The sequence below is a fragment of the Lontra canadensis genome, unplaced genomic scaffold, assembly GCF_010015895.1.
Source record: "Lontra canadensis isolate GAN:19392208 unplaced genomic scaffold, GSC_riverotter_1.0 scaffold83, whole genome shotgun sequence".
Lineage (NCBI taxonomy): Eukaryota > Metazoa > Chordata > Mammalia > Carnivora > Mustelidae > Lontra > Lontra canadensis.
The window spans coordinates 3,212,493-3,789,208 of record NW_022631077.1 but is presented as its reverse complement, the minus strand read 5'-3'; the positions used below and the strand labels follow the sequence as shown (position 1 = coordinate 3,789,208).

The window sequence follows — 576,716 nt, the reverse complement described above, 5'->3', positions numbered from 1 at the left end:
AAAACCCAAATTGAATCTTAATTCCCCTTGATCTCAATTGAAGTATAATACCCACAAATGATACATCTTTCCTCTTCGGTCTAGATCAGTAGTGTAATGGAAGTATCAGATTGATCAAAGTGCAAGAGTCATGAGACTATAAAAAATAGACATAAGGCTAACAGAAAAGCAGAAGCTTACTAATGGAAGTAAAAGCATGAGATCCAGAAAAAAAACTAGAGGTCAGAGTAGAGGTGAGATTGTTGGGGGAAGATGGAGTGGAATGGAACCAGGTTGAGGGTTTTGGGTCTGAAATGCTGAATTTTACTGATCTTTTCCAAATACTGGGAATTTTTGGTCAATCAATAATAAAAAAAAATGTTTGATTAATTACACATGCCCTGTATCCCTTCCTCTCTTACCTTTAAGGTACATTTTCAGGTTGTCTGAAGCAAAGCTCCTTCTGATTCACTCATTCACTTATTCAGGGAATAAATATTTATTTTGCTAATCCCTACTATTTTTCAGGAAATCTAATTAATGCTGGGAACATCACGATTAATAAAAAATGGCACCAATAGGAGATAGTCATTTAAAAACATGGAGTAGTAGAACACCTGGGTGGCTCAGACTCTTGGTACAAGTTTAGGTCATGATCTCAAGGTCAGTTTTGGGATCAAGCCCTGCATTGGGCTCTGCGCTCAGTGAAGAGTCTGTCTGAAGATTCCCTTTCTCCCTCTCCCTCTGCCCCTCCCCCTTACTTGCTCTCTCTCTCTCTTTCTCTCTCTCAAATAAATAAATAAAATTAATCTTAAAAATCAACCACCACCACGCACTTGTAGGACCAGAGAAGGGGAGGTCTCTAACTCTGTGAAAGAAGGCCAGGAGAATAAAGATGATATTTGAACTGAGTCCAAAGAAATTCACAAGAAAGACAAAATGAAACAAGTTATTCTAGACATATGATGCAGCAAGATCTGTGATGTGGAGATGAGAAAGATCAGGGTATGTTCAGAGAATGACAAGTGTTTCCTTATGGCATCCAGGATGTAGAAGTGTGAAGGGGGGACAGGGAAATTAGGGAAGATAGACACAAGAAAGATTCTTTCATAAGAGGCCTTGCACGTCATGCTAAGGAGAGGGGCTTCACCCTATGAATTTCTATACCATTGAAGGAGTGTAAGCCAGAAATAAATAAAACAGAATTTGCATTGTAAAAGAATCACATTGGTTGCAAGCTGATAATGAATTAGATAGAAAGGAAGGCTGGAGAAAGACAGGTTAGTTAGAAGTTGTCAGAATAATTCAGGAGAGTAGATAGTGCCCTAAACTATACTGGCAGGAGAGTAAGGAAGAGGAGAAGCTTTTGAGAGAAATGTAGTATGTAGCTTTGACATGGAGCAGGTCACCATCATTACCACTAATTACCCCCCAAAAAAACACTGGAGGAGTCATTAAATGAACTGTCCCCTCCTATGCAGAATATTCTGCAGTAGACAATACAGTGAGCTTTGAAGAGAAAAAGCTAATGAGACTAAGTCAAGCATCAGGTGTAGTCATGTTTTATAAAAGGCATTATAGAACTGTCAGGAGGGCCCAGAAGAACCCTCACTGTCAACCCCTGAGCCCCTGTTTTGAAGATGATGGGTTAACGGCAGAATGAGAGGTGGAGAAGAGGAAGGACCCTCCACGAGCTTGCATTGTGATTATGTTTAAAATGTAGGATTATTATGTGTTGTATATTTTAAGAGGTAATAAAAAAGAAAATTGTTGTAAATTCAAATTACTTCTGAGAACAGTGATGAGTTAAATGAATTCCGAGGAAAACCAGTAAGATATTTTAAAAAGAAGATATATAAATGTACTAAATTTTGAGGGTGTTTAATAATTTCTTGAAGTTAGAGAAATAAATTCCTTTTTTTTTTAAAGATTTTATTTATTTATTTATTTATTTATTTATTTATTTATTTATGAGAGAGAGAGAGAGACTAAAAAGTGAGTCCGGAGAGGGGAAGAGGGAGAGGGAGAGGGTCTCAAACAGCCTCTGCACTGAGCATGGAACCCAAAGTGGAGCTCAATCTCTCAACCCTGAGATAGCTATCACAGTCAAAATCAAAAGTCTTATGCCCAACAGACTGTGCCACCCAGGCACCCCCAGAAATAGATAAATTCTTAATATATTAATTCTAGAAAGCTAGAGTCCCAGGAATTAGTTTTCAAATGATTTTAAAAGATTGATTTCTTTTAAATCGCATTTTAATCACACTTTTCATGTATATTCTTGGTTAACAAACTGGAGATTAGACCACTTTGCTTGTGAGGTATTTTTGCCCATGAATCATTGCCATGATAAATTAGCAGCAACACATGAAATTGTGTGTGGATGGAAGGCTCCTATTCCCTCTTCCAAATGCAGCAAAAAGCCCCATGTTTCCCATTTAATGGAATGCTGCCCCTTCTGAAGTCCTTCGGAGCAAGGAGTCTTTAGCCTCTTTGTTTCCATCACTCCAAGAGGATTCAGGTGGGCAGAAAGGTGTAGATGTTACGTGCGATTGCCTCCTGACATCTTGGGTACATGCCAGAAGTTAAAACACGGGTTGGATTTTTACCACAGGACTCTGTGTGTTCATGCAGATGGAAACATCTGAAAGAAGACAATGATCTCTATTTTCCTTCTTTTGCATCTCATGTCTTCCCCTGACTGGACTGAGCAAAGCTGGTAGATAAGGGTTCCCACTTTCCAAATTCATTATCATTGAATCCTAATCTAGATGCAGACTGTTGCTATCATGAATGACAGAATGGCCCAGACCAGGAGTCTTTTCCAAAAAGATGACAGTGAGTAGTGAGAAAAGGCAAGTGAGAAAAGTTCAGTAGTCCAGGGTAACTCACAGAAAGCTGGTTTGGCCAACTGGGTGGATGATGGCACCTGCCAATTGCTAAGGGTTGGCCAGGGAACAAACATGTCTGGGGAGAAATCTGAGTTTGAGGTGCTTGTAGCACATCAAAAAGAGGATGCCAAGTCACAGTTAAGATTGGAGGTTAAGAAAAAAATGGGGAAGAATATATAAATTGGTGAATTATTAAGTAACGGTTGGAGAAAAGTATGTGGATTAAACCTATTATAATTGCTTTCAAAATGGAAGAGAGAAGAAAAACAGGGATCAGTTTCTTTTCTTCTCCAATCCCCAAAAGTAGAATATCCATTCCAGCTAGATGCCATTGACTGACAACCAAAAATATATTTTTCCTTTTCTAATGGTTTAATATGGAGATTTTGAAACAGTTCTTTGAAACAATCTAGTGCGTGTTACAATATCTGGGTGAGCTGTTCTTAGGGAGGAAATATTTTCTCAAAAATGCTTGGCAAGGCATGCTTACTGTAGAAAAAATGTCTCTGAATATATCACAGACAAATTTTAGACTATCCACTCTAGCAGAAACAAGTAACAACGGCATGCTCTCAGGGGCATAAAGACACTTATAACTGCTTATAACTCCAATTAAATTGCTAATATAAGTACTGTCCTGCTACAATAAAAAAAATAAAGCACAAGCAATCAGATCTCACAAAGATAAGGTACAATTTGAAGTATAAGAAGCCCACCATCCCTGGTTAACAGCAAACCTGTTAACCAGAAATCACAGACTTCTTCCTCCTAGGAATATAAGTACCTCCATGCAAAACAACCAAAGACATGTCTTTTCAAATGCAGTCACTATTTTGCAGGGACTTATTCTTTAAAAGTATTTTCAAACAAACAGAAGTTTAAAATTTTTATAATCTCCTAAAACCAACAGATTTGGAGATGAGAAGCATGAATGAATGCTGTTAGCTATTTCTCTGTGCAATCCTGGAGGATACCTTTCCTGGAAAATGTTGTCAGGTTTTGGAATGGTTCTAAAAACAAACTAAGAAAGGCTAAGATTCTGCTCTTGCAGACTTTCCTACCACCAGGGATCAAGATGCATTTCTGATCCAGTCCTCAGAGGAAGATTACATTGTGATGAAGAACAGGTAGAAATAGTCTGAAGTTTTTCTTTCTCTCTTGCCTGACCAACCACGAGCTTAGGAGGCAAGCTACAGGAGGTGAATCAGTGTTTAGCTTTTGGGAAAAAAATCTGATGTTGAGCGATTCTAATTAAAGTCCAAAAAGGAGCTAATTTCACAGAGTTTAAATCACACTAAAAATATCCTTCAAGACTTTTCTTTCTGGGCAGCTTGGAATGATTACAAAATATTCGGTATGGTACAACACATTTTTGCAAATAACAGTAAACACAGACATATTTTATTAACTAATAACAGACTCTAATATGTTTAAGCAGCCAAATACTGTCTTCCATTTTCTTCACATCAAAAGGAAGAAACAGAGATGTCAAGGATTTGAGCTTTTCATGAACAAAAATTTATGACCATCTTTGCACTGGTTGAAAACAAAGTTCTTGGAAAGTCTCAGAAAGACAAAATGTGAGGCACCGGGATGGCTCAGTCGTTAAGTGTCTGCCTTCGGCTCAGGTCTTGATCCCAGGGTCCTGGGATTGAGCCCTGAATTGGCCTCCCTGCTAGGCAGGAAGTCTGCTTCTCCCTCTCCCACTCCCCCTGCTTGTGTTCCTGCTCTGATTGTCTCTCTGTGTCAAATAAATAAATAAAATCTTTTTAAAAAAAAGAAAAAGAAAGAAAGAAAGAAAGAAAGACAGACAAAATGCAAACAGGGCTAGTCTAAAGAGAGTGATGTCATAAGAGGCTGTGTGTATTCATGTAAGCATATCTGCACATTCTTGCTCTTACTCTGGGGATGCTGTGAGAGAGAGTCAAAGGAAGGTAAAAGATGGAGGGGACATCATGGGCATGGCATGTGGTCATTCTCTCTGACACTCCCTTTTGGAGAAAGCAACATGGGTCCCTGGATCTGAAGACAGAAAACTGTACTTGCATTTACTGGGTAGCTTAAGTGCTCAAAGCCACACTAAGGAATGGTAGCAAGAGCCTGGACTTGCTATGGAAAGGCCTGTCTTCTAGTCCCAAGATCTTGGAGTTCCAGCAGCTCCATCCCTGAATCAAGGAAATGCGCATTATTTATATGATTGATTTTAGGTGATGATTAGGTAAAGTGCCATGAAAAGTTACTGTTCTGTTTTTATGAACAGAAATTATAACTGAGTCTTAAAGTTCAGGGTCACACTCACAAAGATCTTTTACAACACTGAGCTGCACAGAGATGCACCTGCCTGGGCCTTGAAATGAGTGTAAAAAATGTAGGGTGTTACATATGTCTCTAGTTAACTCTTCATGATTAAAAAAGCGGGGGAAGAATAGGGAACACAGCATGAGTCATTTCTGATCCATCATCGTGGTTCAGCCATGAATACCAGTAGTCATCAGATGTCCCAGTATCTGTCACAAAAATGCTCAGTCACTGGACCCTGGGGCATCTCACAGTCTGGTGTGGCTCCTGCTTGGAATACACCAGGCAGCAGTATTTCAGTCAATGTCACACAGTCCCCAGATAAAGTGTTCAAGTGAAGTCACAAGGGAGAAAGTGCCTATTCTAGTCTGGAGCTGTGGATGGACCAGAGTGAACTAGAGGACCTCCTCACCTTTGGGGAAGATATGGTTATAACTTGAACTAGGTACTACACTTTAAGATGTGATACTTCTCAGTTTTGTGTTCAAGAATTTCTAAGAAAACTCAAAGTCACCAACATGAGAACAATTCCATCATTTAGGAAGCTTACAGTGACAAGAATTCTTCCCTAAATTGATTTTAGAATTTAAAAAAAAAAAAAAAAGAACTTGGCACCATAACTGGAAAACAAAAACAAAAACAAAAAATGAAGACAAGGAATGCTTCAGGGCAACACGGCCTAAGGCTCAAGTATTGTTACCAGATTTCAGTCCCCCTCCATGCATCTTTCATTCACGATGGCTTCATTTTCAACAAAGCACAAGTTCACACAGAACCTTCACAGTTTATCCCCTCACTTTCAAATTCAATGGAAAAAAGAGTATCTTTCCAGGACTAGCCAAAATCTCCTTGCTTCTCCTTGAGTCTAACTGAGTCATTTGCTCAACTTTGAACAAATCATGGATTGCCTTTAGGCAACTTGAGGCTAGGGCTCCTGGACCCAGAGTCCTCAGAGAATTTAGGGGAAGGCTCCAATGCATCTAGTGTAGACCAACATAAAGCTTTGCAAATCTGGAAGTATCAGAATCCTAGTCATGTACTTTGGTCTATTCATGAACTTTAGAACTCACATCCTCTGATGTCACTGAGGTATAATTATTTTTAATATTATGATATTGAAATTTCTTTTATAGGTAACATGTGGTTTGGAACTGGAGAAGTCATTATAAAAATCCTTGCAAAAGAGATGTAAACATTTCATTTATTTGCCTAGAAACATACATCTCAAGCTCATTTTTTTGTTTGTCTTAACATCTGATCCTCAAAAATCCTCCCATTAAATCAGCATTAAAAAGTCAACAAAATTATTAAACGTTCATCTGTTTATTGAAACAAATTTCAAAATTTAATCTCCCATTTCATACTAAGTCTCTAGTGGTCTACTTGCTGTAAACATTGATTAAATGCACAGTCTGGAAAGAAGAAATAAATTGGCTGGGGTACAGACAATTGAGAGTCAGAATGTAGGACACATTTCCAAAGCAAGCAATTACTTTATAATGCCGATTTCTTTAAATATTTACATAATTGGTAATTAATGGATTACTTTAGGCATAATCTTATACCATATAATATTCTGGTGGCAGACAACTGTTGCTTTTTAAGATTACAATATTTTAGATGTCTACCCCAAATCATTATTTTTTAACTGAGTTAATATAATATGACCCAATTTAAATAATAATCTAAAAAAAATAGAGGGATGTTTCAGATTCTAGAAAATTCTAGCCTAAGCCCTGTTTTCACTCCCCTAAATCTTCAGTTACCATTCTCCATAAAGGAATCACAAATCTCTATTTCTACTTAACTTCAACTTTATTCTATTTCCAACCGAGTTCTAGGCTCTCCTACCAGGGTAACTTACTTGAACCTCAAACTCAAAATACAGATACAAAGTGTAATTCATCATATTTCATGCAAGGGAGTCTCCTGGTGCTGTGATCTCTTGTGTAAGTACTTCATCTTCCCAAACAAATGGGTTCTTATTTATCTTTGATTTTTCTTTCCCTTCCTGACCATCAGATGGTTGTCAAGTACAAAGAAAATGTTTCTGACATATCTTCCAAATATTTTCTCTAACAGTCCTTCAATAGATAAAATGTGTAATGCAGCACAGTTGCTTTTATTATATGAAGTTTACAAATACTTGACAACAGCAAAAAAGTTGGAGAACATATACTTATCTTGTTATATGGGATATTTCATTCTAAAATAGAGTTTTATAGAAATATAACTCTAAATTAAGTAATATCCTTAATGATCTGAATCTGTTAAATGGGCTGGAAAATGAAAACAACCCAGAACACTCATGTTCTTATTAGAAATATTTATAGAAGTTTATTTTAGAGTCATGCTTGTACCTCCAGGCACAATATATAATAGTAACATCTGTTAAGTTTATGTTGTAGGACCCAACTAACAAGTTCTTATATCTAATATCATTCTAATACCATTCTTATCGCCAAAAGGGACAAAAATTTGTTACTGCCTTCCCTGAAATTCATGTTAAAATTAATCAGGAATTATTTCAAAAAATGTCTTTGAGGCTTGATGATTTGAGAAAATTATGCCAAAAAATCAAGAACTCTTCTATTAATATATTAATAATTTACTGAAGTTCTGAGAACAAGTTTCTTCACCTCTTAAGTAATGGCATGCAATCATAATTCCTTCGTAATTTAACTTGATTAGATCCCAAGGTATAATGGCATGAGAGCAAAATAGTATCTTGAGGGTTTTCGATCTGAAGAAATCCCTAAGGTATATGAAATAAGTGGGAGATGAGGAGATGGCTTTGGCTGGACTGAGCTCCTGGTCGGCTCATGCCAACTCCCCATTTGCTCCAGTTAATAAGAGCTTATCCAGCATCTAACATCTAGCAGGAATTGGGTTAGATATGGAGAACCCAGCTAAGTGAGGAGGCTGAGGCTACCTGCACACAGCTCAACAATGCCCCCTCCTTTTTTTCACTATCATCCCATAACGATACAAAATTTCTTTTTCTTCTTCTACCAGAGGAATAATAGTCTCAAGCATATGTAAGGCAGGAGAGCAAGTGGGACCATGGAGATGAAATTGAAAAATGGATGGAGGAATCGCAAGGGCTTGGAGGTTTTTGGAGAAAATGATATTTGACTATAAAACGTAATTAGATGGAAAGGATCATTTCTTGAATCTGTTTCTTATAAGTGATTTATTTTCTATTTTTATAGAAAATTTAATATTTGTATTTAATATTTGTATTTTTTAATATTTGTATTTTAATATGTGTATTTTTTACATATATATAGATTCCTTACCCACATTTAGTTATAAATCAAAGTCATATCTCATAAGACTGAACATATATTTAGGAATATTTTCAAAATTAGTTTTATATTATCCTTTTGTAAGATTTGCCAATAGCACAGTGAGTCGAAAGATGGTCAACCTGGATCAGGTAACCTGTCTATTTTTCTATTGCTGCTTCAAAATGGGGAATGATAAGCAACTTCGATTCATTGCCATGACACCTTGTATGATACTTAAAGTGAGTACAAGTACTTAACCCCTTAAGGGGTTAAGTCTTCATCTGTCCTCCAACCCCAACTCCCTCCCCACAACTACTTGGCCCATAGATGGCATTCAGGACTGGATGAGGGACAGAAACAGGATCCTATCTAATCAATATTATCACTTCCATACAAATACATTCATAAATTCATTCTACAAGTAGTGTTTTTAACATTATTTTCAAAGCTAGTTATTTAATTTGAATAACTACTGAGAAAGAATGCCAGATTAAGGAATTTGCATTAAAAAATGGAAAACCATCTTAATATTTGGTGTTCTTACAAACTCAAACAACTTTCCATAAAATAAATGTACTCTTGATGAAAGAATTCAAAATGCTTTTTTAAAAAATTTTATCTATTTACTTTCGAGAGACAGAAAGAGAGCACAAGCCAGGAGGCGGGTAGGAGGTGGGCAGAGGGAGAAGTAAACTCCCCACTGAGCAGGGAGTCCAATGCTGGTCTCCATCTCAGGATCCTGGGGTCATAACCAGAGCCAAAGGCAGACGCTTAACCAACTGAGTCACCCAGGCACCCTCAACATGCTTTTTTTATTACCTACTCAGTGAACCATCCTTAGTGTAAAATTAATGATTAGATATATAAATAAATATATTTCTAAATATATATTTATATGTGTTTTATATATATCATTGCATATTTTAAAACTTTACGTAATAACTAAAATTCATTTTTATTAATAATATATGTTATATATTATTAAACTAGATATTAAAATGTATACATTTTAATTATATACTGTGTATTCCAATATAATATAAAACATTCAGAATACATTATTTTATTATAAAGACCTAATAATATATATAATACTACATTTAATAAAAACATAACACTTAAACATATATAATTTCTATTAAGGATATTTAAACATATGCAGAACAAAATTAATAGCAACGGATTAATAAGCACTAAGAGTTTGTACTCCCAAATACACTTTATTGATTTTTTTTTCATGGTCACAGGAAGGAACAACTTATCACATGAAATTTTTCTCATAGACGTAGATATCACTTACCCAGAAGTTTCAAAATTTCAAAACATAGTGATCTTGATTTTGCATTTCTTTCCTTAAGTGAAACACTTACCTAAATACAGAAGGGGAAAGTTTTCCTTGCTTAGCTATTGGAGTTTTCATCCTACAAAGCATACAGTACACCAGTGAGGGAAATATTATGCTCTGTTCATGGAATTTGCCAGTGTAGGATGTGAGGGGAGTAACTTATCTCTCCCCACCAAGGATCAAGACATTTATTCTTGCCAGACTGCTATGGAGAAAAACAAATTCGAGTGGCACTGAGAACAGTACAGAGAGTAAAAATAATCGATATAATTGTTGTTGGGGCATATCTTGAATCTTTTTGTCATGAAATCAAGTGTCTTCCTTTGGTCACCATTTGCATGTATCATTCAAAGTGTATTTTTAAAGGTAACATCTACATTTCATTAGTTCATTGTGTCCTGAAGTAAAACCACTAGCAATAAAGGGAATTTAGTTTTAACTTTTACGACTTTCAATATTTTTTGATTACCGAGGACGCGGTTTTGAAGCTTGCTGTTCTGAATCCTCACATTTTGACAAATGGATGGGGTGCTCAAGAGAAAGAAAGGGACTCACGGATTCTGGAATGTCTCCAGATTGGTAGTAAGGGCCTCCTTAAACACAGCAAAACAGAAAAGGAGAGAAGAACAAAATACACCTCGGAGTAAATACCAGGCTTTAATGTCTACATGAACCCAAAAACATCAGTAAAATTGATGAAGTCAAGCAAAACAGTCAATTGTGAATCTCAATTGTGAATCTCTAAAAAGGTCAAAGGTCTGAGATATTTTGGTTTCATGGTTTGGCATGTTCCTCAGAGAATAGAATGAACAAATAGCCTATATGTTGTTATAAGAACAAAAAAAAACCCCCTAGAAGATTAAATTATTTATTTTTAGTCTGTTTGTGATCATTTTATATAGAGAGCCCTGCTCTGTTTTGAAAAGTGGGAAAAAAATTCAATATCACCAAATAAGACTTACCTCCTGAAAAAGTCATCTCCATAATGGCAAGGATCTTTGCTTATAACAGTGTGATTAACGTCCATCTGGAAACCACTGTTGATGGTTTACCTGGGGACAAAGAACAACAGGATAGTTCACAGGTGAGTGGTGCAAGGGCCTTTAGGCAAATTGCTTGTGCTGTCACATTTCACCTTAGAATTGGGTTTCTTACAGAAACCCATGCAATTATTCTCTTTGCCAATAAAAATATGTTTCTCCCTTCATTTGTAGTAGTTATGCGAGTACTCGTCAGGTTCTAGGTAATTTCTGAGCTCAAAAACCCATTTGCTGAATTGAATATAGTATGAATTTACATGATGTCAAATAACACACTTGACTGAACTGTTATCTGTTCCACCTGTTCAGAGGCACTTAGAAGCAGTCCAAATGTCTCTATTAAGAATACTCTCATACCAGAATGCATCACATTAGAAAGTTTGGAGCAGGTGTTACTGGTTTTATTAATAATTCAACAGATCTGAACACCCATAATACTTCACATGGAAGACAATGGAGCCAAACTAAAACAGCTGGTCCACACCTTCATGGCGATTACTTTGTAGTATTGGACACCAATTGTACAGTGCTGACCAGAAAAGAAAACATACCAAATCAACACAAAATAACAGGAGTCTATAAAAATGTTACCAGAGCCAAAGGGCTGAGGGAAAATCCAAGAGCACGTCAAAGGATGAGTTAACGCTGAGGGTGAAGGAAGTCTGGGGATGAGGGACAGGGTGAGAGGACGCACAACAGTGCTGAGGCACGCACTGTGAGGGCCAAAGGGCCATCGCATGGCTGTGACTTGTGAGGGAAGAGCCTGGGAAGGTAGGAAGAGTTGGATCTGGAGGGATAGAGAACTGTATATTCAGGAATATATGTTTAAGACTAGTTGGAAAGCAGCTTAGTAAGTTAGGAAGCGGGAAACTTCCATGGCCTAACTTTCATTCACAATATAAATAATGGACTGCCTGTTCGAGATTAAAAAAGCTTTGGAGAATCTTTCTACAGTCCAAGTGAAAAATAAAAAGAAACAAACCATTCTTTCCTAAAACCAGTTGAATAACGATGTATACATATCATTCACTCACTGAGCATTATTATGCTCCAGTAACTGTGTGTCAGATGGGGGCGCCTAACTGTTTTAAGACCATGAAGATACAGCAGCTGAGTGGGTGGTGAAAATGCTAGCTTAGGCTACAATCCCAGGGGTAAACAACCACCACAAACACGGTCCCCAGGGGGAAAAAAAAATTAATCAAAAAGACAAATGAGTATGTATTTACAAATTATTAAGTGTTGCAAGGGTCGAATGTGTGTCCTGAAAGAATATAATGGAGGGTCTCTATTCCAAGCCAGGGTAGAGGAGAGACTTCTCAGCAAAGGTGCCATGTTTTCTACGCACAGAGAGAAAAGAAAGAATAAACCACATGTTAAGGACTCTACGGGGAGGGTGTAAAGAAGGCCATCCGATGTTGGAAATGCTGCAGAGATGAAGAGAGCGTTATACTAAAAAGACACTACCCAGTTAGAAAGTAGAAAGTCATTTTCTATGCTATCCAGAAATCATCCTCATCGGTTTTACCTCAAAGGAGTTGAAAACATGTCCACACAAAAACCTGCACAGGGATGTTTACAGAAATTGTATTCATAATTGTCAAGACTTAGAAGCAACCAAGATATCCTTCTGTAGGTGAATGGATAAATATACTGGTACAATCAGACAATGGAATATTATTCATTGCTGAAAAGCAATGAGCTCTCAAGCCATGAAAAGACATGGAAGAAACTTAAAAGCATATTATTAAGTGAAAGAAGCCGGCAAGAAAAATCTACGTGCCGTCTGTTCCAACTGTACGATATTCTGGAAAAGGCAGAAAGACAATACAAGGATCGGTGATTTCCCGGAGTGGTGGGTGGGGGAGGGCAGGGAGATGAATAAGGGGAGCACAGACTATTTTTAGGGCAGTAAAAATACAGGATACTGTCGTGGTGGATACATGTCATTAGACGCTTGTCCATACCCCGCAGACGGTACAACACTGATAGCGTCCCCGAATGTAAAGTATGGAGTTCGGGTGATAAAGTCGTGTCACTGTAGCTTCCCCAGTTGTAACAACTATAGTGCTCTAGGGATACTGGTAATGGAAGAGGGTTTAAATGTGTGAGGGCAGAGGGAACAGGGTATCTGTGTACTTCTCGATTTTGTTGTACACTTAAAATTGCTCTAAGCAATAAAGTCTTTTTTTAAAAGTTGTTTTGGAGCATAAAAGAGAAAAAAAGACACAGGGAGGAAATTAGCATTTCTAGAAGACCTATTGTGCTCCCATGAGCTAGGACTAGAAGCTCGAGGCCAGTGAGGTTAACAGAAGTGAAGCCCAGATCAGGACAGTTACGAAGGCTCTTCTTCAAAAACTTGAGCGATTTCATGAAAGAAAAGGGAGAGATGGCAGAGGCTGAGCCAAGACAATATTGTTGTAGGAGACCAGAGCATATTGGTATGGCAAGGGAGAGGGCAAACAGAAAAAAAAAAAAAAAAAAAAAAGAAAGAAGAGAAGAAAAATGTTTAGTCACTAGGTAAAGTCTCTTAAGCCTTACTTACAGCTAACACTTGGGAGGCCTTTATTATTACTAGTACCATTTTAGCATAAGGAAACGGAGGTGATAAGAATTTAAGTGACTCTGAACATCAGATCAGCACTATCTTTGATCTAGAGCCTTATTTGCTAGATGGTCTGTGCAAACTCTGAATCTTTATCTTGAAACATATTTCTTTGTCATTCATTCAAAAAAACAAACAATAACTAAAAAAATCCTCTCCATTGCTTTAGGTCCCAGGAGAACACAGAGGTGACAAGTTGTCTTATTCATCTAGACCTCTGAGAGCATCTTTGAGCCAAGGATATGTCAGCAGAATGCCTAGGAAATCATGGATACCTGACTGCCCCAGGAATTATGTCTCACAGGTTGCGAGAGAGTATCCCGTGTGTCCCTAATTGCCAAAGAAATCCTGCATACAGCCCACATGGTAGGATGTACAGGAAAGCCCAATTGGTTTAGAAAACAGCCAGCTTGGGGGCACCTGGGTGGCTCAGTCATTAAGCATCTGCCTTTGGCTCAGGTCATGATCCCAGGGTCCTGGGATTCAGTCCCACCTCAGGCTCCCTGCTCAGTGGGGAGCCTGCTTCTCCCTCTCTCTCTGCTCCCCCTGCTTGTGTTCTCTCACTTTCTCTGTCAAACAAATAAATGAAATCTATTAAAAAAAAAAAAAAAAAAAAAAGAACAGAAAACAACCAGCCTGATGAGTGCAACCCATGTCTCTGACTAGATGATGATGTTTTCCCTGGTATATTCTGTCTTAGAAAGCATTTCCTATTCTTATTTGCTGAATGCACAAGTCACAGTTGACACATTTAGTTACTGAAATTGGAGGTCACAATCAATTTCCTGCTCAACACCTTCTTCATACAATATGAAAATTAAATATTTCTTGGAAAGAGAGAAGCATTTAAAAAATAAGGAGTTGTCACAGAAATACTTCCAATGGTCCTGTAAGTGTACAGTTAATTGAGGATATCAGGCAAAATTACAGAAGCAGGAAGGGAAATAATGTAGGGACATTTTTCTCTCTGTACCATGCTTTCTCTGTAGCATCCAAAACTCTCTCTAGAGAAAGGAAGAGAAAAACCTCCCCACCTCTTTCACCCATCTTCCACCTACACCTAGCTCATGCTCACTAGAACAAAGAATAAATCTGCTAAGGTCATTGGTCTTCCCAGCCATTTATACTAAATGATGTTCTGTGCTATTCCAAAAAAGAGCCCAGACTGGTGTCTCTCAAAGACTGTAATGGTCATAGGAGAGAATGCCTCGCATGCTCTCACCCACAGTGAGCCCCAGAAAAATTCCCAGATGCTGCAGTGAATGAATTAGTGAGGAAAGAGACGTTGTTTCTCTCTTGCTCACTCTTAAGGTTTGCAAAGACTCTCCAACTTTTGGGGAGTCAGGCTTATGGTTAGTAGCAGGATTTGAAATGAGAAAAATCCTTTGTTTTGTGCAGTTGTAAAATTGTATTCAGTGGTACCTGCCACTATAGTGGACTATGTTCTTTGTTCATCATTCAATTAATATCTAATCCTCTAAGTACAACACAGTGAAGCAATAGAGGAGGTAATTCAACAAATACAATGGAAAATAACTTGAGAAACAGCAGGTCAAGCGCTCAACATAAAATGCATATCAAATATAAGATTTCACAAAGAGTAAATTAATTTGCATCCTCTGAAAATTCCATTTTGCAATGAAGCATTCATTTTTTTACCTCAGGAGAAAGGTTTCTCAGAAAATGAAATTTTAAAATACTGCTCATTGTATCTCTCTTTTTTCTCTGTCCTTTTCTCCCCTTTTCATTCTCCGCTCCTCAACAAAACAAGAAAAATAATCAGTATAGGCTTCTGGCAACATAGCAAGAGAAATGTGAGATTGGCCCTTAAGGGAATTTTTATTCTCAAGTGGATGTAAATATATTCATCAATTCAAAGAAATGCATAGTGTATTATATACACAATACATTAATAAATAGCCATGCATTAAAAAATAATGAGGTTTTCCACAAAACAACATCCTGTGGTGTGTAGGGTCATAAAAAAGATACTAAAAGAGGGGGAAAAGATTATGTGTAAAATCTGATTAAAATACAGAAACACATCATATATGTAAGATATAATAAATATTTTATTAGTTAACTATAAACAAAAGAACAAATGCAGTAAAATGTAATTAAAAATGTAAAAGTGAAGGATGTGATTTATTCCACTACGATAATATTAATATTACAAATGGCATGTAAATGGGTATCAAGACTACAGTGTAGAAAGAGTGGAAAGCAGCCATTCATTTCATATAATGAGATTTCATCTTTTTTTTTTTTGATTTACATTTGTTTAAATATTTCAAATAGTGAATGAATAATGTTGCTCTTAAACCTTACACAGCTTAGCACATTCTCAAATTTCCATCAGCCCTTGGACGAGATTTGCATGTTGGCAGGCAGTTTCCAGGCAGAACCACTAATTGTGAAAATAGAAGAAAATTGACTGGCAGAAACCAAGGGTATTTTTAGTGCTCTTGGCTGAATGAGTTTGGCTTTGAGTAGTAACCCCTACTAGTGAATGCACTGGAACCAAAAATAGTATGTTACACAAGGTTCCCCAATTTAAAAAGGTGAAAAGACCAAAATGTAACATTCATCAACTACTATTGGCTTGAAAACTCTTAGGGGTTTAAACTGCAAAGATGATTTAAAATGGACTTTCCTGTCACTGCCTCTGAAGCTGAGCAGAAAGCCAGAGGTCTTTATTCACCATTCAAATTACTCACCATGGAAAGACTAGCATGTGAAAGACCCCAAGATCGGAGGGGCCACTTGTATTAGGAACCATCCCTTGCCCTGGTTAAGCCTCAGTGGAAGGGAAAACACATCTTAAAGAATTCTCATGCACATTTCTGGACAACATACAGCATAAAATGACAGTGTGGTTGGTCCTCCATGGGAGAAATAGTTTCATATCCCTCTTGAGGTGTATGTCTTATAAAAGGTAATAAAAACTCTATTATTATCAGATAGGGAGGAAACTGAGCTTCAGAAAAGCCTGACTTGGCCAGCTCACTCACCTGGTATGTGACAACAATGTGGTTTGAATTCCAGCTTTTTGGCCCAAATGCCCGACATCTCCAGTGGCTTCTGAATATGTTTTTTCTTTTGTCTTTAAAGTATCCACTGCTGCATTTTCTTCACCTAATTCCTATGTTTCCCTGTCCCATTATGAACTGGGCCTTCAGGTTTCCATCTCTCAAAGCCCTAAAGGTGTGTATCACTGTCCTTATATCTGGCCTTCCCAAGCATTGTCCATTGGCACAGCCCAGAAATGAGCTCCCTTGATATTGTTTATCTTATCCCCACCTCCATACAGCATCCAAGGCAGCACTGTATCACAGGAGTTCCCATTTCTTCAAATACAAATGTCCCAGGTCATTTCTCCTGTTACAAAAATGATTATGAAATCTCCCTTCTCAGTGAAGCTTTTCTGAATAGATCAAAGAGCAGTTCTTGTTTCTCTGATCTATTAGAATGTAAGTCCATTCCATGTAAGACATTCCAAGTCTATTGGAATGTAAGGAATATTTTAGCTAAATAGATAGGAAGAATGCAACTACAAGGGCTTATGCCTTTATGGATTTGTATTCTTAAACAGAAAGATGTTCAAAAGTGAACAGTTCTTGGTTTTGCTTCTCGGTATAAAGACGTAAGGAACAGTGCCACTTCATCAATCCTTCAAGGTCACATGAAGGCTGCTGCAGCACAGCCATCATCTCTACGCTCAAGGCAAAGAGTGGGAAGAAAGCACAATTTCAGCAGCTATATGAGAAAAACAAAAGCTTTTCCCAGAACTGCAAATCACACTTCCTCTTCCCTTTCATTTGCTAGAACTACATGACGTGCTCAACACACTAACTGGAAGTTGGCTAGAAAGAAGTTGGAAATGGTGACTTGGTTAGCCACCCAACAGCGTCTGCCATAGTCACTGAACCAAAATAATTGTGTTTCTTCACTATGCAAACATTGTACCAGATGTTTGTCCTCTCACTCAGTTAATAAACAAAGCCTAATTGAGAGCTTTTTATGTGCATGGCATTATGTTCATATTATGGAAGATATAGAAATAAACCAAGCGAAGACACTAGCTTCAAAGGACATGGACTAATAAAAAATATAGTATATATAATATGATACATACAATATGACATATATAACATACACAAGGTAAACTGACTACCTTAATATCTAGGTAAGCATGAGAATAAGTGAAGAGTTTTTTTTTTTTTAAGATTTTATTTACTTATTCATGAGAGACAGAGAGAGAGAAGCAGACGGAGAAGCAGGCTCCTCGCTGAGCAGGGAGCCCAACTCAGGACTCCATCCCAGGACCCCGGGTTCATGACCTGAGCTAAGGTACACGTTTAACCATCTGAGCCACCCAGGTGCCCTGAAGGGTGTTTTAAAAACTAGCAAATGGGTAAGGCAGACTGTTACAAATATATAGAGTTCACAGACAGCATAAAATGTGGATAAGGGAAAAGTTATAATAGAACAGAATTAGTCATAGACTATTTTCTCTAAGAAACAATGGCGTAGGGGCTCAGCTGACTTAGCAACTCATCTTGGTTTTGGCTGCAGTCATGATCATGGGGTCATGGGATGGAGCCCTGGGTAGTGCTCTGTGCTGGGTGCAGAGTCTGCTTGAGATTCTTTCCCCTTCCCGAATCCTTTCCCTTCCCTCCCTCATCTCTCTCTTTCTCACTCTCTCAAATAAATAACTAAATAAAATCCTAAAAAAAAAAAAAGATAAAAATGATGGGGAAGTCATGTTTTAAGCATAAAGAAAGAACATGAGTTGAGCCAGAAGAGCGGTTTCCAAAATGTTTTTGGTCAGGTAATCCTATCAAAAAATATCTGAGGATTCCCCCTTAGTATATCTATGGATAAGTTATTTTTAAGCTACACACATATAACTAAGTATGGATATAGAGAAGTTATTTATAAGGTACCATACACCATTGTACTGATATAATATATATAATAACACACACACAATTGAAAATTTAGAAGGACGAGATTCAAAGTGTCTCTCTGCAGGAGTCTTACCAATTACAAAGTATAAAACAGTAAGTCTACAGAGGAGAAACCTGGCAGATGCCATCTTAAATAAATGATTAAAGCTAACTATACCAGGAGTAATTAGTAGAGATGTATCCATATCCTATACCTTCTGATAAGATGTAATGAGAAAGGAACAATGTCACTTGTATGACATTCCTGCTAAAAATATATACCCTGATTTTAGGCACAAGGAAACATCACACACACTCAAACTAAGGAACATTTTACAAAATACCTGACCAGTGCAGTTTTTAAAAATTAAGGGTTTTTTTGTTTTGTTTTGTTTTGTTTTTAAACAAAGAGACCTAATCTTTCCCAGATTGGAGATGAATAAAGAGAAATGGATGTGGGTCCTGGATTGGATCCTGGACCAGAAAAAGAACATTAGTGGGATAATTTGAAACATCTGCATAAGGCTTTTCAATGAGTTAATACCATTTAATCAATATTAATTTCCTGGTTGGGAGAACTGTACTAATGGTTCGTTATTTAACATGTTAACATTTGGGGATGCTGGGAAAGAATGTATAAGATTTCTTAATACCATTTTGCAATATTCCAAAGTAAAAATATACTGAAAAGGATAGGACCTTTAAGATGTAGCTATGGAAGTTCTTGGCAAAGTATTCTTGCCTGAAATCCATGGACTAACTTTTTTACATCCTGATCCTTAGTGTTTGTAGAATTCAGATCTGGATGCCTGATAAAGCCCCAGCAGAAAGCCAGCCAGGATTTGAAGAAGGTAAAGGTGATTATGTTAGAAACTCCTTTAAATTGAGGTAACTTTTCAGAACAGCAATTTTGTGCATGCTTTAAAAAAAATGATAATTCACTATTGGCCTAAGAAATTCCACTTGTAGGTACTTAACTGAAATCCATAATCGGAAATGGAGCTAAGGTATACAAAGACTTCACTGAATTATTCTCTAGAAGATTGAATAATTGGAACCAATTTAGATATCCAAGAGTAGTTAAATTTATAGTAAATCCATATGGTGGAGTGCTTTGTAGCCACTAGAGTCCCATGTTCCAGATTATTTGGTAGTGTACAGCAGAATATTTATAACCTTAAGTGGAACAAACAATATAAAGTTGTAGTTTTATTCCAATTATGAATGCAGCAGGCTTTGTATGTACATAAATGTACCAAATATGACCTTTGTAGGACAAAAAATAAGGTGAGCAGTTTAGAATTTTTAAAAAGTAGAAATGGGTAGTCATTTGTGCTCAGGATTCTGAAGAAATATTCCAAGCATGTGTCATCTAGTCTAAGGGCCATTAGGGGTCTAATTCGCTTACCCCAGGTAAGGTGAAGGTGGGACATATGTTAATGTAATCTCTCTGAATCTTAAAATTAAGCCTTGTTTTAGGTGCCTGCGTGGCTCAGATGGTTAAGCATCTGCCTTCAGCTCAGGTCATGATCCTAGGGTCCTGGGATTGAGCCTCTCATTGGGCTCCCTGCTCAGCAGGGAGTCTGCTCCTTCCTCGCCCCATCCATTCATGTTCTGTCTCTTGCTTTCTCTCTCTCCCAAATAAATAAATGAAATCCTTAAAAAAAAAAAAAAATTAAGCCTCATTTTAAAGAAGGTAGGAAATACAAGATACTAGCTGGTGCAAGCATGGAAGACAAGCACATGAATATTGTGCGGGGTTTGGTAACTTTAGTATCATTCTCACAAATTGTATTTCTGTTATCTTTGTGAGTTCTCCATAGTGATTAAAAACAAAAACCTAAGAACACAAATGGTGTGCCTATCTTCAGTAACAGGAAGGAAACCGTGAGCTGGGGAGACTATATCCTTTCCCACAACCAGGCTGGAGGAGCCCACCAAAAGTCCAAGTGGATGAGAGACTTTGAAAGAGGAGACAAAGGACAAGAGAGTCCCCGCATTGTGCAGAAGGAGATTTGGAGCATAGGAAGCCACCCTAAATGTGAACAAGAATCCTGGGACTGAGCAAAACAACAGAAGCTTAAGGATAATAAGAAATGTGAGGTAGCAAAAAAGAAAAACAATGCTGCATCAGCAAATGCTCTCTTACCACTCCACCCCAGCTAAACTCCAGGCTGTTTATAGTTTCACCATTAATAGACATGTATTATGTGCCTATTGTTAGTTCTTCCATCAGTAAAAAAGCATTTATTGAACACTAGCTGTGGGCTAGAGCCTTAAAGGACTTATTCTCAAATGGATCAAGGTAAACATTCATATGGGTCTCCCCATAAATTTGTTCACTTATACCTCTTGTCTGTCTGTTCTTAGGTCCCAGCATCCTTCATGGAGACACCTGCCCTCTTTGACCAGTCCCTGTCTGTTTCCTGCTCAAGTAGAACACTTTAGGCATCTCTTTACCCATGGTCTTTATTCCTTTATCCATTTCACTATCCCCACAAGCTCTCACTCAACCCCAGTTAGACTTTCCAGATCTGACCACACAAAATGTCATTCTCCAGGAATGGAAGAAGAAAGAGAGAAAAGGGGTGAGGAAGAGCATACTTATATCTCCCTTTCCACAGTAAAGTCCTAAAGCCTAAATCCTAGGGAAGAGAGGAGTGAGAGGATGGTCTTTGATGGCTGTACTTCTGAAACAATGGCAAGTTCATCACTCCACCACTACTTTCCCCCTGTGCCCTGAATTCTTCATCACTTATCTTTACATATATAATACACCAACCTCTCCTAACTTTATATTCTTGTCTTCCGTTTACTAGTGGCTATTTCTACCTGTTAGTCACAAGTGTGCCTCAAATTGTGGGATTTCCCAAACCTGCTCCCCTTTCTTTACCTACCTTGGTTTTTGTCTTCACCACTCAACAGAGCCAGAAAATTATCCTGGACTATTTCCTTTCCCTCAGCTGCCCAACCCAAATGACTATCAGCTGTCAACAATCCTTTAAGTTCTACCCAGATAAGCTCAATCATGTCTGTTCCTTCCTCTCTCCCACCTCATTCTCTTGCTTGGGTCTTCACTGTCTCTCATTCAGAGTACTGCAATCCGATTTGTGCTGATCTCTCTGCTTCTGGCTATCCTGTATCTATTCTATCTCTTCTGGCCCAATCCTTCTCTCTCTTTCTCATTCTCTCTCTTTCTCTCTCTCTCTCTCTCTCTCTCTCTCTCTCTCTCTCACACACACACACATCCTCTCAAATCTGTTCTTTCTGATACAGCAGCTGGAATTATATTCATAAGCTTCAGATATGGTCATTGCACATTCCTGTCTGAATCCTTGCAGTGGCTTCTTACCTGCTTAACCGAAGTACTGACAAGAGAGCCTAGTTCCTGCCCTCCTCTCAAGCCTCTTTGTACTGCTCCCAGAACACAACAACCTATGAACCATCCAGAACAGGGCATACCCTTCCCTTTCCTTAGAAAAGCCAGGCTCGCTTTCCCACACCTGACTCCAACCCAATCCACCTGGAAAACTTCCATTCATCTCTCATGACTTAAAACAGATGTTTCACAAGAAACAGTAAGGGTTGGTGAAGCTGGGTCGAAAAAGAACTCTCGTGCACTGTTGTTGGGAATGGAAACTGGTACAGCCATTGTGGAAAGCAGTATGGAGTTTCCTCAAAAAATTAAAAGTTAAAAATAGAACTACCCTAAGATCCAGTAATTCCACTACTGGGTATTTACCCAAAGAGTATGTAAACGCTATTGAAAAGATATATGTACCCCTATGTTTACTGCAACACTATTTACAATAACAGCTCAAGAGTCCATTGATAGATGAGTGGTTAAAGAAGATGTTGTTTGTATACACATTGGAATATTATTCAGCCATAAAAAAAGAATGACATCTTGCCATTTACAATGACATGGATAGAGTTAAAGAGTATAATGCTAAGTGAAATAAGTCAGTCAGAGAAAGACAAATACTATATGATTTCACTCATATGTACAATTTAAGAAACAAAACAAATGAACAAAGCAAAAAAGAGACAAGCCAAAAAACAGATTCTGAACTATGCTATAAAGAACAAAGTGGTGGGAAGGGGGCTAGGGGGATGGATGAAATAGGTTAAGGGAATTAAGAGTACACTTACCATGATGAGTGGTATATAGAATTGCCAAATCACTATATTGTACACCTGAAACTAATATAACACTGTATGTTAACTATCCTTGAATTTTGACAATAAAAAGATAGCTAGATACATACATACATACATACATACATACATATATACATAGATAGATAGATGATAGATAGATAAAATAGATAGATAAAAATAAAGCCAATTGTTTCACTCTCCTCTTCATGTGGTAACTGTTGTCAACTCCCCTTTCACCTTTTCTATCAGTTATATTGAGGGAGAACTGGCATAGAATAAAGTGCATCTATTTCAAGTGTACAATCTGATACTTGGACACATACGAACATCCTTAAGATGATCATCAAAACTAAGATAGTGATCATATCTTTCATCCCTCCTCCCTCCCCATTATCCCTCCCTCCTAGCCTTCTCCCATCCCTAGGCAACCACTACTCTACTTTCAGTAACTATATATTTGTTTGCATTTATTAGAAGTTTATATAATTGGAAACATACAGTATGTACTCTTTTTGTCTGGCTGCTGTTATTAATCATAACTATTTTGCTGTCAATAGTTTTCCTTTTTCATGGCTGAATACCTCTCCATTGTATGGATAAACCATGATTTGTTTTATCCATTCACCTGCTGAGGGACAAGTGGATTATTTCCAGTACAGTACTCCTAGCATCAAGCTGCTATGAACTTTCTCGTGTAAGTCATTGGGTGGATATGTTGCTTTCATTTCTCTTTGGTAAATATCTAGGTGTAGAATGGCTGAATCATATGGTACGTGCATGCTTAGCTTTTTAAGAAATTGCCAGATTGTTTTCCAAAGAGGCTGCACCATTTTATATTCCCACCAGCAGTATCTGAGAGTTCTAAGTCCTCCACATCCTTTCCAATGGTTTTTTATTGTCTCTGTGACTAGCGTCATCCTGGTAAAAGTCAAGTGAGACCTCATTATGGTCTTAATGACATTTCTCTAATGACTAATGAGCATCATGTGTTTATTTGTTGTCACTATGTCTTTGTTAGTGAAGTGTCAAAATCTTTTGCCCAACTTTTAAAAAAAAGATTTTATTTGTTTGTTTGTTTGTTTATTTTAGAGAGAGGGAAAGAGCAGGGGAAAGGGCAGAGGGAGAAGGAGAGAGAGAATCTTAAGCAGGCTCCATGCCCAGGGCAGAGCCTGAACACAGGGCTTGATCTTATGACCCTGAGATCATGACTCCAGCTGAAACCAAGAGTTGGACATTTAACCAACTAAGCCACCCAGGTACGTCTGCCCAGTTTTTAATTGCTTTTGGTTTTTCTTATTATTAAGTTTTGACAGCTCATTATATATAAAGAGATATAAATTTTTATCAGATATTTTAAAATTCAAATATTTACTCTCTGAAAGCAGCTTATATTTCATTTTTTCACATTCTTTTTTGAAGAACAAGCATTCTAAAATTTGAGGAAATCCAAGGTATCAATCATTTTTGTTTTGTTTTTGTTAGCATCATATCTAAGTAGTCTTTCCCTAACCTGAATTCACAAGATTTTTGCTCTGTTTTCTGTAAATTTTTTAGTTTAGATTTTATATATAAGAGGTGTTTGATGTGCTTTAAATTAGTCTTAAATAAGGTATAAGATATGGCTCAAAGATCAGTTTTTATGTGTGGATCTTCAATTGTTTCAGCACCATTTGTTGAAAAAACGATCCTACCTCCATCGAATTAAATTTGCACAAGTTCTACCAAACACACCTTGTTTCTATAGCTTATAACAAACTATTGCAACATTTTGAACTTAAAATTCCACTCTAATAGAAAGCAGTTATTGAATGTGGAGGACCATGCATGTCTTATTCATTTTGTAAATATCTCAGGGGAAATTCAATCAATCCATCAATCAGGTTGGACCAAGAAGAGAATTGTAGGTTGAGAGTCAATGGAAAGGTTTCAGATATGAAAACTGACCACTTGAGACCAGGAGATGTGTAAATGAGTATTAGTTCTCAACGGTAGTTTCTCCCATGGTAGAAGCTCTAAAGAAGACAGGAGGGAAGAAAGTGGTGACAAAGGAAGAGGAAATCTGAAGAAGTACACACACTCAGCATAAAAGAGGACAGGGGAATCTGCACAAAGAGAGAGAGAAGAAAGAGAAAGAAGGAGGAAGAGAGGGAGGAAAGGAGGGAAGAACCAAGAAAAAGGGAGGAAGAAAAAAGAAAGAGAAGGGAAGGAGAGGGGAGGAACAGGAAAGGAAAGGAAAAGAAAAAATATTCAGACTCTATTAGCCAGGCAGTATGACTGTAAGAACCTGGCAAAGTATCCTAAATCTTTGTCTCTACCCTTATTCTTCTGACCAGTTTCCTATTCCTTTTTAATTTTTTAATTTAAATTCAATTAATTAATGTAATGTATTATTAGTTTCAGAGGTAGAGTTCAGTGATGAATCAGTCTTATGTAATACCCAGTCGTCATTACATCATGTGCCCTCCTTAATGCCCATCACCCAGTTACACCATGCCCCCACCCCCTCCCTTCCAGCGTTTGTTTCCTATGATTAAGGGTCTCTTATGGTTTGTCTCCCTCTCTGATTTTGTCTTGTTTTATTTTTTCCTCTCTTCCCCTATGATTCTGTCTTGTTTCTCAAATTCCACATATCAGTGAGTTCATATGATAACTGGCTTTCTCTAATTGACTTTATTTTGCTTATCATAATACCCTCTAGTTCCATCCATGTCGTTACAAATGGCAAGGTTTCATTTTTGATGGCTGAGGAGTATTCCACTACACACACACACACACACACACACACACACACACCCCACCTTCTTTATCCATTCATCTGTCAATGGACATCTGGACTCTTTACATAGTTTGGCTATTGTGGACATTGCTGCTATAAACATTGAGGTGTGGGTACCCCTGCAGATCACTACATTTGTATCTTTGGGGTATGTCCCTAGTAGGGCAATTTCTGGGTCATAGGGTAGCTCTATTTTCACCTTTTTGAGGAACCTCCATACTATTTTCCAGAAGGGCTGCACAAGCTTGCATTCCCACCAGCAGTGTAAGAGGGTTCCCTTTTCTTATCTTCTGTCTGTTTCTCTGGAATGATTATCAGACAACCCTTACAACAAGGAGTCTATGTGGGAAGCTAGCAAGGAAGAAGACATAGAAGTTTCTGTCCCATTTCCCAGGGAGAAGAGCACACGGGTGTGTGGCCCGACCTGGAGAGAGAAGGGGAGTAGCAGCAGAATCCCTGAGCACTATATCAGGAGAGAAGAGACTCGGACTAGAAAGATCCTTTATTTCTCATAACTACTCTGTGCAACACGGTAGTCCCTGTGGTGGATATAGAAGACACTCACCTCTCACCCTGATATCGGACAGACTTGGATAAACACTACGGATTTGGAGAAGGGAACAATTCATTGAGCCTAAAGAATCTTATGAAACTTCTTAGAAGAAGGGTCATTTGAGCTTGAAACAGGGAAGAATTTCAAGGGGTGCCTATGGAGGAGAGACCTTTCCATACCCGCAAGTGGACCATGAACCTAGGTAATGCCTTCTGTTGTATACATCTCCAGAGATATCAACACCTGTGTCTCTTCATTGGTCATTTTAATATCTCTATTCTGTGATTATGCATTTAAATACATCTTCCCCAGTAGAATAATGCAAGATCAGAGTCTGTGTGGTTACCATTTTGCAGAGCAACTTTTTTTTTTAAGATTTTATTTATTTATTTGACAGACAGAGATCACAAGTAGCAGAAAGGCAGGCAGAGAGAGAGGGAAGCAGGCTCCCTGCCAAACAGAGAGCCCCATGCAATGCGGGGCTCGATCCCAGGACCCTGGGACCATGACCTGAGCCAAAAGCAGAAGCTTAAACCCACCAAGCCACCCAGGCGCCCCAGGGCAACTCTTATAATGGTTATTGGTTTAATCAATGTTGATGATAGGGACAATGAGATAAAGATGATGATTTTGATGGCACTATCAACTTAATTTCACTTGAAGAAGAAAGACTTTGGATTGCTTCTTGCTTTGTTGTTTGCATGTTTTAAGAAAGGCCTGAGTAAGGGTAAAAAGGTATGCTTACAATGACCCATGTGAGATCAACACCTGTCATTCTCAATAAAAGCTCTCTTTTTTGTTGTCATGAAATCTTCTAGAAGAGCTGAGGGTGGAAAATTTATCAGTTGACAATTCAGAGTTGGCCTCCAGGGTTTAGATGCTGCAGGCATGCTAAAATTTCCTAGGAGAGCAGGTAAGAAAGTAGCTTATCATCTTGCCATTAAACTGAACTTTCAAATGAGTCAGTTATATATACACATATATATTTAACTGTATTCATTTTACTGTAAATTGTCAGATTGATCAAAACAGCAACCAACTTAGATAACAAAACTTGAGGAGTCGAAGCCAGAGTTAGAAATCAAACACAAAAACAATGATCATAACTAATTTTTTAATTGAATTGCAAGTAAACTAAGTAAATCAAGAAATGTAATTTAAACGTTCTCATATTTCAATATAGGTCACAAAACTTGAGTGCCTTTCAAATTAAGTCCACAATCACTAAGAAAATAACTCTGTTTGAATCCCCGGTGAAGGCAAACAATCAATTCATTTCACAGAAAATTCTCAATGTTCTGTAGAAGAGAGAAAAGCTAAGATTTCTAAATTATAATTCAGTGGCCTATTTAAAGGTCTGGCAGATGAGTGACACTTTGTAGAAATTTTGAGAGGCTGTGCCTGCAGCAATGAAGAAGAGAACTCACATTTCAGCACAACCATTATTGGCCAAGCATTTTACTTTTTAATATTACCTTACTGAGTCTTCATCAGTACCTTTAAAATAGAGAGACACATTCATTATACCATTATATACTGTAACTCTATTATATTATTACTTTGCTTTTGTTGTTACTACTAATCCAGTGGGGCACACTTCACTTTCAGTTTTTTAGTCAACACATAAGAAGGGAATTGAGCCAAAATTATCCTCATAAAGTCACTTAAACACACTTTCATGTCTAGGAATAAACGCTTAGGAACTCCAACCATTTATTTACTTCTTATCTCTCTGCTTTTGGTTTCTGAACTCCTTCCCCTGCTACAAATCATTCCCTTCCCCTGCCCCTTCCTTATTCCCCTTCCCTCCCCCATTCCTATGCTGTCCTTCCCTCTCATCTCTATTTCCTCCTTCTCTCTCCCTAGCTGCTTTTAGTTAAGTATGCCCTTGAAGCAAGTGCATTGTCATTCACTGAGCTTCTAGTATGTACCATGAACTGTACTAAGTTCTTTGGTTATATATTATTTCTAACACATAAAGAAACTTGAAAAGTATAGAACTTCATCCCTATTTTACGTAAGAGGGAATAAAGCTCACTCACAGAATTTTAAGAAATGTGTCCAAGATCACAAATGTGATGAAGTCCAAATCCATATTTTTTCTGAAGACAAAAGAACATTGTATCTTATATAATAATATTTTAGTCAAACTGGTTGGTTGGTGTGGTGACAAATATTGAGGCAAATACCCTTCGTGGACTTCAGAACCTTAGCTTTGGGCCCAAACTTTGAAAAAGTCAAAGGTCTTCAATCCTCAAATAAACAAACCTGTAATTTGGGTAGACGGCCACTAGGTGGCGGGTCCGCAACTGTTACTTTGTGATTCAAATGGCAATTACTACTCTTTGAGAGTCTCCATCACTTACAATGTATCTCACAAGTCTGTTATGCACCCCAAGCCCTGTCTGAAAATGAAATAACATTAGTAATGATGTCATAAATGCGGTCTGAGGAGTAAATGAAATAATGGGACAGAACAGGCGTTCAGTGTACATTAACCTCCTGGAAAGCTTGATCTTCTCTCTTAATCTAGTAGCTCATGCGGTATTCTAGACTTTTCTGTAACAACAAGGAGTACACTTCAGCCCTCTCTGTTCCTCTGATACACTACATCTTGTTTGCCAGCCCATAAAATCCAGCACCTCCCAGCAGATTCTCACATTTTGCTGCCCACATTCCAATTTTAAAACATATATATACATATATATGTAGATATATCAGTATCATATTTATAAAGATAGCATCTTAGAGAAACTTCTAAAGAAATACCCAAGATTGCCAATACGCATGGGATGATTACTGGGTACCTGGTAACGTGCTAAGCACTTGAGAGGTATAATTTTATTTAATCTTCATAACAAGCTTACGAAGTTGGTCATAAGAATAACACCAGTCCCAATATTATTTCCATTTCTCATATGAGGAAATGGAACTTGGCGGGGGGGATATCTGACTGGTGCAAAGGCATATAGTCAGTAAGAGATCAGCTTAGATGTAAATGAGCTGACCTACTACATAACCCGAGCTCTTAACCACATATCAGTGGTTATTAACCTTGACTTCACACCACACTAACTTGGGGAACATTTCTTGAAAGCGCTGGAACCTTTCCATACCCACGGAATTAGAATCTAAGTATGTTCAGTTGTACAGGCAATTGGGTTATGTCGACAGACTTGAAATCAACCCTGCTCCCCACTCATAACAACTAGCTTGGGGCACAATTCTAAACCTTTCTCACTAGTCCTGAAATTTTCTTTCCCTTAAAATGAATTTGAAATGTTCAGGGAGTTTGTACTCAACCTCGTCAAAGCATCTCTTGCTGCTTATCTGACAAAACCCGCCTCACTCCCTCTCTCACTGTTAGAAGAAGAATAACTGCCAAGGAACAAGATAAAGAAACAGTTTCTCTTCTGTGGTTTCCTGTTTCTAGTTCCACTGCATCTTTTCTGCTACGCTGTCCTTTTGCCACTTGAAAGAAGTAAAAGGGAAAGGAAAAAAAAAAAAGTGATAGAGTCTCATAATCCCATTGAGACCCTAACGTGGCCAGGGGCTGAGTATTCAGAAGACAACGTGATTCTACATTTTCACATGGAAGAAATGGCAAGTGGCCTTCTACCATTCATTTAAATCTCTGGCTGGATGTAGCTTACTTAATTTAATGATAACAATGAATAAAATTAGCCAGTGGGCTCAACCAGCTCGCTCTGTCAACACTCAGTAGACTCTTCCTTTTCTGCTTTATGTAGGAAATCGAACAGTATTTCTGATCCCAGCAAATCTAAAGATTGAGGGCCTAGCCCTGCCTTAGTATACACACTACCACATGTTCTTTGGTCAATGCACTTCTTTTCTCTCTACTTTCAAATTTCTCCTCTGTAAAACGGAATGATCGTACTAGATGACTTCTAATGTCACATTCAATTCTAAAATGCTACGATTTTATCACCCTATAGGACTATTAACAGTGTCCTTAATATAATTATTTTCTCTTCAAATGTTTACACTAGCATAGAAGGGAAAGAGGCTGATTTGTCAGGAGCACTTGAGGGAAGACACCTGGCTTTTCAGATGATCATGAGCTCAATTAGCAAATGCTGAATAGAACAAGGTATTCTTGGCTACATCATAAGAAGCAGGCTTCTCAGATTAAAGGAGGTGAAAGAACCACCATACCTTTTGTTATTCAGCTGACATTTGGATACATAGATTTAGTTCTGACCAGTGTAACCTTAGGAAAGACATTGGCAATGAAGAGCACATCCCAAGAGAGGGGAAAAAAAAAAACAAATGTGCCGATCATTACGTATGAGGAGCAGCCGAAGAAACTCAGAATGTGTGATTTCAAAACCCAGCATGCCACATATATGAATAGCCTCCATGTAGCTACATATATGAATAGTCGCCAGGTAAAATTCAATTTATTCAACGATGGTCCAGAAAGCAGAACCAAATGTAAGAGTTGAAAATTACAGAGAAGCAGTTCTATGTTTGATTAAAAAGAACATTCTAAGAATAAGAGTTACTCAAAAATAAATTGGATTCTCAGAGTCCACAGTCTCTCATGGCTTGTCTCCCCTTGAGGATTTTGGAGGGGAGGGAGGTGGGAGGTTGGGTGAGCCTGGTGGTAAGTATTAAGGAGGGCATGTATTGCATGGAGCACTGGGTGTGGTACATAAACAATGAATCTTGGAACACTGAAAAAAAAAAATAAAATTACAAAAAAAAAAACACTAGCGTATTGTTCAGAGGGGAAAAAAATTAATTAGACTGCTTTGCAAATATATAATTCCATATCATTAACCATATATAAGCAGTGGCTATACGGTCAGCTATCATGGATTTTGTCACATGATTTTCTCAATTTGGACCGAGCTCAGATAAAGGATGTCTATGGTCCCTGACAAATCGAGACTCTGAAGCTGCAAGTACATTACTTCTCAGCCACCGTGCAGCCAAAAGGATATTTAGGTCAATTCTTTTGCTGAATTGAAGAGAGCAGATGACAGGGAGAAAAATATCTTTTCCTTTTGGCTCTAAAGAGTTTATAATTAATATCCACCCTATCTGAAAAGGTAAAGCAGGCCCATTAATTTATATCCAGTTCCAAATCTCTCAAAACCGTACCTATGAACAGAAGATCATGGTGCACTTCTTCCATCCATCACCTGCTTCTTTTCCATGATTACATCTAATGTGGTCTTGATTCAGAGAGTTTGTAAATTTTTCATCAGTATTAAACCTATAGAAAGCCATCTTACATTTTTATAATGAAATTAGGATCCCTTAAAAGCAAGAATTACTGCGTTAAGTAGCTAACCTATAAACCAGATTCTTTGATGTTATATTTCAAGGACGATCCATGAGACTATGGCAAAATAAAGGCCAACTTGAATATTTACATTAAATGAGACAGGAGGTTAGGACAAATGGGCATCTGCTGAAGAGATGGATGATCTCTCATCATTCACGCTGGCATCCAGTCATTGAACGTGTTGGCCTCCAGGTAGCCAAGGACTTCCAGAGTGGATCCAAACCTCTTTCACGTAGTTTGAAAACACTTGCCTGCTCTCAAAATGTTATGGTCAATTCTGCTTCTGCATTAAACCAAGGGTCACCCCGGTAATGTCCCCCTAGGCAGCAAATGAACCCAACCCAACCTTGTTTGTGAATCACGGCTTCTAAATGACAAAGACAAAAACTGACATGCTCTCAGAACATAAATTAAGAATATAGATGCTCTTCTGAACAGTTAATTAGCCTAAGAGAGAAAAATGCTTCTCCCTTGTGGAGTAGAAAGAATCAGAATGATGAATGAAAGCACACATTAGGTTTTCCTGGGTTTGAATGCCTCTTGGCTAGCAGCTGACTAGTAGAGACAAAGAGTGTTGGGAGAGAAGAGGAAAAGTCTGCAGGCACTACTACTCCTGAGGAGAGCGATAGGTGACTGAGGCCGGAAGTCCTGGGCAGGTGGAAACACAAAACAAGGAGACAGTTAAATTCTATTTTTTTAAAAAGGTACTGTCACTGGAGCCTCTGGGTGGCTCAGTCAGTTAGGAGTCTAACTTCAGCTCAGGTCACGATCCCGGGGTCCTAAGATCAAGCCCCTTACCAGGCTCCCTGCTCAGTAGGGAGTCTGCTTTTCCTTATCCCTCTGCACCCACCCCCAGCTCATGCTCTCTCGCTCTCTCTCTGTCTCTCTCTCAAATAAAAAATAAAATCTTAAAAAAAAAAAAAAGTGCTGACACTGATTCCCAGATAAAGGTGCATAAAATACAGTCGTTCTCATTAATTCCAATAATTCTAACACAGGATCGTCCTCATGACTATGTTCCCCCAACACGGTGAATGTGAAATCCCCAGCCTCTCCCTATCCACTTTCTTCAACCATTATTACCTTTCCTCTCCTTTGAAGTCGGATGGCAGCCCAGGAGCTGGAAAATAAGTTACACTGAGGATGTAATGATTCACAGGTGTTGGAAGGTGACCTTTTGGAGCCACTTGCAATGTCCCAGGGTCATGACCAGAGTCCTCGGGCTCTCCTATAGAATGTTGCAGTCAGCCTGAGGGAGGTGGATAGACATTTGTGGGCAAGGGTCTTCCAAAAGTCCTCAAGGCAAAACCTGATGCAGAAATACGCCAAGAAGGTCTCCTTTCAAAAGAACGGCAACTACTGCTTGAGCCCCTGATGGCGTTTTGTGAAGCTTGCTCAGAAACAGGCAAGGCTGTATTAAAAATGTCTCATTGGCTTCTGGCATCATGGGAGCTCTCCTGGAAACTGAGTAAGGAACTCCCCCACTGTATTTGAGCGCATGAGGTTGCCGAGGCCTTTGGCGCCTCACCAATCACGAGTGTCCCTTCAACAGAGCCACAAATTCAACTCTTTATCACTCATTGGGGACCCTCTAGATATCAGACCCTGTGCCAGGAGTGAGCAGGCAGGGCCCCTTCCCTCAAGGATCTGACAGTCTAAACTGTAGCCAAAGACCTTTCCTAAGTCACACTGTGATGGCAAACCTCAAAGTAAAATGCGTGTAGAAATTTGAACTAAACCTTACTGTTTATTTTTTTTCCCCCAAGTCCGTGTATTCCAGAATTTCTGAGGCTTGCTGGTTGCATTATACAATATCATGCGATGTATATACCAATATAGCGTGTGGATGATCATTTCGGAACTGGTGTTTATGCTTAACACCAAGATTCAGCCTTGATCTCTGAGGATCTTCCCACAAATGGAAAAGAAACCCCAAATTCTCTGGGATAAATAAACTTTGTGGTCTCAAGTTGTGGATGATAAATCTGCTCCTGTCTCTTCAAAAGAATCATGGAATCATAAAAAAAGAACCTTAATCAATCAAATCCTTGCCTTTTGAAGTCTTAAAGTCACAGTCTATTATTGATTATCCTTTCCCAATATGTATAAGGTTAATAAAAAATCATAAATACGCCATTTGCAACAACATGGATGGATCTTGAGGGCATTATGCTAAGTGAAATAAGTCTGACAGAGAAAGACAAATACCATATGATCTCACTTATATGTGGAATCTACAAATAAACACACTCATAGATATGGAACAGATTGGTGGTGGCCTGGGTGGGGCGTGGGGCTGGAGGAGGGAGAGTGAAATGGGTGAGGGTGGTCAAAAGCTCCAGGTGAAATAAAGAGGTCATGAGGATATCATGTACAGTATGGTGACTGGAGCTAATAATACTGTACTGTATATTTGAAAGCTGCTAAGAGAGTAGATTTTACAAATTCTCATAACAAGAAATTTGTAACTATGAATGGTGACAGATGCTGGCAAGACTTAATTGTGTTGATCATTTTGCAATATGCACAGATATCATATTATTATGTTGTACACCTGAACCTCATATGATGTTATATGTCAATGATACACAATGATACACAATACACATACAAATATCACAAATAAAAATATAAATAAATATGATTCTTTCTTTCTTCCTTTCTTCTTTCTTTCTTTTTCTTTTTTCTTTCCTTCCTTCCTTCCTTCCTTCTTTCCTTCCTCCCTCCCTCCCTTTCTTTCTTTCTTTCTTTCTTTCTTTTTCTTTCTTTCTTTTTCCTCCTCCTCTTCCTCCACCTCCTTTTATTTCTTCTCCCTCTCGAAACTTCAGGAAAATTTTACAGTGCTTTAGCAAAGGGTCACTGAGCAGGTGTGCAATTGTAGGGCCTCTGGTTGCAAACATAGGTACACCCTAAATTTAACCGTGTGAATTACAAGTTGGGTAGTTAGTCGAAAAGTTTTCATTTTATTGCTTAGCTGTGTTTCTCAGTAAATGTATAACAGTCTTGCGATATTACTTGGTTTCCTAATTATATTTTGATCTGAGTAATAATATCTTAACTGTCACACATATTAAAGTAAGTCATTTGAGTTCACTTTGAACTTAGGAGGGGCTACCCCTGTCTGATACGACTTCTAACAATTACGTTTTCTTTTTAAACTCAATTCAGTTCAATCCAACAGTTTTTGAGTGCACTGAAAGTCTCAGCTTAGGGTTCGATGCTAGAAAGAACCTAGAAAGAAATGTTAGGTAATTCATCATTTGTAGTTACAGAGAAAAAAATAATACGTGGTGGTTTTCTAATGACCTACTTGCCCGTTTACATGTTCTTAGAAATAAGTTGTATTATTTACATAATAAAGAAAGGTTCACAGTTTGATATTTCAAAAGCAGTGGAAGTATTGAAATAGGATTCTTGTTTAACTCTATGTGGTTAATCTGCAGACCAATTTTACCAGACCTTTACTTAAAACCACCCACATTCTGTAATTGAGACATGTCTATGCCTTGGGTGGTCACTTAAATGTTGATTCTTCTTACATTATGCCTCACTATTCCTTTTGATTTTTTCCCCCAGTTTCGGAATTCTCAAGTTCAGCTCCCAAGCGGCACCACATGAAGTTACTTTACTATGATTATAAAAAGAAAGGGTAAAGTGTGCACTATTTTCATTCCCATCACAATCATTGTCACATGAATAGATTCTTGATCTGACATTTTCTATTCTTATTGCAATCTTTGTCACAAGAATAAGTTTTTTTCTTTAAAAAAATGTTTCATCCATGCTGTGAAAGCCAGCAGCCAAGTCTACTGCTTTGACCTTTTTAATGTTCTCCCATTTGATTAGGCAGCCATTCCTTTTCTTTTCTTTAACACCATTGGTAACTTAGGAGAAAGGGGTAGAATAGCTAGTCAATCAAAAGGAGACCATATAAAAGGTTAAAGCAGAATAGTTTACTGCCTTTCACAGATAACACTAGCCATTGAGATTCTCATGTCTTGTTCTTGTGACAAAAAAATGGCAAAGAAATAGAAAATGGCACAACATGAATCCATTCTCATGACAACAGTCGTAACAAGAATGAGAACTAGTGCAAACAACCTATTCCTCTTCTAATCTTAAACTTGGAAACTTGTTGCTCTATATGACTGTAGTTCTCTGTAGTCAACTCAGACAATATCTTTTTAAGTAATGAATTAATTTAAATGAATTCAGCTTTGGGAAAATACCAACCACAGATGAATCATCATCATTTTATTTCCATGCATCTACCTGTAATTGCATACATATCTCTCAATAGAAATGATTTCTACATAATGTTCTAAATTCACCAAACGACACAATGCTTCAGATTTTTTTTCCTTAAAAGTGGATAAAAATAAAACATTTGACAATAAATGACATCATCAAGGTTGAATAATTCTGGAAAGAATTATTGAGCAGTCTGTCTGACTTCCTGGCTTTTTATATAGATTGTCAAATGTAGGAAAGAGTGGGAATTTTTTTGCCTTAATTTAATTGGTGTGGTCAACCAATGCTGGTCATCATCCCAAATTGCCAGCTTGGGCCCTGGGGTGAGCTTTGAGGCCTAAATGGGCCAGACTAACTTTCTGGACCAATCAGATTTGTCAGTAACTCTTAACATTATTTTTAAAATACAGACATCTAAAATCATGTAAATTGTCCAAAGACATTGTGAGAAAAAATAATGATTATCAATTATAGATAAATCAGGGTCACCTGGGTGGCTCAGTTGGTTAAGCATCTGCCTTTGGCTCAGCTCATGATCCCTTGGTCCTGGGATCGAGCCTCATGTCGGACTCTCTGCTCAGTGGGAACCTGCTCTTCCCTCTCCCTGGTGCTCCCCCTGCTTGAACTCTCTCTGTCTCTCTCTCTCTGTCAAATAAATAAATAAAATTTTAAAAAAATAATAGACAAATCATCTAAAGAGATATTAGGAGACATTCTTTAGATGAGACACCCAGACCTTGAATAGTTTTATGTCAAAAGGATTCATGGCATCTATAATTTTTTAAAATCAGAGTTAAACTAAAGTTTTGACCAGACTTACTGAACTTACTGCATATTCGGCCTCATATAGATAATTGCTTTAGTTTCATCCATTTAATATTCATGACACAGAAAGGATAACCAGTAATGAGAGAAATCCTGACCGACCTTCTAGCACACGGCCTTATTAGCAGGACACAAAGACAGTTGCCACTCCCCCAGCATTTACTATGAACAATTACTGGCTGAATCTAGCACACAAAACTCTCTAGGACAAGTTGGACACATTTGCTTTGAAAAGTTCAGGGGATGCCCAAGATTGGACCCTTCCATGTTCTTTTGGATAGAATGCCGTATTTGTGTTTCACAAATGATGGTCAGTCACAGAAAGAGTTGTTAAACGAAGCAGGTGCTAACAAAATGGAAGCTAGAAGTATATAAATATGTCCTTGTGAAATCCTCATTTTAAAGGCAACGCAGGAATTTAACCCTGCTAGTGACATTTAACTCACGCAGTTGCTTCAAAAAATACTCCAAGACGGGAACTTGCAGATAGAGTGAAGAACATTCTCTGGAAGAGTGACAGAATGAAGGTCAAAGCTGTAGCCCTAACCAGACAGAAGAGAAATAAGAAAAATCTTCTGTACGAGATAGAAGCCAGTCAAAGTTTCATAGTTGTTGTACAATCACTTGGGGTGTAGGATTCTTTTCAAAGGCTATAATAAAATTAGTCACTCATCATAGTTGACTGGTGTCAGAGTTAATATCCTTTAGACATTATAAAATCTGTGTCTTGAGATCTGCTTCAGTCCATCATTTTTCTTGTTCCTCTAGAGACACATATTCTCTTTTGAAGTGTTCCACTTTTTTTCTGTGCTATATTTTTAAAATCCTACGTGAATATTTTAGTATCTGTATCACTTCTTATAGATTTTCTACATGAAACAAAAAAAAAGTAAATTGGCTCTTGGTACTTTGTTTCTCTGAATTTGAATTCATATTTTAAAAAAGCAGAAACGGGAATATAGAACTTAATTAAAAAAAAACAGAAATGAATATAGTTTGTACAAACACAAACTCATTTTGGAGGTTTCCTTTAAATTGAAAGGAATCAAACCAAAGCAGAAGGAAAGCAAGTATAAAAATTACATAATCACAGCAAGAGCAAGAGCATTCCAGAATCAAAGGCCCCATGATGGGATGGCTGAGCCTCACAAGATTAGTAACATGATTAAGGGTCAGGGTTCCACTCTACCGAGAGCCCTCCAGCTGGATGGTGCAGGAAAGGTGTCCCGAGTCAATGCAAGTGAGGGCTCTGGGTCATTTCAGGCATGGAGACACAGCCCAAAGTCAAACTCAGGCACAGACGGTACGTGGCACGGCCCCCTCTCCTCTCCATGTCCTTCTGCCATCACCCACTCTAGTTTGTATCCACACCAGGTGTACACGTTCACTTGTACCTCAGTTTCGCTTGTATGTTGGTGACTCTTCTTCTTTCTCTTGGCCTAACTAACTTCTTTGGGGTTTTCAGAACTCAGCTAAATGTCCTTTTACCGGTGAAGCCTTCCAATACTCTCCACAGCTTCAGGCTAGCAACCTTCCCTGGGCCCTCCAAATCACTTCGTGCATCCCCAGCACCCACCCCATTGTACAGTAATCGCTCAACGGCTAGGCTGGCACTCCTGCTGGGTGTGAACCTCCATTAGGACCGGGATTCATCTCTGTATCTCAGGCCCCTGGCTCAGTGTTCACTATAGAGAAGGCACCTGGTAAATATTTGCAGAAGAACAGATGAACTTAAGAGAGAAAGAACTTCTAAATTATACAGCCTACATGGATCAGCAAAGATTAAAAACTTTATGACACAAAATCTCAGCCCTGATGTTAAGAAGGTGGCCTCCCTACACAGATCTGACCACACAGAACACCAAGAAGTGGATACTGGTTGGAGAAGCAAAGAAATTAGGTTTAATACAAGTTCCCTAGTTCTCCCAGAACATATCTCTAACCTTGAGAGCCTATTCTAGAACAGTCACTTGAAGACTACTCTTGTTTCAGCGAGTTCAGAAATTTTTAACAAATCCTTTTGTCATTTCCAAAACTATGTTAATGTAAACACTTCCTAGATATTATCATAAAATGTCTGGTAATAGGAAAGACCCTGCCCCATTATCATAATTGAGATTCCTGAAGGAGGAAACATCAGGAAACATTCCCCTGAAAGGAAGCCATAGGAGTCTACAGGCTGTGACTCAGCATTACTCAGCATTCAAAACCACCCTCACGAGTTTCTAAGTGGTAATGGGTCAGTTTTGATTTCCAATTAGGTGGTGGTTACACAAATGTGTGCATATGATAAAATTACATGGAACTATTCATCCAAAAAATGAACAATTTTTGCACTATTTCAGTAATGCTGTTTGCATTCTTTTTGCATAACTATTTCGCATTTTGCATTAAGTTTAAATGAGGTCATTTTTGAGCTTGTTTCACTAATTTTTGCACGATTTTTTAACTTCTTGTTGCAGAACCAAAAATCTTAAAAATGCCCCTTTGAGGTAGAAACAATAATCCTATTGTGCGCCGATTAGATAACTGAAGAAGTAAGCTAGTTTCCCCAAGGTCACCTAGAAAGCACACAGCAGAACTGGGACTGGAATCTGGGTCTGCTTGCTGTCTCCAAAGACCATCCTTTGAGCATTTCAGCATACAACCTCCTTAAAGCAAATATGGAGTCCTCTAAGTAAACTATCAAATACTATTTTAATACTTTAAAAATTTCGCTTAACCCTTTTCATGTTTTCTTCTGAACAGAACACACCTCTTTACCAATTCCAATATCACATATACACATACACGTGTGTATACGTGCACACAGATACACACATCCACAGACACACGCACACGCGCGCGCACACACACACGCACCCTACTTGTACCTCTCCCCTGCCATCCCTTCCTGCAACCAGTAGCTATGAATGGCTTGAAAGAGAGATCTAGAACAGGAATCAAAGTTAACAGTGATAGGAAATCTTCAGCGGGATTTTGGTTGAACAACCACACTCTCAAATACCTTAGTGGTGGGATTTACATATTTGGAACTGGAATTGGCATATCACTGGTGGGGGAAAAACTGAGACTAGAGAAGGACTTTTTTTTTTTTTTTAGCAGTATGAGTGCGATTCAGAAATGTGTTCTTCCATATGTTCTTTAGGTTAGGCCAATTTTTTCACTTTTAAGTTTAAAAATAATTCTATATTTTTCTCCACCTCGAAATCTTAAGTAATTATTCTTTATAAAGTTATGTAATTTTTAAATTTTCTGTGACAAAGTCAGACATTAAGTTTGCTTTGTGCATGGCCCGTTTAGTTGGACAGAGAACTTGCTGGGCCCAATACTGCCCAGGAGACCAGTCCTGAAACACTTAGCAGTGTTCATGAACAGCCTCAAGTCACTGTCCTATCAGAGAGGTTTTGACAGCACAGACACCACATGGCAGTGACAGGATGCCTGCTTGGCTGTTTTTCTTTCAGTGTTCCCACATGTGGTTACAGAAAACTGCTCTAATGACATTAGTAAGTATTGAAAATGTTCGTATACTTGACACAATACTCTTTTTTTTTTCTTTTCTTTTCTTTTCCTTCCAGGTCTCCAGTGTTGTACTTTGTTCTTTTATGTAATTTGTCTGAAGCTATAGAGACTTTCCTTGCATTCTAGAAATGAGAAACAAGAAAAGTAAATGCTGTCAATCAGGCTCAATGCCATTAGAGTCCGTAATAATAACAGAGAGAGTCTGGTATTAAATGTTGAACTAGTATTCATCAATCTGACAATGAAACCATTATGTTATGCTTACTTATCCCTTGATTTCTACTCCAGCATATCACAATCTGATTAGAAAAGCAGCATCCCAAAAGATTGTCTCTTGATATCCGTTTTGACAAAATGATGCCCTCCCCAAAGTCAGATATTGAAGCCCCACCCTCCCAGTAGGACTGCATTTGGAAATAGGGTGTTAGGCAGGTACTTAAGGTTCAGAGAGGTCATAAAGATGGAGCCCTGACTCAATGTGAATGATGTCCTATAAGACCAGGGTCACTTGTACAAAGAGAAGGCCACGTGAGGACAAAGGAAGAAGGCAGCCATCTGCAAGCCAAAGAGAGAGGCCTTTGGAGAGAGCAAATCCGCTGATCCCTTACTCTGGCCTCCAGCCTCCAGAACTGTGAGAAGAGAAATTTCTCTTGGGTACGGCCCCCCAGACTGTGGTATAGTGTTATTGTGGCCCTAGCAAATGAATGCAGTGTCCATGATTCCACAGGAAACCAGTGTAAGACCCTGGATTCAATGAATTTCAACGCTGATTTGTTGTACACTCAAAAATGTACCTGTCCTTCCGATCAGTAATATTACAAACTATTTATGTAAGGGAGAAGGAGGGTAAAAACACTGTGTAAGATCTCCCTCCTGCCTTCATGGGAGTTTTGAAGTCTGGAAGAAAAGACAAAAGTTAGAATACATGAAACAATTCTTTAAAACTCTGAAGTGGTCATGCAAGGCACGCAAGGCAGCTAAATTGTGTGATATCAATTATAAGTGGCATAGAAGTTCAGAGAAAGAAGAGCTCAGTAAAACATGTTTCTGTAACATGGGACAACACAGGAGTAGGCAGCCTGGTCTGGAGAGGGCCAGAGAGAGGATATTTGAGGCTCTTTGGGCCATGCGGTCTCTATCACCACTGTTCACTGTAGGCATCTCCACATCCTAGGCAGCCATCGACTGGCGGCACACAAACGGATGAGTGTGATACGTTCCAGTGCAATTTTATTCCTTGACACTGAAACTCAATTTCATATAACTTTCATGTGGCATGGAATAGCTTTCTTGTTTTGATATTTTTAATCATTTAAAAATGTAAAAACCATTCTTGGTTTGTGGGCCATACACAGACAGGTGGAAGGGCAGATTCAGTATAACATACTGGGTCTCAAAATTGTTTCAGCCACAGATTACTTTGTTCAGATGAAACCTTGCAATGAAGCCCAGTGGGGACAATAATTAAATCAGCATGAGGAAGAAGAAAGGCGCACCCAGTTTACTTGTTGTCCAATTCCAAGGGATTCCTAGAGTGACCTGTACATTAGTTTAGGGGCCAGAAAACTGGGGTTTTAGTCCAGTTCTCTTACTTAGAACCAAAGAAAACTTGGTCAATTATTTAAATACAATCCACTTCAGTTTTCTCCATTTCAGAAGGAGGGGCCTTGCCCATATAGAGTTTTACAGAAAACTTCTATTCTTTATGGTTATTGGCAATGATTATTAATTCATAAGGTGGATCATATCTGAGCTCTGGTTTGAAGGATGACAGGAATAACTAACCAAAGTGGAGGATATTTCCATGTCTTTGTTCATTTTACTTCCCTTTCCCACATAGAGGCCCTCTACTCTGGGGATGAGTCTGAGAAGGGATAGGCCTTGCAGTGGCAGCTCCAGGATATGTGATTTCTGGGGCCCAGACAGCATGGAGATGGCTGCCAAGATACAGGAACAAGAAAGCATTACTCCAGGAGAAGGCAAGTACATTGCAGCTTGAGGAAGAAATTGAATTTTGGAACTGAGAAAATGAAACAAGCAATATACCACAGTATATATATTAAGCTTCAGTGATAAATAGAGCTGGATGTATCAAGTAGGGCTGGATTACAGAGAGCCAAGAAAATGAGACTGATGAGTTTATACTTGATGCCGCAGGCAGACTGAAGGATTTTTAGTTGCAGTATGGCACGATCCATTAACCGAATAGCAACAGAAGAGGCAATATAACAGAAGCTGAAGAGTTCAGACTCTGGTCTTGACTGCCTGCTTTGAGTCCCAGCTTTTTTATTTGCTGGATTTGAGTTTAGACAAGTCACTTAATATCTCAGTACCCCTATCTCCTCATCTGAAAAATATAAATAGCAATAATACATTCACCTTTGGTTCTTGTAAGAATTAAATGATGTAATACATGTAAAATACATGGGAGATATCCTGGCATACAGTATGTTCTCAATAAACCCTCAACTGTGATTACCATACAGTAAAAACTAGCAAGACTCACACACGTACATGCATACACACATACACCACAAACTGCACACAGGGAGATGGAGGAGAAAAGTTTTTATACTGATTCAGCTTCTAGTATTAACATTTGGCTGATTGTATCGGAAAGAATGGAACTAAAGGAAATTTCAAAAGAAGAGTCTGATGGACTACATGATAGATTAAATAAGATGACCTGAGAAAAGGTGATTCAAAGTGTTGCATCTCAGAGACTAGGAAAATGTGTGAAAGAGAACTATTTGAGAAGGAAGAGCATTATGGCTTCATAGATCATCTTTGAAATGTTGAGAAATTGCTTAAAAGTAGTTCAGAGTCATGAGATTGGAGTTGGGGCCCAAGTTTGGGGGCATTAAAAAATATAGTTCAACTGTAAGATGGTATCTAATCATTAAGTCAAGGGGTGAATCTAGAGGCGAATGGAGGCCTAAAACTTTAGAAAATGGTAGAGTATATCAGTGGAAGCAAGGAAGACAGCCCACCAGAGGAAATCAAAACAGGTGCATCTGGAGAGGTAGTGGATAGCAGGAAAAAATTGTAGCCAGAAGCCAAGCAAGATGTTTAAGGAAGGAGAATTTGATTGTTGAAACAAAGTTAAAAAGAATGAGAACAGAAAAGATGACACTAGATTTTGTGATAAGGAAGTGATGAGATATCTTTAGGCAAGTAGATTACGTAAATTTGTTAGGATATATTACAGAATGTTAACAATAATGTAGGAAAGAAGAGGGGCAAGTGAAGACGGACAAATCAATCCACCTTCTATAAATAAGAAACTGGAAGTAATAAATCACTACCATGCATGTTCTCTATCTGATAGACATAGCCAGGAGAAAAGGTGTTGAAAGCTTCACAGGATCAGCAGAATACAGTGGTTATATTTTTTGACAGAGATTGCATGTTGTCTCCCCATACCATCCTTCCCTTCTTTCGTATCAAAAGTCTGGCTTTCAGTAGAGCACACTGACAGCCAGATGTAAGACTGTATTTCCTAACTCCACTTGCATCAAACTGTAGCCACTGGACTTAGCTCTGGCCAATGAAATCTAATCATAGTTAAGCTGTATTTCCAGGATGCCTTCTTGCTGGGAAAACATAGAGCCCAACTGTCCTCCCCTCATTTTTCTCCCCAAAGACAGATATATTGCCTAGAAATCCAACAGACATCTAGGACTTTCTCAGGTAGGTAGAAAGTATAACCAAACCCAAGTCCAACTCAAGCCCATCTGCCCAGTGGGCAGCAAAGCCTATCACTGAGTGGTACAGCAAGGAAAGGGTTTATTAGAGAGACACCCAAATGAGAAGACAGGAGAGCAAGCCTCAAATCTGCCTTCCTGAAAGGGGGGACACAGAGATATTTAAAGGCAAACAGAAAACAGATTTGGGGGCGCCTGGGTGGCTCAGTGGGTTAAAGCCTCTGCTTTCGGCTCGGGTCGTGATCCCAGGACCCTGGGATCCAGCCCCATATCGGGCTCTCTGCTCAGTGGGGAGCCTGCTACCTCCTCCTCTTTCTCTGCCTGCGTCTCTGCCTACTTGTGATCTCTGTCTGTAAAATAAATAAATAAAATCTTAAAAAAAGAAAAGAAAAGAAAAGAAAAGAAAAGAAAAAAGATCTGGATACAGGGCAGAAGAGCTATGTGACTTTAGAATCAGCTAAAGGAAGTTACTACATAGGGGAGGGTGAAAGCCATTCTGTTGTCTGCACCCGCATGGGTCTTCTGCCTATGTTGTCCTGCCATCCATGACCAGGAGAATGGCATCCTTAGCCTGATCCAAGGCGGAGTTTTAGGCCCCTCTAAATCCAAAGTCCATCCATGGGACACTTGTGCATTCTCAAGTCCTGACTGGTTTTGGCCTGCTTCTTGGTAAAGTCTTGATCTTTGCAATAAACTAAGTCAACATTTTATTATCATGGTGTCAGGCAAGAATATTACAGACACCTGGTGGCAGGCTGCATTCTGAGAACAAGGAGATTTGAGTAAGAGGTTGAAGTTGTGCTTATTAGTCCTGTTAAGCCTTGGTTACAGGTTTCAAAAGGACAGAGTCTAATTCCCTGATGCCTTCAGGAGGACTCCGTAAATGTCGTGGGCATCTGCATTTCACCTTCTTTAATGCAAGAAAGAACTGAGTTTCTACCTTGCTTAAGCAACATTATTTGAGCTTTTTCAATTCTATGCCAAACATAAACCTAACATTTAATCAATGATAATCAGAATGTTCTAGGACGAGACAGAGAAAATGAAAAAAAAAAAATATATATATATATATATATATAGTCAAGTGGCAATCAGAGCCTAACCCAGGACCTGCTCTGTTTATAAAAGTTAGAAACAATATGCACCCTGAAAAACCAGAGGAGACAGAAGAAATCTGTACAGGTAGTGAAATGGCACATTTAAAAAGGACAATTAAGAGAATACAATGAAGGCATATGTGCAAAGTACAGGGAAATGTACTGGGTTGAAGAAACACTCTAGAACTAATAATAATGGGAAATCATGGCCACTTGTAAGTCTGAAAAAAAAAAAAAGAAAAGGTGGAAATAGTTATCGTCACTGGAAACAGCTTTAATGATCATGCACTTGTCAGAAGAAAATTCAGCAACTGTGGCCTTTTGGGGAAAGGGCTAAGGCACAGAACACCCCCAGGATCTCCTTATGCCCCCTGATCTCCTAATGGTGCCTCCCATTGACAAAACCAATCAGAAGCCAAGGGCAGGTAAGCCACTGACACCAGTTCATAATGTTCAGCCTAGCAGGGCACAAAGCAGGGGAAGAAGTAGAACTGGAGGGGGAAATGGAAAATATCAGAGATTATTCAAAATGTGAAAAATGGTGTGAAAAGAGATCATGGTAGAGAAAACTCTATATGATACACAATAAGCAACTACATTATTTGGAACAGGGTCCATGAGGAATGAGATAAAAGCAAGGCCCCAGAATATTTAGCAGAGTCAAGAAGAAAATATTGTCATCCCTCAGGATCCAAACTATAGAGCCATAAAATCAACTGTACTAGATGTTTCTAGATCACTCCCCTTCTACTTCCTGGATCCATAGTGACAAGCTTGAACACTCAAGTTTAGAAAATATTCTTTTTACAGTAATGCCAAGCAGTCTTTCTAAATAATTCACTGTTATTCTACTTTCTAAAGCCATTAGGTGTTCATAATATGCAGGCTTAGTGGTAGCAATTTATTTGACACCAAATTTTTCTGACAGTTTTAAACAAGTATTCAACCAAGACAGGCTACAAAATAAGTGCAGAAGGAAAAAAAAAAAAAAAACCTAGTTGATTCAGATAAATCAACTAAATAAAACATCTTTTGGCAACAATGAGATCCCCCAAACTTTATCCTTTCTCTTTCATTGAATGATATTGACATTATGGAGATTACTGTTTTTAACTTGAGTATGTCTGAATTTAAACCAGCCCTCTTCGCTTTTTCCATTTTGTATCCAAAGAAAATTAAATATAGATATTGATACAGGAATATATTGAGATATATTTTTTTGCTTAGGGAGAGGGAGCACTTTCCCATCACCACCAATGGGAAAGAAAAGAGGCTAAAATTATCAGACTCCATCTTCTATTTGTCTGGATACATATGGCATACCACTTCATTGCTTCCAAATAAATTTATTGACCACCCACTGTGTGCTTGGCATTATTCCATATTAAATTATTATTGCATTTGGCAGAATAGGGGATAATAAATTAATAAATATTTATATTTTTAAGATTATCCAGGAATAGACTGGATAACCCTGAACCTGGGGGGAGACTGTACTAATGAAAGCCAAATATGATAATCACGTGTCTCAGCAGCAAATTAAACCACCATCACCGCACAACAAAATGACACCACGTGTCATGCTTTACTTCCAACATCTCTAAACCCTGGACAGATGTTGCTTGAAGGAGGCCTGCCCCTAGAGTGTGTGGGAGTCTGCAATCTTATTTTTGTGGGGATCCTCCCAGTACGGACAATTTTGATTTTCAAAATTCATTGCAAAATTCATGGACTCACATGAGGCATAGTGATCTATAGACAGATTAAGAATTTCAAGACTCCCTCTGCATGGAAAAATAGCAAAGCCCACCCAGGTCGTCAGGAACCTACTTGAAGGGAAGCAATGACTTTCTTGCCTCACACAGTTCCCTAGTGCCATTTATTTCTTGCTGATTACATACTACTCATGGGCTGTGTCATCCATTGTGCCAGGGAATGCTGGCCTCTAATGACATTCTCAAAGTTAGTTCCTGTGCTTCCTTGATAGTGACCATGACTGCACATCTTATCCAAAGCATCCAGGAAAATGTGAATGAGGACTCATTCTCTGCACTATTAAATCTACATTTCTGTATGTTGTAGCATCAACCTAGAATAACACGTCTTCCAACCAAGTCTTCTTTTGAATGCTTTAGGCCATACCCACTGCATCCTAGAATGGGGATCTCTTTCAAAGTTTCCCAGCAGGTGACTGTGCAGGGACAATGTGGTCAGAGGGAGAAAAACATTCAGTCCCTCCTACACAGCTTAAGCTAGACCTGAGAGGGCAAAACCCACCACTCTCATTGTGGGGAAGAGAGGACAGTGAATTGCAGGGCTCGTTGGAGTTGAGTCAAGAAGGTCCTTGGAGGAGGTAAGCAGCCACCCCTGCTTCTTTCAGGTGCAGCAGCAGACTCACTAATGACCCACTACCCAAGAACAGGACCCTTGAACCCCTCCTGTATTCCATTTACATGAGAATTACTTAATATCTGCTTACCCTGGGGCGCCTGGGTGGCTCAGTGGGTTAACCCTCTGCCTTCGGCTCAGGTCATGATCCCAGGGTCCTGGGATCGAGCCCCGCATCAGGCTCTCTGCTCAGTGGGGAGCCTGCTTCCTCCTCTCTCTCTGCCTGCCTCTCTGCCTACTTGTGATCTCTGTCTGTCAAATAAATAAATAAAATCTTTAAAAAAAAAAAAATATCTGCTTACCCTGCCCCACTGTGGTGCCTCAATCTCCTATGGTCCAGAAGCTGAGTGGGTTACTAGCCCACCCACCTGGAACAGAGCCAGGCCAAAGTATCAGGGACGTCCCAATAGGAGTGAAGGGACATGGGTGGAAGACCTCTTGAAAGGGAAAACACAGTAGGTCGGGGAGGGGGTCTTTCCCAGGCTCAGAGTATCCTGCTGAGACTGTTCTAGTGGGATATCGCTGCCCAGACATGAGATCACGGTAGGGGTGAGGGTGGGAGTTGGTGGGGGGTGGGGGGGGCAAGGCCATAGAAGTTGGAATAAGGTCCACCAATTCTCCGCCTGAGCCAGACCCCACTTGCCAGGGTCTAACTGCAGGTTGGTCTGAAAGAGGCAAAGAACAAGTGTAGAAACAAACTCCTAAGAAACTTTTCCAGAAAGAGGAGGAAAGGGCTTCAAGTGCCTGAATTCCCCTGAAGTTCTACTTACCCATGCATCCTGAGAAACTGAGGCACACTTGGTTGGGTGGCCTGGCAAAATCAAATCACATCTTCAAAAGGAAGCTTCAGCACTGTAACCATAACCATGTCGGAAACATTCAGAAATTCCTTAGTTTTTCCAATGACCCCTTCTAGTGAGCCTTCTCTTGAACAATCTCCTGCTTTGAAGAAACATAAACACCATAACCTAAATGATGCTCTGCATTTGTGAAAAAACAGAGAAAGTACCCAAGATGTAAGAAAGAGCTTGTTACCTCAGCTGTGGAGTCATCCCTGTTGAATGACCTCTCCCTACCCCCTGCTGCCTCCCCATACCCGACCATCCCCCCCACCATGGTATTGTAACATCAAGCTAGACCATCAGATGTCATTGAATAGAAATCCCTGGTTGAAGTTTTAAGCTAATCTTCTGTCTTTAAACCTTCGCAAACCAAAGTTATCTGAGAATCATATCTCAACTATAAGAACCATGTCTCAATTTTTATCAGTAAAAAACTCCAGAGACCTGAGAGGATTATCTGTGTAAATACAAAGGAAGAAAACACCACGGGGGTGACATGTGGAGATGGATTTTTTTTTTTTTTTTGGTTCATTTGTTTTTTTGTACTGCTTATATTCACCAAATAGTTGCTCAGTTCTCCGATGTGTTGTGAAAAATTCAGGTTTGATTAGTCATCGGTGGGGACTGAGGAAATCCCTTTACCAGTCGCACTTCTGTGGAAATCCTACCCCACGGACCTGCCCCAATTGCACCTTTCTTGGGGGAGAGTTGTCACCTAGAAAACGAGCTGTTGCCCCCCACATAAACGATGAACACGCGGCCGTGTCCCCGTCCGAAATGAAGCCTGCGTGACCGAGTGGAAAGGCCCCTCGCAGTGGAGTAAATGGAGCCTCCCCGCCCCGGGACCGCAGACGTCCTTGCACTTTCATCAAGATCTCTTCACATTCCCTGCTTCTCGTAGAAGGTCTTCTGGGAAAATAGTGGAATGCGAGCCCAGAATATTTCATCAGCTGTTTTGTGCCAAACCGAATTTCTTCAGTTTATATTTAGAATACTTAGGTTGGCAAGAAGCACTTGAAAAACAACACTGAAGTACTTCTTGTATAAATTACAGTACATCAGTGTCACACAAATCACCAAAACTAAGAAATTCTAAGAATCTTATTTAAAGTTAGACTTTTAAAAAATCAAAAGATGGAAACACTGTAAAACACAGAAGAATTTTTACGGTTGACTTCTCCCCTCTCTCAGTTGACAAGAGAGGGAAAAAAAGACATGTTTCCGTTTTTCCCACTAATTAGAAAAAAATTAAAATGTGTCCATCTGCTTTCTCTGTACGGATTGACAGCATCTCTTTCAGGATTTCTTTCTAGGCTATGAAAAAAGAAAACAACCCTTTGTTTTCCAAGTAGGAAGGTAGCCTTTTTAAACATGTTTTTTCCACCCACACCACGAAAGGGAATAACATAGACCGTCTTATTTATTAACAAATATTCTTGTATTTCATTTATGCTTTCAACTGCTTCAATGGCAATCTGTGAAAAACTGTAAAATTTGCCACCTCTCACCAGAACAGCTTATGAAATCTGTCAGCAATCTGTGTAATTTACAAGAACCTTAATTATGAATCAATGTTATGTTATGAATAGAGGTGTTCGTCATTAATGCCTTCAACGCTCAGTAAGCGATACACACTGTCACCAAAAATCTCATTCCTATCCCCCAGTCTTTACTTCTGGTTGACCACATTTGTGCATAGGTGCACACAGACTTTTTACATGATCCAATGGTCAGGTTATAGGGAAATGATGCATGATCTAGGGAATTTTTACATTGCAAATAAGCAAGGATATCCTTACTGGAAAAATGAAAATCTCCTGAGACTGTTGGTGACTGACACTATATTTTATCTGCACACTGAAACAACACACTTATCAAATGAAAGAGAAGAAGAAAAATTACAAGAGATTTGATCTCCTTTATAGCTTCTAATAGTAAAATACACTGTATGATTAATGAAGCTGTCAGTTGTAATGGGAAGAATATGTAACAAGTAACTGTGCATTACTCGTTTGTGATTTTATCTTTTATAAATTCAGCCATGTGTAGTGTGATAAGATTAACTCTTTACAATTTTAAGGTAATGCTATAAAGTAAGTTAAAAACTGAGTCTGTTCTATTTTTGCCTCTCTGCCAATTGTTAATGTGACTTTTAAGAACACATTTCCTGCAATCAATAATTACTCAATTAGCAGCTTATTAAGTTTATATGTCAATAAATTTCATTACTAGGTGTTTGAGGAGGGGAAAAATGCTTTGGCACTCAGTGTATGCAATATTTCTATAAGAAAATTTATTTTTAAATGTGTTCTTTGCTGGATTTATTAGCCTATATAATATTCATAGAATTCAAGCCTTGACATGTATAACAACCATTACTCAGAAATGTATGCAAGGCTCTCGTTAGGAAGCATAGGTAGTGAGGATGTCATTTTGATATTAGATGTGAGGAAGGAAGGAAGGAAGCAAGCAAGGAGAGGAAGGAAAAATGAAAAGGAAAAAAAGAAGGAGGGAGGGAAGGAAGGATCAAAGGAAGAAAAGAGTGAGAAAGAGGAAACAAAGAAGAGAAAGAATGAATAAAGGAAAGGAAAGGAGAAGGAGAAGAAAAGCAGTGGAGAGGAGGAGGGGGAGGGAACGTAATTAGGCAAGCTCTAAAGGCGGCAGATGCTCAGAAAAAAAGGAGTGGAGAAAGGAGCTAGGTAGGGGTAGTGTTATCATTGAAAGAGCTTCCTTCATCCGTTCACCTATGGATGGACACTTACACTGCTTCCCTATTTTGGCTACCATGAATAATCCTCTAATGAACACAAGGGTGCATATATCTCTTCAAAATTTTTTTTTTCCAGATAAATACCCCGAAGTGGAATTGCTAGATCAGATAAAAGTTCTATTTTTTTTAATTTTTTGAGGAATCTCCATACTGTTTTCCGCAGCAGCCACACAAACTTGCAATCCCCCTTACAGTGCACAAGTGTTCCCTTTCCTCCATATGCTGGCCAACACATGTTTTGAGACTAGCCAATCTCATGTGCGGTGATATCTCATGGTGGTTTTGACTTGCACTTCTGTGACGATTAGTGATGTTGAGAATCTTCTTATGTGACTGTTGGCCATCTGTATGTCTCCTTTGGAAAAATGTCTATTCAAGACCCCATCCCATTTTATAATTGGGTTGTTTGGTTTTTTGATATTAAGTTGTGTGAGCTCTTTATATACTTTTTTTCCCTTGTACTCTTATTTTTTAATTAACATATAATGTATTATTTGTTTCAGGGGTACAGGTATCTATATACTTTTGATATTAACCCCTTGTCAGGTGTATGATTTGCAAATAACTTCTCCCATTCGGTAGGCTGCCTTTTTTGTTTTGCTGACAGTTTCCTTCACGGTGCAAAAGCATTTCAGTTTGATGTAAACCTACTTATTTGTTTTAGTTTTTGTTGCCATTGCCTAAGGAGACATGTCCAAAAAATCATTGCTAAGACTGATGTCGAGGAGCTTACTGCCTATGTTTTCTTCTAGGAGTTTCATTGTTTCAGGTCTTACATTCAGGTCTTTAACCTACTCTGAGTTTATTTTTGTATATGGTATAAGATATTGGCTCAGATTCTTTCTTTTGTATATAGTTGTCCAATTTTCTCAGCATGATTTATTGAAGAGACTGTGTTTTCCCCATTGTTTGTTCTTGATTCCTATGTCATAGATTAATTGACTGTATATGCATGGGTTTATTCCCAGGACTTTATTCTATCCCATTGATCTGTGTGTCTGTTTTCATGCCAACACCATACTGTTTTTATCACTATAGCTTTTTATTATAGCTTGTGACCATGGATAGATGAAAAAGTACAGAAGAATACAGAAAGAATACAGAAGATGTAACATATATAAAACATAGTGTCTTTCAGCCATTAAAAAAAAGAATGAAATCTTGTTATTCATGACAATGCAGATGGACCTAGAAAGTATTATGCTAAATAAAATAAGTCAAAGAAAAACAAATACCATATGATGTCACTTATTTGTGGAGTCTAGGGGAAAAAAACAAACAAAGCAAAACAGAGATAAACTCATGGATACAGCAAACAAACTATTGGTTACCAGAGGGGGAATGGGTTGAAAGGATGGGTATATTAGGTAAAGGTGAAGAGAATTAGGAGGTACAAACATCCAGCTTTAAATAGGTCATGAGGATGTAATGCACAGCATAGGGAATATAGTCAGCAGTATTGTTATAACTTCTATGATGACAGATGGCATCTAGACTGATCAGGGAATCCTCTGGTAACTCACAAAAAGTACTCAATCCCTATGATATACACCTGAAAATAACAGGATATTGTATTTCCATTATACTTCAATTTTAAAAAAATTTTATACTAAGTTCAATTATGAGCATAACCTTCAAATCACCTTCAGGAAGAGTGATTAAAGTAAAAAGCTCAATGTAAAATAAAATGTTTTGCTAAATGTGAAAGAAAAACAAAGAGCCTCCATATCTACTTCTTTCTCTAAACTTCCCAATAATGGAGCAAAATGGTCTCAATTACATTCTTTGTGGAAAATACAAAATCTATGTGTGAAGATCTCAACATTTAAGTCTTAATGAAGTTCATGATATTAGTGCCCATGTCTATGTGGTTTCACGGTGCCAAAAACCAAATGAACCCACATGGCATATCTATTATTGGTCTACTTAGGCACTTCCCTGCTGCCACCCCTCCCAAACTGGCCTGAATTCCCATTTTTTAGTTACTTTAATAGACTACAGAGATTGGTTGCAGAGAAAGAAAAAGTCAACTCTAAAATGCAACTATGTTAAAACAAGGGAAGGGGGAGAAGAGGTAGGGGGAGTGGGTAGAGAAGAGGAGGGAAAGAAGGAGGCGGCGAAGAATTTATTGAGCTTGCTGTGTTCCAAGTTTTGCATTAATGCCTTTACACGTATTGCCTTATTTAATATTTCTATAAATTTATGTGTCATTTTATTCTCATTTCACTCAGGAGAAACATGGCCTAGAATGGACATGTCACTTGCTCAAGGTCAAAGAACTAATAAGTAACACTGTGAAAGCCTAGACTGCCATGAGCTATACTAGTCTACAGCTGCAGGCAACAAAATGAGATTCAAGGGAGATCTAGTTTCCAGGGGCGAGAAAGCAAGCATGCATAAGGTAGTTGGGAATTCCATTCATAGAGACAGCTAAAGGTCAGGGGCCACAGGGAAGATACAGTGAAAGGCTTGGGCGAGAGGGGAGTATGAGTGGCTCCAAGGTGCTATAAATAGACCTCACTTATTTCACCTTCCCCCCGCCACACACTCATCACATCTTCGCAAAATCCAAGTTTATGTTCTGCCTCATCAGTAAGGGAAATCTGATCCACATTGCTTCTAGAGTACAACAAACTAGACAGTTCAGAAAAGACCTGAATTGTATCCTGATGAGGCTTCCCCATACAGTTGTACAGGTTGTACCCTGCACATATCCAGGCCAGACCATTCTGCCAAACCATACGTGGCAGTATGTAATACTGACACTGTCCAATGGGGGATCTGCCACCTTGGAAAATTTATGTAACTTCTCTGAAAGTCAGTTTCTCAGGGACAAAAAGGCGATGGAAACTTTCACGTCATTGGATTCTTATGAAGATTAATGGATATTACATCTGGTACAGAGTTGGCAATTCAATAAATGTTATCAGTATGACTCTGTTGAGAGAGTATAGTGTCTTAGAGTCAATTCAACTCTTATTTTTTTAAGATCTTCAAAATAGAGAAGTATAAATTAAGTTTAAAAATATGACATTCCTACATGCATTGAATACATTCAAAATATAATTTAATATATAAACAATTGACTGATGATAAGGTATTCCCACAATATTAGGAAAATTATTTCAAATTATAGTTTTGGCCAAATGTTGGGGAAGGCATTTGTTTGTGGGGTCAAGGAACATTTCTGGGATAAAATGGGATTTAACTTTTGGAGGGTTGCCAGCTTAGGGCAAGATGGAGAGAAGAAGGTTGAGTGATGGCAGGAACAAATAATTTGTAAAGGCCAGAATCAGAGAAGAGAACAATGATTCATTCAGCAAACACCCAAAGGAAAGAAGGAGTACCCAACAAAAACAAAATAGGCTTTGGGGAGCCTCCTTGTAGCCCTGGATGAGACATTTTATGCAAATAGAAACATGCATAGATCATCACTTTTGGTTCTGTTCAGAATCCAAAGAAAGCAATAACTCCAAAGTGCAATATTTCATTTAGCAAAAAACTAAAAAGATAATAACTTGATTGTGTATATTTATAAACTATGTATTCATATTTTTATTACTGGTGTTGTAAGTCTGCCTGCCATGATATCTAAAAACTAAAGAATTTTGCCTATTAGAAGAAAGTTCCTTAAGTGAATCCATAGATGATGATGCTGATGATTAATAATAATACTCATAAAACTCCATAAAATATTAACTCATAGCCTCTAGCCTTTAATTTCAACTAATTACTACTGTATCTGTGAGTTTTGTGCCAGAATTTTTTGCATTTAAGCAATCCATAGATTGAGATCGATCAGAGGTTATTATGTGTGATACATAACCTGAAGTTAAAAGTGTGAGACTCAAACTTGTAACTAATTGACTTTACCATCACCTACAAGTTTAAATGGAGACCACAGAAAACACTGCCAGCAACAGTTGGTCAGCAAATTATAGAATTCCTGTGCCAAACGTATATAAACAAGTAGGCACTTTGCATCTGCAGATAATTGGTCTGTAGGAGACTTATGATGGCACCCTCTAGGGTACTTGGGAATACAGGTGAATCTTGGGATTGTGCACGTAGAGACCATTACTTACACGGGGTAGAAATCTTGACTCACAAAATAATCGTATTTAGAATCTTTGTTGTAGCCCTAATGAGTAACATATGGAATATATGTGGTATCTTTTTACCCTCCAATTACCCCAAGCAAAAATGAAACCATAGTTACATAAAGACCATCCTCATATTAAAACCCCATATTTTCAAGTTGTGGTTCAACCTCCTTTTTGGACAATAACAGAATCAATTTCCTTTTGATTGTATGTCCTCTTTGTTCCCTTCCTCCTTCCCTTGCCCCATGGCCAACAATTCTATTTATTGTCTTTACTTATCTCAGTTTTGAACATAAATGAAAGTGCATAAGACAAAACTATATATTGGATGAAATGTCAGTTAAATTTAATATCTCATGATTTCTAGGCAACAACACTTTTTTTTTTTTCCAACAATTTTCTCCTTTAAGTTTTTAACTTAGGATGACAACCCTTCAATATCTACCACTGGCTTTTTTCCTTTTTGAAGATCTTGGGTGTTTCTATTCTTAAAAACTCTATTCAGTTGGGGGTGTCTGAGTGGCTCAGTCAGTCAGGTGTCTGCCATTGTCTACGGGTCATGATCTCGGGGTCTGCTCAGCTGGCAATTTACTTCTGCCTCTTCCTCTGTGCTCTCTTTCTCTCTCAAATAAGTTAACAAAATCTGTAAAAAAAAACAAAAACCAAAAAACAAAAAAACAAAACAAAACAAAACTTTGTTCGGTTTAAGAAATAATAGTACAGTTTTGCAATAAGTTAAGTCAATTCCTAGTTAAGTCAATTGCTAAGAGATAGAGTGTTTGTACATCTGTGGAAACATTATTTCTCAACAATTTTGACTCATCATTTTCTATTAACCATAAACTTGACTTTATGTCTATTAACAATTAGCATCTGTTTTGAACATTATTCATATTCAGATCAAGGCAGAATCATAAAAAATCAGAAACCTAGAAATGTAATTAAATCTATTTTGCCCCCCTCCTTGAGAAGCATTATCTTCCATCAAGGAAATAACACAAACTATAGGTTGGATGTTTCTCTGAATGTATTGAAATTAAAAAAAAAAAAAAAAAGAAGAAGAAGAAGAAGTAGAAGAAGAGGAAGAAGCAGCAGCCATGAAAATTGTGTTGTTTCCTACCACAGAAATCTTCCAGCTTTTTACACCAGACAATGGTTAATGAACTTCTCACATTTAGATTGGATTGATGTGTCCAGATATAGAAATGAATATGCTTTTGTTAATGACACCCAATATGGGTTCCTAAACATTTTCAGAGCCATGAGCAACAAAATGCAAGGCCTGTTATTTGCTATTCTATGTCCACTTATTATATAGTCAATGAGAGAGAAGATGCTCAATTTGGATCTATTCTTCTTTTAAGATGCTATTATTACCAAGGCTCATCAGACTACTTTAATGCAAAATTACTTTTCAATTGGAACCCCAAATCTAATTGTTGCTGAATATTTTTCCCTTCTCTTTATTTTCTAAATTGTGTACAATAATTATATGTCTCTTCTGAAATATGTTTTGAAAGTTTCCTTTTGTATTTTAAAAAAGCCAACAAGGGTGCTATAACTGCATGTAGGTAGGTTTAGGACGAAAATTGGTCTCTCTGACATCTTTTACCAAATGGTATTCCACCAAACTCACCCTTCCCCATGGCAAGCAAATAGCCTGATTCAAAGGATTATAGTTTTAAATATAAACTTTCAGACAATTGAGTTTACAGTTAACTTAAAAATTGCTATCATTTTGATTATTATTTTTTAACCAGTATAAATGCCACTTATACTCAGAGTCGGCCCATAGAATTTCTTCAAAAGAAAGGTTGCTGGACCATCATCGTGCCAGGGTTATCTTAATCATGACAGCACATGAAATGCACTTTGGCAGCTGGCACTGTTCAGAACATGCCAGACATCGACATAGCCCAGTAACTAAAGACAATCTGATAAAAACAGGAGGAAGGATGAAAAAGGACCAGGTAGATAGGGAACTACGATGAGTAGTATCTATCACAAAGGAATACTTCTGTTACCAAGACAGATAAATCAGAAAAACGGTCAAACTCAAACCTCTTAAAGGCAGACATTTCAGTCTAACTTCCCTCCACTTCTTCAGTGTTACAGATTCCCACTGCCCTCTGCCCAATTGGATCTTGGATCTAACAACGTCCTAGTACCCCCCCACCTCCCTTACTCATAGCAGTGAAAATTAAATTTGCAATAGAATATGTATTAACCTAAAGTGATGTTCATATTACTAATTAGAATCCCAAACTTTATGTGCATTATAACATATATCTGTAAAAAATTTCATTAACAAAGATCCAACCAAGAAAAGATGTAAAAATACATTTATACATATACATGTATGTAGAACTATAAAAATACATGTGTTTTCTATTTATTTTTATATATATGAATATTTGTATATTTCTACCAGGTGGTTAAATCTGTGATGGGCTTATGTTGGTTTATATTTTTGTTTTTCTATAGCCAACCCACTAACCATATGCCACCTGTAAAACAAGTGTGTGTTGGAGAGTGCAATTAATGGGCTTTCCATTATTTAGGGACAAAGTTCCAAGCTTTGTAGCTCTCACACAGGTTCTGCAGGATCTGGCCCTGTCCTTCTCAGCACCTTCTTTCCTTGTTGTGTACCTTATGCACTAATCATCCTTTTCCCCAAGTGACAAGTTCTTCTTGCATTAGTGCATTTGCATATCTTTCATTTTGCCTGGCATCCTTTCTCCATGTCTACCTGGCAAATTCATTTTCTCCATTCAAGGTCCAGATTTTTGCCAAGCCTATCTCTCCCTATGTTCCCATGCTGACTTATATAAGCTTCTACTGTCATGTTAATCTCCCATCACACTGCGAGTTGCCAGAATCAGGGACCATGGATTCCTACATGCCTGGAGGCAGGTGGTAGGTGTTGAATAAATGAGTGAGTGAGTGGACGAATAAAGTAGTAAACTTCATAGGGTCATGCTGAAGGTTAGAGGTAATGAAGCTTGTGAAGTGTAGAGCAGAGTATCTGAAACATAGCAAGAGTTCATGAGAGGAATAGCTTCCATTGTCATCATTATTGTATGAAGCACACCTGTCTGCTTTGCTTCGAGGGTCTCCACATTGTTCAACAGCCTCGTTCAAGGCCAACACAGCAGTATGTTCCATAGAATAAGGAATTCTGCCATGGTCCCTGCATGTTGGCTCTTATTTTTTATGGGCACAAGATAACCAGAGTAAAACAGACAGATGACAAAGAAGATCTAAAAAACTGATAGTTTAAAAAAAAAAAATTAAAGACCAAGGGCTTAGGTTTTCATAATTAAACCATCAAGAGGCAGAACAAGAATAATCGCCCTAAAAAAAACAAACAAATAAATAAACAAACAACATTCCATTTACCTCCTCTATATTCTTCCTTTGGGAGCCATATTACCTTTCTGATTAATTTTCCCATTTGATTTTCCTTTGAACAAGACCTTCAATATTCATTGTGCATGGTGTGCATGTGTGTGTGTGTGTACATGTTGTATGCAGTATAGTGTGATCCACCTCAGTACTCACCTAGTCTATCTCAACCTAAGTTTGGGCCTGTCTAGAGACCTCAAAATACCTAAGAAATATCAACAATTGTTATCTACAGGACTGAAAAAAAATTTGTAAGAAAAGTAAAGACTAAACATGTTAGAAGTAAACCCATGTGATGAGCTCTTACCTGGGTGAGTGGAAAGTTGTCTAATGTGAAACCTCAAAAGCTTCTCTCTTTGACTAAGGAAGTCACGGGTGGGATGGCACCATTCACTTAAGAACAGGAGATATGGCACCACTGGTATCATTTTGAAACAAGTGTTAGCTAACTCATGAATATTTTTACAAAATATTTTTCCAGGATCCTTTCTGTCACAAGTCCTACATTTCTTCTTGCTTTAATATTTGCCTTTAGCCTTCCTATTTGCCACTGTTAGTATCCATTTATTTGCGTTCAGTCCTAGCACAATTCAATTCTTTGAGGCCTCTGACTTTTAAGTTTTTAAGGGTAGGGATATTTTTCACATTTTTTTTTCAGGTATAGGGATATTTCCTGCTTGAGAAAAGGCTCAGATTTTGCACATTGATTTTTTTTTAAATTTCTTGCATATGATTTCTCCATTTCCCTCACTTAATTTTTGTGTTATTCATTCCCGTATCTTTCCTAGAACTGTGAGTGTTCTGTAGTACCTCCTGCAAAAGAATCTTCCCTTTGGTACATCATTCCACAACAGAGTCTGAAAAGCAAAAATCTATAGGATACTTTCTATTATTTTTAGCAAATTAGTTTTATAAAAAATGACTTCAATTAATCTGGAAAGATTGTAGTTACATTCTTCACATGCTATATCTCAGACATTATTAGCATTTGTGGGTGTTGATGATTGTTTTGTGTAATTACCTGTGTTGTTTTGTGAAAGTGCCCCACAATATCACTCTAATTATGATTCTGACATGTCCCTTTGGTTGTTGAAATGCTTGTTAAACAATGTCAAGTGGTTGTTTTTAGGTTAAATCTAACATGAATAAAAATACCCAAATCACACATATGTTTAGAGTAAGATTCTAGTTCCATAAATGACTCCCTAGATCCTACTTTAGGGCAAAAAAATAAAAGTCATGTACATATAGAAAGGTGCCATGAAACATAACTTAAATATATAGCTAGGCATAATTTGAGTAGCATTAGATGTCTCTCTTCTTAGAAATATCTGTACCTGGACCTTTACTCTTAGAAATCAAATCATTTATATTTCAGAATACTTTGGGGTCTTTCATATTAAATCCTAAAATTATTGGGAACAATGGTCCCTGGTGGCCTCATCAGCTACACCATATGGAAATTAACAGACAGATGGCAGATCAACAGTCTTTATAAATGGGAAGCACACTGGTACCTGGTTGAGGGGATTACCAAGAGGAAGGTAAGAATACTGAAAAGGAGCTAAGAGGATACCAAGGCCAGCAGAGCCTGCCACTGAAAATGATCCAATCTGAATATGACAACCAAATACCTTTTAATCAAAATGTTGTGCTGTAGGTAGTGAAAATTTGTATTTAGAAATTTGACCTAATCATCAAACACAAATAGGATTTTGTTTTCTGAATGTTTACATTTGCAAAAAAAAAAAAAAAACCAACAACAACAATGCAAATCTATATTTGTGCAAATACAGGATTAAAAATTAATTAGACATGTTGAACTGAATGATTAAGTAAATGGATGGTGGACAGTGGGGGCCTAGTTTCTCACTGTTAAAATGGGAGTTTTCACATAAGCAAGGCTACAATAGTCCCTGTAGCAAAAGATTAAAGTTAAGGACATCAGAATGAATTCCTGTTTAGTTTTATCTAGATAAAGATGGTTACATATACATACAGGGATATTTATAGGTATGTATACAGGTTAGTATAGACACATTTCCTTTCTGTCAGCTGAGAGTATCCAAAAGTAAAGAGTACACCTGCATTTCAGATCTCAGTTTCTGAAACTTTTCTCAAATAAAACCACTGTGTGGGTTGATGGCTGAGTCTAGGACTAGGGCAGGAAATATACAAGAAGAGTCTGGAATTTCTCACAGTGCCAAGAATTAAGGAGGTGCTAAAACACACATACACACAGTGGTACAGGTATGTCAAGGGATGTAGGAGTCAAATGAAAGAGTTGCCCATAATCAGATCTAGAACAATTTGAGCAATGAAACAAAGTACTATCAGATTATAATAAAACCATATAATATGTATTTATTCATCCACATTAAAATAAATAAATATATTAGAAAGAAAGGACAAAACACTTCTAAAAAAGTGCGGACTGCACATAGAAATTTCCTTTAAAAAATACATTATCAAAGGGGGGATAGGGGCCAGGGATAAAGAAACTCTACAGTAGAGAAACTCGACAAACACTACGTGCACAGGCAATCAAGGTCAACATTACCAGGGATCAGTCATTTTAGTACTAGACTTCCTTGATATGGTGTGGTAAAAATGGTACTTTCTCTTTGCAATCTTCCTCCCAAAAATATATCACCCAGTCTAATCATAGAAAAAAACATCAAACAAATCCCTCTTGAGGAATATTTTGCAGAATATGTGACCAATGCTCCTCAAAACTGTAAGAATCATCAAAAACAAGAAAAATCTGAGGAACTGTCACAACCAAGCGGGTCTAAAGAGACAAGATGACTAAATGTAATGTGGTATCTGGATGTGTCCTGAAAGAGAAAGGGGACATTAGGTAAAAACTAAGAAAATCTGAATAAAGGGTGGACTTCATAATGCATCAATATGATGAACTAATGATAACAAATGTACCATGTTGGTATATAAGGTATTAATAAAGGAGGAAACTGGGTACAGGGAAACTGATTTCAAAAAGTTTATTGAAATTTTAATTTGCTCCTTTCTGTTTATCACATGACACTAATTTAATTACAGATACATGAATGTTAAAAGTCATAATGCTATTCTATAATACTTGTTTCATAGATTCATAGGTGGTACAGGATATGCTAAAATTAGAGCTTAGATATTTCTTGAAATAGAAACACAACATATTAACGACTCTCATCTAGAACTCTTAGATCACCATAAAAACATTCTGTGATCTTCTGAGAACCACATGCTGGTTTCTAAAATTTGGTTCAAGGACCTTTATATACTCAGCCCCTAGACACATACCAATGAAGGAAAAGTCCATGACCTTAGGGTCTTCTGTTCCACCTCTACTGAGAGCCACTGGTTTTTATCTCCCAAATCAAGATACCCAAACTTATGGGATGCAGCAAAAGCAGTACTAAGAGGGAATTTCACAGCAATCAATGCCCATATTAAAAAAGAAGAAAAAAATTTTTGTTTCTATGTGTGGTGATGGTTAACTAAACTTATCCTGATAATCATTTCACAATATATACATATATCAAATCATTATGTTGCACATCTAAAACTACTACAATGTTATATGTCAAGTATTTCAGTAAAAAATATAAAAATAATCTTTTAAAAGAGGAGGATTTCAAAAAACCTAAGTTTACACTTCAAGGAGTTGGAAAAAGAAGAATAAACTAAGCCCTAAATTAGCAGAAGGAAGAAAATAACAAAGATTAGAAACAAAATAGAAAATATAAAAACAATAGAAAAAAATCAATAAAACTAAGAGTTGGTTTTTTTGAAAAGATAAACAATATTGACAAGCCTTTAGTGAGACTAGGGGGAAAAAAAAGAGGATACTCAAATAAGTGAAATCAGAGAGAAAAGACATTATAACTGGTACCACAGAAATAAAAAAAAAAAAAAGAAGAGATTATTATAAACAATTATAAGCCACCAGACTGGTTAAATTCCCAGAAGTATACAACCTACCAAGACTACCTCTAACTGGTAAAGAAGATTGAATTGGTAATCAAAAACTTCCCAACAAAGAAAAGCTTAGGACCAGAGAGGTTGGTGGATTCTGTCAAATATTAAAAGCATTAAAACTAATCTTCTCAAACTCTTCCAAAAAGTCAAGAAGAGAATACATTTCCAAACTCATTTAATGAGGTCAGCATTACCCTCATACCAAACCAGAAAAACACCACAAGAAAAGAATATCACAAGCTGATATCCCTGATGAATATAGATGCTAAAGTCTTCAACAAAATACTGCCAAATTAAATCCAATAGCCCATTAAAAGGTTTATGCTTCATAATAAAGTGGAATTTATCCCTGGAATAAAAGATAGTTCAACATATGCAAATCAATTAATATGATGCACCACATTAACAGAATGAAGGATCGAAATCTCATGATTATCTAACTAGGTGTAAAAAAGCACTTGACAAAATTCAACTTTTTTCATGATAAAAACTCTCAATAAAGTAGGAAAAGAAGGAAATTGCCTCACCCTGACAAAGGCCATATATGAAAAGTCTATAGCTAACATCATAGTCTATGGTGAAAAACTGCAAATTTTTCCTCTAAGATCAGTGACAAGACAAGGATGTCCATTTTTGCCACTTTTATTCAAAGTAGTACTGGAAGTTTTAGTGAGAGAAATTTGGTAAGAAAAAGAAACGAAAAGCAAAAAAGAAAAAGTAAAATTATCCCTGTTTGCAGATGACATGAACCTCTTTATAGAAAATCCTAGATTCCATTAAAAAAAAAAAGCCTGTTGGAATTTAATAAGCAAATTCAGAGCAGTTGCAGGATACAAAATCAATATGTGAAAATCAGTTGACTTTCTTTCTTTTTTTTTAAAGATTTTATTTATTTATTTGACAGAGAGAGATCACAAGCAGGCAGAGAGACAGGCAGAGAGAGAGGAGGAAGCAGGCTCCCCACTGAGCAGAGAGCCCTATGTGGGGCTCGATCCCAGGACCCTGAGATTATGACCTGAGCTAAAGGCAGCAGCTTAACCCACTGAGCCACCCAGGCGCCCCATCAGTTGACTTTCTATATACTAACGATGAATTATCTGAAAAGGAAATTAGGAAAATAATATACAATAGCACCAAAAAAAAAAAAAAACACAAAAAAACCTTAAGAATAAACTTAAATAAGAAAGGGAAAGTCTTGTATACTGAAAACTATAAAACATTGATGGAAGAAATTAAAGAAGACACAGAAATGTTAATTATACTTCAATAAAGCTGGGAGAAAAAGACACAAGAAATGAAAAGAAATCCTATGTTCATGGATTGGAAGACTTAATATTGTAAAAGTGCATATTACCCAAAGTAATCTATAGATTCAATACAACCGCTATCAAAATCCCAATGGATTGTGATTATGATTGAACTATAGATTTGTTGTATGTAAATCATGTATATGGATACTTATAGTGATAGCCTGTTCTCCTACATATCAGTAGTTGTTAGTTTTAATAACCAAGATTCAGCTTCTGTGCTACAGTTGTTTAATGTATGTAGGCCCCTCAGATATAGTGAAAAAAAAAATGTACAGCCTTTGTAATCAGTAGATCTGGATAAAAATCTTCAAATCTCTGCCTTGCAATTTAATGGTATGTTACTTAAATCTCCAAACCACATTTCACCTGTAAAAAGTACATGATAATATGCAAGCTTGTCTATTTTTTATGAGAATCAGACTACACACACACATGCATATACACGTGCATAAATAGATAAGATAGATACATAAAGATAGAGAAAGAAAATAGATGATAGATAATAGGTAGATGATAGATACATAGATAAAAATCTAGCTAGGTCTTGGGTAATGCTCAGAAAATAAGTTTTAGTGTTATTATTATTCATGACTTCTGTTAACTACCCACTGACATTCTTTAGCTCTAATTCTTCCCAGGCTCTGTCCAAAAGACAAACCTCAGAGGTGTGCAGAAAGCTGGGTTTTTGGTATTAGGTACTTCCTCCATGTGTCCGACCAGAGAGCAGATTGTAAAATTTGTCAGATAACTCAGTGAGTCAGTTTACTTGATCAAAGGTATTTGCAATTACCTACCAGTATGAGAGCACCTCCATTCTGAGGCAATGCTGAGCACTTGGTTCCTCGGTTGGAAAGTTACACTAACAATAAAATGGTAACTTCCTGGGAGCGATGGCAGTTTTTGATATCAGGAGTACTTTGGGTAACTTTGCAGCCCAAAAGGCTAACAAGTGGTGGGCACCATATTGTAGATCATTGGAATAAAACAAATTCTAGAGCATCTGTGCCTATAACACTTCTCATTGTTCTAGTGGCCACAATTCAAGAAATGGAACTGGAAAATGTGCAAAAAAAAAAAAAAAAAGAATTTAAATGATTGAGCAAAAACAAAGAGTTGAGGCCAGAATTCATTAGTTACTCAGAATAATTTTATTTTTTAAGAATTCATCTCTGAGACTGTCCCAGAGAATAGATTCCAGGGACCATTGCTATCATGAGATGCTATTAGCAGTTCAAATGGTGAGGTAAAAATGCATTTATTAATGACAGATATGTTCTATGTATAAGGTTATTTTCAGATGCATAAAAAGGACTTTATGGATTTCTTTATTGCTATCTTTCTTAATTCCAATTTAACTGTATGGTCACATTGAAACCACTTAATTATTATGTTTCCACTTAACACATCTCTATTCCCAAACTCCACAAGTGGTATTCTAATAGACTCTTACAAACAGAATTTGTAGTGACTTCCATTAATGCCAAATATTTCTTTTCATTGTAACTAAATACTTCTAAATATTAAAAGGAACATTGTGTAAAAAATGCAAAGGCATTTCTTTCTTTGCAGACATAAGCATACATGGTGAGTTCTACAAAACCAGCTTCATCTCTAGAGAGTTACCTTTGCTGCCTCACCTTCATTGTATGTATGAAGTACAAAGCTGTGTACTTTGGGGAAGATTTTTTTCAATATTATTCATTCCTCTACACCCTAGAAGAGGCAAAAAAAAAAAAAAAGGCTGCTTTTAGAGTATAGAACATCGGCTTCATAAATAAGGGAAGTGTATCATTTAAGACTTCTTCTTTTGAAGAGCTTGTGAAACCATTCTTAAAACTCTGTTCTTAAAGGTCAATTCTCTAGGCAGATCTTTTTTTTTAAGATTTTATTTATTTGACTAAGAGAGAGAGAGAGAGAGCACAAGCAGGGGGAGTGGCAAAGGGAGAGAGAGAAACAGGATCCCCACTGAGCATGGAGCCCGATGCAGGGATTTGCCCCAGGACCCTGAGATCATGACCTGAACTATAGGCAGCCTCTTAACTGACTGAGCTACCCAGGTGACCCTCCAAGTAGATTTCTTAAAGATGGGACAGTTGAAGAATCCAGCTCTGCTGATGCCTATCTATTCCATGGTGAGAAGTTGAAGGGTGAAGCATATGGCCTTTCTGAAGGAGCTAAATGCTGAGAAATAGGCTTTTCCTTTTAGGACCTCATTTCTTTAGAATGTATTAGTCCGTCGACATGACTGGATATCAGTAAGATATACAATCCTGCTAGAAATTGCAGACCTCAGAACCTAAAATATGTCTACCAACTGAGCAAAGTACATGGAAAAAGTCTAGTAGACGGGACTTAATATGTATGCATTCTTTAAACATCCCTTGAGTGCCTAGTTTGTCAGAAACCTCACTAGGTGCTAGAAACACACCATAATTTTTAAAAGATTAATCCCCCCCCCCACATTCACTATCATGAAACCATATTAACCTTCTGCTTTGTAATGCTGAATTTTTAAGGATCAGTTTTCCCCGGTTTTCCAGTTGAAGGCCCCACTCTAGTTTCCAAACTCATCTACTGTCATTAGAACTAGGCCCAGAGGTACCTGGGTGGCTCAGTCTGTTAAGATTCTGACTCTTGATTTCGTCTCAGGTCATGATCTCAGAATCATCTTCCTCTCCCTCTGCCCGTCAACCCACTCATGCTCTCTCTCTCTCTCTAATAAATAAAATCTTTCTTTTAATTTTTATTTTATAAAGACAGTGAGAGGCAGAGCATGATCAGGGAGAAGGAGGCAAAGGGAGAGGGAGAAGCAGACTCCCTGCTGAGCAGGGAGCCTGCCCCACAGGACCTGGGGACCATGATCTGAGCCAAAGGCAGATGCTTAACTGACTGAGCCCCCCAGGCACCCCTAAATATACAAAATTTAAAAAAATATATAGATCTTCTCTACAAGGCTCTGCTCCCAGAGAATCATGATGGGAAGGAGATGGATGTGAGTCTAGAGATCACTTGGCCCAATTTCCTCGGCACACAGGGGTACACTGGTTAAGCGTATTGACTTTGCAGTGAAACTCACCCTGGTTTGAACCCTATCTCTGTGCGACCATGAGCCCCTCAGCTCCCAGACACAGGAAACAGAGGTAACCACAGAAGTTACTTCTCAGAGTTACTGGGAGAATAAATAGTACTGTCAGAAAAGTTACAGAGATAGGAAATCGTCTTACCCATCAACGTTTTTTGGCAATATTAACATTCTATTCTTGCACTATCACTATTTTTATATTGCGATCATACTATTACCATTATATCATTATTCTCATTGGGATATAGAATAAAGCAAAGTTCAGGAAAAAAGATTCTGGAGTCCTACTGCCAGCATTAGAACCCCAGCTCTGACACTACCTGTCTAGTTACTTAGCCCCTCTGGGCCTCGGTTTCTTCACTATTCATGCAGAGGTGAAGTTAAGACCACGGTAGAGTTCATCAGATTACAATTGTTAAAAAGAGAAGTAAACGGAAATGAACAAAAACTTGGAAGAGTGCCTGGCATAAAACAAGCATGGTAAATAATAACTTTGATTGGTTGGGGCACCTGGAAGAGTTAGCTGGCTGCTTTATGCTCAGGTCCTGATCCAGGGGTCTTTGGATTAAGCCCCAGGTCAGGCTCCTGCGTCTGCTTCTCCCTCTCCCTCTGTTCCTCTCTCCCCACTGCCCATGCTCTCTCTAACTCTCTCTCAAATGAGTAAAATCTTTAATAATAATAATAATAATAATAATAATAGTAATATGATCGGTTATCAATGCCAGAACTGAAGTTCAAGTGATTGGGAAAGCCCACAGTTGACACTCAAACCTGCATGCACGGTCTTCACTTACTCTGAAGGCTTATAAAGTAGCAGAAATGGGAACTTTGAAATAAATTAAGCAGCCATGTATATTCACATAGCACTTTTCTTTCTGTTCATGTTTTTCTATCAAATTTACATTTGTATTCAGGAGGCTCAAAAAGATGAAATTCAAAATGAGGACAATTTTGAGAGAAAAAAAAAAAAATCAAGGCACTCAGAGACTTAGGATTTATTAAAACCTACCACAGAAGACAAGGGCTCTCTTCCTCCACTTCTACTTCCACCAGTCACCAAGTTGGTAGTTTTCTCAACAAACCCAGATGGCTCCCTGTGGCCTGCAGGATCAAGTCAGAAATCCTTGGTATGACACTCAAGGCCTCTCACAGTTTGGTACCAGCCTGACTATCTAGCCTGTGTTTCCACATCTCTGGGCAGCTGGTGTGTGTGTGTGTGCGCGTGCACGCTCATTATTCACATTTCCCCAAGCCCCTCCTTGCATTTTCCAACACCCTTGCCTCTTCTCTGGGGGCCTCCCCATTCCCTTGGGCCTCCCAGAATCCCAGAGTCCCTTAAAAGTGGTAGAAGTGTTGGCCTGCTGAGAGCTTTTCCTCAAACTCTCATTCAAATTCAAGCGTGTCTTCTTTTGCATTTCCATATGCTTTGCTTACACAAAAACAGTAACACTTGCTTCACGAGCCTCCCCCGCTCTCTCAAACTCCTGGAATCACAGGGACCTGACATTGCGTCCAGGGGACACGGCATCATGGACTCCATCATTTCGTTGATTTTGAACACTCAGTTTTCTACTTTTTTTTTCACTATCTTAAGTGGGGCTGCAATAACAATATAATGAATTATCTAGTTACGACTTTTGCAAATCTCTTGGAGACTTTAAAAAATTAATTTGTGCTAGCTCTTTGTTGTATTTCCACTGAGTCATTATCCCAGGCTGTGTCTTACCTTTCCAGGTGGTCATTTGTTTGATGGATTTGTTCTGCCAAAACATAATGCTTCATATGAAATAACCTCTCTCTCACTGCCTCAGACTATGTCCTTCTCTCTCACACACGCACAGAAAAGTGTTGTTTCAGTTCTTCTCATTTTTTTTTACACTTTATACTCTTTATACTGGTATTGTAAAATGTAATAAAATAATGGCGATATGCTTTGAAATGCCATAAAGAATTATACCAAAGAAAATTAATGTTAATCATTTGAGAGAGCAAACCATTTTAATTCCTTTTAAATTTTTTTTTCAGTTTATTTTATTTTTAGCTGTAGGGAAAAGACCATATGTCTTCCAATGTTTTGTTTTGTTTTGTTTTTCCCTTTCCTCATTGGCTTCTTAAAAGAAATTTTTCTTGAAAAATAGGTCAAGTGAATGGGGGGGCGGGGAGTTCGTCTTTGCTCTTGAGAAAACTGTACCAATATATATTTTTTAAAACTTAAATATCCAAATAATCTTTCTTAACATTTATTCAGCAATATTTTACTGCTCCAATTTCATTGGAGCTTACAAAGTATATAACACAAAATGTGTACACAAAATGGTACACATTTTGTGTTATATACAAAATATATTTTTTTCCGTTTATCATTCATTTATTTATAGTCTCATTGCTTTTAATGAAGCCTTTGAATCTAGGCCACACAATAGTTTGTAGAGAAATTACTTTGTGTTTCTTGAGAAAAATGCTTTGTTAAAACCTATTCAGATGTGTTTTCAGAAAGCTAAATACTAGAAAAGTAAGAATAGGTTTTTTTCTAAAAATGTAATCTGTGCCAGAGGCCAAGCTCCAAAGCATCTAGAAAATTTTAGGCTGTTAGTGAATATTCCTGTGACACTTAGATTAATCAAGTTACCAGAAAGAGGAAGATAACAATGAAACAATACTGGGGGGGCGGTGTAAAGAAATTGAAGCTAGCCTCCAAGAAACAGCTACAAAGGAAAAGACGCATCAAAAATGTCAAGGAGAGAGAGAGAAAGCAGAAAATCAAGAAACTTAAAGCAAAAACGGTCTTTCCATTCATGGTTGTACATAGAAAGTTCTCAGGTTTCTTCTATTCCAGAAGAACTCAAGTAAATTACAAAGAAAAAGTCTTTTAAGGACAACAACAACAAAAAAACCTAGACGTACTAACCGGAAGGTATAAAACTTCATCTAAACAAAAGAAAAAAAAAATGTATGGCAAGCCAAGTTTATTCAATCCTGTGGGAAAACAAATCGAAACTAACCAGTATTTACCAGAATTAACCATTGCTGAATTGGGTCTTCTACTGCACCTAAGTTCCTTTGTTTCTTTATGTCAAGCTCCAGTTTGGGTTTTATCATTTGAAAAATATAATAAAATAACAACTTCAGCCAAGATCATGCTGCTATTTTAACACAACAGTTTTTTACAATCAACAACAATTAAAAATGCATGCTATGGGGTGCTTGGGAGGCTCAGTCCTTAAGCATCTGCCTTCTCCTCAGGTCATGATCCTTGGAGATTAGGATAGAGCCCCACATCAGGTGGGCTCCCCACAGGGCAGGAAACCTGCTTCTCCTACTTTCACTCTCCCTGCTTGTATTCCCTCTCTCCCTGTCTCTCTGTCAAATAAATAAATAAAATATTCAAAAATAAATAAATAAATAAAGCATGCTATCATTTTGACTCAACTAATTGTGCATGCCTAAATAAGTATCAGAACGTAATACTTAACCTGGCAGCACCATCCACAAGATATTAGTTGGCTCCACTGCCAGCTTAGGAGAAAATGCATACCAAATTGTTGGTTAAGCCCATTTGAACCAAGAACGAAATGACAAATATTAAAAATTCCAGAAACTACTTGCTTCTGTGGGCCTTGTTTGTAGTCCATCTGCATATGAAAACAAATAAACAAACAAAAAACAAAAACAAAACCAACTTCTTAAAGACCATTTGTGTATATACACCTGCTGAAAGGTCCATCCTCGTTAGACGAGGATCTAACCAACTCCAAGTTTCCAGCCAGGGAAGGTAAGAGACCAAGTATGTACTACCATCAGATGGTAATTTGGTGAAACCACACAAGTAGAATCTCTAGTGTCCACATTCCCTTAGACATATGTCACATGACACTGACTTGGCATTGCGGATACCCTTATGCTCATTGATTTGATATGAAATGGGCTGATTTTACTGGTCCACATCTCTTCATCCATGCAGAATTCCCATTGAAGTGAAGAACCCTTCTGTTTACCACTGAAGTTTATCATCATTCTGTTTATCATAATGAAGTCAATGGGAGTTCTGTGCACACAAGGAATGAAGCAGCCAACAAAACTGAGCCCTAAATACTAGAGATCTGGAGAGAGGCCAATGATGCACTGGCATGAAAACGGAATTGCCATCTTGCCTTTACAGCTGGTCTCTTGACATGCAACGGGAGAATATCAGAGGATGGACTGCAGAAATGGTACGTCTCTCTGCACGGCACTCAGGCTCTGGACACACAGACCCCCGAAGCTGGAAAGCCTACCACATGCTGCTGGATCCGTGGGGCCACTTTCATCTGCCGTTATGAAATTAACTAATCGAAGGGAAGATTAACATGGAGCAGAGCTATCTTGGAAATTAAAAAAAAAAAAAGTGCATCTCGTAAAGAAATGGTAAGTTCAATAATTCAAAAGGAAGCAGTGGCTGGAGAGATGATCTTCGCCACATTACATCACAGCGTCCCCTCCAACCCACCCACACCCACCACAAACCCTCATTTTCTGAAGGGCAAGATTGTCTCAAGGTCTTATCGGCACTAACTGTATTACCAAAGCACAGAGAATACAATCAGATCTCTCCCCTTCATAATGTAGATGTTGTCTTTTTAAAGCAAGCTTGATTATATTCTGAATAGGTCAGTCTGTGTGCCTGACATTTCTCCTCAGTTTCCTGTGACCTTTTAATAAGAATGACTTGGTTTTGCACTGCAGAAAATGGAACTGTCCCTTTTCAATCAGTGAATATGAGAAGCACAGTTCGAACATATCACATTTTCTGTACGGCATTATTACTCATAAGACAACAAAGTAAATGAAACCCTATCTTTCTTTAAAAACATGTGTCCTATTTGGCTTTAATTTTACCTTCTTCAGCTGCACGTTCACATACATTTGTAAATATTTAAACAAATGTGCAGTCACATTTGCTCAGGGAAAGTAACAAATTAATAAAGTCTCTGTTGAACAAATCTGACTTTTATAATGTATGCTTAAACAGATGTCATCTTTGAATAGTGTTGCAAGGAATTATTAATATGGACCTTCCATGGTTATAGAGAGACAATTATCAACAGTAATCCAATTTCTAAAATTGCAGAAATGTTCCTCTTTATTAGGTTTTCGCGACAAAGGAAATCAACCAGACAGATCATCAGGACCTGGATACACACGAGAATGGACTCCACCTCACCAGTGAAGGCTGAGACCACATTGTGTCAAGGGCAGCTCCTCCAGTAAGTGCAACTCACAGTAGGTATCCATTTTGGGCGACCCTGGGAACACAGGGTTCGATCCTCCACTGAACACACGTGTGGCGAAAGGGAACAGATGCAAGCTTATTTCCACAGTTGGACTGGTTTCCTGGTGTAGAAACTGCATGAGACCACTCAGAGAAAGATAAGCAGAGGGATGGTACCCGGTGATGGAGTAGTGAGCACTGGCCATAACAGGTTACCTGCAAAGCTGAACAGGGGAGGGAACCAGAAATAGGTATTCAGCACTCATGGTGGCAAGATAACATGTGAGGCACTGGGTTCTTCTCTCAAAGATTTTATAAGATGGCCCCTGTCCTTGTGGAGAGAGGAGGAAGAGAAGACAATCAGCAAGACCATAACGACAAGGTCATTGCTAATTGGGGTCCACGATCTGAAGAACATAACTAGAATGGACTAGGGGAGAAAAATGATTTAAATCAGGAGTTGGCAAACTTTTTCTGTAAAGGGCAAGATAGTAAAAATTTTGGGCTTTGCAGACCACTTTTGATCTCTGCCGCCTATTTCTGTATCCTTTTAAGAGAAAATTTTTTACATAGTTCAAAGGTCTTACAAAAGCAGGACAAAGGCCAAAACCTGCCTGTTGACTACAGTTTGCAATCTGCGGTGACTTAAGAGGAAGGCAGGAGCTCGAGAACAATTAAGCATAAAGGCTCAAGGTGGAAAATAAAGTCAGCATAGAAGCGACTTCCAGAGAGAGAGGCTGGGGCCATGCACTGGGCTCGGCGTCTGCGGTGAGACTTAACGCACCCATATTCTATAAGCAGTAGGAAGCCACCAAAGAGTTTTGAGCAAGGGAGATGATATGAGCACATTTACATTTTTTTTAAAAAGATTTTATTTATTTATTTGACAGAGAGAGATCACAAGTAGACAGAGAGGCAGGCAAAGAGAGAGAGAGGGAAGCAGGGTCACCACTGAGCAGAGAACCCGATGCAGGACTTGATCCCAGGACCCTGAGATCATGACCTGAGCCGGAGGCAGCAGTTTAACCCACTGAGCCACCCAGACGCCCTCACATTTACATTTTTAAAAGGCCAGTCTGTATGCCCTGTAGAAAATTTGCATCTGCATTGTGGCAGACTGGCACCAGCAGCCTGAGGAGAAGGAATCAGAAGGAGAAGGGTGTGAGCAGGAAGGATGGGGCAGCAGGGAGTGGAAAGGGTGACAGGGAGAGAACTCTTGTTTCTTTGTCCCTTCACCTGGCTCTTTAGGTACCAGAAAAGCTGCTTGCACAGAGGTGAGGGGCGTTTTCCATCCAGCTACGTCTAAGGCTCAGCGGATTGGGCTACTCCTTCTGGGCATCATTTGTCCTTCTTTTGAACTTCCAGAAGTCCAAGGCTTCACTAAAAAAATACTCACTAATTCAATGTGGTTGTTCAGCCAGCAATATCTTTTCCCTTTTTTTTATTAATTATTTTTATTAACATATAATGTATTATTAACCAGCAATATTTTTTAAAGCATGAATGTATGTGTCTATTAGGATTAAATCTGTATGGATATGTAGTACCAAATGAGTACAAAGGAAAGGTTTAGAAGGTAATTGGTATCTTCCTTTTCCCCACCCCTTCTTCACATCTCCTTTAAAGGCGACCAAACTCGATTAGACTTGTCTGGACATAGAGGAAGCAGAAATCAATTGTTTACTCTCTCCAGGATGTGACTCACTGTTTCCACCATCATGTTCCCTGCCTTGCCTGCAGGACTTCTTAGCATACTGATGCCAAAGACTCCTGTCCTATAAAATTAAGCACCGGACTCACCTTTTCCATGAAGCCTTTCCAGAAGACAAGAACCACTGGCCTGCTGTAATCAATGATTACAGATACGCACACCTGTGCTTTGATTGTCATGGGCTTAGCCGCTCTCCTTTGCTTCAGGTTCTTGGTCTTAGATTTCTAGTCCCCCTTTCAGCCAGGGGCACTATGGTAGTCCTCAGGGATGTTTCCTTTTTCTCTGTGAGGTTGCCCCTGAAAAGGACCAAAAATAGGAGCAGCCTTATAAACAGACACTACTGAGGTGATATCAACTCAAATCTTAGAAAGGGGGAGCTTTCCTCCAACGTGTCCCCTACTCACCTCTCAAGAGCACAGGAAATTCTCACCACTGTGAGTTTAAATCAACAATGTTCAGTGTCTTACATAGGATCCTATTCTTCTTGAAGGCTCTATAAAAAGGAGCTAGACATGGTCAAATGCACCTGGGGCATCCTGCCTAATTTCTTTCTTCTTTGGAAACTAATAAAGCAGATTAGCACATTAAGACTCTTTACTCTACCTCGTTAAACTTCATTTGACCAACTGTTTCCACAATTCTTTGACCACAAGACCCACTGTTGTTCTACACCATACTAGTTCCTCAAAACACTCTGGAAGTACGAAGTTCAGGCATTGCCCTCAGCAGGCCTGGGATGGTGTGGCGTGGGAAAAGAGGAAACAGAATTCATCTGGGTGACATGACCCGGTAGCATTTCATCCAGTACCAAATTAGCTCCTTGAACTAAGAAGGCAGCTCTGAACTGGGCGTGGGAGGAAGAAGACAGCATGATTTACCCTGTGTTTTTTTTTCCCAGGGAGGACCAGCAAGCAGCCTCGAATGGTGACATGTGGCCCTTTGAGGGGACAGGTCACATTGAATCCATAGAACAGCATTGGTTTTTTGAGATTAGGCAAAAAGCTATAATCACTAACTTCTAGATATGGTTGGGAAGAATGACTCAGTTTAAGACAACTAAGTCAGAGGTCTTGATGTCTTTGAGTGGAAAGCACAGGCCCTTTGCCTCAAGCAAGACCTGGTTAAATCCAGGCCTTTACCCTTTCCAGCTCTGTGAGTTGTCCTTTAGACCCTGCTTTTTTGGGATTAATACTACTATCATAAGACTACTGAAAGTATAAAATGAGTCAATTTTTTCAAATTAACAAATATACAGCCTAACAAACAGGATAATCTACATAACATCTGAAAGAACATCTTGATGGACATCCCTAAACTTAGCCAGAGTTTATCACTTTTCATCTCAGATCCAATTTTTCCCTAGTGCAAATTCCAACCAAGTATTAATTTCCGTCATTATGTCTTAATCCAACCATGCCTTTATCCCAAACCTCTTATTTTTTTTTTTTTTTGATGACAGAAAAATATCTAACCATACACATATCTTCAGAAGTAAATGGAAATTTCTGATGGAATTTAAAAAGAAGAACTTCTGGCCCAAAACTGTATGGGCAATGTAATGGCTTAATTTCAAAGTTACTTATGGATTTCTTAAATGTAAATCTTTTTCACTAGGCACATCTCCTTTTTTGTTTTGTTTTGTTTTGTTTTGTTTTATATTTATTTCATCAGTAGGAAAGGGATGATACTTTTTATATATAAAGTCAGACTTAAGATAGAAAGTGACTCAATTGGGCAATGAAGAGATGAAATGCCTGGTGGATAGTCATCAGAAGGCTGCATTTGCCCAAAATACACTGAAAAATCAGCTGTGCTTACAGTCTCTAATTCTGGCGGTGAAATGTTTTTGGCCCAGATAACATAGTATTTGCTACACAAAAGCAAATCAAAACACATCTCCTGTGTAAACGCCACTAAGGCAGGCAAATTATATGGAGGTGTTTGTACATGTGTCTAACCAGAGGCAGCTTTAGTTGAAAAGAATCTCATTATCTCAGGTCTACCATATGTACATGTGCATATAAGTAGAAGGAAGAGAAATTCAAAACATGGCCTTGGCTAGTAGGATTGTGAAGGCCAATCTAATCTCTTTAGTTGAGGTATTACATATTGGCTTTAATATTCTGACACACATATTCCAAACACAGCTCTCCAGTCAAGAGAGGATCAGGCTACTGAGATTTTTATGCTCACAATTTATTAAAAATTAAATAATCTCCAAACAAACACAACAAAAGTTGTAGTATAATTTAAATGTTGCATTTAACAAGTCAATATTTTAACATAAAAATGTAATGAAATATAAATGTGCTTTTCACAAGATAGTCATAAAATGTATTAAAAATATATTATAACTTACAAAGAGTGTGGTCTAGTAAGGGGACAGAAGCATCAAGCTCTATGATTAGCATTCTCTTTCATTTCTGTTAGAATTTCTCTGCAGTAGTGTGTTTAATGTCAAATATCTAAACTTAAGAGCCTGGTGAATAGGAGGGCCAGACAAATGTCCTCTGACTATTACCTGTCAATGATAGGCTAGCCTTTCAACAAAACTCTTCTGTGTATTCATAATGGCCTAAAGAAGAGACATAACTATGTACATCAATTCCATTGTTGGAATTAATATTAGATATTACCTAATTCAATATTGTTTAATGACAGATGGGAAAACTAAGACTCAAAAAGACTAACTGACTTGTACATAAACACAGAGCTTATAAAAGCTGGATAAAACAAAAACCTATGTCCATAGAGTCTATTTCCAAAATATTATTATTATATTTAATTTTAAAACACAAACTGAGAACCCAGATCTATTTCAACATCATGAAAAAATGAGAAAAAAATCAATTTGATAATAAATTACAAGAAGAATTTAATAAACATTAATATTGTATATAGAATTAGCTGTACATCCACATTTAATCACAAAGGAGACCTATTTATATGTTATTCTAATAAAAAAAAAACCTAGGTAAACAAATATAATAAAGTAAGAGAAAAAATATACCAACAATTTCTAGTAAATGTATAGAAGTCATACAAAAAAAGTATTAATACTTAACATTGGGAAAGGGCATGGTCATACATTAAAATAATGGAAGATAAATTTTATTTCTTATTTTATTTTTGTTCTGTTTAGTTTTTGTGAACATGTGTTTTTCCTAATTTTCATAAAATAGCTAAGCTATCTTTATATAAGGAAGTTAATATCCTACAAATGAATAATATGATTCCTTTGAAATAACTATGAAAATTCACCCCTAAATTTACCACATACTAGGTAGTGCAAGAAGAAATTCTCCATAAACATTAAAAACCAGAACTCATATGGCCATATTTTCTGACCCTAATGAAATAAATCTAATCAAAGTTTCTATTTAACAACAAACAAAAACTTGTGTTCCCAACCTAGATGTAGTAACAGGAACTAGATATGTAGTCCCAACTGAAACAACCAAACAAGTGGACAAGATATATGAATGCTTTTTAAAACAAGAGTATCGGGCAACAAAGGAAAACAATCCCTGAGAGATGGGAAATAAACAACATGAGCCACATGATTGTTCATAGCTTACTCCCTTGAAAGAGTTTCCAGACAATAGTACAGGGAAGTATAACCCAGGTGAAATCCAGTCGACTTCCTGAGTTGAGTCAGAGTCGAAGTCCAGAAGGATCAAGTTAGGTTTATCAGGACAAAGTACAGGAGAGGAAAGATGTTGCAGACAGAAAAATCCAGAGATTCCTCTTTTGTAACACTCTTGTACCATATGTGATGTGTTAAATAATATTTGAAAGTAGAGCATGTGAGAACACTTGCATGGCTCAGTGGTTAAGCATCTGCCTTCAACTCAGGTCATGATCCCAGGGTCCTGGGATTGAGTCCTGCATCATGCTCCCTACTCAGAGGGGAGCCTGCTTCTCCTTCTGCCTACCACTCCCCCTGCTTGTGCTCTCTCTCTCTCTCTCTCTGACAAATAAATAAATAAAATCTTAAAAAAAAAGAAAGAAAATAGAACATGTGAGATTAAAGATACATATTATAAACTCTAAAGCAGCTATTAAAATAATGTGAAAATAAGATATGGGTAAGAGCCCAACAAAAGAATGAAACAGAAGTCATAAAAATCATAAAAACACTCAATCTATAAGAAAGTAAAAATAAGGGAAAAGCGAGCAAAGAATAAATGGAACAATAGAAATAAAAGCAGGATATTAGACTTGAAACTAACCATATCAATACTTACATAAAAAATGAACTAAATCAGCTAATTCAAGGGCAATGTCAGATTGTATTGAAAAAGGAAGACTCAATGATATGCCACATAAAAGAGGCACACTCTAAATATAAAGAAACAAATAGGTTGAAAATTAAAGAAATAAAAGGATATAAAAGGAAATCACAACAACATTAATCAAAAGAAATCAGGAGTGGCTGTATTAATGTCAGACAAAAAAGATTATAGAGGAGAGGATATTATCATGGATAAAAGTCATATCATAATAATAAAGGAATCTACTCCCCAAGATTGTATAATAACTCTACACATATACACACTTAATAACAACTTCAAAGCATACCAAGCAAAAATTGATAGGATGGCAGGGAAGAATAGGTATATCCACAATTTTGGAGATTTCTATACCCCTCATTCAATATCTGATGGAGCAAGTAGACAGAAAATCTGTAAGCCTGTACAAGACTTAACACCATCAATAATTTCATCTAATTGATACTTAAAGAATTCTTCACCCAACACCAGCAGAATATGCATTAATTTCAAGTATGTATGTAATATTTATAAGATAAATGATATTCTGGACAATAAATAAGTTCTAATATGTTTAAAATAATAAAGTCAAACAAAGTATATCCCTAACTATAATGGAATGAAATTAGAAATCATTAACAAAAAGATCTCTGAGGGCGCCCAGGGTGGTTCAGTTGTGAAGCATCTGCCTTCACTTAGGTCATGATCCCAGGGTGCTGGGATCAAGTTCTGCACAGGCTCCCTGCTCATTGGGAAGCCTGCTTCTCCCTCTCCCACTCCCCCCACTTGTGTTCCCTCTCACTGTCTCTCTCTTTGTCAAATAAATAAAAGCTTTAAAAAAAATTAAAAAATAAAACAAAAAGATCTCTGAAAAATCTCCAAATATTTGGAAACTAAATAGCATTTCTACATATTACTTGTTTCAAAGAAATCAAAAGGGAAAAGAGAAAGTATTTTGAAGTGAGTAAAAATGAAAGCGCAATGTTTCAAAATATATGGAATATTTCTAAAGCAGTACTGGCAGGAAAATTTATAGTATTCCATACTTGTATTCAGAAGAGGAAAACTCTCAAATCAATGGCTTCCATTTCTGCCTTAAGAAATTTGAAAAAGAAAAGCAAATTAAGGTAAGTAGGAAGAAAGGAAATAGTAAGATTAAAAAAATCAATGCAATAAAAGTCAGAAAAATTCTAGAGTAAGCCAATGGAAACAATAGCTTGTTTTGTGAGATGATTAATCAAAGTGACACTTCATCCAGATGAATCAGAAGGTAAAAAGGAAAGAAGAAAAAAATTGCCACTAGCAGCAATGAAAAAAGTATCATCAGTATAGATTTTATGGATATTAAAAGCATAATAAGGGACTACTGTGAATAACTTTATGCTAACTAATTTAACAACTTAGATGAAATGGACAAATTCTTTGAAAGATACAAACTACCAATGCTTACTCAAGAAGAAATAGATAACCTGAATAGATCTACTTCTACTGAATGAATTTAGTTTGTATTTAAAAACCATCCCACAAAGAAAACTCTGGATCAAAATAGTTTCACTGGTGAATCCTACTAAACCTCTAAGGAAGAAATAATACAATTTTACACAAATTATTCCAGAAAATTAAAGAGGAGGGAATAATTCTTAGTTTATTCTATGATACCAGTTTTACCCAAAACTAGCCAAAAAATGCTTTAAGAATCAAAAAGAAGACTGTAGGCCAATATCCCTCATAAAATGGATGCAAAAATTCTAAACAAAATATTAGTGATATGGTTCTGAAAATATATTGAAAGATAATGTACAATCCCAGCATGAAGGAATTTATCACTATGTCATATTTTTGTGTGACATTAAAAAGTATTATTTTAAAAATTTTAATTGCCCAGTGTTTATTGATTGTGATTGCATTGGATCTAAGAATTTCTCTCCAATGTTTTATAGTTTTTAATGTATAGATCTTGAACATCCTTTGTTAAAACTATGATTTTTTTTGTATTCTGATCTTGTATCTTTGAACTTTGTTAATCTCTTATTAGTTTTTGGTAATGTTTTCTCTATGGAATATTGGATTCCATCTTTTACATATGTACATATATATATCTTCTATGAATAGATACAGTTTTACTTTTCCCTTCCCCATCTGGATGCCTTTGTGGGATTTTTTTGTTTTGTTTTGTTTTTGTTTTTTGTTTTGTTTTGTTTTGTTTTTGCCTCCCTGTATTGGCTAGAGCCTCTCTTAAAATGTTGAATAATCTTGTTTCTAATCTCAGGGAGAAATCAGTCAGTCTTCTGCCATTAAGCACACTTAGGGTTTTCATAGATGCCATTCCTTAGGTGAGATGGCCTTTCTGTTCCTGCATACTGAGACCTTTTATGAAGAATAGTTGTTGGATTTTCTCAAATGCATTTTCAGCATCAACTGATAGTTTCATGCAACCAAACACTACTATTTAAAATAATATCAGAAATATGAAATAACTTAGCGGTAAATCTGACAAAAGATGTGCAAGACCTGTATAGTAAAAACTACAAAATATTGGTGAGAAATTGAAGAGAACCTAAATAAGTGGAGATATTCTGTTGTCAGTGTCAGAAAAACCAATGTTTTTAAGGTGTTATTTATTCCCAAATTGATCTCTAGTTTCAATGCAATCCTAATCAAAATCCCAGCAGGACTTTTTCATAAAAATTGACAAGATGATTCTAAAATTCCCATAGCAGTTGAAAGAACTCAAATAAGCCAGAAGAAAATATCTTCTAATTTACATAAAACAGTTGGAAAAGATGTCACTAATAAAAAATTCCTCTGAACAGAAGTATAAAAGAAGCAAGAGAGCAAATAAGCTGGGAAGGTGTCTGGCGAAAGGGAGTTCTAGGCAAAGGGAACAAAAGGAGCAAATGGCCTGAGACAAGAACATGTTATATGTACAAGGAACAAAAGGGAGGCCATTATGATTGGAGTATAATAAGCAGAGGAAGAATGAATGGAGATAAGTTTGCAGACTTAACTATGTGCCAGATCATGCAAAGCTAAAGATATGAGTGGGGAACATATTGAAAAGTTATGAACAAGGAATGATATGAGAACTTAGATTTTTGCTGGATTAATTAGACTGAAGGAAGCAAGGCTCAAAGACCACCAAGCAAGCTAATGCAATAACCCAGTGACAGTATAGTAGCTCAGACCAGCTCAGGCTGGTAAAGGAGGAAGGCATGAGAATAGTTGAATTCAGAAATATATTATGAAACTAAGGGCAATGAGATTTGTCGATTGATTGTATGAAGGTATGAAAGAAGAAAGAGAGGATTCAAGGCTGACTCCAAGATTTTTCATCTGGATGACGTCGAAGAATAGATTACCATTTACCAAAATGAGAAACCTTATGGAAAGAGTATGATGGCAGGGTAATGAAAAGTTTGGTGTAGCTCAAGTTTACATCTTATAATGTCCAGAGCAGCAGTCCTGGCTAAAGATATGAATTTGATATTTCGAGCTGTGAGGCTAGACAGGGTCACATAAGGAAGTGACAGTGAACCCTGGAGCTGCCCCAAAGTGTAGAGGTAGGAAAGTTAAAGAAATAAATACAGACTGAAGAAACTGTGAAGAAGTGGCTAAAAGGATGGGAGGAGACCAGAGTAGTGTTTGGGGAACAAATGAAAATAGTTTCAAGAAGAAAATAATTAACAAATGTGTCAAAACCTGCCTGACAACTGGTCACTGGATTTAGAACTAAGGAGTACATTTGTGACCTGAGAGCCAATACTTTAGGGTATAGTGTAAACATGATTGGACTGAGCTCAGGAGAAAAGGGGAAAAAAGGATTCACAGATAGAAAAGACAACTCTTTTGAGGACATTTTCTGTAAAGGGAAGCAGAGAAATAGGTTAGTAGCTGGAAGTGGATAGGAGAAAAATAATTGAAAATAAATGAAAGGTTGATTTCAGGTGATAGAATTAAAGGAGGCTTTTTTTTCTTGTTATTTGTTTTTGTCTAGATTTTCCAAATCCCTATAAATGAGTGTATGTTGGTTTAATAACCAGAAAATAACACATTGGAAAATAGTGGTTTCTCTTCCCTCTCTCCATTACATAGAGATAGTCACTGTTAGCAAGACAAAGGACTACTGGGATACAACCATTAAAAAAAAAAAAAAAAAAAATTCCAGGACACAGCAGCAAGAGACAAGATATAGAGTGTCTACAACATGCATCAAAATTCAGGTGCCTTGGGGCACCTGGGTGGCTCAGTGGGTTAAGCCTCTGCCTTCAGCTCAGGTCATAGTCTCAGGGTCCTGGGATCGAGGCCCACATCGGACTCTCTGCTCAGTGGGGAGCCTGCTTTCCCCTCTCTCTCTCTGTCTGTCTCTCTGCCTACTTGTGATCTCTCTCTCTCTCTGTGTCAAATAAATAAATAAAATCTTTAAAAAAAAAATTTTCAGGTGCCTTGGCTTAGCCACAGCGTGCCCTGGGCTATAATCAGAGGTGTGGATGCCACCCAAGAAGCGCTTTCAACACCTGGGAAGGCTTTCTTCTTAGTATCCATATGCTATGATGATTCCAACTGCTTGTAATTATTCTGGAATATAATGGTTTTAATATTAAATTATTTGCTTCTTTTTTTTATGTGTTAAGAAGCTGGGAAATAAAATAATCTCATTTACAATTGCATCAGAAAGAATAATTCCCTAGGAATAACTTTAACCAAGAAGGTGAAAGACATGTACACTCAAAACTGCAAGACATATATGAAAGAAATTTAAGAAGACACAGATAAATGGAAAGATATTCCATGCTCATGGATTGGAAGAATCAATATTGTTAAAATGTCCATACTACTCAAAGCAATCTTCATATTCTGTGCAATCCCTATCAAAATTCTAAGGGAATTTTTCAAAGAAATAGAACAAATAATTCTGAAATTTGTATGAACACAAAAGATCCCAAACAGGAGCACCTGGGTGTCTCAGTGGGTTGAAGCCTCTGCCTTCGGCTCGGGTCGTGATCTCAGGGTGCTGGGATCGAGCCCCGCATCAGGCTCTCTGCTCAGCGGGGAGCCTGCTTCCTCCTCTCTCTCTGCCTGCCTCTCTGCCTACTTGTGATCTCTGTCTGTCAAATAAATAAATAAAATCTTTAAAAAAAAAAAAAATCCCAAACAACCAAAGCAATCTTGAGAAAAGACAAAGCCAGAAGAATCATGCTCCCTGATTTCAAATTATATTACAAAACTACAGTAATTAAAACATTATGACACTGGCATAAAAATAGACATATAGATCAGTAGAACAGAATAGAGATCCCAGAAATAAACCCACACATATATGACCAATTAATTTGTAATAAAAGACCCAAGTTTATACAATGGGGAAAGGACAGTCTCTCCAATAAATGGTGTTAGGAAAATTGGACAACCACATGCAAAAGGATAAAACTCACCCATTATTTTACCCCATACAAAAACTAACTCAAAATGGACTAAAGACTTAAGGAAAGATTGGAGAAAAATAGGCAGTAAGCTTCCTGATAGAGATCTTGGTGATGATATTTTGAATCTGACACCAAAAACAACAGCAACAAAAGCATACATAAATAAACAGGACTATATCATACTAAAAAGCTTCTGCCCAGCGAAAGAAGCCATCCACAAGATCAAAAGGCAGACCACAAAAAGTAGAAAAATATTTTCAAATCATATATCTAATAAGGGGTTAATACCCAAAATAAACGAAAACCTCATACACTCCATGGCTAAAAACAATCTGATTAAAAGTGGGCAGAGGATCTGAATAGACATATTTCCAAAAAAGACACAGATGGCATTCAGGTACATGTTCATCATCACTAATCATTAGGGAAATGCAAATCAAAACTGTAATAAGATATCACCTCATGCCCATTAGGATGGCAATTATCAAAAAAAAACAAGAAATAACAAGTGTTGGCAAGGATGTTGGAAAAAGAGAACCTTTGTACACTGTTGTGGTAAACTGTACAGCTTCTATGAAAAACAGTAGAGAGATTTCTTAAAAAATTAAAAATAGAACATTTATATGATCCTGCATCCCACTCTGGGGTATTTATCTGAAGAAAATGAAAGGCAAAAACCCCACTAACTTGGACAGGTAGATATCTGCATCTCTATGTTCATTGCAGCCTTATTTACAATATCCAAGACACAGAAGCAACCTAAGGGTTTATCAAAGGATGAATGGATAGAAAAACTGTGGTTATATATACAATAAGATATTTTTCAGCTATAAAAAAATAAAACTAATAAGTAAAAAACAATTAGCTAATTATTATGGGTGCCGATTGTAGGAAATAATTTGTTTTTCAAGGATCTAGGAGGACTTCACAGAAGAGGTGATTTTAAAGCTGGGTCTTGAGTGATAACTTGTATTTCATAGATACCAAAAAAAGGGGAGGGCATTCTTGACCAAGGAAATTGTGGGAGCAAAGGCACAGAAAAAGCACAGGTGATTTTTGGGTGTAGGGGCACTCCCGTTTGGTCTGAGCAAAGAAAGAATAAGCAAGAAGGTGGAATGGGAAGAACTTATAGCTGCAGAGGAAAATAAACAGGAACACTGCAACAGGGCTCTGATGGGTCCGGATGGCCATATCAGCAACTTGGGTTATAGTTTAGAAACACACAACCAGGAATGCTTTAAAGCAGGGAGCAATAACATAGAGATCTTGGACCTGTACTCAGGAAGAGAACACTAATGCCAACTATGAACGCTGGTTTAAAGGTGGAGGAGTCTGGAAGCAGAAACACAACTCTTTTGAGTCATTGCCAAAATGTGGGTGAGATGGAGGAACTGAATGCGAACTGTTAAAGACCACGTCGGTCTTCTGGTCTACGCTTGGAAGCCCTTCTTTTTAAATTCTCCCTCCCTGTGTAAAAGATACCATACGGTGACCTCTGAATAATTTGTTCCAGAGCATGCAGAAGCTGGTGGGTGGGGGAGGGTGCCCCGATATCTTTTTAGAGCATCTCGTTCTTTCTGGCGGGGTGCTGGGCGGGACCGGTTTGGAAGTGCCAATACTTGACTCTTAAAAGTCCTTCAACTCGTTTGCTCCTTTGCCAAAACAATTGAGGCTGGTTTGCTCTTGCTCCACTCCATGTTATCAAGGCCACTCAGCTCAGCTCGATTTGGAAGGCTACCACAATATCTGCATGCCATTCAAAGCCAGCCTTACCTCGGGCCGACATTCCCTGCTGGTCTACTTGCCTCTATCCCATCAATGCACCTTCCAGCGTACAGCTGCTCCTCTGAACACACAGGCTGTTGTACATGGGTTGGCCTCAGTACGACCGCGAAAATTCCACTGCACTCCGGGATAATCCTACATCAGACTTGTTATGCCTCTAACCCGTTGGTTGCCTCCCCAGCATTCATTCCTTCTTTTCAACAATTGTTAGTTTCCATTTAAATAAACAGTGTTTCTAAAAATCTGTCTTTACCCCCAGGATTTAGCATATGCATTAAGCTAACCCAACCAGCAAAGCCCACATCTCTGGCTATAGATAGTGGTTCAGAGGTAGACATATAACAAATCAGTTGAATAAAATTACGATTGCAATGGGAATTCTGAGGAATGCCCAGATTTTTTTGTGTCCATGAGGAATTCACTATCCCTTAAAGGGAACTTAGTATGATTTTTAAAATACTTTAGGTTCTAAATTCTGATAAGTAAATTATTATTAATTGAAGATTGTGCGTGTGTGTGTGTGTGTGTGTGTGTAGTCTTTATATCCCTCTCAATTGGCTGCATTTATGTATGATGTATTTGTGGATTAAAAAATTAAATAATGTATTTGTGAGAATTTCAACAGAAGCTATTGTGACATTTTCTGTTATGGATAAATCAACCGTACAAATGAGGGTGTATATTGGTATATGCATATGAATCCATGCATGTAAAATAAATAAGCATGAATTGTACATCTTTGTTTCAGAATGTGATAATCAGAGGCAGAAAAGTACACATGTTGATCTCATTTCATATCCCCTATAATCTGACACACTTGTGTTCTGCTCTGATATGGCAAGATCTAACTTTTGTACACACTTTAAGGCAAAGACAAAAGTGAACAGAGTGAGAATACCAAGGTATGGAGTGAGGTTTGCAAAGACAGGCCCATAGACAGCCTTCACCATGACATACTATGAGCAGATAATCCAATTTGTAGGTAGAGTTATAACTTCCTCCAAAAGGAAACTTGTGATAATTAATTATAGTATTCATATGAAACATCACCAGAATTTAATGAGGAAGGAAAAGAAACAAAGCAATATGCACTGCTATTAAATTGTAGTTCTTATAAGAATAATTGGAAGTGGTAGACTAAAAATGTCTCATTCTTAAGTAAATTGTTGAATTACTCTTAACTTTATTTTTCTGCATTTTTTCATGCTTTTGCTCCCATCCAGCACAGACTATTGAAAGCTATAAACTCTCTTATTGTTTGACCAATAATAAGAAAACCAACAAAGATGATATACATTTCTTCTTTTTCCGTTTTACCTCAAAAATCCACAGCCTGTATATTTTGGGTAAGCTAAAATAGTTGTGCTTACAACAATTGATTGTCACTTTTACTATGTCATTAATATTTAAGAATCTGCGAATTTATATTCACTGTTATACATTAACCAAAATAGCCTATGTATGATCATGCTGTTCCTTCTAGAATTGCTCTGAGTCATGTTCACAACTTCTTCACATCTCAGCTTCCATGGAAGGTGCTGCCTACACTGTGTCATTTGTGAAATGCCAAAAGGATGATCTAATCAATTCACATAAACTGTTATTAATGAAAATATTTTCCCTATAGACTTGCACATTGTCTGAAATTCCTATCATTAATGTCATTTCAAAAGGTCTATTATTTGATTCACATTATCTCAATGGGTTTATCTGTTTAATTAACTCATTATTAATTAGCAGAGTGAAAGACAAATAGGACTTAGAAAAAGGATGAATAAATTTTGGTGGAGATATAAAAAGGAACGCCAAAGATGCACACCAGATCCCTGAGTGCAACTCATAGCCGCTCAACAAAATCCTACCCCATCTAGGGGCTAGTACTCTTGGGCAATGGGACTCAGGGCTGAAAAAAATAACACTAGAATCTGACATCATGACACTGTTGAAAATAAATGAGAGATCGCCAAGGGAAGTTTCAGGGAGAAATTAAGGCAACTTTTTTTTCTTCTAAGCAATTTCATAGAAACCTCTGATCAACTTTCCCTGAACCTCAGCTCTCCTTGATCTATCAGATTGTTAGGGACTACAGTAAAAATTTTCCATCTAAGTCAATTGCCTGATAATGACATTGGTCTTCTTAATAAGTACAAAAAAGTCCTTAGCATTAAAATGTAATTTTCATTAATGTAATACCTGTATTAGTAGAGTAATATGTACTAATGCATCATGTAGGGAGAACAAAATCTCGATCGTACCTCCCTCATGGAGGAAAGATGGTATTCCATTGATTGTGCCTGGAAAGAATCAAGTGCTCCCTGTCCTAAATGGTTTTGAGCTTATATAGTAATTTACAGGAAGCTAATGTTGTGTACTCAGGTTGGGGTTGAGAGCTAATTCTGTAACACTGAAGTGTTTTTTAAGATATCAGTGAGGTTGACTCATTTTAAGATAAACCACAAGTCAAAGCAGCTAGTAGAGCAAATGTTTCTTAAAAGGAAATGTATTCCCAGCATTACATTAAAGCTTCTGCTGATGAGACCAATTTAGGAAATTTTTAAAAGGCAGGTACTACTTTCCAGTTCTTCAGCGCACTTTTTGTAGTTTTAAATCCTGACTAAGTGGTCAGAGAAAAGAATCCATGGGCTGGAGGTCATGGAGTCAGGAGCTGGAGATGGTTTTGCAGACGACTCTCATTCTTCTCACTTTTCCCTTTTCATCATTTTCTTTGTTACAGCTGATCAAAAACTGCCACTGGCTGAGATCACAGAGGGGCAACCTGTCCCTGCACTGACAATCCTGATTTCTAGTCATCTCCCTCCCTTATGTAAAGTCCTAATCATAAACAGAGGTGGTGGGGGTGTGTTGGCAAGGAAGGAGCGAGTAGAGAAAAAAGAGACCACAGTAAACACAGACAACACAAACAGCATAGACATGCCCAACATAAACAAAGAAAAAGGAAATTAAATAGATGTCTTTCTTATTTTTCAATTATGTAACTAAAGGGGTGGGGAGAAATGGGATGTGTCACATAAAATAATTTCAAGTTACGTGTCAGACTCTTCAAGTAAATTACATTTGAAATTTGCTACTTGCCGATGATTCTAGCCTGGAAAATACAAAATGGCTTGTATCTTAGTTTTCTTCTTGTAATGAAATAACTCCTTTGGATAATGAATGTCAGCCAGGTCCTTGTTACCCAAAGGTCTCTGCGCCATCTTTGAAGACCCACTATTTACCTTCTGGAACAGCCCTCCCTTTCATTTGACTCCTGACCCCTCCAGTACTTTGTTTTTGGAACATGCATTTGGCACTTGGAAGTGCCACAGAAGTCACAGACTGCCTTGGAAGTTATTTTCTGCCTGCATCTTTGTCTCCCCAACCACACTGACATCTCTTTAAGGACAGAATATCTAACTTCTGTGTCACCCATAATCATTACCACAGGTCCTTGCATGATCATCACCACCGCAGTAATGAAATAAAAAGCTAAGTGTTCTCATGAATAATATCAGCTCAACCTTGACACAATCCTGCAAACTCATTAAGAAGTTAAGCAACTCACCCAAGATTAAATTTTAGTAAACAGCAATAATCTACTCATTTCTTCAATTGTTACCAACAAAGCAGTGATCTGGAATCTTTACCATATCACAGCACACCCTGGGGAAATTGGGCTGCTGGTGCCTGGGAATAACTGGCCCAAGCTGATGGAAATCCATTTCTCAGTATATCCATATACCCATTTGTGGCACACCACATAGCATGGCGACTGTTTGGGACGTTCTGTTGCAAATGACCTTTGTGTTTTAAGGCAGTGACATACATGAGGAGGTAGATGCTGGACTCAATGAACCTTGAGCTTTTTCATGATGGAGTCAAGATTGAGAAATGGTGAGTAAAATATATACATAAAGACTTCTCTCCCAAGGCCAGGAAGGCAGCAATGGCCAGATGAGAAGAACAGAGGAGGCTTACTTAGTGTAGAAGGCAGGAGGACATTTATAGAGTCTTTTGGAAACACTTAGTACCTACTTGCGCACTTGGCCCTATTAGGTGCAAGGGGGTAGAGTCCCAGCCCCCAACTTGAAGATTAATGGGGAAATCCCACTTATTGACCCATTATTATGAGAGGGAAGCTGTTACAACCATGGAGATATACACAGGGTCTTGTGGAAACACAACTGAGTCGAGCATTAAAGGAGAAACAGAATTTTATTAAGCAGAAATCTGTAGTATAGGAAAGTAGGTTGATCTGCTTGAAAGGCGCAGCAGAAATAAATGCAATGATGAGTCATCATAGTTATGCCTGGGAAATATAAAGAGAAATGCTGGTGGGAAACAAAGTCAGAGGTAAGTGTGGTCCCGAGCATAGAGGGGAGCCGAGTGTTAATCATCTGTGCTTTGCTGTTTACTAAAAACCATCAGAGATGAAGGAAGAAAGGTGACACAAAGTCCTAAGTAGGGCAGGGAATAGGGTTCCAGACTTAGCAAATAAAATTATATGATGTCCAGTTAAATTTGAGTTTCAGATAAACAACAAATCATTTTTTTAATCTCTTGCAAGATCTGAGACATACTTAGGCTAAAAAGTTCTTTGTCCTTTATCTGAAATTTAAACTTCACAGGATGACTTGTCTTTTACCAGCAGTCCTAGTGGGAGGGATGAGATTCAGAGGCCAATAGAAAGCGAGCTTGACCCTGACTATGTTTCTCAGAGTGTCTGTGATTCTCCTGCAGAAGAATCCCTTGATGTGCTCATACATTTTGAATCCTGCTGCAGACCTGCTTAATCATTATCATCATTATCCTCAAAGTAAACAGAGGAAACCTGCATTTCTAAGCACCTCAGATGGTTCTGTGATTTACTAAAGTTTAAGAATGACAATAAGCAACTCTTTCTCAAATGTAGGACAAAAAGAAGCAGGTGGGAGTAATACTGTGAAGATGGTGGAGTGGCTGCACCCACACTGAATGAACCCCTCATCCTGAGTGGTTTAGAAGGTATCTGTCTAGTACTGAGGAACTGGGAGTCATGATTGTAACTTGAAAAGACCACAAAAGAATTGCAGCATTTGCCGTGCCTGGGAGGCTCAGTGGGTTAAGCATCTGTGTTTGGCTTGGATCATGATCCCAGGGTCCTGGGATGGAGCCCTGCATTGGGCTCCCTGATCAGTAGGGAGTCTGTTTCTCCCTCTTCCTCTGGGCCACCCCCCTCACACTGTGTCTCCCTTTCTCTCTTTCTCAAATAAATTAATAAAATCCTTAAAAAAAAAAAAAAAGAATTGTTGCAGACATTGAGGATAAGTATCCCCAAGAAATTACCAATATGATTTTCTGATTCTTACTTCTTACCAGTGAAGCTAAATAGTGTGGGTGTGTAATGGATTTGCTCAACAACATAACTCTATCAGTTCTTGACAGTTCAGGGGTAATAAAAGCAGCGAGAGACATTAGAATCTAGGGATTAATTGAAATTACATTAATGAATTTAACAGCAGGCAAGACTGACAGGAAGTCAAAGAGATAAAGCACTCTAAGTGCAGGCTAGAAAGGGAGGCCATCATAACCAGGAAAGTGACAATGGACATGGAAAATGCAGAGGAACTAAATCAAGATTGGATAACTGAGTGGATAGAAAAGAATGACTTCTTTAGGAGAATGTGAGTTGGAGCAAGTCAAAGAGATAAAGAGATCAATGGCATAGCCAGTGTTGACTAACACCAGGTACATGTAGAACTTCCTGGAAGCAAAATGGGAAAACAAAGTTTTAAAAGGGTCATCAAAATAGATGATGAAGCTCCCTGGACGGTTGCTGGAGGGGGTACAGAAGAGATTGAGATTTATGTTATTTTTTTTAAGTGCTTATTTATGTATGGGAAGTAGATCCTAGATTCTAATGAACAAATGATTTGATTCTCACCTTTTGTGTGAAAGTATTCTCCAAATGTCTCTGAGGGTTATGACAGTTAGCTCAGTCTGTATAGCAACAACCAAAATTTACCCTTCTATTTACAGCTTCCCCATTCTATTATGATGCAAATATGTTTGTTTCCTATTGAGGAAAAACAGCATTTTCTTTCCAATGATAAAGAGTCTTAGTTTATGGCAATCTGTGAAATGCATTAGGTGAAATGAGATTTATTTTTTTTTTTGCTTTTTCTCGCCTTTTATGAAAAAATTCAATAGCTTCACATTATATGTGAACATTTTCTCCGAACTTCCCTATTTAGAAGCTATTATAAAATAGTCAAATGGGGAGTAAATGTTCTCTTTATTTCACAAACCACTTACAGGAAGGCAAAAATGTATAGATAACAGATTTGAGAAAGTGTAAGAAGAAATTCAGGGAATGCCAAGAACAGAAGCAGCATTGGTAATGAATAGTCTCATCAAGATTTATACTACAGCACTTAATTCTACTTGAAATGTGGTTTCTACATTCACCAGTCCTTCGAAGATTATTACCTAGAGGGGTCACCTTAATTCTTGTATTGGTTGTCATTAGCACAGAAAACTATTGGTTGCATTGGGCCCCCTGATGGAAAGACTGATTAAAGAATGCAATTTTTGTGGAGAGCAAGTTTTGGGGAGCTCACTGGAGAGAGAGCTCATGATGAAATCCAGCCTGAGACGGAGTGGACCATTAGGAGAAACGGATATTGTGGAAGGTATGATGCGTATTTTACCAACTCTGGTTCTTGGTTGCTCTGTTCCAAGGCCACCCTGCCTGATGACATTTTATCAAAAGTAAGTTCATGTGTTATGTAACTATGTGCAATTCAAAATATCCACCAATATCCATCCCTTGATTTACACAAGAATTATATATAATTGTAGTCCTAAATGCCCAGCAATATGGATTTATTACACAATAGTACATCCACACAACACAATACAATGGGCTAACAAAAAAATCACATTCCCGAAGAATATTTAATAACATGAAAATATTCACATTATCTTAAGTAAAAAGAAATTGAGAGTTCAGAACAACTGATTTGATTCCCATTAGTCAATAAAATATATATGTATGGCTATAAAAGGCAAAGTGGACTGCACAAAAAGATTTATAAAACATTAGTGGTTCTCTCAGCTTGTGGAAGTAGAGATGGATTTCATTATACTTTTCATATTCCTCATTGTTTTCCAAATGTTCTTGAGGAAATGTTTACTAATGATCCTCAATAATCAATCCAATATGGTAAAATATTTAATCTGAGTTTTAAAAAACATTTGCCAAGCTCAAGTCTGAAGCTCAAATAAGAATCTAGAAGCTGACAGGCAGGAGTATGGCTGTTGAAGCCACAGTACAGATGAGATTGATTGCCTAGGGAACACACATTTCTAAAAATCCACTATTAAATTAAGGCATCCAATTATCCCGGGTAAATCCCCATTAAAAATTGAATAAGGAGAGCAAAGAAATGAATAATACAGTAAATGTACAACAATTAGATATATATCAAACTCTGTACACCCCTAATAGAAATTACATCCCCCTGAAAGACACTAATTTACTACAAAGGGCATCGGGTTTTGGCGTCACACACACCCGGTTCTGAGTCCTAGCTCTACCACGTACTAAAGATGTGACAGGCAAGTCGCTTAGCTTTAAATCTATTTTTCCACTGGACAAAACTATAGATAATAATTCTTACCTCACTGGGTTGTTATGGGGATTAAATGAGATAAATATTGAAAGCATTTTTATATAATAGGTACTTAAAAATCATAAGCTGTCTCCCTCCCCCACTATTCTAATTGTCAAGCATTTACAGATAGTATATAAACATTGGCAGTGTACTATGCCAAAAAGAAAAAAAATACATTTAAAACACATAAATGGTATGGATTATTGTCTCAAGCTACAACACTATAAAATAGAATACTTAACATGTCATAAAATACACAGCTCAAAAAGACACGCTTTCCACAATAGCAATTACTCAAAGAAAAGAGGAAGATCACTTTTATAGAATATTTAGAAATTAATACAGATGAAAATACTGCCAATCTCATCATATGAAATTTAGGCAGAGATATTTTTTAAGATATCGTTCTACATAGTATGATATGAGTCTAGTAATTTTTTAAGAAAGGTCTTCCTAGCTATGTTACCTATAGGTTTTTGTATGTCAGTATGTGTGTATGTAGGTTGACAGAGTCTTGAAGAGAAATTTGGGTTAACCACTAAGGATTATAAAAATTTCAAACAAACTATAGTGGGTAGGCACCATTGTTTCTGAAAATACAGATGTTTATATGAGGATAAAGTGATTTAAACAATAGAAAAATAAGAGTTGGATAACAAACTTAAATGCTAAATTTGTTACTAGCCCAATAATACAAAATCTAAAACTCCCCACAAATTTAAGAATGAAAAGAGACAAAACAAAATTAGAATAAGAATGGAGAAGAAAATAAACTTTCTTAAAGTATTATACTAGTCATACATAACATTAATTACTCAAGCAGATGGTTGAAATTGTATAAAAGATTATAAAATATGAGTTGGCACAGGTTAAATATAGAGGCCAATAAATATAGGAGAAACTGTGAAACATTTATTAAAAACTACTCTCTCCAAAACACACTAATAGTGTTAGATTTACTAATTAAATATTTGAAATATCACAGAATAAATTATTTCCATGTTAGTTTATTTCAGAACATAGAAAAATAGTGGGAAGCCACTTAATTTAGTCAATGAAGAAAATATGATATAAATTTTAAGCTTGATAAAGGTATCAAACTGAGTTAATCTAGGTAATTTTTATTAAAATTGATAAAGATATCACACTGAGAAATACAAGGACAAACATTTAAAGTTTAAAAAGTCAAAGGCAATTTGTTCAAATCTTTGTGGTTACAATAATTAGTTGCTTGGAAATTAGTATTTCTGGAAGTTAGAATTGGTAACTGGTGCACTGGGGAAATTTTTGCAAATTATGAGTCTTTATCTTTCCTTTTTTAAATGGGAGGTTTTAATTTTGTTTCTGTTTTTTCAATTCAAAATGCATTTCATTCTTCAACAATTTTTTAAAAAATCATTTTTGTTTCATGCTGCTTAGAATTATTAAAAGTTAGAAACAAAAAGTCCAATTATAGGAGAATCAATAAGTAAATGATGGTACAATGGAATACAAGATCTATGAGTGGATTTCATATAATCATTAATAATGACCTTGGAGAAATTTACCCATTGCTATGGAAAGATACTCATGAAAACAGACCACATTGTACCTATGACATTCATTACATCTTTGTAAAAAATATTTAATGTTATTGTATGTACGTTGGAAGGAAAAAGATCAGGGAAAATATGCAAGAAAATATTAATAGTGATTGGCCCTTCTCAGTGGGATGTGTGAAGGATATTCCTTTCTCCATTAAGAAAAATGATTAAAGGGTGCCTGGGTGGCTCAGTTGGTTAAGTGACTGCCTTCAGCTCAGGTCATGATCCCAGAGTCCTGTGATCAGCCCCACATTGGGCTCCCAGCTCCATAGGGAGTCTGCTTCTCTCTCTGACCTTCTCCCTTCTCATGCTCTCTCTCAAATAAATAAAAATAAAATAAATAAAATAAATAAATAAATAAATAAATAAAATGAATAAAAATTAAAAAAAGATTAACATCCATGAAAAGAAAATATTTAAAACACTCTATTATTCCAAGCTTTAAGATTTTTAAAGCATTTTTATTCAGTTAATTTTGAATGAATTATGCATCCTCCTCTTTAGAAGTGTTCCCACTAATTTGCCAACAATTTCTTTCCAAAATCATTCTCAATTGAGAACATACTAAATATTTTATTACTTCATGCCAAACCAGTGTCATTAAAAAAATAAATACTTCTGTTATTATTCACTGATTCCTGAATCTCAGGTCAACATGCTCAGCTTGCTTCAGTCATCAGTCTGATTTGCTCACCTGTTATTGGTCAAGATATTTATTTTTAAACAGATTAGAATTTGTTATTAACATAAAAGCAACAATACGGCATTGAAACCTTAGTTTTGATATTTCAAAGGAACAACTTTCTTTCTAGATTTTTCAAAATAATTTTGTAGCATTTTAAGCAGTGATTAGTTCGTTTTCATCCATTTTTATTTGCTTTTCTAATTGCCTCTCAACTTGGTAAACTTTAAAATAATTTAAACAGTATACATGTACATATGTATAATTTCAATGATTAAAATGCTGTGTGTATCTGTGTGTTTGCGTGTATGCATACACATAAATGCTTTGCCTGGCCTAGGATTTTTTTTTTTTTTTTACTGTATAAAACTTTTGGTATAGAGCTTGTTTTCCATACATGTAATGTATAAAGTCATATTAAACTCTGTTTTAAAAAACTATAAATAAGTAAATTTTTAAAATTTTAATGAGAATAGACTTTTTTTCTTAATAAAGAAAATCCATTTAAACCAAAAGCTTAGCATTGAAAACAATAAAGACATTTTCACTACATTCAAAAGCAACAACTAAAAGGGTGCCCACTTTTCACAATCCTATACATCATGAAAAATTAGAATTCTTAGTTTTGGAAAAGAAGAAACAGTATTGGATTCTTTAGCATTTGGCATTAATGTATATCAACAGGAGGTATAAGAAGTCCTTTAAAAGACAAAATACTAAGGACGCCTGGGTGGCTCAGTGGGTTAAGCCTCTGCCTTCGGCTCAGGTCATGATTCCAGGGTCCAGGGATTGAGCCCCACATCAGGCTGTCTGCTCAGCAGAGAACCTGCTTCTCCCTCTCCCTCTTTGAATTCTGCCTGCCTCTCTGCCTACTTCTTCCTACTTGTGATTTCTCTGTCAAATAAATAATTAAATAATTTTAAAAAACACAAAAACAAAATACTAGATTAAAATGTGGATTCCTGGTTAGTTCCTGTGCATTGAGTTATAATACCATTGTAATAGAGCTATGCCCCAGGTAATTATACAAAAGTCAATATATTCTTCAACTTCTACATACTTGGCTGAAATACATATTGGTACCCAAAAGATCTAATTCATGGTAATAAAAAATTATTTTAAAAATATTTTAGGAGTAATTTTTAGACATACAGGTGTCAGAATAAAATAATTTACAATACATTTACCATATGTAATTTCTGCTGACTGGAGAGCTAATAGTATTTGATGACTGTTCATAAAGCAAATTATAAAGTTAATTAAGCTTTACACAAAAGAAGGATTCTTATTAAAGCAAAGGAGAACATTTACAAAGTTCATAAGGAAGAGCACATAGAAAATAATATTTAAGAAATTCTTTTTTTTTTTTTAAGATTTTATTTATTTATTTGACAGATGGAGATCATAAGTAGGCAGAGAGGCAGGCAGAGAGTGAGAGGGAAGCGGGCTCCCCGCCAAGCAGAGAGCCAGATGTGGGGCTCGATCCCAAGGCCCCGGGATCATGACCTGAGCTGAAGGCAGAGGCTTTAACCCACTGAGCCACCCAGTCACCCCAAGAAATTCTTAAAGAAAAAATGTTATAAGAGGAACTTAGCCCATTTCTGAAATATATTTCAATGGTTAAAAGTATGATTTTTTAAAAATAAGAATACACAAAAATTTTTATTTATAGCTAGTTTTATCTGTCATTAACTCTGTGATTGTACCAATTTTTATCCCAAAGATTATAGTTTTAAATTATATCTCTAGTTTTGGTATCTTCCTTATATTTATTAGTAACATTTATCAATTAGTGCTTAATCTACTTATAAATACTTTACTAAAGTGACCACTGTTTATTGTTTGAAAATGAGAAAATTTTGAAGACTCCATCATACTGTTAGGAATGTTTCTTAATGGACAAGAATAATTCTAAATATTTTCCAAATATACAAAACTGATATCTTTCCAAGCTGGGAAGACACATGATATCATAAGGGGTGGGGGGGAGGAAAAGAAGAAGAAGAAAAAAAAAAGGTAAAGACATCGAAGGCATTTGTTTGTAAAACGTTTTTAAAAAGTCACTGGAAACAAAGGACAAATGGATAGTTGGTCCAAAATGTAACTTTCAGAATTATTTATCACTGGTCCTCCTATTTATACTTTCATTTTTCATTCCTCATGCAAAAGAAAGCAAGAGTCGGGAGAGCAAGAGGCAAATGGGAGTCAACAAAGAAATCCTGATGCCATAGTCTCAGGTAAAGAAAGGGAACCAAATGAAAGTAGTTTCATTTCACTTCATTATATGAAAGCCAAAAAACCCAAAGATGTATAAATTATTAAACATTGCATGAAGGAGGAAATAAGATAGTGTAGAAGAAATTAGAGGCAGGAATGGAAATACTTTATCTAGAAAATTTGGCACTCAAGTTCTCTAGGAACTCAATACAAACCTAACCCACTTGGAACTGAAGAGGTGAAATAATCAGGTTAGAACCACAGATAATCGTTTTGCCCTTTGCTACTAGACTCATTAATTAGGCTTATCCTACGTATATTCTCTAAATACCCAAATCATTACTGCAGATATCAAATCATTGGGTAATTCAAAAATGTATAAAGTCATCAAAACATCAAGTTAGGCAGAAATATATAAATCACCTAGTCAAACTTTTAAATATTACAGATTAGGGGGCACCTGGATATCTCAGTCAATTAAGTATCCAACTCTTGGTTTTAGCTCAGGTCACAATCTCAGATCAGGACATTAAGCCCTACATCAGACTCTGTGCTCAGCAGAGCATCTGCTTCCCCTCTCCCTCTATCCCTACCCCTGCTTGCAGTTGCACATATTCTCTCTCTCTCTCAAATAAAAAAAAAAATAAAATCTTTTTAAAAATTCTCTTTAAAATAAGTAAATAAATAAATAATACAGTACAATGTCTATCATTACTAAGACAAAGGCAGTATTTCAATTATATCAAGGTTTTATGCCTTTATTTGCAATCTTGTGAGTGATACTTTGAATTCTTTTTCAAAAAGATCATGAAAATTACCTGGAGGTGATATGTACTTGAATGAGATTCAGGTTATTCTTTTTTTTTTTTTTTTTTTTTATAAACATATATTTATTTTTTCCCTAGGGGTACAGGTCTGTGAATCTCCAGGTTTACACACTTCACAGCACCCACCATAGCACATACCCTCCCCAATGTCTATAACCCCACCCCCCCTCTCCCAACCCCCCTCCCCCCAGCAACCCTCAGTTTGTTTTGTGAGATTAAGAGTCACTTATGGTTTGTCTCCCTCCCAATCCCAACTTGTTTCATTTACTCTTCTCCTACCCCATTAACCCCCCATGTTGCATCTCCTCTCCCTCATATCAGGGAGATCATATGATAATTGTCTTTCTCCGATTGACTTATTTCGCTAAGCATGATACCCTCTAGTTCCATCCACGTTGTCGCAAATGGCAAGATTTCATTTCTTTTGATGGCCGCATAGTATTCCATTGTGTATATATACCACATCTTCTTTATCCATTCGTCTGTTGATGGACATCTAGGTTCTTTCCATAGTTTGGCTATTGTAGACATTGCTGCTATAAACATTCGGGTGCACGTGCCCCTTCGGATCACTACATTTGTATCTTTAGGGTAAATACCCAGCAGTGCAATTGCTGGGTCATAGGGTAGTTCTATTTTCAACATTTTGAGGAACCTCCATGCTGTTTTCCAGAGTGGTTGCACCAGCTTGCATTCCCACCAACAGTGTAGGAGGGTTCCCTTTTCTCCGCATCCTCGCCAGCATCTGTCATTTCCGGACTTGGTAATTTTAGCCATTCTGACTGGTGTGAGGTGGTATCTCATTGTGGTTTTGATTTGTATTTCCCTGATGCCGAGTGATATGGAGCACTTTTTCATGTGTCTGTTGGCCATCTGGATGTCTTCTTTGCAGAAATGTCTATTCATGTCTTCTGCCCATTTCTTGATTGGATTATTTGTTCTTTGGGTGTTGAGTTTGCTAAGTTCTTTATAGATTCTGGACACTAGCCCTTTATCTGATATGTCGTTTGCAAATATCTTCTCCCATTCTGTCAGTTGTCTTTTGGTTTTGTTAACTGTTTCCTTTGCTGTGCAAAAGCTTTTGATCTTGATAAAATCCCAATAGTTCATTTTTGCCCTTGCTTCCCTATCAAAGTACCATCCATTTTTTTCAAAGAAATGGAACAAATAATCCTAAAATTTATATGGAACCAGAAAAGACCGCGAATAGCCAAAGGAATATTGAAAAAGAAAGCCAAAGTTGGTGGCATCACAATTCCGGACTTCAAGCTCTATTACAAAGCTGTCATCATCAAGACAGCATGGTACTGGCACAAAAACAGACACATAGATCAATGGAACAGAATAGAGAGCCCAGAAATAGACCCTCAACTCTAGGGTCAACTAATCTTCGACAAAGCAGGAAAGAATGTCCAATGGAAAAAAGACAGCCTCTTCAATAAATGGTGTTGGGAAAATTGGATAGCCACATGCAGAAAAATGAAATTGGATCATTTCCTTACACCACACACGAAAATAGACTCAAAATGGATGAAGGACCTCAATGTGAGAAAGGAATCCATCAAAATCCTTGAGGAGAACACAGGCAGCAACCTCTTTGACCTCAGCTGCAGCAACATCTTCCTAGAAACATCGCCAAAGGCAAGGTTATTCTTAATAGTACTCCAACAAAGTTTCAAGAAGGCCTGAGGTAGTATGATACATTGGATAAGTTAAAAAAAAAAAAAAAAATCCATCTCTCCAAAGCTGGGTCATCTTTCTCTTTTCCCTCTGCAGTTAATTTAGATTATCCCAAATTTCACTAAAATTATGATTTGGTGCTGCTCTCTTGATCTATATAGAAAAACCACCATTGGATTCTGACTTTTAAAGTTGTATTTCTATTTTTTATTTCACTGATTTCTGCTCTTACCATTATTAGTCCCTTCCTTCTACTTATTTTGGTTTAATATGGTCTTTTTATAGACTCTTTGGATGGATGTCTATACTTATAGATCTCCTTCTTTCCTAATACCAGTCTTTGAAGCTATGAAATTCATGCTAAACATTGCTTTAGCAGCATTCTATAGATTGGAATGTTTGGTAGTTTCTTTTTTACCTAGTCAAAGTATTTTCTGAATTCCCCTGTAATTCCTTCTCTGGCCCATGGGTTTAGAGCCATGTTGTTCAATTTGCAAATAGGTGGGGATTTAGCAGACAGATGTGTTATTGATTTCCGTTTTAATTCCACTGTGGCTACAAAACATATTTTTGTTATTTCAATATTTTTAAATGTATTTAGATTGGGGTGCCTGGGTGGCTCAGTGGGTTAAAGCCTCTGCCTTCAGCTCAGGTCATGAACCCAGGGTTCTGGGATGAAGCCCCGCATCAGGCTCTCTGCTCAGCAGGGAGCCTGCTTCCTCCTCTCTCTCTCTCTCTGCCTGCCTCTCTGCCTGCTTGTGATCTCTGTCTGTCAAATAAATAAATAAAATCTTTAAAAAATGTATTTAGATTAGTTTTATAACTCAGTACATGGTCTATCTATGAATGTTTCATGTATACATTCTCTGTGGTTGTTGGAAGCATTTTATAGATATCCACCAGGTCAAGTTCCTTAAAACTGTTGTTATAGTCTTCTAATCTTTACTGATATTCTGTCTGTTCTATCAATTACTGAGATACTAGTGAAAAAATTGTAATTGTAGATGCAAGAATGTCTCCTCAACAACAGTCAAATATTGCTCAGGCATTTTGGAACTCTGTTATTAGGTATATATGCCTTTAATATTATGTTTTATTGATGAAATGACCCATTTTCCACTTTGAAATGTACTTCTAGTTCTAGTAATATTCTTTGTTCTCAAGTATGTTTGATATTAAGGCTTCTCCAGTTTTCTTATAAAAAGTTTGTCATGATACAGCTTATTCCTTTTTACTTTTAACCTACTGTTTCTTTACATTTAAGATGGATTTATTTTAGACAGCGTATGGTTGGGTCATGATCTTTCCATCCAGCCTGACAATCTCTTTTGTTTAACTAAAATTTAATTTAATTGTCAGTACATATGGATTTAAATCTTTTGCTCATTGTCTCCTGTTTGTCACACTTGTTCCTTGTTCTCTTTTTTATCTTTCTTTATCTTCTTCTGGATTGTCTATTTGTATTTTATTTTATCTTCATTATTGGCTTATTATCTATATCTTGTTTTGCTTATTTCTCAAGTACTGGATCTAGGATTTACAACATATGTCTTCAACATATTTCAGTCTGGCTCAAAAAATATTATATACATCATAATTATAAAAATCTTAAAACAATGTACTTCCATGTATTCCCCCATTTTCTTTGTGCCTTTTGGTCACATATTTTGCTTCTATATGCTTTACAGCTTGCACAATGCACTGTTACTATTTTTGGTTTAAATGGTCATTACATATTTTTTTAAAAACTAAAAACAGAAAAAAGTATTTTATGTTCACCCACATAATTATAATTTCTGATGGTCTTGATTCCTTTGTGTAGATGTTTATATTTATCTGATAACTTCAGCTTGATGATCTTCAATTAACATTTCTCACAGTTCAGGTCTGACAGTGATGAATTTGCTCACTTCTGTTTATCTACAAAAAGTCATTATCTTGCCTTCATATTTGGGAGCAAATGTTGACTACACACAAGATTCTTCATGGGCAAGTTGGTTTTTGTTGGTATAACACTTTGAAGGTGTTGAGTGAATGTCTTCTGGTTTGCATAGTCTCTGACAAGAAATCTGCTGTCATTCTTTATATATAATTTTTTTTTCTTGGGATACCTGGGTGGCTCAGTCAGTCCAGCATCTGCCTTGGGCTCAGGTCATGATCCTAGAGTCCCTGGATCAAGTCTGCACTGGACCCTTGCTCAGCGGGGAGACTGCTTCTCCCTCTGTCTGCCACTCCCCCGCTTATACATGTTTTCTCTCTGACAAATAAATAAATAAAATTAAAAAGTTAAAAAAATTATGATTTTTTTTCTTTCTGGAAACCTTTAAGTCTTTGTCTTTATCATTTGTGTGCAATAATTCATAGTGATGTGCTTGGTGTGAAAATTGGGATGTCATTTACTATTATTTGTTCAAATTTTTTCTTTGAACCCTTTCATCCTTTGGGCTATCATATAGTACCTGTGTTAGACTAGTTGTTGTCCTGTAGTTCACTGAAGATCTGGCCATTTTATTAACTTTTCTTTTTCTTCCACGCTTCCTTTTCATTCTATTACTATGTCTTTAAGTGCATTTATTTCTTTTGGAGTGTCTAATCTGCTTTAAATCTCACCCAGTATATTTTTTTTAAAGATTTTTATTTATTTGACAGACAGATCACAAGCAGTCAGAGAGGCAGGCAGAGAGAGAGAGGAGGAGGCAGGCTCCCTGCTGAGCAGAGAGCCTGACGTGAGGCTCGATCCCAGAACCCCGGGACCATGACCTGAGCCAAAGGCAGAGGCTTTAACCACTGAGCCACCCAGGCGCCCTCACCCAGTATATTTTTCATTCCAGATATAGTTTTTTTTTAATCTCTAGTTCTATATATAGTGTTCCTTTAAATGTCTTTCATTTCTCACCTCACTATGTTTATATTTTCCTTTAAATCCCTGCTCACACAGAGAATATAAAGTCTTTTTTTCCCCAATTCTAACATCAATGTCATTTGAGGGCCTATTTCTCTGCTGATAATTTCTCTCAGTCAGAGATTGTACTTCTTATTTTTTGTCATGTCTGATAACTTCTGATTGGATGCTGAGTATTATTTCATAGTTGAGGTCTGGATTTTGTTATCCTTCTTTGAAAGGGTGTTAGGCTTTGTTCTGGCAGGCTTTCTTGTTTGTAATAAGCTTGTTTCTCATGAAGATGCATTTAAGCTTTATTAGGATGGATCTAGAATAGCCTTTCTCTTAATCATTGTTTAGTACTACTTCTAAGGTGAGAACTTTTGGGGATCTCTACTGAATTCTCTGGATGATCAGAAAGAATGCTTCACTCTAGCTGATCAAACCTTAACTCTCTCTCTCTACTCTGTAAGCTTTGGGAATGATTCAGTATAGAACTCTTTGGTATATCTTCACCTAGCTTCGGGTACTTTCATCCCACATGCACATGTTTTAGAATTAAACAAAGACTCCAGAGTACTCTCATATAGTTTTTCAAAGGTTATTTTTCTTTGTACTGTCCATCCCTTTGGAACTCTGCCCCACAACTTCCAACATCTTCAGCTTTTCTAAACTCTAATCTCTCTCTCTTCTACTTGGGATCCCTCTCCCTACATCATGAACAGATATGTGCTTCTGAGAAAAGTTAGAACAATCCTAAAACCTGTTCCACTTGTTCCTTCCTCTCAAAGATCACAGTGCTGTGTTCTCTTGTCCAAAGTTCAAAACCTTTGTTACATACATTTTTTTTTAAGATTTTTTATTCATTTGACAGAGAGAAATCACAAGTAGTCAGAGAGGCAGGCAGAGAGAGAGGGGGAAGCAGGCTCTCCGCTGAGCAGAGAGCCCGATGCGGGGCTTAATCCCAGGACCCTGAGATCATGACCTGAGCTGAAGGCAGAGGCTTAACCCACTCAGCCACCCAGGTGCCCCTGTTACATACATTTTATCCAGTTTTCTAGTTACTCATAATAGCAGGCAAAATCTGATCCATGTTGTTCTATTCTTAGAATCTGAGAATATTATGGTGAAAAACCTTTGGAGTAGTGTGTAAAAAGGAATGACTCATCAAAAACAACGTAAAAATTTTAAATTTTAGGCAATGGACTTCGTATTCACTAGCTATATCTATATCTATCTATATCTATATATATACATATATATAGAGAAAGAGACATATAAATTGACTTGGGCAGTTGACTTAATATTCACTAGGTATATCTATATCTATATATAGAGAGAGAGAAAGATACATATAAATTAATTAATATTCATTATTACTATTATCATTGCTTTATATATGCATTTTAAAAATTCATAGGAACACATTAAACAATAAATATTTGAAGTATATTTATGTCCACTTTGCAGAAATTAGACTGTAATTTTGCACTTTATATCATAAGAATTTTAGTAATTACATTATAATAGTGGATTTCGCATTTCATTTTCTTTGTACCCTGGTATTTTGTGACTTACACTGAAATATTTCTCCGCCAAAATATAATGCTGGTAACCTATTTCCATTTAAAAACATACATGACAATATATATATATGAATGCATTTAATGGATACTTACTAATAGTTTTTCCCATATATTTTTCTTACTCTGTTGCATGCTAATCTGTGTATTCTAGCAGATGACTAAACAGATCAATGAGTAACAGGATATAAAAGGAAAAATAGAAATATTGTTTCTAAAAATATTAAGGATACAGTATTATTTTAAAATAATATTATGGAAATATCATAGTGACATTTTATGTTAATAAGTTTGCTTTTGGTTCATATAGTAGTATTATATGTTTATATAAAATGATTCCCACAGAATTTGTCACATACACACACACACACACAAATTTGAGTATCACTGATGAATTTGGTATTAATTCTCTACATCAGGAATAGAGCTTCTGATCTAATAGTACTCTAATGAGAATAATGTGATCTTTTATAATAATTTAGTTTATGATAACTTTATAGAAATATATGATGCTGAAAGATAGGAAATGCTATTATATTTTAGTGACTTACCTTTCTTTTCTATTTAATAGAAGGTAATAATTTATTAAATTTAGAAGAAAACAGTTTGACATTTTTAATGTTTTCATTATACAAATTTGACTTTCTATTGAAATATTACAATTTTGAGAATTAAGTCAAAGCCTAATGAAGAGGTAATGAAATATCACGGCTGAAAAAAAATGTATTTTTGCTCTTGCTGAAAGCAAAGGGTGAAGATAAAATATGGATAACAGAAAAGTGAAATTGTCACACTATCTTACCCCTTCCTACCTAAGACTTTAATCTTACAAATGGAAAGGTATCCCTAGGGTAACCTTGCTTGTTTTGTGGAAAAGGTTGACTTTGAAAAGGGAAAAAAAAGATGGGAAGCTTTCTATTTTCAGAATGGTATGGTAGGAAAAACTAGGAGATTCTAAAAGAGACTATGGAGTGGCTTAATAGGAAAGTTACAAAATTATTAATAATTATTTGGGGTATGTTATCTATTTGATACCTGGTTATTTGCTCATTTTTCAGGAGTGCAAATTTCTCACGCCAAGATAAAAGAATACTTCTTGTGAAAAAATAAGATGCCATATTCTGTTTTATACCCCAGAGCTGGACACGTTGTAGGACTTCAAATACTAGTTTAACTCATTTTCCCAGCTTGCTGCTCTTTTTGTTAAGGTTATTTACTCTTGAATTTTGATCTTCTAGAGACACTGCCTTCCTTTCATCTATCACCTATGGGGGAAAAAATGATCAAGAGAACTTGAACAGGTCTTATGATTCAGACCATTAAGGGAAAAGCTTAGTGAAAAGGTTGGAACTTTGTGCTCTAGCAGAAATATGTTTGTTTCTTTTCACCTTTCGTCAGCTGCATATGGGAAAAGTAATGGCAACAAGGAGATTGCTTGCCCTGACAACAGTGAATCAGGACTCACCCAATTGTTGTTGTTCAGAGCAGGAGTTGTACCTTCATAATCTAGCCTTTTGAATGACCCTTAAGAGCAAGGACAGAGCTGACTACATTTTCTGAGAAGATTAAAAATGAAATCTATTATCGGTAAGAGCAGTCAATACCACATAGATCCCCTATTTCATCAAATGGTTAATAGTTGAGATTTATTACAGATAGTATTATAACCACCTGCTTCTCCACCTTCTACCATTTTACTGCTAATAATAATAGCACTGAATTTGGAAGTGGGAATTTTTAGAAGCTACTTTTTTTTGAGAATAAACAGTCTCTATGCAGCAAATTTTTTAAAACTTAACTCTTAAAACTGTTTTCTTCTCAAATCCTGCCTGAATAATCTCAGTCTACCTTGAAAACACCTTTTCCACTATTTCCTCCGTATTATTTGGGACCTGTTATTATCAATATTGACACATTTTAATACAATGCCTCCAATGTATATCAGGACCTTTCATATAAGTATACTGATTATCTATTCATTTTATTCATATAAAAATTATTTATTGAGCCCCTCTTGTGTGCCAGGCACTCTTCAAGGTGCTGGAGACAGCACCAATCAACAATAAACAAGATGTTCCTTCTCATGGAGTTTTATGAGCAACGAAACAAATAAACAAAATAGATCATTTATATTTTAGTAAGTAATATGACAATAATAAAAGATGGTAATATTATAGAGAGTGACTAGGAAGACATTTTAGACTGAGTAGGCAGATAATTAATCTAATAAATATCTGAAGGAGATGCAGAAATTAGACATGAGAAAATTTCAGAAGAAAATGCAAGCATAGATGCTCCATATTGGGAATGGATGTGGCCAAATCCAAGAGCCCCGTCACAGAGAGTGGCAAGCACTAACTAGCTCATGTAAAATTAAAGGCAGTAATAAAGACTTTAGATTTCTTTTCCTAAATTCAGTGCAAACCAGGGGAGTGATACAACCTGATGTACATTTCTTAAAGATCACTTTGGCTTCTTATTAGACCTTAGATTATATAAAAACAAGAACAAAACCCTGGAAATGTAAGGAAGTTTATTGGATGGAACTGGAAGATCTTTGTGAAGCTTTGAAAGTAGTAACAGTAGAGATATAGAAAAGAGACAGATACCTGACACATGTTACAGGTAGAGACAAGGTACTGGATAATGTGCTAGAGGTGAGATGCATGAGTGAAAAAGCAGAAGAGGAGATAACTCCCTAGGGTTTTGCTTGAGCAGATAAGCGGAAAAGTGCACTATCTAATTAGATATAGGAAACCTGAGATGGAAAGATTTGGGTAGGGAATTCAGAGTCAGTATTAGATACATGTATATGGAAATTAAAGACATCCATATAGGTATATATTGAATCCTGAAGATGGAAAATATGTGTTTTCAACTTTTCTTTGTAATAATTATATTAGAAGAAGTACATGGCAAAAGCTAAAGAAAAATCTGGTAATGGTCTTCAAAATTTTGTCATTAACACCTTTGAAATCAAATACCTATTTCCCTAGATGTGTACACTGAAGAGTTAAATATGTATATATATATTTTTTTTTTTTTTCACAAGACAATGGCTGTGTCTTTTTATGTTTAGATTCTAAGTATCTTGCAAATTCTTGGGACATCAATTTCCATTACTGATTCATTGAATAAATGATCTGATTTAGCATTACATTACCTAGACACACCCCACAATCCTCCTTCTTTACCCCTATGGCCTGCTTCTTTAAGCTCTCCTAAACAGGGCATGTTCCTAGATCTTGAAAAGTGATCTCACATTGTGTCACCACCTAACCAGCCTGCCCAACTTAAGTTTGTGAACCCTAACTCCTCTACCTTCAGAGAACATTTAGAGGTGGTCAACACTGTGGACCTGTCGTTAGGAATTGGGCACCCTGATTTGTACATTCATATTCTATTCCAGTAGTTTCTCTGAGCCATCATGTAGCTAGAATTTCAAATGTATTATTACATTCTTGAGGAAGAATTGGGCAGAAGGAAAATGAATGATAATAGATGGGAAGGGGATGAGAAGTTGGAACTGTGTTCTCTTCAAGACTGGTTCTCAAACCACCTCCTTATGGATTCATGTCTAAAGTTATAGAAAAGGCTGTCAGCAGAAACAAACAAATAATATTTGTGGTATTTTGTAAATAAAGGCAAGGCTCTTTGATTATTTCTAAGCAATCTTGCCTTTATTTACAAAACCTTTTTAGAGATAATCAAACTATTAAAACATTGATGGAGGTAATGGAAAGGATCATTAACAGGAAGCAAGAACAATGGAAGAAGGTTGAGGCAATGGTGAAACCTTTTCATCTAGATGATGGAGAGATCTCACTAATGACATCACCACACCAACTGAGGGATGAAAAACAGTAGCTGAGAGAAAAAGTGTGAAAGCATTTATGATACATTGTCTGGAATTTGCCAGAAATAATTAACTATGTGTAAGGCAAGGGAGAGAGAAACTAAAAGGCACAGTGGAAGTAGCCAGAAAATAACTAGAATTATTTGTTATGGTAAGAATCTGTCAAAATGGTAAACTTAAAACTTTGATTTCAAATAAATGATTAAAAGTTATAAACCTGGAGTCATAATATAATCTCATTCTCAATACAAGATAATACTGATTTTTTGATGATACAATGATAATAATAATAATAATTTTGATGATGATAATAAGCAATTGTTTGCACTAGTAATGATGAAGTTACCTGCAGTACAGACTTTGTCATAATATTTATAAAAATATCAATTCCAGAGTAGTCACTGTGAATACTGCTTCAACATAGAACTTGAAACACTAAGAACAACCTGGAGACTCAACTAAATCATTTTCGGTCATACCCTTTACATCCCAAGAGAAAACACAGGGAATGAGTGAAAGAAGTTCAAGGTAATCATTTATCTATAAGAGTTTGAAACGGGAGGAAAAAAGTGGAAATTAACCAACAGGCAAAAGTCTCAACTAGATGAAGAGGAGATGAAAAAGAGATGAGTCTCGGGATCACCCAGGAAGCTTTTTCATTATACCATTCCCCAGTGCCTTCCCAGAAAGATTCTAACACAGACTCTGATAAGCTCCAATCCAAAGGTCCAGTTAAGCAGGTGCAAATTGCTAACCTTAATAAATTCCTCTCCAAATGTTACTATGAGCTTCTGGATAGACTTGAGTCACTTGTGACGTATCAATCTTTCTACCAAAAATATTGAAAAAAAAATAGAGCAAACTAAATTAATATGTTTAAAAATGTCAGAGACCTATCCAGACCAGGAGGATTAGCAAATTCAAGAACCAAAACTGATGACCTGCAGCTCCTTTTTCTCTGAAGACCATTGCTGACTCTGTGTGCAGGAGGAGAGGCTAATAATTTGGGATTTGTCCCAGCAGGAGTCAGACTCTGAGGAAAAGAGAAATATCTGTGCTTTCAGCAGTTTTATGAGGCTAGAGAGACAGGCTGGAGATCTGAGAGCCATCAAAAGCCATTTATGCCCTCAAGGCATTTGTAGAATTATGAAGAAGTACAAGTAGGAAGCAGCTAAGCAAGCCCAGGGGTCAAATTCAAGACCAACCAGGAAGAAAGACTCATTGACTACACTACTCACCCAGTTGAAAGGCTTGAGGAGATGCACCCTACAATCACTGGAAGAACTGGAATTAATCTCAGCATTACCAAAACTTCAATCCTGGCCTGACTCACAGCCCTAACTGGATTAAGAAAATATTCAAGCAAAGAAAAAGATGTGCCATATTATCAAGATCCTTTGTCATTTTATCTTCTGAAAGACAAAGCCAAACAAAACCAACAGGAAAAATAAAAAGACAATAGAAACAGGCTTACAGGTGACCTAGATCTTGAAGTTGGCAGAAAGAATAGTAAAATAACCATGTTTAACTTATTAAGGAATAGAAAATATGAAAAAATTAAAGAGAAGGAGAATTTCAACAGAAAACTGAAATGAAGGAGAAACAAATGGAGATTAAAAAATTTAAATGTACAATATCTGAAATGGATTTAATAGCAGATTGAAAAGATAATGGCAAAAATAAAAATTCTGAATTGTTGAAGGAGGTCTTGAATCAAGATTCAAGAACCTCTGAGTTTTAGTACAAGTACAAAAAATTCTACTTGACATATCATATTATGACTGTTGAGAGATGGGGTTGGGGACAGAGACACAGAGAGAATGACAGATAGATAAAAAGAAAGAGATATCTTAAAAGAAAAAAGGTAAAATACTTCTAAAGAGGAAACAGTAAGACCAGGTGCTGAGTTCTCAATAGAAATATGGAAACAAAAATGTTTTCAGATAAAATATAAGAGAAATTTTTGCTAAGAAGCAAAACTATACAAAAGCAAAGAAAATGATTCATTTTTTAAATGAAAAGAAATTAAATATGTTTAATTAAAATAAAAACCAATGCTGCTTATGACAGACACTTTAAATATAAGAGAAATCTGCTATTTTTATGCTAATATTAAAGAAAGTTTTAACACAAAAAACATTTCTAGACATAAAAAGGAATATTTCCTAATAATAAAAGCATCAATCCTCCTAGGAAGCTTATACAATACAAAATTAAAGAAAATTAATAAAGAAAATATATGCAACAAAATTGATAAATTGAAAAACAGTATACAAATTCACTGTCATAGTGTAAGAGAAAACATTCTCAGTATCTTATAGAGAAAGAAGATAAAGAGATATAAATGTACAGAAAATTTAATTAACAAATTTAATTGAAATATATAAAACATTGTTTTCACCAACCACAAGATATATATTTTTTATCTACATATGTAATATTTTCCAAATTAACCATATGCTGCAACATAGAAGAAGCCTTAAGAACTTGGAAAGATTGATTTCATTCAGAGTATATAAACTGCCATTAGAAGAATTAAACTAGAAATTAATGAGAGAATATAACTAGAAATTCACCAACTGTTTGCAATTAAGCAGCGAATTTCTAAGCACACAAGTCAAAGAAGAATCAGAAGAAAATTAGAAATATTTTTAACTGAATGATAATGAAAATATTGCTTGTAGACACTTGTGGAACTCAGCTAGAATTCTTGAGCTAAAATTTGTAATCTTCAAATAATGGATTTAGAAATTAAAAAAATCTAAAAAAAACTAAGATTCCATGTTAATAAAAGAAAAAAGGCAGAATAAAGTAGAAATAAGAAAGTAATAAAAACAATAGGAAAAATCAATGTAGTGGAAAGACTATACACCAATATAAAAAATGAACAAAACCAAAAGTTGGCCTCTGAAAAGATCAATAAAATTAATGAGTATTATTATATCTTCATTTAAACTCACATATTATCAGGAACCAGGACAACCTGGGTTAACAACTAAACAAAGTAATTAATAAAAATTTGGTATGGTTTGGTAGAATACAATTTAAATGATATTTATGCATGTCATAGCAAAAAATATTATATTAGTTAGATTTACACTCAAAATATGTTTTGGTGTGAGAAATGCTTGTGTCATCCATTAATATAAAACAGTGTAAGTTTCCCTTTATCTTACTTCTTGCTCCTAAGCAACAAAACACTAGTAGGAAAATTATCACTTCATCTAATTGGATCTATTTTTAACTCATACTACTTAAATTCCACTGGCTCCATGTTATTGCTCTGAAATCCTGTCATTCATATGGAATAACTCCCATTGGAGCTTATTCTAAACTATCTCAAAAGTACTGGCTCCCCAGTACCACATCCAGTCATAGTCATTCATAAAATGACCTTCATTTCTAATTTCCTAAGATTTAAATCATTTAGTATGAACAGCTGAAATTTTCTTATTACTTTCTTTACTTTTCAAAAGTTTTGATCAGAGAATACTGTCTTGTCCACTCCTGTCTCTCCAGCATCAAAAACAGTGTCAGAAACAAACACACAAACAAAAAACACTTAAGTATTTACTAAATGAATATATTTTTTAATATAAAGAACTAAATAAAGGTTTGATTTCCATGACTGAGGGCCAGGTTATTCAAGCAATAACTCCCTCTGAGAACTGAAGTGCAGGATAAAATATTAAAAGTATCTTCTCAAAAACATGAAAGAGGTGTCAAAAGAGTAAAGTACTAGCTGGAAAATAGAAAGAGAAAAGGGAGGGAAATGTGACCAAAGTACTGCAGGCCACTTTTGTTCTAAAGAATTTGCTGATCCCTGAAAATTTAGTCTTAAGCTTGGCAACCTCATCAAGTAAGACAGATAAAACATAAAGCTTGGTGGCCACCAAAATAAGGAGTTTAATGGGAGAACCTCTTTACATTATGCAAGATTTTTAAAAAGTGCTAAATGCTTACAAGGAAGATTTTCTTGGTACTAACCAAAGCAGGGTGAAAAAGAGAGACAATAATTTGAGAAGCTGTGGGTGGATTGGCAACCTAGGTTCACATAACCTGAGGGATCCAGGTTCACTCCAGCTATGAACTGGATAGCATTGCCCTAGGACGCTGTCCAGCATAAACAGCAAGCACCACATAAATACCAAAGTTACTTAGGTTCATACCTTTCCCCATCAGCCTTCAGTGGTTTATTTTATACATTTTTATATAGTTAGATTGTTTTCTTTTTGTGACATTCTGTACCTTATCCTGTGGTCCCCCAACTTCCTCAATATTTTTTCAGTTTGCGTGCATTAAAGTTCACTCTTTGTACTGTAAAGTTCTATGGATTTTAACAAATGCATAGTGTCATGTATCCAACATTACAGTATCCTACAAAGGAGTTTTCTCATCCTAAAATATCCCCTATGATTCACTTACTCAACCCACCCATCTCCTCTCAAATCTTGATAACCACTATTCTTTTTATGATTCCCATAGTTTCGTCTTTTTCCAAATGCCCTAAAATTATAATCACAATCTATGAAAGAGAAAACAATAACATTGATCAGAAATGGATTTTTGTAAATACAGAAACTGCAGATGCAAATTTTGCCATCTACTAGAAGTACTTCTGAGCACGTGATGAAATAAATTAAAATATTATTCAATTTTTATTTTATGACTTCAAGTAACTCTGATTTGTACAACTTTAAACTCCTTTGTCTTAAAAGAGCTTCCAGGGACACCTGGGTGGCACAATCTGTTAAGTGTCCTACTCTTGGTTTTGGCTCAAGTCATGATCTCTGGGTCCTGAGATCCAGCCCTATGTCAGGTTCTGCGCTCAGTGCAGTGTCCGCTTAAGATTCTCTTACCATTTCCTTTTGCCCCTCCTGATCATGCTCTCTCTCTACCTCAAATAGGTAAGTCTGAAACCCCCCCCAAAAAAATAATAAAAACAGCTTCCAACAGAGCCTGTAAAGTGGGGCAGTTGAATCTACAATAAAGGCAGCAGAATTCAATGATCAAGGTGGACAGACACCTGGCTGTTCTCAATTTTAGAAGGAGCTTGTCACCCAAGAGCTGTCCACTCCCAAGGAAGAGAAACCATCTCTTTGTGCTCATAGAAGACTCATCGAAAACTCCCCAGTGATGAAATCCTTCTGAAGAGCTTACTCAGGTGCACAGCAAAGACTTGTGGATGCATTGAGGGGAAATCTGAGGTAAATGAGAAGGAAGAGCAAAAGGAGATGATTCATGAGAAAAACAAATTCCTATAGAAGCACATCCCACAAAACCTGACCAGTCATAACTGTCAAGGTCAAAACTGTCAAAACTGTCAAGGTCATCAAAAATAAGGTAAATGGGAAACTCTCACTGCCAGAAAGAGCCTAAAGAAAAAGCATGGTTAAATGGAGATACTGAACCAGAAAATAAATAAATAAATAAATAAGGACAGACTAAAGAAATCTGAAAAAATGGTGAAATTTAGTTAATAATAATGTATCAATATTGGGTCCTCAACAGTAATAAATGTGCAAGATTAATACAAACTATTAATAAAGAGGAAAGATGGGTGAAGTTCTATGGAAACTCTTCACTATCTCTAAAATTTTTCTGTAAATCTAAACTTGCGCAAAAGTTAAAGTCCTTTTTTTTTTTGGGATTATTTGTACCGTATTTATATTAAGTGAGATCGAGAACATGGAAACCCTACCATAAATCTACAGTTAGACTATGGTTAAATTAACTTGTTTAAGAATATTTACGAAATCAGGGGCACCTGGGTGGCTCAGTGGGTTAAGCCTCTGCCTTCAGCTCAGGTCATGATCTCAGGGTCCTGAGATCAAGCCCCACATCGGGCTCTCTGCTCAGCAAGGAGCCTGCCTCCCCCTCTCTCTCTGCCTGCCTCTCTGCCTGCTTATGATCTCTGTCTGTTGAATAAATAAATAAAATCTTTAAAAAATCAGAGAAGAAACAAACACTAGAGGTTATCAGGTAGGGTGATTTGGTTTACTAGCAGTTGTAAAGATGAAAATTTGAGGGGTACTTTTACAAATCATGAGTCACTGGAAAGTAAAATCTAGATTTGAAGACCACGAGAGTTATTTACTATTTAGGATTGTATTTGCACCACAATTCTGTTCCATTTGTAGGAAAATCAGAAGTATTAAAAACAGAGCCCTTTTCCACCCAGCCAATTGCTTTCTAAATTACATGAGTTATTGTGTAAAATGGACTTAATCTTTTATCATCCATTTGAGATATTACCATCCATTTGAGACTGCAGGAGTTATTACATATCTGAAGTGACATTTTTATCTTCAATAAATTCTAATTCAGTTCATATATTAACTGGAGAAACACAATTTTAGTGCGCTTAATCAAAATGCTTTATGGATTCCTCATTCTATACCAGTAATAGTAGGATGCTGTAACAAAAACAATAATTAAAGTATTCATTTGAACAACCATAAGGAGGGTTTTCTCTTCAGTCCCTTTAAAGGAACCTGTCAAGTAGACCAAGCTTGTTTGGCAATTCATACTCCCCTAAGGTGTCATCATAATTCGATGATTCAATTACTTTCTTAATTTCCCATTTCCTCCAGATTTCTCTATAGGTATCATTTGCCAATTTGACTTCAAATAACTCATAAATAACTCAGAGTCTTATAACTCATAAGCACACCTTCATTGTCACTCCTATAGACATATGTTTTAGTAACCCAATCATTTTATTTTAACGTAACTGACAAACCTGTGGTAATCAGAATTATTGTTTCATTTTATACTACAAATTGTTGAAAAGGGTACACCTTTCCATACTTACAAACAGTATTTGTGCAATGGCATATTCTGAACTTCTTGTGAAATAAAATACCATATTTGATTTATTTAGATAAGCCTTTACATGCACTGTTGGTGCCTAAGATCTGTTTTTACCTTAAGGTATATCTTTGGTTTAAATACAGAGTTTTATGCGTTTTTTAGGCTTACATGCCCTTTTTGTAATACTATGCCTTCATTCATTCAAGATTTATAACCTTCCCAATAGCACTGACTGTGAGTTTAATGAAGTTACATTAGTGTGTATATTTTTAAGTCTAATTTTCTATCTCATTTTTCAATATATTCACTTCCATGACCATACAACCACTAAAAGGTTATTTGTTTCTAAACCAACATGTCCTTTAAGTCAAATTTATAAAGATTTCTTTCAAGTCAAACCTTTGTACTTGTATGCTTACACTACTCTTAAAATTCTACACAAACACACACACACAGAAACAACAGTGTTATCTAAATATCCTCAAAAGTTTGTTTTACTATTTGTACATCCTCTTCTTGAAAATAGTTTCTACTCCATGAATGGAAACCACATATTTAACTCTTCTTCGAACTCCAGTAGAGAGAATGACCAGCCACCCTCTTCCTCAACAGTCCAAATCCTTTAAGCAAATTTTGAGCCATTTCTTTTTTTTTTTTTAAGATTTTATTTGTTTATTTATTTTAGAGAGAGAGTAGGGGAGGAGGAGTGGGGAAAGGCAGAGAGAGAGAAAGAGAATCGCAAGCAGACTCCCTGCTAAGCATGAACCCCTATGCCAGGCTCGACCCCATGATGCTGAGACTGTGACCAGGTTTAAACAACTAAGCCATTCAAGCACCCCTTCAGCCATCTCTTCACCAGAAAAAAATAATGACAAAATATTGAACTTGTTAAAAAAAAAAAAAAAAAAAGGTCCTTTTTTTTTCCCTCTTGTTTTTTTCATTTTTTCAATATAAACCAAATAAGGTGAATTTTCATGTTTAGTACACAAACATGGTACCAGATTTTGGTTTTGTTTTTATCACAGAAATGGCATATATCCATTTTCAACTTCAAATCTCTTTTTGACTATTAATTTCATATAGGGATACAAATTAAACTTCAAAAACAACAAGCCCTAAATAATTCAGTCATAGCTCAAGGCAATTCTTTCTAAAGTTTTCACAGAGGATTTCAGGTTATACAGCTGAAATATTTACTGTTAAAACACGTTTTGAATGTCCCTGTCCAGAGCCATAAGCTTGATTTTGACAAATACTAGTTCTTAAGTAAAGTAATTTCAGACTTCATGTCTAGCCACTTTGCTTCAATTTTTTAATACTCTCAGGATGTCTGGGCCCAATAATCTTTTAAACTTTAAATACAGGTTTTAGCTACTCTCCGTTGCATTAATCACTCATTTGAAGTATTTTAACAAGTAAGGAAATAAATCAGCATGAAGTAGGATAAGCTAAAACCTTGCTACAGAGTTAATAGAAACCTGCACACAATTTGGGGAAAATCTGCACAGACCTAAATTTGTTGATTATAGGATAAACCAGAGCATGAAAAAAAAAACACGTTGGTAAGAGAAAGGAAAGAATATGAAAGCAAAATGTATTTTTTTAATTTCTTTTTATAACATTTTATAAAGACAAATTCATCTAAAACGTGATATTTTAATATAGAAGTGACTACACCCCATCTACCTTGTGCAGAAGAGTTATTTATAAAGAGTGTATAGTATATTTACCTACGTGTAGTTAGAATGTAAGCCACCTATTCCTCATGAGTTTGACCACAATCACAGTGATTAGTCTTCTGCTATTGACACTTCACTGTTCCATGACCTTGAGAGGGGACTAAAAAGAAACAAATGGTTAACTTAAACCTTAAAAAGAACAATTTACTCTTAAAGAGTGTAGTTTTCAGGATGAGCATCCTTTCCTTCTTTACATAAATTCCATGCTATCATAAATTTTATTCTCATTATATAAACTAAAGAGGCTGGTGATGAATCTCACATTTTTATATTAATGAGAAATCATAGTAGAATGTTAACCGAATTATCTCTAAACCTGCATCTAATTTAAAGTGATGGTTTATAAGCTAAATAAATTTTTCTGGGTCAATTTACTTCTGTGCTTAGTAAAAATAAAACTCTAGCCAATGATAAAAGTTGAAATTAAAGACTGAGAAAAAGCAAGAAACTCTCTGTATGATTAGTTGCCTACTTGGGGATTTCTGAAAGAACAAATTTATGGAGTTAATGTAATGAGCTAGTCTGAGATCTTTTCCAAGAACATCAGCTTGTCTAATTAGGTTTTTGGACAATTTGCCAACCATAAATAAGTTACAAGAAAAGTTTCTAGTTTCTATGAGTAATATATTTTCCTATCACTCCATTTCATAAAATTTGGCCTTTTTTCAAGTCCCTCATTTATTCTTGAAATATTTGTAATGAACGACTACTCTTTTGATGATGGCCTGATCCTGTTACTTCCAAATAAATTGCCTGTTGAACTGATAACCTTCTGAGGAAGGACCTTTTTAAAAATAATTTTGGGTTTAGCATATATTTTCCTTTCTGGCTTCCTAGCAGCCAGTAAAATCTAATACAGCAGATCATTTTAATGACTCAAACTTTTATAAATGCTTAGAACCTGTGTTTGCCTTAATGGTTAACAATTAATAGAAAATGTGGCAGAAAATTGGTGAATATTATGTAATGTACCTTATTTAATTCAGCTTATAGCATTCTTACAGTTTAATTATGCCCTATATAGTTGTAATATGCTTCCCAAATGGCCCTGAAACAGTAAGCATATGGTGAACTACAAACCTAACTTTGTCACATTATTTTGATATTAAGGATATCAAATATAAGTTACGATCAGAATGACCTATTATGTGCATTAACACTGAGTAACAAAGGTAGAGATTGGGTTTTTCTGACCTACTTTTCTTGTAGAGGGTCATTTTAGCTTGTGTACGTTTGAAAATCAAAAAGCTTTTCAATTTATCTCAATCATAATTGATAGGTGGCATTCCGCTAAATACTACTCAGAAGATCTTTTGGTCCTTTACTCTAAGATAATAAACAAAACATTTCTGAGGTAATTTTTTCCCTTTTTGACCGGGGGCAATGGTATTTCAATATAATTTAGTGTCAGTTTTGATCAGCCTCTTTATTCTAAAAAATGACGTATTCTCTTTCTTTCCTTCTTAATTTGTTCCCAATTTTATTAAGATATAATGGATGTAGTTTTAATATTATATCATTTTAAGGTGAACAATATCATGATTTGATATACCTATATAATGCAAAATGATTACTACAGTAAGTTTAGCTAATATCCACCACCTCACAGTTACAATTTTTTTGTGATGAGAAATTTTAAGATCTACTCTTTCTTAACAAATTTCAAATATATAATACAGTATTATTAACTATAATCACCATGCTGTATGCTACATCCCAGAACTTATTAATTTTACAATTGGTAGTTTGTACCTTTTGACCCTTTTCACCCTCTACCCTTCTCCCTTCTCTCGTCTGGTAAACACCAATCTATTCTCCATTTTTATGAGTTCAGGTTTTTTAGATTCCACATTTAAATAATATCATGCAGTATTTGTCTTTTTTTGTCTGACTTATTTCACTCAGCATCATGCCCTCAAGGTCCACCCACATTGTCACAAACAATAGAATTTCCTTCTTTTTCATGGCTGAATAATATTCCACTGTATATATGTTCCACCTTTTCTTTATCCATCAATCCATTAGGGGTAGCTTATGTTGTCTCCATGTCTTGGCTGCTGGAAAAATAATACAATGAACACCAAAGGACAGATACCTCTTCAAAACAGTGATTTCATCTCCTTCCAATATATATCCAAATGTGGAATTGCTGGATCATAGGGTAGTTCTACTTTTAATTTTTCAAGGAAACTCTATATTGCTTTACATCCTCCCTAACAGTGCACAAGGTTTCCCCTCTCCCAGTAGATCTTTGTGAGGTAATTTTACTTTTAACTTAACGAGGTGCTAAAAATGTGGTGGCATAAAACTTTTTTTAAGTAGTCATTAAGCCACACCACAGAGCTTTTTCACCTACCCTACCACACCAGCACACATGGGTGAAAGAAAGGAGAGAGTAGGCTTCTCAGATCTGTACTAATAAGGGAGGCAAGAAAGTCTTGTCTAAAGGAGGCTCCAGAATGTCTGCCTTAGCTCCAGCTTACTCTAAAGGAAATAGGAAAATTTTAATTCACATTGGAATTGATTGTATTTAGAAATAAACTCAATGTTCTGGCCACAGAGATTTAATGAGTGAGTAGCCATCTAAGGACAGATTACAACAGAGTTACAGCTTGACCACTGGTCGTCGTTATATGAGCAAAGGACACTTCCAGTGTAGGAATACAGGCAATAACCATATCTTGTTTCGTGCTGTTAGGTTTTGAGTAATGTGGAAGACAGTGCTAACAGGCAAAAAGTCATTCTCTCTTTCACCTATTCATCTGTTCTTTAAATTAGGCTTCTTATGATAAAACAGGTGGACAATAGTGATTATTTGTGGGAAAAAAAACAACAAAAGAGGTTGATTTTTTTTGGAACCTAAAACCATTTTCTAAGTACCCCCCGAAGGCCCCTTTCCTGTATGGCTTTATTGTCCTCAGTGTTATTCAGCGGTACAAACCATAGCTGTTCATCAATTTCTGGAGTCACCCATCCCAGTCTCCCCCTCTCTCTCTTTCTATGTTAATAGTTCCCCTGAAATCCTATCACTTTGCTGGAGGATTGATGCAAGTCTCCAGCAATTAACATAATTACAAGCCTGATTATCTTCTAATTGCATTATGAGTATTTGGTTATTCACTACATAAATTAGAGAAAATTAAAGAGGAGCAAGTTCCTGTGGTGTGGGCGTTGAGCTTTCTAAAACAGTTATGAGCATTTAAATGCAAAACGATAACCCAAAGGTGAAGGCCATTTCACATTCCTCTTGGCTAACAATTGATACATTTAATTTTGGAGAAAGGTACTTTTTTTTTCTTGACTCCCTCCCCCCTACCTTTTTTGTTTTTTGTTATTTGTTTGCTTGCTTTTTTGTTTTGATTAATGGCACACAAAACTCTCTCAACGGTTTAAATATTCTCTTCAAAACACCAGAAGGATAAAATAAACAGCAACAATTCCATGTGGTCTGTGTTAGTAGGACATGGAAGGTGTAACAAAAATATCAATTTTTTAAAAATCATCATCATCATCACTATCCTGGGACCATTCTTTGTAATAAAGAAAATAAAGCATTAAACTCTGTGGTCTGTGATCTTTATCAATTGTGCTGCCATATCAGAATTGGAAAATTGAATTTGTCATTAGATAGAGGCCGAAGGATCTATGATTGGGTAAACTATGGCGGAAGAAGTGGAGTCACTCTTCTCTTACTATCCCTCTGCGTCATCCTCCCTCACTTTAATTCTTGCTGCCCGCCTGGTCTTGATCCTCCAGGAAATAACATCCCTTTTAATGTTAACATCCCTTTTATGATCGTACCTGGTAACACATGTGAAGACAAACCAGCCAAAGAGGACACTATTCAAGTAATGGAACCATGAGGCCAATAGACGAACGTGGTTCTAAGCCTTGGCGGACTACAAAAGCAAACAGAAACCTAAGGCAGGATCAGTTCCTCTAAATGCTTCAAAGATGAGAAAAGAAACCTAAAAACAACCAATCACAAGCAGCCAACTAGTCTTTCCCTAATAAGGCTGCTTAAGTTTTAGCCAATCAAATCATTTCCTTCCTTGGCCTCTGCCTTTCCCAACTCCTGTTGGCTCCACAAAAATCTTTCCCAAACTCTGTTGGCTGAAGGTGTCAAACCACTTCCTGCATCAGATTCCGGTCAATGTTTGTTGAAATAAACTCTTCAAAATTTCAATGTACCTCAGTTTATCTTCTAATTCCACAAAGTACGCACTTTTCCTTGGTTCCTCATTGCATGTTTGGGACCAGATGACATTTTCTTTCTTTCTTTAAAAAAAAAAAAAAAAAGACTTTATTTATTTGACACAGAGAGACACAGACAGAGCGAGCACACAAGCAGAGGGAGCCACAGAGGGAGAAGCCGGCCCCAGCTGTGCAAGGAGCCAGATGTGGGGCTTGATCCCAGGGTTCCAGAATCATGACCTGAGCCGAAGGAAAATACTTAAGAGCTACCCAGGTGCCCCAGCTGACATTTTCAAAGAGAAGTTATTAAGTCCGAAGAGAGAACAAAGTGAAAATAATTAGAGGGGGAAAAACATATAAGAATAGCCAAGTTTCTGGGGTGCCTGGGTGGCTCAGTGGGTTGAGCCTCTGTCTTCCGCTCAGGTCATGATCTCCAGGTCCTGGAATCGAGTACCGTGTGGAACTCCCTGCTCTGTGGTGGGCCTGATCCCCCCCCCCCCCCCCCCCCCCGCCTACTTGTGATCTCTCTCTTTCTCTGTCAAATAAATAAATAAAAATATTTTTTTAAAAAATCCAAGTTTCCAAAATATAGGAACCCAAGTCTATAGGAATCTCCAAGCACTATTCCATTCTCCTTGATGAGTGGCTATTTGCAGCCACCTACAAGGCATATGTCACATTATTTCCTCTGCCACAAACACATTATTTTTAATATCTCAGTATTTTAGATGTTAGTAATCATATTCAGGTTTCCCAGCCCAACTTGGACTCTAGAAGGACAAACTGTTTCCATGGCCATTTGGCAGGATTGGATGATTACAACAATGGTCTCCATCAGCACATCCAGGAAAACTTTGCTTGCTAACTTCCCTGCTTCTAATAGGATATGATGTGGTCCTATCGGATCAGGGATAGGTGCACTAAAAAATTTGTAAGTAACTTTTGCTCAAGAATACCTAATTCATTGTAATACCCAGCCTGGAAGGGTAGGAATGTATAAGAAAGGATTTATGCTTAGAGTACGGTCCTCGCTGACAGCTGAAATCTTCCTGCCCATTCACAATTCAGCTTCTTGCCTGAATGTGAAAAACCATATATTGATGATTCTATGTGTGTTTTTGCTAAAACTGTAGCTCAAATGAAACTTTCTCCTGGTTAAATGAGGCATCTTAGCTGCTATATAAATTATTCCTCATATGTAACATAGTAACATCCTTGTACTCTGAACCCCTAAGACACTTTTATCATCTGTTTACTTGACTCTCATTCATTCACTCAATCAAGATCTCTTTAGTGAGCATCTACTGCATGTTTGACCAAACCAGATGTAAGTTTGCCCTCCTGGAGCATACTGTCAAGTAAGAAACGTTTGCAGAGCTATGCAAAGGTAGTGGAAGTATAAAATGTTCTATTGGAGCTCGTAAGAAGGGGTAACATTGGAAGGATTTGAATTTTAGTAAGACAGAGCAAGCCAGGCAAAGTTGGGTGGAGAGTGGGGAAATGTCAATACAGGAAACACAAGTGTGCAAAATAAGAAATACAAGGGAACATTGTATGCAAAGGAAAAATGACAAGTGACTATGGAATGTTTAGCAAACAAAATGACTTGCTATGGTGGCTGGAAAGTTACATGTGATGAAGGGAATGTTTTTTCAACTGATAACGTATTTGGTAAATCAAAGTTGCCGTTGCTCATTTACTGCCCATCCTGGACTACAGTGTCTATGAGCGTATTCACAATATTTTATCCTGCTCATCATTCAGACCTATGCACACAGCATTATCTGGCATACACTAGGTGTACTTAATAAATACCGGTATAGTGCAACCCAACTGAGATGAGATTGGGGACTGACAAGGAAGCAGGGCCTCCTGTGAATTACATGCTATGTGAAGGGGTTTGAACATTATCTTGAGCACAAGGAAAGATTATGTAAAGGATTTCAACATAAGGAGAACATAATCCCACTTGAATTCTGTAAATGCAGTTCATTTATTTATTTAAGAAAAAAAGTGATTGTGAAGGGAGGTGGGGTGGATGGAGTAACCGATGATGGCTATTAAGGAAGGCATGTGTGGTGATGAGCACTGGGTGTTATATGCAACTAATGAGTCATTGAACACTACATCAAAAACTAATGATGTACTATATGTTGGCTAATTGAACATTAAAAAAAAAAGAAAGAAAGAGTGAATGAGTTTCAGGTGATGTGACTGTGTCTGAAAACACAATGGTAAGCAAAACCAGATATAACCTCAGCTTTCCTACAACTTAGCATCTATTTGTTGAGAGTCTGCATGAATTAAGCACTATGAAGAAAGAGACAGTGTCCACTCAGACCATGTTGCAGGGGAACTTGAACTAGATTGCTGGGTCAAGAGAATTTTTCCTGAGGGAATGACATTTGAGGTGTGGTGTGTAATACAGGAAGGAATCCTGGGCAGTGTTCTGTGGGAGGAGACGAGTGTGGAAAGAAGAACATTCCAGACTGAGGAGATACGGCTGGAAGGAATGTGGAACCTGTGAAGAATAGAAAGAAGGCTGGCAGGATGGGAGCACAGGTGGCAAGGGAGAGCAGGTGAGAGTGGAGGAAAAGAGAAAGTTCAGGCTAGCTCATTCATGGCCTTGGCGCCATGGCAAGGACTCTATTCTTTAGCCTTAGAGCAATGGGGAAATGTAGTCAGAATGTTTGAAAATATCATGTACCGCAGTGTGGAAAACAAGATTTGGCTGGAGGAGCAGAAGTGGCCCATGCAGAGGCTAATTAGAGACCATTTTCAGGAAATTTGGGGTTAGATTCAGGATCAGCAAAGTGGCAGTGGTGATGGAGACAGGGATAAATAGATATTTAACAGGTGGCATCTGCAAGACTTGGTAATGGGTTAGACATTGAGAAGATACTGAGAGACAAGAACATAACAAAGATGACTCAGGTTTCTGGCTTAAAGATTGAACAAGAGAAAAAGAGAAGCTCGAGATCTAGAATCTTGTATGTTGATCTTGGGAAGGTTTGGGATATTGAGACATTAAAGCAGAACACGATGAAAATACGTATACTACAAATTTTTAAATTGAGTCAGATGCCTTCTAAATGTCCAGAAATACCAAAATACACACCTTCTAGAATATAATGCAATCATGTGAAGTAAGAATTATAAATAATTACTCACTAGTTTAAATCTAGTTATCTAAGACGAGGCAAAATAAGAGCAACAAAAAATTACTTTTACTCTATGGTTATAGAAACAATCATCCTCTCAATTGAGTCTTTGTTCTACCTTGGGCATTCTGAGTGGACCTAACTGTCCTGACAACTTGTAAGGGACAAGAAGACTCATCTCACAAACAGACTTCTTTAGTTTCTCCCACACCAGTCGCCAACATTTGCTGTTCCAAGTTTCCTCACAGACAGCCATGCTGACAGAGCAGGAGAAAGGGTGTGGATTTGCAACCCTGCGCTTTAGAACTCACAGTGACTCCCAGCAAAATCAGTGGAAGAAAGAATTGCTGTCCTCAGAAGCTTTCTTAAAACCTCACCTCCAAACCCATTTTTCATGAGCTCATCCTTGGACGGCAGCACCAGCTCCTCTCAGACACCTCCCCTGACTGTCTCTAAGACAGAACTAATGGGACACAAGCTATTCTTTTCTTTCCTTTTTGCTTCTTGGGTAAGGTAGAAGTTTGTAGCAGGGAGGATTATCAAGGAGAAGCCTAGCTCCCAACATTCTTGCATTAAAAAATATATATATGTATATATACATATACATATACATATATGTATATGCACACATATATATAAATATATACACACATAGACACAGAATGCATATATACATATACTCATATATGCATATATACATGGATATATAGATATACACATGTCTGTGTGTGTGTGTCCATATATATATATATATATATATATATATATATATATATGTCAGTTCTGCCAGTCCATTCTGGTGCTCTATTACTTAACAAGGTCTTTTGGACCACTACACCTTTTCCGCAATTTACTAGTAACACTTTTTACTTCTAGTACCTGGCTTTGGTAATTTTCTATACTTCTAAAAATAAATAATTTCTCAGAATACCACCTCTGACCCAATAATAAATACTCCTCAGTTATAAGCAGTCTAAAAGGTAAAATTTTATTTTAATTTTTAAAAGATCTTATTTATTTACCTATTTGAGAGAGAAAGAGTGCATGCCAGTGAGAGAGCATAAGCAGCAGGGAGGGGCAGAGGGAGAGGGACAAGCAGGCTCCCTGCTGAGCAGGAAGCCCAACACAGGACTCCATCCCAGGACCCTGGTGTTATGATGTGAGCCAAAGGCAGATGCTTAACCTGCTGAGCCACCCAAGTGCCCTAAAAAGTGAAATTTTTAAAAATTACAATTCTTTTACTAGGATAAGTCAAAGGAGATTATTTTCTTTTTAAAATTCTATGTTGTTTTCATTTTATTTTTGTGCAAAAATACAATTTTAAATTAACATTCTTTGAATTAATATAAATACTTTTATTTGATAAAAAATTTTCAGATGGGAGTTTGAAATTTTTCTCAATGACTTCCCAGGGTTGGGAGAGACAAATGAAAGTGTAGATATGGGTAAATACTCTGCAAATGGCAAGCCACCTCACAAATGAAGCAGATTATCATTTAAAAAATCTCTACATTTGTTAGAACATCTGGTGTGGCAACTTGGATAATCTTGACCAAATTATTCCTTATGGAACAAACTAATTATTTAATATACAGCTGGATTTATGCAGCCAAAAGGTCTTACAGTTTTATACAGCACATTATGCATTTATTATAAAATGAAACTTATAATTTCTGGGAAAATAAAAGCAACAAATTTTTCCATTGTAGCTGAAATGATTAAGCCATGATACGAAAGGTGGAAAGCAAAAGAGACCTCATTTATTAATTTTCCAGGGGAAGTGGTTTTATTTTATAATGTTTCGTGGAAGATTTACCAGGCATTATAGCTTAACTTTGTTTTTAATAGACTTTATTTTTTAGAGCAGTTTTAAGTTCACAAAGAAATTGAGCGGAAGATACGAAGATTTCCCGTATACGTACAACCACCACACACACCATCTCCCCAGCTAGCAACATCCTGCCCCAGACTGGCCTATTTGAGACAACTGATGAACCTGCACTAACATATCACTGGCACCCAAAGTCCAGAGTTTACGTCAGAGTTCACTCTTGGTGCTGTATATACTATGGGTTTTGACAAATGTGTAATGGCCCGTATCCATCATTGTATTATCATATAGAGTAGTCTCTGCACCCTAAAACTCCACTGTGCTCTGCCTATTCATCGTTCCCTCCTCCCAAATCCTGGCAGGCACTGCCATTTAGCCAAACTTTTATAATAGTAACACAGCTTCTACAACAGATGTGTTAAAGTGCCTTCTGATGCTGTCTCTATTGGTTACATCAACTATGCAGCTCTCTCTCCCCCAGCACAACCAACCCCCACTTTCTTTTTTATTCTTTAATTATTTGTTGTAGAACCTTGTTTTCGGAAATAAAATCCTATAAGCACTCACGCAGGAGAGCTCATTAAAATTTTAAATGTAAATAACAGTGATGCAATTATTCATTGGAAAAAGTATGAATGGGACTCCACTGGGAGGTAAGCTGTGGGGATAGAAGGATGAACAAGACAGGTGCGGTTCCATGCCCTTGTGTTACATTCTCTCAATAATATCTGATACACCGAGTTTCTGGGTGTGGAGTGTGCTGGGACCTATCTGCAGCCCCTGATCATGCTTCTTGTACTTAGCAAATGAGAAAACAACAAGATAGGGTGATAAAGATAAGATTCTTATTCCCAAAATTCTACCACAGTCCTCTCTGCATGGCTTTCTGGAGTATGAACATTTTCACTGTTACTGCTCTGATGAAGGAATGTCACAATTAGAACTGGTGTTTTAAAGAAGTTAGGGCTAATGTGATTTTGTTTTCCTTATATTATTTATTTATAGGCTCCAAGTAAAAATTTCCTTTTTTTTTTTTTAAGATTTTATTTACTTATTTGACAGAGACAGAGATCACAAGTAGGCAGAGCAGCAGGCAGAGAGAGAGGGAAGCAGGCTCCCTGCCCAGCAGAGAGTCCTATGTGGGGCTTGATCCCAGGACCCTGAGATCATGACGTGAGCCAAAGGCAGAGGCTTAACCCACTGAGCCACCCAGGTGTCCAAAATTTCTTTTTTTTTTTTTTTAAGATTTTATTGATTTATTTGACAGAGAAAGACACAGGGAGAGAGGGAACACAAGCTGGGGGAGTGGGAGAGGGAGAAACAGGCTTCCCGCTGAGCAGGGAGCCCAATTTGGGGCTTTATACCAGGACCCGGAGATCATGACCTGAGCTGAAGGCAGACGCCTAACAACTGAGCTACCCAGGTGCCCCACCAAGTAAAAATTTAAATCTAAGGCAGGTGTCTGTAGAAACAGAGAGAGCCAAGTTTTCTCTTTATTGTAGTCTCTCTGGAAGTTGTAATAAAAAGAATAGTCATCATGTATAGGGTATGGGCTAAATTTTTCATATGTACATATGTACTATCTTACCACATCCTTACAAAATACGTATTATGGGCCACATTTGACTCCCCTCCAAATACCATGCTGAATTATAGTGAATTTATTTAGCATCAACATTGGCAGAAATGTAACAATTCTGAGATGATCAGAAAATTATGAGATGTTATTTTCAAATCTAAAATGATCAAGATATCAACATAAATTAGAAGTAAATTTACTAGTCCTTCTCTCAAGTCTTCATTCTGTTATTTTATCAAAGAACCGTCGAATCTCCCACTCTTTACCAAGCCCAATGCTAATTTTAGGAAATGTCATGGTTAATAAGACATAATCCCTGCCTTCCAAGAGTGCTGTTTAGTGCTCAAAGGCAACAAGTAAATAGGCAATTAAAATAATGTTTACTAATCACTAAGCTATGGGTATTTACAGGGTAGCCGGAGAACAGAGATGCATACTAAATAGATATTTTCTGTTACTCCCCTCCAACCTTCACACAAATTGTTGACTTCCCCTATGTCCCTCTGAATATGATGTTGGAAGCTATTATGAAAATCTCTGATAGCTGTTTTTAATTTTTTTTTTACTATTGCTGGCTGGACCTAAACAGAGGTTTATCAAAGCTACAAATTCAGTACCTTCAACTCAACATGAGAGAAGATGTCTAGGAGAACATGGGGAAAATAAAAATTAGGCTGGAGAATGAAGGAGAACATAGGACTTCTTTTAATTAACAAGCAAAGGCACTCTGTGGCCACATTGATCATTTCCAAGAAAATGCCTGCCAAATACCCAAGGCTGAAAAAATAGTTTGCAAGTCCTTATATCAACTAAAAATTGGTTTTCTGTGCAAAAAGTGGTTAGTTCTTCTTGCAACAAAAACAATCACAAAGATGTTTTTCTTTGGAGGTAACCATAATATGTCTGTATGTAGAGCAAATGCTTTCTTTATACTTACCATTTCCCCGCTTAGAATATAAAAAAGGTATGTATTCAAGGATTGAGGTTTCGAAAAAGTAATTACTTTTACTGTTTAAGGATGGACATTCTCTTTTTTTCTTTTGAATACATCTTTTTATTTTAGTATTAAGAAATTTTAAATTAATAAGGAGTAGAATTGAATTTATCTTTTGGTGTATAGTCCTGTGAGTACAGATTTATATAACTGGTACCAAAATTAGGATGTAGGGGTCACCTAGGTGACTCAGTTGATTAAGCATCTGCCTTTGGCTCAGGGCATGATCTCAGGGTCCTGGGATCGAGTCCCTCATCAGGCTCCTTGCTCCATGGAAATCCTGCTGCCTCTGCTCCTCCCCCTGCTAATGAACTTGCTCACTCTCTCTCCTTCTCTAACAAATAAGTAAATAAAATCTCTAAAAAAAGCAATTAGGATACAAACTAGTTCTCCTATCCTGCAACATTTCTTAGTGCTACCCCTTTATAATCACAACATGTTCCCACCTCCAATCTTTGCAAACCACTGATATTGATCTCTTCTTTGTGATTACCATGTAATCATTTTGATAAATGAAATACATGAGCATGTGATCTCTTGAGACTAGTTCCTTTTACCCAGTATATACTACCTTTTGAGATTCATCCAAGTTGTCTGTGTCAACAGTTTGTTCTTTTTCACTGTTAAGTAGTTTCCGTTTCTATGAATGAAGCATATTTCGTTCAACCATTTACCCATGGAAGATCATTTAGATCCTTTCCAGTAAGGGTAAGTCTGAATACAGCAGCTATAAATATTCATATAAAGACTTCTGTGTGACAATGAGTTTTCATTTCTTTGGGGTAAATACTTAGGACTGAGATTGCTGGGTCATACGGTAAGTCTGTGTTTTCCTCAATAAGAAACTGCCAAACTGTTTTCCAAAGTGTCCATCTCATTTTTGCATTCTTACCAGCAATATATGAAAGTTCTAATCACCCTGCATCCTAGCCAGCATTTGATATTGTCAGTATTTTTTATTTTAGCCATGCTAATGGATGTGTAGTAGTATCTTACCCTCGTATTAACTTGCTTTTCTCTAGTGGCAAATAATTTTGAACATCTCTTCATGTCTTTACTTAATCTTCTCATATTCTCTGATGAAGTGTTGAAGGCTTTTGCCCATTTTTAAATTGGGTTGTGTGATTTTCTACTGTTGAATTTTTAGAGATCCTTATACATTCTAGATACAAGTGCTTTGTCGAATATATGATTTTTCAAGTACTTTCTCCAGTCAGTAGTTTGTCACTTCATTCTTTTAACAGTATCTTTCACAAAGTAAAAGTTTTTTTTAATTTTGATGAAGTCCAATTATCCTTTTTTTCTTTTGTGGGTTGGGCTTTTGGTGTTATGCTCAAGAACAACTTGTCTAGCTTCAGTAGTGAAGATTTTCTCCTATATTTTCATATAAGAGTTTTACAGTTGTATGTTTTACATTTACATTTATGATCCATTTTGAGTTAATTTTTGTGTAAAGTTTAGGTGGGCATTCATTTTTTGAATATGATTATCTAATTATTCCAGTACCATTATTGAAAAGACTATCTTTCTATATAAGGATATCCTTTTGCAAGTGCATGGTGATAAAGAATATAATGACTTCTAGTACAGTTTGGTGTCACTGCCTTGATTCACGCTGAAGTTCTAACAATTTTAACCACTTTGCTTCTGCACCAACCATTACTTTAGTACCATCAGTGCAAATTTTAACAAAGTGTAAAAGATGAGTGTGACTTAAACTTCTCTGGAATCTACAGGCTTCATTTTGAAAAATGCTATGTCATGGCATTTTATCCTATTCTCCTCCTATTCATTTCTATTCCCTCACATTCTCCACTTTTTGCTAACTCCTTTTTATTCTTTAGTCTGGGACCCATAAAACACAGTAAATATTTTTCCTATGTGCTCCTATAACACATCATACAATGTAAACAATATTTAAGGAGAATAAGATGCTGTTATTTTCAAATCTAACAATGATCAAGACATCAGCAGTAGAAACCAAGAGCATAAATTAGAACTAAATTTACTCATTACATCAAGTGCCCTACTTCACTGAACACCAGGTATTACATGCAACTGATGAATCACTAAATTCTACCCCTGAAACTAACAATATGGTGTATATAACCTAAATTGAATTAAAATTTAAAAATTTAAAAAAGAAGTAAATTTACTAGTTCTTCTTTGACTTACTACTTCATTTCTTTTTTTTTTTTTTAAGCTAAGAAACATTTGATACTATGCGCTAATCCCAATTCTAAGTTTGAGATGTCATTAGTTGGAACAAATAGACCTTACTCTATGAAAGACTTTGTAAAGAATAAAACAAAACAGAAACAAAAGAAAAAAAAAAAACAAGTTTAAGACTGGGAGGAAACATTTGCAAACCACATATTTAATAAAGACAAAAATTTAGAATATATAAAAAACCTCTAAAATTCAACAGTTTTTAAAAAAAAATATAAATCAAAATGAGACAAAGATGTGAATAGACATTACTCCAAAGAGGATAAACAGCTGCAAATAAGCACATGAAAATTTTTAACTTTATTAGCCTTAGGAAAATGCAAAATAAAACCACAGTGAACTATCACTACACATTTATTAGAATGGCCAGAATAAAATATAATGACAATACAAAATGTAACAGCATGCAATGAAACTGAATCATTCATACATTGCTGATGAGAATGTAAAATGGTACAAATAATTCTGGAAAAAGTTTGACAGTTTATTATAAATCTAAACATGCACCTGCCTTATAACCAACCAAATTCACTCTTGCTAATTTATTCCAGGAAAATGAAAAGTTATGTTCACACAAAAACTTACACACAAATTTTCATAAAGAATTCATTTATAAAAGCCCAAGCTGCAAATAACCCAAATGTCTTTCAGTGGCTGGATGTTTAAACAAACTAGTACATCCATATCATGGAACATTACTCTGCAATGAGAAGGAATAAACTATTGATGTATGTAAAAACTTGGATGGATATCCAGAGAATTGTGCTGAGTAAAATAAAGCTCATCCCCCAAAATTACACATTGTATGATTCAATGATACAATATTTTTGAAATAACAAAATTGAATGGATGAAAAGCACATTAATGGTTTCCAAGAGTTAGGAAGAGAGGAAGAAAGAGGGATGGTTATAAAAGGACACTAGAGGAAAATTTGTGGGAAATGAACTGTTCTGTATCTTTACTATGGTGGTGGATCCATGAACATACATATATGATCAAACTGCATTGAATCAAACACACATATGTACATACAAAGGAAGTGAAACATGAATAAGTTAGGTGAATTTCAACAATGTCAACTCTCTGTTTGCATTGTACTCAAGTTTTGTAAGATGGTGTCATTGAAGAAAATTAAGTAAAAGGTAAATGAGATCTCTCTCTCTTTCTTTTTTTTTTTTTATTTCTTACAATGGTATGTGAATCTACAACTATCTTAAATTAAAAGGTTAATTAAAAGAAAACACATTAAAGTTGCAGGATATGAAAGTAACACATAAACCTACTATGTTTCCATGCATTAACAACAAACAATCTGAACAGGAAATTAAGAAAACAATGACATTTACAACAACATCTAAAAGAATAAAATACTCAGGAATGAATTTAACAAGGAGGTGAAAGATCTGTACTCTGAAAACTAAAAAAAAAAAAAAAAAAACTGTTGAAACAAAGTAAAGAAAACATAGGTAAGTAGAAAGACATCCCATGTTCATGGATTGGCAGACAATATTATGATGTCAATACTACTCAAAGTGATCTAGAGATTTAATGTAATTCCTATCAAATTCTCATTCTGTTTTAGTAGAAATAGAAAAATAGACCTAAAATTCATAAGGAATCTCAAGAGATACCAAATAGTCAAAAGAGTCTTGGAAAAAAAAAGACAAAGTTGACAGACTCAATTATTTCAAAACCTACTACAAAGTTATATTAATCAAAACAGTGTTGTACTGGCATAAAGACAGATGCATATAGACCAATAAAATAGAATAGAAATCCCAGAAATAAACCCTTACAAATGATAGTGGAGAAACTGGATATCCACATGCAAAAGAATAAAGATGCACGCTTACCTTACATCATGTACAAAAATAAACAAAATTGATCAGATATGTGTAAGCTAAAATGTATAGCTAAAACTATTAAAATCTTAAAAGAAAACATAGGATGAAAGCTTCATGATATAGGATTTGAATATTGGATTGACTTTCTTGGCTATAATACCAGAAGCCCAGGCAACAAAAGAAAAAAAAAATGTTGCACTGAACTTCATCAAAATTAAAAAGTTTTGTGCATCTTGAGGTGCCTGGCTGGCTTAGTGGGTTAAAGCCTCTGCCTTCAGCTCAGGTCATGACCCCAGGGTCCTGGGATGGAACACCGCATCAAACTCTCTGCTCAGCAGGGAGCCTGCTTCCTCCTCTCTCTGCCTATCTCTCTGTCTGTCTCTCAGCCTACTTGTGATCTCTGTCAAATAAATAAACAAAATCTTAAAAAAGAAAAAAGTTTTGTGCATCCAAGGACATTATTGACAGAGTGAAATGGCAACACATGGAATAGAGGCATATAATTACAAATCATATACCTATCCAGACTAGATAAAGAACCCCTATAGTTCAACAACAATAGTGAAACAAATAATCCAATTTAGAAACCAATGAACTTGAACAGACACCTCTCCAAAGAAGATACACAGATGGCTAGTACTTAAAAAGATATGCAACATCACTCATTTTTAGGAACTGCAAATCAAAGCCACAGTCAGATGTTACATTACACTGGCTAGGAGGCTACTACAAACAAACAATAAATAAATAAAATAAAAAAATAAGTCAGGGAAGCTATGGAAAAATCAGAACACTTGTACATTGCTTGTGGGAATATGAAACAAAGCAGGTACTGTGGGGAAAAAAGTATGACAATTTGTCAAAAAATTAAAAATAAGGAACTGAAAAAGATATAAACAAATGGAAAAATACCCCATGTTCATGGATCAGAAGAATTAACATTGCTAAAAACTATCCAAAGCCATCTATAGCTTCAATACAATTGTTATTAAAACTTCATTGGCATTTTTCACAGGATAAAAAAATCCTAAAATTTGTATAGAACCACAAAAGACCCTGAACAGCCAAAACAATCCTTTTTTTAAAATTTTACATTTTATTATGTTTTATATCATCTCAACAATAATTGAAAATTTTTCTCAAACATTACACCCAGCTATTTTAAAAAAAAAAAGATTTTGTTTATTTGAGGGAGAGTGAGAGAACACAAGCAAGAGGAATAGCAGGCAGAGAAAGAAGCAGACACCCTGCTGAGCAGGGAGCCTGACTCAGGGCTAGATCCCAGGACTCTGGGATCATGATCTGAGCCTAAGGCAGATGCTTAACGGAATGAGCCACCCAGGTGGCCCATAAACCCAGCTATTTTGATAGATTGTATCTATGGAGGATTCTAGTTCAAATCATGAAAGCAAATTAGGAGGTAAAACAGGGCAGACTGGCAGAAGCTTAGCTTCAGAGAAAACGAAATATATAGGATACGACAGAAACTAGTAGCCCAATTAAGCATTTAAAACCATGATTTTATAACACCGATTACAGTAAAATGTATAGCCTAAGGCAAAAACAAAATTCGTTCATACTGCTCTGACATCAATTCTCGACCATTTTTACTCTTCTGGAAGAACAAACCTGGAAGCATCCTACTTCCTGTTTTCAAACTATACTACAAAACTGTAGTAATCAAAACAGTATGGTACTAGTATAACATTAAACACATAGACCAATGGAACAAGATAAAGAGCCAAGAAATAAATCCTTGCATATACAGTCAAGTAATACTTGACAGGAGAGGCAATAATACCCAGTGGTGAAAGGAAAGTCTCCTCAATAAACAGTGTTAGAAAAACTGAAGAATTTTAATACAGAAGAATGAAATTGGATTCTTATCCTACACTACTCACAAAAATGAACCTGAAATGAATTAAAGACTTACGTGTAAGTCTGAAACTATAAAATTCCTGAAAGTAAACATAGGGAAAAATCTTCTTAACATTGATCTTGGCGTTGATTTTTTGGATGTGTCACTGAAAGCACAAGCAACAAAAGGTGTTAAGAGAACCTACAGAATGCAAGAAAGTATTTATATATCACATATCTGATAAGAGGTAAATATCCAACATATGTAAAGAACTTATTCAGCTTGGTAGTAAGGGAAAAAAAATCCCATTTAAAAAATAGAGGAACTAAATAGACATTTTGCCAAAGAAGGCATTCAGATGCCCAACAGACACAAGAAAAGGTGCTTGATACCACTAATTTTCAGGGTCAGGGAAGTGCGAATCAACACAATGAGATGTCACCTTACATCTGTTAGAAAGGTTTGTCATCTAGAAAGCAAGAAATAGCAAGTGTTGGTGAAGATGTGGGGAAAGGGAACTATTGGTGGAATATAAACTGGTACACCCATTGTGGAAAACAGTATGGAGGATCCTCAAAAAATTAAAAAGAAACACTGCCATATGGTCCCAAAATCCCACCTTTGGGTAGATAGCCAGAGGAAATGAAAACAGGGTCTCTAAGATATATCCTCTCTATTATGGTCATTGCAGCATTATTCACAATACTCAAGACATGGAAACAACCTAAGTTTCCATCAACAGATGAGTGGATACAAAAGATGTGGTAATGTATACACAATGTAATATTATTCAGTCTTTAAAAAGAATGAAATTCTGTCATTTGCAACAACATGCTTAAAACTTGAAGGCATTATGCTAAGTGAAATAAGTCAGTCAGAGAAAGACAAATATTGTATGATCTTTCTTGTATATGAAATCTAAAAAAAAAAAAAAAAAAACACCCAAACTCTTAGGAACAGAAAGTAGAATGGCAGTTACCAGGGATAGAAGCGTGTGGGGGATAAGGGAAGATCTTGGTCAAACGGCTTGAACTTTCAGATATAAGATGAATATATTCTGGGGACCCAATGTACAGCATGCTGATTATAGTCAACAACACTATATTACATATATGAAAGTTGCTAAGAGAGATCTTAGATGCCCTGACCACAGAAAAGAAATGGTAAAATGTGATGTGATGGAGGTGCTCGTTAAGTTATACTCTCAATAATATCACAATATATGTGTATTAAATCAACATATTGTACACTTTAAACTCACAGTGTTATATGTCAATGTCCTTGATTCGGACCAAAACTGAAAACAGAAAAGAAATAATTGATCAGGGTCGCCTAGGTGGCTCAGTGGGTTAAAGCCTCTGCCTTCCGCTCAAGTCATGATCCCAGCATCCTAGGATCGAGCCCCACATCGGGCTCTCTGCTCGGCAGGGAGTCTGCTTCCGCTCTCTCTGCCTGCCTCTCTGCCTACTTGTGATCTCTGTCAAATAAATAAATAAATAAATATTTTTTAAAAAGAAAGAATTGATCAGAGGAGACCATTAGAGACATAAATGTCTAACCGCAAACAGAAGTGTCTAAGGAAAAAAATATTTTAATGTAAAGGTATGATGCAGAATAAATTTAGGATGAAAAGATGAATTAAATTTAGTTCCTTGATGATAATGCCGGAAAGGAAAACAAAATGTTGACAGTACTGCATTATTAACAGGGACTGTAAGAAGCAAGAAATTAACTCAAATAAAAAACCATCAAAAAAATTGTAAATGGCTTTATACGTCCCTTAGATGCTGAATCTGGAAAGTAATAACTATCATGGTAAGAAACATGGTTTTTGTGGGCATCACATTCCTTATCTTCAAAATGAAGTTCTGGATTAGATTAGGGATATTAAACACAATTCCGTCCTGCTGGCCTCCCTCCTTAGCACCCATGGCAGACACTGATAACAGATCAAGGGATTTCTTTGCTGAGACCAGACCCAGCTCCATGACCCTTTTCTACCCAGACATGCAGCCACTATCCATCAACTCCTTTATTGCTCAAAATAAAACTAATTTGCTCTTCTCAGTTTTGATATTAAATAACATGCCTTCCAATGTTAAGGTTCTATATTTATTTAACTAACTGGAGTATTCTAGAGTGATAATTTTGTGATGTTTAATTTGGAAATTTCTTAATATATTTTATGCCAGAAATATTTATTATGCCAAAAAAGGCGTAAATGCTAACAGGATCAAAGGAAATAACTGTTAACTTTAAATTACAATACAAAGATGAATTCCCAATTAAGGGCAACTGGGTGGCTCAGTGGGTTAAAGCCTCTGCCTTCAGCTCAGGACATGATCCCAGAGTCCTGGGACCAAGCCCCACATCGGGATCTCTGCTTAGCAGGGAGCCTGCTTTCCCCTCTCGCTCTGCCTGCTGCTCTGCCTGTTGCTCTGCCTACTTGTGATCTCTGTCAAATAAATAAATAAAATCTTTTTTAAAATTCTCAATTAAATCTTATGGTCAGCATTATTAATGCAAACTGATAGGTATCCTACCTGTACTATTTGTGAGCTAGTCCTGTATTATTTGTAATAAAGATTGTGGAATGATTTATTTCCACATTATTTTACCTATGTCCAAGTAAAACTTTTTTTTTTTTTTAATTCAACGGAGAAAGAGAGAGCGCACAACCAGAGGGAGCAGAAGGAAAGGGAGAAGCAGGCTCCCCGTTGAGCAAGGAGCCCCATATGGGGTTCAATTCCAGGACCTGGGGATCATGACCCCAGCTGAAGGCAGACACTTAACTGACTGAACCACCCAGGCGCCCCTTCAGGTAAAACTTTTTAAATAGGGGAACATTACCAATGTCTACATCTGATTGAGGTAAACGAATGTATTGAATAAGATGTATTATAAGCTAATTTATTACTTTTAAAAAGTAATCACAAACCATGATAAACCACAAGCCCCTTGAGTAAACTTGAGTGAACTCAAGCATTCAAGTAATTAAGAACATACCATTGACCTTAGTGACCAGATGGTTTTATTGAGTCATTTTCCTGTTTTCCACAAAGCCAAATTACTACATTCCTGAAAATCTTCTCTATTTCTAAGTCAGAACATCGCCCACTGCTTCAGTACTTGAGCTTGCAGATGTACTGTGGATGATGGTACTATGCCTTCCTGGATGGAGGAAATGTTAATGACAGAGAAAGAACCAATGAACAGCAGAACCTCTTGAAGAATACTTAAATTTTTTTTTGTAATTTATGATGGAATTATATGATTCATGTCAGAACTAAAAACTTTAAAAATTTTCCTTTTCTCCAGGCATCACCATAATTAAAAGTTTACGAATTAACCTTGTTTTTGTTTTGTTTTGTTTGGATTTTATTTTTTATTATTTATTTAATTGACAGAGGGGCAAGAGACAATGAGAGAGGGAACACAAGCAGGGGGAGGGGGAGAGGGAGAAGCAAGCTTTCCACCAAGTGTGGAGCCGGATGCGGGGCCAGATCCCAGGACCCTGGGATCATGACCTGAGCTGAAGAGAGAGGTTTAATGACTGAGCCACCCAGGTACTCTGTGTATGTCTTGTTATATTCAGTGGCATACAAAAGAGATGAAATAATCTTTCTTTTTTAATATTTACTATAGCATATATGGTCTTAATGCAGGTGAGCTAACATTTGATAGATCTCTACAGTATTTGCCTGTTGTTTTTCTTTTTTTATCTTTTGACTCCTTTCACTAGTTTCTCTCACCCCATTCCCCCCACCTCTGGCAACCACCAAAATCCTCTCTGCATCTATGAGTCTGGTGGTTTGGTGTTGATGATATTTAGGTTCAATGTATAAAAGAAATAAAAAATATTTGTCCTTCTCTGCCTGACTTATTTCACTTAGCATAATGCCTTGATGTTCATCCAATTTGTCACAAATGACAAAATTTCACTTTTATATAGCTAAATAGTAGTCCATTATATATATATATGGTGCATTATATATAATAGATATTATATATAATAACAATAGCGATATAAATGTCCATCATTGAATGAATGGATAAAGAAATTGATAATTCATTATATGTAATATATATAATATATATTATATATGTGTGCGTGTGTGTATGTATATATCCCGCAATTTCTTTATCCATTCATTCATTGGTGGACACTTATATTGCTTCTGTATCTTGGTTATTGCGAATAATGCTTCAATGAATAGAGGCATGGACTGGATTGTGGTGATGGCCGTACAAAAATATAAATGTATTTAATAGCACTGAATTGTAATGATAAAAAATAAATAAAACATTCTACCTTGCACAGATATGTATAATGTCCATGTGCTATGGTTTTAAAAGAACTTCGATTCTTACAATTTAGTCATAAAGCCTTATAATTTGATCCTAATGCATTTTTAAGACAAAGAATATTTAACCAGAAACTAAAGAAATAACTGTGGAGTGAATATATGAATTGAAACATAGCCAGTGATATCATGTATTCTGCAATTCCAGAGTTGAAAGCTTACTTCTCTTGAGATGTGATTCTCCCATACCAAAGGTGAAAAACAAATAAAGTATTGCTCTGTTGCTTCATCACCTTATTAAGAAAGGTTGACTCTGTGCTTAGCTAGCAGGAAAAATAATTTATTTCTCTGTCACTTTATTTACTCACCTACAGCAAGGTAAATATAAGGTGTTACTTGTTATTTATTTAGTTTTTTTAAGATACCTACCCCATTACTGGAAACATATCCTATTAGGAAAGCAATTCTCTTCTCTTGTTTAGGTAGTAAGTATATCAGAATTATTTATAGAAAAAGTTTTCTACATATAAAATGTTAACACCTCTAAGGAAAGATATGAAAACTTTAAAGAAAATTAATTTGCAATATTACACTGCTGTAGTCATGTAAGTGATTACAGTAAAATCGAAAGCAGTAGTCTTCTCCATACTTACAACATTTGATTATGTATCTCAATTTCAATGGTTTTAAAAGAGGCTATAATTGAGTTGAGTCGAATAGATTCTTACATGGATAAGCTCATATTCAGCTTTGTAAAATCTTTGAAAGACAGATAATTTAATAATTATGGCACAGTTATATTTGAAATAGAATGATATTGAGGGCATTTTTAAAAACCTGCATATTTTTACAACTTTTACAACTGATACTCTTTGTAAACTGGGGAGACCTGTAGTTGCTAAGTACCTAATCCTAACGCCCCTATGAATGAGTATTCCAAATCCTAGTCAACTTCTTTGTGTCACAGGAATGGAAAGCTTAAGAAGAGATATCATAATTGTGCCTCGATAGAAGAGAAATAAATTAGTCTTATTTATTATAGAACAGACCAATGAAAGGGGCTCCAGAAATTGACTATCAGACCTCTTTGAACCTCCTTCCAAGAAATCATGGTTGTCTGAGTGTCCCTAAAATAAATTGAAAATGTTACAATGAAGGACCTTTCCAGGACAAGGCATGACCCAGCAGCTTCTTTCTCAGTCTGTTCATAAAGTTTCATTGTGGTCCATTACAGAGAATAGAAGGCAAAAATTGCAGACCATGTATTTCTTTTTTTTTTTTTAAGGTTTTTTTTTTTTTTTTAAGATTTTATTTATTTATTTGTCAGAGAGGAGCGAGAGTGAGCACAGGCAGACAGAGTGGCAGGCAGAGGCAGAGGGAGAAGCAGGCTCCCCGCCAAGCAAGGAGCCCAATGTGGGACTTGATCCCAGGATACCGGGATCATGACCCAAGCTGAAGGCAGCTGCTTAACCAACTGAGCCACCCAGGCGTCCCAGACCATGTATTTCTTTATAAAAGGACTGAATGTTTCCATATATAAAAACAACATTCTTCTATTGGTCACCCTGAACTGTACTTGCTATGACTTTGGAAAGTGGAGGAAGCATTCCTTTTTTTTTTTCCCTCACTGTGTTCTCTGGAATTAGATGTTCAGTGCTCCTGTGAATCCTCACTTAACGATTGCTTTTCAAAATATTTAAATTTATCTAAAAAATATATTAGACCACAAATCATTCTGGAGTGGAGAGAGAGGGAAAAGTAAACAGAGGAAAGAGGAGTCCAAGTCTAGGATGAGTAAGTCTGCCGTTCAGCAGGCTCCCCAAAAATTAGCCAGTAACAAAATCACAGTGGCTAAAGGAGTCTAGCTGTTATCAGGCACATACTTATTTTTAAAGGATCTGATCTATAAGGGGTGGAGGTTAGCTTTTTATGATAATACCACCAGTCTGAAGGATGATGATATAATTGTGTTGGGAAACCCTACCAATGTAGAACTGTAGGACAAAAGCAGGTTTCAGATATCAAGAAGAAGTTACAAAAACAAAGCAGACAATCAGGGCCATAGCTAGGTTGGGATTCAATATCAAGGGCCAGTCCTAGAAATACATGAAAATATACAGGTACTTAATAGTTGGAGTAGAAGTCATGTCCTAGACATGGAGCACACAGGAGGGTTATTGAAGGTAAAGCTAAAGTTCAAGAGATACACGGTGTTTTCAGTGCAACACAGGATATAAATACAATCAATTCTATGTAACTGGTTGGAATAGAGTTCTTAACATATCACCCAGGCCAAAATATATGTAACTGAACCAAAGAATCAGAACCGAAACTATTCTTGGAAAAAAGACATACAACTTCTCTTGACTATAAAATAGATTATTCTCCCATTTGACTGGTTATGCCTAATCTTTATTTAAACTATATGTAGATGTAGAGTTAATAGCTAATTAAAATATTCTTTTAAAATGGGAAGTACAACTGAAAACATTATATGGTTGTATTCTTAGTTGTTGAAAACCATTTGAATAAATTCAACACTCATTCATTTTAAATATCCTTAGCAAACTAGAAAGAGAAGGAACTCTAATCTGGCAAAAATTATCCAAAAGCCAACAAACAAAAACCTTTGCACCAAACAATATATTCAGTAGTGTAATCTTGAAAACTTTCTTTAAGATTGGGAAAGAGACAATGGCCACCACTATGACCAACTCTATTCAACAATTGACCAGATACCTTAATATAATGAGGCATAAATAAATAAATAAAGGCACAAGGGAATAGTTATCATTTAAGACAAATGGCTGTATATGTAGAAAATCCATATTCATCTACAGACTTGCTGTTAAAATTATTAAGTAGGGTCACCTGGGTGGCTCAGACATTAAGCATCTGCCTTCGGCTCAGGTTATAATCCCAGGGTCCTGGGATTGAGTCCTCTATCAGGCTCCTTGCTCGGCAGGAAGACTGCTTCTCCCTCTGCTGTTCCCTCTGCTTGTGTCCCCTCTCTCACTGTGTCTCTCTCTGTTAAATAAATAAAATCTTAAAAATGTAAAAATAAAAAATAAAATAAAGTTAGTAAAAAAATTTACTAAAGTTTGTGGATACAAAGTAGAAAAAGGTAATATATATATATTCCTACATATCATAAAAAGATAAAAGTAGTTATTAGAAGAAAATTTAATAGAAAATCTTTGTAATCTTGGAGTAATCAAAAATAATTTTTAAGACATGGAAAGGCAAAAAATGAATAAATAAAAAGGCCAACAAGCATATGAAAATATGCTCATGTCATGAAGCATCAGAAAAATGTTAATCGAAACCACAATGAGATAGCACCTCACACCAAGTAAAATGGCTACTATAAAAAGAGGTGAAACAAAACAAAAAGCTGAAAATAACAAGTGTTAGAAAGAATATGGAAAAATTGGAACCCTTGTCTCTGTTGCTGAGATTGTAAAAATGGTGCAACTCCTATGGAAAACAGTATAAAATTTCCTCAAAAAGTTAAAAATAGAACTATCATATGGTCCAACAATCCCACTTCTGGGTATATATCCAAAAGAATTGAACGCAGGTTCTCAAAGAGTTATTTCTAACCCATGTTCATAGCAGCACTATTCAAAATAACCAATGGGTGGAAAAAATCCAAATGTAGACAAACACATGGATAAATAAAAGTAGTACATACACACAATGGAATATTATTCAACCTTAAAAAGGAAGGAAATCTTGTCACATGTTACAACATAGATCATCCTTGAGGAAATTATAAGTGAAATAAACCAGTCACCAAAAAAAAGCAAATTATAAGTGAAGTAAACCAGTCATAAAAAAAGGCAGGGTGCTTAGGTGGCTCAGTTAGTTTGGTGACTGCCTTCAGCTGATCATGATCCTGGAGTCCCAGGATCTGGTCCCAGTCTGCTTCTCCCCCTGACACTCTCTCCTCTCATGCTCTCTCTCTCTCTCTCTCTCTCTCATTCTCTCAAATAAATAAATAAAATCTTAAAGAAAAAAAAAAAAGCAAATACTGTATGATTCCATTTGCTTAAGGTATGTATAGAGTAGTTAAAATTACAGAAAGAGAAAGTGGAATGGTGGTTACCAGGGGCCGGGGCCGGGGCCGGGGCCGGGGAGGAGGAGGGAAAGAGTATTTGTTGTTTAATGAGTATGGAGTCTCAGATTTACAAGATAAGAAAGTTCTGGAGTTCTTTCTCACAATAATGTGAATATACTACGTAATAATGTAAATGTACACTAAAGTGTATACTTAAAAATGTTTAAAAATGATAACAACAAAAAAGGGGTGTCTGGGTGGCTCAGTTGGTTAAATATCCAACTCTTGATTTCGGCTCAGGTCATGATCTCAGGATCATGAGATCAAGCCCCATGTCAGCCTCCACACTCAGCACAGTCTGTTCCAAATTTTCTCTCTTTCTCTCCTTCTGTGCCTCCCTGCTTTTGCATGCTCGCTCTCTCTCTCTCTCTGTTTCTCTCTTAAAAAAAAAAAAAAGTACTAAATTAGACCATATTAAAATTAAGATTTTTTTTTTTTAATCAGGATTTACCATTAAAAGTCTGAAAAGGCATTTGGTAGAATGAGAGACTATATTCACAATACATCTATTAACAAAGTGATATCTATCTAGAATGTATTTTTTAATTCTCAGAAATCAATATGAAAAAGACATATTGTAGAAAATGGGTAAATTTTGTATAGAAATGAAAAAAGAAAATATTTAAATGGCAAATAAATATACGAACACCAAACTAAAAAAATAACAAACTAAAACAGTACTGTAGACCTACAAAAAAATGTCTGAGTGAACAAAGACAGATAATACCAAGTGTTGATGGGTAAACTGGGAACTCTCTTATACTCTGAGTGAAGAGTAAATTGGTACAACTTCTTTGGACAACTCTTTGTCAGTATCTACTAAACCTGAATACCTTTCAAGGTTTATGCCCAAGAGAAATATGTGCATTTGTTGACCAAGAGACAACTAATAGAAATTCATAGCAGACATACTAGACTGCTGCTAACAGTAATATTTGAAATTAATCAACTGGCTGGAAGAGTAGCCCTGTAAATGCATTCTAGTGCATTCCCATCACATGCAAGACTTTCAACAGTAAGACTCAATGGTGTTCAATGATTAGAGTCAATGAATGTAATGGCTCCCCCTAAAAAGTTCCATGTATATAATGGATTCCACTTACATAACTAATCTCTACGTCAGAGGTCAGTTGGTGAGAAGTCATGCATTTTTTATCTGAATGCTTGTTATAAGGATATGTTCAGTTTGTGAAAATCCATCTTGATGAACACTTATCTATGCACTTTCCTATAGATTATAGATTATGATTTAATAAAACAGTTAAATAAATCCTTAATTCATAAGGAAAGTGTTCAAATTTTTTCTCTGTTCTTCACCTTCTTTGTCCTTCATCCACTTGGTCATAGAGCTCTATGAATATCATCTTGTAAACACTTTCAAAAATGTTCGAAAATTTTCTGTTTCCAGTGCCACTTTCTGCTTCTCTGCCTACCCACCCACAACACTTTATCGGTTCACTCAGTAACATGTATGAAAACATACACAAGTTGTCCTGGGACTTTCCTTGAACTAAGGATACACAATGAACAAGAAGGGCACTGTGTCCTCTGGCCTCACTGATGCATGGGTCTCTTCTATACCATCTGTCACAGTGATAGTTTCACAATGCCGGCCTCACCCCAGTCAAACAAATGGGAATCCTCCCCAGCATTTTGCTTGGGGAGGGCATGAATTGTTGCAAACTTCTTGGGAAGTATTTTGGGAATATTTATTAAACTACACACATGCTCCTTGATGCTTAGATATCCTTTTAGAAATTCATCTGACAAATATATATAACCTGGAAATCCTAAAAGTCCATGAATGTAATAACTCTTCTTTCCTTTCACGTTATTTTTCTCTCTGTTTCTGGCCTTTTTTGCATTCTTTTCCTCCTCTTGATCACTCTTATATTCCAGAATCCCCATTGCTACCCTCAACGCATCCACTTTGCTTGATGGGCTTATACTTATCCTCTGGGGCTCAGCTGACATATTTCTGCTTCTAGAGAGTTCCTAGTCCCTCAAGCACTATGAGATAGGATGCTTTCTTTTACTTCAATTGTATTCCATGGTGCTTACTGTATATCTTCCAATAAATGCTCGAAAGAATTCATTATGATCTGCCTGATTCAGTTCCAAAGCAATTCAGTGGTTAAAAGAACCCATGTAGCCAAAAATAATTTCAAGATACAGTAACACTTTTGTTTTCTCAGATGCCTTGAGGTGACTCTTAGCCCCCCAACAACAGCTATAAAAATCCCCATGCTTCCTATCCCTAATGTATTACCCTCATAACCATAGCGATTTTCCACAAAATTCTTCCTTCTAAGATAAATCTTCTAATCTTTGTCCTTATCAGCAGTTTCTTGTTCTACTTCCCTGCTCATTTCCTCTTAGTATTCCATCCCAAAAACCCAAGAGCTCATTTGGCAAGCCAATTCTCCCATACAGAGGAGAAAGAGACTGGAGGGGACCAAGCCAGTGTCCTCTTTAGTATGCACAGGTAGAGAAAAGCTGGCATTCTTCTTATATTAATAACTGTTAGCCCATCTGTTAGCCCATCAAACATCTGTTCTAACAAGTATGATTTCAATGTATAATTGGTATGTACTTGACTGATTCTCACTAGAATGGAAGCTTCTTGAGTTCAGGAATCCTATCTTTATCATTCTTTAGAACACTTTTGTGCTTGCATAAATATGTATTGAATGACTGATAGAGTGAATTCTTTATCCTGTGATTCTAACTTCATACATTTAAATGACTTTATAAGTGCTGTGATATTTTCATTGAGATTTTTGAGACTGGATTACTTATACTTTAATCAAAACATACCATGGTATACAATGTGTATCTGTGGAGAAAATTTCAGTGAGGCTTTTTTTTTTTAATTTATGGAAAGTATAATATCTTGGACTATTCTTATTTTCTTGAGCAGTCAAGACTCTTACAAAATTCATCTTTGTAAAGAGAGCACAGATTATGACTCAACAGAGCTTACATACAGAAAGTACATTGTTTTGATCTTAGGACCCAGCAGAATGCAGGTTGATCTTAACTCTGTATTTCCAATTAGGAATTCTAGGCAAGAAAGATTCTATATGTCGATGAGTTCAGCAAGGACTTGGAAAATTTCCCTAGGGCTTAATGAAGATGCTAGATAAAAGATGCTCTACTGTGCAATCTTGAGGCTTTGTGGTACACAGCAGGTCTCTTTCAGAGAAAGCTCAGGGTAGGGACATGAACTGAAAAACATAAATATCAAATCATATTTCTATGGCTGAAGTAATCTCAAATGAAATTCTGCTGGTGAGGAAGAAATTTCTGCAAGTACAGAACTGTAATGATCTGTTCTCTTTGTTCCCATCAGCCCTACATAGTCTTTATCCTCTATCTTTTTATTTGAACTGTTTTTTTTTATTTGTTTTGTTTTGGGGGTTTTGTTTGATTTGATTTGGTTTCTTATAAAAATTTAAAGATCACATTCTCATCAGATCTTTTTGCTTTCCCAGAATAGTGCTTCCTTAGCTTTTTAAGTTTATTTATTATATTAGAAGATTGTGGACTTTAATTAAAAATGGCTGCTTGGTTTGATGGTATTTATAGTGTGACTAATTATGGGTTTCATTCTTAATAATAAAAATGTGTAGAAAAAAAATCACTTACTAGTCTTTTATCACACTACTCTGCCTCATATCCTAGAACTGCCATTTTAAACTCATATAAAGTATGGTTAAACAAAACCAACATTATCTCAGTTTCTGAGTTTGTGTAAGTAGGTCAAGACTAAAACCTAGATCAACAAAATATCTAATAAAATCATAGAACTCTATTGCTAGAAGGAATCTGGAGAACACCTAATCTACTCATTTTGCAGATGATAAAATGAGGTCTTGTGAAGTTAATTTCCTTGACCAGTGTTACCTATCTATTTGTAGATAGAACCAAGATTAGAACTTCAGCCCCAGACCCTAGTAGCATGCAGATTCTCTCCACCTACTCCAGTCCCAATGGTTTGTTTTGTGTTATTTTAAGATTTTATTTATTTATTTGAGGGAGAGAGAGAAAGAGCACGAGCAGGGAGAGAGACAGAGGGAGAAGCAGACTCCTAGCTAAGCAGGAAGCCCAACACAGGAGTCTATCCCAGGACCCTGAGACTATGACCTGAGCTGAAGGCAGATACTCAACCAACTGAGCCACCCAGGCGCCCCTTGACCCAATGTTTTTTGTTTTTTGTTTTTTTTTTATCATTGTTGTCGTTATTATACTGGACCAATGTAGCAAATTCAAATAGAAATACTTGGGTTTATTTTATGATGTGAAATGGTAATTATCTCATAAAACAGTTTTTAAATTTACTTATTCAGGGGTTTAATGTCTCTCCTTTAAAAGTCAACAAGGAAGTTTTTCAGCAAAGAACTTAAAAGACAACAAGTTCTTGTAGTTCATCTTTCTGCTCTAAGAGTTAATCCTAACATTTATATAGAAATATTAAAATACTAGGTCAACATTTAAGCTTTACATATCCCCTCTCCCAACACACACACATAAGCAATTGACTTCTTTAGTTAACTATGGAAATGAACTGCTGGAGTCTGACTGCATTAACACAGGAGGTGCTTCTGAAAAAGACATGAGTTTTAAGAATCTGATCACCAGCAGACAAGATACACCATAACCAAAACAAAGCTAACAACAAAATCAATGTGCTAAGTGGAGAAATCCAGAAACTTAGTCCCTTACTAGACCCAGCTTAAAGTCACAATGAGTTTCAGAGTGAGAGGCAGGATTGATATTACCAAGAAAACGTGAAAACATTTCTATTAAATAAGTACATTGGCAATTCAAAAAAATTTCCTGTGCATCTGCCAGGGTTATATACACATGTAAGAAGTTGGTCAAACAATTGAATCAAAAAATAAAACTATGAAAATACTGTCTTTTACAGAATAAAACAAGGAAAATAATGATAATTTCCATTTATTAAATGCCACCAATATCAAGGCACAATGCCAAGCACCGTTCAAATGTATTATCTCATCTTATCATCACAAAAAGGAATGGTTATTATCCTTATCTAAAAATAAAAGCTTAGGAAAGTTAACTAATTTTCCCAGAACCCTAAAGCCAGTTGACATTCAGACCACAATAGGGACCCCATTACTTATTGGAATCTCCACTCAAGAAAAATCCAAATCAACCAACTTAATAAAATGTTTTATAAAAAGCCTGGTGGAAATACAGTTTAAACTAATAGCTAGAAAGAATTTATAGCATGACTGGTGGATTCCCACTCATCTAAGCTTTCCATGTTAGGATGCATTAGGGGTTGGTGGCCTATGGTTTAGCTATTAAAAAGCAGTCTTTTCCTCCAGTTATTGGTAGCTTGGTTTTCTTGTGACTTTTTCTTAATACTGAGTGTTCTTAAATTTATTTTGCATGTTATTTTTCACATGGAACTTCTGAAGACAGTTGGTAAAACAGTTTACAGATTAGGATACTTAGGTGCAGACAGTTTAGATAAGTTTCACATCCCACAAAACAAAATCAGAAAATATGACAGTCAATTTGCTTGTTACTGAAGTGCTAGCTCTCAATTCTTATCTCAACCATGGCATTCCCACTAAGTAGAAAGAGGCATAAAGGAGCCTCTAAAATGTCCAGGACAACTAGATAGATGAAGAGGTAGAAAGGAAGGGAGAAATTGATGTCTTAAAGAAAATCAACCCATGGGTTGTGAGATCAAAGGAAATGTATTGAAACTTGGCTAAAACCAAGTATATTTCTCAGAAAGAATGCCTAACAAATACAATAACTATAAAATGATATTGGAGATGATCCAACATGAGAAGTATGGCTGGGAAGCAACCTGTTCACAAACCAAGCACTGAAACAGTGCTCCTGCTCTGGGTTCTATGGCTTTGGGTGTGACCCTGGACAAGACATTTGATTTCTCTGTACCTCAGTGTCCCCATAGGCAAAATGCAGATTCTAACAAATGAACCACGGTGCTGTAGAAGTGTATTTCCTCTTTTAGATGGTGTAGGTTTAGAACAGCCTGCAGAGGGAAAGATTAAAGAATCAAACTTGTGGCTTCATGAATGAAAATCATAAAAATATCTGAATTATGGAAATTGGAAGGAAAGCATAGTATCCCACAAGGACTCTCCAAAACATGGATTTGGGAAAATCTGGAGTCAGGGGGAAAACACACACACACAGTATAATAGAAAATGATCTGATATTACCTACTCAATAGAGGAAAGAAATGCAAAAGTTAAACAAAGAAGGCAAGTTAATAGTCCATCTGAAACACTGCATTTATTTTGTGGAATGATATTATCTCTGTCCTTTGGAATGCTGTAATCATATATATAATATACATGTTATATATATGATATATATATTATATATACTATATACATTTTATTTTTTATACACATATATTTTTTATATACTTCATGTACACACACACTAAAATCTCTTTTGGCATCATTTCTAAGAATATAATCTTTTGTGGAATGCCTCCATTTCCAAGGTTTGTGTTTTTGGCAATTCACTGAATTTTCACATTCTCTAAATACAAGGCATATTGAGTCTAAGTAGCCTTGTACATTAAATAAAGCTTTATTACTTTGTCCCTCACATGGTCCACAAAATGTTCCCAACAATGAAGGTGTTGTGTACGAATCCAGCAGCCATTTAAAAGGTGTACATCATGAACAGATTTAAATGATTTACTGGACCTTATTTTACCAAACAGTAAAATTTCAGTCAAATTGAAAAAACCAGCTTTATTCCTTTCATTTTCAGAATTCATTAAATTTAATGACATTTAGAAAGGCAAAATGAACACAAGATTGGACCATTAATTCTCCTGAAACACGAATTTTCAAAATTAACATTTGAGGAGGAAACAATCAATATCACACAGAAACACTTATTTTGAGCTCTTGGGTCATTGAAGCAGAATCTGACTTATTTTTACAGTATTATAAAGAGATGTAGGAAAGTTGTCTCTAGAAGGATTCATGGCTAATTAAAAATTTCAAGTTGTATAATCTGAAAATTAGTGTTTGCAACAAAATCAGGCATTCAACCTTAAACATGGCATTCTGTGTGCGCAGCTATAATGAGCTGCTTTCATGTGGTGTGCGGTCCTTGACATTTGTCCTAATCCTCAGACCACCCAAATATAGCAATCTGCTATTTGGAAAAGACACCCTGTGAGTTTCTCTTTCTCTTCTTAAAGCCATATTTTTAAAGAGCCGTAAGTTATCCGTAGACTTCACTCATCATGCTAATGGCTTCTATAAATACTCTGACAGATGATTCTTCTCTAAATTGTCTAGCAAAGAAAGGATAAGACTCATGTCCTCAGACTATGAAGAAGGCCAGGAGCCAACTTTCCACCTCTGGTGAGCACAGTGAGAAAGCCATTGAAAGCCCTACCTCCTAGAATTTTCTGTGTGCAATGATGCGCAAAAAATTTCAGGTAAAAGCGAGACCCCAGTAATTCTCCTGAATATTTTTAGATGTTTCACATTATAATGGATTACATTTTTACTTATTTTAAGATTTCTTTTTTTTTTATATTTTATTTATTTATTTGAGAGAGAGAGAGCATGAGCGAGCATGCTGACACACATGGGGCAAGGAGGGGCAAAGGGAAGAAAAGAGGGAGAAGTAGACTCCCCCCACTGAGCAGGCTGCCCCCCAGGTGGGGTTCAATTCCAGGACCCTGAGATCATGACCTGAGCTGAAGGCAGATGCTTAACCGATTGAGCCACCCAGGTCCCCCACTTAAATCTTAAGATTTCTAATAACTTTCTTGAGAACTCTGTTGGGACACAAGTTTTCTATCTATTTTATCTCCCCCTTGAATAAAGCCAACTCCTAAAATAAGATTATCAGTTTGCACTTTCATTACCAGACAAATTTCAACACCTATGCTCTTTTTTATTCACCATAAAATTAGGAGCTGTCACTACCACCTAACACCTAGATTCATCAGACAGAGGTAGCACCTCATCTAAATTCTACTTCAGGGCAATCTTCTCAACCATAAACAATAAGAAGGTGCTGAATGCAAATAAACATTCGATCATGATTAGAGTGAACATACGATTTATCATCCTAACTTCTGATATGGAAAAGAAATGCTGTTAGTAATTACTACAGTCACTAATAGAGCTATAAGTACTAAATGATTCGTTATGAAAATTATTCCAAGACAACAGGCATAAAGCCAGGACTGTCTCTCCTGATGACCAACAGGCACTATGTTGAATCTGTGACATGCTTTGCCTTTTAAAATTATTTCACACTCACAACATAAATGGATAGCAGGTATCATCATCCCTGTTTGACAGACGAGAAAACTAAGTCTCAGAAAAAAATTAAGTAATTTAGTAAATTGAGGAACTGGGATTAGAACACAGCTGCCCATCTGGCTCAAAGTCTGAGCTTTTCCTGCCATGTTGCTGAGGCAATGAATTATAGAAATAATGGCACTCATTCTCTTAAAAATTGGCTAATAAGGACCATGCTCACTCTTGTTGTCTCTCTCTTGCTCTCTCACTCTCTGTATTATATTTGTATACAGAGTTATAGATAATAAACACAGTGGTTAGAGGTCAAAGAGATGGAAAACAATTTTTTATCCAGGAAAGAAAATAAATTGGAATTCACAATCCTTCTAAAACAGATGGCAATATTGGCTTCAGTAAAACTGTTGTTGGATCTTCTGTGGAAGCATTCCTTCTTTCGTAACTAAGACCTCCAGATGAGCAGGGATGGAAAGCAAAACTTCTACTAGTGAGTACCATTGGGTTATAATGAGGGAAGCCATTTCTATTACACCTCCCCCCTTGATTCCTGGGTGTGTGAATCCTAGCTGTAGGAGGAAAAGTATCATATATAGGATATTGATTTAGACCATAAACCACCTTCTAGAGGACATTGCCCCACCCCATAAGGCACTGCCAACTACTTGATGGCATAATTGAGTCTCCAAAAGGGTACTCCACCATTTTATCAAGGAAACTGCTTTAAGATGGTGTGAAGCGTGGTAAGACCAGCAAAGTCCCTGAGCAGGAATCCATTGCCACACTACTTTTGTTATGAATATGTTCCATGATGGTAAGTAATAATGTTTGAATACTATGAGGGTAGATGAGACATTCTATAAGTTCACAAATGTTGGTTTTGGAGAAGCAGTGCAGGCTGAGAAAGTAAATCCATATTGAGGGGAAAAATCTATTCCAACAAGAACAAAACGTTGTCCCTTCCATGATGAAGCAGTCCAATGTAATCATCCTGCCTCCAAGTAGCTGGCTGATCACCCTGGGAAATGGTGCCATATTGGACATTCCGTGTTGGTTTCTTCTGCTGGCAGACTGGGAGCTCACCAGCGGCTAGAGCCAGGTTAGCCTTGGTGAATGGATATCCACGTTGCTGTGCCCATGTACATCTCCATCCCTTCTACCATGGTCACATTATTCATGAGCCCATCAGGCAATGACAGGACTAGCTGGGGAAGGTGACTGATACCAACAAAATGAGTCATATGATCCACTTCTGCTGAGCTCACTGATGGTGAACATCTATTCGGGGCAGAACTATCTTCACATCCTGCCACCGCTTGGAGAGATCTATCCACATACCTTGCCCAGATGTCCTTGTCACCCATTTTCTGATTGTGTTCCTTCCAGATCCTGGTTTTGAGTTGGGGCTAGGAGACCAGGCTCTTATACAGCCCCACTGTTCAGTCACTGGAAGGAGATTTGTTCTTTGGTTGGACAATCTGTCTTGAGCTAACGCAATCACAAAGAGGGGCCATGGTGGAGAGCCATCTTCTAGCAGCTTCTTCGGCTGACCAGGGATTACGTTCTTCACTGAGGAAGCATCAGGGCAGCATGTCCCAGGCCCTCACGACATCCACCACTTCGATTCTTCCACTTCTGTTCTATACTTGCTCAGCAATTTGACACCAAAATTTGAATTCAAGTAAACAGTTTAAAAAATATTCAGTCTGCTTTTGTCTTTATAGGAAAGTTGCTGGGACTAATAAACTATAAACCACTAAAAACAAAACTGAACAACAAAAAAAAACCCCAAAACCTTGAAGTATTAAGTTACTTCTGACATTACCAAAATTGACACCAGCAATCTGAGTTACAATAAATGTTTTAAACTTCAAGTATTTGTTGACTACTGAGTCCTTAGTCTTGTATCACGTTCAGTTCAGAGAGCTCATTTCCCAGGCAGATTGTCCTTGGGGTGCTGGCCAGAGCCTCTTATTCCTCGCCTGCCTGGGGCACATTTCTGCAAAATGAAAAGATCTACCTGCTCCCCCTTGTAAACTGTGCTTCCTCCAGGCAGGGATGATGGTTTCATTATGAGAACCAACCCACAGTTTCTTAAATAACCTACAAATTCCCAACGCTGTTGATATTTTAAAAACATCAGATATAATAAATTGTTCTGCAGTGGCTCTGCAGCATGTACTAAATCTGTACGGGAGAATGATTTGTAATGCTATTCTCTTCTTGAAATGATATACACATCCAAAAGATGCCTTTATTAACTAGATTAAATCTTAGTATGCAACTGAAGGCTTCTGAGATTCTCTGCCAGCTCTGTTGCGCTCTCTCAACCTTTAAGTGCAAGAGCAAAGTACTTTCTTCTCTGGACTCTTCCTTGGAAATGAGGTAGGGCTGTTCATGTGTAGAATACAATGGAGTCTCCACCCTGCCCTAGCCTCTTCTTTGATGTCCACTTACCATGAATGAACCTCACATTCCTTTAATGAATGAACCCAATACAGCTTACTTAAATGCTTTATAAAGAATGATTCTCAAAATACATCAGCCTTCAATATTTGTTATTTTACAAAACAATTTCCAAGTGATTGGTTGTTCAAAAAGGAAACAATTATTTCAAGTCATTATTTTTTATAAAATTGACCTTACAAAAATCAGCTGAAACATGTCGTTGTGACTATATTCCCTGGTCCTCAAATTTAATTATTGACTCTCTACAAATCATTAAACAGTGAATGTCCTGGGCATTTATAGAGCTGCACCTGCAATTAATTTAGTTTACTGCAACAATAGGTAACGAAGAAAACCAGGGTCACTGTCTTCGTTCCCAGCATTTTCTCAGGCAGAGAGGCACATTTTCCACACGGCCACTGGGTCTCCACAAACAGTATTCTTTCTGCCAGGCACTTTGTAATGTGCAATGAACAGTGTCATTTATTTTCATTTCCTCATACTTAATTGCATGCTTCTTGCTTCCAACATTAAGCCAGAAGGCAGGTGGCAGAAGCAATGAACTAAGCTGGGACTAGCTGTCATCGTTATAGGCTATGCTCCCTCCCTTAAAAGCAAGCCGACTGTTTACAACCCAGCAGAAGCCACTGGGCTGGAAAAATGCTCCCTTCCATTGCAGGTTCTGATGCTGCAGAAGTTACTGTCAGAACTAGCGCTCCGTGAGGAAAAGGCGCCAATTGGCTATAACTCTCAGTGACATCTACCTGAAGGTGCTGAAGATATTAATATAATAGTAGACACCAAAACTAAGTAGTCTAACAAACTATATAAATTAACCAGTAGACCATATATGACAAAAGAAATAATTGGTCAGAGGAAAACTGATTCAAATGATGTGCCTTGCTCTTAGATACACTCTTGCCATAAATGTTGAGCAAACTTGCTGGGAATTGATCATCTTAAAAAACAGGGTGAATTAGGGATGCCTGGGTGGTCCAGTGGGTTAAAGCCTCTGCCTTCGGCTCAGGTCATGGTCCTGGGATGGAGCCCCGCATCAGGCTCTCTGCTCGGCAGGGAGCCTTCTTCCTTCTCTCTCTGCCTGCTTCTCTGCCTCCTTGTGATCTCTGTCTGTCAAATAAATAAATAAGATCTTAAAAAAAAAAAAACAGGGTGAATTAGTTGAACAAATTAAATATCAAATGTATATGATTATTTATGGACCATTTAACAATATAGTCAAAGACAAATGATTATTTTCAACCACCAAGAGGTATTTTACAATGGTGCACTTCTGTAGCCCAAAGATAAAATTGCTCAATATTGAGCCAAAATAAAATTGGTAAAAATTTGTCTTTTTGTTTTTTTTACCAATCAATGCAACTAATAACTCATTGAGATTTATTGACATCTTTCCCCAAATAACACACCTTCTTCTCTTGTTACTGTCTTCAAGTAATATTTCCTGACACATAAATTATGCTTTTTCAATGATGTCACATATGTGTTGCTAATCAGATGTCCTTTAGAATCTGCAACTGAACACATTGTATTTGAATGGTAAAGAGTAACAAATGTCACAAGAATCTGATTCCCTGAGGCTATTTGCTCTTTTGTTAGAGGAAGAAAAAAAAAAAATAACACCTCAACCATATTGTAAGAAATGTACATTTTGCTTCTTGTTGATCATTTTAATACATATGTAAGAAGAAATGGATTAGAGAGTAGAGCAGGGGCTCCAATCTTTTCCACTTTCAGTACAAGCTCAGAGGCCTCCATGGGGTTTTGTATTTTGCCCCAAGTTTGGATTCTGGCAGCAAATCAAGAATCAAAACCATTAATTATAGTTTTTCCCCCTAAACCTCTCTCCATTATTTCCTCAGCCTCTGTTCTTTCTCTACTTACCATTTCCCTTCAGGTTTCGACTATCCTGACACATCAGGTCTTCTACATTATCTTTCTATGTCTTTTGTATGTCTTCTGTCCAGACACCTGTAAACTTTTCTACTCTTAAAGCTGATATTCTAAAAAGTACTATCCCCAAGAAGTGTTTGTGAAGAAATGAATGACACAGTCACAAATGTGATCGCAAAGATGATATTGACCACATTTGTCTTGTGCATAGCATCATTTTCCAAAACCTAAGATGGTCCTTGATTAAAATGTTCTGTGACCAAATAAATTTGGGAAATGAAATGCTGCCCATCAAGTTTGGAAACACATCCACAGTGCAAGTCTTATAAAAAGGAAACCTGTTTAATGTGATGTCTTCCAAATGTTCCTGAGCTAGTACCCCACATTTTCATGAAATATCTGTTAAATATTTCTTGGAACACATCTTGAGAAACATTAGCTTACAAGTTTAAGCAACTTTCAGATAATAATTTAAAAGCAATCAATAGTTACATTTATGCAACTATAGGGCTAATAAAGCAAATCAAGAATATATTCCAAGAATGATTTATGATATTAATATGAATAATGTATTTTAATAACCATTGAAAATAGTCACAAAGGCTTGATTTGTTCATATTCTGAATTGCAAAATCTAATTAGGCTGGATTGTTGGCTTCCATTTATGCCTCAGCATCAAAGACCTTCTGTTATTGGTAAATTTCCTCTAATGCAGATTGGAAAAATAATGCTTGCTGTTTACACTTTTATTGTTGGTCTACAGATTTCGATGTTTTTGTGAATCTTTCCATGATTTGTTAAATAATGGGGTTTTTTTCCATATAAGCAAGATCAAAGTCACTAACTTACAGCAATTAGAAATTATCATTACAGCTATCTTTAATGATGGTTTTACTTTCTTAGATGGAAGATTTATTTATTCATTCATTTATTAAGTATATATTGAGCATGTATTGTATGCCAGGCATTGTCCTGGGGTCTTGAATTCAATTTTAAATCAGTTGGCCAACATAAGCTTCTTTGGAAAGCAGACATTGGATTTAAAATTTGAAGTTAAAGGAGTTTGATAACTGAGAGAAGAGTGTTCTTATCAGAGGTAATAGACATCCTTGGGCTAGGAGAATGTCATGGCATGTCCAAGGAGAAGCAAGAAAGGAAAAATGGATAGAACAAAGTGAACACCAGGGAGAAAAGTAGGAATTAAGGCCACATAGATTAATCAGGGACTTGGAAATATAAGATCTTATAAGCTACTGTAAAGACTTTGGCTTCGATGTTAATAAAATGGGCAGCTACTTGCAGAACTCTCGGAGATATCTAACATGATTAGTTCACATTTTATAGGAATTAATCCACCCATTGTTGAGAATACACTGAGGCACAGGAAGAAGCAGGGAGCCCAGCTAGGAAGCACAATAACAGTGGAGGTTGTAAAAGTTTTTGGACTCTTGATATTTTGAAGATAGAACACAAGGAGATTTCCTGAAGACTTGGTTGTGGGTTGTGAGAGAAAGAGATGTTTCAAGAATAACTCCAGGAGGGGCACCTGGGTAGCTCAGAAGGTTAAGCCTCTGCCTTTGGCTCAGGTCATGATCTGAGGGTCCTGAAATTGAGCCCCACATGGGGATCTCTGCTCAGAAGGGAGCCTGCTTCCCCCTCTCTCTCTGCCTGCCTCTCTGCCTACTTGTGATCTCTCTCTCTGTCAAATAAATAAATAAAATCTTAAAAAAAATTAACTCCAAGTTCTTTTTCCTGAAAAGTTGGAATTGTAGGGTTGCCTTCAAATGAGATGGGAAAGATTCTTAGTAGAGAGAATGAAGGAAACTATCAGAAGCTCAGGGGTGGATATAATGAGTTAGAGATGTCTTATCTATTATTCACCCAAGTAGAGATGCTCATAAAGAGTAAAATATATAAATCTGGAATTCCAAGAAAAAGTTCTGACCTGGAGACATCAGTTTGGGAATCATCACCATTTAGGTGGTTTTAAAGATGAGATCACCAAATATGTGAGTATAAATGGAGAAGAGAAGAAGATAAATAACTAAAATTAAGGCATTATAATATCAAGACATTATGGAGAGGATGAGGACAACCAACAAGGAAAATGAGAAGTCATAGCCAGTGACAGAAGAGGAAAACCTAAAGAGAGCAATGTCCTCAAAGCCATGTAGAAGAGTGTCTCAATGAGGTGCATGAAATCAACTAACGATTGAATCTAATAATATGGAGGTTTTTGGTGATCTTGACAAGAGTGGCTAAGTGAAGTGGTGGGAGTAAAACTCTGACTGGAGGAAACTTAAGTGAAAATGAAAACACAAAAATTGAAGGAAATCAAATATAAGTAATGCTTTGAGAACTTCTCTTTCAAAAAGGAGCTGAGAAATAGGGATATAAATTATGCAAATGTTGTGTCAAGGGAATTTTTATGTACTATGAGAAAAATAACAAGCATGTTGGTATAGTGATAGAAAGATCCATCAGAGTACAAAAATATTGATGATGCAGAAGAGACAGTATTGCTAGAAATGTGTCCTTGAGTTGGCAAAAGGAAATGGGGTCTTTTGCAGAAGACTTTCTTAAAAGATTCAAGCTGTCTTTTGACATTGATTGCCAGACATCTTTTGGCATCTTCACAGAAGTGTGGGTAAAAGTTAATGAACATAAGTAGATTTTTATGACATTTTCTCTATTATTTAGAAGGCAAGAACTCCTTAGGGAATGAGTGTATCCCTCCTACTTGGAATTTGGTAATCCCACAAAGAATTAAGAATTAATTAATATTTATGGATTTACTCATATAGAGTTCATAAAAAGCATGAAAGAATTTCTGGCCATTCATCATTTTTCAAAGCCATAAATTGTATGCCCAAAGAGATAGTAATCATGAGGGAACTTGGATAAATAATAAAACATGTATTACTCATGGTCTTCCAACAGCTAAAAATAACAACCTCAACATATTTCAGTGTGGTTCCATGAAGGATGGGGAACAAGTTGTCCAATTTGCTCTTGTTACTTTTATGTTGTATCTTCACCATCTTCACCACATCATTTAAAGTTTGGCCTCTTACTAGTCAGCTGGAATGTGGCAAAGGTGGAGATAAAGGGAGAGAATATGGTATATGGAGAGAGCATAATTCCTTTCATGTGCCTCAATCTAGAAGTGACACATAACACTTTTGCTTAAACTCCGTTGGTTGGAACTATTCACGTGGCCCTTCCTAAGTGCTAAGACACTAGGAAAGGCATTTAAAATGTGTGCTCAAAAAGAAGTAATGGGTTTGGTTAGCATCTATCCAGTCCATCCGAAAATATAAACAATGTTATACCTTCATATGAATTGTTAGACCTGAATTTCTTCATTTGGCTCATATACTATAAGACAGATCATGGGATAATATGCCAATGTTTGATAGTCTGTGGCAACCACTGCCCAAAGATGACTGTATACCATGGCATAATATGTCATTGTTGACTAAATTAAAAATTTCAATCCTAGAAGTCATCCATGAAATAAGTTCCATTGAAAATGTTCTAAATTGTGATAGCCATGTTTTGGTTAGCAATGAAATTAAACAAAATAAATGCAAAGTTAGATATATCTCTTTTGGAAATTGAATAACAATGTTTCAGGGATATTTCAGAGAAATAGAATAGGATGTGAAAAAGATTCAGGCCAAAGAAAAGTGTGGGAAATGCAAAGTTTCTGAAAGTATGATGTGTATAGGGGAATAGAGATCCTGAGAGATATGTTCAGGCTATTATTACAAAGGTGTTTGTCTAAGATTCCAGAAGTAAATGTTTTCTCTTCCACTGGGACATCACTTCAAAACAAAGCATAAGACCAATATAACACAAAATATCTACTTTGAAAATAGCATTTATCTGCAGAATACATGAAATAAGATAATGTCTTTATATGTAGAACATCCCTATCTCATCCTTTTCAGTCAAATACACATTCAAAAAGTACTTACCAGCATTATAAGACTTCTGCATTGCAAATAAAGAAATCATAGTGTGGCAAAATTTCAGATGATGAATCCTCTGTCTAACCCTCTGTCTGGGAATCAATACACCAACTAGCAGTATGGGATCCTAGCAATGGAGTGGGGATACCTGAGAAGAGCTACAACAGTTAGTAAGCCCTCACTCTAGAACCAACATCACTGCTTTCCCTTTCCCACTTTCCTGACAAATCTATGATTGATGACACTTCTGTTTGTAAAAGGAATTTAACTGGAATGGAATATAGAGATGAGAGGCTCCCTGACAACTCATCACAATCCCCATTCATAACCATTAAAAGTCCAGGAAGCAGAAAATAAATCAGGCGGGTCAAACCCTAAAGAATGCTGCTAAGACAGAGACCATGGACATGACCTAGGGTTAGGTAATCCTAAAGACTCAATGTACCACATTAGATCATTTTTTAAGTACTTATAGATAAAACTTTCAATCTGAGTAAGATGCCATTGACCCATCTTTCCCTGTTTGTCCCTGCTAAACACAAGTAAAAATCTTTGAAATGGTGCAAGAGACAAACAAAGGGAAACTCTAAAAGGCAATAAGAAAAAGGCAAACCAAATCCATGGCCACAAATATCTAGCCCATGTTTTCTTCTAAGACTTTCCTAGTTTTAGCTCTTATATTAGGTCTTTGATCTGTTTGAGTTAAATTTTGGGTATAGTATGAAGTAGAATGTCCAAATTCATTTTTTTGCATATGACTATCCAGTTTTCCCAGCACTAAAAAATAAGCAACAAAGGAGAAAAATAGATAAATTAGATTTCATCAAAATAAAAAACATTACACTTCAACAGACACTATCAAGACACTGAAAAGATAAGCCACTAAACAGAATATATTTACAAATTATATATCAATAAGGGACTTGCACCTAGATTATATAAAGAACGCTTAAAATTCAATGATAAAGAGACAAACAACCAAATACAAAAACATGGAGAAGATTAAGAAAACATTTCTCTAAAGATACACAAATGGCCAATTAACACATAAAAAGATGTCCAACCTCATTAGTCATCAGGAAATGCAAATCAAAGTCAAAGTGAGATATTACTTCACCCTCCGTAGGATGGCTAGAATCAAAAAGTCAGAGACAATGGCCAGCATTGGTAAGGAAATAGAGAAATCAGAACAGAACACTCATATACTGCTGTTGTGATGCAAAATGTTATAGTCATTTTGGAAAAACTTCTGATAGTTCTTGAAAAATGTGGAACATAATATTACCCTTTGAGACAGCAATTCACTCCTAGGTATATACTCAACATAAATTAAAACATTTGCAAGATGGGATTGGGAGGGAGATAAACCATAAATGACTCTTAATCTCACAAAACAAATTGAGGGTTGCTGGGGGAAGGGGGGTTGGGGGGGTGGGGTTATTATGGACATTGGGGAGGGTATGTGCTATGGTGAGTGCTGTGAAGTGTGTAAACCTGGCGATTCACAGACCTGTACCCCTGGGGGAAAAAAATATATTATATGTTTATTAAAAAAAAAAAAAAAAGAAAGAAAGAAAGAAAGAAAAAAAAAATTAAAACATTTGCTCACACAAAAACTTATGTATGTTCATGATAGCCAAGGATAGAAACAATTCAAATGTCCATCAACTGGTGAACAGTAAACTAAATATAATATATTCATACCATGTAATATTATCCAGCTGTAAACTGAATGAAATACTAATAATGTGCTGTAACATGAGTGAACTTTGAAAACCTTAAGCTAAGTGAAAGAAATTCATCACAAAAGACCATATGCTAAATTATTGCATTTATATGAAATGTGCAGAAGGCAAATGTATATAGAGAGAAAGTAAATTAGTGGTTGGTTATGACTGGAGTAGAGGATGGGGGGAATGAAAGGTGATGAAAGGTAGGGTGATGATTAAAGTGTGTGGAGTTTCTTTTTGAAGCAGTGAGAATGTTCTAGAATTGATCATGATGATGCTTGCACAATACTGTGAGTATAATAAAAAACTATTGAATTGTCACACTAGTCAGAATGGCTAAAATTAACAACTCAGGAAACAGATGTTGGCTAGGATGTGGAGAAAGGGGAACTCTCTTACATTGTTGGTGGGAATGCAAACTGGTACAGCCACTCTGGAAAACAGTACAGAGGTTCCCCAAAAAGTTAAAAATAGAACTTCCTTAAGACCCAGCAATTGTACTAGTAATTTGAAGGGGCAATGCACCCCAATGTTCATAGCAGCAATGTCCACAATAGCCAAAATATAGAAAGAGCCCAGATGCCCATTGACAGCTGAATGGATAAAGATGATGTGGCAGGTGTGTGTGCATGCACATGTGTACGTGTGGTGGAATATTACTCAGTCATCAAAAAGAATGAAATCCTGCCATGTACAATGACATGGATGGAACTAGAGTGTATTATGCTAAGCAAAATAAGTCAGTCAGAGAAAGACAAATACCATATGATTTCACTCATATGTGAAATTTAAGAAACAAAACAGATGAACATAGGGGAAGGGAAGGAAAAATAAAATAAGGTGAAAAAAGTGAGGGGGCAAACCATAAATGATGCTGAACTCTAGGAAACAAACTGAAGACTGCTGGAGGGGTGGGGGCACAGAGGGATAATTGGGTGATGGACATTAAGGAGGGCATTTGATTTAATGAGCCCTGAGTGTTTTATGCAATTGATGAATTACTAAATTCTACCCCTGCAACTACATAAACTATATGTTAGCTAACTTGAATTTAAATTTAAAAAATACTATTAAATTGTACGCTTTAAGTGAGTGAATTTTGTGGCATGTGAATTATATCTTAATAAAGCTGACACTCAAAAAACCAGGAGTGGCAATATTAATATCTAACAAAGTCAATTTCAGAATGAAGAGAATGCAGAGGAACATTCTACAATGATAAAAAAGGACAATCCACCAGGAGAACATAATAATCCTAAATGTGTACATGCCCAACAACAAGAGCCTCAAAATAAAATCAGATAGCAATACGGCTATGATAAAAATATCTCAGGGTGATGCGAAAAAGTGACCAGATAGTGATTTGAGATGGAGAGGACAGGGGAATTCTCTGCAATGTTGATGTTTAAACTGAGAACAAAATGGAGAAAAAGAGACCATCCTGAAATGCTAAATGAAAGGAGAGCCTTCAGTGTAGAGATGGCAGCTTGTGCAAAGGCCCTGAGGCATTGAAGAATTTGGTATGTTTCAGGATTAGAAGAAGGTAACTGTGACTGGCATCTGTTAAGCAAGAAAGACACTGACAGAGAGTAAAAAAGGTCACCAGAGGTCAGATTAGAGGAGACCTTCTAGGCCAGGGACAGGGTTTTGAGTTTGCATTGGTTGTGAAGGGGACTTTAGGGGAGTTTTAAGTAGGAAAGTGACTTGTTCCAAACTGCATTTTTAAAAGATCAGTATATGGAGTGCCTGGGTGGCTCAGTCAGCTCTTGATTTCGGCTCAGGTCATGATCTCAGGGTCCTGGGATCAAGCCCTGAGTCAGGCTCTGCACTCAGCAGGGAGTCTGCTTGAGATTCTTTCTCTCCCTCTCCCTCAGCTCCTCCTCCTTCTCTCAGTCTCTCTCTCTCTCTCTCTCTCAAATAAATAAATAAATCTCTAAAAGAGATTTAAAAATAAAAAGATCAGTATGGTTGCTTTTGGAGAATGGATGGAAAAGAGATAAGAGTAGAGGGACAGATGGGTTAAGAGGTTATTGTCACAGAGAATGGGCACGGTTTTTAGCTGTGGAAGTAGAAAGAATTGGGCAGATTCAAATGTATTTTGATAGGTAAAAACTTTTACTCCAAGATTAAAATTTAGAATAAGGAATTCTACTGTTTTTTTTTTCTCAATGCAGACTTCCTAACAATGTAGTAAGTCTTTCCTATTTTCCTTCTACAATTATTATGTATTCTCTCCACTTCATCATGATTCGTATTGATACGGTATCAAAAGAGAAATAATGTAATGGGTACCACATTTATTATTCCAAAAGAGAAAGTTCTGAAATGCTTGTAAACATTTCGATACCAACTTCAGCACTCAATTTAAGCTGAAAATTCTTATTTTTACTAAATGTATATGTTTTTTCAAACATCTCCTTCCTCTCAATTGGATTCTTTGGTTTCCATCTCAATTCTCAGAGAATACTTTACATAGTAAGACTGGCATCACAAACATTAAAGTGCTTTTCATATTAAAAAAAAAAACATTTTGGTTTTACCATTACCACTCTCAATTAAGATTCAGCTCAAGTTCATCTGTATGACATGACCACCTACATAAAATAAAAAGAATAATCAGGAATTACTTGTAAAGTATCAAAATTATATAGTTTTCTAATCATATTCACAGTTAATATTAGTTATGCCATAAAGAATACTCTAGACATTTTCATGACAGTTATCAACAGAATATTTTTGTTTTTGACGGCATATGATTTTGTAAGTGATCTGGAAAGTGCTAAAAATCTACAAGTATAATCTGGTCCAACAATAATGTAAATGTTTCTTAATGGTTCAGACATGTAACTCTTAGGTCAAGAGTGAAGATTATCTTCCTTTGGGGGTGGGTGGATAGAAGGGGGGAAGATAACAGAGGCTGAGTATTTATAGCTACATTATCATCTTCTATCTCCTAAAAGTACTAGATACTATATTGGATGAAGTAACTGGTTTTCCCCAAAGCATGACACAGACTTTTTCATGCTCATAAATCCTGTCACTTTCTGCCTTTTCATCTATGAAGACAGAGAATGACTTCTCTGGGCTGCATATCAGAGCCAAAAGCTTAATAAACTGCCAAGTGACATTCTTATTATGTTTTAAGTGCTTTCCTTACATTTCTAATTCAGTCATGCTTAACAGGAGAAAAAAATTAAACTTCCTCAGATGGAAGTTTTAATTAATAGCCATACCAAAACGAAACTTAGATTTTGATACATGTTCACAAAGAAAAGTCTTGAAATTGATATAATTCTGGTTTTCAGGGAAAAAAAAGAAATTTCAAGAACTTTTTCTTGAAAAAGATCTCAACAATGAGGCTTTGTGTTCAACTCACACTGATAAGATATGCCTGGATAGAAAGAAACATTTGTCTGTGTGGTAGACACAAATTGGCAATCTGGAACCATGTAGCTAAATTAAAGAAAAACCTCCATTTCAAAAATGTTAGTGACTCCTATATCCCCAGTTCACATTAGTAATAAGAAAAATCAGGGATCCCCAATACTACCATTCTTTTATTTGTTAATTTGATGCATATTTGTTTGTCAAAGGATTAGTATGTCAGGCACTGTCCTGGGTACTGGGCATACAGCTATGAATGAAGCAAAGCCTACCCTCCTGATGTATGTATTCTAGAGTCCACCAACATAGAGGGGAGAAAATCATATTGTATACTAGGTGGTAAAGTTCACAAGGGTCTTTCACTCCTACCTGACCCCAATTAGGCTCCTCTGAGCATCTGCAAGCACCTGCTTCCCTTCCAGCAACAGCTAGTGGAGCAGGGCCATGCAACCAAGGAGTTCTAGGAATTCCAGCCCTGACCACCTCCCCAACCAGCTCTCCAATATTCTGCCAGCCCAGTCAGCTCCAGCACACTTTCCCAGCTCTCTCCCAAATCATGGCCTTGGCTTTGACCCCCTTCTCTCATATCCCCACACAGCTGGTCCTTTTTGTTATCCAAATCTCAGCTCAAATATCCCCTCTTTACAGAGGGTTTCCTTGATCACATTATTAAAATGTGTGAAATGGGTGAAAGGGAGTGGAAGGTACAGGCTTTCACAGTTAGGGAATGACTAAGTCAGGCGGATGAAAGCTACAGTGTGGGGAATATAGTCGGTGGTATTGTAATAGTGTTGTTGGGTGACAGATGGTAACTACACTTGCGGTGAGCACGGCATAAAGTATAGAGCTGTCTAATCACTATTTCGTGGCACCTGAAATTAATGTAACTGTGTGTGTTAACTCTACTTTAATTAAAAATAGATTTATTTAAACATAAATAAAAATAAGAAAGAATTCCGAAAACTAAAGATAGATAGATAGGAAAGTGTGCCCCTTTTACATCACATTTTTAAGTTCTGTTATTTACTTATTATTTGAAATTACTGTATGTCATTGTTACTTCATTACTATATGTCTTCCAGACTGCATGCGAGCTCCATAACAGAAGAGACCTTGTCTGTCTTGTTCACTGTAGCATCCTACCAGCACGTGGAGTGGTGTCTGAGGTGGTAGGTACTCGGGGCATAGATATTAAATGAGTGAAATGAATGTCACTGCTGCTGTACATTTCTTTTTCTGAGCCTGGCCCCTTGGATTGCCCTTTCTCACTCATAAATGTGATTCTTCTATCATTCCAGGAAAGAACAAAGTTGGAAAGAATCACACACATGGAAGAGGAAAGACTTGCATTGCTTGGACCAAGTCATCATAAGATGAAGATATTCGTTACCTCTCCTTCCAAACTTTGTCTACATTGCCAGATATTAGTCCTTAAAAATTTAGTTCAAGTATTATGCTCCATGGAAGTCTTCATTTTCTTAGGCAGAATTAACCTTTCCTGTTTGATATCCCATAGTATATCATATCTGTCTTCAGAGCAAAACCTATGTGACAGTGACAATGAAGTCAGAAAATAGTAGTTTCTAATTTGCTATTTTGAAGCACATGTGCTGGCTAGGAGGAGTCATTAGACAGCAGGATACCTGTTTTCAGGTTTGCCACCAAAAGTAAGTGACTGTTTCCATCAAAGAGAATCAGAAGCTCCATCATTTTTAACATGAAGTACAGATCACTTAGCCCAAAGAGGAAATATTGTGAGAGTATTTAAATTAAAAAGACAAAGTCATGGCACCATTGCTAGAGTTTAAAAATGAGACAGGCTGAATATGATGCCAGAAGCATGAAAACAACAACAACAAAAATACATTTGACTTCATCAGAATTTAAAACTTCATTAGTCAAAGGACATTGCCAAGAAAGTTAAAGTCAACTTACAGAAGAAACTTATGAATCCTATCTGATATCTGATCATATCTGATAAGCTTCTAGTATCCAGAATACATAAAGAACTCCTACAACTCAACAGCAAAAAGACAAACAACTTAATTATAAAATGGGCAAAAGACTTGAATGGATGTTTCTCCAAAGAAGACACACAAATGGCCAAGAAGCACACAAAAAGATACTCAACATCATTAGTCACTAAGAAAATGCAAATCAAAACCACAGTGAGGTACCACTTCACACCCACTAGGGTGTCTTACAAATTTCTTAATGAAAAATAAATGTTGGCAAGGATGTGGAAAAACTGATATCCTTATGCATTGCTGATAGTAATGTAAAATATTGCAGTCACTGTGGAAAACAGTTTTGTGGTTCCTCAAAAGTTAAACTTGGAGGGGCTCCTGGGTGTCTCAGTCAGTTGAACATCTGCCTTGGGCTCACGTCATGATCCCAGGGTTCTGCACTGGGATCCCTGATCAGTGGAGAGCCTGTTTCTCTCTCTCCCTATGTTGCCCCCTACTGCTTGTGTTCTCTTACTCTCTCTCTCTCCCCCTCTGTCAAATAAATAAATATTAAACTTGGTATTAACATGACTCCCCAATTCTCCCAGCCATATATGTATATATGTATATACCTCCAAAAGAACTGAAAGCAGATTCAAATTAGCTCTCATACACTCATGTTCATAGCAGCACTATTCATAATAACCGAAGGGTGGGAATGGCCCAAATGTCCATCAATGGATGAATGAATAAACAGATTATGATACAAACATGCAATTGAATGTAGTATACATAGTTATGTATGTAGTATACATATTATACATACTATATATGAATCTTATGTATATATACACTATATAAAATATACTATATATACTATATAAAATAAAAAAACTATATATACAAAATATATTATATGTAACTTTATATGTGTATAAAATTATATATAGTATATATATACTAGTATATAGGTAGTATATATATATAAGGTTTAGATATAGTGTACTTAAGGTATGTAGTTTAAATAATATATATAAGGTTTATATATATTATATACATACTATATATATACTATATATATAAACCTTAAAATCTACCCTACAGAGAAAATTTTTTATATACTATGTATAGTATATAAAAAATTTTTATATACTATATATATATATAGTATATAAAAAAATTTTCTCTGTAGGATAGATCTGAGAATTAGGCTAGGAGCTATTCACATTATCCAAGTGAATACCCAGGTTGGGGTAAGTTCATAAGTATCATGATGGCATTATGAAAGAGGAGAAATTAGTCTTCAGAACATCTGATATGCTGAGTGTCCATCATTGCTTCTATCCTAGGGCACAGTGGTTAAGTCCCTGCTTCCTATTTGCATGACAGCATTAGGTCTGGTGGCATTCTCCTGATGTCATTCCATACCTAAAGACCCAGGAACTGATCTTCTGTATCGGCACAGGAAGATGATGAAGGAAACCCTGTGGAGCCATCTGTGGCCCATCTGCGTGAACATTTCACTTAGCCATTTCCTCCCTGGGATCTTGCCAAGTTTACAAGATGCTAATCAAGGAAACATGCTCCTCTACATCCCTTCTTTTCCTTTTTCCTTACCCCTTTTTTATTCCCCATGCCAGGAAAATCTTTCTCTAGTTCCTGAAAAAATCTACTCATCCCTAATCTTACTTTGCCCTCAAAAGTACCTTTTTACCCTGATGTTTTTTTGTTCTCCAACATAATTATCTTTAATTAGTCTTGGTAATTAAAACCATACCAGGGAATTTTGGTCTCGCCTACTTTAGTCTTGACAATACATCCATATGATTCAACAAACCCGGTCAGTTAGAATTGGGGGTTGGAAAAAGGCAACATGGAAATAAGAGAAAAAAAAAATAATTCAGTAGTAACCTGCCATTATGTCTCAATTTTATTGTCAATATTACAGAAAAATACTTTTACCAGCAACATATGTTTGAGGATAAACAATATAAGTATGAGGTGTATATGATTGGTGTATTATGAGCTTATTAAATAATGGTCTGAGCATTAGAGGAAGAAATACAAGTAGTAATAGAAGTATGTTATAGTAATAAAGGTAGTTGTGGGTGTGTAAATTCCCCTTTAGCTAGACAATTAAGAGTAGAAGTCAATGGGGCACCTGGGTGGCTCAAGCCATTAAGCATCTACCTTCAGCTCAGGTCAGGACCCCAGAGTCTTGGGACCAAGTCCTGCATTGGGCTCTGCTCATCAGGGAGCCTGCTTCTCCCTCTCCTCCCTGACAGTGCTGTCTCTCAGTACCTCAGTCTCTCTCTCTCAAACAAATAAAATCTTTTCAAAAAGAGAAGAGAATTCAATATCTCTGTGGCAGTGAAGTAAGCCAAAAATTTGAATTCTGTTGATAATTCATTAAAAGAGGAGAACCAGAAGATACTTTTTTTCTTCAGGAATGAAAAGGTGAAAAACAAGGATCATATTTAAATTATGATGAGAATAGGCAAAGAAAATAAACTTCTATGAACATTTATTAAGGAAGTCAGAAGACATAAATTAAAGAGAAGTCAGAAGAATAATTTAGAAAAAGTGTGACCTGCTCTATATGATGCAGAAGCAACAGACTCTCTGAAATGAAGCAAAAATCTACCCCAGACTACATTGAATGAAAGTACAGCCAAATGAAATGAAAGGACTATGAGAAAAACAAATTATAAGAACAGAATAAAGATATCCAGTCGGGTACTGGACAGTAAAATTAGCACTGCAGAAAATCACTAGCATGGAAGATGTACTTTTGAATCTCTTTAACAATCTAGGGAAGAAAAAGATCAAGATGAAGTAATTATAAGGAAAGTGAAAGTGAGAACATAAAATAGATATAATTGTATTACAAAAATTCAAATAACAAAATAACAAACTATGACCGTAAATAAAGAAGCTACAATCAGAGATATAATTGAAGAAAATGCTCCAGCAAGAATATGCAAATACTGTGGCACATCTTTAAGCAAATTTTATCTCAAGTCCTTATCCTTTGGTCTCATCCAGGTTACTTATTTTTCATACCAACAATTAAAAAAAGATCACCTAGTAATCATGGGGAAAAAAGTTAAAAGCGGGGAACAAAATGATCCTTATATTTCTCGGTGCAACACTACGTGCCAGTTTGTAAAATGTTTGTAGAATTTTCAGAAAACAGGCTGAGAACTAAGAATTTTAAATAATTAAGTTTTCAAAAATTTGTATTCAATCTATTTAAGCTAAAAGAAAAAAACCCAGCTCATTCATTATTCCCACCCCTCTACCCTCCACATCTGGCTACCACTTCTCTGTTCTCTGTGCCTATGAGTCTGGGTGGTTGTTGCTGTTGTTGTTGTTGTTTAAATTTCACATATAAGAGAGATCATACAGTATTTTTCTTTCTCTGACTAACTTAGCAGCACTTAGCATAATGCCCTCAAGGTCCACCATGTTGTTGCAAATGGCAAGATCTCATTCTTACTTATGGCTGAGTAACATTCATAGATCCATATATATGTATGTATGTATGTGTATATATATATATATGTGTGTGTGTGTGTATATATATAAAATTCATTAATCAATGAACACTTACATTGTACCTTTGTCTTGGCTGTTGTAAATAAGGCTGCTATGAACACAAGGATGAATATATATATTTTTGAGTTAATGTTTTCATTTTCTTCATATAAATATACATAAGTAGCATTGCTGGATCATATGGTAGTTCTATTTTTAATTTTTTGAGGGCCTACCATACTGTTTTCCATAGTGGTTGCACCAATTTACATTCCTACCAACAGTGCATGAGAGTTCCCTTTCCTCCACATCCTCACTAACACTTATTTCTTGTCTTTTTAATAACAACCATTCTAACAGGTATAAGATTATATCTTATTGTGGTTTTGATTTGCTTTTCACTGATAATTAATGATGCTGAGGATCTTTTCATGTATCTGTTGGCCATCTCAATGTCTTCTCTGCAAAAGTTCTACTCAGAACTTCTGTACATTTTTAATTGGACTGTTTGGTTGGTTTGTTTTGTTTTTGCTATTGAATTATATGAGTTCTTTGTGTATTTTGGATATTAGATCTTCATGAGATATATGATTTACAATTATTTTCTCCCGTTTGGTAAGATGCTTTTTTATTTTGCTGATGGTCTCATTTGCAGTGTAGAACTTTTTAGTTTGAGGTAATCTAACTTTTTTATTTTTAATTTTTTTTTTAATTTTGTTACTTTTTACTTCAAATTTTGAAAAAGTTGTTGCCAAGACCGATGTCAAGGAGCTTACCTTCTGTATTTTTATCTAGTTTTATGGTTTTAGGTCTTATATTTAAGTCTTTAATTTATTTTGAGTTAATTTTTGTGTACAGTGTAAGATGGTGAGACAGTTTTATTATTTTGCATCTAGCTGTCCAATTTTCCCAGCATCATTTATTGGAGAGACTTTCCTTTCCCTATTCTTGGCTCTTTTGTCAGGAATTAGTTGACTATATATGTGTGGGTTACTTCTGGGGACTCCATTCTGTTCTATTGATCTGTGTATCTGTTTTTCTGCAAATATTGCACTGTCTTGATGACTATGACTTTGTAATATAGTTTGATATCAAAGCATGTGATGCCTCCAGCTTTGTTCTTTCTCAGGATTGCTTTGGCTATCTGGGTGTTTTGTGGTTCATACAAATGAAACAATGAACCCATCTGGTTCTGAACTATTGTTTGTTGGAAGGTTTTTGGTTACTCACTAAATCTTCTTGCTAGTAGTTGGTCTGTTTCTATGTTCTATTTCATTGTAATTCAGTTTTGGAAGATTGTGTGTTTCATATTCATTTCTTCTGGGTTGTCCAATTTGTTGGCATAAAATTGTTTATAGTAGTCTCTTATGGTCCTTTATATTTCTGAGGTATCAGTTATTACATCTTTTTCATTTCTGAATTTATTTATTTGGGTCCTCTCCCTTTTTCTTGGTAAGTATAACTAAATTTTTGTCAATTTGGTTTATCTTTTCAAAGAATGAGCTATTTGTTTCATTGATCTTTTCTATTGTCTGTTTAATCTCTATTTCACTTATTTCTGACCTAATCTTTGTTATTTATTTTCTTATACTAAATTTTGGCTTTATTTTTCTTATTCCAGTTCATTGAGGTGTAAAGTTAGGTTTTATTTTTGAAATTGCTCTTGATTTTTGTTTGTTTGGGAGTTTTTTTGTTTGTTTATTTTTTGAGGTAAGCATTTATTGCCACAAATTTCCCTTTGATAACTGTTTTGTTGTATTTCATAAATTTTGGTATGGCACATTTTCATTTTCATTTTCCTCAAGTTGTTTTTTAATTTATTTTTAACTTTTTCAATAATAAGTTATTTAATCTCCACATACTTGTGAATTTTCTAGTTTTCTTCCTTCTAGCCTCATAGCCTTTTGGTTGGAAAAGATTCTTGATATGATTTCAATCTTCTTAAAATTTTCGAGACTTGTTTTGTGAACTAACATTATCTGTCCTGGAGAACATTCCACATGTACATGTAAAGAATGTGTATTCTACTCTTTTTGGACAAAATGTTCTATATGTATTTAAGTCCATCTGTTCTAATGTGTCATTTAAGTCCAGTGTTTTCATATTGATTTTTTTATCTAGATGTTCTCTCTATTGATGTAAGTCGGGAATGATAGTCATCTGCTACTATTATATTGGTGTTAATTTCTCCCTTTAGATTTATTATTATTTGCTTTATTTATTTATTTGGGTCCTCTTTTATTGGGTACATAAGCATTTACAGATATCACATCCTTTTATTGGATTGACTCCCTTATCACTATTTAATACTCTTTATTTGTTCCTTATTACAGTTTTTTGTTTTTGTTTTTTTCAAATCAATTTTGTCTGATCTGGGATAGCTACTCCAGCTTTCTTTTGGTTTCCATTTGCATAGGTGTCTTTTTCCATCCTTTCACTTTTAGTATTTAGCAACCTAACATCTAAAGTGTGTCTCTTATAGGCACTATGTAGATGGATCTTGTTTTTTATCCAGTCAGCTACTCTATGTCTTTTGGGTTGAGAAGGAACCCAATTATCTGTTTAATTGACTTTCCTTTGTAAGTGATTAGGCTTTTCCCTCTGACTGTTTTTAAGATATTGCCTTTGGTGTTTTGTCATGTCACTATGATGTACTTGTTTGGGCATCTCTTTAAGAGGGAGTATCATATAGTGGCTAAGAACATGAACTCAGGACCCAAGTTTTTCCTATAATGTCCCAATGATGAAATTTGGGCATATTATTTAAGTTCTCTGTGTATCAATTGGCTTACATGTTGTGAGGATAAACAGTTCATACATATAAATTGTTTAGAATTCCGTCTGGCTTGTGTTAAACACTTTCTCCTTCTTTGTTTGTTTTAATCTTTTTTTTTTCTTCTTGCTTATAACTCATTGAACCTCCTGATTCTAAGATTCATTATCTTTCAACATTTATACATTTAAATATTCCTGCTTCTTCATTCTTTCTCTTATGTCTTGCAACATTGACTAGATTTTATTGGAGTATTTCATTCTATCATACAAGTTTCTTAATGTCTTATTTTTCAAATAGTTTTTCCAGTTTGCTAATTCTTTCTACAACTATTTCTAATTTACTCTTTGATCAGTTCTTTCAGTTTCTAATTTCTATTATTTATCTAATCTCTAGGATTTTGGTAGTCTCTTTTTTCAGTCATAGTTTTAAACTTCCTTTTTTAAAAGACGTGTTAAATATATTTCTTTATTTTTTATCAGATAATTCTAGCATCTGGTGATTAAATATCTGATTCTATAGTTTTTTGTTTAGTATGATTTTCACTCAGATAGCTTGGTTTCTCCTATATCCAGAGGTGCTTCCTAGAATGTCACCTGTGGGAATTCCCTGTGATTGGTTAATTGTATTTCTCCAGAGAGGATTTGCTTTTGCTTCCTCTGGCTTTGGTTAATGCCTGAGATTAAGATTCAGTATGATATGCTGTCTTGTTATCTGAAAACTGGAGGTCCTCAAATGGCCTACAAACAACTCTCCTTCCCTCCTCTACTCCTTTGGATAAGGTCCTCTAGCCAAACAACCTTTATCATGGAAACCATGCAGTGTCTGCTTATCTCTAAATAGTAAGTTTTAGTTTCCTGCCAGGCTACATAATTATGCAAACAAGCCAATCACTTCCTCCCACAGGAATCAGGAGTCATCCTAGCCTCTTAATACTAAAGACACTGATTCTCACAGCCCTTGCTTTTCATTCTATTTGTACATGTAAAAATATGACCCTGCATGACTGTATCCTCTTCCCCCAGGCCATGAGTATATATGATTAATAAATTGTTGTCCCTCATCTCTGTCCCGTGTTGAGTGCCCTGTGTTGGGCCATCCTCCTATCCCTAGGGCAGGAAACCCTTCCTCACCGATAGGATGAAGAGAAGGCAAATAAAACAGAGCTCTGAGGTCATGACCAACATACTACACTTCAACTAAGTTTCTATCTTGAGAGTTTGGATACCCATCTTATAATGTAAAATCAGGCCTCAACCCCAAGTAAGTGTAAAGCACAGTTTATACGCGCTCTCTCTAAGAAGTTTTTTGGTTTGTTTGTTTTCTCATTCTTTTTCTTCTTTGCCCAGCGTCAAAGATAAGAGACACACACCCACCATCTCTCTGGGGAGTGTTTTTGCTATCTAAGATGGGGCTGGGGGCCAGGAGAGCCCTTTAGTAATTCTTCTTCCTAGGTGAATTTCTCCAATTTGACTTTTAGCCCTATTTAGTCCTGTGGTTTATTTCCTACCCTCTACACACAGAACTTATCAAATCCATTCAAAGCTACTCCCAAGTGAAGCACTAATGCTTGTACTTACTTACTACATTTTTTTTCCCTTTCTTATCCTTTCAGCAAAATGTAATTTTTTCTGTAATTTTATCATTTTTAAATTTTAATCCCAATATAGCAAACTGTAATTCTTGCCCCACATACATTAAAAACATTTTTGTTCACGGGGTGCCTGGGTGGCTCAGTCAGTTAAGCACTGGACTCTTGGTTTCAGCTCAGGTCATGATATCGTGGGTCATGGGATCACACTCTGTAGAGAGTTGTGGGGTCACACTGTCTGAGGAGTCTGCTTGGATTCTCTCTCCTTTTCCCTCTGCCCATCCTCCCACCCCTTCTCCTAATATAAATAAATAAATAAATCTTTTTAAAAAACTAACACCTTAAAAATATATTTTTGCTCATGCATATTATACAGATGCACTTTTTTGTTGTTATACGGGAAGTTTTCTAAATATTACTCTCTCTCTTTCTTCCCTACTTCCTTCCTCCCTTCCTCCACTACCTCTCTTTCTCACACACATGCACACGCACACACACACACACACACACACACATACACTATAAAACTTGAACGTTTCTGCATGTCATTATGTGTTCCCCAAGCATGTGATTATATTGACTCCAGAGCACTTAATCACAGAAATGTAGATAATTTAGCTAATTTCTACTTTCAGACATTAAGATTTCAGAAATCTTAATATTTTTACAGCTATAAACAGTGCACCGACTCATATTCTTGTATAAAAATCTTTGTCTCTTTGATTATTTCCTTAGAATAGATTCTTGGATGGGTTATTATCCTGACAAAGGGTATGAACTCTTTTAGGCTTCTTGATGGATTTTGCCAAATTGCTTTCTAGAAAGGTTGTAGCAATTTACAATTCAGTGCAGTGTGTGATAGGTGAAAAGTGCTGTCTCTTCGGTGATTTAATGTGCATTTCCTGATTACTCATGAGATTAGACATTAACTGAATGCACTATATGTTTAACCAATTCCCTTGTAAGAGTATCAGGTGATTTTAATTATCCCGTTTGAAGCTTTGTTCTTCACTCAAAATATTTGTGCATCTTCCTCTAAGCATAACGCTGTGTTATAACTAAAGATTAGCTCAGCAGCCCAGCATACTTCAATACCCATGGAATAACTGGCATACAAGGGAACAATTATGTAATGATGCAAGGAAATGTAGCGGCAAATGAAAGCTTCTGCTCAACAAACCCACTGCTGTACAAAAGCAAAGATCCTTCTTTCACTGTTTTGAATAATCAAAATGAGACTTAATATAATTTCATGCTTTCTATTGAAAAGGAAAATACCATATTGAAATCTGACTTTAAATGATTTTTAATTTGGCTATTTTGCAGCTAATATTGTTCCTCCACCCCAGGGGTATTTTGAAACCATTCAACATGTCTATTTTCTGTACCAACATCTTGCTTAAACCCACCGCTTATCTCCGTTATCTCTGGAAAGGGATCTGCTAATTGTCACCTAAAGGAATTCTGAGATATTATTTAACAAACTATTACAATTTAATGCAATGATAGTAAAACCATCAGCTTTTCTCTTAGTTTTATAAATCATAGTCTTTGGAAATTAACTCTTTCCTTCTAAAAATATTCTTTTCATATTAAACATCCCTTGGAACAGTCATTTGTCTTTTTGTTACATTATTATCTATAACAATTTCTCTTCTTAGAGAAGGCCACTCGTGAAAATATGGCCATCTCAATGACATTTTGTGATATCCCCACCAGGATGTTCCTTTAAATCGCAGATAAAACGCTTTACATCTCTTCATTCCCTTGATATCCAGAAACAGAGGGTCAGTTGGCCATGGATGCCTCGGGCAAGAATAAAAACATGTGCACACATCTCATTTGCACCAGAGGACAAAAGAGAAGTATATATATTTCCATTTGAAATAATGCACTAGGTAAAATCTAATGCAAGAAAAATGTAGACTGTCTATCAAGCAGCTCTTTTACTGAGAGAATAATTTTTGTGTTATTATGAAAACTTCTGCACTGTTTTCTGGGTGCACTGGCTTCATGAAGGGTCTATTTGCATTCAGCGTTGCCAGGACTAAGAAGTGCCTAATCTCCATTGCTACAGGCCTAATCCTGGTGGCTGTGATGAGCAATTGAGTACATCATTTATGGCAATTTTAAAGAAAACTTTATCTTTATTGAAAGTAGGAGAGAGGGGCACCTGCATAGCTCAGTTGGATAAGTATCTGAATCCTGATTTCAGCTCAGGTCATGATCTCAGGGTCATGATATCAAGCCCCATGTCAGGCTCTGGGCTAGGTTTGAAGGCTGGCTGCTTAAGATTCTCTCTCTGTGTCCCTCACAGCCTCCCCACCCACTTGTGTTCTCTCTCTCAAGTAAATAAATAAATCTTTAAAAAGAGAGAGAGAGAAAGAAAAGAGAGAAGAAGGGGAAGGAGGGAGAGAAAGAGAGAAAGAGGGAAGAATCTGGGGGTGGCCAGGCAATGCTCTGTTCTCTGCTGCGTTTGAGCGTCCATCTGTAGTCAGATTTGCTGATCTTAGCTGGTCTCTTCAGCATGCTAGCCTGAGATTGTTCTCATAGTGGAAGCACAGCAAAAATTAAAAAAAAAAAAATAGGTGTACACAAGGCCTCCCAAACCAGCATACTATAGTCTCTTCCATTTTCCAGTGTCCAAAACAAATTCCTATATTAATCTGGACTTAGGGAATAAGTAAATGGACTGCACCTCCTGATGGGAAAATCTGCAAAGTTGTGTTTCAAAGTGTACGGATAGAAGAAAAGAGAAGAATTGGGGCTATTTTTGAAATCCAACTACTAAAAATATAACAATTGTCTACAATAAAGTTGCATACATTATTCCTCCCAATTTTTCCTTAATTATCACATCCTATAATGTAATTTTAATAATACCAAATCATGCTATATTTACCTCCAAGTCTGTTATGTACATAACTTTATTGATAACCATCTTCCAGGTCAATATATGTAGCTAGATCATTCCTTTAATGTCCCCACAAGGCTTAATAATTCAGTATATTATTATTTCAGCATTTCCTATGGGTGAAAATATACTCAACTTTTTGTCCTACTGCAAGCCTATCTCTAAAAGCACATCTTTGTATACTCAGGATTTTAGTTATAAAAGTTTGTTTCCTAGAAGGGTGATTTCTAGTTCAAAGGATGGCTATTCTTTCATTTTAGTGGAATAAATTTATTTTATAGAAAAGAGCTAGTTCTAGTAGTATTTTGTCAAAGTAATTAATGACAGTTGTTGAAACAAAGAATCCCAAAGTATAGCCACTTAACACAGAGAAAGTCAGATATGGGTCAGGCAGTCATCTTGAATAGTTCTCTACCACAGGGCTACTAAGGAACCCCAGCTCCTTCCTTCTATCATGTGCCTCAGCTACCTCAGAGAGTGGCCTTTGAATTCCTTCACCAGATCCTCTGCATTCAACAAGATGCCAAAAACAGAGAGTGCTGGGATAAGGAGATAATGGGAAATATTTTAAGGCCAAGGCTTGGAGTATCTTATTTTCTTCCACTGCTATTTCATTGGCCAAAACTCAGTCACATAGCCTCAATCTAAGTACAAGGGAAGCTGGGAAATGTAGTTTTCTTATATGCTCAGGACTAAGAACAGTATTGATGGACATCTGGTCAGTTTGTGTTTCATGATATATTTTCTGTATATAATCTTTCTATTATTTCATTATTATTATTCAAAAATTCTAATAAACTCAAAAAGGAAAAAATCTTGCACAATGCCACACCTTTTAAAATCGTAAAACGAAGCAAATGCTCCTCCTCCATCCCATCCCAACCCTAGATGTAGACATCATTAACATTTTAGAATTGATCCCAGTTTGTTCTGAAACACACATCTATTTATCAAGCATCTATCTGTCTATATCTGTTGCATGTCTACATGTTAGGGACTGAATTGTGTCTCCCCAAATTCATATGTTAAAATCCTCAAGCAGTCTAAAAATGTGACTGTTTTTGAGATAGAGTCCTTAAAGGGGTAATTAAGGTAAAAAGAGGTCATTAGGGTGGGCCCTAATGCAATATGATTGGTGCCCTTATAAAGATATGCATAGAGGGAAGCCAGTGCAGACACAGGAAGAAGGAGACATTTATAAGCCAAGGAGGGAGACCACAGAAGAAGCCAATCCTGCTGACACCTTGATTTCAGATTTTTGATCTCTGGAATTGGGAGAAAATAAACTTCCGCTGTTTAAGCCATCCAGGCTGTGATACTTTGTTATGGCAGCCCTAGGAGACAAATACACTTGACGTAATTGCACATAAATTATATGCTTTCAAACTCCTTCACATTCTCCATTGTACATAAACCCCTCCCCACCCCACTTTTTTTTTTTGTTACAAATAAATCTTTTTAAGTTTTTGCCTATATATATATATATATATTTAAAGCAGTGATTTTCATTTACATTTTCTCAGTTTCTAGTGAGAATTAGAATTTTTTTCACATTACTATTTGCTTATTTGCATGTTTCCTTCTGTAAATTCACTATTTGTGCCATTTATCTATTTTTAAAACCATCTTGTTCCATTTATTTCTAATGAGAAGACATCTGTATGTTATGGATAGCAACACTTCGTTACATAAATTGCGAAGATAGTTCTCTCGATCTGCCATTGGTATTTGGACTTGGTTTATGGGAATGCTTTGATTTATAGAGGCTTCCCAACTTTGTATTTCTTCACGAGCCTCTATCCGTTAGACACTGTGCTAGTTGTTGCAGGATGCAGCATGATAAGCAAGTCAGAATCTCTGTCCTCAGGGGGATTGTAGTGTCTCGGTTAGTTGAGATACATAAATATGCAGAATACAATGCAGCATATGGAAGACATCATGAAAGAACAAACGTGCAAGCCGGGGCAAGAAGGTGAAGAAAGCCTTCACCAAGAGAGGATTCATGTAGCATCTTGAGGTGAGCCAAAAAAGCAGGTCTAACTAGGTCTAACTAGTTAGTCAACTAGTAACTAGTACCTAAGACCTGTTTATTAAAGCCTCCTGCCCACTAAGTCTGAAAAGTCCTGCATTTGTTTAGGTGTTGACGCTTCAGAGTAACTAGGTAGGGGTGAGGTGTGGAAATAGTAGGCAAGAAAAAGAGGGAAAGAGAATGGACCTTCCCTTCAGGGTTCTAGGAAAAGCTCAGAGCTGAGCACGCTCAGCAAGTAGGCAGCGGGCGCGGGGGCGGAAATGACGTCAGGGCTGGTGTTTGGGCTCCACCTCCCACCCCCCGCCCCTCGCCCCACCCCCCCGCCCCCCAGGCAGGGGATGAACTGGGGTTTCTCACCAATTCTGAACAACTTCTTGGGCCTTGTTGGTACAGTTCAGGAGTACTCAGTGTATTAAGTGCACACATGACCGCGTGCTCTGAAGGTACCATGAGTCGCGTTTGGCCTATGAGAAAGCAATTCGCATAATAAAGGAGGGAGCATGTGCAGAGGCGCCGTGCCTGAGCTGGAATCCTGGCTAGCACTTTTGTACTCTGGGACTTCCCTATGTGGTGACTTTAACTCTCTGTGTCCCACGCTCTCCTCTGATGAATTGAGATTAATAATAGAGCCACCCTCATGGTGTAAGAAATTGAGTGGGATAATACATATAACGAATTGAAACCTGTGCCTACGCGAAGGGCTCGATACATAGCAGAATTATCTTACAGTCGTTGTCAATCTGCCTACCAGGAAGCATATTTCGTCTTCTTACTAGCATCCTTGTTGTACAGATAGGGAAACTGAGCGTCAAAAGATGTATCCAGGGGCGCCTGGGTGGCTCAGTGGGTTGGGGCCTCTGCCTTAGGCTTGGTTCATGATCCCGGGGTCCTGGGATGGAGCCCTGCATAGGGGTCTCTGTTCGGCAGGGAGCCTGCTTCCTCCTCTCTCTCTGCCTGCTGCTCTGCCTACTTGTGATCTCTGTCTGTCAAATAAATAAATAAATAAATAATCTTTTAAAAAGATGAATCCACTCCCCAAAGTCTGGCAGATAGCGCAACTTGTACGTACAAGACCCAAGATGGATGATCCCAGAATAAGGGTTTAAAATCCCCACACTGTGGTTTGCCCTACCAGAAAGCACACAGTAGCCAGGAGAGTATAGAAGCAATTTTTTGACTCCCTGGCAGAAATTGTTGCTTGCATTGGGGTAGTTTCAAGGTAAGGACAGCAAAGCCAAATAGTGCCATCTAAAAAAAAGAGGGAGTAAAAAAGAAATTTTCTTTTATATATTCTTCCAGGCTTATTTAATTATCCAGATAAATGAAACCTTAGAACAACACGTTATTTGGTGCCCGTAGACCAAATATAAGCGCAAATTTACTTGTTGAAGTTTTCTTGGTGTGCTCTTTCCTGGGCTGGAGCAGGAGGCCAACATTCTTTCAAACAGTGAGGGAGCTAGCACTTCATGCCCATTGGAACTGGACCTCTCAGAAGGCAGCCAATAAAGGCAATGGCCAACAAGGTTGAGAGTTTTCCTTTCTGTACAGTTCTTTTTCTGTCTGATCACTTGGCAATGGGAATTATTTAATCTGATTTGTAGTCTCCGTATCCTGCCAGAACGTCACATTCTCGAAATATTTTAGAAAATGTTTTAGAAAGGAAATTTTACACCACCTATAAAGTAGAATACCTACTTGAGATATTTTCAACAGAGGGGCTGCTGCACTGGAAGGGAGGTCTCAGACAAGAAGACGGTGGGGAACTGCCCATGGCCTTGAAACTCACTTTTAAGTGACTTTTTGGGAAAAGTCAACTCAACGCAAAGAAGGAAGAGTTGCAGACAGATCAGGAGAATTTTGACACAGTTGTTAAAGGATGTCATGGAAAGAGAATTTCTGCCACGCCTGTTCCCCAGAAAAAGCCCAGCCATGAAAGAAAAAGAATTCAAATGTATCCCCAAGTGCAGAAGGACATTCAATGCCTCCTCATTGCTTCAGCCAGTTCTTCCTTGGATTCTAAAATTGAATATAACAATGCTTATAAGCAGTTAGAATAAGCAGTTTCTTTATGTGGGGACAGATTAAGTTGGTGTTAGTTTTTAGACTCCCTTTTTGGATTTTCAAGTCCCAACCCTGAGATGAAAAAGATGTTTTGCTGTTCCCTTACTTTTTCCAACTTCTCGAAGCCCAGAGATCCAGAATAAACCACTGAGGTCTAAGCCAGGTCTATTACAAACCCCACATCCTTGGCTTTAAACCCACCTTTGCCACCTTGGAGCCATTGATGACTGCTCAGCAGTCTAGGTCTTCAAATCAAGGATGCTCTATCCCATAGTATACAGTAAATGTCATTACATCTCTATGTCTCTACATCCGTACCTTATAGATCCTGAAAAAAAAAAATTCAGATAGACAACAGATGATGAGGTCATAATAAATTTATTAAAGGAATGCTCTTTAAAAGGTATATGTCCCCACTCTTTGAAACTAATGTCATAGAAAGAATAAAATCTTTTTCTTTTTCTTTTTTTTTTTCACACACTGTTAAGGAGAAAACATTTGGTCTTATTAGGACAATTTTTAGGTTTTTAGTGATTAGAGCTAAACTATACAGTTGGACCAACAATATTGCAATGCATATTCTGTTTATTGGAGAGGCAACAAAATCCTGGGATTTAAAGTGCAGTAAACTGCCGTGTTCAAATCCTGGCCCTGTCGCTTGCTGTAATTATGAACTTGTTAGAATTATTTTGTCAACACACATTGAAGAGAAATTATTTGAACTCCATTCAACTAAACAAATAATTACCAAATATTTTTTATGTTTCAGAAATTGTGCTTGGCATTGCAGAGCCTCAGAGATTAACAGGACATGGGAGGACTGCCCCAACAACTCATGGAGAAGAGAGAATAACAGCATCCTACACATGAACACACACACTCCCACACACACTCACATAAACTGTAACATAAGATGAAATGTAAGAAATCCTATGAGAGAATGAAAGAACCACCAGTAATTGTTCAGGGAAGGAGAATGGGGAAAGCCCAGATGGGGTAGGAAGGACCAGGAGGAGTTTCAGGAGGGTAGTGATGGTGGCAGGAGGAAGTAGAAGGCAGGGCTGGGACTTGCCCAGGAACAAACACGTAGGAGCTAGAAAAAGACAGGTTATACTAAAAGAATATGAAGTGATCTGCTCTGGTAGACACACAAACACTGAGAGAATTAAGTCTAGAATTTAATAAAGATCTGGAATGCTGGGTATGGAGTCCTTACTGAACTCCAAAAGCAATAAAAATGGGCAGCTTTCACTGATATGCACAAAGTGCCTCTCGAAGCTTCTAGAAAGAGATGAAATACTGGCTTAAACTCTAGATGCAAAGATACTAAATCAGTAGGAAGCAACATTATGAGTTTTCTTCTGTGAAAATAGCAGATTAAACTTTGAATGGAAATTTATAAATTAATTTACAATTTTTAAGAATGTGTTGGAACTTTATCACATTTTACCAAGAGGCAGCCTCTCTGAAAGGCCTTTTTTGCAGGAATTGGAATAATTAAATTGAAGATTCAGTGTACCTTTTCAATCATTTTATTAAAAAACTCATTCTGCTTTTCTCTGAGGGAGAGATAAACCACTGCTTAAGGAAGTGGCTAAATCTTTTTTTAAACTACTGTATTCACCATAAAATATATGACACTATTCCCAAATAACACCTAATGGAAGCTGGTCACATCAAAATCAGAAAAACAAACAAACAAACAAACAACAACAACGACAACAAACTTGCCCTTTCAAAATGAGCTTTTCGTGCTTGTCTTTAAAGCAGATGTTAGAAGTACAGGGGAGATTGAGATATAATCCAGAATGGGAGAAGAAGAGCTTATAAACAAATCATTACAACACAGTAATGAAAGACTCTACAGTGTGCCTGTGGTGGGGGGGAGGGCTTAGTACAGCTTGACTGAAGGAATATTTGATTTATGTCTTGAAGGTAATAGGAGCTATCATGGGTGTATGTGCTAGTGAGTGTGTTCTCTCTAGACTGAGGGAACAGTAGATGCAAATGCTTGAACTTAAGACAAGCACAAGTAGCTAATTGCTGGAGAGCAAATGGTTTGATAAGTTTGGGTATCAGAAAAGCTGTTGGAGGTGTTCAAGTGGGGCGATGGTGTGCTCCAAGTGTCTGCTAGGTTGATAGGTGGGTGTGTAGATGCTGAATTGTAGGTAAGGAGAATCGGTAAGAGGCTCAGTAAGAGCAGTAGTCCAGATGAGAAATGACAAAGGATGAGACCTATAGTTAACTACAGGACTGAGTGTAACTATTAAAGGAGATACGCGTTCTAGGAGAAAACGCTTTATATGGGTATTGCATTTATCAAGATTTATGTGTGTATTTAAGATTTTATTTATTTATTTATTTGAGAGAGACATAGCAAGAGAGAGCATGAGTAGGGGGCAGAGGCAGAGGAAGCCGGCGAGCAGAGAGCCCGGCTCAGACTCAGGGCTCCATCCCAGGACCCTGGGATCATGATGTGACCTGAAGGCAGACACTTAACCAACCCAGCCACCCAGGTGACCTGAGATTTATGTGTGTTATGTATTTACATATATTATGAGTCCCAGTGACTAAAGAAATATAGCCAGCTATAACGGATAGATGGTTGGAAATAGGCACCTGGGAGTGCCTATAGAAAAGGGACATTGATTTGACAGGGATTAAAGAATAAGTTGTAGTTGGACCTATGGAAGGAGATAATCATCCAGGAGAGGGTATAGAAAAGCTTTTGTGAACCTGGAACCCAGCCCTGTGTCTGGCAATGAGTGAGCACTCAAGTGGTATTTGTTGTGTGGATGACTGAGTGAGTGAGAATACAGATGAATGTGTACCAGGCCCTCCTGGAACATCTCTCCTTGGAATCTAGGACTCCATGTTCTCTTGATTTCTCTTATCTCTCTGTTTCTTGTCATGCTGCTCTACCTGTTTGTTCTCTTCATGTAGATGCTCCCCAGTGTGTATCTACAACGACAAATATAAGACAGGATCCCTTCACTTAAAGACTTCACAGTCCAACAAGGAACGAATTTATAAAGCCCCCAAGAAAGTAAAGAAATGTGAGAAATAAATTGTTCCCAGTTAAACACACTGGAATACATTCAATGAGAGTCTTAGAATAGTTTCAATAGAAAATATTTCAGAAGCAGAAATCCAGATTGCTGTGAGTTGAAGAATAAATGGGAGGGTGAAGAAGAAGAGTTTGGGAATCATTTTAAGAAGTTTAATAACAATAGGTTGGGAGGTGATGGAGCCTTATTTGGAGCGGGGAGTGGGGAGGTAATGTCAAAAGTTGTTGTTGGGGGAAAGGGGTTCAGGGCATGGAAAAGTTGGCCAAGAACCCAACAAAGCATAACAAATATTGTCTTTGACCTCAAGGAGCTAATTATTTATTACAGAAAACAGACATGTAAATTGACTGGGAAGGTAGAGTATGATAGATGTTATGACCAGCCTGGAATGTGCCAGTTGGAGAGTCTGCAATGCTTGTCCTGAAGAGAATAATGAACTGATGTCTGATCTGAATCTAGAAGAGAAATAGGACCTCTGCGTGCAGATGCCCAGAGGAAGGGGATGCTGGGTAGAGGAAAGAATGGGAACAAAGGCAGAGGAATATTAAAAACATAAGGGTTACAAGTCATTTGTCATTTTCTCCGAGTATGTGGAATACATTTTCATTTCATTAACAATGACTTCTGAAAAGCAAGGTTTTAATTTTTCTAAAATTCAGTTTATCAAATTGCATTTTGTGTCCTAAAGAAGTTTTGTGTAACCCAAGTCATGATTTGATCCTATATTTTCTTGTATTATCCGTATGGTTTTAGCTCTTAAATTTAGGTTTATGCTCTGTTTAGAATTGACTCTTGTATATGATGTGAAGGAAGAGTTTATTTTTGCATTAGGGTATCTAATTGTTCCAGCAGAATTTGTTGAAAAACATTTTGCCATTGAATTACCTTGTCACTTGTTGAAAATCAATTAACTATGTATTTGTGGGTCTATTTCCAGACTTCTCTTTTGTTCAATTAATTTATATGTCTATCCTGATGTCAATATCATGTGATCTTCATTATTGTATCTTTATTGTAAGTATTAAAATCAGATGATACGATTTTTTCCCAAGTTTATTCTTTTCCAAAATTGTTTTGGTCCTTTGTGTTTCCATAAAAATGTTAAAGTAAGCTTCTTATTTTCAATGAAAAAAAAAAAAAGCCTAAAGCTTTTATTGGAATTTCATTGAATCTACAGATTCATAGAATCTATAGAGCAAAATGGTATCTTAATTATATTAAGACCTTCGTACTATGAACATGGTATAGCTCTCCATTTCTTTAGGTCTGCTTTAATCTCACTCAGCACTGTTTTTGCAATTTTTAGTGCACAGGTGTTATATATTTTGTGGTAGGTATGCCTAAGAATTTCATATATTTGATGTTATTATAAAATTTTTTTTTAAATGTCCAACTGCTGGGGCACCTGGGTGGCTGAGTCGGTTAAGCTTCTGACTTTGGCCCTGGTCATGATCTCAGGGTCCTGGGATTGAGTCCCAAGTTGGGCTCCCCACTCAGCAGGGAGTCTGCTGTCCCTCTCCTTTTGTCCCTCCCCCATTCATGATCTCTCTGTCTCTCTCTCAAATAATAACTAAAATCTTTTTAAAAAAATGTTCAATTGTTTGTTGCTTGCATAAAGAAATAGAATTTCTTTCCTACTGTCCTGGCTTTCTGCAACCTTTCTAAACTTACTTATTATTTTTTTTATAAACTCTGATAAAGGACTTACATCCAGAATATTCTCAGCAATAGGTGGGCAAACAACCTGATCTTATAAAGGCAAAAGCTTTTAGTAGGCTCTCCATCAAAGAAGATACACTAGTGACAAAGGTATGAAAAGATTATTAGTCATTAGCAAAATATAAACTGAAAAAATATATGTATAATTATAAATCCACTGAAATGACTAACCTTAAAAAGATTGACAATGCCATGTGTTGACAAGGATTTAGGGCAATCAAACTTCTTATAGATTACTGGTAGGAATGAAAGAGGGTATAGTCACTTCTGAAATCAGTTTGGCAGTTTCTTAATAATTGCAATATTCATTTGCTATGCAATCTAACTTTCACATTCCTAGATACCTACCCAAAGAAAATGAAAACATATGTCTATACAAGTACTTGTGCTTGGATTTTTGGGGCAGCTCTATTCACTGTAGTTAAAACTGGAAGGAGCCCACATGCCCATCATGTGGGTAAACAAAACTGTGATCATTCACAATGCAATATTACTTAGCAATAACAAGGAATAAGATACTAATAGACAAAACAATGTGGATTAATTTCAAACACATTAAGCTAAAAGAAAGAAATCAGACATAAAAGACCACATAGTAAAAGCTTCCATTTGTATGACATTTTGGAAAAAACAAAACTAGAGTAACAAAGATCAGGTCAAGGGTTTCTGGGGTCTGGGAGTTGGGCAAAGAATTGACTAGAAAGGGGTCCAAGGGGGGTCCAAGGAAATTTTCTGAACAGATGGAGATGTTCTATACATGATTGCGGTATTGGTTCACAAATTTCTCAAAACTCATCAAATTATACATTTCAAATTAGTGGATTTTTATTGTAGATAAATTGTCCTTTGCTGGATTACTTCAAAAGAAATCTGGTGAGTTTAATTTACTAGGAAGGCAGGTCCATAATCCATTATCTGAGACCCTACAGGCCAAATGTGGTTTTTTTTTAAATGTGTTTTGAACTTCATAATTTTTGAAAGCTTATATAGTATATTACTTACAGACTGATATATATCATCCATATACTTATACGTTTATATAGTGTACTAAAGCCAGCCTTGATGCAGGAATTGATCCCATAGTCAAACATAATTCTATTTCTGTAGCAAAACATACGTGTATTCGTGAGTAGAATCAGTATGTTCTATGAAGAGCCTCTTGTCACTTTAGATGACATGTTGCTTCTTGATTGACTGAGGGGCTGCAGTCTTGGCCAGGCAGTTTGGTATTTGCTCTAATTTAAGGTTCAGAGGTCGGGACTGAGAGGTGAGATATTCTGAGGTTGAGAAAACACGAGGCTGGAGAGGGAGGTAGATCACAGAGGATCACATTGTACTGTTTAAGATTTTCCTGGGCATATTTATACATTACAGCTACTAAAATGGCAGATTAGTTACTCAGAAAAAGGAAGATCTGGTTTCTCCTTCAGTAACAAGCTCCTGTGATTACTTATGAAAACCTTACTGTAATGGAAATAGTACATGCAAGTCTCATGGTCCATACAATATAATAATACAAAGGCATCAAGGCCAAGTCTTATACTGAAGCCCTTCAAGACTCCTCAGTCTCTTTAAGATAAAGTTCCAGCTTTCAGACAGTTTCGGTGATCTAAACTCGTTCTCTGGGTCTCCTCATTGTCCCTCCATCCTTCCCCTACCCCCATCTTGGCATGTGAAAAACTGTACCAAATACCCAGTCGTGTGTTCTGGCTATTCCCTAGCTTCTTTGTCTTTAAGAGCCTCTTTGACTTTGTTAATACCCTTTCCTCTGATTAAATGCTGTTCTCGCCATTCATTCTTTGGTAAATTTCTATTCTACAGGTTATAAATGCTTATAGAAGCCACACAGAAAACATAAATGAGTAAAGCAGCCAAGGGTTGGGGGGGAGGAAAAACAACCACCAACATATATTGTTATGTAAGACACCTAACATGTAGAGGGCGCTTACTAATGGTGGCCTTAATTAAAAATGGTATTAGGCCATAATAATAGAGCTGAGGCACCATAGAGAATGCGATACTATTGTAACTCTTCCCAGCCTGTCACAGTGAAGTGGAAATGTTTACATATTATGATATCGTGAATTCCTTTTCAGTAGCTTCCTAAATCAACTCCTTCTGAGACCAAGGGAAAGTCTGCCAAGTTAAGTTGTCTTCTTGCAAAGAGCACCGTTTGAGGAATTGATGATATTTGGGGCCATCAGTCCTATTCAGAGAGATTCCATCTCTTCCCGCGAGGAGCTTCTCATCAGCATCAAACACATTAATACAGACAGACATATTGGAGCACCATTAGGAACAAAATGGAAACATTAAAGCAATCCATGGATCGTCGGGTAATTGCATTACGTGAAGGTCAAGCATAAGTGGATTTGTAGTGGAAGGAAATGGTGAGTACCTAATCAGGGCAGAGATCAGGAACTGCACGTGGGAACTGGGCAGGCCAAGGGTACAAAAATCACTTACCTAATCAGCCCTGGAAGATTTCACGGGACGAGTGGGGAGTCAGTAGCAACCATCAGCCCGAGTGGGAGCTCAAGAGTCTCTTGCTGTCTTCAAAATGTATGATTTTTGAATTAGGGAGTTGAAGGCTACACATTAAAACACACTGTTATAAAGCAGAGAAGATTCCTTTTCTCTCGTCTTTGGCTCTGAGATTGTCCTATAAGGCCACCCTTATCACGTGAGAGTATCCTTTTACGCAAGTAGCATTCTAAAAATGTATTCAATAGTTTAACTCCAAGTTAACTCCAAGTTTCAAAATTTAATTTAAAGATTTTTAATTCCTAGTTTTACAACATGTCTTAAATTTCACTGGCAAGAATCAGATGTTTGCTGTTTTTCTTTGTTACCAAAGTTCTTGAAAATATTCAGGGACAAATCTGATGTAAAAAAAAAAAAAAAAGCATTTTCCGACTCTAAAAAACTACAAGATATGTCTTGATTCCCTGTTCGGATGAAGTTCATTTTACGCTATCCAAAATGTGCGAGCACAGAAACCCTTTAGATAATTAGAGCCAAGGCTGAACCCTCTGCCCCCTCGATCATATAGAAGGAAGGTGTATTTCAAGAAGAGGAGTGTCCCTTGGTGCTCAGGGGATGTGACCTGACTTTTACTGGGGGCAGAGATGTTATGCCCAGTCCGATGGAGAGCTCACTCTCTCCTTTGGCAATACGTTCAAGACCCCTGGGGAGAATACTTCCCCCGTGTGACTAAATTCTCCAAGGCTCTAGTATTAACAACCAATTTCTTACATTGTTTCTTCAGTGAAGGCGTTCTCTTGTTTCTGAAAGAACTCCTGAGATATACGATTCAAAGATATTATATTGCCCCCCACCCCGAGTCTGCTCCCCTCCTTTCAGGTCCTTTAACTTTCTTAAAGGTCTTATTTTCCCAATCCTTTAATCATCTCTGTGGTAAAAAACTAAGTTCTCATGCCTTTTTGTCTCACTCTGGACGAGGTACTGGCTGGCCTAAGTCCTGTGGGTCATATTGATATGTTTCTGCACAAGTGAGACCTTCTCGCTTTAAATTGAAGTGTTCCTGTGGACTCGTCATGTCTTTTTGAAAACCAACAATAACAAAACACAGCTATGGACACAGTTCAAAATAAGACACAGAGTGTACAAGTAAGCCAGGATTATCTTTCCTTTGTATCACTCTGGGTCCCTTTCGGGCCCCACTTCATGGGAAAGGATGACCCTTGATTGTCCATTTTCACCAAAATAGCATTTGGGAAAGCAGGACTGTTAACTCAGGTAAAGCAAAAGGGCTGTTCCTTTCATCTCAGTAATTCCACACCTACTCTCCTTCCAAGTGACTTTTTATAGAATATTAGTTTGCATTAAAAAAAAATCCATTTAATTGCATGGGAGAAACACTTCACCACCACGCTCCAGACCGATCCCATGTTGCAGCTGCTCCTACTTAACGGGTAATTGTGGCCTCACTCTTTTCCAAGGAACTAATTCTGATTTTGAAAGGATTCGTCCTCATAGTTTATCCTGATGAGAGAGGACTGGATTATTGCTGTGTAAAATAGTTGAAGAGTCTTATTATAGCTATTATGCCACAAATGTTGTATATTGTTAGAGATCCCAGTACTGTCCCACACTCAGTGTAAGATGTGCAGGCACTGGCACCCTTCCCATATTATGTAAAAAAATACTGCATTTTATGAGTCATTTAGTACCATGTGAGGTATCTGTGGACCCTATATCATTTCCTTCAAACTTTCCTCATCATTCTGAAATCCTTTATTTTCTGGTTGAAAGACTTACAATCTAGTCATTTCTCACTAGTCTCCCCAGGAAATAAACTTCAGTACTCTCTGTTCTCCCACTGCATTATATTATGGATTGCATATCATTCTACTTTACATTTAAATTACTTTAGAAAACTATTAAAAAAAAAAAACAAACCTCTGGACAACAGTAAATTCTAACTGGTAAATTGAGAAAATGTAAATGTTTCCTATCAAAACCATTGATGATGTTTCTAGAACCTTGAAGTGGGGTAGGATTCAGCATTGGTTAGGTTGTAAGGAGAAAAAATACCAACATACCTAATTCAGCCATAATCTTGTTAGGAACGTAAACCTGTAAACACATGCATAACAAGACGGTTTATAATACAACTGGTCCATATCAGGGGTTCAAATGAATGGAATTTTAAAAGAATGAGGTTTTCTTCTACAAGAGAGACTGAGCTATCACCTATTGCTGGAAAGCACACCCTTAAATAAGAGGAGGCCAGTGAAGGACTGATATTAATTTTGTTATAAAATACAGCATGCTTTGATTTTAGTTTCAATAGTTGGCATTTCAAAGTAAATCCCTCTATAAGATCTTTCATCCTCACCTTCAACATAGAGAGGGCTATTACCCTTAAAGAAAATTAACTCCAAGGGCTAACCGAGAGTACCCCTCAAGAAGTGCCATTTTGTTGTTGTTGTTGAATGATTTTTATAAGACTCTCATAAGTCATGGATAGGATTGACTGTGTAGAGGATATTTTCCCTGATGCAAAACATTCTGTGTGTAGTTTGGAGACATTACTACAAATTTAGGGCTTATGTCCATAGTACAAAGAATCAGTAAACATAAAATGTGGTCAATGGAAACACATACAAATTTGAAGTCATGACAATGATGAAACTATCATCAAAATGAAGATGCAGAGGGAACAAAATAAGATGCTAAATGTGGTTTGTAATTAGGGGTTAAGGTTTCCAATAAAACTTGTAAAACTAAATAAGAAACTGAGATGCAACGTTAAGAAATTATGACTAGGTCCAGGACATAGTAGGCATTTCAGAAAGGTAGCTATCAACTTTATTACATCAATACTAGTTAAGGAGAAGTTTTGTTCACAGACCCACATTTTTTGGTAATGAGAATTCCTAGTTCAGATGACCAAATTCTAATTAGGGTCTCTACAGCACTTCATTCCGGTTTCATTAGAATAACTGAGTCCATTGCCATACTCAGTCTCTGTAAGGGCAATGTAGATGATGGGGACCTCGAGGCATGACCTGCCATGTCCCCTTGTGAGAGCCAACACAAAATAACAGTCCAGCCAGGAAATTTACTCACGTGAAAATTTTGTGCTTTGAACATTCCCTTTGTGCCCACGTTATCTTTCCTCCTAGACCACTGGTTCTCAATCCTTCCTGAAAGTTGAAAGCCCCTGGAAAGCTTCTACAAACTCCTATGCCCAGTCCTTACCCTAAATGGATTGAAACAGAATCTATGGTGGAGAAGCCCAGCCATGAGTATTTTTCAAAGGGTGTGGGGTGACGCCACTGACCAAAGTTAGAAATACTGCTCTAGAAGACTAGAACACATCTAAAACAGAAACTATTTTAAGAAATTTGTTCTTGTATGTCAACCTATACACAATACATAGCATAGAGCCTGGCTTTGCTTATATGGTTTTGTTGAATAATATCCGAGCAAATGGATGGACAAATAGATTAGTAAAATTAGCCATGATGTAAAGTTGAATGTCCTGGAAATTGAAAAATAATATAATGCCTCTCTACTATTTTTATCTCCCAAATTAATAAGATTTACTCAGTGGTTTATCTGTTCAACTTCCTCCATGTTTTTCCTGGGAGAACTGCTCTCCTCCCATATATGATGGGCTTTGGGTGGAGCATTATAAAGAGAATATTTTTTTCAGATCACACTGAGATAATCTTTACAGTCTACTCTTCATGTAGGAGTCATTGGGGTTAAGAGCTGGTTTTTTAAACCAACAGCTCCCATTCCCCCCTGAGCTGGGAAAAACTCAAGCAATTCTGTCACACCAGCTGGGTGTCTTACAATCTGATTCAATTCTGACAGTATCTCCCTGGAGATAGCATCAGATCCCACAGGCTAGGGGCTGAGCCCCCACAAGACTCCCTGCACTGCCCCAGGAATAAGAAACCATTTGAGATGCCAGTGACAAGCCCAGGGTGTTAACTGTGCTTCTGACTGATCAGCTATCAAGCTCATCAGCTAAGAATTTCCTATGACACCCTCCTTGGGTTTGATGACTTTAGCAGAGTGTCTCACAAGGCTCAGGAAAAACAGTTTACTTACTGTTTACATATTTATTATAAAAGGATATGACAAAGGATACAGATGAACATCCAGATGCATTGAGGAAGGTATGTGGGAAAAGACATGGAATTTCCATGCTCTCTCCAAGATAACCCCTCTGCATGACTTCCACTTGGTCACCAACCAGGAAGTTCTCTGAGTCCTGAACTTTGGCAATTTTTATGGGGACTTCATCACGTAGGCATGATGGATCATCAACTCCATTTTCATTCCCAGCAAACCCCCCACCCCCAATCATGAAGTTGAACTTACTGGTCTACTCTCCATGTATGAGTGATTGGAGTCAAGAGCTTTTTTCATCAAAAGCTCACATTCCCACCCTTCACACCATGCCACACACACACATACCATTTTGACTCTACTGATTGCACACAAAAGAAACCAGGTAAAATTAAGTAGAGGGATACATAATTCCCATGCATTTAGGTTTCTTCTCAAGACAGAGCAAAGTAGTAGGTCTAGAGAACAAAGTATAGACATCATTGTCTTCTCTAGATGTCAAAATATTGATAATGAAACTTTTCATCTTCCTGATGTTCACAGGGTCATCAAACAGACATCAAATACAGATTCTAAGAAAGTTTTCATAATTGATATAATATGTTGATAATAAATGGTGAATTAATGATAGAAATTTAAGTTTGGGAATATTTAAGTTAAAATCAAATTTCTTTTTAAGTTGTACAGAGCAGTTGGCAATCAACATGCACTGTACAGTTGTGTGGGGTGGCAGAATGTTATTAGTAGCATATAGTTATATAAGCATATTTTAGCATCTACAACTGAATTTTGAACACTGACAATCAAAACACAAAACATTTAAATTTTATTATAAAGAAATTTATTAAGAGGAAAAAAATTTCTATTTTTTATTTTATTTTATGCCTTGAAGGACCTGTAAATATGGATATTCTTCAGAATCCAGTGGAGAGGAATTCTTTTTTCTCACTGATCTCTCTCTCCCTACACAATTTCCACCATGTCAATCTTGAGGTGGGGAAAGTGTTAGGTTTTTGTTACTTCTAGAAATGATGAAGGGAAGAAAGAAAACATTGGTTTAAGAGAAAAAAGGGTGCAAGGAGTACAAAGCAATGCTAAGTAAAAGGTTCCTAAAAAGCCATGTGTAGACACTCAATGATGTTATCATTTCTTATACTTTCTTCATAGATTTTCTTCCAGATCTCTCTGATTGTACCTGACAGGTGCTCTCAGTATCAGGGGAACCAACATAGCTGTGAGAAAGTTGTACAGAGCAGTTGGCAGTCAACATGCACTGTATAGTTGTGTGGGGTGGTAGACTGTTATTAGTAGCCTTAGCACAGAATCAAGTAGAAAGGATGAATTACTTCCAGGCTCCTTTGCAGGGTCTTGGGCCCTACTGTGTGTGGCTACTTCCTCCTGGGAAGGTAAATATCACCCGCTATTGCCTGGACTTCCCACCAAGGACAGAGTCTCAGGGATAAATCTGCTGGACTCCAGCCAAATTTCGTGGATTCCCCGCCCCCGCCCAGCCACCCGGAAAAAACCGAAGTTGCAAGTTTCTGTGTTTTAGAGGTAAGGCGGGAAAACACGATTGGAGACTTCCGCCTCCCACTTGCGGACCAGAGAAATGGGGATGCTGATTCCAGGTCTTCCGTGCCTCTCCCAGAGCATCAATGGGCTTCCAATTACAAAAAGACAAGAATCCCATCAGGGGCAACTAGCAAGCCCACGTGTTTTCCCTCTAGCCTGATCTTGTGTGTTGATGATCCTTTCCCTATTTACACTTTGATTTACTCCTGTGGTCTTTTTGGAGTCTCTAGGGCTACCTTAGCTTTGCAAACCCTCCAGTGGGTCACAGATCATTGGGAGGTGAGGGCTGGAGGCGGAAGCGAGCGACAGAAGGGGGTAGACTTTTAAGCCCATCCACATCCTGCAGTCCTTTCGGGTCCCTAGCCCAGTAGCCCACTATAGCGCACAGTTGATTCGCACTCCCTGAGGGTTCCCGGTCCGTAGGACCGGCGCAGCATGTAATAGCCTCCTCCACCAGGGGCTGGGAGTAGGGGTGGGGACGCAGAGATGAGAGTGCGGAGAGCCACGAAAGGGGAGGTGGCGGATGCAGAGAAAGAGGTGGGGACAGCCGCGGAGGGGACGGTGGGAGCGGGGTGGGGCCGGGGCGGACCCGGGGGCGGGGCGCGCCACAGCGCCCCCTTGCCGCGCGCTCCCTGCCGTGCCCCGGGGCCGCCGGTGGCTGGGGCTCCGTAGCCCCTTTGTGTACGACTCGCTGGCCGGGAGGAGCGCGGATCCCGCACAGCGGAGGCTCCGCGGGGTCCCGCCGCCCCGGCCCGGTCCCGGCCGCCCTCTCCTCCTTTTTCTCCGCTCCTCCCTCCTCCGGGCCCCGGCCCCCAGCCCGGAGCTGCAGCCATTGGGTCGCGAGCGGCCCCGCGTCCTGCCGCGCACCCTACCCCGCCCGGCCCGGGGCGTTCACCCCCCCACTCTCGTCGTGTCCCCCTCTTCATTCCTCCCCCCATCCCAGGCCTCCAAGGTGGAGAAAATAAACTAAAAGCAGAGCAACTCAGAGACTCCAATAAAACGCCCAGGACCTAGAGCCCGAGCGCGAGCGCGTGTGCCGGGCGGCGAGGGGCGCGGGAGGCGGGGATGGGGGGGCGGGCGGGGGGACAATGAGCGCATGAAGTTACCTGCCCGGCGGCGGCGGCGGCGGCGGCGGCGGCGGTGGCGGCGGGGCCGGGAGGCGGCGGCGGAACAGGCTGCGCGCTCGGCGCCGACGGGTGCGCGCCGCGGCTTGGGGGAGAGTTGAGCGCTTTTCCCCCCTCTTTTTTTTTTTCTTTCTTTTTTTTTTTTTTCTCCTCTTCTTAAACAAACCACAAACGGATGTGAGGGAAGGAAGGTGTTTCTTTTACTCCTGAGTCCAGACACCTCTCTCTGTTCCGTCTAAGCTTGTTTTGCTGAACACTTTAAAAAAAAAAAAAAAAAAAAAAGGAAAAGAAAAGGAGTTGCTTGATGTGAGAGTGAAATGGACGTAAGATTTTATCCACCTCCAGCCCAGCCCGCCGCTGCGCCCGACGCTCCCTGTCTGGGACCTTCTCCCTGCCTGGACCCCTACTATTGCAACAAGGTGAACGCTCTGCTTTTGTTTCCACCGTGTTATTGCTGCTTGATCCCGGGAGGGGGGCGGCGGCGGCGGCGGCGGGCCGGCTTGGCTACCGGGGTCGGTCGGCGGAGGCCGGTCCCGGGCGCGCTCGGCTCGCAGCCCGCTACAGCCCTGCGTGCGCTTGGGTAGTAAATACTGTGCAGCAGCTCCGGGGGTTTGCCAAACACCGCGATTGTGCGGAAAGTGACACGATTTGCTCGGATTCTTTCCTTCCTGCTGTTCGCGACTAAGGCTCCCTGCCTAGGTTTGCCGGGGGGCGTTTAAAAAAAATTAAGAGAAAACCACGGAATACTTTGGGGGTGTGTCTGGGGTCCGGGAACGCAGGCAGAGAGTAAGAGAAGTCAGTTTATTTTCTAGTTTCCCCTTCTGCTTCCCGCCCTCTCACGGGCTGCGGGGACTCGTGGCACTGCTTCCCGGACCGGGATTAGTTGCCAGGGGAGCAGCCGGGAGTCGGGGTGCAGGGACCTGGGAGACGCCTCCGCCCCCCGCCGGGAAAATTGCTCCACAAGTCTTTTGTTTTTGCAAATCCTTTCGGGCGCCCGAGCCCGGTGTTCCGACACCAGTTTGCGGGCCGAGGTGCAGCGGGGTCGCCGGGTTTGGGGGACAGGTCCCGCTTGCGGGGGCGGGGGGCGCGGTAATTGCAAGTTTGTTAGAAGCCGGGCGAGTGCGTCGAGTTTACGTCTGAAGCTCCAGCACTCCTCACGGCGCTTGGAGAAGCGTCCCAGGCTGGGCTGTACCCACAGCCCGGTGACCCCAGGTGCCAAGGCCGCGGGGTACCCGGGCGCGGCTGACCAGGCGTGTGGCCCCGGGCGGGCGTGGGGTGGGGGTGGGGGTGGGGGAGGCGGCCGGGGCTACTGCGAAGCTCTGCTCGTCCCGTAGATAGAATAGTCGAGGGGTGCGAAGGGAGGGGGTTACTCTCGGTGCTTCTCCAGCTCTCTGCCCCGGGAGGGAGGACGCGCGGGGACCGGCCTTCGAGGGCAGCCACAGGGCCACGGCTGTCCTCGCCCGGGCTTATTGGACGTGTGGAAGCTGTCCAGCCGTGTGTACGTCGGAGGGGAGGAATGAGTTCTCTGAGACACCGGGCGAGTGGGTTAGACGCCCAGCTCCCGCTCAACCTGCTTGGTACTGTATTCCCTGCAAGCAGTTCCTTGTCGGTCCCTCCGTGAATTCCACTGGATGAATCGTTGTGGGCCCTTAATATTTGCCTGCTGGCGAGGCATCATCAAACAGCTTTTTTACGTGATACAGAGGTATTTAACGCGCTGCATCCTCAGCCCCCCGGGCTCCCCACCACGCCACCGCCTCGCAGCTCCAGAGTCTTGGTCAGTCGGGACACACACACACACACACACACACACACACACACAACTGTGAGTTAAGTGAACCACAGATATCACCCTGTGCAGAAGCTCCTTGATGCTGGGGTAGTGTAAGGCTCCGTAGAAAGGCTATGCTGAATGTCTATGATGGATAGGCAAGTTTGAAACGGAGGAAATAGTCTTGTGAAAGGCAGAAAGGCTTATCATACAGGGAGCTCTTTAGGTACGAACAGGTTGGAAAGCTCTGGTAACTTTGGTAAGAGAAGTTTGTGTAATGAAGTTTCATTATTGGTTAGTAGCTTAGTTCTTTTATTCTTAAATCTGTTTTGCCTTTATAAGCAAGTATTTTGTGTATGTAACGTTCTGTTTTGCTCATAGCACTAGTACTAACAAAAATAATAAAGTAGCAGACCTATCATGGTTAGTAAATACATCTTCCAGGGTGGTAACCAGTACCAAAAAGAACCATTTTGGCAGTGAAACTGGACAAATCTTGATTAGATTGATCGGTGATTTTAGGCTCCAAAAAGAAGGTAATGACTTGGATACACGTTTCACTTGTCATTCTTGTGATAGTAGGGTCAGATTTAATTTAAAAGTTAAATGCTTTGGAAAATCAAGAATTACTTCAATATATTAAATCATTTTCCAATTAAGTGCTTTAAATAATTTTCGTGGGTTGTGCTGTGAATTGAATAAATTAATTTAGAAAGTCTTCAGAATTTACTAGCTCATTGAAGTTCCTTTCAAGTCCCCCCGTGTAAGAGAAGCAAACTGTTCTTTTTAAATGCAAATTAGCCACCCTTTCTATAGACTAGTTGCAAGTCTTCTATTTAACTTATCCAGGGAATAATGGATTTTTAAAGATGCAAAGTCATGATATACTTCTAATAGTAGGAAGAGACTTCATGGAAATACTTCTGGAAGAACGCCTTCCCCTGCCTTTCTCTGGATAGCAGTCTATCAAATATATTTGTCACTGATCCCCGATTATATTAAACATACTGAGTAGGTTTGGTAGGCCCCAGAAAACCTAGATACTAGTTTTTTCTACTCCATCATGATCAGCACTGGTACACAATTTCTATCCAGCCTCACTGTTTTAGTTGCTTAGAATGTAGTCAACTAGCATTCATTTTTGCAATGACTCAAGTGGATTTGCAGGGATGTGGAAGATGGGCAGAAGTTTGGAAGAGGTGAAATAAGAAATCTGCATCTACATTTAGTGAAAGCAAGTTGGATCAGACTTCCCTGAAAGAGCCAAGATAGCAAAGTAAACCTTGTGTCTTTCAGAGGTGTAATGAATATGTGGTTTATTACAAGAAACAGTCACTTTGTCAGGTTATTTGTTTTTAATAGGTTGGTAAGACCATAAATTAATAATTATCTTTATTTTAAATCTGTCAACACTTTTGTAGTTGAAGTTGGTGTGCTAAGTCCCAGTGGAACCAGGATCTTTACATGCTTCAGAATCGTGCCGTTGTACCTGTAGTTTTCCCACTGATCTTTTTTTTTTCAATGTTAGAAGAGACCCTAATCCAGAAAATGAATATCTTCTTCCTCAAGCTTTTCTAAACTAAAAGGAGGTTGTGTTACCCCTCTGACACTTTCCGGCTGCTGCTCTATAGATTGCCAAAAACGCTACTTACATTTTTCAGTCGATAAACTCCAGAGGAGGCTTTTTTTTTTTTTTTTTTTGAAACCGTTTAATCTACTATTGGTCTATTGTAAGAGCACATTGCGTTATGAACACATCACTATGCAAACTGGTCTCCATTTTCACAGAGCCCATTGAGGGAGAAAAGTGAGAACAATGCGGACGATGTTGGTTATGGCAAGGGTGCGAGGCATCTCTTATACAAACAGCCAGAATGGATGGCATGTTGCTGTATATAGGTCAGCCTTTGAAACAGCAGCGTAGCTCTCAGACTGGGCAGAAACATGCAGGCTGAAAGTAACAGTGTTCACCTCTTGGAACTTAAAGCGTGGTTACATTTCAGACATTGAGAGAGGTACCATAGTCAGTTTCATCTAATTAAGACTATTTTAAGTAACACTGTAGCCCTTAATTGAAATTGCATTAAAGGAGCTCACAACTGGAGTGCAGTAGTAAAATATAGTCCTATTTTTTGTTCTAGTTGAAGGTGTCAGAGCATCAGTGCAAATCTATACCCACGGAGTAAGAACAGTTCCTTTCAGTTTCTTAGAGCAGTGTCATTTGTAAAGATTGTTTTCACTGATTTTATGCTAAATTGGGACAAAGAAGTGGTACTTTTTCATTTTTACAATGATGTGATGTATTCAGTTATTGCTCAGTATCTGCCCACATAAGGAACAGGAATACAATGATGTTATGACATGGCTAATCACAGGGATGCTGACCTCTGCCATCAGTGGGAGAGGAAATAATGGTCTTTACTGTTCTCAGTGGTTGCTGTTGTGGAATCAGGTCCTGAAGCTTTCTTTGGTTGGTTTAGACACAGGCAAGTCCAAGACACAAACCCATGCTCAATACTAGTTATACACAGACTAAAGAATAATGACCATTTGGGATGTTGGGCTTTTGTCATTGAAATGAGGAAGGACAGTGTATAATCTTTTCATATAAACATAGGAAGAAAGGACCTATTTGTGATGAACTCAGCGTTGAAATGTCAGGGCTAACATTAAACACTCCATAACTTTTGAGAAAAACAAGATTCATTATTGTTTCTGCTACATCTCCTTTGAGCTTATTTTCCTATTTACTTAGAGCATTAGATCTTGGACGTTAAGGTGACAAAACTCATCGCATCTAAAATACAGGATATATAAGCACATTAAGGTGGAGTCATTATTTCTACTCTAATAAATGTAAGAAAAAAGAGGAGAATGGGAGAAGAAGGAGGAGGAGGAAGGGGAGGGTTATAAGCAATTTAGAGCATCATGCCTGATTAGTTCTATCCACATACATAACTTCTAGGACTTCAGTAAATTCATAGTTGATACTTGGGACATCATTAGTGTGATTAAAACTCCGTTGGGAGTTTTACTGGCTGGATCTTTCTTAAGTTCTGAGGTCCTTAAAATGTGCTTTAAATAAAAATTTTATAGGTAAGAAAGAGCAGAAAACAAGCAATCATATGGTTTTGGCCACCAAATCAGATATCACACAAAAACCTCAAATGTAGCTATCTTGACTTTGTGGGATATTTCACTGTCACAAATTCCAATTTTAAATGTCTGTGCGAAAATTGTAGTATGGGTTTTGGAGAGATCAAATGCTATTTTTAACATAGCTTATGTGGCTTAATATTCTCACAGTTTATCGTATTTTTTTAAGGTTACTGAATGATGATATTAAGGAAAGTTTTAATATTTTGCTTAGAAAAACTAAACTGATATTTAAATATTATCTTAATAAACTGCTATTGTAGATCTTTTTTAAATGATGTGATTGCAAGGGATGTAAGAACAGGAAAAAAGTAAGGCACTTGAACCTGGAAGAAAAAGGGAAAGTTCCGAGTTTAACAGTGACTTCCTTGGTACCAAAACTGGGCCTCAAATATTGGTTTCGGTGTGTGAAACTATTTTTTTTTTTGGCCATGCTTTTTTGCAATGAGCTCAACTCAAGAGAGGGATAATGTAGAGAATTGGAGGAAAATCATACTTAGCTACAAAAGATGATTTATCCTAGTATTTTCCAACATTTTGCTAGGATACTAGAAAGTTGAAAAGACCCTGGGGATATTTCTCAACTGCTGGTAATTCCTCCTGCCCTGATTCGAAGACTGCCCTCAGTTTCAGGTCTGTCTGTATGCCCCCTGCCTCCCCACCTCCCACCCCTGCCCTTCCCAAACACCTCCAGTCCAGGAAGAGCTTGGGACCGTGGTTTAGCTCCTCCCTAATCGTAAATCGAACCTGGGAGGTCTGTACCTTCTAATGTGAACTCTCTTCCCTCTCCTCAGGAATGTGACTCAGCATTGTGGTTATCTTGGAGAGCATGCTCCTTTCCTGATTGTCATCATTGTTACAATCATCATGTTGACCTATCCATTCTTCCTCCAGTACCTGACCTTATTTTCTGGTTAAGGAAATTGGAATCTGCCAGTCTCCCGGCTCATACCCACTTTTTAAAATCCTGAATTAGGCTCTTCTCTTTTTCTCCATTTTCCCATCTGAGTGAATGACATAAGGTCATGCAATAATAGACCAAGAAACCATAGATACTTTGCTGTGAGGGAAAATAACTATGGCGGTCATTTCTAAGGTCTACTAGTTTCCACCTTTCCCCCACATTTTAAGCGCAGTGTATTTAGAGCTTGGAAACAGCTTCTGGAGCATCCCTTTTGGTGAGAAGTCTTTATTTAGATTGTAAAATAGTATAAAATTGGGACTGTGGTCTCCAAATCTTGGGTTGGGCTGCAGTAAGTTAGGGAAGTTAACACTTACAGAAAGTAAATGGGTTAACAGACTTAAGTGTTTTCATCAGAATATGCATGGACAACTAAAACAGGAAGAGTTGGACATGCAGAACTTATTTAACTAATCAATTTAGATAACTTACCCGACATGTCAGCTCTCTGAACGCGAATCTCCGGGTCCTTGGGAAGTCTTGGCACAGAATATTTATCTTGTATCTCAATAAACATGAAATGTAGCAATCATGACTTGATGGAATGCTGTTAATAATTACATTTTTAAAATGGTATCAATTGTTTAAGACAAAACTTACATTGTATACAACCAAATCCAAGAATCTAAAATGTACACCTTAGGAGGAAACAAGATTGTAGTGAACCATAATTAATAAATACTCTGGCCCCAATTGTAGTTCTTACCTGCAAGAAGCTTCCATGCGAAACATCTATAAGCTTGAATGCCACCTTGTTGGTCTCAATTAAATTTAAGCAAAATTCAAATATGAGAATGTTTACTTTTACTAATTCTAAAAAAACTTTCTTGCCTTTCCTTTACTTCCATTCTGGTGTTATTGATATATTTTTCAATTGATCTTTGCACCTCTCAGAGTCAGATAGCCTGTGGTCTCCAGTGGTTGACGCGACCTGCAGTCAATACTGAATAGCGTTAAATGGACTGTCCATTAGGAAGCTGGAGTGCCAAGACGATAGAGCTTACATCTGCCCTAATGAATTTGAGAATTTTTTGTTTTACACCATGCATGCCAAGTTTCATCCCGAAGAGCAATTTCTCATTAAAAACAGTTGAGTTATAAACTGCTTAGAAATGTGGTTTATAATGGAAGTGCCAACAGACTGCTAATTATAGCAGTTCTTCCATAATACTTTGAGACATGGAATTCACATTAACCTGAATGAGCTTTTCCTGGTTATAACATGTTTCTCCCTATAGCATTTATTTTGAAAGTGGGAACATTATATTGTTCTGTGCTTGGATGTTGATGGTGCAGCAGAAAAGACCAGAAGGAAGATAATGCCAGAAAGAAATACCCTGCTCTTTCATGACAGGAGATACCAGTATTTTTCCAGACCTCTGTAGTTTGGTCTATGGCAAGTTTGCATTACTTGATGAATAATGCCAAAGCTAACTTTTAAATGCTATCTTCAGATTTCCATTTTATTCATGAAAAATCATCATTTATACACATTTATAATACCAAAGGTCGTGCAACCAATGTTACTATTAATGCTTTTCTGTTTGTCCGTTTTTCACTTTGGACTTTTAAATGCTTCTGCTTTAGCCCAGTATTTATTGGTTTTCATTCCTGAGTTATGTGCTTTTCTGAAGCTATCTTGAAAGGACTCCTAGTTAAACTAAGGCTATGGTTGGTTGACACGAAGCTTTGTTAGTGGCCAAGAAAATATAAAAAGTTATTTTGAGTTACTACGAAGACCTACAAGTTATATGTATCTGATCCACACGGGTGAAAATGGCAGCTTCTACAGAAAATAGCTTTTCTTTGATGTCTGGGAGCATCTTTCTGGGGGTTACCTAGTCAGAGACATTGGGGTGTGTGTGTGTGTGTGTGTGTGTGTGTGTGTGTTTTCTTATGTTCCTCATGTCCTGGATATATTTCTGGTGATACATGCATGAGAATTTATCATAAATGGCAGAATCTATCAATGTGTACAACAACAACAAGGGAAATCACACTGCCTCATAGGAATGCCTCATTACCATTCCATTTTAAGAAACATAGCCATATTTCACAGGAGAAGATGCTTTCCAATGCTAGGGCTTTAATTGGGCATAATATAACCCGGTAAGATTAAAGGACTAAAGCTTTCTGAGAAAAACCATAGGCTCTCCGAAGAAAAGACTGCTTTTTGTTCAAGATTTGAGATAAAAATTGAGGGCCCTTAAACCTATGTTGACTTAATCCCTAGGCAAAATAAATATAACCATGGAAAGGACATGGTCCCTCCCCCTCTGTTTTCTACTCCCTTTAGAAGCCTGACTTCGTTGTGTCTAGTAAAAGTTCTGACACTAAAAACCTTTAATCCACCTGTGTCCCACTCTGCCAAGTATCCACTAGAGAAAATAATTTATATTTGTATCAAGGAAGTCTTACGAGAATTAAGGAGTCAACAGAGGCAGATTATTTTGAAATCCTGTGGTGAAAGATGTTCAAGAATTCAAACAGTGGTAGACCTTAGAAAAATACCATATTCCCGGCACACTTCTTGTATTTCTGCTCCTCTAGTGACACAAATGTATTTTCCAAAGTTGTAGACCAGTGATTCTTCCAGCATGGGAGTGAAAAGGAGAACCTTTTGTAGAGGGGTCACAGGTGAATTGGGACAAGTGGGGCATGTGTGGATAGGTCTGTAGTCTCCTCCCACTTTCCTATATGGATAAGCCCCTCCCCCCCCGGGCCTTCCTCCTTCTTCGAGTTGAAAGCCAGTGCTGTACCCGCCAGAGATGCTTCTGGTGGGAGTTGGTGCCTGTTTGCAGCTAGGAAGGTGAGCTAGAAGTTGAGTCTAACGGCTGCAGAGGGACTGCCCTCTTACAGCTCTTGACTTCAGGGAAGTGAGCTTGCCGCTCTGTACCTTCCTCTGATGGATGGGTCAGAGCTGCAAATATACAGTGTGCGAGATTAATTACCGAATGGATCGACTGGGTCTAAAGATAGTCCAATTACATTGAAAGCGTATCTGTGCACCACCTGATTTTCTGAAGTCTTTTAACTCAATTAAATGGTTAATTAAAAAAAATGGTGGGGTAAAGTGTAATGTTCATTGGCGTCTTCATACATTGTGAAAACCAATTCTCCCTTTCTAGGCCAACAGGCCTCAGCCCAAAATGCCAGCAACAATTGTATAAAGAGAAATGTTAATAATAAAGAGTCAGGATAACCTTTCAACAAAAAGTATATTTAATCATTTGGCAGATGCAGTCATGAACATTAATCATAAAAACCTGCAGATAGTAGAAGCTTAATATCAAAGCTAATGATTTATTTTATGTTAATGACTTTCTGCCAGGGCATAAAAGACTGTTCATAATGGACTCTCCGCGCTATGTTCAGTTACTAAGGCTAATGGGATAATCTTTTCTCTCCCAAAATTAAGCTTTTTGAAATAAATTATGCTGTTACTTTTCAAGGTAACTCTCAAAAATTTACTGCAAAACTAATCTTTTAAGAACTGCTTAAAGAAATAAAGAGGAAGAAAAATCCCAAAGCAGCTTTTCTAGTTCATGAGCAGTTTTACTTAATTAGAGAGAGAAAGTTTGCATGTATGCTAATATCCCTGAACTTGCAGTGCCAAATAGTTGTAAAGTCAGCCTTCAGTGACTGCCCATGTCGGCCTTTGGAGACTCAGCCCCCATGGGTATAGAACATGTTTTCGTCACTTACCAGGCAATAATGAAGGGAACGGTAGTAAAACGTTGAGTTGTTCACTGGGAAGTTTTTAAAATCATGTTTACAATTAGTTATAACCAACATTATATTTCAATAAGAGATAATTTGCCTACTGAAGTTCACATAATGTGCTAATCATGTCTAGTGGTTAATAAAGGCCTCCTACCTCACTCCCCTGATGGCTATAAAAGGCTATTATATTCATGGCTGCGGTTCAGGTACAGCTGCTCTGTGTTAATAATGCATCATTGTCCCACTAATCAACACACCAAAGGTCAGCCCCCCTAAGCACCTAAACCGCCTATTCTCTCTCCAAAATATTTATTAACACCTTAAAAGCTATCTGTTCATTTTCCTTAGACTCCGAGTCCCGTTAATTCCACTCCAGGCTACTTGTGTGATAAGGGTTTTGTAACCTGAGCTAGGTCACAGAGGAGATGAATATATATTCACAGTAATTTTCTCCCATAAACATGTTTCCCATTTCCACAGTAAAGGACTGAATTAGTGTAGGGTTGTTTCAGTCATGAGCCCCTTTATAATGAAGTAGGTGTGCTCCAAAGTGAGAACGTTTTCAGATTGTGGGTGTTATTTAAGGAGACATTTTGGAAGGAAAACAACTTTTCAATAACCAGAAGCATTTGAAGTCCACAGAGCCAGTCTGGAAATGGGGAGGGATATTTATAATCGAAACAGACGGAAATCGGTGTTAGTTTATAAACCTGATACTGTAGTGAAGTATTATTTGCTTAATTGTTCTTTTGGCATAGGAAAGCAATAATAGTAAAAGCTTCTTAAACCATATTTTCTTCACACAAAGAACACATTCACGTGAGATTTTCATTTTGCTAGAAAATCGTGTAAATCAATAAGCTAGCACTTATCTGCATTAAAATTAGGTAGACAACAATTTATAGGCACAGTGATAGTGTAGTTCTCTTGATACCCTTGGTTAGTGTTTAAGATAATCCTTGCTTTTGTGTCCTCAGAGAGCCAAAATGTTAAGTGAACAAGATCTCATTTTCCCATCTTGTATTATTGTCTCTGTTTCCTCTTACTCATTTTGATAACCTTGCGTGTGTTCGTGCGTGTGCGTGCGTGTGTGCGTGCTTGTGTGTGTCTCCTTCCTTTATGATTCGGGAACCTTCAGTATTTTAAGAGAAGAAAAAGACATGAAACTCAACTATGTTTCCATCATCAAGAGAAATGCAAAAGGCAAACCAGGGGGAGGAGCCTGGGTTTCTGCAGCACATAACGTACAATGGTACATTTGTCATGCTTTAAATATATAATGCCTACAATAAAATATGTACAGGCACAGTTGTGATCTATGAAGTCCCTGGCTCCAGTACCATTGTTTGTAGTCTCTACGGTTGTCATACATTGTTCTTTGCACATCATACCCTTACAGCAGAATTTGACACAATTTCTAGCTTTCAGCCTGCACCATTTTCATTGCACAATATACATGAGTTTGACAGGGTGTGTTGAGGAAAACTCTGGCAAGCAATTGATATTTTGAAGTGGCAAGCGTTTCAGCAGCTGCCTGCTTGTGAAAAAGGAATGATAAGATATACTGTATTGTTAGTTTCAGGGAAAGCATTAAGGTTTAAGCTCTGTAAAAATGTACACATTATTCGTCAGTGGCGAAGCAAGTCTTTTATGTTTTTTAGAGCTTAGCTCGCTGGCTGATGTGAACTAGAATGACATTGGTCAGTAAATGAATAGGAGTACTTTGAATTTGAACTACTGCCAATTTTGCACCAACAAAGGAACTGACAAAAGAAAGATTTTATGTGAAATGCAAAGCACACCCAATGTTTTGGGGGCGGGGAAAGGGAAGGAGAGAGACAGAGAGAGAGAGAGAGAACCACACGGGCGGGGGGGAATATTCTTTCACACATACTCGCGAGGATACCAAATAGTTAAAACACATCCATTTTTCATGGCTCATCAGCTACGACCTAAGCTGTTTTATCGAATGTTCTTTAAAAACCTGTTGTAGACACATAGGCTTTTAGAATTTGTTCATATGGAATTTAGAGTGTTGTTCTAAATATCACACTGTGCCCCGGGGGCCTGTTGGCAGAATATCAGAGCTGCCCACTGTCGGAGTCACCAACTCTCTCTCTTGTAGTGGGAAATTATAGTTTAATCAGTTATGGCACTTTCAGTGTGTGACGTTCATTAGCGAGGCAATTTGTCATGACTGCTAATGGTCAGAATGCATCTGCTCTCTCCGTTACAGAGCGCGATAAGGAAGAAGACAAATATTTCAATATCTGATAGTATTAACTTGTTTCAAATTTGTAATCCAAGGTTAGTTGCTCAAAACAGACACAGCAGCAGATTAATAAGTAGCCTCTATTCAATTTTACTGGGCCCTGTTTTTAGGGATTTATGACTTTCAGGCACACTAATGTGCTATTATGAAGGGCACAGTCTTTGATTAGATGTTCAACAGAAAGTAAGTTACGAGCAGCGTACCTTCTGGGTTCATCTGGAAAGAATTTATGTGCATAATATTTTCTATAGAGCACCAGAAATTGAAAGGTTTGATGCATGCAGTATTTCTGACATGCTAAATATTCCTCTTATGATTAAAAAAAAGTCACTTTCCCATTGGTTTATAAACCGGTCAGTCACTTTTCAAGGGAGATTAGCGTCCTGATCTATTTGAAAAGTTGTAAAATTCTGGTGAAAAACTTCAGAGTGAATTAGAAACATCACATTTTCCCCCCAGTACACTGCTTTATAAGACCATTGTTCATTGTTCTACATGGGAAAAGTTAAGAAAGATTCCGCCAGTTGAAAAGGCTGGATTTTTTTTTTTTATGTATATCTCATATTTTCTAGATATTACATCACATAGCTTGCCGGACAAAATCTTTTTGACACATTTTCATTTTTAATGAAAGGCCCTAAAATTCAGAGCATAATGATTTCTTAGAAACTGAACCCAATCTTGGTAAAAAAAATTCGCTCTTGCTAGTAACAAAAGCTGTTACTGTTTAAGTTCCTGTTGAGCGGTTAGTCGGTACGCTTCACTGAATGTTGTCAAAAAGGCTTTCCTCATGATTGACAACCCGGCAGGAATGTGAATGGAGATTTTAATTGCGTATCATGTGTGCATATCAGAGTGAGCAAATTCATGACTCCGCTTAGCTCCATATCTCTGCAGGTCAGCCGTGCCAAAAAATGCTCTTTTATGTGCAATTTTTCCAAAAAGAGAAAGGTGTATGTGTACTGAAGTCATCCGTTATTCATTTCTAAAGTGAAACACTTGTGTTCCCTTAGCCTCGGAGTCTGAAAGTGGAACAAAAATCCATTTTGAGATTTCTTTCTTTTACTCTTTGCCCTTACACTTGGATGATGTAAATTCTTTTGAGTTACAAGTTGGGAAAAGTCTGCCAGAACATATTTTTCTTATGGCACTTGTTATATGAAGTGTGTTTGTCTTTCTTTTTTTTCTTTTTTTCTTTTTTTCCCTAAAGAGTACTTTGAAAAGAAAGAAAAAATGTAAGCCAGCGGAAAAAGTTACTGAGGTCAATTGCCTTTCTATATAACTTGCAATCTTTAGAGAAGGTCTGGGGGTTGGGTGGGTGGAGAAGAAAGGATATATTTCTGAGAGGGGGAAAGATTCATAAAGTTGCACCTGAATTTTGGTTAAAAATAGCAAGAATGCAGTGCTTATGGTAAAACGACATTAATAAATATATGAATGTTCATTTCTTAGAAAAAGCTCTTCTCTGCCGAAAACATAAAGGTCAAAGTTTCATTTCTGCCGTCACTGCTTTGCGCAGATACAGGGCAGGGATGTACCATTTATCTTTATTGAGATGTCTCACCCCAACACACATGAGATTTTCAAAGTGGGGTAAAAACTTGCTTCGTAAAGAGACTTTGGCTACACTGACAGCCCCACCCCCGCCCGGACCGCTCAAGAACTTCTTACTGTAAAAACGCGACGAAACAAAAATGTGTGATGAATACGCTTATATAATTTTTCATTGGCGTGATGTGAAAATTTGGCACGTGGGCTGTAAATTTACCGCATAGCTACTTTTCCATGTCATTTTGAATAGGTGAGAAAAAGATTAGTGCCGGGGTCATTTTAAAGAGAACCGTAAGAGTAAGTAGGGGAATGTTGAAAAGATGGTGACTTTTACAGCCTTAGGAGATCCCATGGGACTTAACTTTGTTCTGGGCTCTAATATGTTATCTCAACACATTTTAGAACATATCAAATTGCAGCCTGGTAATTCAGCCCTTCTTATGACATGCAGTGCAAGGTGATTGCTACAGGACGGCGATGCTGTACCTTTAAAACGCCAAAGAAGAAAAAAAATCTATTTTATTTTAAAAATCTAGCTCTCTGTATGGGTGACATTTTTCTAATGTTATGGAAGACTATTTTGTACTTTATATGGAGAGCTCAGGCAAGGAAAAAATCTATTTACAAAATGAAAAAAAGCGCTCAGCTGAGTGCATTTCACTTTTGAAAAGATGATATTCTGGTAATGAACTTTATCAAGCAGAGACCATTTCAGTAAAAGTATTAAAGTAGTTCCTATTTCGGTTGCCTCACTTAAGACGGTCACTGTTTCCATTATAACTTCTTACTTTCAGGTGCCTCTAATGCAGTCCCCATACAAATATTTGCACAGGGATGAGATGAGAATATTTTAGTCTACGAAATCGACTTTTTATTTAGAATGCACTTCTGAAGAAGCGTGGGGCTTTGTTAATAAGGCATTCACTGGACAGCACCTGTGTGCAGTTTTAGGCTGTGTTTTAGGCGTGAGATGAGGAAGCCGTGGGCCCCTGCCTCCGGGCGGCCAGTCGAGAAGAGAGGAATACAAAGGACCAGACCAGAGCAGAGCTGAGGTATAAACTGATGTGGTAAGAGGTCAGTGCTCAAAGTTCTGGGGGTACAGAGAGCAAAGTAATGGATTGAGGTCGGGGGAATCCAAGCGGCTTCCTGGAGGAGATGGCATTTCAGTTGGTCTGAAGAATTGGAAAGTTACTCCTATTTTTGAATTAATTTTTATATTCCTACCTCTTTTCGAAATGACTTGAGGCAACTTAAAATTAAGAAACAAGGCGGACAATAAGGCTATGAATAGCAACACAGAACATCACAGCCCCGGAAATGGAGACACAAGCATACTTCTTAGCTTTGGTATTATTACTATAATTAAACATTAAATTTGGCCCTTGCTCTCTCATTGAGCAAAACCAGAAACACCCTGAGTGCCAAGAATTCGGATTACCTGAGAGACGTGTGAACACCACTTCTCCATGGGTAGAAAGCTTTCCTCTAATAAAAGGCTGCGTAAGATATAAAAGAGGAAATGCGTGGAGCTGACGCATGGTGGCCATCTGAAGGTGATCGGTTGTGGCACCTGGGTTGAGACTGAGTCTTCTGTGACGAGAAATTGGGCATGATGGAGGAGGAGGAGGCCCACAGGAATAAGAATCTGGAAAGAACCAGGAACAACTCTGGAACGAGGAGAATGAAAACAGGCCTGTGTTACAGGAAAGTAACTGTTGTCCTTAAAGAGATGGGTTGGGGAAGTTCCAGTGGAATTCAAATCACTGTTGTCAATGGGCTAATGTCCCACCCAAAGAGGAGTGCCACAGAGAAGACTGACTGACTGTCTGGGGAAATTACATGATAAAGTGAATGATCAGGTATTGATCTGTTTTTGGTGACTTTTCAAATCAGAGATGAATGATAAGTTTTTAGGGGTTTTCCACTTCAGCTAAAGGGTTGAATTTTCTTAAACTCTTAACTTCTTGAAGGAGCACTAGAGTGTTGCAGTCTCCTGGTCAATTCTTTCATTAATTAATCAGCCAAATCATTAGCAATGAATACTAATGCTGTGTGTGTGTAGTCTTTGACATATACCTGCTGAGCTTACTTCCAAAGATGTTAGGGATCGCTTTCCTGAAATTTCTGATTCAGTGATAAATATGCATATAATTATCTGTAAATTTGGGAAGTATCTTCAAGCATCCAAACATATTCAGAAAGGTATGTCACCAGTTTCAAAGGTACCTCGCGATATTCAGGTAGCCACAGAGCAAAGTTCTCGAAGTTTTCTGTGGAAGTGCCCTGATGAATTTACAGCCTGAGGGGTAAGGAGGACAGGACAAATCCAGAAATGCCTCTGCAATCTACATAGGTCTTAGAAGACTGATGTTCCGTCTTTGAGAAATACTTGGATTTTATATTATTTATCATAACATCTCCATGTCGTTTTAATGTGAATATGATACTATAAATCACTTACCATCGAGTCAACTCTATATAGGAAGATAGTCTCTGGTATTCTGTAGTTCTACTTGGCATATTACTCTGCTCCTAGGGGAATGAGTTTGAGAAGCATGAAAGAGTGTAATGGTCTTTGGCCTTAAGTGTTAAGAAATAGTTTGGAAGCCTTGTAGAAGTCTATCTCGTCTGGTCATCTCTCCCACAGAGAATGGAACGTTTTGTCCACGCTTACTCTTTTCTTGACTCTCACTAATGCTCTAATTAACAAAGTACTTGATTTTAGCCTAAAATGGGAGAGTATTTAGCTAGGGATCAATTGTTACTGGTGCAGAGGACATAGTGACTTTCCCAGTAAAGGGAGAGCATGGTGAAGAGGAGGGAGGTCAGATATCTCATGTGTGAGTGGAAGAGAGAAATCATGTAGTTATGGCCAAACTTGATGGTGCTTAGTGATGAAAGAAGGTAGTCAAGACCAGGATTATATTGTTAGGCATTAGTATATCACCTAACCTGAAAAGAATTTGAAAAAAATCCAAGAAAAGGAAAAGCTGGCAAAGACTTTGAATGATTTTGGTGACAGTTGGGGACAGGGGGTAAGGGCAGGTGTATATAGGTCAGAACAAGACCCTTAATGTAACAAGAGGCTGAGGCTTGGATGCCCCCCTTCTTCTCTCTGTCCTTCACTCTCCCTCCCTCGCTCCTTTCCTCCCTTTCTTCCCCCACAGGGAGACATAATTTGTAAGATGATTGACATTATTTTTCAGATTCCTTCAAGCTTATTTATTAGATGACATCTTACCTGTGCTCTCTTACTTATATCCTCACCTGCACGCAATGGGCTTCTGTTTTGGGGCAGCCATCTTTCTCCTATCCTCTCTATCATCATTATGACACACTTCAGTGAACTGAACTGTCTTGAAAAAAAACAGTAGTTCTAATTATGCAGGATGGAATGGATAGATTTTAGGTGTGCATATCCAAGATTTCCTAAACAAATGCCAATCTACCTGATATCCATCCATAGCACCTGACAAATCAGGGTTGGCTAGCTTGGTTTTATCCCCTTACTTCATTTAAGGCTTACCCTGTTTTTGAAATGAGTTCTCTGCGAACAGTCAGGCATATGTAAATAATGGATATTCCCTCTGAGGACAAAAATACGCCTTTTCTTCTCAAAACAACATTTAGACAGATGAAGCCTTTTAGATTCTTCCTTTCCCCAAATCAAGGAGCTTTTCCTATACTGAACATCTTTTGAAGTTTCATCTGAATGGTAGGCCAGGGCAATGAAAACTGTGTATGTCTGTAGCTTTCATACCTTTATAAGGTCCCATAAAAGTGGAACAACAACAAAAAATAATGAAAAAGAGAAGTGGATTCCTTATATTTGATTCCATAGCCTATTTCTTTCTTTCTTTTTTTTTTAAAGATTTTATTTATTTATTTGACAGAGAGTAGGCAGAGGGGAAGCAGACTCCCCGCTGAGCAGAGAGCCCGATGGGGGGCTTGATCCCAGGACCCTGAGATCATGACCTGAGCCGAAGGCAGAGGCTTTAACACACTGAGCCACCCAGGCACCCCTCCATAACCTACTTCTTTGTGGGCTTTGGAGCCCATGGCCCAGGGTCCTTATAGACCCAGCTCCCAGCAGCGTGACATTTGTGAATATTGGTTAATTTATTCATTAAATATTTTCTGAGTGGTTATTATGCATCAGGAACTGTGCTAAGTGGTAGAGATAGAAAAAGCAAAAAAAAAAAAAAATGTGTTCACTTACAGAGATAATAATCTTTGATGTGATAGAAATAATTCTATTTGTGGAAGATGGGTGAACGAGAATTCAGTGGACTTCAATATTTGACCTAAAAACTATCAGTATTAAGCTCTGAACACCCCTGTGTTCATTCACCTCTCCATTCACCTCTCATTCCTTTCTTCCTTCCTTTCTTCCTCCCTCCCTCTCCCCTTTTCTTTCTTTCTTTCTTTCTCCTCCCCCCTCCCTCTCTCCCTTCCGCCCTTCCTTCCTTCTTCTTCTCTTTCTCCCTCCCTCCCTCCCTCTCTCTCTTTCTCTCTCTCTCTCTCTTAGTCTACATGATATGGCTGAGAATAGAACAAGCATTCCTTGCCCTGTCCCTTGCTATGACAGCAACTGATAGCCTATGGGATACAGGAACTGGGTAACTTAAGCCAATAGTGATTGTTTTTGAAGTAGCCAAAGAAATGAATTTTTTAAAATTGAAATTCTAATCGTGCAAATATTTCAGTCTTCAGAAATTTGAACTCTGGGTATCATTCAGAAAAAGAATGGGGTTTATGCTCAATCCTTGTTAAAAATGGTCTCATGAGCTGCAGTCAGCATCATCCAGTACCACTTTTATACTGAAGTTATTTGTAAGCTCAGGGTATTTTTACATGTTAAAATAATCAATGCTTATTTTGTTCAGGTTTATCACAGTGGCTTTCCAAAGGTAAACACCACTGTGTGTTTTCAAGTTCTTTTTTCTGACAAATACTGCCTATTCTGGAAGACCGTCATGGCAGAAATTGCTTACAAAATAATTCTGTGAATCTCATATTTTCTTACCATCTCATTCCTTACCCTAATATGGTATGGAACCAGACTGCAATTACACTTTCACAATTACTTTATTATATGGGTTGAAATATACTCCTGAAGCTCTTATTACCTTTTCCATACCCCATTTGCACAGACCTGCTGATGGCTGTCAGCAACGCTTCCTCGGGACAATCAGCCATTCTTAGTGGGTTGTGTTTAAATTCAGAGCACCACAAATAGAAAGCACCTCTCTCTCCTTGCTGATGAATTTTTAATGTTTAAGCATTTGTAATAATTCCAAGGACTTTATTATAACAGCCTGCAGAATTAAGCCTGTGTGTTTTAAGATGTTGGCTATTTATCTCTGATCTTGGTCGAAGGGGAGAAAAATGAAAACAACACAATGTTAATAGTGTGTGTGTCTGTAGCAACCTAAGCATTATGTCACCCGGGGTTAGAACTCCTTTCCCCTGAAAGAGGTTGTTTAAGATTTTCTACTTCAAATAATTCACTCAAAAGCTCTTTTCTCCATAATTGCATTTTATGAAGGAGGGTGGGGGGGAGACTCCACTCCACTCCATGTCTTTAAGTGCAAACTGGAATGCCATATATTCAAATATGGAATATATTTACATTTAATAGCAGAATCAAGAACCTTTCTGTTACATTACAAAGAGAAATATTCTTCTTTCTTAAAAAGCCAGTTCTTAGGGTTTTTGAAAGTCTTCTAAAGAGAGATTTGGTTGACTCGGAGAGCCCCACGGTATAAGGTCCTATTATCTATCCTCTTTCATGAAATTTTATTTACCACTTCATTTTATCCCCAAACTGTACCCACATTAGGACAACTCCATATTAGGCCATCTCTTACAAAGTTATGACATTTAAAAATACATGTTATAGGAAATAGTTAAAACAGAATCACCTTATGTGTACCTTGCTGTGAAGTGCCAGTATAGAATGATTGCTCTGCCCTTTGAAAAATTAGACAGATTTGAGCCCAATGCTGATACCTTATGGGTATGTGTATTCGTGTAAGTCTATGTCAAATGTTCAGAAATAATTCGGGTAACTGATTGCATACTTCGATTGTATTCAATGCATAAATTTATCAGTATACTTTTTGAAACAACATAATTGTCATTTGGTGTCTATGTTCCAGGTAAACCTCTTGCATATTTCTGATGATTAGTAATGACATTGAAATCAATCCATTAGATGGTCCTATTTGTAAAGCTTCATGTGATAGAAGGAGGAGGAGAGGGAATCCCATAATTTAGTGCTAATTATAGAACTAACCACATGACCTGGGATGAGTTACTTCTCATCTTTTCTCTAATAAGACAAGGGGCTCGATCACCTCTAAGATTCTTTCCTGCCCAAAGAATCAGGGATATCCACTGATTTACTAAATAGTAAATTCTGTAATATCAAGAGGTCTTGAGAATAAAAGTAATCAGAGAGTTCTATTACAGACAGCAAAGTTAAAGACCTAAGAGTTCTGGGGCGCCTGGGTGGCTCAGTGGGGTAAAGCCTCTGCCTTCAGCTCAGGTCATGATCCCAGGGTCGTGGGATGGAGCCCCGAGTCGGGCTCTCTGCTCGGCGGGGAGCCTGCTTCCTCCTCTCTCTCTGCCTGCCTCTCTGCTTACTTGTGATCTCTGTCAAATAAATAAATAAAATCTTTAAAAGCAAACAACAACAACAAAAAAACCCCCTAAGGGTGTTGTCGTTTATTACATACCACTAGGACTCATCATCCCTCGATTAGTTTCATCACTGAAAAGCACATCTAAGTAGGTCTCCAAGGAGCAAAACTTAGAGCAGACATTGAACAAGGCTGTACCCAGTTCCACCTTCCCATCCTGACAGAAAATGTCACGTTTTTAAAATGGAGGTCTACCCAAGCCATTTTGACTAAATGGCAGCTTGAGTTTATGAAAGTGGCAAATGATAAAATGCTTCTCCAATGTTTCATTGTTCTAGTAGGACAGTTATATGTTAGGAAAGAAGTTTGGGAATCAGGAGTCAAGGAGGATACTGTGGGTGGATGGGCCATGGAGATCCCAGGGCAGAACACAGGGATTTAGCTCAGCCTGAAGGAGTGAGCCAAACATCCAAATCCAGGTGTCCTGATGAACTGAAACAGTTTCCTGCCCCCACTCAGAAGTTTATTATCACCTTTACTAGAGTTCTTACATTGCTGTAACAAATCGTAGCATTGTGATTTCAGGCAACTTGAAAGGCCTTATTTTAAGTGAGGAGAGTCCAGGCTTTCAAAATGGGCCTACTCTCACCCTATCCTCTCACAAATATAATATCAGTAGGGCTCAAGGAGGCTGAGTTCCCAACTTCAAGAAGTTTTTGGTTTAGAAAAAAAAAAAGAAAAAAAAAGTTTATTCTTGAAAAAAAACAAAAGAAATTTAGAGAGAATAGCATGAAAGAGAAAATATATTCTTAGTGTTCAATTTTTAGTCAGCCCTTCTTAACTGTTTTGGTTCACCTGTACAAGCAAATATTCTAGAATTTCTGACACTGTATTCGGAGGAATTAATAGGTCCATGTCTTCCTAACAAAGCTTCAGAAATTGAAAAAAGAATTGCCCACAGCTGTCCTGCTGTTTCTTAGGTTCTCATGTGCTGTTGAACCTGTCTGGGGGTGGTCTCTCAGGGACACATGAGGTCACATTTTGGGATAGTCCAGTAGCTTCCCCCTCCTTTAGAGGACCACCGCGAAGGAATTGAAAATTCCTTCAGTGTGCTTTGCCAGACTGTTCTGACCACCACTAGTTAAAGTAGTACAGAATACAACGTTTATGTCTATAAGACTTGTGGAAGTGAATGGGTACAATCAGTTGTTCATAAAACATAATGTTGGTGTATTCTAAAACTTTTTTAAAAAAAGATTATTTATTTATGAGAAAGAGAGAGAGAGAGAGAGGGATAGCAGCACAAGCAGTGGGAGGGGAAGAGGGAAAAAGAGAAGCAGGTTCCCCATGGAGCAGGGACCCCAATGTGGGACATGATCCCAGGACTCTGGGATCATGACCTGAGCCAACGTCAGACACTTAAGGGGCCGAGCCAACCAGGTGTCCCTTTAAAACTATTTAATTCGTTCGTTTTCAACTCCTCAAGAAAACACTGGAGCTTTTTTGTCCCAACCATGCCAGCTCTTCTGTGAGGGTCCCGCAGAGATGGAATGCTAACTCGAGTTATTTGAATTACTTAGATGGATTTTTACAGCAGCTGTGGTGTAGAAGGTGCCCCGAGAAGGCCGGGTCCTACCAGAGGAGCTTTGTAAAACTTCAGAGAACACTCTGGGCAAGTTTGCCTTCTCTACCCCTCTGTTTTCTCATCTGCAAAGAGGAAAGAAGAAAACTCTTTCCTGTATGGGGTTTATGGGGCGGATTAAATGGCAGAAATTGTGTAAAGCCCCACCTGAGCTGCCTGCCCGGGACAGGTCAGTAACCACAAGCCAGAAACTCCAAAACTTCTGAAACTCACACCAGAGTCGTCCCTGGAGGCCTCCAAACCGGGGGTGAAGCTGGTGGCATGGTTGGGAGATCACACCAGCAAACTCACGCACCTGTTCAGATTATCGTCTTAGTCCGATGGTCAGAACCTACCCAGAGACAATGTAATTTTAGGGACCCTGCCCGGCAGGCCTCCTGAGCCTCAGGTGATCTCCCACCTATGGCTCTGCGGCCACAGTCCCAGAACAGAATGTGACTCATCAGCTATAGTTGGACCACAGGAAAACTTGCGTCTCAGCTGGGATTGTCTTCTAACTTTGCTACTTTAATACACTTGCTTAGATGAATTGATCACATTAATAAACTGATGCTTTAGGTTCCAAGAGATGTGAGAGAAAGAAGTGTGAACCCAAGACTCTCGACTTATGCACCAGACACACCTTTTAGGCACAGGACGGAGAGAACGGGAGATTGTTCGGGAAAGAGATAATGCCAAGGGAACCAACAAGACACTTCCCCTGGTTCTTGGCCTTGCTTGCCTTGCACTTGCTCTGGCAGTGGTCCCTACAAGAGTCGGCAGAAGGCTTCCTCCTATGAAACTCTGTGCCTCTGCCAATATTTTTATTTTCTCTAAAATTACTGGAAATTATAGGGACATCTGGCTGGCTCAGTCGGTAGAGCATGCAACTTTTTTTTTTTTTTTTTTTTTTAAGATTTTATTTATTTATTTGACAGAGAGATCACAAGTAGGCAGAGAAGCAGGCAGAGAGAGAGGAGGAAGCAGGCTCCCCGCTGAGCAGAGAGCCCGATGCGGGGCTCGATCCCAGGACCTTGGGATCATGACCTGAGCCGAAGGCAGAGGCTTTAACCCACTGAGCCACCCAGGCGCCCCAGCATGCAACTTTTGATCTTGGGATCATGAGTTCAAGCTCTGATTACTTAAAAAAAAAATTAAAACTACAGGGACACCTGGGTGGCTCAGTTGGTTTATCATGTGCCTTCAGCTCAGGTCATGATCCCAGGGTCCTGGGATCGAGGCCCTCTTTTGGCTCCCTGTTCAGTGGATTGTCTGCTTCTCCCACCTCCCTCCCCCTGCTTGTGCTTGTGCTCTCGCTCTCTCTCTGCCAAGTAAATAAATAAAATCTTTAAAAAAATGGAAACTACTGAAAATTGTATTAGGCCCATTGCCTATGAAGTAGGAGCCAATTTATCTTTGTCGTAGATCTGGGTAGAGTTTTAATCTTTCAACTAAAACATGGATTCATATTTGCGGTGCGTGCATGTGTGTGCGTGTGTGTGATGTGTGTGTGTGTGCTTGTGTGCGTGTCACGGAGTTTAAAGACCTCTGAGGTACTACCGGGCAATGTGGACATCGTTGAACACAATTTCAGTGTTATGCACTCCATGAAAGAAGAGATGCCCTCTCTGTTAAGTCCTTGAGTTTGAAGTTAGTAAAAAGAATTGACAAAGTGCAAAGAAGTTAAGATGGTCTAGTAATTCCTTGCATGTTAGGGAGCAAATGAAAGTCCTTCCAACTGCTAATTTAGGGGTGCTAACGGGTGTTAGAAAATGAAAGTAATTAAAGTCGTTTTTAAAACCATGTTAGTCCGTTTTACCAGGTGATAATAAGAGTGTGAAAGAGACATTACCATTCATTTATACTTTAATAGTAATTGGATAATGAGCAATTATCCTTTAATTGGTATTGCCCCTTATCGTTTTTTGAGGCGCTTATACAGACATTTGAAATGTATTAACAACACGTTCGGGTAGGGGGAGTGGGATATTTGGATCTCCATTTTACAGTAAAGGAAACTGGGGCTCAGAGCATTTAAGTGAGTTATTTAAGATCATGCCCCTAGTAAGTGACAGAATGGGGATGTGTTAAATGAGTGACCTGATATAAATACATCTCCACATATCTACTCCCCAATCTGTGAGTTCTGCTGAATTCTTGAAGCAAGGAGATACCTCCATGCCTGAATATTCAAATCATTGGCCCCCCGAGAATACCCAAGGAAAGTGGATATCTTTCACGTTGTAGAAGTCTTGTTTTTAAAGAATATGCCAGAATCTGCTTCACTTTTGTTGTTTTTAATTTGGCTTTTCTTGCAGGGTACTCTTGAGAGAACTAAAGAAATGCACAGAAAGTCAACACCGACAACATAAGGGTGCTCCTTGAAGTGAATATTAAGAATCTTAAGAGTAATTTGTTTAATGTATTGGAATGTGGGCGGAACATATCTCTGAAATTTCTATGGAGAGCCAAAAGAGAGAGAGAGACTTTTAAAGCAAATATTTTCTTGTGTCTAATGTATCAAAACGTGTCCCAAAATGACTTCAGTTCCTTAATTAACTTAAAATTAACAAAGCCATAGAAAATACAAAATGATCACATATCCTCCTTCCCCTCGGGTGCTTCGAGCATATGGGCTATATGAGATATTTGTGTCCTGATGTTATAAGCAAGTTTTGAAGGTGTTGTGAAGGAAGTGCAAATGTAAGTAAATTTTGAATGATAGTATCCAAATATTAGGAAGAGAGATTATCATCTAGTCTTCTTTATGCCATTATATTGGGATACAGTGTGCCATGGGCTTTTTGTCCTACTATCAAATATAATGACATCAGTAAGACAGAAAGGCTCTTTGAGCGTCCTTTCTTTAGAAACCAGAATGAAAGCTGGTTAAAATATGTGTTTCCTTTATAGAGTTGTCCCTGAAAATGTATCCCTCCTTGGGGACTTAGATAACTTTGAGGAATATTGCTCATTCTTCAGAAATGTCAAATCTGTTAAAAGTGCAGCCTGTGTATTTACTTCCAAATTCTGCACTGCTTCAGAAATCCTTCTACTCTGTGACTATGACAATTATTGATTTGTCTTTTAAAAAATTTTTTAATTGCCAAGTCTTTCAAACCTAGTTATTATTTTTACTTATCATAATAATTAAACATCCCATCATTCCAAATCTTTCAAACCCAATAATTATATAATAATTATAATAGCTATTGTTGCATTTATTATATTTTAAATTGTACGGAGGTAAACAAAATTAAAGGTGAAACATTCCCACTTTCCCTCCAATTCTCCTTCGAGAAATAACCTTGGCTGTCAGGTTAGTGTGTATCTTTTCATTGTTTTTACTATTTTTAGTTAAGCATAAATATTTACATTATTAGTGATATATCTAATATATATTGAGTACTAGAGGTCTGTAAAACATAATTTTTGCCCAAACTGGAATCATGCTCCGTTGTATTATATATTGTTTGTCATAATTTCCAGTAAATAATAACTTATCATCACTCTTGATATTTGATGTATAAGTGGCTATTTATCTTGTTTAATGTGACAAGCCAATACATAAAATGCAAATGATGTGATACTTTCTAGAGAAAACTTTGTTTTGGGCGCTTACCAACAGACCAGTAAAGGTTGATCAAGTGTAGGCTGTTGACCTTTGAAAGCACACAGGGGTTAGGGGCACCGACCCTTGTGCAGTTGAAAACCCATGTATAACTTTGGACTCCCCCAAAACTTAACTACTTAGAGCCTCCTGTGGACTGAAAGCTTAGCTGGTAACACAGTCTGCTAACACGTACTTTGTATGTTATATGTATTATACACTGTACTCTCACAATAAAGGAAGTCAGAAAAGAAAATGTTGCTATGAAAATTGTCATGAAGAGAAAATATATTTATAGTATTGTGCTGTTTTTTTTTTCAAAAACAATTCCATCGAAGTGTACCTATGCAGTTCAAACCCACGTTGTTCCAGGGTCAACCGTAATTGATTCCTGGTGAGTTACTTTAAAAATGTTGAATTATTAGAGAGAAAAAAATTAAGATTTGTAGCTAAGCCACTCAAGTTACCAAGTGAGTCTGCCCTTTAATTAAGACCATATATACAGAAGCGAGGATATATTTTCAAGCCAACAAGTCCCAGCTGCAAGTGAAACTCAGCAGAAAGGTTGATACCTTACAGCAGAAAGAAAAGACGTCATGTACATTTTCTACACAGGTATTCCCCCATTATGAAGGTGCGTAGAGATAGCTGTAAATATTTAATTATTTTACCAGGCTTAAAGGGAACATTTGTTAAAGTAACCAATACTCATAAGAGTTGATTCAAAAGCATTTCAAGCAACTGAAATATTTCAAATAGAAATAATGTACTCAGCATTTAGGCTGTGTCTAGATATAACAAAGTACATAATAGTCATTCAGTGGATGTTAGCCTAGCACTTACTATCTTTACTTGCTTCTATTGGGAATTGAAATAAAGATAAGAAATAGATCATTCAAGGACTCTGTAGTTGTGTAAATGCTTTCACCTACATTATTTCTTAGGAACTGTGGTGGTTGGTAGACACTGGGAGAGATCAAGCTCCAGTTAGTAAGTCATAAAACCAGAAGTCAGGGAAAGGCTGCCATCCCAAGAGTGTATGTAGGAAGGACGGGAAGGTCTCAGTTGCGGAAGGTCTATCGTGGCTCTTTCCCATCCCGTGAAGCAAGGACTAAGAGGTCTTCAGACTCTTGTTGCCCTGCCTAGACACAGCCTCCGATTCTACTTCTCGATGCAGTGCTCACTCTTTGGTTTTGGTATCCAACTCATCACCTGTTGCCAGTCCTGTCCAATGTTCTTCCAGTACACCTTGTTGCTTTCCAAGAACACACAGGTTCCATCAAAGAGCAAACATTTCTAGTAGACTTAACACTAGTCTCTAGTTCTGGGCATGGGGAGTTCAAGGTAAATAGGTTCCCAGAACTCACAGTCTAACAAGGCAGAGAGACACATAAATGGGTAATCAGAATATATCATGGAAGGAGCTAAAGTAGAACAATGCACAAGGCAAGACAGAGGGACCCTTAATCCAGCTGGACTTCAAAGAAGACTTTTTGGAGGAGATAACGGGAATTGAAGAATCAACAAGAGTTAGCCAGCTGACATAGGAAGAGACCAGCATGAGTCAAGGTGTGGGTCTGAATCATCCTGAGCCTTCAGGGAGCTCCCTACAGATTGGTTTTGTTAGAACCAGGGATATGGAGTAGGGTTAGACTTGACCTCATGGTTTATGTTAAAGAACTTGGCATTTATTTGCTGCTATTTATAAGAAGCCATTTAAAGGTTTCATGGAGAGGGTGACCTATCAGATGGAGGTTTTAAAGAGATTACTCTGGCTTCAGTACAATGAATGGATTTGTAAAGAAAGAGAGGAAAGAGGGAATGCCAGTTAAGGAATCTATCAAACAGCTAGTTTCCCTACTGTTTTTATAACAGCAAAAACGTTCTTTAAGAAGAAACACTTGGGGTACCTGGGTGGCTCAGTCATTGGGTATCTGCCTTCGGCTCCGGTCACAGTCCCAGGATCCTGGGATTGAGCCCCCTGTTGGGCTTCCTGCTTGGCAGGAGGCCTGCCTCTCTCCCTCCCATTTCCCCTGTTTGTGTTCCCTCTCTCGCTGTCTCTCTGTCAAATAAATAGAATCTTTGAAAAATAAAAAATTTTAAAAAATAAAAAGAAACATCTTACACTGAAATTTCATAAATAGAGGATGTAGAAAAAGAAGAAATCCTGGGGCTTCTTGGAACAAATTTTGAAAACCATTGATCTAGATGAAGATGAAGGGAGAAGGACATGGCAGCACTGGTCTATCGTGGCTGCGATCGAAGGAAAGATTTGTGATGTATATAGGAGGGAAAATCAGATGTGGATGCGTGCTTGGATGCCAGTCACTGAGAAAGAAAATCATTTCTAACAGATAACAGCATTTATTGATATCATTTACAAGGCATTTGTGAAGCCCCGTGCTGAGTACTCCACATGATTTCTGTCGTTCTTATAACACCCTGGAAGAGAGGTATGATTATTAACCCCATTATACAGATGAGGAAATGGGCTCAGGGAGTTAAGCCCAAAACTGAGTTAGGACTGAAATCTGGATTTAATTGTATTATCCCAGAAGAGCATATTCTTCGTGAAGAGTAATACATCCAGAATGGAACCATAGGGCACCCAAGATTTAAGCGGTGAATAGAGGAAGAGATTTTCAAAAAGAAAGAAGAAGGGGAACTCTAAGGAGTGTGTCATCAGTAGTAAATACTATAATAAGATAAAAACTGAAAAATAGCCGTAGAGTGGGCATCACTGACAACCTGATGAAAGTAGTTTTAATGGAGTGCTAAGGCTTATTGAAATCAGACAGTGATGGACCAGGGAGCTGAAGCTAGAGGTTGGGAGTGTGGATGGCTCATCAACACATTTACCTAAGAAGGGAGGGAAAGACGGCACTATCTGGGGGAAACGGAGGCAGAGTGGCTGTTTTTAGATAGGGGAGACTTGGGGAGGTTCCCATATTTATATAGGAGAGGGCAGTGTTGTTGGAGCAGTGAGTGGTGTGCCCCGACGGAACCACAGCAGTTGCAGACGGGCCCAGGACCCACTGAGGCTGAAGTCGGGCTGTCTTGGGTGGAAGGAAGGACATCCGTGCTTTGCAACTGGAGGGAAGCAGGGAAGGGCAAACGCAGAAGGTTGTCAATTCATATTATGGGTCTCAGACTTGCGGAAGCTCCCACTAATGTTTCTGATTGTTGGGTGAAGTAGGAGATGGACTGTAATGATCCGAGTGATGAGATGGGGTTGGTCAACAGCCGTGAAGAGATGAGTGAGGGTTCAGAACGGATGCTGTGAGCTGAGGGAGGAGCCAACCAAGATAAGAACAAGGATTTGTGAGCAACGTTGAGGACCCAGCTGAGATCAGTGGTTTGGGGGTCCCTGAATTTCTTCTCCAGGAAGCTCATGACCTGACGAAAGTTGTATTTAACTCTCCCCAGCATCCACAACCCCTCCTTTCTTTGGAGATGCTTCTGTTAGTATCAGGTGTTACTGTCATTCGCTGATCTGCATTTTTTTTGTAAATTTCATGAGAAATACACAAAGGGTACAGGAGGTTCCATCTCTTGACATTAGATGATGGTTGGTCCTCCCTGCGTTGGAAGCACATGGTGGGTACTACCAAAGAGCTCTTTGTTCTAGGCAAACCTTAAAACATTTACAGAGCAATTAATATGCTGATAATAATTTTACTTGACTTAGCTACAGCAGGACTTTCCAGAGCACTTGCTGGGAATATGAGTGTCTTTGAAATTTTTAATAGGTGCTTTTCGAGAACAAAGATTTTGTAAGTCAAAAAAATTAAAATATCATCACCTATATTCCCCTCTTTGAGACTTCTTACATGTTAGCTTATAAAAGCCTCGTAGAAGTCCTGCTAGATTGTCATTTGTTTAATTTTGTGTAACCTGGTAAACAGTGTTGGGGAGACAAATGATCTTGTATTTGGTCATAATGCTCTGAAGGCATCTGACCACATTGATGGCCAGCAAATTAAGTCCGGAGGGGACTTCATTCTGGAGAATAGGCCATCACAAGAGAATGCTGATCACAACACCTCACGTCCCCAGAGTGGGTGGTGATATTAGCCCACAGAATTTATGGTTAATGCTTTGAATTCTTTGGGACTGGTCTTGCTTCCCTGAGGTTCTTGCATGCCACCTAAGAGTGAATGGAATCCTACAGTAGTCCCTGAAACCTGAAACCAAGGCATCCCTTTCAACAGGCCCTGCTTTTATCTGTCTGTCTATCTATCTATCTATCTATCTATCTATCTAAAAGGATTTTATTTATTTATTTGACAGACAGCAAGAGAGGGAACACAAGCAGGGGGAGAGGGAGAGGGAGAAGCAGGGTTCCTGCTGAACAGGGAGCGGGCTGGATCTCAGGATCCTGGAATCTTGACCTAAGCTGAAAACAGAAGCTTAAGGACAGCCCCACTGGCGTCCCCCAGGCACTCCTTTGAAACAGAATAGGAGCTCTTTGAGGGATTAGCTGGAGCTCCAACTGAATGTCCCTGCAGATCACTGAGGAGCCGAAAGAGGTCGCTGTGATGGTTCCACAACCAACTGAGCTCAGGACATTATCCCCAAGTGAGAAAACCCACAGCAAGGAGTGATTGAAAGATAATGGCTGTATCATGCCATCCTAATCGGGGTGTGCAGTCCTGAGCACACATGCTATGACTGCTGTCACCCCTAGACTCTCTGAAAGGCTTTTGTGCAAAGTGAGTTCAAAGATGTGAAGCTGGATTTCCAGTTTATCATGGAACACTATCAGAGTTCTTTTTAGGTCTGTACTTATTTTATCTTAAACTTGGCTGCAGACATATTTTGTAGTCCATTTCTGTGAAAGCATTCCATTTAACTAACTTAATAATACTAAAATTGGCGTTATTTTTAGTTAGCAGGAGGCTATGAGTGCGATCCATAACTTGTGGCTAATAAGTACCTGCTAAAACCTGCAGTCATGTCACTGTGCAAGCGGACCCAGATGTCATCAGTTTGTTTTGATTTGCAAGCAGGGATGCAGTGTCTGTGAATGCTCCAGCTTTTCCTACACCGCAGCTACCTCATTTGCCAAATATGGGAATGATCCTTTGTTCATGTTAATTGAAAATGACATCCTTATTCATCATATGCAATTTTTTTTAGTCATTAAAATTCTGTCCAAAGCCCATCCAACTGAGGGGAACGGCTGAGTAATACCCTGGACTTGTTCATCTATTGTTATCTGCCTTCTGTTTTATCCTCCTGACATGAACAGAAATGGGAACTCTGATGTCCAAACTTTGTCTTTGATTCTGCACCCAAAATGTAACACTGGAGCAATTATGCTCGCGATCGGGAAACATATTTTTGGCCTGACTTATCCAGACAATGTCCAGAGTCTCTCATTTCACTTGAAGGTTCAAAGACTGAGGCCTGATGAGATAGATCTCCAGTGGAAATGTACATTCTTATGATACATTTTCTGTCATATTGTTACCTATGCCTGCATGAGCCCACCTTTTAACAACTATCTAGTACAATCGATTAAGATAGTGAACTGAAATGAAACTTGAAATTAAAAAAAAAAACCAAAAACCTCTACCAATAACCCTGGATCTAAATTATACTGCTAATCATCACCTGAATTAAGATATAGCCATAGGCTGTATCTGTTAAATGTCTTATTCTTTCTTTGTGACCTTCTGAAAAGTAGTAAAAACCACATTAAAATAATTTATATTAGATGTCAAAAATGTGTTTTATTTTTTTTGTAATAAAGGTTTCTATCCCTTTGATTAAATTTATGTTTATATTTGACGTGTTCTGGAGGTACATAAATTCTCATGACAGCAAAAGTCCACACATTCACAGCACCCAGGGCCAGGTTGAGCTGAATTTGGACACACGACATAAATAAAAGTGGTTTTATGTTTCACCTTCATCTGGTAGGTGAGCACTCCACCTTTTCTTGTGAAACATAATCGGTTGTGACATGGCAAAATTAGATCCTGGCTATTTATTATCTTCTGAAATCAAACCCCATAACTGGGAAAGCATGTGGTTGGTCTGCTGGGGCAGCTTGTATGCAGAGAGGAAAGGCGGGGCCGGGGGGAGGCTTTCTAGCTTTATAAGCTCAAGGTGATTTTCTCCAACATCTCCAGCATTTTAATTAATTACCCTGAAAGATTGAGTAAATTATTATTTGAATACTTTATGGCATTCCGTGTTCACATTTCAAGGACAAAGTGCTGTACTTCGCTTTTCAACAATGCCTCATCTGTCAGAATAGATCTTTGAAATTTATGTAGTTTGCTGCCGAGTAAAGGGGGGGACAGACCTAGAGTCCTATGAATTATTAGGAGAAACCAGAGTCAAATGTGATCTATCCCACAACAAAAGGTATGTTTATCGATACCTGAATTCAGGTTAGAAATTAACAAAATGAATGGTGAAATCGATTAGCCGCTTTTTCTCAGAAATGAAATTGGCTTTCTTGGATGAAGTTCTGATTTTTTTTTTTTTCTTTTTTAGAACCCTTGACAAAGCTGAAAAGGCTAAACAAATACTTTCAAATCAGACCAAAACAAATTTTGCAAAAACGGTTTTGGGCATGTCATTCACACCCTGGGCACCACTCTCCACAAAGTATGCCATGGGAGCTGTGTTCTTCTGTTTATGCTTACAGATAAAAGATGTTTCGGCTCGGATATCAAAATCTGTAAAGATATATATGAAAAAGCATTCTTTAGTCCGTAGAACCCCTTTGATGCTGAATTTTACAAAGTCTGTTTAAATGTAGAGAGCAAATAATATGTCATAGGCTCTTCGGTTGATCTTTGTGACCAATAACAAGCTTCCCTTTGCAGATATAATCTTTCTTTCTCCATAAGGGCACTCAACCTTTTACTAACTTCATCCTACCATCAGTAGATTAGATTAAATCCCCATTTACTGCATCATATTAATATTTTCAATGGCACACTAATCCAAGAAATAAATGTGTCAGTTTCTATGGCTACATTGTAATGGGCAGAGCCATCAGAGAGTGCCTTAAGGCCACATAAAAGACTTAATGTACAGATTGAATAGAAGCACATTATTTATTATGAAGCTATCAAGCGGAGAAATTTAGCAATCTCATTTTTTAGATTTGCTCATTTGACCTGGGCCAATTTGCCCGACTGATAATATTGAATATTTAGTATCCCAATGTTTTTGCAGTTTTAAGGATAAAGTGTTCAGACTAATTTGATTCAGAGCAGTTTATTGAATTGAATGATTTTATGTCCCTGAACTGTTTATTGATACCTCTTTTTTAGTTTAAGTGACTTAAGATTGAAGTGGGACTAGGGAAGACCTAGGCCCCTTTATAATGCTGTTGGAGGGGGGTCTGTTCAACAAAAACTGTAACAGAGATGGAAGCAAACCTATCTGGCCTGATGCTGTCATCTGGGCATGAACAGGTAGGGAGAGCTAAGAACAGAGACAGAAATGGGCAGTTTGAGAATGTGCTTCCTGCAATTCCCCCATTCCAAGAGTCAAACAAGGCTTTTATTCTCTATGAGCTTTGGTGGGACAGTTTGATTCAACTGGAAAATTTGTAAAGGGGAATTCAGAGGAAGGAAGGTTTGTAAAGAAAGAAAAGCCTCTCCCATTCTCTTTCTTCCAAACCTCATACCCTCTTTCCTTTCCACAATAAGAGAAATGCTAGGACCAGTTGGCAAAACGGAAGAGACCATTTTCCCTTTCCCTGCTGGCTCTCTTCCATATATTGGAGTTCAAGCCAAAACCAAAATTGAAAATGACAATTTCAGATTGATTATTGGATATCATACAATTTTTAATGGATTCCATTTTTTCTTAAATGTGAATGTGGACAAACTAATTTAGAAGTTGAATTCAGACTTTGGTTGCTGGTAGCTAAGAATTACAGAATTGGGATAGAACTAATTATGTTGATTGATTGATTTGTTCATTGAACTGTGCACGTAAACAGCTAGGGGACTGCTTTCCTTAAAGTTTGCCAGAAGAATGTGTCTCAGATCAAAGGCTGTTTTGGTCAGGGCTATGCTGTAGTATCTGGAGGATTGTGAAAATTTTCGGGCAGATGTGTAGGAGCCATCGCTGACTGCCCACTTTATGTATTTCTTTGCTTGGTTTGCTCCTTTATTGTTTGGTATGATTTATTTATTTAAACATTTAAACAGACATAGAATCTGGAGTTACTATTATGGCATAGCTGATTACAATTATAGTAGGTATTACATTTGGAAAATTGTATTTTAGTTGGGGATTTGGATAGAAGATGTTTAAAGTTTGTAGATAATTTACGGTGTTCTAAGAATCTGTTGGAAGAATAATTTTTTCTCGAATATTTCTGTGCACTTTCTAAGAGAACTACTACTAACAATGTACCATTACTAAATTTTACCACTTACAACAGTTGACATTTCTAGAATTCACATGTCAGTAAAATAGCTCACAAGAAGCCAGTGGGAAGACATGAGAGACTTAGCAGAGCATATTACTGGCTTTAACCAAGCCCTCCCAATCTATTGACGTTTTCAGCTTTATGTTCTGGAAAAGCCCATTTCCAGTAAGTCAGAATAACCCCCCTGACAACATTTCATCAACATCAAATGCTGAGAAGAAGTAGCTGATAATAATATAGATCGCTTAAAATTGAGAACAGACAGAACGTTGTTATCAACAAATCCGTCTGAAATAAAATGTCCATGTGAATTGATGTATTTTAATCTTATTAGAGAATGTTACCTGTCCCTCCTTTAGAAAAGTGGCTCCCACAGACTTTTTGTGGCTATTTCCCAGCACGATATTAACACACTCATCTTCTCATTTTTCTAAGATGTGATTAAAGGGCTCTTTGTTCTTAAAGAAAATGTGTTTCTTTTTCTTTGTCTCTATAACATTTGGTTTGTATTTTGATCACAAAAACATAATATTTTAAGACTTCGTTCAAGCATAAAATATGTGAAAGTCTCAATTTAAAACAAATATATGCTTTTATAAGCCTGGGGAATGGAATAAGTATTTTAGTAAGGACATTTTGTGGACTAGTCCTATTGAAAGTTATTTAAGCCTGTGAGTAAAAAGATGTTTCCTACCATAAAATTCTTTATGCCCTGAGCTTTAAAAGGATTAAATGTATTGTATACCATAGTATATTTATCATGTACACTGAGTATATATAGTATTGCTGTCATAAAATCCTTCATTGAGCAACAAGTGTCTTCTGTAGTAACAGTACTTTTCAGTTGAGGTTAAAAATGTGAGGGTTTTTCTTCCCCACCCCTCCTGTTCTACTGAGGTTTGTTTCTGAGTTTAGAAATGATCAATGCAAATATTCTTGCAGCAGAAGACGTGAAAAGAAATTTCTATAGCATTTTTGCCGTCTTGGTTCCTAAAAGAGTGAGTTATCGTTTCTTTCTCCCAGGGTCATTAATAATGACAGATGTACACGGTGCAGAGTTCACCTACATTATTGTCAGTAACAGGGCTGGCAAGAGAATATTTATTACAAGAAGAAGAGGGACAGAGAGACATGATGTTGAAGCAGAAGACAAGACCAGAGTTCAATTGTTTTTTCTATTGAAATAAAATATAATCATTCCCTAAGCTTTCTTAATAGCATTTATTTCAAAGCACTCTTATTGCGAATATATTTCATCTCCGTAAATGTTCCTTGTAGTGTTGACTTAAAAACTGAAAACGATCAAGCACTCATTTTTATTTTATTTTTCCAGTAAACCTGTCTAATAGCCAAATATATTAGAATGCCTCTCAAAATATTATTTGAATTATTGATAGGAGGACTGTTTGATTGTTAAGGTCTCCTTCCCCCTATGATATACAGAACTGCAGAAGATTGAAAATAAGGACAGCTAGCATTTAAGTACTGATTTGAAATTTTACCTTAATAAATATAATACTAATAAACACAGGTTCCGAGATGAAGAATTTACAGATAAGTTTCTGTACTCTTCTTGCTCCTTTCTCTCTCTCTTTCTGCTTTTTCTCTCCTCTGTCCTACCCCCACCCCCCTTCTAATTTTAGCCTATTAAGACAGCTAACTCTACTTGGAATTCCTTTCCTGAGTCAGTCTGCTGATTGTCCGTTGAGGTACAAAGGAACGTCTGTACTTGGAGTCAGGTTTTCTCTGCCTCCCCCAACTCCCCCACCCCCAGCTACAGCAGTATGAGTCCAGAAATAGCCTCTTGGGTGGAAATCTCTGACTGACTGTGAGTTCTTTTTAAAAAAGAGGGGGTAGGGTAGGGAGAAATGAAATTTCCCCCTCTAATTTGAGGATAAAGGAAGGGAAGGGATGGGGAACATAGCTTAATCACACACATTCACAAGAAAGGAGAGACAGAGATAAAGATATATGAAAAGAAATCTTACAAGCCATTTTATCACTTGGCTGATGGAAGTCATACAACTGTTCAGCATTATTTTTGAGAATGATTATAGTTGTAACAAAGATGCAGTCTAGTGCCCGTAGCCCCTGGCAGGTGTCTCCTAAATTTTAGCTTCCTTTTCCTTTAACAGCAAAATCTATTACCCTGTTGATTTTCCTGTTCCTTCACAATGAACATTGTGCCTACACCCAGAAGGCATTAAATAAATATGTGTTTAATGTATGTAGGAAGGGTAGAGGTGTACAGGATATTAATTACAGAGCATTAATTAATTTCATAAAATTCATACCCATAAATATATTCTTTTTCATTTCAGAAAAAGAAAGAGAAAGACCAGAAGTGGTGGCTGGGTGGGGGGAGAGGACAAAGGCAAAGGGAGAGGGGGAGAGAGAGAATCTCAAGCAGACTCCCCGCTGAGACTCCCTGCGGCTCCATCTCACCACCCTAAGATCATTACCTGAACCAAAATCAAGCGTTGGACACTCAACTGACTGAGTCACCCAAACACCCCTCCACAGACATATTCTAAGATAGTTATAGCTCGGCAGTCATACTATTTACAAGCAAACCCCGAGTGTTGGTCCCAAATAGCTTTCACGGTGCTGTTTGACATGAGGACACTTCCCCATCTCATGGCTTCAAGACCTCATGGGTAGAGTTTGGCCAAGCAGACCCACTGAAAAGAGATGTTTTCAATTTCCCAAGTCTCTGTGGAAGATTTTCTTTAAAGGCAGACTTTTAAGTCATTAGTAGCTCTCTTCTAACTTGAAAAAAAAAAAAAAGAATATAAGCCTTTTCCAAATTAAAATGAAGACAAACAAATACATAGTTTTATGGAATAAAATTGAACAACTATCCTAAAATCACTAATATGGGCCATCAAATGGTATTAACGAGAGTAGGGCAAAATCAGAACTCAGCTAAAATGCTGTTCTGTTTCAAAAACCTGCCCTCAGTTAGTAAGAGTGAATTCTAATCCCTGCCTTAGTTGACTGGGAACGTTCAGGTCAGAGAACCAAATTAAAACACATCTTTTTTATTATAAGGCTCAAGGTAAAATGATTTTATTGCTTCTCCCCTTTTATAAATATTTAACCATCCCATTTAAATTATGGGGAAGTGGAAAGAAATATATACACAGTTTTTAGTAAATGTCTAGTATTACAGTAGCCATGGAAATACTGTCATATGGGATTCGCTTGTTTGAAATGACTCTGTCAGTTATCTATGGATTTTTCAAAACGGTATGGGGTTACCTGTTATTTTTTTGCCTCCGTTTTCTCCACTTCTTCACCGTTGCTTGGAACATGATGCTGAGGAAAGCTAGTGCTTCATCCTGCCTGACAAGCAATAGCGTTCCCAAGTTCCATGAGCAATGCCTTCAGACGTGTTTTATTCTACTTAACTTAGACATCATGTAAGGACATTTTTTCAAGTGCAATTTTTCAGGGAGGTTGAATGATGCTCTGAACATGCAGTCAAAAGGGGGAAACATCCACCACCATAGCGGGTTGTCTGTCAACACCTTGACAGAAATATTAAAAACAAAAACAAAAACAAGAGAACTTAAGCAAATGAATGTGTGTGGCTTAAGGAGTTGCAAGAACCTTGTGTAGAAACCAGACCTGAGTTTTCGCTGTCTCTCAATTCATCTGTGCTATGATCCTGAATTTACTTAAATAGTCCCTTGCTATACGAGCACCAAATTCCTCCCGTGGTAAAAAAAACAAAACAAACAAACAAAAAACCCCAAAAACAAAAAAAAAAAAAACACAAAAAACAACAACAACACAAAAACATTCACATGCACTGTCAGACCCAGTATGTAAAGATTTATAATTTCCACCAAGCTGCAGGTGAATTCTAACTGGTGGGGCAGGCACTGCTGCCCCAGCCTCTGGGAAGGATGCTGGTGATTGGCAGAGGTTCCCAATGACCCACAGAGATCTGGCTCCTCAGGCCACTTGCTTGCCATCTCTGCTCTGTCCCAAGTTTCCCAGACCAGCCCACAAAACTATACTATCCCCAAGCTGGGGATGCAGTGCAATGAGAACTAGGCTTTATGGTTCTTGGCGACCCCACTCGTATTTTTCATAAAGCAGTTGTTGGTGTAGATAATACATTTGCTCTGTGTCCCTTTTTTTCTGGATTTTCCCCCCTCAGTCGATTCATTTTCTCCCTGCAGTAGTGCATGCATTCCCGAGTGCGACCGAGACTGCAACACGCTGCCACTTAATTACGTTTAACATTTGTCTTACTAGGAGTTAAGGGGCTAAAATGATTGTCCCAGATATAGGGTTGCCGGGCTTTCAATTGCCTCTATTCTTTATAGTCCAATAAATAAATTTTCCTTTTTTAATAGCACATTTTCTACATCGTAGCCCTTAGCAAACAAGCAAGAATCAATAAGTATCGAACTTCATTCAGCATCAGCTGTGTAAATAAAATGTCAATTGTTCAGGCTCTTAGTCTGGAAAAGTCTTAGTCCTTCATCAAGGCTATCTGGAACTTTCTGACCACCAACAGGAGGGAATTGGTGCAAGAACAATTCTCTGGGCCAGGATAATGTAAGTCTGTGCTTCTACAGATCAAGGAAAGCTCAATAAGAGGGACAGCAGAGACACAGGGGCCAGAGCAATGAGACACACATTCTTGGGGACCAGGCATCCTGCCTCTCTTGCCCCTGTCCCATTTTAGAAGTGCAGAGCCTCGCTCCGATGGAGTGAGTTCTGATGCAGAACAGAAGAATACCCTTTAAACTTAAATGTGTTCTCGAGAACAGGTAAGGTACTTCTGGACAAGCTTACAAGGAAAAGAGGGAGTCAGAGTCGTAACACAGACCTTGGGCATCTGCAAGCACGTCAGAAAAATACTGTACTCACTGGTTAAACACAGAACACTTACTTTCGTAGTTATGGTCTTTCTTTCTTTCTTTCTTTCTTTTTTTTTTAAAAGATTTTATTTATTTATTTGACAGAGTGAGAGATCACAAGTAGACGGAGAGGCAGGCAGAGAGAGAGGGGGAAGCAGGCTCCCTGCTGAGCAGAGAGCCTGATGCAGGGCTTGATCCCAGGACCCTGAGATCATGACCTGAGCCGAAGGCAGAGGCTTAACCCACTGAGCCACCCAGGTGCCCCATGGTTATGGTCTTTAAATTCCAGAGGGAAACATTCATGAGTTCAGCAAAAGGAGTCATCTGTGACTGCAGTTGAGTTCCTTAGACATGTTCATCCCAGACTAGTGCTACCTCGTGCAGGCAGTGGGATTCTGACATCATGGGACACAAAGTGGCCTGAAAGACAGGTCCTACAAGAGCTGTGTAACATGACCCAGGCTCACTCTCTCTGCCTTTGATCTGCTTGGTAAAATATAAAAATCCTACTAACCTTTTGGGTTGTTGTGAGGCTTAAATTATGAGGTAATATATATGAAATTGCTCTTTTTATTTTCTTTAAAGATTTTATTTATTTAAGAGATAGGAGCAGGGGGCAGTGGGGTGGGCAGAGGCAGAAGCCAACTCCCTGCTGAACAGGGTGCCATAAATGGGGCTTGATCCCTAGACTCCAGGATGGCGACCTGAGCTGAAGGCAGATGCCCAACTGACCCAGTCACCCAGGAACACCTGAAATTGCTTTAGAGAGTGCATTACAAAGGATATTCTAGTATTGCTACTGATAATGTCATAGTTGTTTTGTTATTAGACTGTATCGTCCCTGAATTTAAGTATTTGAAGGGACCATATATGTGGCAATGAGAAAGCCATATAAAGAAGAATATAATAAAATGGGCTGACATTTTGGGTGCTAAAAAGATCCAACATATGACACCTAATGGAAAGAGTATCTTTGACAAGAGAAACTGTTTTCCCTTAAAATCTACATGAGTGACAGTTTGTAAATAGTAACTATTAACTAATAGAAAAATTACCAGCAGGAAAAATAACCATTATATTAATCACATTGTATATTTTCATCCCTCCAGGGAATAGATATTTCCAAGTAGGAAGAGGCCAAAAGCATACATGTTTAGTTTAACATGTTATCAAAAGTATCTATGTGACATTATTAAGAATCCTTTTTTAAAAATTAAGTAGTTCTCTTTGGTTTGTCTCTAATTTCACCAGCGTGAAAATTCATATTCAGCACTATAGGCAAAGCCATAGTTAAGAATCATTTAAAGACCTTCCCACAATCTCTTCCTTGTCTCCCTGATACTTCTCTGTAAAATTGTTCCTCCATTGAGATGAGATTACTTCCCAAAAAACCCATCATAAGTGGAAAGTGTAAGTCAAAACGACGTGGAATACACTTTCCCTATGGGACACATAGCTCAGTTTGGCCTGCCTTAGACATGCCAGGAAGACTTACATTAGCCTACAGTTGGGCAAAATCATCTACCATGAAGTTTATTTCATAATAAAATATTGACTCTCTCATGTGATATAGAGGATACTGCACTACAAGTGAGAAACAGAAAGGTTCTAAGTATATCGGTGGTTGACCCTCTTGATCACAGGGTTGGCTGGGAGCTTGTACCCCATACCGCTAGTCCAGGAAAAGATCCAAATTCAAAATTTGAAGTACGGTTTCTACTATGTGCATAATGTTTTGCACCATCATCTAGTCAAAAAAAATCTTAAACCATTCTCAAGTCAGGGATTGTCTGTAGTAAAGGGCTCCTTCTATCACTGGATGTAGGTTAACTTAGTTTGCTTTTCCAAATGGCTGCAATGTTGACTTTTTGAACAGCTTTTCCTTATCAACCCTTTGTAGTATGACTTTTACTTCAACCTTCTTGCTAGTATGCTTTCTCAGAGGCAAACGCTGAATTCTTTCAGCCAAGTCATTAGTGCCATTGTTGGCTTCTCTTGGATGTGTATCGTATAGTGGACATCCCTCTCCTTAAAAGATTCTTCTCACTTGGTTTATGGCCCCTTACTCTCTCCTGGCTCTCTGAGCCTTCTCTCTCTCTCTTCTTGACAGACCCTTCATGACCCCTTAGTGATGGGCAAGCCATCTGACCTGACCCTCATTAAAGAAAACTTTATCCTGACATTTGTCAAAATGGTAAGGAAGACTTTATTCCAGACTGTTGAGACAGGTGATGTCAAGACTGTTGCAATACGGAAGAGAGAAAAGGACCCAATTCTAAATACAGTGAGCATAGTGAGCATTTATAGTCAAGGAACTAGTTTGAGGCATATGAGGGTCTGTGGATTGAAAATTACTAAGGGTAGTTACAAAGAGTAGGGGAAATTCTTGCTAAACTGACCCAACAAAGTTCTTGTTGTAGGCAGCCCAGGGTGATCAGATATTACGCTCGGGATGATAAAGATGGGGAATTTGGTGAGAGACGGATGAGGGGATTCTCTAGAAATTAGCTTAGTGAGATTCTTGCTAAAACTGGAAACTGCAAGGACAGACACTGAAGCCCATGGTTGAAGAGCAGTTGAGAAGTGGGCTCTGAGGAACGTGACCAACATTTGGTCAAGGAGAGAGCTCTATCTGCTTTCTATTGCTGTCTTTCCATCTTGGCCCTTAGTTCTCGTGTGGGCACATGGATTGGCCTAGTTTTAGTTAGGACTCTGGGATGCTGCCTAAGAAACTAACCTAGCGAAACTTCAAACCCTGCGATTCTTCAGTTTTCTCTTTACAGATGTTTTCAGGTCAGCATATCCAAAATCAAACCTATCAACAGTCTGTCTCTCACCATTATTGCCATTATTGTCTTGATCTTCTGGTCCTTCAAGCTAAAAACAGAAGTCTTCTTTGACTGTATCCTTTCCTTCCTCAATATATTTTACCAGTAAATTTTGTTCATTTGTCTTCTTGGATTCTGATTGAATTTTTGCTGTCACTGTACTATATTCTCAGCTACTTCACCGAAGCGGGCCTTTATCTGCTGTCCCTGACTTCAGTTCAGCTTACGTGTAACAGACCAAACATGGTCTGATCTTCCTTAGTCACAATTTAATTCTCTCCCTCCTCCAATGGCTGCTTACCTTCTCTTGCATGAAACCTTAAACCGTGTGTGGCTGCCTCATGATGCTGGCCATTGCCCAATGATATTAGCCTTTCCAAAGGCCTGGAGTCCCATGCTCTTGCCAAGTGTTGGATGTTCTCACCAACATGTTTGTGATTGACCCAAATCCTACTTCTCAATTTTTCCTGATTTCACTTCACCTTGATTTTTCTCTGATTTCAGTTTCTATCTACAACATTCAGCAATAGTCTACTGTATTTTAGTACTTAATATTACACTACTTTGTACTCTATTTCATTCTCACTTCTTCATTTTTTGTGAATAATGTCTCAACAGTTAGGTTCAGATTTAGGGGCCCAATATTTTCCTCTAGAGCTATCTGGATATCTTATGGGACACTTGGTAGATAGATTATTTACTGTTTGATCTATCAATGATGAGTTTTCTTACCAGGGACATGTTTAGCTCTTTACCTGTGGCTTTCTCTCTGTTCTACAAATACTCAACATTTTGTTAAGAAATGCAAATGTAGGAAGTCCATTTCCTGGTTAGTTGTCAATGTACTTCTTAGGTACTCATCCTATGAACACTTGGGTAGCTATGTTAGCAGAGCACACAGTTTTTTCCCTGTCTTCAACTGAAGTTTGATAGATATTTATTCAGAGAACTGAAATACACCAGGTTTGCAGACAGATTTATTGTTGGAAGAATTAAGAATGGAAAGGTGAAGTGACTTGTCCGGGAACTGAGGTGGAGAATTAACATTTTTATCTGGATATAAGCTTTAAAAAAAAAAAAAAAAAAGCAAAATAGATAAATATCATGAAAGTGGGAAAATAGGAGAATGTTATATGAACTTTGAAAATTAATGCTTTATCTTTGCAGAATAATATGTGTTATTTAGGTGAGGGTCTTGAAGGGAGTGCCTAGTCACAACTCAGAGGTTTGTTTGGGGTCCTTTGAAGGGCAGAGGGGTGAATGGATATTTGTATTATGTTATGTCACTTCTAGATGGAAACACTTAATATTGTTTAAGTCAGGTCTTCCAAATCTGTCCAAGAGAAGACTCTCAATTTCTATTAAGTAGATTTATGGACGCCATGAACATTGTTCTGTAGCTCAGGGATTTGTGTTTAATTTTCTGGGATACCATCCAATGATAATGTCTTGAGGACTTGAATTTCTGTGATAGAAAAACTGAGATTAAAAAATATTCTACTATCCATGCTGACCTCAAAATAAATTGGACTCTGAATACAAGAGCCAAGATTCCCACTCCCTCACAAATGCCAATAACTCTTTGGTTTTGAACAATGTCCTTAGTGTGGTTTTGCTCAGTACAGTTTTGGATATTTGTTGTTGCTGTTGTTGCTTTTATTAATTTTTTGAGGTTTTCCTGATGGTGGCTAGGGCAGAGCAAAAGGATATTTAATAAAATGCAGAGATTACAATGGTTGTGGAATCTAACAAAGTTCATACAACACTGAAAGTTTCTAACGTCTTCTGAGACGATAAGCAGAAGCATAGCTAGGTTTGCAGGTTTCCAGGTGGGGATTTGTTGTACGGACTTTTTGTTGGTTATTTGAAGGCTTAGTTGACAAATTCAATTCATTTTATCATTGTGTGGGTATAAGATATCCATTAAAAAAAATGCGTGGGTGGTGCCTTAACTTTCTACTTAACCTTAGACTTTTTAACCACTCTGAAGACAGCCAAACTGTGGGAGAATCGTTTATTTGTAAGTAGTTGCCCTGTCATATACTTGGATTCATAAATTCAATTAATTACTTTTAGCCAGGATGATAAATACATGTCTTTGAGTCCCATACAATTTTAAATAATACCAAGCAAAATGAAAAAAACATTTTCCACATTTTAATGAAAGTATGAAGTGAAAATGAAACCAGCACCACTCCTATGTTGTAAATAATAGATTTTGCTCTATTTAGCTGTATTATTAAACCTGGGTCGCTTGAAATAACTGTAACTAATAATGGAAGAATTAAAAATACTCTACCAAGGAAGTGACATGCATGCTTAGTCATGCTTCCCAGTGGAAGACATTATCGTGGGAAAAGATGGTCTCATGGTCTACAAAGATCTCCATAGTTTCTAATTTTCAGTGATATGCAGCTCTGTGGCTGTATTCAGAGCAAGATACCAAACACCAAATTCCTTCATTCGTTACTAGGTAGCTTGCCAAATATTAGCGTGATTTGTTTTTCTAAAAAAATAGTAATGAAAAGAAAATGTCCTCTATATAAAGCAGTTTTCTCCCCTCTGGCTCTTGAGTAGCAATCCTTCCTGTATTACTGGGATATGATGATGTCACTGATTCAAAATGCCAGTGATAAGAAAAGAAAACGGAATTCTCAATATACTTAGGGACATTATTTCAAAAATACCTTTTTTCTTTTTTTTTTTTTTTTATGTCTATGTCAGAATGCCTTGATGATCAAGGCAGGATAGAGTTGAAACTGGTATTCTTACATTGATTAGGAAGGTATAAGTCTTCTTTCCTTTTTGATTAGCAAGTTGATCTATTTGTTTGTGTAGTTACAAATTTAAAACACACACACACACACACACACACACACACACACACATGAACTACAGTACTTGAACTACAATGGATTTCAACCCATTCAATGTTTACTTGAACACCTACTCTGTATAATCTGCTGTCTCTTAGGGAGGTTGAGGGAAAAAGAGGGAGAATATAAGAAAATCAGAGGAAGTGCGTGCCTTTAAGGAACTTTAAAGATATCTCCTAGATATAACTTTAACTTGACATTTATTCCTTTTTATTCCTATTTTGGGGAAGTGTTAAGATTATAAGAATATTCTACAACACTCTGTCCAAAGGGAAAACATGAAGACTTAAAAAGAGTGCAGCAGAAAATTTAGAACAATTGGGAATTTCTTTTAAATTGCTGATTTCTCTAGGTTTAACTTCTTTGGCCACAGCTCTAAGTAGCTAGATCACAGCACTACAAAGCCAAAATTTTGGGCGACTCAGTGAGTGGATTTGGATTAATATCCAACTGAATGTCTATGCCATAAATCCTTACAGCCACCCGGGATCAAAACCTACTCACCTGAATGAAATATGCAGACAATTATTCAGGTTTCCTTTCAGACCCAACCATAACTTAACACGTTGGAGCACTGTAACCAAAAAAAGGTGTATATAAGTTCAGCTGTCTCATAATTCTAAAAATTTGGTGCATTTTAATCTTTCTGCAATTCTTTTCGCAGAAACTCTTTGTATCTTTTCCTTTCAAATGTGCTACTCCTTAAAATTAATACATAGCTATGGCAAGCTGTCATTAACATTTGATGATTGACCAGTTAATTAAGGAAGGAGCATTTTCTTTTCTGGAGGTTAATACCAATCTCTGAATGGAGAGCATGACCTGTGAAGCTTAGCTTTGTAAACTTGTCCGGCTCCTCAGACCTAAGCAGGTGGCTGGTGCTTTGTGCCATGTGCAGAGAATGTTGAATGTGTCAACACACGTGTAAATCGAGTGGTGACATTCTGAGACTTTCCCTCCGTTCCAAAGCCATCCCACCCCTCCAACCCTCACACTTCCTCATTTCCCCCCTTTTCAGTGGACTCTGAAAAAATCAGACATTAAATTTGCCTTACCCTTGGTCCTTCCCCATGTCTGGGCACTTTTCATGATTATTGCAGAAGCATGAACACAAGCAAAAAGGATTTTCACTGAATTGTAATTTACAATATAGATAATGATCACTGTCTTCTGTAGATGTAGTCCCTATTTGAAAAATCAGAAACACCATTTTCTTACTTTAGAAGATATCTCTAACTTTATCTGTGATTAATATTCTCCATCTTACAAGGTTGTTTCTTTTTTTAAAATTACTTTTGTTTAGGATACAATCACGAAATAGTATCAGTCAGTCACTTCTCCGATCCCCGCCAAAGATAATTGCACACTTTTATCTCTTGTTCAAACTTGCGCTCCTCCTGATCTTACCCTTTCACAAGATGACCTTGAAACATTCTTCAGAAGAAAATAGAGGTTACTAAATGCACAAATATTTCCTTGTAGCCATAATGTCTAAACCTGTGTGTACCCACTGTTCATTCTTTCTTGATGTTCTTTCTCCATCCATCTTTCTCCCATGGGTTCCATCTTGAGGCTCCCTGTGTTCTGAACATGTTCATGCCTCGTCCATCTTGAAATACAAATGCTTAAAACCCAAGTTGCTTGTGAGATCTTGATCTTGTCTTCTTCCATTTACAGCCAAGCTTTTAGAAAGGTCAATCTACTCATGTTTCACACTGTCTTCACCTGTTCTAACTCTTCATTGCCCTATACCTTCTTAGGCTCTTACCATTTTTATAGGTCAACAGTGATCTCCATGTTGCCAAATCCGCTGGCCACTGCCCTTTGTGAAATTTGTCCTTACACTACTGGACTCAATGTAAGATATATCCTGTTTTTTCTTGTACCTTTCTTACTTTTCCTCCCTATGTTCTTCTTCTTCTGTGGACCTCTTAGATTGATGCGTTTTAGTGTTTTTTAAGTCACTGAAAATTGTGTTCTATTTTGAAGGTGTCTGGTTGCACTGTGCTGAGCTTGTGAACATAATTGCTACCATTCCTCAGGGTTCATTTTTGAACCCCTTTCTATAAATATGGTTTTCCAGAGTGATCGAGCCCAAACAAATGGCTTCAACCACTACCCATAAATCGAGGTCTCTAAAATTATTATCTTCAATTGATTTCTCTTCTTATTTCTAAACCTTTATGTCCAATTGCTTTATAGGCATCTGTAATTGGGGCACCTGGGTGGCTCAGTTGGTTAAGCACCCAACCCTTGATTCTGGCTCAGGTCAGGGTGGTGAGATAGAGCAGCAAGTTGGGCTCTGCCCTGGGTGTGGAACCTGTTTAAGATTCTCTTTCTCCCTCTACCCCTACCCCCCTACCCCTGTGCTAAAGATCTCTCGCTCTTAAAAAAAAAAAAAAAAAAAAAGAAAGAAAGAAAAAGAAAAAGAAAAGGAGATAGAGAAATATCTTGCATTTCAAAATCAGGAGGTTCAAATCAAATAGAGTTCCTCCCAGTCCCGCTGGTTTCTTTGCTATAATCTCTAATATGGAGATTTGTACCAACTGTGTGGTCACCCAGGCCAATACCCGGGGAGGGATTCTAGATTATTTCTTCTTTTCATCCTCTAACGCTAATGGGTTGCTAATACCTCTCTGTTCTTGAACTAAATCCCTTTCCTTTTCACCACCATCCTTTGTTCCTGTTCACCACTATCCTTTGCAATTTCCTCACCCTGGGGTTAGCCCTCATCACTTCTTACTGAATCACTTGAAGATCCATCCTTCTTGCTGTCAACTCCTTTGTGCAGCACACAGACCCTCCTAGCCAGACTCCTGGTTTTGTCCCAGGTGTCTGCTCTCAGCATTCCCTCACATGCACTAATTCCCTGCCTCTGCAACTGCCTTGCTGTTTCAAACCACCATGAATTCGCCCCACCTACTCTCCCAGGCTCAGATGCTCCCTTCCTGCTTCACCTGGCTGATTCCTGCAAACTCTTTCCATATCACTTCTTTCAGGAGACCCAGCTTCAGTCTTGTGTGCTTCCTCTGGGCCCAGCTGCCTCTTTATGCCTTATCTTAACCTGAGGACAGTGGGTAACATTATCACTTTGGTGAAGTGGTTATGAACATAGGCTCCATGGTCAGATGGTCTGGGAGTGTGGCTAGACTCCAACACTCACATCATGACAGTACGGCAACTTAGCCTTACCTGTCTGTGCCTCGGTGTCCTAATCTCTAAACTGGAGATCATGTTATCAAGTACACTAAGTAGTAAAGATTAAATGAACAAAAATATGTAAAACACTTAGAATGCCTGGTACGCAAGAGTAAGACAATAAAAGTTGCCTTTCTCCTTATTCTTATTCTTTTTCTTTTTTCCTTCCTCTTCTTCTTTCCTCCTTCTTTCCATCCTTACTCCTCCTCTTTCTTATCTTCGTCATCCACCTTTTCTTCTTTTTTCTCTCCTCCTCTTTCCTCTTCATGTTTTCTTCTTTGTTCTCTGCCTCCTCGTCCTTTACTACCCTTTCTCCCACTAGACCTCTGAAGGTTTTAAGACTACTGGGACTAAATTATTATACTCAATTCCATACCCCATAACCTGCCACAGAGAATGTTCTTTCTTTCTTTCTTTTTTAAAGATTTATATATTTATTTTAGAGAGAGAGAGTGCATTTGTGCACACGAGCAGGGGTAGGGGTAGGGGCAGAAGAGGGGAGAAAGAGAGAGAATCTCAAACAGACTCTGTGTTTAGCATGGAGCTGGGCCAGGTCTTGATCTCACGACCCCAAGATCATGACCTGAGCAAAAACCGAGAGTCCAATGCTTAAAGACTGAGCCATCCAGTCACCCCCAGAGAATGTTATTTCATATTGGACATTGGGAAAAATGCTTTTTCTATCTATTTTTTTTCTACCTTTAAAAAAAAATCATTATTTTCACGATTCAGAGTTGGTGAATATGTTTCATTCAATTACTGATAAAATGCAAAAGCCTTCAGGAAACCTGTGTGAATGCTAAGTATGAAAGAATGAGGGCTTATATAAATGTATGGTAAAATAATAATAATATCAAACACACACATTTTATGTGCCAGGCATGGTTAAGAGAACTTTGAGTTTATAAAGTCATGCCATTATTGTCCCTATTTATAAGGTCTGATATACATGAAGTTTTTTTCCAATTCACAAAGTTAGATTATTTATTTTATCCATAATATTAGTATACAATAATTATTATTATAATTAGACCTCTTCAAGCCAGAAATGAAATGACAGATATAATTTTATATCTTGGAAAGTCAAGGAAAGAAATGTCATTTTCCATCAGAGAAAGATGTAGGAAAAAATCTTTAGTGTATAAGAAATGCAAATTAAGTAGGTAAAATAAAGTCTTCATTTTTTAAATTTGTGCCCATAATTATAATCAGGGATGGAGTTTTCAGTAGGAGTTAATCTCTGTTTTATGTAATGGAAGGATCCTGATCTTTGGAGTGAATTCCTATCTCCTCCATTTACAAAGAGTAGCTTTGGGCCAGCGAACCTCGTGGAAAGTGTAAGCGTCAGTTTCTCACAATACATTTGGAAGGAGGGAATTTGTTTAGACATAATGTGTTATGTTTGTTATTATTTATAGTTTGAAATCGGAACATTAGCTAAGTTATAGCTTTAAGGTAGCTTTTTTTTTTTTTTTTTGGTGTTTTCCATAAATGAGGAAGGATCTTTGGAAATTTGGTTTTGTACGCTTAAATAAGTTCAAAAAATGGTAGCATACCAATCCTCTTTCTTTTGGGTTTGCTGTGCAATTAAGAGGTACTAAGAAGGTCTTTAGAAAAGGTACTTATTCGAGTTGATTTATCTAAATATTTCTTGAGACCCTCTCCTCCTTCACCCCAATATCTGTTAATCTCTCCAGGCACATTAGTGATCTGTGGAGTGCAGTTTGTGTGTTAGCCAATTTGGATTCAGTCCCATGGAACGCGATACATTATTTTTATTAACATTACGTTTTGTTGCATTTTAGTCATAATGAGACTTTGGTCACAAGTTTCACCTGGACGCTTGTAAGTTGAGAGTAACTGAAAGCGAACAGGAAATTAATTTGCAAATTAAACTCTTAGGAAGAATTTTTGTTTATTTTTTTCCTAACAGTAGTAGCTGGGGCCTCTGAGTTTAGATGGCCCTCATGCTATGATCCAATTCAGCATTACAAAGAGCAGAAAAAGTAATCAATATTGCTGAAAAAATTGGGGGCAAGTTTTGCAATGCAAAGATTTGTGGGACTTATTGATCTGGGTTATGAGACAAATAATTTCAGGGGGGAAGGCAGGACATCCATAATTAGTAAAGAACAGGAGCTCATTTTCTTTTTTCATTGTGACAAATACTTAGTGTTATGAGATTTAACTTGTATTTGTTATTAGATTTTTGTACCGCAGTTAGTTAAGATTGTAAGCCTGTGATATGTTATTAATCTGTTCTCAAAAGACAACTCATTCGTACTCTGGTGTGACCCAATAATAGAGAAGGATGCTAATGAAAGCTCATTGGGGTTCCTTTTGTACAAACATAACAGACTTCTTACTTGTCTAGGTTTTAACCTCAACAGATTTGCTCATAAATTATCCAGCAGCACATGTATGAAACTCTAAGTCCTCTTCTGACTGGTTGAAACTTTATTGGGCGCTGCAGAACCATATAATACTTCTTACTCTTCACAAGACCAGCATTCAGCAATGTCCAAGAAGGATGAAGGTAGTTCTGTGTTCCCCATGGTTTTGGAATTACTTTCCCTCTTGGTTTAAATGTTCCTCCTTTCCCCTTGTGTGGCTTCCATAATTGAGGTTGATCATTTGGCTCACTGGGCCATCTTGGGTCTATCTGGAAGAATTCAGCAATCAACATTATTTGTTTCCTGGAGAATTTTGCTCTTACTTAAGCTGTCATTGGTAAGTGGTGGAAACATGTTATCTACTAATTGGTTTTGTCATTATGTGAGACTTAACCGGATTATTTGACAATTTTTGTTCCCCGAGGAATGCGAACTTTGGTTCTCATGTGAATTTTTTGAAGGAGAGAGCCAGGAGTGAAAGAGACCAAGCCTTACCTTGGAATGGAATTCTGTTTCTCTCTTAGTCCACATAGATGGCGTGTCATTTTTCCCCCCTCTGTCGACTAGGAAGGTATAAATGTTTGGCTCTGGGATAGAGCTGTTTGGGGAAAGCCTCTGAGTTCCAGACTTAGTCTTTTTAACCAGTTGAGTGATTAAGAAGGAGTCATTTAACATTCCTGGACTCAGTTTCCTTATTTGGAAAAAGAAGAGGTCAGATTATAGTATCTTTACTGTGATCTAAACTACTGTTCTAGGGTTCCAATGTGCAAGTAATAAAAATATAATAAGGTATGAAACTTGTGCTAAGTTACTTACTTCCTCTAAAAAGATCATTAATAACAAAACTTGTGAGCTACTTCGTATTAACTTTACAGGACAGCAGAGGATAATAATGGCTTCCTACTCACTGAAAACCAGCAAACTATCGCACAGTTGTAATCCAAATTAGTCACATTTATTCTAACCATCGCTTTACTCCTTTGCCCATTTGAAGTTCCTGTGATTATTTTTTGCTAGCTCTTTGGGAGAAATGGGTTATTTTTTTTAAATTATGAAAACGTTATTTCAGTAAATGTAATTTAATTAAAATGAGAATTTCTGCCAACTGTTTTAAATAAATACAGTATTCTTTTGCTGGTATGAAAGGAGTTACTATTTGCTGTCTCATTTCCTCGCTAATACGCTGGCGTGTTTCGCTTGAACCTGAGCTTGTGGAAGTGTATTCTTAACCAAAGCAGTTCCTTTTTCATGTAAGTAGGTTAAATGTGAATTGGGCAGCCTCAGGGTGCTTTTTTTGTTCACTTTTAAAAAGCCCCCTCAAGAGGGCCCCTTTTGGAAACCTAGAATCATATGTTTGGAAGATTGATCCAAATTAACATTAGAATGGTCCTTTTATTTTAAAAAATTATACAGACTATCTAAAATATGCTAAACTGACGTAGATTGAAATAAAACTGAATAGGGGAAGTAAGATTTCTTGTTTTATTCTACCTTTGCAGTGAAAGAACTGAAATCAGAGAAAAAAAAATGTCGAGTCTGTTAAGGTACAATTTCTGCCCCCAAATACAGGAGGAAATGTATTTACACAAAAGGTCCAAGTTAATGTCATTCATTTTCCTGTGACTTCATATGTCCTAGAATGGTGCACTCAGATCAATAGTTTATATATATTTTGACTTCTGAGAAGCTTGTTTATTTATTTTTAAAGAAATATTACATTAATAAATTCCTAGAATTACATTTTTAAATCATCTCGTTGATAGAAATGCTGGCACTTGGTGAAGTATATTCGTGTGTCTTCTCTTTTGTAAATTGCATAGCAATTTTTTTTTCCAGACAATGCAAACATTTTAATTTGTTGGAAAAGACCGACCCATTAAATATCAGTAAAATTGCTTAAACTGATTTTTTTTTTTAAATATGTGTGAAACCAGAGGACTACAAATTATGCATTGGCTATAATTCAGGACTATACAATAACCCAGGTCCCTAAAGGTCTGAAAAGAATGACAGAGAAGCCATGATTTTCAGACATGTGCATTATATATGTTAATAGCTTTGCAGTGAGAAAGGTTTATATCCTCGTAATAGAGGAAACATTCATTTTTAGCATTTCAGACCATGGGGAACATTGTAATTACAACAGGCACCAATATCCGTCTCCTTTCCATCCTTGCTTTCACCCCTCCCCTTCCAAGCACTTGAATAATCCCAGTGGAATTAGTCAAAGGACTTTAAACCTATGTCATTTCAAAAGTCTTTTATTCTCTCTTTAGTGCAACATTGGCCCTCAAGGAATGGAGAGCATAGCTCAGGTATACAGATCATCCCAGCAAAAAAAAAAAAAAAAAAAAAAAAAATTAAGCATATTTTTCTTTACTTAAATATGTCTGTAGACATATCCATTCGTGTGACATACAAACATGATTTTCAGAAGCACGAAACTGGACTACACTTTTATAGTTGAGATTAAGTCTAAAAGCTGTGCTCTCTGTAAAACTCCATGTCCTTCATCAAGCAATCCCACCATTACCTAGAATAGTCTGGTTAATGTTCAATCTTTTGGAACGAAATAAACTTGCAAATTTTTTTTTGCCAGATGAAAAATGTAAGAACAAGCAGTTATCAGCGCTTGACCTGTAGTGTTTGAGCTTTGCCTCGTTTACCTGCAAGATTCCGTTAGCAAGCAAATCTCCCGTTTTAGCCCACATCAGAGGTAGTGTTAAGAGTCCCAATGTTTGATGAAGATCCTCACATTCTTAAATCTTAATTTTTGTGTAGTTCTATTGAGAGGTGTATAGGCTTTCAGTAGCTAACACCGTATCATTTATATGAACTAAAAATGTGCCTTTTAAGGCCCCCCAAAATGGCTTTTCTGAAGAATTTTTACAAACTGACCCTTGCTCAAAGCAGGCAAAAATAATAATGTAGAATGAACTCACAAACTTTTTTCCCCATCTACTATGAAGGAGTCATATGGTTTTATTTCCTTGTTAAAGGTATTAAATGAAATCATTTAGAGACATTAACCTGTGTTATCAGGAATAAAGCTGGTATCACAATAGACTTAAAGCTGGATGATAGATCAGATTTCCTTTCGTTCAATAATTTTTTTAAAAGATTTATTTATTTGACAGACAGAGATCACAGAGAGACCAATGTGGGGCTCGATCCCAGGACCCTGGGATCATGACCTGAGCAGAAGGCAGAGGCTTTAACCCACTGAGCCACCCAGATGCCCCTTTGGTTCAATAAGTCTAACTCTCTTGTCTCTTTCTTCTCTTTCTCTCTCTCTCTCAAACACACACACACACACACACATGCCTACACACACACATACACACACAAACGCACACACCCTCTGTCTCTTGCAAATAGCTGTCATGGACTACGTGGTTGAGGAAACCAGAAGGCATACAGAAGGACTGAACTTCACTACTAAAAAGTAAAGGTTTGAGGAATCCTATGATTGTTTCAGCCTCTGTCACTGGGCAGCAAGCATAAAAACAACACGTGCTCTTGAATTCCTTTGTTTTTACATGAAGAAGATGACCTATTTGCAATATCCCTTTAAGTTGTCTACTTAGACCAGGTAGTAACCACCATCCAAAAGAGCCACTCTGGTAAAGCGTGCTGGTATAAAAGCTTTCAGTAGAAGCTGTCTCCTCCTTGACTCCCATGCTGCCTCTGAACTCTATGCATATTTCATTGTCTAGTCAAATTTTCAGTATTTATGAAATTATTATGTTTTCTTGAGTAACGGCCCTGCTCCCCCTCATGCTGGTATGAGCTCCAAGAGCTAATTATTTGGACAGGTCTACCCCCACCCGTCTACCTGGCAGGAATGTATTCACTCTTTCAATCCCCTTTAAGAAGTTACCTGCCGGAAGGCTCCCCCAACCTCTGGGGACTTAAGACCTCCTTCCTTGCCCTGGCTACCACCCTCTCCCCCCACCTGCTACTACCCTCTCCCCGCACCTGCAGGACAGTACTTAGGACTCCCCTTTGTAGCTATTTGTCAATTTGTAAGTCTTATCTTCTTGCCTTGAATTCTTAAAGCTGGACACACTTGTCCTATCCCTCCTCCGGTCCTCAGTGCTGGCAAGGTGGTTGGTGAGTGGTAAGTAATCAATAAATATTTATGGAAAGGATGTGTGCTGGTGTGAGTGGAGACAGACAAAGTGAGAGACAAAGAGACAGAACGAGAGAGAGGAAGGAAAAGAGGGAGAGAAGGCAAATGAATGCTCCAGGAGGCATTGCTGTGAGGGTGATGGGTATTATTTCTGTTTGTTTGTTTGTTTGTTTGTTTGTTTGTTTTTTAGCTCCTTCTAGTTTTCTACTTTACATTAAGGTTTGGCTTTTAACACAAAACCCTCTCGTCGTGTTAAAAACCTTTTGGCGGCCTTTTCTGGGGTTGGAGGCCCACACAGTGGAGGCACCAAAATGCTGTACTGGGTTCCCAAATGCTTCTTTGAGTTGTGTTCAGTTTGGGAAAAGTGAATCGTCCTCTAAACTAGATTTTGAGTTCATAAAATCTGAATGAAAATAAATTAACAAAATTTGTAAAGTAATAATAAATTTTTAAAAAACCACCTTTAAGTCTGAACCAGAGAAGGTTGCTGGAGAAGTGACACTAATTTGCCCTGCCATTGTCCTTTGGGACCACCTGCCTGGGGCAGAAAGCTGCTTTCTGCTTTCCTTCAGCATGTGACGTCCAAAGGGACTTCATTTCCGACATTCTGGGTCTACCGGTAACTAGATCCCTTTATGTAAGAAAGCGTTACACGGTGCAGTTGACTAAAAGTAAAGGAATAGGTTTTACTCCGGGACTTGGCTCTCCTCTTACCAGATCCCTTGGCCACTAACTAGGAAATCGGTTATGCGTGTTGAAGGCCAAGTGGAAGTTTTGCGAGTAGTGAGGGACTCTGGGGAAGGGGAAGAGAGGGGATTTTTGCCAGAGAAACATTTAGAAAATGTATTTAAAAACTGTGGTAGAGGAAATTACAGAAGACAGAGACCATCAAAGAGAGGAAATGCCAGGTAATTACTAAACCTTCAGTGCACGTTATCTTTTAGAGATACGAGGCTGTTATCTCTATTCTCAGAGGGTACGATGATGGTTCACAGCATTGCTTTGCATCACATTTTTTTAAGTCATTGAATCATAATATTGTTTTGCTTTTTCTCTGGTTGCATTTGTTGTTGATTATTCAGAAGCCAAAGTCCGGCCATTCATACCCCCTTGATCCAGTCATTTATGACGTATTTCGATCACATACACACTCCAACGCAGACTTGGTTTGCAATATTGAAAGAAAATCTGTTTTCATCTTCTATTTTTTGCATTGTCTTGCAATCTGTCATTTTTACTGTACGATCGCTTCGTAATCTCCTGTAATCCTTGCTGACTCATTTTTCAGTAAATCGAAGACGACAGAGCCTTACGGGTAGATTTTGAGTAGGGAGTACAAAAGGGAAGGACATTCAGCATGAAAAGTTCCATTGTGTTTTTCAGTTAATTTTTTTTGCCCCCATGGTAGAGCTGTTCCCCAGCTAGCTCCGGTTGGTGGGGAATGGTTTGCTCTCTCATCGTAAACAGAAAACATGAAGAGGAGGGATCCACAAGGTACAGTTGGCCTTCATAAAGGATCAGTCAACATTCTACATCAGAAATAACAGCTGGTCCTTTATCCAGCCGTTAAGAGGTGGCAAGTCACAGTCCGTATCTATAGTCCTGGCTTCCTCATTTATAGCAAGGACCACAGTAATATCTAATTTAGGATGTTGCTCAGAGAGCTTAATAGCATTACATGCAAAGATGGCTTCAAAAAAAGTGACCGGCCCTCAGCGAAACTTTGCTATTATTATTATTGTCGAAATGATAAAACCAAGAAGAAGGGAAGAGTCGGTTAAGAAAATCCATGGGTTGGGTTTGACTAACCCACAGGCAAAGACCTGGAGATACACTAGGATACACAATTTTGCCTTGACAAAACTCAACACTCTTATAAATTATTGTAGGAGTTGTGTTGCCCCTTGAAACTAAGCTGAATGAGAAGGTAATAAAACCTCGAGAAGATTGGAAATCACACAATTTTAGAGTTTAATCAAAGAATGAATACTTACTTTTATTTATCTCTAATTGTGGAAAAAATAACTGTGGTTGATCAAGGGAAAAAGATAAACAGATACTAAGCCAGTACCTATTTACTACCAAGATCTATTTTTTTTTTTTTTTAACCACCTAACATAAAGGGTGGAAACAAAAATTCAATCACTTCCCAACACTGTAATGTAAACTGTTTTCTAGATGTTCCCTACTCATTTCTGGCTACAACAATGAGAGTTCTTTTGAAACAATGCCACAAAGCAGCCCTAACTCTGTGCTCTCCCACACACTGCATGTAAGGGAAATCAAGAAGGGAACAAATTCACTATTTGCCAAGGTCAACTTTTCTGTTTTTCAAAGAGTAATGTGTTTTCCTTGACAAATAATATAATCCGTTCTGCATTGAAATATGGGCCTCCTGATACAGAATTACTTCTTGAATGGTAATATAAATCCCTGCTCTCTAATTTGACAGTAGGCTACTGGGTGGACATTTCAGAAAAAATATCAGTATTCATTTGTTTGATGGAAATATATTTACTGCTAGTTCTTTTCTATTTCTTCTTTTCCACTCTGTATCTTTACTAACTAGGTATTACTCCTTCATAAAACTATTTATAAAACAACACAAGACTTCTTTTTACTTTTCCAACTGAATTGTTTTCACTTCATACCTGGAACGGGCTCTGGGGGGGCTCGACTGATCTTCCTCAGATGACCCTCAAAGATTGTTTCACCTTCTCAGACTTTTACAAGGGAAACCTGTATGTGAACGTACTTGATTTTATTTTAATTTTGGTGACATTGGGGAAGAGGAATAAGACAGTATCATGCTTTTGCAGTTCTCTTCTTTTCAGACTCTAGAAAACAATTGCTTATAGCAAAGTGTCTCTATGTCCCCTGGCTACCCTACCTATCTATTTAAATTACTACTACCTCCTCCACTCTACAGACTAAAATGCAAACAGCCTGGGCACCAGGCCAAGATACATTCAAATCCTCTTGCCTCGCATGTTCTAGAAAGGCCCAGCCTTCCCCTTGCCTTGCTCAGAAGTTGGCGGTCAAGGTATGCTTCTTGAGCCAGACTGAAGACCTGAGCTGGGTGTCTGGGTGTCCTTCTTGATGTCCTGAGCTCTCTGTTAAATTTCCGTACTGGTAACCTCTGACCTTTTTAACTGACATTTTTAAAACCAGCCTGTGTTTTGTTTTTTGCAAACTAACAACTCTGCGTATGAGAGACTCTTTCTAGATCGTGGTATTAGGGAAAGAGTTAAGGTGGGGAGCGGCACGAGGGACAGTGCCAACTCCTTTTTGGAGACTGAGAAGTGGGCTTTCTGACTCAGAACACTTGAGATTAAAGGATTAATGGTAGTGTTTTTGCATTTAGGGATGCTTATAGCTGGTGCATCAGCAGCTGGGGCTGTCACACGATTTGGGAAGGAGGCTGGCTTTCTTCCTAAACTCAGTATCTCCAAAAAGAAAAAGGGAGAAAGGATATTGTCAAGGTGCCTCCTTCCAGTGGGTCCAGCTCCCCTTCTGCATGGCCAGGTATGACTTCAGCCTCCTTGTGCAATTGATGCCTCCTGCCCCCCAAACCCAGGTCCCACTTGCTCACTCTGGGCCACACAAAGTGGCCTGTGTAGGGGCACCTGGGTGGCTCAGTCAGTTAAGTGTCTGCCTTCAGTTCAGGTCATAATCCCAGGGTCCTGGGATCAAGCCCCAGGTCTGGCTCCTCGCCCAGTGGGCAGCCTGCTTCTCTCTCCCCCCAGTCATGCTCTCTTCCTCTCTCTTTCTGTCAAATAAATAAATAAATAAATAAATAAAATCTTTTTAAAAAAAAAATGACCTATGTACGCCATTTTTATTCCCACTTTTGTATCATTTTAAGAACATAGTCCTGAATATTTTACTTAGTTCCTCCCCTGTAAAGCCAGTTTCTTTCCCAAACTCAGCTGTCCCAGAAAGCCACCATCATTGATCTAGGGGTGGTGAGCAGCTCTATCTTCTAGAAGCAAGTCCATCCCGCTTTCTGTGGCTCCTGGGAATTCTGGTCCTTCTTATCAAATGATGTAGGTGGGTCTCAGCTCAAATGAGATGATATGTATGCTTAGGTGCTTACTTCGTTGTTTGTTTGCTTGTTTTTTTCCCCAAGTCTCCGAATAATATGTAAACCATTGTCTAAAGCTAGGACTTTTAAAACAGGACTGAGATACTCATCTCACATCTATAGAGTATGATTCACTCCACCGCATATCAGGGACTGACCTGACCGTGGTCCACATCCTAGGGTACCTTCTGGATGTTTCCAAATAGTATTAAACACAATTGTTATGCTGTCCAACCTTCAGGAATCAGGAGCGTTTGGAGTAGTGCCTGTTAGCGCTTAAAAAAATAATAATTTACTATAAAAATCACTGTTAAGAGAAAGACATCTTCACAGACCTTGATGGTAAAGAATATAAGGTGCTCAAAACTTCGTAAAGTGCTCATGGTTTAAGTTTTTTTATGATCTTTTTCTAAGTACCTGATTATTAAAGGAATACATTCAACTTGTGGAAAATACGGCTCTAAAAATATGTGATTCCACTCCTCAACATGCATTTTCTTCTAGCATTTATATATGTAATATATAAATATGTCATTCAAATACAAGTTATATGTAGTCTGCATGGCGGGAGAGAGAGAGAGGGATAGCTTTGAGAGTGAACGGAAGAGGAAGGAAGAGAGGAGAGAATAAAGTACTGATTTATATTCAGGAAGAGTAGGGTTGGAAGCACAGGCTTAGGACTGAGAGGATGTTGCTTTAGGCTTGTTATTTACTATCTCTAGGACTCCAATGTTTGTTGTGAGAATTAAGTGAGATACTATGAGGTAATTTTTATTGACTGTATCTGATGTCCCAGACATTGTTCTAAACATTTTCATGTAATAACTTCTTAAAATTTTCATGACAAACAGATGAAGTTTGGCCTTTCATTGTGTGTAACTCACACTTGTGTATGGCTTAGAGTAGCATCTCAGGAATATTAAATGCTAGCTATTTGTACATGAATTTCTTTTTTTTACAAAACATAGATAGAGGGGCACCTGGATGGCTCAGTCAGTTAAGAGTCGGTTAAGAGTCCCAGGGTCCTGGGATCGAGCCCTGAGCCAGGATCCTTGCTCAGCAGGGAGTCTGCTTCTCCCTCTCCCTCTGCCTCTGCTCATGCTCTCTCTTTCTTTCTCTTGATCACTCCCTCTCATATAAATAAATAAAATCTTTAAAAAATAAAATCAGTAAAAAAAAGTAGGTAGCTAGCGATAGGAAGTTTTACAACATACTTTTCATTTTGTGTTTAAACACTTTCTCTGAATGATATTTTTATTTAAATATAAATTTACTAGTTCATGCCTTCCAGTATAAATCAAAGGACATTATTCATATGCTTTCTTCCAGGGATAAGATTCAAATTCTTGCATTAGTAAAGACTAGGACTAGCTTTTTGTATATTAGCGATTGTTCAGAATCAGCATACAGCTTTTGTAGACATTCTTCATGACCTTATCAACTCTTCCCAAGTGGCTGGCTGGTTAAAATGGAGAGATTTAACTTGTTGCAAAAACTCATTGCTTTTACCTTTGCCTAGCTGTTCCTCACATGTGACTCGAGTATGCACAGCTGGTTTATTAGAAACTTCCTAAACAGATGGGATGTAGCTTTCCAGTTAATCGAACATGGAGTGGCAATTTCTACATCGATGTGCATTTCTTTCCTGTAACGAATGACACATTGGGCAACAAACATTTTTTCTTGGCTTTCCATCAGATAAAATTTAGTTCTTTAATCAGAAAAGAGTACCCATGTTCGCACATCTTTTTTTTTTTTTTTTCTCCCACATTAGAAGTTGGGGTTGAGAATGATTATAACTGCAGGCCTAGGGACATTGTAAAGAACACCTAACAATTTTAGTCTTAAACATTTTCCCAAGGGGCCATCTTATCAGTTCATTGTAGTGGTATCCGTACAATTCTTGGGGCTCATGGTTTGGAAAAACTTTCAGTCAAAACCCTAAGAACTATTAATTTTTACGGAATGTTTAGCACAATGTTTTGATCTCTTTGGCAAAAGAAATATTTATGAACAGTGTTCTTTTATTGTTCTGTCCCCTGGCAGGTACTTTAAGTAAAATTATTTTAGGACTTCTAAAGAGAAACTTAAACTTTTCTAATTTATTGCCAGTGTCTTTCCAGAAAGGTGTCCAGAAGATGCTGTTTCTCATATCCCGAGATGTCTTTCCGTGAAGTCTGGTTAAAGTTGCAGTTTGGGACAGACAGACAGACAAAACTTGGAGATTGGATTAGTCCTGATAAAGGAAGCAAGTACTAGGAACAGAGACCCAGTTGTTGGTTTGGTCAATTTAGACTTTTAGAGAGAGTTTTTTGTTAGACCTCAAAAGGCCTAGTTCACTTTGAAATTACGTCCTCCCCCCCTTTTTTACTTTAAATATTGGATCTTCTAATGATTCGTTTTTGACTAAGGTGTGAGGAAGGGATCTAACATTTTTCGCAAATGACCCCTTTATCATGTATTCAATTTACCATCTGTGGTGACATCGGTAAAGAAAAGTGGCCCTTTTCTTTGGGTTGGTTCATTGAGGTTCAAATTTCCTTGAGCCTGTGTTGGCCACACTGGAGTCCTCAGTTCCTAGCCCTGGTGCCCTGGCCATAGCATTTTTTGTTCCCTGAAACCTTGTGTAGACCAATGCGAACAGGTTAACGAGAGGGGCAGGACCTATCTGGACACTTGCTCTTCATTCACAAGCTCAGGCCTGAGAAAATGGCATGGTTGAGGGAAATCGGTAGAGAAAGCCTCTGGCTGAGTCATCAGCTCATCTGGTGCCTGCATGCTACTGTTGATCCAAGGGTAAGGCCCCTATTGGTTTACAGCTGTGCTTGTCCCCTGCCGCCTGTTTGCAGCTGATTTGAGCACAGCTCCCCCTTGGAGATCACAGCAAGCCTGGTGTTGAAACAACTCTAGTAGTATACAAAGTAAATCAGCACACTAGTCATCACATCAGCTCAGTGGGCCTGTCTGCAGTCTGAGAAATGTCCCAGGAAAACTGTAAGCTCTTGCAGTGAAACCAAATAGTTTCTCTTTTTTTTTCCTTCACTGTCTCTGAGTTTGTGGTGGCCGGTAGTACATGGTAGGGAGTATCTGTAATTTATGAGACAGTGTATATGTAGAGGAATGTATTTGGTTTGTGGTGAGGAAACTTCCTTTTTCAAAATTATAACGAGCTAGTCTTTAATATAATTCTCAGAACAATGTTGGTTTTTTGTTTTGTTTTATGTATTGCTGTTCCTGGAAAATTGCTAAACATATTTCTCTAACAATGTATTTGTCTCTGTCAAAGTTTTAGTATAAACCCCAAACCTTCCTTCCCTTTTAATCACTGAGTCCTGACAATTTTAAATTTCCTGATACATATCCTAGATATCATTTCCAGTGAACTCACATCTGTGAGTATAGATTGGCAGCATAAAGGTAAGCTGTTTCTGATCTCTGACATTTGGGAACATTGGATAAGGCTTTAAAATGGTCACATGGTTAAAAACATTTTCTTGTTTTCTTTCTGCCAGAGGAAAGAGAGATCACACAGAGATCAGAACAATTCCTATATTCTAATGACTTCTGCACTCATGCCTATTCATGAGCTGTTTATAATAGAGTTAATTATAACTTCAATTATTTATGTCTGTTATGATGTAAGCATTTGATTAACAATTAAAACAAACTGCTATTATGCTTACGTAGCTTTAAAGTGCTGGAGAGTTTTGTTAGATCATTTTGGTCAAACATTTTCACACATTGAGTCATGAACACTGAATAGGACATTAACTTTCCAGTTAGTTCAAGTGGTTGAAATTAGTCCTAGACTCCAGATGCAAAGTTGGAAAATGTTCAGTAAAATGATGCACGATTTTTTGGAATATACATGCATATACATGTATATACACACACTTCTTTAAAACTGAGAAAACAATCTTCAGTTTATGTAAAATAGGCAATGGTCTTGCATCCTCTTGAATGACTATCATGCTAAGACAAGTGACATTAAAATAGAGAATCCTCTTTTAATTTTCTTTTAAATAGAAATAGATTTCGGTATTTGAATATCTCCTGGTCAGTGGTAAGGCCCCAGTCCATAAGCGGTATCCATGTGTTCTCAATAGCACTTACACATTGATCCAAATTCCCTGGACTCCTTAAGGGAAGCAGTGACTTTTGAGCAATAACTCTTCCCCTAAAGCCGTTTGAAATATATGACACTTAAAGAAAAATGGTATAAAAATGTCAGTACAGAACAGAACATGTTATAAAGACCACGTTTCTGGATATAAGACAACTGAATTATTAGTCTTATAAAAGGAATGAAACAACAGTCAAGATTATGTTTTATGTTTTTTCTAGTTGAGGCAGGACAATAAATTTCCCAGAAACACCTGCTGTGGCGCGGGAGGCTGGGCAGCAAGAGGGGGATTGCTGCAGAATGCGGCCAAATGCAAGCCGTGTGTGCTGCTGATCTTTTCATGAGGGATTCGAAGTCCTTTTTGTTTTATGGACAATAACATTTTTTCATTATAACATTTTAAGAGATAGAAAGAAGGGATTTCTGCAGTTTGGAGGGGTCAACGTTAGTGGGCATGCTGGTGTTTTTATTTGAATCCTGAATGGCGTGGTCAGTGAGAACCCGTTTGAGCATTAGGCAGAACTGTTGAACTGTTGACTGAAATGGTCATCACGAAGCCATAAAGTGGTTGTGTTGATAGCGTGGATGATATCTCTTCATCCAAGAAATGTCAAAGGCATCCTCTGAAAGTAAGTCAGCATCCATTTCATTGTGTTTTGAATTTCAAAGAATTTTTACACCTATGTAAGTCTTGAACGATTTCTGACTATCTATTTCTAACTTCACTAAGCTCAGCTTTTGATCCTATATAATCGATAGGATAGTTTTTAAAAAAACAAAAAACTTTACTTTAGGGGTTCCTGGGTGGCTCAGTTGGTTAAGCCTCTGGCTTCGGTTCAGGTCATGATCCCAGGGTCCTGTCCGGGATGGAGCCCCATGCTGGGCTCCACGCTTAGCAGGGAGTCTGGTCCTTCCTCTGCCTCTGCCCCTCCCCTCCTTGTGCGCACGCACACGCTCACTCCCTGTCTCAAATAAATAAAGTCTTTAATTTTTAAAAAAATTGATTTTAGAGCTTCTACATGACAGGCCTTTTTCTAAGAACTTGGCAAATATTAACTCATTTAATCCATGTAGCACCCTTGTGAGGTGTGTTATGAATATTCTGAGGAAGTCATGTTGTGTCAACACTGTGAAAAATATAGAATCAGAGTAAACTGAGGAACATAAATGTCAAGTAACTTGCACAGTGTCTCTCAGCTGGTGAGCAGCAGAACTGGGTTTCAGATTCAGGAGGACTATGTTACCTCCAGTAGAAGTATCACGGCATATATGCATATTCAATCCAAATGAGACCATTCCTGGTAGAGCCCCTGACAGGCTTCTGGTAAGTGGAAATTGGGATTTTTGTTTTAAGAAGAGTCAACAAAAATGCATGCTTGAATTCATTCTGAAAATTAAATTTCTGAATTACTGTTACTATATATATCATGTTAAGGGTTGACTATTGCTTTAAAGTTCAGTAGAGAAGGTAAAGGCTTATTTTTTCTTTAAAACAAATAAGCAGGAATAATGTGATATATCTCTACATCACATGCAAAATTTGATTTTATTAAAATGATGTATTCCATAATCTAGAATCTCACTGTATGCTTTGCAAATGCACTAAATATTCATCAGAAAATGACTCCAGTAAATTGCAAGTCGACATGTGAGGATCCACTGGTGGCATGATTATAAGTTTAATTGCAAGAAAACATTTATACCTACAAAATAATACTGTAATGATACTTCCACGTATTTCCACTGCATATTTAAAATATAGCATCCTCTCATCTATACTAAAGTCTGTGACATCTCGAGATGATTCATCTTGCATTCAGATTTTTCTCTCCAAATACTTTTCTTTATAGGTTTAATATTATGTCACATTACTATCCCCTCGTTTTATTTCTTCTTCACCTATAAATCCTTAATGAGGTAAATATTCGAAAGGAAAGACAAGTTAGCAAAACAGGTTTTGGCAAACACACCTGCTAGTCATGAAACAGGTATGGGATTGTTCAGATATCCTCCTGGTACTGACGCCCTAAATAGAGCTGACCGACTTCTCTGTTTAATTTTGCAATCCAGACAGACCTGACGTTGGTGTATGTAATGTTGGGGCTTAAATATCAATGCAACTTCTTCCATCACTCATATCACTTTATGACTTTGGTGAGAGATCTCCACATTCAATGTCCCACAGATACTTTTTGAAGCATCTGCTGGAAGCCCATAATACTTAACACAAGTTTTTGAAATTCAGGGTGGATTTTCCTGATTTATTTGCTAAGACTGAGGCCTCATAGAGACACCTGTGATTTTAAAGAAAAAGTGGTGCAATTAGCGGTAAATGAAGAGCAAATTGTGTTTGTTTTAAAGATATGTGCCCTATTCCTACCCTCAATATACTGCAACCTCTATAAGTATTTGAGATATCTGACATAATCCCCAAAGTTTTTGTGGATTTTTTGCTCCCTACTCACTAGTTTCTTAAACCCATCTACTCTTTTCTCACACATCAGTTAAAGGAAACTCCATCCTTATTGGACAGTGGAAAATCTATTTCTTTGCAAAGGGAACCACCCCTGTCTCATGGTCTTTAGTGTAATACTCCCTACATGAAGGGGGTTTTTGGGTTTTTTTTTTTTTTTTGGTAGATTATATTATGCCATGTTGATGTCAAATGTTAAGGGTATACGATGCCATCAACAATGATTTTTTTCATTCTTAAAAAGTCACCTAAAATTATCTTGACTCTGCTGATAATTTTATGCCGTAAACCAATAACCAATGTATGTATATATAGATATGTATATATCTATGTACATATATACATACACACACATATACATCTTAATCTTTGTATAACCAGTTTCTAGTACGGTGTCTCTCATATAATAATAGGCTTCCATAAATATTTGATGATGAGTGATTGATCTTTAAAGCAAAGAATGATTGAGTACGTTTATCAGGAATAATGTGAAGATTTCCATATCGGTGAAATATTGTAAAATAGAACACACAGAATTCCACTGAACCCTTTCAGTTTTGTTCTCACAGATATTTCACGGCAAAAACAAAAACAATTCAAACTGTCAAAACAGAGGTATTAAAGATAAAAAAATACTTCCCCTCCTCCAAATGTTAGGTGATACAAATACAAAATCAAGAACGTCAACTTGAGCTTCTTGCCGGTTACACAGAAGTTTTGAACATATTCAGTTTTATTTTTTTTAATTAATGCAGGGGGGGCGCCTGGGTGGCTCAGTGGGTTAAAGCCTCTGCCTTCAGCTCAGGTCATGATCCCAGGGTTCTGGGATCGAACCCCACATCGGGCTCTCTGCTCAGTAGGGAGCCTGCTTCCTCCTCTCTCTGCCTGCCTCTCTGCCTACGTGTGATCTCTGTCTGTCAAATAAATAAATAAAATCTTAAAAAAAAATTAATGCAAGGTATTAGGGTGAAGAGAGAGCATAGGCTTTTCCTCTTTATATTAGTACTTTAAAATCTACAGGAGAGTTAAATTAAACTAGTGTTAAGAATCATAAAGATTATGTAAATTTGACTTTACTTAATTCAATAATCTGGTGGCTCCTTAAGTACAGGATCAAGGAAATAAACTGTTGAGAGGATGACATATACAGGTGTTTCACTTCCTGGTATATAATTTCTAGTATTTGTGTCCTTTTGTGCCGTGCATGAGACACTTTTACAAATGTGATGTTCATGCCTGGTATGGAGACTAACACCTAGCCTGACATTGTGAGTCCAAGTCCAAAGCCCCAGTCAACTCTGAGCTCTTGCTTTATTACATCTGCCCCTCTCTTGCATTAACTCTGACTATAGATCGACTATAAAATTGGATAAAAGCTACAATAAATTGTCACAAAACACAAAATTCCAAGCTCTCCTGTATTTAGCACAAAGCTTAGTAGAGCACAGTGGTAGGAAATACACAAGATGATGGGTTCCTGCAAAGCCACCTCACTTGAAAAGAATTTGGGGATCAATACCAGGCTTATGAAACTGTTCATGTCAAGCATCCCCTGGTTGTGTTTTATTGCTTTTATTAGTGTGACTATATAATACAAGAACATATACTTCTTGGCTTTTAATTTTCAAAGCCTGCTTAGTATAGAAACCCCTACCACTCCACTCTGCTCGCTTCTTTGACTACGTTCCACAAGAGAGGAGAACTTTCTAAATACTCACATTTCAAACAGATTCACTTTCTTTTGGGAAACTATAAAGCACTCTGTGATCCACAGAAGTGGTTTAACTCAGGAGTTCATAAAGGTATCAGTAGCCAGCAGAAATGTTCTTCTACCTGAGTGTTTGAAAACCATTGTTTGACATCCTATTGAAATCTTTTTACAAGGGATTTAAAATAATTTATAGATTAGTTTCACCACACTGCTGTTTTCAGTCGGCTGAATAATTGCTTAGCTGTTGGTCTGCTTTGGTTATCTTACTCAGTGAAGGATTTTTTCCTCCTAAATCGAGCTTCTAATACTTAATACTTTGTTATAGTGTAGATATGATCATTAACACTTGGATTTAATCTCTATTAAAAAGTTGAAAAATATAGTGAAGTTTCAGGTCTTTTTAGCCTAATAGGCTGATAAAAAATGTATATTTTCTCTAGTTTATTTAGAAGAACAAGAGATAAAACTTGGAAGTCTTTGTTACCCATTGAAAAGGGGAACTCATTGATCAGCTACTTAATTGCCTTTGATTCTCTGAGTGACCACATAATTGCCAAGTGAAGCCTGAGTAACATTTGTTAGCAGCTGAGTGAGTAATTAACTGTTCTATGGTTCCTAAATTGAAAGAGCAAACCGACTTACAATATGGATTTAAATACAGTTAAGATAATTAAAGCATGTATGTCCTCATATTACCAGTTGGGTTTTTTTTTTGTCTTACTACCTGATCAAGTAATAATTAATAGATAAATTAATTTTCTTAATGCATCATTGAAAATGAGTGCATGGAATAGATTCCAAATTGGCTGAAAAGAACTTGTGACTAATTTTATGTCCTTGAACAAATTAAAACATTTTAAAATATGTTTTTATTTCCTTGAAGTGACTCTATTCCATATATTAATATCTCTATTTCGCTCACACGTACTTATGTAAACATTAATAGTAGCATGTCACATCATATAAAAACAAATTCTTTTTAATAGAAGATGCTACTTAAATGTTTAAATGATGTCTCTAGGGGCAAGTCTGCAATTGGTTCCATTTTTTCCCCCTTTTTGGGCTCAATTCATTCGTGAGAGCATAAAAAGTGAGGACAGTTCCAAGAAAGCTCCTTTCTTTGCCTTTTCTTTGAGCAAAGACATATTAATGTGAAGTCAGAAGATCAGAAATTTTGCTCTTCTATTTGTAAGTTCTGTTTTTGGAGGGTGAGTTCCCCCACTTCCTGGTGTCTTAGTGCTTTCATTAGTAAAACAGGAATATATCTACAGTGTTCAGATGATGAGCTTGCATGGAACTGACTGCGATGTGGGCTCAGGAGGGTAACTGAAGGTACAGACAGGGAGTGATTGCTAAAGGGAGCCCAACAGATGGGTTAGTCCAGCTGCTTCCGGGTTATGGCTGCTGAGAACGGCCGAGAACAGAGTTTGCTAGTTACCGTTAGAACTGTAATCTGCCAGCATGGAAAGAGACGATCATGGGGCTGAAGAAGATGACTGCAAAAATGCAGGCTGACTTTGAGAACTCTTTGTTAATTGTGGTGAGTGTGGTGGGAGTGAGTATCTGTGATTGCAGCCTCTGGGACAATGTTCACTTGACCTTTGTAGACAGGAGGGAATAGAATTCATTTACTCTTAAGAAAACAGTGATTATTTTCTGTAAGGATTTACTTCAGATTTTACCCTGAAGTTACATTGCTATAATAACAATTAATGGCAGTTCATAATTACATACTATTGACTCCATTTGTCTTCTGAGTATCATTCCAAATTGGGCTGTATTTGTAAAATCCATGAGACACTGTACAGCAAAAAAACTCTATTAGACACAATATTCTCTCTTTATTCATAATTCAAAGATGGGAATTCTGAAGAAAGCATTGTCATTAAATTACTATACTTACTTTTCTGGTAATTGAATTAACAGTTTATCATCATATCCTGTGATGCTTTGCAATTAGTTTAGATGGTATTTTTTTAGACCCCTTCTTTCTTTAAAATTCTCTGAACTGTCTCTAGGGGTTTTGTTTGCAGTACAGTTCTCAGTTTTGTCCTAGGTTAATCGTGGAGTTTTTCAATCTAAACTAACCTGTTGTTAAAAGACTGCATTTAATTAATTTGCACGGTGAGTGCTTGGTGGTTTTGTTGCTACAGTGAGCAGAAATAGGCAAAAGCTGGAACCTCTTTCTTTCCTCTTTTTTTCCCCATGTGTATGTACATTTCTCCTCTGGCCTGGCCTGTGCCATGGGATAGGGAATTCTTACCGGTGAGTAGCCACAAAATACATCCTCTGCCACGTACAATTTAAAAAACATGACATTGAGGTATGAACGATGACCCAGTTTGCTTCCACTGAGGGTTACAGTATTATTTTCCACCAAGAAGACGGTGTTTGTTCCTTCAGAGCCTCAATTCCTCCGTTTGTAAATTATGAACCTTTGCCAATCTTGAGCTTCATTAACACCTACGTGATTATTTAGTTTTCTGAAATCGCATCTTGCCCAATAAAACCCTCAGGATTGGAAGTGTTGAAGCAGTGCGGACACTGGGAGAATTTGGCCATCTTGAGATAGATAATGAATAACAGGTGTTTTCAAAATCTTCATCTAATATTTAATTTAAAAAAAGCTTCTACACTGCCATCAAGTCTTTGTTGAATAGCTAGAAGTTCTTCTATTGAACATATCGTGAATGTCAAATGGCCTGGGATATGGCTAAGTCTCCATGAACATGAGATTATAGTATTATTGTTGACATTGTTATTGTCAACTGGATGATTGAATGAAATCACGCAACATGGAGGATAAACATCATTACCGTAGCAAGTTTTTCTAACTGTTTTATTTTCCTAAGACTCAGTATTCACAGACCATATGTAGAAGCCTTTCAGCTCAGATAATGACAATTGCTGTCGGGCATAAGTTGAAATTCTAAGCAAGGGTGAGATGCACCAACTTCACCCAGAACACACTGAGTGATGTTGTTGGTAGTACAGCGATAGCTCTGTTTTACTTTTAACTTTTTGGTAAGATCTCTCTGGAGTCAAGGCCAAAAGAAGCCCTTTAAATATTTTGGCCTTATTTCATGATAGCCGCAGGTACTCTGCTGGCACATATTTTTTTGAGTCCTATAAAAGTCAGCTTCTACTAAATCCTGACTTAATCCTCTGCTAAGTTAGAAGAGCTCAGTGGTTGGTTTTGTTTTTGTTTTTGTTTTCCCAGGCAGGAGAGAGGTAGAATGGAGCAGAAGATCCCAGAGTTCTGCTTATCTGATTTGGATGTTTTTTTGAGTGCTCATTGTGTCTTGCCTCCCATGGGAAAATCCGATCGGGACTCATTTTAACTTGAGCGACTGTTGGAAAAACCAAAAGTTCTCTACGATTCATAGTGACCTTGCTGTACTCTGCAGACTTAACTACTATGCATCTAGACTGTGTCATTATTCAAATAGCAACCATGAGTAGGAAATAGAATCCTGGCTATTAAACATCAAACATGATTCCTTTGCATTTGAGCAGCAGAATTATTTTTGCACCAGTTATAAGTCTTGCCTATGAATTATTTAAAAAAAATAAAATCTTGAGCTCTGAGGCATTTTTGAAAAATCTTTTATTACCACCATCGCACAAACATAGAAAGGAACAGATGTGTACTATCAAAGGTGAAACTCTCTTTCATATTTTAGAAGAAACACGGTGCATTGGCTTCTAAATATAGCTCATTTAAATAATAACAGAAAAAATGCTATGTCTGCAGGTGATTAAGGAAGTAAAAATTAAGAAGAATCTGGTGAAAGGAGCAAAGAAGAATGTAGATAATTGAAAAGAGTATGAATCTGGATATGGAAAAAAAAAATTAGCCTGATTTTCACACACACAAAAGGCCGGAAAAGAATAAGAGTCCCATTATTTTATCATTTTAAGAAAATTCTGTGCTGAGAGCCTCCATTGTGTACACGAAAGCCAAATGTGTCCCATTTTTGCTTAAGGGATGATATACGCATGGGGTTAAAGAGACTGATGACCCAGGTTTCTAAGCCATTCCATTCTACAGCTATTATTTAAAGTTAAAATGAATTTTTGAAAGCAAAACAACATGTGACTAGCCAATTATTGATATATACTCTTCATGTGTTAGTTTTACATTTTATGCTTTTTTGTGTTTGATAGTCAGTATAAAAAAAAAATTTTCCCCTACAGATGGCAGTGAGCGACACCACTCATTCTTAAAACACGCACTCCAACTTCTATCCAGTCTTTATGCACGTGCGAGGAGGAAGCGTGTTGTGTTTTAAAGGAGTCCTCATGTGGAATTTTAAGCACTCTATTTTAATGTCACAAAAAGAGAACTACAGATATTTTTCATCATCTATTCTAAGTGAAAGGATATATACCTGGAGAAATAAGCTACTTTAGTTTAAATCATCAAAAAATTCTTTAAAAGGAAACTCTCTGAAACCCTGACGATGACATGTTATAAATATCTTGTTATGTCCTCCAGGGTTTTCGATGCACTGTCGCAGCCTGGGGAAATGTGGCCGGGGAGTGGGTGCTATAGTCAGCAAGGGCCAGGTGGGAAATCGTGCTTTTGAAGGAGTATACTGGTAGTGGCGAGTTACCACAGTCAACTTTCACCTCTGCCAAATGTGTGATTGGCTTAAGCTACTTATATTTTCAAATCTGTTAATTATTCACAGTTTTGGCAGAGCTGTTGTTTCACACAGTGTTGGTGGCTGTCATCCACCTTTTTTTTTTTTTTTGATGAGCTCCCTGAAAGGGAAATTGGAATAATTTTTTTTTTCCTTCTGAAGCTTTTAAATGATCCCACTATAGTTTTTCTGAATTTGAAGCGATTGTACAGTTTTGTTCGGGAATAGGTGCTAACCTCCCAGCATAACCATTCTGTGGTTTTAAAAAATTACACCAAAACTGGCTCAGGGACACAGCTATGCAAGGGGGGAATTGATGGGTTCCAAAAGAGAAAAAGGAACAGAAAAAAGGAAGAGTAGATTTTGTGGTTGCAAGACTTAGGGTTTAGGGGACCCCATGAGGTTCACTGTTGCTGAAAGGGAGGAAGTATCCATTCATAAGTCTTGGTCCCTTTCTACTGTATTTGGTATCATAATTTAAATGAATTCAGGGCTGAATGCCAGTATCAATCAGTTCCACATGTTTGATCAAATTTCCATTCTTGCCTACATAGTCCTTTCAAAAAGCTGACTTTAGTAGAGAGATGATAGAACTACTTCAGGAATACACATCAATTTACCATTCCTGGCTGGTGGAGGGAAGTCATAGAGTTGACTCCATGCACTCTATAATGAATAAAGTTGCAAGAATGCATAGATCCAAATAAGTGCTAACCCCTTTAACACTACACAATCAATCCAAAAGTACTGTCATTATTTGAAACATATTGGAAATGTCTCTTCTATAACTTTGTATGGAAGAAGAATTTATGAGCTATGTTATATATAGCATGCATATGAAAATTAGCTTAATTATTTTGTTTACATTATTTTACAGGGTCATTCTGGCACCCAATAGACTACGGATTTTATTCATGAAGGCTAGCTCTGATTTTTTTTTTCCTCTACAGTTCATTATGAAAATCCATACATATAGCCAAGTTGAAAGATTTTTTTAAAAAGTTAGGCTCTACCCTAATGTTTTGCTACACAGCTGATTGATTTTTGGTAGTTTTCCCAAATTTAATTCACCCTAAAATAAAGTTTTCCCAACAACAACACCACACACACACACACACACACACACGCACGCACACACACACACACACGCAGAAGAAGGTATATAATTCCAAAACAGGAGTTTTGAGATAAAGATGGATCCAATTAGAATATCATCAAGATAACTGAAGTACTTTATTTTTTTTTTAAAGATTTTATTTATTTATTTGACAGACAAAGATCACAAGTAGGCAGAGAGGCAGGCAGAGGAGGAAGCAGGCTCCCTGCTGAGCAGAGAGCCTGATGCGGGGCTTGATGCGGGGCTTGATGTGGGGCTTGATCCCAGGACCCTGGGATCATGACCTGAGCCGAAGGCAGAGGCTTTAACCCACTGAGTCACCCAGGCTCTCCACTGAAGTACTTTAAAAAGGAGTCATTATTATCTAAGGTTAAGTTCAGGTGTACTTGCTTAAAAATTAGTCATATTATTTTAGAGACACACCTCATTTATAACTTCAGCCATATCATAACTTTATTGTAAGAATAGGTCTAGACATCTACAAAGCACATGAAAGTACTAAAGCTACATAATAAAAACTAGGTATATGGGCTTGACAACAATAAAAAGATGAATTTATTTGTAACTGTTACGTGATACTTTTGACTCCCCATACTTCCTATAGTAATAAAAATGTGGTGAGCTCCTATAGGGAAGTACTGTTTTTAGTTATTCTTCCCTTGTTACATCATGGGTTAATATTTAAAGGTAGTATCCGACATAAACAGAGAATATTTATCTTAAAACTGGCTCTAAAGTTCTTTGATTCAACAAGCTCTGAAATACTATCAAATATTCATTTTTGAAGGATGTTAATGTAGGTGTGAATGATAAGAAATGATGTTTGGTTAACCAACTTCTGATCCTTGGCAGTAATATTGTGGGCTTCTTGACATGTAAAAAACACCTATAAATACCAAATTCCTATAATCCTGGATTTGCTGGGTTCCTAACCCTTTACCTTCACCATCAGAATCCTTTAATACTCGGACACGATTTGGATATTATTGGAAATCCCTTTGACATGTGCTCCCATCTGAAGGACACATGCTATGTGGAAATGAAAACGAGGGAGAATTTTTCTTTTGGTAACATCTGATCTGACAATGTGTTAAAAAATTCTGTGGGCACATTAATGCAAGCAACATTTACATAAATAGCTTGGAAGGGTTATAGATAAACAGATTAAGAGAAAATTTTAGAATTGTAAACATAGAAGAGACCTCAGAGAGACTATTCAGTTCAATCCCTCATATTTTACATGCGAGGTGATGACGGATTACTCAGGAAGGTCAACAGGTAGTGTTGATTTCATTGACTTGCCTAAATTCACTCATGTAATAAAAAGAAGAACCAAGACAAGAACATAAGACACTTACCTTCCACTCTTGCTTTCTGACAACATGTCAAATGTTCCTAAAATAGGGTTTTCAAGAGTGTTATACAGCTAAAGAGGCTGGGCCACCAAAATTAGGTAACTTGTTCGAGTCTGCATAGTGAGTGGCTGAGCTGGGATTTAATTCATTCTGGCTGGTTGTAGCATCCACTCTTCTGATCACAGAGTAGAATTGCATCCGGTGAGTAAGTATGTGAATGAATGAATGAAAGAATGAATGAATATGGTAGGGAGGCCAAAGGAGCTGTGACTCAGCAGACATAAGAGGCTGATATTAAATAATGAGTACACAGTTTCAAGGAAAGAGAAGGTAAGGGCATTGTAGGTACAAAACATATATTCCTGAAAGTGCCTGGTCAGTTTGGAAACAATAATGTTGCTAAAATAAGGGTTGTAGGTTGGGGAGTGAAAGGAAGTACAGTTTGGTTCAGTGGTGGGGGCTGAGTGCGCCATATTATGAAATTTGAAATCAACCAGCAATCAAATAGAAAAGGGAGAAAACTTACTGTATACTTGATACTTACTGGCTGCCAAATTAAAACATTTGTTTTACACACACACACACACACACACACACACACGCACACACACAGAGGCGCATGCTCTGTGTCTCTCTTATGAGACACTCCCTACCGATGGCCAAAGGTCTCATTGCCAGCAAGTGGTGAGAGCTTACCGTTGTGACCAATTTCATCTGATGCTAGAGTTTGTTTTGACCCCACCTGGTTGCCAGGGGACAGTGGAAGTTTCGAAGCAGGGGTGGGGTGTGATCACATACCTTTGGTTTGGGCCAGTAAGAGAAGAGCCAGGGAGGGTGGACCAGAGAGGGGAGACGTAGGCATCAGGGAGACCCTAGATACCCAGAGATACCTTCGACCCAGATGCACCAAAAGCTTTAACTAAGGCAGTGGCAGCCGGGCTCCAAAGACAGTTCTTACTTGAAACTCTTTCCAAACTCCTTTTATACTTTATAGCCAGGGAATCCTTTGTCTGTACTGTGCTAACCCGGCCCTTGTGACGTATCGGTGGTGGAGAACTGGGTCTTAGGGCATTTCAGTAGTTGGCCAGGGTGTGGTGTTGATCCTTCCATGAGCAGATTTGGGGCATGTTGACATTTGTACACTCAGATGGTTTGTTTATGTAATTAATGATTAGTGCCTCTCACACAGAATATTAGCCCTCCAATTAGTGTTTGTTGAGCTGGATGGAATGCCCATCATTGGCAAGGGAGGGTTACAACTGTATCTAGTCTGACAAAGCTCAAAAATTTCCGTTGCTGTTCATGGCTCAAGATGGCAGAGGACCTCTGAATTCTCTGAAATAGAAGGAAACTAATGCTTCTCAGAGGCCAGTTGTGACCAAATTATTTTTCCCATGTAAATTTCTGCTACCTTAAAGAATATCAGATGATTACAATTTTAGAAGTTTTTTTGTTCTTTCATTTTTCTTTAATGGGTACAAAACTATGTGAGTAAATCAGAAAAAAGTGTTAATTTAATAACTCCTGTGTTGTTTCTTCTTTAAGAATACATTTTTTTTTTTTTTGGTATTTGACCTGTATTTAAATTAGTTTCTGTTTTAGTTTTGTATTGTAGTATATTTAAATTAGTTCTCCTCTGTCTGAAACCAGAAGGTCAATGCATAAAGGCTTTATGAGTTATTGCTGAATATTTTTCTGAAGGGGGAAAAAGAAACACTTTTCAGCAATTTACAGAAATGTTTCAGTTTCTTTAATTTTTAGCCTAAAGGGAAAATTAGTGGGTTGCCAGAATGAGGTAGTTAGGGTAATGATAAGAGAGAAATGAGGAAAAATGGACAAAGGAAGGACATTATCCTGTTAGAAGGATAATGAGAAGGAACAAGTAATAAAGAAAGGAGGGTAGCATTAATGAAAATGAGCAAGGAAATGCATTGTGCATAGGGAAATAATGAGGATATAAACAAAAATCCTAAAATCTTTTCTCGCTCGGCTGTATGTTTATTCTTCACTGTATCGGGAAGTATAGAGCACGACTGAATAGTAAGCCATCCAAGGCAACTGTGGTAAGAAACAAAAAGAAAGAAAAAAAGCGTAACAATAGTTCTTTCGACTATATCAGCAGTCTTTTAGATTCGTTAGAAGACAGTTTGGAAAAATATTTGATAATTGTTGCTTTCAGTCATAACAGGGATGTGAACAATACACTTTCTATTCATATCAAATCCGTTTGATTAAGGTTGGTTGAGTTTGACATTCTTTGCTTAATCAAGCTTGCTCATACTTTTTTAGATATGTCCCACTAATGAATGATTGATGTGAATTGATATAATGTAGGATTACCATGGCACAGTTCTTGAGTGACTTCAGTGTATTTTGGGAATATTGTTTTAATTCTAAAGCAGGGAAGGGAGGTCAGAGGTCATTTAGCCCAACTGTCATTTCATAAATGAAGAAAATAAAATCCTAGAGAAGCTAAGTGCCTTTGCCTAAAGCCCGACGCCTGTTAAGAACGGCCAAAGAATTAGTCACACACCCCCAGTCCAGTGAGATTTCATCACACCACACAGCTCCAGATCTCAAGGCAATCATGGAGAAATACATGGAGATTCAGAAAAACAAAAACAAAAAACAAAACAAAACAAAAAAAACTTCTTTCCCATTTTACCAGGCAACTTGCTATCAGCTTCAAAATGGAGCAAACCCAAGGGAAAATGAGTGAACATTTTTACAAAGAACAAATCAAAGGTGGCCATGAAGGGAGAAGTGTGTGGTATGGGAGAATTAGTATGTATAAGAGCCAAGAATCCCGTCTCTAGGGTCTCTGCTAATTAGTGAGTTTGGCCAGATAGCAAATAGCTTCACATTGTGGGGTGGGGGGTGGTGGTTCTGTAGGTTCTAAGAGGCAGAGGCTGAATCTGATGAAATCAGAGGTTTCTTCCGGCTTTAAAATTCTGCTGTAATATTATGGGTGCCAATGATAACCTCAAGTTTTAAGGACACTAGTGGTTTCTGCCTTATCAAAGTGAGGAAAAATAAGTAGTGTTCTCTCTCTGCAAGAGCTACTGTTGTTGTTGAGAAATGATACTATTGGCTAAAAATCTCAGATGGAATGTGAGAAAAATGTTGATAGCTCAGCCCTACCAAAGGGACGAGATAGCACATTCAAAGAACACATTTTTGATTGTAAACCACACCAAAAAAACTGACCTTATTGTCATTCTTGAATTATCCTCTACCTTCTGGGTCTTACTCAGACATTTATCTGGCTCGCAGGAAAGTTTAAAACTTTCCACCACAACACACCACCATAGATTTGTGTAGAGAACTTAAACAGTTGCCTTTCTTTAGAGCAAAATATGTTAACCAATATGCCAGAATGAAACTTAATATTTTAAAGGCTTTTGTTAAAATAAATTGCCTGAATTCACCATTATAGCTTTGGCATATGCTTAAAGCAGGTATATATGAAAAAAATTCCAGGCGATTCATATTGGATACCTAATTCAGGATTTAATTAGGGTCATGTTGGTGTAAGCAAATTCTTCCATGGACAGGTCTTACATTGCAGAGTCATAGATCAGAGGGTGCTCTCTAAACCCCACCAGAAGCCCTCATATTTCATGACTGTCCCATGTCACATTACTATGTCAGATCCTTTTTCAACATTAAGACAGAATAGATGAACATACAAATTAGACGTGTCTTTGGAATCTTAAGAAAGGAAAAGTAGCACATTAGGATAACAGAGAAGAAAACAATTTGACAGGAACTTTTTAACAAAGAGCATGAAGAAATGCTTAGAGCCAATGAAGGGGGAGAAGAAACTTTATTTTCATTGTTTTAAGCACAGAATTATGAGTCTAATAACATAACCTGTAACAATTTGTAAGAAGGAAGTGCAAGTCAGTAGAGGATCAATTGGAGTCTATGATGAACCTGACCGAGACCTTAAAAAAAAGACAGAAAATGGGGCGTCTGGGGGGCTCAGTCAATTAGGTGGCTGCTTTTGGCTCAGGTCATGACCCCGGAGTCCCAGAATTCAGTTCTGTGTTGGGATCCTAGCTCAGCGGAAGGTCTGTTTCTCCCTCTGCCTGCCTCTCCCCCTGCTTGAGCTCTCTTTCTTTCAAATAAATCAATAAAACCTTAAAAAAAAAAAAAAATCAAGTGAGAAATACTATACATTCATGAAAAGTAGAAAAGGGAACACGTGAGCATCCAATAATGTGTGAAAACACATGTAGTAATATAATCGGAGAGGGCCAAGATGCAGGCATATTGTTCATATGAAAATGTCGCAGCTTCTCGTTCCTTAACTCTTAGCACAGAGATTATCCGTAATCATGAAGCCACACTGGAAGATGGTTCTGATAGGTGGGAAATGACTCAAAAAGCCTGACCAGCTCTTGATATAGATCCTTGGCTATGTAAGGGATTGCCAGCTATTAGTACAGCAGGACCATTGTTTTTGAGGAAGAGGAGAAACACAAAAAGACTCAGAAAGGACACCACGCCAAGGGTCTACGTGTTTTAAAGGATAGAAAGATGGTCCAGGCAAAAAATAAAGCAGTCCATTTAACTTGGACCTTATCAGGATAAATAACATTAACATCTTCAGGGTAACACCCGCATATGTACACACACACCAAATTTATGAAGAACAATTTATACCCATTTTAATAGCAGTAATGAATAAAGCAATTTCATCCTCTAAATAGGATAAATATAATAAACACTGATAGCCAGCATAGAAGAGAAGGGTAAATTACCTAATACATCTGAATGTGACTTCATTTCATTGATCGATGTATAATAGCTTTCATTCACAATTTAGGAAAGAGCCTCACTACTACGCATAAATGAACTGCTTGCTGGTGGAGGGTCTGGATAGAAGGTGTTTTATGGATTTCCAAAATTTGTACGTACCATAGAGACAAATGTGGTCCTGAAACTATTGCAAAGTCAAATGGCAATTTTCTGTAAGTTGCAGGATGAGGCAGAGTAGAGATAATGAAGTATTCCAGGGCTGAGCAGGATAAGAGTCTGTGTAGCGGGGCAGACCCGACTCTGAGCTTCTCTCTCTGTTCCTTGAAGTGCAATCTTCGTCTGCATCAGGCAAACAGTGTAGTTTCCAAGAGCGATCAGCTGTTTCTGTATTAGATCCCTTTAGATTCTGTGTTCCTTTCCCACTTTCCCACACCAAATCTCCCTCCTCCAGTTGCCTTATCCACACTTAAAAGGTCAATTCAAAGACCACTTCCTCCTGGAAGCTTTCCTGAGATCCTTCTCCCACCACCCAAGTTTGACTTGCATGCCATTTGATGATTTTCTGGGATATTCTGACCAGGATTGCCGTGGACACAATATCATGTGATGGTTTGGGGCAGAGACTAGCACTAGTGCCTGGACTGAGAGGCTAGTTCAGACCAAGGCAAGTTGTGTTACTCAGTGTTTAGCTCTCTGAGCCATTTCTTGTGGATAAAAGTAATAGTTTGCTGGGGTAGTTAACAATGCTAAAGTGAGTTCATATTTGTAAACCACAAGAACAGTATTGCCTGCTGGTACACAGCAAAGCCTGTAAGTGTGGGCTCTCTTCAGCACCCTTACATCTTTTTTTTTTTGTCATCATTATTATGATGTTGACTTGTTAGTCACACCGTGCTATATGTGGCTGATCTCAGAAAAGAGGTCTCCTGTCATGCCATTTTACGTTTCTTATCCTCAGGATCGAGCACCCTTGGAATACAATGTTTTTCATTGAATGATTTGTTAGAGTAGGTGAATAAATGTTGAAGAGAGGGCCATTTATTGGCTCTTGAGAGATTATATGTCAGCAATGGAATTTGCTTCTTTTTCTTAAGCAAATCTAGTGTAGGAATGGAAATTAGACATAATCTGGTAATTACTGGTTTACTGGAGTCATTGTAACTGTTACAAAGTGATTGGTTCTAATTGTTGACCATGCACCACAGTTAACATTGCTTAGCAATCGGATCCATTGTTTTATTAAATTAAGGATGTGGGCTCATATTTTTATGGACAGAACTAACCTGTTAGTACTACAGAGGAGAACACGATGTGGGTTAAGGCAGCAACAAGTAGAGAATGTGTAATCAATGGTCAGAAATGTGAACCAGAGGACATACAAAAAATGTCCATGGTAGTCAACTGTCCAGGAGGTCCATGGTGGGAGGAATGTGCTTTTTACTGTGTTTTCTTTTACTATTATCTGACAGGTTTGACATACTCATTCATTATTTCTTCAGTTAAAATCCAGTTAGGCAGGTGATTATTCCGTACTAGAGTAGGCCAGGAAAGAATACTGTAAGGTCCATGAAAATGATATTGAGGTCAAGCTTAGGTGATGGGAGGGCACTGTTAGTAGTGAGGGCACGCTGCCCTTTCCCTCTGTCTGCTGAAACGCTTCCCCGTTGTCCCTCCTCTCAGTACCGCCTTCCTCCTGCCTCCTACTGTTGTTCCTCCCACCCTTCCTCCCTACCCTCTTCTCTACTACTTACTGACTGTGAGACTCAGAGCTGGTTCTTCACCTCTGCGTGTCTACATGTGCCCATCTATAAAATGGGATAATAACCATTCCTAACTCCTAGCGTTGTGCAGATAAAGCAGGTTCATATTTGGAAGACTCGGGGTGGTGTTTGGCCCATAATCAGCACCCTACATGGATTTGTTGTTATAACTCTTACCAGCTTTTCTGTCTCCACTTGGTTGTTTTCTTCTCCGGCTCTAAAAGTCCAAGTGCAAAAATTCAATGATGGTGGATTGCTGGAGTGGAGGTGGGCTGGTTAGGAATCCATCTTTAAAGATTTGCTCAGGTTGGGGGGTGGGGCAGGGGGCCTCTTTAGTTGGGCTTCCCTATTTTCTGCACTCCACAACGGGCCCATCTTCTTGGATGATAGTGTCCCGCCAACCAATAGAACCAAGCCGTTCTGTTTTCATTTTTAAGGGGGCAGGAAGTTGTGTAAAGCATCGGTTTCATATGTAATACATGTCAAGCATTATTTGTTGCTTGCAGTGGGGGGTGTGGGGGGAGGTGGGGCAGGGTACATAGGGGAGGCTGGGCACACCTGTTGCTCGGTATGTGGTTGAGCCGCCACGTTGCCTCGCCCCCATGTCAGAGCCTGCGCCTTGGCAGCGCTTTCTGTAGTAATTATAGTAGAGATTACTTTAAAATAGGACTGGCATAGATTTCAATCTTATCTCGTAACAGTTAACTTATTAATGATCGTTTTGGCCTGTTGGCAGCCGTTCTGTCTTTAAACTGTGAGAGAGATACAATCTCTCGAGCTGTAAGGGATAAGTAATTGGATGGGAGACCATGAAGAACTCCTGGGCATTGCGGGAAGTGTTTCCCAGAACCCGGCCTCTGTCCGTCCGACGAAAACAACCGTTCCGACAGCCCGTGGTAAGTTCCCCTTGTAGCTGGTACACGTGCAAATCAACATCGTGGGCACTTGATATTTTTCTTTTGGCTACATTTGCTTTCAATTTGCTTCCTGGAGGATTCCAGGGATTTTCAGGCTGAAAGGGCACAGCCATTAAGAAATGACCATGGAAATAATTTGAGATGTGCTAACCAACTGCCATCAGTGGGACCATTCCACCCTGTTCTCCTTGCTACCAGAAGATATACTCTCTGGACTGAATATTTCAAGAGGCTAGACAGTCCTCTTTGAGTGCTATCTTTATGTACATCCTAGTGTTGGCTTTGCCTTAAATCATTTTCTTCCACTGACATGGTGGAGTGATTGGACATATAACTTTGACTTGCCCTGATTCTGTAAGACCCTCTCGTTCTACAGGAGCTACTCCTTCTAACTCAAGGCTCATCAAACATATATGTTCATGTCTAGGATAAATGCCAATAGGTCCCTTCTTTCTTGCAGGAGTGGCAATGGGGCCTAGTTTCTTTTTTAAATCATGGTAAAATGACACACAACTTAAAAATTACCCCTTGGACGATTTTTAAGTGTATGGTTCAGTGACGTTAAGTACCTTCACATGGCAGCCCTCACCACCATCCTTCTAGAGAACGTTTTCATCATCCCAAACGAAACTCTGTCCCCGTTAAATAGTGACACCCCATTGTCCCTTCTACCAACCCCTTGTAACCACTGTGAAGAGTTTGTTTTTAGGAAGTGTTTTTTGGTTTGTTTGTTTGTTTTGGTTTTTACTAGATGTGATCTCTGCACTCAAGGACCTCACAGGGGGAAGAGTCCAACCATTTGGGGGCCATGTTCCACATCCTCTATAGACTCACAATGGGACGTGCCCAGCACACAGAGAGAAAGGGCCTCATTGTCCTTTGTGATCAGGACATGCTTCTTTGAACAGACATCCAAACTGCATCTTCACTTCTCTTAGCCTTGGTTTCCTATAGAAAATTGGAATACCATTTACCTTATAGGGTTTGGGGTATTTTTAAAGGAAATAATATCTTTTAAGCACCTAGCACAGTAGATGGCACTGACTAAGCAATTGTAAGGGTTAACTTTTGTTATTACTGAGGAAAGTGTAATTAGCTGAAGGGTGAGACACCGAGAAGAGCATGTGCAGAGGTTCAGAGGCATCACAGTGCAAGTGCTGAAAAGAATATTCATAGAGTTATTAATAATAGTAAGCGATTTCCATCTTATTTTAATGATTTGATTTTACTATGTTACAGCTCCTCTTATAAACTTTAAGTGACCATACCACCCAAGATTAAATTAAACTACAGTGACCTTAGAGAACTCTAGATTTTTCCCTTAAATTTTGTCTTCCCCAATATCTCAGAAAGAGATGTCGAACTGCTTAAGGCAACATCCTCGAAGTCATCTCTGATCCCACATTTTCTCCCCTTCACCCCTACATGAATCTCTTTCCCTCCTGCTCTGAGAACCACTCCCCCTTAGCCATCCCAGGAGAGCAGCCCACCTGGATTGGTGCAGAAACTTCCTAACTTGTCCCTTTGCTTTTCCTTGGACTCTTCTCCATCCCTTGTCCACCAAGAAGATGAGAGGGAAAACATAAAGCAGAGCATGTCACTGTTTTGCATACAACCTTCCAGTTCCTTCCCACTACCCTCAGCGGGAAAAATTCAATTTCATCTCATGAAATGCAAGGCCATGCATTTTCCTGCCCTTGTTCATCTCTCCAACCTCATTTTGTATTTTTCTCTGGTGTCTTTATTTATTTTTAATGTTCCTCACAGCAGCCAAGCATATTCCGGCCTCACGGATGCCACCATCCTGCTTCTCAGGCTGGCATGGTCTTCCTTGAAGCTGGCTCATTGTCATTCAGTTCTTCACCTAAATGTCACCTCCTCAGAGAGTGGCCTTTCTTGACCATCCAATCTAAAATGTCCCCACACTTGAGTCTCTATCCTTAACACCTAGCTTGGCGTTCTTCATAGATTTGTGTGCTTGGAAGTTATCCCATTGGTTTGTTTATCTTTTGAAATGTCTCTCTCCTCCCCCTGGATCTTTAACTCCTTGAGAACAGAGACATGCCTTATCTTTTTGTTCACTAATTTATACCCAGTGGTTAAACAGTGCTTGGAACATTGTATGTGCTCAGGAGGTATTTGCCAAATAAGCCCATGAATCTCACTCAAATCAATGAACAGTTGACTTGTGCCCAGTGCACGTAAAGCATGGCACTGCCACGGGCACTGGGGTGAGAAAGGTCTAGATCTCTTCCTAGAAGTTCTTAAATTCAACAAAGTAACAAAAAAAAAAAAAAAAAGCTATTTCCACTTGCTGTTAATTTAAACTCATGAAATGTCAAAACTAGCTATTTTCCATAATGTCTGAAGCTGATCACCTATCTCCTGTCTAGTTAATCTTTCTCTCTCTCTCTTTTTCTGTCTCAACCGTGGCCTCTCTTGCTCTTCCTCTCCTGTCTAACTGGAATTCTTGGTTGACCCATTAGCATACAGAAAAAGGTACTTCCTTGTACCTTCGATCATTCCTTCTTTGCCTCTGATAAGCACATCTTAGGCACTCAGTTGATACTTTTATTGATGGATTGATAATCTAAATGCCGTATTTCACATCGGATGTTTGGTTTTGTCTTTACAAATGAAATTCTGATCTCAGTTGCTTCTGTCATAATGATCCAACATGGAGGCTTGCTTTATAAAGAAAACAAGGGGAGATCACACTTCCTCTTTAAAACCTACACAGGTAATGCCTACCTTTTCAAAAGGTACCAGAGGAAATCCTTGTGGCCACAGTGTAAACACTGTAAATAAGCAATCTGTTATCAATCATGTTTTATTACCATTGGAACATGTTGAGTGCTTTGATAATGACCTCGGGAGCCAATAGCTTCCATAACCTGGATGTAACCAAGGAACTCTAGAACAGCTCAAAGCCTAAAACTTTGACCTTCAACCTGCCTGGAAGCAGATGGAACACTGCGCACACCTGGCCATGTGTAAATGTTAAGCTGTTTACTCTGTGACGTTAGAAGCAGCAAAGCAACAGCGTATGCTGCTGTTTTTCCATTTCCCGGAGCTTCGTGGCTTTTGTTAAGAAAAGTTCTTCAAATATTAAACAAAAAGCTGTGAATTATTAGATTCATCAGAAACGGAAAACTTACAACCATGGCTCTAACGGCAACTGTGCAGCGTGCTTTGGAAAAGTAACATTGACAAACATTACTTATTTCTGTGGTTGTCAACATTTAATTAAACGGGGCCCCTCCATCTTCAGATGTCACTGTATTGTATATGTGCAATAAAAGGTTCAAATTAAAATACTGTACAATTAGTTTGCATAGAAAAATGACTTTTGCAGACCTCTACAATAGACAGTTTAGAGAAATAAGCATTTTGTGTTTAAATTGTGCTCCTTAGTATTTTAAACAGATGGCAATGGCTTTCCTCTTGATTATAACTTTGAGGCATGCTTTACTAAATGGAATCAGCGGGGTTCATTAAGGTCCCATTTGATGTATCAGTATTATAAAAATACCATGTTAATTATCCTCAAACGTTGCAAGTTACCTCCATTTTCCTGCAATCAGAAGATGAGAGAAACCCTGTGAAGCAAATTAGTCCTAATTGAAAGAGGACTGATTAATATTTAAATAAGGCATTGTGTGAGGGATTCTGCCATGAGAAAAATAGGCTGAACATCTGAATTAATTGCATAGCAGGTTAAATTAAATTTCATATAATGGGTTGGAAGATGAGTTGGCACAGTGCTTTAGCAGTGAGCACAATGGCTGAAATACCAGTCTTTTCTTTCACTCTTGGCTGAATTCCATCGAGGTCCTTGTAGCCATTACCTCTTTGTTGTCTCTCTTTCAATGCAAACAAAGGTACTAACAGAAAATTGCTACCACATTTTAAAAAATGTTAATCCTTTTTGGGAGACAGCACCTGTCTACATTTTCTCCATTTCTCTTCCACCTTGGCTGTAAAATTGGGAAACATTAGTATCTTTTTCCTTGCCAGGTTTAATGAGGATTGATGTCATAAAATGCTAATGGCTGGAATATAGTTAGAATTGTGCTATTAGTGGGTTATCACTGTCTGACATTTTCCCTGCACTGGAGCATGCATGTGGAGCCTGTTTAAAGTGATTGGGTTACTTAAGGGTCCCTGTTAGGGATATTTAATCCAACATAAATTACTTATGCACTTTGTTAGTGTTCAAAGGAAGAGTGTCACGTTGTACATGCTGGCAGTTTTCCAGTCAAGAGCTGTTAATTACTGTACAGCGAGTGAATACATTTTGCGGCGGTGGAAGTCATGGGGGTGGGAGGGTGGGGACTATCTGTATATTCCATCGGACTAAAAATGAATAGAGGAGAGCGGAGAGGAAAAGAAATAGACTGAAGTCATTTTTGCCCTTAGGAATTATAGTGCCATTTGTTTTCATTTTGAAAATAAAAACAAATGACAGTGTGATTCCCTTGGGGAAAAAGTACTTGAGTTCTAAAGCATTCCTGCCCCAAAACAAGCAATTATCTATTTGTACGCTGTTAGCAACCCAATAAATTTTCCAAAGTCTCAATTCAGAATTTTACCGAGTTGTGAACCTCAAAGTTTGGGAAGGTTTTATTTGCTAATCAAGCCAAAAACAATTGAGGAAAACAATTTAAAAACACATTATGGTCGGACTAATGTTTCTAAAGTCGTCTTTTTACAGACTTCGATAGATCAGAAGTTCTCTTTTTAACATAATTCTGAAGGGTCAAGCAGACTTTGTTTATATTAAAAGCAGTTCTTAAATCTGCTATTGTTTAAAACCTAAGGGTGAAAAACAAAAGTTCTTTGAAAAGATCTAACTTTTTGCATTGACTGCCATTACAGCCAAATAAAGGAGACAACCTGATCCACATTTCTGGGTTTGTACCTCTGGTATTATTTAGAAAAGTATCATACGTATAACATACATACATACACATATACATGTATATGTATATGTACATGTACATGTATACATAACCTGTACCTGTATATAACCTATATTTATAGATAATATATTAGGTGTCTCAATACTATCCATTTGCTGAAATAGCCAGAGCATATATCATGAATTTTTTTTGCAAACAATCCATTTTCCATGTCTAAGAAGATAGAAAAAAATATAATTTCTAAGCCTTTGTAAAATAAGCCATCTTTCTGAATTATGGCTCCGAACAAAGAACATTTCATTTTTGTAGTTCTTATTATAGTCATCAGTTTTAAATTAAGAGTTGGAAATACGTGTCTAGCATATTTATAAATTTCCTTTTAAAAGGGGGGGAACCCTTGTTTTCTTAAGTGAAGGATGATAAGTCAGGAACAAGTGGGCCAAACGTGTAGCTGTTCTTTTAATTATGGGAATAAAAATATTTTGATTGGCAATATAAAAGGGACTTTCTTATGAAGGGGGAAGGCCACTGCTATTTCTTATAAATTCATGGTAATAGATACAAATCCATATAGTTCATTCCAATGCTTAGTATATCATCTATTAATGAAGTCATGCTTCGAAAGATTTCAGAGCTGTTTCTGCTTTGAACAGAGTTGTAAGACCTGATGATGGGGAGTCGAAGCCTAATAATTCACCTGGAATAGCCATGAAATATGAGGCCCCCCTAAATTTAACTGGCTAACAAGCACGTGACAAAGAGCAGTAGGTCAGAGTTACTCAAGGAGAGATCTATTATCCTTTCCAAATATATAGAAGTCTGTATCCATCTGATGAGGATCACATGTATATGGGTAACTCCTTGTGAGGCTAATGGGAGTTCACCAGAAATATCCTTTGTGTGCTTCTGGGCAATGGACCAATCTCCTGAGTGTATTGTGAGTGATGAGACTATTTCAATGAAGTCCATAAAATATCAGATTGAGCAAAGGTAATAATTCCTTCATAAATGGCTTAATGATGAGACGGAACATGAAAAGATATAAATCTGTGCGGCAAATCAAGAACGTTTTAGAAAGGTACTTAAACTCAAACCAGTTGGTGCTGTCAAACAGGGTGCTTTGGAAAAGAAACCCATTTCCTCATTTTGAATTATCTTGAAGTCACTGAAAAATTAAAACAAACTTGTTCGTACATAAAGACACAGTTCATGGGACTAACGCTGAAACAAAGACAATAAACTGCAAAAACATCTGCAAATCTCCAAGATCCCATTTTTTTTTAATTTAAAGTCCAATTAAAAGACAATTTCATGGTCTGTAATTCGAACATCTCTTAGATCCAGAGATATATCTGTGTCCCAGAGATGTTTTCTATATATTTTTATATCTATTTTTATTTATATATTTATATATATTATATTATTTATATATGTGTATATTTATAATATTTATATTCATAATATTTGTATATAACATATAAATATACAATATAATAATTATAAATATATTATACATGTATTTAATACATATTTTATATATTTATGTAATATATAGCTTATATATTTATATATGTACATATATGACATATTATAGATGGATAACTTATGTTATATATATATATCATAATAATTTTATATATGATATATGAAATTTTGACCTTCTCAGTTAACTAGTGTTTTACTAGCCAGTTATGACCCAGAACCTAGGCGTACATAACCTGGACACAACTTTAACATTGAACCAAAACCCAGAAGTGTTTCCTTTGTAGATTGCACCCAGTCTGTTTCTTTAACAGGTTGTAGCTTTCATGGCGAGACCGCAAATGGAGATGTGCAAAGGTGCAAACAGGGAACTAGCCAGTGGAATCATGGTAATCATGGGAGCCTCCAGCAATCACCCCCCGCCCCCGACACACACACCTTCCAACCCCTTCTCCATGCTTCCCCCTTGCCTTCTGGGCTAATCACAGGGATATTTTCTGTTTATTTTTTGTTTGTGTGTTTGGTTGTGTTTTTATAGCAATTCTGTAGCTGTATCAACTCGCTTCATGTTCTCATGTAGATTTTTGCATCCAAATATTGGGTGTTCTTGGAGCAAGAGACACAGAAGACGAACATTTGTTACATATCAGAACTTAAGTGAAAGACATTTCTTTCTGGCAACTTGAAACTTGGCGAAGTAAAATGATAGAATCACCCTATCTAGTACATGGTACCCGAATGTCACTCACATGGCAAGTGCTGTTAATCGCATTTCTTGGTGTCCAAGAGTTACAGGCTTCTAGGATTGACAATAATAGTGGATTCCAGATCTTATAAACTTTCTTATCCAAACCCAGATTGCTAAAGGAGAATAGCTCATTTCTCAGATCGAAAGAGGAACTTACGGAATCTATAGCATGCTGAGTGGTGCACACACCTGTAGGCAGGAAAAAGGGACCAGATGAACCTCCACCTCCATCCGTGTTTTGTTGCTTTTAGGGGGAAAAAATGAGGTAGTCTCATTCATGACATTCCTTTTTCTGTTGCTTTCCTTACACGCGCCTCAGTCTTTCCTGTTGGTTCATGACTTTTCTGGTCTCTAAAATCCTGCCCTTGAGCCACAAAGAGCCACTTTGAGGTAAACTATTAGAGGCATAGAACTGTAGACAATCCTAAAAACAAACAAACAAACAAACAAAAAACATATATATATGCTTATATATATGTTTTTATATACATATATTTATATATATAATGTATATATATGTATACGAAGTATATGCAGACGTTGTGCAATTTCAGTATTGACTTGTGGTTGAATGAATAAGTGAAGAAATAAAATTATGTGAGGTAAGTCTCAAACTCACGGATAGCTTTGAAGAGTGAAGATCTTGTGCATAATCTTTTCTCTTACTGTGTTCACTCTTGATACTGACTGCCCTGAACGTCTATACCACGCATGCAGCATGTCTGTCACTATCGGTTCAATTCTATTTAGTCAGCCTTTCTGAGTACCTACTCATTCCCGGAACTCCACTAGTCCTAGACATAAAATGGGAACAAGGGAAGGACCCTGTCCTTAAAGAGCCCTCTCCCTCGGGGAGATAGTCCTATGAGCGCAGATGCTGCTACAGACATGAGCAGTAACGATGATGAGGATGAAGTGGGAGGGGCACACATGAAGTCCTGCCGGAGCAAAGAGCTGGTGTGCTGAGAGGATGTCTGAGTGGGGCCTTGAGGGAGGAGGTCACCAGGCAGATTGAGGGTCGTAGGAAAAAGGGCCGGAGACCGCAGGAGCAGAGGTGTGGGGAAGCGTAGTGGATAGTCCCCCACAGGAGTGATAGAGTTGGTATATTCAGAACAACGCTTACAGAGTTAGAATGGCTGTAGAGGAGGCTAGAAAGGCTAGAAAGGTAGGCTGAGATTGCATCATGAAGGCTTTGTGAGCCTGGCTAAGACATACAGACTTTGCCGCCTTATTTGTGTAGGAGTATTACCTCCTGGGCTGGGTAATTGTGAGCCTCCGGGGAGCAGGATCGGGCTTCAATCTCATACTGGTGTACAGTCAGTGCTTAATGAATATCTGTGAATTAAGTTAAATAAATAACTGGGGAATTTACTGACAGTATAGGCTTACCATTGCTTGCTTGTTTGCTTCCTTCCTTCCTTCCTCTCTTTCTTTTGATTACCCCCACACCCAACACACACACACACACACACACACACACACACACACACCCATACTGTAATGAAGTCTCACTTAAGAAATAACATAGGTTCAGGGAAATAAGGTGGGTTCATCTTGGGAGGGAACTTTCAGGTCAGCTCACCAAAATGTAAATCTTACGATAGATACTGAGCGACTTGCCCCAAACTGCAATACTAAGGACCATCAGGGCTACGTTCTGGGTCTTCTGAGTCCAAGTCAAGTATCCTTTCTTCTCCATCATATATTTATTAATTTTTTTCAGAAATATCACTAAAAATCATGTTGCTTAAACTTTTTCCCACTGAGAGTGTATTTTTATATCAAAGGCGATGAAGATGCAATCCGTGTTTCTGTGCAATTTCGGAATGAGATGCTAGGCTGCTAGACTTTAAACTACAAAGGCATTTCAATGGCACTATCATTTTCTGCTAATAGTTGATATTAAAAAACACTTTCATATTACCTTTAATAGTTTCATTAGTTGAAAGCTTTGTCAAATTTAACTCATTGGAGAATTTTATGCACTCTCATATATTTACTTCTAAAAAAGTGGATCTTTGGACATGTCGTCACTCTAAATTGCATGGGATAATAATGCCCTCACTTTTCAGAGCTTAGACAGCCCCCCCCCCTTTGGAGGAAGAAATAAAGCCACACACACAGAGATTAAAATATAGCAGCCAGAAGAGATATAATCCACATCTGAAACTCATGTTCTATACACAGTCTAGCTGCATTCATGATAAGCTTTCCTAGAGCACTGTGTTTAGAAGCAACTAAGTATGATGAGGGTTGGTTGTTGGTTACTAGTGTCAGACCCGTAACTGACCACAAAAACCTGACAGCCTGATAGGTATGTGGGATCCTGAAAAACTGTTTTAAACATAATCACTTCTAAGAACGTTCAAAGCATAAAGGCCTGTAGCCATTGATACAACCCCAAGAATATACTTAGTAAGCCCCTGAGAATATCATTCTTTTATGGCAGATTATAGCAATTTATATTCCAACAAAACTATGCTGAGGAGGCTTTTTAGAAAGTGATAATTGTATAGTATCACTTGAGAAATATTTATATCCAGAATGCTTAAAATGCTTTAAAAGATAGGTTATTTCTGAGGTGTATACAAGTAAAAGACAGCTGTCCAGACAACTTCTCTCTCAGTACTTACTAAATGCTTCTTATATGTCAGACCCTGTTAAATATCAGGAAATTACAAAGATTAGGAAGTATGAGACCTGCCTTTGAAAAGTTTGCTGTCCATTGGAAGACCTAGTATGTAAGGTAAACTCAACCACAGGGAGAAAGACCACACTACCTAGTGATTCAGAGGGCTTTCCCAGAAGGATTTGGGCAGTTCTTTTCTTCTCTTCTCTTTTTCCTTTTTCCTTTCCTTCCCTTCCCTTCCTTTCCCCTCCACCCCTCTGCTTCCATCCCCACCCCTCCACTCCCCTCCCCTTCCCTTTCCTTTCTCTTCCCTTCCCATCCCTCTCCTTTCCTTTCTCTTCCTTTCCTTCCCTTCCCTTGGCTTTCCTTTTTCCTTTCCTTTTCTTTTTTCTTCTCCCTTTCATTATTTTTTTCATTACCCCTAATGATGAAATACAGTTTTGGTTAAAGTAAAAACTATGAGCTCTTTTCTTTCATAGGCTTAACTTGAAATTCTCTCCCGCTTCCCCTTGTAACATAGCTGAAAGTCAGAAGTGTGATGAGTTCAAATACACTTCATTTTTTTTCCCCCAAGCTTAAGCTCTTGTGACCAACAGAATGGTTATGGTCACTTTGGGATGTGACACTTTATTGGAAGGAAAGAAAAACTTTTATTTGGTGCAACAACAACAGCAACAAAATCCGTCTTTGATTCTATATTGTTATTCCCATTTTATAAATGAGGAAAGCAAGACTCAGAGAAGCTAATAAGTTGGTTTGGTATTTGGCAGTAATGCCTAAGCCCAGAAAATAAATCTAACTGACTTAACACCACATTATGATAGTCAAGACTTCTCAACTGTGGGAAAATAACAGGGTCTTTGTTCTGGAATACAGTGGAAAGAACCATTGCACTGGATGAGTTTTTTACTAAGTGGACTTTGAACGAATCCCTTAACCTCCCTGGGTGGGTTTCTCCAGCTGCAAAATTAAAGGATTGACTAGATAAAACACAGAAGTATTTTTTTTATTCCTTTATTTTTTTTGTTCCTTTTTTATTGATTCTCAAATATTGAAAACCAGAGTCATAGAGCACCTGTACAATGGTTTTTAATAAAAGCAATCTAGCAGGTAGTTTCTTGCTTCGTGAGAGTCTGAAGGACCCGTGCAACACTGTAATTAAGATTGTGGGTTATCACAGTAATAGGCATTGGGAGGACATTAACGGTGTACTAAACTGGATTTATAAATTATTCTTAAAATGGCATAAATGCATTAAATACATGTAAGCTAAGCTATGGGCTCAAAGGTTTTCTCAAAGGCCTCCATTTCTCAGCAAGATGGGATCTCAAAGCAGGTTTGCTGAACATCATTAGTATAGAACTTCAAACAGCGCATAGTGGACATCACACACCACTGAGATTTTCATAATTTAAACATAACTGTCAGTGGAAGGAGTTTGAGTTCATAATGATGGCTGGTGTTCAGCCACTTGGGAATGGTGGGTGTGCTTTCCATAGATGCTTTTCACCTTTCCCCTCCAACTAGAGTAGGCGAGGTCTCAGTGCCAAACTGTGCAACAAGCTGGCCTTTGCCTAGTGCCTCGAGGTCATAATGTCCCTCTAAGCACAGTGAGCCAACAGCCAAGGCCATTGTGTGTAGTATTTGGATCTGCTAGCCTTTTACACCAAGCCCCAATAGCCTGCCTGTTCGGTTTTACTTTGCAAAGTGTCTGTCCTCATTTTTAAATCCCATGCTGGTGGACACTGCCTCCACCTAGACAGCTCAGGTGACACCTCACTTACCATGAGGGCACCAGTGGCTGTGCTTCAAGGGGCAGAAATAGTTGAAGGAAAAGCATCTCGATCACCGTGCTCCTTAAAAGCTAAGATACAAGTCGGAAACAGGCATAACGCCATCCCTACACAGCCTGTGTCGAGGCAAAGCAAGAGGCAAGGATTGAAGAGGTGGCTGCACGTGGGTTTGAATCCTGGCTGTGTTGTTACTGGCTGTGTGAAATTATGTAAGATATGGAACCTCTCTCATTTTTCTTTTTTTTTAATCTGTAAATGGGGTCTAGAAAGCCAACCTCATATAGAGTTGTTGCATGGATGAAATGACTGTAAATGACTAGTGTGGGACGTGGTGTAGAATCCTTGGTTGGATATTCTATGCTGATCCTTCCCCTCCATTAGTGAGATTCTAGCAGACCACTGAAATGAACATGTTAAGTTAAGGACTGAGAACATACCAATGAAATTAGCAAATCTCAACCGATGAAATGATGGTTCATCTACACCTTCTCCATTTAATCTCGGGCACATCTTAAATTTCCTCACGAAAAATGGCAAAAATTCAGAGGGGGGTAAGTGATAAATGGCTTCTGTAATAATCCCTGCTTAGAAATATAAATGATTTTGTAACAGAAAGCAACATGATACAAATAAGACTTTTAAAATCCCTTCCATAAAGACTGACTAGGTGATAATTTTGTTGATTTTTTTTTTTCTTTCCCTCCTATTAAGGACCCACGGGGAATATTGTAGCATTTATCACCTAATAAAATTTAATGAAAAGTTTTGAAAAAAGTTAAGAAAAAGATACTCTTAACCCAGGTATGATGGTTGGAATTTCAATCATAATTTTGGCTCTCTGTATATTTGAAAGAAATCAAAATAATAGAGAGCAGTATGTAGTAATTAGTAAAAATGGCCTGTGAGAGTCACCTTGTCTTAGAGAACCATTTCAATATTTGAGGAAACCAGTTTATTTTTGTACTTTGGACATCTTCCAAATTACAGTTCCCATAGAGACTTTTCCCTGTAGGATGACCTGCTCACTTAAGAAACAGTCTTCGATTTTTTTTTTCCCTATGGCTGTAGAAAACCCATTGCCTGGCAAAATTTCAGAAGTGACCTTTCTTTTCTGACAACAGATGGCAGTGTTTTCAGGGACAATAGCCTTGTATTTATTAGCTACCAAGAAATCTTACACTACATTTCTCTCTCAAACCACCACCTCCTCCATCAGGAACTGGTACCTACAGGGGCAATTTTATTTCAGAGGATGTTTTTGTAAACGGGGAAAAAAAGGTTGGAATGAATTGTCCCTTTGTTAGAAAGTTTTAGATACATTTTCTGCTATTATTTTTGTTTAGAGAAATTAAATTTTGTAACTCTACCCTTCTAATAAAAGGGGAAACTTCCTTCATATATAGGACTAATTAATATTACCTAAACTATAAACTACAGATACATATTTATAGAAAATATTGCTACTGTAAGCTGATAATTATCAGTTTATAGTTTTACCATAAACCACTATGCTTATTTTATGAAGGTATGGTAACACTCTCATTCTCTCATTCTTTTTTTTTTTTTAAGATTTTATTTATTTATTCAACAGGGAGTGGGAGAGACAGAGCACCAGCAAGGGGGGAGCGTGGGGGGTGCAGAGGGAGAAGCAGACTTCCTGCTGAGCAAGCAGCATGATATGGGACTCGATCTCAGGACCCTGGGATCATGACCCGAGCCCACTGAGCCACCCAGGCACCCCAACACTTTTGAGATAAAACTTAAAAAGAAATCCTAAGATGTCTGATGATATAACTAGCTAATCTTTTTTCATATAAGTTCTTGGCATTTGGGAGCTTGGATGGGAACTGTATCTGAAATACTCTGTTGTATTTATTCGACGTGTATTGCTACATTGTACATGTGAACTCGGTAGGGACGCTATGGAGAAACACTGACCGGAAGCTGGGCCTAAACACTGCACGTCAGCCTGAGATAGGCAGAGAGGCTAAAGAAAAGCATTCTCTGCAGGAAGGAACACCACCAGCCATCAGGGACCCACAGATAGTTCAGTGTGTCCCAAGTGAAAGATGAGGAAAAAAGATTGGAAAACGAGGTGGCGCTAAATTGTGGAGGCCCTTAAATGACTCCATGGGCCGGTGGTTTTCCCATTAAAAACAAAAACTGTGTGTCTTATCCTGTAAATGAGGTTTTGAGTGGAAGCCCAGTGCAGTTTATGATGCAAAGCAGTTGCTTTTGTCCTTGAAGCACATCCACAAAACTCTTCACTCTCTCTTCCCAACGGAACACCATCGTAGAAATGACTCATAGGCAAGATATGCATGCGCTCATTTATTCATTAAGTCATTTTACAAGCCGACCACCTATTATGTGGTACGCACTTATTTTATAAGTGCATTTAGTTTAGTACTTGCAGAAGGATTATGATACATTAGAGAGAGAGAGACAGCACCAAAGTTGTTGGAGAGAAGATTTTGCATAGCAAATCAAATTTTACGTACTATATAGCCAAATTATAGGACATTATATATACTGACCATTGACTAAAATAATCTCTAATGATTGCAAAGCAAAAACACACAGATTGTGCATACCCACATCCCATGTTATGTCATCAAATACAAATGTCATATACGCATATATATACCCGTGTCTGTATCGGTTGATCTAAACTATGTGTCTATGTGAAAAGAGTAACCAAATTAAATTGCAATTTATTTTTGTTTTACTTAAATACGTTTTCTTAATATTTTGTCAATTGAGACACCAATTAAAAATTTTATTTTCGGTTCAGCAATCATTTTCCTGTTCTCTTCAACTTTCGACAGTAGTTTGCGTCTGCTGTGTAGAAAGTAGAACAACTGTCCTACTTCTGTCTGTTTCCATTATGCTACTCTTTCTCTGCTGTGTTTCTTTTTCTCTCTGTGCCTGGTGGGACATTAAAGGTTCTATAATTATTTCAATAAGATCAGGGTTGTAGATATTTTTGGTCATGCTTAGCTGTTTGCTAATAATTTGGCTTCAGTGCTAAAGCCTGACACACATCTTATTTAGCAACGCATGTCTAAAACCTGACACCCTGAAGAATGTTGTGGTTATATATCTATTGTATATCTTTTTTTTGGAGATTACATAGTTATGTCTCAATTTTAGGAAACATACTATCATGTTTAAAATTTTCAGTATTTAAGAAAACTAATGAATTCTGAATATGAAAGAAATGTTACGGTGTTATCCTGGTGAGAAAATTAATCAGGATTTAACTTCAAAAAAATTCTAGAAGGCAGGGATTATTGGTCGATATAAGGCTCCATCTTAAGAAGTTAAAACAAGGTTACAGTAATGATTACCTGGACCACAAGGTTTAACAATTCAGGCAGAGGTCTCAGAAGCCTACAGAACTGTCTTGGCAAGTTAAATCATTTAGAGTCAACATGAGACAGGCCAACCAGAATAATCTGTATTGTCCCCCCAACCTTTTAAAAAATAATTATCTTCTCAGTCCTGAGGAATCATAGTGGGATTGTTGACAACCCAACAACTGGTTTGTTTTGTCTCCTTTTGTTTTGTTTCATCAAGAAGGACATTAACAACAAATATATTATTAAAATCAAGGGGGAAAAGCCAGAACATTCTGGTCTACCATTGCTGCACTCACCCTGGAGAGTCTAGTGAACCTCAATTCCCTCTAGCTTCTGGAGTCCCTTAGCAGGAATGAAGGAATTCAGGGGCATGTTAGAGAGTAAAGAGGTGAGAAAAACATGTGAAATATATGGACTTCAGTTCTCTTGCAAGATTCAGAACCCTGGGAAATCTTGGCATAAGCAAGCTCATTGGCCTTTGCTTAACCTGGCATGTCCCAACTTACTTAGCCCATTTAAGTATAACTACCCTCCTATTGTGGAACTCACTTTGGGAAATGCTATTCTAGAATCTTCCTGATCGTAAAATTAAACAGGAGGTCTCTTCTGAGTCCTTAAACTCAACTGCCAGGGCCAGGGGTGGAGGGAGAGATGGAGGAGCCATTCCCCAGAATCTTCTTAATTTCCCTGTTCCCGTTGCATACCCACTTCTGTCACAAGGTGTTTTCTTTCTCCCTGAGGGCCTTTGTCCGCAGAAACATCAACTCCACTTTCCTGAGAAGCAACTACCATAATATGACATCAGATAGAAAATAACACAGTTGATTTCCTTAAGACTTTACCATTTTAATGGTTGAAAGTATATTTTTGAGCAGTGTGACATTACAGATCCCCTTAGTCTTTGTTGGAAACATATGGGCCGAAATTAAAATAAAATTAAAATTTTCGGGAGCTTTTTAAAATAGAGACTTTATACCAACAGGGAGTACAAAACAGTGTTTTGTATTTATCATTTGCCATTGTGGTGGTTGGTATAATGGAGAACATACACTCTCTCTTTCTCTTTTTGACTTGAACACATCAAGGTAAGCAGTTGAGGGAGACAGAAACCAACTGTTTTTCCATTCACCTTATTATTGAGCTGTGGTTACAGAACTTCCGTTTTGTTATCAAAAGATCTTAGCTCAAGTTTCAGTTAAGCAGAAAGAAAGAGTTAACATTTACAAGCATAGGAAAATAGCTCTAGACACCTGTTCTGAGTTTGTATTATATTATTTAGAATAATATTACCCGGTAAATTACAGTTTAAAACTGTGTGAGAAACGTGTCTTATTATATTGTCTCTCATGTATGTGATGTCATTGTTCTTGTTTATTCATTTTACTTAGTTTTAAATAACATGTTTTCTCTCTTCTGAGAGATCCAGCCCCTAACAGGTGTCTAACAATGGAATGTCTCTGAAAATTAGACTCTGAAGGTCTCCTCAGCAAAGGACAAACAAGTCATTAGCTACCAGTTGAAAGCAGACCTCCAAGCTGTGCTGTTAACCAACGGGGCACACTTGTTAGGCTCTCTCCTTTCAGGGGATGAAACGGGGCCTCAGGTGTAGCATTTTGAAAGATACAAGGAATGCTGAAGGAGTTAGTGCAAATCTCTCTGGTGCGTAATGCTGTTTAAAGAAGGACTAGAGAGAGGGAAAAGAGGAAAGAGAAAAGGGGAGAAAAAGGCAGAATTTACATAGGCATGGCTTCTCCCAATTTCATTTAAACATGGAATTCCTAAGCAATAGGACAGTGCCAAGCAGCATATGTTTATTACAGCCCACAAAGGGTTTGCTTGCTGAACAGAATCACACTAGGCTCCTAATTGCTTGGTGAACACCAGACACCCTGTCGGTGTCCGCCTGGTGGAGGTATCATGCCTCCCAGAGGTGAAACGTGGACTCTTCAAGGAGGAAGAAGACAGGTCCTTGGCTCTGAACTGTAAAGAAGCGATATAGACATCTTCAGCCAAGAGTTATTAACCTTCATGCTAGAGGAGGTGATAGATAATATTTGGGTTGGGAGAATGAACCAAAAGGTCTGGTAGACTCCCTCTCGACAAAGCTATAAAAGTCACAGGTAGAAATAATTTATTGAAAACTCAGAATCTCAGACAGGTAAAGCACATGGAAAGGAATCATACAGTAAAAAATAATTTATTCAATATACATAGCTTATTTTGTCACATAAGCTTAAATAGCCTTTTCCTCCGCAGCTAGTTTAGATCCAATTGAATACAATAAATGTCTTGTGACAATGTTGGCGTTTTGCTTTATGATTGTGAGCCAATGCAGAAAGCTAGCCGATGCATTCCTGGTGGAGAAATATGGTCTCTGTTGATTGAGTTGACATGATAAATAGCAGTCCTACATGTTAATATTTATTTAAAGATACTATTGCATTTATTATGAGCATAAGTGCTTATAGCCGTTTATTGACATTCATTTCTTCGTGGAGCCGTAGTTATCATCGGTGGTCTCTCTGTAAACAGACATTTGACACTTGAGTTCTACTTAATACAAGGTATATTAATTGTGTTTGCCTGCAAGTCGCCATTTTAAACAGGAAAAATTAAATTGATACCTTAAAAAAAAAAAAAAAGGAATGCTATCGTTTTGGGGGAAGAGTGAGTTATGTAAATAAAGTTCCTGCATAAAATAAATGGTTTATTTTGCCCTGGGTATTACCAAGAAAAAAACTGACTTTATTATTTCTAAATAGCAATAATTGAACTCCGCGATCCCAGCTTCGGATACTTGTGGTATCCAATACTTGCTGGTGTCCAGTACAGTTCTTGGCACACAGTAGGCACTTACATATTGATTAGAAGAAGCAATGTATTTCAAGAGGAGGAGACCAGTGCAGTGACTGAATTCCACGAGACATTGAAGACTTATAAATATGGATTTCTTTAAACTAATTTGTTATTTGGGTCATCAATATTAAACAGTCTGAGAATGGCCTGCTAGAGATTATCTTTTAAGAGCATAAAACTGAAAGCTGAAAAAAAAAAAAAAGATTAGTAGTACCCAAGTATTTTCTGTATTATCTTTAATGCTAACATTTAGAATGGCAGCAATAGAAAAATCGCAAATGACTAAACCATAAAGCTAGCCTCCCCATGACAAAATTTGCATGTCCTGCTACTTCTCTGAGCCACATAATCACTGTATGTGTTATGTTAAGAGTTGATTTTTTATTGTCTTCCTAGCTTTCATTTCACATTTTTGCAATCGTTTTTCTACTGTTTGTTTTTATTTCAGGGTTAGTCAGCTATTTATTTCATTAGTATCAAGCAAAGCAAACCAATAGATAAAGAACTGTCTTTTTTTATCTCTGTCTTTTATCATCATTTCTTTTTTAAGTAATAAATTTACATTTTATAATCATAATCATGAAATTGCAAATGAAATCAGTTTTAGAAAGATTAATTCAGTCGTGCTCACAGCTGTGGAGATTGTGGAAATAAATATCATTTTGCAATAATGTATTCTTGACAAAGGGCATAACAAAAGAATGATTTCTATTCAGAGATAGTGGGTATATTTATTTTGCATGTTGGGGGAGGGGCACTCAGCTCTAGCTTTTCGACCCTGACCTAGTTTCCTAGCTGCTTATTATTCAGCTATATGTTTGAGAAATCTCTGTAATTTAATTTGGCATCCTCTTCTGCATGTCTGCACCTAGCAGTAGGGGCTCATGATATTAGCAGTGTCCCATGCTGAATCGTATTTATTTTAAAATATCCTAACGCACTCATAACTCAGAAAGAAAGTGTTAATTGTTACCAGGGAACTGCCTGATTACAGACTTGCTGTCCCGTCCAGGGCCTTGCCATAATTAGTAACCACTGTTGACATTTAGATTCAAATTGAATTTTCTTCTAATTAAACCCAGAGGGGGTTGATCCTCTCAGATGTACAGGTTAATAAAATTAGTCAGAAACTGTTAAACAGTAAGCTGAATTCTCCAAGAGAGCTGTCCCAATGTATTGTTAAGAATTCTGTAATTAATATTAAAGGCATTCATTAAATCTGAATTGTCTTTTTCTGGTTTGAGTTGCATATGGTTTTGTAGCAGTTATTTCTTTAATTAGGCCTGTTTCCTTTGATAACTATAGTATTACTAATTTCTCTCGTGTTTGTAAATTTAGAATTATAAATACCATTCCCCATTCCATTCTGCTATGCATAATTCACACCACCATTATTCTACGAGTATCCAATGAATAATAATAAATGCTAAAAATAAATACAGTAGTGGAATGAAATTTGGGTACTCCAGATGACTCTTAACTGCTCTCTATTTGTCACTGTCCTTGCAACAAAGATATTTAAGCTTTGAGCAGGTCATCAGCATTCCCCTCCCCCCCCCCCAATATTTTTCTTATCTACTCCTCCCAAGTTTTGACGTAACAGCGGCTTGATTTTGGATTGCTTTGTCTGGTGATAGGAAGTGTTTCCAATTCCAGCTACTGTGTATATTCTACATATCAACACAGGCTTTCATTCCTCCTCCCTTCCAAAGACGAGGGGAAAATTAAAAAGCTCAACACTAGTATGAAAATAGATGATGGGAAAATTTCAAATGATGGGTGATGAGAGAGGAAGCGAATTTGTTAATTTCAGGGGGAGCAGGCCAATATTAACCCTTGGATAGAATCTGCATTTACAGGGAAATTTAACAAAGCAAAGCTTTAGCTACTGCCATCATTGTTTTATTTCTGAGCTCATTTATTAATTCCTCATGTACTCCACAGAATAATAACACATTGTCAACTTCGCCATTACACAGAAAGTCTTGTTTTCAAGATACTGATAATAGTTTTATCCGTTAACAATAAATAACACTCTGTAAATACACTTGATGATTACAGTTTCTTTTTAATATCATTCATTTCTAAAACAATCACTGTTTCCTTCCTCTCCCTCCTACCCCCCCACTCTAACTATAAAAGCTTGTAGTCCATGGTACTAGTCACTTCGGGATAATGGATTTTAGAAAAAGATTCCTACGGGATCTGGCAACATGTTTTCCTGTGTTATATTTATGCCTCGAAAGAGAGACATGGTTATTTTATAAAATGCTTCCTAATTTTCTAATCAAAATAAAGAGAGGGAAACAACATGACTTCATTTTTCCTGCTCAGTCTGCTTAACTAAACTGAGTTAAATAAAAATATGACTAGTCACAGTTAAGTTCAGATGGGGAAAATTGGGGGCAGAGTAGGGTCAGCACAGGGGTATCCATACCTCATACAATATTGAGAGTGAGAACTTAAAACCTAAAAAGTTCCAAATTATGGACTGATTTCTTTAATATAATCAGAAACCTCATACTTAGGACATTATGGCTAGAGTACATTATGTAGTTGATGGTAACCTTGTGTGACCAAATCCAAAATAAGATGTTGTTTAAGAATCTATTACATTCTTGGGGCACCTGGGTATCTCAGCCCGTTAAGTGTCTGCCTTTGGTCATGATCTGCGGGTCCTGAGATCCACCCCGCATCAGGCTCCTGGCTCAGCGGGGAGTCTGCTTGAGGTCTCTCTCCTTCTGCCCCTCCCCCTGCTTGTGCTCTCTCTCAAACAAATAAATAAAATATTTAAAAAAAAAAAAAAAAAAGGAGTCTCTCAGATTCCAAAAATCCAGACAAGGAGTAAGGTCCTGGGAGCAGAGTGTAATATCCCGATAGACAATAGCAAGTCTATTCTATGGAATAAAATAATCTCACCGGTTGGCCTGCTGGAAATCCTAGAATTGAGAACCTATGGCTCTGCCCAAAGTTGCACAGAGGGATACATAAACATGGGCTGATCGTCGTAGGCTTCAGGCACCAACGGGAATAGAATTGCCCGCATATCACAAAGGACTATATTTCTCGGTATTACCACAAGCTTAATTTATTTGTTACTAGTGGTTCCTGAATCCATTTATTTCAGGGTATTTTTTTAACCCCCGGGAAGCAAAGGTACACTGCCTGGGAATGAGAGGTTTCTGCCAGTTTCTGCCAGCTAGCTGAGCATACATGGACCAGTCGCTTCACAGTCTGGGTCTCCATTTCCTTCTAGGTAAAGTTGACAGTAAGCTCCCTGAACTCCCTGTGAGTCTATCTTTTCTGAAGTCAAAGAAAAAGTGAGGTGTTTGCCAAAAGATGTTTCTTTCAAACATTTTAAAAATGAGCTGTGATAATGATTGCTATTCTATTAATGAAAGATAAATTATCAGGAGTAATATGAATTAATTTCCTTGTTTTTATTCCATTTTTTATCTCCTCCAGAAGCCTTTTCTAGAGTGAAAATGATACCCTGATTCTTTTAGATTTAATATTAATTTCCCCCCCAATGTGATTTCATGTGAGGTCCATGGTTGAAACTTGAAGCCTCTTCCAGCGCAGGTCAAGTTCTCTGTGGACCTCATCCATTCCCATGGGGGTCAGGATCAGTGTCGAGGTCAGCCTGCGGGTTTGGTTGGTAGGCAGAGTTTCTTGAGTTATGTTCCCCTAACACCCCATTCCCTTGGGCCTCCCATGCCCAGTTACTCCTCCCAGTATCCATGATGTGCCTTGTACTTAGTGAGTAAACGTTCATTCCCAAGTTCCTCCCTTCCCTCCCCAAACACGGGATTGGACTCTTTTTTTTTTTTTTTTTTTTTTTTTTTTAAGATTTTTTATTTATTTATTTGGCAGACAGAGATCACAAGTAGGCAGAGAGGCAGGCAGAGAGAGGAGGAAGCAGGCTCCCTGCGGAGCAGAGAGCCCGATGTGGGGCTCGATCCCAGGATCCTGGGATCATGACCTGAGCCGAAGGCAGAGGCTTTAACCCACTGAGCCACCCAGGCGCCCCCGGGATTGGACTCTTGTTCTACACGGATAATCAAAGTCCCTCCAACAGCCAGTAATCCGAGTTCAGACTGGTTATTGGTTTACTTCGCCATTACATTTGCTGAGGGGAGCTGAGGGTGACCAGAAAGAGGAGGAGGAAGCAAGGGCACCAGTATGGTCTCTGTCAGCCAAGGAATGATTTAAACGTACAAGTCCAATCAGGCCACTTCGGAATTAAGTTCCTTACCCCTTCCATGAGTTTGTGAAGCTTCACCTTGACCTTTAATGAATTCCTCCCTGTAGCACGTGTGCCCTCATCTTGTGCAGAGGGGTGTTCCCATACAGAGTGGTTTGTCAGGGTCCCATGTCCAATGGCAGTTTGCAGGTAATGCAAGCAGGTGATGTCGACCCCACGACAGAGGTAGCAGGAGAGAAGCTCCAATGTTGGGGTTACGATTGTGTGCAAGGAACAGAATTGAAGCTTGTATATATCATCTCACTTAATATTCATGCAAACCCAAAAGAGAGGAGGTGTTATTCTCATTACTATTACTATTCTCGTCTTAACCAATTCAGAAACTGATAGGAAGAAGGGAAACATTAAATACCTTGATCGAAGTTTTAGACATGACTGGGCTCCTTTCCCCACAGCCCAAGTTAACCTCGTTTATGGAAAAAAAAAAAGAGAGAGAGAGAGAGAGAGAGAAAGAGAGAGAGATGATGGACATATACAGATCTTAGGAGATTTCAGGACATGAGAGGATTTGCTGAGTTTTGCTAACCCACACTGTCAGGTCCAGAGACCTCGGCTGTCATAGAAATGAATACACAAACAAAAATCCTCCCCTTCTCAGATGGTAGGTGCACTTGTGGTATAGATTTGTAGAGTCAGTATGTTGTACATCTGAATCCGATGAGCCATCCACTATATACTTCTATTGAAACAAAAAGATCCTTCCCTTCTCCCTTCCCAGAGCTTTTCAGTTAGAGAGCCCAAGGTGGTGGGTAGTGTCTGCTGGTCAGTCAAGGGTGTTTTCGGCTGACTTTCTTGGGTGGAGCTTCTGGGGGTGGGGGGCGGGGGGGCAGGGAATCGTCTACCCGGTAAAGCTGCTCATTGTGCTTGGAAGATAGAATAGAAATAAATAGGATTTTCCTTCAAGAGAAAGAGTTTTTGATGGATTGAAATCACATCGGTGGCAGGCTAATCCTTGGTCTCTTTGTTACCTTGGCTTTTGTTAAATAATGTCCAGTCACTACCTGTATCTTTATGTTCTTTAGATAAATTATGTGTAATTGTCAATCCTGACATGTTCTGTGAGTCAAGTGAAAAGGGATCTAAAATACAATATATCTGAAATTGGCTTCATGGTTTTTCCATGAGTTCTTCCTTTATCTGGGCAAACTTCTTTCCCCTAGAGGACTGGCTTTTTTTTTTTTTTTTTTTTTTTTTTTTCATTTGGGAAAGCAACTGTGAAAGAAACACCCTTTATTTACTCTCATGATGGTTATGACTGTGATTCAGCTATGCAGTATCCAAATGGACACACATACCTACCGGCCCCTTGCACTTAATCAGGGAGGCCATCGGAGGGGACATGCACAATGATCTTTTGTCAAAAACCCTGCCAGTCTTTTCATCGAACTCTGATTTGTTTTTAACAGGAGTTGTGACTATAAAGGAAATAGACTTGTGTTCCCTTCGTGCAGTGAATGGGGATAATAACCCTTGGCTCATTATAAAGCAGTCAAATACATTATTATAGTTGATCTTCACAATAACGCTATGTGGTAGGTGTTATTATCCCTGTTTTGTTGAAGAGGGCTGTGAGGACCGAGATTCAGAAAGGTTAAATGGCTTTCATAATCTCATACAGCTATCAGGTGATACAGCAGGGATCACAATCCCATCAAAACCCATTGCACTGTGGTGGAATCCAGCATGATTATGACAGGCGAAGAGGTAGCTGTAGATAAACCCGTTGCAGATTTTACATTTCAATTTTGGTTGGCCTCTTCATTCTTAAAATTATAATGCAATGTTTTAATATTATCTTCTCAACACTCCTGCCTAACATATTTCGGTACTTTTTACGGTTTCTAAATTCTGCCACAGTGGTCTTTCTGAAACATAGTAATAATAATGGCCACAGTAATTGCTAACATGTTTGTGACCCGCTTTCCGAGTGTAAAGCAACTTACTAAGCATTTAATTTGCACTGTTTCATTTAATATTTGCAGTAAGCTTTTCATTAAGTACGAAATACTTATTTTATTCATGAGAAAACTCAGGCTTCCAGATTTTAAGTCACCAGCCCCAAATGTCATAGCTACTTAAGTGGAAGAACTAGAAAGTGAACCCAAATTTTTGTTTCTTAAACATGAACTTGGAAGGTCATTTTTAAAATCAAGAGTGAAATTCTGACATAAACTCTCTAGTCCCTCCATCTTCCAGTTCAAACAAACCGTCCAGATTTAAGGAAGATATCCTAGTCTCCTTCCATGTTTATTCCAGATCTGTATTACAAATTACTCAAGCTGGTCAGATCTCTAAGTACATTTTTCATTTGCATATTTCTTGCTTGTTTCACATCTCCCTTTGCTGGGGCAGTGTGGTAGGTGAGATCAGGTAGCGCAGAACATGCAAAACTGGGATTTACTCACTTTATTGGATTACTCTGAAACAGTGCCCCGAGCTTGTTGTGGAAAAGGAAGGGATCTAAGAGACAATCCTCTACCTCAAGGAGAAGTAAAGAGAAGGAAAATGGTAGAATGTGGAGGAGAGAAACGGTGTGGAAAGGAAAAGAGAGAAGAGCCCTCAGAGTACAAGATGAGAGCCGGGAATGGCTTATTCTCATTAAAACAGAGAAAAAGGAGGAAAAGAAGGCAGGAAAGAATACATAAAAGAAGGAGAATGGAGGAAGGGGGCAGGGAGGAAAGGAAGGGAAGGAAGAGAGGCAAGGGAAGAAGAAAGGATAGAGGAGCTGGAGAGAGGGAGGAAAGAAAAGCTAAACAGAAGCCAAAAGAAAGACCCATCGTGTAAGATCTACTAAGTCTTCCTGGCCCCACTCTTCCCTTCATGCTCCCTAAGAAGACGCAATATTTACAGTTTAAAACCAGACGAACTAGACATTTGTAATGGGCCAAATTCTGTAAAGAAATTAACTTTCTGATGGCCGTATCTGAGGCCATCTCTATAGCCTGACAGTGTGATTTGCCAGTGAATTTTTCAGGGGTAAATATCATAAGACAGCCACCATGAGAAATTTTGCTGCCACTGTGGGAGCCACCACACTGAGAGACTTCTGGAATGTGTCATTCCCATTGAACTCTGCAGGACTTATGACTGGCCATTAAATTTCATGTAATTCTGGAGCAATAACACTTAGGGGGAAACGAGTTTCTGTATAGAAGGATCCGCCTTCAGGCGAAGAAGTAGCAATGGAGAGGTGGCCTGCCCCATGAACTGCCCGTCCTTTGGGCAGTCCTGGCAGATAAGAACAGACAAGCAGCTTTGCAACCTCTCTGATAGGACGTGATTTCAGTGAGCACAGAGTTTTTTTGGTTTTGTTGGTTTTTGTTTTCCTTTATTAAAAGAGAGGAACATTCAGTGGGACTCCCACTGTTTCTTATTTATCCATTTATCCACTAATAATCTTGTCACATAGGCAGCAATTTAAACTCGTACAATTTCCTTAAGGTATTTCACTCTACCACAACATTGGTCTCCAAATGTGGATAATTAAGATTCCTTGTAAATCTGGATATAACAAAGTTCTCTCGTGCAAACAAATGCACAGGTGATTTCTCCAGTCTTTCGCCAATTGACCTGAGGCAAATGGAAATCGCTCCAATTAAAGCTGTTTTTATTTGACAGAAGGAACTGATAGCAGTTAACGAGAAATAATTTTAATCTATAAAAATTAAAAAAAAAAAAAAAACAAAAACAGACCTATGTAGAGGGTGCCTGGGTGGCTCAGTCGGTTGAGCGTCGGACTCTTGATCTTGGCTCAGGTCTTGATCTCACACTTTTCAAAAACAACAAAACAAAACAAAACAGCCCAGTTAGGTGGAATACATTCTCTATCTTGAAAGTTTGAACAGGCCATGAGTTCTGGTTTAAATTTACAGCAAATGAAACAGGTGGAAGGAAGTGCATGCTCAATTTTGAAAGCAACTGAGGTCTCCTTAAGAAAAAAATCTTTTCCTTAGTAGGTTATCAGTGCTGTAGCAGAGAACCTTCCAGCTTCTTACACAGACTTGCCCCAGACTGATTATCCTATACGTCAGCACGGCTATCATCCATGTACTTTAGTCTCTTTACAAAATTTTTAAATAACGTCAGCATGTGATGTCATTTCATGGACAGAATAATTAATCAAATTTGCCAAAAAAATACCAAACACAACTTTTATTTATTTAGGTGTTTGTTTTTTGACATTACTCCCCCCCCCCCACCCCGTATTTCAGAAAGAATCCTTCCCTCTGAAATTGTGGTTTGGTAATAAACAAGATACATTAATCAGATCTCCTCGCCCAGATTTAGTTCATCGACCTTTATCCCCCACTGAACTTTTCAGATCCCTTCAGATTTTCTCTGAACATAGGTCCTTGGTTTACACTTTTGGGTGTACTGTTCTTAAACTCTAGTAACGTTCGAAAGCTGCATGTGCTTCATAAGCTTACCTGTATTGCCTTCTACTGAAAAATTTACACACTTCTATTTTTAAGTGCTGTGTCTCTTTTTTCTCTACCAATTTGAGACATATTGCCAGTAGGTTAAGTTAATTTTTCAAGAAAGAAGAATTTCATAGACCTGTGTCAAATGACAGAGTATAATAATAATAATAATAAAAGGCTACATAATTGAAAACAAATTACAGCTCCTTGTTTTCCAACAGAGCAGTGGGGATTACCGAGAGCTCTGAGAATACCTGAGAAGTAGTGGTTTGTTTTGTGGGCATGGAGGGAATGAAAGGGACTGGCGAATGCACTAGTGTCGGGCCCTGGGTGAGGCTAAGGGACTTCTTTATAGCTTCTCTTAACCTCTGTATATCAAGATTTTGCTGCCCAATTTCTTTTTTTTTAATTTTTAAATTTTTAAGACATTTAAAATTTTTAAGATTTTTAAAATTTAAAATTTTAATTTAATCAGTTAACATATAATGTGTTATTAGTTTCAGAGGAAGAGTTCAGTGATTCATCAGTCTTATATAACACCCAGTGCTCATTATATCCCGGGCTCTCCTTAATGCCCATCACCCAGTTACTCCATCCCTCTATCCCCCTTCCCCTCCAACAACCCTCACTTTGTTTCCTATGGTTAAGAGTCTCTTATGGTTTTTCTCCTTCTCTGATTTCGTCTTGTTTTATTTTTCCCTCTCTTCCTCTATTTTGTTTTCTTTTGTTTCTTAAATTCCACATATGAGTGAGATCTTATGATAATTGTCTTTCTCTGACTGACTTAGTTGTATCCGTGTCTTTGCTCGCTGTCTGATTTTAACAGGATTTAGTCTATCATCAAGTGTGTACTAAGCCCAAGCCTGTAGTCACCATTACTCCCAAGGGAAGTTAAGAACGAATTTATGCATTCTAGAGTTAAAAAGGAATCTTCTTGGAGGAACTAAAACTTAAGCTTTAGAAGATGTAATTAAAGTAACTTCATTTTGATGAGTTTTCTTTTATCCAAGAGTTATTGTTTGGTTCTTTTATGCACAAAAGGATCTCACGTATCACAAATTCGGGTTGACTTATTACAGTCAGCTATTTAAAGTTAGTACAGGTGAGCCTTGAACAACAAGGTTGAACTGTGCAGGTCCACTTATACACAGAGTTTTTATAAATAATAAATAAACAGTACTGCAAGCGTGCTTTTTTTCTGCTCCTTATGATTTTCTTAATAACATTTTCTTTTCTCTAGCTTGCTTTATTATAAGAATATAGTGTAGAATAATATGACATACAACATATGTGTTAATAGATTGTTACCAGTAAGGCTTCCAAATGGGATGCCGAGGCGGCTCAGTCAGTTAAGCCTCTGCCTTGGGCTCGGGTCATGATCTCAGGGTTCTGGGATCGAGTCCCATGTCAGGGCCCCTGCTCAGAGGGGGAAGCCTGTTTCTCCCTCTCCCTCTCCCTCTGCCCCTCCCTCCACTCGTGCTCTTCCTCTCCCTTGTGTTCTCCCAATTAAATAAATAAATCTTAAAAAAAAAATAAGCCTCCCAGTCAACAGTAGGCTGTTAGTAATTAAATTTTGGAGGAGTCAAAAATGTATATGTGGGTTTTTGACTGCGCAGGGAATTGGTGCCCCAACTTCCTCCTTGTTCAAGTGTCAAATGTGTCTCTCGAATTCAGGGCCAGTAGTGTACCTACGGCCAAAGTTAAATATTACGCTTAAAGGAAGGTTGCTGGCTTTAAGTCAATATGGTATTAAGTCAGTATGTAATAGATGTTACCAGAGGGTGAAGTACACATTAGACCCTTTAGCAGAAACGCGACGTATAGGAAAGCATTCACACCTGTCCTTGATAAGCTTGTAATCTAGCAGTCCTTGACAATGAGGATAGCATTAGGAGACTGATGAGAAAGACCTAAGCGTACACCTAATTACAAGTTGTTTTCTTCCCTATATCCCCCTTCCATCTTCCAATGAAAACATCAACCACAGGGGCGCCTGGATGGCTCAGTGGGTTAAAGCCTCTTTCTTCAGCTCAGATCATGATCCCAGAGTCTTGGGATCAAGCCCCACATTGGGCTCTCTGCTCGGCAGGGAGCTGGCTTCCCCCTCTCCCTCTCTGCCTACTTGTGATCTCTGTCAAATAAATAAATCAAATCTTAAAAAAAAAAGAAAAGAAAAAAGCCGGGGATAGGACATAGTGAACTAGTGAAACAGCATTCCACTTTTTCTAAAACGATTCTTTTTGTCCTTCCTCCAGAATCTCACATGTGTGGGCAAAGACCAGAGGCTTAGGAGTTCTATGTAACAGTGCTTTATTGCACTAAATAAAAGCAGCACGGACCCAGCGAATCTAAACCATGAATGTTCAGAGCACATTTGTTTCCTGACAAAAGTGAATTGTGTTGCTGTGCTTCTCTGAACATTAGAAGATCTGGAATCCGTGCAAAATGTCTCTGTAAGCAAGAGCATATGACAGGGAATGCTTGAGACAAAAAGTGTACACACATTTGGCAAACTGAGGCATGGAAAGCAGCCAAAGGCTGTGCCTCTAATGGTCTGACAAGTAAAGACCCTGGGGTGTGCTGCTTTACTAATAAAAAGATTTCAGAGAGAAAATGCATCAGAACTGCTAATCTAATAGCTTTAAATCCACCAAGGACAGCCGTTCTCTTTCAACATCAGCCAAGGGGCTGGTGGGTACCAGGAGATTGGGCTTTGAGCTTCACTGCAGTACCGTGGAGAAAAATAAAAGACACTGTGTTTCACTTCCAAGAAGACTGTCAGTGAACAAGTCTGTCATTCCAGAAACCAACTCGATTAGCAGGTCCTGCCTCATTGTTTCACTCTCATTATAACAAAAAAAAAAAAAAAAAAAAAAAAAAGAAAGAAAGAAAGAGGATAGAAATTCAGTGATTAATGGCTGCTTATGTAGCAAATTCTGGAAAACTATATTTTATTTGATAATTCTTACTTTTTCAAGTTGTTAGTATGTTATTTAACAAATGCAAAAAATGTTATAAAAACCTTATTAATAGGAGCCCATTTGCCAGCATTGTTATTAGTTTATAGAAAGTATCACCTTTCTTTTAGCTCTATCCCATACGTTGAAACCAAATGATATCTACATTGTAATACTTGCTGCCCTCAATTTGATGGTAGAATTTTCAAAATCCACTTACGATCGTGGTATTTTAAGATTACACAAAAAATTTCTAAGAATATTTAAATATTAACATTATTTGCAAAATGAAATAAAAATACGATCACACGTGTTCCAAGTACAAACTACTATGTTCGATTTCTTTTGGGGTTGAAATAGCAAACCTTAGCATCCCTATTTATGATGGCCACAAAAAGGTGTTCTATTTTATTATACCACTATGTTAGTAAAAAGTAACCCAAAATGAATAACAATAATAGTCACTATTCACTACGTCCTCCAGAGTATATGTCAAACACTGTATTAAAGTACTTACGTTATCTCACTTAATCTTTAAAACTGCCCCTGACAGATAGGAATTTTTATCCTGCCCTGTTTTTCAGATGAGTTCCCACAGTGGTGAAATAATTTGCTAGAATTTTCATAGTTAAAAAATGGTGGGACCGGAAATCTCAAACAGATCATACGCTTCCAGGTCATGTTTTAAGTCTTATAAGAGCTCCTTTTTTTCAGTGGAAACTGGGTCTTTAATTATTACAAGTCACCCAAGTGTTAACGTCTCCTCTTAGACCCTAAGTTTCATGTATGGATTAGTGCCATATGCTAGCCCTTACCATCATGGTTAATAGCAGGGCATACTTAAGGAACCACAAAAAAATTGAGATAGTGGGTTGTGGATATTACTGAAAGTCACCTCCGTGGGGGGAAAGATAAAGCTATTGAAAATTGCAGTTGACTGGAATCAAACTACACTAGTTGCTCACAATTGATTGTGTGTTATTCAACCACAAAGATAAATTAGAACATGGACTTCTGCAATAGAAAAGTGGTTTAGATGTCACAGAGACAGTGTGACTATTTTTATCTCTCAGTTGTAAACCATAGCTTATGGTGGCTGAAATGACATTGAACTGTTTTTCTCTTTGATGATTTACAGCCTGTATACTGCATTTGTAAGAGCAGATGTCACATTTTATGTATTTGGAAGTGTCAACTCTGCTGACTTATGTCTGAAGATTCTGTTCTTGAATCAATAGAATGTAGTGATTTCCATTTCTTAAAAGTGATTTCCTCAACATCATAAAAAACATATAGCGACTATTGGTCATTATAATGCTGCAGTTAAACTCTTATTTTGGGTCTTGTATTTTACATACATCATACTGTTGATCATTATTTGGTGAATTCTGACTTGAATGAACAAGGAAACGTCTAGTAAGCTGACCGTGTTTGTGCTTAAACAAATTAAAAAATGTTTGCATTTCATCCCAGACATAGCTGTCCAAAGTCGAAGATGGATTGAGCAAAGGAAAATGCATCAGGGTTTTCATAATAAAAAATTATTCCCAGAAAGTCCACATATACTTTATTCATCCCATATTTCAAATTGATTTTCATTTTACCATTTAGGGTGCAGTTACTGGTAGTCCCATCTTTTAAAAAGTCAAATTTGCATTTAAATAGAAACTGTTTCAATCATTTAACATCCGAAAACCCGAACATTTTATTCATTCATTTTTTTTTCTATCTCTTTTCTGCCTTTCACTGTTGAAAAAAAGCGTGTGTGGTACTTTTCCATAATCATCATGAGTTCTGAACTTCACCAAAGACTGTAAACTTCCTCTTCCTTATGTTACTCATTAAAATCCCATTCTTAATAGATCTTTGGAAATAGGCCAAGCATAGGTGAGGCTAAAGTAGGGTAGAAGGAACTTTCTAGAGAACAAGTCTAGTACAATATCTTCTTCAGTTATATCTGGAAAAGAAAACATTTCAATGAATGTAACTTATAAATAAATGCAGTAACCTAATAGGAAAAAAGTCATTGAAAACAGTCCTCATACAAGTTGTTATTTTTTAAAAATATTGAAACAATAGAGTAATTTCTATTACCTAATAACTAACTGTAATTATTTTTATGAAAAAGTATAAACGTATAAAAATATTTTGAAGGTTGGTTTGATTTTTGTTTATTTAAAATGAGCCAAATCCTTTTATTCTTGGGAGAAGATAAAACCAAATGTCAGTTTTATAAAAATTTAGTAATTAGCTCCAACCTTTCAAGTTAAAAATATGAAAACACAATGAACACTGTCTTAAATGTGAGGAAATGGAATTTTCCTGGTCAGCATTTCTAGGCATCTGTGTATGCCTTTTCATTCATTTGGGACACCATTTTTAATAGCTCAAGAACATCAAGAAATGGCTTTAGTTGACTTGATTGTAGTATATTCATTCTGCCACAAAACTGCTTAATGTTAATGACTGGTTTATTCCTTGTAAGACAGACTATTTAAGATATTTACCTTTTTGCCCATTTACTGTCTTTGCACTCCTAAAACAAACAAACAAAAATACTCACCTGGTAACATCATGTAGATATTAAATGGTTAGAAGACATTTTAATATATTGGAGTTCCTTTTATTATGTGCCTGTGTTTTTATTGTTTTTAAGATTTTTTATTTATTTGAGAGAGATAGCAAGAGAAAGCATGAGCAGTGACAAAAGAAAAGTTGCCATATCTAATTATTCATAAGCTATGATAGTTCTAAGAGTGCCTGGGTGGGTCAGTCATTGGGAGTCTGCCTTTGACTCAGGTCATGATTCCTGGGATTGAGCCCCATGTAGGGCTGTAGCGCTGTGTTGGGCTCTCTGTTCAGTGGGGAGCCTGCTTCTCCCTATCCCACTACCCCTGCTTGTGTTTCCTCTTTTGCTGTGTCTCTCTCTCTGCCAAATAAACAAATAAAACCTTAAAAAAATAAAAGACATGATAATTCTACTATGAGTGTTATATCACTTATTTTTCCTGGTGTCTTGATTAGGGGTGTGTGTATGTGTGTGTGTGTGTGTGTGTTTGCAATGAACAGTGCCCCATATATCATTTCCTTTTCTGATTGACCTTCCAGCTATTCTTTACTTTTTGAATAATGATAAAAATGTCAAAATAAGTAGACCTAATTTATTAAAAAATAGTACTTTTTAAATCTTTTTTTGTTTTGTTCTATTAATAGATCCCTATCTCTATAGGTCCTCCTTTTTATCTTGAAACTCAGGTCTATCATTAAAACTCACAACTGTGGCTGATTTGCCTCTTCGGATGCTCACATAACTGAGTAAGGTCCAGAATTCCACGTTCTCAGTGTTTCTCAGTCCTGTCAATTCAAGTGTCATCAAAACTAAGGACTGATGGCCGTGAGTTGCCTGGAGTCCCTTTTCCATCATGATTGCTGGTTGTTAGGGTGCGAGTGGCCGTATGTGTTAGGTAGAAGTGAGAGAGATTGAACCACAAATACTTAACATTACTTAAGTCAAGAAAACCATTAGTATAGAATTAGATGAGAAAGGACAGAAACCTGTCGGGCAGCTCTCGCTGTTCCTTTGATGTATGACCATCATAGGCTACATCTGAAAGGCGGTAACCTTGAAAGTCAGGCTAAACACAAGGCACCCAGGAAGGTCCTGTATGTCACAGTGGTGTTGAATAAATTGAGGAAGATCAAGAGTGATCTTAGTTCCTGCAGATGTTTGGCCAACTCACTTCTGCTTGGATTCTGTTCTGGAGATTTCTATTGTGGCTGAGACTGTAATAACTAGCAAATGTGCTAAGCTTGCCCTCATGATTTTACTACCAGTCCACAGTCTCTATTTTGGAGACTCTAGAGGGATTAGTGGGAAGATAGATAGAAAGACACACCCAAATGAAGAAAGCAGTTTCAAATTTCATAACTGGATTGCATGGTTTGAATGTAATTTCTTGAATTATTTCAGTATTTGACTCAGGGTCCTGAATTTTTTATAGGGAGAATCATGATATGTGACAAAAAGAAAATTTTTTTTGTAGTGATGTTTTGATCTCTGTAATGAGTGTGTGTGTGTGTTTCTGATTACTGATGTGATATTACTCCACGAATGTGAAACATTATAGACTTTTTAAATTCTCAGTTGCTGTAAACGGCTGTACAAGAGTCAAGGCAGTCCTGATCTAGAGCAAGTTACTTATGAAGTAACAATGCTAAATCAAGTGAATCAAATCTACAAACCAGGAGTGGAATGAAAAGAATTCCAGCAAACTGAGTATGTCTAAACAAAAAACAAGCAAACGAACAAAATTCTGCTGCTCTTGGGTTGACTAAAAGATACTTATAATGAAAAACGTGGGCTCAGTTATAAATCCAAGGGATAGTACAATATCTAATTGCATTTTTCTATAGCATCCAGCTCATTTTTTCCCAATGAACTTTAAATAATATTCATGTAGCCTCTAGCACCTCCTTTGTACATAGTGGGTATTCCCATAGTGTCTTCCCTATAATTACTTTATTATTTCTAGAGTGTATCACCATAGACATGATTTTCCTTTCTTATCACTTTCTCTTTAATATCACTTCTCCCTTGCTGCCGATCAATTTGATTTAGCTTTATTTTATAACCCCCTCAGCTATTATCTGTAAGAACTGAATATACACATCCATTCTTTTCATTTCCTTCAAAGGATTTCCTGCTCTTTTACCCTGTATATGGTAGATCTTTTTAGAGCAAATTCTTCCCCCTATAAAGACATATTTTAAAAGGGTACCAAGTTTTGTGTGTGTGTGTGTGTGTGTAACCTATATGTGTACAGACACACATAATTGGTATATATATAATATAATTGTAATATCTATAATATATATACGTTATATATATATACACAAATATTCAGATTCTTAATTTCCCTTGCTTGTCCAATCTTGATTTCTGAGATTGCAGAATTCCAAAGGAAAATATACTTGTACATATATTTTAAGTTTTAAATTTGAATTTCAAAGCAAATTCAGTCCCTCTCATGGCTCCTGTGTAAGTTCTTCTGTTGGTCACACAAAATGGCTTGGCTAGCATGATAGAACCACATTCAAGTTAATAAATCAAATTTTCTCTAGAAATCCCCCAGAGTCACACCGTGATTCTGACTCACTAGCTCCCCACACCTCTTTCTAAAAAATTATTATCATCAGGCCATTGTGTCTGTGGTGCCATCCCCTAGTCATTTGCTCTGTCTGGCTTTGTCACAGGTAGACAGGACTACCTGTCTTAGACTTAGGAATCTAAGAATTCCTAAGACTTAGGAATCTACCCTGTTCAGATGTTTCCTCTCTACCAGCATTCTTACCTCAAAGTAATCTAACCTCAATGTGTTTATTTAATAATTGATATCAGAGTATGTCTTAGGTGGTCACTGACCCCACATTCTGCACTTTTTTTCCCCCTCCCTCAGGGCCTACAGAATTCCCACAGGCGTCTTGACAACTCTTTCTATTCCTGCTTTGCAGTGTTTCAGAAATTTTGTTGACTTTACCTCTTCGTTTCTTTTCTTTCTTCTCTTTGACATGCTATGACATCCAGGGCCTTCATTTCCTCTCTCTGGTCATAGTGCTTTAATTTCTTATCTCTTCCTGAAATTATTTACTGATGTTTCAAAGATCAAAGAATTCCTCTTTCTTTCATCTTTGGATTTCTTTGTCAAGTTCATTTTTAAAAATTCTTTATTATTATTTTGTTATTATTATTTATTATAGAGGGGATTATGGGCAGAGGGATAAGGAAAGAGAGAGAATCTTTCTCTCTTTTTTTTTTTTAAGATTTTATTTATTTATTTATTTGACACACAGAGATCACAAGTAGGCAGAGAGGCAGGCAGAGAGAGAGGGGGAAGCAGGCTCCCTGCTGAGCAGAGAGCCCGATGCGGGGCTCGATCCCAGGACCCTGGGATCATGACTTGAGCTGAAGGCAGAGGCTTTAACCCACTGAGCCATCCAGGTGCCCCAAGAGAGAGAATCTTAAGCAGTCTCCACACCCAGTCTCCAGCAGAACCCGACACTGGGCTTAATCTCTGGATCCTGAAATTATGACCTGAGCCAAAATCAAGAGCAACATGCTTAAACGACTGAGTCATCCAGGCACCCCCATCAAGTTTATTTTTAATAAAATTGTCACTTGTATTGTCAAGTACATCTCTAATCTCAAAAGCGAAAATATTTTGTTCTCCCTTGATGCTGGACTGGTCACCACTGAGATTTGCAGAAATGAGAAATTCTCTGTAACAGTTTGTACTTAGTTTTGTTTCAGCCATTGGGAAGGTTCAGCTGCTCTAGGAAATTCATGTCACCAAAACAAATGTTTTAATTTTAAAGCAAACATTTTGATTATAAACATAATGCCAAAGAAAACATTTGGTAGCTCTAGGAAACAACAGATTGAACTGAATTAATAAAATGAATTAGTAACTGGCAATTTTGGAGTGTGCCCTGTTGGAAGGATTCAGAGTTTTAGGACACTCACCTAATTTTTTACACTCAGACCACCCTACTGTTTGCAATCAAGTTCAGCTTTTGGACTTTCATACGCAAAATGGAAAACCTCTGTGAGTTCTTTTTTCAGTTAACAGAATCTTCATAGGCAGAGAATTTTGATTTTATGTTCCTAATTATTGTTTGGTGACCAGATACATCTTTTAGGCTGCTGATTAATAACTAAAAGATTTTTCAAATCTCACCATATATTTTTATTGAGTCAAGGGTGATAATCCTCTTCCTCATATTAAATTAATTATTTCGTACCTCCTCACCACTGATTATCTGATACCGCTATAACCAAAATATTACATCTGATATTGTAGTCTGAGCCCTTATTATAATATGAATGGCCTAGGACTAAGCAATTTCCAAATTTATAATACTATTCTGAATAATATGTATATCTAAAGTCTGTAGTTGATGCAGGGTCAGAAGTAAGAATTTACCAGTCAGATATGACTTTGATGATCTTTTGCCTGTGACTTGGAACCTTTATTTTGAAGACAGTCCATGCTCAGTCAAACACTGATGTGCAAATACAATACTTAAGTGGAACAGAGGAATGACTAACTCATTGACCCTGACGTCCTTCAGCACTTGGCAGGCTGATGAAATGTCGTTGTTCCAGTTGGATGGGATAGGAATCTCTGACTCTGAGGCCTTGAGTCTTAGCAGAAATCTTCAGAAGGAAAAGACTCATCAAAGAGCTAGTCCCCAGGCACAGATGCACTTAATTTGGGTCCAAAGGTTGTTCAACAGAGGTATTGGTTCATGTCTTAATCCACTGGTCTCCAGCCTGGGTGCAGTCTTGCTTGTTTCTACCTTGTCTCTAAGTTGCTCTCATCTCAACAATAGCTTTCAAAGCAGCTCTCCAAATTCCCTCTTGGTACAGTTTTCATGGAATCTGCTTGTGAGTACCTACCCTTTTTTCATGGACTCCTGCAGCTTCCAGATTTCTGCCTGTGACCGTGTGGGGGCAAGGCCGTGTCTCCTTTCAGCTTGTTTGCATTGGAGATCGTCTTACCTTTGTGTTTTTATAAAGCCTCTTTCAGGGTGTGCTGACAGAGAGGAGTCAGCCAGTCTGATTCTGGTTACTTGGTTGAAGATGTGTGTTTCATAGTATGGTGTGTTTCTAAAAATATTTTGGTAGAAAATCAACCCCACTAAAGCTGCCTTAGTCTAAAAGAGAGTTCCAGAGGCGGGTCTCCATGTCAGAGGCTGAAATGGGGGCAGAGGGGCTACTGAGCATAGATAGGCATAAGGATTGCATGACTGGCTAAACCATCATCTAATTCCAGCCAATCCCAACACCTCAACTGAAACTCAACTATCATGGCCTTTTCAAAAGGAATTGGTATGACTATTTCATCATTTTTGTTGTTTTTATTAAACAAAGAATAGTTTTCTAATGGGGTCAAACATAGCTGTGATTCACCTATAGCATTAAATATCTTTCCAAGTCATATGTTTCTCAAGTACAGCTCACTCATACCATTTGAGACAAAAAGAATAAAAAATATCAAGATACAGTAGGAGGACTCTACCTAGTGTTGAAGAATGCAAAGACATCAATTAAAGTTATAGGAAAGGAGCATTGACCTAATTCATTTTTCCTTCATTATTAAATTTTTGGTTTCTTATTTGCTTCTTTGTTATAACCCACCTTTTTCCAGAAAGGACTTTAAAGAGAGGCATGATGGTTATAATCTCAGCTGTGTATGATTCCTTGATGATTCTGTGCTGGGGGCCTGATGCTCCTCAGAAATGAGACCCTTTGGTCTAGGAAGGAAGACCCTTTGACATTGGACTTTTATGCTCACACTCTCCATCTGTGCTTAGCTTTCTAACCTGGGGGAACATTGTGAGGCTTTTGTTGTAAAGGCTAATTAAACAACACACACAGAAAATTTGAACCCAGAAATATATGTTTTACACATGCAAAGCATTTTCTCGGAAAGGGGTATTTCTTCACATTCTCCAGGACTGAAAGGAGAGTGGAAATATGCTTGTCAGAAAGAGTAAAACTGCTATAAAAATTACAATGTTCAAACTGGACGAGGAATAGATTTCCATATTTATTGAGTAAGGGGAGAACAGGCCTAATAATGGAGAGAATACCAACTAGATGAAACGTGGCATCTGGGACAAGTAAATTAAAATGATTCCCAGCCCCAGGAAAAACCCACTAAAAACAACTGCTTTTTACTCTGTCTCATTACTGAGTGAGTCACCTCGGTTTTGAAATGGCACAGAGTAATCGAAATGATATTTTACCTGTTGGTAAGGATTCATTCAAGCAAGTACATCACTGAGGTACAAAATGCTCAAGTGTATTTTTCGTGATGGAAAAGAGGACCAGCATATGAAGAGATGGGTCTAATCTCTTTCCTCCACTTTACTGTATTTTTACAACATAAAAAGAACACACTTATTTTTCTATTTTGGCGGTAGTCCTTTTTGAGTGTATTTCTAGCTTTCTTGTTCAAATCGTACATCTTCCAGTCATATGTGTTATCCAGCAGACTGGAGCGATCTTGATAAACAACCTGTTATATGCTATGTATTGCCTCAACTTGATAGAAATAATAAGTAATATTCATTGTGGCATTAAAATGAAACAAGATGATTCTCTTTTTTTTGGAAATCTTTATTTTTAGGGCACTGTAGTTTGAGGATTGACAGTTCACGCTCTTAAGAGGAGAATCAGAAGAAATTTGGGAATCAGAAGCAGAAATTCAGAAAAGTCATTTTGTCTTTGGGAAATTGAAATAGAAATTTTGTCTTTGGAGAATAAATCCCTAGCATCTGTATGAGGAAGGAGCTACTTGTTGGTATTTAGTTTATGGAATACAAGGAAAATCACATTAAGGGATAAATTGGGATTTGCAATAAATGTTGTACTCTTAGAGATGTATCTCCATTATCTTATCAAATTAAAATAAAGTTAGTGGCAGATGCTATAGACAGTGATGATATTAGTGATGAAAGATTTCAAGATTTAAATAAGCTTTGTTTATTAAGTTGAATCTGTATAAATAAAGGTGTGCTCTGTGCCACCAAGGAGCTCATTTGTAATCTAGGAGGACAGACAGTTGTATAAATAATTTGTCGACATGACAGACACAAAGATGTAAGCTCATATAGCACGTACAAGGAAAAGGGACCCAGAAGAGGGATGCTCTATGAGAAGACTTGACTGCAGTGAGCAGAGAGTAAGAAGGACCCGTCAGTCTTATAGTCTTCAGGGCAGGGGGCTGCACTCCCAAGCGCCCCCCCACCCCCCGCCGGCCATGTTGGCTTCCCCTTCAGGGATTTGGTTACCTGTATGGAGATAAAATCCTGATCAACAGGGGGAAGAATCCAACAGATGGTTCAGGTCATCTCTGAAAGACTAAGAGACCTTTAGCACTTTTGTGTGAGTATATATTTTAAATTGGGTGGCCTTGCTTTTCCATGCATCATGTTAGCTTTGTAACCCAGTCTTACCACAGAACTACATCCCTAGGGTGTACAGAGAGGGTAGAGAATAAGCAGTCATGACAAAAAAAAAAAAAAAATTCAGCCTTCCAAAGATTAAGACTTTTCTACTAGAGGGACTTAGAGTTCCCAAGATAACTGGGGATTTAGTTTTCTGTTTTTTTCTAAAAACAATAACAACAGTAACACAACTTGGATTTTTTGGAAAGCTATAGTCTAAATATAGATCTGTGAGTTTACTGGGTTTTTTCTTAATGGAAATGTGTGTGGTGGGCATGTGTGTGTGTGTCTGTTCTAGTCATTCCCTCATTATGCAGATTTGAATGGATTCAGCTGAACACACACCACAACACAAAGTAATTATTTCTCAGAGTCCTTCTTCTCTTGGGCACTGCCATACACCCCAATTTAGATTCCACCAGAAAAGCAGATTTCTCTATACTAAAGTCACTACATTACTAAAAAAACCTCTAAGTTCACATGGATCTTCACAGAAGGACTGAAAAAGAAGGAATGCCATTTCCCTGTTATCCACTGTCTTGCTTTCTGGCTGTTCAAGACTTGGCTCAAATCTCTAGAAACTCTTGATAAATAATGACAAAATATTGTGGATCTCAGTAAGCTCAGTCACTTAAGTGTCTGCCTTGGGCTCAGGTCATCGTCCCAGGGTCCTGGGATCGAGTTCCACATTTGTCTCCCTGCTCAGTGGGGAGTCTGCTTCTCCCTCTCCCCCTGCTTGTGCTCTCTCTCTCTCTCTCTCTCTCTCGCTCACTCTCTCTCTCAAGTAAATAAATAAAATCTTTAAAAAATATATTGTGAATCTAGGCTACAACAGGCTTGTTCTATTTTGGGAAATGTTTTCCTTAGGTAGAACACTTTGTAAGGTCTATACTTTGACCATATGTTATTACACTACCATGGCACCTGCTCACTCAGCTAAATGGGGAATGCTGATCTCTTTACTAAAATGTGGTAAGATGCTTTTCCCCTTAGCTTATCATGGAAGCTTCTGGAACTTCCCACAGAAGATTCTAGAATTTCCCAGAGGGACTACTGCAAGTACATTGAGGATGCAAATTATACGAAAGGACAAAATTAATGGCTCAAGAATAAAGGTCTGTGATTTTAGAATTAAAGGAATATATTCAGGCTAGCTGTCCCTTCCTGCACTTAACTCTCTCTAGAGGCTTGAACATTGAGTGACATGACTGAAATGAAATGCTCGGTCAGCCCCAGAACCCCATCTTGGTCTTATCCTTGGCTGTTATCACCATAATATTTTCATTTCCTCTCTGAAGAAACTCTGGCCACAACTTGTCTTCCATGCATTCATTATCTCTCCATGGAAAGTTTTGGAGTTCCTGAACCTGCGGATGTGTGGGCTCTTTTCCCAACAGACCCGTGATTCCCAGCCTGGGCCTTGGAACAACCTGAGATTACCTGACAGGTTCCTCCTTCTGCCATTCTTGGTAGAACTTCATTAATATTCATCCAAGTCAGTGGGCTTCTTGAAGATGCTCGAAGTCATAAATATCCTTAGATCATGCACCCCTCTTTCCCCTGAATGAAATCTATATCAATTAAAACAGTACATTTGCTATGCTTTAAGGCAATGACCCTAGACCTCTCACATATAGAAATTCTTGAGCCTTCCTTGTAAGAAGTCCTTCATTGTTCCTTCAACCCCTAGGGCAAGAGAGGTGACGCTTCCTCGGCCAGGTTCCAGGCTGTTGGCTAAGTTCCTGCTCTCTGTAGTGAGGTTGCACCCCCAGGTGACCACCACCTCCAGAACAGAGGGGCCACACTGAGCCTGCTGACCACAGAAACTTTGCTGACCAGGAGCCTCGCATAATCTCCTGCTGGCCCAGTTCTCTCACTTCTTTTTTTCCTGAGGTGTCTGAGGAGAGCCTATTCTGATTTCCGTTGCTGGCATCTTACCAAAGGAAAATATCTTACATATGCAAAAATAAAGTTAGAAAATAAACACAGCCACAGATAAAGACAATTTCTTTACATTTCTCTTGCTTTCATCTTCAAACTTCAATTTGTAAGTAAAGCAGAGAATTGACGTGGAAAGTGTTGAGCCAGTTTCACAGTGACAAGAATTATATTTACTTGGCTTCAAAAAAAAAAAGTGGAGTAAAAATTTTAAAAACCTAGTTTTGCTTAGCAGAGTCCTTTGTAATATCGATAAGTATGATCCATTGGGGTGTGAATGTTTTCTTTCGTGAGAGGAAGTGACCACTATTCTTTCTAGAAGGCTGATGGTAAAAATTCTTCCATTAAGTTCAGAAGATGACAGAGTCTAAATCTGGCCATGAAACCATGCAGGAGAAAGGAGTTTACTACCCAAAGCAAAAAATGTCTGGCACTTCAAACGTGAATGGGATTTTCAAAACAAAAATTCATTCTGGATGATCTGGAGAGGAATCTTCTGTATCCTGCTGAAGCAGACAGACGTCCTGTGCCAGTAGAAGGAAGAGAAATATCTACACCGTATTCTGGTGTTTCCGTGTTTTGAAAACACTGAGCTAGCCTACCTTTAGAGAACATTCGCGTAAACTGTTCAAGACAGAAAAGGAAAAACTGATGTGGCTGCCTCCTCCAGGCTGTCAGTCAATCCCGAAGCAACTCACCCATCGGAATTCTTTCCCGGCTTCTGTTTTAACTTCCTTCTCGGTTGCAGCCTCTGCCTACCACCCTTCGCCTTGCTTCGGTTCCATTTCAGAAAACAACTATTTTTACATAAACTACAAAGGTACAGCCAGGAGCACGGGCCGCGGAGACAGATAGCCTGCGGTTGCCCAGGGACTTCTCATTTTATCTCTGCACAGACCCAGAACGGCCTGCCAGGTACAACTAGTGTAACGAGGGCTCCATCCCGGCGACGCTGAGATCCGCTCATCGATACTCGGGGCTGCTTGACAGCGCGGGGAGATTCTGTGCGTCATGCTGCTCGCATTGATTACAGTCTGAAAGAGCATTAACCCTCCTTACGGCCCCGAGATACACTTTCTCCACTTGTGTGTGTTGGGAACATCAGTATGTTACGGGGGCTTTTCGGAGATTAATTCACTGCTGGAGATAAAACTCACAAAACAAGGACATTCAGAGCAGGTCTGATGATAGTCTAGCAGGTGTCTTTGGAACAATATTTAAAGCCATAAATCCCGTTTCTGTTTCATGTTACCAGCGCAGAGAGAAAAACCCTCTTGGAGAAGATACACTTTTGAAGAAGAAGAAATCCCTTTTTTATTTTTTTATTTATTTTGGACAGCGACAACCTAGAGGTCCTGCATGTTAGCACTTGGCTTTCCTGATATTTGACTATTCTAGAACGGTGAGCATGAGGCCAGTACAAGAATTAGTGCCTTTGACCCAAAGATATGCTTTTTAACTAGACACTGATGGTCCGAAAGTGTGGTGAGGACAGAAACTGACCAGGTCCCTAGAAGCCATCAAGATAAAATCCTGAGTGGCAATCTGCCCCACCCCACCCCCATTTACTGTACTTTTTTCATTTTAATGAATCTACTACATACATTTTGGGTTTGTTTGCGCATTGTTGGGTTTTCCTAAATAGTCCTGTCACTTTGGAGAATTGGACTTCCTCTAAAGCCTCAAGAATGTGATGCAGTCTCTTTTCTGGCTCGAAGGCCAATGCTTAATTTTCTTCTTAATCATATCCTAAATGAACAGTTCTATTCAGCTCCATCAAATAGGATAATTTGGACTGCATGATTGCAAACCATTTTTATCAGAATCAAAACTTATGTTTGTCAGCACGTTTTCATGGTTGTCTTTAACCATCATGGTAACATCTTCTTACCCAACCGGTAGGATGATGATGTCAGCTCTGGGTCCCCACACCTGAGCCAGAGCCTCGTTGCACACACTTCCTTTCTGCCTCAGTTTCCCTCATGCAAAATTTCCTATGATTCTTGTGAAGCTTAGAAAAATTAATACAGGTGAAGCACTTGGAAAAATGTTCAATTTTAACAATTTCAATTTCAAGCACTCAGTAAATGTTAGATGAAAACAAAAAAGCCTCTGGCACAGGATCTGTCTGTGAGGAGCTAAGGAAAAACAGAAAGTGCCTTTTCTAATGGATATTGTTAAAGGACGCATTGAGTTTAACTTTGGTCCACACTTCCAAGGGTGTGGGCAGAAGACAGGAGGATGCCTGAGTGCTCAGGCAGGTAAACACCTGTCTTACTGTGCTCAATCACAGGCACACCTGTTGATCTGTACGGAGACAGTCTCAACGAGGTAGCTGTGAAAAGGCGTAGATTCGCTGACGGGCAACCAGAGCGCGCATGCCCCCTGCTTCAGCAGAGCTCTCCTGTCCCAGCCCTCCATCCCATCTCTGCTCTTCCACATCACTTCTGAATCACAGAATGGTGGCATTGACCCTAGAAACTGACAGTGACTTCGCTATCCTCCAAAAGAGGTTTGTCGAGCAAATCTCAAGAAGAAAGAGAAGAGTGCTTCCTCCTCTTTCTAGGTTTATTTTGCTTTCAAAGTTACAGAAACCAATTCTGAGTAGCTTAAGCAAAAAGGAAAACTGAGTAGGATACTGGACTATCTCATGGAATCCAGGAATTGAAAAGCCAAGTTTCAGAAGGACAGCAGGACCTCAAGCCCAGCACCACAGCATGGTTTAAAGCATGGAGTCTTGACACAAATCCTGTCAGAGTTTATCAGCTCTTTCACTTGCTAGCTGTGTGATCATAGGCTGGTTCTTTTTCCAGCTTTGTGCCTCAGTTTCCCCACCTGAAGAATGGAGATAATACTTAAAAGAGGTAGTATCTGAAAGGACTTGGACAGTGGAGCACAGTAAGAATGGTGTGAAGGCTGGTTAAGTTAGAAGCATGGGCACTGCAGACTGAGCTCTGCTATTGCTATGACTCAGCATTCGGTGACTTGGCGTTGGGTGACTCGGTGTTGGGTGACTTGGCCTTGGGTGACTCGGCCTTGGGTGACTCAGCAGCAAATCTGATCAGCACAGACTGTGTCTGAGCACAATTTTGGATTAAGCCACTGTGGTTGTCATGAGGTATAGATCAAGCTCCTCTGGGTCAACCTTTGACTCTTGGGCTAGAGTCAAAGGGGATGGTGTCTTGAGTCTGGGCTTTGGTTAGGAGCCCACCAGCCATGATATGCTTTGCACCCTGCTGAGTTCAAAAGAATGAGCAGGTAGGGAACTTTCCATTTGAAAACAGTTTACATGACAGTAGTCACCATTATCCAGTTTCACTTTCAAGAGTTACTCCTTCTGTCCAATTGTCAGAAGGTGAATCTAGCCTAACACTACATCACAACGCCTGTCACTCACATCACCTCCTCTCATGGCGTGAGCATTCTGTCATCTCCCATCATCCTGCAAGAAGAAGGGTAAGTACAGGACAGTAAGATACTTTGAGAGAGAGAAGGGGACCACATTCGCATAATTTTCATTACAGCATATCATTATAGTTGTTCTAGTTTATTATTACTTATTGTTGTTAGTCTCTCTCATTTATAAATTAAACTTCATCATAGTGTGTCTGTATAAGAAAAACACAGTATACATAGGGTTGGGCACTATCTGTGGTTTCAAGCATCCACTGGGGGTCTTGGAATGGAACACCCTGGGATTGGACAGGGAGGGCTGGGAGGATGGATCGTAGAGACGAACACAGTGCCAAATACAGCTAATGGCAATACACTTAATTTTTTTCTCTAGAAATACCAAGTCTCCTACAACTCTAATATTTGAAGAGCTTAATGAGATGCAAGTGAAATAGCATATGTTCTTTTGTTAACACCAAAGTAGAAACAATTACTCAAGCAGACATTTAGCTCATAGTTAATGGGAACAAAACACTGGAGGCAAAATGTGTAAAGCTGTGAATATATATATATATATATATATATATATATATATGCGCAGATACTGGTCACATCATTGCACAGAGGGCTGTTCCCTTCCCTCCTGGACACCCAGCATCTCAGTATTCACTTGGTCTCTCAGGATGCATTGGTTTATGCTCAGAAGGGCACTTTATAACATCATCCATTAGACTTAGCTAAAAAGAGTTTGTATTTTCTAAGGTTTTGTAATATTGAGTTGATCTCTCCTCAGCTCTCAGAGGAGAACAATTTTATTTTTTCAGTCTGACGTATAAGAAATCTGGTGAGCCAGTGAGGAAAGAACGGACTTCCTCTCCATCTCGGTGGCATGTGACGATTGACTCCCCTCCTCCGTGGCCCTGAGGTGCCTGCAAGGGCCCCCATTCAGAAGACATGGGTGCTGGGAACACTGGTGAAGGGGCTAAGTGGTTTCCTGCTTGCACACTCTGTGTCATAACCTCGAGGGCAACATCAGGGTTTTTCTAAGGTCATTTAAATATACGTTATTTCTGCCTGAGGCACTCCCTTCAGAACCTAAGCCCCACAAGAAGCAAAATTCTTCTGGACTCTCAGCCCATCTCCCATTTCTCCAAAATATGCATAGACCTCTTGATGCCAAGCAGTGGGCTGCTTACAGAGGCAATGGAATTCGGAGGGGAAGCTCCTCATTTGGGCTTCGTTCACCTTCCCATGTTAACATCCGGGCCTTTCTTCACAGCAGGATGAGGAAGGAAAGAAGCCCGCAGGCCTGGGGAAGTTAGGCAGTGCTTGACTGCTTCTCTCTTATTTACTCAGCCCTTTATCTGCCTTAAGACATCTTCGCTTTCTGTACTCAGGGTAGCGAGTGAGTGTATCATTTATCGGCTAATAAGTTGTCTGACAAGATAGTCACTTTGTACCTAATTGTTCAGTTTATTTATGTATTATTGATGAGCCCGGACTTGAACTCTGCCTCCCTTGGAGGCTGCTTGATAAATCTCTTGCCTCATCCTAAAACACTGAATTACCTGCTGGAACATAATACATGGCATTGCTTTTACTTTGTGTTCCTATAAAGCTTTGGATATACATTTCAATATCTATGTTTAACAGTAGGAAATAGAATAGAATACATAATTCAGATTGCTCTTTGAACTTTTTTTTTTTTTAAGTATAAAACCTATTCATTAAATTGCTTTCTGACTCTTGAGGCTTATACAATTTTCATTGCTTAAAGTTATTTTGAACTACATGAAGTAAATGCCAAACTATAATCTCCCTCACGTTTCTGTGGTTTTCGTTGCCACCAGTGGAAGTGTGTTCCAGTAACTGAGATTGAGCGCTGGGAATCTGTATTCAAGTTTTAAATCCTGTGAGTTTTCACTAGATTCCTCTGTTGAGAGCCCAGCTCTGAAACCACGAAGAATTTCCTTCACTTTGACACTGTGCGCCCTCTGATTAATAGAACACTGAGCACTTCCCTTAAGTGTCCTCTCTTCGTTTCTTGTGTTTTGCCATCAGTAAATTTAAGTGATGACACTTAAATACTGTGTTTAAGAAGAATACTGAGGATTTTTAAGTGAGTTGATTGAAGTGCATTGGAACAAGACCATGACGTTGATTATTATAAAGATTGGGATTAGAACCATCATCAGAGCACTAAAATTATAGATCAACAGTGGGAACTTCTTGTCCCCTATAAGATTTACAACTAGATCATCTTTATGCTCTCAGATCCCTCTACACTCACAAGCAGAAGAAATGAAGTGGTTTTGTTTTTTGTTTTTTAAAAAAGATTTTATTCATTTGTTTATTTGTTTATTTAGGGCAGGAACAGGGGGAGGGGCAGAGAGAGAAGGAGAAAGAGTCTTAATTCCATGACCCTGAGATCATGACCTGAGCAGAAATCGAGTCGGACACCCAACTGACTGAGCCACCCAGGCTCCCCAAGAAATGGAAGTTTTAAAAATGGGAGTGCTCCTTGCAAACTTGAAACCAGTATACTCCCGATAAAGCATGAAGTGTGGAGAATTTCACAAGGCAGTAGTGAATTTCCACCAATTCGTGGAAAACAACAAGAAAAGATTGTATAGTCTGTTGATCTCTTAACTACAGAGCCAGACAACTTTTCAAAAATTTTACTAATCCTTCCTTTATTAAGCATTGTCATACTTTGTTCATTGTGGACTTTTTAGTTATTTTTTTAAATTGTGGTAATATACACATAACATGAAATTTACCATCCAAATTGCTTTCAGATGTACAGTTTAGTAATGTTAAGTAGATTGACATTGTTGCCCAGCTTATATCCAGAAATTTTTCATCTTCCTAACCTCAAACCCTGTTCTCCTCCTTTCCATGTCCACCTCCTCCCAGCCCCTGGCAACCACCATTCTACTTTCTGTTTCTATGAGCTTGATTACTTTAGACACCCCATATAAGTGGAATCCTGCAGTGTTTGTCTTCTCGTGATGGGTATGTTTCAGTTAGAATGATCAGGCTTCATCCATATTGTAGCATGTGCCAGAATTTCTTTCATTTTTAAGGTTGATTAATATTCCATTGTTTGTATCTACTACATTTTGTTGATTTATTCATCCACTAATGAGATTTGGGGTGCTTTGATTTTGGCTGTTATTAATATTGCTGTTATTAACATGGGTGTATTAATATCTATTTGAGTACCTGCTTTCAATTGTTTGGGTATGTACCCAGAAGTGGAATTGTTAGATCGTGTGTTCATTCTATGTTTCATTTTTTTAAAGAGCCTCCATACTGTTTTCCATGGCGGCTGCACCATTTTACATTTTCACCAAGAGTGCACAAGGGCTCTAATAACTCCACGTTCTTGTCAACACTTGTTTCTTCCCTTTCTTTTCTCTGGTATAATAGCCATCCTAATGGGTGTGAGGTGGTATCCCCTTGTGGTTTTGATTTGCATTTTTCTAGTGATCAGTGATGTTGAACATCTTTTCATGTGCTTACTAGTCATTTGTCTGTCGTGGGAGAAATGTCCACTCACATCCTTTGCCCATTTTCAACAGGGTTGTTTCTTATCTTTTCTTCTTCTTCTTCTTCGTCTTCTTCTTCTTCTTCTTTTTTTAGAGCTGTCGGAGTTCTTCATATATTCTAGACATTAAGCTCTTATCAGATACATGATTTACAAATATTTGCTTTCATTCTGTGGGCTGACTTTTACTCTGGTGATTATGTCCTCTAATGCATGGAAGTTTCTGATTTTGATAGAGTCCAATTTAGAGAGACTTTCTGGTCACCTGTGCTTTTGGTGTCATAGTCAAGAAATCACTGCCAAATTCAATGTCATGAAGCCATTCCCCACCATCATGGGTTTTTTGCCTTAATGTCTACTTAAAGAAAATATTGTGTTAAAATAACATTTGTCTTGACTACTCAGTTATTTAGCACTTCCTCAAGTTTTTGTCCTGAGGCAAAGTAGCCTCGCCCTAATACCAGCCCCGATTCAGAGACACATAGGAGCCAAGTCATTCATTTTCAGTGAAGGGAATTTTTCAACTGATGGCCCAAATTGCTTCCATGTGCACCTTGCATGCAGACCCAAGGGGAGAATTTTTGAACTATATTTACTGCATCTGATGTCAAATGTAGCATTGGGCTTTTTCAGCACGTTTTACAAAATCTCTACCGGAGAAAAGGGAAGTGATTATTTCACTGGAGAATAAGCGCAAAGGCATTCACTAAACAAAGAAGAAAGGGACACTGAGAAGAATATTACCCAAATGGACTTGGCTTTCGGAGGTGGATGGCTTAACTGTTTTTGTCCACTTGACATTTATTTATATGGTGTTCTACATATTTTGGTGATTGATTTTAACCATCATCCTCCATGTATGTGGAGCTAGTGGTATCATGATTTCACTTTTACACTTGAAGAACTTGGGGCTCAGAACGTTTGTCTACTTATTCAAAGTTTTGTGGCCTTTGAGAGAGAGAAAATAGATTTGAGCTTAGACGGATTCATGCCGTCTGTGCAAATGGTTTTCAAATTGTGGTTCCTGGCCTGGCAGCATCAGCATCACCTGAGAATCTGTTAGACATGCAAATTCTCCTTTTCCTGACCTAATAACTCAAAAACTTGGTGGGGTGGAGCGGGGCAGGGTGGGGGGCAGTAGTCTGTGTTTTAACAAGTTCTTTAGGGAATTCTCTTCATGATATGTTCAGGAACTAACACTCTATGCGACAGTGTGTATACAATCACCGAACTAGACTCAGGTCCTCAGCCTCTGTTCCCAAAGAGCTCGCAAGCTAGTGGATAAAGTAGGACATGTGCACAAATGTTGCACATGACTGATACTGATGTAAAAGAAAATACTAATGGGGAGTTTTCTGATTCAGAGGAGAGATACATATCACTCTGGTTTGGGGACCAGGGATGGCTCTAAGAGAAGGATGGTCAAATCTGGCCATTTGATGAGGAAGTATGATATTCCGAAGAGAGGAACCATGTGAATAAATGCAGCTGGGAAGGGAAGGGTGAGTGCAGAGGGCCCGTGGAGCAGCTCAGTTTGGCAGCGGTTCCAGCTTCGCTGAGCTGAGAGCAGATGGTAGAAAGCTTTGGATATCAGAATAAGAAGACTTCATTTTATTCAATTGGCAGTAGGAAGCCAGGGCATATTTTGAGCAGGGGAGAGAACCATGTTTAAAGCTGCAATTTAAGAAATTATTCTCAGAATTCTATGGGACAGGTTGCATGAAGAGAAACCCGGATGATAGAAGAAAAGTTAGAAGCTTATGGCAACCGTCTGGACACGAGGGGACAGGGCCGGGATTAGGATTGAAGTGGGGCAAATGGGTATTTCAGATCCGTGATCTGCGGGACTTGGTATGAAAGGGAGAGAGAAGTATCCACAAGCTATTTAAATGATGAGATTCCATGACTAAGGAGCATGAGATGTGACATTAATAAAAATAGAGGAACAGCTTTAGAAAGAAGAAGAGTTGAGCCTTGAAGACTATCAGTGTGGGCTTCCGATGGGTTTCCTGGAGGAAGATGGCCGGAAGGGAAGACAAATGAAAAGATGGACATAGGCAGAGAGGTCATTGCTAAAAAGATAGATGAGAATCGATTGATTCTCTGTCATAGAGAGCTCATTGAAAAGAGGATTCAGGGAGCCATTCCCTTGGTGGCACTTGGGAGCAAGGAAAGTGGAGTGAAGCCAAGGAAGAGGGTTTTGGGGAGATCAGTGTGAAAATCAAAGAGCACACCATCCTCCTAGAGGAGTGGACCGGTTGCCAGTTCTGAATGAGGGGAAGGTACAAGAAACAGAGTGTCAGGAGTGAAGATACCAGCACAAGAATTCTAGGGGTCAGGAGACCAAGGGAACAAGTGCTTAGAAAAAGCACATGGCAAGCATACCAGGTTATTTTGAGATATTTTGTATTAATGGGAAGGAGAGAGAGAAATTAGTTACTTGAGGGAGTCGTGGAGCATAGGGAAGAATCCTGGTTGGTTGTTTGGGTTTTGGGGTGTGCGTGTGTGTGTGTAAAGATGGTGGGCCCTCATGTAGGCAGAGGGGTGCTAAAAGATGAGACTCACCGACTGGACAATTTGAAAAAGGAGGATATAGTTGAGAGTACATGGGGAGGGCTTTCCCTGAGAAGGAAGGTAAGACATACCTCTGAAACCCAGAGGGAAAAAGAAAGAATTTGGTTCAGACAAAAGTGTGGAGATGGAGAGGAGGAGAATCAGGCAGCTTCTTCAGGTAAATTTTTCTGTAGAGTGAAAGGCAGAGTCATCATTGTGGAGAGGTCATCAGGGATTGAGTACCTGAGGAACAGATAAAAGCTTGGACTAAGCAAGGTGGGGAAATGGGATGGGAGCTCGGTGAAAGCTTCTGCCTCCTTTCACCTTTCCATTTTTACTCCCTGGCCATCTTTATCAAAGAAACCTCATGCTCCTTAGTCACTGAATGTCATAATATAAATATCTTGTGGACACTTCTCTCTCCTTTGGATACCAAGTCCTGCAGATTTTAGATCTGAAATACCCATTCGATCCTAATCTCTGTCTATTCTTGTCCAGACTGTTGTTATAGTCTTTTTTTTTTTTTTAAGATTTATTTATTTAGTTTAAGGGGGTGGCAGATGGAGGAATAGGGAGAGAGAAATTCAAACAGACTCCATGCTCAGCCTGATGTGGGGCTGGATCTCCTGACCCTGAGATCAGACCTGAACCGAAACCAAGTGTTGGATGCTTAGCTGACTGTGCCAGCCAGGCGCCCCATAGTCTTCTAACCAGTCTTCTATCACCTTGGATTCTCTTAATGTAACCCACCCAGTATAGTTCCGAGAGTAATTTCTTAATTCGTGACTTTGAACGTGATTCTCCCCTGCCCCAAAAGAGGCTGAGCTAATTAGCAGCTAAGTAGGTGCTAAGTAGGACTGGGAGACACAACTCCTCAGGGGAATCCAACTGTTCGACTTCATGATAACATCTAGTAACATCATGTTTGTTTTGAAGCAGGGACTGAGAAAGCAGGATCCTGGATTTCCCCAGGATTGGAGAAGTATAAAATAGGAACAGGGGAAAAAAGACAAACATACCAAAAGAAATAGGACAATAGAAAGAGCTTCCTTAAAAAGACCATCCTTGAAACCCAATCTGCATCTTATAGACTCCAGTCCATGGAACAAAGACTAGAAAGAAGTGAGTTATTAAAGGTAATATGAAGAACAAGATAGAAGACTCAGAAGTTTAAAATGGAAGAAGTGAAGGGGAGGAGGTTCTAGTGAGAGCAGGGAATTTTATAACAATATCCACGGAGGTCCACTCTGTATGCTGACAAGTATATGTTACCCCCAGCACCTAACAGGAAGTTGAAGTCTAGTCATTAATTAAAACTGTGGTAACAACAAAAAAGTGAAGGTTATTTTGAAAAGATCAACAACAGGAATATTGAAACCGGGAAATGTGATGACTAGGACAGGAAGGAAAGCAGGAAGGTGTCCTAGAAACTAAACAACAAAGATTAGGACAGAAAATGTGGGATGAACAGCCGATGCAGACTCCGGAAGAGAAGTTGCCAGTGACAGTGGAGGGAACCAGCTCTAATTTCTACTGTGAGATGAGGGAGTGGAAAGCACTCTACACTGAAAGGGGAAATGAGCTTCAAAGACAATTCAAGTTTTGTTGCCTTTTTTTTTTTTTTAATTAATGAGCAGTGAGTAGACTTAAAAAGGAACATATCCAGACAGAGCTACATCAGAAGCTATGAGACCCTTGAGGGCAGGAAATATATTGCCCCCCCCCCTTTCCAGAAATGTGCGTGGAGCACAAGGGTGGTAGCATAATATATTCTGAATTAACGAGAGAATCAATGAAAAAAAATGTAAATCACCAATGAGGTAAGGAGAGTGAGAAAGTCATACCTAGACTATTGTTAAATTGTACTCAATTTTAAGAAACAGGGCTGCAGGAAACAGAAGGTTTAGGTGTAGACTCAAGACACATTGCAAATAGAAGAGTAATTTTTAGGCTTTTTCAAAATTCCCCTCCCAGTGCTAGGCAGATGATTAATAGCGATTCGTGGGCTCTGAGAGGTCAGGCAAAGAAGCAGCTCAAAGGAGACAGCAAATGAGATGTTCTCCTCCCTTACTAAGAAGTGACTCATCCAATAGGACAGAAGATGGTACAGGCTCTGACTCCATCAGGCTTTCTCTTTCCTTCCCTCATGCTTCTCAGTTCTTACTCTCAGACTTTACAGTTCAGGAGCCTAATGCTATAGACTTAATAAGGCTGGATATTTTTTAACAGCTTTACTGAGGCATCATTTCTTACCATGAAATTCCCTTGTGCTAAATGGACAATTAAATGATTTTTATTAAATTTACAGAGTTGTGCAACCATCTACAAAATCCCTTTTCAGGACATTGTTATCATCCCTAAAAGTTCCTTCATGGGTTTGATGAATCTTAGTGATGAACTTAATCTAAAGATAATAGTTACATTATTCAGTGCTTACTACGATCTGAGCTCTACTTTAAACAGTTTATATGTACCGGCTCACTTAATCCTCACAATGACCCATGAGATAGGCACTCACTCCTGTTTCTCCATTTTACAGATAGAAAAATGGAGTGGTCACATGTATAGTAAGAGGCAGAGCCAGCACTGGACCCAAAGCACATTAGCCCCAAAGCTGTTGATCTTAGCCCATGCCATATTGCTTTTTAATATATACTGGCCATTTGAGAAGCCAGACAAAAATAGCCATAAGTATGTTCTTTCTTTGTTTCATTTTTACATCATCAGTATGGAGTGAGAAATTCAGCCTTAATGCAAAAATATCCATACATTTACATTCATTTCCCTTAAGTAGCTGATACTGGAAATATGAAAAATTATGAATAATTTTATATGGAACAGAATGAAGTTGGAGTCTTGGCCGTTATCTGGTTAACAAATTAGATCATCGAGACAGAAAAAAAAAATCCTGTTTGGTGGTTTAAAATATCTGGTGTAGCTGTCCACATTCATCAAATTAATAGGATAATTGCCAATTCTCTACTCTATTTTGTTCTGTATCAACATAGACTGAAACACAAAGGGAAGTTTTTGCCCAAATGATATAAATTTAGTCACTTGCAAACATTCCTGGTCACTAACCTAGAAAGGCTGTTGGGGATACTTGGAAATGTTCCCAGAAATTCAGTTTGAGGATGGAACAGCACAAGAAATATAATTGTGGTATTGCCTCTTTATGAAATCAACTACTGACATTTTAATCCATGTAAAAGCCTGTATCTACTTACAGATATTTCTGGAAAGATATCATGTCAAATGAGCAGAGCATTAAATAGGCATGTCATTTTCCATTAACCCTTCCCAAATGTTAATTTAAGAAAAATCCAATTAATACTCAGTGTGGTAAGGACTGCAAGTGGGAGCTTAGACTAGAGGTTTTATTTTTAGCAACAGAGCTTTTGGGAGGTAGACAGAGGCAGCACTGCCTGAAAAGAATCCTCTTAACTCTAACTGTGTAGACCAAAAAAAAAAAAAAAAAAAATTTAAATGTCACCAGTATAGCTCTTTTACTACATGATATACTGTAGTGGTGGATATGTGTCATTATGCATTTGTCAGAACCTGTGGAATATACAGCACCAAGAGTGAGCCCTAACGTACACTGTGGGCTTTGGGTGGTAATGATGTGTCAGTGGAGGTTCCTAAATTGTAATAAATGTATCCTTGCAGTGCCTGGGATGTCAATAGTGGGGGTGAGGGGGGAAGGGAGCAGGCGTGGGGGAGGTTGTGCACTGGTGGGGATGGGGAGTATATGAGGACTCTGTGGTTTGCACTCGATTTTTCTACGAACTTAAAACTGATCTAAAAACTAAAGCTTACAAATTAAAAAAAAAAATAATAAGCTCCTTGAAAAAACAAGTCTATTCGTATATGCTTTTCTTTTTAGGAACAAATAGTACTTAAATGCTTAAAAACCTCAGGTAGTGTACTTCTGCTAAGATTATCAGAGAATCTAGCAACCAGATTTCTTGCCTTCTTCATTAGCATTATTCAACCAGTCTGAGAAGTGGGTTCCAGCAGCCTGGGTGTTTACTATTTTCAAGGTGTGGAAGAGAACCCAGGCTAACTTTTCTGAGAGTTCTGCCTTATGTAGATTTTGTTTTCTCTGAACACTTCTCATTTGCTGTGTCTTCTGATTCCACTAGAATTGTAGTGGCCCTAGGCTCCACTTTCCTGCTTCTAGTTAGCCACTTTGTGAATGTCTGAGGCCATCGAAGATCCCATAGCCTGGGGTGCCTTGGTGGCTCAGTCGTTAAGCATCTGCCTTCAGTTCAGGTCCTGATCCAGGGGTCCTGGAAAAAACCCCATATCGGGCTCCCCACCCTGTGGGAGTCCTGCTTCTCCCTCTCCTGTTCCCCCTGCTTGTGTTCCCTCTCTTGCTGTGTCTCTGTCAAATAAATAAATAAAATCTTCATAAATAAATAGCTTTTCCTTACCAGACCCATCCATTCCTCAGACACTCCCCTTCATGTCCAACCACCACATTCTAAGTGAATGAAATTCACAATGTTATTAAACCAATAGAGGCACTATCGGGGTGATAAGCATGCTACCTAAAAAACTGGGAATACATTCCAAACTCAGAAGACTTTATTAATTAATTTTAGATTAGTTGCTCTTGCTCTTGAAGAAGATTATTTGGTCACAGGCTCCCCTTTCTTAGAAAAATTGAAGAGATGACTCATATTTGCTTTATATATGATTTATATTTGTTTAAAATGTTGTTTTAAAAATTTGTTTAAAATTTTGGGGGAAGATAGGTTTTGGAGATAGGTTTTGGTTAATAGTACATAGCCCAATATCATATCATGTTATATATTCATATTTATCTCTCAAAGAACAATATACAGGCCCCCTTGACATCTAAGACTTTTCAAAAAATAGTGGGCATTGTGAATTAGATATATCTGCTTTTTGTTTCTATAAAGTATGGTCCTTTTTAGACAGACTGATGTGTGGAAATACTCATTGTCTTAAGAACTGCATGAAACACAGTGGTGGAATTCCAATTTCATTTATAAAATTAATACTTCCATCTACTCAGAATACTAATGGTTTTAATGAAGACACAGCATCTTGCAAACAAATAATTAGTTTTGTGCATGAAAGAATAAATAGAATTCCAATTAACAAATTGCTAATTTTTCTTAGAGCTCTCAGGTTTCAACCATGACAAGTAGCAGTTTTTATGTGTAGTTTGAAGAATTAATTTTTTCTGTGGTTACCCAGAGTAACTGTAACTCCAAAGTATATATAATACAGTGTATGTTTATTTCAAATCAGTGGAATTGTAAGCATGGGGCGATGTTTTTTAATTCTCGGTTTTGAAGACCATGCCCAGAGCACCTGGAATAGGCCTGTTAGACCTCCAAGAGTTCAGTGATGTCATTGCATTGAAAAAAACTATTCAGGCCATATGTAAATCTTTTTTAAGTAGATGATTTAATTGATGTAGGATTTGAGCTACCTTTATTACTTAAGTGAGTCATTTCATCGTTGATTTCATCTCTCATCTCACAGTTTCTCGTGAAAATGACCAAAACATCAAACTTGACACGTTTCAAACACCAGGGTTTCTCTGCAGCAACACTGTTCATATTGGGGCTGGTTAATTCTTTTGTAAGGAGGCTACTCTGTGCTTTGTATGGTGTACAGAGACATTCTGGCTCCACCCACTAGATGCTGGTGGTACTGCTTCAGTCCTAACCCAAAGCAGGGGGTGGGGGGTGGTGTGGGGGTGAGGCAAATCACCCCCCAGCTGAGAAACACTTCCATAGAGAATGTGGGTTGCTTTGTATATCTATCACGATATTATTAAATAGAATGAGCAAAGCTAGCGCCAAGCAATCAGAAAAAAAAAAAAAAATATATATATATATATATATAAACAAAACTCGAATCCACAAAGATCCAAGGAAATGCTAATACCCATCTAAATAATGGAATTGCTTCTTCTATATGGTTGGTGTGGTTGGCATCACAGAATCCTTCTATTAAATCAGCCTCACACCTTAAAGAATGTTAGACTGAAAAGCATCTTCAGTGACTGCTAAGGGATGAAGTAGAAAGAGAAGTTGTGGAGAAAATAGCAGATGTAGGAAACCTCAGAGGCTTCCTAAAAAATGCATATCCACAAGCCCTTTCCTTTTCAACAGTGTAAAAATGCAGTTTTTGAAAGCACAGCTTACGATCTACATAAAGGTAGGAATGTATGTGTTTTGAGAAACTACATTAGCTTTTGGAACCGCTAGTCCAAATGTGTTGTTACAAATGTATTTTCATTGCCTGAAAATAGGATGCAGTGGGGGCATCTCAAAATATGGATTTTACATATTAGAGGCAAGATAGTTTCCTGTCACGTGTCCAAAGAGTTTTGTTGCCTGTATTATGTACAATGGGCAATGGACACTATAATATAACTTTCTGAAGCTCAAGTTAGCTCTGAAAAAAAGACAACATTGTTCTGCTTTTAAAATAAAAATCCATCTTGGCTAATTTGATCTTGCTCTAATGTTTAGTTTCCATTCTCTTCTGACTTCAATACATGTTTAAATTATTTGTTTCAAGTTGAATGTCTTAAGTAACATTGAAGGATTTCTTAGTGACAAGACTCATTAGATATATTTAAAATATGTACATTTTGCTCAGAATATTCAGAAGGCATTTCAAACAAAAAAGTCCTGAGACCACTTAATCTAACATTAATATTAATTTACTTAATGGTTATAAAAATGTATTATTCCAGAATTTTTCATAGCAAATAGGAAATGTGCAAAAAGTATTAATAATGTAAAGTTTCTTACAGAAAGTGAAATAATAGCTTACAGGCAGTAGAGATTACATAATTTCTTTGATGTGAGCGTTATAAAGGAACATTGACTGATTACTGAAACAGCCTAAGTATCTCGCTGAGTTATGCAACTGGTGAACCAGAGCAGAAATTGTTATATAGCTCCATAAAATACAATGTGCGATTGTTATCTTGTGGGTAATTTAATGCTCAAAGCTAATAAGCTATGAAAAACAAAATGCTATTGGAGACCTATGTCATTCTATATCTTACTACTATATATTTAAGTATAACTTTGCATTTTTTTATGCCAGAACAGTCTGAAATCTTCATTTTATGGCAATAAATTCACCTGAAGCAAGTTTAGTGACTGTGATATAATGTAGTTCATTCTGACTGGGTAATAGTTTCTCTGCAAATTAAGAGAGGCATTCCGTTGTCCTTTGCATTTTCAGACAACTCCTAAAATTGTGTGTGGTGGTTTTTAATATCGCTCTTCTATATAATCTAAAATAATGTAAGTGAAAGCCAAAATGAATATTTTGAAATGAATATTTCTGGAGAAAAATATTTTGCACACACACAGTAATAAATATGTACATATGTAAAGAACATGCATGTATCCACATATTTATGGGCACATAGATACACACATGATGCTCTATAAAGTTTTCATTTATTGGGTGATTACACTACTATTTTCTCTTGTCTACTCCATTGCTTTGATCTAATATTTAAGGTAGGACGACGGCGCACTTACAAGGATAGTGATTACAAAATACTGTCTGCCTATCACTTTCTCTATTAAAGACCTGTTCGCAGGTGAATTTAGGACATATTAAGCCTGATTTTGCACTGCTTTCTGCCTGTCGATCTTTCCAACAAACGATGGAAACAGTCCAATAAACTCACCAGAAGGCAGAAGTACCATAGTTTCCAGAATGTAGTACACTGTTTTTATGTTTAGTGCTCTGTCATTATCAATATATCAGATTCTAAATCTGAAATAATTCTGTCATTTTCTGTCTATATATATATATATATATATGCATATGTATGTGTATATATATATATGTGTGTGTGTGTGTGTGTGTGTGTATATATATATATCCTGTCATATATAAATCTGTCATTATCAGTGTATCAGATTCTGAATCTGAAATAATTGCATGAAGAGCATATACAAGACCGGTCTGCTAAGAAGTGTCTGAACGAGGACTCCTAACAGGGTCTTCTCATCTCAGACCCACTGCATGATGGAATCGCTCCTACATTCGGTCCTACTCTGCCAAGCCTCCCAGGGAGCAAGAGGCCCTGGATTAGTCCCAGACCACATGGGGAAAGGGGAGGAATGCCTTGCATTCCGTCTGCCAATCCGGTCGCTTTGCATTAGCACGCCCGTATAGATCTGGAGAAGATTTGGAGAGCAAACTGTTCAGCAGCAGCCTGACGTCAGCCTGAAAAAAAGAAACTAGCGGGCGCTGGAGCCCCGTGGGCACAGTCTGCCCACTGGAGCTGGCCTTGCCTCCTTGGTCCCATGAAGATGTTGGCGATTATCTAAGATCTCACAAAGCTGACTTTTCAAATGATTCCGACGAGAGCGAGGGAAGAAAGGTTTTGGTCCACGAAGGACAGGAACGAAGGGAAAGCTAGAGTGGGATCTGATTTGCAGAAGGTGTTGCCCAGGGACGCCGGGGGCGCGGCCCTTTTCATGGCTAGAAAGTGATTTGGAAACAAAAGGGCGCGGAATGAACGCTGCTGCGGAAGAAGAGAATGGCGAGAGAGCAGAGATGATTTTCGTTCTCGCGATATTGCACTGAATGTATTTAATCATTCGTCTCTGTCCTTTTGGAAATAACAGGCTTGGCCTATGCTCAGTGCCGGGGATAGAAAAATCAATAGGAAGGCCCCTGCCCTCAAAGAGTTCACAGTCCAGTGTAGGAGACTGGCCGTGAAACAACGGCAGTACAATGACTTAGAAGCTTCAGGAAAGCACTAGATGCGGTAGAGAACTTGGGTTGGCACAGAGGACGGAACCCTAAATCATTGGCCATTTTAGGGCGGGCTTACCTTAAGGCGGGAAGAGACACCTTGGTTGGGAAAGTGCAAGTTTATGCCTTTTGTTCAGTCGGAATGGTTCAGTCCCTCCTTTCACACCCAGAATGTTCCAGGTTGGTTGCTGATCATCTTCACTACTGCCAGGAAAACAGGAAAGGGAATAACAGGAAGTGGGATGTGGAAAGGTTTTCCAAACAGAGGCAGTGATAGAAAGAAGTAGTGGCAGATATTTTTTGGGGGGCCGTATGTAAAGTACTACGCAATGAGGAACTCTATAGGGTGACCAAAGATGCAGTCAGGAATGAGGTTAACAATGCTTAACACTTGGCCTGGCACCAGCCTGGGGTCTTTCTGGGTGGACATCAGCCATGTACAAGCGGTAGAGCCATTCTCCTCATGTATTTGAAACTAAAGAAGTGGAAATTCACTTAAAAATCTGAGAGAGTAGTGAAGAATTTTAGGACGTGGCAGGGGAGAAGGAAGTCTAGTGTAATGCACTGATCCTGGCATCATGTAGGGTATCACGCAGTAGAGAGAAAGGTAAGAGACTCACTTCGCGTATCTGTTAGACATGTGTGTGGTGCTGGGAGCTTCCCTGGGGAAGCCTGGCCTTCATGACAGCCCCACAACAGGGCCATGAACGCTCACAGGGGCCACTTCTTCCCAAGTTCACAGCCACCGAGTGGCAGAGAGGGGGTCCGAAATGGCACTCTGGATCATTTGACCCTGTGGTTTTTGTAACATGCCTCCTGCCTCTGCTGACGGCTCTGGTTCCATTAGCACTGACTCTGGAGTAAAGCATGTTCTTGAGGAAATGCCCATCGTCGATCAGTGGGTACCATCACAGAAATAACAGAATAAAGTCTGCTGTCCTCATAGGTCTGGAATTGGTTATGCTATTCATTCATGCTACATTTATGTTGGGATTCCTAAAACTTGCATGTTGATTGAGCCTTTTCTTTGGCCAGGCTCTTGTTTCTCTTGAGCTGACTTCTCCTGTAGGATGGTTTTCCGCCATCAGACAGACTAGAACAGAGACTCTGCCCCACCTCTTTAACTTACTCAATTCCTTAAGGCTCGCTGTCCTTGTTGATGAAGGACATGAGTACAGCCTGCCTCACAGGATTAAAGCAGTAAATATACATGTGTGCACTTGTTACACAAGAAGCAGAAAATTCATGTTACCTGCTGTCACCGAGACTGGGGGCTGACACGTAGTAGGTGCAACATGAGATGTGTTCAATGAATGAATGAATAACTACCATATTTTTATCTGGGACTGTGTCAGTACCATTGAATTTTGAAAGGTTTTTTGTTGTTGTTTTTTGTTTGTTTGTTTGTTTGTTTTTAAGATCTTATTTATTTATTTATTTATTTGAGAGCGAGAGCTAGAGAGAGAGAGAGAGAAAGAATAGGGAGGAGGAGCAGAGAGAGAGAGGGAGAAGCAGGCTCCCCGCTGAGCAGGGAGCCTGACACGAGACACCTTCCTTGCATCCCAGGATCCTGAGATCATGACCATTGCCGAAGGCAGACACTTAACCAACTGAGCCACCCAGGCGCCCCAGTGCCATTGAATTTTAGTGGGCCAGTGAAATCAGGCTGGACTGCTTACCCCAGATCTTCCCATGTGGTGATAGTTTCTTCTCTCAATTTTTCAACAAAAGAGCATCATACGGTGCCATTCCAGAAAATAAAACAAAGGAGACCAATCACTTCTCACTGTGCAGCATAAATAAGGTTTAGGTTAGAAGCACACAAGCTGTTTCCAGCAACAAGACTTGTAGTTTCAGATCTGACATGTTTCTGACAAAGGAGGATGAAGGCCTGGGGAGAATGCTACCAAAAAAAAAAAAAAAAAAGAAGAAGAAAAAGAAAGAAAGAAAGAAGAAAGAAAAAAAAAAGAAAGTCAAATGAGAGTGCAGGACGATCTAAGGGGAATAGTTTGAACTACTATAAACATGTAGACAATAAAAGAAACTTTGGAATGGAAACTCTGTAGATGCATGTAATGCATATGCCTTGGGAAGGGGGATGTCTTCTGCACAAAGCCTTAAGCTAATGCAGGGAAAATTATGCCATAAGCTTCAGAAAAATGTGGATAAGTCGGCAGGGAAAGTCACAGGAGATCACGGATTAAATATCAAAGGAGGTTATGCAAAAATAGATATAACCGAATAGTATTTGAAGATGTTAAAGAAAATTTAGGAAAATATACTCCTTCTGATAATAACAAAATGGATTGAGTGACTTCCCAGGTTTCTCAAAATGACAGATATATGCCAAATAGAGCTTTGCTTCCTTTCACAGTGGACAAACTCAGACTCAATAACCTGAAGGATTTAATCCAGTTTCTTAAAATGTCATTATGTTTCTATTTGGAAAACAGAAACTCTCTGTCTCTTGAAAAAAAATAAATGTCAAATACAATCTTGAAAAGAAAAAAAGAATGGATATAAACTAAACATCTTGTATTTCTAATTGGTCAAGTCTGCCCTGAAAATACCAGAATATATTTCAACACCTGTCCTACCATTAGGAGATTTTAATTACCATAAATCTATTCCTGTAACATCATTGTTATATTTAGACACAATGTTATTTTCTGAGTAATAATAATAGGGAAGTGAGAATCTCCATCTTAATAAATCTGTACCTTCCTATTTGTACTTTTATTTGGTACTACCACTTTTAATTTCAAAATTATTCAATAATTGTTTGTCCTCAAATCTTTTTTAAAAGTTTGTGTAAGCCACTCAGTTGTCACCTAACCAGTCTATAACTTCTGTTAATCTCTTTTATAAATCCATCATGCAGGTCTCCTAACCTTACTAATACTCTGAACTTCTGCTAGTCTCTTACATTCTTCGTGTTTTGAGAGAAACATTCTTTTGTTTTTCCCAGAAAGGGGAGTGTTCTTCCAGACCAGACACGTGTAGAAAAATACTCTCTTTTTTTTCTGTGCATGTCAGATACTAAATATGCTCGCCGTGCTTAAGAAGGAAGACTAGCAATAAAAGAGCCAGCACCCCAAAAGTGATGACTTTCATACTTTTCATTCCACATCTATGCAGGATTAAGAGCTGTGGTAAATGAGGTGAGAACTGATACCATGTGGAAATAGTGAGCTTAGGTAAGGATTGCCAGCAAGTTTGAATGTACTTCTCAAATTGTTCCCTTACTGCATGGATTCAGAAAAATTTATCGAAAACATGACAAGTTAAAGGAATGTTCTGGACCGATCATTTGAAATGACACTAGTTTCAACTGAACAGTGTAGAGTTTTACAGCTTTATGCTTTATAGAGATTCAGAAATTACTTGGGAATTCATTTCAAAAACAATGTTCCTACCTGGAATCAGAAATCATTGCTCCTGATTTTCTAATATCACACACTTTGTGGAGGGAGGCCTTTTAGTTAAAACCATGTGTGTTTTCAATCGTTTAAACTTATTTCCATTAGACTCACTAGAATGGAGTTGGACTGATAGTTAAGCTTTTATCCTATACATTCTTTGCTTTCTTAAATAATGCATAATGAAAATGTATTGCTTTGTATTGGAAGGTTGGGGTTACTGAAGGTTTCTAGAAACTTGCTTTATTTTTTTCTTTCAAACAGTGTGATGTTTTCACAATACAGGAAAATCTTTGTTCTCTTATTTATTACTATTTCATAAGTTTGTTTCGGTCTTTGCCCAGGAATTGAAAATAGAATTAATGATTCTTTTTTTTTTTAAGATTTTGTTTATGTATTTTTGTGTGTGTGAGAGAGAGAGAGCAAGCATGAGCAGGGGGAGGGGCAGAGGGAGAAGCAGACTCCTGGCTGAGCAGGGAGCCTGATGCGGGACTCGATCCCAGGACCCTGGGATCATGACCTGAGTCGAGGACAGATGCTTAACCAACTGAGCCACCCAAGTACCCCAGAATTAATGATTCTTAAATAAAATATAATGAAAGTGGAATAAAGATGGGATCAGATTAATGTAGCTGTGCTCCTAAGAGCACCATCACTTACTGTGTACAACTGGGCACTGTCCTCGTTGTCTGGAAAGCAGAGCCTGTAGTGAAAGATCACGTGTTAATGCTGGGAGGACAAGCCCAGGAAAACTCCTGTGAGGTAGAAAGGAAGCGAGAGGGGGAAATGAGGAGATGGGGAAAGCAAACGGTGAGGCACATATTTCCAAGCTGTCAGAGCTTTGCGAAAAATCCCTCCTGGTTTCTGTACACGAGGGGCTTCTCTAAAGAGGTCCCAGGGAATGTTCAGGTCAGTCCCCTCTTCTGGGTCCCCTTTCTTCCACATTCTCAGGACAGGTGGCTCAGCCCTTCTGCATGGGCTCTGGGGGAAAGCAGAACTTCTTTGTCTCGAGCCCAGGTACAGAGCCACCTGATGGAAGCTGGTGTCAGGCTTGGGGCTCCTCAGTCACTAGCTTTGGTGGCAGTAGAAGCGGTCAGTCCAGGGTTTCAGGACTATGGGCACTGTATCATCCAATCCCAAAAGCAAAGTCGAAGTAGGCTGAGAAGACCTGGGCTGGGGCACATGTGATTGGATATAGGTCGCAGACAAGCGACTTACCTCGTTTGTGCCTCAGTGTTGTCATCTGTAAAATGGGAAGTAATAAGAGTCACCATATTACAAGATAATTAGAAAAACTAACTGCCATAAAACATTTGATGTGATTCGAAAGTGTCTGAAAGGTGAGAAAAAACGGCTTGAACCATCCTGGTACCACGATCTTAAGTACGGAGCCTATACTTAAAAGAAGGTACAAGTGTGGGGTTGAGTTATAGGTTTATGCACAGCATTATTATTATTATTGAAAATTTCAGTTCCCGAAGCTAACCAAAGCAAGGTGATAGACAAGTCTTCTTCCAAATAAATCTATCATGAGGACAAAAATGAGATATAAATTCAGTTCAAAAAAAAAAAAAAAAAGCCAGATTCTATGTTCTGGGCACAGTATTTGAGTTGTGGGTCACTACTCTCTCTCTGCCTTCCAATGGCCAAACCTTCCCGGCAGCCTGGCTATGCCGGGATCCTATTTCTTCCCTGTGCCTTTCACAATCACCACAGAGTTTTTTACCGCTCAAGTTCAGGTGATGGGAGTCTGAGGGAAAGGGGTTCTCTTTCCTGTTTCAGCTCTGTGTGCTCTTCGGTTGTAACCTGCATCCATTCAAAACCCCAGCAGAGAACTGCTTTCTTTGCTCGAGGTGTTGATAGCCTGTTTTCAGCTCCTTCTCCTTTCCTTTCAGTGCAAGCCACGCTGTTCCCGCCCTTGTGCTCAGGACCGGTAGCATTCAGCCTGGCTCTGCGTAGAGGCATGTTACTTTAGACTATCTTGCATCAACACAGTCAGCCTTGAAGCGGGAAGATAAATAAACACAGATTCCCTCTCCTGTGTCCCAGGATCCTGTACCTTGAGAATGGGAGGCTGGGTAGTAAGTGTAGGAGTTTGCTTTGCTCTGTTTTTATTGGCCACATTGTTGCTGGGCATGTGAACAGCGCTGAGAGCTATTGTCTGTTATCACCCCTCATAGCAGCTTTCAAAATGCTTTGCTTCAATGAAACAACAAAAGTCTTTGACTTCACTGCTCCCAACTTAAGTTGTTTCTTCCAATATTCAAAAGGAGGTGGTGTGGGGGTGAGGGGGAGAAGATGACTTATAATCTTATATTGAGCCAAGCAACCCAAAAATAGATACTTTGGGGCAATTACCCTCACTTATGATTTATTATAATGCATCTTCTCAGAAATGTCAAATTAACTCCCTGATATAAACATTTCTAATTTTAGCTCTTTAAAAAAAAAAATCAAGGTATCAAATATTCCTTCAGAAAACACCCAGAAAACGTAAGGTTTTCCCTTTTATAGGCAGTACAGTGCGACACTGTTCCATGGGTTCTGTGAGGTTCTACTCCACACCCACCCGAGAGCAGTTTTCTGGGTTTTCCTCTAATGGTTTCCCTAAAAAGATCCCATTTCCTGTACCAATGCCAATGATTGATTTATAGTTCCCATTCTGCCTTTGATTTTTTTCTGGTTTTAGTGGTTTGGGTAGCCTCATACTGCCCATTTCTGCTCATCATTCACTAGGTTCAGACAGTGTTGGATGTCTGCTCTCAGTTTTTAAATAGAAGATATAATAACTACCTAGTTTGAAAAGCTCTTTGGGATTATGGGTTCGGTTAATATCCTCTAAAAACAATTTCAAAAAACTATAGTAGAAGATTATAAATGACTTTTTATGTGATTGCCTCCCCTGGTGCTTTGAAATAAAAACACAATAAAGAGTCTAAAAGCACTTGGTCAGAAAGGCTAATCCTGAGTTGATGCCATTTACACTTAGATTTGAATAAGCCAGCCTCTTTATTCTTTCAGACTTTGCTTCAGGTTTTAAATTGAGAATACATGGAAATTAAAAGTCCTAGTACGCCTAGATAAAGTTTTGAAAAGTTATAATGCCTGAATTCAGTTGATTTCTAAGAATAATAACTGCGATAAACATGAGGAGTAAGGAAATGTAATTAGTTACTTTTAATAAAACAATTTTATTGTGACAGTTATTAACAATGTTCATCTAATATGTGGTCCCAGGTAAAGCAAAGCCAAGTCATTAATGTAATAAGGCAAACGTTGTCCCTTTGAGATTGTGAGGTATGCATCTAGGCCGTCGAGAAATACAAAGAGTCATAGAGTCTGATCCCCCGGTTTTATGATTGATGGACTATAAAGCAGCGTGTCCTTGTGGTAAAGTCTTCTACTAGGAATCCAGACCTTGAGTCTAGTCCCAGATGGACCATGTGACCAATAAAAAGTCTGTTTCTCCAATCATAAAGTGAGAGGTTCAGCTCGGAGGCCTTCAGGGATCTTTCCAAGACCGAAAGTCTAGAGCTCTCTGCACTATAATTCCACTTCAAATGACATGTGCCCACTACACAGGATGTAAGGCCTGCTGGGATCCCTGGAAACAGCTCCTGGAGGGAGCGTGGGTGGGGAGAGTTGTGAACAGTACGCCAATGACCTTAACCTGATGGGATGTGTGCATGGTGAGGGCGTAGGGTCTTGGGGGAGAGGGTCTGGGATCATGGCCCAAGACTTGGTCCAACCACAGGGAGTCCCGACACACGTATGTATTTTTGTTTGGCAACTCAAAAGTCTTCAGAAAGAGGGCATATGCTCATTTACAGCTAGGTCTTTTGATTCTTCACCAATCTATATGCTTTTTAATTATATAAAAATCTTGAGGAAGAGCTACAGCTAACGTTTAAGTAATGGTATCCTAGCTATTTCTGTACATTCTTTTAAGGACTTTCTGCGTCTAGAGTAACCACTTTTAATCCACAGCTGACCCCTTTCCAAAGCCTTCAAACCATTCTCTAAAAGTTGAATCTTCTTTCTCTTCTCAAGTGATCACCTTCTCTAGGAAAGTAATCTATTTAATCAAGCAAGTATTACTTAATTTTTCATAACTAGACATTTCCTGAGGGTGAACTATGTGCTGGCCCTAAGCTATAAAGACACTAAAGATAACTAAGATGTGCAGTGTGTCTGGTAGCTCCCAGCTCAGTCCCGTTAGGCTCCTAATAACAAAACCCACCTGGAACCAGAGGGCTCCCTGGGGGTGCCCAGAGGCTGGAAACAGCCTAGCCCTGACCAAGGGAAACCACGGGGTATAAGAAAATACCAAAGAGTGTAAGAGACATGTAAGAGCAAGTGGGAGGGAAGAAAGGCATTCTGGATGAAGAGCTGTGAACGTATGTGGGTTGTACTAAGACACAGTGAGTCCAGGGACTCTCACAGCAAAAGCAACATGGCTTCTGTTCCCTTAGAAAGCAGGCATATCATGAAACAGATGTCATCCCTTCTTGTGTTTTTACATCGGACGTCCTCTAGAAATAAGCTTTCAGAGCTTCTTAGTTAGGGTGCACCAGAGAAACAGAACCAACAGGACATGTGACTTACTATAATTGTCCCATTTGATTGTGGAGGCTGGGAAGTCCAAAACAAGTGGAGAATCTGGAAAGGGGAGCCCATGCTATAGTTTCAGTACAAACGCTGGCAGGCTTAAGGCCTAAGAAAAGCTGATGTTTCAAGTCAAGTCTGATGACAGAAAAAGACTGTTGTTCCAGTTCAGTCAGTCAGGTAGGAGGAGTTCCTTCTCACTCTCAGAAGAGTCAGCCTTTTTGTGCCGTTTAGGCCTTCAACTGATTAGATGAGGCCCACCCCCAACAGGGAGGGTGGTCTTCTTCACTCATTCTACCAATTCAAATTTTAATTTCATCCAAAAATACCCTCACGGACACACCCAGAATGATATTTGACTGACTCTCTTGACACTCTGTGGCCCTATCCAGTTGACACAAAGTAAACCATCATCCTACCTCCCCTCAGTATTTTAAGGCTTAATTATAAATAATCCGGCGATATTCCACCAGTCTGATTACTACAACGGCAGCTCACTATGACTCTTGTTTTTTTGAAAGCCTCACAGGGCCACAGAAATTCCAGACAGTATCTTGGGATCGAGATATCGCCAACACCCTGCTTTGATAGTTTATCGACACGGTTTCCAGAATTGATAGCTAACTCATCATTATAATTCAGAATCTTTATGTTCTGGTGGTTAAGTGCATGTCCTGGAAGGTCGGGCTGCCTGCCTTTGAATGGCAGGCAGCCCTGCCTCGTAAGAGCTCTTGAAGCTTGAGCATCTAGCTTAAATTCTCTGTGCCTTTGTGTCTTCCTTGGTAAAATGTATGTAATAACCCCAATGTATTAATAATCCCCAACTCCTGGTTGTTGTGAAGATTGAATCCGTTAATACATATCAGTTAATACGTGGAAAGCTACAGGCGGGTGATGGGGACATGGAGCGTACTCCAAAAATTAGCTATTCCCGTAGTCACATACCTTTTATTGTAAAATGCTGCTTCAGCCTTGGCTCAACGTTAGTTAAGCATTGGTACTTTTTGAGGAAAGAGTCTTTATCAAGAGCAGTAACATCGGATATGCTCAATTAGCATACACTTTGGATAGACTCAAACCAAAACTTCAAAGCCTTAGTTGGCTTGAGAACGACGCCAGATTTAGAAAATGAGTTCGAGAAGATGAAATAGAAAGTAACACATTTCTAGAATATGCATGGGCCGTGGAGTATTCGATCCACTCCACTACTTCTGCTCAGTCGAGTTTGTTATAGTCAGAGAAACTGTCCATATTTTAAATGGTTCTTTGGCATCTTAACATTAAAAACATTTGCAAACAAACCAACAGCGGGTGGGGGTGGAGGAATGCTGAATGATGCTTTTTGTCTGGTTGTGAGTTCTTAGCACTAACGGGTGGACTGACCTGGGGGCTAGCCTATCTTTGGGTTGAAGGCGTTCACCTGACTGATGGAAAAGCAGCCTTGGGTAAGTCACTTGTACTCACGACTCCTGAGCCAGATGACAAAGCAGCCAAATGTCTAGCTGGTCTTTTCTAAGTGTGCTATTTCTGACTTGTCCTAACAACCCCATCATTCAGTAAGTGATTTCGTATCTGTTTAGATAAGTTTGTTCGCAGAACATGAAATACATTTGCAAGATGATGTGTGAGGAAACCCTTCAGTTCCTTGAACTTAACCTTGTGAGTGCTTCAACTCACTTGGGAGTGTCCTTGGGAATGTCTTTACTTGTTTCTGGGAATCTTCAGGGCACCCACCTGCTGTAGGCTCCCGTTCAGAGGCTTGGGGGTATCCCAGTGTTTGTACAACCCTCTTAGGTTAGCAGCTCATGGGTGATGGAATACAATGTCTATAACACCGTTTTCTCTTTTTGGATGGTATATAAAATATGTCCATATTGCTGTGTACTTGCACCTCCATCAATAACACTGCTCTGTCTTGAAAAGTCATTTTTCAGATTTTCAAGTTCCCCTGTCTGACATTAGTCTGGCAGTGGAAGTATATTCAGAGTCAGCTCTTTGAAGCTGACTGTATTAGTCCACTTGATTATTTCCTAGGGGAAATTCTTCTTCGAACTAAAAAAAGAATGCTTTGCCCATTTATCAAATGACTAAAGATAGCCGGGGATTAAGTCTGAATGGAGTGATTACTGCTTTCGAAAACCCAAATAATGAAAAGTATCTTATTGTTGTTGTTACGTGGCCGTTGCTTGAGCTATCCCACGGTTCTGCCATTGTACCCCTGAGTCTCCTCCTCCCTTCTTGTTCCCGACTCGTAAATGTGTGTATGAATTTCTGTGCATCCGAAATACCTACATGAATTCTGTATCTCTGAAAAATTTGAGAGAGGAATGTTGAATCGCGGAGCTTGTACGTTTTTACTGGTATTCATGGTCATGTTCATCCTTCGCCACGGTTGTAACCCCACACACTTTTTGCAAGTGTTATTATAAAGTTATAACCATTCTTCGGAAGGCTATTGCGATGAAGCCAGTTTTAGCCTGTTTTAAAAGCTCTGCACTTTTTCACTCTGAAGAGCTGAACTCAGAACGCTTTGAGCTGTGCCTTCGTGTATTTGTATAGTGTAAATCTCCATTCATTTAATACTTCATTACAACTGAACTGCAGTCCGTATACATGGTATGCAAAATGAGCCATTTTTGTTTTAAAACAGATTGCAGATGAAAGGAAACCATTCATTTCTTGCTTGCTTGCTGTAATTACTAGAGCACTAATTACTCTAAATCACTGACATCCAGGGTCAGGAAGAATGACAACAGAAACATCAAAGAAAAGATGGGGCTCACTTTGCTATGACAGATTTTCCGTACTTTCAAGCACAGTATTTTTTTTTTTTTATGGCTACTGTTTTCCAGTTTGATGGTGAAAACAGCAACAACAAACATGCACACAGTCAAGATTGCTGAATGTTTACTATTATTTCATTCGCAGTTTGACGGTGAGAACATGTATATGAGCATGGCAGAGCCGAGCCAGGACTATGTGCCAGCCAGCCAGGTGGGTTAATTAATCTTCTCTGCCTTGTTTCAAATTGTAATTAAACAAATTCAAAGAGTTGCATTGCAAATGAGTAGCACTATCAGTAACTGCCGCAATCAGGAATAATCATAATTTATAAACAAAGCATTTAAGCCTTGTTTCCAGTTAATGAGATAGAGCTGATAAAACACCGGAGTTGGCATTTGTTGAAAGATACTACCCTGTTTCCTCTCCAGAATGGCAAGCAGCTGTTTTGCCAGCATGATCTTTCCTAAACAGTTGTTTTACCTTTAGGAAATAAAGTCTTTACAGGTGCGGGTTATTTGTGCTTCTGACTATAGACGAGTTAATCATTATAAGCTACACATGTCACAGATAGCTTTCATTATCCACCATTGCGGCAGTTTTCAATACAATGTTACATTTATAACCAAAATCACGAGGCCGGTGAGCACTATATGGCTGCCTTCAGAATCTACTGGGTGGGTAGCTTTCAAGCCAAAATGCGCGATATGATTGAAACCTTTTGAGAGCACGCTTGTATCCATTTTCCTGGGAATGGTTGACAAGGTATTTAATCATGAGAAGTGACAACAAAAGTCCAATGAAAATGTAAATGGTTACATTTAGAAAAGTAAATTCTGGGCTATTTATTTTTAGATACTTAAGATCAGACCCTTTAATCTGCTGAGGGCATTTAAAGCAAAATTGTAAGTGCCCGAAGATGCCAGCATACCATAATATGTAAGGACATTGTAAGGAAAAATAAACACATGGATAAGTGAAAGCGAGGGGAAAGTTCATAGGACCATTTGTAGATTTGAACTTTTTTTTTTTTTTCTGGAATAGCAAAACCATGGCAGTTGGAAATTTTATGTATTAGTACCTATGGCATAAACCCTAAGACAGGAGTTTTCAGTGCCCGCATAACCACCCAGAGAGATTTGATATGATAACTGGGATTGATGGGGAAATGGAGAACAAAAATAAAACTTCTATTTTTCTTCATGGTGGTTGTTAGTGAATTAATCTCATGTATATGTTAGGGGTGCACTTGGTGAAGCTTTGAAATTTCTCTAAGAACAAAATGACTCGTGCTTAACTCAAAACAGAGGCAAGCCCGCCTCTCCAAGAACTTTGCATTTAGAAGTCATTACCATCACCGCCTACTCTGTCAGACATTCTGCAAACCACGCGATATTGTTCAGATGAGAAGGTCATCATTAAGCTCAAAGATCCGGACTCCATTTCCTTCCATTCAACTGAGTTGATCACTTTCAGAGTACCTTTGGAAGGCTGAGCCCTGCATTTACAATTCTGACTTCACTGAATTCATTCGGCTAAGTAGCCTCCAAGATCCAGAGGTAGTTGGGAAAGGACTGTTTGATTAAAAAATGAAAAATGTTACTATTAATTTTCTTCTAACCATCAATCCCCAAACTGTACTGACAAGTTTAGTATTACTATTAGATTAAAGCAACCTAGTATCATCTCTTTGGTGCCTTTAGGGTTTTGAAGTGTAAGGGCTAATTGAATTTGTTTGAAACAGTAGAAACACAAACTCAATAAATGATTGCCGTTATAAAGCAGCTGGTCCCTTTCAGAGAATCATTATGTCCGTCTTAAAGACTTTTGGATAAAGGATTGGAAATTCAAAGCATATACATCATAACAACTTGGCTTCTTAGATTTTTAAATTCAAGTACAATGGATACGGTGAAGGCCCAGACTAAAATCAAACAACTAACATTATTTCTTTTAATATGTCAGTCAGGAGTACTAAGGATGTTTTAAATACCAGTGATGATTTATGAAAGAGTAAAGAGCCCCACATACTTTTTGGGTTTTGTAAGATCTGACAGGTTTGTGTGCCAGAAGCAGACTGTTTTTTAATAATGTAGCACATATGAAAATATTTTTCGAATGTGCTATTTTAAAAAATTAGACTAATGCAAGATAATATGTACTCTGGGGGGAATAAACTTTGCAAATTACATAAGTTGAATAGCCTTCGCTAAATTTTACGCTTAACATTCCTTTTGTTTTCTGTAATAAAGTGTGTTCAAAAATTCATTACCTGCTATTCTTTTAGGGAATTTTAATCAATTTACCCCTTTTGGCAACCATAAATAGGATTTTAGTCATCTTACAGGGAAAAAAAATAGTTTTCTTCCTTTTCCTACATAACATCAAACAACTGCATAGTTTAGTAATCCAAGACAACTTGCCTCATAGCGTCACTCAACAATTATAATTCCTGTTCAATTTTCAAATCAGTACATGCTTTGGGACTTACAGACTAAGTTGCTAAGTAGCAACATATGGTACACTACTGCTCCTGTGATGTTGCTGCAAGCAAATAGCATAATTCTAAACTTGAAATGATTTTTATAGAAAGCCAATGCTGGAATAGCTCCAGAAATGGAAGTACACTGTAAAAATTAATGATATTCTTTCAGACAGTCCCAAAGGGCTCTTTGGCACTATCTACTGCATGCATTCTATACCTCTTAAGCTAGTGTATACAGATCCTTAAATTTTTTTGCATATAATTTTGTAATTGATAGGCAGTTTTTAAATTGAATATACTACCTTATAATAGGCCTGACAAATATGCAATAAAAACCCATGACATTTCCACTTCTCTCTGCCTCCATTCTTGGAATATTGGCTCTTTTCTCCTCTAATAGTTTGCTCTAAGTGTGCTAGAGCTGGGTCTAGCTAGCTCAGTACTATTTTATTTAATTTTATTTTATTTTATTTTTGAGAGAGAGTGTGAGCTCTGCGAGAGGGTAGGGATGGGCAGAGGGAGAAGGAGAGAGAGAATCTTAAGCAGGCTCCACACCCAGGCTGGATCCCAGTCTCACAACCCTGATATCATGACCTGAGCCAAAATCAAGAGTTGGACGCTTAACTGACTGAGCCACCCAGATGCCGCAACCAGTACTTTAATTTAAACACCATTTAACTTTTTTTTCCTTTTTTCTTTTTATTTACTCTGCATAGAATTTGAAGCATGTGATGCAAGTTTCCTTAGTATGTCCCCAGACCCTGGTTAAGCGGGCCCATTTGGCTTGATACCTCATGAGCTTGCAGATTCTGTCCTAAATAGTTTGTGGGAACATGTGAGCATGTTAAAGAAAGGAAAGCCAGATGTGAAGAGTAGCCAATAGTCCTTCATAAACTCATTCTTTGTATTCTTAACCTGTCCTGTCTGTGTGACCAATATGGCAGAATATACAACCATAAGGGAGGAGGGAATTGGGCTTCCCAGCTTAGCTCTGATTCTTCCTTAGAATCTTCCGACCCCACTCAGATTCACTTGCTATGAGGCCTTTCTCTTTCCCTGAAAAAACTCTAGCCTTTTCTCCAACCCCTGGAATTATGGTACCTTCAGTTCCTTCTATGTGATTCTACTCAAGACACAAGTGTTCGTTTGAATTACATACATCAAAGGAAACAGGAGTCCGAATCTCTTGATTGAAACTTTCTATGGCACCAAGGTTATTTATTTATGTGTAGTTTTGAATATATGCCATTACTTTTTCTCATTCTTTCTTCTTCTGTGGAAGTGTCCAGAATATCATTTTCCATAGCTACCTGTTCATTCTGAGCTTTCCACCCACACTGGCAACATTCCCCTCTTCTCTAGATGCAGAAATATTCTCATGCATGCCTCAGTTGGGGTGCTGTGCGAAAAAGTTGGAGAAGGACTGATCTTTTTGGTACAAGAAATAATCTCCTAATGGGGGAAATCAGAAAATTTTTCTAGTGTCAGGTCATGGAGAATCTTAATTCTTAAGAAAGTTACCTGATTGAACCCGATTAGATCATAAAGCTTAACACCACCTACCCAGTCATCAAGACACGGACTTTGAGAGTCTCCCTTACCACTCAGCCCTGAGCGAGGGTTGTAATTATTTAAATAATGTCGATTCTACTTTTTGGCATAACTTTTGAATCTGTTTCCTCTTTCCTTCTATGTGATTATTGCCTGAGCTCCAAGCTCACAGTCTTTCATTAATTTCTCTCATCTCACCTCACTTCCACCTTTCCATTTCTCCTTGCCCTGTTGCCAAATGCCAAATGATCCATGTCTCTTCCCTCCTTACACACCCCAGGCCTCTCCCGGTGGAGCTGGAGTTATTGATGTACATATTTGCCCCTCTGTGACATGTAGCATACTAGAATTGGTACCCCTTTTCTTGTCTTGCCCACCTGATTGTAAGCTCTCAAAGACAGGACTCATCCTTGTTTCTCCTTGGATCTCCTGTGCCTTGAGTGTCTGGCATTGGAAGTACGCAATATTATTTGTTGAGAGGCAAGAAAGTGATTAAAATATTCTGCATACATTTTTTGAAAATCATTTTAACTCTTTGGGTCTTCTGCTTGCGATGATTTTCAGTCCCAAGCTGCAGCCATTTAGCAAACCTGGCCCAGCCCATCTCATTCCAGTAGCTTCTCTCCACCTGGGGCCCATACCTCAGCACATTAACAAAAGGCACCAGCCCTCCTGCCTCCTCAGAGAGTCAAATACAAGACTCAAAGAATTAATTTGATAATAGACTAACAGGCAGTCATTCCTACAAGAATTGTTGTACTGCTGTTTGTCATAAGCAATACAATGGCAGTGGAACCAATAGGACTCTCCGAGTTCCTCTTTGTACATGAATTTCTTTAATCTACTGTTAGAATTACAATGTTTTGAGATCTGCAAATGTATTAAAAGTTATATATTTTTAATTACATGTTTTTCTAATGAGAAAATTCTCTAGGTTAGAGTATAAATGAGGTATGAAAAAAGGGCCTAGAAAGCATAATATTTTAAAGAGTATTTTTTTTGCGGGGGAGGGAAATCTCTTGACTATGGGCCATAAAATTTCCATGATTATGACATAAATTTGAACTATAAATTAGACCAATTACTTTTAGATTAGTTCCGTTTGGCAGAAATTTCAGGAGAAAAGTCAACTTGACTTTTTGACCATTGACCCAATAAAATCGCAAAGCCACCATGCTTTGAGTCATCTAGTTAGTCCAACAAAGTCTGGCATCTTAACAAGCCCAAACTAGTTACTCAAACCAGTCTTCAGTGTAACATTCAAATGATTACTCTGCGTAGTCCCGGAGGTATTCATTACAGACAAAATTGCTCTTGTTGCCTTGCATACAAGCTGAGTTTTCAATGGGAAATGAAAGGATGCCTGGAAAAATAGGCCACCTAATTAAGTTAAACTACTCTAGCATTTGGCTTGACATCTTCATTACTCAAAATTAAAAAGATGCTTCACTTGAGCACACAAGTTACAATTGTTTATGTTGTTTTCTTCCTAAATTGGCTTCTTACATGGAAGTCTGTTTTTCAGAATTATATCTTGAAATAGCTCACATATTTCTTACAGTTTATAAAAATGTCTTAATAGCTGTATGGATTCTGAACACGGGGGCCATACAAATATATATCTTAGAGCTCTTGGTAGTCAAACACACATCAGTCTCTGTATATTTTCTTGATCATTTACATATTGGTGGGATTGACACTTAGAGGACTTTTATCCACACAGACTTTATTATTATTATTGTTATTATCATCATTATTATTAGTGGGCTCTTAACTCTGTTAGCTATAAAGGATCAGTTACATGAGAAACATGGATTCCTCAAAAAAACTTTAAGTAGACCATAAGATTTAACTGAAATTCGTTTGTCCAGTAGAAGTGTTTTATATCAACCTCTCCTGCAGAGCTATTTTGGGAACATTTTAAAACATAAACACGTGTGGAACATACCATCTACTGATTGCCAGTTCCCACTCATTGACACTAATGAGGCAGCTGACAAGTTAAATGTTGTGTATCATATACATTTCCAAGCTGTGGGATTTGTGAATATAAGACTCATTTTTTATTTCACAAAATGAATGTTTGTTGCTGAGTGTGCTTGAGAATTTTATGATAATTGTCTAATAGTATGTTTTTTCAAGCATTAGGGAAATGCATTTCAGTGATAAAAACGATGAAAAAAAAATAGTCTGAGTGAAATAGCTTTAGTGGTTAAACAAAAACAAAAACTAAAACTAAAACAAAACCAGATTCTCCAAAACCATCAAGCTTCATTTGGAGGGTGGTTTGTTCAGTGGGCAACTGTCGAGTGACACCAAGACATTTTGGCCCTGGGAAGGGGGGCTGTGACTCCAGTATACCACCTAACCAGGTTCTACAGTTGCAGTTGATCCATTTTGAAACAGCCCATTGCCTTGTTCCAATTGGTACTTTGTAGATTTTTTTTCTTCAGTGTATGAGCAATTATGAAAAGCTCAGTGATCCTTCCTGTTAACTTTTGCAATATATAACATGCTCTATTTTTTTTGGTCTGGCACTTGCCATAGCAAACCTGTCACTAAAGAATGTCTAAAAAATAGGTATGGTATTTCAAGTTAAGAATAGAGGTATGTTGAATGATGTCATCTGTCTATGCCAACTCCATTTTCAAGACACGTACAGATTGTTCTCAATAAACACTGAAATTTTATTATGCCAATATGTCAAGTAGAAACGATTTTGCCCATTTTTAGCATAAGGACATTGAGGCCTGGAAAAGCTGAGGTTTTTTCCACCCACCCATATCTCTCCTGAGACCTCCTTCTTCATATCCTCACCTGCCACCTAAACACCTTTAAACAAGTGTCAAGTTTCCCTTTGCAGTTTCAGTTCCTCGGTTGTGGAGAGACTTAGCTAGACTTCCCAGAAACACAAGGTTTCAGTTTAATCTTTATGTCCATCCATATTTTTTTCTTTCTCCTGTTTTTTTTTTCTTTTTTCTCTGCTCTGTGTTATTTCACAGTTTATATATAAAAATGGATGAGTCTAACCCTGATGGTTTGAAATTAGTGGATGACTGACTTGCAAAATATCCTGCATGCATTCCTTGCTGCTTATTGATACATTGGGATCAATGTTCCCTGTTGCAAGCAAAGTCAAACAAATGACTTCTTAGTCCGACCATCAAATCATTCGAATGGAATAGACTGGTCTGAAGCCCACAAGGGCTGCGAGGGTCACGATTGGAGACCAATCATGAAGGCTTCCCTGTCTAAAACTGGGTCTCCTTGCCTTTCAGAAGGCTTTCCTTCAGGAAGAGCTAAACCTACCCAGAGTTGCTATTCTCTGAAGGCAAAAAGAAGAATGGTCTTGGAGGAATGGGGTCGGGGGCAGGTAATAGGACTGCAGGGCTGGGGCAGGGCTGGCAGCCCCACACAGAAGTTGCCTTCAGGGAAACCTGGTCTGCAATGTGACTCCTGAGCTGTTATTTTCTTATACTGACTTCCTAGAACTTCTTGTTTGTCCAGATGACGGTAAGTGTCAGTAGGAAGCTTCTGCTTGGCTAGAAGTTTATGTTAGCCCTCCCCTCTCCCCAAGATAATGAATGAATTAGATACACAATAGTAATTAAAAGCTGTTTGTTGGCAGTTCCCTGTGTCTGGCAAGGGACTAAGCAAAAGCTTTGCATATATTATCTCATTTAATCCTTAACAACAGTTCTGTGAGGATGACAGAGGTAAAGTGATTGGCCAAACAGCAAAAAGCTAGTAAATATCAGAGCCCGGCTGCTGCCCAAGTCAAATTCCATCTTTGCCCAGCTAGGCTTCATTTGATTTTAGCACTTTAAGGTCAAGACATTGACGGACTAACCTCAATCACTTTGGTAGGACTGAGAGAAATGCTCAGTACTGTAACGTGTGTGGGAATATTCTAAAAAATATTAGGTTGAACCAAATGAAATTGCGAATATTTGACCACTGTTAACCAACAAAAGCAGCCATTTCGTATTCCAATTTCGGTTTCATATTTCATACTTGTTCCAGCACACACACAAGCTGTACAAAGGTGAGGTGTTCAATGCGGTCCCTGCTTCCTTAATTTACCCAGTGATGATTCCTTCCTCCTGGTCTTTTCTAGCTTTTTCTGACTCTTTGCCGCTACTGCTGTTGTCTTTCCTCTGAATTCTCACTACTTTTCTTGTCCAGGTCTAGTACACTTTTCTCCCACCCTTCATACTTATCCTTCTAGATAAAATAGATATCCTTCTAGATACTTATTGTCTAGAAGTAGACAAAGTACAAGAGGTCTTCCCATAAGACATCCCTCCCTCTACTCTTCCCCAAGATCCAGCTTCTGCATAACTGAAGGACTGGGGTTTACCCTTCATCAAACTGAGGGAATGACCTCCAAGTGTTCAACTTTTTTTTTTTTTTCCTTCTTCCATGTCCCTGTCTTCAGCTCCCCATCAGTGTAAGCTTTCTTCCTAGCAGAGACCTTGGGAAGTGTGATGCTCCTCAAATATTCAAGTATCCATTTATAATTGTTTCCTGGTTAAAGGTCAAAAAAGTAGGAATTGCCTATAAGAATATGGTGAGTAGAAACAGGAGCCCCTCTTTCCTTTTCCTGGCCTCCTTAATTGAGGGAGGACCAAACCAAGAGCATAGCCCATCTGTTTAGTTCTACTCCTCTACTGATCTGGTTTCTTTATGAAGAATGTGAGTCTACATTCCCAACATTTACTGATTTTTTTGCAATGGGCAAAAATGATAAGAATGGTCATAAACACTTACAACATGTATTTTTAAGTGTACATATAAAATATGTACATATAAAACTAGCCAGTGTTGAATGATTGAGTCCATATTGGCTGCCTGAATATGATTTAGCAAAGAGAAGTTGACCATAAGCAACAATCAATTCAACACAGGTGTTTTTTTTTTTTTCCCTAAAAGAAAATGTATTGAAGCTTAAAGACCATAAATGTTTTAAGATGTTATATTAAAACCCAATGCATTTTATTTAGTTATTATATCTACAAAAAATAAATCTGTAATTCTATGCTGTGGGTGTCCTCTCTGCCCAACGAGTTCTCGAAATACAAGCAAATCATTGAAACTCTTTGGACCGCATTTTCCTTATCTGTAGAATGGAGGCGTAGTCTTAAAGGTCTTCTCTTGAGTGAGCATTCTGTGATTCCATTTGAGCATGAATATAGAACTCTAGAACATTACCCCAAGAAAAAAAATGCATAAGATTATTCATCACGATGAGGTTCATAACAGAAAAATCAGAAACACCCTATATGTTTAGTAATAGGGCACCAAGAGTTGTAAATTATAGAACATGCACAGCAGGATATAATGCACAGTCATTTGAACAATAATGTAAATGATATTTATGGGCATGGAAAATTAATCATGATTCATTTTCAATGATCAGATTAAATTACATGATGGAATAATGACAATAGTAAAAAATGATAATGTCACTAACATTCATTGAGTGCTTGTATGGGCCAGTATTTATTCAAATTATTTATATTACCTCATTTATCTCATCTAATCCTGATTACCTTAAATGAATTGAATACAATTTTATCCCTATTTTACAGATTTGGAAACTGAGGCTTAGAGAGAGTAGGTACTCATACCTGCTTAGTGATCTGCTGAGATCGACATATAGCGTTTCTATCTTCAAAATCAGAGCTCCATCATCTGACTTAAAACAAAACCCTGAAACAGAATAGCAACTATGAACTATAAGAATCTTGAAAGATTCACATGTTTTAATAGTGTTGTTTTTTTTTTCCTGAGTGGGTGGACTAAGAGTGATTTCTTTTCATATACATTTTTTGGATTCTTTATAAAATAAAGCAAAAACATGTAGAACTGAATTTCAGTGTGAGAATTGAAAACCTCTGAAAAACTACAAAAACATAGCTGCATTTGTACATAAAACTGTATGCTAAATAGTGAAATTTAAATGTTTTAATCACCCCTTTTAACACTCAATATGGAATGATACCTGTTGCCTGAAGAACATCTTTGGGACCCCACTAGGGTTTCAGAAGTAGCTCTTGCCCCTCAATCTGCTTTTCCTAATCATTCGTGTGTAGGCTGTGGCTTGTGGGGGAAGTACATTATTTATTTCCCAGAAGTTTGTTTTTTGTGTTTTGGGGGGTTTTGTTTGCATTTGTTTGTTTGTTTAGCCAAAGGGAAGGCCCATATGACAACAGCACTCAGGGCTTGGTTTTAAACTGTCCCCTAAAAATACAGCTGGAAGGGATGCCTGGGCGACTCTAACTCTTGATTTCAGCTAAGGTCATGATCTCAAGGTTGAGGGATGAAGCCTCATCCTGAGCTGCTTAAGATTCTCTCTTTCCCTCCCCTGCTCTCCTTGCATGCGTGTGCATGTGTACGTGCACACACTCTCTCTCTCTCTTTGTCTTTCAAATAAATAAATAAACCAGTCCTGGCCTTAAGAAGAGTCAATGTTAGATCTTCACCAGGGTGGCCTCAAGTCAACCCTGTTTTCTGGCCTCATTCAGGCTTTACACACTGGGTTTTCAATTATGAAATAAACACAGCCCAGTAAAAACCAGTCTCATTGGGAATTGAGTTGGGTTCAATACCCCAACGTTTGTTTTGGTCAGTGGGATCACTCTTGCCTTTGATGTTTTCTTAGAAGACCTGACCTTGGGGTGCCTGGGTGGCTCAGTGGGTTAAAGCCTCTGCCTTCTGCTCAGGTCATGATCCCAGGGTCCTGGGATTGAGCCCCGCATCGGGCTCTCTGCTCAGCAGGGAGCCTGCTTCCCCCTCCCTCTCTCTGCCTGCCTCTCTGCCTACTCATGATCTCTGTCTGTCAAATAAATAAATAAAATCTTTAAAACAAAATTTAAATTTAAATTTAAAAAAAAAAAAAGAAGAAGAAGACGTGACCTTGCTGTTGAACCTCCTTGGTACGTTGTCCAGGCTTGCTCATTTGCTGGTTTTGTGATCCTCCTCCCTCGATCACATATTGCATTTCAGCAGAAGGGTCTAATATTCAGGCCCTGTTATCGGGGTAAATCTGCTTGTAACAATCCCTTCATCATCCCAGCTTCAAGTAATTCCACTTCTGTTTACACTTGACACCTCAAACATGCACTTTATTGGGAACCCAAGTTTTTATATATCCTCTAATTCACTTCCTTTATAACAAGCTACATCTTACAGTTCTTTGCATCTCAAATCATACTTTGCAGGATGGTTTACACATAGTAGGTACATAACAAATCTTCTATGGTAGGTGAGATACTCATTGCCTTTTACTTAACATAGGGTACAAAAATTAATGAACACAAATAAAATAAATGTTGTACATTCTACCAAAAAATTGCATTTGGATAACTGTTGCTTGAAAAATTAGTACACTGTGTGTTTTTAAATGAAGATGATTTATTGCTATTGTCTAACATGTAAAGAAAGACAAAAAAATTGTTTGCAGGATCATTGGCTTGAGCACATCAATGGCACTGTTGGACAATTCTTGCTGAGTGTTAAGATGATTTATGTAACAGACCGAAGCTTCGCACAGTAATACATTATAGTCTCAAGCTATCAACCCTCGTTCATGCAGAGACAAAAGAATCTGAAAAATACCTACTTCTGAAGGTCTTCTCAAAAGAAATTGGAGATAATGTTGATGCTGTTTAAACTCTTTTGAAAGAAATCACCATTACATGCCATGTCTTAACTTCTGAAAACAGAGGAAGTTTATCATTTCTCTTTTTTTTAAATCATTTTTTTCTAATGAACTCTGTAGTTGGCTTTGCTTTCCATTTAGTTATTTGAATCAGGCAACATGAATTTTCAATAGAAGATGAAACACATTTAAACATTGGTATTTTTCTACCCTGAAATTTCAGGAATTGTGTTACAGATTAAAAATTAAGGCATTCCGTGTACATGGGATGGCAATGTTACTTATTTATCTTTCGAATAAAGAACTATATGAGAAACATATTTTACAATGTTATAACTATAGCCATATTTTCACTGTATGCGTGATTGCATGAAGCCATCACATAATTTAAAGATATGTACAAGATGATATCTTTTGAATTCTTCTGAGTTATGGGACTTCTTGTCACCAAAGATCGAGTGCCTTGTATAATGACTGCAATATGTGGACAGAAACCCACAAAAACAGGCCCCTCTGATGGAAAAACTAAACTTAAAAAAGAGAAGAATAGGCAAAGTTCAGAAGAGAGTTCCCATTATTTGTTCCTGGTCAGCATATTAACACTCTATCTAGACAGTATGAAAACATGAATTCTCTGTAGTCAAGAGAAAACTCATTCTAATTAATATCCCAATTCCAGATGCAATAAAGTTGAATAAGAACAAAAAATAAGAACAGGCTGTAGCAAAAGGAAATATGGATTGCAGAAAGAGAAAATAATATAAACAGGATACCCAGGTCATGGATTATGTTAAGCAATATGATTAAAAAGGAATGTGAGTATATAATTAAACAGACAGAGGCATTGAGATCTTCCAGAAACCAGGTGAGAAGTATCCTTTCCTTTGTCACTCAAATGGGGGTACTGGGAGGGTTCAGTGGGGAAAGGACAATGGCCTTAGTCAAATGGCTGGAAAAGCTTTCAAAGAGATCAAATCAAAGGAGATAGAAAGGATCCTCTTTTACTTTCTTATAACCCAGTTTCTTGATTCAAGTCTCAAATACAGTCCACCAGATGGGCAATTTCACCTCCTTGCCAAGTCTCCCAGGGAAGACAGCCTTTCTACAACACACAGTGATGTGTTAGAAAGTGTAGCTTTTGTGGTGAATTTAGACACAAGTTCATTGACAATTTCTCTAGGTCAGTACGAACTGAACTGTCAGGAGCCCATCCCCCAGGGCTGCTGGTCTACCTGTGTGGTTCCCTGCCGGCAAGAGTTGTGGCCCTTTGCACATTCCCGTCATTATCCTCTGAGCTCTTCAGCAGCCTTCACCTGTTCACTGTTGCCCATTATCATTTTATTCTTTCATTTCAAAAATGCAATTTCATTCCATTAAAATAAAGGTAAAACTTGATCTTAGATATTTTTGGGGGGCAATTAAATGAACACATTACGTATGAATGGGGCCACACTCTGTTTCAGTATGAGTTTGGATCAATGGCAAATATACTGAAATTCCTTTATAATGGTGTCTAAATCCCCTCCGACGCTGTCTGTAGTTGTTTGTTTTCTTGGCCATGACCCAATCCATGGCATGTTTAAACCTATTTAATAATAACCAGAGCTATGCTAAAGCTGTCATTTATCAAGAACTTTCTATCTGATCTTTTTTATTTTTTATTTATTTTTTTTTTTTTGGCTTTCAATGCTCAAAAGAACCCCACGAAGGAGATTCTGAAACTGAGGCTCATAAGGAATCAGAAACTTGCCCCAGAACCTATACTATTAAATGTTTCAGCACACTTAGATTCAGTTCCTCTCTATTGGACTCTACTGGAATTCCAACACACACTTGGCAATTCTTATCAGTCACTGGAGGAATCATTATGAGTACTCTCAACCCATCTAAAAATCCATCCCCTTCTCATTACAGAAAGACATAGCACTTTATAAGTAAATGTGCAATACCAATGGTGAGATTTTAAGAAAATGACTTGAAACAGTCACTGGCTTTACTATGTAGAACCATGAAAATACTCTCTTGAGGATGATAATATTTTGAAATTACTACTTTAATGCTTCCAACGGTCCCCAGGTGGCCTTGAAAAGTTCACATGTATTGCAGAATTAGCCAAGCCTTGTGACAGGACAGCCCACTCCAGTTCACATTCCATGACTCTTGGCTTCTGTTCCCTGGTCACACTGGGACGTACAGAGCCTCCCGCCCTAGAGTAGAGCTGTCCTATCCCAGCACCAGCAATATGACGAGACTTTCCTGCATCTAGGACAAGGGGGTACCTGAAGATCAGGGAGAGTCTGCTTAAGTAGCAATGATAAAACTTTGAGTTCTTTAAATCATTTAGATCACGCAGACTGGCTATGGATAGAGCAAATAACTTTGCATGGTTCTTTTTTTTTTTTTTAATTTATTTATTTGAGAGAGAGAGAGAGATCACAAGTAGGCAGGGAGGCAGGCAGAGAGAGAGGGGGAAGCAGTTCCCTGCTGAGCAGAGATCCCGATGCGGGGCTCGATCCCAGGACCCTGAGATCATGACCCGGGCCGAAGGCAGAGACTTAACCCACTGAGCCACCCAGGCACCCCAACTTTGCATACTTCTTTCTGTCCAATGTGCCTTTCATTAACACTATGAAGACCCAAGATAAAATTTAAAGTTTTGGCTTGAATTTCATGCCGCTATCCCTAAACACTTTTTTTTTCTCTGTGTAGATGGTCACCATTGACTTTTATCATTCCCTGAGGTGGAGGCAAGCTGTAGGGCTCAGACTACTGATAAGGTTCTTATCTCTAGACCGGAAGGGGTAAAAGGCACTATAAAGTGGGATAAGGAATAAGAGACCACCTTGCAAGTCTACAACCATTCTTCTCCAGAATTCTACTCTGCAACCCAGCCCTATAGATTCTTAGAGGACCTGGGACATCGGTGTTTTCTAATTCAGGCTGGGGGTGGGGGTGGGGGAAGCATAATCCTCTATCTCAGGGGATATGCAAAGGTCTTAGAAAGAACATTGGTCCCAAGACAGCTGGAGAATGAAAAATACTTGAAATTCATGGCCTTCCTGAGACTCAAGGGAAGAAAATAAGCCCAAGTCAGAAAAGGACCCTAAGTCAGTAGACAAGTATATTAGGTCCACCGTGTCACCCAGGGATGGCCTTAACAGAAGCCTTCTTTGACTGCCCACACCCTGGTCTCATCACCAAGGTCCCTATTCCTATGCTCAGCGTACTTTCTCATCCCCTCCATGCTCCCTTGCTGCCAACCAGGCCCGGGACATTACACCTGCCATTATCAAGGGATCCCGATGTGGAGCTGAGGCTTCCTTGGGGTCCTTAGCTGATGCTCAACCTGCAGAGGGACTAGGTTCCAACAACTTCTGAAAACCCAGGGGCCCCAAACTCACCCTTACAAATCCTCTGGGACCTCTGTGTCTCTGTGGAATGGTAAGTACAAGGCATTTCAGAGGGACAGATCAGTAGCCAGAGAGGGACACGAAATTACCCTGCCCCAGACTTCCTCAGGCTGCTTAAGCCTTTGTATCTCTAACAGGATGTGTCTGGCTTCCTGACATGCGGAGAGATTAATGTTATATACTGTATTGTCAGCTGACCAGTGCGAAGTCTTGGGAATACAGGGTGTATATGCAAGCCCTTGGAATAACAATGCCATCTTCACAGATTTCATGGCTTTAAAAAAGTCATTTTAGCATTCATTCATTCATTCATTTATGCCTTCATTCAGTGATTCATTTGTTAATCCATTCAACAGATGTCGAATACAGATTGTAACCGGGAAGTCTCCTGGAGAATAAGGAAAACACTCGACCATATCCTATTGTAATGCTTTCCTCCCCAAACTGTGATTTTCTCTAATAATATATATCTTACTATTGTTAAGTCAAATTTATTCTTACTAAGTTTTTCTAAATTAAAATAGAGATGTCAAGTCATAGAAATCAACACTGAGGAATTAGCTTATTCACTTCCACATTAAAAAATAATTAGTAATTAGTCTGGCATTGGAGTTTTTGTGAGTTTTGTGACATTTTGACATTCATACAATTATTATGATACTTTTATATGGCATCCATTACACTGTAATGGGCTCATGGCAAATAACCATATCATGACTTCTAACATAAAGAAAAGAAACTGCTAAGTAACCTTATGTTGTTAAAATTCCTGATCCACGTAACTACCCATTACCAGTTAAGTTGTGGAATCTGTGGTTTAGGTATATAAGTGCATGGATTAAATAACATTAATGTGCAATTACATGAAAATAAACCATGTAGCTTTATTAAATTGCAGTGCAATTGTTATCACTCAGTGTAAAGTGATACCAATTAAACCCTCCTTTAAAACATCACAAATTAAGATTTAACTACAAAGAAATGTTAGCATGTAAAATTTATGGTAAACCATGGATAGAATATCCCTGAGTATTTCCAGAGGCTTAATAGCATTTATAAAATTAAAAACATCTTTCTCCTTTATCCCTGGCATTAACTGTACCTAATTTAGGGAAGTTTCAAACAGACACCATTAACTTCTTAAAAGAGATGTATGAATAACTTCATTTCTGAAATGTCAACACAAAGACAAATTATGCATTCTTGTGTTCATACCGAGTAAATATTTTAGTGGGATAGGCACTGGGATGGAACTTGGGATAAGGAAAGACTTGAGACCAAAGCTAATGTTAATTCTTAAGTTTTGCTGGTCCAAGACCATTGGATATTGACAACTTTGTATCATTCTTCCTAATAAAATAGTAGCAATTAAACTGCTTCTATATCACAGCAGATGTCTATCCCTCCCCTCAATATATAATGAGCTGGTTATTTACCAGCTGAGTCAAAGTGACTTAAATTCTGAGTCTGGATTTTCCCTTCAGGAAATCAAATGATAGCCACACACAGGATTATTGTTAAGGATTAAATGACTCAAAGGACTTCATACAGCACTTTTTACAAAACCAGCATTAATACACGTGCTTCCTCTCTCTCCCACCTCCCACTTCAAATCTTTCATGCTTCTTCTTATGTCAGTACTTGTACCAGGAACTGATGGTTTACCTCTATAGACTCAAGGTCTAAAATATACCAAGCAACCGAGAATTTCATCAAACTTAGGATTTTGACACCAACCACGACTGTATTTTTCAGACAAGAGATCTAAACTATAAACAGGAAAATTTGGTACCTGATGATTGAACTTTAGAGCTGGTGATTTGGTTAACAGAACTCTAGATATTCAAGGACAGTGATCCGCAGAGATGAATCAAATCTTTCCCTTCACCTACACCCCACCCCCACCCCGCCCAGTTGCTAACCCACAGGAGCCTCTACGTGACCAGGTCTGAATTCCAGATGTTCCCAGGAGCATTTCATTTAGTCATGTCTTCTGACAGCACCTAAACAAATAGATCAAAACTTGTACAACATTTAGCAAGTGCAACTTGAAGATTTTCTTTCTGTTAGACAAATAGACGCCATCTGGAAAAAATAACCCGAGGCGCTTGGATGCAGGAACATGAAGCTTATTGGCTGAACACCCAATGAATACCTTACACTACTTTCTTTGGCTCCTACCCTCGGCCTGCTCATTTCAAATCTTGCCCATTTCAGCTGGCTCTGTGCTGTTAGACAAGTCCCGTTACTTGGGAACTCAAATACTAGGAAGACGTGCTTATTTTGAAAGATAGGCTTGCAAGAGGGATCAGGACCCAAATTGTTTCCTTTTTATTATAACACCTGCTCTATAAAGGACTGCTAAATATCGCTATGCCTTGATCTTAATTGGGAACAATATTTTATTATCCGGTCCCTCCTCAAATTTTCAATGTTTACCACTTTCCATTTTAAACAGGAGTGTCCTCATATAATCTTTCCTTCCCTTTTTGCTCCCTCCCTTCCTCTTTTCTCTAAAGCTACTTTCCAAAAGGAAAGGCCCCACATATGTTGTTATTTATTTTAATGATGGTCTTTTATTCCTCAATTAGTATTACAACAATGTCAGTGTGATATTGCCTTTCAAATTAGCTGAAAGAAATCTAAATGACAGCAATATTATTTAGCAGCTTTTTAGAGGAACGTCAAATAAATGTGAGTAGCCAGAAATCAAGAAAACTATCTTCATTTTATTTTAATGGTATACTCTTTGAAATAAAAATAGCTTTTAATGTTTTTTTATAGGTCAAACTTTCTATGCAAACACACTTATATAAAATGCCCAAGTTATGTCTTTACTCATTATTTTTCTTTTGTCAGTTGTGAGCACGCGGTTTTTCAAAACTCAAAAACAATTGTCCCCAGAACTTCTGGAATTCATTTTATTATTCATTATCTCATGATCTGAGCAGTAGGAAGTCCTATGAAACATATTTGATTAAACATGAATTTTATGGGGCGCCTGGGTGGCTCAGTGGGTTAAAGCCTCTGCCTTCGGCTCAGGACATGATCCTGGGGTCCTGGGATCGAGTCCCACATTGGGCTCTCTGCTCAGCAGGCAGCCTGCTTCCCCCTCTCTCTCTGCCTGCCTCTCTGCCTACTTGTGATCTCTGTCTGTCAAATAAATAAATAAAATCTTTAAAAAAAAAAAAAACGTGAATTTTATAAATTGCCTCCTTCCCCACAATTCCCATGAAAAAGGTATTCAGCTAGATTAAAACTCCGGAAAATTTTAATGGGACCTTTGAAATCTGTTTGAGTTCAGTTTCTTGGAAAAACAAAACTGCCTAATGGAAGTACTCTTTATACAAGGAGTGGATATGCCTTTGAGGCAGCTTTCCTCCATACATAATAGTGAAATCAGAGTAGGGTAATCTGCGTGTTTGAAATGCCTTTGCCAAATCCATAAGGCTGCTTATAATAATATCTGAATGGGTCGTGTGTGTTTGTTCACGGTGACGAAGAAGAAGGGGGATGATAATTTGCAACAATATCCCTTGTCTTTTCAGTCTTACCCTGGCCCGAGCCTGGAAAGTGAAGACTTCAACATTCCACCAATCACGCCCCCTTCCCTCCCCGACCACTCTCTGGTACACGTGAATGAAGTCGAACCTGGTTACCACTCTCTGTGTCACCCAATGAACCATAATGGCCTGCTCCCATTTCATCCACAAAACATGGACCTACCTGAAATCACCGTCTCCAATTTGCTGGGACAGGACGGAGCCCTGCTTACTAACTCCATTTCTGTGGTAAGAATCTGCTTGCCGATTGGTGGTGGGGAGCGAGGAACATAGGAGGGTAAGGTCGACTTTCATGGGAGAAGTTTTGCATTGTAGTAACACAGGATTCTGAAACTAGGCATACGTTTTTAGCTAGGGAAAATGTTCTCCATAAGTTCCTGAAGTAATTTTCGGTCTTCTGTTGAATTCAGGGCAAAAATCAATTAATTACCTGTTTGATCACTCTTACGTCTTACTCAAAGTTCTAAGCACTATTAGACACTGAAGGCCCTATCATAAAGTTTAAATGTCTAACTAGATTTCAGATAAAAGGTTATCTTAAAAGGGCCACCTCTCACTTACTGCCAGATTTCTCACTACAAGAAAGACACTCACATCTTCTGAACAGGAACTGCTGTTCAACTAGATTTCTCCCCCATTTCCCACAGATTTACAGGATAGGAAAGCAAGAAAACCATCTTCATTTTTATTTTGGCAGTACAATTTTAGTGATCAAAATTTATCTCCATTAAAGTGTTTCAGTCAGTTGGATCCATTGTCCCCCTGAACTTTCGAGTGTTCTGTACTTCTTAAAGTTAGTGAGAATGTGTATTGTCCAGGAAAACCAGCAAAAATTAAATTTCCAGCCTCTACCCCAAAGTCCCGGGATCTGAATTTTTAACAAGCATCCCGTGTTTGAGAAACACTGACTTGTAATGAAATCTTTCCTTCTGGTTTGTGTGTCATCTAAAACCTTAGTAATTTCTCTGTCTGTATTGCAAGTAGTGAAAAATAGTTTCCGCAGTATATGGCCAAGGACAGAACATTTACCTTGTCATAAAACTCTCCCTGAGGTTAACAGTGACTTTTAATTAGCACTCTTTTGTTTCCGTTGTTCAATAACTTAACAGTACGTGTAACTCGATTGTCATTTTGGTAAGTCACGTCGGGCTCACAATGAACAAATTGATTAACTGCTTGTCTTATATGGTTTCTGATAGGCAGCATTTACATTATCACTAATCAAAAACATTTGGGGATGTATCTCTAACTTGAGTGAATTCACAAAAAGGTTTTCCTGTTAATCACGAATGTAAAGGGCGTGGGGTTGGGGTTGGGGAGTATCAAAAGAAACCCTGAAGTCATTTTTCAAGAATGAAGCCCAGAGCTTCATGCCATGATAGTATCCAGATTCTCTTAAGAATTGGCAGCTAGCTCAGTGGTCAAGAGAGAACTCATTCGCATTATTTGTGGTGGCAGAAAATTATTGCCTCGATTTTTTATTCTACCTGTATAGATTGGTCCTAAGAGTATTAACTATGGCTTCCTTAAGTAGAACATGGATTTTTAAATGAAGATGCTAAATTCGTAAATCTGAACCATGCTGTACTTCAAAGCAGTCACCTTGAAAGGTCACATGTCCATTCCTCTTTGGGGCTTGGCCTTCAGACCCTGTTCTCGAGTCAATGAGGCGTCCAAGTGATGCCTTCATAGGCACCACCTGTGTGCTAAGAAGGCGAAGAAGAACGCATAAGGCATAGACACTATCAAGTCGGTCCTCTAAGCTTTCTCACAGTGTGAATGGAACAGGGCTGTAGAAGGGATAATGAGATACTCCGCTACATAATTTAAGTCTCCAAACCCTTTTTTTCTTTATATAATTTGCCTTCTTAGCATTCCGAGGACTGTCTTGATACACCACTCGCTTGTTAACTGAGGCTTCTTCAGTGTATATATGCATACATGCATTGTGTACAACTTCGACATACATGTATCAAGGATTTCCCCAGAGCTGTCAAAATGGTGGTCACTCCATCCTTAAATGGCATGCTCAGAACTTGACCTAGTCACAGTGAAATGCACCACTTTCTAGGTCTTTCTTCCATTGTGTTTTCCTCTTGCCCTATCCGGACCTTCTCCTCATCCAAATCTCTTTATGCTTTTCCCACCCAACACAATGTCAAAAATTGAACTTTAGGTATTTTCCCTTCAACATGATATTTCCTTTGAAACTTTTAACACTGTGCAAGGCAAAGGGGCCCCATCTGGCCCACGTTAAGGGGATGAAGCTCTAATTTGCTGTTCTGGTTCTTTTTTTTTTTTTTCCTTTTAAGATTTTATTTATTTATTTGACAGAGAGAGAGAGAAAGATTACAAATAGGCAGAGAGGCAGGCAGAGAGAGGGGGAAGCAGGCTCCCTGCTGAGCAGAGATCCCCATGTGGGGCTCAATTCCAGGACCCTCAGATCATGACCTGAGCCAAAGGCAGAGGCTTAACACACTGAGCCACCCAGGCACCCCATGCCATTCTGGTTCTTGGCAAGTCTCATCTAGCAGGACTTTTCATAGGATGGTGAGCCTTCCCCATACCTCCCAAACTATATTCTGAGGAGGACATCCACTTTGCCTACTCCCAGTACTGGCCTTACCATTTTATGCTGTTATGAAAAAAGCTACTCTGACAAATAATCCAAGTCTTGGTGAGGCTTTGATGGACTTTGGCATAGTCCAATAGAACTTTCTGGGATAATGTCTTTTCTGTTAGTCATGTTGTCTGATAGCAGTATTCATTGGCTATTGAGCACTTTAAATATGATGGATAACTGAAGAACTAATTTTTATTTTATTATATTTGAATTATTTTACATTTAAGATAGCTACGTGTTCCTAGTGGCTCCTATACTGGACAGCATAGGTCTAGGTAATGTTGATTCTAACGTTAAATCTATATGAAACCCATTTTTTAAGTCAATGTGGTCCTGGCAAAAGTAGTTTTGGAGATTAAATTTATTGTAAGAATCCTCCTTCAAGGCTGGGATCTCTGGCTGGAGTCCAGAAACCAGAGTTTGATATGCTGTAAAATTGTGATAGAAATCTAATAAAGTTGGCAGGGCCGACTTCATAGGAGTCTACTAATTCCTTTGAGAAACAAGGAGCCTCTTCAACTCTTTTGAAGTATCATGTGTCTAGAATACCATTCATCAGTGTGTACATTTTAAATGCTTACCGTGAAAGTGCTCACATGATTGATAAGACAAGGTCACTGTCCTTCAGAAGCTTGTAAATTATGGAGAAAACATAAATAGGTATGAAGCAATCAGAGTAAGATATGAAGCAATTAGAGGCCAGGAGAAATGTTAATTCAGTTTTACTGGCCAATGAACCCAGTAGGAATTCCTACTTGGAAGATGTGAGAGTAATCTGGTTTAGGTAGTCTATAAAACCTAGTGGAAAATGTCGGGCTGCAGGCAGGGTCTGAAAGGTGGTTTTGATTTGGACAAACAGAGAGGGAAAGAAAAGCCATATCTGAGAGCATTTGCAAAGCAGGTTGGTTATTTTAAGTTGGAAGATTTGACCAAAGACTTCAAAAACTAATGAAAGGACTATGGGCTTGATATGATGGATTCAAAGAAACCATTGGCTGTTTTCACTCAAGGCAAAAGCATTATGAAAGCAGTCAGAGGAAATCCTTCTGGCTTCTTCCTGGGTGGATAGTGGTGGTAAGAAACTGGAGTTGTGGAAATCCTGGGCAGCCAATTATCATAACTCAGGCAAGAAGTGTTGAGGAGATACACAGAGCGGTGACAGTGAGAACAGAAAGATGGGCTACTGAGCTGTTTTCACATCATTCCCAAATACAAATGGATCTGAAGATGAACAACCCTTCATACAGCCCTATATTTTACATTTCAAAAGCACTCAGGGGTTCCTTGCTTTGAAAGGAACTTTAAGACCATGGAATATGTTCTTCATGTTTCTTTAGATTGTAAAAACAGTCTAAAACTCTTCCCTAAAAACTTTGCATGTGCGTAATGTGATCGCAAAGTTTAACAACCGAAGTCTTGGTCAGTTTGCCAATTGTCGAAATATATTTGTGAAGAGGGCACTATGTAGGTCATCAGTGCTCATACAGACAAGGAAGTCATGACTACAGAAATCCAGATGTAAGAACTGCTTGCCTAGAAATTATGGTGCTTTTTCCAAACCCTTCTTTCAAGGTCACTTACAATAATAAGAGCTAACACTTGTAGATTCTAAATAATAAACTCACGGCAACTTTTATGTTCGTATGAGTATAAACCACCCTAGGCAGATTTATGTATAGGATCAACCATCTCCAGTTGTATTTTCTAGAAGCTTTTCAATGTTATTAAACCCAAGCCTTTGCTTTTAGTGTGGTTCTCACATCTTGGTGTTAGTATCTTCACATGACGGAATTTCAGAATTTGAATGCATCAACAGAGTGGAAATATTTTAGTTTTCATTTAAGTATTATATATATTTTAGAGCTGGTTGTCATGTTTAAACGCAGATGTATTACTGTGTCACATATGTTATTTTTATATAATATAAATTATTATATATTATATCATTTTTGATATTTCATCTTAATGATAAATTTTCTTGTGTCTGCTTGTTCTTATCCCTAGTGGCATCATAAGTGATACAGATTTACTGATTTTAAGCATTTCCAGCAAATGTCTATTGTATTAGACATAAAAAAGTTAGTTCGTAATTAGAAATCAATGACTGAATGAGTAGTATTATCTCAATTTTGCAATTGGAAAATGGAGCTTCAGAGGGGTTAATTGACTTGCTCGGTGGCTCAGCTCATAAATACCCCAGCTTTCTTACCTGAAAAACAAGGATAAAAATAGTCCTTACCTCATGGGGTTAAATGAATATTGAAGAATTGCTTAGACCAGTTGTTGGCATAGGAAGCATTATGTAAGTTTGTTAAATAAATGGGAAAAGTGGGGGTGCCTGGGTTGCTCAGTCAAGCATTCGATTCTTGGTTTCGGCTCAGGTCATGATCGCATGGGTTGTGAGGTCCAGCTGTGTTGGCTCATGGCACGGCGAGAGTCTGCTCGAGATTGTCTCTCTCCCTCTCCCTCTGGAGCTCCCCAGACACACAGGTTCTTTCTCTCCCGTTCTCTGTCTAAAACAAACAAACAGACAAACAGGGATGCCTGGGTGGCTTAGTCAGTTAGGTGTCCAACTCTTGATTTCAGCCCAGGTCCATGATCTCAGGGTCATGGGATCAAGTCCCACATCAGGGTTTGGTTCAGGGCAAAGTTGGCTTATCCCTCTCTCTCTGCTTCACCCCCTGAACTCTCTAAAAGAAATAATCTCTCTCTCTCTAAAACAAACAAGTAAATAAATAAAACCTTTAAAAATAAATAAAATAAAATAAATCAATCTTTTAGGAAATAGAAAAAGCAAGCTTTTTCTTGACTCTTTTGGAGGAGTTAAAAATGCATGAGAGAGATTTTTCCAAAGAGTTATTTATACTTTGATCCTTAATCTTCTTCACATCTTTAGAGGAAAAAAAAAAAAAAAAAGATAAGATTAAGCCTCCTATTCACCAAAAAAGGCTTTACCTTTTACTGAGTATCCTTATATACCATTATCACTTAAACCAACATCTTGGGGCTAGACCACCTCAGTTCCAGTCCTGTCACTGACACTCACCAGCTGTGTGACAGTGAGCAACTTAAATAACCTTTCTGTGCCTGTTTTCTTATCTATAAAATGGGTTATAATAGATATTTAGTCCTATAATGTGAACATTAAAGAAGTTAGTATCTGTAAAATAGTGCCCGTCACACAGTAGGTACTCGGTACATTCAGTGGGACTTCTTTTCTGATTAAAATGTTGCCAGGGCAGAGTATCTAGATTGTTTTCTGAAATTTATCATAAACCTATATGGAGGGGTGCCTGCGTGGCTCAGTGGGTTAAGCCTCTGCCTTCAGCTCGGGTCATGATCTCAGGGTCCTGGGATCAAACCCCTTATCAGGTTCTCTGCTCAGCAGGGAGCCTGCTTCCCCACTCTCTCTCTCTGCCTGCTGCTTTGCCTACTTGTGACTTCTCTCTCTCTGTCAAATAAATAAATAAAATCTTTTAAAAAAAGAAAAGAAAAGGAAAGAAAAGAAAAAACACCTATATGGAGAGTGAATCACACTTAGGGTGAAATTTCTTCCTCCCTAGATTTCCAGCATTCCCTTTTTATATATTCTTGCTGGTGCCATTTTATATGTCAGTAGTCAGTTGGGACTCCCACAAGAAGTTTGATTCCTGGCACTTAAAAAAGGTTCCATTTTCTTAAAGTCCCTGTTTTCTAAGCCCAGTCTATAAAACAGGGTAGAATTTCTATTAGTGTATACTGTCGAACAAGTGCCAATTAGTTCTGATTCTCTAGGTCCAAGTTAAACAGCTACTCATGACCCAAGATTGTAAGAGTTCCATTTTTCTCCAGATTCCCTTGAGTTATTTTGATAGTGCGTAACTGACGAGACTGAGCTTCTCAGAGAGTGGAATCTTGTTCGAAGAGCACTGGAACAAGAGTCTGGAAGGCCAGGGCCTGCCTTGAATAAGCTTATTAAGCATGGGTAATTTACTGCACCCCATCTGTAACCAGCAGGGTTGGGCTAGATCAGAGGGGTCCAAATTAAGCTTGTTGGAGCCAGAGGAAGACAGGAATCAGCCAGAGTGGTGGTTTTATTCATCTCACTGTTCACATTTCCTATAAAAGTTCCCCTTCACAACGGCTTCTGTCCTCTGAGAAGATGGAAAACCACAGAACTAGTTGATCACCGAGACCCAGGCCAGGGCTAGCATTTTCCTATGATTCATACTCTGTTGACCACGCAACTGTGATCCAGACTCACGGCTCACCCAACTTTTCACTTTGGTCCCTTAGTAATTTTTCCTATGGTCACTTTGGCTTTCTCAATGTTTTACCTGTCCCCCCCACCCCCGCACCCCCCCCATAGCCCTGGGCCTCATTGGTCATTAAGATATTTAGAATCTATTGAACAGAACGTTTCCTTAAATGGAAAATGTTGTCCTGACATTAAGAAGAAAATGATGTTGCTTGGGGTTTTCATGTTGTTAAAAAGAAACTACAGAAACATTTTGGGAGAAAGGTAGAATAAGAAAATACCTATATTAAGTATGCACGGTTTAAGAAAAGTCCTTTGGTTCCACAAAACTGAAATCAAGAGCCTCTTCTTTTTCTCTCTACTCTGGCACATTCCCTGCGAGGTTTAATCATGGATGGGTGGAAGGGAAAACGCAACCTTGTATAAAGTCATCCAAACCTCACTGCCTGGCCTATATGTGGCCATTGCTTGTTCTTTGTGCAGTCAACAGAAGCTCTTTCATACAAAGAAAAACCGTGCAAAGTTTTAGAATGGCCTCACAGAAAGGAGTCATTTAGACCTGAGCTTTTTGTGGAGTGTGGTTCCTAATGACACATTATAGAAAACTGACAATAAAAAAAAAAAAAAAGGCAACAAAAGAGATTTCAATTTCTTTGACTGCTTCAAATTTCCAGTTCTGGAGTTGCAAATGGAAAAAGATGTTAAAAGGCAAAGAAATGGGGGACAGGGGAGGGGGTGATTTCCCAAATGCCTTATTTTTCCAGGCAACAAAAGCAAGCATCATGTCTATACTCAGATTTATTGTCATTTTTGGCGTTCAGGCATGCCACATCTTGCATTCGGAGACCACTGTACAACTGTTTTGACAAGCATTCACTTCAGAAGGTTCTGGGCAGGACACACGAACTGAAGCAAGGGTCCTCCTCTGGGTCTAGAGGGGGTGCGGTACATCAAGGAAGTGAGACGTATTTGAGCAGCATGAATTTCTAATATGTTGCCATTATGGAAAGGACCACTGGCATATTGAATAATGTAGCTTTCAAAGCCAAGCAGAAAATGTGATTACAGGCAATTTGATTGCTGTTTTTAAAATAAATATTTTTGAAATCTTGAGATATTTTATTTCATGTAATGCATCAAGAATGTAACAGTGGACCAGAGCTAAATATCTTTCAGGACATGAAGGAGCTGATGATGTCAGCCCCATTTAGATATGAAATAATAGAAACATTAGTTTAAAATGGAATGGATGTCACGGTTGTTTGTTTCTTTCTTTAAAACGGGAGGAAAAAGCAATAGAAAGAAATGATTTTGCCTATTTTGACAGAAGAAAAAAGATGAAGAATAATTATTAAGTATTATGCTACAGTTCATGAAATGTTTTGCAATTGCAGCCTGGTTTTGGTTGTTTTTTTTTTTCTTTCCCACAAATTATCTGTTTTTGAATATTACAGCACTGAGAAGAATGTATTCAGCCACTTTAATGCTGTGAAGAAATGGGCTGGTTTTGTTCTTATTTTTGACCATATATAATAAAAATGTGTGGTTTGGGTTTGTTTGTTTTTTTAATGTCAAATTCCTAATAAGGCCAAAAATAAGTGTTGTTTGTGGTTAGTTGTTAAGGTCTACTTCAGCCTTTTCTTTGCTCAGAACAGACTACTTTGAATGTGGTATTGATAAGGGGCTCAATGGACTCAGTATGTTAATGATTTGGGACCATCTTTTAGTGCTACAATAAAATATTATTCCAAACTGGAGTTCTCCTTAATAGTGTGCAGGAAAGGAGCCAATTTAAAAATAACACTTTTTCTCTCTTCTGCCAAGTAAGAAAACTCAAGATCGACTCTGTATATAGGGCTCGTTGTACTTTTTCTTCAGCCCCAGAGTTCATATGGATGTGTGCCTCACTCATGCACGGAAGAAGTTAAAAAGCTATAAAACCAGTTATATAATACACAAACTCTGAGAGTTATTCAATCCAGCCTCTTAATTCCAGGCAGGAGTAAACCTAAACCATTTCAGATATGTGGTTTTCTAGCTAAGAGCCAAGATTCCACAATTTTCCTTGGGAGCCTGTTTGTGTTTAATTAACCTTGTAACAGTAAGTCAAATTGCAGTAAGAGATTTAGATTCCTTCCAGGAAGTTCCTTATTAAAGTTAAACGAAAATCTCTTACTACAATTTTCGTCTACTTTGTCCGCTTCAGACTTCTGAAGGCTTGGAGCATAGTTGATTTCAAGTGGTTGATATTTATGAAGTTGGGTTTGCAGGTGAGTTGTACCTAGCCCTAACAACCCCGATTCCTGTAACCTTTCCTCAAAGGTCATATTTTTCAACTTTAAAATTGAATTAACCTTTTTTTTTTTTTCTAAATTTGGGATCTTCAGGCATGTTGACCACAATGGGAAGCATAGCTCCAGCCAAGACCTGAGATTACAGATTAATTTCTGAATCTTTCAAATAATTCTCTGCCCCCACGTGGATGTTTTTAAGATAGGCTCTTGAATAGCGTCAGTGATTGCTGACATATTTAATTTCTCGCCCATCTATCATTCCCACGGTGGGTTCCTTGCTATGCTGGGGTCTAGCCAGCAATTCCCCATCTTGTTTCTGCGTAACTCATTTCACATCCTAAAGGCAAACATCTGGAAAGGCCATGATGGTGCTTCTCATCAAGTCCTCTTTTTTCCCTGGCTTAGTATCCATTATTTAAATATTCCTTAGCACACAAACAGAGGGAAGAAAAAAAAAAAAAAACAGTTACGTACTCGTAGAACTGTCCTCAGAGAAACAGACTCTAAGCAGGGCCATGAGTAAGACTCCCCGGACCCTGGCATGAGCTTTTGATCACTGGCTATACCCTCCAAACTGCTGATAAAATGTTCCCTTAAGTGTTGAAGGGGGAGTTTGGGAAAAGCAGCACTGAACCCGGATGAAGGACAGGTGGGAGCGGGGAGGATCCACAGCCTGGGAGGGGGTCTGTCCTTAGGAATCATGTTGCTGAGGGCTCCATCCCAGCATGTGCTTCCTGTTTGTGTCCCTCCCTTTTCTCACTGTTGGCTTCTCCTCATTTCGGGTACAGCAAACATTCCACCCTCAGTTCCGCACCGGAAATCATAGCAATAACGCTTCCCATGTAAAGTCCTCACTATAAATCAAGCCCTAAACAGAGCATGTCCCACTCAGCTTCTAGCTCTCTCTTTCCTTCCCTTGCCTTTCGCCAGCAATGCTTGGGACAGGCTCTCCCCCGTGGAGAGGAAGACTTCTTGTTCCCTCTCCCTCCACCCTGGGAGCTCTCTGCAGATAAGAGGACCTAGATACCTTGCCAGCTTACTTGGTTTCCTTCTTTCACGTGGAAATTATTGGTAACAGTATTATAAGTAGTGCACCACACTTAGTAAGACCTTAGTAACTCTTTGTGATCAAATGAATGAACTCATTTGTCCCCACTGGAGCGGGTAATATTTTCCCCAGAGAGGGGCAGGGTCATTATTGCTTTTTTATGCTGACACTTCTTCTACTACTACTTCTTCTTCCTCTTCTTCTTCTTCTTCTTCTTCTTCTTTCAGTGCTGACACTTCTAAGCCATTGTTTAAGTCTTCTAAAATAATACAAATATTTCTGTTTTTTTTTTTTTTTAAAGTTTAATGCTCTGTGTCATGGGGTCTAAATGTTCTAGCCCACTATAATACTTCCAATATAGCTAAATGAATTTGAGCCCTAAATTTGCATCCAATCTTGTAGGCTTAATACTTGAATCAATTTACTACTAATTATTCCTAACCTGTACCACTATTAAATTGATATATTTGACAATCAATGTCCACGTTAGTTGATCTTCATTTTTAGGTGAATACTCTTATTTTCTGAGGAGGGCTATTTTTATGGAGAAAAGTTACCAGGAAAATTACAAAGACTTCTAAAGAAATGTATTTCTGCCTAGTCTCCAGAATCTTTGAGGCAAAAGAAGCATTGTGAACAATTAATGTCTATTAAAGATTGGCCCATATGACCAGTGGGGTTTTTTTTAAATTATCATTACAAAATGATTCAGTCTTTGACTTGCCATTTGCTTGATTTGTGCAAGTAGATTATTAACATTAAAATGTTGCATTATAAACCCATTTAGTCATCGAGTCATAGGAGAATGAGTCTAAAATGCTTTTCAGAACAATGAACCAGTCTCATTCCAAGACACCACTTCTTTCATTATTCATTAACTATTCTTATCTAGAGCATACGGGAACATTGTAAGAGCAGGTTTTGGTTTTTTTCCGTTTCAGTTTTTTTCCAGTTTGAAAGTTCCGAGTTCTCTAATACCGACAGGCATTACCTATAGGAACACAATATTTTTCTTTTTATATTAGCCATGTATATATTTTGCCAGAAGCAAGACACACTCCCTTGGAGAAAAAGGTATGAGGTGCTATAGGATCTTTGACCATTTGATACAGTCATTAAAATCTGAGATCCAGCTTTCCTTTTTTGGACCATTTAGAATATTACAAATGCCATAATCACCCAGAGAACAGATCTTTTTTTTTTCCCTTCACCTAATGAATATATTTAGCATTCTGATTAATATATAATAACAAAATTGATAGTTGAACATCTTTGAATTTAATGGAACGTACAAGTCCCCCAGGGAAATCTAAGTACCATTTAACAGAGGGAAGATTTAATTCCTTTTTGTAACTCAAGATAGCAATTCTGTTTTTGATAGGTATGGAACTTGGTCAAAATTTGTTACATTTGAACATTGAATACATAAGTATTATCCTTTAGCATTTACGTCTTGCTTTTTAAAATCAAAGTCTTGATTGTCTTTAATAAAAAATTGCTCAACCCCCAAAACACATTACACTATTAAAACTTTTCATATGTTTGTATGCATTGCATATTTAATCATGCTTTCTGCCAGCCAGTAGACATAAATAATGGTTTACCAAATGGAGACAGGACCATACTTCATACATTGGGAAACTTGAAAATGCACTGAATGAAAAATAAGTCCTTCCTTGCTTCTCTAGACAGTTGATTCATAAAGATTATTGCTAAAAACATTAAATTAGGAGGACTCTGAAAAGACAGACAAAACCCTTAACAAAACCCTTAACAGGTTACAACATTTTCTTCCCATTGTGAGGTTACCCCTACCTCATAGTGCTTGAGTGATTAACAAGAGAAGGAGAAGGTTCAGAGTCGGGCTGAACCATGTAGCTATTGTTCACATGCCGAGTAAAAGTGTGATATTTGCATCTGTGTTTATGGATACCTCTGGCTCCTTCCATAAATCTATACATTTACGCATTCTTGTGTTGATTGTGTTTGGGCATCAGGACCTCTCACCCACTGTGAGGGGATCGGTGGCCTGCGAAGGCCATTCCCTCACTGGGCAAATACTAAGTGGGACCTTCCATTAAACAGTACTCTTACCTGGGATATGTTCTTATTTATGGGTTGTTACTGCTTTCCCCAAAGCAGCCCCATTTCTAAGGAGAGCAGCCTGTGCAGCAAAGCCTGCGTTTCCCAGCAAACAACAGACACGGCATTTTCCAAAGCTGTGCTTTGCTGTCGCATTTCATCCCCCACTCATCACACTTGTGGGGAGTGTCTTCGTGGTGCCTCGGTTCTGTAGGTGTTATGTGTAGTGACTTGGAATCCAGGAGCTGACAGTTCACTTGGAAGGATGATGGTCACTTATATGACACACATGGGGAATTGGAGACCAGGGAAGATCAAAGTCTCGATAGTGGTCCCCTCCTTAGATTGTCCAGGGAGTGTGCTGGTCGCCTGAAGAACCCTCCGAAGTATGGCTTCGGAGTCCTGGGAAGTGGTATGAGTGCTTGGTCCACTGGCGGGCGCTGGGGTGAGGCGGCCTGGACTTGACCCTACCTGGGCCCCTCATTGGATGCGTGTGACCTGAGCAAGTGACTTCACTTCTCTCCGCTTCACCTCTCTCTGCTTCACTCCCATCTGTGGTGATGACTGATTGTATCTATGCGTCTGAAGCCCTCGTGCCCTATCAGGCAGACAGCGAGCCTCATCTCAGCTAAGGTCCATGATCCTCCTCCCCTGAAGCCCCATAGCTTCTTGTCTGGGTGTTCCTCACCTTGTCTGTGCTTCCACTTCTAGCTACTGTCGTCCATGTTCTATGTGACTTTCTAAGAATGACTATTCCAGCATTTACTGAACCCCAACTAATGCCAGGCCCCAGGTTTCCTCCATAATCCCCACAATCACACCAGGGAAGGGTGGTGTGATCCTTATCTTAACTGGGAAGGACTGAGGACACAGACGTAGGTCACACAGGTGCCCAGGTGGTAGGTAGCAAGGTGGGCAGGCTAAGGGATGGTTACCTCTGCATTTCTGGTGAGTCAGGGGCTCAGAAACTTTACACTGAAAGCTTAACTTAGCCTTTTATGCTCCCCCTTCCCTCCTCCCCCACCTACGGAGTGTGTTCTCATAAACCCCGATGAGCCATCACCTTGCCAGCCCAGATAACATTCGCCATTCTGCCCTCTTTTTTAAAAAAACAAAAACAAAAACAAAATAAACTCATTCTATTTTTACATTGCTGAAATAATAATAATCTGAGAGAGTGGGTAGAGGAAAAGAGAGATCATATAGTCCAGTGTAAAAAGGATAGCCTTGGTGTTCTGGCTGGGTGACTTTGACAAATCACTTGACCTCTTGGACTCTCCATTTCCTTCACTGTAAAAGAAGAAAAAAATGGGACTACAAGAATAATGCTTACATCACCATATGGTTGTGGGGATTAAGTGAGATACAAAGTGAACATTGCTCGCACCTGATGGTCTAAGTACATTAGATGACATCTAGTCATCACGTTGAATAAAGTAGAATTTCGGCTAATGAAATATGTTTGCTTTTTGACAAAAACCCAATAATTTAAAGTCTAAACACTTCTGCAAGGAAAACAGTGTTTCTTCCTCAGGTAGCAGCAGGTTATGCTAATAGAATAAGATTTGTGCAATTCTGCCTCGTGACCAGGAGCTGGGTTATCTGCCAGTTGCTACAAATTCGTTATCAGCCAACCTCAACATATTCGTTCCTCTCCATCGTTAGTATACAAAATTTACTTCTAAAAGTACAAAGATATTTAAATTATTTTATAAATAAAAGGAGGAAAAATTCTGGGCGGCTTGCCAAAGATAGCGGATCTGAAATTAGCTAGAAATGGTTCCTTCTCTTTATTAAATTCCTACTCTTCTTTTCCTGATGTGTTCATATCAACTTGTCTCTTCAAAAAAAATTGAATATTCTGTATGACAAAGGATTGATAAAAGCCAAAGAAAGAGCAAATTGTGAATAAACTTCAACTAAGTTTTCTTCATTCTTGTCCGATAAGGATACATTACTATAGCCAGAGTTACAGAAGCCTCTTGATAGGCTAAGTTTTAAATGAGCAGTGTGCTCAGATCCCCCCATGATCTCAGGGCCCTCCCGGACATACACAAGTGACAGTGCTGGCCCATGAAGGAGGTTGGAGCCAGAGTGTAAATTTCAAAGTTCTCCCCGCCAATGGCCTCCTTCTCATCACCCAGACTGTGGAGTGTCCCAGGCCCTGAGAGCAGTGCTATGGAGATCCTCTCATGGGGCCAGAAACCAGCTGCGAAGTTACCCTGCATGCATTTCACTCTCTCTGTTTCGTTGTCTCAGAGGAGGAGCTGCAGGGTTTGAACGTGTCCTCACTTAGTGAGATGTTCATGGTGATTCATAACCTGATCTAATTCACCTGCCTGCATAGGATCTCCCAAACAGGCTTGAATCCAAGACGGGTCCAGCTACTAGGGTAGTTAAAGGGACCAAGGTGCTTTTATGCACAGTGCAGCCAATCTTCACAACAATGGGAAAGGAACGCATTATCTTTGTCTATTTGGAATAGTCAATGCACAATTAAAATGGCATGTCGGGATTAGGTGATTAGGATATATACCATGTTTATACATTTAAACATGATACAACAAAATGCTGTTTCTCAGATCACACGGTAATTGAAAAGATAAAGTGAAAATGTTGGTACATTTTACTGGCATGATGAAAAGGATATTAAAATCAGGACTGCCTGAGGGTAAACATGACCTCATTCAGTCCAAAGTTCCCAATAGCCTGCAGTGGTTACCAAGATGTGCACTCCTTAGCTGCAGGACCCGACATGGGGTACTTCAGCTCTTTCCTCCTTTGTGAAATGGAGGTGCTGCTTGCTATCTCATGTTTCTTCCCGTGGGACTAGATAAGACAGTACAAGTAAGGCAGTCATAGGTTCTCATGTACAATAAGTTATAAACAGGTGATAAGTGCCTGTTTCTCTCAGATGCACCGTAATACGGGAATTTCCTTATTCTCCTGCGAGGTTTTATAAAACAATGACATTTTTATACTGTATGTAACTGATATAACTTGCAAAGTAACATTTTCTTATCAGTAGTCCTTTAAAATTTTGGCCTTTTTAAATTAAAACAATTCCTAATTCTTTGAGGCTTAAAAACATGATTTCTAAATGTAGAGTTTGAGCGCATCTTAAGTTCTGCTCTAAGTTGCCATTGAGAGCTTTGGCGTGAAGGGCGGAAGACACACACTGGGCCAAGAGACATGATGGTGACTGTGAATGAGACCACCATCGCGAAGTCTGGAGGGTGCCTCTTGCTAGTAACGGGCTCCACAGCAAGGAAGGGAAGGGCGTTACCATGCCCCATATGTCTTCACATCATTCTGTAATGATGCTATGATACAAAATTTTAAAAAGTGACAGTGTTCCAAAGAAACACAAGTGAAGTACACAGAAAGGAAATGATTACAATACACAGCATCCTGCAGAGGTGAGAAAAAGAAGATATTAGGAATTAAATCTCCCTGCACCATCTATCCAAATGTTGAGAAAAATGTGTGACTAAGGAGAAAATAGCAAATATCAATTGGAAGAGAAATGCACATTACTCTGAATTGTGGATCATGAAACGGTTTCCTCAGGCACCTCTATGACAAATTTAGATGCATAAAATAGTGGGTTCTCTTTATCGCGGTTTACTGGATAAGCACATCTGTGAATATAGGGCTACACTCTGCCTGGGAAAGAAGAATCTTGCCCAACAGGCTCTTTCTTGGTCCCAGTTGTGAAGAAGATGCCACTCAGGCATAAAGTATATGAGATGAAAAAGTGATGAGGGATATGTCCATGACAAATATCTTGACAAGGAGTAAACCTGGTTATGGGTCCCTCACCTTGGGAATGTTGAAGGAGTGTTGAAGATAGTAATCCTGTTGACAGTTATCGGGGGAGTTTCATTTCAGACCCTTCCTACTTCTGCGTAGTATAAAAATACAGAGGTGAGAACAACTCAAGCATATAGTGTATGATTTGGAAATCCCTCCTTCTTACGTGTTTTGCGACTTTGTATGTCAGTGGAAAAATCACAGAATAACAATACCAGAAATGCATAGTTTCCTAAAATAATGAGATGTTTGAGGTTCGAATGTCTTCAAATACCTGCAACTTGTCATTCTGCATTCCATTTCCTATTTGTAGACAAAGCTCAAATTTCCACAGTACTAAGTATCTTTGCTTTTTGGTTGTATTCTTTATCAGATCATTCTTACCTTAGAGCTTCATGGAATGAGAACTAAACCCCAGGTTTTCCTCTCTGTGGTGCATTCCTACATATAAATCTTGAGTCTTAGAATAATTAGAGAGTTTCTGTTGTCTACTCTATGTAGGATTACTTTATCATTTATCATTCAGACCAATACAGTTCTGAAAGTGAAGCCATTAAGTAATTATCCTTAGGTCTCAAACGAGGGTCTCCCTGAGGAAACTGGAATTTAGATTCCTGGAGCTATATGTGAGAGCATGATAATGGTGAGGACGCAACAATTATATGGAAATAGTTCCTGCCCTCAAGTGTCTAGTAAAACAAATGAGGTATGTACTCAAAAAGTCACACAACACTTGAAAGCATGGCATTTACTATAATAGACCTAAAATGACATGAAGAACCAGGGCAAACTACCCAAGAGAGGTCGTGTTTGAACAAGATCACAAGAAATGATTCATTATTGACAGGAAGAGGTGGGGAGGTTGTTTCTGGAGTGAAGGAGTTTCATGGAGTGTGTATTCTTGTGAATGGAATCACCATCCACACCAGGACACTCAAACCCAAAACCTGGGACTCTTCACTGGTTCATCTTTCCCCTCACTCCACACATCCATTATGAGCAAGTCTTGACTGAATTGCCTCCAAAATATATTCTGATCCTGCCCATGTAGTTTCTGTCTTCATTGCTCCCCATCATGGTCCACGGTGTGGTCTCCTATTTGGACTATAGTCATGATATCGTACCTGACTTCCTCTCGGGACTCTCATCCCTCCATAATACATTCTGCACACAACGTAGGGTCAGTGTAGTCTTTTTGCCCTGCATTTGATCAGTTGCATTTCGGTGACTCCTCACTGCATGCAGGGAAGAAGAGAAAATGGTTCTATATTTCTTCATATGACCTCAGGGCCCTTGCGAGATGGCTGACCTTGTGTTTCATGCTATTCCGACCCTAACTGGGCTAAGTCATATTGGTTTTCGGTTACCCACCTCCCACCCAGTGACCTTCAAATGACTGGGAACACCCTTCCCTTGGGTCCTCACATTCAGTTCTCAGATCAAATGTCACTTCCCTGAACACTGGTCGAAAGTGGCACTGCCCCCACTGCTCGCTCCTCATCACTTCCCCAGGTTTTATCAAATGAGTTAATGCTGTAAAGCGCACGTGGCAAGAAATGAATAAAATAGTAGTGTTGTTACTGTCTGAATTATCTAGCTTATTTAACTCGTTGATTATTTGCCTCCCACTGCCTTTCACGCTGTGCGAGGTAAAGATCTTTCCTGTCTCATAGCTTCCGTATCCCACTCATCTGAGAAGAGATGTCACAGGAGGGGCTCACTTGGTAGTTGTTAAGTGAATGCATATGTTTTCAGTTAAAAAAGTCCTTAAGAAATTGAAGACTCCTATCTTAATATAACAGGGATTCTACAGAAGCAGGTAGGAGAGTTTGGTATGTATGTATATGCAGATATACTCAGACACACACATGATTATTAACACACACATATGCACTCTGATTGTGTAATTATGCTAATTTATCATGATTAAAATATATTTTATGTTTTATCCTTGCTTTCCTCTCTTGCCCCTTCCTCTCAACCTTCAGTCCTAGGAACCTCAAATTAGTAAAGCCCTGAGTTAGGACAATCCCAAGAGAACATGCAGAAATGATTGAGACAACAGGGAGATTGGTGTATAAGCTATATTAATTATCCTATTATTAATTTACATTTATGTAACTCCTTCATTTAGGAGGAACCTAAACTGAGAACATGTATTGTTCCCAGCTTAAATGCTTTAGATGATGTTGGCCCCAGCATGCTCTAATCCAGTGGACGGGAGAAATCAGAGACTAAGAGAATGACGTAGAATTATTCTGCCCGGGGTACATCGCTGGCTTAGTCAGTTAAGCGTCAAACTCTTGCTTTTGGCTCAGGTCATGATGTCGGAGTCATGAGATTGAACCCTGTGCTGGGCTTCACACTGGGCATGGAGCCTGCTTAAGATTTTTTCTCTCTCTCCCTCTCCCTCTACCCCTACCTGCTGGTAGCCCTCACTCTCTATCTCTAAAAAAAAAGAGGGGGAGCATGCACCTGGGTGGCTCAATTAGTTAAGCAACTGTCTTCGGCTCAGGTCATGATCCCAGAGTTCGAGGATCAAGCTGGGCATTGGGCTCCCTGCTCAGCAGAGAGTGCTTCTCTCTCTGTCCCTTTCTCCTACTTGTACTCATGATCTCTCTCTCTCTCTCAAAAATAAATAAGTAAAGCATTAAAAAAAAAAAAAAGAATTATTCCTCCTACCCCAAGGTAGTTGATTAGTCATAAAAAATGATTAAATCTAGGGATGTGTAGATAACATAATATCATTATAATGAAATCCTTGTGGTTGAATGGACTTAAAACATACTTTGGAAGTTATAAACATTAAAATAAAAGTGTATCTAGTAAAATGGCTTTGAAAACCAAAAATGTATCTTCTTTCAGAGATTTAAATTGCCCTAGAGGTATTTAGGAAATACTTTAAATGACCCAATTTTTAAAAACAATTATACAAACTTCAGGTTAAAAAGTTTTGATGCAGTGGGTCCCCTGGGTGGCTCAGTCATTTAGGCATCCGATTCTTGATCTCAGCTCACCTTGATCTCAGGGTTGTGAGTTCAAGCCCTGTGTCAAAAAACAAGTTTTAATACAATCTGGTAGAGTGGCAAATAATTTGCAATAAGTAGTTACAAAATGAGTAGAGAAGGTCAGAGGAGAGTTTAGAAACTTTTCTTTTCCATTTCTGCATCCAGGAATTCAGTTAGGAAAGAAATGCTCATTGTGGAGTGAAATTAGCCCTCATTTTGGAGTAATTAGAGATACTCAGAGTAGAGTTGAAAGAGTCTGACAAATCACTTCATTTATCTGGGCTTAACACCAAATGTACTCTTATCTTCTTTTTGGTTATAGGTAACATTTTATAGGTAACTATAGGTAACAATTTAGAAAATTGCCATATGGATTTATGTCTTACAGAAAATTGTTTATAAAATTTGTAAAATTTTGATACTATCAATTCCTAGGTTGGAATATCAAACGGATATCCTGTTTGAAGTTGTTTCTGGACTTTCTGATGACTTGGTTCTTATTTCATTCTTAGTATCAATGGGTTAGTAGTTAAATATCCAAAAAACTATTTTATATCACTTAATTCAATTTAGAAATTGAATATAGCTTTCCTATCTTAAAGAGATGGTGGGAAACGAGCTCCCTGGCTGAATTTCTTTTACCATTCTACATGGCATGACCTTAAAGACTGGTACTTCATGGTTCTTATTTTCTTTCTTGACTCTTTGTCAGCCACACAAAGCTGGAGATGTCCTGATAAATGAGTGGACACTTAATGTAATAAATCAGCCCATGAGTCATGCATCATGAGTCATAGATGCATTTTTGGAGGGATCTTCACAATCTTATCTCAAAAGGATGATTAAGGAGTTGAGAATATCAAATACTTTAAAAATATATATGTATATTTTTAGTTCTAACAAGCATATATTGAGGTCTTGTTCCTTGCCCAGAACTGTTATAAATGCTAAGGAATTAACTTCTCATAGACCAGTTATTATCTCACTTACTATCTAGATCAGAGCTTCTTCACTTTGGTGCTGTTGACATTTCAAGCTGAAGGAATCTTTATTGGGGAGGAGAGATACCGTCCTTTGCATTGTAGAATGTTACTAGCTGCCCTGACCTCTACTCACAAGATGCCAGTAGAACCCTAAACCTTCTAGTTGTGGTAAATAAAAAATCTCCAAGACATCACCAGATGTCTTCTGTGGGGAAAATGTTCCTGACTGAGAACGACGCTGTGACTAGGTAATTTTTGGACATGTGGAATGGTCAGGGGTTTGAGACTGGTGCAGGCTCTCTCAAGATACTGCAGAAGCAAATGGGGGTTCTACCTATTTGCAGGGTTGTTCTTTCAAGAACAATCATAGAAGTGGAGATTTAAGTTGGAAATTCTGTGCTTCACTAGGCAAGACCCATCATGTTACAACTCAATACTCAATTCTCAGAGATTTTTCAGGTTTGCCCATGTTAATACAGCTACCAAAGGTAGGACTAGACCAACCTCTGCTGACTCTGTCTTCAGGTTCTTCCCATCAGACTTCATTGCTTCTGAAAACAGGAGGCATTGATATTGACAGCACAGTGCTTAGAATTATGACCTTCACAGTTTTCCTTGGGTAACCATTTTGACAAACACCACTTACGCCAGTTTCTATGATTTAGTCAACTGCAGAATGAGGCCAGGTGGATGGCCTGTCATGTATAATTCTCTCCACCCCACTAAGCACACTTACAGCTCTCTTTCTCCATTTCTTGTCATTCTAATAACCTAGGCATGATTTATATTTTTCTCAACAAATGGCCAAGTGAAAGCCAACTTTGAGCCAAATCCAGTGATACTTAACTAAATCCGAATTATCCCTCTTTGGCAAGCCTCTAGAAAGTCAACAATAAATGTGTTCACACTTTTGAATAGATCTTTGTAAAACATCTTCATAATTTTAAGTATTGGTAATAATAACGGTAGCAGTGAACAGTTTTTTATTAAGCTTCTACTAACTTCAATGCAGAATGCTACCCTTGTAAAAAAAAAAAATATGGAAATGAATGAAACACGTACTAAAGAGGGAACGCATACATAAATCAAACTAAAGCAGTAGTGGGAAGGTGACCTGACTGTGACACTGTCAGTAGAGCACTAGGAACGTGGAGAAGAGAGGAGAAAATTAAAAGCAAGCATTAATCAAGAGAACACTATACACAAGGTTTTGTGCTAGGCTCTATGCAAACACTGTAATGTAGTCCTGTAATTTGAAATGGGCATTATTTCCTACATTTATAAGAAATGCAGAGGGAACTGTGCAAGCAAAGACACATATGAAGGAAAGCAAAGACAAAGAGAACTATTCAATGTTATTGTATCATAAAATGGGTGAAAGGGGAGAGTAGCACCTAAGGTGGGAGTATCTTGGGCAATCCCTGGCAAAGACGCAGTTGAGTCGGTATTGATGAAAGTATGAATGTTAGGCTGGGACTGGTTCATAGAGAGCCTTGAATGAGAAGCAAGGCATTTGGGCTTGATTTGTTAGTCTGTGAGAACAAATGGGGGATTTGTAATCAAAGCAGATGTGATTGGAATCACATGGTCTGCCATTCTTCTGAGTCACTTGAGTTTCAACTGTGGATAGGGAGTTTTGCCATAATGTTGAAGCATGATTGAGGTGCGTTGGGAAGGCTCAAGTTTGGCACAAATATCACATTCATGCAGAGAAAGAACAGGGTATGTTTATTTGACACAAAGAGAACCATGGTGATAAAAAAGAGAGAGAGAGAGAGAGAAGGTATGTGTTCCCATATCAAGTGCTCCAGTGGGTCTAGAAAAGGAAGCTCATTCTTGAGCCCTGGTCTGTCTCAAAGTGCAGCTCACAGATGTCCAGTGTCACATCACCTGAGAAATTTTTAAAAAGGTAAAATCTTGGTCCCCGTAGGCTCCATGCCTTCTGAAACTCTGGCCACTGGGCCCCAGTATCTATCTGTCTTTTAATATGACCTCCTCCTTGTATTGCATACTCAAGTTTGAAAACCACTGTTCTAGAGTAACTTAATTTGAAAGAAAGCAAGACTGCTCTTTCTCCCTAGATGGACAAAAAGAAAATTTAGACACCCCGCCCTTAGAAAAAGAAGGGCTTCAGGGGAAGGGGGAAATAGTGTCTTAAAAAGATACACAAGAAATTATCTGCAGAATTTGAATTAGTGTAAAACACAAACTAGTCAAATTAACTAATTCCCCTCTCCCCTAGGCCTGTGAGGGGGCAACATAGTCTATTTGGAAACCTTATTTAAATCCACAAAAGGAAAAAATTAAAATAGATCACACTTCTTTGATGTCAAAGTAGGAATTCACTAAACTTAAGAAAAGTTATGATAGGATCTGTGGAGACATACAGTTAGGATAAAGTTTTATAACCAGAAGGAATTTTAACAAAGCCAAAGTCCATTTCAAAGATGCTGTCTGGAACACCAAAATCCCATTATCATTGTAGCACAGGCCTATGACTTCAGCTAGAGTGGTACCGAGGGAGTTAAACTGAAAAGTAATTGAACTTGGGTATTACATAGTCTCCTTTTTTTTTTTTTTTTTTTCCTGCTCCAAGATGACTTGATCATCTTCCACCACAGTTTGGAATGACCATCTTCGGCTCAGCCCTGTCAGCATTTAATAAGCGCCGAACAATACATAACTTCCAATGGAGTCTTATCTGTGGCGTGATACTTTACGTAATCATGCATTTTATGAATTTGGTCCTTAAGTTATTAAACTAGAGTAAATTTAGTGAGAAGAGAGACACGTATCCTCAATATATATGTATATACATATATACCTGCAGTAAGTAAGAGAAATAGTATAAAATTTAGAGTAGAACTAGAGGTTTCTGATTTTATTTATCTATTCCCATTCTGCTTTAAGTGCTGCCGTGGAAGTGTCTGGACATTGCTGATGATCTCTCCAGCTACATGTCCAAGCAAGATATTAAAATAAATAACTACCCTGGTCCCAAACTGAGAGTGACCCATTTAAAACAGTCCCTGTTCAACACTTTCAAAGGGAACTGCTTAAAATGGGCCATCCTGTATTAACCATGAAATAAACTTCCAAGGGAATTTGGAAGACATCCAAGAGGTTGTGTAATTTGACAGTGGAAAGGAAAAAGACTACAAAATACATTATAGGGAATAATGCTTCTCTGACGAAAAAAAGAAAATGAGACCTGGGAAGTGTTTTACAAAGCAATTAAATACAGAAATATTTTTCGGAAAAGACGTGTCTTCTGTTGTCCAAGACGCATGCTCTGCAGGTCCTTAGATCTCTGGCATTGTTTGACCATGATTGTGTTTCTTTGCCACGATTCTTTGGCTCTCCTTGATAAACACCAACAATAGCTTCAGACTGGAGCTAAGACCCAGGGTAGGGGATGCATACCACTAAAGCAGTGGAATACAAATAAGTTTCTACAAGGCCTATTTCTTTGTGCCTGGGGAAGAATTCACAGGGCTATGCTCCTAAGGAAGCAGGCCCTTTAAAAGGTGTTGTGAACTCCATTTTGATCAACCAAGTCATGCTTTTCAATGAACTGACTTTGTAATATCAGAATTGTATTCCAGGCTTAAGAGATAAGTTCCCAAGTAGTTTAATTCATATTGTCACCTCTTCCAGCAAAATGTGGGCCATCTAATAGATGTGAGAAAGTATCCATCGCATGGAAGGGCCAGTTGGACATAGAAATCGATGATCATTTCTGTTCACACAGGGTCCAGTAGATCAAACCCTCTTTGATAGGTTCCCCTTGAAATGTTAACCCTAGTAGTTCTCGTTTTATATGTAAATGTAAAATGTAAACGTTTTACATTTTAATTTCCAAAATTTATTAGGTTCCTCCAATCTTAAAATAGTCATCCTTTCAAGAATCATCGATGAGGTGCGCCTCGGTGTCTCAGTGGGTTAAAGCCTCTGCCTTCAGCTCAGGTCATGATCTCAGGGTCCTGGGATAGAGCCCTGAATCAGGCTCTCTGCTCAGCAGGGAGCCTGCTTCCCCCTCTCTCTCTGCCTGCCTCTCTGCCTACTTGTGATATCTCTCTGTCAAATAAATAAATAAAATCTTTGGAAAAAAAAAAAGATTCATTGATGAGAAACCCACACAACCTCCAAAGGATTTGGTACTGCTGTTACATGAATATGTGTTTCCTGAATTTGAAGAGCATCTCCTTAGACTTGGAAAACATTCATCAGCGGTATCTTTACATTTATATGGTCTGCATGTGAACTTCCAGACCATTGCAGAGACTCCAAAAAAGCCCCAATTCAAATGTGGGTTTTATTGCCTGCCTGTGTGGGGCACTGAAGGCGATTTAACATGATACTAAAATGGTCTCTGAGGCTGGGTTCACCTCCCCTAGCATGGTACCTGCCAGAAACAAGATCTGCTCCCTGATAGACATCATGGAGACTTGAGATCCAGAAGAGATTGAGACGGAGTCAGTCCTCAAACTGTAACGTGTTATGCGAATCATTAAGAGCTTGTTCAAATGTGGATTCTGATTTGGCACATTTGGAGTGGAGTTGGAGAGGCGTGGTCTGTGCTGCTCATGTACAGTCCACCATTTTAGGAGCAGGAAGAGCTCTGCGGTCAAGCCAGAGTGCTCGGCAAGCAAAATGCATGGTGTGGGGTGCCACGATGAGCAAGTTTCAAAACTCATCAGGTGATTTTAATGCACCGCCGTGGTTGAAAAACAGGGAGCTACGGTTTTTGTGTGTTGCCTGAAAGTTGACAATCTCCAGACCTGCAAGTGATTAAAAAGGCAAGGTATCCAAGTCATCCCACTATAATGAGAAACTCTGGAGGACAAAATGATGAAAAAGGAGAAAAATACTGTAGGCAGTTTTCAACTTTATATATTTAAAAAAGTGCTTTGTATAAAGTCTGTGCCTTGAGGAGCCTGGTTAGGTGAAAGTAAATTTTTTTTTTTTTTTGGTCTAGAAGTCCACATGCAAAGCTAGTTGTTATTGATTATACTAACCTGAGGTAGTCCGGTGGTCTTTTTGAGAAAAGTTTTATGCAGAACATAACCTAAGCTGGGTTAGGGCGTAGAATAGGAGGAGGGTCCAATTTGTCCTCTTGTCCTCAGCCATTCTCTGTGCTGTCTTGGTGCCTAAAAACCATATTCCCAATCCTCCCTGAATGAAGTCACTGCCTCTTTCATGAGATTTTAGTTGAAGCCCATAATTATGAATTCCAGAATGGTAGAATATTAAGCATTATCACCCATGAATGCCTCAGCATAAATATATAGACCAAATTAGCAAGCCCTTCACCTGAGGGGGCCCTAGGAGATCAGGAAGTAAAATACATGTGATTCGATGTATATTCAGTGTTTGGGACATTTCCATGGAGTATATGGCAAAATGGACGACCCAGTAAGAATGAAGCCATTGAGTTCCTGGGAAGCAGGTGGGCAGGGGAGATACAGATAGGGGGAGGCACTCTGAGATGCAAGGGGGTTTGAGGAGAAATCAGAGGAAAGACATCCCAGTTAACCAGTCTCTTCCCTCATGGGTTCCAGCTGCTTATTCCTACTTGTGTCTGTAAAGAATCTATAGGCCTTGAATGTCGGAATATGATTATGGAAAAAGACTTTGATTTTCATTGCTGCAGACTGAAGGAATTTCATATCTAAGACAATCACAAACAGTGTTGCCAGAACAGCCAAAAACTGTGGGTGTGTTGTTTTTTTTTTTTCCATAATCTCATGCCAGGAGAGAAAGGGACATAAGCAAATATTTTTATATTTTGAAAGGGATGTTTTATTTTATAACATCTTGAAGGAAAGAAAGCAAACAAGCCTGGTTAATGCCTTTTAAAAAGAGAATGTGTTTTTCCTAGTTAACGACAAAGATTTCACTGAGATGGAGAAAAAAAAATGTAGCGTTTATAAAAATGTTGATGTAGATATAATTAGATCCATTTTAGGACCAAAAGTTTTATGCAGAAACTGACAGAAGGATACACAATAATTATAGTTTCCTGACAAGCTGAATAGAGTTTTCTTTTTTTATCTTATGGTTTTAGAAAACCAAACTGTAAATAAATATGCAGTTTGACAGATTGTAATTGCGATCAGCAAGGCGTCTTTTCATTTAATCAGATGGTGTTATTAAAATGGGGTTACAATTAAACATTTTATAATGTGACGTAGAACTCCATTAAAATTCTTCGGCAAACAGCAAATTACATCTGATGCTTAAGCATCCTCTTCTATTTGCAGAAATGTTATTGGCTGTGACCTTCCACGGGATGGGTCTCTGTTGCTATTTTTTATGTTTTTCTTCATACTTTGATAAATGATACTGAGCAGCCACTTTCTTTTCCTTCTTGCACAAACGAAGGTATTGGTTTTGCATGTTCCTCTTGAATTGCTGTGACCCCTTACCTTACAAGTGGTGGACCAAACAGAAGGTTTGAAAAAGCATGTTTACTTGTCAGGGAATTCATTTTCTCTGTTTACATAAAAGTCATCCCCATCAACTTCAAATTAACGTTGAACTTACAGTTAAATTTGTTTCAGGGAAAGATTAATAGGAAGCTTTTGCAAAGGGTAAATAGCAGTTAATATTTTATATTCCCTGGAAAAGTACATCCTTAAACAAAGAATGGAAAGGTGTGAAATTGAATTTGACAGTAATTAAAAGGAAAATGGCCTCACAGTGCTGGTGGGGTAAAATTGTGGAAGGCTTTACTCTTCCTGCTCGGAGGCTTTAGCATGATTGTGAAAAAACATTGCCCGACCTTCATAAAGAACATTCAGAAATGTGACTAAACATTGCCATAGGATCAAAATTGGATGATTGGATAATGGAACATAATGGGAAGGGGAATCCAGATTGTAACCGTAGACTTCTGACAGTACACGGGGATAAAGCAAGCTGTGGGACACGTCATGATCTTACACCTTGCAGTCCCTGAACATCCGTCCTCATACAAAGCAGGAGCAATACTTGGGTTGACTTTGAAAACAAGAAGCAAATTCAGCGAAGCCTGTGGGAGACCTTCTCAGGCTAATGTGAACTGCAAAATGCCCACCTGGACATCTTGCCCAGCCAAGAAGACAGCGTTTGCTGCTAATGACCATGGTCACTTTCTGATAACCTAAGTGTTGGAGGGATTTTGCATTTCCAAAAAACAAAAAGAGTAAACCATCTCTAGGAAACCTTTCAAAGTTAGAAAAGTTTCAAATGGGAAACATTGCCTATGTAAGTGAGATCTTTCAAGGAGAAAAGTTTTCAGACAAGTAGTCATTTGACTAATAAATTATTCCCCAGGAGGAGTGAAATAGAATAATTTCAAATTACTCAATGACCTATTATCTAATTTTGGGGGCAATATAGACATTTGATTTCTCACCTGCTGCCTGGCTTCTTGCTTATCACCAGGCACCGTTTTGCAGGGGAGAAATGTTCTGAAAGTCCTACCTGTCCATTCTTTTCGAGCTATGAAGTTGCTGTCCAGTCAACTCATTCTTCATTGTGCAGATGGGGAAGCCCCAGTCCTAGGGTGGGGGGTGAAGGGGTATTCCATGGTTATACCATTACTTCATGGAAAACTAAGAATCAGGACCAGAAGCGAACTCTGAGCCTTGTTCTCCTCCCTTATAAGAAGCTCTCTCTGTTCATTCAGATTTGGTTATTTTCTTTTCCTTCACACTTCAATAAATAATTTCTTGAGCTCCTATAATGTGGCAGGCATGTTGAAACTCTAATGAACTTGTGGAAACTTGGAGTGTAAGTCATGGTTTGCCAATGCAGCTGGGGGACAGAAAAGGTAACTGGTAGGGTCATTACCGTAGTAGGGCCTCTGCTGCAGCTGCCTGAGAGTTTAAGAAAAAGTGATCATTGCAGTGGTGCCTGCCAAGAAACCTGGTCATAGAGCCAGTCCTTTCGTTTCACTAGAACACCAGCAAATGTTTTCCAGGGATTGCCAGAGCTCAGCTATAGGTAGAAAGCATTCTCCCATCCCCACGAGGTTATGGAAATAGAATGAAATAAATGTAAAAGTGCCAGAAAACCCCTAAATAATCTCATATCAGATATTGATCATGCCCCCTAGTTGGAACCAGGCTTTGTGATTTAGCAGTACATACATCAGTAAACAAAATATGTGTACGTGTATCTATGTATAAATACATCTATAGTCATGGTGTTTACAATCTAACAGGACAGATAGGAAGTATGCCTACCAAAAAAATTCCCACATTTGACAAAGTAAAAGCAGTTTGTATGTTGTTATTTTATAGAATTTCGTAGAATCCAGAATTTTAGCATCTTTCTGGGCAAAATCATTCCATTCGGTACATTTGGTTGTTTTTCTCTTTGAGACATACTGTACATCCCTTTATAAAACATGGCCTGAGAGCTGTTTCCTAAATGTAGAATCTTCCTTAATTGCTAAAATGAAGTGTTGGTGTTACCTGTATGGTACTTTTTTGTACTGTTTGCTTACCCAAATTCTCTAAGCAGAAATAAGAAAATCCATTTTTATTAGAAATATATAGAAAACACAGCAACAAAGTGAACAAGAGCCCTGGGAAATCGGGCAAGAGTCCAGGGTTAAGAGTTACGGATCTGATATCATTCGTGTGACATTGGGCCACCCGTTAATTAAATATCTCAAGTCCACACATTAGGCCCTGGATGTATGTTACTCATTAGCAATTTAATTTTCTCTTCTGAAGGAAGGATGCAAGAATAGGTGATCCTTGAGGTCGTTTCCTGTTCAAAAATTCTGTATTTACCATGTACCCCAATTTAGTGTGACTTTTAGTAATGTAAACATTAGCCAATATCCAAAAAGATCCCTTATTAAACTTGGAAAGCAAAGATGAATATTCCTGGAATTGAGGGAAAACCCATCTGAGTCCAACTCTAAATACCATTGGGGGTAAAAATGTAGCAGCTGTTTAGCAGTGCGGAGAAAAGCTATATCTGAATTTTGGATTAGAAGTGAAAAATACCTTATCCAGTTGAAACTACACAGGGAATTTAGATAGGATGTAATTACGCAGTTGGAATTTGTCCAGGAGCTTTTCGCTAACCCGCCTCCTTCCACAAGAAGTACATTTACCATGGGATCTTTAATGATGGCGTATGATCAAGACCCTCCATTTTAACACCCCATCTAAGACAAGAGTCCACTACACATTTGTAATATAGTAAATTCCCCTAACACCCATCTTGGCACATTGGTTTAATACTACATCCCAACAGCACCGACGCCTACCAAATCGTGTCTTCCCTCCAGGGTCTCTAGTCTCATCCTGACTTAATTCTGGAATTCTTAATTTCTGTGATCAGTGCCTGGATGGATGATATAAATCCTATTTGCTCAGTCCGTGCATTCCAGGAAAGGTTAAGCTTCATTTCAAAGACGTATTTTTTCAAAAAGTAAACAGTATTTTTTTTTTTAATTGAGGACAGCTACTTCCCGATTTCCATGCAGTTGGGGAGAGCAGAGGGTAGTACAAAGTCATTTTAATGCTTTGTCACAGGGGTGACACCAAGGAATGGGAGAGCTGGCATTATTCTAAGCAAAAGCGTGCTGAGTAGAGTTCATGAAAAGATGGAAGGGGTTTCAAACCCTAACAAATGATATTCTGCATGATCTGGGGGCATCACGATGGAATGAGGAAGAAACAAAGAGCCACATTTTACCACGAAGAGGTAGATGTGATTCATGCAACTATTGAGAGAACAATGAATTTAAATAATCCAAGTGACCAGAAGACAGAAATATTTATATCCCTTTTTTGACCAAATAACATGATAAACCAGCTTATCTTTCCAGACAAGTTTCCTGATGCAAAAGGAAACCTAAAGTGATACCCAACTTCTAGATTTGGGGATGCCTCCTGACTTACATTGCCTTCTTGGCCTGGCCTCATCCCACACTTGGTACTTCTCCCACCAAACACCCATTTTCTAGAAATTCTGACTCGGTAAGTCTGGGTGGGCCAACTGACTCTCTTAGAGAAAACCTCTGTAACTACCACCTTGTAAGAACCACTGGTTTGGGTCCACATGTAGATGATGGATTGAATTGTTCATTTTTCACTCATGCATGAAGATAGAGGAATGGTCGTTCTTTTTCAGTCCAGATTTTGCTGGTGACCAGTAAGTAAAAGCAATACGGAAGAGTTAGAAGTAGTATCTGTCAGAAAAAAAGCTATTATTTTTACATCGAAAGGAATATATATCTTATGTGAAGGAAAAAAAGCAGACTCATTCTCATGATGAGTGCCCTGAGGTTAGACCCTATATCTGTTTTTCAAAATGCAATAAGATGAGTCTATTTTAAAAATACAGAGGTGAGTTACCAGTATTGAAAAAAAAGTAAAATAATGATTAGAAACCAGTCTGCTGTACAATAACTATAACTACATTAATATATAATACCTTTTCCATTTGACAACGATGGGAAAATTGTCCATGGTATACTCCCAATCCAGTTCAGTCAACCTGGGTCACATGAATAATGCTAGCATATGTATAGTGGTTTATGAAGTTGGCCTGGATTGCTTTAAAGCCTGCAGTGTGTTCTATCTATTGTATTTTTACATTTCAACTTGTTTGTCCTACATATTTATAAACCGTCCTGATCAAGCTTGAACCGGCTTGATTACTTTTGATTTGTGCTGTAAGATTTCTTCATTCTTCCTGGAAATTTCAAGACATTTTACTCTAAACCTATTCTTTCTTCCTTTAGATTTATTTACTACCTTTAGAAGTAGAAAAGTCCAATTTCAATCATGTTTGAAATAACTCATTTTAGACAAGTACGTGCTGCTCTGCTTACAAAACATATATGAGTGGAATATGCAATTACTACAACTCAGTTTCCTGCCACAGAAACATTTCAGCATTATAGCATTACAGAAATAGAATGACATGCATAATGAAAGATTTCAAGATTCACCCAAGGCATTTATTCTCTTCACCTTAATGTTCTCAGCAGTAGCAGAGTATCCATTAAAAGGTACTATGAATTATGGTTGCCTAGCAACGGGAAGGAGCTTGTAACAGCACCAAAGAATGAAATGGCTGGTTGATAAAATGAATTTTCTCTGAGCATTAGCCTGTTGAAACTGCCTTTTCTTGTGGAACATAAAGTGCATTTATTTGTCTCATGCATTTTTTATTAGAAAATTATTTGAGTTCCAGGGACTTGAATCGTTTTGCTACAGGAGATATTTGATTTTAATGTGTTGTACTAAAATAAGTAATAAAAGACACTTTCTTCAAAGCAAAGTTGCCAAACAATCCTATGTGGATTTTTGAAGAGAGAAATAAAATATTTGATAAGCTATTCCATTACTGGTTTCTAATTAAGAAAGGACTTAGATAGAACTCAGAATTCCACTGATGCTGTGAAAGGTATAAGGCTAAAATAGTGGATTCTTCTTGGTTGTATGAACTGTAGAAATATTCTGTTGACAGTGAAATGCAAGAGAAGTATGGATTTTTTAAATCTTACTCTTGGCTATTTCTTTGTAAAATTTATTCTGACAAAGGTCTAAATATTTACCCAATGCTCTACCCAATTATACATGATCTTTGATTTAATTTGCCTCATTTTACTGTTTTGAACATCTTCATCTGACTGTGCTGTCCTCTTGGAGAAATACATATATTTCACTGTCATAGCTGGCTCTCCTTATTTATAATGATTAAATTATGGTCTATGTAGTCTTGCCTTGTAGATCTCTTGCCCCAAGAAATACACTCAGATGACATGAATAGATGGAGTCGGCAGCTCCTGAAAGTATATATTTAAAATTGTTATATTGTGTGAGCATTTTTTTCAATTTAAAGTAAGTCAGATCCTCTGCTTAGGTTCGTAGAAACCATAAACAACCAAATATTGAGAAATCAGTTATAGACAGCTTAAAGCAAAAATTATTAAAATGAGAGTTCATACACTCCATTTTGATTTTCTTCTGGCTACTCTTTTTCTACATTTCTAGATGATCATTATGTATAGGTCTAGGATATTGCATATACCATATTTATCTCACCGAGCAAAATATGGTATCATGTATTCATCTACTCATGTATGCATGGAAATCGTATCACTAAATGCCAAGCATTACATTTTTAATAGCCTTTTTATATAATATATTGCTTCTGACTGTTAAGTACATGATTCATTTTTATGATAACATAATCTCTGGTTGAAAAAGAGTTTTGTTGGGCCAATGTTTATTCCACTGGATGAAGAGTAGATATTTCTTTGTCCTTAAGTATCTATTCAATTCAAGCCTGGCCCAGAGCAAGATAGTTACAAGAGGGAGGGTCAAATGGAAATGTTATTGATCACTGTAAATGGAAAGAATTTTATACAGAATAATTACCCAGTTAGAGAGCAACAAAAGAACCATCTTTTAAAATGACCATCTTGGTGCAATCTTTACAGTCAGGCTCAAAAAGAGCATTGGAAATGCATTTGTTGAAACCGATCAACATAAGCAAAGGAGTTTGTGATTTCAGTCAATAATACTCACTGACTGTTCTCTCCCGAGCCAGAATTTTCCAACCGATAGCCTGCGATCTTCACTTCAGTATGAGTGTTTAGCTGATCTTTTATTATTCTTTTCACTAAAATTAGGACAGTAGTAGTAGTATTTCCTCTTTGCGAATCCCATAACTGACCCGATTTTCTCATTTTCAAGATGGAGAAGTATGCATTGGGCACTCTTACCACAATTGTACAATTGTGCATGAGACTCAGGTGCCATTCAGCTTGAGCCAGTGTCAAAGCACTTATCAAAAGAGAAAAAATTTATGTCTTTTTAAAAGACTGGTGTCTAAGGCCCAGATTCTGACCAAAAAAGGAAAAATGAGAGTGCCTACTACCTACATGATTGGCGGTTTTCCTAAAATGATTGTCTGGGAGGGCTGGTTTTCCCTGGTTGAGAATGAGAAGCTTGTACTCTTGTTAACCAGTTAGTGGGAGGTGGGAAAATAAAGGTGAGAAGTGATGGTGTTAGCCTGTACCTGACAACTCTTTACCGCTCACAGGGAACTTTCCTTTACAAGATCTCATTAGATTCTCCCTCAGCCCCTGTGATATAAGCAGGACAGGAGCTATATTAGAAAAGACAGGGTTGACTGCAAACCAGACCTGGAGTGACAAGATCGGTGTTCAGGTCGGGGTTGCCCCCTATGTCCCTAATTAGCCACAATGCTGGACTTTTCAGAGCCTTGATTTGCTTGAACAGGAGTGATACTGCTTCCTCAGAGATTACATTGTGAAAGCACCTAGCATGTAATAAATAATAAATGAGAATAGAACCTGAATCTCAATATCAATGTGCAACATAAAGATGCAACTGACCTCCCGAGGTCAAACAGCTACAGAGACAGGGATGGGGTTGGAAACCTCTGAACCTAGCTGGGTGTGTTGGCACGTTGCACCCCTATGGTGTCCACTATAATAGTGTGTCCACTATAATAGTGTGTCCACTATAATAGTGTCATAGTGTGACACTATGGTGTCACACTTCACGTGTGAAGTAGCTGGATTGGGAGGGTAAAGGACAGCTTGGACCCAGGCCAAGTCGTGAGCACCCATGATTCTGTCATCACTGGCATGAACCCGAAGGGAACTTTATTGTCCTGTACCAGAAACCCTTCTCTTGGGCTGTGGCTTGCACCCCATGAAAATTTCTGGCATGATGCTCAGCCACTAGATCACAAAGAATTCAGGCTTAAAAGTAATATATGAGTTGCTTTCCAAAATCAGAAATTTTGTGGAATAAATTTTGCTTTGATTTTTAATGAATTAACGGTTGCATTCCCAGAGTTAATTAAAACTTACTGGGACTAAAATATATGTTTTTCAATCTAACTGAAGATAAAAGAATACAGCATTGGGAAGTGAGAACCTTTTTTTTTTTAAGGTGTATATGAATAATCAAACATATGAATAAATCAGATATTAATTACTGCTAATATTTTGCAAAGGTATAAATTAAGATTCCAGAGAGAGCTTGATTGATTTGACTAACAATGAGTTTAATACAGCAGAATCCCACTTGAACATAAAACTCTTACACTCGTAATAATCCTATGTAGTTATTGAGAAAGCCAAATTGAAACTCTTTCTGATATTTACATAGAATTATGAGGTACACTCTGTATGTGTTTACCATGTGCTTACTAGCTAAAGGATTTTTAATGGAGAAAGGTAACTGAGAATATTTTTGTTTGCATCGAATTTATTCTTAAGATGCCATGATACTGCTGTAGTTTAAGATCCTCTATTAGTTTATCTTGTGAGTGTGGGAAATCAATATTAAATTCAAAATAAATATTTTAACACAAAAATCTTTAACTTAAAAATGTTTTCTCCATAAAAGCAATAGGGAGCTAGCCAATCTTTTAATGGATTGCCAAGCCACTGGTAGAATTAAAAAAATATATATATATAGAAATATCCAGGGTAAGAGGGCAAACAGGACTTATCATTCATGAAAATTACATTCATGGTTCAACCACAATTGTTACTGACTCATGTATGTAGGATGTGTTAAAAAAAAAAAAAAAAGACTTCTATTTAAATGAAATCCCATTTCTACAGCCATCTATGAAAAAGTGGCAGAATCTAACATTTTAGTCTTGGAATGACTATAGCCTCATGAATATTCCATCACTGACAGTTGCCAGGATCTTCAAATAAGCAACAACAGAAGGTCAAAAAGAAGCAGAGAACACATTACTGAGTTTTAGTTGATGTTACAGTTTGATTTCAAGCGATAAATTTTTCCATACAATGGGTTCTTATCATGCCTGCAGTTGACATGCATTTATGATATATAGCTGATGCCCTCTTGAATGTTTCCTAAAGCCACTGTCTACACAGAGTATTGTTTTTCTGACATGTTAATTAATTCTGTAGTGTCCAGGAATTCTTCTACCTAATTCCTGAATTCTGCCATCCAGATAGAAAATTAAGAGTAAGTTGAATGTTAATTTAAAATAAAATAAACAGGTCCACAGAGTGTGATATAAGTGACAAGAGTAAGTTGAATGTTAATTTAAAATAAAATAAACAAGAGTAAGTTGAACATTAATTTAAAATAAAATAAACAGGTCTACAGAGTGTGATATAAGTGACAATTAGTAAAAATGGTGATTGTAGTCTAGGAAAAGTGGGACAACTTCAAGTAGTTGAATTTTGCTTCTAGAACTTTCTGTCTCCAGAAAGATACTTTATAACCTCGGATATAAATGCCCTGATTTTTCAGTCCCTCATTGATATGAGAAGGCTTCTAACAATTATTAGAAATATGTTTTATAAATACCTCCATGGTATAAAAATTACAAAATTTCAATTCTAGCATAGGAAGGGAAATGTAACAATCTGATAAAAAAAAGACCAAGTATCTTATTTCCCTTTCTGCTACTTGAGACAATACAAGTCTCATTTGTAATTCAGGAATGTGAATTGCAGTAATAAATCTCAGCATTTCTTTGTGTGTGATGCAGAAGAGTGAGTAAGCAAATAATGGGTTTCTTGCTTGCCCTTATGCAAGTTGTCATGTGGTCCACGTTGGGTAATAGTACTAAGCTCAGCCTATTATACAAACAGAAGTACCGAAATGGCAGTAACAAAGGTTAAAAAAGATTTTTTTTTTTTAAATATTGGGAAAAGATGATATTCTGAGGACCATCTCAAGGAATGGATGACCATTACCAGAGGCTCAGCAACAGAGCCACTGACCCCATGGCTGGGTGTGGCATCTCATACCATGTCGCTTTGTGGACCCAGGGCTATGTCTCTCGAGACTCCTTGTGAGCAGGCCATGTGGTCTGACTGATTCTTTTGTATTGTGACAGACAGGTTCTACCCAATATTTGAAACAGCCAAACACAGCCAACAAAGAAATGTAGCAAATCAAAGTTACATAAACTTCAGAATTCTTAGAATCTCACTAATATTGTCCCCTCTCAAAAAAAAAAGAATAAAAAAGGACTAGAAAGTCTAACATTTATTGAGTGTTCCTTCAAATCCTCTTGAGGATATCAGGATGTATAACAAATCATTCTTTTTTTAAAGATTTTATTTATTTATTTGACAGAGAGAGAGAGAGTGAGAAAGGAAGCATAAGCAGGGGGAGTGGTAGAAGGGAAGCAGGCTCCCCACTGAGCAGGGACCCCGAGGTGGGGCTTGATCCCAGGATTTTGGGATCATGACCTGAGCCGGACGCAGGTGCTTAACCGACTGAGCCACCCAGGTGCCCCAACAAATCACTTTTTACAAGTCACCTACTATGGCTCGGGTTCTGCCCTGGAAGATGTTACAGATGCATTAGGATAATTAATCTTTACAGCATCCGTCTTGAGGTAGGTACCATACTCCTTATTTCTGTAGACAGAGAAACAAAGGCCCAAAGGACTTAAACAGAGCAGAAATTGAAATCCTATCTGCCTCTCCCATGGTCTTTCCAGAATAGTCCCAACAATAACAATTTGCTGTGTTATGAAGAGAAAGGGAAACTGTAACCTCTTCCCACCTCTGATGATTGCCAAATGCAAGTCTGTGACTGTGGCCCACAGTGGAAAGTGGCTTCTCATCATTTTCAAGTCAGGCAAAATGCAGTCAAATCAGGTTTTGGTTTAGACACACAAAGAACATAACACTTTCTGTGAGGCTGCATACCCAGTCTTTTTTTTTTTTTTTTCCTTTTAAGATTTTATTTATTTATTTGAGAGAGACAGTGACAGAGCATGAGCAGAGGGGAGAAGATGAGGGGAGAGGGAGAAGCAGTCTTCCCCACTGAGCAGGGATCATGATGTGGGCCTTGATCCCAGGACCCCGAAGTCACAACCTGAACTGAAGGCAGATGCTTAACTGACTTAGCCACCCAGGCACCCCATACCAGTCTTGATACGAGCTGAGCACTAACAATGGACTCACTGAGTCACTAGTGCACTATAGGACTTTTACCTCTCCTATGTTCTTCCCTAATCTGCTGTACGACTTTTTGTGTGTTTATATTTTTATATTCTTTTTAATACGTTTACACAAAAATAGTTAATATAATATTTTATATACTTATATATTTATTATGCATACATAAACATACACATAAAGAGCTATATAATCTTTTTGTTTATGGAGATAGACTCTCCGAGTCTTCTTTTCTTAAAGTTTCCAAAGACCAGTCATATTTTAAAAATAGAAAGAAGATTGACCAACTAGAATCTAATAAGATTGCCAGTAGTCAGAGCCCTGAAATAACCAGAATTGTGGATGATACACATATTAGGAAAGATAAATGATAAGTAAATAAACTAAAATGACTTATTCTTTTTAAGAATGCATCATTATATAAAAACAGATGTTACTTTAGGTCATTCTCTTACTCTTTGAATTAATATCAGTAAAAAGAGAAACACCCCAGATGTGAAGCAGAGCACCTGTTTAAAGCTCAGCTCACCTTCTTAACTCCCCTTAGGTGATATTTAGCTTCCCAGACCATTTATTTACTAATCTGCAAAGTGGAAATGCTAGAACTTCCCTCACAGAGCTAGTCTGAGAACCAAATGCCACAATGTTTCTAAAGTACTGGCCTGCTCAGATCCTTGTACTACTATGTAGCAAGGTTGGCAATCAAGGAAGTTTCCCCAGATCCAAGTGTGGCGGATTGGCTTGTAGTACAGTAAAGTCTTCAGCTCTGCAAGAAATTTTGAATTACGACCATCGTACTACTATTTCAAAGTGCATGAATGCCGTTTAGTAAGGTTTTTAACGCAACTCAAAACAAAGGAGGCATTCTGGCAAATTGAGTTTTCAATAAAGCTAACAGAGCAATCCATTTTACTCTCACAAAGATGATTTATATTCAGCTAAAAAGTGATCTTTATTCTTATCTTACATAAAAATAGTGTGTCTCGTTTGTGAATGTTTCCCATCTGCTAACTGGGAGAGCTCTCATTTCTACCTGTTGACTAAGAGGCAGGACATATTTTGAATCTCTGCTTCATGCATCTATACTAAAAAAACAATTGAAGTATAAATTCCTATAACTTTTACATTTGCACTTTAAGCAATTTTAAGATAGAGCCCAATGTTCAGTTGTCTCTTAAAGTGTTTGAAAGCTTTTGTTACTTTCTGCCAAGTAAAACAGAATTAGTCTTATGAAGATAATAATTGCATTGGATGTGTGGCAAATTAAAGAAAGAATTTATATAAACACCCACTGGAAATAGTTATGTGGTAGATTTTAAAATTATATTGTCTGTTTTGAAAAGACTTTGAAAAGGCTATTTCTAGGAAGTATGATCCATGTTGCTTTGGTCCTACTGCGACCGTGAATAGGCAATATTGAGAAGGAGCACCAATTTGAGAAAATAGATCAAGATAGATAATGCCTTGGGGTACTCAGGTGGCTCCGTCATTTAAGCATCTGCCTTTGGCTCAGGTCATGATCCCAGGGCTCTGGGTTCAAGCCTCATGTTGGACTTTCTGCTCAGCGGAGAGTCTGCTTCTCCCTTTCCCTCTCCCTCTGCTTCACCCCACTCATACTCTCTCTCTCAAATAAATCTTTTTAAAAAATCTTAAAAAAAAAGATTTTATTTATTTATTTGAGAGAGAGAGATTCAGAGAGAGAGAGGGAACAGAAACAGGGGGGCAGAAGGGGGAGAAGCAGGCTTCCCACAGAGCAGGGAACCTGATATGGGCCTTGATCCCAGGACCCTGGGATCATGACCTGAGTCGAAGGCAGACGCTTAACGACTGAGCCATCCAGGCGCCCAAATAAATAAAATCTTAAAAAAAAAAAAAAGATAATGCCTTTGGAGGGGAAAAAAGAAACATATTTTTCTAGGCAGCCAAGATAAGAATGAAATTGTTGAGAATTCAGTTTTTCCCAGCATCCACAGCTGTGTGTGTGTGTGTGTGTGTGTGTGTGTGTGTGTGTAATTGGGGGCAATTTGAAGGATAAGTCATGATTCCCATGTAAAATTATAACTTTACAAAATTACTATAGACACAAAGCAGTTAGATTTCTGGGATAAGTAACAATCTGAGCAAAATATAGTAGAGTAATATAATGACAATTTATTGCACTTATACTCTCATTTGACCTGAAGCATATGGTGCTGGACCAACAAATTCACCTGCTTCTAGTTAACTCTAAGACAAGGTAACTGCCTAGTCTGGTAACATTTTCTGTTCTTGTTGATTACATCTTTACTATTGTAATCTTTAGTCCTCACAATTGCTCCGACTGTCCTGAGCAACACGAAGCCCCATTTTATGGCTAAGTAAATTAGGGGGCTGGCAGATGAGGTGACTTGCCTAAGGTCATACAGAATTAATGCAGAAATGAAGCTAAAAACAACAAGAAGCTGATTCCCAATACAGTACTTCTCCCAAGACCACCTCGTGGGAACAATACAGTCCATACATTTAGGCAGGAACTGACATGCACAGGCTCCTTCTGAATCTAATTTAATCAGCATCTTTTGCATATCTCTGCGTGAATTCAGTACTTTAAATCCTGCAAAGCATGGTTTTTGTGGCCATGTGACACCTTTAAGGGAGCCCAAAGCTACATGCATTCCTTTTTTTGTTTTGTTTTAATCTGTTTCAGATACAGTATAGGTAATATCCTTCATGCAACTATAATCCAAATGGATTTCAAGCTAATATCGGAGCCATTCAAGTTGATGTTTGTTCATTTTAACTATTCAGTACCCCCTGGAAAATTGCAATAGTCTCAAAGCGATGGGGAAAAGCAGTTGCACTGTAAGAGCAGAGAAAAAGAATGCTTCTTGTTAACCCCTCCCCCATCTCCTTACACCTACACCATTCAAGCTTTATACATCCTGAAACTGAATCCATCATTGTATAGATACTTTCCTTTGCACTAAGGCATTCCATACATTGTAGAAGCACTGAGCTCCAAAATTTTGGACCACATAATGGCTTTCTTCAGCAAGGGGCATCCCTAATATGGAGAAAGCGGTGTAAAGCCATTATAACAACAGTAGATTGTGGACATTTCTGAAAAGCTTGATGAGTAAGGTCTCGAAGCACCAGGAATGGTGCTTCTTTTTCCCTCCTTGAACCATATCGGGCTCCTTGTCTGATTCTATCTATGGCACGATGTGACGATGTGCTTTGGAATGGGTCTTGGGTGGCAGACACTGGGTGATAGCATGAGCGAACCACATGTCTGGATAAAAATGATAGCTAGCCTTTGCTTTCTGTGGAATGCTATTTGCCAGACACACAGAGCCTAGATCCTTCCTTGGCCAAGTTGGATAGAGCAGATAAGAACCATGGGATCTCACATGCAAAAAGGAAAACTGCTCCTGTATTTCAAGTCAGGCCCTCGAGTCCCTGTAAGTTCCCAGCTTCTCAGTTCAACAGTGGAGCCTAAAGTAATTGTAGCTATCTAGGAAAAACCCTTTCAACTTCCCTCTTTCCTGTGTTTCCTGACTGCCAGGAGACTCTGTTATGACTACTTCCTTTCCAAAGTGGGCAGCAGCGTGGGGGGATCAGGAGTGAGGGTAGCAGACTGATTGGGTGGGAACCCCCTTACCATCCACCACTGTGCAAGGCAGGCAAGTTTCCACAGCTCCCCTTGCCTTGGTTTTCTCAAAATTATTACTATTCAGGACTGAATATAAAAAGCACACAGTCTGGGGCACCTGGGTGGCTCAGTGGGTTAAAGCCTCTGCCTTCGGCTCAGGTCATGATCCCAGTGTCCTGGGATCGAGCCCCACATCGGGATCTCTGCTCTGCAGGGAGCCCGCTTCCACCTCTCTCTCTATCTGTCTGCCTCTCTGCCTACTTGTGATCTCTGTCAAATAAATAAATAAAATCTTAAAAAAAAAAAAAAAAGCACACAGCCTGACATCTTATTCCTCTTGTTATCGTTTCTGGTTTCTGAGGAAGAAGCCTCCCTCTCTTAATTTATTTGCTTTTTTTTTTTTAAAGATCAATTTCTAAATGTCAGTTTCATTACTATACTTCTGTTATATCATGAAGGCCCAGGCGGCAGGAGGGGACAGCATGTCTAACTGGGGGCTCGACCCTCCAGTAATTCTCTTTGTTTTTAAATATTGAATCTTTTAGGGCTGGCCTCTTTCTACCTCCACATATGTCTCCCATTTTCTTAAAAGGCAATTAATGGCTTTTTAATTAATTAGCTAATTAATCAATTCATCAATTAATTGCTAAAGATTGCTGTTTACTCAACTATTTGCCCCATCGCTCCAACTGGTCTTTACCACCTTATATCTCAATGGTGGCCTGTACTTCTCCTTCTGTGAACCACTAAAGACCTTCGATCTCATGTGTCCCCTGTCGTCCCCTCAGTTTGCTCACCTGTAAAACGCAAGGAAGGGAGAAGAGGAAGGGTTCGTTCAAGAGAATAGACGCATTGATCTCTTAGGTCTTGTCCTATTTGGACATGATTCTGTGATTCCCTAAGTTGCCAGTCCCTTCTCCCTTGCCAGTCAGTGTGAAGTGTGAATGCCCCCCAAGGTTCTGCTTGTCTGTCTGCATTCCTGTGATCTCAACCAGCCCCACAGTTTCCACACAACGTTATTTAGGGGACCGACACATGTGTGTCTCCCACGCAACTCTCATTTTCAACCTCTAATTCCATGACTTCAGATGCCTTGTGAACAACCCTCTAGGGTTTTCTGCTAGCACCTCAAATTTACCAATTTCCTTACTACTCCGAGCCCCTCCTCCTAGCTTCACCCAAGCTACCGCTGTTCTGGTGACCGAGATCGGAAAACTTGCTATCACCGTTTTCCACTCACAGGTCTCCAAAGCCTATTTCTATCTCTGCAGTGTCTCTCACATTATTACTTCCTGCACATTCCAAGTACCAGCACCCTCCAATGTAGACGACTTAGAACTATTCCCTGCAAGAGAAAGTGAGAGATGGTCTCTTGTTTGGAGTAATGTTCTTAAGGTCCTAAGGTAGTTCTCCCTTCATTCTTTATGTTCAAAATCACAGAATAGTTCTTTCATGACATGGTTTTATTGTGCCATTTCAATGCTCAGAAATCTATGATGGATTCCCCACCTCCCATTAAATAAAAGACATACTCCTTGGGCAGAACGACCATTATGTTATGTACTACTTATAGAATGGTGGCCTTATCTTGCCTATAGTTATGCGCCATGGGGACCCCGTCTTACCTATGGTCTTATACCAATTATTACTCACCTCCTATTATTTTTCAGCTTGTTCCCTATATATCCAAAAAGTCAAACACTATTGTTTTTTGAATACCTCCCTTACTTTTCTGCCTACCTGAAATTAATTTTACTTAGACTGTTCAACTCTCTTGACCTCTGCTTTCTAAAATTCTATTCATCCTTCAAAATTCGGTTAAAAGTGCTTTCAAGTGAATGTTATCTCCTTCCTACTTCTATATTCTCGTAATGCAGTGGACCCCTCCAATAACTTTCTATAACATTCTGCTTTTAATTGTTGACTTGTGTCTCAGGACCTCTACTATTATGTGCGAGCTCTGTGAATATGACTAGATTCCTCTTTGAATTTTTCCCAGTGTAGTGTGTTGACCAGATTTTGTATTGCGTACAAAAAAACTTTGTAAACCACTTCTTTGTACATAACTCTCTTATGTATTGAACAAATCGGTGTATTAACAAATATATCTTATTTTTAATAAAATCCCCCCAAATGATTATAAAATGGGTATAAAATGTTTTATAAAATGTACAAGATACATATATACCTCACTTCTCTGACTTTCTACTAACATAATTTTTTAAAAATATTTTTCTATTTTCACGCCCAACCTTTGGTGAATAATACATATCCATCTGGGAAAGTGTGAGTCATATGTCATAACATATATAGCCTCCAAGCTTTTTAAATTGGAAGCCTTGTTTTTTTCATGTTGTTAAGAGATCATTTTAGTCATAGTTTGAATTTTGAACTTTTGGCAACTAATAAGTACCTTCGGTTGATTTTGAAAAAACACATGTAACAATATTAATTAAAGTGAACATAAGACATCCCGGCATTGACATTCTGCTGTGACAGCTCTTTTGAATATAGCAATTCACTTCTGATCCATGGCTGCCATTAGATAAGCTCCCTCTTAAAAAGTAAGATCTTTTGTATTTTGTATTTCAAAATATCTATGAGAGATTTTCTGTTGCTGAAGAGTTCTTCTCATAGTATAAATTGTCTCTTTCTTTTTATTGCTGTTAACTTTCTTTTAAATCCAATTCTTTGAATTAATAATAGAATCACCAGGAGGTATCCCCTTTCTTGTCCCCCAGCTTCCCATTTCTGCCCTACCACTGAAACGGGTCACCACTGACTTTGTTTCTTCTGTTCTCCTTCTCCAGAGTGTATAGATTCTTCTTCCCTCTCCCTCTTTTTCTTTTTACCAAAGAAGACTCTGCTGTCTTATCACTTGGAGATCTTCCATATGAGTTCTTCATTCTTTTCTAACTTGGCATAGTGTTCCACGGTGTAGATGCTTCATAATTCAATTAACGAATCTATTGAAAGGTATTTTGTTTCATTTTTTTGCAATTGGGACAGCCCTGCAGTAAAGAGCCTTGCATAAATACTTTGTACGAATGCAAGTGTAATGGAATTTCTGGATATGAAATGGGCATGCATGTATAATTTTCATAAATATGCCAAACTGTGCTCTGTGTTGTAGCAATTTACACTGTCATTATCTAGATATGGGAGTGTCTACTTTCCCTAACTGTCAAATTTTTGTATTTTGGTCAATCTGATAAATGAAAAAAAATCTAAGTGCATTTTTTCTTATAATTAAATGCCATTTATATTTCCATTTTTCAGTTATAGAGGGTTAGAATTTATCCTGACTTGGGCTACAAGGTATGGATACAATTTAATTTTCCTCAATTGGCTCATGAGTTATCACAATATCATGTATGGAGTGAAGAATCCATGTTTAATTCAGTGCCTTGAGATGCCCCTTCTGTTACCCAGTAAATTCACGTAGATAGTTGAGTCAATTTCCAGTGTTTCTATTAAATAGTCTTTTGCTTCTTGTACTGAAATTCTATTGTGATTTTTCTAGTCTTTCAAAATATTTTAGTATCTATTACTGTTAACCCTTCTTCATTGCTCTGCCTGGCTATTTCTGTTAATTTTTCTACTTGCACTATTGGATACCTTGTCTAACCCTATAAAACAAAAAATTCCTAATAGTCTTTTATTAGTATCACCCTATATTTAGAAAGTAACTTATAGAAATGATAGAGTCGTTTTCTTCAGAAACATTGCATGTATGTCCATTTCTTCAAGTCTTCTTTTGTGACCCTCAGTAGTGTTTTAAGGTTTTATTCTTATATATCTTGCACATTTCTTACTTAATTTATTACTATTACTAGGTATATTTCATGCAACTACTCTAATGGGATTTTTTCTTTTATTATACTTTATATCAGATTGAACACTTTCTAAAACAAAGTAAAATATCAGAACCTATGAAATATAGATAGTGCTGTGTTCAAAGGAAAATTCTTAGCCATAAGAATTTCTTCTGTCAGTAAGTATATAAAATGTATTAAAATGAAATAAATAAGTTAGATTTAAGTACAGGTAGGTTAGAAAAGGAAAGGCAAAATAAATGTATGGAAAGCAAATGAAAGGTATTAATAAAGAGAAGAAAATAGCAAGTTAGGAAACAAAAAGTAGAACTGAGAAATAAAATAAAAATCCAGGTTTTTGAAAAGATAATAAAATAGATTGGTTCAAGAAAAGAGTAAAGCACAAAGTATATAATAAATATAGAATCCTGTAGAGGATTGAGTAAATCATAAGACACCACTTTGTTCATTTCTTGGTAAGTTCAAAAAAATCTGGAAAAATATATATTATGAAAAACTGATCATAGAAAAAGATAGAAAATCAAAACAGATTGATATCAAAAAGAAGAAAATGAGAAAGTTGCTGCCCTTCCCAATAAAAATAGCAACATGTCTAGATGACAAGTATTTAAAGCTATGAAAATCTGTTCCAAAGCATTAAGGGGGACAAAGGACAATTGCAACCTTTTTTGTAAGAAGTGATTTCAACATTGATACCAAAATTTGACAGAAATTACACATATACACACTAAACAAAACAAAACAAAAAACTAGGGACCAACCTCCCTAATGAATATCAATACAAAAGACTAACTAAAATTTTAAACAGAAATCAGGAATATAAATATGTATAACCCAGCGAGTTTTATTCCAGGAATGCAAGAATGACACAATATTAGGTAATGAATTGATTTCCCATAAATTACATAAGTACGAAGCAGTATTTTACAAAATTCAACACCCATTCTTGATTTTTACAACTTCATAAAAATGGGATTCGGTGGACACATTCCTAATGGGACGGGATGCATATTTCTCAGCAAAAAATCATGTTTATGTTAATTCAACACTAGAATCAGTTCCATTATATTTAAAAAATATGATAAGGTCGCCTCCTATAACAACTACTTTTAACACACTGAAAGTCCCAACTGATATGACAAAACAAAAGATGTATTAAAGACATAAACATTGGGGAAAAACTAGGTAAAACTGTCCTCACTAGCAGATGATTTTGTTGTATACTTGGAAAATCTATTGTAAACCTACTTCAAGCAATAGGGGGATTCAAATACAATGTAATATAAATAAATGAATACTTTTCATATGTAATTGTTACTCTTAACATTCATCTGAAGAATATGTTTTTATTGTCCTGTCAGTTGAGCCTCAAAAGTAATCACTTTTAACTGCTGAATTTGTGGATCTTTATTTGGCTACAGGAGGAATCTGAGATCTCTTTCTCATTGATCTTGACTTCCTACTTTTCATTTAGGAAGAAAGCCACTTCAGACACATATATGCACAGTCCGTGTGTAGCCCTGATCGTATCTCACCAAATAAGGCATCGTTTCCCCTGATGGTGGCTGTGGTGTCAATACTTTGAAGTACTGTCCTTTACAGCAGAATATAGTAGATTTAGGAAACAGTTGGGTAAAATAACTAGAATTAGTTGTGTTTTTAAATTAAACTAATGGCACTCATGTCTGCTATAGCTTTCCCTAATACCTGGTGCTTCTGTGAGTGAGAGTATTAAGAATATAAGCTGTGTGTGGATGACAGGCTTGAGATTCCAGCCCTGTGTTCCATGAAGGTTATTGGAGTCCATTTGAGAATATCTAGATGGAAGCATACCCAAGTAAGAAGGTTGCTCTGCTTTAGCCTTGATGATAGCAAATAACTGGTTGAATGAATTTTGGGACAGTCATCAGCAATAAATGGTGACATGTGTACCAGTGTGAAAACACTGAAACTTCCTAGTGCGGTTATATTAACATCACCATCACAAGAGTACGTTGTAGATAAAGTCATGATTTGATATCCTTTAAAAAATGCATATTTTTACAACTGTCCTATGCTAGATAATCACTTTGATTGAAGTTTGAAGATATATGTGCATTAATGAAAGGCAGCCAAGTTGTGAAGTGTCTATATTAGACAGTCTCACGGAACTGTAGACTTCGGAGATTGACTATAGGAATTAACTTCAGAAAATCCCTGCAGCAAATACACCAAAACTATCCTGCAGTACTCCAGGACTCCAGGGCAGGTTGGCTCTCGATAACCATGGCCTTGAGTAGTCTCTATCATCAAGTTCCAACCGGAAGTCATGGAAACAGCCAAGGCCAGGTGATAAGTGAACCTGAATTGAAAAATCATTTGGGGGTCATGTTTGTCATGCCGGCCTTTTTTTTTTTTTCACGAATATTATTATTCGGATACCCAAATAAATATAATAATAATAATAATAATAATAAATATTATTATTCGGATACCCAAATAAATTGTTATTCCATCCGAACAGCTTCATTTGGTGAGAACAAGTTCAACAGCCACTGTGACTAGACATAGGTAATCCAGCAAAAGATGGGATTTCATAGAGTTTGTTTGGAAATAAACACATTTCTATCAGTTGTGCAGCCAGAAGTGGCAACAGGTAGGTTCCAACAAGACTAAGATAATCAAAGAAAATGACTTGGTAAGGGACTCATTGAAAATAGATAGTCATAGCCATGCAATTACTCATTTTGCTGTTTCTCAATAAACACAGGAACAATAGAAGTTATAATAAAGTATTTCATGAAGTCTACACCTAAGCTAAACAAATAGATGTCATCCAGAGCCCATTTCTCATGTTGAAGTACCCTTCCTATCAGAAAGCTCACCTTATTTTCTGAAAAAAGATTAACAGTGCTTTAACTTGAGTTTCTTCCTCCTCTTTCCCTGGAGGACAAAGAGTATCTGTAATTACAACTAACTTTTTTGACATCATTATAGGAATAGTAAAGACACCTTGTTACACATGGTTGGAAATAAACATTTCCGCCCATGTTCAACGTTGAATTACTTCCTTACCATGTTAGCGGATAAATGTTAAATGTTTGAGAAGGTATTTACTGTGCATATTAGTATGCAGGAAAATCATCTTAAGGGAGTAGTTGCAGCTAGAAATGTTCTAAGCATTATTTGGTAAAGCTACAAGAAACTTAATTAGGAAGGGTCACAACGAATCTTTGTAGAATAAATGAAGAAACAAAATTAAGCCTTAAGCCTTTGTAAGACAGTCATAATTCAAGGCAGGACTAAGGCTCTACTGAATTAAAAGTTGGTTTTTAAACAAACATGAAACAGCCAGCATTAGAGTGGGTTTTATGGTGTTGGTGTTGGTGTCTAATTACTCTAAGCCGTCCTGATTTCGATGGAAGCACCAGAGAGCCTTCTTATGCCTACCAAGCTCTTTGACAGTCTATTGTAATGCATTTCAACCCACTTATAAATCATTTTGCAGAGACTAATGATTTATTACTGCTGTAATGAACTTCACAGGCATCAATACATTAGTATCCACTTTGAAAAGAAACTTGTCAGGTCCCATTGGAATGATGATCAGTTTACTATTGTTATTAATGACCCTGATCAGCTCTTTGGATCCATGAATAACCTTTTTAGATGACAGAGGTCTTCCATTTGGGGAGAAAATCGATGCATATGTAAAATAAAAGTATATGCTGTTTTTTTTCCCAATCCCTTTATCAATGCCAGGGATTGTTAGGTTAAAGCTTCAAAATTAAGTTAAAATTTATGTAATTTAATCCCATTAGAATGCTGGTGAATACATCTTTAAAGGACATTGTCATTCCAATTGCTTGTCTCTATGTTACTAAATTATGGTGTTTTCTTTCTTTCTGCTTGAGGCCTCAGCTGGACCCCAGTGGTCTGACTAAAATAGAAATTACCATGTTAGAGCCTTTTTTTTTTTTTAAATGTTCAGTGATGTCAGACATTTGACCTGTGAGGCTTTTAAAACTGACCTTGTTGCTTCTTTCCATTCATTAAACTACAACCTTTGCTCCCTTGTCATAAAAGATAAATGAAGATTCACACAATCTTTGTTTAAGAGAAGATTTATTGTTTACATTAATGTAGATTAAGTGGAAAGATACCAATTATTTTTTAAGTCAATCAGATGTCTTCTTTGAGGTTTCAATTTATGGCCTGTTTCTCATTATTATGATTTCCATAAAGTCACTGGAAGTTTTTCAGAAAGTAACATGCAAACGAGCAATTTTCATGGAAATCCCACATTCCATACTTTGTCTTAACCAGATAAGCAAGTTTTCAAATGTGTTTTTTGATAAGTGATTAAAATTGGGTTTTTAAATGGTAGTTTTCATTCTACGAGGTTGTCACAATGATTAATTTCCATATAGGATTAAAGGTTTGGGGAAATTTTTGAAATCAGGGTGATTATTTGTACTGTTAATAAAGAATAGTTTTAAGAAAAGAAGCAATATGGAGAAGTTTCCATACAGTAAAACTTCCTAAATATTTTAATCATTGGTTACACAAAAAATACAATAGCAAAATAAATTATTTTTAACGTGAGAATTTTTAAGGTTTAATGAGCCACACAGAGAGGATAGAGTGGAAGATGATAGAATTTTTGAAATTGTTTGATCTGAAAGGAAACACATAGATCCTATCACTGAAGTACTTTATTTCATTGGTGAGAAAACGGAGGCCAGAGAGTTTAAGGCATGGCTTCCTGTCAGGAGATTACAACCTCCTGGTGACATGGAGCTTGGAATCTGGTGTCAACCAGCCTATGGGGGTTTCAGATGGGGACCTTAAACTCTGTGGTTGTTGTCACCCTGGAGCCTAGCACTGCACCTGACTCAGCATAGGATTGCTGAGAAGAGAGAATAAATAGAACAACAGACCAGGTGGGTTCCCGCATATGATTTTAAGGTTCTGCTTCTTTGCCTCTCATTTAAATGTCTTATCTTTATCGTCGGGTTTACCTTTATGATGACTTTATTCAGAAACGGATTTTTGTAAACTTAAAGAGTAAAATCTCCAATAAGGATATTTCTATCATGAATTCTAGATCCCCCTCAGTAAATAAAGCTTGTATGAGACACTAAAGAATCTTAGAGCTGTTGAGGACATCATCCAATTAGCCTTCTCTCTGTTGCAACAATATGTCCTACATCTCCTTCCCATATTTGTCAAGCTTGTATACTAACGTTTTCAGGGAAGGAAGCTTTTTTCTTTGCATGGCAGTCCATCCCAATACCACACAGTCTGTTCTTAAAAGGTCTTTTTGTGTTGAGTTTGACCTAGACTTTCAAATTTTTTTCAAAAGTTTAGTGACATTTGCTGAGTGTTCTTAGAGGAAATGGTCAGTTTCTAGTGAAATTGGTCTGATTGCACAGATAGATGGCCTCAAACTCCTAGAATTTTGCAGAGCAAAGCAGGGGCCACCCTTGGTGCGACTCATCTTGCCAAGTTGTCTGGAGTAAACTAGAGCTACTGTGAAATTAGAGTCCCAGTAAGGCAATTTTGACCATGAAGGGATAGTTCTCAAACACCACTTGAAATTGTTTATTTCCCTATTGTTGTCCAGTGTGACGGCAGCTACAGGTGAAGGCAATGCAGAGCAAGGCACGGAATGGGTAGCAAGTCCAGGACATTAAATTTCAAACAAGGGGCATGAGCTAAGACCTTCTTATTCCATATATAACGCCATCATAATGACAGTGGGTAATGGTAATGTGAAAGGCTGGGGAACGGAAGTAGATTTCTCTTCCTGTCACGGTCCACTAGACATGTACTGTGTTGTGAAGTGGCTACCAGAGTGGGACAGCTGAATTTGGGCACAGTTTCTCAGTTATGTGTCCCTCAGTCCACTTACTGCCCCTCTCTGAGTATGGATTTCCGCCTCCGAAAGAAAAGTCACAATCCTTCCCTATCCACCCTATAGAGCAGTTTAAAGATAGACAGGATGCATACTCAAATAAGTTGATAACTGACCACGGACCCTTATCTGGTCTTGATGTCGTGGATCGGCATACCTGTCACTTTTCTTGAACTTGTCTGTGGGCTCTTAGCTTCCAAGTCAGTGGTTCTCAGGGGTCCATGCAAGGATGGGTGCTCGTGAGCCCTCAGGTTCTTACTGCTCCTCTCAAACATAGAGAAAACCTGTGAGATGTTTTTCATGAAGAAAAATTTATCCTCTTCAGCAGAAAACTCATTATTCAGAGATGTCCTTCCAGTTTCATTGATGTTAACACGTTATTTCTTTTATGAAGGGGTGATAGCAAGAGAGTAATTGTATTTGCAGTGTACTCATTAATCAAGCATTAAAAGTTAGTAAATCTTGGTGATTTCCATCACTTTGAAGACACATTGTTGGTGGTGACATCCTAAAGTTTGGGGATCTGTGTTCTCCAGCTTTATAATTCAACTCTCCCCAACCCCAGGCTGTAACACAATGCCTTCTGTGTAAAAGGCCACAATAACTGTTCGTTGAATAAATTCAACAGTTGGTAATGCCTTTCCTTTAGAGGGTAGCTGGTGGAATAGTTACATTTTAGGGTAGCCGCTCTCAATATGTCCAATAGATCCAATATTCTTGGCAAGTGGTGCTGTATCAGAGCATAAGTAACTTAGATGAATAACATGGAAATTTTATTTCTAATAAGATTCAAGGCCGATCTTAGGTACATGCGAGTACACTTTCTCCTCATGGTTTGTGATGTGCTTTCGCACCATCCCACCCACAACCTTATTTCTCTCATTTTGCTTTGGCGTGTCTCGCTCTTAGAGTCTTTTTCTAGCAGAGAGAGAGAATGCCTGCATTTCCTGTCATTTAACAACCCATCCAGAAAGAAATAATCATAATAACCCACCCAAAATCCCCTAAGATTTTATTCATCTGTCGCCCTTTGGGTCTGTTCTTGTGAGTATTCTCTCCAGATATAAAAATAAAGTCTTCAGTATATTAAAATTCTCTTCAACTGGTAGTTGTAATAATAGTCTCCTCCCTTTATTGACACACTATTGAAATCCCACAGCTCCGTGAGGTTGAATTTTCTTATCTGCCATTTCACATTTGAGGCATTCAAGCTTGGAGATGTTAAGTAACCTGCTGGTACCTTTTCCTTTCGGTCCTTTCCTTCCTTTGCAATACCATCATTGACCTTGCTCCCCCAGGACTCTGACTTCTGGGCAGACAGAAGCGACTGGCACACTTCTATCTTTCCTACTCTCTTCAGGGCAGCCTGTACCTGCTTTTACACACATCTGGGCCCCAACAATAATTCATTCTAGACCAGTTGCTGTGTAAGCTACTCTAGTTCTCTTCAGAAGTGAATTTCCTGAAGGACCAGACTTTCTTTTTGAGTGTTCCAAGATAGATCTGAACAGTTTTAAAGGACACTGGAGATAATAAAACATAAATTTATTCAGTGCTGTTTCTTACAAGAAAGAGTTGAAAGAGAAGAGAGAAGTGTCAGAAGCAGGTTGCCCCAGTGCCTAGAAGACATACTATGTGTGGGTAGTGCTAGAGAAAATATTTTTTTAATTCTTAACAATCAAATACGGAGATATGTCTCCTTAGATTTGTCATAAAAAGTTGATCCAATAAAGCCTAATTTGTCTTGTAATTTGGTCAGCTACAAGCTTACGGTTTAGTGTGTTTTTGTTTTATTTTGTTCTTTAAAAAATGCTCTGTTTGGTACAAGCCAGTCCCTTCATCTTTGCAAGGAACGTAATATGGCATTTCCTGAAGGACTAATCAGCCACAATGAAGAATTTATTAGACAGCTAGATTACATGGTTGATCACTCTTGGGGTATATATTTTTTTCATTTATAGTAAAGTGTATTTGTTTGATGTAATAATAATGACTAAAAATAGTTGTTTCACATAGCCTCCAGTTCACAAAATTAGGTAATTCCTTTCAGTCTTTAAGTGAAAATTAGATTTCCTTGAAATGTGGTAATGCTGGTTTGGAGAAAATTAATTTTTATTCTGTTGGGAGAACATCTGATTTTTACTTAAAATTCTAAAAGACTGGAGTGCAATTTCTAAATTATATGCACTAATTGACATTTCATTTTAGCCACGATGGCAAAACTATCTAAAATAAATTACCATAGAAACACAGAAATTCTTACTTATCATGCCAATAGTCTAGTATGATTTCTGTACCAAATATCAAAGCATCATAGATTCTATAGAATTCTAATTGGAGGCCTTTGCACATGAATGTAGCTCTTAATGGAAATGAGATTTTATTCATTTTCCTTCTGTTGCATTTACCCAAACACAATTCTTATGTGAAGATCTGTCTACTGGCAAAGAATATAATATTCTCAACAAATGCCTTTACAAAGGCTTATTTCCCTTTCAGCCCTGAAAGCTGGAAGCTATAGAAGGGCACCAGGAATGTTCCAAGACTCAAAAACGGACAGAAAAATAGAATTTTTATCAAAGACAAACCAAGCTGACTGTGTTAGGCCAAGAACACATTGCTGTGGTGTCACTGCTGTGAAATAGAATTTGACTGATGATTTCTCTATTTTCAAATGACACAGTTTATCCCAATATCCATCTAAGGATTAAGTTATTCTTTCAGAGCAAATTTTAAAAGAAGTATGGGTAAACCCACCAATGGTAAGCATGATTGTGAAGAAAGATGATGGACCTAAAACACTAAAAATGTCTTTGACTTACAAAAGATTGTACTTGGGATTTTAAGAAAGGATGTTCGAGTATCTTCTCTGAAGAACGATGTTTGATCTTGGCCGATGCGGTTCTCCCCATTCTTCTGATGATAGTAGGAACCTAGGGAGGGCAAAGGAAATTGTCGATTTTCTCTTTTCCTCTAAGAACCACCTGATTTTAAGTCATTGCCTGGTTCCCTTCCTAAAAGAGGAGAAAAGAGGTGTAATGGTGTAACCCCAGAAGCTGATGGCACTGCTAGGGGTGAATTTCAGATCCAAATTCTTCTGAAATCTAAGAATATAAGAATGAGTCTGTCTGCACTGTGGTTGCTGGCAACTTTGCATACCTGACACGTCAGCATCTGATTCTCTGAAATGCTACCCCTCAGCACTCCCCCTCACCCCCCGCTTTGGAAATAGAGTCAGGATAACCTAAGGTAGGACCTTTGCTACCCTCCTGACCCTGAGCAATCAAAAAAAAAAAAAAAAAAAAATCCAGAGCAGGCATAATCAATGGGCGAATTTTGCAGCTTTTTTTTTTTTCCCCAAACATGTAGGCTTTCCCCACATACTCATCAACTTCTGCAATGAAACAGAGGCTGTTAACAGGGATTAAGAAGTATTTGATAGACCCGCACGTTTTACAACACGGCACGACTCCATATTTGTTTTGGATGACAGACATATGTTTTCTTTCCGCCTGAAGAGACTGTTTGTTTTGTGAAGTACAAGTTAAGAGAGACGGAGTCTAACCTAGAGGATGTTCCTTCAGATCCTTGATTACATATATCTTTGGTGGCGGAAGCTTTATTGGATTATGTGCAGTGCTATGATTCCGCTAACCGTGTGTGCAAACAGCAGGCAAAGTTGAAGTTATTAAAAAGACTCGTTGAGTCTCTGTGTCCCCAGATTGGGAAAGTGAATATATTTACTCTAATCCGGGGTTACCAGTGCAGAATTAATAAAGTTTAGAGACAGTCATGGACCGCACATTCCCTCAAGCCCTATGGTAACTAGCTACACTAGTGCTTTTCTGCTCGTGTTTGATGCCTTTTATTATATTCAGCCCATGCCTCTGCCCTGTTGCTGTTTTTAATGTATAAAGACCACGTCAAGATCTTTTACGTGTTTACAGAGGAGTTATTTGAAAATCATATATAATGCTGCCATAGACCATCCACACGCATCGTTGTAATAATTAATGAAAAGACACATTAAGTCTTCTCCTAATGAGAAACACGGTTGTGAAATCCGGCTTCAGCTTTGACTTCTTTTGTCAACTGAGATCGCAGAAACTAGGGCATAAATCATTCTATAAATGCAATCCTTTAGTCAAAACACAGTCTCCATAAATATTTCAGTAGCATTTGTGATGCTTTTAATTCTACATCATTTCGCTTTAGTTCACTTCAAAGCTAAATTATTAATGTGCCTCTTCCCAAAAGTTCAAAATGGAATATACTGGAGAGACTTTACTAATTGGAATTCAGAACAGTCTCTTGCATGTCTGAAAGTATATTGTTCATGTTTATTTGCATTTCCAGGAGAAAAATAGAACTGGCTAGGCCAAGTTGTAACTATTTCCTTCCACCCAGCAGTATCGGGCATAAATTGTTGTGGAATGAAAATGCTCAAACGTGAGTTTCTTTTTTTTTTTTTAAAGATTTTATTTATTTATTTGAAACAGAGAGAGAGATCACAAGTATGCAGAGAGGCAGGCATAGAGAGAGAGGAGAAAGCAGGCTCCCTGCTGAGCAGAGAGCCCGACGTGGGCCGCGGGCCTCGATCCCAGGACCCTGAGATCATGACCTGAGCTGAAGGCAGAGGCTTAACCCACTGAGCCACCCAGGCGCCCTCAAACATGAGTTTTTAGTCCAGCCTTTCCGGTGTCCTTCTTTTCTGCTCCTAGGGCCCTCGCGCTACCCACACTACCCACACAACTGGGCTTTTGTATCTTTTTTGCCCCTGTCCTACTCTCCTGAGCAAAATTGCATTTGCTCAGTGAAACTGATCCCACCAACTCTAAGAGGAAAGTAATCAGATTAAAGTAATTCAAACAGAGATATGAATGATCGAGGGCCTTTGGCTTCATGTATTTACAGTTGTTGCATTTCCACCCCCCACCCATTTGAAAAAAGGAAAATACTAATGCAAATTAGTAATTGTTTAAAGATGCATTTTACCGAAGGTACTCTGAGTCTGGGGAACTTGCGTGGGCCACCTCAAGTCATAACACATTCTGTTCTGCTCACCAAAACACAATATTAGTCTATTTAACAACTTTGCTTTCATGATGATATTCAGACTGATATATATATACACACACACGCACACAATGTCTATCATATATTGTTAAATAAATATCTGTATTTTCATTTGGGGATACTTAGCTTCCCCTTAACACATCAGCAGCAGAATCTCTTCTTTTAAAAATAATTAATTAATTAATTAATTAAAAAACTTGTACATTACCATGTGTATTTTGTGGAGATGTTTCAGGGTATAAAATATCTATCTCTTTAACTAGTTTATTAATTAAGTATTATGACCTGACAGAAAAATGAGGCATTCTTGGAAACTTTATTAACTATTTCGGGTTAAGCATACAAAGGAAAAAAAAATAATCTAGGAGAATATGAGAGTTAGATCTGCCTGTCTTTAAGCACCAATGACAACTTTGATGAAGCTAACTTAAAGCTGTTCATTCATTCTTTTGTAATTCATGCCATACACATATGTTGAACTATAGTCCCCAAAAAGGAAAGCTTTAGGAGTCACCTAGTCATGCCCCCATATTTTAAAGAACAAAAACTGAAGCTCAGAGATGACTTGTGTTTGCTAACTGTGGCTAACCTCCATAACTTCTGACCCTTCCCAAATTTTCACCAGGGCAGGAGCCATACCTTCTGCTCTCGCCTTTTTCACTCCTTAGCTACAAAACAAACTGCCAAAGAATGTCACAAAAATATCGAAGATACTTAACCAGAAGAATTTGCATTTAAATTATTCTACTGCACAACTGTGAGATTATAAATTCTGGACTTCATTTTTTTTTAATTTTTTTATGTATTTGAGAGAGAGAGAGTGCAGTGGGGAGGCACAGAGGCAGAGAGAGAAATCTCAGGCAAACTCCATGCTGACTGGGGAGCCCAGCACAGGACTGGATCTCACAACCCTGGGATCATGACCTGAGCTGAAATCAAGAGTTGGACATTTAACCGACTGAGCCACCCAGGTGCCCCAAATTGTGGACTTTTAAATTTTTTAGTGCTCTAATTTTGTCTTGCCATTCTAAAAGAAAGTCACTTTTCTGAGTCTACACTATCATGGAGACTGCCCTTAAAAAAAATCACTGACCTCAGAACATCATCTTTGAGAAACTTTATGGCAGAGAGAATGTGCAGAATATTGAGTTATTCTGTACTAGTGAATTCCTCTCTTGGTAGACGATCTACATAATATTTTCACCCCCGATGTCTTCAAGTAACTTCAGAAGGGTTTCTAAGGAAGATGCATTTTTGACTCCGCAGAATCTATAGTGCATGCTTGCTCACCATGTTAGGAAATACTATCTCTATTATAAATAAATAAATAAATATATATATATATATATATATATATATATATATATATCCTAGTAGGTGTCCTGTGTGTGATGCAGAAGCAGTGACTGAAATCACCACCAGAATGTTCTTGCATTTAGTCCTAAACACTAAAAAGTACTATTGAAAGGGACTATAAACTGTGATTTGTACTCAAAAGGCCTTCTTTGTGCTCACTTCCTGCTGGGATGAATGAAATTCAGGAATCCTCCTCTTGAATGATTAGATGGAGATTCAGAGTCGAAAAGATAATGATACAACCTACAGAGTTCTTGGTGATAACAGAGTCCAACCTTCCAGTGTTGGACATGCTGCATACTTTTGTAGCCTTTGCAACTTTCTTTTCTGCTTTTAAACATTCTTAATGGCATCATATCTGTGTTGTAAATAAAAATTAATTTTGCCTTCAACATTTTGCAATGTTTTTTGCAATTTTTAGACATCCCTCTTTGGGGATTGAGTCTAATGCAAATAGACTTTCTTCTCTCAATAAATCATACACGATTCTCATTCTTGGCTCTGGCTTTCTAATCTTGGCTCAAAAATGCCTCAGATAGGTGATTCCAGAAACCAGCATTACTTTAGTGCTCACAAAGCCTTTCGGAAGCCAAAATGTTCTTGGGAACACGTATATTCCTACCGCCATCTACCCACACACACTCAAAACACCCTTCACACTTTTCCTTCTCCAAAACAAAATAAAAATTCCATCATTCTGAAAAGGTACTCCTGTATTTCTGTAGAAATGGAAAATTTCCCTTAAGAAAGTTTTAATAGCAAAGTTTTAAAAATCAACCAGGGAAAATAAAAACATGGGTATACTCATTAATACACTTCCAGCACTTAGAAAACCTGTGCAATGTATGGCAGGCATAGATGGATGAAGTCCCTCACAGTAGACTCACTAGTCAGGTAAAAAAGTCTAAAGTTTGTTTGCCTTCAGTGTGGTTGATGATAGGGCCCACATCCTGTAACACTTGGCCAACAATAGGTCTTCATCTATCATGGTGAGAAAAACGTCCTGGCATTCATGTTATGTATTCTTTTCAGAAGTGACAAGTCACTCAAGAAATTTCTGGTTTCTGCCCTTAAACAGACTGTGGAGGAGAAATAGCCAATAATCATGGAAACTCTCAGCAGCTAGACAGCTCAATAGAGTCTCACTCAAAAGAGAACAGGGGAGCCTGGGTGGCTCAGTCAGTTAAGTGTCTGCCTTTAGCTCAGGTCATGATTCCAGGATCCTGGAATCGAGTCCCATATCGGGTGCTCTGTTCAGCAGCGAGTCTGCTTCTCCCTCTCCCTCTGCTCCTCTACAACTTGTGCTCTCTCTTGCTATTGCTCTCTCTCAAAAATAAATAAAATCTTAAAAAAAAAAAAAAAAAGCAAAAAACAAACATAGTCAGATAGTCTACCAGTATCCACGCAGTTCCCAACTTGCCAAGGTATGGCTTAAGATGTTTCAGTTAGGGTGCCTGGGTGGCTCAGTGGGTTAAGCGTCTGCCTTCTGTTCAGGTCATGATTCCAGGTCCTGGGATTGAGTCCTGAGTCAGGCTTCCAGCTCAGCAAGGAGTCTGCTTCTCCCTCTGCCCCTCACCCTGCTCTCATGAGCTCTCTCTTACTCTCTTTCTCTCTCAAAGAAATAAAATCTTTAAAAAAAAAAAAAGATTCTTTGACTATATGGTGGTACAAAGGCAATACATGTTCAGTAGAAATTATACTCGGTCTTTTGAGTTTGAATCAGTTGCCAGGCTAGTGATCCATAGTACAATCCTTGCTCGTGATGCTGGGCAGGGGCAGTGGCCACAGTCACATGATCGTGACAGTCAACCACCAACACACTTACAACCACTCTGCACCCATACAACCATTCTGTTTTTCACTTGCAGTGCGGTATTCAATAAATTATGTAAGCTATTGCCCAACTGTGGGCTACTGTAAGTGTTTGGAGCACCTTTAAGGTAGGCTAGGCTAGGCTGTGATTTTTTGGTAGGTTGGGGGTTAAATGCATTTTTGACTTATGCTTTGTTAGGATATAACTCCATTGTCAGTTGAAGAAGATCTGTACTAGTATGCAGTATTTTGCTAGTATCTTCCACAGATGTTTAGTGGAAGTTTATCACCTTATTTTTGAACAATCCCAACAAATGCCAGCACAGTGAGTACTTGGTGGGAGGGGAAGTTGACAAAATTCCAGTGCGAACATTTTCAGCCTCACTGTGATTCATGCATGTGAGATCGTAATCTGTAGAGAACTTCTTTCTACATCCAACTAAGATTTTGAGAAGGTAGTAGAAAGATCAGGACACAGTAGTTACTTGGCCAAAAGAGCAGATGAGCAAATAAATATCCAGTCATTTTGGGGAAGGACCAACGTTCTCTCGGTGTTTGGGCCTGTGATCGCAGCCCTGCGTGCAATTTGTAGTATGAACCACAGCTATAAAATTCTGCCTATTCCTGTTTTCTCTTTCAGTTTCTTTAAAATGTGCAAGAAGTTAAAGATTCTTATGAGACAACCTGAAGGAAGATTTTTTTTATACATGCTTGCAATATTTTTATAATCTTTAACAGTATCATTCTGTCATAATTAGGCAACAAGTTTTTAAACAGCATATCTTTATTCAGTCTTTACAGAGCATTAAATTTGATTTATACAGAAACAATTCTCTTTGCATGCATGCAGATTTAATCAGTTTGTATGTTATTTGAATAAATGTTGCAATTGCATTAATAAGTACGATGGCATAAACAGGTTTGGGAACTAATATACTTGATTCTTGGTTAGCTTATAGCTCAGCTACTAGCAGTAAAACCAGGCCAGTTTAAAAAATGATTTTTTTTAATTTTAGAGGAGTTTTAAATTTACTAAATAATTGTGAAGATAGTACAGAGGGTCCCTGCATGCCCAGACCTAGTTGCCCCTATTATTTACATCTTACGTGAATGTGGTACACTTGTCACATATGATGAACACATATTGATACATGATTCTTATCTAAAGTTCATACTTTATTTAGATATCCTCAGCTTTTCCCTAATGTCTCCTTTCTCTCCCATGATAACATCCAGGATAGCACATTACATTTCATTATCAGCTCTCCTTAGGCTCCTCTTGGGCAATGGCAGTTTCTCTGATTTTCCTTGTTTTTGACAATTTTGACAGTTTTAGGAACTCCTGTCAGGTATTTTGTAGAATGTCCCTTGACCAGGATTCATCTGATTTTTTTTCACAATTGCATTGAAATAATACAGTCCCAGAAGGAAAACCATAAAGTACCATTCTCATCAGATCATGCCAAGGGTTCATCTTGTCAATATCACTTATCATGGTTGATGGTAACCTTGATCATGGGGCTCAAGTAGTGTTTGTCAGGTCTCTGCACTATAGAGATACTGTTTTTTTTTAATTTTAATTAATTAACTTTAATTTTTCAATATTTTAAATTCTCCCTTACCATATTGCATTATTTGCAAGAAAGTCATTATGTACAACCCACATTTAAGGAGTGGGGAGTTATGATCCCCAGCCTTGAAGGTGAGTATCTACATAAATCATTTGAAATTCTTCTTCGTTGGAGACTTGTCTATTCTCTCCCATTTATTTCTTTTTTTATTTATCTATTCATTTACTTTTTTCATTATGGATCCATGAGGATTTATTTTTATACATTCGGTTATAATCTAATACTATTTTATCTATCTGTTTATCTATCTATCTATCTATCTATCATCTCAAATCGTTCCAGTGTGGCTACTGGGAGCTATTTCAGTTGGGTTCTGTATCCCTCGAATAAACACCCATGCCGGTGTGTGTGTCTGTGTATCTGTGTGTGTGTTGTTTGTTTTTGTATTTTGGACACTTTCTTATTTTCTGTCACTACAAAAATACTGCAGGTTCATCTTTCATATTTTCTGTTCCTGTCCTAGAACCAGCCCTTTTTCCAAAGAGCCCTGGTTCCTTTTATTAGAGAATGATATCAGAAACTCAGATCTGGGCACTCATTATGCTCACAGCTACTGGGGTTTCATTGCTCCCAGAACCTCTCAGCTGACAGAGCAGGGGACTCTATGCATGAATATTAACCTGTATTTATACACACATCTATAAAGTTTGTATATGTAGCCATCTGTGTCCATAGTAAGCTAAATAGTACTTCATACTGGTGTCTTCAACTCCAGTCCATTGCCACAGAGTCTTCTGCCCTTGTTCATCTGTAACCTCCCACAACAATAGTGAGAAGGCTGGCCCCAATAACCACTCCATTTACTTTACCGTCCCATTCCAGGTATTATGTATACCAGTATCAGAATTGGTAACCCATACTCCTGTGGGAAACAACTCTATCAACTAGGATACAGTGCAAACACAGTTCCTTTTGCCTTTTGTCTGATAGACTACTCATGTCCGAAGTTACTTAGCTCAGCAACTTCTTACCCATCTCCTTATTGAGATTATTTCATATTTTGGCAATAAATGAAGATTCTTTTGTCATATTCTTCATTCCATCCTGGGATTCCCCAACCTCCTAAGTATGTTTTTTAATTTTCATACATGCAGATTTACTTTGTGTGCTATAAATTTCTGTAGGTTTTGGCACATGCTTAATGTTTTGTCTCCACCATTGCAACATCATACAGAATAGTTTCACTGCCCTAAAAAAATCCCCTTTGTTTTACGTATTTAACCACCGCTTCTTCCTGAACCCTTGGCCATCATGTTTATGATCAATCTAGTTTTTCCTTTTCCAGAATGTTATAAAATTGAAAATACACTGGCTCCTTTCACTTAGCAATATACATTTAAGATTCACTCATGTATTTTCATGGCTTTAAGCTCATTTCTCTTTACCACTGAAAAATATTCCATTGCATGGATATACCAGATTTTATTTATACATTCACCTATTGAAGGACTTTTTTGGTGATTATGAATAAATCCGCTACAAACATTTGTGTGCATGTTCTTGGGCTGGGGGGATGTAAGTTTTCATATCAATGGGTAATTACCTAGGAATGTGATCACTAAATTGTTTGGTAAGACTATGTTAATTTTGTAAGAAACTGTCAAAATGTCTTCCAAAGTTGCTATACCATTTTCCATTCCCCCTAGTATTGAATGAAACATCTCATACATTTTTTTTCTTTTACATATGCATGTCTAATAGTTCCAGCATCATTTGTTGACAAGATTTTATTTCTCCATTGAATTGCCTTTGCTCTTTTGCCAAGGATCAGTGACTATATTTGTATGGATCTATTCTGGGCTATCTATTCTGTTCAATGATCCATGTGTCTATTGTCTTGCCAATACCATTCTATCTTCATTACTGTAGCTCGATAGTAAGTCTTGAAATCAGGCAGTGTGAGTCCTCCAACTTTGTTCTTCTTCAGTATTCTGTTGGCTCTTCTAGGTCCTTTGTTTTCCAAGTAAACTTCTTATATGTATGAAGTGTTCTTAAATCTATGAAATGGCTTGCTGAGATTTGATTGGGATTATGTTGGATCTATAGATCAAGTTGAGAGGAACTGACATTTTAACAATATTGAGTCTTTGAATCCTTGAACACAGAATGTCTCTCCTTTTATTTAGACCTCATTGATTTTTTTTCTTCAGTGTTCATAGTTTTCTATATGTAGATCCTGTATATGTTTTGTTACATTTATGCCTAAATATCTCATTTTTGGAATGCTATTATAAGTAACTTTTCCTAAGTTTCAAATTCCAGTTTTTCAAGGCTCATATATAGGAAAGCATCAAATCCTTCATACTTACTTTATCAGCTTATTATTTTGAAGAGCTTTGTTGTTGTTGTTGTTGTTATTGTTGAATCTTTGGGATTTTCTTCATAGACAATCATGTCACCTGCAAATTGAGAAGGTTTTCTTTCTTTCTGAGCTGTGTAATCCTTTATTTCCTTTTATTGTCCTATTGTTTAGTTGGACTTTCAATATAACATTAAATAAAAGTGGTGAAAAGGGACATCTTTGCCTTGTTTCCAATTATAAGGAGAAAATATCCAATTTTTCACCATTGAATATGATGTTAGCTGAAAAGTGTTCATAGATTTTTAAAATGAAGTTAAGTTCTTTACTATTCTTAATTTGTTAAAAGTTTTTTTTTATCATTAATGGGTTTAGATTTTTGTCACATGCCTTTTCTGCATCTATTGATATGATCGTACAATTTTTCTTTTTTAGCCTGTTTATTTCACTGAATATATTTGACATATAACATCGTGTAAATTTAAAGGGCAAAATGTGTTACATTAATACATTAAATATTACAATATAATTGCCATTGTAGTGATATTTATCACATCACATAATTATAGCACAATATTGCCAATATTCATTAAACTGAGCATTTAATTACTTTACTACCTGATAGAAGTTTGTACCTTTAACATCAATTTTTATCCACCCACCCCTTTTTTTTTAGCCTGGGGAGGCGTTGGACTATATGGATAGATTTCTAATGTTGAGCTAGCCTTGCATACTTAGAATAAATTCTACTTGTTTGTGGTATGTAACTACATCATTAGATTTAACTTATAAATGTTTTATTGAAGTTTTTGTATTTATCTTTATGAGAGTTACTGGTCTGTAGTTAATCTATAGAAGTAATAGGAAATTTGGGGTCTTATAACATAGGTTAGGAAGTGTTTTCTCTGTTTCTGGAGCTATTATGCAGAATTGGTATGATTTCTTCCACAAATGCTTGTTAGAAACTACATGGACCTGGTGATTCTTTTCAGGACATTGTTGATTATTGGTTAATTTATCTAATAGGTATAGGATTATTTGGGTTCCCTATTTTTCTTTGTATGAGTTTTGGTAGTTTTTGAATCTCAAGGAGTTGTTCTATTTCATCTAAATTGTTAAATTTGTGACCCTAGAGTTTTTCATATCATTCTTTTATTATCCTTTTAATGTGTTTGTCATCAATAAGGATGACTCCTTTTCCATATATGATACTGTAATTAGTATCCTCAATTATTTTTGTTTGTTAGCCTGTCCAGGGGTTAATCAATTTTATTGATTTCTCAAAGAACCAGCTTTTGGCTTTGTTGATTTCTTTTTTCTATGGTTTCTTTGTTGTCAATTTCATTGATTTCATCATTAATTTTTATTATTTCTTTTCTTCTCCTATGTTTAGACTCAAATTGCTTTTCCTTCTCTGGTTCATAAGATAAAATTAATTTTATTTTTATATTTATTTTTATTTTTTATTTTTATTTATTAATTTTAGTTCTTTCTTCTTGTTTAAAAAATGCATTTAATGGTATAAGTTTCCATCTACACACTGCTTTTGCTGCATTTCACAACTTTTATTATTGTACTTTTATTTTCATTGAGTTCTTAAGTTTTTATATGCTAAGAAATTCTAAATACTAATATTTAAGTATCTTAGAAGGATTTTACTCTGGAATTTGAAAATTTTTGAAGACCAAGAGTCATGGTTTTATTCTTACCTTACCCAGCAAGTTCTGTCATGTTTGGTAAATGATGGCCTCTCCATTCTTGATCCACTATTAATTAATAATCACCTGGTACTTACAAGAAATAAATTTCTCATCAGACTACCCACATAAAAGCCGGCCAACATGTCCTATTGTCAGCTGGTAATTCTGTACCATAATCTCATGGCATGAAAACTAGCAAGAGAATCCACAAACAATAGGCCAACTCTCTGGGAGAGCTTGGATCTCTACCAGATGGTTCTGTATTCAACGGCTACGGCATAATTCTCCTCTCTGAGCCTGGTTCTTTAGTGCGTCTGAGTTTGGCACTGAGAACAGAACAGTAAAAAAACACAGGCAAGGTACTCTGCCTTCAGAATTTGGATTCTGCTCAGGGAAGTCAAATAATCCTGAAACGCACTGGGTGGGACACACTGGCACCACCTGGGAGCTGTTAGAAATGCTGAATCCCAGTTCCTTCCCAAGACTTCCTGAATCCGAGTCACATTTTAAAAAGATCCCTGGGGTAGTTGTGTTCGTGTTAAAATTCGCATAGCCCCACCCTCGATAATGATAAATGTTGATCATGCTGCGAAAAAGATGCCTGGCTTGGGAAGGATGGATCTAGTCTTGCAGGCTTATCAGGGCACATCTCTCTGAGAAGGTTCCCTTGAGACCCTGAAGGGTAGAGTCCAGATCCCTCTCCCTTTAGTTCCTCTGGTCCCTGCCACCCCTCCCCTGTTGTTCCCCCTGCCCTCCACCCCACTAAACCCCGGCCTCCCCCTGCCTTTGCATCACATGCAGTGAACATCCAAAGAAAGTTCTGGTGGAGGGAGGCAAGAAACAGAAGCCCTCCCGCCCCAGGCTATTTCCCTGTTTCATTTAAAAGAGAAAACAGTAAAATATAAGTATTTATAGTCTTCAACTAAAATACTCCTGGCCTGTGAAAGGGGAAATAGAATATAATACACTTTTTTTAATAGGTTCTGACTTCTGTCTTTTCCGAGAGCATTTTTTTCTTTAGAAAATAAATTGTAACTGATAAATTCTATTAGCTTCTATAAATGCAGATGCAGAAAAATGATCAGATGGTCTTAAATTTAAAAACTGCAGGGTAGATATTCTTTCTTGCTTCCTTGTAATAGGCTCTAAACTTCAGTGATGCGAGTTTTTCTCTTTTCCTTTAGTTGATCAATGTAATTGAGATTTTTCCCATTTATTGGAGCTGTCATTTTGTGGTCATATAATTATGCTAGAGATATTAAATATGTTTTAGACACAAAATTGTAAATACAGTATAGAAGAACCATGAACTTATTTCCATATCATTAAACTACATTTTATCCATGAGCAACGCACATCTTTCATAACTTACAAGAAATATCCTGCCTTCAGTGGCACCTGTGTGTAGCATTCTTAACAACTCCTTGATTTGACATTGCTATTTGGGTTATTTTATTATCAGGGGAAAAAGGACAGCAGAGTTGCAGTTATCAATATATATAACTGACCAGTGAGTAAGATCCTAATTATATGCAAAACTGCCATTCTGTCAATTAACACTTTTTCCCGGTGCAGGGTATTATTTGGGAAAAAAATGCACCTAAGTTAAGCTTCTCCCCTGATATTGCATCGGAAAAGAACAGAAAGAATAAAAGCTAATGTGTAAAAAGCAAATTCTAATACAACAGAGGCTCTTATTAGTAACTTTGTTGCAATAAGTTCTCATGCTAAACAATTTTTATTCTGGTGTCGCTGAAATGTTCCACCAGAACATTCATCAGCTTAACAATTAAGCCAGTCCTACAAAAATACATCCTTTTCAAGTCTAGAACTTTGCTCCTGTTGGTTTTTCCTTTTGAACCAAAGCTTGATGAGTATGTCAATTAGTGTAGCTTCTCATTCAGCAAAATGTATATAACTATATGCCAGTAAGAACTTCTAGGATACAGGATTTTATTGTTTAAATAGTTCTGTTAGTATTTGGATTTAGCCTCAAAATAGACTTCTAGGTTTTATACGAAGTGATGGTAGTCCTTTTTTCTTGCTAAAATATGCCAATGCTATTACTAAAATTTAGGAAATAAAGTAACAAATTGAATATCACTTTTAATTTTAAAAAATATCCCCCAGCAGATTAAAAAGCTTATTTTAAAAGATTTTATTTATTTATTTGGCAGACAGAGATCACAAGTAGGCATAGAGGCAGGCAGAGAGAGAGAGGGGGAAGCAGTCTCCCTGCTGAGCAGAGAGCCTGATGTGGGGCTTGATCCCCGGACCCTGAGATCATGACCTGAGCTGAAGGCAGAGGCTTAATCCACTGAGCCACCCAGGTGCCCCTAAAATCTTTATTATTAAGAGTCCAACCAAACAAACTTCTCAGCTATTACTTTATTTTATTTTACTTTTGTTTTCACACATAGCACTTTAAAGATCAGAAATGCATTCACTAGGGGTGCCTGGGTGGTATAGTCAGTTAAGCCTCCGACTCTTGATTTCTGCTCAGGTCATGATTTCAGGATTGGAAGATGAAGCCCCACCTCGGGCTCCATGATGAGTGGGGAGTCTTCTTCAGTTTCTCTCTCTCTCTCTCCCTTGGCCCCTCTCCTGCTCATGCTCTTTCTCTCTAATAAATAAATAAATCTTTACAAGAAAGAAAGGAAGGAAGAAAAGAAGGGAGGAAGGAATAAAGAAATGCATTCATTAGGAAGGGTATGTCCACAGATCAAAGAACATTAAGTCCATATTCCACAGTCACAAAATGGCACAATGATTATTGAGAAAAAAGTTAATGCTCTTGAAATCCTTTATGACTCATGATAAAAAGAGTATTTTTTCCATTTCATTTAGAACCGGGTGTTTAACTAGTGCAGAAAAGTGGGCAAAGGCATTCTAGACGGTTTTCAGCAAGAATTAAAACAAAACAAAATACCAAGACACTAAATTAAATTTAAATTAAAAAGGACACCCACATTCCTGGGAATTTTTAGACATTTTGCTGAAATTATGTTACCCAGATTATGGGCATGAATATTAAGAGCTACTGCTAACTTAATTGAATTCTTATTCTAAGATAGCCTTCCTGTCAGGGCAGGGCCCACATTAGATTTATTATAATCTAACACAGATTCATCCCCCTCATGTGGATGAACCCTTTGTAGACCATGGCCTAGAAGGCACCCCCTACTGTGCTTTAAGGTCAATGGCTCCCCAGAGTCCCAGCCATCCACTTCTTCAGGGATAACAAGTAGGAGAGATACCACTTAATGATAAAGCTGGTGGAAAAAGTTCTCTTCATCAAAAATTGAATGTAATGTGCAGAAAGATCTTCTTTTCTGTTAAAAGTTCCTGATACCAGCCCTCATAAACCCATTAAGCATCCATTTAGTCTTTTCCTGTGAGGGGGAAAGGAAACATATTTTCAGGCAAATCATGTCCACTCAGCGCTCATTCCTCACAGCCCATCTGCCTTATACTCCTCGTACTTTTCCTGTTTGTCTCAGCCAGTCATGAAGCATTCACATAATTAATCCAGGAGAACAGCCTAGACCACAGAAACCCTTGCACCTTCTCACCTCCTTTGCAGAGTGCTTTGTTTTTCTTTTTCCTTCTGGATAACGTCCATCCCTAACAGGTGAATGGCCCTGATTGACAAGTGGGGCAAATACAAAGAAAAGTTTTGATCAAAGTCTTTGAGTCACTTATTCTATGAAAGCTTAGTTTATGTGGCAACATTGGTAGTTAATTTAAGGAATGTTGCAGAGATCCTGATCCAAATGACTATGTTCGTGTGCCCATAACTCTTTTTTCAGGACCTAGTGTAAAAACCCAAGTTATTTTTGAAACTGTAAGCCCATATTTAGGGTTTGATAAAATGGTCTCTCTGCTAATGTAGCATCTGCTGTTAGTGTGTTTTATGGGCTTCTCCCAGTTAGAACAACTTGATACTTTAGAATATTTTGACAGGTAGTCTTAACACTACAAAGTCTCTAGCAATCCTAAAACTTAACAGGGAAAACAGTGGACACTCAAATTGCTCATTCTCAAGCAGAAATCAGACTATCAGATGACTCTCAGTCACAGTTTTTTTTTTTTAATGTGATTTGATTGTGTACCAAATGGTTAAGGTTTACTTAGGTGGAAAAGCCACATTATGATTTTATTTTTGCTCAATTTTTCACAGTCTCTTAGACAAATCATCATTTTTGTGAAACTGTAGCAAGTAGAGTTGACCGTCCAACAGTCAAATGATGTAGCTTAGCGTTCATCCCATTGCCTTCCGAGTTCGATTGCCACTTATTTCCACTTTTCGAATGCCCTCCTTTTAAGAAGCATTCTTTTATTGAAGTAGAGTTGACACACAATGTCACTGTAGCTTCAGGGGTACAGCAGAGTGATTGGACAAGTCTGTACGTTATGCTGTGCTCACCACAGGCACAGCTGCCATCTGTCCCCACGCAATGCCAAAATAGTACCATTGACTGTATCCCTGTGCTGTGCTTTTCACCCCCCAACCTCCGTCCGACTTATTCATTCCATAACTGGAAGCCTGTATGTGCACTCGCTTCACCGTTCACCATTTTGCCCATCCGTCCCACCTCTGGCCACCATCAGCTTGTTCTCTGTTTTTATTGGTCTGTGTCTGCTTTGGCTTGCTTGTTTTGTTTAAAAAGCATCCTCAGTTCTCCACGATGCTCACAGCAGTTTCAATCATTGCAGACGGACTTCTTGAGGCAACATTATTCGCACATTTCAGTCCCCGCGGAAATCACAGTTCCTGCTCTGCAAGTCTACGTAGCAGTGCATTTTTGGTTATGGCAATGACTCCCCACCTGACTTGTATTACTGTATGTCTCCCTGCCCTGTCACCTCTTCAATCATAGGTACAGTCTTATCTGCCATTATTTCCCCATGTGACCTATCATAGTATTAGGCACAGAGCAAGTGTTCAGCAATGCATTTCCAACTGAATTTCTTACCCAAAGCATCAGTGCTTTAAAGTCAGTCCTTCTCGGTTCTAGCTGCATGTTCCCCAGCAAGCTCTTCCAACTATCTTTTGTTAAAAAGCACATCTAAAAATATCAGTTCACATACTGGATCAACAGTAGAGGTGCCATGGTTATGATACAGACTTTGAAGGTCAGGCAGCTTGTGACAAATTCCAGCTGGTCCACTTACTGAACAGCAGAAAGATCCCCTCACCAAGCCTTTGTTCCTTCATGGGTGTGATGGTCTCACCTGGTTATTGGGAGGGTTAAACAGGGCTCTGTGCTTAGAGTATCAAGGAGGACCAGTAAGTCGTAGATATTATTAATATAAAATAACTTAAGACTACAATTACCAGAAAGTAGAGTGCAGCATGAGTGAGGAAGTAAAAGAAAGTGAGGAAGTATTTGATCATGAAGGGAATGCTTAGTCTCTGAGATCAGAGTCTTAAAGAGAGGATAGAGAAGAATATATTGAAACCCAAAAAGAAAGAAAAACAAGATCCCAGGGCACCCAAGGAAAAGGAAGTCTCCCAATATCCTTCCTGCTTATTCTTCCAGTATCGCAAACAGCTGGGTGCACCTTACTACATGCTGGTTGACACCAAGTTTATCAACTTTTCCATTAAAGTCAAACTTGACTTAGTACAGTCAATGAGGGACTACTCATATGCCAATAGTATCTTGTATATCTTGTGTAACTTGTATAACTGACTGTAATGGCTGAAATTGAGAAATCGGGGCAAAAGGATTGAGTGGCTCTAAGGATTGCCAAGGATCCAAGATTTGAACAATTACCATCCACACACAAAGGAATCTATGCAGACCACTGCTTAGTACAGAGAGTAAATCAGCATTAAGTGTTACATTTGTGGGCACAGTTGACCTTAAACAAAGAATGGGAAGATCCCCAGCGTTCCCATCATTTCTAACCATAGATAGAACACTGAGAAGATGCCAGATTATTATGGAGCCCCTAGGTTCTAATTCTTAAAAGAGAGTTCTTCTGCCTTCCTCTACCAAAACGTTTTTCTGTTGTCAGTTCATATAGCGATATGCTATAGCATGAATCATTCCAATTACCTATTTGCTCTGTTGTGAGCTGAGTGTGGGTAAAGACATTCACGTTTTAAAATAATTTATTTTATTTATTTATTTGAGAGAGAGACAGAGAGCACTAACTGGGAGAGCAGCAGAGTGAGAGGGAGAAGCAGGCTCCTCGATGATCAGGAATTCCCACTGTGGGGCTCAATCCCAAGACACTGGGATCATCACCTGAGCCAACGGCAGATGCTGAGCCACCCCAGCACCCAATACACTCACTTTTTGATGTCGTTTTGAAATTGGTATTTTGTATCATTTTAAATTTTGTTGCATCTTTTTGTAAATCCATTGACTCCTCACATAAAACAACAAAAACAACAACCCACAATTACCAAAGGCTAGCACTGAGCAGTTGAGACTGACTGGCAGTGTGGACACTTACCTTCCTGTCAGGTATAGACCATTTCAAATCAGTTGCACTAAATGTACTTTCCTGGAGAAATAGATATAAAATGTGAAAGGTATATTTGCTATTTTTTATAATTGATACCTAAATTTATGCCATCATTGCACAGGGTTATAATCATGCAGAATTATGATCCATTTTAACTCTTTATACCATAATTATCTAATTTAAACATATATTTTATAGATGTTAAACCTGTAAATGATAGATAATTCAAAATGTTAGCATTAGTGTTTTAAAATTATCACTATTAAAACCTAATTATCAGTTGAGTGGATCTATGTTAGTGGACATTGAAAGATCAAAAAAAATTGAAGATATTTATCCAAATTAAAATCAGAACATGTAGCTCATATGTTCTAAATGAACATGTTTGCTTCTCCAATAATAATTTCATTATCACCAAGTTACAGGATAGAGTTTTAATTATGACCTTTATATCAGTAGAAGCCATGTATTTGGGATTAAAAACCTACTGCTTTAACTAGTCTAGTTAAAGACTGTGGCTTGATACATTCTGGGATCCAACTTTTATAAAAACCAGAGAACACTTCTAATAACACTTTTCTAATTTCATGGTTCAGTGCACAGTCAGTAAAGATTTAAATAATTCAGAAAGAAAGCCTATTCTCTTTCTTTATTAGAAGTTTGAGTCAGGCAAATTCTTTGACATTTAATAGGTTTTTAACCCTTTTAATAACTTTTTATAATGAAATTTATTGGCAGTTGTTTTAGAGAAAGGGTCATTATATTAGCATGAATAGCAGTCACTAGTTTTTATGATTAGTTTTGAGACCTTGACCTTATATAACTCAAAGTGTATAAAAGCATAAATGAGTAATGTTAATATTAACTAAATTAGGTATACCCAGAAGTATAGAGAATATATATAACGATATTCATCCCATTATCTAACATGCTATAAAATTTTGGCAGACAAATATTTGAATTTTTTAATTGTTTTAAAGGAGCTTAAGGTCACTTACAGAGTCAGACACTTTAAAGGAACTGAAAGACATTGTAATTTTCCTAGACTGATTTTACCAAATTATTAATATTATACTCAATAGGAGAGGATTTCCAGCCTTTTCCTATCTTGGTTTCATGCTATTTTAATGTTTTATAATACATTATTAAAAGGATTATTGAAAGATTTCCATAATAAAATACTAGTTTAAAATTGTACTTTTCTTGAAGTCCCCAGTAACTTGGGAACATACCAATATTCTGCATAGGAAAGCTATCAGGCCCAAGAAGAATACAAGGTTTTAATTTTGCTTCTTGAGATTTACTTTTAAGTGAATGTCGTGTGTATCTAATGATTTAAGAGCCTCTGAATGAACTCAAATGTCACTTTCTGAACTGATGTTAAGAAGTCAATATTCCACTTGACATCTCCATTTTTACTAAGCATCCCATTAACATTGCAGTGGAAAGTATGAAATTCAGTTAAATTTTCAGGTTTAAGTATAGTATAAAGAACCATTTCAGCTGACTTGTGATGTTATAAATATCCAGAGCTAGTTCTCATAGATAAACCACAACTCCCATAGGGCATGTCTTGTAGAATTTCCCAATTTTCTTATCACCTATCTTTCCAACCCATGCTTTTTGTTTCAACGCACACCATCCTTTGAAAGTATTCTGAAAATAAGGCACATTATTCAGTCCCTTCTTTGGGCACATCAAAGCAGAGATGTGAGCAGACATTAGCATGTTTGAGTACACTTTAATATAAGATTATAGTCGCATGAACAAAGCGCTGTCTCCACTTTGTAGTGCAGATGCAAAAGGCACAATTTCTACAAATCAAGGGCTTCACTGACTCTAATCATAGGTAAACCCAGAGCCACTCACAGACTCCTCTTAACAGAGGTGTACAATTTTGTAGGAACTGCTAACTCAGGTATTTTTGGAACCAGAGGGTTGACCAGATGGTCTCCCAAACTTTTTCAGATAAGATAGAGCTTTTAGTCTGCCTTTATATCCTGCCATTAATTGGAATTACAAGAGATGCTCTTTGTCAGTTAAGAGTCAAGCTGGCTTGCTGTACATTTGCATGTTTGTTTTATTTGAGCCAGGCAAAGGAGTCCTCTCAAGGGCACACTGGAGCACAAGGTCAGCCTGGTTATACTGACGTTGATAACTTAACAGTAACAGTAGGAGACAAATCGTGTTGGCCTGAAGCAATCAGACATGGATGCCTCAATTTGATGGAAAACATCTTTCCAACTACGTGTCACTATACCCCATAACCTTCTGGCCATTGTTGTGATCCAAAGGAGGGGTTATGTGTACAGAGTTGATGGCAGAGAACAGTATACAATGACCTAGAATACCTTTTTATGTATTTAAATTTTCTTGAACTTTGTATCTACCAGTTAGCCTATGAGCTGCGACCAGAGAGCCATTAACATCCGGGTTATAAGTTCAACCTTTATCTGGGCTGTTGACTTTCTCACAGTGAAACCCTGTGCTTTATGACTTAAGCTGCCCAGCTTCACCCAGAAAAAGTCTCCACAGATGCAAGGATATGGCTACCAGAATGCTTGGTCACAGCTCTGTCAGTGGCTCACCAAGAACTAGAACTAGTCAAAGAAAGTGACTCCAGATGATAACAAAAGATAAACATCCACATCTTCCACAAGAGGTGACCCGGGTGACCAAAAACCACAAAAATTACTTTTACATTTGCCAGAATATCTTCATTGTCTTTATCTTCATCCATCCATGCTTAAGCAAGCATTTAAGGTCAGTACTTTTCTCTCATTTTTGTCTCCCTACAACATATCACTATCAAACAAACTACATCTAATATTTATCCTATTGTCTTATCCCTTTCCTGCCCTTGAAAGTGAGCTGTGTAAGGACAGAGATGTCATTCAGTGTGTTCGCTCACTGTTGTTTATGTGTTACCTATAGCAGTGCCCAGCACAAAGTAGGCACTCAATAAATATTTGTTGTTGAAAAATTGTTATCCCTAATTCAGAGGTAGAAAATGAGGGTCAGGGGCGCCTGGGTGGCTCAGTGGGTTAAAGCTTCTGCCTTCGGCTCAGGTCATGGTCCCGGGGTCCTGGGATCGCGCTCCCCATCGGGCTCTCTGCTCCGCGGGGAGCCTGCTTCCTCCTCTCTCTCTCTCTGCCTGCCTCTCTGCCTACTTGTGATCTCTCTCTGTCAAATAAATAAATAAAATCTTAAAAAAAGAAAAGAAAAGAAAAGAAAATGAGGGTCAGTTAAAAGCAAGACAACTCATTAGACTCAAAACCAGTCTAACGATGTCACGAGCAGAGTTTCCTTGACTACAAAACACCGTCTCTCATCTAGAAAAAGGAAGAAAAAGAAATTCTTTAAAAATGGAGTAAAATTGCTTGTTTGGTTGTTTATAAAAATGAATCAACATGCTCACACATGAGGGCAATTCACATGCCTTTTAGATCTAGGGGATGTGACAGAAGTAGAAATCAAGTTTAGTTAAGGAGGGCGGAGGCCTGGCAAAGACACTGAGGACATTGAGAAGTTGGGTGTCCTCCCTTCCTCGGTGGCTTCTTGCTCTTCACCGTCTGATCTTTGGTTCATCACCTGGGCAAGCAGACAAAATTTTAATTAGTTAAATTAAAAATATAATCTTTTACCATGACTTTTAAAACTTTCAATAATGTTTTCCTCTAACACATCAAATCCTTCAGTAATGAAGATCTCATTCATGGAAGGGGCCATAGAGAGGGAAAGACCCCAGTTTGAGGGAGGACGATGGTGAGGTATTATGGAAGCTCCTGTGGGGATAAGCATTTGTTTTTTGAGGTGGTCTTAATCTTTCCCAACAATGGTGGTTCTAGAGAGTGCCATGTCTTTCCATTTGGCAAATATCTAATGAATTGTACCCCAGAGTTCTTGCTTTCCCGTGATAGTTTTATAATTACTATTTATCCTAACTAAATGACAAATATCCCATTTTAGTATATTATGAAGAAATCTGAGCCCTATTTATTCACATTGTTTTTTGGAAAGAAACTAGGTTCAGTCAAGTTGTTCTGACCCATTATTGAGGATAAAAATACATTTTCATAAAAATGACCAATCTTTCTTTAGAACCTCACTTTTTCCTAATCTTTGAAACTATAGCATGTGCTTTGCATAGATATACTTTCCAGATTTCCTCTCTTTTGATATTATCAGTCTTCAATGTCAGAAGTCTAATAGCAAAAATGTTGAAGTTTATTTGAAATACATGTTTTTAAATAATGAACAGAACACATGAGGATATCACCTAGAAGCGATTTCTTTAATTTGTTTGGACAACAAATAATTTAGCTCTCTCTTGGAAATGCACTTAGGAAAATAATAAATGAAATTTGATTATTAAATTTACCCACGCATTCGTTCTGGTGTATACATTTACATATTAATTGAATCCCTGGCAAAAATATGTAATCAAATTGGGGACTTAAATAATATCAACATTTACATTCTTCTCGTAGGCTCTTGGAGTGCATTATTCCTAAGAAAAATGAGAACTGCTTAGTCTCCTTCCTGGCCTGATTAATCATGTAAGGCTGGATTGGTTACCGAGAGCAGGCTCTCTTTAGATGCTACGAACAGTATTTGTTTGATAGTGTCTATAAAAGGGACCAAGAGTAAGCCCTTGTCACAGCCCAGGCCAGCAGGGTCCCCTCGCAGCCCCCGGGGAAAGTGCTCAGCAGCGAAGGGTGTCAAACGCTGACAGAGGGGTGTAAATGGAAGAGCTTCATAGATTCCTCACGTTCTCTTGTTCCTGCTGCAACTGGCACGCGTCCAGGCCTTGCCAGCAAAGACCACAGAAAGCAGCAGCTGGTAAGCTACATTAGCAAATAAGGCTTCGGGGCTCCCCATGTTCCAGGCTCTGTTCACCAACTGCTATTCACTCAAACAGCTGGATCAGAGCGGAGAGAGCCAAGACATCGTTAGGGTTTTATGTGTACAACTGTTTTGATATGGATTGTCTGCTAGAGGCAGAGATAATGATAGCTTTCAAGGCTCGAGTGTTGGACTGGGAAGTGACGCTGACATTTGAAAGGGGAAAACAGACTTTGGAAGGATCGGGAAACACACAGTTTTAAACACTAAGATGCGGGCCTTCATTTGTTCTGGTGCCGTTTGAGTGTGCCATTTGAACACCATTTTGTCACTCACACAACTGATGTTGTGGCCAGTGTTTTGTTTGGGGGGTTTCAGTAGTTGAGTTATGCCAAAATGTTACCATTTTTTTTAAATAATCCACAATGAGCTACCTGGGTTGCTTTTTTTTTTTTTTTTTTTTTTTTTTTTTTTCCTTTTCAAAGAAAAGCCAAGAAGAAGAAAGTGCAAACGCATGCTGGAAGGTGTATCAGATAGTATACTTGAGGATTCTCACTCGAATTTTGTTCTCACCCTGGAACTCTTAACACTGTAGGTGATTGGGCAAGGAGAGGAAGGAACATGGTATGGGTCTCAAAGCCATGGATTACATGGCAGGTCACGAGGGAGAGCACATGATATCTGCTTTGGTTTCTCAACTGATTTTTTTTTTAAAGATTTTATTTATTTATTTGACAGAGAGAGGGAGATCACAAGTAGGCAGAGCAATAGGCAGAGAGAGGAGGAAGCAGGCTCCCTGCTGAGCAGAGAGCCCGATGTGGGGCTCAATGTGGGCCTCAGTCCCAGGACCCTGGGATCATGACCTGAGCCGAAGGCAGAGGCTTTAACCCACTGAGCCACCCAGGCACCCCGGTTTCTTAATTGATCTTAATCAAGCTTGTTCTTTCCATGAATGGAAAGAGGTTTTGAAGGAATGCAATGGAAATCTTCACTTCATCATCATAATCTTCCCCCATGACTTTCATTGACATTTTTTAGCTCCTACGATTACTAAACAATATCAGGAAACAGATCTGATGTTAAAATAAAAAAGCAAAATCTAGCACCCATTTCCGATGGAGTCAGTTTCTCCAGTGAAATGATGCTTATTAAGTAAGAGCCAACAACACCAAGGACTTTTAGCCAAGAAAAAAATGAAGTTCATTGGGTTTGAAATAAACAAAACAAGAAATAAACACATTTGAAAGTAACTTTGGGATCCTTGAGTCCCGAGAATCAGGCAAATGTAGCACCCAAAAGATCAAGGATTTACAATCCTGTTTACAGGAATCTTCATCGTACCTGGCCTATCCCTTCATAGTAACTCAAGAAATCTATGTTAAGTACTGATGATATGCCATGATCAGTGCTAGATACTAGGGCTACCCTGGCAAATGAAAGAGATTCTATCCTGGCCTTTTTGAATTTATAATCTATTAGGGTATATCAGTCAAGATTGGGTTTAACTGGGGTGTCTTGGTGTCTTGGTGGCTCAGCTGGTTAGGCAACTGCCTTCGGCTCAGATCGTGATCCTGGAGTCCTGGGATTGAGTCCCACATCGGGCTCCCAGCTCCATGAGGAGTCTGCTTCTTCCCTCTCCCTTCTCCTCTCATGCTCTCACTCTCTCTCTCTCTCAAATAAATAAATAAAATCTTAAAAAAAAAAGAAAGATTGGGTTTAATGACATATAAAAGAATACTCAAAATGATGGTGACTCTAAAAAAGATAGACACTTTCTTTTCATGTTAAACACTCCCACAATAAGTAGATTCCCAGGGTCTGGAAGCTTCATAATAATCATACACTCAAGCACCTTTTTCCTTGTGCCTTCAGTGTCCTAAAGGTAATACTTCTGGGCTCAAGGCATTTCCCCCCTACCCTAGCTCTAGTGATCACACCCACATATTTGCCAACAGGAAAGAACGATGGACAGTGAGCCTTTCCCTTTAAGGAGATTTCTTGGAAGTACCACACAACACTTTCACTTACATTTGAGTAGCCAAAACATGGTCATGTGGCCTGTATGGAGCTGCAGAAGAAGCTAGGGAACGCTCTACAGTGGCTAGCCTCTTGGCTAGACAACTAAATACTGGAAGCCTGTCCCTCAAGACAAAAGTATAGAGTGTCAGAGGGTATGGCCTGAGGTTTCTGCCACAAGGGAGACAGACATTATTCAATTTTTCTTTTCATCTTGTGATTAATGTTAGATGAAGTTTCACTGAAAAAAAGAAAACTCATCAAACTGGTTAGTGGGCTTAAACTGGTAGTATTCATTTCTTCACTTATATACTGACTCAGTAAATATGTTTTTGAATACTTGGAATGCCTATTTAATTAAAAGAAATCTGAAGAGGGATTGAAAAATGCATTAGTCATATTAATGAAGATTACTGTCTAGAAGGTACAGACATATTAGACTAAGAAATTTACAAGTGGTGGCCATAAATTAAGTACAGACAAAATGCTTGGGCAGTTTAGAGTAAGAAGAGTCTGGAAGCTTTGTAGATGATATAACGTTTGAACTTGACTTTAAAATACGTTTAGGGTTTAAGTATATGAATATGGTAATAGCATTATGGAATTGTGAAAAGGGTACAAATATGTAGAGCATATTTCATTTTAACTTTGATATTTGTTGGTGGAGAGATCTGAGATCAGTTAAGCTCTTCCATCCTCAATGAACTTGTACAAAACAGCCATTTCTATAGGGCTGCCTCAAAGGGGAATAATAAGTCTCAATAGATAAAAGTACCGAACAAACCACGAATTACTGAGCAAAGTTTTTTTTTTTTTTAACTCCTCTTAAAATTTTTCTGACAGCAAATGCTGAAAGAGCAACATGGCCAAAGACACTTTTTCAAAGGAAGGAGACATAGGCAAAGAGTAGCAATTAATTGGTTTTGGTTGAACAATAAAGGTATGAAGGATGTCCTAGGGAACAAGGTTTATCTGGAAACTTTCATGGCATGCTGAAGCGTTTGGATTTAATTTGGTAGGGAGATATCACTGGGAAGGTTTTGAGCCTGTGGCTTAATTAATTCTGCAGTACTCTTGAGGGTGAATGTGGAGAGATTCTTTATAGTTAAGTAGCCATTGCATGTGAAGAGGTAATGAAGGTTTGAAATACGTGAATGAGTGTGGAAATGAAAATAAGGGTCAATGGAAGAGTTTTTTCAGAGTAGATTCGGAGGAACTCACAAGGGTTTGGTAGGAAAGGGAAGAATTAAAAATTACTAGAACATTTCGAGTAGAGGTGACAGGGAGGATAAAGGTGTCATCAACAGAAATTGGACAAAACAGGTTTGAGAAAGGAAACTTTGAGGTAGAAGAAAGATGACTCAAGCAGAATGTGAGGAAATAATTTAAGGGTGGAAATTTGTAGGAAGAAGAGAAGTCAACGAAGGACTTGAGAAGAATCAAAGAGAAGAGCAGTTGTTATTAAGCACGCCTTAAATGAATTATTCACAATAAGTTAAAAATTCTGGAAATTAATAGGAAATAATACTTGGGGAGTTGAAGTTTTGTATTTGGCATTAAGACTGAAGTTAGTCAGTATCTTTCTAGAAGGAAACCGGTAATCAAAACATTTGCTTACCTTCATGAGCTAACTAATTAATCTTATTTTTCAGTAATGAAACTCCATCCAGTTTAGTTTTCCCCACATTACACATTAGGCAGTGCTTAATACTGAACCGACTTCTATGAAAGCGAAGTAAAATGGAAGCAATCCTAATTTGGAGATGGGTGTTAATATCTGACTTTCGTAAGTGTATCAGAGTGCTGAAGCGATGACTGTGTTCTCCAAATTGGGCTTGTCACCCTCCACACAGGAAAATTATTCTTTGATTGAGTATTGAAACTGCTGTCTGCCTCACTGAGTATCATGGTGATATGATATTTTTGAACTAAAGATCAGTTTGTTAAGAAAGAGGTACCCTGTTGAGTACTTCATTGTCCTTACCCAAACTGATTTTTTATACCACTTCAGTGATGCCCACTCTCTTCTACCAGTAAAACAAAGGTGAGAATACAAATTTTAGTACTCAGAGCACTAATTAACATGAAAAGAACAAGTAGGAAGATAACAAAATGGTGGAGGAACTAGGTGCTATAAAATGATATTATAGACTTTGAAGACCATTGATTGTAGTCATACATCTGAAAATTCTGTATGTAAGTCAATTTTAAAATCATCGTCAGCAAAATCATGTGGAAACCACAATATGTCTGAAAGAGTGAGAAGCAATGTGCTTTAAACAGATAGGTTATAAACTATCATGCTTTGTAACAGGATTTATATGAAGGAGAAATAAAATTATCAATTAGTGGGGCAACTGGGTGGCTCAGTCAGTTAAGCATCTGCCTTCAGCTGAGGTCATGATCCAGGGTTTCTGGGATCGAGCCCTGTGTTGGGCTCTCTGCTCAGGAGGAAGTCTGCTTCTCCTTCTCCTTCTGCCCCTCCCCCTCATAAAGAAATAAATAGAAGTTGCCAATTAATTAAGTACTTTTGGAAATATCATCTAGTTAAGGCAGGATTTTGCTAGTAAACATTTTAAATGGACAGGGTTATAAAAATGTGTCCTCCTCTGTAGGAGTGTTTGAACATGTACATGAGTGTGGTCTGTTTGGTGCCGGGTTGGGAGAGGGAATGGCCCTATAAAGTACAGTGCCCATTATGAACATCCATGATTCTGTGCCCACAATAGGAGATCTGTTGCACATGCTGAGAGTCTAAGGAAAAACACAGTAAGACTTCAGGATATTAGAAAGTAGTGCATCTTCTGTGCACTTTGAAAAGTTTGCCCTGATTTTTATGATACCCTCTGTCAATGGCACAACTTTCCAGGTATCTGTTGAAGCTAGTATTATTTCATAAGGAAGATCACATTATAGAAATTACATGAACACCTGCGAAGGGGGGAAAACTGTTTTAGTCAGTGTGAGTGGAAACCACATGAACAGATTACCTAAAAATCAGTTTGGGTGGAAAACATTTGATAAGGTGGTTTTTTGATAATCTTTAACTATGAATCTCTCTACAGGATGTGTAAACTGTCAAATCAGCTGCTAATATAGTAGGAAGCATCAAAGCGTGGAATTGAGAAATGTAGATTTCAATTCCCACTCTGTGGTTTGGGAAAGTCGTTTAACCTCTCCGGGCTTTATTCATTCACTCATTCATTCATAATTATTTCTATATTCCTCCAACAGACAAGCAACAGGCTTGTGCTTGCCCCTAGGGTTCTTCTTCTAGAGACTGAGAAGGGATCCCTAAACTCCCTTGCAGCTCTATTGTGTATCAGTGAACAGTAATAACTGCTTGATGAGGGACTTCATAGACAAGAGAACTACTTTTGGAGTATTGGAGGTATAGAGTTTGAATTATGGGGGAAGATGTTGATTTGCATCAGGACAGCAGCAGCAACAAAACCATGGGGTTAGCCTAAGCCTTCACCAAGAAGAGTTAGTCTAGGATGATGCATAGAACAAAGTCAGAGGATGAAGAGGGAGCAAGAGCTAGACAGGTCTAAAGGATGATATTGACTAATCAGACCTCATGGTGGAGACAGTAAACCAAACACAGAGAACACAGGCAGACATCGCCTCCATCCCACCTTCAGTTTCAGATAGATCTAACTAGGTTGGTAAAATGACTAGACAGCATTGGTAGAAAATGATTTTATTACCAAAAGAAAAAAGAGCCTATGACTAAGTAACTTAATTGACCTTTATAGTATCTCTATGTCGTGGGAACATTTGCAGACAAGCAGTTATGGGGCATTCTGACACCATGTGAGATTTTTTTTCATTGAAACAGAGAAAGATAACATTATTAAATTTTTTCAGTTCTGGAACAGAACTAACCATACATCTCTTCACTGCCCTTCTTCCGCCCTCCCAATTTTTTTTTCTTTTTTCTTTCTTGTTCTATAATCCTCTACCTGCATGAACTCCCCAACACCCCTCAGAATGAAAGAACTAAGCCACTTCTACAAGCACCGCAAAATACTCATTAGTGTAAGTTTGCAAATGCCAGAGAAACATTAAGTGAAATCCACCATACTCCTCTTATACAACACATTTGACCTCTAGATACGTTAAGAGCTTCATCCTCCAATGCTTTTAATTCTAATCCTTGCAGAGACAAAATTCATTGCTTAAATTACAAGAGTGAGTCTCATTAAGGCTAAAAAGCAGTGACCCAGATAGCATAATGGATTAATATAGTGACCTTGCAACTTCGGAGCTTTACTTTCAAATTTGACGGTGCAGTCAAATCATTTCAATAGTCAATTAATCAATTGGTTAATACCGGCCTGTAGTGTTCTGAGTCTGGAAGTCAGTAGATCATTTTAGCCAATACTAGCCTACATAGAATTAAACTAAGAATCATAATACATTTAACTCACAAAAGCTTTCTTGAATGATCAGTATGAAAGAAACAGGGTTTCGTGAATTGCTATAATGCTGTAATCACTAATAATTATATAATTTTGACACTCTTAATAAGCATCAGTGTTTTGAAACTTATGCCATAAATATCAAATAATGATATATGTTTGCATTCCATTCATAAAGAAAGACTGTAAATAGAATTAGTCGTATATTGAGAAATGAAATAAGATGTTGAATGAATTCTCACTCTTCTATTCTTTTAGTAACAGAGCCTTTAGAGTGATCTATACCATTTTAGGGAGAGGTTGGGAGTTGAGGTGGAAATAGGGATAGCTCAGCAGGACATGTTACAGAATTTTCAAAGCCGAACGAATTAAAACATTTTTTTTCCAGAAATATGTTTGTGAAAAACTATTCCTGATTTTATTTTTGGTAGATGCAAGATATTCGGAATCCAGAAGGAACTCAATATGGCTCCCATCCCCAGATGGCAGCCATGAGACCAAGGGGCCAGCCTGCTGACATCAGGCAGCAGCCAGGAATGATGCAGCACGGCCAGCTGACCACCATCAACCAGTCACAGCTAAGTGCTCAGCTTGGCTTGAATATGGGAGGAAGCAGCGTCCCCCACAATTCTCCATCTCCACCCGGAAGCAAGTCCGCAACTCCTTCCCCATCTAGTTCAGTGCATGAAGATGAAGGCGATGAAACTGCTAAGGTATGACTAGGTCATTTGGGGGACCTATAGGAAATGCTTGTTGTCTGAAAGGCATGTTCTTTAACACCTTCCTTGATCAGCGAGAGGTGCAAGTTTATAGCATCCAAATGAGAAACATTGGTGGGGGACATACTTTTTTAATGAAGCGTGAGGTTACAAACTGAATAGATTAAATCACTTGTTTTTCCAATTACATTTTTAAATCCCTAGTAAATCCTTTAAATTTAGATGTATTAAGCATGTCACCCACAAAATGTAGGGTGTGCATTGTGAGTAGGGAGAATAAGTCTCATAGGACTCAACATCCAAAATTAAGCTTAATTCACCACTCATTCAAAGAAAATCTACTTCAGTTGAACAATTTTATTTTAAAAAGGCAACCTCTCCGGGATACAGTGGTGGCTGTGTGTGTGTGTATGTGTGTGTGTGTGTGTGTGTGTGATAGAGAGAGAGAGAGATGGTCAGATGAAATTTTTGAGATTATCCAACCCAGCCATTTCATACTGAGCATGAAGAAGGTAAGGACCAGGGATATTCTATGACTCCCTTAAGCAAAAGCCTGGGTGTTTTCCTTGCTTACTTTTTGTTGACCCCTTGCCAACATGGCTGGCTGGCTGTCTCCATGTCACATTAAGTTACCTGTATGAGAAGATGGGCCTTACGTGTCCTTAGATTGGAAAATTAGCTATAGAAGATTTTAGTTCTTTACATTATCCCAGGCAGCTTTTTTAAATGACTGCACAAAAGCCAAGTGGATTTTCCCTCAAAAACAACAAAATAATCTTTTCATTGCCTTGGTTGTCAGTCAAGCATCTTCCAAATTTGTCCCCATGAGAAAGGACTCTTGTGCCCATTTACCATGAGAAACACTCATAGCTACTTGAGTATTTCCTATTCCTCCCCTTTGTTCCTTAATCTTACTAATGACCTGTCTCTTGTGTCAGCCCTTTGTTTTCTTTTGACTTTTGCAAGAATTTTGTTTGGGGGACATTACTCTGTCAACCTGCTACCAAAAGCAACATAGGGGGAATCTGACCTATATGATTAACTTTTCAATAGCGCCACTACCTTTTTTTTTTTTTTTTTAAAGATACAGATAAATAGTGACTCGGATTTCTTGAGCCTGATGACAAAGACAAGGCTGCTGCATTGACTGTATTTTATTATTTTCAGTATTCTTAATGCTCTGGCATTTGGGACCTTGATCCTAAAAAAACTACTCCTTCCAGCGCTAGCTAATTCCAAGAGAGAGAATATGACTCCCCTGTGATCTCAGTTTTGATAAACCAACCAGTCCAGAGCCCATACCCTGTCATCTCCTTCATCAAACTCAATATTTTCTCATTGCCCTAAGTCACCCCAGGACCCGGTACCAGACAACTGGGAACCACCTCTGTAGCCCATGGTCCACTGAAATTGTTCAAACTGTAGCCAATCCTTAATTTATACAGCATACCTACCCCATGTCCCGCATTCCTTCCCACCAAAAAATCCAGTAAAGTATCTGGGGTTGCTTTCATGCTCTGCCCTCCCTTTCTATGTCTGCCTCCTAAGCCATCCTGAATGCTAGGCTGTGCCCTCCATTTCTAGGTATATAAGTAATATATAATAATAAGTAATATAAACTTCCTTCCTGACAGTCATTTCTTTATTGCTATCTTAATCACCCCTGATTAGAACAAATCCTGACTACCTTTTAGAAGAGCTCCTCAACCTCATCTACCATGCTGGTCCTCTCCACCTTCGCAAGCTCTTCCCTGTTGGTCAGTGACCCAAGAAGTAAGGCAAAAAGGCAGGAGAATAATTGATATTATATATATAATTTATTGGGTTAGTGACAGCCTGACCTTTAGCTGATCATTTAGAGGGTAAGATAATCTTAAGAAAATGTGTATTATTCTAAATGGAATGTAACAGTCGATGAGTACCAGAACCTAAATGTGAACACCAAGAATTTGTTTGTGGCCAGTGATTTTGATATTGGGTTATGTATGGATAACTCAGGTTAATGTCCCAAACATAAATTGTATGTACTCTACTGCAAGGGAAAAAATTCATGTTCTGCCTACATTAAAGATCAATTTGTGCATCTGGATTATATCTTTATCAGTATTCATTGCTGACATTTCAGGAAATTAATGCAAAATTAACATCTTCTGACAGTAAATTCTGTACAGGATTGTCTTACTTAGAATAGCATTTTCCACACTCTTCAACTTATATGACGAGAAGACTGAGTAGAAACCAGAAATTCACATAATTAACATTCACAGATTCTGCCATTTCCTCTTGCCTCATAAGGTCCATATCTTGTAATTTTGCTGAAGCATGAATTTGTATGTTAGAAAGTTCCAGGCTGGTGTGAAACTTTGCCGCTCTGTATCCATTCCAATCACTCAACATCCACATCATAAAATAATTTATAGCTCATCATTAATGATCATGCAAGCACTGTAGAGTAGAACTTATATTCTATAGTGTTATATTCTTGAATTGGCTATGTGTGAAGGCCAAGGGATGGATTTCTCAAGAATGCCCTCATTAAAATGGCTTTTTGTCTATATAGACATTCTCAAGTTCAAGTTCATACTTAGTGTAAGTGTATTTTCCATCTCCAGAAAATCTACCTTTCCACTCCAGCTCTGCACACTGTTCTTCACCTTCTCTCCACTCCAAAACTGGATTACCCATTTATTCAACTTATATTTATTAATGGAAAAAAAAAAAAACCTTGATGAAAGTGCCCAAGCATTCTTCAGCACAGTAAAAGATGAAACTGGAATTTTCCCCTTTATATGTGAGCAAGATTTATGTGGAATGTTGTACTACCACAGCTCCAGTTAAATGTGAAAGAGCATTAAGTCAAAAAGATCGCTTAAATCATTTCTAACAAGAGAACCAAAAAAGAATATTTAGTCTCATACCAAGAAAAAAAAAATAGCTTTTAAAACTGCCCTCTTCACACTTCGAGCTCTTGTAAGCAATTACATATTAAATCCAGTTTATCTAATTGAACAATTAAAAGAAGTAAGTTTGTTTTGACAGGGAGAAATAGTGTAAATACATCAGTAAAATAAATTATCACCTTATAAACGCTTTCCATGGTTCTCATTGCTACAGAGCTGTGTTGTCAGCCTAAAGTCATAAACTAGACATACAGTAAAACATCAAAGAAATATAAACTTGGGTAGCTTGTGGTTCTAAGCCTGTAATCCAGGACTTGTAATACAAGAGACACTGTAAGACACTCAAAGTATTTGGCATTAGAAGTATATTTTTATCACAGCATTCCCTTTCGGGAAATTACAGGCTAAGAATCACAGTATATCTTTTTCCTTCCTTTTACTCTCAATTTTTCTGCTTCAAGTATCCTTAAGTTTTATATAGGTCCCTTGTAAATGGCATATAGTCAGACAATCTTTACTTTTAATTGAAACCGGCTTTATTTATATTCATCTAATTACTAAAATATTTGGGTTTATTTCTCCATTTAAGTCTGTTTCTTTTTATTTGTCCCACATGTTCTCTTTTTCTCTTTACCTTCTCTTTTTTTCTATCTTCTTTAAGATTGTTCTTGTTTTTCTCATTCTATAATTTTCCATGGTAAGCTTGGAAATTTTATCCTTTCTCCTTATTTTAGTAGCTACCTCTGATGCACAAATGTGTAAAATTCTAACACTGATCGATATCTTCACTCTTCTTACATTATTTAATTCGCAACACCTCCCTTCCAATTTGTACTGGAATAATTATTATTGTCATTTTAATCATAATTTAATTAAATGATGTAATAAACCCCATGAAACATGATTTTGATTATTTTTACAACTTTTTTTTCCTGGTAGTTTTTTTTTAATATTTAGTATTTTCTTCCATATGACATCATTTTCCCCTATGCCTTTAAATTTTTCTTGCATGAGGATTTATTGGGAACATAATTGCCTTAAAAAGTACCCTTACTGTGTATGGAATCTTAGACTGATACTGATTCTCTTGTATCCTAGTGAAAATATTCTATTACTTTATGACATCCTGATTTTAGGTATTTCTTTTGGGAATTCTACTGCCTCACTGTCTTTTCTTTGAAAGTAATCTGCCTTTAATCTCTGAATAGTTTTAAGATCTTCTCTTGCCTTTGGTATCCTGCAGCTTCCTTGTGATGTGTGTGGGTCTTTAAATTTACTGTGAATTTAGGACTTCTATTCTATATCAGTCACAGGAAATTTTCGGCCATTCCAGTTTTCAGATATTGACTCTACTCCATGTTTGCTCCTTTGTCACTCTGTAATTCTGATAAGACACAGGCTAGACTTTCTTTCATATTTTCTTGACCCTTTATATTATATTCTGATTGACTTATTTATGTCAGTTTTTCACTTCATAATTCTCTTTTCAGCTAGATGTGATCGGAAATTAAAGCTGATCTCATGAGGTTTTCATTGCAATTATTTTATATTTCTAGTTTTATTTGGCTCTTTCTCAAAACCTGTTGGGTTGCCTTTTGAGTTGCTTGTTCTTTCTCCATGTATCTTATCCTTTTGTTCCTTTGGCAGTTTGCTAATTCCAACACATTAAGTCTTTTGAGGTCTGTTTCTATCATCTGTAGTTGTTGCTGGTTTTGATGCCATATTCCATTTTGATTTTTGTCTTTTAGCGTAAGAGCTGATGCTCATTAGAACTTTATGAGGATTCTATCAGATGTGGTCCAAGGGAGAGATTCTTCTAAGGATGATTTGCATTTGCTTCTACCAAGCATCTTGGACCATTACAATCTAGAACCCCTCCTGGCTTGACATTTTTCAGGTCACCCAAGTACTATATATTCAAGGTATCAATCCTTAACTAATGCTGGTTTCTGTTGGTGAATTACCACAAAAGATAATTTCCACTCGGGACTCAGTACTTTTCTTGCAGATTCTGAGAGGGCGCTTACAGGGCAAGTCGTTCTATCCCAGCATGGCACTGAGAACCTAATTCTTTTCTGTCCTGACTTTGATAGGAACCCTCCTGTTAAGCACGCCGCTTTTGGTCAGCCATGAGCTTTTTCTTCTATCTACCGTGCCTTTGACTCAATTTTACCAGGCTCAGCAACTATCTTCAAGATGAAAGCTGCCTTCAATATTCTGCTTACTCCTTTTGAGTTCCTGCTTTCACTTACATTTTGCTTTTAAGAGTTTCTTACTAATCTGCTAGTTCACCAACGCATGTTTTTCACCATGCTGGACAGAAAGAAGTGTCGTTTCTGTTTTTGTTTTGTTTTCTCAAAGCAAATAGGATAAGTCACTAGAGAAACAATTAAATAACCTTTTTAAAAAGTGCTTTTTATTTACTACTGTTCTGAAGGCAAGATTCCTGAATAAACTAAAAATTATAAGCAAACAGGTTTCTACAAACACGAAGTGAAATCAAGCAAATGTCAAATCACATTATCTAGCAATTGGACAGCAAATTGGGACTGCAAAGTCTGGGATTTTTCCACCTTGGGCTTTGTTTATTATGCGATTGTTCAACACTTCACATGATATAATAGAATACATACGATACTTTTAAAGAATTTCTTAGACCCCAGCCATTGAAAAATACACACTCCTTGTTTATCAAAAACAAGGTATCCCATTGGTTAAGGCTGAGCCTAATGAACTGGTTCTAGGGGAAAATCATAAAATTCAGTCAAACAGCCAGTTAGTACCTGATTCTAAATAGTTGTTCCTAAAATCCATCTAGTAATTAAATTATACTAGGGGAAAGTATTTTCAAGGCATATATGTTCTTAGATAATTCATGCCCTGGATAATTGAACACACTTCATTAATTCATGAATAAAATAAAATGAAGTTAAACATTAGCACCCTTTGCCAGCCTTCTTGTGCATTCCCCTTGATCCAGAAGAATAAGAAGTGAACATATTGCCCTACTCAGGCAAATTTGGAAAAGACCAAGTGAATTCAACAAAACTGATAAGTACAACTGATAGTTATATGTGATTACAATCAACTCTGTCCCTCACTTTAAAGTAATTCTTCTGGACAGTAGCCTAAAAATCTTAGTCTTACATAAGGCCACTGAGTATCTTTGCCAAACTCATCCTAGAACAATACTCAGCTATGTTTGGCAGAATCAAGGATCCTTAAAAATGAATTTGCTTTATAAACTGTGATACAGATTCACACTTGTGAATCATTTCAAAAGTAAGGCATTTCATAAACGTTTTTTTATAATTGATGTTTTGAGTCACTGAATGTACTGTTATTATTAATGATAATAATAAACCTGATTGCAAAATGAAAGAAGTATTACAGCCTTGCTGATTTCACAGTAACTAGATGACTTACTTTCCATGCTTATTTGAATTTATTCTCATAAGGGGATTTTAGACGGCAACTTGTAGAAAGGAAAGAGAGAATGTATTTACGTAGAGCGAAAATTTTTCACTTACAGCAACAGCACCATCACAAAAAGTGCTATGATATGCCCTGTTTCTATGGCGAAGCTTTTATAATATTTACTTTATATGAGAAGAGTTATAAGTGGAGTTCTGTGTTGTTTGTTCAGCCTATTATGCAGATGGTGCTTGATTAAAATCTATTTTAAACTACAGCGATTACTGCAGCGTCGTGTGCATTAAACAGCTCTCCCAGTTCCATTAAAGGCTTTGGGACCACGGCAGTTTATTTTAAATATGCTTATAGACGTTTCTAACTTCTCCAGGGACATTTCAATATCAGTGATTCTCTTTCCTTGAGAGTCTTAACGCCTGTGTTCTGTATTCTTAAAAAGTATTATCCAAGCAACAGCATTCCCGCACGCTATTTTAAAGTGAAAAATTATTGTTTTCTTGTGATAAATAAGTTAAATCCATCACTATAATTAAGCAATATGACATGACAGGAGTGGATTACCAGAAGCCTAAGGTTACCTCTAGGGATTTTAGAAATAAATCGATGTCTCCAAGTCAGTTGCCCAAGGCCGATGCATCTTTGTAAAGCTGATGGGAGAGTAATATTTATTTATGCATTTGTGTGTGTCTTTATTTATTCATTAGTGTTTTAATTGAATGTGAAATAAATCTATAGGTGATCAGGATGACAGGCAGGGCCTCAACCTAGCCATGTTCGTAGGTGTTAGGATTGTCATACAACTTATATACGTGTGTCAAAGGTCCTTTGTCTTGGAACTCTGCGCCTCGCCCAGTGCTGTGGGACACAGCAGGGGACATGTTTGGTGATCTACTGCCTGCGAGACCCCACCCCAAGGCTGGGAGAAAGGAAAGATGAACGGTACCCGGTCCTTACTTTCAAGGCGCTCGTCATCATGGGGGAGTTTCTATTTTGGTGTTAGATGGTTTCTTCTCTGTTCTAAAGACTATGATGTTGGAATCCAGTTGAACTCTCCAGGCTTAAAACCCTGTTGACTTCAGAAATTTTGCAGTCTAAAAAACGCCCAGTGCACAGTGATGTACTGTCCAATAGAGTCACCACTGGGCATGCGTGACTGTGTACATTTAAATTTAACTAACTAAAATTGAATAAATAAAAAATGCACTTTATCAGGTGTGGCTCTATAGCTACATGTGGCTAATGGCTCTTCTTTCAGACAACACAGAGAATATTTCCATCTTTCCAGAAAATTCTGTGAGACAATGCTGCTCTAGACTCTAGAAGTCAGGGCCTCTTAGAAAGTGAGGATGTAGAATGATAAGCTTTCATCCATCTACATAGGAATTCAGGATCTTGACAATCCTCAAAATTAAGGTTCAGGGACCTATTACAAATCCATTTAGCTAATTTTTCTACCACAATCATATCCATCACTGTGTCCATCCCATATAGCCAGTGGTCAGAAGAGCCAGGTATCTTTCAAAATGCAATCTGTTACTGGCATAAGTGCATCCAAATGATAACAACATTTTTTTCTCCAAGGAAGCTTTGAATATGAGCAATGATCACGTGTTTTTCAAAAGTGCAATGAAACTATTTCTACAGGCCTTACAAATCGCCAGTTCATTACACAGAATCTAAAATAACAGCTCGGGGTGCCTCAGTGGCTCTGTTGGTTAAGCGTCTGCCTTCTGCTCAGGTCATGATCCCGGGGTCCTGGGATTGAGCCCCGCATCCGGGTCCCTGCTTAGCAGGGAGCCTGTTTCCCCCTCTTTCTCCACCTGCCGCTCTGCCTACTTGTGCTCTTTCTCTGTCAAATAAATAAATAAAATCCTATAAAATAAAGCAAAATAAAATAACAGCTCATTTCTGTACCCACAGAAACACAAGAAAAATGCAAAATAAAAAATAAGACCCCCCACACATCAGGAGATTCGTGTGGTCGACACCTTTGAACTTCACATACCGCTGCCCAGCAACTCGGATGCATTAGATGACAAACCGCAATAGGGAATTTTCATTTCACTCTATTGCAGCCTAAAAGCAAAGACAATGTGCACACCCAATAAGTCTTTATACAAAGAACACAGAGCAATATAATAAATGATTCCTTTCAAAGCACATTTTGTTTTCTTAAAAAAATAGACATCTTTCATGCATTGTTTTTGGTGTTGCTCTTTCTTCTCTGTCAGCTGTGGTGAAAGGGCATTGGTTTAAATCATAGTTCCGTGCCATAGGGACGGTTCTGTAAGTGGTCCGAATGGCATGATCCGAGGATATAGCTGCAGTGACCTCCTTGAATTACTGAGGGAAAGGCAGTGAATCTTGAGACATGAATATTTTGGGTATCTCCTTGAGTTGCAGATAACAGAGGTTAGCATGAGGATTTAAAAGAAAGGCATATCAGGGCACCTGGGTGGCTCGGTCCGTTAAGCATCTGACTTCAGCTCAGGTCCTAATCCCAGGGTCCTGGGATCAAGCCCCAGGTCAGGCTCCCTGCAGAGACTTTTCCTTCTCTCCCACTTGTGATCTCTAGCTCTGTCTCTCCAATAGATAAAATCTTTTTAAAAAATAAGAAATTAAAAAAAGAAAAGGAAGGCATATAGATACACTCTTGCTTTGAGGCACAGTGAAGACAAAGCAGATGAAATGCTATGAGACTGGCTAGTAGACTGGCGTTGGAGGGGGGATGACTCTCCACCCTCACAGCATAGGGCTCTCAGCTACTCCGTCGGGTAGATAGGTGAAGCCCCCAAGTTACACCTCATAATGCATAAATGGCATCTCCTGAGCCTTGAAAATGGGAGGAAGAACTCATGAACTGCTTGCTTCTACTAAACAAAACATGGGGGTTGAGCAAGACTACATCTGGCTAACCCTACAGGACAGGCCAGGGAAGAGGGAAAGCTTCCAGACAACAAAATGGATCGGTTGCTGAGAATTGTTTGGAGTTTCCAACAGGGTTGTCATACATTACTCCAACATGGTAATTTGTGGTTTTGATACACTCGACAGAACTTCTTACGGAGTCTCACAGGTCATCCTGCTTCCTTGGGTCATCTGTAGAGAGTAGGGCCGTGTTATCAGATGCCAGAAGGCAGTTCTCCTTTCTATTGCAACACAGCATCATACATTCAGCAGATCTAAAATTTTCACCCTCCCATCCACATAACAATTTAAAAAGGAAAACAGCATGAAGATCAGTGACCCAAAGACATTTCTGGAAGGCGGAGATGGGAAATTATTTACAAAATTTGGGAAAATCTTTTAAGAAGTACACTTACATTGCATCATGGGATACTTACTTCTGTGATTGACAGTTGATTATTTTCCAAAAAGATGTAATCTGCCATCATAGAGGTTTGGATATGTCAGCTGGCTAATTTCTTAATTGAAATTTAAAATAATTCCAGGTAAAAATAATAATAATAATAATAATAAATAAAATATCAAAAAAATTAAATAAAATATCAAGGTAGTATTCCATATGGAGAAGCATTCATCTGCATACACTTTGTTCCCTATTTCCAAATATTTCCAATCCTTGATGCAATATGACCTCTATTGTCATATTCCCTCTGTTTTTAATATTATTCATTGCAGACTTTGTTGAATCTTTTCTATTTTTCTTTTTAATAAATATTTTATCCTTATGAATATAAGAATGGTCATATTTACAAAACTTGAATATTATAAAAAATGCAAAGAAGAAAATCATAAAGACTCAGTCTATAGCCCAGAGACATTACTGTTAACATGTCAAATACTTTCAAAAAAATTTTAAAATCTTCTGTTTTCTGTCTTACCACATATTTGCATATTGTCTTAAAGTTCTCAAGGAAATTAGTTTGGTTTAATTTCCTATTACAGAAACCATTTATGCTTTGATTCATTTATTCTTTAAGGTACATTATTATTTTAGATTATAATTTTTATTACTATTATAACAAATGTTAAGCACTTACTATGTGTCAGGAACCGTGAGAAGTGCTAGTGAACAAAATCACCCAGGTATCTGCCTGCCCTAAAAATGCTTATGCTCTGGGGCAGGAGAAGATCTAACAGATAAATTATTATATAATTAATTACAAGTCTGATATGTGCTATCAAGGAGATACAAGTGAATCACACAAACTTGACTGAGTTTGAGATGCTTTAATAAGACTTGCAAATACAATTGTCAAATAGCAGTTGTTTCAATGCATTCAAAGTTCAGGGGAAAAATGAATTTGACAGTCATCCACCCACAAAAGATAATGGAAACCCTGTGTACCTATGAGATCACCTAAGTACAAACTCACAAGAGAAGATGGTCTACAGCAAAAGACATCGGGAAGGCTACAATTGAATGGCTGGATGGAGGAGGATGAGCAAAGAGATGATTCTGGAAACAGAGAGGCCAGCGAGGTAGTACTAAGAGCCAGAGACAGTGATGTCAGGGTGCCCTGGGAAGAAAGAGTATTCACAGAGAGAAATCAAGTGAGGGGAAGATGGAAAAGTCCATTGAGGTTAGCAAAGTGGCCCTTGGGGATTTATTAGAGCTAAGTGATGGGGAAGGCACCCTGAAGCGAGTTTCAGAGACTGCCTACAGCCAGCATGGACGGCAACTTGAAGGAGTTTAGTTGTGAAGAGAGGAAAAAAAGAAAGATATGGCTAAGTGTAGCCAATAGGAGCAAAGAGAAAATTCAATTTTTTGTTTGCTTTGTCTCTCAAGTATTTAAGTACCAGTATTTAAGTACTCTAGAGTTGAGGGTGTGTCTGAGCCCGGGGTCTTTTATTCATATCATTATGCTTAATTAGTGTAAAGCCTGGGCATCTGGATATTATTTAGAAGTTTCCAGGTGATTCTAAAGGGCAGCCATATTTGAGAACCTCAGTTCTAGATCATACTTGTCCACATGTTTAGTTTAGCGCTAACACCAGTTTGCCCAGTAGCAACTCAGTCCCAACATGCCAGACTTCTCACAGATTCACATGGGGACCAGTGATTTCCCTCACCCCTCAGATCCATCCTGAGAAAGTTATCTTCTAATGTTAATCTCCCTCAGTTTGCCAGGTTCAAAGCATCCTGTCCCCATGAAGGGAGTTTGATCTCCTTGAGTAGACAATTTCAAAATGATATTCTTTTAATTATCTTTCTCACTAAAAACAAAGCCCAAGAATTCATGTAGCTTTTCCTCTGTCTCCTTGGTTCTTGGAGCATTTTTTTTTTTTAAACCATGACTACATGACTTCACAAATTAATATTAAGGTCATTTCTTTCCATTCACTCAGTGGATGTTTTTAAGTTTCCACCATGTCGTATTTAACACTGGAATATCATTTTAAAGTTTTAAACAACAACAAATATATATCATCTCAGTAATCACAAAATGGCGCTGAACTGGTTTGCAGAGAAAATGGAGGCCCAGAGAAATTATATCATTTGCCCAAGATGACAGAGGTAAAGGATAGTAAAGGAGGGCATGAGTCTAAATCCTCTGGTAGCATAGCCACTGGTAATCCATTGCTGACAGCTGCTTTACACAAACTACCCTGTCTAGCAGTTTGCCCGATGAAATACGTATTGTTCGTATATATCTTTGCAGAGAGCAAAAAAGCAACAGCAGCAGAAAGTGAAGATGTAGTGATGTAGTACCTCACGTGATCATGTCAGGAAATCACACACATGCACATTTATGCAGAATGCGGCATGAAGAGAAGATCCACAGACTCAGCACTATCTGCTACTCAAGTAGAGTCACAGAATTATAGAGCTAGAGAGAAATCCTAGACCAAATCTCACATTCTATACAGGTGAAGTGACATCACATATTAATTCGTTAATATCAAAGGTAATATTCAAATGCAGATGTCTTCATTCAGTGTGTCCTTTCCCACTTGCATCAGAATAGCCATTAAAAGCACCCAAATATCTGTCCTCGAGGACAATGGAGAAAATAGAGTCAATTTTTAAACTGAGTACAAAGCTTTTCTAGAAGTGTTTAGAATCTGGAGCCTCATTTCCAGAGATGCACTTTCCAACATGGGTGCCGCTAGCCACTTATAACTATTTAAATTTCAAGAAGTTATAATGAGATAAAACTTTAAATTTTGCTCCTTATTTATTCTAGCCACATTTCCAATGCTCGTTAGTTACACGTGACAAGTGGCTACCATTTAGAATAATGCAGATTATAGAACTTTACCCGTGGCAGAAAGTTCCACTGGGCATCACAGATCTCCCTAGATTATGCCGGTCACAAAACCATGAGCACTGCTAGATTTTCCCAACAGCATTGGGAAGGCCTTAAATGCATCAGCAAAAGCCATTCAACTTTGTTTTTGGACATGTCACCCACCATGGTTTGAAAATCATACTTAGGAAGAAGAAGATAAACTCCCCAAAATAAAACAAGTTAGATTGTTCACACAAAAGGGGGAATCTGCTGTTGTCACAGTTAGAATGCATCTAACTGTGCTTCTGCGGGCTGTCATTCAGCAGCCCTTGTGAGAAAAGTGAAAAATTGACAGACAAGGGATAATATTTAGTGGTATAATTATATTAAAAAGGAACCAATAATACTATGTTAAAGTTATGTAAATGAGGCTGAAAGAAGGATAAATATGAAAAGTACGGGAAATATGAAGTTAGTTTTGCCTGAAAAACAGCACCGACAAAACCAAGTGCCCCTCGGGAATGTCTGGGTTCGTGTGATGAGTGTGAGCGAGTATGTCTGTGTAAGCCTCAAAGGAGAGCAGTAGGATACATTGCCAGATTTTCTCAGTTCCTCCGTAATTCTGATTTGATGTTTATTTCAGATCAACGGTGGAGAGAAGCGACCTGCCTCTGACATGGGGAAAAAGCCAAAAACCCCCAAAAAGAAGAAGAAGAAGGACCCCAACGAGCCCCAGAAGCCTGTGTCTGCCTACGCGTTATTCTTTCGCGATACTCAGGCTGCCATCAAGGGCCAAAATCCAAATGCTACCTTTGGTGAAGTCTCTAAAATCGTGGCTTCCATGTGGGATGGCTTAGGAGAAGAGCAAAAACAGGTAAGAAAGAATGCATAGTGGAGTGGGAGCCCACGTGCTTTAAGAATGCACATGCATTCTTTAAAAAATGGCTTTGGAGGACTTGGGGTGAATTTTTCAGATGGCCAGAACTAAGGCTGAGCATGTGCCTATCAGAACCAGACTTCAGGAGACTTTCATATCATTTTATACTCCTTTATCACTCCTTCATAAATAGCCTGTTGGTTTCCTTTGTTTCAACGTTTATATACTGTAGTTACTTTTGGAAGGGCTTTGACATGTCCCAGCCAGGATGACATCATACCTTAATGTTGCCAATGTGATCGTAAAAACTAAAAAAAAAAAAAAGAATACTGAAAGTATTTTGAAAACTGTCCACACCTCTCTTTAGCACTTGCTATTTACCCTTTGGTCATCAAAACCCTCTTTGCTCTTTGCTGAAATGAACCTCAGATTTAAGGGGTTTCTACCCTTAGCCATTCTCTGAAGACCACCAGAGTATGTTATTCAAACCCACATATACCATATTTCTAGGCTGCGTTAAATGGGACCAGATGCCTGGTTATTTCCTTCTGGTGTGGATTGCCATGATATTTGAGGACCATGCTTAGGGGAGCCACATGGAACATCCTGCATCTCAACCATGGCAGAAAGAGCCCAGAAGTCTTGAGGTGGATGGGAATCATGGAGAGAGAGCCAAGAGTTCAGTACATAGATGTAGCCCTCAACAAAGATGCAATATTGATCCCATATGTCTAAACCCAGGACTACATTGCCATTGTCGCCATCTGGAATTTTTTGTCCCAAAAAAAAAAAAAAAGACAAGTATCATCATTATGTTACAATCATTGAAACGATTATCTAGACACAGCTGTAATTACTGCAGGATACCAAATGGTAGTAATGACCTATTAGTCTCATGGCTGATTCTTGATAGAGACCTCTACCTTTCTTCATCAGATCCAGGGAAGTAGGTAAGAAACACAAAATCTCAAAGCTATATATATCTAGAAGTACCTATATATTGTGAATATCAATCAACATCTAAATGTATACAGTTTCTTCCTCTTTCAAGAACACTTTCCCAGGGGCGCCTGGGTGGCTCAGCCTCTGCCTTCGGCTCAGGTCATGATCCCAGGGTCCTGGGATCGAGCCCCGCATCGGGCTCTCTGTTCAGCAGAGCCTGCTTTCTCCTCTCTCTCTGCCTGCCTCTCTGCCTACTTGTGATCTCTGTCTGTCAAAATTTTAAAAAAAAGAACACTTTCCCATAATTTCTCTCATTTGGTCTACTGAATACTATGGATACTTTCATCTAAATTTTGCAGATTATGAAATAGAGCCAGATAGTCAACTTTATTCATGTAGTCATTCAACAAGTGTTTGTTGAGCATTTTCTATGTATCCCAGGCACTGTTGTAGACACTACAACAGTGTGGAGATCTAGCAGAGAACAAAAACAGACTCCCTCACTCTGTCGAATGGTTTGTCTAAGATTACTTGGGCTGCTACACAGAATTACTATGACTGGAACTTAGCACGCTGCAAGACCAGTTATGGTGGAAATGGTAGAACCAGCTGCAAAGGAACATAGAACCCAACCCCCCACCCCAGTTCACCCCAAGGCTGCTTCTCTGTAAGCCAAAGCTACCTTTGACAGTCTGAAATCTCTATACATTTTCTTACGTCCCTTTCAAGAGTGCCAGCCCAGAGATGGTTTCTTAGGAAGGCACAGGGCTACCATGTGGAGCCCCATGTTGCAAGAGTCATCCTCCAGGACAGAAAATACATCACTGAAACATTCTCTGTGCACTCAATGAAAATATCCATCTCCCTAGTAACAGGGTAGATGACATTGTGTTTTGTGATTCTATTGAAAACCTAATACTGTTGTTTGGGGATTTTAGAGCTGATTTCTATCCTACCACAGATTAATTTGCTGTCACACTCCCAAAAGTAAGATGTGGTTCCCTGTTGATGCTGGACATTCACGGTGGGATTCTATAGTGCCTTCACTCTTGCACTCAGCAGAGCATTGTTGAATGAGAAACTAACTGCATATGGACCAGGAATCCCAGCCCTCTCCCTGCTCCAGATTTCATAACCATAATGCCTCTCAGTTCCACCCCTGACGCCACACCCCATGACACACCCATAACCCCTCTCTCTACTTTGATCATCCCAGTTACACACCTGGCTTCAATACTATAAACTCTTTTGCTTGGTGAGATGAAATTTCCCAGAGGAGACGTTCAGAAAGTGATTTCTCTCCCTAGGGGTTATGCGCAACAAATCCCATTCATCAGAGGACATACGTGATTCCCCTCTGAGGACTCAGCCCTCCCCTCTACCCAAGACTCAGCAGCTAAGCTGGGCGTGTTGTTCCAAGGCTCAAATGTGCTCTTTTAGCTTCTACTTTTCCGACAGTTTTCTTCCACAAAACATCAGTAGCCTGTGCTATCATTCATCTGACTCCTCTTCTCTATCTCCCTGACCCCAGATACCTTTTCCTAATTATTTCCCACATTCACTAGAAGAACTCGTGTGGTTTTAAGACCAGTGGTTTAAAAGGGGGAGGTGTACAAAGGCCTTCCTTAGCCCGGGATCAGTCCTTCACGTTACTGTCGTTAAAAGTCGGTGTCTACACCCATGTCTCCAGTGGAAAAGAATAATATTCATATGATGAAAATCGGGTAGTTCCTCAAGGCAGCAAATATAAAGCGGCAGGTTGCTCCTACTAATTCTATTATAATAAGGCCGTTTATTTTTATTACAGCAAGAGAGCAAACATTAAGATAATATTCTGCATTCTTTTAGCGTGACCATATAATGTATTTACAGACCCAAAGAATATGAGATTCACTATTCTCAACTGTCATGCTAAAAAGGGAAATCACTCCCATTTTCTATTCTGCCTTTCAAAGTGGGCCCGACCCTTTCTAATGCAGAGAGGATCGTACTTACGATGTAACATTTAAGGATTTCTAATTGTATAGGCCTGAAGACAAACGTTTTTCTCTTTCTTTTGTGCATTTTATTTCCAATTTAGTAACTCGTAATGAGTCTACCTTTAGGTTCTTCTTTAACGGAAATAGTCAGAGTTTGGGGGAAGAATTTGTTTTACAAACGAAGGATGAAATTCTGTAACAGTTGGCCTGTAGAGCTCACTGGATATTACAAAGCAGTTTTGTGATCAGAATCCAGGTGTTAAAAAGTTATGCCAAGATTGTTTGGGGGAAATACTTAATAAACATAACCATCTTTTCCTCTTACTAAAAAAATGATATTTTAAGAAATGAAACACCATTACCAAAGCGAGGTTATGGGAGCAAGGTGAGCTGCTGTAAAGTGGTTTGTCCCCATTTTATGCTCCTTTGATGTAGCAGGGGTTCAGCCGAGCTCATCGTTCCCTCTTACAAGATGATCTTGCTTACTAAAGGCAGTGAGGCCCAAGAGTACGCAAACAAGTATGGTCCGTTACAGGCAGAGGATGCAAGCCCGTCCCGGGGACAAGCAGAGAGAGGATCAAATGAATGAAATCAGATACTGTGCTTACAAAAGGGAGCTTACCCCATCGGATGGGCCACAGCTCTGCTGCTCCGTGGCAGTGTTTCTCCCACAGTCTGCAAGAATCACCAGCAAAGCGAACATGCCCGTCTAGAATGCACATTTGGGCATCAAGAGAGTTTTAGCAAAATATCCCAAAGTGTTATGATGGTGTATCACCACCTGTTCTTTCCCTTTATGTTGACTCATTGTGCCAACATAATACAGTATCTCTATTTGGAACTTAAATTAATTGTATTTTACCCTCCTTTAATATTCAAATTTGGGAATACACCTCCTGCTATGTATTTTTAACCGAATATTGCTGGAGCAGATTAGAGGCCGACCATTAAACTCCAAAATTTAGGCGTGTTACAAGAGCCCCACATGATGTCATGGGCATTATGTAGGCAGCTGGCTCAGGCAGAAGCTAGGATTTCACGTGCCACGATTGTTCAAAAAATCCTGTTGTCATAATAACCCCCAATTATGAACAGCTACAAACATAAACACAAACCAGGGAAAATGGACGAAATTATTGATGATTTATTAGGGGCTCCGAAAATTACAATATTTAAGGAAAAACAGCCATTAGTGAGATTACAATTGAATGTTTTCTTGACAACCAGAGGGCACATGACTAATAGAGCTGCTGTATGTTTATATCACATGCTTCCTCATTGTAGAGGATAGGCGGGAATGAGAAGCCACTGCAGAAGGGCAGAGCTTTATTTTCAGAATCCATGATGAGGGAGCAACTGTACGTACTTGGGTTTCTGTGAAGAATCTCTCAAAGAAGAAAAATCAGAAGGAGGCTGAAAGAAGTGGTAAAAATCCTCCAGGAACACAAAACCTGCTTTAGGAGCCATTCCTTACCAAAGCCGCTGAACGAACTTCACCTATCAGAGATCCCCCCTCATTTTAATACTTTGGAAGATGGTGCTGAATCTCGAAGGGAAGGAGGATTGTGTTTGGGATTTCCAACCAGAGGTTTTAAATGCTAATGAATCGTAAGACAACGGAGAGCCCATTGCAGAAGCATACTAAGTCATTCAGAAGGCACCAGATGGAGAAAGGGAAATGAAACATAAGTATTGCTGTGATGTTGGTCTTTGCTCCTTATCTTTCACTGACTGGAACCTACAGAGAGTGGAAAATAATAACTTAACAATATCACGCCATTCATATCATGTTCCTTGGAGTTTCAGCAACCCTCAGCATCTTTTTTTATGAGGTTTCAGCTAAATTTCTTGTCTATCCCGTTATTTCTGAATTCTCTGATTCTGGTCACCGAAGTATAAGATCTGGGTTCACAGTGACAATAGAGAACAAATCCAGCCGTACTAAATTAAAGAGTCCGTCCAGCTTTGAAGCCGAAGGGATTGGTCCAAGGAACTAGAAAAGGGTTCTTGGGTCCTTTTTAGCCATGGAAAGGCAGCTCTTAAGTGGAAAAGGAAAGTCACCTTAAATCAGAACCAGATGTAAATTACTAAATGAACCTTAAGTTCCTAATTGGAGACACAGTCGGGCTGTAATACATTTAGCAAATTACAAACAAAATGTTCTTGTTTACATTACATTAAATGGCTTTAAAGCTTCAGCCAAAGAGCTAAATAAACATGCTGTTATGCTAAAAATGGAGTGGAAGGCCTGTTTGGGGTTTGAGTATATTCAGGAGAAACCGCAGCCCACGGTGCCCGGGAAGTATATTTTTGTAAATGTTGGTCCTGTCGTGCATGGAAGAGGAGAGTAGATTTACCTCCAGATCGAGCCTAATGAGCAGATCTCACTTGCAGGGAAACTGTTTGAATACTGTAACATATGCCTTCTTTCAGGATGCATAATTCATATCCAAGGATATTAGCCATAGCAGTTCAGCTCAATAGCAACACCTCATTATTTTATCCCTCAGTATTTATTCCTATGTTTGACGCCTCATGAAATTACTGTTAATGTGTTTATATAAGGGCAGATCTGACACAAGTGGCAAGAATGTAATTTCCTACTCATTCTTTCCTGCTGCTGTGTCCTCTTCCCTTGGTAGAAGTGGCAAGTGTAAATAGTTAATTTGCTTCAATTATGAGCCTGTCCTGCTAAATTAGAAGCAGCAGGGATATGAAGAGCCAGAATTATACTTATGAGGCAGCTGACAAATCCTCTGAGCCCACAGAATCAAATCATTTACTCCTCATTGGTGCTCAAACACCCACCGGAGAGGTGCTGCCGCGGTTTTTCCCCCCTTATCTTCCGAGCAAATTTGGATTTGACGTCAACAATACTCAAAGTTAACTGAAACCCTGCTGCACTGTCACATTCACACATGTGTTTATCTTAGCTGTTTCCTTATAAACAGTACGCGATTCCTTTTTTTTTTTTCTCCACCCCAACCGGGAGTAAAAAATGTGAAACAATTGTTCATGTTTAAACTGTAGGATATAAGACAAGTTGAATTCCTAAAGATGTGCAACTGAGCAATTAATTTTAATAATTTTCTTAGAGGAAAGGGCGAGCCTCTTTTAGTTCTAAAATTCAAGTACAGATGTGTCCATAGTTGTGGGCACGATGGGATTACTACCTGAAGGTGTAAACCCAGGTGGGACACGTGCAGAAATAGCCTCGGCTCGTATACAGTGGAAGTAGACATTTCCTTGGAAGTTTCCATGACACTGATGGAGAGAGAATTTGAAGATACTCCTTCAAGTCGGTTGTCCTTTATGTATTACTGGTGGAAATATTTGAAGAGGGTGGGTTGTATATCTGTATATCGAATGCTTTATTTCCATTGGTGTGCATTTTATGTAGAAGACGCAATTCAGAATTTTATCCTGCGCGCTCATCCTAATACCCACAGAAGGAGAAATCTAGCCCTGGAGACTCCACACTCTATCGCACGTATTTCCTGGGCACGTACTACGTACATACCAAGCACGGCTCTGTTTGCTGGGACTTGATCCGTGGACAGTGCTGGGGGGTGTCGGAGAGACTCATCAAGGGGCGTTTCTCCCGCCGCTAGGAGGAGCCATCGAGTCGAGTGGGTGGATCTAGGATACCAGGTTAATTTGGTTCACCGCATGGTTAGGTTATGTTCTTTGCAGGATATTGGGTAAAATAAGTATCCCCATGCTAGTCTGTGTTTTCTTATCTGTAAAATGAGAGTACTGATACCACTGCAACCTTCTTGTTGAAAGAATTAAAGACTATAATAGACATAGACAAACACCAAAAAATGCATGCAACAGAGGCATGTTTTTAATGCCTTTTTTGATTCGATAACTTCAGTTCCTCACATCACAGCAGGCATACAGGAGGCACTCAATATATTGTTAAGTGTGGTTGTATGACCTCAACACATATTCTGTAGCCGTGTTTTCAGACAAAGAGCTTGCCTACCCTTCCGTAAGCAGGTCATTCCGTTACAGTGTCGATCATTTAGGAGGATCAGATGGTCAGCAAAAGAATAGATAGTAAGATTTTTGTCCCATCGTATAATATTTTCAGTCCTCTGAATACCACTTTATAAATGTCTTTGAGTTCCGGAATGCCTAAGAAAACGCTGAGCAAGTTACACATGATGGAAATTTAACCACATTTAAGTACTAAGTTCTATATAAAATACAGATGCACTTGCTCTAGCTGTCCTAAATAATAACAGCATTGAAAGAAGCTGCAAACGTTAATTTCTAAAGAATACAGCAGGGAATTGTGATTAAATTATTATTTCTTATACATAACTACTTCTAAGCATTTTCTATAAATATGAACTTGTAGTGGGGACCAAAAAAAAAAACAAAAACAAAACCCTACATCTGAAAGTCAACCAAAAGGAAAAAATGCCTTTTACGTTTTTTTATAGTGTTTGAATAGAACACAGAGTTGGAAGAATTATACATTTTTTTTCTTATTATTACTGCAATGGCTTGGTGGAAATAAACTATGACTATAGAGATTAACTAAGGGCCAGAGCAGAAAAGAAGGAAGGAAGAAGGAATTAAATGGTATTTATAAGATTTTCCTTTTTTGTACAAGTCAGATGGATTGTTTGTTTGGGGTAGAAAAGGAAATCAACAGATTATATTAGACTTTTTTTTTTTTTCTATTTGAGTTTATCACATTTGTTGATATTGAACTGCTGATTTTAATTAGGGATTAACAGCCTACGAAAACATGTGTCCGTGCTGGTATTTAGTGCATTTCCAAAATGATTCAGTGAATCACTAGATTATATGAACAGGCTTTGGATTCTCTAGAATTGCTATTTGATGTCTATCTAGGTATGTTTTAGATTAGTCATTATATATGTTTTAGTTTAACCAGTAAGATGCAGTCCTTAGATAGGATATGGTAGCTTTCTTAGAATAACAAACCACAGCATATAACTAAGTTAAGACAGGATGAATTCAAAAGTGTTTGGATGAGCTGGGGAAAATGATAGATGATGTATTATGATTTTTAAATCCTCATCTGGCCAACTTTGCACTTTATTTCAAACAGCTGTAGACCATTTGGAAGCCATTTTGTAGTTCAGCCGAGTACTAATATTTACTGTATGAACCACATATCTTTAAAATATTTGTCTTTCCCTGAGAGAGAGAGACCGTTTCTTTCCCAAACTTAACTTTGACATAAATCAGACCCATCCTTCCCGATTAGAAGGTTTGATCATTGCAAGATTGTTCCTAGCCAAACACCGTTCACATCGTCTTTGGTTTCTGCAAGTAAGAGACTTTGTCCATCCATGAATAGAGGCTTTGAAACATTTTTGAGGAACTCTTTGCTGATGAATTTTAAATAACTGTTCTGAAGTCAGGGTTTCGCCCTTCACCTCTGTGTGGAATTCTTGCATGGTTTTATCACTCTCACATACATTTGAGTGCTCTCTTCAGACATAGCCATCAACTGTGGAATTCAGAAAGCATCCACGTACAATTTTAGACGGTAGCATGAGAAAGACATACCAGGGTGTATAATACTGGAGCCATTAGGTAGTTCTCAAAGGTGAAGGTTCTAAATTACCATCAGGGAAACCACCTCAGATTTTAATTTCACTCTGGGCTACTCCCCGTTAACCGCAATTACAGAAATATACCTCCTGAAATGACCACCCTTCGACTCCTCCTTCTGAACATCTACAGCTATGCAGGAAAGAACAGACCCATCAATCCACGTAATATGACATGATGAGTTTACTCTTTTCTAAAGTGGTATGTAGGCACTTTTGTGATGATCCCCCATAGCCAATCATCAATAGGCAATAGGGAGCCATTTCTAGAAAACAGGGCACTCTGAATGCTAGTCAGGTATCCTGTAACAACATCGATCCCAGAGTGAAACCAGGGGGCACATATCCAGCCCGAAACATATTGAGTTAGCCACCTTTCTCCAGTGGTTGTTAATCAACAAATTTCAGGAAAGTTAACACTTTGCCTGATGTTAACTCCTGGGAGCCCAGCAAAGGCACAGCTCTATAGTAACACTATTGCTGTTCCAGTGGAAACCAAATGCAAGAAAGATGGCAGATGCTCTAATCAGACCATCTGACAACACCATCTTATCTACGGCTACCTAGAAAATGATGCTTTAGTCAATGCTATAGACCAAAGACTGTTATATTTGCCTTTGAGTGTTAAAGGAGTAGCATATTAATAAAAACATGTTAGAACCGAGTATACAAATACGTATTACCATTGAATATATATTTACCAAATATTTACTGCCAAGTCCTGAGTAGCATCTCTGTGTGTGTGGGGAGAAGACCCTCTCAAAGACAGTTTTTAAGGTATTAAAAGTAAATATAAACATTGTCAGCTTAAGATCATTAATTCCAAATCATGTCTTGGAGAAGAGGTTGAAGGAAAACTGTAAACTACAATCTGTTTCTCAAGGAAAAAAAAGATAAAATCAATAAAAAGCAGGAGAGCTCTGTGTTTCCAACTGTGGCTGAACCAAAGCATATATCCTACACACAGACCATACTATTCAAAGGCATTTGTTGTAGGCTGGCATTTATTTGTTTTCCGAAAAAAGAATCTGAATTTGACTTCCAATGATTAGCTCAGTGAGTTCAGAATGCTCTTGTACTCGAACCAAAGAATTTACTGGCTTTTTACTAACAGATTTCTTTTAAGTTTCTTTGGCTTTATATTTAGTAAAGATAACACAATGGCTATATGACCATCTTGCATGAATTCCTAATTGTCTTACGGTGATTGCCTTTTACCAAAACATAGAAGTCTAGGCTTAGGACCTCCCAACAGGAAAACAATTAGCACATTCATTTCATAGGGTCTTTTATAATTTTGTTGACAAGGTTAGTCATTTGTTTACCTTAAGTGAAATGTTCTGCTTTAATTAATATATTCATGAGTAAATAACATTTCTCGCATCTTGAATTTCGCAGTTGGAGACCAGGCTCAGCAAACCACCTTTGGCATTAGAAACCATAAACTGACCTCTGCTGCCGACTTGGGCAGATACTTGGTCTTTAGACATCATTTATATTTAACGACTCTGACTAATTCTAAAGACAGTTTTCAATACTGATCTGTGTCTGTTTTGGAGCTCAGCGTTACAAAATATTAGCCAAGCCTCATTCCCTGCTATAAAATTCAAGATGTGGGGAATTTAAAATAGGTCTATTGATGAAAATACATTTCCATTTACACAGTAAATGGTGAAAAATATTTTACTCTTTAGGACTGATTTCAAAAGATTGCCAAAAACAGACTCGAAAGACTTGAAAGAATCAGCGTAATGGCAGCCGACAACCATGTGTGTTCACTTTGCTAATCTTTCATTTTCGACTCTAATGACTCCTTTCTGTTTAACTTAGCAATGTGACCTTTAGCATACCAGCAAGTCATTTTTCAGTACTTTTGCTCCATTTAGGATGATTTTACTTTTATTTTCAAGATGATTCCCTCTGAAAGATGAAAAGCTTCTGTAAAATGAAATTCATTTCATAACATCTGTACCTCTTCACAATGAGGTGTCCACAGATCCATGTCATTCAGTGTCTTCGTTGGAAAGGGCATGACCAGAGCAGGCTACCCGGCATGGCATGCATGCCGTCCTCAGACACTCAGCATCCTCCTTCCACTCCCCAAATGAGTCTTTGACCGCCGTAGCCGATTCCTGAGCCTTTGAAAATGGAACTTCAAGGCTCGAAAGGTTAAAATAGTGATGAACCTGCAAACTTTGTAACTGTTCCCTTTGATTTACTTTTCGCACGTAATTGGTCATCTTTGAATTCTGTCCTTGTTTTTATATTTAGCGTGGACCATATGTACCAAGATTTTAATGCACTGTAGGATTATCTGCCCATTATATAAATATGAATGGCTTCTTTACCGGCTTGTGGTTTCCCTGGGAACCTTCCTCAATAGTATCTTTCTAAGCCAACTACCTCCACTCTCAAAGTAACCCAGATAAATCCTTTCATATGCTTAATGTAAATGGAAAATTTTACTATTGTTCATCTTCTTCTTATCTAGTCTATTGCCGTACCTCTTAGAAATCTGTTTCCATAAGAAAACATAATCTTTGGGGAGATATATATTATTATATGATATAACTGCTTGTGTGTGTGTGTGAGTGTGCATGCACAGGGACAATTATCACCATGCATTGTACTTCTCTGGAAACAAAAGCAGATGCACTTTCTAATCTAAGATTCTTCGTTGTTGTTATAGGTCTATAAAAAGAAAACCGAGGCTGCAAAGAAGGAGTACCTGAAGCAACTAGCAGCATACAGAGCCAGCCTTGTATCCAAGGTAACGTGCAACTGTGCGGTACCAGGATGAAGTGAGGGCATCTTATCGGAGCCTCTGATGGTCATTTAAAAGCATAAAAGATCACTTCAGCATTTCCGCACTGTCTTCTCTGTTGAAAAAGAAAAAAGTAAATCCTAAACAAAGCTATACGCTACGGAAATATTGGTTCATACCTGAGGCCCAGAGTGGCATCCTTTGGGGCCTTTTGTGAAATATCGTCCACCTGTGGATGATTGGTTTTTGTGGGTTAGTACAGCACATTCTTAATCCTGAGCCAGCCTTCTATTTCTCCATGCCCCCCCCCCTTAAATTGCCCCCTGCCCCCTGCCCCATCCCGTTGGCCATTAGCTGAGGAGAAGCCAACGGACTGAAATTCAAGACTCATTACGGCGGCTTTAGGGTGTAAGCCTGCTCCCATTCCCCCCCCAAAATCACAGCATTTCATTTGAAGTGAAAACACCACTTAAAAATATCTTATGCTTTAGAATATCTTAAACACTAGTTCTTTCTGTGATAAAAGCTCAAGAGTTTACTCTCTTTGGTCTCAGATTATTAAAGATCTAGTTCCCTTTAGAGATTGCTCAGGGAGGTGACCTCGGAGAGACAGAGCTGAATCTGTAAGTACTTGACAGGATGTCCTATCAGGTCCGAATTGGACTATTCCCGGCTGTGAGTGGCTCTGGGCTCTGGATTTCATTCCACTCACCCACAAAAGCTGTTTCCTCTTTCATCCACAAATATCCATTCCCCTTCCTACAACCGTAAAGTAATTCGATAAATAAGTTTTCTGTCAGGGAAAATATACACTGAATATATTGATGCAGAAAAAAAAGAACACAAAATACAAATGCATGAGAAATCTCATTTCATTATTGATCTAATGAAACTTTATGTTCCACTTCTAAGTAAGACTTGGTGGGGAAACTTACTATTTATTATTTGACCTTAGAATTTCCAGCTCTCCTGTACTAGCTCACTAAGGATCGCACTTTCTGGTTTATCTTACTCCTTTGGAAAATATCTTTATTTTCTGCTGATACTGTCTCCCATTTTGGTATATTTACAGAATTCACAGAATGTGTGTGAAATTTTAACCCAAAAATGAGGTATATAAAATATATAAATATATATAAATATCTAAATATAATATATCGATATATTATAATATAATTTATATAATTATATCTAAATATAATAAATATATAAAATATTAGATCCAATAGCAACACAGACAAACAAAAAAAGAGTTACAAATGATTAGAACCATCCAGCCATTGGGCTAAATAGCCATGTTGATATTATTTAGATTAATATGCCCCAAATAGAAGGAGATTTTTTAAAAAAATAAGTTCTCCGTGGTGAGGGCTGTGAAGTGTGTCAACCTGGCAATTCACAGACATGTATGCCTGGGGCTAATAATACATTATATGTTAGTAAAAAAATTTTTAAAAACTTAATCAAGGTAGGAGAAAAAATAAGTTCTCCTTGTTTCATCTAAGGTAAGTTTCTTTTTGAGCATTTTACATGGAAGTCTAGTCAGAACTTCTATTTTTCCACAGGAGGAAATCAATACTTCAAGTCCAGTCCCAATACAAAGCTCTGTGGTTAATGTTATGCAGATTGCCAGAATGTTCTAACACTGACTAAGCCTTTACTTTCAGAACAAGTGTCCTCAGATTTGCTCTTCTCTGCAACTTTTCCTACTGTTCATTCTCAGAGTTGCAACCCTCAGTATACGGCAATTTATATAAATGCTGCGAATTGCCATTTCTACATTTAAAAAACCAAGCACTTTTTGTAAAGCTTACTCTGGCTTTTTTTTTTTTTTTCCCCCTCTTTGGCAGTAGGAATTTTGCTGGAACTGTTGAATGTCTATTTATGTACAACTATCTATTGTGTGTATACAAATTGAAGGAAAATTACCAATACCCTCTCCAGGTTAGAAAAGTGGCCCCGTGATGTTTTGCCCAAGTAGATATTTGCAGTATAAACTTTCAGGCACATACAGAATATTTACCCACCTACCTTCCCATTGGACACGGACACTTATGTAAAAATCCACTTCTTTTCCATTTTAAATAGTGACAAGGAAAATAATAGCCACTCATATTCACACGTACACTTCTTCAATGTTGTAGGTTTTTTTGTGTATTATAAATCATTTTCCTGTTCTGAAAGATCTAAAGGTACAATCCTAAAATGCGACACGATAATAACAGTTACAATTCCAGGTAACCACAGTGCACCAGCCAAGCTCTGTTTTCCCCCATTCACTCTGTCATGTACTCATCTGGCAAATTTCCCTGAGCATGTGGCTTGTGCTGAGCACTGTGCCAGGCTCAGAGGACGCCATGGAGAACAGGCAGATGTCTTCCCTAGAGAAAGGAGATATGCCCCCTGGAATTTAAGAAGCTTTCTCTTTTGTCAGGGAGACCAAGAGTTAAAACATAAACTAATAAATGACCAAGAGCTTTGAGAATCTAAGCATTCCGAAGGAAATAAAGGACGGGATCTGATAGGGTGGTCTGCAAAAGTCCTCTTTGAAGAGGGGACCTCATTCAAGGCTGAGAGCCAAAGGAAGACAAGGAGCTTGCAAGACCCAGAGGGAGCCTAGGGAAGAGCCAACCAGGCCACAGTCAGCAAGTGAGACGCCACCGGAGACGGAAATGTCTCCTTGAAGTCAGAGGTCAGCGTGGCTGGCTGACTGAAGAGAAGGAACATGGTTTGAGGTGAAGCTGGGAAGATGGGCAGGGGTCAAATCACCAAGACCTTGCAGGACATGGAAAGGAGCTGGATTTTAGTACAGAGGGAAGCCACCGAATGGGTTTCCGTAGAGGATGGATACTCGGATTTATATTTTTATTTTATTTTGTTAGGTTTTATTTTGTTTATTTGTGAGAGAGAGAGCAGGGGAAGGAGCAGAGGGGAAGAGAGAGGGACAACCAGACCCCACGCTGAGCACAGAGCCCGACGAGGGGCTCGATCTCACGACCCTGAGACCATGGGCTGAACGGAAACCAAGAGTCGGATGCTCAACTGACTGAGGCACTCAGGCGCTCTGGATTTATACTTTTTAAAAGATCACTTTATTGGGGCGCCTGGTTGGCTCAGTGGGTTAAAGCCTCTGCTTTCAGCTCAGGTCATGATCCCAGGGTTCTAGGATCAAGCCCCGCATCAGGCTCTCTGCTCCTCGGAAAGCCTGCTTCCTCCTCTCTCCCTGCCTGCCTCTCTGCCTACTTGTAATCTCTGCCTGTCAGATAAATAAATAAAATCTTAAAAAAAAAAAATCACTTTATGTGAATGAGTTCCTTCTATCCCCACACCTTATCCCACAAAATAAGCTAGATTATAAACATTCCTCTCAGGAGGAGCAATACCATATAGGTAACAAGTGCCCAAGCCGGGAGTTGACCTACAGCATCCTCCATCCCTGTGCTGGGCCTTGCTGTCATGGGTCCTGTTAACAGTGTGCTTGACCAGCTTCCTTAAAACACCTCCTGACCCGCAAGTCTTGGTAAAGCATTGACATTCTCACTTTATTATTGTCAATGAGATCTTGTATTAACTAAAGCACCATGTCTCTTTTCCTAACTTTCCGTGGGTAAAGTTTATTTATTCCTCCAGGGCTAAATATTTTGATACTATTCTCTCTGCAATGCATTCACTTCACCAAATAGGGCTTTGTTTCCCTAGACCAATAGCTCTTCCCCTCACTAATTGGCAGCCACGTCAAGGCTGCAACTTCTTGCTGCTTCCACTCTGGGCCGTTGAAGACTCTAATCTAAAATTAGCCGCTTCTAACGGAACCAAATCAAAAATAGGAACAGCCGGTGAACATTGGCTCCACCTCTGAAGCCGAGTCATAGGATTAGCAACACTCCTCTCAATTAGTGACGTTCCCGTTTAAATGTACTCTCTACCTTCAAACCTAGCATATTAATTAACATGACTCCAGGTCTGAATAAAATGCCTACCAAAAATAAAAACACTCAGTCATAGTAAATAAATATATTCTAGCCTTCATACTTCAAAATGACAACATGACAGATTCTCAGCAAGATGCTGTTTCCCAATAATAACAAATACAAGTGGTATCTTGCTATCGAGTAGCTTGGGCGTCACACTCTGTGCACGGCGTTTTCCATGCATCCCTACTCATCATTAACAACCCTACGAAATAAGATTTAACCCATTTTCTAGATGGTCTCTAGGCTGAGAGATTAAGTGATTCGCCCACAGAAATGAGAGGGTGGCAGTGGCAAACAGGGCTGAAACTCTGCCGTCTTATTCAAAAGCTTATAGGCTTTTTTCCTATGTTGAGTAATTGTCAAATATTTATACCTCCGGAACTACAACAAAAATGTAGTTATTCCCCCAATAAATTGCATGCCACCTCTTACGTATTAGACAGCTAAACTAAAGCTGCCCTGACTTAATGAGGGCCGGGGCCAGAGAGGAGGTGTAGAGGTTTCCGAATCTCGCCCCCCTGCCCCAACCTCCCACTACAAGGGGCTGGCCAGAGACCCTCGGAGGAATCTGGCCCCTGCGGAGTGTTTGGGAAACACATGTTTTTCCAGCTGTGCTGGCATGTCACCTGGTCCCAGGGAGCCAGGGACAGACCCAGCCTGCAGAAGCCACCCTGCTGTGCAGACACATTGGTATTGAAGGACGTGTGACTTGGAGCACAGAGGGTTGCAAATACGATGGGTCAGACCCCGGAATAATTTATTCAACTCTGGGCCCTATCATTTAAAGGGGGAAATTGAAGACATTTCAGAAGAAAAAGTCATAAAAGTAACAGAGGTAAAAGGGAGTAAGGTAGTAGCTGAGAAGAGAGAATTTGAAATTACGAAGCCTGAAAAACAAAGACTCAGGCATGTTCAAGCCCATGACAGGCCTTAGCCCCAAGACTGTGATTACCTGTGCTCCATTTACTCTGACTCTAGAACTGGAAAAAGATGCCCTTTCAAACTGGAGGAATTTGATCTGAGCAGGGCATTGTTAAGCTCTTGAATTGGCTGAGTACACAACTTCCTTCCATAGAGAAATTTAAAAGCAGGAAGCAAAGGTTTATAAGTAAGGATTGAAGAAGATCTCTAAGGCAGAGGGCATCAAGGAAAAATCTATTTAAAATGCCACCAACAATTATCTGTAGCCCACCTGTAAGAACGCGTCTGATCTCATCTAAAGTGCTACCAACATCACACCAAGAGTCCTCAGAGGGCTGCAAAGTCTACAGACCCTGAGGGCAGGTGGATCCGGGTTCAAATTCCAGGTTTCCCTCTTCCTAACTTCCATTTCTTTGTGCAAATTATTGAGCTGCTTGACGTCTCAACTTCCTCATCTATTAAACAGAGGAGACAATAGGACACACATCCCAGAGTTTCCATGAGGATCGAATAAAAAACTCTGTATAAACTCCATGATTCAGAATCCCCAAAACAGGAAGCTCTTAATAAATACCAGCTATTTATTATTATTATTATTATTATTATTATTACTATGATTATCATCAGCTTTATTTTTCATGTTGTTGGTAGGTGTGCAGAGTTTGTGTGTGATAGAAAATTTAACTGTCTCATATTTTCAAATTGTCTACAAGTCTGCTTTGATATAAAGGAATTTTAAAGGCGACATTAAAACAAGAAAAACTTGCTTCATGGATACATCCTTTTAGAAAGATGAGAAATGACCTAGATATTGAAAAGACTCATCTACACAGCTTTCCTCATTGAAATGGTCTTTATGAGCCTTTAGTCATGGGAGAGTAAGAGAGTCCGAGGACCAGGAACATAGACTGTTATGACTAGAACTCCCTGGCTTGAGCACTCTATTTAAGGTCATTTGGGGTTAGTCCATTAAGTAAAGCTTAAGGATATATAGCTTTTCCATAGACTCAGGAATTCCTAGACCTGGGTCTAAATTATTATGTTGAAAATAATGTATAACTTTAAACTAGTTTTATTTTACCACATAGACCAGAATTTATATTCCCAAAATGAGTGTTGCATTCAAAGTAGTCACTTTGGGAGGCTACAAACTTATTTTATTATTGCTCCCAGAATTCAAAAGATTTTTGAAACTCCTCTTTTAGAACTGCAGTCATGAAAAGTTTATGAGCCACATTAGCAAATCAATCTTGTTACATTGTTTTCACACCTCATTCTTTTCCCCAAACTTCACCCAGATCTAACCCACAGACCTGGCTTCCAGGGACAATTAGCTATTTCCAAAAATCAGATTCACCATCAAAAGACAAAGAGTTGTCTGAGGATATGTAAAACAGTGTCCCCCAGGCTCTGAAGAGAATTTGAGTAGAGAAATTCCCAAATATTCCAAGTAAAAGCAGCATTATTGAAATATTCATACAGCTTCTTAGAAGGGCCAATCTCAGGGCAGGGGCGGGGGTCGGCCCCTGGGTGCTCAGTCTGTTAAACATCCTGCTCTTGACTTTGGTTCAGGTCCTGATTTCAGGTCCTGAGACTGAGTCCCTATTTGGGCTCCTCACTCAGCGGGGAGTCTGCTAGAGATTCTCCTTCTGCCCTCCCCCACTTCTGAAAATAAATTAATAAATCTTAAAAAAAAAAAATAAGAAAGTGCCAACCTGGAAGGAGATAACATTTGAATGAATAAGGTCTGGTATATTAAAGAACAGTGATCAGAGTCGTGACTTTAAGGGCACACATCAGAGAAGAGACTGTTTCTACCTTGAGGTAGGGTGTCAGAATGTACAGGGACAATGGAAGCTTTTTATAAAAATGCACAGTGAAGGACAATATGGAATCACATCAGGAAGGTTCTCTGTTGCCATGACTGATAGTAAAGAATCACAACATTTAGTTCAAGGGAAGGACAATAAACTCAAATGATTTCTTTTGTTTGAAATAACTTATAGAATTCATGCCATGGAGAGCTATTGAGACAAATACTGTGTCTGAATTTGAAAATGGATTATTTTATGACTGTTATATAAAATTTGCAGCTCTGAAAACCCAGATCGTGATTTAAAGATAATAAAATCTCATGCTTCAGGGTGTAAGTTAATCACCTGCAAGGACCAGGAAGAATTTCCCTTTCAGAAGTAACAACGCACAATTGAGTAGGTGCATAAATTTTGTTTAATTTCCAGTGCACTGAGTATTGGTCAGTGCTGAAAACAAGAATCAAATTAGATGGACTATTAATCTGATTTGGTTCAACAACTCTTATATTGTTGCTTCCGCTGAGTTTTATGTCTTGTGTTTATACTTTGCTATTTTAAATAACAATTGCTTTGTCAGTTTCTCATTTTTATAGCACTTATCATCCCAAAATGGGGGCATTTATACACTATATGCACTATTGTCTGCTTTATACAAAGTAAATGGATTGAAACTATCTCAGATTATCAACAACATGGTTAATCAGAAGTATCTTAAGGTTTATAGTGTGGTGTCTTTTGTGGAAGATTCTATTGAGAAGACCCAAAAGGTGTCTATTCACACACACACACACACACACACACACACACTCATTTTGCTGATGGAAAACATCTTTCAGAGTCAGTGGTCTAAAAGCAAATAGGAAATAGAACTCACTCAGAAACTAATAGCAAAAACACATTCCTTCCATGAAAATGTCAGATTCATGGGTAGATTTTCAGTTGTGTATACAGTGGTAAAATCATATTTGCCAGGTGACCTACCCAAAGCACACACTACTAAAGAAAAGTGGTTAGTGTATTTCAAAATAGAAGCAAATTTAAATTACTTAGTTTGTATGAGAAAACAGTTTTAATTTATGAATGGTAGGTATAGAGATCTTCATAAACAATCTAATTGATTTGCAAAATTGTAGCCTTGCTTTCATAGTTTAATTAGAAGAAAGTGACAGAACAGATTAAATTTATGATTTCTTCATGTTCCCATTTAATCAGATTATGAATTCATGGCACCTTGCTATGGAAAATGAACTTATTCTACCTTTCAAAGCAATAAAATAGCTCTATAATTAATAGACAGTTTGTTGTATTAGTCTGATTAAGAATTAACTAGAAGTGAAGCTAGAAGCAGGTTTTTTGCCATCTAAATGAGTGGATCTTTACATAAAGATAAAAATTCTCAACATACAGTTGGAACACAGTAAGCCTCCTTGTGGCCCACCATCCACCCCAGATCCAGTGGAGAGTAAAGGGCAGGGTACCTAACCAAAGGACAGAGGGTTATAACTTCTCATCACTTCTGGAAAGGTATGGTTCATGCTGACAGCAAAGAAGAGAATGGAAAAGACCAGTCTGATATTCTGTGGGTTTTCAAAGATTTCAGCTCTTTCCTCACCGTTTGGGAAAAGGAATGGCATGTCTTGTCAGGAGTCTCGGCAAGGGCAACAGTGAGAGCATGGAGTCTTGTTCAAGAACAGTCATTCAGTCATTCAACAAACATGTCTGTGTTCTCTTTGTCCTGTCACCGTGCCAGATGTGTGTGACACAGAGATTTAATTTCCTACCATAACAGAGACCATTTCCTTGATGATGCAAGACACTGTCATAGAGACGACAGGGAGAGCACCTCCATTGGCATCCCTTTCGTGTATAGGCACATGGCTAGACACTGGACATGTTACCCATCTTGTCACATTCAACTATTAGAAAGTAAAGGGAAAAAATGTAACTTCCCCCAAAGTCTTCCTCCCTCCGTATTAAAAATTGTATAGAGTGCTATCTAACTCATCATTTTCAGAGATCTATTTAATTTGTTTGTCGATAGTCTTTCTAGGGATTAAAATTTAGTACTATTTCAGAATAGGTTTAGCATTAACGATTTTTACATGCCTTAGTGTGGCGAATATAAATGACAAACAAATGGCTGGATAGACAAAATATTTTTCTATTTACCATGAGAAAACAGTCTTCACAAGGTTGGCAAAAAGTTATCTCAAATTCGGTTGGAATCTATTTTTATGTACCTGTGTCTCTATATCTCTCTCTCTGAAATGATCTGTCTATCATTTCTCTATATGGTGGAAGGCCTGCTGTTAATCAAAAGGTAGAATTCAGGAGGATTTGGTTCATTGTTTATTTTGAATTCACCATTGAAGAAAACCATGCCTTAGCTCTTCTAGGATGTAATTGGGAAGCCACCAGCTTCCTAATTCTTTCAAGAAATTGTGTCACTATCCTCAACCTAAAATATGAAATTCACTATGCAGGTGGTTTTCCAGGAAACACAGAACTATAGATTAGTGTAATATTGCACCTAGATTGTGTAATTTAAGTATGTCTTTTGTGGCAACAAAAATTAGCTTATTTCAGGCAAGAAATGACTATTTAAATGGAAGTGTAGTTCTATTTGCCATTTAAATAGGTTTGTGTAACTTACTAATTCTTCTGAACCAATGTTTTCCGTTGAAGACGATTCTCACCAAATGACCCATTGAGAGAAGTTTTCTGTGGTTCTTAGCTGGACATTCACAACACACTGAAGGCTCCCAGAAGGCACTGGCTTGTTCCTACACGTTTCATCCAGGAACCTTGTTTTTTATAAGACATGTATTTTTTCCACAAATTCCTCCTCCTCCATACAGTTCAGAACTGCATGTGTTGGGAGCTAAAGTGGGTGTCACCCCTGGAATGGCTTGCCAGGGGTGGCTGTGGGCCCCCAGAGCTGGTCCCGCTGCTGGCCAAGCGTCTGGACTCACCAGAATTAGGCATTTCTATTCTACATGTAGCCAAAGTCTATTTCTCCAAGGTTGTTCAATTGGACAAATATCTTTATTTAATTACATGGCTGTAGTTCCCGGGACGATTGTATGATTATGTCTGAACAACATGTCATATGCATCTATGTGCATTTTGTTTATGTCCAAACACATGTTCAGGTCACCTGTCTATACGCTCTAGATCCCATGTTACTTCTTGACGAGGTGATTATTAGCTAGAGAAATCAAAATGCAAACATTTTCCCACCTATGTGTTTCAGAGCGCTGATAGTATGGGCGATGTGAGTAATTCTTCTTCTGTTTAAATTAAAAACATCTATAAAGCAAGAAATAAAGATGCACTCACATGTATTAAATTTTATAGATATCTACCATGTGTAATAGTTCTGTTCCTGTAGGGAGTTGAAGCCGTATGCGATTAAGTACGAAATTAGCCCTTCTGCGGCAGGCTAAGGAGGGGGAGGAAAACACAATGAGACTGCTTTCCCGGATGACGTCATGACACAGACACACAATAGACACATAATCTTCTTGGCATATAGGGAACGATTTTTGAGGCATATCATTGCAGTATATGCTATTCTGATATAGAACTAGTCGCTGTTTACACAGCCTGAATTAACCTATTTGACCTTTTCCTGGAATTGTTCACTACTCTGCACACAACAATAAGAATTTTTAAGTAGAAACAACAACAATAAAAAAAAATCTACTCAAGTTTCTTTTCGTTGTTGTTGAAATCACCTTTTACATCTGCATTTCGCCAAGTTTCTTTCTTTTAAGGCCATCCCTTGAAAATGTGTGAACAATTTCTGACATTTTTAATATTCATATAGGAGACAGGGAGTCTGAATGTCGGTTCCTATTTCGTAAGGCTCCATCAATATGGACACAGAGATAAATAGTATAAGGAGAGGATTCTTCAGAGAGGCTCAAATTCCCGGGGTACACCTTACTTTATACTCGACCTGGTGAAGTCAGAGCCTCCCAGGACCCCAGATTTCCATGGTCTGGAGTATTGTCACAGATGTCAGTTGTGTCCTTTCTCTAGAGAGAGAATGTGGGGCCGGTTGTTCATTTACCCCAACCTACCTTTGTTGAGTCTGCACGTAGATGCCCCATGGTCCTCATTGTGGTTTTCATTTCATTTTCCTACACTAATGGAGAAAAACGAGTTGCATTGCTAGTAGTGTTATCTGCTGACTTGTGAAATGAAGTTCGCATGTTGTGTTTCGGGTCATCTTGCATGACGACCATGTCCCTAATGTTCTGGTCCATTGGACGATGTTCTGTGTCACGGGTGGGTTTCAGAAAGACCCTGCTATGCTGATAGTAACAGGAGCTCATTTGACTCAAAAACAGAATAAGCATGATATCAAGGTTCCAGAATAAGGATATTTGCATCCTCAAGGCACTGTTTTGACAAAGCAACTTTTCTTCTCCAGAAGGATATGGTAGCATGTTTCTTCCCCCACCTGGTTTCACTTCTCCCCTTTTGTTTTATCAGCTTCCTCCTCTCAGCAAATGTAGGAGGTAGGTCCTTGCCCTGGAAGAAATGCTTCGGGGTTAATTCTTGGTTCTTTCCAGCCCCCACTGCTAGATCTAGTTTTTAAGTCAATGAAAAGATTATTAAGAAATGGCCTTAGGAAGGTATAAAAAAATTAGGGCAAAATTATATTAATTCATGTTGGAGTCAAAAGTTTCTAAGAGAGATTATTTTTATCCAGTTCATTATGGGGGACAATTCATCACCAACTTCTTTAAAAAATCCAGATGAGTTCTGTGGCTACTTAGAAGCTGTATTAATGTGGTTTTATGTAACTTCAGAAAGGTATTTTAGAACTCCTTTTCTCATATTCATTTCCATCAACCAGCTTTGTTTTCTTTGTGCAAATATCTAGGCCAAGACTCCTTAAGACTGTAAAAAGGAAACATAAAAAAATGAGACATACAATCAATAGAAGAACTCCAGAACTGAATTACTTTCAAAGTGAGCCCCACTTGTCTTTCCTATCAGGTCACTGAGGACATCCATCTCCCCGCCCATCTTGTTCCTGGTGTGCATAATGAAAAAAGTCCCTAGGTTAGAGCTTGCATTGAGGCAAAGAAAAAGAAAATGTCACTGGAGATTGTTTTAGATTCAGAAAGAGACAGATTCAGCTCAGTCTTCCATGAGCCGCATTACAAATACCGGAGGAGTTGTTCTTAGACCAGAGGCAAGCAGAGCAACAGGCATTGATCCCCACGGAAGTTCCAGGCCGCGCTCACCCAGCACCCCTGTGTCCATCTCTGAACTCTGCCCCCGTTTGTTTCCTCAACAGAGCTACAGTGAACCTGTTGATGTGAAGACATCGCAACCTCCTCAGCTGATCAACTCAAAGCCTTCAGTGTTCCATGGGCCCAGCCAGGCCCACTCGGCTCTGTACCTAAGTTCCCACTACCACCAACAACCAGGAATGAATCCTCACCTAACTGCCATGCATCCCAGTCTCCCCAGGAGCATAGCCCCCAAGCCGAATAACCAAATGCCAGTGACTGTCTCCATAGCAAACATGGCTGTGTCCCCCCCTCCTCCCCTCCAGATCAGTCCACCTCTTCACCAGCATCTCAACATGCAGCAGCACCCACCACTCGCCATGCAGCAGCCCCTTGGGAACCAGCTCCCCATGCAGGTCCAGTCTGCCTTACACTCCCCTCCCATGCAGCAGGTACGTGCTCACACTCTGGACTCTTCTTCAGAAGTGTGGGGTGGGGGGGGGTGGGGAATGGGGGGGGGGGGGGGGGAGGGGGGGGGGGGGGGAGAGAGGGAAGGGAGTGGGGAGGGGCAGAGAGGGAAAGGAGTGGGGAGGAGGAGAGAAGGGAGGGAGGGGGTAGGGGGAGAGAGGGAAGGAGGGGGAGGGGGAGAGAGGGAAGGAGGGGGGAGGGGGAGAGAGGGAAAGGAGGGGAGGGGGGTTCTCGCCATCCGGCAAAAGGTGGGGGCACATGTGTGTTCTGTTCTATTTAATGGACAGAATATGGAAGATAGTCAACAAACATCTGCTTTCTGAAAAATAATAATTTACATGTGGTGAGTTTGGGCAGCATTATAGGATCACGACAATGGATTGCTGCTTCTTTTCTTAATCGCCTGCTGGCCTCTTGCCACGTTTCTAGAAATCATATCGCTAAACATCCTCCTTGTTTTCTGCTCCTTGAGTAAAGTACATTTGTAATGATGAAATGACAACTCCTGCTAAAGACCTCTTTGGGACTGAAGGTTTTACATTAAAATATATATATATATTTGGTTTGGATATACATATATATATATATATATATATATATATAGTTTGTAAAGCCTTGATTAGTATGCCTGTTGAGGCCAATAAATGCCACAAAATGAAATCCTGACCCACTATTTAGTAATATTCAGAACTATCAAATTGGTACAGCCTTTAAAGGACTAAGAAATTAAAATGTTAACCGGAGTTTTGTTTAAAAATGGATATATGGCTTCTGCAAAAATCAGAAAACACAGGAAGTTTGGAAGGCTCTCTCCCAATTATTGAAATAATTGGTGTGCGATCTTAGCTGAATTTTCCTTTGAAGTCCAGCTTTTCTTTAGGATTTGGTGTTATTTTAAAATTGTAAAATGAAGAGCAAATGGTGTACATGAAATTAAACGTAAAGCCGTCAAGCATCCTGAAAACTTGTTTTAAAAACATAAATCAAGATTAAAAACTACAAATCGTATCAAATTCATCCATCACTTTTACAATCCGATTACTCTTTCATTCCAGAACTGTAATTAAACACGCAAACACAGGTTTCCTGTTGAGCCGCCATCTAGCCCTCTGTGGAATTGAGTCTGTAGTTGGACCAGGATGGGTTGGAGAGGATGCAGAAAAAGAATCAAATATAGTACCCTCGAATTTATTTTTTTTAAGATTTTTTAAGATTTTTAAGATTTAAGATTTTGAGAGAGAGAGAGAACATGAGCGGGGATTTGGCGGGGGTAGGGGTAGGCAGAGTGAGAGGGAGTTTCTCAAGGACTCCCTGCTAAGGGTGGAGCCCCACGTGGCCCTTGATCTCGAGACCCATGAGGTCATGACCTGAGCCTAAGTCAAGAGTCTGTCAATCAACCAACTAAGACACCCAAGTTTCCCCCAAATTCATTTTTTTTTTAAGATTTTATTTATTCATTTGACAGAGATCACAAGTAGGCAGAGAGGCACACAGAGAGAGAAGAGGAAGCAGGCTCCCTGCTGAGCAGAGAGCCCCACACAGGGCTCAATCCCAGGACCCTGGGATCATGACCTGAGCCGAAGGCAGAGGCTTTAACCCACTGAGCCACCCAGGTGCCCCTTATTTTTATTATTATCATTGTAGACTGACAATAGCAAACCTTAATATATTACTTTACCTTCTGTTTAATTTCAGAAAATTTATAGTGCAGGAACTAGCATTATCTTCATTTTATAAGCAAAGAAACTCAGGCTTGGCAGAGTTAAGTCATATGCCCATAAGGTCGGTGCTGGAATTCAAAACCCAGTTCTGTTCAGAAATCAGAGCCTGGCTTCTTAAATGCTGGGCCTGCTGCCTCTCACACTTAATCATTCTTATAGACTATTACCAGTTTTGCATTAGAAAACCTGTATCTCCCAAGAATTTGGAGGGTCTTTAAATCTTAGCTAGTTCTAAAATTAAAATGATTAGAGAGAACAAATGGACCTAAGTCTCTTTGCTAAACCTTCCCCGGTCCTTAAGCCCAAGATTTTGATAAAGCCCTGATGTCCCCTTACCCAGACTAGCTGCTGATTCACTAGGGAAGAAGACTGGGGGAAAGTCAACTTCTACAATCATGCCTGGTCCACAGCGGTGTCTGTGACTAGCAGGTGACATTCATAGGATCAAATCTCTGCTCTTTCTATCAGACATCACTCAAATAAAAGGGACACTCTTGGGTGTCCTTGCATATGAATGAACCAGTAATGTTTGTGTAAAGAATGAATAGCCTGTGGAACACAACCTTGCCTTCTTGGATTGCCTCCGGCCTAAGGTGCTGCCCGCTGAGGGCCCGTGTTCTGCTCTCCACGCTCTAGCTCTGGTCTGTTTCTTCCCGGGCAAGAGAAGAGAAAAGGCACAGTCCCCTCAACCAAGTTGAGGGCTAGAGCTTAGTCTAGAGAGGACACTGTTTTCTAACTTATCTGCTCAGAAAAGGTTCCTTTTTCTACTTATACACACCTTGGATGAGCTAGCTGTGATCCTGAGTAGCTTTCAAACATTTCAGAATTACATAAGGCCACATGTGAAAACTCAAGAGACTTGTCTTTCTGTAGAGAATTGGAACTGAATAGGAAAAAATAGAACAGATTACACTGGACACGTTATTCATCAATCTTTAAGTCAGTTCTATTAGTGTATCTCAAAAAGTGTTCTTACTGAGATGGTAGGACCTGATTTCAATTTACATTAATAATAGAAGATAAAATGGCATGAACCCCAAATGGAGAGTAAATAGCTAAGACTACAGTGACTAACATCACTTTTAACAAGGCCTGGATCAAGGTGGATGAAGTAAAATAATTGTTGAATGGACAAATGAACAAACAAGCGATTTCAAAAAAACGAGTAACAAAAGTGTTTAAATACTAGAAGAAATTATAGGTTAGTTTGTAGAATCTGAATTCCTTGGAATTTTTTTAATTGCATTTATTCAAAAAAGATTAATTAAACCCCTAATGTGTGCCAGGCACTGTCTAGGCTCTGGAAGTTGATTGATAAATGAGAACAGGTAAAGAGGCCTCTGTCCCCATGCAGCTGTCATCAGAGTTGAGGAGCAGTGGTGGTGTAGTGGTGGTAATAAGATAAACAGATTAATTAGTAAGATCCTGTGGGGGGGGGGGGAGACGAACAGGAATTCAAATTGCAGAGCGTGTGGAAAAATAGCAGAGCCTTCAGCTGGAATGCATAAAGAAGGCCCCTGTGAAGGGCTGGCACAGACACGTGAAGGCTGAGAAGAGGAAGTAGCCTGTATCAATCAGAAGGTGGGAGAGGGGGACTCTGGGTGGCTCAGTGGGTTAAGCATCTGCCTTCAGCTCAGGTCATGATCCCAGGGTGCTGGGATCAAGCCCCACGTCAGGCTCCCAGCTCAGCAGGGAGTCTGCTTCTCCCTCTCCCTCTCCCCACTCCTGCTTTCTCTCTCATTTTCTCTCTCTTTCAAATAAATGAAATAAAATGAAATTCTTATATTTTTTTTTAAAGGAGGTGTGCAGAGTAGGTGGGGAAAACCAGCAGAGGCCAGAAACAGGGGAAAAAGGCTCCAGGCTGGAAGGACCCATTTTGGGGGAAACGTAGCTGGTCTGGGACCTGGGAAGGAGACCAGTGGGGAGTACGGTGCATTAGTGGAGAGCCTAATGTACCATCCTAGAGGAATGAGGTCATTGGGATAAGATCGTCAGGTTGAGGGGACTGGCAGCCCCCAACAAGTTGATAATCCTAAAATTAGGATCAAAAAGTCCATCAGCCATGATGTCACTCAATTTATTAAAATCACAAGTCTGTCAGGGCCAAAGTTCAAGTTCTCAAAGTTGGTCTTCAGCCCATGGTTGTAGAACCAGGTTGTGAGTGAAATTCGACCTGTCTGATAGACCGTCCAAACCACCTTTATCCTGAAGATGTTTGCTTTGGGTGTGGGGGCCATGTTCACATACCCAAACACGAAAAAAAAAGAAAAAGAGAGAAAGCGAATGCAAGTTATTGGCTACCATATTTTTAAAATAATCTCATATTTCAGTATTATGTTAGCTATTTTCTTATCCTTCTGAAAAATGAATATATCCTACAAAAACGATTGTATAGTCCACCAGGAATAATAGTTTCATTTTTTTCTAGAATAATATTTTATACACCAAACACATGGAGATGCTTTTTTTTTTAGTCCAGTTTTCTTCCTTTTTTTTCCTGCTCGCTATATTGTCAAATGAGGTCACGAGAAAAAAAATCATTAATATCTGTCAACTTCCTTTATAACCTTAAGAAAAAATCTTTGTATGATATCACACAGACAGATTTTCAATTTCCTTGTGTAATAAACAGCTGCTTTAGGATTTGGGTGTAATTTAAAGGTTTAAAAAAATCACATTGAGATTGATGAATAAATCAGTTGTGAAGACAAAAACACTGATGCCTGTTGAAAATACCTCTCCAGACAGGCAGGAAATGAAATTAGTTCCCAGTAAAGTGTGGATATGAGGATCACTGTTTGGTTGTGCTATAGGCTTTTTAGGTCTTGCTATGTGGCACAACAAAAATGCTAGGGCTACAGAAATCTAATTAAAGAGCAAATGTCCCTTCTGACATCAAATCAATCTTTATCACGTTTTCTATTTTTATTTCAATCTGGCACCAGAAAATGAAATTTAAAATTCCAGGCATGCTACAAAACAGTTGGTGATTTTTCTCTTGAGCATTAAAATGCAAAATATTCAGCCTGGTTTAATTAGACCGCTAAGCAAACATGTTCCAAAAATGTATATCACCATTGTTGTTTCATATTTACATCAATAATCAAAATGTACTTAGCTCTAGGGTCAACCTCAACACCTTTTACTAGTGTTAGAAGAGTAATGCATTTTCCAAATGGAGAGTAAGTTAAACAATGTTACTTCAGGCTTTCTTTTATTTTTCTAGGTCCTTGGTTGTTTGGATGTTAACTGATCTTAAATTAGGCATTGAGGTTGGCTGAACGTTAAATCTTTGAACTGTGTAGGTGATACATCATTTTGGTTTTTTTACATTGAAGTTGCTCATTTTATCTGAAACTCATAGTTCAAAGATTAGTGTTCTCCTGACAGTCTCTCACCCAACCTTGACAAGGAACCATTTGCATTGGATGGGAAAAAACCATGATGGTTTCTGTTGTGGATTGTGTAGGATTGGGTGGAAAGGAGTTGGTTTGTTTTTATTCGTTTTTTGCTCTCTCGTATGTGGTCATGCCTTCAACTAACTCAAGATATTTCCAACTACATTTTTTTTTCGACACTTGTTTACTGTTAGGTTATGTTTTGTCCATTGTGCAAAAATCCAATAGGGAGAACTTCACATTAAAATGACAGGAAAGCCCCTGGCATTTACACATTTATACAGCCCCATGCCTTCCCAACTGGAGTCTGTTAAACTTTATTCACCGGAAGAGATGATTTATTGAGCTACTACTACAGGCCACTACTACAGTACTACAGTAGTACTACTACTCGTGTAGTAGTACTACTACACTACTACTGAGAATATTCAGTAAACAAAGCAAACACTCTCTGGTCTCCAGTCCCTATGGCCAGAGCCCTTATGACGGGCAAAAATGGAAATCAACACAAAGCTCCTTTCTCTAAGGAGTTTTGTCCTGCTCTTTGCCCAGTATCACCCTAGACACTAAGGAAAGACATCAAGCAAGCTGGATGAAAAGCCCATAAAGACAGTATGATAGGGGAGCTCAGTCAGTTAAGCGTTCAACTCTTGATCTCGGCTGGGGTCTTGATCTCAGGGTCATGAGTTCGAGCCCTGCGTTGGGCTTGGCACTGGGTATGGAGCCTACTTAAGAAAAAAAAAAAAAGACAATATCATAGGACCATAATGGAATGAATACATTTCATCAAAGGCAGTGGGGGGACTCCCTGTGTGACAGAGATACAGCATGGTCTGGTCAATCAGCCTGGAGAAGACTGGAGAACCAAGCATCCAGTTACCCCTCTTATTTTTCACTTTGCTGTCTTGGAAAATGTTTATAGCTCGAGCTGCTGGTGTCGTCTACCCAAACATTCTTATTTCCCACAAGCCAGTCGTAAAATGAGGAAATACTCTAATCCTTTTAGTCTGTGTGTGGTCAAATAGCCAGACTGCTAAATTCTCTACTTTCCAGTGATGTGTTTCTATCATTCAAAGATTTGTCTTTCCTCCACAGTTTTGGTGGGAGTTAGTGTGGACATTGGCTTGCAGTCTTTATCACTGGAATGGAAAGTAAATTAATATCTTAAAGCCAAAATGGAGAATTGAAGACATTTGATAATAGGTACCTTTGAGTGTTTACCCAAGGGACCCTGAAACACGAATCAAAGTCTGAGGAAATATCCTTAGTTAAAAATCAATCTTCTGATCATTCTGCTGAGCTAAAACAAAAACAGAAGCAAGAACAGTAAAAACTCAATATTATGCCTTCCAAAGCTCCCCGCAAGTAAATAGGGAATGGTTCGTTTTTAAGTCTCTTGATTTTTCTATGGTTAAAAACCATGTATGAAATCCACAGCAGAAAGAGACAACCACAAGATTAATTAAGTTGCTTTTTTGGTCAATTCCAGCAAAGCTTGCTTATGCTGCTCTTGAATTCACCAGATAAGCTAAAAATAAATCTTAGTGTATAATGCTTTTTGTTTACCAGATATAGCTATATACTTCAGAGAGTCTGTCCTTGAATTTTTAATAGCTTTGCAAGGATTAAAAGTCAACACTCCACCATACCAGTGTATTAGAGGAATCTTCCTAAAGTCTGATTATTATTTGCCAGTTAATAGACTTTTCAATTAAAAAATATTTGCTCTGTCTTAACACTTTTCCTTCCCTGTGTTTTTCGGTGGCAAGTTGCTTTGAATCTCTTTCCTTCTATTAGTCCCACAACTGTTAAAAAGCTTTGGTTGAAATTTTTTAGCTGAGAAAGAAGTACAAATAAAAGAAGAAGCAGATGGTCCCTTTGTGATTGAATGAAGAAAACGGGTTTTGAGAACAATATGTGAATAGGTGTAGTCTAATAAAACACTCAGCCACCTGCTGCCTGAATCCTTCAAAAAAGATTCTGTTGCATATTCTGGGGATTAACTATTAATGTATCCTTAGGTTTGATAGAAAACATAAACTGAGGGGTTAGGTCCTTTTCCCTTTGTTCTGATTGAGTCGGCTTCTCCATATTTTAAGTTGTTTCTCAATTCAGTTTATCTGCTCAAGAGTATACAAATAAAGGTTTTCTCACACATGGTTCAATGCAAGAAAGGTAAAAGAATAGGGTCCTGCGCACATCTCTTTTACCTTTAAGTTTTCTGGGCCCTCAGGATTCGTTTGCCCTTGCAGAGACACATGGGAGAAGGCAGAAGTGTGTTTGCAAACAATGGATAAATATTTAGGGGCTTTTCTTCCTAAAAAAAAAAAAAAAAAGCACTTTGATCCTTATTTGTGGATTTGCTTTCCCTTTCAGGGATTTACTCTTCAACCCGACTATCAGACTATAATCAATCCTACATCCACAGCTGCACAAGTGGTAACCCAAGCAATGGAGTATGTACGTTCCGGGTGCAGAAACCCTCCCGCCCAGCCGGTGGACTGGAATAACGACTACTGTAGTAGTGGGTAAGCGGCGGGTCATCGCCACCTGCTGGTGGACAGCTCTCATAGCATGCTTGGCGCGCCCTGCTCCCTAGGCGCAGCAGAGATCCCGTCTTTTCTCCCTGCTTTCTGAAAGATCATCTGGAACAGTTCCATGTTCATGAAAGCAGAAGACAGCAATGCAGAAATTTTTAAGCAGTTCTAGTCGTTCCAAGAATAAGCAAATGCCTTTAGATCCCTGTTCGTTGTACCTGGGCCCTGTCCCAGGGCACCGCTCCATCCCTGGAGCTAGAACAAACAGACCTACCTCCCTCGGGGTCACCTGTAGCACCAGTCTTGTAACAAGGCATTGTTTGTCTGTTTTCTCTTGACACAGGAGCATGCAGAGGGACAAAGCACTGTACCTTACCTGAAAGTCTGAACACCTCTTCTTTCCACTGAGGAATTCAGGGAAGTCTTTTCACCGTGGATTGCTTTGTATAGCCAAAGCAGTTCTCCATTTTATTAGAAAAATACAAGTTGCTAAGCACTTAGGACCATTTGAGCTTGTGGGTCACCCACTCTGGAAGAAATAGTCATGCTTCTTTATTATTTTTTTAATCCCTTATGGACATTGTTTTTCTTCTTCCCTGAAGGAAATTTGGACCATTCAGATTTTATGTTGGTTTTTTGCTGTGAAGTGCTGCGCTTTAGTAACTGCCTTAGCGACTGTAGATGTCTCGGATCAAAGTCCTGGATTTTCCATTGGTTTTCATAATGGGTGTTTATATGAAACTACTAAAGACTTTTTAAATGGCTTGATGTAGCAATCATAGCAAGTTTGTAAATAGCATCTATGTCACACTCTCCTAGAGTATAAAATGTGAATGTTTTTGTAGCTAAATTGTAATTTGAAACTGGCTCATTCCAGTTTATTGATTTCACAATAGGGGTTAAATTGGCAAACATTCATATTTTTACTTCATTTTTAAAACAACTGACTAATAGTTCTATATTTTCAAAATATTTGAGAAAGAAAAAAAAACGTATTCCCAAATGATTTTAATTTAAAAACAAAATTGGCTTTGTCTCACTCACCAGACAAAAAGAAACTAGTGTTAAGGGAAGCGCAAACACATTTATTTTGTACTGCAGAAAAATTGCTTTTTTGTATCACTTTTTGTGTAATGGTTAGTAAATGTCATTTAAGTCCTTTTATGTATAAAACTGCCAAATGCTTACCTGGTATTTTATTAGATGCAGAAACAGATTGGAAACAGCTAAATTATAACCTTTACATATGGCTCTGTATTATTGTTTCTTCATACTGTGTCTGTATTTAATCTTTTTTTATGGAACCTGTTGCGCCTATTTATGAAATAATAAATATAGGTGTTTGTAAGTAAATTTGTTAGTATTCGAAAGAGGTTTCTTTGATGTTTTAACTTTTGCTGGCAAAAAAAAAATTCACGCTTGGTGTGAATACTTTATTATTTAGTTTTTACAGTGACATGAATAAAGCCAAACCTACTTTTCATTTAGCAGCAAATTAAAGTAACCAATCCTTTATTTCTACATTTCTTTGGTTGATGCAAACAAAAAACTAATACTTAAGAACTTTCTTTCTTCGTACAATATAACAGAGAATTGCCCTAAAAAGTCACACAAGCTCCAAGACTAAACAGATGGGTTCTCTAGCTGAAAAGGGTTGCTTCTTGGTTCTCAGCTGGTTTTAGTCAATCCTGTAAACTCCCTTCCTCCAAAAAAAAAGAAAGGAAAAAAAAAAAAAACATTGAAGTCGAATCAATTAAAATTCCTCAAGCTGCATGCTTTTCACAAAATCCAGAAAACATTTAGGAAATAAACCAGGGGTGGGTAGGACGGGAAGGCGTACTGTTCAAGAACATATCTCCAAATGAAAGGTGAGTAACCAGACAGGAAAAAAAAAAAAAAAAAAAGAGAAAGCATTCCAAATTTGAAAGCTATTGATGGAAATGGAGATTCTTGCTGTCTTTTGTGCCTCTACAAACCACCTCTTTCCAGAATTCCAAAGTCTTCCAAGAGAATTCTGAGAGTATTAGAGATTTGCTAGGGAATCAAAAGCATTGAAAATCTGGCTGAAGGTTTGCATAGCTTTTATATCAAAAAGAGCTAGCAAATCACTCCCCTACAGGGGATTGCATAAAGAAAGCTAGTCTGGTTGGAAATCAAGAGGATGGCTGATGTCTCTTTCATGGAATGTGTGAAATAAACTTAGCAATTTAACTAAATAGAAATATATGCATTGTGTAATCCAGTCAGAATTAAAAAGACAAAAGGTATGCTTGCTTTGGAATGATTTTAGGCATTGTACAAGCTTGAATCACTTGAGCATGTAATAACTAATAAATAATGCAGATCCAATGTGATTATTAAAATGACTGTAGCTGAGAGCTCTAATTTTCCTGTCTTGAAACTGTATAAGAACTCATGTGATTAAGTTCACAGTTTATTGTTTGTCTGTTTAGTATTTTAGAAATATACCAGCACTACTAATTACCTAATGTCTTTTATTTATTATATTATGATAAAGTAAAATTTTCACTTGCATTAAGTCTAAACTGAGGAGGTAATTACCGGGATGAGAACAACCAGCTTTGACTTTGACAGGCAGTTTGTACATGGAAGTACAATGTTGTTTACAGCTTTTCCAGAGCAGGTGTGCAACCAGGGTAGAGAGAGTGTTACAACCCAATACCAAAAAAAAAAGGGTAAAAAAAAATGTAAATAAAAGAAAATACATCGTAAATAAAAATTATTACCATGCGTGACCGTATTCTATTTGGATATCCATCAGTGTCTAAAGGTCAGACCCAGTCAGATGACAAATCCCAAGGAAATTTCATGGCAGGAGTGATTAGCAACAGTAGCGATTAATGCCTGCCACAGCCACAGATGTTCTTTCTGGAAGCACCAAGAATGCCCTCTCATCAACCTGAGCTCTAGGACTGTAAGCTGTTGCTTGAGAAACCTCCCCCTCGGAGGAAGCCGGCATCTGGCCTGGGCACAGCAGATTGTAGCTTGTAACTGGAAGGAACAGTGATGGTGGACACTGGGTTCCCCACTATGGCACTCCGCAGGATTTCCAGATCTCAGAAAAAGTCATTCCAGAAAATTCAGCAATAATGCTGAACATTTAGTATCTTTACCAATATACCAAAGTCAAACTTATAATCAATTAGAAAAGAAAAAAAAGTATCCCAGTGGTTCAAAGAGGGTTGTGTCTGTTAAATATATGAGAAAGAATAATTCAAAATCCCAATTCCCATTATTAATGTGAATGAGTGGACAATGGAAAATTGGTCAAGTAATGACTTCTGGTTAATCAAATTATTGAATGTAGCTAAGAACCAGAGTTGGTCTCTGTGATTTTTTTTCACCTGTTGCCTTAAAGGAACAGAACCTGTCGGAAATGGGGCAAGAGTGGTCCGTAGACAGCCATGGCTCCGTGGAACAGTGTGTCCTGACTTGGATTCATCACTAAGACTTTTTTTTATTCATAAACTCAAAATTAAAAAAATAAACACATCAACATTCAGTTTCCTTTTTACATGGACCTCTTCATTGCCCTTTGCTAAAGAGTTGTCCTATACATTTGAAAGGCAAATTGATTGAGTCATAGGAAATTGCCAATATTTGACCCATTTGCCTACAAAAAATGGCAATTTCCAATGGTTCCACCCAATGTGTTTTGAAACCAAAGATGATGGGATTTGGGCTATAACATTAAATACAATTTCACATGGAATTAGAAGTTCTTTACAAAGTCCTAGGGGGAAATACTCAAAGAAATAATCAGTTTTGTTTGTTTGCAAGGTACCTCACTTCAAATCAGTCACAGACAGCTACATTAAATTAAGAATATTTTAAATTATCAGATTCCAGTTAATCCCAAATAAACATCCTAATGTTTTTGTTACACACAGATGTTTCTCTTAATGTTTATTTGTTGAGAGGAGATTTGAGTTTCACTTTCACATTTCAATCATAACTCTCATTTTAAGGTAACAGTAGAAAAACAGAAATTCAACTCTTTTGCTGATGACTGGCCACTGAAATAGTGGCAAGGCAAGATACAGAATTCACATGATTAGTTTAACCCCCAAATGCTATTGCACTGAGTCACCTGATGGGTGAATTCATGAGTCAGTCACCCCACAGGACAAATTTCTCTCTGTTTTCCTTAAATAGAATAACTCCTTAACTTCCAGAATGTCATAGCACATAGTAAGTGCACAATAAAGGCAATGATATATAGAAAGATAAGTGAAACATTATGGATTATCTTCAGCAGGAATTGTGTGATGTTTATGTGATGATTTAAAAGCTCTTTAAATAGGGGCGCCTGGGTGGCTCAGTGGGTTAAAGCCTCTGCCTTTGGCTCAGGTCATGATCTCAGGGTCCTGGGATCGAGCCCCGCATCGGGCTCTCTGCTCGGCGGTGAGCCTGCTTCCTCCTCTCTCCCTCTCTGCCTGCCTCTCTGCCTACTTGTGATCTCTGTCAAATAAATAAATAAAAAAAATCTTAAAAAAAAAAAAAAGCTCTTTAAATATAGAATATAGAAAGGAATTAGATACTGCAGACAAGCATTAGGAGTGATAAAGAATGAAAAATTTCTATTAAGAAATCTAAGCTTACCAAAAGATAACCAAGAATTTCAAAATGAGTTGTGCCTTTTTTTTTTTTTTTTTTTTTGGTCTACGTTTCAGAACAGAGTTTCTAGTTGCAAAAGTAAAAGATAGAATACACACTAGTCATATCAAGAAAACAAGAAGCAAAGGAGGAAAAAGGTGCTAGACAAGTAGGAGTGTTGAGTGCAGGAGAGAAATTTCAGGAGGCAAGTGTATGGAATGCTAAATTAAAACATCGATGAACAGTATGCTGATTTTTTTTTTTTTTCTGATTGCCAAGTGCTAGTATGACTTGATGAAATAAATAAAAGATCATGCTTCCTGGACTCAGCCTAAATTATGCCAGGCTAAGAAGAAATGGTCCTAGCTTTTAAGATCCCCAAAAAGAGATTTCGAACCAGGTGCCATCATGGAAAAGCCTTCCCTAACAGAAAAGTTTCCAAATCATAACACGAGACCATTGCTTGGAGAAAGGCCAAGGGCTGGAGCTGGGAGGGTGGGGAGAGGTTGGGGAGGGAAGGCTTTCTGATGTCACCAGTCACAAGGGAGGAAGGCCAGGAGGGAGGGAGCCCTCTGAACCAACTTGCACATACCTTGCAATCCATATGCATACAGATATGTTAGGCTTTGCCTTCTCATTTCTTAGTTAATGTCTTGTCGTGTGTACCCAGAACCAGATTACATCGCAGAGGTAAGACGTAAAGATGAAGTTCTTTTCTGGGAGCTGGAGACCACAGAAGACAATATCATGTTACATTTCTGCCCTGGTCACAGTTGTGCCTCATTAAAGGAGCCCACCAGCACGAACCCTGTGACGGTCGTGATTTCACATTGTATCAACAGCTTGCTAGCAAACACATCTGACAACGAAATTTCATTCACACGGACCTGAGGACAGAAAAAAAGGAATAGTGCCCAAAAGACAAAATGGAAAGACTTACCATTCTACAGAAGAAAAAAACAAATCCTTCTAAAGGGAGACTACCAACCCAACTACAGTATTTTAAAGGCTGCAGCGTCCCTGTTTGACAATTGTGTGTTTACAATGAGCCTACGCGTAATTGCTCTGATGGGCTGTCAGGGAAAAGATTAATTTGGCAAAGATTAGTATTGACTTGCTGTTTATTAAGGCTTTTAAACAGCTGTATCTGGCAGCATTCCTGTAAGTGCCTGTCATATCGAAAAATCAGCCTCACACCCTAGTGCTCGCCAGCTGTTACTAAACAATCTTCTACCACTTTGAATGTCTTTCTCCAGGCCAAACAGCAAGAGCAAACTATTGCCAAATTAGCCCTTTTCTCCTCCTGTCACTTTTTTTTTTTTTTTTGGGGGGGGGGGTGGGGAGCTTCTGAACGCTGAAATGTCAGCTCGCGGCTGATGGCTTAGCTGATAAGAGGTGCCGGAAGTCAGTAGGTGGTTTGGGTGCTAGATGAACACATTCCCCACACAGAGAGTGGTAATGCTGTTAGTCACCTCACACAGACAACAAAACCACAGCTTGCAACTGTTACAAGGCCAAAGGTTTTAAAGACAGTTAGAAAGTGGCGATCCAAGGTTTGAAGACATCAGATTTCCAGAAGTAATGTTTTGTGTCCTCAGACCAGCACTTGCCCTGTGGGCTATAGCACTAGGAAGGGAGCCCATGGTGGGATGCTGAGGGCACATTCAGGAGCGGCCGTTAGTCTTGCTCATAGGGCCCAAGGTTTCTCCCTAGCCCTCGGAAAGACAAGTCACTCAGTAAAACATGCACCTTGTATTTTGATTCAAGGGAAACCTGTATGATAAGGCAGGTCTGGATGTTTTCAAGTCTGTGAAAGAAAGGGAAGATCGAGTTTGGTCTGGAGTAAGACGAAGAAGTTTCAAATCCAAGTGCGGCCATAAAGGCAATGGAAAGAATGGCTTTCGAATGAAGTTAAACATCCAGCTATAAAGGCCCCAGTGTTATGCGGAAAGTCACATTAGTCCCTTCCAACAGCACTGCTTTTTCCAGCATCAATCTCCACCTCTTTGAGTCCTATCAGGCTGGAATAATGGAATAAATTGTCAGAGCAGATGCAGGACAGTGCCATCTCACAACTCTTGGCATTTTGTTACTCTGTGTGCAAGAGTGAGGAGGGGAGGGGAGGGATCTGGCCGAGAGGCCAAGCTTTCTGGATGGCCATTGAAAGCAGGTGTCTGTCCATGTCTAATCTCCAAATAATATTGTTTGGAAGTCTAGGCTATGGATGCAGGCTGATGCTTAGCACTGGGATTGGGGTCACATCCCATGAAATTCAAAGGCGTACACAAATAAACCCTACTGCTCAACCCTGACAGTAGGCCATTCCCCCACTGGCAACCAAGAATTCTCTTCCTGATTCTTTCCACACACCATGATGGTGGGTGAAATGTAGATGAGATGTAATACTAATTCAGCATTACCAATTAGAGAAATGCAGTGACTTGCTATTGAGAGCAAAAGGCAATATATGTGTTTCAGTGAGCTCCGCTGAACCCCATGAGTGGGGGTCACAGCTGAGAGCCTTCACGCCTGGCCCTGTTGGTAGCCAGGCTATGGACAAAGGAAAATCCCGAGTACAGAATTTACTTAAAAATCAATCTGTGACCATAAGTCACAGAGTGTTCTAAGTCCTAAAATAGCCCTAGACTCATGGGGCCATTTTCTAGGGCAAGAGCTATGGCTGGAGGAGGCTGCCCGCTGAGAAATCAGGCCAAAGGTGGTATTGTGCAGAATATGCATGCTCTCGACTTGATTGGGTGGTAGACAGACTTTACTCAAAAGGAGCCGCTCCATCACTTGGGTCAAAGCACAACTGTTGCTAATTCAGTTAAATTCAGATAATACAGCATCAACTATCTAGTCCAAAAAAAATTAATACTATTTTTAATAGAATTCAAGAAAGGCCAGGGCGGAGTGGCAGGGAGGAGGGGAGGGAATGACCTTCAGTGGATTCTTACTATGTTTTGCAGAACGCTTGGCAAATTTTTTCTTCAGAGCTTTATAGGTCTGGTTGCCTTCCACCAGCCTGTAATTCTTTGATTATCCACAGGACTAAACTGAGTAGAAGAGGGGAAGCAATAAACTGTTCTCGGGACTCACTGCGATGACACAAGCACCAAAGAGAACAGTGAGTGAAAGGAAGCTATCTCCATGGCACGTGGTCCATGGATAAAAGTCCTTCCAGAAACTTCTCATTATTGGTGTGAGGCCCCAACAGGCCAAAATTGTACCCTATGAAAGTAGCATGTCCCAATACTCACTGTCAGGTCTATCTTTGATCTAGTTCTATCCAGTTTCCCAAGCCCGGAGAAAACCAGTCAGAATTCATCTGTCCAGAAAGTAGAACCAATTCTGGGGAGTATTTTTGTATCTTGCTTTGTTTGTGTTTTTATATCAAGGTAGACCCACAGAAACCTAAATCTGGTCTTGGTTAGAGTTTCATACGAGAAGAAAAAAGAATGGTGTATCTAAATGAAACTGCAATTTCCGGGTAGTATTACAAAATACACATATCTCCAAAACCATCCTAGCTGTTGAGTTGGGTCACTTTAACACCTGGTTTCAAGATGTGGTTTCATCAGACCAACATAACAGAAGTGACAGTCCTTTACAATACTAAAGTCCCCTGGGGTAGCTTTAGATTGGGGTTTCTTCTCTCTCTCCCTCTCCATTTCTCTCTCTTCTTACAGGGAAAAGAATTTGCTACTTTATATAACCAATCAGTTTCTTGAAAACGATTCCTGCCTTGGGTTTCCAGAACATTCACCTTCAGTACATGGACAGCTGGGGGAACCAGATTGCCCATAGCCAGCACTGTTGGCTCCATTGTTGCTTTGCTGATCACTTTGTTAATTCTCAGATAAGTGGAGAGCGACTCCATTTTCTCTCCTCCCCCTCTTCTCTCCAACGCAGAGCAATCAAAGTCTCTGAGGACTTCTCTATATGACTTCCCATTTCACACCACAGATGGTTTAGATAAAAACTATTAGTTTCATTTATTCAAACAGCTTCATTTCACCAAAATGAGCGTATTTTTAGCATTTTGCCCAAAGGTTTGTTTCCCTGTCTTTTTTGTAGATGTAAAGGAGTTTGGCTGACGTCTCAGGCTTTGGTCATCAACTTTCTGTCCCCCTCCCTACCCTCCCCCAACACTCTTGGACTGGAACAGAGTTGAGGAGTCCTCTAAGAGGCAATTTACTATTTTAAAAGTTGTGCTACGTGCATTTACAAATTTAATCTCGTCTCACAGCCTCTGAATGTTTGCCTTTCTCCATGAGGTTACCTGTGATCATTCCCATTGGAGCACAAGTACTGTATATGCCTGCTGAACACAGAGATGCCAGCTCTTTATCTTGGTTGTATTTCGATGGCATTACTTGGGAGAATATTTTCATTTGGACAACACACCATCCAAAAAAAAAAAACCCTCTTCAGAATACATATTCAATGAGAGGAACTACAAATACACAAGTTCAAAAGTTAAACCACTTTTGATTGTTGTGCAGAAAGATGTAAACTGCTTAATAGATGTTACCTATATTCCGTCCCCGGGCTCAGGCAAGAATTTTTAAAAATTGTCTTCTTTTACTTTAGGATTAAAATGGGCGGTGGAAGAGCATCTGGGTGGCTCAGTCTGCTAAGCGTGTGACTCTTGATTTTGGCTCAGGTCCTGATCTCAGGGTCCTGAGACTGAGCCCCGTGTTGGGCTTCATGGCCAGTGAGGACCAATCTCTGTTTGAGATTGTCTGTTTCCCTCTCCCTCTGCCCCTTCCCACCACACTTGCACTCTCTCTCTCTTTCTCTTTCAAATAAATAAATAAATAAATAATATAAAATAAAATAAAATGGCAGGTGGAAATAAATATATTATGTCACATGTAATGCATGACATGTGATATATGACATAGTATATATAAATATATATCCATCTGCCATTTTACTCCTTAAATAATAGCAGGCAGGGGCGCCTGGGTGGCTCAGTGGGTTAAGCGTCTGCCTTCGACTCAGGTCATGATCCCAGGGTCCTGGGATTGAGCCCCAAGTCGGGCTCTCTGCTCAGCGGGGAGCCTGCATCCTCCTCTCTCTGCCTGCCTCTCTGCCTACTTATGATCTCTGCCTGTCAAATAAATAAATAAAATTGAAAAAAAAAAGGAGGCAATTTGTAGGCAATTTGTTTAAATTCTTGTCTTAAAAGTATTATAGTTTTATATATATAATAATCTACTCTGGTATATACAGATTATATTTATATAATCTATTCTGTATATAGATTATGTGTATAAAATCATCTACTCTAGTGTATATGAATTATATACATAATAATCTTCCCTAGTATATATAGATTATATATATAAAAAATTATCTGCTCTAGTATATATAGATTTTATATAATGATCTATTTAATGACTCATAACTAGAATTATACAGTGGTGTGAAAACTAGACAAATTTCTCATAACATAGTTGCTGTAAACTAATCAACTTGGTTTCCAACTCTAATTTCCCTATCCTCCTCACATTTCCCTTACCTCTTTGGGGATATTTCTGTTTATCTCAAAGGGAGCATGTGTGCCGGTGGGCTCAATGGCCATGGATATGAAAATATTCCCTCCTCTTAATATTTCCCCTTCTGTTATTCAGAAACCCTCAAGCCCTCCCATTCCTTTAGAGACTTTAAAGGGACCAAGTATGGGTGTTTTAAAGGATCAAGCCAGAGCATGTCAGCATCCAAGCCAGAGCATGTCAGCATCCAAGCCTGGTTTTTTTGACCACTAGGTTTTCAAGTAGCTCCTTAATTGTTTCTTTAATCCATTCAGACATAAGCATAACCATCCACCCCCAATGTAACTTTCACTGGCATCCTATAGTTGTAGACTACATGTCTACATGCATGAATCTAAAAGTGATATAGAGGAATCACAAATGAAAGCTGTATTTCTCAAGCCTTAAAACTTAAAAGTAGACCCCAAGGTGCCATTCCCAGATACCTGATTAAGTTAGTCTAGAGTGGTGCCCTCGTACCTGTATTTTTATGTCTCTCTCAAGATTTGATGCAGGTGTCCACAACTGATCATTTAAGGGGAGGTCAAGTCAATGTTGCCGTCACCTTTGAAGACTTCGAGATTCTCTGCTGCTAATGCCTAGGATTAACTCTGACTTAAAGAATGAGCTTTTGACTTAAATAATGAAAACACACCAACTAATATGTATCTACTTATTAAATCTCTTTCTTTTTTTTTAAGATTTTATTTATTCATTTGACAGAGAGAGAGAGATCACAAGTAGGCAGAGAGGCAGGCAGAGAGAGGGGGAAGCAGACTCCCTGCTGAGGAGAGAGCCCAATGCAGGGCTCGATCCCAGGACCCTGGGATCATGACCTGAGCCGAAGGCAGAGGCTTTAACCCACTGAGCCACCCAGGCGCCCCTACTTATTAAATCTCTTAAACAGTCTTGTACAACAAGAAATCAGGTGCCCGTCAGCCTGGGCTGTACAGTGCTCAACAAGGCCATCTCACCCATCATCCTGTGTGCAGGCATTCATCCTCAGTGTTATGGCCTCATTCAGCACTGTAGGAAGGAAGAAGAATAAAAACCAAAGAGGTAAGATGAAAAGGAGCCACGCCTTCAAAGACAAAATCTCACAAGCACATGATGATTCTCTAGATCACAAGATAGAGCAAAATCACCATCCCATGGTAGGCTTTCCCCAAAACCAATGAAGAAATCAAATTCCTTTTACAATCATGATCACCTTCCAAAGAGTCTGGGTCCTCTTAAAAGAGGGCTTTCTTTGTTTGGTTAAGTTTGTCCAGCAGGATGCCACGATGGAATGGCAAAAATGAACCAGGAACTGAGTTTAGGTGCAGAGGCTAAAAAGAGCTGAATTGCTCAACCAAAAACAGAATGCAGATAATTTTGAGTGACTGAGAATATTTTATCAAAAAAGGAGTGAGGATGAGGAATTAAAAAAGAAGAAATATTGGAGCAGGTAACAAGAGCCTAGGGGCTCTGAGAGAGTTGAAGTGGCCAGTGGTGGCTTTACCTATGTCCCCTAAAGAAACTCTCACATGGCATCGTGTGTGGTAGCTACAATTGAAAACAAGCTAAATGTTTACTAGTAGGACAATGGATAAACTGTGGACTATTCATATGATGGAATACTGTAGGCTACTAAAGAATGAGCAGTGGGGCGCCTGGGTGGTTCAGTGGGTTAAAGCCTCTGCCTTCGGCTCCAGTCATGATCCCAGGGTCCTGGGATCGAGCCCCACATTGGGCTCTCTGCTCAGTAGGAAACCTGCTTCCTCCTCCTCTCTCTCTGCCTGTCTCTCTGCCTACTTGTGATCTCTATTTGTCAAGTAAATAAATAAAATCTTTAAAAAAAAAAAAAAGAAGCAGGAACTACATGTATCAATGTTGAATAAAAGAAAATCAAGTTAAAAAATTTCATATACAGTTCGGTATCAATTATGTACAATTAAAAACATGTCATACAGTAACTTCTACTGATTATGGCCACATATATAAGTAAAAGAAATATAAAACCAGGCATGGGAATACCAGTTAATGAGAGCAGCTGTCTACTGGCAGAGGGGAAGGAACAAGAATATATTCTTACATAATAATTATTATTAACAAATAACACTATATTATTAGCTACTTCTGCCTTATATTTTAAATATTACAAAATTTGAATTTTCTCCATTTTAATCCCAAATACTCAGTAATTTAAGAACATTTAAATCCAGAAACATTAAGTCTAAAATACCCTGCATTCCAAGATTAAACACTTTGCTCCCCTCCAATTCCCTACCCCCACGAATGGCCCCCACAATTTCACAAAAATCTTCTGCATTCATAGAAATTTATAAGCATGATTTCTACGACTATCACAGGAAGGACTTGGGTCCCACATCTGCGTCAGCACAATGGGAAAGTGACAACTTGCATCAAGTTACAAGATAACCAAAATTCTCCCCAAATGCAGCACTACACTCTGAGGCACCCATGAGGGGTTACCCCCATCTTCCCTCCCACCACCCAAGAATCCTTAGGAATGTGGAAGGAGCTCTAGAAGGAGCTCTGGATTTCCGCAGGACATGGAAAGGGGACGTTGAGCAGGTCTCATCAGGTCTACCAAACAGCCAAGCTTCAGACTGAATAGACATGTGCTGTTGACAGTAATGTCATTAACATTAAAGAAAGAGTCCCAAAATCTTTGGGCAAACATCTAAATATGGCTTGAATAATCAGAGCTTCCTTTTCTCTCTTGGTGTATTTTGTTACAATATTGCACTTTTCTCTCTTAAGTATTGTGGCTGGACTGAAGAGGAAAATGATAGGAAATTTCCCAGATCATTATTTTCTATCTCCAAAAAAGTTGTGCTCTGATTCTAGCTAGCATTTTAGCAAAGATAATTTGAAGCAGTCCTATCAAAACAAACGAGTGTAAAGACAGATCTTTGATACAGATCTTTGATACCAACCAAGGGCCCTCTAGACATTCCCCATTTCCGAGTCTTTCCCAAAGCCAAGGATAAGGCCAGAGAGCAGGATGGGGACAGAATGAATTGACGTACATGCATAAGGTGACAGAGTCCACCTGACACATTCTCTAGTAACTTGTTAGGAACCAGAGGCTTTACGGTTTGATTTTAAGCCCTATCAAAATGTATCTCTTCAAAATGGCCTCATGAATGCAACCAAAGTCCACATCAGAATGAAGAGTATTCCCATTTTCTGGAAGCCTGGAAGGATAGTGGGGGAGGAAGCAGAGGGAGGGGAGCAGGGGAGAAAGTCCTGATCGAATCACTGAACACAGAATACGGTAACAACTGGATTGTGTGGTGACTGAAATATTTCACACGGTCGTAGGCCTGAGTGTTTCCAATAAGAAATCTTCCAGAGATACTTTTCTGTATCTATATCAACCTTAACCAGAGACTCCAATCTCTACCCAGTGAGTAATTCAGTGGATGAATAGCAACAGTTAATTGATTCTTTTTTCTTTCTTTCTCTACTTCCTTCTAATCCTTTTTTCCTTCCCATCCTCCCCTATTCTTCCTTCCTTCCTTCCTTTCTTCCTTCCTTCCTTCCTCTCTTTCTCTCTCTCTCTCTTTCTTGCCTTTTCCAATGCTTTTGATTCTTAAGTGAATCATCCATTTAATTGACAATTCTATCTTCTACAGTAGTACAGGGAAATGCTACTCGGAAACCCAAATGATACCAGTTGTTTTTATAGAAGAGTGACATTTCTGTTCATTTCTGAACCTCAGCCAAGAGAGCTCCTGGCCTGCATTTGGGAAGGGTCTTCTTGGTTTGTGTCTTTTACATCTGGTGTATTAGTTAGTTTTTCAATTGGGAGCTTTCCAATTCTCCAATTTAGCGGTGTTAATAAAAAATAAATGCTCGAAAGAGACTTTGCTGTTTCAACACACATAAAAGAGACACCAATTTCTCTCTCTTTCTGCCTTTCTCACTCCAGTAGGTAAAAATCACTTAGAAAAATAAATCTCTTTTTCTCTGTCAACCATGTAATGAAGGAACTATTGAAAACCATGATTTTAATATTTTTTGAAATTAATGTCACTTTAAAACTGCTCAAATTATTCCAAACTAAATTCTAACCAGAAAGTGTCTTTGTTTATACCATTAATGGGAGATGGGGGAATGCCATCTTTAATAAAAACAGAAATCGATGCTTACTGCTAAAACAAGCCTAATCTCTTTTAGATGATGTCTAAGGGAAGGTGTCAAAATTCCTACTATGAATAGATTTCTGGATGTTGAGCCAATCAGTTAGTTATTTCAAAGTGTGAGTCACATTAAACTAATATTACAGAATTTTTTTTTTCTGAAGGCCTTCTCCATTATTGCTTTATAACTATCAAACCAAAGACATTTGATAATACTTAGGGTTATGTGAGGGTGGGGAATTTTTGAGATGTTGATCTCGGGCTTGTAGTGTTATGATCTATCTTTCCCCAGGGCAACCCAGGGCAGGCCACCTCTGATGCTAATGCATTTCTCACTATTTAGACACTCTCCAAATGCCAGCCTCACACCTAAGCCACCATCAGAAGAGTGGCAACAGCCTTGTACCAGAAGAGTAATATTGGTTCTTCTCACTGGGAGCTGTATTTGTGGTGCCATTTCCTGGGAAAATACCAAGTATCTCTTTGGGCACAGGGTTGAAGATAACTTTCAGAACCTAAAGTACTAATCCACTCACCAGATAGTCTAGCTTAGTTATAAAAATCAGCACAGGCCCAAGGGTCCTGAGTTGAAAAAAGAATGCAAGAGGGCGTCTTCAACCTAGTAAAAAGTTACATCTCTCCACCTGACATCACTGCTCCTTTGGGGTCCGATTTTTGTGATCCTATGTGTTTGAGAAAAAAATTCTTACTGGAAAATGGAGTAGTGGCTGGTTGCTCCTGCTCTGTGCTGTGGAGGAAGATGGAAGTCCCCAGGCAGAGCCAAGGACACTGCTCAGTGAGGAAGGGGCTGCTCCAGATTGTTGGGGCCCCATGAATTTGACAAGCTATAACTTTCTAATCCCATGAAACTTGGTGTCAAGTGAGTGAACTCAAAAGCCAAATGACCTGCCATCTGAATGAAGAAACTTGCGTGAACAAAAGGAAGGTACTACTAACAATATGGTCGAACAATGGAGTAAGCGGGGCCATGTTGAAAACACTGGTATGCAGGAGCACCCTGCCTCTAAGTCACACACAGCTTGGGCCAGTCAGTGCACCCCATACAGCCTCTCTGTCCCTGTCCAGAAGATTGGGTTGAAAGAATTCCCATGTCTCAGTGCTCGGTAGCCAGCACTACTCAGATGGAGGGCGCTGCACGCATGGACTGTATTTGAAAATGTGTCAGTCAATAGCAGGGTATAGCCAACACTGGAGCAGTTTGCAGACCTTCAGTTTTTACCTCCCAGAACAACACCACAGCCCTCTAGAATTTGGCAGTCCTCCGTGGCTAATGCCTCAGAGCCAAGACTCCTCAGTGAGGAGTGTGTTTCTCTGGCCTAAGGACACATTTCCCTGGCCAAGCTCCACAGAGTGGTCACAAACTACTCTTAGATAGAAAATGCTTTTTTTTTTTGGTATGGCTACAAACACTCGGCCAGCCAGAGGCTGAGAGTTCTGTGGTCCCTGAGGCCATACCCAGACCTGGTAGCAGAGTTTAAACCAGACACATTTTGGGGTGCCTGTGTGGCTTAGTCAGTTAACCATTTGCCTTCGGCTCAGGTCATGATCCCAGGGTTCTGGGATCGAGCCCCACATCAGGCTCCTTGCTCAGGTGGAAGTTTGCTTCTCCCTCTCCCTTTGTCTGATGCCCCCGCTGCTTGTGCAGGAGAGTTCCCGCACACACACTCTCTCACTTTCTCTTGCTCTCTATTTCAAATAAATTAAGGAAAAAAATCTTAAACTTAGACACATTTGTAAATGCTTATTTTCAAAGCACTTCCCCTCTTACATATACACTATATAGTACACTCTATATATATATATATATACACTATACAAAGGAGCTCTAATCCCAGAACTAAGCAAATTTGTCAATAGGGAACAGTCCTGTGGGAAAGATGTACCATGGAAATGCCACAGCGTACCACCCAGATCTCTCCCCTCACCATGGAGGCACTCATTCTCTAGCTGTGGAGAGTCTTAACTACTGGACTGTCAACTGAGTTCCTCTTTGGGAATTGCTTTCAGGCCAAGAAAGCTGCCTTGCCCACATTTAGGCCCCCTCTCTAGGGGCCACAGGCATCCAGTGGCTGGCACACGTGGTTGCCTCAAGCCAGGATGAAGGGACATCCTAGCCCCAGAGCTCCCACCCCCTGAGGACCAGCGGCAGCCTTCTCGGTGACCGCAGTCCTCCCTCTGCCCGTCCTCCATCCCGCCTCCTCTGCAGGTGTTGACCGCCCCCTGCCCAGCCCTCCCAACCATATTCTGGCCACAGAGCTCTGTTCCCGGGGGCTGTTTCCTAGGAAACCCAACCTAAGACTAGGCATCGTTCCCCTTTTTGGTTTCTTGAAGGAAAGAGAAAGAACTAGTAGATAAAAAGAAGCTCTGCTGAAGGTATTCCCGGAGACCTCCAAAGGTCTCAGGAGTGAGCTGGTGAGAGGGAAACATTGCCACCAACCTTCCGCCAGGCAAGAACCAGAGAAGACACAAGTACGACCAGCCCACAGGGTAAAGGCTTATATCTGAATGGCTTTAGCCTATCAATAAGCACTGAGTTGGGCAGCTGTTCTTCTCATGAAGACATCTTTAAAACCTGGTTTTACACACATATATATATAAATATAAATTTATATAAAATAGGAGTTTTATATATTTATATAAAATACTTTTTATATATTATATTTATATAAAATACTTTATATATATACTTTATATATATTTATATATAAGTGTGTGTATGTGTGTGTGTGTGTAGCCATATTCTTAAAAAAGAAAGCCTATCAATACAATTATCTAACCTGGCATTAATCATGTCTGGGAACACCCTATCCAGTTATCATCTACTTGCTCATTTGGGGAAACCTACCTGACCTGCAGGTAGTTCCAAGAAGGAAAGGTCCCTCTATGGAGGTCTGATAGGCAAATAGGAAGATGCTGTTGTATTTTGATAAGGCAAAGATCAGAGGAACAATTCTGTATTCCTAGAATCTAATTCCCAGTGCGCCTCTCCACTGAAGAGTTTCCTGCTGGCTCATTTCTTTGGCTGAGTACTGTTGGGAAGGAAAATCCCTCTCATATTTGACCTTTCATCTTTCCTCACAGATCCATGTAAAGAATCTGGCCGGAGGGCTTTCCCTCAGGCTCCTGATGGGACAAAAGTTTTACAGTTTGACAATGGGAATTCTCTAAAGCTGATCAGTCAGAAAGGTGGGCCCCCGGACAAGTCAAAAAGTGCCCCTCAAGACGGAGTTTTTTTATCATCTGCAAAGCCCTGTGAGCTCAAGGGCAGAGAGACACGAAGGAATAATAGATCCTGAGTCCACTTTTGAAATTGCTATATGCACATAAATCCTTCCTTTTAAATTATGAACCAGAATACATTAGTAGTGAAATTGAAGCTAGGTGAATGGAATGCAAGGGACCAGAAATTATTACGTCCGATTTGCTACACAGGATTCTGGTCTACCTTGAATACCTAAAGAGACTATGAACAAGAGCTAAACAGGTGAGGCGGTAGCATCCACCGCAGGATCTTGTCGTGGGCAAATGTCAAACCCTCCCCTGCACTCACAGACCGTGGAACTCAGCAATGAGCCTCCAAAGCACATGCATTCCAGGGGACACCGCTTTACCCTCTCACTAGCTCTTTAGCCTGGTGCACGATTTCTAGCTAGCCTCCAAGAGTAGGTTAGGAGTTGAAGCAATTTGCTCCTACGGTACTTAATCTTTTATTAAACTAGTGGCATAAATACAAATTAATAAGCACTGTGTAATATTTGTATTATATATTGTATTTATGGCATAAATACAAATTAACCTCTAAGAGAAGCAAAATGGAGGCCTCTCCCCTGCATGGAGTAACATCTCCCCAAATCCATTGCTTTTATGTACCTGATGGAATTTATAATTTAAAGAAGTTTTCCGGAACGGCTCTTAGAAGTGAGGTGCCCAAGAAATCTGAAATTCTCAGAGTGGAGAAATCAAAATGGCCGCTCACAGCAAGCCTCTACTTTGTGTCTGGCCTTCTTGCTCCATAGATACATCCTGCTTCCTGAATTTTCTCACACCGCAGATGGGGATCTTGAGTCCCAAACTATCAGAAAGACAGTCAAAGGGACACATACTTTTTGAGACATGAATTCTACAAAATGGTACGGAATCTCCTAAGTAGGCTCAGCCAGGGCTATAGGGTTGCTGGAATTTGCTTCCTCCACACCCTGAGTCAAAGGGACACAACCTCAAACATCCTGACTTCTATCATCAGAAATCAGGCAGATTCTTGGGATGCCCTTTAGGAATAGAAAGCAATTATTGGGTTCCACCTGGCTGGCAAGCCAACAGAAACAGAGAGTATTCCAGGCCCAGAGGTCAGTGCAACAGGAATCAAGTGCACCCCTCCAGTCTGGGATGGGACAATTCCTAGAACACCAACCAATGGAAAATGGGTTTGTTTATAGTAAAGTTTTCTATTTCTATAACAATTTGAACTTTTTTAGAGCATTCCCATGTATGATTTCATTTCACCGTAAGACAAACAGCACAAAAGGGCAACATGACAATGAACATAAATCAAAATATTCTTAAGTGCATACAGCTGAGAAAGGGTCACTGGTGACTTTGAGATGCTTATGGTCACTAAACGACCAGACCACAGTGCCTGACCATGATGTCACCTAACAGATCATCTACGCCATCTCACAGCAACTTCTAGATACAGGCAGCTCATTTTCTGATGTCTTTTTAGCATTATAGTCCAGATTTTACTTCTACTTTTGAAGGACCATCAGGGTTCTGGTTGAAAGTCTCTAGAGTTTTTTGGACAACCCTTTCATCTTGCTGTAAGCCATTCATTTGAACCCTAGTCTCAAAGATAAAACCAAAAATGGGGAAGTTAGAGGGAATTAGGAAACACACATTTTTAACACAAAATTTAAGGAATTTCTCCTGGTCACTCTCCTGACCCTCTGTGGACTTGGGAAGCATCTTATCCCAAACAGAACTGATTTTTTTTTCCCAGGCACATGACAGGTAGACACCATTTTACAAAGCCCAGAAAGGAAATGCCTAAAGACTGGTTGACATTGGCTTTGCATTCAAGCCAGAGTTTCTCAATCCATTGTGCCATGAGGCCCAGATAGTAGCTCATAAAAGATGGGCTGTGGCTTCATAATATAACCAATGCTAATCTCTTTGAAAAGGTAAGTAAAAAAGTTGGTGCCATCAAGGAAAACAAAGGTGATGGGAGAGGGATTTTAAAGGCATGGAAGCTCTGTTTTGGAGGGTAGTCTTTGTATGATGCAATTCCTTCAGCCGCCAGACTTTCAACCATGCTGACTTATTACATTAGAAGAACTTCATCCCACATTCTGAACTGGACTGTTTTTTATAATCTCTGATCAACATAAATTATGCAGCTTACAAGTAGCTTCTAATTTCTCTTTTATTATATGACTTAGAGTCAAGGTGATATTTTGATCCCAATACACTCACAATTTTAGCTTTACAAATAGAAAGAGAGAGGAAAGAAGAAATGAGAACAAGGGGAGACAGTTTCCTTATAAGCAGTAAATTTACTACACCAGATGGGAGCTGTGCACCTCAGGACTCTGATTCACATCACAGAAGCTGTGGTAAGTAATGATGGGATATGGGAAGAAGCCCCATCTTAAGTCATAACCTGTCATCATGGAGGGAGTCAGAGAGGAAAATATGAGAGCTTACACTCCTTAGGGAACTTGAGCATGTCATTTCAGGAACAGGGAAAACCTGAAGCTTCTCTTCCTTTCGTTGTCCTTCATAAACCAGGGAAAATGATAGGTTTCTGAAGCTAATGGGGATCTGTCTATGCAGCTCTCAATAGGTCGAATGCAACAAGATTCTGGTTGTTCCACAGATCAGCACTGTCTCATAGCTGCCGAAAATGTATGGCTAGAAATTAGAGGTGGGATAAGGAAAATCCCAGCAGGAGGTAGTTTTGTGTTCTCATGATAAAAGCTCAAGTACTGTTCAGGTCTATTGGAGCACACAAAATACGTATCTCCTAAAATGTGCCGGGACAATGGAGGGCCAACATATCCCTTGACTGGCCAAGCAACCGGCCCCCGGGTGCAAACACGGTAATCTACAGTTTACTGCTAGCAGGGAATCTGGTTTCAACCACTTCCCACGCAAAGAAAAAGGTGGGGATTTGAACAGTGGTAAGAGCCAAAGGAATAGTCCATGGTGTGCCTGACTCAGGAATGAAAAGGACTGTAAGAGTGTCAGTAAGAAGGAAGAATGTTGTGCCAGCATCTTCTCTCTAAGGCTTTCTGCAGATATTCCAGGAGGGGGTTTGTTTTGAAAAGAGGGCTACCACAGCAGCAGGCCAAGCCACCAAAAGAAAGATTAGAAGGTGCCAGATGGGATTTCTTTGGGGGCAGGTAGGTCACATGTAACCGTTTACGGCAAGGTACTTCCCAGGTGATGGCGTACTCTGCCTGGAGAGAGGGAGATCCAGTAGCGTTCTGGGCAAGAACAGCTGCTGGAGGGAAACATCTGTTCACCATTACTCATGGGCTAAACTGTGAGGTCCTTATCACCCAGAAATGTTTGTCTACTCACCACATGCCGGGCCTTATGTTCAACATCACGACCAATACGAAGCCAATCCAGAGCGCTGATTACTCATTTGACTCCTGGCCTGCCGCTTTCGACCAATCTGATTAGCTTCTTTGATAAGGAGGACAAACACAGAAGGATGGACTTTGGAATTTGAAAGAATTGCCTGGAATTTTCTTTTCTTTGTTTTTCTTTTCTTTTCTTTTCTTTTATTAATGGCAGTTTGAATCAGGCAGGAGGAGTTCGAGACCAGAAATCTAAGTCTATTTTCTTGTTCCTGTTGCCCACTGGGAGTTTCTCCCCAGATGAATCTACAGGTCCCCAGTATAGAATGAGCACTTGACAGGTACAGTCACTCAGTCATCCCAGTTCTAGCAAAATGTTCTACCCAAATGCAGGCAAAATAAAGCTGTAAACCATTTGTCCCCTGATAAATGAAAATGGTCAATTTTTGACATTTGGGGGCCCTGCTCCCGGGCTCCCAGGGAAGCTACATTTTAATGCTTACCAAGGTCAAAATGACTCAGCAAATCCTCAAAGCATGAGCTCTATTTCTACCCAAAGCACACATCATATGTTTGCTTCATTCAAATAACAATAATAATCCAAAAGATGCATTCCAAACATGAAGATATGAAAAACAAAACAAAACAGAAATCTCCCTGGTTCCCATAAGATTAAAGTCATACAGCCTTGCGCACACTAAAAACACAAAGCCTGTAACTTTCTGGAATGTCCTCTGTCGAGATGGTTTGCAACTCTGTGTAAAAATCATATACAACTCTGCCCCAAAAGTCCCTTCCCTGGAGCACTCTCTTCTTCATGAATGTTGTGTATCCTGGACAGCTGACCTAACTTGGACTGGAATAAAATTCTTTTTCTTTCTCTTTAAAAAGTTTTTTTAATGTGTTCATTTTGCATGGACACCCCTTCCAGAGACTTCTCCTCCCTTACTATTATGCTTCCACTTCTTTGTCGTACTGACCAGCAGGGATTCAAATTGAAGGCATAATTCTGGCCCTCCCTGGGCTTAGTAACATTCCAACAGGAGACACACAAAAGTATCAGTGCAGGCTTCTATCTAGTTTTTCCTGTAATCCTGCAGACTCTGTAGGAATCCTTTGCCCAAGAGATGCACCTTGAATCCCTAGTAACAGAAGAGGGAGAAAGGCTCTTAACTCCTGCCTCCTGTTGTCTTCCGCTATTTGAACCCAAATGACCTTTGTCTTGCCTTCTTAAGTCCAGGCCTGACCACCTACACATTGTGTACCTCATTTCAGATACTTACCCAGAAACTCTTTGGTTAACCCCGCATAATAAAAATATTTGCTACATTCATTTATTTTCTTGTGGAAGAATCAAGTAGCCACGTCTGAATAGGAAAATATCTGCTGAGATTAATGGAGGCAAAAGAACCATAGAGAACCCGAAAGAATTTTCCATCAAAAAAGGTCTATGAACTCCACTACAGCAGATGAGGTTTTATATGCCTACCTTCTCTAGGGCTTCTATTATGTAAATATAATTCACTTGATATGGGTATTTCTGAGTTTTTTGGCCTGAGTTTCAAGTCGTTCTGCCTTCATACTCTCCCTCAGATAAAACCCCTGCTATGGAGGAGAAGTGGTAGTTTTGTAAGGACACAAAAATCTTTCATTAGAACATCTGCTCCCCACAGAGTTTTTTCTCACTCTCTCTCTCTTTTTTTTTTTCAATCCTAGAATCCTGTAGAGGTTTTTTTTTGTTGTTGTTGTGTGTGTGTTGTTGTTGTTTTTAATTCCAGGAACAATTACAAGTATGACTGACTCTGGGAGACTTGAGTTATTTCTACATTAAAATGAAAGCCAAATTCTGAGCACATATCAATTCAAAGACAAAGTCATTCACAAGTGGCCTGCTGTGGGCTGTCAGACCATGAATCTATCAACCCTTCCCTTATGAAATAACAACAAAATTATTCACTGTGTTTCTTAATAGTAGCACAGGGCTAAAATAAGGGCCAGATGCTCATTCTTTTAAATCTCCAAATTCCATTTATGTGATCTTATTTCCTTAGATTCACTCCTGAAAGGTAATACCATAGTGACTCCATGGATTTTTTTTTTTTTTAAGTTGCATAAAAATGTTGGCAAGTATTTCTCAGTCCAGGACTGAGTCCACTTCCTCATTGAGTTTAACCCTCTGTCTTTCTTAGTTCAAGATTTACTGGATGCATATACAACGAGGAAGAGACTAAGGGCCAGAAGTACACAATAAACTAGAAAAAGATTGTCCATTCCCTCCTGGGGTGCCCCGTGCATTCTTGTTTTCCTCTCTCAGTGCTTCTCTGCTGTTCTCAGACTCTTTCCATCTCTCCATCTTTGTCTTTCTCTCTCTCTCTCTCTCTCTCTCTCATCACTGGTGGATTTCCCAATCAATAATACATCCAATGGTAATATTTTCGTTAATATACAACAATGAAAGCATTATGTCCATCCTTCCTAAACCTACTAGTTTTCCCTATTAGTTTTCCCATTAATTGAGCCCATGACTCAATTAATGACCCGCCGCCAATCACTCTCACTCTCTTCTCATTGATCCCAAACCAAAACATGGACGCCATCCACATTTCCTCTTTATCTCTTTCATCTCCTATAATGAGATGGTCACTAAAACCAGCTGTAGCCCTTGGCAAGTTGCTGCCCAGGTGATGGCGTACTGTGCTTGGAGAGAGGGAGATCCGTAGCGTTCTGGGCAAGAACAGCTGCCAGAGGCAGCGTTTTGACTATTATGATCTAACTTTTTGCTGCATTTCCACTGTCACTGCCTAATTCTAGTTGTCATTCTTTCTCATGGAGACCCTTGCAGTAAACAAAGGATCTTCATGCCAGCTATCCCTTCATTCTGCTCCACCATTTTGTGTCACTTAAGAGGTCTTTCTTAACCATTCATGTTCCTTTTAAACTCCTGCAGATGAAAATCACATGATCCTCTTCTCTTCTACCACAGCACATGATTTTAACATGCCATTTACCTCACTGCATTTGAGCTATTTTTCCATGTCTCTCACACCATATTGTAAGTTATGGGAAGGTGAAATATTTTGTGTGTGTTCTTTGTATTCCTAGCATCTAGCTCTGTGCCCCACAAATAGTATGCTCTCATAAAGCAATGTCTAAGTAAATGCTGATTTTCAACTTCCTCACAGTTCTACAGAATTCAGCACAGCCGACTGCAAGTCCTTCTAGAATTTTCTAAGCACCTGTTTTGCAAAGCACTATCTCTTCTTATTTCCCCCTACTCTCTGGACCATGCTTTATCCAGATCCCCTGGGCATGCCTATTCTTTCTCTTATTCCTACAATATTTGACATTTTAGTGATTCTACTTCCCTTCTTTCCTTCTCTCCCCTGAATCCTTTCCCTGCTTGGTATATTGAGACCATGGTCTGAAAACAGCGTCTCAGATGTAACCAGCATTACCTTCAGCCTGAGGTAATCATCCCTAAAATGCTACTTTTCTGATGTGTCCCTCCCTTTTCAGAGTATTTCTTCAGCCATGAGGTATATTTTTAGTCTTTCATGGTCCAATGAATACCTATATTTTAGACTTATTCTAGATTGAACAAAAGAATTATCTTTTTGTCATTTATGAGGAACCAATAAATCAAGGCTTAAAGAGATTTCAAGACCATAATAACCATGAATATATAACTAAATAAAAGCTTGTGTACATCAGAACCAAAAATATCAGTGTAGACCTAAAGGAATTCAGATAGACACTAAATACAGGTCACTTCTGTTTCCTGTTTCTGTTTAAGGGGCCATTGATGGCAATTCACTGTGATCGCACAACTCTTGGAATGATAACTCATTTTACAATGTAAATCCCACTGTTGTGGCCTCACCTCATAAGGTGTGAGAGATTTTATCAGAGTTTTGAGTCCAAATGTTGAGAAAAACGCTTCAGTCTGGTGGAGGGAAAGCCAACATTATGCTCCCCTTTGGAGATGCCGGACCGGGGAGGCAGAGCGAGTGGGAATTCTTCTCCTGGAAGGATAGGCTTGACTGTCTCAGTGATTGATTTTTTTTCTTTTTTTTAATAGCTGATCTTTCACCAGCTGTTGTGTTTGTCTTCTTGGGATAGAGCAGGCAAGAATCACATTCACTCAACACTCAATTCATAACCTTATCTTTGGCAGTTTGTTTAGTTTGGCATTGTGTTCAGGTCTTGGCCTTAAAAGGGAAAACTTAAGGATCTGAAAAGTAGGGATTATCTCACAATTTAGTTATTTCCCCTGATGGAAAGAACACAATTTACCAAGAGTTCTAGTATTTTATTGTGCGTGTTTGTGTACGTGTGTACACGTATATTTGAAAGCAATTGCTTCCCCTTAACTCCACAGCTTGAAGATTAAAGAAAATCACTGATCTTTCCTTTGACTCATCATGAATTGTGCCTGGCCCTGGCTACATAGCTCTCACCAGGGCTGATTTAGTGTAGTAATGAGGTCCCTGTCTGTTCACTTCCAGTGACCGATCTCTTCCTGGATGCTCAGTGTCCTCAACCTTGCCCCAAAGCATTATACTTGAATCCTGTTATCATAATTCATGCTCTACAGAGCCGTGAAAAAAAAAATAATAATTCCCTATAAGAACTCCCTTCCACTCACATCCTAAGTCTGCTTCTCTTAAACTGTCCAGTCAAAGGTGTAGCAGGCATTGTTGGCCACCTATCTAACATGCATCCCGTCCCCCCCAGCTTCCTCCTCTCCTCTCTAGTAGGAGAAATCCACGGCTCCTCCATGTGGCCATGCAACTCCCCTCTCACTACAGGTGATTGGCTTAGAAACATGTGATATAATCCTGACCAAGGAAGATCTGTTGGGGGCAGCAGTGGTTTCTCAGAAAGGTTTTTTTTCTGGCAAAAAGATAGATACATAGATACCCTTTTCTTTTTCTGGGTGTTCATGTGACATAACATTTATTTTGCAAAGTATTAAGACAACAGACATCAATAGGCATGGATGTTGTATAGAACCCTTTGGCAATAGAAATTTGAAGAGGCAAGTGTTTATGTGAAATGCACCCATTTATTTAATATTTTTACCTTTTGATTAGCCATGATGAGTGTTAGAAATTAATACAGATAGAAGATTCCATTTAAATTTATAGACTAATAATGGGTCTAATTGTGTTCTCAGAAATAAGGGAAGTAGCCCTAACAAGGAACATGAAAAATCTTCCAATCTTAATATCCTAGCAACTTATGGTGTTGGGTGTAGGGAGGAACGGGCCCAGTTTCCTAACCTCAGAACAGATCCACTTCTCTAGCTCTACCATGTGGGTAGAAGTCACCCCACAGCACAGACAGAGCATTGGCATGAAATGAGGAGGCCAAGACTCCAAGCCAACACTGTGTTGGGCCACTAGGACCATAGAGCACATTTCTTTCCCTCTTAGGTAGAGAGTTGAACTCACTGGTCCAGAAGTTCTTTCAGTTACAGAACCTTTCAACTCAAGGGTATTGACTGGTAGCCCACACTGGAGGGAGAAGTTTCCAGGCCCAAGACATTCAGAAGCACAGGTAGCATGAGGAAGGGAATTCTCAATTGCTGGGACAATTCCAGGGCGTCTCTTGCTTTTTTTTCTGAGGGGATAAAACACTTAATGAAATGTGTTGCCTCCCATGCTCTGCTCTCCTCTCCACTTCTGTCCTCTTTCTATGCTTTGCTGCTTCTTGTCCGGTTTTAATCTTTCTGCTCCCCAAAACAGTATCCAACACAGGGAGAAAGATGAGACCTGTGTCCAGGCTCATGACAGGAAGCAGCCTAGGTGTTCCCTCTGCCCAAATCCTCCTCAAAGCCACTAACTCTCTCCCATATAGGGTGCTTGTTATATTCCTACAGAGATGAACCCTAAAAGCACCAGCTCCTTTTCCCTTTGGTTCAGTAACAGATTTGCTTAAAGGGAATGTACATTTCTTGTGGCAATTAATTTCAAGTGTCAACTTGGCTAGGCCGTGGTACCCCATTGTTTGGTCAAACACCAGTCTGAACATTGTGTGAGGTTGTATGTTAGATGTGATTAAATTTAAATCAGTACACATTGAGTAAAGCAGATTACCCTTCATAATGTGTGTTGTCTTCATCCAGTCAGTTGAAGGCTTTTAGAGAAAAAGACTGAGGTCTTTTGAGGAAGGAGAAATTCTGTCCCTAGTCTACCTTCAGACTCAACCTGCAATATCAACTTTTCTCTGGGTCTCCAGCCTGCTGGCCATCCTTGCAGATTTTGAACTTGCCAATTCCTTAAAATAAATGAGCTGATTCCTTAGAAATAAATCTTGACAGATACATAGATAAATAGATAGATACATAGATACATAGAGCTAGAGATATCTAGATAGACAGATGGAGATATCTATAGACAGATAGAAGGTAGGTAGATAAATAGTAGATCAATTGATAGAGACTCATTTATATATTATATATAAAGACATATTTATTTATTCTTATGAGAGGTATATACACACATAGACAACACATACATCCTATTGGTTCTGTTTCTTTGGAGAACTACAACTAATATACCGCTTAAAAGCACAAACCCATGGCCTCCTGAAAACAAAGAAGATAATCCATAGAACCAATATAATTTTTGGCTCATTGGTCTCTCACCTGGTTTTTATGCTCCACCAATTACATTGAACACTTTGTGAGTGGTTATCCAGAGGAATTTTAAGATCTCCCTGGAGTAACCACAAGATTACAATGAGACTGAAGGAGGAAATTTGATTTTATGTCTAAATTAATTTTTCAGATATGTTGTTTACCAAAGCCCTTTCTCCTTTCTGAATTTTTTTTGAAATATTGTCAAACTCACATTTTGTTTCACATTCTGTTGTAAAGAACAATTTCTCTTTGTTTTCTATAAAATTTCCCTAGTTGGTTTTAGTACTTTTCCTAATGTCTGTCACTCCCTTTATTTTTAAACTTGGTATAATGTCTGGTGCATTATAGGTTCAATCTCTCTCTCTCTCTCTCTCTCTCTCTCTCTCTATATATATATATATATATATATATATATATAAAGACTGGAGAAACTTTAAGACAGATATATAGATCTTCTTACAGCTGAAACGTCTAGGATTTTATAGGAGAAAGATGCCGGGATTTTTTCCCTTCCATTTTAAAATTTACTCTAACACTTGAGCAAATTATTGAAAGAGGGAAAAGTCATGTGTCTTTGCTCCATCTTAATATATTGTTTTAATTCTTCCATTGAATCTGGGGACTTTTTAGAAACTGAGACACCAACTAAAAGTAAATATTAGGAACTAATTTCATTTCATACCTGCTCAATAGGGTTCTGAACATTTTCACTGCTGCAATGTCGGATTTGCTCAACAAATCATGGGCTAGATAATACGGTGGGGACACTTGCCCTTCTCCTGCCCCAAGGGACACTTAGATAGGTGTCTCCTGTCTGTTTGCGTTGGGACCACTGTCTGTCTGTCACTGAGCATTTTGCTCTCTTCCTTCTGGGGAACAGCATTAATTCTACAATTCTGGCCCTGCTTCAGGTCCTCTACAAAGCTACCTTTGGCTATTTCAGTGAAAAATGACCTCTGTATTAGCTCACCTCCTCAGAGGTTGATTAAAAGTTACCTATAGGTAGATTAATATTTCACTTTCTCTTGTACATTCTAAGAGCTCCTGACCCAGGGTGCAAAGCCATACTCTGAAGTAAAGCCCTAGAAAAAGTTGATAAGCGAAAACCATGCTTGACAAGCTGTTGTCACTCACCCAGGATGATGCCTCTGGCAGTGGCCTCAAGCTTTCAAGGCTGTTAGCAGTTTATTTCAAAAGTCTGGAGTTTAAGACCCTTAAACATATCTACTTTGCTTAAAAATTTCTGAGTTGTATGGACATTATCCCCCCTACAATTACCTCCGGCCCTCCTTGGACTTTGAACCTTTCCTGCCTTCATATGGGTATTCCAACCACATCCCAAGACTTGTTTTGTGAAGGCATGCACCCTTCTATTGGATACAAAGCAGTGTTTCTCAAGTTTTGTATATTGGAATTCTGGGTTTAATTAAAAACCCATCCCCCTCAGGATGTCGAAGACTACCATGTTTATCCTTAGGCACTGGAAGACACCAAAGGAAGGAAACAAAGTGCCTGTTCCAGTGAAGCTTTCTTCTGGCGAAGGAAGACAGATAATAAGCAAAGAGTCAAATAAATACATCATATGGTGTGGACAAAGCTGGGCAAAATAACAGTTGGGAAAGGCCAGCTTCTTAGGCTTACAAACCTGTGCAAGCTAGACAAGCGCTCGTAATTGCCTCACAATTGGTGATTATAATGCCCTGTGATCACGGCTTGAAATTCTTAATAATCATATTTTCGACTTTCGGTTTTACAAGCAGAGTCTGATGGGACAATGAAGCACACATAGGGGGTTTGAAGCTTCAGCCAGATCCTACCTCTTGCCCTCGCCAAGACAAGCTCTATGTTGCCTCTCCCTACCTCTGACATTCCAGGCCCCACCTGGCCTTTCCATCTATGCCCCGACACCATGACCACCACCACCCCAAGGTCCCCATTGAGGACTTGGACACAGGCATGGGAAAGGTCAGGGTTGGGCATGCATGCCCTGTGACATCTTAGGGCAGGGCATAGCAATGGATGTCCCCCTCAGTGGATTTGTAGTGCCATGGTCACTGTGTGGGTGACTCATTGCGGGTGAGCCTCTCTTCCACCCCTGACTCAGGTATGTAGTACATCATGGCACTGAACTTGTAATACCCACTCCAATGCCCGCGTGCAGCTCATGGACTACCAGAGTCCCCCTCCCACTGGCTGCCAGGCTGCCATGTTGTGCCAGATGGGGGTAGGGAAGACAAGCCAGATATATTCCCTTGTTACAGGCCCATCAACCTGTGGACAGGCAATTCCACTATGCTTCTGAGGATGTGCTCTCACTCTACAAACACCCCCATAATTTAGGGAGCATAACATTAAATAGCAAACAAACAACATGACAGGTTGACAGAGAGGTCATGAAAGAAAGGGAAAAGCTTCCTACTATAGTAACTTTGACATTACATTTTTCCCCAGGGATCCCACATTTTCATTTTATGATAGGCTCCACAAAGTATGTAATTGGTCCTCAGGTCAGGAGAAAGAAATGAAGGAAGGAGCAGAGTCCAAAGAAGTGAGACTGAGCCACACAGGTACCTGGGATAAAATGGTTCCAGACAGTGAAAAGAGCAAATGCAAAGGCCCTGTGGCAGGAGCTGCTAGGGAGACTGTGACTTGGGCCAAGGAGATCTGGATGGAGCAGTAGGTGAGGTCATGGTGGTAGTGGGAGTGGAAGCCAATTATGTAGGAAATGGTAGGGATTATAAGGACTTTGGGTCTTACACTGAGTGGAATGGACAGCCACTGGGGGTATTTTAATATTTTAAGCCACTGAGGTCATACCAAGAAACAACTTGGTATGACTTATATTTCAAGAGAATTATCTGTGAGTACTTACTAACCATTAATATAAAATACTGCCTTCCCTCTATCTAACATCATTCTTCATCACTTTACCCTGCTTGCTCCTTTTTCATGGTACTTATCATCACCTAGTGTATTGGATATATATTTTCATTTGTGTATCTCTCCACATTAGCCTATAAACTCCACAACAGCAAAAACTTGTTCCCTGTGTCCCTAGAGCCTAGATCAGTGTCTTACACATAGTGGGTTCTCACATAGTGGGTTTTCACCTCCTTCTGCTGGGCGAAGGAATGAATGGATCTCTTAAGACAAAGTATAGAACATCTTCAGAGACTAGATAATCAAATGTTCTTTTTCTTCTCAATCGATTTGACAGATCATCATCCCGAACCAATCCAGTCCATTCCACCCATGAAAATGTATCACTGATAGCTGGTTCTTCCATATATTGACCTAAATTTAACCACCTCAGACTCCATCCATAGTCCTCACTATGCCTCCTTGCCCCAATGCTCATTGGTTTCCTTTTAAAAAGATGTTTTCCTTAGATATACATACCATGTTTTTGTTTACTAGAGAACGTTTGGAAAAAATGGGGGTGGGGAGGGCAATAAAGTGTAATGGCCAAGACTGTAGCCTCTAACATCTCACAGAGCTGGGTTCAAACCTTAGCCCTTTCCCCTACTAGCTGTGTGAACTTGGAAAAGCCACTTACCTGCCCAGCCCCCAGTTTTCCCCATCAGTAATATGGGGAAAAAACTATTGTCTCACCAGATTTTTCTAAGGAATAAAACAAGTGACATTTGTGAGGTGTTTGACACAGTGCCTGGTGCAGTGCCTGTAAGCAGTCTAAATAAGGTGGATATTTTAAATAAAAAGAAAAAAGAAGAAAATGTAAAATGATATAATGACACCACCTAAACACAAACATTTTATGACAACTTTCCTTATGGTTAAAGAGATTTCTTATTCTTCCCTAGGTCTTCATATCTCTGAGTTTACTGTTCCCAGGCCCTGAGTCAATATGACATGGAATAGTAGTAGTTGAGTTGAAGTAGTTACCAAGCTATTCTGGTCATCTTCCTGGATCCTTTCCAGTAGTTTATCAGTGGCTGTTCTCCTAAAATATGGTTCCCAGAACTGGGCCAACGTGGTCTGGTTAGCACCCAGTGTCCACGACTGTCACCTTGACACTAGACTTTGAGGAAAACAACCTAGGTTGCAGTGACTTAGTTTCCCGAAATTTTTTCAAACCCTTATCCTTTCTTACATAATTTATTTATCTTCATTAAAGTCCAATACATTTATTCTGCTGGGTGATGTTTCATCGGTTAAGCCTATAAATCTAGGACCTTGAGATCATTTTGAATCTCAATTTTATCATCCAATATTGAGCTGTGTATTCAACGGGCATATTCTGTTTATAACTACGCTCTTGACACAGATGTTAATTAACCTCCAGAACCAGTGGCCTCTCTCGAGTTTTATAATTATCTATTAATCCATATATTTTGACTCCAAAAAAAAAAAACTGGATTTACCTAAACTTACCATTTTCTAAGGTATGTCTTTTGTTGGCCTATAGTGATAACATAAAGATATTTTTATCAGGTATTTTGTTAAAATAAATTTTACCGTTGCTATGGACTGAATTATGAACTCCCTAAAAATCACATGTTGAAGCCCTAATGCCCAATGCGATTGTATTTGGGAATAGACTTTTTAGGGGATAATTAAGATTAAATGAGTTTCTAAGGATGATTTCCTAACCCAATGGTAATGGTGACCTTATAAGAAAAGGAAGAGAGAGATGGCTCACTCTCCACATGCGTAATCCAAAGAGAGGCCAGGTGAGGATACCGTGAGGAGGCAGCCATCTGCAAGGCAGGAAGGGAGTTCTGACCAGGAACTGAATTGACTCATACCTTGATCTTGTTCCTCTAGCTTCCAGAACTATGAGAAAATAAATTTCTGTTGCTTATGCCTCTCTGTCTCTGATATTTTGTTATAACAGCCCAAGTCAACTAAGACAGCCACCTTTGTAGCAGTCTCTACAGCTCATAGAATAATAACCCTATTGAGAAAGGGAACAAATTAGGTTTAGCAAGATCTTCTTTTCGTGAACTGACTCTGACTTCTGGGAACAAACCCCTCTTATCTAAGTGCTCATAAAACTTCAAATAATAATGATTTCTAGAGTTTTTCATGGTATCAACATTAAACATTAAATATACTGGTTTGCAGTTTCGAGAGGCCACCTCATTTTCCTTTCAAAAATCCAAACTTTTGTCCATGTCTTATTTTCTGGCAATATTCCAGATCAAGATTATTCTTGGTAGTTCCATAATCACCTCCACCATTTCTTTCAGTAGCTTGCGACTCAACAAGTATATGCTTATGTAAGTAAAATCTTTCTAAGTTTTTGATGCTTCATATGTCATCTTTGTATCCCCTGGGCCCAGCACAGTGCCTGGTTTGTGGTAGGCACTCAACAGCTGTTTACTCAAATGAAACTGATCTCACTGAAGAAGGAATGATGTTATCTAGTTTGCCAACAACTCAAACAGTTGTTGAAGGATTCAAGAGATGATGAATGTAGGCATACCCAATAAACTATAGAACACCATACAGATAATCACAAATTGTAGGTACCTAAGAAAGCCTCACAGAAATGGGTGACACATTAGGATTGTAAGAGTTAATATGGAGTGGGTCACAACACACTAGAGATTTTGTGATCCTTATTACAGAACACATTAATTGGAGTCAACAAACTGTTGTACCAGATGGACCTCAACATACCCACTGACTGGATCAAACAGAACAGAGATTGTTTCTTGCTCAGAAAATCTTGTTCCACATTGGCTCCGGGTTGTGGGGAGGGGGAAGGGTGGGAAAGGAGACTCTGCTCCACACCATCATTCAGGAAAACAGACAACTAGGTTGCTGTTGGAAGAATAGAGAGCTGGGAGAGTTGCTCATTCATGGTTGGTTTTTATGGGCCAGACATAGAGAAGGTGCCCATAACTTTCATTCACATCTCACTGACTAAAACTCAATGACATGGGGTACCATGGTGGTTTGGTTGGTTAAGCATCTGCCTTCGGCTCAGGTTCATGATCCCAGGGTCCTGGGATAGAGCCCCATGTCAGGCTCTCTGCTCAGCAGGGAGCCTGCTTTCCCCTTTCCCTCTACCTGCCATTCCCGTTACTTGTACTCCCTTTCTCTGTCAGATGAATAAATAAAATTTTCAAAATATTAAAAATTTAAAAAAAAAAAACCTCAGTGATGTAGACCTACATTACTGCAATGAAGCCTGAGAAATGAATCCAGCTGTGTGCCCAGGAAGAAGCAGAAGTAATTTGGTGAATCGCCAGTCTTTCTGTGATTTTAAATCTGGGTAAGCACTAAAAACTTTTACAAACATTATCTGGCCAGTGCTGCATGAGCCAAACGAATCATATCTGGAGGCTGAATGTAGCTCAGGGCCTCCGGGTTGCAACTCTGCACTGTATATAAATGTTAAGCTCCATCATTATTAGTTAAGATGCCATTCTTTGGGATAATGAGATCTGAACTCATTTAAAGTGGCATACGATTGCTTTAGAATCCAGTGAGGATTTTTGCTTTTTGTTTTTAACTTTTCATATGGAAACTTTCTAGTTCTTTTTTTTTTTTAAGATTTTATTTATTTATTTTGCCAGAGAGAGAGAGAGATCACAAGTAGGCAGAGAGGCAGGCAAAGAAGGGGGAAGCAGGTTCTCCACTGAGCAGAGAGCCCAATGTGGGGCTTGATCCCATGACACTGAGATCATGACCCGAGCTGAAGGCAGAGGCTTAACCCACTGAGCCACCCAGGCACCCCCAAACTTTCTAGTTCTTGTACTGTCTTCTACATCATAGGCTATACCTCTGTCATTTGAAGGGCGGCACGTACTAAAATACTAAAATATGTGCATGCCTCCACCCCGTTTCCAGCAGTAACGGCCAGCCAGCTTCCCTCACTTGGAACCACCCCTCACCTCTGCCAAAGTCTTTTGTGCAACGATGGCTGGGCAGAGGGCTTCTCCAGTTGTGGGAGACAGTGTGGCACAGTAAGGAGAGGTACAGTGGGACAGCTTGCTGGAAATCACCTCCCTACTTGCTGGCAACCTCTCAGACTCCCCTCTGCATCCCACCTCTATCCTTTTTAGCTGTGGGCACAGAGTTTCCTGCTCTAAATCTATCATACTCGTGTAAGGACCTACTTAGCCAGAGTGATTCCATCCGGTTAAACAGTGATTTTGTTGTTTATGCAGTAAAACTTAAACTGATCCTGCCCCCCACCCCCGCCCCAGGGGACTTACTTAAAAGCAAGTCCGGGAAACCAGTCCCAGGTAACAGAACCCAAATACAGGGGCGGGTCAGGCCAGGTGGGAGATATCCAATCAGTGGGGCAGCATACTGTCTCTCTAGCTACCAAGGAGTTTGGCCCCCGCCTTTTGGGCGCCAATTCTGACTAAGGTGATAGGCTAGTTCAAATATCTACTATAGGGTAAATTGTGATTCAATTGGTCACCTGTGTGTGACCTAGCATGACTGTGCAGCTTTTTCTGTGTGTTACAATCTCATTGGCCACCTGTGTGTGGCCAGGCTCAACCACATGACCCTTGCCCTTTAAAAGTTAGTCAGTAAGGCAGGGAGGGGTCGCCCTCTCTGTAAGAGGCAGCCCCAACCAGTCGGTTTGATGGTTTGATTCTCGATGCTTGGTGCAAAATAAAGCTTTGCTTGACCTTCGCTTTGCATCAGTCTCACTCCTTTGATTATATACCTAACAACTCTGAAAATGCCAATAGGAAATAAAAAAGAAAAAGTTACAGTTGAAAGAAAAGGAAAAATTGTAAATGTAAATTTTCATTTCTAGCTGCTTGAAACCATCTCTGTCTCCAACCACTTGTTAACAAGTAAACAGATAACTTTGTTCAAGGCTTGGATCTGCTTTAAAGCAAGAAGAGTTGCTAAGGAAAGTGAACTGTCTATTCCAGATTCCAAGAGAATGGACTGCTGTCTAATGGATACTACCAAAATGAATGAAGATTTTTTTCCTTCAAGAAGTCCATCGGTCTACAGGAAATAAAATCACATACATTTTTTTTAAAAGGCTGTGTTACTAGGGATATTTTGATAGGTTAAAAGGATAGATGAAAAAATAAATCTTGAGAAAGATGTGATGTCTTGGTGGAAGTTTAGTGTTGGAAAAGATGTGTCAATAGGAATGGTGCCCATTGGTAAGAGTAAGGGTAGGTGCAACCAGCCAGGAGGGCAATCTATCAGTATACATAAAATCCATAAGCGTATTTCTTTTATCCAAGCAATATTTCTTCAAATCATTTATCTTAAAGAAATAATAAGATAGGGGGTAAATGTGTATATATAATTTCCATTTGATTATAGTGTGGTGTATAATGGGGAAAATTGAAAACACTTGAATATTCATTTATAAGAAACTGATTAAATAAATTATGACACACATGTATAAAAATGCTATGTAATTATTTTAAAAGATGAGGCAAATCTATATGGGCTGAAATTTAAAGATATCTATTTACAGTAAATGATAAAAGAAGATTAATTAAACATAGTATAAGCTTAGTTAGAGCAAATGATACTTATAAAGGCCTTAGAATGTTCAAAATGATATTTACTAAATGAGGTACCACAGTAAGAAGAGAGGGTTCTAGGGGTGCTTGGATGGCTCAGGTCATGATTCCAGAGTCCCAGGATTGATGCTCACATCTGGCTCCCTGCTCAGTGGGGAGTCAGTTTCTCCCCCTGTCCTTCACCCAGCTTTCATGCTCTTTCTCAAATATATAAATGAAATCTCTAAAGAGAAAGAGAGAGGTTCTAGGAATTGTCAGACTTATAATTTTATCACCATCATTATGCTTATCATCACCATCATTATCAACATCATCATTTGGGGGGCACATACTAGGTATCAGATATTAAGCTAGACAATTCATAAATATTGCCGCGTTAAATTGCTATGACAACTCTGTTAGACGTTATTATTCAGAATTTAAAGGAAAAATATTGTACAGAAAGGTAAACTGCCCAAGGCTAACAATTAATGAGATACAGAGCTGGACTCAAACATTCCTGCCTGACTTAAAAGCTCACAGTGTTTCCAAAACACCACAAATATATAAAGTCTATTACCCAGCTCCAATAATAATAATAATAATAAATAATACATTTATAATCTAATGGAGGGGCAGAGGAGGAAGAAAAAACACATTCAGCTAAGAATGATGGTGGTGATAACAATGATAGTAATTACTAAAGCTTATTTAAGTTCTACAGTTTATCAAACTCTATTCTAAGTGTTTTGTATTTAATAACATGTTTGAATTTTACAGCAGCTATGTGATAGAACTACCATTATCCCCACTTCACAGAAAAGAAAACTGAAGCCCAAAGAAGATCAGAAACTTTCTCAAGGTCACAGTTTCAGGATGATAGTGGTTTAGCTACTCCACTGACACTCTAAAAGTAGCATAAGAAAAGGACCAATGGAGGAACGCCTGGGTGACTCAGACAGTTAAGCATCTGTCTTTGGTAGGTCATGATCTCAAGGTCTGGGATCAAGCCCCATGTTGAGGTCCTGCTCAGTGGGGAGTCTGTCTCCCTCTCCTTCTCCCTTCTGCTCATTCTCTCACTCTCTCTCAGATGAATAAATAAAAAATCTTAAAAAAAAAAAAAAAAAGACCAGTGGATTTTCTTGAGACAGCAAGGGACATATTACTTCCAAATACTTGAAGCTCTCCGGGGATGGGGATCTTGTCTGCCTGTCCCCCACTCCATGTGTTTCCAGGGCCTAAAACAGAGCCTGACAATTGTCTCTGCCATCAATGGTTGTTGAACAAACATGCTGGAGAAAGCATTTCATGAAGACCTTGCAGAACAGTTAGATTTGGGCCAAGGTGAAGGTTAAGAGTGGTAGGGAAGAGCAATGAGGACATATATTTCAGACAGAAAAAATTCTGAGTTCACTCACTGAGGCTGTGAACAGTGGGTCCCAGAAAGGAAACAAAGTAAGGGTACTTGGCTGAACATTAACGCACACAAAAGAGTCTATGGAAGATAAGTTTGGGAAGTTATGTTAGCTTTAGGTGATAAAGGGCTTTGAATGGCAGGCAAAGCAGTTTAGATTTTCGTAAATAAAGAGGGCTTTGTTACTTTTTTTTTTTTTTTTTTAAACAAAAGCTTGACAGATGCAGAGCCAGGCATTAGTTAGCAACCAGCAATATAAAATGAAGGGACTAAAACTAGGAACAAGAGATCAATTAAGAGTATTATCTAATGATCCAGATGTGAGATTGTGAGAATCCAAGCTAACAAAGTCGCATGAGGATGGGGAAGAGCAGGGTGCAGAAGAAACTGAGAATGTAGAATTGGCAAAAGTATCTCTGGATCTGCTCTTGTGCTTTTTTTTTTTTGAAAAATGACTGAAAATTCTTTAACATTCCTCCCTCTGGAGAGGAGTCTCTATTCCCTTGTCTTGAACCTGAGCAGAGTGAGTTGGAAGAGAAACTGCATGATTCCAAGGCTAGGTCATGAAAGGGCATGTGTCTCCCATGGCCTGCCACCAAACTAGAGGTCTGACTACCCTGAGACCACCATCTGGGGAAGCCACGTGGGGGCGCTCTTGTCAACAGTCTCAGAAGACCTGGGTCTTCCAGCTATCTTGACCCAAGTCCCAGAGTCTATGAGGAGAGTAAGCCCCCCAGAAGAACCTGGGAGTTGAGTACCACCAGCTGACTGCATTCAAGAGGTAGAAGAATTGCTCCAGAAGAGGCCTCCTTGAATTCCTTACCCACGATATTGTGCACTATATTAAAATTACTGTTCTTTCAAGCCACCAAGGTTTGGGGGTAATTTGTTACATAGTGACTGATCACTGGAACATAGGGCAATAGTGTAATTTATCACCCAAACCAGGATATTTTGGGGAAGGCTGGTAGGTGTTAATAATAATGGCAAAGCAACGGCTTAGCTAGGATATGGTTATCTTATCTATAAGCTTCTTGAGATCGTGTTCATTATTATATCACCAGCATCTAGCATTGCACATAAGCAGAACTTTATTGATTAAATCAGTCAATTTTTCTCTTTCAGTAATCTATAACTTCACTAAGATTACAAATCCCAAGTGTATACCTCAAGCAAATTTTAAATATAAATAGACCCACTACTCAGATCAAGATAGAGAAAATTTTCACCTCTCTTGAGGTCTCCCTTTTGCTGACGTGGCCCACTCAAAGTCAGCATGATTTTAATCTTTAAGTCCATATGAAATTCATAAAAATGAAATCATAGAGTATGTACTCATTTAAATTGTGTCTGTGAAAGTCAGTCATGTAGTTATATGAAGACACAGAGTGTTCTTTTTTATTGATGTGTACAATTCCCCTGTATGACTCTATCATAATTTACTTATCCATTCTACTGTGGATGAAGATGTGGGTTAATTTCTCTTTGGGCTATTATGAATAATCCTGCTATAAGCATTTTTGTATATCATTTTTGATCCAACAGCTGATGATTCTGTAAGTGCCTCTTTTTTTATTTTACCCAACTTTTGGAAATCACTAGCTCTCAGATTCATTTATTTATCGATATCTGGGAAGAACCTTAAAAATTTTACCAACATTTAGCAAGCAATTATTAATTCACCTGCTACTCATTCACTGAAAGAAGCTTCTTCTTCTTTTTGTTTTTTTAAACCCAGTATATGCAGAATGGGAGAGAGGAATTACAACAATGTTATCTGGTTGGGCGGCTGCCTTCAGCTCAGGTCATGATCCTGGAGTCCTGGGATCAAGTCTCTCATCTGGCTCCCAGCTCCATGGGAAGTCTTCTTCTCCCTCTGACCTCCCCTCTCATGCTCTCTCTCTCTCTCTCTCAAATAAATAAATAAAATCTTTTAAAAATAAAATTAACTTAAATTTATGCAACGAAAAAAAAACCCCACCTTTGTCAATATTATATTGTCCCAAGTTAATTGTTTATAGAGCCCACTTTCACTCGCAGGAACATCTTTGTTTGGATGGTAAGTTTTATGGTTGCTTGAATTTCTCTATTCCAGGCAACACACCATAGTAAGATCTATACTGAGTGAGAAACATGCCTTTCTTTCATAAAATGGAAGGAACATGTTAACAGTAGTGAAGGTGGTTTGCATGTGTGTTCTCAGAAAAACTGATTTTAGGAAAAAAAGCATATGTGGAAATTGAAGATCTAAATACTGATTCCTTTAAAATGTTTTTGTTTATGGACCGCTTGGAAAATCTTTTCCATCCCCAGAAGTTCTTGGATTCGCGTATGAAAATGACTATCTCGGTTCATCTAAAGTAGATCTGCCTCAGAAATCAGACAACTGAATTTACTGATTAAAAAAAACTTAAACCAACCAGTTGTTGAAGAATTTAAACTTATTAATTATGGGAAAAGAAGTCCTAACCCAAGAGCTTTTGTTGAATTGTGATACCTTTCACAAAGCCATTCATTCATTAACAAATACTCCCTGAGCACCAAGAATGGACCAGGCATGGAAAAAGACCCTCAGAAGACAGCAGTGAACAAGGTCAACATGTCCCCACATGCCAGGAGTTTAGTCAATGGAAAATGCCAAAGACATAAATAAAGAGGATTAATGTAGCCAAAGAATCCTAGAGAAGGAACTTCAAGAAGAGGCTTTTCAATATATTTCCAGTTATTATCTCCACATTAAATATGTCCAATGAAATAAAAAGGACATTTTCATTGCTTTGGCTTACAACCTAAAGAAAAGACATGTCTTATTCAAGTGCATATAAATATATATTTAAATATAATTTCCTGATGAAAGCCACCAGCCCTGTAATAGACAGAACATAACTGACAACGTGGACCTGAGAACCTGCAATGTTGGTAAGAGTCCTGTTTGCATTTGTATTGGGTTCTTTCATTGTGTATTGCCTGTCAATGAAGTTGATAGACACGTTCAAATTTTTATAGATTTTACTGTTAAAATTAGGAAGAAAGAATTTTTCACATATTAGCACTTAAAACCAAAGCCATGGTGTCTTATTTAAATTTACACATTATGATCCTTCATAGAGCTATAAACAGAACTCTGGTTCATTAAATTGGTAATGACTCTTCCCTACTGAGAACATTTATTTCAATTTAGTTGTAAGCCACAGTTCATTCCTACTCATAAGCAAAGGGACATCCAAGGAGTTGATACCTGAGGTTTGCCAAAATGTTTGTCCTAAAATAACTATTCCCTTTAGCCTGTTGAGTACTATGAAGTAACCAACATTGCACTTAGCATGTTTTCAAGAGCAAATATTTCTAAAATCATCTAACACGTGTTTGGTACATAAATGTTTATAAAACATAAATGGAGAAAATAAAAATTCTTTAATATTGCACATTTATTCACCCAAAGACCATTAAGCTCTTATCAATCTAAGTGAGGTTGTATTATCATTTTAACTGTTCAGTTACTTAATAAGGACTCAAAAGAAGAGGGGAGAATAATAGTCCTTGTCCTAAAACCTCTATTCTTTAATGCTACAAACCCTGATTAGAAAATTTGGAAGGAGACTGGGACTGTTCAAGGAGTTGAAAAAAAATCACTGATTATTGTTCCAAAGAGCTGCACCTGAATTTCTTCCCTCTAGCCTCTGATGTGCTATAGACTAAAAAATGTTTTGTTCTCACTGAAAGGTTTTAGTCCAGTCATCTGGTAATGACTGCATGTGGACCCTGCTGAAATTGATTCCTGACCACATCTGGGCTCTGTGGGTTCCGGGATCTATTAGTACTGTCTGCTACAGGCATAGCAGGGAGGACAAACAAGACATATGGCACACATCTGCCATTTCTGTGTGCCACAGTGATGTTTCTGGCAATGAGACTTGTGTTGTGTAAACTTCAAAGTCCAGGAAATTAGAACCATTATATCCCTAGTAAATGACATTAGATTATCAGATAGAGTATTTGATGCCCCACCATTCTCTTCTTTAGGTGAGTCATCCAAAGAACTATTCATTCATTATAACTTGTCTGGATATTTTTTTCCTTAAATAAGGCTGCAAAATATATTTTTAATAGAAAAAAAATCTTAAAACTTGGTTGAAGAGTCTTGTCATTTTCTGACTAACATCTGTCAGTCCTAAGTAACACAATTTCGTGATTCAGAACATTTAATTAAACCACCAGTTCCAGGGTGTCTGGGTGGCTCAGTGGGTTAAGCCTCTGCCTTCAGCTCAGGTCCTGATCTAAGGGTCCTGGGATTGAGCTCCACATCGGGCTCTCTGCTCAGCAGGGAGCCTGCTTCCCCCTCTTTCTCTGCCTACTTGTGATCTCTCTCTGTCAAATAAATAAATAAAATCTTAAAAAAAAAATTTTTTTTTTTAAATTTTAAATCACCAGTTCCTACAACGTAACCATCAATTAAACAGTTAATTGCTGAACTGGCTGATTATATCCACATGGAATAGGCAGGGACATTATGAGCTCTCAAGTAAGCCACTCAGGGTCCCTCCTGTTTCTTTCACTTCCTCCCTTCCTTCCTTCCACCCTTAAGTTTAGATAACTTGTCTCAATCCCCTATATTGTGTATTTCCTTATTGTAAAAACTGGTATTCTAATAATTCCTTCTTTGCAGGTTGTTTTGAGGAAATACTGAGATAATCGTAGTAAAGCACACACAGCACATTGAAAGTATTCAATAAATATTAACTATCATCATCAAAGTTTAGAAAAACCTGGGAGACTTAATTTATTTTTATCTCATTCAAAAGCCAGATGGAAATATAATTAATTTGGTGTTATAAATTATTTCACATTTCCATTTGTCTTTTTCCTTCCATAACCACCAACAACTAACTTCTGCCTGCTTTGAAGGTTTTAAACATATTTATGTTTAAGAATGTTCTATGTGAAAGATCCTCTAATATCCAGATACAGTAAAATCCAAAATAAGGTAGGAATTAAATTGTATTATAATTTCCTTAATTCTCTTTTGTGTATAAATACATCCTCAAAATACACAAGCACAAAACATATTGATAGAGACTGTGATGATTGGAAAGATTCCTCAGATGTGCAGAATTTTTCAGGGAAATTTGAAGGTTCCAAAAGCTTTCACAGGGATAGGCAGAAGAATCAGAGACACAACTATAATTACTCAAAAGAGAATATCTATCTTTAAAAGGTAACTATTCAGTTACCTGGAAGCTCCCATGTTGGCCTATTAGCACATTTTATCTCAATTTCCGTATAACTATAGAACTGGTCTGATGATGGATTAAACTATTGTCTTAGGATATTTATGCACGGTTTTTGTTCTTGTAAGCCCTTTTAGATTGCTGTCTACATTCACAGTAGGAGAGGATGTTCCTAGGGGAAGCATACAAACATACAAATCATACCTCCCTTATATAAAATAGGTTTACCTGCATTACAAACACTACAAATTTTACAGCAAAATTTCTATTCATTCTGTGGCATGATTTTTTTTAAATGAATTATATATGTATTTTTTTATTTTTAGGATTTTATTTTATTTTATTTTTTATTATTATGTTAAATTATATATAATTTCTATATATGTTAAATTAGCCAGCATAAATTAGCCATCATTAGTTTTTGATGTAGTGCTCAATGATTCATTAGTTGCGAGTAACACCCAGGGCTCATCACCACATGTGTTCTCCTTAATATGAATCGTTTTTAATGTGAGTTCGGTTCTTGTGTATGTGTGTGTTTCTTTTCTTTTTTTAAATATCTTATCTCTTTCTTTATTTTTTTTTTAAGATTTTATTTATCCATTTGACAGATAGAGATCACAAGCAGGCAAAGAGGCAGACAGAGAGAGAGGAGGAAGCAGACTCCCCGCTGAGCAGAGAGCCCAATGCAGGGCTCAATTCCAGGACCCTGAGATCATGACCTGAGCCGAAGGCAGAGGCTTTAACCACTGAGCCACCCAGGCACCCCTATGTGTGTGTTTCTTGATCCAAAAAGGCTTTAATCTACTTATTCAGAACTCTAACTTATTTTATTTTTCCAATGTAATGGCATTCATCCTTTCACTAAGTAACTTAAAAATTAGTTCATTCTTGCTAGGACATTAGAGAACCTGGTTACATTTGTTTTGACAATTTCTTGAGCTATGTCACCATTTCTGTTTTCCAGAATCAGATACTAAGATGGAGCCTGGCCACAAAAATTTTATTAGGAGTCCACAACTGTATGGGGAAGAAAGTGGAAGTAGGTTTGGACAGAGAACGTAGAACCTCAATGAAGCCCTGACAAAGCCTCAGACACGCCAATGGAAAAGTGCAGAATGAGGGCTGACCCTGAGATGGTCCCATGTCAGGCTCAAAGAGCCAGAGTTGCATCCCCCTCATTAAGCTCAGTCACTGATGCAGGCTGACCTAGGCAGGATGTCACCTCCTCTAGCAGCTGACAGTTGGATCTTATGCTGACCCACACTTGTTATGACTGGGCCAAGTCCTTCCTTAAAGGGAGAGCTGGGCGTGTGGATCTGTGTTCCTCACGTGCTGGTTGTCAACATACATTAAAACCAACAGTCTCCAGAATGAGGTGAGTAAAAGTAATCCTCTGAAGGCAGGAAAATAATGGTCAAAATTCGCATTTATCTTTTACCTTGATTTTTTTTTTTTACTTATGATAAAAGGCAGAGATAAAGGCACCTTTATCATCTTAACCATTTTTAATAGTACAGTTCAGTAGTCTTACATACACTCATATCATTGTACAACCACTCTCCAGCACTTTTTTATCTTAGAAAACTGAAATTCTATATCCATCAAACAACCCATTATTCTCTTCTTCCCCTATCTCCTAATAACCACCCTTTTACTTTCTGTTTCTATGAATTTGACTATTCTGGGTACCCCACCTAGCTGGGAATCGTATGGTATTTTTCTGTTTGTGACTCACTCAGTTCACTTAACATACTGTCTTTCGGGTTCATCTAGGTTGTGGTCTGTATTAGAATTTCCTTCCTTTTTAAAAAAGATTTTATTTATTTATTTATTTATTTGAGGGAAAGGGAGAAGGAGAGAGAGGGAAGGAGCAGAGGAGACAGAAGCAGACTCCCCGTTGAGCAAGGGAGCCTGACATGGGGCTTGATCCTGGGACTCCGGAATCATGACCAGAGCTGAAGGCAGACATTTAACTGACTGAGCCACCCAGACATCCCAGGACTTTCCTCTTTTTAAAGGCTAAAAAATATTCCATCCTATGTATCTACCACATTCTGTTTATTCATTAATCCACAAATGGACCCTTGGGCTGCTTTTAGTTCTTGACTATCATGAATAATTCTGCTATGAATATGGGCGTACAAATCTCTGAATCCCTTCTTTCAGTCTTTTTAAATATATGCCAGGAAGTAAGATTTCTGGATTATAAGGTAATGCTATTTTAAAAATTTGAGGAACCTCTACACTGTTCTCCACAGCAACTGCATGATTTTACCCACTGACAGTGCACAAAGGTTCCAATTTATTCACATCCTTGCCAATCGCTTTGTTTTCTGTGTTTTTTTTTGTTGTTGTTGTTGTTTTTTTATAGCAGCCATCCTAATGGGAATGAGGTGGTATCTCATTATGGTCACTCCATCTTTTTAACTTTTGTCTGTGATTTTTTTCTAAGATTTATTTATTTATTTTAGAGAGAGAGAGAGAAAGAGAACATGAGCTGGAGAGGGGCAGACTGGGGGAGAGAGAGAGAGTCTCCAGCAGACTCCCTGCTGAGCTAGGAGCCTGACTTGGGACTTGACCTCACCACCCTGAGATCATGACCTGAGCTGAAATCAAGAGTTGGACACTCAACTGACTGAACCACCCAGGTGCCCCTTATCTGTGATTTATAACACAAAAACTCAAATATTACAGTGGTACATATATAAATTACTCACTCAACAAGGCAGTCAGAGCGTAAAAGGAGCCAAAGTATGCAACCCTATACATTCTGGGGAGGGCATTCCAGCATCTCTCAGTCAACTTGAAAGCTATTGGATCATAGGTAAATATTGGGTTGGTGATTAAATATTTTATCAATAAAGTTGTAAGATCAAAATCTTCCAAACGACTGTTTTAAGAGTATTCTTTTGGGGTTCTAGAAAGCAGAGTCTAGAATCCTTAGACAGTATCTGCCTCCTACTTTTCAGTCAAAAACACATATAAAATCACCATTATTTGGCTCATATAAAACACACACACACACACACACACACACACACACACATTAAGACCTAATTTAAAATGTGCAAAATTCATTTTTTGGTAAATGAGTGAACATCGCATACATAGTACTAAAACTAAACAAAACCTTAAGACATTTCAATTACTTACTAAAAGAGAGGCACCTCTCCTTAACTTTCTAGTTGTTCTCAAAGGCAAAAACCCAAATTAGCGTGGAGAAAATGTCAGTGTTTAAGTGTCCGAGGCAAACTTGAAATGACCTGCACAAGATTGCCCAGTTTTTTGGAGACTGGCAACTTAAATAAGCACATGCCAAAAACAGCCCTGCAAGATGATAACAAAAATAAATAGAATCAGACAGTCCTATTAGACACGGCTCTCTTCCATGTAAGTTCACCTACTGAGTGAGTGTCAAAAAATACAAGTGCACAAATGAACTGCCCAAAGGCTTTCTGATGGCTTTTGTACTAAAAGCCAAGTCATCTTTTTTCCATCCAATTCCTTTCAAACAAGAGTGCCTTTCCAAGATTGAAAGCAGATAGGCGATTTCTAAGACACCCTTAAAAAGCATAAATGTTAGATATAATTATGAGCTACTTAAAAAACCATGAAGGACTCATTTGGACTAATCAATTTATGCATTAAGTTCTACAGAAGGGTTACATTTATCCCCCCTAAAATCAAGAAGGTGACTTGAGACCAACACAAAGGGCACCAGTGATGTGTTCCAAGGAGAAGTCTTCGGTTTCATGGCGGCCAACAAGCTCCCAAGATGTGACTCGCCACTTAAAAGAGTACCAACAGTGAAATAAAGTACAAATTTGGTTCCTAAGACTTTCCTTGCATTTATTTCCTGTATGTTTTTAGAAACCCAGCTAGCTCAAATGATCTCTAGCTTCTGAACATCATATGAATAAAATGCCATCAGTGAGGTCTGAACCATTTATTAAGATCCAGGTGCCTGAAAAGTGCCTAGAGTTATTGAAACCATTGTAATAATAAAGTAATCTTGATGTCTCCTAGGGTGCAGAGCTGGATATGTTTTTCTCCACACTACCAGATGCAAAGCCAAATGTTCCATGTTCATAAAAAATGCATCTAGAGCTGCCTCATATTCATAAATAATATCTGCATGCATGAATTTTCCATTTCTTATAATATTAGAGCTATGATAAAGTAGCAAAAACATGATCTTAGATCATAGTTAAAAGAAAATAAACCTTTACAATTAGTATCTGAGATAAGGGAGGTTTTATGGTGTTTTCCATGATTAAATTGACACAGAATGGGAAAAGCAAAGGTAAGCCCCAATTTAAGTTCAGTTCAGTCCTCCAAGGGCAATCATATCATGCAGAAGAAGATAGGCTATTTAGCACTGATGATTTTATGATAACCAAATTGTTTCAAACTGTTATATAATCATGGATAAAGTAATTTAAAAAGAGAAAAGTAAAGTCAAAATAAAAAATTTTGAAACTAGCCTAAGAGCATCACATATGAATACCAAACAGAATGTCCCAGACTTGTCATATAAAATTCAGCTAACTCCTGTGCTTTGGGCCCCAGTCAAGGGAATTAGTTCCTACCAGAATCACAATAGACAACGAGCCTTGATCCTGGACCACTAAGTTCCCAAGCCTGGATCTTAACAGCAAGGGAGACACAGGGTATAGTTATTTAAGGTTTAGAGGTTGGATCTCATTTACTAAAGGGATCAAGACATACCCATTTTTTAATGGTCACAACATAATATTGTTAACGAGGACTTCATTTATTATGAATTTTTTTAGTATGTGCTAAGCAATAAGGCAGTGTGCTAAGTATCTTTATATATGGATTTTTAAATTTAATTCTAAAAAAATATGAGGTAGGTATCGCTATTGTTTCCATTTTGCTAATAAAGAAACCAATACTTAGGGTAAGTAATTAGGGGCTAATATTTACCACCTGCCTGATCTTTTTAAATTTCTATCTTGTAATAGAAAAGAGACCCTGGCAAATTGCCTTCAGAGACCCAAGGGAAAGGAAGTGCATGTACATCAAAGCACATTTTTAATAAATAATTTCCCCCTGAAATGTCTTTTTTAATTTTTATTTGTTTATATTTTTATTCCAATACAGTTAACATACGGTATTATATTAGTTTCAGGTGTACAATGTAGTAATTCAACACTTCCACACATTTCTCAGCACTCATCATTACAAGTGCCCTCCTTCATCCCCATCACCTATTTCACCCATCCCCCAATCCACCTCCCCTCTCATAACCATTCGTTTGTTCTCTAGAGTTAAGAATCTGTTTCTTGGTTTGTCTCTCTCTCTCTCTTTTTTCCCTTTGCTCATTTGTTTTATTTCTTAAATTCCACATATGAATGAAATCATATGTTATTTGTCTTTCTCTGACTGACTTATTTCACTCAGCATAATACTCTCTAGATCCATCCATGTCATTTCAAATGTCAAGATTTCATTCTTTTTTATGGCTGAGTAGTATTCAATTTTATATATATATATTTTAATTTTTATATGTATTTTATATATTATATATCACATATTTATATATTTTATATATTTTATTTTATTTATATATATATATACCTCACAAGTTCTTTATTCATTTCTCTACTGATGGACACTTGAGGGCTTCTTCCATAATGCTGCTATAAACATAGAGGTGAATATTTCCCCGTGAATTAGTGTTTTTGTATTTTTTTTTAATTATTTATTTATTTATTTATTTTTTTATAAACATATATTTATTTTTTCCCCAGGGGTACAGGTTTGTGAATCTCCAGGTTTACACACTTCACAGCACTCCCCATAGCACATACCCTCCCAAATGTCCATAACCCCACCCCACCCCCAACCCCCCTCCCCCCAGCAACCCTCAGTTTGTTTTGTGAGATTAAGAGTCACTTATGGTTTGTCTCCCTCCCAATCCCAACTTGTTTCATTTACTCTTCTCCTACCCCCTTAACCCCCCATGTTGCATCTCCTCTCCCTCATATCAGGGAGATCATATGATAGTTGTCTTTCTCTGATTGACTTATTTCGCTAAGCATGATACCCTCTAGTTCCATCCACGTTGTCGCAAATGGCAAGATTTCATTTCTTTTGATGGCTGCATAGTATTCCATTGTGTATATATACCACCTCTTCTTTATCCATTCGTCCATTGGTGGACATCTAGGTTCTTTCCATAGTTTGGCTATTGTAGACATTGCTGCTATAAACATTCGGGTGCACGTGCCCCTTCTGATCACTACGTTTGTATCTTTAGGGTAAATACCCAGTAGTGCAATTGCTGGGTCATAGGGTAGTTCTATTTTCAACATTTTGAGGAACCTCCATGCTGTTTTCCAGAGTGGTTGCACCAGCTTGCATTCCCACCAACAGTGTAGGAGGGTTCCCCTTTCTCCACATCCTCGCCAGCATCTGTCATTTCCTGACTTGTTAATTTTAGCCATTCTGACTGGTGTGAGGTGGTATCTCATTGTGGTTTTGATTTGTATTTCCCTGATGCCGAGTGATATGGAGCACTTTTTCATGTGTCTGTAGGCCATCTGGATGTCTTCTTTGCAGAAATATCTGTTCATGTCTTCTGCCCATTTCTTGATTGGATTATTTGTTCTTTGGGTGTTGAGTTTGCTAAGTTCTTTATAGATTCTGGACACTAGCCCTTTATCTGATATGTCGTTTGCAAATATCTTCTCCCATTCTGTCAGTTGTCTTTTGGTTTTGTTAACTGTTTCCTTTGCTGTGCAAAAGCTTTTGATCTTGATGAAATCCCAATAGTTCATTTTTGCCCTCGCTTCCCTTGCCTTTGGTGATGTTCCTAGGAAGATGTTGCTGTGGCTGAGGTCAAAGAGGTTGCTGCCTGTGTTCTCCTCAAGGATTTTGATGGATTCCTTTCTCACATTGAGGTCCTTCATCCATTTTGAGTCTATTTTCATGTGTGGTGTAAGGAAATGATCCAATTTCATTTTTCTGCATGTGGCTGTCCAATTTTCCCAACACCATTTGTTGAAGAGGCTGTCTTTTTTCCATTGGACATTCTTTCCTGCTTTGTCGAAGATTAGTTGACCATAGAGTTGAGGGTCTATTTCTGGGCTCTCTATTCTGTTCCATTGATCTAGGTGTCTGTTTTTGTGCCAGTACCATGCTGTCTTGATGATGACAGCTTTGTAACAGAGCTTGAAGTCCGGGATTGTGATGCCACCAACTTTGGCTTTCTTTTTCAATATTCCTTTGGCTATTCGAGGTCTTTTCTGGTTCCATACAAATTTTAGGATTATTTGTTCCATTTCTTTGAAAAAAATGCATGGTACTTTGATAGGAATTGCATTAAATGTGTAGATTGCTTTAGGTAGCATAGACATTTTCACAATATTTATTCTTCCAATCCAGGAGCATGGAACATTTTTCCATTTCTTTGTGTCTTCCTCAATTTCTTTCATGAGTACTTTATAGTTTTCTGTGTATAGATTCTTAGTCTCTTTGGTTAGGTTTATTCCTAGGTATCTTATAGTTTTGGGTGCAATTGTAAATGGGATGGACTCCTTAATTTCTCTTTCTTCTGTCTTGTTGTTGGTGTAGAGAAATGCAACTGATTTCTGTGCATTGATTTTATATCCTGACACTTTACTGAATTCCTGTACCAGTTCTAGCAGTTTTGGAGTGGAGTCTTTTGGGTTTTCCACATATAGTATCATATCATCTGCGAAGAGTGATAGTTTGACTTCTTCTTTGCCGATTTGGATGCCTTTAATTTCTTTTTGTTGTCTGATTGCTGAGGCTAGGACTTCTAGTACTATGTTGAATAGCAGTGGTGATAACGGACATCCCTGCCGTGTTCCTGACCTTAGCGGAAAAGCTTTCAGTTTTTCTCCATTGAGAATGATATTTGCGATGGGTTTTTCATAGATGGCTTTGATAATATTGAGGTATGTGCCCTCTATCCCTACACTTTGAAGAGTTTTGATCAGGAAGGGATGCTGTACTTTGTCAAATGCTTTTTCAGCATCTATGGAGAGTATCATATGGTTCTTGTTCTTTCTTTTATTAATGTGTTGTATCACATTGATTGATTTGCGGATATTGAACCAACCTTGCAGCCCTGGAATAAATCCCACTTGGTCGTGGTGAATAACCCTTTTAATGTACTGTTGAATCCTATTGGCTAGTATTTTGGTGAGAATTTTTGCATCTGTGTTCATCAAGGATATTGGTCTGTAGTTCTCTTTTTTGATGGGATCCTTGTCTGGTTTGGGGATCAAGGTGATGCTGGCCTCATAAAATGAGTTTGGAAGTTTTCCTTCCATTTCTATTTCTTGGAACAGTCTCAGGAGAATAGGAATTAGTTCTTCTTTAAATGTTTGGTAGAATTCCCCCGGGAAGCCGCCTGGCCCTGGGCTTTTGTTTGTTTGGAGATTTTTGATGACTGTTTCAATCTCCTTACTGGTTATGGGTCTGTTCAGGCTTTCTATTTCTTCCTGGTTCAGTTGTGGTAGTTTATACATCTCTAGGAATGCATCCATTTCTTCCAGATTGTCAAATTTGTTGGCATAGAGTTGCTCATAGTATGTTCTTATAATTGTCTGTATTTCTTTGGTGTTAGTTGTGATCTCTCCTCTTTCATTCATGATTTTATTTATTTGGGTCCTTTCTCTTTTCTTTTTGATAAGTCTGGCCAGGGGTTTATCAATCTTATTATTTCTTTCAAAGAACGAGCTCCTAGTTTCGTTGATTTGTTCTATTGTTTTTTTGGTTTCTATTTCATTGATTTCTGCTCTGATCTTTATGATTTCTCTTCTCCTGCTGGCTTTAGGGTTTCTTTCTTGTTCTTTCTCCAGCTCCTTTAGGTGTAGGGTTAGGTTGTGTACCTGAGACCTTTCTTGTTTCTTGAGAAAGGCTTGTACCGCTATATATTTTCCTCTCAGGACTGCCTTTGTTGTGTCCCACAGATTTTGAACCGTTGTGTTTTCATTATCATTTGTTTCCATGAATTTTTTCAATTCTTCTTTAATTTCCTGGTTGACCCATTCATTCTTTAGAAGGATGCTGTTTAGTCTCCATGTATTTGGGTTCTTTCCAAATTTCCTCTTGCGATTGAGTTCTAGCTTCAGAGCATTATGGTCTGAAAATATGCAGGGAATGATCCCAATCTTTTGATAACAGTTGAGACCTGATTTAGGACCGAGGATGTGATCTATTCTGGAGAATGTTCCATGTGCACTAGAGAAGAATGTGTATTCTGTTGCTTTGGGATGAAATGTTCTGAATATATCTGTGATGTCCATCTGGTCCAGTGTGTCATTTAAGGCCTTTATTTCCTTGTTGATCTTTGGCTTGGATGATCTGTCCATTTCAGTGAGGGGAGTGTTAAAGTCCCCTACTATTATTGTATTATTGTCGATGTGTTTCTTTGATTTTGTTATTAATTGGTTTATATAGTTGGCTGCTCCCACGTTAGGGGCATAGATATTGACAATTGTTAGATCTTCTTGTTGGACAGATCCTTTGAGTATGATATAGTGTCCTTCTTCATCTCTTATTATAGTCTTTGGTTTAAAATCTAATTGATCTGATATAAGGATTGCCACTCCTGCTTTCTTCTGATGTCCATTAGCATGGTAAATTCTTTTCCACCCCCTCACTTTAAATCTGGAGGTGTCTACGGGTTTAAAATGAGTTTCTTGTAGGCAACATATAGATGGGTTTTGTTTTTTTATCCATTCTGATACCCTGTGTCTTTTGATTGGGGCATTTAGCCCACTAACATTCATGGTAACTATTGAGAGATATGAATTTAGTGCCATTGGATTGCCTGTAAGGTGACTGTTATTGTATATTGTTTCTGTTCCTTTCTGATCTACTACTTTCAGGCTCTCTCTTTGCTTAGAGGACCCCTTTCAATATTTCCTGTAGAGCTGGCTTGGTGTTTGCAAATTCTTTCAGTTTTTGTTTGTCCTGGAAGCTTTTAATCTCTCCTTCTATTTTCAATGATAGCCTAGCTGGATATAGTATTCTTGGCTGCATGTTTTTCTCGTTTAGTACTCTGAATATATCATTCCAGCTCTTTCTGGCCTGCCAGGTCTCTGTGGATAAGTCTGCTGCCAATCTAATATTTTTACCATTGTATGTTACAGACTTCTTCTCCCGGGCTGCTTTCAGGATTTTCTCTTTGTCACTAAGACTTGTAAATTTTACTATTAGGTGACGGGGTGTGGACTTATTCTTATTGATTTTGAGTGGGGTTCTCTGAACCTCCTGGATTTTGATGCTTGTTCCCTTTGCCATATTGGGGAAATTCTCTCCAATAATTCTCTCCAATATACCTTCTGCTCCCCTCTCTCTTTCTTCTTCTTCTGGAATCCCAATTATTCTAATGTTGTTTCGTCTTATGGTGTCACTTATCTCTCGAATTCTGCCCTCGTGGTCCGGTAGTTGTTTGTCCCTCTTTTGCTCAGCTTCTTTATTCTCTGTCATTTGGTCTTCTATATCGCTAATTCTTTCTTCTGCCTCATTTATTCTAGCAGTGAGAGCCTCCATTTTTGATTGTACCTCATTAATAGCTTTTTTTATTTCAACTTGATTAGATTTTAGTTCTTTTATTTCTCCAGAAAGGGCTTTTATATCTCCCGAGAGGGTTTCTCTAATATCTTCCATGCCTTTTCGAGCCCAGCTAGAACCTTGAGAATCGTCATTCTGAACTCTCGATCTGACATATTACCAATGTCTGTATTGATTAGGTCCCTAGCCTTTGGTACTGCCTCTTGTTCTTTTTTTTGTGGTGAATTTTTCCGCCTTGTCATTTTGTCCAGATAAGAGTATATGAAGGAGTTAATAAAATACTAAAAGGGTGGCAACAACCCCAGTAAAATATGCTTTAGCCAAATCAAAAGAGATCCCAAATCTTGAGGGGGTGGGGGAAGGGGATAAAAAGAGGTTCAGAAAGAAAAAAAAAAAAAGAAAAAAGAAACAAATAAAAAAAGAAAACCAATAATGAAAAAATATATAAAAAGGAAAAAAAATATATACATATATATAAGATAAACTAGTAAAAAAACTTTAAAAAAGAAAAGGGTAAAAGTTAAAAAAATTTAGCAGAAGAAGAGAAAAAAAATTGAAAAAGAAAAAAAAATTAAATTAACTGCAAGACTAAAGAATCACGGGGAGAAAGCCATGAGTTCCGTGCTTTGCTTTCTCCTCCTCTGGAATTCCGCTGCTCTCCTTGGTATTGAAACTGCACTCCTCGTAAGTGAACTTGGTCCTGGCTGGGTTTCTTGTTGATCTTCTGGGGGAGGGGACTGTTGTAGTGATTCTCAAGCGTCTTTGCCCCAGGCGGAGTTGCACCGCCCTTACCAGGGGCCAGGCTGAGTAATCCGCTCGGGTTTGCTTTCGGGAGCTTTTGTTCCCTGAGCGCTTTCCGTAGAGTTCCGGAGGACGGGAATGAAGATGGCGGCCTCCCAGTCTCCGGCCCGGAGGAGCCGAGAGCTCGGGGCCCCACTCCTCAGTGCGCCCTCAGAGAACAGCGCCCAATTACTCCCGTCTGCCTGGCCTCCGGCTGCGCTCCGAGCTCACCGAGCCTGCGACCGGTTCAAGGTAAGCCCGAGCTGTGAGCTCACTCCTCGGCTCCGTCTCTGTAGCCGGCTTCCCCGTTCTAATTCCTGCAAGCTCTGGGACACTCAGGCACCCCGATCCTTCTGTGACCCTGCGGGACCTGAGGCCACACTGGCCCCGCGTGGGCTTCACCCCAGTTAAGCCTCTGGAGCGATGTCCCTCAGCGGAACAGACTTTTAAAAGTCCTGATTTTGTGCTCCGTTACTCCGCCGCTTGCCGGGAGTTGGCCCCTCCCCCCGGGGTCTATCTTCCCGTCCCTTTGGATTCACTTCTCCGCCAATCCTACCTTTCAGAAAGTGGTTGATTTTCTGTTTCTAGAATTGCTGTTCTTCTTCTCTTCAGTCTCCTGTTGGATTTGTAGGTGTTTGCAATCTTTACATAAGCTATCTAGCTGATCTCCCGCAACCTGAAGTAGTCTCAGCCTGCTACTTCTCCGCCATCTTGACTCCTCCCCGTGTTTTTGTATTTTTGTAGAGCAATTGCTGGATCATAGGGTGGTTCTATTTTTAAGTTTTTGAGGAAGCTCCATACTGTTTTCCACCATGGCTGCACCAGTTTGCCTTCCCATCAACAGTACACAAGGCTTCCCTTTCCTCCACATCTTCCCCAACACTTGTTTCTTTTTTTTTTTTTTTAACCATAAAATAACCATTTATTTAACCATTCTGGCTGGTGTGAGGTAATATCTCATTGTAATTTTGATTTGCATTTCCCTGATGATGAGTGATGCTGAGCATATGTTCATGTGTCTGTTGGTCATCCAGATGTCTTCTTTGGAAAGGTGTCTGTTCATTTCTTCTGCCCATTTTTAAAATTGGACTATTTGTTTTGGGGGCTGAAATATCTTGTTGTAAGTAGAAGTTCCTTTTAGAAAGAACCACCATCTCAAGTTCATCTGGGGGATCCTTCCATTTTGAAGTCCTAGTGACTAATCCCAATTCATGTTTTTCTTTTGCCATCAATCTCTAATTTCTCATTGTCCAAAATGTCCCAAATTCTTCCTCCAAGATTTCAAAATACATTTGGCCCACATGAAACACAACAAAATTTCCAGGAGCTCTGAATTCACAGATCTCTGACGATGGGAACCTGCTGCAGCTTGTGGTGGATCGTGGACACAGTTCTCACTACATATAGGAACTATCTTATTAGAGGTGTTCTTTCAGTTTATCCTGTTTGTTTCTGCAGGCCCCTCTCTTTAAATGAGCTTTACTTATATCCAATGAGAAGGTCCAGCACATAAGGAGGCAGAGCTCTTGCTGAAGGAAAAGACCTGGGTTTCCTATTTCAAACTTCAATAAGCAGTTAAACATTTTAGTACGATACCAGGAATACAAGGGGTTATTGAAAATTATAGACAGTCTGCTGGATATTTCATCCACACATCACCACAGCCTTCCCTTACTGCCCTGATACACTCATATTTGCACTGCAGAAAGAGTACCTGGAGGGAGGCTGAACCCAAGGGGATCTCAGTGCTGACCTGGAGGGCAGCCATCTTGTCATCGTGAGTCACAGCAGACTGCATTTGGGGACTACGCCAAAAGTGGCTCTTAAGACCACGGGGGCAATGAAGCAGAAAGCCTTGATTCAAGTCTCTGTTTTCTCCTTACCATATGTGTGATTTGGAGAAAATAACCTTTCCAAACCTCACTTTTCTCATCTATACAATAGGAATACGAATATCTTTCTCATGGAATTTTTGTGAATATTAAAGTAGAGAGTGCATGAAAAATTAATAGAAATCCCAGCATGTGGGATCCACTTTATAAATGTTCCTTTACTTTCTTACTTTCTTTCTTTCTTCCTTTCTTTCTTTCTTTCTTTCTTTTTAATACTCTAACACTAGTTTTGGCCTATTTTCCCCACAGTGAATCAAATTGATTTATTAAATGCTCTGACATCATCACAACACAGATTTTATCTTCCTTTCACACAATTAAGTACCTCTTACTTATGTTTAAAATAAAGGAGAATGTGCCTGGCTAGCTCAGTCGGTAGAGCATGAGACTCTTAAAATAAAGGAGAGATCAAGTTTGGAATGTTTTAAGTAAGTATACTCCCAGTGATGGTAGTTACTTTGGTTCTGACTGTTGAATAATTTTGTACAGATCAAGAGAGATTAAAAAAAAATATTAAGCTTATTATGGGCAGCAATTACATTTTTGAAAACCCAAATATTTAAAAATTTTAATAGTCCTACCAGCTTTTGAAATTTCTGCAGAAACGATTTTCTTTTCTAAAATTGATAAGACCCTTAAAATTGATAAGGTTACTTTTAGCTTTTCAGAAATAGTACCGCATGAATAAAAGATGTCAGTCTGAAACATTTTTGTCCTCAAGGGCAAAAAAGAGAAACTACATTCTAGCTTTCCCTGCACCCTCCTTCAGGACCCAGTGCCTGGTACTGAGCTCTGGTCTAGAGAGGGTGCTAAGCTATGTTCCACACATAAGACTCCCTGCCATTCTACCAAGCATGCTCTCTACACTTCCGTCTCCCTAGATCCTATCCATTTCCCAAGACACCGTCCAATAAACCTTTCCCTACTACTGAATCACCCCTTTCAACTTCTACATCAGTATAGCCTGCAGCATACATTCAAACCTCTTATCATCCACAAGAGGTCTCAGTAATTTAGCATCATTGTTGTCAAGCAGATTATAAATTTCCCTGTGATAGAGACTGTACCTTTCTTCTACCTACCACTGATAGAACATATCGAATTGTGAAGTGCTTGGTCTCTGAAATGGTACTGCTCCTACTTAGTAACTGTGACCTTGAACAAATTGCTTAGCCTCCTGTGACTCAAGAATAACCAAAGTACCTGCCTTGTTGGGTTGTGATTTAATAACATAAAATCTTAGGAAAGGGTCCAGAATATCTTAAGTCCTATGTAACTATTAGCATTTATTATAGTGCTGCCAGATATTTAAGTCTGTTAAGATCCTATCTTAGGAAACACAAAAAGTGGTAGATGAGGTAAAGAGTAGAATCGAAAGATTGTCCAGAATACACTTTGAGAAAAGACAGCAGAAAAGATGGTCTCTGCCCTCTAAGAGCTTACAGTCAACCTGTGATTCATGGAGTAAAGAAAGAACGCCTCACAGGCAAGGACTATGTGAGTCTCATATTTATTTTCTGGGGCATGGCATAATCCATGACACATGGTGGGTATTCACCAAATGTCTGTTGAATTAAACAAATAATTAGACTGTAAAAGGAAGTCTATTGGGGGAAATACTCATGAAGATACATTGCTGCTACATGGCAGTCCAAAGGCAATTGGAAAATGCCTGTGTTTAAAGATGGACCATCAAATTCATTATCTCACCAGCTTTTGCTTGGCTCCATTTATGTCCTTGGACTTGTTCCGCTGGGGCTCACTGGAATGAACTTAGGCAAAGCTAGAGCATCAGGCTGGTCCCCATAATGGCAGCAGCAAAGATGAAGGAGGTGATGCCACAAAATCACGGTATTATCCCTCTCTCATTACCCTCCCCCAACTTCCCCAGTCTATCAGTATTCCCCATCCATAACAGCTTCTATCAAGGACACAGCTTAGAGATGTCCTCCTGGTTAAACCAATGAGAGCTTGGATCCAGCCAATGATGTTTCTGAACTGAGTCTTAGCTGTCACTCGCTTAGCCCTTACTTGTTCTGAAAAGGTGGCTTTAACATTTGATTTCCAAAGTCAATTTCCCATACACACCTCTCTACCCCGTCTCAGGTAATAATATAGTGACCCATCTTACTCTAAGCTCCTTCTCTGCCCTGACAACTTCTTCCTTGTTCCCGAATCCCATACATTCTGGAACCCTGCTGCCAAACTGACAGACCTTTCTAGATGTATCTCTTCGCTGAATACCTGACTGGGTTGCTCATCTATTGTCTATACACCTGAGAGGACACACCTATTTCCTTGGTTGTTGCCTATTGACAGAAACTGACTTCATGCAGAATTCTTTAGATAACCACACCATGCCTGTCTGAATCTCCGTTTTTACCCAGGCCAATCCCAAGCACTAATGGCAGCCCAGGGTGTGAATTACATGACAGAGGACATAGTCCCTCCCCTATATTGCTCCCTCAACACAGAATCCCAAAATATAACACCTAGAGCAATGTCCCGCCTTGAAGGCTCCTTTGCTAAAGGAGAACTTCCGAAAGACCAGAGCCGAAGCTTTAGTCATAGACTGCTCACCATGAATGTCTTTTCCCAAATACTTAATGTCCACGAGAGTTCAGCCTTCCTCTCTTTCTTTCTTTCTTTCTTTCTGGCCATGTCATTTACTAAGAAGGAAATGTTGCCAACACTGGCATAGAAAATCTTTTGTTTTTTCAAGTTTATGGAAATACAAAATGTATTTATATATTAATTATTTATGGATGATCATTTTTGTTGCCCAAAACTGTTATCCTAAACTAATCTATAATAAGCAGACTTTTAAATACAAATTTACACAAGTGCCCATTTATTTCCTTAGGATATGTTTATGAAAGTGGAATGGCAGAGTCAAAATATCTTATCCTTTTTAGGGTTTTTTGGTATATTTGATATATATGGTCCTTCAGAAAGGTTGTAGCAGTTCAGAATTCCAACAGAGTGTGTATTAGTCACAGAATTCTAAGGCTAGTATTAGAATCTCGGGAATCACCTGCTTTAACCTTTTACTTCAAAGGTGAGGATACGAAGACTAAGCCATTTACCCAAAGGCGGAAACCAAAGTGTAATTTTTTAACCCCTAGTTTTTATGACACTATTTCTTGTCTTCTAGCATACCACTAGCATTACAAATTAAGCAACCCAAATTATGCCTTTAAGGATGTAGTGTGGGCAACCAATCTGTGTTCTTACCATCACTCCCATTTCCAAATTTTAATATTTGACATCACAATACAGACTTGTGAAATACTTTCAATATTCAGGGAATATCTCAACCTTCAAGTTACCAAGAAGGAAATTCTACTTGGAAAAATGCCTGTAGCTTAATCCCCACTCATGCCTTCTGGTCTCTCTTTCAAAACCATCTGTTTTATTGATGGACAGGGCTGGGCTCAGAAACCAGATATGTTTTCCAAAGAAGTTGCTGTTTCTAGAGGACAGAATGTCTGACACATGACAAAAGGCAGGAATTTTTTGTTTATATTAGTTGTTAAATATGAAACAAACCAATAATCTTTTCTTAAAAATACTTTGGCAGGTTAGCTTTTGTCTATTTACAAATCTTTGCTAACATAATTACAAGATTGCTTTCCTTAAAAATCTTACTCTGAAGTTAGCTAGCTTGTAGCTCTCACAGCAGATCCCGGAATCCTGTGTGCCCTTGTGAAAATTTTTGCAAATACAGCACTAATAGTGAACAAATGTGTCTTCTCATTTTTGCTCTCAAATACTAGGGCCCAAGGACAGAAAGAATAACTGGATGCAGCAAGTTTCTGATGGTCACATTAACATTTTGAAGTGTAAGGCATCAGAGGAAAGGTCAGTAGGTTGATATTACACACATTCATTCAGGAAACATTTATTGAGTCCTAACTATAAATCAAGTACTGCGCCAGATAATTGGGCTACAATACAAAGGTCAATAAACCAGACATGAACATAACCTGCAGGGATGGAGTTTTCTTCTTTGGGGGGTTTTCAGTTTCTTTGCTTACGTCTGATTTATAAAGAACTTTGTCAATTTAGCTTTGGTTTCCTTGTAATGCCAAATATAACATTATAAACCTTTCATAAACCCTCACTGAGGTCTGTGGTGGACACGTCCCTCTCTTGCAGTCTAAGACCTTGAAAGCATCATGTACGCTTGACTCTATCAGACAGAAAGTACACAGGGCTTTTGAAAATCCTCCTCCAGGATGAGTCTATTTCAATTACTAGGACAAGATCCCAGTCACTAACATCTGCTTGGATTTGCATAGAATGCAGAATCCACTCTAAGCAAAAAAAGGACTCTTGGTATAAAGATTTGGCTTACTATGTACACTGCCAGGAATTTGTAATTCCAAAATATATTCTGTAGATGTTAGCTGATTCGTGCTTTTCTAAGTCCTAAAATTTCTCATGAGAGGTCTCTTTGTGAACAACTGTAATAAGCTGTTTTATTCTACATTGTGTCCCTTTAAAGGTTGTTTGTTGTCAAGCCAATCAGCAATAGTCCTACAGGCTCAAGCTAAAGTATAATTAGCCAAATCATTCCTTGACTTAAATCCAGACAATTTCCTCTCAGTACATTCTTTGAAAAAACAAAAACACTAATGACCCAACTTTCCCTCCCCGCCATACACTGAATCCATACAAGACCAGCTCGTGGACAAATAGCTCCAGAGACCCCTGATTCTCTTACCTCCTTGTCAACCAATCACAATGCCTGGAAATCCACTATTAAAGAATCAGTCTTCGGTGTTTTATTTCTTTTAACGTCTTCAAGTGAGTTTCATTTGATTGTAGGAAAAACAGGTCCCATTCGTTCATTTGTTCATTTACTCATTGGTTTACCCATTTTTTGCAACATATACTGGGGGGCAAGAGAGGATTTTTATATACCCGGCAATGTCCTTCCTTCATAGTGTCTTGAGTGATTTCAGAATTGAAATTTCAGAATTGAAAAGCTCATCTTGCTACATCTCACTCAGTACCAAACTGTACTAATAATTTCAAGGATGCAGGTTATCATGAGGCACAGGCAAAGCAGGAAGAAGCCTGCCAACCTCATGGGGCTCTATGGGGTTTTCCCTGCCTTAGTGGGCATGTTCTGACTGCTTTAACGTGAAAGATCCCTAAGCTCTGCATGTGTTCACATCACTAACCTGTGAAGGCATGAGGTTTTTCCTCTAATGCTCTGGGTTACGTAACTTCCGTGAGGGAGTCTAGGGCCCATGCCCCACGTAGCCATGGATTGCAGGTTTATTTACCACCAGCCATCTTACACAGATAATATAGCCTCAAAACCATTTCGCTTGTTTTCCAGGTCTGCCATTGGCGTGTTTCCACAAAGATGACAAAGAGGTCCCATTGGAAGAGAATGGATGGTAAACTTACTCCTTAATCAAATGACTTTCCATTACTCAATGTGAGACAAACTCTGAAAGAGAGGTAGGAGCTACAGGGTGAACTTGATTATTTTTGTCCAGCCTCACCCTTGACAAATCAGACTGAATCCTAGTGTGTTTGCATGCAAGTCGAGACAGAAGAGACAGTATACTGGTACCTTCCATGGGTGCTTTGCTAAACATTTTCCATAACCAAACTCCCAAAATGTCAGACATTCCCTTCCAGAGTTTGGAATCAACAATGCTACCATGAGCACTTAGTGTGATGGCAGGCACTGAGCATTTATGTATAAAAACTTGTGTCATTCTCACAGCCCTGTAAGACAAGGACTATTGATCTTCTACCACTTCTGAGGAACTGAGGCTTAGAGAAGATACATACACCAGTTACATGTCTATGCTGCCAGACTGGACGGGAGTCTGGAATCTCAGGCAGCACTCTCACCCCATCAGAGTGGAAGACTGTAGAAGGAGATGGCTCAGGAGATCCAGGCGCTCTTTGTTCTCCAGAGGACCCAGAAGCTCCCAAGAGAAACCTCCCCAAAGAGTGTGTTCCCTTTCTGGGCCATTCTCTGGGTGATGTAGCACCTGCACATACATTTCTAGGGAGAACTTGCATTAATGAGTTCTAGAAAGTGTAGTGTCTGGCTAGGTCCAGATCAAAAATGGCAGGTGAGGGTCTTAGAGTAACATATTTTGGTCAGTGAAAATCAGGAACCTTTATTCACCTCCAAAAGGTCTCCAGAAATCGTTTATAACTTCCTCTATTCAAGTATCTTCTAAACTGTAAATTCATCCAAACAGCAGTGTTTGAGGGAATGGGCACCTTGAGGTGGTACCTAGCAGTGTTCAGTCATCTTCTGACAGAAATTTGGGGTGCCTTTTTTCCTCCTCTAGAGGACACAAAATGTGGTGATGACCTCATTGTACAAATGAGCAAAAATAGAAGCCCCTCTGTATCCATGCCCAGGGGTAGTGGTGTTTTAGATCATTTCCTTGAATTCCAAACCCTAGATATTCAATAAACTCATATTATACTGCAAAAGGCCCTCCTGGCATTGTTCTTAAGTTTTAAAGAACAGCATAACTCGGGATTTTTTGAGGTAAATGATAATACTTTTTCAAGACTCATAAGAAAAAAAAAGATTTTAATCATATAAATTTTGTAATTGAATTTGGGTATTTTTTTCTCCTGCTGGAATAGAGACAATTTTTAGAAAGAAATTGGATGTATGCAACCAAGACAAAGAACATTTTGAGGCACCACACATCTGTGGCTACTGAGTGCCTGTTTTGAATTACATTTAAATTGCCTGAAGAGCATTTGGCAAATGGAAAATTTTAAGTTGGTTTAAGCTTTTCCATGGACAATTTAGGTTTTGTACTGTTATTGTTATATCTGTGCTTTTGCATTCAAATCTTTTCAACCAGCATGGAAAAGAGAAAAACATTGTGTTAAAGGCTTTTTAATGACATAGTAACTCCTCTTGACAAACAGTGGATCTGTTCCATTATCTTATCTGCCAAAAAAGAAATATCTTCCAGGAGAATAATATGTGCTTAATCATGAAAGGCTTCAGCTTTGAAAGCTTCAAATGATAGAATCAGCAACAGAAATAAGTACTCTACATCCCCAAATTAGATGTGTTCTTTTGATTATCTTGCAGTAACATCTGTGGTAACAATACTTTCTGGAAACCACTGCTGCTATACTCAAATAGCTTGACTAAGTTGGCCTGGCTTGTCCTGTTAAAAAAATTCAGTGACTTAACCAAGCGTGGAATAGCCCCACCCCACACCATTTGCCCTTTGACTTGGCTGCTCCAGGAGAAGCTTCCAGAGGCTGCTATGTGAGCTCTGATTTCAGAACACAGCAGTGCTCTGATTCTTGCATGTGTCCCAGAGGGAAAATCCTCCTGTGGGCACAGAGGCCCATCAACTCCAGTGAAGTCATCCTTACTTTTGTTGCCTTGAGGATTACATAATTACAATTAAAAGACAATTTATACATTTTGGAAAATGCACCCACTCAAAATAGATGTATTGTCTTGCTTCGAGACGATTCTCATTAGAACTATTCCTACTTCCACGGCCAGGCTACCTTGCAGGTGAGAACTGAAGGTGAGAGCTTTAAAGTCCATCTTGCCTGTGTTGGCCCAGATCAGAGGTTACATGAATACATGGCTCTCTGGCAATCTCTGATTATGAACAGGAAATTCTATGATTTGACCTCATTAAGAAACAGCTTGCATTCTTTATCTGCATTTGTGGGGTTTTGTATTCTGGGTTTGTGCCTTTTTTTTTTTTTAATATTTTATTTATTTATTTTAGAGAGAAAGAGCGAGAGAGCATGAGTGGGAGGGTCAGAAGGTGAGAGAGAGAATCTCAAGTCAACTCCACACTAAGAACAGAGCCCAACATGGGCTGGATCTCACGACCTTGAGATCATAACCTGAGCCAAAACCAAAACAGATGCTTAACTAACTGTGCCACCCAGGCATCCCCGGGTTTGTGCATTTATTAAAACGATGGTGATGGAAAATAGAAAATCCATCTAGATGAGCATCAAGGTTGGTGCCTTCACAGAAGATGGTTTGCTAATTTTAGGAGGAGGTGAGTGGAGAATCTGATGACAAGAATATTAGAATATCAAAGTTTGGATTCAAATGTGATCTTGGTTGTCAAAATGCTGACAGATGCTAAATTCCTGGGAGACGTTGAGCTTGTGGGATACTCAAGAAGAGAATGCTGAGGATTTTCCATTTCACTGCTTTAAAACTTTTCATTCTTACCTCTGAAACTAATAATACAGTATATTTTAAGTAATTGAATTTAAATTTTTTAAAATGAGAAAAAAAGTTAAAAAATAAAACTTTTCAATCTCCACCCTTTCACCTCTCCATGAGGGAGAGAACCTATGCTGTACAGCAGAGCTAGAAAGAAGCACTTACCCTCCCGGAACTACTAAGTAGTTTACTATTCATGGTTCCCATCGTCCCCAAGAGACAGAAAAAGCTGTCCTATATCTTAGATGAAATATTATCAGGGCTGGAATAGAATCAGGAAATGTGGTTCTCACAATGTTATACTTTGTATGAAAAGTATAGAAATAGAAATAGAAAAATAAAACCCTGAACAAATGTTACAATCTAAAAATAAAATTTCATATACCCTCCCTCCTCCTCCTCCAAAAAATAGATAACACAATTAAAATATAACCAAACAATATGATACATGAGAAGGATTGCAGTGGTCTTTGTACATGCCTCATTGGTAAGATCAGCTACAGATAATTTTGCAGAAAAGAAGAACGTTAATATGAAATCATTCTGATAAGAGTAGTTTTTTCAAAAGCATACAAAAATCTAGGTTGTGAGCGTGCTTATATGTGTGAAAAATAAGTTCAATTTATTTAGGAATTTTTTTACTCTCCTGTAATCCATGGTAAGGAGTATGACAATGGTGATGGAGGTAGCAACATTTTTGACAAGTTGTGGCAGTGTGTTCACACACTGATTTCATTTTTTTTTTTCTGTTTTACACACAGATTTTATTTGATCTATGCTCCAATCCAGATGCAGAAAGATTCCACCCAAACTTGGGGGAAAATATATAGCTATTCACAATGAACCAAAGTACAATTTTTGAAAAGGATACTAATAATACACATGCCTTTTATACCTGAATTTGTAAAAGCAGAATAAAAACAAAACTCAATTGAGAATGTTTGTGGGAAATGTAGATGTTAAAAACCTGAATTAATTGGCTGAAAAACAAAGAGAAACTGCTAAAGAGACTATGTCTCAAGTAAGGGTTTATTTTAACTAAAAAAGAGATCACAGTCATAATGGTTTAAAGGAAACTGTGATGCTCTGCACTTGAGCAGGGTTAATATGGACAATTGCCAACATTTTTGTGCCTTTCTGCAAAGAGCCATTTTTTAAAGACTTTATTTATCTGTTTTTGTGAGAGAGAGAGAGCACAAGTTGGGGGCGGCAGGGTAGAGGGAGAAGCAGACTCCGGGATGAACAAGGAACCCAGTGAGGGACTCGATCCCAGGACCCTGGGATCATGACCTGAGCCAAAGGCAGTCGCTTAACCAACTGAGCCACCCAGGCACCTCTGCAAATAGGCATTTTTAACAGCACTTCGCCACACTGCTTATAAAGCTTGACTGAATACATCACGGTTCAGTAGTATTTTCCTTGTTGCCATAGAAGCTGATCACTGAGTCCTCAAATCACTAGTTAAAGGTCAATTTGATATGAATGCTAAAATTATCTGGGCTGACCATATTGTGGCCCAATTATTTTGGTAATTGGAAATGGTGAATTATGTGTTGATGTAAACTGTGCTATAATTACCCTGAAAATGGTTCATCTCCAAAAGTTTGTAGATGTAGAATTCTCATCCCGCAAAACGCATGAGCGAATCAGAAGCATTACAGAGTTGTGGCTTATCAACTCTAAGGTTCTGACTGACACTAGTTATCTTTTGCTCTAGATTTCCAACTTTCATTAGGAAAATCAATTAAACATATTTCCTAGAAAATTTTTCTGATTCAAGATTTTTCTCAATGGAACTAGTTCCCTGCTGATAAAACTGACTTAGAAAAATGCCTTAGGGACCAAACTAACACTTTTCCCTGTTTTTCCATCATTTCTCATTACGGAAAGATTGAATAGTTTTAAAGGTAGGTCAAAATGCCCCCATATTTATTTACTGCCACCACTGGGCGTGTGGCAGAGGAATGAGAGAACTCACCCAAAAAAAAGTTTACTGCTCTTCACAATGTCCTTGAGGCCAGCTGGGCCAACAGAGCAAAGTCATGGCCATCTGGAAAAGGCCCAGTATAAATAAGAAATAAAAGGTAACATACCAGCAACTCTTCTTTCCTTGGCCCAGAAGGAATTTTGGGCAAGAACTCAATGAATTCTTCTCCCACTGGTCTATAATTGTGCTGACCATGATAAACTTAGGGCACGGGGTGAATCTGTTCAGTGTTCTTTGTCATATTATACTCACGCAGAAAAACCATCAGAGTTGAAAGTGACATTCTACCATTGCTCCAGAAGTCATAGTAAAAAGTGAACCTTGGAATTTGTGATAAAGAAGGAACATATCTTTAGAGGAATGAAATCTCATAGCATCTTCTTCCACAGGACAGGCAGTCAATCAAACAGTATCTAAACTCAGTATGGAAAGAGGGTATGGAGATACACTCTAAATTCTCTCCATGTGATTGAATTCTGTTGCCTATCTTACTTTGCTAGATGGGCTCTTGAGAAAAGAATGAGTTAAGACTCAGGCCTGGTGCTCCAAAGTATTACTTTTTTTTGTTGTTTTACTTTACACACACACACACACACACACACATACACACACACACACACTTTCATCTTCTGTTTTATCTTACCGTTGCGAATGTGTGGTTTAGATAAAATTAAATTTATAAATTGGATAAGTCAGCTATCTTTTATTCTCCCTTAATTATGCTGTGCTTAATCAATATGAAAGAGAATCAGGAGATTTCTCTTCAGTGTTGAATAACTACAAAATTAAACAGAGTGAGAGGTGGCTGTCTCATCTGGTATAATAACCCTCTTAAGAATTGCCTTTTTACAGAGCAGCTCCGTTATTGTTCTCAGGGAAATGTCTGAAACTGTGAACAATTTAGGAGGGGAAAGGAGCACAATGACAAAGGAAAGCTTTCTCCTGAGATTGTTCAGTTGCTGTTGTAAGAGGAAGACGGTGACAAACATTTATTATCCCTTAGATATGAAAAGCCAATCTGAGTACTGACATCAACTCAGTAATTAGCCAAAAATTGAATGTGCTCTGATGTCCTGATTTAGAATTCTTGTTATTTAACCATCCAGAGGGAGAAAGAATTGGAAAAGATGAAGGGACAGAAAAGTCCCAGAAATAGGTTTCCTCACATTCCTGAGTGGAGAAATTTAGTGAACGGAACTGGGTCTGATCCTATGCCTTGCCCTCATCATGTGCTGGGGAAGCCTTGGCTATTTGGCCCAAGTTGTATCTAGAGTGGGAAGAGTTTGAAATCAGAATCGACCCCTCAAGGGACAATCAGTTCTAAAAAAGAAATTCATCAGGAAGGATGAATGCAGTACTTATCTCTCAGTGGTCAAACATCTAAGGGAATGTCCTTGTCCTGGCACTTATCTGACAAGGTCAGACATTTGAAGACATGAACAAAACAATGGTGCCACAGTAAAGGATGTTTTCCATGCTCAAAAGGAGACCACTCCAAGAAGACCACTGGAAGGGTATTCCAGAAGCTGCTTGCTTATGGAAATCCATGGCTAATTATCCTAAATAAGTGTTCAGCAATGAAACCAACTATTATCTTCTCTGGGTACTAAGGAAAATGTCACCATGGACAAGTAGCCTCTACCATGACATACATCTTCCTACATTGCATGCTTCGCAGAGAGGGACTGCTATGGACACTATCACTGATACCTCCTTTCCCTCTAATGGATTCCACCAATAGATGGCATCAGCAAGAGGTCAGAGGACAATAGAAAAGAGAGACTAAGATATTTCTCTCCCTTCTTGTGCTCCAGGGCTGGCTGGCTCATTACCTTTATAAATGTATCTCTTGCCAAACCACCCCTCTTCCACCACTCCAGCCCTTCTAGCTCTAGTAAAACTATTTATTCCCTCTACTCCTGTGTTCAGCTCGGCTTCCCCTAACCATGCTTATGTCTTTGTGAACAATTAAATTATAATCAGTGAAGCCCATTTGCTTCTCTCTGTGAACCTCACTGATACAAAAAGCTTCATTTGTCAATGAACTTGCTGACTTTCAAAGTTTCATATTCACCTTAGACCACATTCTTATGTTCAAAGTCATGTATTTATTCAACAAATAATTGTTGAGCATCTATTGTTTGTTAGGTGTGATATTTACAACAGTTAACAAGACAGTCTGTTTAACAGTCCAATGAAGAGCAGTCTCATTCAGAGTATGCTTAAGTAGAGAGGTCACTAGAAATGGTGAGTGAATGGTATCTTAGGGTCACCTAACTGTGGGCCAGGTATTACTTCCTGGATATCCATCTAGATCTTCATGCACAACATTAAAAATCTGAGCTCACTAGCCCCCAAAACTTCTCCCCACTCTGGTTTGCCTCTCTTTGTTGATGGCAGCAACACACCATTGACCACTTGTCAGAGTTAGAACCCCGGGAGTCATTCCAGATTCCTCTCACTCTCTTTTACTCATCAATTAAACTCAGTCCTGGAAATTACAGCCTAAATAGCACTCAAAAAAGTCCGATGCTCCCCATTCCCTACTGCTCCTCCCTAGTTCAAATATCCCCAGCAATTCTCTCCCTGTCTCTAATCTCCTTCTACAGCATTTTCCACCATCAGACCCTGACAACGTGTAAACATGACCAGAACTCTAGTCTAGTCACAGTATTTTATTTGACCCTTTCACAGGTGAGATGAAAATGTATACTCCTTACCCTTGTGCAACCACAGGGAAAAACAGCATGGAGGTTCCTCAAAAATATTACAAAGAGAATTACAGTATGATCCAGCAGTTCCGCATCAGGTTATATGCCCAAGAGGATTGAAAGAAGGATCTTGAAGAGATATTTGTACATCCATGTTCAGAGCAGCATTATTCACAGTGGGATATGAAACAGCCCAACTGTTGACTGATGGATGAATGGATAAGCAAAATGTTTTATATATGAACAATGGAATATGACTCAACCTTAAAAAGGAAGGAAATTCTTACACATGCTACAACATGGATGAAAGTTAATGACATCAAGCTAAGCGAAATAAGCCAGTCACAAAAGGGACAAATACAATATGATTCCACTTACATGAAGTGTTGAGAGTAGTCTAAATCATTAGAAACTAAAAGTAGAATGGTGGTTGTCAGGGGACGAAGGAAGGGAAAATGGGGAGTTAGTGTTCAATAGGTATAGAGTTTCAGTTTTGCAAGTTGAAAGTTCTGGAGATGGATGGTGGTGATGGTTGCACATCATTATAAATACCCTTAAAACCACTGAATTATGTGCTTAAAAATGGTTACAATGGTACAGCTTGTATTATGTATATGTTACCATAATAACATGTTTTTAAAAAAAAGCATACTCCTTTGTACTCCTTATATGATATGGCCCTTAGATAACTATCTAACCTCATTTCACCCCATATCCCTGCCCAAATACTGCCTGACTCCTCACAATGTTAAAGTAATTGTTCCACAAACATAAGCCATGCTTTCTCTGATCACGTCCACTGACAACATTCTATTTTTCTTTCAAATCTTGCTTAGACGTGGTCATCTCTATGAGGTCCTTCCTGTCTCCTACAAGCACCTCTGATCTTCCATTATACCTAACCCACATCTCCCACAGCAATATTCTCATTGTAACCATTGAGTCACACACCCATCTCCTAAGGCTAATTCCTTACCTGTCCTGCTGTGACTCTATGACACAGGCATTCAGGAAATAATATTTAAGAAACCAATAAATGAATGCTTGTTTTACAATATTCTGTTCACATTGGCATCCCTTGTGTCATTTACTCCTCCCCAGAATGGCAGTAGTTATTGATTAATAAGGAGTTCATTGGAGCCAATTTGTTGTTGTTGGATTTTTTTTTTTATTTTTCATTCCCAAGTTTATTGAGGAATAATTGACAAATATAATTGTGGATATTTAAAGTTGTATGACATGATGACTTGATATACATAGACGTTGTGGAATGATTACCAAGACCAAGATGATTAACCCATCCATCATCCCACAAAGTTTTGTTGTTTTGTTTGTTTTTGTGGTGAGGACCTTTAAGATCTGCTCTGAGCAACTTTCCAGTATATAATGCTGTATCATTAATGATAGGCACCATGCTGTGCATTCAATTCTCAGAATTCCTTCTTCTTATAACTGAAAGTTTATACCCTTTCACCTACATCTTCCCATTTACCTCCTCCCCTCAACCTCCTAGCAATCACCAATCTATTCTCTGTCTCTATGAGACTGGCTTTTTTGTTAATCTACATATAAGTGATACCATACAGTATTTGTCTTTCCTTGTCTTACTTATTCAGTTCAGCATAAAGCTTTCACGTCCCATCCATGTTGTTGCAAATGGGAGGTTTGCCTTCTTTTTTAAAGCTAAATAATATTCGTGTACGTGTGTGTGTGTGTGTGTGTGTGTGTGTGTGTGTTTCCCATTTTCTTTATTCTTTCATCAAAGGGCATTTAGGTTGTTTCTATTTCTTGGCTATTGTGAATAATGTGGCAGTGAGCATGAGGGTGCAGATATATCAAGATACTGATTTCATTTCCTTCAGATATATACCCAGGAGTGGAATTGTTGGATCATATGGTAATTACATTTTTAATTTTTTGAGAACCTGACATACTGTTTTCCATAATGGCTGTACCAATTTACATTCCCACCAACAATTTCTCCACATTCTTGCCAATACTTGTTATCTCTTTTCTTTTTGACAATGGCCATCCTAACAGGTGTGAGGTGATAGCTTATTGTGATGTGATTTGATTTATATTTCTCGGATGATTAGTGGTGTTCAGCACCTTTTCTTTTTTTCATTTTAAAGATTTTATTTATTTATTTGACAGACAGAGATCACAAGTAGGCAGAGAGGTAGGCAGAGAGAGAGGGAGAAGCAGGCTCCCTGCCGAGCAGAGAGCCCAATGTGGGGCTCAATCCCAGGACCCTGGGATCACGACCTGAGCTGAAGCAGAGGCTTTTTTTTTTTTTAAGATTTTATATATTTATTTGACAGAGAGAGAGATCACAAGTAGGCAGAGAGGCAGGCAGAGTTGGGGGGGGGTGGGAGCAGGCTCCCCATTGAGCGTAGAGCCCGATGTGAGGCTCGATCCCAAGACCCTGAGACCATGACCTGAGCCGAAGGCAGAGGCTTTAATCCACTGAGCCACCCAGGTGCCCCTTCAGCACCTTTTCATGTATCTTTGGTCATTTGTGTGTCTTCTATAGAAAAAATGTTTTATTCAGATCCTTTAACTCGTTTTTAAAAATGAATTATTTTGCTTTTTTGCTATGGAGGTTTATATGAGTTCTTTATGTATTTTGGATATTAACCCCTTAGCTTTTGGTCTGCAAATATTTTTTCCCATTCAGGAGGTTGTCTTTTACATTTATTTTTTCCTTTGCTGTGCAGAAGCTCTGTGGTTTGATGTAGCTCCATTTGTTCATTTTAGTTTTTGTTGCCTGCAAACACTGTGAATGTTCCTGTGAATGAACACTGTGAATGTAAAACCCACCAGACTTTCTGTAAGAAGTATGGCCCCACAAAGTGACACAGTATAAGAAAGGCAAAGATAGTCTTTATGCCCAGGGAAAGTGGCATTATGACAGGAAGCAGACTAAGCCAGTTTTCCGGAAAAAAGGCTAAAACTACAGAGAAGATTGTGCTGAGGCCTGAATGTGTTGAGCCCAATGGCAGATCTAAGAGAATGCTGGCTATTAAGAGATCCAAGCATTTTGAACTGGAAGGAGATAAGAAGAGAAAGGGCCAAGTGATCTAGTTCTAAGCTTCATATTATATTATGAAGACAATAAAATCTTGAGGTTATGTTCACTTCATTTGGTTACAACTGGTCTTCTAAGAGGGAAATAAACTAGTGCCATCAATAAAAAAAATTAGTTGACCATATATACATAGGTTTATTTCTGGGCTTTCTAATATGTTCCACTAGTCTATGTGCCTGTTTTTTGTATAGTACCATACTGTTTGATTACTACAGCTTTGTAATATAGTTTGAAATCAGGAAGTGTGGTACCTCCAGCTTTGTTCTTTTTCTGAAGATTGCTCTGGTAACTTGTGGTTTTTTATGGTTCCATACAAATTTTAGGATTGTTTATTCCATTTCTGTGAAAAATACCATTGGAATTTTGATAGGGATTGCATTGTGTCTGTAGATCACTTTGGGGAATATGAGCATTTTCACAATATTAACTGTTCCAATCAAGAACAGGGGATATCTTTCCATTTATTTGTGTCTCCTTCCATTTCTTTCATTGATGTCTTTTAGTGTATAGGTCTTTCACCTCCTTTGTTAAAGTTTTTCCCAAGTTTTTTATTGTTTTGATGCTATTGTAAATGGGATTGCTTTCTCTTTTTCACTTTCAGATAGTTTTTTTAGTATAAAGAAACACAACTGATTTTTGAAATATTGCTTTTGTATCCCCCAACTGTACTGAATTCATTTGGAGCCCATTTGCTAGTAAGCTTAGCATAGTAAGTACAGTTTTGTGACCAAAAGCACAGATATGGAGACTCCACAACAATGTAATTTTAGGACCATAAGTCAAGAATCCATAGATTCTTTAGATGTAAAATAATAGTGATAATGATAGTAACTATCACAGAAGCTATTGAGAAAATGCATACTTAGTACATACAATATCTGAACTAAGGTGAGTCTCAATATATGATAGCTATTACTTTCACAACCCACCACACTAAAGATGTTGCACGTATTGAATGTCAGAAGACACAGAGATGTGCAGTTAATTTATGCACACATATGATATTGCCTTGACCTCTCATATTTTTTTAAAGTTTTATGTATTTATTTGAGAGAGAGAGAGAGAGCTCTCATGGGAGGGAGAGCGAGAGCAGTGGGGAGGGGCAGAAGAGAGGGGCAGAGGAGAGAGGGAGAAGCAGATGCCCCACAGGGATCCCTGATGCTGGGCTTGATCCCAGGACCCTAGGATCATGGCCTGAACCATAGGCAGATGCTGAACCCACTGAGCCACCCAGGCACCCTCTCATATTTTCACACATATGTGACTATCAGAGTGTCAGCAGTATTCGTAATCTGCCCTGAGCAAGAGTCATACTTCATTCATCATGCATGAATCTCATATGTAGAAAGGGGCAGGGGAAAGAAGAAGAAATGGGAAGTGGTAGAAAGTGGAGAAGCTGATAGCATAGTGGGGAAGGGTAAAATCAATTGTCAGTCTTCCGAATCTGCCTTTTAATAGAAAGGGCTCAGTCAAGTATATAGTGTTTACTTTACAGCTAAAACACATCTCTCTGCAATTCCTATTGTCAAAATAGGTAAGTGTGGTTAGCTGGCAGAGCACCAGATTGGGCTGCTCAATTCAGACTGCACAGGCCTATGTATTCTATGTATTATGTATTTTTACATAGCCCACATCTTTTTCCTATTGTCAACCTTTATTATGACTATCTTTAGCACCTCTAGCAATTGTAGGAAAAACAATTAATACCTCTTTGTTGAAGAAGCAAAATACAATATGAAAAATCGAGCCATTTTTTCCTTGAAAATTTGCATTAGGATAGTGTGCAATTAGAAACTTTATTACCACAGCTTTTGTATATCCTCATCAAACATACATTAAGGATTTGTCTGAACTTTCAGAGAAACTTTTCATTTTTCTTTTGTCAATATAAATGTTTCCATTACACTTATGGATCCACCTAATGATCTTTAAGAAGGTAGTAGAGGAAGTGATAGTAATGCTTGACATACTTCTCATTTAGCTGATGGGTTTCCATTAAACATGCTATTAAAGTGAAACAAGATGGTTCAAAGGACGAGTAATGGGCCACGGAGCTTTTCACCCATGTGTCAGTGGGGCCAGCATTTCCGTTAAGAAAGTCTGACAGTATGACAATTTTTCAGTAATGCAAAAGCATAGTTCCAGTAGGGTTCCCTGTAGAACAGCCCATTTTCCAAATGACCACTTAGAGGAAAAAGCACTAGACCAGGGGTTATAAGACCTGAATTCTAGTCTCAATGATCACTAACTTTATTTCTGTCTCACTGACCTTCCCAGGTGCCTCAATTCCCTCATCTGTCAGAACACATAATAAAAGCCTTATAAATATCTCAGAAGCCTTTTAAAATTGCTATAGAAAGTATTAATTGAAATACAAATTGTAATCCTGTAATTCCAGAGCAAAATGATTCTGATCTGCTCCACCGGTCCCTAAGGTCTTTATGCTGCAGAGCTCTGTCTCACATTTCCTGTCAGCCAGGGTTCCTAAATACAGACATGGAACCCACTTTAGTTAGCTTATACAAAGAGAATTGAATACAAGATATACATGACACAACATTTAGGGGAGGGCTGAAGAAACAGACTCCAGCTGAGCTTCCGGGAATAACTCCCACTACATCACCATTGTTGTGAGTCACCAAGATGACTGCTGCCTCTCCCACAATCTGGGAGACACTGGAGCAGCCAGATCTTTGCACACATCAGTTGAACCACATGCACACATGCAATACCAGGCCTCATATTCTGCTTCTTTCCCCATCAGGATGCCTTTCTAAGTCAAAGTCTTGAGTCATTTTATGTTGCCGATGGAAAATCAATCATAACCTTCTCAAGAGCATCTGGAAAGGGTTGTTTTTAGTTTTTAGCATTCTAGAAGGGAGTTAGGATGGGTATCACCACAAACAAGAGCCAGATTCTACCATATGTGCCTGAAAACTCCCTGGCATGTTAATAGGTATTCTTGGCTGAATTTCATGTAATTTAAAACAATTGTAAAAGCAATCAGGCAACAAATAGCAATTGGATGCTGACTATGTGCAAAAGACAGTCTACCCAAAGGAAAACTAAATTAGCACAACCATCTAATACAGAATTGCCTATGCTTTCCCAAGCAACCCATGTCCCTTCGTATTTCTAAGATTTTCCATAAGCCCTTCCCTCTGCTTTAGGTGGGCTTCTCTCACTCTCTTGGCTCCAGCTAACTCTCAGGGCCCTTAAAGACAGTACTCAAGCTTCACTTCTTTGTATCAGTTAGGATGCTTTTGACTCCATGTTATGAAATAGCTGAAAGAGGCTTAAATAATAAGGACTTATTATCTCATATAACAAAAAGAAAAAATGATAGATATAGAAGATTCCAGGTTTGTTATTCAGCAACACTATGTTATAAGTATATATGTAACAAAGACCCAAATTTCCCATATCTGCTATTCTAGTCTCAGCCTATTAGAGCTCACATTCTCAGGCTGTCCTTGCTTCATCACAACATAGATGTCACCTCTCAGATATTATGTTGTCACACAGTTGTGATTAAAGACAGGAAAGAAGTTTCTCCTAGCATGTCTCCTTCTATCAGGAGAAAAGTCTATTTAGAGTCACATCTGTAGAATAATCCTTAAACCTCCCTCTCCAGGGTCATGTCACAGGCCCTCATCTAAACCAGTATTGAAAGTAAGCATAGGGACAACTAGGTGGCTCAGTCAGTTAAGCTTCTGACTTCGGCTCAGGTCATGATCTCAAGGTCCTGGGATCAAGTGCCAAGTAGGGTTCTGTGCTCAGCTTGTAGTCTGCTTCTCTCTCTCCCTCTTCCTTTGTCCATTTCCTTGCTTGTGCTCTTTCTGTCTCTCTCTCAAATAAATAATAAAATCTTTTTTAAAAAGGTAGTAAGCATAAGCACAAAAGTACAATGTTTGACAATGATTGGATTAGACTTGTAAACATTCACTTTCTGTGTCCATCAAGGGAGAGTGAGAGTAAATGCCATCATTAAATCAGGACTCTTCCAGCAAGGAAGAGAGAAAGGAGCAGGTAACCCATTGCATCAGCTCTACCTTCTCAATCACAATCGACCATTACATCTCCTTGAGCTGTGTGAGTTGCTTCACCTCAGGGTTCTCATGGCAACTCACAATTAGTGTAATTGTAGCACTTATCACATTGTCAACTCACTTATCAGTTCTGCCTCCCTATGAGCTCCTCTAGGGCAGAGGCTATTTATTATTCATCTGTGTCTCTAGAGTTGGCTCAGTGTCTAGCACATAGAATGCACCCAGTAAATGTTGGTTGAACTCAAATAAGTTGAATTATGCAGGTCATAAAATTCTATCTATGTAAATGGGTATTAGCCATTCAGAAGAGTTATTATTTTATTATCTAACTAGATCACACTTAGACAGATGGTCTAAAATGTTTTTGCACAATTAAATATAGCTATTTCAAAATGCCAGTGAAGCTACTGATAAAATGGACATAAATAAGCAAATGGAGCACTACTTTGTGTATCTCAATCCTATTAAATAGCAAATCTTTGTAGTTAATCATTTCATTTTTAGTTCTTTTATTTATGTCACATCTACATGAGCAAAAACACAAGTTTTGTAGCCAAAGTTAAAACAATTCTGGATTAAGTTCAGAAACATGTGAAAAGTCACACTAAATTTCTGTACTAATATGTGGGGCAACCTGAAAGTAGAATAAACATTTTATGATCATTTATTCAACACGTGTTGGACTCACACTTATAGCCAAAATATAGGAGCAGGGACCATATTTAGCCTCCACCTGAAACAGTCAATAAACAAATGGAGGTGAAATAATGGTTCATAAGACACTAGCATTTTGAGAAAAACAAAAAAATGAGGTCAACCCTACAATGGCCCCAGCATAGGGCCTTGAGAGAGTTTCCAGGCAATAGTGCTGCTTGGGGATCTGATAGACCTCAGAGGGCTTGCTGGATTGTGGAGATGAAACTGAAGGTCTAGGGAGAGGTAGGCAGTTAGCGTTCACAGAACAATACTGGAGAAGAGAAAGCTAACAAAGACAGATTCATAGAGAATCCCATTTACAAAGTCAGCTGAGTTCATGAGGACATGCAAAAAAGGGAAACTCTCAAGGGCTGGGAAAAGAACCATTCAAAGGATCAGAGGTAATAGTGTCCAGCATTTACAGTGTGCCAGAAATAGTACTTGTTCCCACAAGCCAGACAGAAAAATTTTATAATTCATGGGACTTTGAGTAGAATACCCAGAAGAGACTTGCCTCGGTAGTGGGGGAAAATTATCACTGGATGGAACATAGCTCTAATCCTACCTGACAGGCATTAAAATCAAGATCTGAAAGGATCAAACTGTTTACAAGTAACTTAATGGTGATCCAGAAAAAACAAACAAACACTCCAAGAATATTTATAAGAATTGAAGAAAACCATACCCAAGAAAGAAAAATTTATAGTAGCATCCATCTAATCAAAAATTACTTGCAGATTCAATGCAATCCCTATCAAAATTCCAATGACATTTTTTTTCCATAGAAGTAGAACAAACCTAAAATCTGTATGGAACCAAAAGAGACCCAAAATAGCCAAAGCAATCTTAAGAAAAAGAGCAAAGCTAGAGGCATCACACTCTAATTTCGACCTATATTACAAAGCTACAGTAATGAAAACTGTTGGTTCTGGCATAAAACAGACACTGAGATCAATGGAATAGAATAAAGAGACCAGAAACAAACCCATGCATACAAGGTCAATTAATTTACAACAAAAGAACCAATATACAATGGAAGAAAGTGTCTTTTCAATAAGCAATATTGGAAAAACTGGACAGCTACATGCAAAACTATGAAATTGAACCCCTATCTTATATCATACACATAAAACCAACTCAAATTGATTAAAGACTTGAACATGAGATCTGAAACTATAGAATTCCTAGAAAAAAACGTAGAGGGTAAACTCCTACACATTGGTCATGGCAATGATATTTTTGGACTTGATATTAAAAGCAAAGCTGACAAAAGCAAAAATAAACAAATGGGACTACATCAAACTAAAAAGCTTTGGGACAGCAAAGAAAACCAGCAACAAAGTGAAAAGACAACCTGTGGGAAAGGGGAAAATATTTGCAAATCATATGTATAATAAAATGTTAATATCCAAAATCTAAAAAGAACTCAAACAGCTCAATTTAAAAAAATAAAAGAATACAATAGAAAAATGAGTAGAAGACTTGAATAGACATTTTCCGAAGTTACGCAAATGGCCAACAGATGCACGAAGAGGTGCTCGACATCATTAGAGAAATGCAAATCAAAACCACAGTAAGCTATACCACCTCCACATATTATAATGGTTATCATTGAAAAGACAAGAAATAGCAAGTGTGGGAGAAGATGGAGAAAAGGGAACTCTTATGCACTGCTAATTGGAGTGTAAACTGGTGCAACAAATATGGAAAACAATATAGAATTTCTGCAAAAAATTAAAAATAAAGCTACCATATGATCCAGTAATTCCACCTCTGGGCATTTATCTAAGGAAAATGAAAACACCATCTCAAAAAGATATCTGCACCCCTGTGTTCATTGCAGCATTATTTATGATAGCCAAGACATGGAAACAACCTGAGTGTCTAACAGATAAATGGATAAAGAAATATTATTTGGTCATGAGAAAGAAGGAAATCCTGCCATTTACAACAACATAGATGGACCACAAAGGCATTATGTTCAGTGAAAAGGTCAGACAAGGTAAGACAGATACTGTATGGATCTCACAGCATTTATAAAAAAGATAAACTCATATTTGCCAGAAGTATGGGAGTAAGGGATGGCTGAAGTTGGTCAAACGGTGCACATTTCCAGTTATAAGTAACTTCTGTAGATACAATGTGCAGAATGGTGACTACAGTTAACAATACAGTATCTCATATCTGAAAGATTCTAAGAGTGGATTTTAAAAGTTCTCATCAAAAGAAATAATAACTGTAGGTATGTGAAGTGATTGGTGTTAACTAAACTTCCTATGGTAATCACTTTGCACTTTATACATATATGAAATCATTATATTTTATAGTTTGCACTAACACAATGGTATATGTCAATTCTATCTCAATAAAACTGGATAAAAGAAGAAACGATGCAAGCAAGAATTCTATATAACAAAGGTTTTAAAGTATTAAAAGAAAAAACTGTAATTTTATTTCTTTCAATTTCACTTTCTTTCAAAAATGAAATAAAAATAAAGACATTTCAGATATGCAGAAGCGGAAATAATCATTACCAGCAGACTCACACTATAAAAAAATATTAAAGGAAATCCTTTAGGCAGAACAAAAAGAATACCAGATGGAACTCTGGATCTACACAAAGGATTGATGAGCATAGAAAATATATAAGATTTTTCCATTATTTAAATCTCTTTTAAGAATAATTGACTGTTTAAACAAAAATATCAGCAATATAGTATGGAGCTTATAACATATGGAAAAGTAAAATGTATAGTAATAGTGAAGTAAAAGAAAAAGAAAATAGCACTAAAGTTGGGGGGGAGGAAAGTTGACTATCATAAATTTCTTACAATATATGTAGGGTGACCAACTATCTCATCTTCACTGAGAGGTTTCCTATGACACCAGACTTTCAGTGCTAAATTAAGACAGTTATAGGAAAACTGAGATCATTAGTCATCCTAACACACCAGGTGGTGTAATATCACTTCAATGTAGATACCAATAGCCAAGCTGACTTTAACCTACCAAGCCTACTTCTGTGTGCCTTAGTTTACTCATCTCTAGAATCAGGAACAATAAAGCCCTCTTATTACTGTTATTACAAGACTTTCATCATATGATGCATATAAAGTGATAAGTAGATACCAAGGATTAAGAAGCTGTTATTATGATCTAGTTTCAGTTTTTTAAAAAATCAAGGTTATAGTATAAAGAATGAATAAGAGAAAACATGACTGTAACCAGAGGGACAATTTAGAAGGCTCATGGAGTAAATAGACCAGAGGCGATGAGGACCAGAACCAAGAAAGTTACGCAAATGGCCAACAGATGCACGAAGAGGTGCTCGACATCATTAGAGAAATGCAAATCTCATATCATTTATTACCACACCACAGTGTGGTGCATTATTTTTAAAAGTACAGCATTTAGACTTAAAACCCTGTACAAAATGCATTTCATTTCCTAGCCAGTTGTTGACCTTTAAGACATGGTGACCTGAATTTATGTATGGACATACTAGACAACCAAACCCTCACAGGGAGAAAATTTTGGAAGATCAGGTCTTAGATTGAACAGAATGACAACTCATCATCCTCCTATCATTGAATATCCATCTCTCTAAGTCATTGGGTTTTCTGCTGTGAGGAACAGAGATGAAAATAAAGCACAGTGTCTGCTCTCAGAAAGCTTTCTGTCTCCCCTTGGAAACAGAGTTTCCCTCCTTCTGAGGTCATTGATAGGCAGAAACCACCCTGAAATCCTCACACAGAAGGGGAAACCCTTGCAGGATTTATTTTAAGAATTTAAATGAAATATCTTACTTGGAGGCAAATCAGGAAAAGAGCCTGTAAAGGTTAATCTAAGAAGAGAGACCCTTGTAGCTTTCTTTTATGACCATTACTGGTACTCTGTGTAACACCAACAGGTTTGTCTATAGTTTTGTGATTCCAAATCCTGATACAATTAAAGCAAAATTATTTCACTCAGAGCATGAATAGGACAATTTCTTTCTTTATAGCCGTATGTAATGTGAAGTAGAAGTCAAGGCTGCCTAATTTTCTCCTTTTCAGTAAATATATCCAAAAAGAATGGTAGCCTCTTGCATTTCTTCTGTGTACCAGTTATCTTCTGTAGCCAAGAATCACTGCCCGTTGCTTACAGATAAGGAATAAAGCAAAGAGAGCTTTAGTCTGCTTTAAGATCTAAGGGAAGATGCTCCTCCAAGAAGGAAAGCATCATCCCCCCGCTCCTTTAAATTACAGAACACAAGTGGTATGACTGTATCCTCATTGCCAGATGGTTCTTCCCCTTCCTGCAGTGCATGAAACATGGCTTATGGACTGAATGTTTGTGTCCTCCCCCACAAAACAAATTCATATGTGGATATCCTAATCCCCGATGTCAGTGGAAGAAGTAGGGCCTTTGGGACGTTGACAGTCATGAGGGTGGAGCCCTCATGAATGAGATTAGTGCCCTTAAAGAAAAGCCAGGAGAACCTGTTTCCTCTCTCAACCCTCTGCCATGTGAGGGTACAGGAAGAAGACGTCCATCTGCAAATCAGGAAGCACATTCTAACCAGACATTGGATCTGCCACCATCTTAATCTCAGACTTCCGGCCTCCACAACTGTGAGAAATAAAGGTTTGTTTTTTAAGCAGTTCAGCTAGGTCTGACTAAGACACACAGGCAAAATATTCTACATTTCATTCTCGCCCCAAAAGAATTCAGTTAAAAATCTTGCAGGGCGTATCTATAAATATCTATCAAGTCTGATCATCTGAAATCTTAGAGCCAAAGTTATTTTCCTAGGGTTCATAATTTGGAAGAAGCAAGAGGCAAAAGGGCATGAAAAGTTCTATTTGTCCCATAGAGTTTTAATATATCTTTCCTTAATTCTTAAAACCGGCTTTAATTCTTTGGGAATTTTTAATCCTTTCCCCCCCCCCACCTACAGAATATATCCAAAACTCTCAGCCAGAAAAGACCTTTAGAATTCACAGGGTCTGAGATTATGAAAACACATTAATGCATCAAACATCTGTGGAAGATTAGCCTTCATTTGATGTTAGTGTAGTGCCATCAAGTGGACTAGTGGAAGAAGTGTCATTTTTGAAGCTTTTTATTACAGTCTGACTTGTAGACAATTCAGCCCCCTCTTATGCCTGAAGGCATTTACTGAAAATGGAGTAAATTAAGGAAAATCTTGACTTTTAGTTTCACATTACATATGGTTACAATAAAATAAATTGGCCCACATTTTCTGCAAAATTTGATGAAACAGATTGTCTTTGTCAACAAATTTTGTTAAGACTCTTTTCGGTCTGCAACACTTATGAGAAAAAATATATGACTCTATCAAAGTTCAGAAAAGCCTAAATATGCATGATTGTACAAAATTAAGTATTTAGGCACACTGCATCATTTATCAATATTTTTGTGACACTAGGAAATTGTGATTTGCCCAAGAAAACCTGAATGACTATCGTTCTTTTTTACGTAAATGTATAATTTAACAATTATAAAATAGTTATGTAACTAATACCTAAGATATAAAATAGAGCATTCTCAGGACCCCAGAGGGTCCTGGTTGCCCCTTCCCTCTTGTTTATAATTTAGCTTCAAAGTATCTCTAAATAAAATATTTGGCTTTTGCCTAAATGCAATCACAAAGTATGTGGGGGGTATGCATATGTGTGTTTAAATGACTGGCTTTTTCCACTTAATTGTATGTAGATTCTGAAGATTCATCTACTTTATGGGTGTTTAATGAGTTCATTTTTGTTGCTATATTATCTTCCATTGCATGAATTATTAATCCATCTTGCTGTAGGTGAATATCTTGACACTTCCTCAAGGATCTTATGAATAATGCTGTTGTGAATGTGTTCATCTGTTTTGGGACATCTACATACAATTCTGAAGGTGCAACTGAAGGATATAAACATAGGAGCAGAATCACTCTGTCTTGGAGGATGCACGTCTTCAATTTTACTAGGTTATGCCAGGAAGTTTTCTAAAGCAGTTGTATAAATTTACGCTAGCAATATGAGAACTCCTGGGGGTTCAGATCATGACCAAAGTCACTGTTAGATCTCTTTTTTTCATTTATTTGAAAGACTCTGCTGTGTGGTAATGCTATTTCTTTTGGGTTTAGCTGGAATTTCCCTCACTAACAATGTAGTTAAGAATATTTTCACATGCTTCATGACCATTGTGATTTCTCATCTTCTCATTTATCAGTGCAGAGCCCAACATGGGGCTCAATCCCAAGACCCTGAAATCATGACTTGAGCTGAAATCAAGTGTCAAGCCACGCAACCAACCAAGCCACCCAGACATCCCTCAACATTCTTCAAAGATTTAGTGATATTTTTTAATGAACTAGATGATTTCTTCCCTCCACTCTTCTACCTAATGCTCTCAATTAGAAAAAAGATGTATCCAAAAACAGATAGCAAGGTCTTATTGTCCCATCAAGGAGTGGCTTTTAAAAAAAACTACTTCTATTAAAAAGAAAGGCTTCAGATAATCTATTTCAAAGTCAATGTTGTGCTTTTCAAAGATACTGTTTCACATTTAATACTAGAAGCCTATTGCCCTATTGAGTAAACTACCACCCACTTACCAGGATATACATTACCCAGCCTGTTATCCTTGAAGGGTACTCTAGGTGATAGTGTTCAAAGATAAAGATTCTAGGAGTCTTTTACTGAGAGTGTTTCTTTATGAGGGGTAGATGTTTGCTTAAAATTTCTTTGAGAAATGTTCAAGATAAAATGCTACCACCACATTCTCTGCAATTCTGATTATGTTATAGCAGACATCAAATAATTTTGAAGGATTTTTTCCATCATAAACTTGATAGATAGACAGAGATATATGGACATCTTCACTGTAGATAGTACCCATAGACAGAGCAAAATTAAAATATTCATAATCCCAGAAACAAGGATAACCATTTTTAACAATTATCCTTACATATATTTTTCTATGTATATAAAAGTATTTTTTGAAAGATTTAATTTATTTATTTGTCAGAGAGAGCACAAGCAGGGGGAGCAGCAGGCAGAGGGAGAAGCAGGATCCCTGCTGAACAGGGAGCCAGACCTGGGACCCCAAGATCATGACCTAAGCCAAAGGTAGATACTTAACTGACTGAGCCAGCCAGTGTTTTTTAAAAAGTA

The 576,716-nt window shown here is 38.3% G+C and overlaps 1 protein-coding gene, 1 long non-coding RNA gene and 1 pseudogene across 5 annotated transcripts; 2 read left to right on the top strand and 1 right to left on the bottom strand.

The window, feature by feature from the left end:
• Nucleotides 1-180,057: 180,057 nt before the first annotated feature.
• On the bottom strand, nt 180,058-187,135 carry LOC116882302. 2 transcript variants are annotated; one of them, XR_004385618.1, is made up of 3 exons: nt 187,061-187,135; nt 186,115-186,179; nt 180,058-180,078 (listed from the first exon to the last, which is right to left on the bottom strand). It is a non-coding gene; the product is annotated as an uncharacterized LOC116882302 (long non-coding RNA). The 2 variants fall into 2 exon arrangements; XR_004385617.1 differs by lacking the exon at nt 180,058-180,078 and adding an exon at nt 183,652-184,117.
• An 8,249-nt stretch (nt 187,136-195,384) lies between these two features.
• TOX (thymocyte selection associated high mobility group box) lies at nt 195,385-495,378 on the top strand. 3 transcript variants are annotated; one of them, XM_032882604.1, is made up of 9 exons: nt 195,386-195,667; nt 346,831-346,896; nt 365,341-365,583; nt 447,837-448,118; nt 461,297-461,527; nt 472,738-472,818; nt 484,836-485,222; nt 492,734-492,885; nt 493,238-495,378. In XM_032882604.1, exons 1-9 carry the CDS (start codon nt 195,566-195,568, stop codon nt 493,272-493,274), a joined length of 1,581 nt encoding a protein of 526 aa, XP_032738495.1. In that variant the 5' UTR covers nt 195,386-195,565; the 3' UTR covers nt 493,275-495,378. The 3 variants fall into 3 exon arrangements, with proteins under 3 accessions (XP_032738496.1, XP_032738495.1, XP_032738498.1); XM_032882607.1 differs by lacking the exon at nt 195,386-195,667 and adding an exon at nt 345,172-345,347; XM_032882605.1 differs by lacking the exon at nt 346,831-346,896 and having other exon boundaries at nt 195,385-195,667.
• Nucleotides 435,007-435,609, top strand: LOC116882301 (annotated as a pseudogene).
• Nucleotides 495,379-576,716: the final 81,338 nt, after the last annotated feature.

Excerpts from the sequence above, each read along its gene's own strand:
- TOX (XM_032882604.1), top strand. The coding sequence starts at position 195,566 with ATGGACGTAAGATTTTATCCACCTCCAGCCCAGCCCGCCGCTGCGCCC. Across the intron at positions 461,528-472,737 it reads TAGGAGAAGAGCAAAAACAG|GTCTATAAAAAGAAAACCGA; the intron begins GTAAGAAAGAAT and ends TTGTTGTTATAG. Across the intron at positions 472,819-484,835 it reads GAGCCAGCCTTGTATCCAAG|AGCTACAGTGAACCTGTTGA; the intron begins GTAACGTGCAAC and ends TTTCCTCAACAG.